This window comes from Sus scrofa, chromosome 10 (assembly GCF_054392235.1).
Source record: "Sus scrofa isolate SSC_HxYL_T2T_F1_AM1 chromosome 10, Sscrofa_HxYL_maternal_Yorkshire_Landrace_v2.0, whole genome shotgun sequence".
NCBI lineage: Eukaryota > Metazoa > Chordata > Mammalia > Artiodactyla > Suidae > Sus > Sus scrofa.
Genome location: NC_139392.1, coordinates 65,117,903 through 65,616,465, shown reverse-complemented (window position 1 = coordinate 65,616,465; position 498,563 = coordinate 65,117,903). Strand labels below are relative to the sequence as shown.

Below are 498,563 nucleotides of genomic sequence, written 5' to 3'. Positions count from 1 at the left end.
GGAGTTTATGTATTTTCTTAATGGTGTATTTTAATTACCTGAAGTTTTTAAAGTTTTGGAACCCAATTTATCATTTTTTTTAAGTTAGTGTTTTCTGTGTCCTCTAAGAAATCCTAGCCTAATCCAAGATTATAAAAAATGCATCTATGTTTTTCTTCTCAAAGCTAGTAGTTTTATTTTACATTTAGGGCTATGATTCATATACTTGTGTTTGTTGGGAAATATGGATAGAGGTTCATTTTCTTCCCATTACATTTTTGTCCCATTATCATTAATGAAAAGACTCTCCTTTCAGCAGAGGATTAACTCGGCACCTGAGTCAAATAGCCAATTGACAGTTTGTGTATTGCTGTATTTTTATGCATTGATCTCTTTATCTATACCAAAGCAGATACCACACTGCACTGATTACTGAAACTTTCTATTATTATTTATTTTGTCTTTTTAGGGCCACTCCCACGGCATATGGAAGTTCTCAGGCTAGTGGTCGAATGGAAGCAATAGCTGCTGGCCTACACCACAGCCACAACAATGGAAGATCCAAGCCGCATAGGTGATCAACACCACAGCTCACAGAAACACCAGATTCTTAACTCACTCAGCCCTGCCAGAGATCAAACCTGTGTCCTCATGGATACTAGTTGGGTTTTTTTAACCACTGAGCCACAATTCGAACTCCCTTTATGTTAATTACTGAATTAGTTTGGGTAAGTTACCCAGCATTTTTCCTCTCTTCCAAACCATTTTTGCTATTCTAGGCTCCTTACATTTAGATACTAATTTTAGAATCACTTGTCAATTTATAAGGAAAAAAAAAAGCCTTCTGGGTTTAATATGGCAAGAACATCTCTTCCCCAAAAGCTCACCCCCTCCCAACTCATCCTAAACATGATTTGAAGGTAATGACAAACCAGGAAAAAAAAAACCCTGCAGTATAAGACAATTAGTATCACACACAATAAAAATATTAACACATGAATTCTTTAAGATTTTAAAGACAAAGGACAGAGTGGGGAAAAATGTGTCATATGACAAAATTATTTTGACTATATAAACACTTTGTTCATGAAAAAGGTGAACGCTAAAAAGGGCAAAGCATATGAAAGAAAATTCATTGAAAGATAATATATAAGAGAAAAAATCTTACTAATCAAAAGAAATGCACATATAAGTGAAAAATTATTATTCAGGCAAAAAATGAGAAAGATTAACAATATATTGTACAGAAGAGCTTTTTCCTATTCTCATTGTTAAGTCTTTACATCCTTTGAGCCAACAACTCAACTTCCAAGAACACATTCTACAGTTAGCTGGATAAGAACACACAGATATATAAACTAGGGGAGTTCCCGTCGTGGCGCAGTGGTTAACAGTGGTTAACGAATCAGACTAGGAACCATGAGGTTGCTGGTTCGATCCCTGCCCTTGCTCAGTGGGTTAATGATCCGGCGTTGCCGTGAGCTGTGGTGTAGGTCGCAGATGCGGCTCGGATCCCGTGTTGCTGTGGTTCTGGCGTAGGCTGGCAGCTACAGCTCCGATTCGACCCCTAGCCTGGGAACCTCCATATGCTGTGGGAGCAGCCCAAGAAATGGCAAAAAGACCAAAAAAAAAAAAAAAAAGATATATAAACTAGGATGCTCATTAGAGCATTGCTAATCTTTGTGGAAAAACTATTATCAATGTAAATATCGTTCACTAAGATGTTGATTATAGTATACTTGATTAAAGTATAGCTGTCATATAGAATACAAGTGGTCATTTACCCTGATGTACCACTATATTCACTGACACACAACAATGTACAAATTGTGTGTAGGGGGAGGAGGGGGCTGTAAGCCTTTGAAAAAAACATGATACAATCCTGTCTTCTGGAAAATTGCATATAAACGTGTAAAAATGTGCACCCATCTAACATATTTTAAAGGATGTTCACGAAAATGTAGACATTGGTGAAAGATGAACTTTTGTTTCTATTTCACACTGTTTCAAATCTCCTTTTTAGAATGAGCCTGTGTTATCTTTATAGTCAGGAGGCACCTATCTTATTTTTAAAAATATTTATAAGCCTATGATAAAGATATCACTTCAATAATACTTGCCAGCCCTTCGACTGAGCAGGAACTAGAAAGTAAATTAAACAAAACCCTCCTGTCTGTAAGTAAGAGTTCAGGGCCACCATCAAGCCTCAGATTCTACTCTAAGTTGTGTATTTCACAAAGCTGGAGCAAGGGCAGAAAGCCATAATAAATCAAGCAAGAAAAGCATATGGAAAATGAGACCCCACTTCAGTCCAGAAAGAAGCCAACATTCTGAAACTTCAATATATTTTATTCTGGTCTAGTCCAACATTTTCCCAAATTGTTTTCTGTTGCACATGACTGTTCTAATTGATAGTAAATATATTTCAGAGACAGGGCAAATAGGCCATCAATCATGTAAAGTATTATATGTTCAAAAAAAAAACAACAGAAAAAACATGACACACAGTTACTTGTCATTTGGAGAAAATGTGGGTTAGTAATTGCATTCCACTCAGAGAACGTCCTTACCAGGAATGCGCTCATACAATGCATGGGCACTGCTGTGTCCATCTGTGACTGACAGCCAGTCAGCACTTGCCCTTTAACCACCATGATGAAGTACCTCTCCAGCTGATGCCTGCTGATCGGTTCTACTACTGTTTTATCATGTTATAAAAATATACTTAGATTTTTAATTATAGCATATGTGGGACTCAAATATGAGTATATTTTTATAAAGGTTACACATACTATATTATCAATCATATTTAGATAGAGATAGAAAAGGAAGGAGAAGAGGGGGAGATGGGCAGAGAGACATGGACACTGAGACTCTTGGGTGTTTCTGACAGCTCATGCTACCTTACTCAGCACTACCACGAAGAGGTCTAGTTAGCAGAGAATGTGGATCAGAACAGCTAGGTTCACAGGCTATGAGGAGAAACCAGTATATAAACACTGGCTATCAGTGTTAAAAAAAGTTGGGGTATCAGTATTAAAAAAAATTCAAATTTTATAAATATTTATACTAACAAAGACCAAAAAAAATTTTTCTAAGTACTGCTTCATTCCCCTTCTACCCAACAACTGCCTTTAGTGTGAGTTCAGTCCAGGGTGTCTTTTTTCTTTAGTTGAATTATTTTTTATTATTTTAACTCAATGAATTTTATTATACCTATAGTTGTACAACCATCATCACAACCTGATTTTATTTTTTAAAGATTTTTATTTTTTCCATTATAGTTGATTTACAGTGTTCTGTCAATTTCTACTGTACAGCATACATACATATATTCTTTTGCTTACATTATCCTCCATCATGTTCCATCACAAGTGACTAGATATAGTTCCCTGGGCTATACAGCAGGATCTTACTACTTATCCACTCCAAATGCAATAGTTTGCATCTATTAATCCCAAACTCTCAGTCCATCCCACTCCCTCCCCCTCGGCAACCACAAAGTTGTCTTTATAAAACTGTAAAGAAAGATATTCCATAACATGATTCTCTCTGGCAGACAAGATGTTTTTATAGTACTCTGTTTTCAAATATTCTGAAGAGATTGTATATTTTAATTTTTTCAGTAAGTAAAACAAATCTCTCCCTGATGATAGAATTATAAGATATAACTACTTATTGTTTATCCTTGAATCAACATCAAATCTCCCAAGTTATTTAATACAAATTGCTCATTCACCTCTAGAGCACTATACATATTAATTTCTGCTTCTTCAAAAAGTACAAGTTTAGAGAGTTCCCTTCTTGGCTCAGTGGCTAACAAACCCGACTTGAATTCATGAGGATGCAGGTTCCATCCCTGGCCTCGTTCAGTGGGTTAAGGATCTGGCGTTGCCGTGAGCTGTGGTGTAGGTCACAGACGTGGCTCGGATCCCATGTTGCTGTGGCTGTGGTGTAGGCCAGCAGCTGTAGCTCCGATCCAACCCCTAGCCAAGGAACTTCCATATGCCATGGGTGCGGCCCTAAAAAAAAAAAAAAATCAAAAAGTACAAGTTTGATATTTATAGAAAATGCATTTTGAAAATTCTTACCCATATTGCAAGTTTAGCCTTATTTCCATCCACTGAAATTGTTTTCACCTTAAAGTCAACACCTTGAAAAAAGGAAAATTCTGTTAAGAATTACAGTAAAACATACTGTTAAAATCAATTACCAAGAAAACTAGGAAACAAATAAACAAAATCCCACTTTATCAAATGCCCAAATTCACAGCCAGATTCTTAGAGTTATGGGTATGAAGAGAAGAGAAAAAGGGCACGCAAGTTCAGCAGCTTAGGATTTAATCGGGAAAAGTGAAAACCAAATGCTTGTAGAATTCAAAAATTCACCTAACTGGACTTTTTTTTTTTTTTTTTTTTTTGTCTTTAGGGCCGCACCCCTGGCATATGGAGGTTCCCAGGCTAGGGGTCGAATGGGAGCTGCAGCTGCCAGCCTACCCATAGCCACAGCAATGCAGGATCTGAGCTGAGTCTGCAACCTACACCACAGCTCACGGCAACACCAGATCCTTAACCCACTGAGAGAGGCCGGGGATCAAACCCAAGTCCTCTTGGATCCTAGTCGGGTTCGTGAACCATTAAGCCACGACGGGAACTCCCAGATTTCTTGAAAAAATAAAAATTGTATTGAGAAAATGAAATTCAGTGTAAAGTACTGATTGACTCAGCACATTACACCCAAGAGCTAAAATTCCCCGTCCTAACAGAGATGACTTCTGGACGACCATGGATCGGGGCCATTTTCCAGGGGCTCCCTAAGCTTTTTTATTCTCTTTTTTGGTGGCACCTATGGCACATGGAAGTTCCTGGTCCAGGGATCAAACATATGCCACAGCAGTGACCCAAGCCACTGTAGTGACATCGAGACATCGTCAGATCCTTTAACTGCTGGGCCATCAGAGAACTCCTCTAAGCTATTATTAAGAGCATTGTCCACAGCTGGCCAGCACCTGAAATCAGATTCTGACTGAGGGCAGCTTGGACTGATAAAATTATAAAAGGGTCACTCACTCCTTGTCTTCGTCTTTGCTTGTTTTTATACTAAAAAACACCATTCATTGTATATAATTTATCAATAAACACTTACACGTGCACAACTGCAAAAACAATTTACACACAAAAACGTCTGTGCCCAATCCTCTAAGAATCTCCACAAGTGAAAGAGGGCTGCTCAAAGTGCAGGGAAAATCTGCATGTACTGATTTATGTAAAGAGAAGACACGCTCCATGAGATCTCACATAAGGTTCTAGTATAGCGGCAGCACCCCTCTCCCCAACCTCTTCCTTTCCAGGAAAAGGAGCTGACACATACCATCTGGCTTTACTGAACAGTAACTGCCAGCATGTCTTAAAAGAGTTTCAAAATTAATGTGCAGTCTATCCCCCTGGCCAGAGGGAAAACATTAGCTCAAGAAGCTTGGAAACAAACTTTCAAAAGACCTTACTAGCTTGTCACAGTTAATTCACAACAGCCCTAACTAAGACCAACAGCACCCTCATATACCAATGGTTCCTAGAACACCTGTTCCCAATAGGGAAATATATTAGTAATTCTCGGATGATTTCTGGTGATCCATTACACACACAAATTAGGTAATAAAAATGCATTTCCAAATGTGCAATATGTCAGGTCTTTCTCTATGCCAAAGACTAAAAAACACAGTTTGCTGCTTTGGGCTAAGGTGATAAAGGAGTTGATAAAGTCACGCCTGGAATGACAGACAACCATGAGTGGAAGGACAGTGCCAATAACACAGTCCAAGGAAACCCTAAGCATACAGTTTCTTTGCAGGGTAACAAACACAAATCCTGTATATGAAATAACCCTGTATTCACCAGGTCTAGATAAAGAAATATGGCACACCATCTATACAAAAATATGGAATTATTTACATTTTACTCATACGGCTTACAAAACCCCAAAACTGGAGAAGATGTGGCCGAGGGAAATGGTCGTGATGGGGCAGGTACTACATGAAGGGCATTGGTAGACATGACTTAGAAATCGCTGTCATCCCCACTCTACGGATCCAGCCTCAGGGTTCTTCAGAGAAAACAGAAAGAACGTGCTGATTTAAACACCTCAGACAACAGGCTCCAGGGCAGGCTGGCCTTTCTGCTAGCTACCAGCTAATCAGTCCACCCAGGCAAAGAACTCAATGTTCCCAGAACCTTTGTGTTCTCCTCCCCTCCTCCAATCTTTTTTCTGATTTTTGCATATCTTTCTTGGCAATCTAAGGGTTGTCTCTGCCACTTGTGTGACCTGCATGTCACTGTCTCCAAGACACTCTTCTGAAATATTAGATCTGAAAGCTACAAGATAACACCCTCAGGAACACATCAAGGTCAAGAGACAGGCAGCCTGAAAAGGCATCTCTTCTGCATGCAGACCCCTCAGTTCCTATTCATCCTCCCTTGGTTCCTTGGGTGAATCTTGGGTATAGACACTGGGCTCTTTAGTGCTTTAGAACTTTTAGATGCTCAAAAAACTTGCTTCTTCTGTTTTGCAAGTGGCTGTTAATTCACCTTTATTAGCAGCAGCAGTGGGAATCTTTTTTATGTATTTGGTTTTGCCAGCTTCTCACTAAATTGGATTAACCTTTCTTTTCAACCTCCTCATATGGACGACAAGGAGCTCATAATAGAAGCAGAATGTTTAGGGGGGAAAAAAAGCACTCCTGTGTTTCTTCCTCTAATCTGCAACACTGAACACTTCTGTGACCCCTTATGTAGAATTTTTCCCACAGTATCCAGTTCTTTGACTCTCCAGCTAGGTTTCCTACAATTTGGCTGGGTGTGGTACAATTCAGTGCAGTTCTGAAACTATCAACCTGAAATTAGAGACACAGCTCAGGGAGTAAGGGCACAGACTGCCACACTCCCATTTTATATGCCAACCTCAAGTCCAGGTTGTGTTACCTGTGCTTCTGGCCAACTTATAAATCAGAGGTTCCCACAGTCCCCTCCTCAATTTGATTAATTTGCCACAGGAGCTCACAGAACTCTCAAAAACAGTTTACTTACTAAATTATCATCTTATTAGAATCTAAGCTACAGCTGAAGGCCTACACCAGCGCTCACAGCAATGCGGGATCCCCCAACCACGAAGCGAGGCCAGTGATGGAATCGGTAGCCTCATGAGTACCAGTCGGATTCATTTCATCTGAGCCAAGCCAGGAACTCGCTTGCCAGTATTTAAAGCACCTCCAACAGAGCGCTGTGCGGTGGCTCGCACACGCCAGATAGAAGCTCACCTCCGCTGTCCCCAGCTGAAATCCGAAGGTCGAGTAAGTTTTGCCCGGGTTAAGGCACTTTAGCCTCTAGCATTTTGCTACAAATGGGTTACCGCCCCTCTTCCCCCAGCAGCCGGCTGCGCAGAGACCCAGGCCCCTCTGTGGCAACTCCCCGCCCATCTCTCTCCCTTCCGGGACTGGAGGCCAGGGCTGTACTCTCCGCGCAAGGATGTTGCCTGGATGGGGTGGGGGGCTTTGGCTCCGGTAAACAAGTGGAGCCACATAGGGTCCCCCAGCCCGCCTTTCCCGGCCAGGCTCCATCGGCTAGGTCCGGAAGGGAGGTCTGGTGGTGAGGCCGCAGGGGAGCGGGCCCGACGCCCAGGCCCTGCTTGGCTGCGCCCCCCCGTGTCTCCTTAGCGATCCTGCGAAAGCGCACCCCCAGGCAGGCGCCCTCCAACTCCCACTCCGCTCCCCCATCCCTCGGGACTGAATAATGCGCGGCGCGGCCGGGGCTGGTTGGGGCTCACAGTGGGAACAGCAGGGGCGCTGGGGGCGATGGCCTAGTGCACCGCCCAGGAAGCAACTGGCCGCCAGATTCAAAGCATCGGTGCTGTGCCGCCCAGCCCTCCCCGGGCCAAGCAAGCGCAGAAGCCACCCGCTGCAGCCGAGAGCCGCCGCAGCCGCAGCTTGACGCCGGTGCTTGGGAGCCGCCCCCTGGCCATGCAGGGTGGATGCAGAGCAGCATAAGCGATTTTATCCCTAGCTTTCCAATCAAAGCAACAAACCTATCAAGTTTGAGTGTCTTTGCTCTAAATCATGCAGCTATTAAGTGTCTAGGGTTCAGACCTGCAGCATATGGAAGTTCCCAGGAGGCTAGTGGCTAGAGGTCGAATTGGAGCTGTAGCTGAGACCTACACCACAGCCACAGCAACATGGGCTCTGAGCCACATCTAAGACTTATGCTGCAGCTTGTGACAATGCTGCATCCTTAACCCAATGAGCGAGGCCAGGGATTGAACCCGCAACCTCATGGTTCCTAGTTGGATTCATTAACCACTGAACCTCGACGGGTACTCTGATTTATTTATTTATTTATTTATTTTTAAAAATTTAAAATTTTTTTTTATTTTCCCACTGTACAGCAAGGGGATCAAGTTATCCTTACATGTATACATTACAATTATATTTTTTCCCCACCCTTTGTTCTGTTGCAACATGAGTATCTAGACAAAGTTCTCAATGCTACTCAGCAGGATCTCCTTGTAAATCTATTCTAAGTTGTGTCTGATAAGCCCAAGCTCCTGATCCCTCCCACTCCCTCCCCCTCCCATCAGGCAGCCACAAGTCTCTTCTCCAAGTCTATGATTTTCTTTTCTGAGGAGATGTTCATTTGTGCTGGATATTAGATTCCAGTTATAAGTGATATCATATGGTATTTGTCTTTGTCTTTCTGGCTCATTTCCCTCAGTATGAGATTCTCTAGTTCCATCCATGTTGCTGCAAATGGCATTATGTCATTCTTTTTTATGGCTGAGTAGTATTCCATTGTGTATATATACCACATCTTCCGTGATTTCTTTATTTTTAATTAAAGTATAGTTGACCTACAATGTTGTGCCAATTTGACCCCTAGGCTGGGACATCCCATACACCATAGGTGTGTCCCTAAAAAGAAAAAAAAAAGTTCTTGTAATATCCCCATTGTCTTGTTTTGTTATTGTTGGTTTTTTTTGCCATGTCGGCAGAGATTCCCAGGCCAGGGATCAAACCCGCACCACAGCATCAATAATGCTGGATCTTTAACCCACTAGGCCACCAGGGAACTCCTGAATCTGTATTTTGAAAATTTATAGAACTGTATTTCAAAAGGAAAAACCATTTACTGTGAGTTAAACTTAAAAATTAAAATATATAACATAAAATAGTAGTAATTCCATCACATATTAATATACATAATATAGCTTCTGAAAAGTAGCTATATTTTCTTTTTCTTTTTTTTTTTTTTTTTTGTCTTTTGTCTTTGTTGTTGCTATTTCTTGGGCCGCTCCCACAGCATATGGAGGTTCCCAGGCTAGGGGTTGAATCGGAGCTGTAGTCACCGTCCTACGCCAGAGCCACAGCAACGCGGGATCTGAGCCACGTCTGCAACCTACACCACAGCTCACGGCAACGCCGGATCATTAACCCACTGAGCAAGGGCAGGGACTGAACCCGCAACCTCATGGTTCCTAGTCGGATTCGTTAACCACTGCGCCACGACGGGAACTCCATGAAAAGTAGCTATATTTTCAAGAGAAAAAAGCATAGTGAGAAAAGTGGAATTGTCTTACAGTTTTGCAAATCTCTTTAATGTCTGCCTTAATGGAGGACATTGGATTCTCCTATCTGCTCCTACACTCAACTCTTTTGATTTGACATGCCATGCAACCTCAGGAAGATTCTTCTTTATACTCATGAAATAATGAGAGTGAATTAGGAATATACTCTTAGTATTATTTTGAGAATAGTTTAGACCTCATGGACTCCCCAGAAAAAGTCTTGGGGACCCTTAAATTTTCCTAGATCACATTTTAGGACCACTGGCCTATGTTATTACTTTGCACCAAAGGAAGAGGTTTGTAGTGGCCACACCCATGGCGTGTGGAAATTCTCAGGCTGGGAATCGAACTCACACCCAAGCCGGTGCTGTTGGAGTCTTTTTTTTTTCTTTTTCTTTTTAGGACTGCACCTGTGGCATAAAGAAGTTCCTAAGCTAGGGGTCGAATCGGAGCAGCATCCATGGGATCCGAGCTGAGTCTGTGACCTACACCACAGCTCATAGCAATGCTGGATCCTTAACCCACTAAGCAAGGCCAAGGATTGAACCCACATTCTCATGGATACTAGTTGGAGGTGTAACCTGCTGAACCACACTAGGAACTCCCTGCAGTTGGATTCTTAACCCACTCGCCACGTTGGGAACTCCTGTTTTTAACTTTAGGAAAAAATATTTCTTTATCCTCCACAAAAATAAAATAATTTAGCATATTTATTGGTTGAATTATAACATGCAGTCATAACTTTTAAAGTCAAACTTGGATGTTTATGGTAGTTAAATGACCTCTTTGATTTATGATTTTATGCCCTAAGAACATGTCAAAGATGTTATTTTCATTAGATGGAAATAAGAATATTAATGACTTACTGTCAAAACTTTATATTGTTATATTGTCACTTCCTTTTTCAGTGAATAATAGAATTCCTTCTAACAAGCAACCTTTTTTTTTTTTTTGGTCTTTTTAAGGCCGCACCTGCAGCCTGTGGAAGTTCCTGGGCTAGGATCAGAGCTGCAGCCACCGGCCTACACCACAACCACACCAACACCTGATATGAGCCACTTCTTCAACCTACATCAGGGCTCACAGCAACACAAGGTACTTAACCCACCCAGCGATGCCAGGGATCAAACCTGAGTCCTCATGGATACTAATCAGGTTCGTTACTGCTGAGCCACGAAGGGAACTCCCACAAGTGACCCACTTTTGTTGAAAGATGTTTCCAGGAATTCCCGTCGTGGCGCAGTGGTTAACGAATCCGACTAGGAACCATGAGGTTGCGGGTTCAGTCCCTGCCCTTGCTCAGTGGGTTAATGATCCGGCGTTGCCGTGAGCTCTGGCGTAGGTTGCAGACGCGGCTCAGATCCCGCGTTGCTGTGGCTCTGGCGTAGGACGGTGACTACAGCTCCGATTCAACCCCTAGCCTGGGAACCTCCATATGCTGTGGGAGCGGCCCAAGAAATAGCAACAACAACAACAAAAGACAAAAAGACAAAAAAAAAAAAAAAAAGAAAAGATGTTTCCATACCCCATTTCTGGTCAGAACTGCAATGTTATATCAGAAGAACTGTTCTGCTTAGAAGCCACTTACAGTCTGTAACTGGGGAAGTTTTACTTCCTCAGAAACTTCACGAGGAAATTCTCATTGTGTTCCAGAGGTAACGAGCCTGATTAGTATCCGTGAAGATGCAGGTTCTATCCCTGGCCTCAGTGTGTTAAGGATTCGCCGTTGCCGTGAGCTGTGCTATAGTTTGCAGGTGGGGCTCAGATCCCGCTTTGTTGTGGCTGTGGTGTAGGCCGGCAGCTGCAGCTCCCATTCTACCCCTAGCCTGGGAACCTCCATATGCTGCGGGTGTGGCCCTAAAAATCGGGGGGAAAAAAAATTTTTAAAAAAGGAAATTTCGCAAAGTCCATAAGCAGCTTATCTGAGAATGGCATTTAATTAGCTTCCTATCAATATCTGAAATTGTGAGTATGACTGATTGTGGTATCAGGAAGGTGTTTCCTTGCTTCTGAGGGTTGGCAATGCAGAAGGTGGGGTAGCCGCTGATGTCCTGACCCAACAGGTTTGCCTGGGTCCCAGGTCTCTGAGCTTCACCAATATCTCAGATAACAAAGGCTTGATATGGTCTACAATATATATGGAGTTGGCTTTGTTTCCCTAGTAATCAAGCTCATTATCCAGGGTTGGAGGCTCACCACCTAGCTAACATTTGTGGCTGTTTAGCGTGTATTGCCTAGCCACGCTCAGAAGTTAAGGCAACCAGGGCTTTAGTAGAAAGGAAAGGGGGAGTTACCAAGACTCTCTTTTGTGCAAGATTGTGTGAATGAAAGGAAAAATGTCCTCCTCTTATCAGACCTTGTGAAGACACTTGGCAAGTCTGGACTCCTGAGAAGGATCATGTGGTTCAAGATCTCCCTTAGAGGAGTTCCCATCGTGGCGCAGTGGTTAACGAATCCGACTAGGAACCATGAGGTTGCGGGTTCGGTCCCTGCCCTTGCTCAGTGGGTTAACGATCCGGCGTTGCCGTGAGCTGTGGTGTAGGTTGCAGATGCGGCTCGGATCCCGCGTTGCTGTGGCTCTGGCGTAGGCCGGTGGCTACAGCTCCGATTCAACCCCTAGCCTGGGAACCTCCATATGCCAAGGGAGTGGCCCAAGAAATAGCAACAATAACAACAACAACAAAAAAGACAAAAGACAAAAAAAAGATCTCCCTTAGAGAGAGTTAGTGAGTTTAGTATGCAGAATGTGTAAAGAACTCTTACAGGGTAGAACAGTGGCTGCCAGAGTCCAGGGGCTGTGGGAAATAGGGAGAGGTTGTCAAAAGGTATAAACTTCTGGTTATAAGACAAATAAATTCTGGGGATGTAATATAAAACATGATGACACCATTAAATAAGGCTGTTTTTCATACACATGAAGTTTCTGGTAGATTTTAAGTGTTCTTACCTACCCCTGCCCTCGGCCAGAAGTTAATTATGTAAGGTGATGGAGTTGTTAACTAAACCTGCAAAATGGCAATCATTTTGCAATATATGCATGTATCAAATCATAACTTTAAATTGAAAAGATAGGTCAATTATATCTCAGTAAGCTGGAGAAATCATTTTTAATAATTAAAAAAACTCTTACAACTCAACACAAAAAGACAAGCAACTCAATCAAAATATGGGCAAGGGACTTAAGTAGACATTTCTCTAAAGATTACAGTCACGAGGAGTTCCCTTCATGGCTCAGTGGTTAATGAACCTGAATAGGATCCGTGAGGTTGCAGGTTCGGTCCCTGGCTTCGCTCAGTGGATTAAGGATCCGGTGTTGCCATGAGCTGTGATGTAGGTTGCAGACGAGACTCAGATTTCGAGTGGCTATGGTTGTGGTGTAGGCCAGCACCTGTAGCTCAAATTCGACCCCTAGCCTGGGACCCTCCATATGCCACAGGTGCAGCCCTAAAAAGAAAAACAAAAAATTATAGTCACTAAACACAGAAAGATGCTCAAAATCACAAGCTGTTAAGCAAACGCAAGTCAAACCCACAATGAGGTACCACTTCCCACCCATGATAACTATGACAAAGCAAAATGAAAGAGAAAGTAAGTGTTGGCAAGGATGTGGAGAAATTGAAACCCTCCTGCATTGCTGGTGGAAATGTAAAATGGTGTCATCACTAGGGGAAACAGCTTAAGAGTTTCTCAAAAGGTTAAACATAGAATTATGACGCAGTAATTGAACTCTTAGGCATAAAGCAAAATAATTGAAAAGTGTTCAAATAATTTGTACGCAAATATTCATAGCATCATTCAGAACAATCGAAAGGTGGAAACAAGGCCCATCAAACGAGGAACAGATAAACAAATGTGGTATGTGCATGCAATAGTGTTATTCAATTAAAAAAGGAAGGAAATTTTGCAATTTGCAACATCGTGGATGAACCTTGGGGATATTGTGCTAAGTGAAATAAGCCAGTCACATGAGGACAAATACTGGGGAGTTCCTGTTGTGGCTCATCAGTAGAGAACCCAACCAATATCCATGAGGATGCAGGTTCGATCCCTGGCCTTGCTCAGTGGGTTAAGGATCCAGCATTGCCGTGAGCTGTGGTGTAGGTCGCAGACGTGGCTCAGATCTGGCGTTGCTGTGGCTGTGGTGTGGGCTGGCACTTGTAGCTCTGATTTGGCCCCTAGCATAGGCACTTCCATATATTGCAGGTGCAGCCCTAAAAAGACAAGAACAAATACTGTATGATTCCACTTATATGAGGTTTCTAGAGTGGTCAGACTCATAGAGATAGGAAGTAGAATGAATAGTGGTTGTCAGGGGCTGGGGTGAGAGATAAATAGTTATAGTTTAATGGACTCAGGGTTTTAATTTAGGAAGTTGAAAAGGTTCTGGAGATGGATGGTGGTGATGGTTGCACAGAAATGTTAAAGTACTGAATGATCCCAAACTGTACACTTACATATAGTTAAAATACATTTTATTATGTTTTTACCACATTTTTTTTTCTTTTTAAGGCTGCACCTGCAGCATATGGAGGTTCCCAGGCTAGGGGTCGAATCGGAGCTGTAGCCACTGGCCTACTCCAGAGCCATTAGCAATGCCAGATCCTTAACCCACTGAGTGAGGCCAGGGATTGAACCCGCATCCTCATGGATACTAGTCGAGTTCATTACCACTGAGCCAGGACAGGAGCTCCCCAACCACAATTTTTTAATAAAGCAATGAAGTATGATACATGCTACAATGTGGATGAATCTCAAAAATATTATGGTAGGAGTTCCCATCATGGCCCTGTGGTTAACGAATCTGACTAGGAACCATGAGGTTGCAGGTTTGATCCCTGGCCTTGCTCAGTGGGTTGGGGATCCAGCGTTGCTGTGAGCTCTGGTGTAGGTCACAGACGTGGCTGGGCTCCGGAATTGCTGTAGCTCTGGCATAGGCCTGTGGCTACAACTCCTATTAGACGCCTAGCCTGGGGACCTCCATATGGTGTGGGTGCGGCCCTAGAAAAGGCAAAAAGACAAAAAAAAAAAAAAAAAAAAAAAAAGTTATGGTAAGTGAAAGAAGTCAACCACAAAAAGTCTTTTGTTACATGGTATATTTATATGAGATACCAAGATAGGTAAATCATAAGTACAGAAAGCAGATGGGTGGTTGCCAGAAGCTGGGGAGGAGGGAGCTGGGGAGGAGGAGTGCTTGATGGATATGAGGTCTCCTTTGTTGCGATAATAATGTTTTGTAATTAGAAGTGATGGTTGCACAACCTTGCGAGTGCACTGAATAGCTCTGAGCTGTATGCTTTAAAATAGTTACTTTTATGTTATGTGAACTTCACCTTAATTTTTTTTTTTTAATTTGGCCACAGCATGCAGTGGCTGATGTGGAATCTCAGCTCCTGGAGCTGGGCCACAGCAGCAAAAGTGCCGAATCCCAACCATGAGACCACCAGGGAACTCCCCTCACCTCAGTTTTTTAAAAATGCAGGTGAGACTCCTTCAGGATTAGCAAAGGCCTGGAGACCAGGGTGCAGATCAAGAAAAAGAGAAAAAAAAGAGACTTTAAGTGCAATGCAGATGATGCAGGTGTACCGTCTAGGAGCTGAGACGAAGTGGCTTGACCAGCCAGCCTCCCTTAATATCAGAGCCATTGCCCATGTCAGCCTTATCTGAAACCCACATTTTATTTTATTTCCTTGTTATAAGTACCTAGTGGTTTTTGTTTTTGTTTTGGCTGCACCCAAGGCCTATGGAAGTTCTGGGCTGGGTATTGAATCCAAGCCTCAGCTGCAAGCTATGCCACAGCTTCGGCCTTTGCTGGATCCTTAACCTACTGCACTAGGCCACTAGGCGGGGGGGTTGAACTGATGTTGCCATAGAGATAGCTCTGGATCCTTAAACCACTGAGCCACACTAGGAACTCCCATAAGTACCTAGTGTTATCCCCAAGACTTGATTAGCGTTTTTTTTTTTTTCTGAAATTTTATTTTTATTTTTTTACAGAATAAAATACATACATTTAAACACAATTACAGTCACACAGATTATTATATTGTGGCTCTTAAGAAACAGATTAAGTGACTCCCACTGGGGAAGTGGAATGGAAAAATATGCTGAGACAAATAGGAAATTTATTCTATACTTTATCCCATTTTGTATGGCTTTCATCTTTACTACTTAGTTTTATCTATTACATTTCAATTTTTCTTTAAAATTAGCATTATATTAAAATTGTTATATTATGTAACTAAAACTTATAAAGAAGAAAGCCTTATATACCATTAAATATTTTATATAGCATAATAAAAAAGAATAACTGAACTGGTAAGAATAACAAAAATAATACACCCTCTGAAAATAAGTAAAATATAAAATGTGTAAATTGGTTAAAAAAGTGTAACTATATAAATATGTCCTCACAATTTGTTACATCTTATTGATTCTTCAATATAGGCATTACACCATTCTAGGTGATGTGATAAACAAGACATTATAGACCTTACATTGTACCATGGAGAGAAATGGTTATTAATAATACAATTGTAGAACTGTATTACTTAATTGTACAGTTGCATTATTTAATTATAATTATCATAAATTCTTTGATAGAGAGGAAATCAGAATCAGATGTAAGAAGACTTCAGCATTCCAAGAATGATGTCAAATGACCCCCTTCATGGTGGATTATGCACTTATTTACTATGAGATATATTTCTTCTCCAGAGATTCCTTGTCTGTGTATCAATTGTATTTTTGGTTTGCAGTTATTCTGAAGTTTTGATATAAGAGTCTATATGTATATGAGATTGTTTTAGGTTGTTCTCTTAATTGCACATTCATCTCCAGTGTCCTGCATTTGTACCCACCTCTTCTCATGATTTCCGATTTTGGTGGTATAATTGTGCATGGATGATTTCATATCTTTACCGTATATATACCTTTACTGGTGAACCTTGTCATTTGTGGCATTTTTGTTTCCTGTTGCTGCCTTTTCTGCCTAGGGAAGTTCCTTTAGTATTTGTTGTAAGGCTGGTTTAGTGTTGCTGAATTCTCTCAGCTTTTGCTTATCTGTGAAGGTTTTGATTTCTCCTTCAAATCTGAACTAGAGCCTTGCTGGGTAGAGTAATCTTGGTTGGAGGTTTTTTCCTTTCATCACCTTGAGTATATCATGCCACTCCCTTCTGGCCTGCAGAGTTTCTGTTGAAAAATCTGCCGATAGCCTTATCGGGGTTCCCTTGTATGTTACTGGTTTCTTTTTCCTAGCTGCTTTCAAGATTTTCTCTTTGTCTTTAATTTTGGTTAGTTTGATTAATATGTGTCTCGGGGTGTTCCTCCTTGGGTTTATTTTATATGGTACTCGTTGTGCTTCCTGGATTTGAGTGAGTGATTCCTTCCCCATGCTAGGGAAGTTTTTGGCTATTATCTCTCAGAATATTTTTCCTGTCTCCTTCTCTCTCTCTTCTCCTTCTGGCACCCCTGTAATACGGATGTTGGTGCATTTCACGTTGTCCCAGAGTTTTCTGAGACTCTCTTCATTTGTTTTCAATCTTTCTTCTCTTTTCTGTTCTGCATCCATAATTTCTACTAATCTGTCCTCCACCTCGCTTATTCGTTCTTCTGCCTCCTGTATTCTGCTGTTGGCTGCTTCTAGTGAATTTTTTATTTCAGTTATTGTGTTCTGCATCTCTTCTTGTTTAAGTTTTCTATCTTGTATCTCTTTGCTCAGTGTTTCCTGTAAGTTATCCATCTTTGCCTCCAGTTTATTTCCAATGTCTTGCATCATCTTCAGCATCAACAGTCTAAAGTCTTTTTCCTGGAGGCTAAGAATCTCCTCATGGCTTAGCTGGTTTTCTGGGGTTTTTCCTTTCTCCCTCATCTGAGTTCGAGTTCTCTGTCTTTTCATTTGTATAGGCTTTTGGTGTGGTGACCTTTTTATAACTAATAGAGTTGTAGCCTCTCTTACTTCTGGTGTCTGTCCCCCTTGTGGCTGAAGTCGGTATGGGGGCTTGCTGTAGGCTTCCTGATGGGAGGGCCTGATGCCTGCCCCCTGGTAGTGGAGCAGATTCTTATCCCTCTGGTGGGTGGGGCTTAGTCTCTGGATGGGATTAGAGGCAGCTGTGTGCCTGAGGGGTCTTTAGGTAGCCTGTTGACTGAGGGGGTGGGGCTGTGATGCCACCTGGATTGTTGTTTGCCCTGGCGCTTCTCAGCAGCTGACTGGTGGGGCCAAATTTTCCCAGAATGGCCACCTCCAGAGAAGGCAGCTGCTGAATATTCCCGAGAGCTTTGCCTTCAATGTCCTTCCCTCAGAGACCTTGCTCTGCCCTGGGACCCAGTGCACGTGAAAGTCCGTGTGCGCCTTTTAAGAATGGGGTCTCTGTTTCCCCCAGTCCTGTGGAACTCCTGCGCACAAGCCCTACTGGCCTTCAATGCCAGATGCTCCGGGGGCTCTTTCTCCCAGTGCCAGATCCCCACACATGAGAGTTTGATGTGTGGCTCAGAACTCTCCCTCCTGTAGGTGAGTCTCCGTGAACCAGTTAGTTTTCAGTCTGTGGAGCTTCCCACCTGGGAAGTATGGGGTTGTTTATATCATGAAATCGCCCCTCCTACCTCTTGATGTGGCCTCCTCTTTTTCTCCTGGAGTAGGGTATGGGTTTCCGGTCCATTTGAGTGAAGAGTGCTCAGTCTTTAGTTGTGAATTTTGTTGTTTTTAGGAGAGAAGTTGAGCTCCAGTCCTTCTATTCCCAAGACTTTATTAGTGTTTTATTAAATATTGCAACCAATATCTTACCTTCAGATCCAAGATGCTTAGAAAACCACAACAAGGAACTGCGTGTTGCAAATAGCATCATCCTGGAGAATAGGGAGCAAGAAGTGATACGCAAGAGTTGAGAGCAAGGGATTTCCCATTGTGGCCCAGTGGAAATGAATCCGACTAGGAACCATGAGGTTGCGGCTTTGATCCCTGGCCTTGCTCAGTGGGTTAAGGATTTGGAGTTGCCATGAGCTGTGGTGTAGGTCGCAGACACTGCTCAGATCCTGCGTGGCTGTGGCTATGGCATAGGCCAGGGGCTACAGCTCCATTTCGACCCCTAGCCTGGGAACCTCCATATGCCATGGGTATGGCCCTAAAAAGCAAAAAAAGAAAAAAGGGAGTTGAGAGCAAGAATGCTAGGCAACCTCCAGGAAAGACCATCGAGCCAAGCCCACTTTCAGAGGCCTGTTAAAAGCCTAGACTTCCAGCATGCACTTTTGTTATGCAGAAATTAAAGAGAAGTTAAAGTCATCTGGTTTATGGTGAAAAACACATATGCTGCAGAAGTTTCACTATTGAGTGGAATCCTGGAAAGTCTCATGATCCAAAACATAATACACGCTCCCAGGCACAGTACCTGCCAATCCTGAGAAGAGTGTCAATTTTCTGTCTAGGCAAGTACTCTCCCCTAACATCCAGGGAGAGGAATTCTGATAAGGGTCAGACCAGCTTCTCCAAATCCAGCTCACAATCCTTACCTATTGGTTGTACTTGTAGGTACAGGTACCCAAAGTTGCAGGGGATATGGTACAAAAGTGCCGTAGAAGTTCCCTGGGGGCTCAGTTGGGTTAAGGATCTTGTGTTGTCACTGCTGTGGCATGGGTTTGATTTCCCAGCAGGACTTCTGCATGGTGCTGGTACATCCAAAAAAAAAAGTTCCACAACAGGAGTTTCGGACTTGATAGAAATTGTCTTTGTTCTGGTTGGAGGCAAATGTGGGGATGACACTTTGCCCTAGCACCTAGCACATGAAATTCTCTAGTGCCCAAACCCAAGAAGGACCCCTGGGGACAAAAGCCTTTATGTTTCCCCCATTTCTTGTTTGTAGCAAAAGGGCCATCAGCCTCCTAGACCTTCCCTGCGTTCCAAAGGGCAGATTCAGACAATTACTAATTAGAGGAGTTTAGGCTCTCTGAGCATGACCTGCCTAATCTCCTTGCTTGGCCTTTGCAGCCAGCCTTACTCTGCTGCAAACTCCGATGTGTTTGTTTGGCCTCACTCTGCGTGGGGCACATGAACTTGGATTTGACAATATGCCCAGGACTTTTGATGAAGACTTCAAAGCACAGTTGGGGAGACACATGGAACAGACACCACGTGGGTAGGTCGCTGGCTTTGTTCACAGCAGTGTTCCTCGTGCCCAGGACACTATTGGGCATGCAGTAGGTGATAAAAAAAAATAATTGTGTGTATCTGAGTGAGAGTTAGGGAATAGGACCTGATCCCAGCTGGAAACTAAAAGGCCTCATTAAAACCTCATGGGAGGAAACACTGAAAGGAAAGATGCTGCTTCAGAACTCAACTCCACCTCCACCCGGGGTGGGGAGCATCACTGCAGTTCCTTCACTACCATCCTCTCAAGTTGTTTTTTGGGTTTTTTTTAAATTTTTTTCTTTTTTTTCTTTCTTTTTCTAGGGGCCGCACCCACAGCATATGGAGGTTCCCAGGCTAGGGGTCTAATCGGAGCTGTAGCCCCTGGCCTACACCACAGTCACAGCAACTCGGGATCCAAGCTGCGTCTGTGACCTACACCACACTCACAGCAATGCCGGATCCTTAACCCACTGAGCAAGGCCAGGGATCGAACCTGTGACCTCATGGTTCCTGGTCAGATTCGTTATCCACTGCGCCACGACGGGAACTCCAAGAAATTCCTTTAAATAGCAGTGAAGGAGCTAAGTCCTCTTGACATCAAAGATGAAACTCTTGTACCAGACAGCAAGGTGCGTCACTTCTAGCATCTCCAGGGATGTGGAATTCTGGGTCATCTTCTGCTCCAAGACATCCTCTGCTCCCTTCTCAGCCAAAAGATCTGCACTTTTATTATTAAACACTGTACGTAGTATATTGGTAAATCCATAAGATTTCATGGCTACATTTTTGGAAGGTGACTTGACCTGTTAATTAATTATATTGATAATTAATATTATACCCAGCCACCCACTTCTGACACTCTAAAAAATGTATATGCAGGGAGTTCCTGGCACAGTGGGTTAAAGGATCTGGCATTGCTGCAGTTGCAGTGTAGGTTGCAGCTATGCAGGTTGCAGGTTCAGATTCAGTCCCTGGCCCTGGATCTTCCATATGCCATGGGTGCAGCCATTAAAAAAAGAAAAGAAAAAAGTATATGCAGCCTTACTGCTTATGTCCTCCCCCACCTCCCCCCCCCAAAAATCCAAAATTAAAAAAAAATTGGAAAAAAGGTAATGCCTACTCACTGGAGAAAGATAAATCAGCCATGATGTATGCGAACTGTGAGATACGAGGATGCTCCCAAGAATGGCTTGGGGCCATGTTGGCTGCCTGGGGTTTGCCCTCGAGGGTGTGATGGCTCCTCCTGGCTTTCAGATGACTTGGTGCTTGCTTCCTTGCTGAGGCCATCCCACTCTGACCTCCAGACCATCCCTCATGTCTGCTCACCTTTGCCCCATCATTGGATCCCAGTGTCTTCAAACAATGCATATCCACATGCTCTATTCACATACTTTCCTCGGTCTGTCTCAGCCCCATACCCCATCCATCAAACTTCTCCTCTACAACACTTGAGAATTCAGTCACTCACTATCCCCACTGCAACTTCTCTGGACCCTGGCAACAGCCTCCCAACTGGGCTTATTGTGTCTCCTCTGGCCCCTACACTCTATTCGCTATACTTGAATTGGAGAAATCATTGCAAAACAAAATCCATTGCATAATTCTTGAAACCTTTGATGGCCTCCAGCACATTGCCTCATGGCGGCTATACCTCTTGGCTTCATCTTTCCCTCTCTTGCTCTTAGTTACGAGGCTCCAGTCACACTGACTTTTGTCTCTCAGCCACCTCAAACTCATTTCCTTTCTGGGCCTTACACAGGCTGTTCCTTCTGCTCTGATTGCTCACATCTCAGGTCTCCCCAGAGCTGCTGCTTCATCATCATTCAGATTTTTTTTTTGTCTTTTTTTTTTTTTTTTTGAATCATTCAGATCTTAACTAGAGGATCTGCTTTTCAGAGAGGCCACCTCCAACATCATGTAAAGGTACCCTCACAAATTCTCTACTTTTATCTATTCCATTGTAATTATAGGTATCCTACATGATCTTATTTGTTTAAATGTTTATTCCCTATCTTTTTGGCACAATGTGGCTTATGATTAGAACAATGCCCAGCTTACAATAGGGAATCAATGCACAGAGGAAGAGAAAAAAACCACCAAATTGGTCAAATTGATTTCCTTGATTGAGCACAGAGAGGGCGGGAGAGACGGAGGGGTGTGGGGGGAGACTAAAAGAAAAAGAAAAATATTCATGATAAGAATGCATATATAGGAGTTCCCATCATGGCTCAGTGGTTAATGAATCCGACTGGGAACTATGAGGTTGTGGGTTCGATCCCTGGCCTTGCTCAGTGGGTTAGGGATATGGCATTGCCGTGAGCTGTGGTGTAGGCCAGTGACTATAGCTCCAATTCAACCCCTAACCTGGGAACCTCCATGTACCACAGGAGCGGCCCAAGAAATGACAAAAAAACAAAACAACAAAAAAGAATGCATATATGGTGATAAATGTTTTGCATAGCCATAAAATTGAGCGTGTGTGTGTGTGTGTGTGTGTGTGTGTGTGTGGTTATTAAAGAAAAAATATTTATGGCACTTGTTAAAGATAGTAAGGAAAGAGTTCCTTCTGTGGCACAACGGGATTGGCATCATCTTGGGAATGCTGGGACTCAGGTTTGATCCCAGCACAGTGGATTAAGGATCCAGCATTGTTGAGACTGTGGCTTGGATCTGATCCTTGGCCTGGGAGCTCCATATGCTGATATGCCACAGGGCAGCTCCCCTCCCCCAAAGATAATAAGGAAGACTTTAGTCAAAGGGGCTATTACAATGAGGTTTTGTAGCAGAGGAAAGAGACAGCGTTCAACACAGAATATGACAAGGAAAAGTGAGAATTTATAGCCAAGAAGCAGCTCAGTGGATAGAAAATTACTGAGAGGAAACCCCAGTAAGAGGGGATTCTGGCTAACCTGACCTACTAGGATTTCTGTTGAAGGCAGGCCAGGGTGATCACAAATCTCTACACCCCAAAAGAATTCATATCTAGAGCTTCAGTAGTTGGCATTTTTATCAACTAGTCAGCAGCTTGCTGAGAGTAAGCATAACTCTTCACCATGCAGCCCTGGGACTGCCTGGGAAAGCTTTTTACGCAAGCAGAAAAGTCCTAGGATAAAAATGTACAAATCTTGGAGTTCCCATCGTGGTGCAGTGGTTAACGAATCCGACTAGGAACCATGAGGTTGCGGGTTCGGTCCCTCCCTTGCTCAGTGGGTTAAGGATCCGGCGTTGCTGTGAGCTGTGGTGTAGGTTGCAGACATGGCTCGGATCCTGCGTTGCAGGTTGCAGACCTGGCTCGGATCCTGCGTTGCTGTGGCTCTGGCGTGGGCCGGTGGCTACAGCTCCGATTGGACCCCTAGCCTGGGAACCTCCATATGCTGCGGGAGCAGCCCAAGAAATGGCAAAAAAAAAAAAAAAAAAAAAAAAAAGTACAAATCTTCCATACATTTCAAAAGAACTTAGAGGTGGATAAAAGTCCACCCATCTCAGTACACCCAGGGCAGCCCTGGTTTTAGCCCTGAGTGTCCTACATCTTGGGAAACCTTCGATCCCGGGCAAACCAGGCCAGTTGGTCACATAATTAGAGGTTGTGAGACACGAGGTGAGTTTTAGCATCACCTTCCCTCCTGTTCGCTCATGTCATGAGATGCTATTATATACTTGACTTGATTTCTATAAGAAAGATAGACAGGGATTTCCTGTCATGGCTCAGAGGAAACTAATTGGACTTAGCATCCATGAGGATGCATGTTTGATCCCTGGCCTCACTCAGTGGATTAAGGATCCAGTGCTGCTGTGAGCTGTGCTGTAGGTCGCAGACATGGCTCAGAGCCCACGTTGCTGTGGCTGTGGTATTGGCCAGAAGCTACAGCTCTGATTAGACCCCTAGCTTGGGAACTCTATATGCCATGGGTGTGGCCCTAAAAAAAAAGATACACACATACACACACAAAAAAGGTATTAAATTAATAGTTTGCTCAGATTTAGTAATTAAATGGGACTATGTACAGTTTGCACAATTACTTTATTTCCATTATACAATGATACAAAATATCACAAAGTTTTGTATTTTTGTTTATACTACTAGCTCACTGGATGATGAAATATTTTCAATACACTCTCATGGAAACATTTGTACAAAGAATTTTATCCTCTTCACAATATTTCTAAAAACTTGGAGTTCCCTAGGAGTTCCCGTCGTGGTGCAGTGGTTAATGACTCCGACTAGAAACCATGAGGTTGTGGCTTCGATCCCTGGCCTTGCTCAGTGGGTTAAGGATCCGGCATTGCCGTGAGCTGTGGTGTAGGTTGCTAACGCAGCATTGCTGTGGCTGTAGCGTAGGCCAGTGGCTGCAGCTCCGATTAGACCCCTAGCCTGGGAACCTCCATATGCCGCGGGAAGTGGCCCTAGCAATGGCAAAAAGACAAAACAAAAACAAAAAACTTGGAGTTCCCTAGTGGTCGAGTGGCTAGGACTTGGCGCTTACACTGCTGCAGCTCGGGTTTAATCCCTGGTCCAGGGAGTGAGATCCCACATCAAGCCTCTTCACACCACAGCCAAACTAAATAAATAAATAATAAAATAAAATAAAAACTTACTCTGAAATTCCATTACTGAGAATTTGGGGGTGAAGAAAGCAGGAAGCAACTCATTTAGGCTGTCAAGTTTCTTCTATTGCAATGTCAGTGAAACTACATCACACTTTGAAAAATCGACAAAATCCCTTATAATTTCCCTGATCATTCAATATTTTATTTGTCCAAGACATGTTTCCTTGAAAACTCCATCTTGTCCTTCTTTACTTTATCCCATCTTTTTGTCTTATTTTATCCCATCTTCCTTCTTGGAAAAACAGTCACAGTACTGGTAAATGACTTAAGCTTAAGAACAAAGACCTAAAGGCATAAGTGACTTAACTGTTATGTGCCTAGAGGTCAGAGTAAGGGCTTAACCCTTTACCACCTAAGTGGCTTTTTATTTTTATTTTATTTTTTGTCTTTTTGCTATTTCTTTGGGCCACTTCTGCCGCATATGGAGGTTCCCAGGCTAGGGGTCTAATCGGAGCTGTAGCCGCTGGCCTATGCCAGAGCCACAGCAACTCAGGATCCGAGCCGCATCTGCAACCTACACCACAGCCCACAGCAACGCCGGATCGTTAACCCACTGAGCAAGGGCAGGGACCGAACCCGCAACCTCATGGTTCCTAGTCGGATTCTTAACCACTGCGCCACAACGGGAACTCCCTAAGTGGCTTTTTAAATAGTAAAAGAACTTATATAGTAGTAATAAACCCTGTATCATCAGGCCACTCCTCACTTGATCTCATCTAGAGAGCACAATAAAAGCAGTGTGGATTCTTGAGGCAGGGCTCTTGGTCCCTGAGACCTTGAGTCCCCTGGCTCCCACCTCTACTTAAGATAAATGTCTCTGTGTCTTGTTTTATGTTAACCTTTTTTCCTTAAGTTCCACAGCACCCGTTCTTCAGCCCCATCCTGCTGAGCTGGCCCCGGCATTTATTATCTGTAATATTCCAGCGCATCTATTTGGTTGAAGTGTATTTATTAATGTATTGCACATCTGTCTGCTTTGGTGATTTAGGTTCTGAGTTTATCTTCTCTGTTTTATGGGTTTCAATAGGGCCAAGTTTTCAAGTTGAAGATGCCCTAGCTTCCCACACAGTGTACAAATGGCCATTGATCTTGATTCAACGCATTTCTACGAAAGCTAAAGTTGGAATTGCACTCTGACCAAAAAGTCACTAACAGCAAGTAAATCATAACCCGATAAATAATATCTTAAAGGCAAAAATACTTCCGTAGCCCACTTTCAGCATTCAAATTGTCACACCCTCTGTCACTGTCTTTGAGATAATGAAAGGAAAGTAGAAAACAATTTATGCTTAATGGATAAAGACACTGTGTCCCATGGAGATGAAGTCATTTGGTCAAAGTGATACTGGTTTTAGTGGCTAAATTTGTGGGAACGGAAAATAATAGGAGCATTGTTGGAGCTTTACAATGGTGTTGTAATCTGATTTCAAACTGCTGAGTCAACATAGGAGGGCAAAAACACTTAACAGCAAAAATGTTCTAAGGGGAAATGTGAGACAACTTAATTCAGCACTTTATCATTTATTTGCAGATTTAAAATAGTAATTAATGTTGGAGTTCCCACTGTGGCCCAACGGGATCAGAGGCATCTTGGAAGCACTAGGGCACAGGTTTGATCCCTGGCCCAGCACAGTGGGTTAAGAATCTGGTGTTGCTACAGCTGTGATTTAGGTCAAAACTGTGACTGGGATCTGATCCTTGGCCCAGGAACTCCGTGTGCCCTGGGGCAGCCAAAGAAGAAAAACAAACAAGCAAATAAACAAATAAGAGTAAATAAGGTTGGAGTTCCCGTCTTTTGTGGCTCAGGGGTTAATGAACCTGACTAGTATCCATGAGCCTGCAGGTTCCAACCCTGGCCTTGCTCATGGGGTTAAGGGTTCCATTGTTGCTGTGAGCTGTGGTGTAGGTCGCAGACAAGGCTCAGATCCTCGGATCCTGTGTTGCTGTGACTGTGGCATAGGCCAGTGGCTGTAGCTCTGATTCGACCCCTAGCCTGGGAACTTCCATATGCCATGGGTGTGGCCCAAAAAAGACAAAAGACAAAAAAAAAAAAAAAAGGTTAATAAGGTTGATATACATGTATCTTTTCAAGAGAACTATGGAATACTTTTATACTTTCTTAAAGAATTAAGAGTGAAACCAGGTTATCCTAAGCTTTCCCAGCCTGTTAGTAACAATGCAACCACCTGAATGGTACCACAAATGTGACAGTCTCACAACTCTGAGTGCTCCACTGCCGCCACCACCACCACATCAGCATCTGGTCATACTCAGTCCCTACCAAGATGTCCCCCTGTTCTTGTAAATAAGTCCCTACGGGCACATCTGTGGACTCAAATGCAAGCTTTCTTCTACTTTTGGGCCTGCCATGAACTGCCATGCTCTCATGCCCTTTGAGCCTAGTTGTGGAGGCTCAGCCTCCCTGCTGCCCTACAGCCCACAGATGGGAAGAATGTTCCTCTCTTACTCCAGGTCAAGGTGGATCACCTGGGCCTGATCCTCCCAAAGCCTATTGAAACCATGTCAGTAACACAAGGGCTGTTTTGTTCAAGTACTCATCCCATTTTACAAATCCAGTTGTAAGATAATTAGAATCCTGAGGTCATTCTGCCTCAGGTTGAATCCTGGCATTACTGTTCTTTGGCTGTGTGGCCTCGGGTGCCATAACTAATCTCTTTATCTCTGTTTCTCTGAATTTTAAATGCAGACTGTCTGTAGATTTGTCCTGACACACCAGTAACTGTGTATGAAAATTGGTACAAGTCTGATTTTCAGTTATCGCTCAATAAATGTGCTAATATTCTTTTTGTTGATGCTGGTAATTGTGAAGACACAGACTTGTCCTCAAGATGCTTCCAGTCTAGTTGGGTTTATTTGAGTCAGTTGAATTTGTTTCAATTCAACTCTTTGTTAATAGATACAGAATAAAAAGTATGTTTCTCAGAAATATAAAACTCTACAAAGAAAGAGAGGCTGTCTGGTACACAAATAATTGTAATAAGGACAATAAAAGAGGCGTCACAAAGAAAAAAGTAGCAGATGCAAGGAGAGTGGCCAGGAAATCTAAATTTTATACTAATATAATCCAAGCTGCACTGGTTGATTTATACCTCCTAAAAATACATCGTGGGGAGCCAGGATGGGATCAGGTTTTAGGACCTTTCCAACCATTCAGCTAGAGGCAATAAGTAATATAGAAAGGTGAAGGTTTTTTGTTCTGTTTTTTTAATTCAATAAATTTTATATTTGTAGTTGTAGAACCATCATCATAACTGAATTTTAGAACATTTACATCCCCAACCCCCAGTTCATCCCTCCCCCCACCCAACCTGTCCCCTTTGGTAACCTAAGTTTTTCAAAATCTGTGGGTCTGTTTCTGTTCTGCATCTCTTTTTAAATTCCACGTATAAGTGATAGCTTATGATGTTTGTCTCTCACTTACTTCACTTAGCATGATAATTTCTAGATGCATCTGTGTTGCTACAAATGCCATTATTTCTTTCTTTTTATGGCTGAGTCATATTCCACTGTATATATGTATCACATATTCTTTATCTATTTCTCTGTCGATGGACATTTAGTTTGCTTCCATGTCTTGGCTATTGCATATAGTGCTGCAATGAACATTGGGGTACATGTATCTTTTCAAGGCATGGCTTTCTCCGGATAGATGACCAGGAATGGGATTGCTAGATCATATGTTAATAGAAAGGTGAGTTTGTTTCTTTGTTTTTTAGGGCCACACCCATAGCATATGGAAGCTCCTGGGCTAGGGGCTGAATTGAAGCCGTAGCCACAGCTACCGGCCTAAGCCACAGCCGCAGCAACACAGTATCCGAGGATCTGAGCCTTGTCTGCGACCTACACCACAGCTCATGGCTACGCTGGATCCTTAACCCACTGAGCAAAGCCAGGGATTGAACCTGTATCCGCATGGTTACTAGTCAGATTCGTTTCCGCTGAGCCACAAGGGGAACTCAGGTGAATTTTGAGCCAACAGAGTGCTAAAATCAAATTAACAGAACCATGGTCAGGTGACCAAGCTGAAGGGAGAGGCCGCACCAAACAAGGAGCACTCCACAAAGCTCAGTGAGTTGACATCAAAAAGATAAGTGTCTTGGCTGTGAGTTCAGCTGGAATTAGGCTGTCTAAAATTTTCTTCCCAGACAGCGGTTTTCAGTGTTTTTTTTTTCCTTTTTTGCTTGTTGTCTCTTAAAACCACATTAAACAAACAAATGAAATCTATCCAACCTCACATACATTTAAATTGACATTTAAATTGCTTTATCATTAGTTTATAGATAGAAAAAATATATTTTCCAGGATATCGCATAATAAGGAATTAGGAGTTCCCACTGTGGTGCAGTGGGATTGGTGGATCTTGGGAGCCCTGGGACAAAGGTTTGACCCACAGCCTGCAACTCGGATCTGATCCCTGGCCCAGGAACTCCATATGCCATGGGGCAGCCAAAAAGAAGAGAGAAAAAAAGATGGATTTGTATTAGAAAGACAAAGTTTGTTTGAAAAGTGCATGCATAGGTTGACGTGAACCCAAAGATAAAGACATTAAACTACTGAGAGTTGAAGAGATAAACTGTAGTAGTGTCAGTAGGAATGAGCTGGTGCAGAATGATTGGACATATAGAATGTATAGGACATGATAGCTGCTTGGATGTAGGAGTAGGGAAAGAGGTAGGAGGTAAGAAAAGGCAAAAGTGACATTTAATAACTGATCATCAGGAGGTGGCAAGGAGGAGGAGGAGCTGACCCATATGAGCAATAATTACTGCTTTAGGCATAGAGATTATATCAGGCAGCACCAACAACTATCCAGCATGTGGAGCAAAAATAGGGCAAGGGAGAAGTCTTTAATTTCTAACTTTTTATATAGTTCACATACATTGCAGGAGAAACTCTTTATCTGCCTGGGACACTCAACATTCCATCCTGTCTTTCCTTTTCTTTTTTGTGCTTTTTAGGGCCAAACCTGCGGCATATGGAAGTTCCCAGGCTAAGGGTCAGATCAGAGCTACAACTGCTGGCCTATACCATAGCAACTTGGGATCCGAGCCACGTCTTCAACCTATACCACAGATCATGGGAACGCCAGATCCTTAATACCCTGAGCAAGGCCAGGGATGGAAGCTATATCCTCATGGATATTAGTTGGGTTTGTTACTGCTGAGCCACAATGGGAATTCCAAATTCCATCCTTTCTCATGAAATATTTGACCACTCCATTTGATTCTGAATCATTCTAGTATACCTAATAGCCTAACATACTTTTTTTTCTAGTGGGTAAATCACATTTGCCTTTTGGCCAGATTTGCCAAATGGAAGGCTTTGCAGAATGTAAAGAATTATAAAAATTAAGTAAATGATTGTTTTCCATGAAAAAAAAAGTCAACTGAAGTGAATCATTTCAAACAACAGGCAAATACAGAAATAAATATAGATGTGTGCATATGGAAGGGCCTGAAGGCAATGATATCTCAGTAGCAAAACACACCCACCACCCAAATCTTGGTATCTGAGAATCTCTCTTTAATAAAAGCAACCAGAAATGGCTGATTCTAGGGCTGGGCTGAGAAAATACAAAATGAGCCTGGAGCATCTCTAGTGTCAGAAATTAATAATGTTCTGAAGGGGAAAAGAAGTGATTTCTCAAAAGGACACAGGAGAAAAATTGAAAGAGCACCCAATGGATGAAGATGGAACAATTTGAACAACAAAATAATGATAGAGTTCTAGATCGAAGTTGACATTTTTTCTTCTTTCAGTACCCTAAAGATGTTGCTTCACTGTCTTCACCCTTGCATTTTTCCCAGTGGAAAATATATGGTCTCATTCTTAACTTTGTTCCTATATACATAATGTTGTTTTTTTTTTTAAATTTGGGCTGATTTTATTTTAATTTTTAATTGTTTTTTTTTTTTTTCTTTTTTGGTCCACCCCACAGCACATGGAGTTCCTGGGCCAGAGATCAGATCCGAGCTGAATTCGAGACCTAAGCTGTAGCTGTGGCAATGCTGGATCCTTAACCCACTGTGCCACTAATAGCCAGTGTTTGTTTTTTTAAATCACAGTCTCTTCTATTAGACTGTCTGCTTCTTGATGGCATGCATGTCTTCACCTACTTCTGCCTGTCTCTATTCTCCCATCCCTAATTGTTTGAGTCAGTTAATGCCATGGGGGTATCCTTATTAACCTGACCATTTACTTCTAGAGGTGACAAATGGAGTAGCAAGAATCTTGGTTCCAGCACGCATTATAAAACATTTTGTTAAGAAGCAATCACATTTAAGTAGTTTATTTTATTAGATTTTGTGCAGTAAAGGATCAACTCAGTAGGCCTGGGTTGCCCAAAGCCTACCTACTCCAAACAAATGTTTGGCCCTTGACTGGCTTCTGGGAGATAACCTCTAAGCCCTTGGAATATCACTATAAGCCTGATAAGAATGGCTTTGTGTTCCTGGGGCCTTGGGGTGTGCTAGGAAGTCGATGCTAACAATGTGATTTATGATGGGGGCTTTGGGCTATCTGGTACCAATTTCATCTCTGGAGGGGCTGAGGACTGTGTATCTAAGGTCAGTCACTTGGTGCTTCATGCTATGTGACTGAACCCAATAAAAACCTTGGATATCAAGGCTTAGGAAGCTTTGTGTGCATTGTTACATGTTGTTGCTGGGCTAATTAAGCAGTGTTCATGGGACCCACTCAAAGAAGACAACTGGAAAGTTGTGCACGGTCTTTCCTGAACTCTGCCCTATGCACCTTTTATCTTTGCTGATTTCAATCTATATGCTTTCACTTCAGTAAACCATACAGTGTGTTTAAGAGTCTTAAAAAGTTTTTTAAATTTACTTTTTAATTAATTAACAAATATGTTTGTTTGTTTGTTTGTTTGTTCGTGGTTTTTTTTTTGGCTGCATCCGTGGCATGTGGAAGTTTTTCTGGGCCAAGGACTGAACCTGTCTCATAGCAGCCACCCAAGCTGCTGCAGTGACAATGCTGGATCCTTAACCTGCTGCGCCACAAGAGAACACTCAGTCTTTTTTTTTTTTAATTAAACTTTATTATTTTTTATTAACTTTTTCTCCAGCTTTATTGAGGTATAGTTCTTTCTTTTTTTTGGATTCCCTGAGGCATATGGAGTTCCCAGGCCAGGCCAGGGATCAGATCCAAGCTGCAGTTGTGACCTAAGCCATAGCTGTGACAACTCCAGATCCTTAACCCTGTGCCAGGCTGTGAATCAAACCTGCACCTCAGGGCTCCCAAGACACAGCTCTCCCATTGTACCACAGCAGAAACTCCAAATGAAGTAGAATTGATGAATAAAAATTACAAAAATTAACATTGTTCTACTGATTTTTTTTTTTCTGCACTCATGGCACCTGGAAGTTCCTGGGCCAGTAATCAAAACCGTGCTGCAATTTCAGCCTCACCCATAGCTGCATGGGTAACATCAGAGCCTTAACCTACTGATCCACAAGAGAACTTCCTCAATTCATGTTTCGATATTCATATAGATTATGAAATGTTTATCCCAAGCAAGATATTTAACATATCCATCTCCCTACACAGTTACCATTTTCTTTCTCTTTTTGTGATGAGAACACTTAAGATCAACCTTCTTAGCAAAATTCAAGAACACAATACAGTATTGATAATAACAGTCACACTGCTGTACATCAGGTCTTCAGAACTTACCCTGCATAACTGAAACATTATACTCCTGATAAATATCTCCAATATCCTCTTCCCCCAAGCCCCTGGACACCACCATTCTATTCACTGCTTCTAGGAGTTTGGTGATTTTGGATTCCACATAGAAGAGGACATACAAGTGCAGTACTTGTCTTTCTGTGCTTGGCTTATTTCACTTAGCATAATGTCCTCCAAGCTCATCCATCTTGTCATAAGTGAGTACATTTACATCTTTTAAAATTATGAATAATATTGCATATATATTTTCTTCTTTAAACATTTTTAAAAATAATTATCTGAAGATGAATATACAGGTTGTTTCCATATCTTGCCTATTATGAAAACTGCTGCAATAAACTTGGAAGTGCAGATATCTCTTTAAGATTCTGATTTTAGATATATAGATTCTTTTTTTCTTGTTTGTCTTTTTTTGCCTTTTCTAGGGCCACACCCACGGCATATGGAGGTTCCCAGGCTAGGGGTCTAATTGTAGCTGTAGGTGCCGGCCTACACCACAGCTACAGCAACGCCAGATCCAAGCCTTGTCTGCAACCTATACCACAGATCACGGCAATGCCAGATCCTTAACCCACTGAGTGAGGCCAGGGATTGAATCCACAACCTCTGGTTCCTAGTCAGATTCGTTAACCACTGAGCCACGACAGGAACTCCTAGATATATGGATTCTTGAGATTCTTTTAGATATATACCCAGGAGTGGCATTGCTAGATTATATGACAGTTCTGTTTTTTATTTTTTAGGGGAAATTCTATTCTGTTTTCTACATTGTCTGTACCAGTTTACATTCCCACCAGCAGTGTACAAGTTTTATCCATATTTTTGCAACACTTGGGTTTGTGAGGTTTTTTTTTTTTTTTTGACTTTTCTCTTTTTTTTCTGGCCATTCCCGCAGCATGCACAAGTTCCCTGGCCAGAATCGAAGCCACGACACAGCAGTGACCTGAACGAGTGACAATGCTGGATTCTTAAACTGCTGAGCCACTGGGGAACTCCTTCTTTTGGTCTTTTTTATAATAGCCATCCTAACAGTATTGAAGTGATACTTCATTGTGGTTTTGATTTGCATTTCCTTGATGATTAGTGAAGTTGAGCATCTTTTCACATACTTGTTGGTCATTTGAATGTTTTCTTTTGAGAATGTATACTTAAGTCTTTTGCCCATTTTTTAAAAATGATTTTTATTTTTCCCATTATAGTTGGTTTGCAGTGTTCTGTCAATTTCTACTGTACAGCAAAGTGACTGAGTCACACATATACACACATTCTTTTTCTCACATGATCATCCATCGTCTTCCATCATAAGTGACTAGATATAGTTCCCTGTGCTATACAGCAGGATCTCATCAATTATTCACTCCAAATACAGTCTGCATCTATTAACCCGTCTCCCAGTCCATCCCACTTCCTCCCCCTCTCCCTTTGCAACCACAAATCTGTTCTCCCAGTCCATGAGTTTCTTTTCTGTGGAAAGCTTCATTTATGCCATATATTAGGGTTAGGGTTAGGGTTAGGTTCCAGATTTCCCATGTTTTAATCAGGTTATTATTTTTTTGCTATTAAATTGCATAAGTTCCACATATATTTTGGATGTTAACCCCTTATTGGATATATAATTTAGATATTTTTCCCATTCAGAGGTTTCCTTTTTCATTTTGTTGATTATTTCCTTTGCTGTGCAAAAGCTTTATATGCAATCCCACTTGTCTAATTTTGCTTTGTGGCCTGTAGTTTTGGTGTCATATCAAAAAAAAAAATTTGCCCAGATTTTTCCTCTACTTTTTTTTCAGAAGTTTTAAAGTTTCAGGTCTTTTTTATTTTATTTTTTAAGGGCCGTGGCATATGGAAGTTCCCAGGCTAGTGGTCCAATTGAAACTGCAGCTGCTGTCCACAGCCACAGCAACGCCAGATGCAAGTCGCATCTGAGACCTATACCTCAGCCCACGGCAATGCCTGATCCTTAACCCACTCAGCACAGCCAGGGATTGAACCTGAAACCTCATGGGTACTATTTGGGTTTGTTTACGCTGTGCCACAATGAAACTCCCAGTTGCAGCTCTTATGTTTGAGATGTTCATCCACTTTGCATTAATTTTTATGTATTGAGTAAGACAAGGGTCCAATTTCATGGTTTGCATATTGATATCCAGTTTTCCAAATACCATAACACATATATCTTTCAGCCATTATTTTTAGAGCCTAGGATGTTGAATGAAATTACGTGGAATCCCAGGTCTTTGACCTTGATTAGTGCAGAAGGTAATAAGGGTCTCTTTAGTTCCTATGGTATAACTGTCAACATATGCAACAGACAATTCATCTTCTAAAAATTATTTTTATGACTCTGTAAATCAAGCAACCAGGCCTCACAGTGCCATCATCAAATACTACTTACAGTGTTATATTTTTGGCAATGCATTTTAATTGGGATTTTCATAAATTGGTATGTATTTGGAGGGTAATCAAGAAAGAGGACAGGAGTTCCCGTCGTGGAGCAGTGGTTAACGAATCCGACTAGGAACCATGAGGTTGCGGGTTCAGTCCCTGCCCTTGCTCAGTGGGTTAACGATCCGGCGTTGCTGTGAGCTGTGGTGTGGGTTGCAGATGCGGCTCGGATCCCGCGTTGCTGTGGCTCTGGCGTAGGCTGGCGGCTACGGCTTTGATTGGACCCCTAGCCTGGGAACCTCCATATGCCGTGGGAGCGGCCCAAAGAAATAGCAAAAAAGACAAAAAAAAAAAAAAAAAAAAAAGAAAGAGGACAGGTTCATCTTGGCATTTCAAAAAGCAGAATTAAGACATTTTTATATAGGTATAGAAGGCAGAATCAAAGCATGGCTGGAATAGGCGGGTTTTGGCTTAATAAAAGGATATCCTTCCAGAGTTCTCCCTGTGGCTCAGCGGTTTATGAACCTGACTAGTATCCATAAGGATTCAGGTTTGATCCCTGCCTCACTTAGTGGGTAAAGGATCTGGCATTGCTGAGCTGTTGTAGGTTGCAGAGGTGTCTTGGATCCTGTGTTGCTGTGGCTGTGGTATAGGCCGGAAGCTGTAGCTTGGATTTTATGCCTAGCCTGAGAACTTCCATGTGCTTCAGGTGTGGCCCAAAAAGCAAAATAAGTAAATAAATAAATAAAAGGACATAATTCCAAGATATGACAGCTATCCATAAATAGATTGGTTCAATTTAACATATCCTCTTCTCTGTCTATATTTAAGAACAAGGGTAGGGAACAACTGGCCTGAGGTATTGTTGGGGGAATTTCCCACTGTCAATTCAAGGCTGGTGACTTCTAAAATCCCATCGATTCTTAGTGCCAACTAAAAAGTCTTCAGTCAAGAACAACTAGCAGTAAAGTCCCTAATAGAAGGGGCAGTCTAGGTAGATTACCTAAGCTCAAGAAAAGAACGTCTGTGTTTTCAGGAAAAGTTGCTTTTATACATCAGTATGCTTTGGGAAGCAGTGTGTAATCAGTGAGCATCAATGAATCTGTGACTTAGTACACCAAGAACTGTGGACTTAACTGTCTTCCCAAAATCTGTATGTTGAAGCCCTAACCCTCAATGTAATGGAATTTGGAGCTGGGACCTTTGGGAGGTAAATAGGCTTAGATGAGGTCAGGAGAGCTTGCTCTTTTGCTCATGTGAGGACACAGTGAGGCAGCCATCTGCAAGCTAGGAAGAAAGATCTCATCAGAATCTGACCTGCTGATGCTGAGCTCAGACTGCCAGTCTCCAGAACTGTAAGAAATTTCTGTTGTTTAAGCCATCCAGTCGATGTTATTTCATTATTGCACCCCGAGCTACCTGATACCAGCGCAAGGCATGGAAGGGACCTAAGCCAATAGATACACTATAGGAAAGCAAATAAATCCTTAGGCTTGTAAAGACCTGTTTGCAACAATAACAGTATAAGATGCAAGTCAATAGTGAAATGACTGGACTCATTCCCTTCACCAATTAAGTCCACTTGGGTCTCTTTAAGAAAGAGGAAGACATCTCAGTGGTTAATGAATCCGACTAGGAACCATGAGGTTTCAGGTTCGATCCCTGGGTTAAGGATCCGGAGCTGCCGTGAGCTGTGGTGTAGGTCACAGACATGGCTCGGATCCCCGTTGCTGTGGCTCTGGTGTAGTCCGGCGGCCACAGCTCCGATTAGACCCCTAGCTGGGAAGGAACCTCCATATGCTGCAGAAGTGGTCCTAGAAATGGCAAAAAGACAAAAAAAAAAAAAAAAAAAAAAAAAAAAAAGGAGGAAGACATAAGTTCTTAAGAATTTCAAAGTATTTTACTTCTTTCAAGGAGGCACTGAATGCTTAAACACCTAAGAGGAAAAAACATTCTGACCATTTTTGTACCCCACATTTGCGGAGCAGGTCGTATCTGTTACATTAGCTCTTTAGCCAAGCTGCTTTACTTTTGAAGTATTTGCAGAATAGGTTGCGGTATCCACAAAGTCCTTTTCGGACTTTTTTTTATGGAGCCATGATTAGTGTTAGTTGATTTCGGGTACATCAGCACCTTAGCCAAACAAGATCTGACACTTTTGTTCATATTCACCGCGTTCGTACCATCAAGCAGCTCTGGAGTGGAACAGGGATCTCTGTGTTTCCTAAGACTGTCCGTCCCATGAATCCCACAGTCCAGGTGAAGCTCTTCATCGGCTTCTGTTTAGATTTGGAAGAGGAACAGAACATTCCAAAAAAAAAGTGTCAGGTACAGCGCATATGACACTTCCCTAATTCCGGATTCCAGCCCTGAGGGCTCTGTTTTCTGTCAGAACGTGCCATCTCTAGGCCAAACCAAGATCAGAAATGCAATCTCTACAAGAAGAAATCCCTGCATTCAAAGCTCCCAATTCGCCAGCCCCGGTACCGTCCCAGCGAAAAGAAAATACAATTGCGGGCCCTGGGCAGTGACGCACTTCCGGCGCGCTGCGGAGTCCCGACGCCTAGGCGGCCCGGGAGACCTGGAGGCGGGCCCTGAAGTGGGAGGGGGGCTCCTGGAGGCTTTGGGCGCTGGCTGTGAGCTTGTGGCGGGAGCAGAGATCTCGGGCGGGGCCGCTTCCCCCGGAGCGAACCAGTAGGGAAGCGGGGGCGGGGCCGGGCCGGCGCGGGGCCTCCTGACTTCCCCAGGGCGGTCGCTGACGCGCCTGGCAGCTCCCTGAATCGCTTTCGGTGCGGGAGCTGTGGCGACTGGCCCCTGCAGCTGCCCTCCTCGCTTCTCCTCCTCTGAGGCTCCGACCTCGGCAGCCCTTACGGCCCTTGGCGTCTCCACTGGCGCCACCGTCAGACCCGCGGGCCGCGGTGCCCATGAGAACGCGGGCCCCGCCGCCGCCTTTGCGGCGTCTCCGTAGTCCCGAAGCGCCCCGAGCCGGCGGGGGCATGGACGCGGCATGAACGCGGAGCCGCCACCCGAGCCACAGAAGACGGCGGCGTCGGAGCCCGAGGTGGGAGCCATGCCGGAGAAGCGCGCGGGTGCGCGGTCCCCTGGCGGCAGCACGGTGAGCGCGGGCACGGAGTCGCACCGCATTGCTTAGCCCGAAGCCCAGAGTCAGGGGAGGTGGGGCGGGGTGGCGGCCGGAGTCCTGGGACGCCTCGGGCGGGGCGGGGCGGGGGCCTGGGTACCCTGGAGGTGAGGAGACGCTGACCTGTCTCGGCTCTGGGCAGGAGCTCTGGTTCTTGGAAAGCCTGTCCTTTTCCCGAGTCAGGTAGCCGATTTCATCACTACTAGGCTTTCTTAGCGCTGCTCATCGTTAGACAGAAATTTAGGCGACTTAGTTATTGTTTCAAAAGACACACGACGTGGGATCGTGAATATAAGTAATCTGATTCTTTTAGAATCCTCTCTAGGTGTGACAGTAGATAGTATTTTCATGGTGCACTTCTGGCTTGAGCCTACCTAGAAGATAGGTAGAGAGCCTTTAGAACCGTCCTTGGGCCCTGGACCGGGAAGTTGGGCAGCGCCTTCCTGTTCCTTCATGGTTCCCTAGGCGGTCGCAGAAGCAGTTGGTGAGCAGGATTTCAGAGGAAAGCTGAGGATCCCAGGGCTCGGCTGAGGAGCGTGTTGAGGGAGGCCAATCTCTTTTTTTCTAATTTCACGTGAGATTCAGATGCTTCCGAAGCACTGGTTTAATTGGCCTGGATTCGGCGTAACAGGCTTTGTCAGTGGCGCTTTGGTGTATGCATATGCATAAGTCTGTCGTTTCTTAAAGATTTTTTTTTTTTTTTTTGGCCTGGTAAGGACAGGAAATATAAAAACGTTACAGTGAATAGAAACTAATGTCAGGGAGACTTTTTTATGGAAAAATAGAAATTTTAGGAAAATTATGTGCAATCGGCTTCAAATTTTATGTATTGTTTAGCTTATGTATTTTAATTTGCTTTTAAAAATGCTAAATGATGTTAAAGACCCCCTCCTGCCCAAGGGACTTCTTTTTTTCTTTTTTTTCCGGCTTTGCCAGTGGCCTGTCGACGTTTCCAGGCCAGAAATTGAATCCACAGCAGTGACAATGCTAGATGCTTAACCCTGGGCCAGCAGGGAACTCCCAAGTGACTTCATATTTTTTGGGGAACAAAAAAACATTAGGGGTTCCTTATTTCAAAGATACGACTTCTGGAAAGTGGGGAGGTTTTTTTTTGGTACGTGGAGGGAAATTCTATAGAATTAGTTTTTCTCGGTTTTTTGTTGTTGTTTTTTAATGGTCACACCAGGGGCACATGAAGTTCCTGGGCTAGGGATTGGATTCCAGCTGCAGCTGCCACCTATGCCATAGCTACAGCAATGCTGATTGTTAACCCACTGTGCAGAGTGGGGATCAGAACCCTCGCCTCCGCAGGTACCCGAGCCTCTGCAGTGGGATTCTTAACCCACTGTGCCACAGCAGAAATTCCTCATTTTGATTATATAAAAAGTAGATTTGTCATCATCTTGCTCACTAAACAAAACCAAACTGCCAGATCCTCCTCTCCACAGTGTTGATTAGTGTGATATAACATGTAAATATGATCATTTCTACTGTCTTTAAATATTTTCATTGGTTCTCCTTGACTTATAGTATAAAAAGGAAACCTGGCAGGGTGAAGCATTATAGCATAATAATTAGGTGAGCATGATTGGAATCTCACTTCCCACCTTTTATTACCTACATAACTTTGGGCAAGTTACATAATCTCTCCAAATTAGTATGAGTGTTTACCTCAGGATTTTTTGAAGGTAACTACAACCTGGCACCTAGTAAGTCCTCAATATATTAGCTGTTATTATTTCTCAAATATTTTTGGCATGAATGATTGGTCAGAATGTATAGGTGATCCCTGTCTGATAAAAGCATGCAATTACTAATCTATACAGGAATTGGACCCCAATCTAAAAATTAAAGTTGCCGATTTTATGTACGTAGAGGAGAAATTTTTGATGGATGTTTATTCAACCTGAGACAGTTTATTCCCTGATTCCTTTCCAGATCCTAATTTGGGCACAGGTAGATGTTTATCCAATTTTTCCTTGTTTCTGAAGGTGATCTCTGCTATCTAGTCAGTAGTGATAAATTGCAATGAATACTCACAATGGGTTTTCTTCTTTTTTTTTCTTTTTTTTTCCGGGTCGCATCCACAACTTATGGAGGTTCCCAGGCTAGGGACTGAATCAGAGCTGCAGCTGCTGGCCTACACCACAGCCACAGTAATGCCAGATCCGAGCTGCATCTGCAACCTGCACTACAGCTCATGGCAATGCTGGATCCTTAACCCACTGAGCAAGGCCAGGGATTGAACCTACAACCTCATGGTTCCTAGTCGGATTCGTTTCTGCTGCGCCAAGATGGGAACTCCCCCTATTTTTAATTTATTGAGGAATTGCCATGCTGTTTTCCATAGATGCTATTCCATTTTACATTCCCACCAATAGTGCAGAAGAGTTCTGATCTCTCCACATCCTGGCTTCCAAGAGGAGGGCACCTGATCTGCATGTTTACAATTCCAAGACCCCTGAGGAAAGTCTCTTTCCTCAGCTCATTTGAAAAAAAAAAAGAAAAACTCAGCATAGAATTCTGATTGGCTTGACCTGGACCAATCCCAATAACTGGACTGAGACTCCTGATTCGCCCATCTTGGATCAGGTGCCCTCCTCTTGGCACATGTTGGAAATACTAGAACCACATGGTTTGAAAAAGCATCTACCCGCAGATACTCTTCTGGGCATTTTTAAAACAAATTTTTCTTTGAGGCTCTCTTTTCCCTCTGTTTCCTTATATTTATGTGTTTATAAAATGACAACAATGAGTTTACTTAATGAGATGACTAGCGCGGACAGATAGCGGGTTTCAGCCGCTGATGCTTTTTGAAATGTGTGTTGGCTGGGAAATCAGTGAATGCCTTCTATCATGTATGTTCATGTCATATGCCAAATATGCCCAAATGATGCCACTTTCCCGTTTGCAGTTTCTTTCTACCGTTGCTTCGAGGTGCTACAATTTTCTGGCTCCCATGACTTGACTTTATTTTAAGGTGTAGGAGTTTCCTTATAGCTTGAGTCTAGTTTTTCATGGTTTCAGTTCTTAGATGCTACTAATAATCACGGGAAAGACTGCCTATGTACAGGGAATCAGCTGAGAACATTTTTCTGCCTTGTTTGGTGAAGAGATAGATGTATTGACCTCCATAGTAGAAGGGAATGGAGTATTTATTTGAAGAGGTCATTGTGTTCTAGAAAAGGAAGATATGTGTAGGAAATAAGTTATTTTATGGTCTTCTCTTTCCATTGTCTCTCCTTGTTGTGTGTGTACATACACCTTGAAATGTTGTGTCACAGTTATTTGCACTGTCGTTGAATGTGTATTTCCCATAACCAGGTAAAGTCATTTTGGAGTCATTTACTTTTAAGAATCTGACAAGAATTAAGGCTTTTCTGCAAAGAAAACACAACTAAGTTTATTTTAGCGTACTATGTATTTCAGAATGTTCATGGACTCCAAAAGTCCAGTACTTAGATACCAGTTAAGATTCCTGATGTATGGCCTCTTAGGATCTATGCCATTCTGGCGACATTTGATGTCTCAGACTGTTTCAGGAGGGGCCCCTGTAAAGGCTAATTTTGATATAAATAAATGTAATATACAGGAAAAATGGAAATAATACTGAAGAACAGCTTCTGTTGCTAAAAAAAAAAAAAAAAATCTAAAATGCCTAGGTATGTTTTGTTTGTAAAAAAAAAAGCGAAAGAGGACCTAGGAACATTTTAGGGAAAATTTTTTTTTATTAGCATTCAATTCTTAACACTGTTAGGAATCAGTATGATCATTTCAGTAATATAGTACTGGGACACTGACACAGGCAAATTGTTAAATTATAGCAGGAGAACAGGAAAAATAAACATTTGTAAGCATCTGATCTGTTGCAGTTTATAAAAGTGAATGCGTCATACTTTCATAGCAGAAACATTTATATTTCATATTTAGCATTATGCAGATCTCTAGTCAACTTTCTAGCATTAAAATTAGCCTTTATCCCAACGCTCAGATTTGTTGCTGCTGTTGTATTGTTCTTAGGCCTAGTATAGGCAGGATTTTGTAGCTCTTGCATGTTAGGATATTTGAGCATCCTTTCCCACTCTTTTTCTTTTTTTGCTTTTTAGGGCTGCAACTGCAGCATGTGGAAGTTCGCAGGCTGGGGGTCGAATGGGACTGCAACTGCCGGCCTACGCCACAGCAACTCAGGATCTGCGCCGCATGTGCAACCTACGCCACAGCTCATGGCAACACAGGATCCTTAACCCACTGAATGAGGCTAGGAATCGAACTTGGGTCCTCATAAATACTAATTGGGTTCATTACTGCTGAGCCACATTACTGCTGCCCATTAAAAAAAATTTTTTTTTGTCCTTGAGTTGTAGGACTTCTAAAATATATTTTGGATATTATCTCTTACCAGATATGTGACTTGAAAATGTTTTCTCCTGTCAGTTGCATTTTTACTTTATTGATAATGTTTTTTGATGCACCAAAGTTTTTCATTTTGATCAAGTCCAATTCATCTGTTGTTTTCTTTTGTTACTTTTTCTTTTGGTGTTAATATCCAAGAAATCATTTTCAAGTCCAGTGTCTTGAAGCTTTCCTCTTGTATTATCTTCTAAGAGTTTTATAGTTGTAGCTCTTATATACAGGGCTTTCATCCATTTTGAGTTAATTTTTGCACACGATGTAAGGTAAAAAGGTCTACTTCATTCTTTTGCATGTGAATATTCAACTTTCCCAACACCATTTGTTTAAGAGGTTTTCCTTTCTTTATTGAATGGTCTTAGCACCCTCATTGCAAACCTTTGACCATTATGTAACTGTTTATTTCTGGATTACATGGTACTCTGCATGTCTGTCTTTATGCCCATGCCACACTGTTTTGATTAGCTTTGTAATATGTTTTGAAATCAGGAAGTGTGAGAACTGTAGTTTTGTTCTTTTTCAAGATTGTTTTGGCCATCATGGTTCACTGAGATCTATAAGATCACAGCATCCTCAAAAAAATAATTTTACTCCTGCCTTTCCAGTTTGGATGCCTTTTATTTATTTTTCTTCCCTGATTACTCTGGGTAGAACTTCCACTATTGTCTGGAATAGAAAACTGAAAGTAAGCATCGTTTTCTTCTTCCTGATCTTAGGGGAAAAGCTTTTTAGCCTACTATTCAACCCCTTGCCTGGGAACTTCCATATGCCATGAGTGTGTAGCTAAAATGACAAAAAAATTTTTTTATTATTTTTTTTTTTTTTGGTCTTTTGTCTTTTTAGAGCTGCACCCTCAGCATATGGAGGTTTCCAGGCTAGGGGTCTGATCGGAGCTACTGCTCTTGGCCTATACCAGAGGCATAGCAATGCCAGATCCGAGCCACGTCTGTGACCTACACCACAGCTCACAGCAGCGCCAGATCCTCAACTGAGCAAGGCCAGGGATCAGACCTGCAACCTCATGGTTCCTAGTCTGATTTGTTTCTGCTGCCCCATGACGGGAACTCCTAGACTTGTATTATGGTCTTTCCATGTACACATGAGAAGAATGTGTCTTTGCTGTAGTTGGGTGGAGTGCTCAATAAATATCTGTTTGCACGTAGTTAGTGTAGTGTTAATTGAAATCTTGCGTGTTTCCTTGTTGATCTTTTGTTTAATTGTTCTGTTATTGGAAGTGGGTATTGAAGTCTCCAACTATTATTGTTGAATTGTCTATTTGTGCCTTTTATTTTTAAAGGGTATGGGTGCCAGTGGGAGAGGGAAAATGATTTAATATTGCTTAACATAAATATCTTTGGTATTGATTGTACAGAGGTCTTATAAATATGAAAGATTATATTCTTCAATGAAAATATGCAAAAGATGAACAAACAATTCATAGAAAAAGAAATATAAATGTCTAATATTGAGGAATATTAGAGTTGAAGGAAGCTCAGCTTCGCTAATAATTAGGGAGATGGAAAACAAAATGAAATAAGGTATTCATCACCCTACTTCAACTGTTGAAACAGTCTTTTCTCACCTTCATCTTCTGTAAACCTCATTAAGTATTTTTTTTATTACTCAGTGAATTTATTACATTTATAGTTGTACAATGATCATCGCAATCCAATTTTATAGGATTTCCATCCCACAACCCCAGTGCATCCCCCACCCCCCGAACTCTCTCCTTTGGGAACCTTAAGTTTTTCAAAGTCTGAGAGTCAATATCTATTCTGCAAAGAAATTCATTCTGTTCTTTTTTCAGAGTAAACTTCATTAAGTATTATCAACTGAATTGAATCTTAGCTTTTGCTTGTAATGTTTTATTTTGGCGAGAGAACGTTATAGGGGAGTTCAGCGGAAAATGAACCCAACTAGTATCCATGAGGATGCGGATTCAATCCCTGGCCCCACTCAGTGGGTTAAGGATCTAGCATTGCTGCAGCTGTGGTATAGGCCAACAGCTATAGCTCCAGTTTGACCCCTAGCCTAGGACCCTCCATATGCTGCATCTGCGGCCCTAAAAAAAAAAAAAAAAAAAAAATTTAACGAATGAGGGAATGAATAACTTATAATCCTCACACTTTGTAACCTCACTGTAATAGTAAATCTGGGCAATAACCGTTAATGACCATTAAGGCCTTTGGGTAAAAGCTAATGAAGTACTTCATGAGGGAATAGTCAGACTAACACCTGAAACCTGATCATTCATAGCATCACTAAAGAGTCAAAGATTATTTGCTGCATGATGTGATAACAAATAACACCACTTAAAGCACTCTTTTTTTTTTTTTTTTTTTTAGGGCCACACCTGTGGCATATGGCGATTCCTAGGCTAGGGGTCGAATCAGAGCTACAGCTGTTGGCCTGCACCACAGCCACAGCAATGCTGGATCTGAGCTATGTCTAAGACCTACACCACAGCTTGTGGCAGTGCCAGATCCCCAACCCACTGAGTGGGGTCAGGGATCAAACCTGCATCTTCATGGATTCTGGTTAGGTTCATTTCTGCTGAATCACAATGGGAACTCCTCTTTCTGGGTTTTTGTTTTTGTTTTTGTTTTGTCTTTTTGCTATTTCTTGGGCCGCTCCCGTGGCATATGGAGGTTCCCAGGCTAGGGGTCGAATCGGAGCTGTAGCCACCAGCCTACGCCAGAGCCACAGCAACGCGGGATCCGAGCCGCGTCTGCAACCTACACCACAGCTCACGGCAACGCCGGATCGTTAACCCACTGAGCAAGGGCAGGGACTGAACCCTCAACCTCATGGTTCCTAGTCGAATTCGTTAACCACTGGGCCACGACGGGAACTCCTCTTTCTGGGTTTTTAATGGCAATTTGTTCTTTGCCTTTTCTGAAAAAAATTTGAAACTACAAAAATTTAAAAGACTAGTAAAATGAAGTCATTCGTTTCATCTAAATTCAGCAATTAACAGAATTTAATTTTGTGACATTTGCTTTAGAAAATATATAGCTTCCATTTTTTCCCCAAATCATTTGACAGTAAGTTGCAATAACATGAATGCCATATTATTATCTAATATATAGTACATATGCAGTTATTTTTCCTCTTGTCCCCTTTTTATCCGGGGTCCAGTCCAGATCTTCTATTTGGTTGTCATAACTCTTGTCTCCTTTAATCTGTACGGGTCTCCTACCTTTTGTCTTTTATGACATTGATGTTTTTAAGGAGACCAGGTTATTTGTCTTGTAGAATGTCCCATAATCTGAATTTACCTCATAATTTCCTGATTAGATTCTGATTAAACCGTAGGGATGTGTTTTTGCCTTGTGAAGACTTCAAAATATAAGCATAGGAGCAATGGGGATTTCACAGTCTCTTATAAATATCCCTTCCATTTATTACAAAATGCTAGTAAAGTACTCGATCTTGTAATAACTATTGTCACAGAGTCAACTAAACAGACTTTTAGGTTTTATCTCCAGAAGTCACAAACTGCAGAAAACTAGCGGAATAGGCACAGTCTTAGAACAGTAACAGAAAGCTGAATTTTGACTCCTGTGAGATGAGTTTTCAGATTTGACTGAGTCCTTATTGTTCTTCCCTCACCCCCTTCTCATTTTAAATCATATGCTACCGCTGAAACTTTTGAGCATATGATCTCATGCCTACTCTCATGTAGCTAGGGAAACTTCAGGCTTAGAGAGGCCAGCCTGCTAGGGAGCACATAATTAGCATGTTCAGACAGAATATTCAGGTTCTGGAACCCTGTTCTCTTAAGGACCCAGGATTTTCTACCAAAGTTCCAGTGATTTGCATTGATGGGACAAGTAGAAAGTATAGAATCTTGGCACCTTCTGTGGTGAGAGAAGATGAAGAGATCAGGGATACCACAGAATGAAGTTTTTCCTTCAATAGTATAAGTGGTCCTAGGTTGATTTTATTTTATTTATTTATTTATTGTCTTTTTTTGTCTTTTGTACGGCCGTTCCTGCGGCATATGGAGATTCCCAGGCTAGGGGTCGAATTGGAGCTGTAGCTACTGGCCTGCGCTAGAGCCACAGCAGCACAGGATCCGAGCCGAGTCTGCGACCTACACCACAGCTCACGGCAACACCGGATCCTTAACCCACTGAGCAAGGCCAGGGATCGAACCCGCAACCTCATGGTTCCTAGTCGGATTCGTTAACACTGCGCCATGATGGGAACTCCCCTAGGTTGATTTTATAGTTTGTGTGTGTGTGTGTGTGTGTGTGTGTGTGTGTTAGATACCATTTTAGGATAATGGGTTTCTCATAGCTATTTTTCATAATAACTTTCTTCCTTTTTTAGCTGCAAGGCTTCGGCCGACCAAGTGTATACCATGCTGCTATTGTCATCTTCCTTGAATTCTTTGCATGGGGCTTATTGACAACTCCAACATTAACTGTAAGTATTGCTGAATTAGGTCCTAGTTTATGAGAGCAGAGACAGTCTTAAGCATATGTCTCCAGGGCTATATGTCTAGGTGTGTATTAAGTCTTGACATTGATTTAAGACTGTTTACCACTGGGTTGTTTCCACTATGTAGACTGTGAACCACCTGCAACAAAAATCTGGGCTGCTTATTAAATATTCCTGGGTAGCAGGACCACTCCCATTGAACCAAATCTTGGGAGTGCTGTGGAAAACTGTGATCTCTATGCTTAGGAAAATTGTGGAGTTCCTTCTGTGGCAAAGCGGGATTGGCAGTGTCTTGGGAGTGCTAGGATGCAGGTTTGATCCCCGGCCTGGCATGGTGGGTTAAGGATCCAGCGTTGCCGCAGCTGCAGCATAGGTTGAAATTGGAGCTTGGATCTGATCCGTGGCCCAGTAATTCTAAATGCCATGGGGTGGCTAAAAAAGAAAAAAGAAAGAAAATCATTAAGGTGCCCTAAGGCCCTAAGGGAAATTATCACAAAGCTTTGTTGAAGTTTGTAGCTTGCTTTGTGTGGGTTTACTGGCCTTTGACTTAAGAACATTGTAATAGGAGATTGCTAAGTTCCTTGTTGCAGTGACTATGATGACTGTAAGAGTGTCCCAGTTTCCTTTTTTGGTAGCCGATCTACAGCCATTTCTTCACAGAGGAATGTTGAATTTCTTAGCAAGAACTGGATGTTTGATGTATGGTTAGAGGGAAGGGCAATGTTGAAGGAAAGATTGGGGTGCATATTTTAGGTGCTTAGCAACTACTTAACAGTTTTTTTTTTTTTTTTTTTTTTTTGTCTTCATGGCATATGGAGTTTCTCAGACTACGGGTTGAATTGGAGCTGTAGCCACTGGCCTGCGCCACAGCCACAGCAACGCCAGACCCAAGCTGTGTCTGCTACCTACTCTACAGCTCACAGCAACATCAGATCCTTAACCCACTGAGCGAGGCCAGGGACCAGACCAGCATCCTCGTGGATGCTAGTTGGGTTTGTTACTGCTGAGCCATGACGGGAACTCCAACACTTAGTTTTAATAAAGTTTTTTTTTAAATTGGCCTTACATTTTAGTTGTCTTAAATTGTTCTTTAAAAATCATTGTTGTTAACTCTTTCCCTTACCAGAGAGTTCCTTTGGATACAGATGAACTTTGTTCCCAAATTAGGTTTAGAAAATAGAGAATTTTAGAGGGTGGCTCTTAGCCTTACATATGATTTTGCTGTACACTTTTTAAAATTTTTAATTGGTTAATTTAATATGTCCCAGGGACCAGTGCACCTTCTTCCTTCTTACTGCCCAAAGTAGTGAATTTTTCTAGGGTTTCTGTGTTCTTCTTAGATCCTGGAATGTAGTCTTAGAAGCTAGGTAAAATGCTGCCCTTCTGTCTCTTTGCAGTTTCTGAGAAGTTTTGCCACTTGTAAAGATTTGGTTAAAATGAACGTTTACGTGAGCAGTACAGGGTTGTTAGCATTAGTCTAGAGTGTCATAGAAGAGGTGTTTTTTAGTAGATGTGCTCATTCCCTTTTTCTAAGCTCTTGGTGTTGCTAAATTAAGCTATATGCCCTTTACTTTCCCATCTCCCCAAACTTTACCCCACAGTTTGCTGTTTCTTTTTGATGTGGGGGGACTGATTCACTCCTTTTGAAAAGAAAGATTTTTCTCTAGCATATACCCTCTCTGCCTTTTCTGGTTGGACAGAGAAATGATAATATTGTTAGAGAAGGAAGGGACAAAAATAGGGCTTGTTTTATCACAATTGGAGTTTGTTATTTTCTTTATGCTGGGGTTATCTAGTTCTTAGAATCGTGATTCTCTTACCCACCTTGATGTAACTATAAGGATGATAGTTCGTGTGCATTCTCTCTCTCTCTTTTTTTTTTTTTAACCCCCCTTGCTGTAGCTAGTGGACAGCGCTCTATCCCATTTCCATGAAGGCAAGAAAAATAGTCTTGAGATAAGGATTTAGAGATATTGAACAGTATATACATCTTCATATTTTATCCAGGCTATCTCTGTGTCCTAGCGATAATTAGGATACTCTGTTTGAAGTAATATAGAGCAATTTACTTCTTAGTCATTTTCTCTGTGAGATTTGTTGCCTGTCTCATGTGGCCATGTCCTAGATTACAACTCTAGCTTGTTAGTTAAGCACCATCAAAAGGGTCTCTACCTCTAATACACTGAAGCACAACTGTAAAGTTGGCCTCACCTAGTGATCTTAACCTTTTGGTAGTAGTTCATATGTAAAAATGACCTCTCTTGTCTTATATCCCTGCCTGATATTCTACTCCCTCATCAGAATGTGCATCCTCTTAGAGGGCCTGATCCCATTTTAATATAAGTAAAGTAATCTGATTAAGCTTTTTTAAAGGTCTTCAGCTATAGTTAAATAGGACACTTCTTTCAATAAAGATATACTTCTTATTAATTCCTGTGAGTGAAGAATTTTATTATTTATTTCTTGCAATTTGCAGACTTTCTTTTGCAAGCTGACTTTCCTGGAATCCTGCTAGAGATTTCAAGGACTCAGTATTCCATACCACTGCATTTTCTCTCTGTATGGCTCTTTAAACACTTTCCTGCCACATTCAGTTTTCCTTTCCCTTCTTACTAACTCTCAAAATATGTGTTCATTCAACAAACATATATTCTATCTCATCAGCCCTTTATTTGCTCCACAGTCCAGCTCTTCTGCTTCCATTGCTTTATCAGTGTTTCCTCTTGGGAGCTGAGGTAGATGGGATGGATAGGGCTGTTTGTGAGGCATTTTTAGCATAATACACAGGCACTTTGAGGCATGATTTGCTCTGCACATGAAAAGAAAGTAAAGTTCTAACTATAGTCACAGGGAGACTATCTTGCCTTCTGGATTCACAAGATGTTCCACGCTCATCTTATGGTTTTGACAGTTTCATGTTGGTGTTTTGACCAAGTTTTCAGAAAGTAACATTCCATGAACATATCTGTATTATATAATGACAGTGTATTAAATCTTTGCTTTCTTCCGCACAGCTGACTGTTATGATATAATGAGCATTGGCTAATCAATTGCAATGAACTTTGGCATTTATTTCTGTCCTATTATTGTGTGTAGCATATTTTTATATCTATAAATTGTGAGTGCTTAAAAAAAATGCTGATTTCCATCTTAATATAATTAAAAGAATAATTGACCTGGAAATACAAGGTAACCATTGCTGGGTCTCTTTGTCTTAAAATTTGGTATATAAAATATTTGGTGTGCCTTGTGTTTTTTTTTTTTTTTTTAAAGATTTTTCAGCACTTCTAATATATCTTTGTATTGCTTTCTGGCACCCATAATATCTTATGGGAAGTCAGCTAGTAATAGTATTGTTTTCTTTATGTTAGGGGGGTCTGGAAAATATGGCCTACAGGGCTAATTTGGCCCACTGTCTGTTTTTAATGTGGTCTGAGTACTAAGAATGTTTTCTTAATTTTTTAATCGTTGGAAAATGCCAAAAGAAGGTATTTGGTGACACATAAAAATTATATGAGATTCAAATGTAAGTATCCATAAGTAAAATTTTGTTGGACCACAGTGATGCTAATTGAATGTGGCAATTTTTGTTCTACAATTGCAGAGTTGAGTGGTTGCAACACATGCCATCTTCCCTAAAATATTTACTGTGTAGCGTATGTTCCTTTATAGAATAAGTTTAGTTCCTGCTATAAGTGTTAACTAATTTCCTTTTTCTTGATGCTTTGGAGATTTTTCTCTCTGTGTTTCAAGAATTTGACTATGTTATATGTTAAGGTGTGGATTTTTTTGTGTTACTTTACTTGGGATTTGTTTAGCTTCTGGAGTCGTAGATTATTATTATTTTTTTAATCAAATTTGGGGAGTTCCTGTCGTGGCTCAGCGGAAAACGAATCTGACTAGCATCCATGAGGAGGCAGGTCAGTGGGTTAAGGATCCGGCATTGCCGTGAGCTGTAATGTAGGTTGCAGACTCCGCTCAGATCTGGTGTTGCTGTGGTTGTGGTGCAGGCCAGCGGCTACAGTTCTGATTGGACCCCTAACCTGGGAATGTCCATATGCTGCAGTTACAGCCCTAAAAAACAGACCAAAAAAATTTGAAGGGAAGTTTGTGGCCATTTTTTCAAATCTCTTTCCTTTCCTTTCCTTTTGAGACTCTCATTACACTTGATAGTGTTTCACATGTTTCAGAGGTGAAGTTCATTTTTTGTTCTAAAAATTGCTATCAGACTTTTGGCTTTTGACATGTGAAGACTTCAGCAAATTCTGTTCTAATGAAGCTGAGCAGACCGGTCAAAACCATTTCAGTGCTCTGGAATTCGACCAAAGGCACACAACAAACTGAGAAGCACTTTTTTTTTTTTTTTTAAAGCTACTGAGCTTCAGGCAAGGACAGTGAGTTTGAGTTCTGAGCTATATCTTTTTGCTACAATTGTAACTGTGAGTGTAACAGTTTCTGAGTCCTGTGAATCCTTTTTAACAGGTGACTTGAAATCCATTCTGTTTGTTGTTGGACATTTGGATTTCCTATGTTTACCTATTACAACTATTGCTTTTGTGATATTTCTTGTATATGTCTTTTGGTGAATGTGTATACATTTTTCTTGTATTTTTATAATGTATACCTAGGAGGAAAAATGCAGGATTTTGTTCAATTTGGGCAATATACTGTCAAGAGTTCTCCAGAGTGGTTGAATTGGTTTACCCTCCAACCAGCCGGGCTCCACATCTTCACCCACAGTTGCTATTTCATTTTAATCATTCTGATGTGGAGAATGTAGCCTTAATTTGTATCTTCCTAATAATGAAGTTAACTCCATTTATGTATATTTATTTGCCATGTAAATATCTTTGTGAAGTGTCAGCTCAAGTGTTTAATCCATTTAAAATAATTGAATTGTATGTCCTTTTCTTGTTATTTGTAGGTGTTCTTTGTATGTACTAGATACAAGTTCTTTCTTTTACATGTATGTGTTTCTGATTGCATTGCCTATAAATTGAGAGGGACCAACATCTTTACCATATTGAGTCCTCTAAGATACATGGTATATTCTCATTACACAGCCTTTAAAACTTTCTCTGAATTAGGGTTTAACATTATTTTTTAAAATTTTTTTTTAATTTTTATTTTTTTTATTACTCAAATGAATTTGTCACATCTGTAGTTGTATAATGATCATAACAATCTGATTTCACAGGATTTCCATCCCACAGCCCAGGCACATCCCCCTACCCCCCAAACTGTCTCCTCCGGAGACCATAAGTTTTTCAATGTCTGTGAGGCAGCATCTGTTCTGCAAAGAAGTTTAGTCTGTCCTTTTTTCCGATTCCACATGTCAGTGAAAGCATTGGATGTTGGTGTCTCATTGTATGGCTGACTTCACTTAGCATGATAGTTTCTAGGTCCATCCATGTTGCTAAAAATGCTGGTATTTCGTTCTTTTTTTTTTTTTTTTTTTTTGTCTTTTTGTCTTTTTTGTTGTTGTTGTTGTTGCTATTTCTTGGGCCGCTCCCACGGCATATGGAGGTTCCCAGGCTAGGGGTTGAATCGGAGCTGTAGCCACCGGCCTACGCCAGAGCCACAGCAACGCAGGATCCGAGCCGCGTCTGTGACCTACACCACAGCTCATGGCAACACCGGATCGTTAACCCACTGAGCAAGGGCGGGGATGGAACCCGCAACCTCATGGTTCCTAGTCGGATTCGTTAACCACTGCGCCACGACGGGAACTCCTCATTGATCTTTTCTATGGTTTTCTTTGTTTCTATTTCATTGATTTCTGCTCTGATCTTTATGATTTCTTTCCTTCTGCTAACTTTAGGTCTTGTCTGTTCTCTCTCGAGCTGCTTTAGATGTAAACTTAGCTCGTTTAGTTGAACTTTTTCTTGTTTCCTGAGGTGGGCTTGTATTGCTATAATCTTTCCTCTTAGAATGGCTTTTGCTGCATCCCATAGGTTTTGGAGTGTCATATCTTCGTTTTCATTTGCTTCTAGGTATTTTTTAATTTGCTCTTTGATTTCTTCAGTGATCCATTGGTTGTTTAGTAGCATGTTGTTGTCTCCACGTGTTTGTGTTTTTTTGCAGTTTTTTTCTTGTGGTTATTTCCAGTTGTATAGCATTGTGGTCGGAAAAGACATTGATAGGATTTCAATTTTCTTAAAGTTACCGAGGTTGGATTTGTAGTCCAGGATGTGATCAGTCTTAGAGAATGTTCCATGTGCACTTGAGAAGAATTTGTATTCTGTTGTTTTTGGATGAAATGTCCATTAAGTCCATCTGGTTTAATGCTTCATTCAGGGCCTGTGTTTCCTTATTGATTTTCTGTCTGGTTGATCTGTCCATTGCTGTAAGTGGGGTGTTAAAGTCCCCCACTATGATTGTGTTATTGTTGATTTCTCCTTTTAAGGTTGTTAGCAGTTGCCGTATATATTGTGGTGAACCTGTGTTGGGTGCATAGATATTTAAAATTGTTATATCATCTTCTTGGATTGATCCTTTGATCATTATGTAATGTCCTTCTTTGTCCCTTAAAATATTCTTCATTTTAAAGTCTATTTTGTCTGATATGAGTATTGCTACTCCAGCTTTCTTTTGATCCCCATTTGCATGAAATATTTTCTTCCATCCTCTCACTTTCAATGTGTATGTGTCCCTAGAAGTGAAGTGGGTCTCTTGAAGACAGCATATATATGGGTCTTGTTTTTGTATCCATTCAGCCAGTCTATGTCTTTTGGTTGGGGCGTTTGGTCCATTCACATTTAAGGTAATTATTGATATGTATGTTCTTATTGGCATTTTATTAATAACTTTGTATTTGTTTTTGCTGCTCTTTTTCCTTTCCTTCTTCTCTTGTTCTTTTCTGCCTATAGAAGTTCCTTTAGTATTTGTTGTAAGGCTGGTTTAGTGTTGCTGAGTTCTCTCAGCTTTTGCTTATCTGTGAAGGTTTTGATTTCTCCTTCAAATCTGAACGAGAGCCTTGCTGGGTAGAGTAATCTTGGTTGGAGGTTTTTTCCTTTCATCACCTTGAGTATATCATGCCACTCCCTTCTGGCCTGCAGAGTTTCTGTTGAAAAATCTGCCGATAGCCTTATCGGGGTTCCCTTGTATGTTACTGGTTTCTTTTTCCTAGCTGCTTTCAAGATTTTCTCTTTGTCTTTAATTTTGGTTAGTTTGATTAATATGTGTCTCGGGGTGTTCCTCCTTGGGTTTATTTTATATGGTACTCGTTGTGCTTCCTGGATTTGAGTGAGTGATTCCTTCCCCATGCTAGGGAAGTTTTCGGCTATTATCTCTTGGAATATTTTTCCTGTCTCCTTCTCTCTCTCTTCTCCTTCTGGCACCCCTGTAATACGGATGTTGGTGCATTTCACGTTGTCCCAGAGTTTTCTGAGACTCTCTTCATTTGTTTTCAATCTTTCTTCTCTTTTCTGTTCTGCATCCGTAATTTCTACTAATCTGTTCTCCACCTCGCTTATTCGTTCTTCTGCCTCCTGTATTCTGCTGTTGGCTGCTTCTAGTGAATTTTTTATTTCAGTTATTGTGTTCTGCATCTCTTCTTGTTTAAGTTTTCTATCTTGTATCTCTTTGCTCAGTGTTTCCTGTAAGTTATCCATCTTTGCCTCCAGTTTATTTCCAATGTCTTGCATCATCTTCAGCATCAACAGTCTAAAGTCTTTTTCCTGGAGGCTAAGAATCTCCTCATGGCTTAGCTGGTTTTCTGGGGTTTTTCCTTTCTCCCTCATCTGAGTTCGAGTTCTCTGTCTTTTCATTTGTATAGGCTTTTGGTGTGGTGACCTTTTTATAACTAATAGAGTTGTAGCCTCTCTTACTTCTGGTGTCTGTCCCCCTTGTGGCTGAAGTCGGTATGGGGGCTTGCTGTAGGCTTCCTGATGCCTGCCCCCTGGTAGGTGGAGCAGATTCTAATCCCTCTGGTGGGTGGGGCTTAGTCTCTGGATGGGATTAGAGGCAGCTGTGTGCCTGAGGGGTCTTTAGGTAGCCTGTTGACTGAGGGGTGGGGCTGTGATCCCACCTGGATTATTGTTTGCCCTGGGGCTTCTCAGCAGCTGACTGGTGGGGCCAAATTTTCCCAGAATGGCCACCTCCAGAGAAGGCAGCTGCTGAATATTCTTGAGAGCTTTGCCTTCAATGTCCTTCCCTCACAGCAAGCCACATTCACCCTGTTTTCTCAGGATGTCCTCCAAGAACTGCAGTCAGGTTTGACCTAGGTTCCTGTGGAGACCTTGCTCTGCCCTGGGACCCAGTGCACGTGAAAGTCCGTGTGCGCCTTTTAAGAATGGGGTCTCTGTTTCCCCCAGTCCTGTGGAACTCCTGCGCACAAGCCCCACTGGCCTTCAATGCCAGATGCTCCGGGGGCTCTTTCTCCCAGTTCCAGAATCGCCACACGTGAGAGTTTGATGTGTGGCTCAGACCTCTTCCTCCTGTAGGTGAGTCTCCGTGAACCAGTTAGTTTTCAGTCTGTGGAGCTTCCCACCTGGGAGGTATGGGGTTGTTTATATCACGATATCACCCCTCCTACCTGTTGATGTGTCCTCCTGTTTTTCTTCTGGAGTAGGGTATATTTTTTAAGGTTTCCAATCCATTTGAGTGAAGAGTGCTCAGTCTTTAGTTGTGAATTTTGTTGTTTTTAGGAGAGAAGTTGAGCTCCAGTCCTTCTATTCCACCATCTCTTCCTCCTGAAGCTAACATTTTTCGGTGCATGTATTTTCCACTAGATTTATTCCTGGGTATTTGGGCTTTGATCCTATTGTAAAGGTTTATTTTCTGTTTGTTCATTTTTAGTTCATAAAACAATTCATTTTTGTATCTTGACCATGAATCTAGTAATTTTGCTAAATTCATTTATTCATCTTTATAGTTTAGGTAGGTTTTATGTGTACATTCTAGTGCTCGTCTTCCTCTTTCAGTATTATCTTCTGTAAAAAATTCTTGAAGACTTTGCTTACTTGTTTTGCTTTGATTGGTGCAGGACCTTGTGCAGCGTATTGTTTTGAATACATGCAGCATCCTCTTGACTCTTATGGAGAACACCTACACTTGTTTTAAAGCTTTCTTCTGTTTCCTACCATGATTTGGTTATTTGGTAATGAAGTTGATTTTTTTTTTTTTTTTTTTTGTCTTTTTGCCATTTCTTGGGCCGCTCCCTCGGCATATGGAAGTTCCCAGGCTAGGGGTCGAATCGGAGCTGAAGCCACTGGCCTATACCAGGGCCACAGCAAGGCTGGATCCGAGCCGCGTCTGCAACCTACATCACAGCTCATGGCAACACCGGATCGTTAACCCACTGAGCAAGGGCAGGGATCGAACCGGTTCCTAGTCGGATTTGTTCACCACTGCGCCAGGACGGGAACTCCCTTATCTTTACCTTTTTGTGTTTTTGTTTTTTGTTTTGGGCTGTCCTGAAGCATATGGAGTTCCTGTGCCAGGGATCAGTTCTGAGCTGCAGTTGAGACCTACACTGCAGCTGTGGCAACCCACTGTGCTGGGCTAGTGCCTGTGTCCTTGTGCTCCAGAGATGCCACTGATTCTGTCACATCACAGTGAGAACTCCTTTTTGTGTTACTTTTTGTGCCTTTTATTGGTTTTCCTCAAATTCATTTGTAGAATTTTTTATGTATTTATATTTACAAATGAGAGGGTAGATCAGTGCTTGTGAAACCAAATGTCTTCTGAGGCTACACAAGTGAGAGGCAGGGTAAGAATTGGGTTGGTGTTGCCATTGGAATACATGCTCCTACTGTAGCAGCCACTATCTACTTAGCCATTTGGTAACATGGCAGTTCAGGCTCCATGTTTTGAAATCTTCTGACTTTCTATGAGATGCTAGAAAATAATATCGAGTTTGGTGGAATTTCCTGAAATTTACACATTGGCAACCAACTCACTTTGGAAAATATGTTATGAGACAATTTTGCCAATTTGCCAGTCATTGTCTAGACATCTCTGGTAGCCAGAGTGACTTTTTTTTTCCAGCCCAGTTGGAAATCCATGTTCTGTAATAATGAATTGCAAGGATTGTTTATAGCAGCTCTGAAAGTATTGGTGCTCTGGGATTTCCTCTATAGTACTGATTTATAGTAGGGCTTTTTGCCACTTTTGGCAGCCATAAGCCACCTGGGAGACTTATTAGTTTTGAATTCCAGCCCCATTCAATTCTGCAAGTATCCATTACTACTTAGAAGTCCCACTTCAGAGAACTGTGCTTATGGTTCTCATCCTGGGGACATATGTAAAGGTCAGCAGCTTTGAGAAAAGATACCTGTTAATAACCTTTTAATAATCTAGTCAGTTATGGATGTTCTTCCTCCTCCAATTCTGGGTCCGCACCCCCCCCCTCACCCTGCCCGGTGGATTCTGAAAAGATAACTTCAAACATCTTTTTTTACCTTCACATTTGACTATTTCTTTCTCAGCCTTTTCCCATCTGCTCTATATCATCCAGAATTGCTTCACTTTTCCAGGTAAATAGTGAATGCTGTAAATTAGTTTCACTTTTTTTTCTGTCATATGAGTGATACTTTAGGTAGAAGAGAAAAAGAGCTGTGTGTATATTTGAATGTAATGTGTGTATATATACACATACATGTGTGTGTGTGTGTATTTATACACACATACAGATGTTTATTAGCTTCATTGTACTGGAAGTCAGTTCAGTTCTCCAAACTTTCTGAAGGTTTTTTTTAAAGCAAATGCCATGGTATTTTTATGTTTACTATAGTCCTTCCCAAGAGTAAAGGCAATATTGTTCTTGAATTTTTTAGTATAGAAAGATATTTAAAATGAAAGCTTGTTCTTATCTGAGATGTTTAATATACTTTTAATAACTAAAGTTTACTTTATTGTGCTGTTATCTTTAGTAGCTAAATTTTTATTGCTTTATTTTATTTTTTGTCTTTTTAGGGTCGCACCCGCGGCACATGGAGGTTCCCAGGCTAGGGGATGAATCAGAGCTGCAGCCACCTGCCTGTGCCAGAGCCACAGCAACGTGGGATCTGAGCCATGTCTGCGACCTATACCACAGCTCACAGCAACGCCGGATCCTTAACCCACTGAGCGAGTCCAGGGATCGTATCTGCAACCTCATGGTTATTAGTCGGGTTCATTAACCACCGAGCCACGACTGGAACTCCTCCTGTACTGTATTTTTAAAAACTTTGAATATATCATAAAAAGTCTGGAATATTGCTGTTTTCTTTACAGCTGCTTTATTTTATGAAGTGTTTAGTCCTTCCTCTGTGAAAAAAAATTATTGACTTTGTTTTACTTATTTAACAAAATTTTACTGTTTGTCTTTTTTTAATAAGAAAAAGTAGAAAAGTTTTTAAAAGCACAGATTGAAAATTTTTAGAGGATCTGCCTATGGCATGGCTCTGTTACCCAGAAACAGTCTATCCTACTGCCAGTAATTCTTTTAGATCTATTTATTTTAATGTGCAGGTCAGTAAATCCATGTTCTCTCATACAGGGATATGGTTTTGCCAGATTTAAAGAGGTTATCTCTTATTCTTAGATTGTATCACCAGATAATGAATGCACATTTGGACCATTTTGACTGTAGAATTGTTTTAGGGGAGGTCAGAGGTCCGGAGTGTGAGGATGAAGCTGGGGTCAGCAGAGGATCAGCATTGCTGTCCCTTTGACTGCATGAAGGCAGCCCCTGGAGTTATTGGTGTAGTGTTCGCCAACACTCCCCCAACCCTGTTTCCCACTGGCAAAAACTGAGGAAACGCATGTACAGGAGGAGTTTGAAAATTTTCTGTAAGCTCTCAGCCTTGGTCTGACAAAATATAATAGGGAAAAACATGGGGCTGAAAGACAGTGGATAAATAACTGGCACATTCAGGATCAGAGAATTGTCTTGTAAAATATATTGACTCTTGGGTTTTGCTGTTTTACCATATTATTGTGATACATTTGACAAATAGTTTTAATATTTGTTTGTATTCCTTTTTCTTTAAAGAAAATTTCTATATCTCTATCCTATGAAATTTGTCATTAAGGGAAGATTTTTCTGAAAAATTTTCCACTTGAGATACTTGGTGTCCTTATTTACATTTCTGTTTTTCTCAGTACAGCAGTTAAAATTCACACGCCACTAGCTGAGATGACCAACTTTTTCTGAACCTTAAAATTTATGTTTTTAGGGACTAGATAAGAAATCATTTCCGTGAGTACATTTTAATGTCATTTAAAAAAAAAAACCTTCAGAGATAAACCATCTAAACTTAGGAGACAGTTGCCCTATCCTGCCCCCCATTTTTTATAATTCATAGGACTTCAAGTGTATAGAATTAGATTAATCATAACTCTTTGTTCATGTTACATAGATTGAAACATTCATTCTCCCTTGTTTTATGTTTTAGCCTCCTTATTTTAAAAATTTATTTCTGTTACATATTTTTTAAGGATGTGGCAAACAGCTCTAAACTCATGCATAACCCAACAATAGTTTATTTCTAGTTGTGTCCTCTTTGCTTGTCTCTTTTCTACCTCCCCCAAAAAGGTAACCATGATTCTGAATTTCTTTCTTTCTTTCTTTTTTGCTTTTTAGGGCTGAACCCGAGGCATTTGGAAGTTCCCAGGCTAAGGGTCGAGTCAGAGCTACAGCTGCCTGCCTACACCACAGCCACTCAATGCGAGATTCTCAACCCACTGAGCAAGGCCAGGGTTTGAACCTGTATCCTCATGAATACAGTGGGATTCGCTTCCACTGAGCCATGACGGGAACTCCCACGATTCTGAATATTTTATTTATCATTTACTTGATTATTTTTTAGTTTTAGCTCACATTATTTTATATAGTAACACACAGTTATAGCTTTTATTTATCACTTAATTTTGGTATTTTTGAACTTATAAAAGTGGTATCACATGGATAATGCTCATGTTCTATTCTGGGGCTTCCTCTTTCTCTGTTGTGCACTTTTTTTTTCTTTTTCTTGTTCTTCATTTTTTCTTTCTTTTTAGGGCTGCACTTGAAGTATATGGAAGTTCCTGGGCTAGGGATTGAATCAAAGCAGCAGCTGCCAACCTACACCACAGCCACAGCAACATGGTGTCTAAGCTGCATCTGCAGCCTACACCACAGCTCACAGCAATGCCGTATCCTTAACCCACTGATCGAGGCCAGGGATTGAACCTGCATCCTCATGGATCTTAGGTTCTTAACCTATTGACCCACAGTGGGAGCTCCTATTGTGTGCTTTTAACACAAATTATTTTCTGTCTTCTGGTGGTAAACATTTGCTTCAGTTTTTCCATTGTTTAAACAGTGTTGCTGTAAACATTCTTGTACATGTCTTGGTGTCCGTGCACCTCACTTTCTTCTGTGGTTAAACATTGCTGGATCATAGGTGTGCAAACGTTGATTTAGCCAGATTTTGCTAAACTGTTTTTTAAAGTGATTATACTAATATAGATTTCTACCAGCAATGTGTAAGAGAGTCTGTGGTTCCAAATCCTGTGGTTCAGATTCTGTCTAAAACTTGGTATACTTTTTTGACTTTTAACTGATGTATTAAGTCTCTGTGAATTCAGTTGCCTCATTATTCTGTTCTGTGTACCACAGTTCTAAGTTGTTGTTGTTTTTCCTTTTTGCCCTCTTTAGCATTGACTCGTTAGCAAAATGTTCTCCTGTTGTATTGGAAGTATTCTCTATTCCTGTCATTTTGTGGTTGCCATGGCATTACATGCAGATGTATCAAAGTCTAATATTAATCAATATCTTTACCCTCAACCAGGACAATAATATTAATATAAGTGAGGTAAATAAATTTAACATTTTGTAGTCACTTACTTCATTTATGCTAATGCTATTATTTTAATTCTGTATAATTGAAAATAAAACCTATAAGACTCATTTTTTGTTCTGTAGCATCACTGTTTATTTATATCTACCATTTTCTTTGCTCTTTATTTTATATCTGGCTTAGTTTTCTTCTGGGAATGTATTTTTTTATATTTTATTTGCCAGAATCTATAAGTTAGTAAACACATTACTGTAAGTTAATAAACCAGTTTTTGCCAGCTCAAAAAAATGTATATATTTGTCTTTGTTCTCAAAGGACATTTTAACTGGGTATAAAATTTTAGGTTGGTGTTTGTTTTGTTTTTCTCATCATATTACTGATAGGACAGCATGCTCCTTGTCTTGCTTGGTTCAGTTGTTGCTTTTACAAAAAAGTCCAGCTGTTGTTCTTTTGAAGGCAATCTGTATTTCTCTGGCTGTTTTTAGGAACCAAATAAGGTTCTCTATAGATTTTTTTTTTTCCTCTCTCTCTTTTTTTGACCACCTCTCAGCCTATAGAGTTCTCTGGCCAGGAATCAATGCTGGATCCTCTAACACACTCTATGGGCTTAGGGTTGAACCTACATCATGGTACTGCAGAGATGGCATCAATCCCGTTGAGCCACAGTGGGAACTCATATAATTTTAATTTGTGTGTGTATATTTCTTCTTATACTGTTTAAAATTGTTAGACCGCTTTTATCTTACATTGATGTCTGTCATTGATTCAAGTTCATTCTCAGCCATTGGCTCCTGAAATACTGCTCTGCCTCATTGTCATTACTGGACAAGTTTAATTGTCAGATTTTCTTTTTGGATCCTCTGTGCGTCTCCTCTCTTATTTTCACTCCATGCTTTTGTTTATTTCTTCCTGTTGATTTCTGCCTATGGTCTACTTTATAAAAAGAATAAAAGCTACAGAGGAGAATACATAAATTATCTAGAAAAGGCTTAGGAATGAGTGAAAATGAGATTCATGAAAACAAATAGAGAATTGGTAAAGCATGGTGAGAGAGGAGTCAGTGCAATTTCTGACAGTTTTACCAAGCCCAGTACAGAGAGGAGTGTTGCTTGCCTGACTGAGGAGAGGACAAGGTTGACTTTGATTGACAGACTAGCTGAAAGCTGGTGACTGCAACAGCAGACTCTTGCTTCCTTTTATTTGATACCTGGGCTTCAGAAATATGCCTGCCCCATCTGATTGCTAGGGAAACTAAATTCAGAGGATGAAACTAAAGGCTATATCTTCTCCTTTTCATTCCTTTTTTCTTTTTTCTTTTTATGTCTGCACATGTGGCATATGGAAGTTCCTGGGCCAGGGTCAAATTGAAGCTGCAGCTGCCCCCTGTGCCACAGCCACACTGGATCCGATATGCATCTGTGACCTACACAGCAGCTTGTGGCAATGCTGGATCCTAAACCCACTGAGCAAGGCCAGGAATCAGACCCACATCTTCATAGAAACTATGTCAGATTCTTAACTTGCTGGGAACTCCTGTATCCTCTCTCTCCACACCCCACACCCCTCCTTTATTTTTTTGCTTTTTAGGTCCAAACCCATGGCATATGAAAGTTCCTAGGCTAGGGGTCCAATTGGAGCTACAGCTGCTGGCCTACACCACAGCTCACAGCAGTGCTGGATCCCTGACCCACTGAGCAAGGCCAGGGATTGAACCTGCATCCTCATGGATACTAGTTGGGTTTGTTTCCACTTCAGCGGGAAGGGAGCTTCTTCCCCCTTTTTATTTTCCTTATTGGCTGCCCCAGGGCATATGGAGTTCCCAGGCCAGGGATCAGCTCTGAGCCACAGTTGCTACCTATGCCACAATTACAGCAACGCCAGATCCACTGTGTCAGGCTGGGGATTGAGCCCACATCCTGGTGCTGCAGAGGCCCTGCTGATCCCATTGTGCCACAGTGAGAACTCCTGCAGCTTCTCTTCTATGTTCTGTCTTTTGTCTCGCTATGCTGCATTATGACCTACTTTTGGGTTCACTAATTCTCTCTTAAGCTACGTTAATCTTGTTAAACATATCCATTAAGTTTCTAACTTGACTTTTTTCTGTTCTAAAATTTCTTTTTCTTTTAATCTGCTGCAAAACTTATTTTGTATATTTTTCAACAAAATAATAAGCATGCTAATTTTAAAGTCTATGTTGAGTAATTCCAAAATATGTCTTTGATGGTCTGTTTCTGTTTTATATTTTTGTTTGCTTGTTTGTTGGTGTTTTCTGGTTCACGGTTTCTGATTTGCTTTTGTATCTGATTACCTTTGATTATGTATTTATCATTATGTTTGAAAAAATACATGTATCGTTGATTTGGAGGCTAGATGATGGCCTTTTCAGAAATGATTGTTGATTTTTTTCTTCTTGACCTCTGAAGGTGCTACCAGTCTGGATCAGTACAATCCAAATTTAAGGCTTGAGGTTTTCTAGACTACCTAGGGCAGGAAGCTGAGCTGCAGGTCCATACCTGAGTTTGTGTACCTCTGTAGTGCATGATTATATTGTTGGTGGTTGAGGAGGTAGCTAATGTAACTATTTTTGCTACAAACACTTTTGTAGTAAAAGCAACTGAATGCTGGGTGTTCGTAGGTTCTTGCTTTATTTTGATTTCTGTCTCAGTATCTTACTATCTTTTCATGTTTTTAGGGTCTTTTCTATATTTCACTGATATTTAAACTTTTTCATTCCTCGGTTCATTTTATTTACCTAGCCTGCCATTAACAGAGGCAGAAATCTTTCCCTTTAGTTTGGTTTTAAATTTGTCTTGATGTTTATTTGCTTTTTGTAGGTTCTACACGAAACATTTCCTCAACACACATTCCTCATGAATGGTCTCATTCAAGGTGTAAAGGTAAGAACAGTTTTTTTGTGAGGTATACAGTGAGCCAAAGCCAGCAATCCTTAGCAGTTTAACTCTGGAAGTTTAAATGAGACTTAGGGAAATGTTTACTTTTGTAACTTTTGTAAATCAAATTTTTAGCCAGCTTATCAAAGAGAAAATAAAATACAATGCAAATCCATAAGGCACTGGTAAAAGCATTACTTTACTTATTGTTATTAATATGTACACAGAAGTATTTGAAAGGTTTAATTATGTGAGCTTTTAATTGCTCTATCAGCAGAATATAATGTCTTTTTTGGAGACAGACTTTGAGATTGAAGAAGGAAGCATCAAGATTTAGTTGGAGAACTCCATTGTGGCTCAGCAGTAATGAACCCAACTAGTATCCACAAGAACTCAGGTTCGGGGAGTTCCCGTCGTGGCGCAGTGGTTAACGAATCCGACTAGGAACCATGAGGATGCGGGTTCGATCCCTGCCCTTGCTCAGTGGGTCAAGGTTCTGGCGTTGCTGTGAGCTGTGGTGTAGGTCGCAGATACGGCTCGGATCCCGCGTTGCTGTGGCTCTGGCGTAGGCTGGCAGCTACAGCTCCGATTAGACCCCTAGCCTGGGAACCTCCATATGCCTCGGGAATGGCCCTAGAAATGGCAAAAAGACAAGAAAAAAAAAAAAAACAAAACTCAGGTTCAATCCCTGGCCCCGTTCAGTGGGTTAAGGATCCAGTGTTGCCATGAGCTGCGGTTTAGGTTGCAGATGAGGCTCAGATCTGGCATTGCTGTGGCCTGTGATGTAGGCCAGCAGCTGCAGCTCTGATTTGCCTCCTAGCCTGGTAACTTACATATGCCACAGGTGCAGCCCTAAAAAGCAAAAAAAAAAAAAAAAAAAGACAATTTTCTGCGCTCTCATTTAATTAGCCTTAATTCATTATTTAAATTTCAGTGTAGTATTTTCAGAAAAGCTTATAAATAAGGGGTTAAAATAAATGTTCCAGTCCCACTTTGTAGTAGAGTATATTGATACAGGATATAAATTGACTGTTTCAACTTAGATAATATCTATCTACGTAATTTTACTTGGTGGTGAACAGCACACTTAAAATTATGCCTTAGTAATTTGCTGAATTCAGCCATAGAAATTTGCTGAATTCATAGCTTTGAGCAGCCTTAATTGTAATGAAGGCTGGTTATTCTTTACCTGTTTACAAAATGAATTTGGGATGCTTACAACAATAACATAAATAAAACAGGGCAATTTAAATAAAATGAAACAAGATGCTCTTAATATTCATTGAGAGGAGGAGGAATATTATCAGGAATCTGGTATCTGTTCATTTAAGCACCAGTTTGTGAGCAGTTTTTATCTCCATGATAAAAAGAATAAATAAATGAGAGAAGACAATGATAAAAATACAACATACATTTTTTTTTTTGTCTTTTTAGAGCCACACGCATGACATATGGGGGTTCCCAGGCTCTAGAGGTTGAAGGGGAGCTGTAGCCACTGGCCTATGCCAAAACCACAGCAACGCCAGATCTGAGTGTCGTCTGCGACCTACACCACAGCTTACAGCAACGCTGGATCCTTAACCCACTGAACGAGGCCAGGGATCGAACCTGCGTCCTCATGGATACTAGTCAGATTCATTTCCACTGAGCCACAACAGGAACTCCAATAGAACATAAATTTATCCTTACAGTAGATCTTTGTAGAGGATACTCCATATATCTTTTAATTTTGTCTTGTGGAGCTAATAAAATGTGTTTTATTCTGGTTCTGCAAAAAAAAAAAACCCAACTAAGTCTGCACCCTAAAGCCAACAGGCATGTTATTACACGTTCACTTAGAGCCATCCGTAGTGTTACTCTAAAAAAAAACATAAAAGGTATTTGTTTGAATCATGGGCATGGGCAAATACTTACTTAACTTCAACAACTATTGAACTTCAGTTTATTGAATTTAAATAAGGAGTTATATAGTTTAATAACTGGCTGTTGTTTCAAGGGTGGGATATAACGAGAGAACCCTACAGCAAAGCATGGCTCTGGCAAGATATCTTCATATAGCTTAAACACAAAGGAATGAATATGGCTGTAGATTGCTTTAGCTTTAAAAATCTGTTTTACATCATATTAACTGTGTTATCTTAGTCATAATTTATCCTTCCTAACCTTAGTTTCATTATTAATATAATAAAGATAAAAAGATCCAGGAGTTCCCATTGTGGTGCAGTGGTTAATGAATCCGACTAGGAACCACACGGTTGTGGGTTCGATCCCTGGCCTTGCTCAGTGGGTTAAGGATCTGGCATTGCCGTGAGCTTTGGTGTGTGTCGCAGATGCGGCTCGGATCCTGCATTGCTGTGACTCTAGCGTAGGCTGGTGGCTACAGCTCCGATGAGACCCCTCGCCTGGGAACCTCCATATGCCGCAGGAAGCAGCCCTAGAAAAGGCAAAGAGAATTAAAAAAAAAAAAAAGTGAGGTCATTTAACTCTCTTGACGTAAGAATAGACTAAATGCCCTGGTAATCCACCATGGCTTAGAAGTTACAAGGTTTGAACATGGACTAATATTTTATTTCAGAGGAGCCAGAGTCTTTTCTCCTTAGCTTGTCTGCCCTCCGTTGAGTCTTCCTCTCACTTCCCCTTATTTCATTTTACTTGTCTCCTGGCCCATTGACTCTGGTTTATTGGTGGCTGATAGGGGTTTAAAATCCTATTCCTTTTCTTCTCATCAGTGTCACCTTGGAAGCTACTGTGTGTTGATTTCTTCTTGCAAGTTCTATTCAGTTTACCAAACCTCTTTAAAAGCCCTTATTACCAGGCCCTGTGATAGGCACCAGGGATACAGGATGAAAAGAAACCATCCCTCTGACCTTAATCTCAATTTCTAATCCAATAGCAAAGATAGACAACAAATAATTGTAATAGGGTGTACCACGTCTGGGGTGGGTGGGGGGGAGTTGGGTGGGGATTGTTTATTTTGCAGCCTTCCAAAACTAGTGTGATTAATTATGCTTGTGTAGCTAAGAAAATAGATAAGAGGACAAGGTGCTTCTTGCCCATAGTTGTTAAGAGTGACTTGTAGATTACCAGGTCCAAGTGTGGAAAGTATATACAGGCACAGCAGGGGCCTTTGCAAGTAAATGCCCATTGGCACAAAGGAACATGGGATGTTCAGAAAACCTAAGAAATATTGCATTAGCCAAAGCTTAGGGTGTGTGTTAGGTGCCAGCTTTTGGACGGTTCTATTTGTGCTTATGCTGAGGAGTTTTTTAAAAGTATTATGAAAGTTCACAAAGGAAAGAATAATATAATAAACACCCATGTATTTATCATCCAGTTTCATTATATATCAGCATTTTCCCACTCTTGGTTTTATCCTGGTTTTCCTTCACTCTTTTTTTTGGGGGGGGGGGTTTGCCCCTGTGTTATGTGGAAGTTCCTGGGCTAGGAATCAAACCTGTGCTGTGGCAACTACCCAAACCACTGCAGTGACAACATTGGATCCTTAATTCATTGTACCATAAGAGAACTCCCTTCCTTCACTCATTTTTATTTGAACTGTTTAAAAGCAAAGTTCATTTTGTTTTTCTGTTTGTTTTAGCCATCTTGCAGCACATGGCGTTCCCAGGCCAGGGATCAGATCTGAGCTGCAGTTGCAACCTATACCGCAGCTATGACAACGCTGCATCCTTAACCTACTGTGCTGGGCTCGGGGTGGAACCTGTGTCCCAGCAGTCCAGAGATGCTGCCAATCCCTTTGCACCACAGTGGGAACTTCTAAAAGCAAAGTTCAGACAGTCATTACTTCATCCATGAATACCTGCTGAAGAATTGAAACTCTGCACAGTAGAGATCATTGCTGGGTTTAAACAAGATATCAAAAAATTGACATATGCATCTCATCAAGGTTGCTCTTGGGAGTATGTGAAAGACAGACTAGAGGGAAATAGGACCAGGGGCAGGGGACAGTTAAGGTGGCTTTATTTCAATCCAAGTAAGAAATGCTGAACTGTGTCATAGTAGGGGATGGATAGAGACAAAAGCATGATCTGAAAAATCATCTTGGGGAATGGAGGAATGATGGAAAAGCTTTAGACAGCTTCTTAGCCAAAATGGCAAGTGTGGACCTTTGCTCAGGTATATAGGGAGCAGTGTGAGTGTTAAATGTCCCAAGTAGAGAAGTCCATTTGGCTGTAGGCACAGAACTCAGAAGAGGCTATGTTCCTAAGGCAGGTGGTGGCTGTTTGTACATACAGAGCAGGTGAAGGGAGGACTGTGGCACCAGTGGGTCTGAGAGGCAGGTGTGTGGCCACCATAAAGGGCCCTGACATAGATATGGTATGGAAGTGGCCGGCCAGCAGCGTGACTAGCAAATTGTGAGGAAGTGGTAAATGTGAGTTTCCTTACTTCCTTTTCTTATGCGTGGTGTTCTTGCTTCCCCTTAGCCTCAACTCTTGTGCAGCTTGCATTATCTCTGTCGTAGGTTCACTAGGCAGATAGAACTTTAACTTTGTTGGAAAGAGAATCTACTTGTCTTATGGACATTTAGTATATGCATAATCATCCTGTTAATCCCTATTAGTTTATAAGCCCTTTGAGAGCAGAAGGTATGTATTCATTTGAGTGTCTTCATTTCACCAGTTAATTCAGAGCCTTGCACATCATAGATATGCTATATACATATTTATTAAAATGAATTAAGTTTCTAGCTTCTTACCGTAAGCTTGGTGTGTATCATGTTAAGGGTCCACTGTGGGTGTGTTTATATATATTTATTTATATACGTACACACACACATAGCATCACCTCTCTTTTCCAGTTGCTTCCAGAAAACAAGCTCTTATCGCTTTCTTCCCTTTTAAACAGCATGCTTACAAATTTTGTTAGAATTTTTTTTCAATGATATTTTGTATTTAATGTCTCCAACTGTTATGTTTGGGGGCCACTGAAGTGAATTGGAGCATTTAGAAATGCATTAGGAAATTAAGAATTACAAGTAATTGGGAGATCCCATTATAAATATGACTTTTGCTTCTGCTTTCTTCTCCAGGGCCTGCTCTCTTTTCTGAGTGCCCCACTCATAGGCGCTCTGTCTGATGTGTGGGGGAGGAAGCCCTTTCTCCTTGCCACTGTCTTCTTCACCTGCTTCCCAATTCCACTGATGAGGATCAGCCCATGGTGAGTGGCTCGGCCCTCCATCATGACTCTTCTGGGCCACGTGAGAACAGTACATCTGCAGAGCACTTTTTAACCTTTTCAAAGCAATTGTACCTGTGTTTTCATTTGAAGTCTTTGATAATCCCGAAAGCCAGTAGGCAGTTGCTGTCATGCCCATTTTATAAATGAGGAAATGAAGACATTGCAGAAGTAAGTTACTTAAGGGAAGATATAGAAATAAATGATGTCTCTAAGGGCAGCTGTTGTTGCCATGAGATGAGTTACAGGATTGGGTCCTGGGGAGGGACTGACAATTCCTGTTCTCACACAACCGTGGCACATCTGACTTTGCACATGTGTGGTTTTTGTCAGCTCATTGTTCTAGAGCATTGACATGAACATAGTTGATACCAAAAGGCAGGAGTCACTTTTCTGTGTACTGCACTAAGACCAAGAGGCTGTTCTAAGTAGTAACATGAATTTTAATTTGATCTCATTTTTTCTTTTCATGCTAAGTAGGGAGAGAATAGTTAGCATGTAACCAAGGCCATTTAGTTAACAAAAATGTTAAACTAAATGTTGGAATTTGCACCTGAACCATAACTTAGTTTTTCTGGAGTCCAGAGGATGGGATTTTGGCCAAAATTCCTACTGCTGAGATGCTCCTCCTATGTGAAGAATACACTTTTGAATGGAAGGGTTTTTTGTGTTCAGTTTTTTTGTTTTTTAAAACACAGTTAATTGATTAGGGGTGGGGGTGGGGTCATGTGAAAATACTTTAATTTGACTATTTGATAGGGATTTTATGTCAACGTTTGTCACATTCTATGTGTACTGAGTACCCATAATGGATCATTTTGTCACTTACCAGATGGATTTTTATATTTTTTGGTATTGAGATTTTCTGTCCAAGAACTTGTTATGCTTTTCCAGTGCCTTTTTAAAAAATGTCATCTCAATACCTTACATTTTTTTTCCTTCAGATATTTGTCTATTTCTCTATTTATTTATTTTTGTCTTTTTAGGCCTGTGCCCATGGCATATAAAAGTTCCCAGGCTAAAGGGTCGAAGTATAGCTGCAGCTGCCAGCCTACACCACAGCCATAGCAATGCCACATCGGAGCCATGTCTGTGACTTCCGCAGCAGCTCACGGCAATGCCAGGTCCTTAACCCACTGAGCAAAGCCAGGGATTAAACCCATGTTCTCATGTGTACTAGTTAGGTTCGTTACCACTGAGCCACAACGGGAAGTCCTCTTCAGATCTTTAAGTGATTTTACCTCTTCTCTTCCAGTTTCATGCTGCTGCTTCTGCTGCTTGTATTGACTAATGGAGAATATTAAATTAAAAAACCTATCTTCCTCATGTATATAAAGGAAATATAATGTTCATCATTGAGTATTAAGTTAACTTTTTAGTTGAAAAATACTTGTTCTTATTTTACTTAGAGATTTTCTTTTTTTAAATCAAAGTTGAATGTCTTTTTTTTTTTTTTTTTTTTTGTCTTTTTGCTATTTCTTTGGGCCGCTCCCACGGCATATGGAGGTTCCCAGGCTAGGGGGTCGAATCGGAGCTGTAGCCACTGGCCTACACCAGAGCCACAGCAACGCAGGATCCGAGCCGCGTCTGCAACCTACACCACAGCTCACGGCAACGCCGGATCGTCAACCCACTGAGCAAGGGCAGGGACCGAACCCGCAACCTCATGGTTCCTAGTCAGATTCGTTAACCACTGCACCACGACGGGAACTCCTTTTTTTTTTGCTTTTTCAGGCCGTCCCTGCGGCATATGTGGCTAGGTGTCGAATTAGAGCTGCAGCCATTGGCCTACACCACAGCCACAGTAATACCAGATCTGAGCTGCGTCTGTGACCTGCACCACAGCTCACCGCAATGCCGGATCCTTAACCCACTGAGTGAGGCCAGGGATCAAACCCACATCCTCCTGGATCCTAGTCTAGTTAACTGCTGAGCCACAAAGGGAACTCCTGAATGTCAAATTTTAATGGATGCCTTTTGTATCAATGGAGAGCATTTGAATTTTCTCCTTAGATCTGTTACCGTAATGAATTATGTTAATGGATTTCTGATATTGAAACATATCCTAGAATAAACCATACTTTTTATTCTCCGAGATTGTTTGCTCATATTTTAACTAGTTTTTTTAAGTATCTATGAATATGATAGAAATTTTTGGTCTAATTACATTAATTTTAATAAAATCTTTTCTGCTTTTGTGTGTATGTCTTTTTCTTAGCTAAAACTAAGAAATTTAGACAGTTTTCATTTTTGTTCTGGCTAACTTTATAACTTTACAAGCATACCCTTACTCTTTCATTTTTTTAAACTGCATATACAAACACCTCCTGAGCATTAACAAAACTAGTATGTTTTTATTTCCTCCTTGTCATGATTATAATTTTATTAATTATACATCTTTACATGTATTTTTTAAATTTATTTTTTGGTTTATAATCTTTACATGATATCTTTGTCTTTGGTTATAAAAATGTACATATACTACATCTCTCATGGATGCTTAAAATAATCTTTTTATAGGTGGTATTTTGCAATGATTTCCATGTCTGGAGTCTTCTCAGTCACATTCTCTGTGATATTTGCCTATGTAGCTGATGTTACTCAGGAGCATGAGCGAAGTACTGCTTATGGATGGGTAAGATAACAGATTATGCTTTTTTCTTTTTTCCTTTTTCTTTTTAGGGCTGCACCCATGGCATATGGAAGTTTCCAGGTTACGGGTCGAATCAGAGCTGCAGCTGCCCGCCTTTGCCACAGCCACAGCAATGGTGGATCTGAGCCACATCTGCAGCCTATGCCACAGCTTGCAAGAGTGCCCGATCCTTAACCCACTGAGCAAGGCCAGGCAGGGATCGGACCTGCATCCTCATGGATACTAGTTGGGTTCTTAACCCGCTAAGCTGCAATGGGAACTCCAGATTCTGTTTTTTAACCAGAGGAATAATGAACATTCTACTAAAAATTCACTGAAAAGTGAGATGTAAAATAGTGTTAAATGTTGACTTAGATAAAAGAAAATCTAAAGCAATTGAAATAAAAAGGAGGCTTATGAGAAATTAAAAATAGCAGGATATAAATTGCTAGTAGTTTGTTCTCTGGTTTTCGTATTGGAAGATTGGCAGGAATGCGTGAGTTGTCAGTGTGCTAAGTATATATATTTTTTAATGCCCGTACCCTTGGCATATGGAAGTTCCTGGGCCAGGGATGGAATCTGAGTCGCAGTTGTGACTGATGCTGCAGCTGCAGCAACATCGAATTCTTAGCCCACTGTGCCACAGCAGGAACTCTTGCAAAGTTTTTTTAAAGTTGATTTGATTTTTTTTTTTCTTGTTACCTGATCTCTTGAGGAACCATAAACAGTAAACAGGTGCTAACTTCATAAGTCTCTGTGCACCTAATTAGAATTGGAGCTCTGATGGAACCTCAGCCATGTTAATCCGTTGTTACTGTATTGCTGGTTGTGTGACTCAGGCACTTATTTGGGACTTAGTACTGCAGAAAAATAATTCAGTAAATAATTGCCGAGTGCCTAACAAAAGTTACAAGAGCCTTTTTTGGATAATTGAGTATTAGATAATCATTTCTAATTTTCTTAGGCTAGATAATGGAGTTGTGATTATGTAGGAGAAGAAAGACCTATAGGAGATGGCACACTGAAGCCCTTTAGCTCAGAGTGTCATGATTCTGAGAACTACTTAAGTGGTTCAAGGGGAAAAGATGATGGGTGAGCATCCATGAGCATGTGTTCAGTGCGTGAACCTAGGGCAGGTGGGTGTTGTTGCACAGGAAAAATTTTCCCTTTAAGGCTCTTTGGCTAGCATAATGATTAAATTGACACCAGACGGATTAACAAGAGAAAAACGAGTTTAATTTCATATGTATGGAGTCCCACAAAGACATGAGAGACTCAAGGGCAGTCAGGCAATTGAGGCTTATGTATCACTCTGAGCTAAGAAGAAAGAGAATAGAGGTCTCGGCTTCAAAGGGAAGGAAGACAATTCACAGGAAGATGTGAAGAGCAAATATCTGGCAAATAGGTGTTTGCCATGCAGATAAGTCTTTCTGATATAAAAGTTATCTTTGGTATTTGCTCTCTTCCCAGTATAGGCCTCTCATCGAAATTCTTTTTTTTTTTTGTCTTTTTAAGGCCACACCTGAGGCACATGGAAGTTCTCTGGCTAGGAGTCAAATTGGAGCTGTAGCTGCTGGCCACAGCCACAGCAATGCAGGATCCGAGGTGCATTTGTGACCTATACAGCTCACGGCAACACCACATCCTTCACCCACTGAGCGGGGCCAGGGATCGAACCTAGGTCCTCGTGGATACTAGTCAGGTTCTTTACTGCTGAGCCACAACAGGAACCCGCATTCCTATCTAAATTCTCCTAGGCTATTAGGGGAATGGTAAAAAGCTTTTCTTGAGTCTTCATTTACCTTGACTGAATGAGTAATTGTATGGATCAGTGATGGACATATATATACGTCAGTTACTGCTATTCCACAAAAGCAATTTTTACTTTGTTGACCTCAGACATCGGTCATTTAAAAACTTCTCCTTCGACCCCAGTTACCCTCCAGCTACTGCCTCCCCTCCCCTGAATGTTTCTTATGCCATGTCCTAAAACAGGGCCATCTCCAGAATGTTGTGGAGGACAGGGAGAAGCAGAGAGAAGTCCTCAAAGAACAGAGGGTGTTCAAGATGGGCTCTTAAGGGTTGGTTAGCAGAGGTGAGGGGTGCCAGCAGCCCTGTTTGTCACACTTGTGCAGCTTTTCTCAACACTGTATGAAATGCTCGTTGAGATACTCATTTCCCTCCAATTTTATTAGATTTTTTGTTCCTTGCTTTTCACTGGAAAAACCACTTATAAAGCTGTTGTGCTGAGCAGTAGTATTTAAACAAAGATTTTAGAGAGAGTTCTGGTATCAAAATGATCATGACTTAGGTCCTCTGTCTCTAGCTTACTTTTTCATCTATAAAATAGCTGTTATAGTAATGCCTGTTCATAGAGATGTTGACGGAAGTTAGTGAGAGGAGCACTGAGTGAAGTCATCCTGTAGATTTATTTAGCAGTCATATCGAGGGATTTAGATAAATATACAAACTAAGCAAGTAGGCTATTTTAAAAAAGACACAACGTTTTACATAGAATTTCATGGGGTATAGATCCAGAAATCTATTTATTTATTCACTCAACAAGATTTATTAAGCATCAGTTGTTCAAGAGTAATGCAACTCATTAAGAGAACAATTAGGAAACCATTGTTGCTCTTTATCCCCTACTGATATTTGGAACCATATTCCACATGGTTAAATTAACTCCCAGAATATTCACTATTTTATGTGTGTGTGTGTGTGTGTGTGTGTGTACACTTTTTTTTGGCTGCCCCTTGGCATGTGGAGTTCCCTGGCTAGAGATCAGGCTGCAGTCACGCCTTAAGCCACATTTGCAGCAATGCTGGATCCTTAACCCACTGTGTCCGGCCAGGGGTCAAATCTGCATCCCAGCACTCCGAAGATGCCGCCAGTCTCATTGCACCACAGCGGGAACTTCACTATACATATTTTAATAACAGACTTTCCCACTAAATTTCCATTGTTTCCCACTATTACTCTATGTAATAGTTATTGTGTACTTGAAGAAATTAAACTCATTTTCCAAGTGCTGTACCTGTTTCAGTGGGCATTAGTAGAGGGAGCTTTGAGGTCTCTCTCAACAAATCTTTGAATTTCTTATTATAGCTTTTTTAAAAGAACGTCATGGATTTTGCCCCCCACTCAGTGCTAATGAAATGGTGAAACATGTTTTTGGAAGATGAAATGAAGCACAGTCCCTCAATAATTTGTAGATTTTATCATCAGCCATACAGAAAATTTTTCCATACCTTTCTCTTTACATCTCCATTCTCCAATTAAAGAAGACTGAAATGTGTTATGTTTTATTTATGTGGAAAGTCTTACAATTTTCATTTCTAATAATATATATATATATTTTTTTTCTGGTAGCTTTCTAGACTATCTCCAATTAGTTAATAGTTTGTGAACAAATCCTTAAAATTACTTTAATTTTGTATCATTCTTAAAAGTTGTGTGCAACACAGTCCTTTTGTCTTTATAAAGCCATGGAAGGATGGCTGTAGGTATGCACCTGTGGAACCCTGGATAAAAACAGTAATGTAGGTGTGTACCTGCAGCAGATGGGACCCTGGCAAGAGTGTGCTTTGCCACAGGTGTACATCCATGGGACTCTCGGTAAGAGTGTGCTTTTCCATAGGTCTCAGCTACGTTTGCGGCCAGTCTGGTCAGCAGCCCAGCCATTGGAGCATACCTCTCTGCCAGTTATGGAGACAGCCTCGTTGTGCTGGTGGCCACAGTGGTGGCTCTTCTGGACATCTGCTTCATCTTATTGGCTGTTCCAGAATCTTTGCCAGAGAAAATGAGACCTCTCTCCTGGGGAGCTCACATTTCTTGGAGACAAGCAGATCCTTTTGCGGTAAATAAAAACATGAAAACATTTACTTTCCTAAATATGTTTCTAAGCCATGCAAATAAAAGAACATTTCTGCAGCCTCAAGCATCCTACCATTTGTAGATCTTTTTTTTTTGCCTCCAGTAAAAAATAAAAAAAGTTTAATTGCAAGTAAGGGACTGAGGCAGACTGTGTACCAGGAATGTACAGAATTGATATTCCTTTTTTTTTTTTTTTTTTTTTTTTTTTTTTGGTCTTTTTGCTATTTCTTGGGCCACTCCCAAGGCATATGGAGGTTCCCAGGCTAGGGGTTGAATCGGAGCTGTAGCTGCCAGCCTATACCAGAGCCACAGCAATGCGGGATCCAAGCAGCGTCTGCGACCTACACCACAGCTCACGGCAATGCTGGATCATTAACCCACTGAGCAAGGGCAGGGATCGAACCCGCAACCTCATGGTTCCTAGTTGGATTCGTTAACCACTGGCCACGATGGGAACTCCCCAGAATTGATATTCTTAAGTCAAGCATGTGGTTATCACAAGGGAAGAGACCAGAAATGTCCAGTTAATCCCTGATGAGGGCTTGGGAAGGAAGATTTTTTCTTTTCGCATCTTTTCATCATTTTTAAACAAATGAAGGTGGCCATTTGAAGTATTTGTTTTCATTTACTTAAATTCAGAAAGGTTAAATGCATGTGGACCGACTGAAGTAGTTATTTTCTAAGTTGTTAATGTACACCCACTTTGAACAGAAGCTTTGAACTTGTCTTTTGCAGAGTGAATGGATTCCTTGTTTTCTGTAATTGTGTTTTTCAGCCTGGGGGGAATCCCATTAACAACTAGAAAAAGTACTGAGAAGAATCTTCTCTTCCCTTCTCCTACTTTATCTGCTTTGAAAGTGTTCTTGAGGAATATATGTGCAGGAAAAAATAACCAGAGATTTAATTTTTGCTTTTTAGACCTTAAGCTTATCTTTTAGGAAAAATACATATAAGAAAACTAACTCGGGAGTTCCCGTCATGGCGCAGTGGTTAACGAATCCGACTAGGAACCATGAGGTTGTGGGTTCGGTCCCTGCCCTTGCTCAGTGGGTTAACGATCCGGCGTTGCCGTGAGCTGTGGTGTAGGTTGCAGACGCTGCTCGGATCCCGCATTGCTGTGGCTCTGGCGTAGGCCGGTGGCTACAGCTCCGATTAGACCCCTAGCCTGGGAATCTCCATATGCCATGGGAGCGGCCCAAGAAATAGCAACAACAACAACAACAACAAAAAGACAAAAAAGACAAAAAACAAACAAAAAACAAAACAACAAAAAAAAAACTAACTCGGAGTTCCCTGTCGTGGCTCAGTGGTTAACAAATCCAACTAGGAACCATGAGGTTGCAGGTTCGATCCCTGGCTTTGCTCAGTGGGTTAAGGATCTGGTGTTGCCTTGAGCTGTGGTGTAGGTTGCAGATACAGCCTGGATCCTGTGTTGCTGTGGCTCTGGCGTAGGCCGGCAGCTACAGCTCTGATTTGACCCCTAGCCTGGGAACCTCCATATGCCGAGGGAGCGACCCTAGAAAAGGCAAAAAGACAAAAATAATACTAATAATAATAAGAAGAAAACTAACCATGAGAAACTTTTTCTAAAAAACTCCCTCAGTGCATGACCTGAGGACCCTCATTCTGTTTGTGCCCCTGTGTAGAGGAGGAAACCAGGAGTGCACCTGGTCAGATCTGCCACCTTCTTGTCATGTAGTGGTCGGTCAGGCTACACACAGAAGCTCTTCTATGAAGTGGAACTATTTGGGCTTACTTTTCAGGGCTGTTAGGAGGATTGTAGTGAATGTTTGGAAATTAGCTAGTCTAGTATCTGGTGTATAGCAAGGTCCCAATAGACTTGAGCTGCTTTTGTTTTAATTATTTGAAGGTTACAGGGATGACTTAGAATGCACTGCAGCACTTTGTACTCCATAGACAACTTTTGATGTACCTTTTGGTCCATTCAGGCATCCTGTGTAGAGAGAATGTAAGGATTTTGGACAAGATTGTAACATTCAAAAAGTTGTTTACTTGTCAGAGAGTCTTGTCACTGACTCCATGGCTGGAGCATATTTATTTGCCTACCAATTTTATTGGCAAATTTAATATTAACCTTTTAAAGGATAGAGTATATTTACTCCATGTAATGAAAACCCTGTTCTGTTTATGGCTCCGCCCCCCCATCTTTTTGTCCTTTTAGGGCTGCCCCTGTGGCATACGGAGGTTCCCAGGCTAGAGATCCAGTCGGAGCTCTAGCCTCCAGCCTATAGCAGAGCCACAGTAACTGGGATCTGAGCCGCATCTGCAACCTACACCACAGCTCACAGCAATTTGGATCCTTAACCCACTGAGCAAGGCCAGGAATTGAACTCATGTCCTCATGGCTTCTAGTCCAATTCGATAACTGCTGAGCCCCGATGGGAACTCCATGTTTATGATTTTAAAGGAGTTGTATTATGGGGTAGCAGAAAGGAGTTTATTATGAATGAGAGGTGAGATTTTCTTAGAAGATTCCAGGGCAGTCTGCTCATAGAAAGTTCGAGGTCTCTTTCGGAATGTGAACCAGTATTGCTCACAAAGATGAACAGGTGTTTTTGAAAGAGAAAGAGGGAGTTGCGTTGTGCCTCAGGGGTTAATGAACCCAACTAGCATCCATGAGGACACCAGTTCGATCCGTGGCCTCCCTCAGTGGGTTAAGGATTCGGCGTTGCCGAGAGCTATGGTGTAGGTCAAAGATGTGGCTCCAATCCTGCGTTTCTGTGGCTCTGGTGTAGGCTGGCAGCTAGGGCTCCAATTGGGCCCCTAGCCTGGGAACCTCTATATGCTGTGAGCACGGCCCTAGAAAGACAAAAAAAAAAAAAAAAAAAAAAGATAAAGAGAAAGCTGAAAATATTTGAAACATATACCTCTGAAATTAGGACTTGTAAGCTCCTTAGAGAGATGGTGGTGGATTTAATGTTAAGGTTTAGTGGCTTTTATATTCCACTCATCTTTTGTTGTCGACCTTAATAGAGCAAAACAATGGAGCCAACACCCCAGAATATCAGTGACATTAGTATGTATTTGCTTTTTATATGTTTCTCTTTTTGCTTATTCCTAGTCACTGAAGAAAGTTGGAAAAGATTCTACTGTCTTACTAATCTGCATCACCGTTTTTCTTTCATACCTTCCTGAAGCTGGACAGTATTCAAGTTTTTTTCTCTATCTCAGGCAGGTAAGTAGTGGGTGCCTAGTAGCTTTTGAACTTGGAGAAAATCAGAGGTAGACTTCAAGGTGGTCCACAAACAATAATCGAAATACTCTTTTCTCTCTTCTGATTTTTTTTTTTCTTTAAAAATTTATAATCTCCCTTCAAAAGGCAATTGACCTAAGGAAAATTTTTTTGGGGGGAGGGGCAGGTGGTAAAGGAGAAAAGAAAAGCTTTATTGCTTTGCTAGATAAAGGAGGACATGGTGGGTTAAAGCCTTGAAAAACTCTGTGTCCTCAACTTACCATTGAGTAACTTGAGTTACCTTCCATTGCCTTAGTCTCTTACTGATTTCACCGGAAGTTTTTCTCCTAAAGGTTTATTAAATAAAATTTGTTAATTGGCCATTCTCACAGTTTTCTTGAGAGCATGCGCCTGTAATATTTACATGCCTGTAAAACTTTTTTCAAGCAGTTCTGTTTTTATTTTGCTCATGTATGGTGGGTGGATGCTGGAAATTTAGAAGGAAGAGTGCTGAGATAGTGTGCTTAATGTAGAGACTTACATATGCATTTATAGTTAAATTATACATTAAACTACATGCAAGAAATAATGTAGGGAAAATGGGAAAACCCAAGGAAGAAAGTGAAAACACATGTCTCATTCCTTCACAAGGATTATAAACAACTGAATTTCGTTACCCTTTTTACATACACATATGCTTATGTCACCACCAGCAGCAGTTACAAGTCAGAATCATTCTATTATTTTATGTTTGTGCTTGCTTTTTAGAGCTTGCACGTAATTAACACACACATGTATTTGCTAAAATTGTATTTATTTGTAAAGCATGTTTCTGATAAGGAACTTGTATCCAATGCATATGTAGAACCTTACTCAACAATAAAAAGATAAATAACCCAACTGAAAAAATAGGCAAAGGATTTTGAACACATAGTTTTCCAAGTACGATATACAAGTGGCCAATAAGCACACGAAAAGATGCTTAGTATCTTTAGCCATTAAAGAAATGCAAATGAAAACAATAATGCTTCACTTCAGACCTGCTAAAATGGCTTTAATCAAAATGACAGACAAGGATATGGAGAAATGAGACTCCTCCTTCATGCTGGTAAAATGGGGAACTGGGGTAGATAGTGTGGAAAAGAGTCTGCTGGTTCCGCAAGGTGTTCAACATAGGGTTCCCAGCAGGTCTCCTCCTAGGCATATAGCCAAGAGAGTTGAAAACATATCTATCCAGACACTCCTACACCAGTTATTATTCATAATAACCAAAAAGTAGAAATAACCCATATGCATTGATGAAGCAGATCAACGAATGTGATCCATTTGTTGTGATCTGTCTATACAATGGAATGTTTGTCAGTAAAAAGCAGTAAGCACTGATACACGCTACCACATGGGTGAACTTTGAAAACATTATGCTAAGTGAAAGAATCCAGGACCAAATACGGTATTATTCCATTTGTATGAAATGCTCAGAATAAATGAATCTGTAGAGACAGAAAGTAGATTACTTGCTGGGTGGCGAAAAATGGGAAAGCCCAAGGAAAAAGTGGGGCTGGGGGAATTGGACTCCTACGGGGGGTCATGTTTCTTTGAGGAGGAGTGACATCTTCTAAAGTTTTTCATGGCGATAATTGCCCAACTCTGCATGTACTAAAACCATTCATTTGTACACTTATAATGGGTGAATTGTATGGTATTTTAATTCTGTCTCAGTAAGACTATTTTATTTTATTTTATTTTATTTTGGTCTTTTTGCCTTTTCTAGGGCCACTCCCGTGGCATATGGAGGTTCCCAGGCTAGGGGTCTAATCAGAGCTGTAGCCCCTGGCCTACGCCAGAGCCACAGCAACGCGGGATCCGAGCCACGTCTGCAACCCACACCACAGCTCACGGCAATGCTGGATCCTTAACCCACTGAGCAAGGCCAGGGATCGAACCCGCAACCTCACGTTCCTAGTCAGATTCGTTAACCACTGAGCCACGACAGGAATTCCTCCTCAGTAGGACCATTTTAAATATATATATTTACAAATTAGTAATAGAACATTGTTAATGTCAGCAATATTGGTTTGGGATCTAGAGGTTGTACCCCTAACTATTTTTTTTAGCTAACTGTGACTTGAAAGCAAGACAGCCATTTATGAAATGTGACAAATGTGTATAATAATTTTTAAAGTTTTTTCCCCTGAATTCTATGGAATTTCATTTGAGGGCAGACTGACTTTAAGAACTTCATATTTAGGAGTTCCTGTCATGGCTCAGTGGTTAGCGAATCCGACTAGGAACCATGAGGTTTCAGGTTCCATCCCTGGCCTTGCTCAGTGGGTTAAGGATCTGGCATTGCTGTGGCTCTGGCGTAGGCCGGCGGCTACAGCTCCAATTCGACCCCTAGCCTGGGAATCTCCATATGCTGTGGGAGCGGCCTAAGAAATGGCAAAAAAAACAAAAAAAAAAAAACAAAAAAAACCAAAACCTTGATATTTAAAACTTAAATGTTTTAGGCATTTCAGAGTTACTCTTAAGGTTAAGAGACCTAGAAATAATTGCCAGCTAACTTTTCACTTTGGCTGCTCATTAGAAACACCGTGGAAGCTTTTTAAAACATACCTGTGTCTGTGCCCAGAGAGTCCAATTTAATTGGTCTCAAGTGGGTTCCACCATCCCATTTCTCCCCTCTCCTCTTCCCTTCTCTGTTGCCCATGTGATTTTAATGTGCAGCCATAGTTGAGAGTCACTGACTTTGCCAGGGAGCATATTCTGTGTTGGCAACACCAAAAATCAAATCATTTGCTTCATGTTCTCTTAATGTTTGATGACTTATTTTGTCTCTTGGTGAGGTGGGGATGGGGATGAATATGAAAATAACAGGTAGTCCTATAATAGAAAATGTCTTCTTAATATTTGTTAAATTGTTTGTTCTTGTTTGTAATGATTTCTTATAACAGATTTTAATTACTGGTTAAATAGGTCCAAATTTTGGCACTGCCTAAATTGCCATTGTCAAGGTTTTATGAACTTTCCTCAACTGTTTTATTCTATAGCTTTATAGAATATAATATTTTTTATTATTTTTATAATAAGTATATCACAAAGTGTTTTCATTTCCACAGGTCATAGGTTTTGGATCTGTTAAAATTACAGCATTCATAGCTATGGTAGGAATTCTGTCTATTGTGGCTCAGGTGAGTGTTATCTTACCGATCCCGTTTTAAAATATTTTTAATCTGAAATAACTGTAAATTCACAGGAAGCTACAAAGAAATATTTGTGGAGATCTCCTGAACCTCTATCTTAATCCTCCTCCTTTCCTGCCATGATAAAATGTGTAGCTGTGGTATAAATATTAAATTGAGTAACCTGACAGTCCATAGAAGAATTCCATTTTTAATAAACTCTTGAGGTTGTGATTTAGGAGAAGTTTAATACAATTTTTCAACACTTTTTAGAATACCTGTTACTGTCTTGAAGGTGTCATTTGAGCAAATAAAAATTAGCTTTTACAACCACCAACCAGAATGTAACTCCAGTATTGCAGAATTAACCAGAAGAATGTTTTGATGTTATTTTAATTTTGATAAATAGTGAAATGAAAAGCAGAAATGAAAATTCGTAACTGTTCAAATTCTGGCTATCTCCAGGGCTGAAGAAATGTGGGAAATCAGTGCATTAGGGTATATATAGTGAGTAAAGGGTTACTTATTAAACATTTACCCATTTATTATAAGTATAGGACCACAAAAAACAGGGAGGGCCTATGTGCTTTAAATTAATTCGTTGATGTGCTTAGGGGCATTCCGTATTATATGTATGAACACTGTATTGTATGGGACTGCCTACACGCCGTTTCCCTAAAATAGCTACATGCGGCTTTAAAGCATGGTAGGCTAAGTGGCACACTCTTCTGTAATAGCTCTCTTGAGAAATGAGGCTGCAGAATTGCCCAAATGTTCAGAATTGACTTATAGGAATGCATCAAGGCAAAGGCCTTTTTTTTTTTTTTTTTTTTTTTTTTTTTGTCTTTTTGTTGTTGTTGTTGTTGTTGCTATTTCTTGGGCCGCTCCTGCGGCATATGGAGGTTCCCAGGCTAGGGGTCTAATCGGAGCTGTGGCCGCCAGCCTACGCCAGAGCCACAGCAACGCAGGATCCGAGCCGCGTCTGCAACCTACACCACAGCTCACGGCAACGCCGGATCGTTAACCCACTGAGCAAGGGCAGGGACCGAACCCGCAACCTCATGGTTCCTAGTCGGATTCGTTAACCACTGCGCCACGACGGGAACTCCCAGGCCTTTTTTTTTAAACTGTATTAGCAAATATAAATTATATTAAATTTTCAAGTTGCTTAGGATTTTGTTTTATTTTTTCATATTAACTCTGATTAACTTAATCAGTTAGCCCAGATTCATCTTTTATCCTATGCCTTTTCACACTATTTGTTTAAATCACATTTCTATCAATCTAACTTTGTGAAACTTAACCCACAGCGAAAGCCCACATGTTCTGTAAATGTTCAGCAGGGCTTAGCTCTTCACTTGGTGGTTGAGTGATTGGCATTTCTCCGCAGAGACTGAAGCATCTTCTTCTCAGTCGACAAATAACTGTTGCCCGTGGTGACCTTTTGGGAAGTTCTAAGCACCAAATAGATGGGTTTATGGAGAGGAGGCCGAAGGCCCTGAGCCCCGGTCAGTCTAGGAAGCCTCTTTAGAGCTTTCTGCATGGTCTCCAAGGTCTCAGGTCAGGAAGTCTGCCCTTAGAAGTTCTTGGTTGCCATTAATGGGCTTCCCCCACAGACCTAGCATCAAATCTCTGTGTTCACATGATTTCTCAGCATTATCCCCTTTGCTTTGCAGACAGTCTTTCTTAGCATCTTGATGAAATCATTAGGGAAAAAGAACACTGTCCTCCTTGGTTTGGGCTTCCAGATGTTCCAGTTAGCCTGGTATGGTTTTGGATCTCAGGCATGGTAAGCCTCTGCCAGGAATTCTCATGCATAGACTCCCATGAAGCCTCATGAATAGATGTATCTTTTAAAGGAGCTTGAGTTAGTTGAGTGTGATACAAAGGAAGCAGAAGTTTGTTTACTGGCCTAGGGTGTTCAGCATTTCAAAAACTGTTTCGACTTAATTTGGGGGAGGGTAAAGCTATGTAATTCAAAATTATTTGGAAAGATTGCCTTCACCTCAGCAGGCTTTCAGTGAATTGTTCCTTCCCCCTTTCCCCTCCTTTCTCCTCTCTTCTTTCTTTTTTCTCCTCCCCCCGCCTTCCCCTCTTGGTTTCCCTTTCTGTTTCCCTTTCTCCTCTCCATTTCCCTCTCTCTCTCCATCTCCCTCTCCCTTTCTGTTTCCCTTTCCCTCTCTGTTTCTCTTTCTGTTTCCCTTTCCCTCTCTGTTCTCTCCCTTTCCCTTTCCTTCCTCATCTGTGGCACATGGATGTTTCCAGGCTAGGTGTCAGTTGGAGCTGCAGCTGAGGCCTACGCCACAGCCATGGTAACACCAGGTCTGAGCCACATCTGCAGACTATGTCACAGCTTGTAGCAATGCTGGATCCTTAACCCCCTGAGCCAGGCCAGGTATGATCTGCATCCTCACAGACAATGTCAGATGCTTAACCCACTGAGCCACAACAGGAACTCCTGAATTGTTACTGAACTAAATGTATATATCTCTTTCTCTGATTCTACAAGAAAGTTTTATGTTTAATTTTTAAACACATTTGTCAGTTTTTAGAGACCACATATAGTCAAAAAAAAAAAAAATAAGGAAAAATGATTATGGCAGGGTTTACTGCTGTAGTTAGTGACTTTGGACAGTGACATAACCTTTATAATATAAAGCATATGAGTTAGATGAACACTAAGATCCCTTCCAAGATCTTGTGTACCCTGAGGCAGTTATTACTGCTAACATTTTTTTTTTTTTCTTTTTAGGACCACATCCACAGCATATGGAAGTTCCCAGACTAGGGGTCAAATCAGAGTTGCAGCTGCCAGCCTACGCCATAGCCACAGCCATGCCAGATGCGAGCTGTGTCTTCGACCTACACCACAGCTTGTGCAGTGCCAGATCTGAGCATTGCCAGGGATTGATCCCACGTCTTCATGGATACTAGTTGGATTTGTTTCCGCTGAACCACGGTGGGAACTTCTAAGGGTTTTCCCTTTTAAGTAAGGAGGTGCATGTCATTCCTGAGACAGTCTGGCCAAGCAGATTTTAAGTCCAGTTGGGGCCTCACTTTCCTCACACTCAGACTTAATACTGACACACATGTAGGTTCCTTTTGTTGAGAAAAGAATAAAGGTTTACAGCAAGCAGGCTTGGAAGTCTACAGTGCTCATCCTGAATTTCAGGTCTCTGTTTTTTTCTGTTGGTGGCATGTAGCACGTTGTTGGGAGGTAGCAAACTGAGCAGCTCAGGGTCAGTATGGAAGTGAGCTTTTGAGAAGTACAAAGAAAAGAATGGAAAATGGGTGGGGGAAATGTATAGAAACAAGCAATCCTAAAAAAAAGAAGAAGAGGAGTTCTCCTCGTGGCTCAGTGGTTAACAAATTTGGCTAGGAACCACGAGGTTGTGGGTTTGATTCCCTCGCCTCGCTGAGTGGCTTAAGGATCTGGCGTTGCCATGAGCTGTGGTATAGATTGCAGATGTGGCTCAGATCTGGCATTGCTGTGGCTGTGGCGTAGGCCGGCAGCTGTAGCTCCAATTGGACCCCTAGCTGGGAGCCTCCATATGTCATAGGTGTGGCCCTAAAAAGACAAAAAAAAAAAAAAAAAAAAAAAAAAAAGATGATAATAGGGAAACCAGGGAGAAGGAACACATGTTGGCAGAGATAAAGTGAAATTTTCCCAGCCCATAAAGTAATCAGTATCAACAATGTGATGTATAACCTTCCAGGTTAAAAAATAAATAAAATCCATTTTTAAAGAGGAAAAAGATTAATACAACTTAACACAAGAGAATAAGAGCATTTTGTGCTTTTGCCATTACTTGTATTCTGAATAGCAAGCTCAACTGGGGCTGGCCTACCTCCTGATAACAGACTGTTCTGTCCTTGCAGGATGATGTGGGCAGCTGGGACCGTGGCTGCCATGTCGAGCATTACATTTCCAGCTGTCAGTGCCCTTGTCTCTGGGAATGCAGAGTCAGACCAGCAAGGTGAGGTCATAGTCCCACTCACTGTTTTCCTCCTTCAGCAGAAGCATGAGCAACTCTGAGCCTCTGTCCACATCAGCAGAGCAAGAGGTTACAGCCACATGTCCCTGCTCAACAATTGTACCTTTGTACTGTGGCAGATGGGAAAATTCTATTTTCCTTCCGGCTTCAATCTTACACTTTATTTTTATTTTATTTATTTATTTTTTTTTTATTTTTTGTCTTTTTGCTATTTCTTTGGGCCGCTCCCCGCAGCATATGGAGGTTCCCAGGCTAGGGGTCCAATCGGAGCTGTAGCCACCAGCCTACACCAGAGCCACAGCAACGCAGGATCCGAGCCGTGTCTGCAACCTACACCACAGCTCACGGCAACGCCGGATTGTCAGCCCACTGAGCAAGGGCAGAGACCGAACCCGCAACCTCATGGTTCCTAGTCGGATTCGTTAACAACTGCGCTACGACGGACGGGAACTCCCTTACACTTTATTTTTAAAATCTGGAATCAGCAGGTCAGAAAACTAAGAATTAGAAACACAACTATCCATTTTGTCTTTTCAGTTTTGACTGCTCTTTTCAGAATTTACTAGACTATGATCATACTTTAACACGTCTATTAAATAATGATAGACTAAAGCAATGAGTTCTTTAATCACTGAAATTTCTTTAATTTGGAATCACTCAAAATCCATTACTCAATTTAGAAAATGATTCCTTGAGAGGACAATGAGAAAACAAATCTCTGTAGTTCGTAATAATTGCATGCAGAGTGAGAGACAAAATTGAGATGACTAGTAGTTCCCTGGTGGCCTAGTGGGTTAAGGATCTGGCGTTGTCACTGCCATGGGCTCTGTTTACTCCTGTGGCGCAGGTTCGATCTTTGGCCCAGGAACTTCTGAATGCCTCAGGTGCGGCCAAAAAAAAAAAAAAAAAAAGATGACTGTGGAGGAGGGAGTAGCACTCTACTGTCTGGGCTCTTACTTGATCTGTCTGTGCCTTTGTCTTCCTTGTCAGGCAGTTTCTACTGCCAGAATTAATCCTTTTCCTTCTCCATCACTTGGTGGCTCCCCTGATTGTAGTCAGGAAGTAGTGAATTTTAGAGGAGAAAAATTTTAATGCCTTAGAGACGTTTAAAAAGTTTCAGTAAAAAACTAGATTGGAAAAGATGTTTTATTCATTGCACCCATTTTTCCACATTGGAAATTAGCTGTCTTATTCATATCCCACTTTTAAATCATATCATTTGGAGACAACAAATTCTGTGTCACTCCTTATGGTAACTCAGCTGGCTGGCTGTGTGCATCCTTGGGGAGGTGTCATGATTGAAGTGAAGGCGTGAGCTGTCTGTGGTGGATGGGCATACCTTGGTATCTAAGAGACACTCCTCTGTCTCTTGGCATGAATGTTCTTTGACTTTTTTTTCTCTTTTTGTGTGTTAACACAGGTGTGTCTAAATGTCAGCATATAAACTTATTAGAACACCCTGTGTTAGGTTGAACTATATTTGACCTTTTTTTGACATATAGAAACATCCATCTCATACAGTTCAAGCTAATTTTTTACCTTCCACTTTAGAAACCAGAGATAGAAATTGGCACTTTCTGGGATTTTTCAGTACAGATGTTCAGGGAGATAGACCTGGAATATGGAGGTCACTGTGAGAAACCTGTCTGGAGGTGTTAGGAGCACACAGCATCAGGATCTCTGTGGACTCACACACGGTCAGAGGAAAAGAGCAGATTTTTATTGTAAAACCACCACTAAATGAGTAGAAGAGGAACATCTCAATCCACTGAAAGGTGGAAATTGCCTATAACTGGAGAATATTAAATTTTTTTATTTCATTATTCCCTGTTTATAGGAAGATCTGCTGTTAGGGAATTCAACCCCAAAGGAATTTCAGGTAGATCTTAAGACAAGCGGTGAGGTCTTTGTGCAATAAATGAAAATATGGTGGGTGAAGTCCCTATAATCTCTTTTCCTCAGCCCAGACTACTCAGTCCAGTTGACTTAGTATTTTATAGTTTGTAAGAAAGTACTGCTAAGTCTCCAATCTTGAGATGCATTTCTGAGAAGACTGGCTGCTTTTTCTTTGTCCTGACATAGGAGTTGCCCAGGGGATCATAACTGGAATAAGAGGACTGTGTAATGGCCTAGGGCCGGCCCTGTATGGCTTCATTTTCTACATGTTCCATGTGGAACTGACTGAGTTGGAACCAGAATTGAATTCTAACAATGCTGCCCTGCAGGTAATTTGGTAATAAGTCTAGTTTTATAATGATTGTGTCTGATTATAGCAAAATCTTCTGACCTTAAATTTGGGAAGTGTTTTTATTTTTTTAATAGTACTATGTATTTGACAGTAGTAAGTGCTGTGTTTATTAATTCCTGGGATTAGGGAGGGATCATTTCAGTGATTTAATATCCTATGGAAAAGATTTGTTTTATCTTTGTTCAGATTCTCTTTCTACCTACATAATACTCATCAAAATGCTGTCCTCTGATAAAGCCCAGGCTAAATAAAAGAGGAAATGCCCTAAAATTCCAGTTAGAAATTGAGCTTGAGTGCTTTTTCTACTGTTTGTTATTACTTTGCTCCTTCCCAGCTAGATTTGACATAGAATTCTGTACAAAACTGTAATTAATGTTCATGTGCAGAATCCACCACCGCAGGTCAGAGGATGGGACTAAATAGCTATTGCTTACAGGTTTATTTAAGCTGTTTGTGGTGCATAAAGCAGTGATTAGCCCTCCATCATATTCCAGACACCAGGCTTTGTTAGAGTTTGCCATAACATTTATTGAAACATGTGCTTATGAGAAAATAATTTGCTTTCTGGTGGTGTGTTTTTTTGAGGGGGTCATCCAGGATGAATTTGGGGTTGAAAGACTAACCAAATTCTTCATCTTTATTTCCCACACCTATCAGGGAGCTGTCATCCCAGGCCCACCGTTTTTATTTGGGGCATGTATAGTTCTTATGTCTTTTCTGGTTGCCTTATTCATCCCTGAATACAGTAAAGGCAGTGGAACTCAAAAACATAGCAACAGCATCAGCGGCTGCCTGACCAACACTCCAGAACGGGGCAATAACGAGGACATTGAGCCACTGCTGCAGGACAGCAGCATCTGGGAGCTCTCTTCCCTCGAGGAGCCTGGGAATCTTTGCAGAAAGAGGGATTCTGTAGACGCCATCTCTGAGAGCCACGGAGAAGCCGCACCACATGGAGACTTTAAGGTGCTGGAAGGGAGATACTAGTGACATCCTCCAGGATCTAGCTTGAGAAGGAACCACCCCTATCCCTTTGTCTCCCTCCTCTTCCTCTTCCTTTTCTATCATTCTTTTTCTTTTGTTGATACATTAGGGCAAGTTAAGATTTGAAATACTTTTCTGCAAATAATATGCAACCCTCAAAGTTATCTGGAGTCCATACTTTGAAACTCAAGTAGAAGTCATTCCTGGGAGTTCCCTTGTGGCTCAGCAGGTTCAGGATCTGGGTGTGGCCAAATAAAAAGAAAAAAAGAAAAAGTCATCTCTAGTAGAAAGGATAGCTTTCCTTTAGTAACTTCAGAGTGAGAGTGACCATGTCCTCTTCAGTAGAAAGGATTGTAGTGCAACTCCCATCTCTGACAAAACTTGAGATACAGAATCTCATATTTTCTTCCTTCCTGTTTCTCTGACCTGTACCCATTTAGCCCATGGATGTATATGAGTGGTTGCTCCAAGAGCCACTCAGTATCAGGGATCTACTGTCTTTGTTCAAAGGTCAGGCAGAAATCTAGTCTTAGTCTCCTTTCTTTCTCTCTACTTCCTCTTCTTGGTTAGAATGAACTTCAGCATATACACCTCTGAACAGTAATAGTATGATCAGTGATAACCTTTACCAGATGAAGGTTTTTTTTTTTTTTTTTTTTTTTTTTTTTAATAAATTTAAATCATGAAGAACAAGCACCTCAGATTCCTGGACCGATTGTCTTGGTTGATCCAAGGTGATTTAAACACATCAAGCATTCCGGTGGCAACATAGAAATTGGAGAGTGCTTTTAAGAAAGTTTTCTACAATGTTAACATTCCTGAGTGAGGACGAGGATGAGAGTTAGTACCTGGATACCAGTCGAGTTTATAGACATGTTTAGACTCATGTGATGCATTATTACTCTTTGCTCCCACACATGTCTCCTGTGTCCCACTTTTCAGTGTTTCTCATCCGTCACACCCCTGCCTTAACTACTCTATGTAGGCACTTGTTTTCAGTCAGTCTTTATTTTCATCTGTTTATCTGCCTTTTGAATCTCATGGGAATATGCACAGTAAATTCCTTTCTAAAATATGATGGTTTAAGAAGCTCAGTGTCACAATAAGTGTCTTGCTAATTTTTTGAGATGTTTTATGGACAAAGAAAACTTTACAGATTTATATGTATTTTGCTGTACCAGTAAGTGGACCATTAACTAGGGCCCATCTTTAACAAAGCACTCCTTTGGAAGTTTTATAGATAAGAAATATATGTAGATATTCGTAAGAAGTTTTAATTTTTTTGATGGGGTGCTGTGTAAATCTTGTATTTATAAATGTAATGAAGGTATTGACAGAAAAAATATATACAACTTTTATAAAGGATTGTGTACTGACTGAATACATTTAAAAGAAAATATATTTTGAAACCTGTTCTGCCATGAACAAAGATAACATATCTTTTTACTATGCTGTTGGTTTTTAAGTTAAGCTTCCTAATGCATAATAAATTTGCGATGGATATTTTTATGTCTTTTGTGTTTCTTTCAAGCAAATAGTAACACTGATCTTTGGGTTCTCCTTTGGGCAATTTGCAACTAAGATAAGTTTTTAGTCTGTAAGCTAATGCAAAAGATGTGTATATTTTCCAAAAAGTTTCATTTCAAAATTTCCCTTCAGAAAGAGATCACAACTATTTTTTTATTTTTTTAAAAAGGCAGGGACACAAAAAGTACTTGTACGTCCATTTTTATTAACAGCATAATTCATAATAGCCACAAGGTAGAAGAAATCAAAGTGTCCATTGATGGATGAATGGGTAAAGAAAATATGGTACATATGTAAGTGGAATATTATTCATCCTTTAAAAGGAAGGAGATTCTGACACATGCTCCAACATGGATGAAACTTGAAGATACTCTGGTAGGTGAATAAGACAGTCACAAAAGGATAAATACTGTATGATTCCACTTACATGAAATTATCTAGTCAAATTAATAGATACTGAAAGTGGAATAGTGGTTGCCAGGACTAGAGGAAAGGGGAAGTAAGAAGTTCTTATTTAATGGGTAGAGTTTCAGTTTTGCAATAGTTCTGGAGATGGTTGGTGAGGATGATTGCACAATGATGTGAATATACTTAATGCCACAGAACTACTTAAAAATGGTTAAAATGATCAATTTTATATTAAAGATGCTCACCATGGTTTTTTTTTTTTTTTTTTTTTGTGGCATTTCCTCAGCATGTATCAAACCAGTGCCACAGTGGTGGCCTGGTATCAAGACCAGTGCCATAGCAGTGACCTAAGCTGCTGTAGTGACAGTGCCGGATCCTTATCCCACTGCACCACAGGAGAACTCTATGGTGTCTTTTGTCTTAACCACTGCTTATCAAAATTGTAGATTCTTTACCCAGTATAACAAATGTCATTTATTCTTTTTTTTTTAATTAGGTTGATTTTTTAAATTGACGTAAAATTCACCATTTTAACCACTCCAAAGTATACAATTCAGTGGTTTTTAGTTTATTCACAAGATTGTACAGCTAGTAACACTGTCTAATTCCAGAACATTTCCATCATCCCAAACAAGAAACCCGTATCATTAGCAATCATTACCAATTCCCCTTATCTCCATCTGGCAACTAGTTTTTACACTTTCTGGGTCTATAGAATTGCCTATTGCCTATTTTGGACACTTCATATAAGTGGAATCATACAAAGTATGACCTTTTATATCTGGCTTCTTTCACATGTTTTCAAGGTTCATCCATGGTATAGTGTTGTGACACATTTTATTCCTTATGTCTTTTATTTCTTTCTCTTGCCTAATTTTCTGGCTAGAGCTTCTAGTGTATCCCCTCTTCCCCCACTGCCCCAAGTATATCTATGTCTTCTCTTGCTGATCTTTAGGAAAGCTTTCATCTTTTCACTTTTGAGTATGATATTATCTGTAGATTTTTGTTTTATTTATTTATTTTATTTTATTTTTTAGGGCCGCATCCTTGGCATATGGAGGTTCCCAGGCTCGGGGTAGAATCAGTTGTAGCTGCTGGCCTACACCACAGCCACAGCAAGGCCAGATCCAAGCCACATCTGCAACCTACACCACAGCTCACAGCAACACCGGATCCTTTAACTCACTGAGCAAGGCCAGGGATCGATCCTGCGTTCCCATGGATGCTAGTCAGATTCATTAACCACTGAGCCACGACAGGAACTCCATGTCTAGATTTTTGTTGTTGTTGTTTTTGTTGTTCTAAGCGAAATAATTCATTAATTAAATTGGATATCCAGGAGCTATTAACATACAATAAATCTTTATAATTTTTTCTCTCCCATCTATCCTTTTCTGTACTGTTTCATTTTATTATTTATTTATAATTTTTATTTTTTCCATTATACTTGGTTTACAGTGTTCTATCAATTCTCTACTGTACACAAGTGACCCAGTTACACATATATATACACATTCTTTTTCTCACATTATCTTCCATCATGCTCCATCACTGTAGATTTTTCATAGATGTCCTTTATCATGTTGTGACAAGTTTCTCTCTATTCCTAGTTTGTTGAGTAGGTTTTTTTTCTTTGTTGTTTTGTTTTATCATCAAAGGATGTTGGATTCTGTCAAATGCTTTTTCTGCATTGAGATAGTGATGTCGGAGTTCCCGTCGTGGCGCAGTGGTTAACGAATCCAACTAGGAACCATGAGGTTGCGGGTTCGGTCCCTGGCCTTGCTCAGTGGGTTAACGATCCGGCGTTGCCGTGAGCTGTGGTGTAGGTCGCAGACGCGGCTCGGATCCCGAGTTGCTGTGGCTCTGGCGTAGGCCGGTGGCTACAGCTCCGATTCAACCCCTAGCCTGGGAACCTCCATATGCCGCGGGAGCGGCCCAAGAAATAGCAACAACAACAACAACAAAAGACAAAAACGACAAAAGACAAAAAAAAAAAAAAAAAAAAAAGAGAGATAGTGATGTCTTTTTTTTTACTTTATTCTATTGTAGTGTATTACCTTGGTTGATTTGCATGTGTTGATACACCCTCATATTACTGGAATAACTCCCACTTAGTTATGTTGCATAATCCCTTTAATATGCTGCTGGATTCAGTGAACTTTTTTTTAAAGGATTTTGCCTCTATATTCTTAAGGAATATTATCTGTATTCATAAGGCATATTGGTCTTGGATCTCTTTGGCTTTGGTAATGCTGGCCTCATAGAAATGAGTTGGGAAATGCTCCCTCTTCTGTGTTTTGGTAGAATTGAAGAAGGATTAATGTTGATACTACTTGAAATATTTGGTAAAGTTCTACTATATTAGGGTGTCCCACACTGGTTGTTTAAACAGAGAGTTTAGTATAAAGAATAACTACACTGTTAGCTAGGCAACTGAAAGAGTGAATTGAGAATTCTGAGGCACTGGGCAAGTGGTTCTCAAAGTTCAGCATGCATGAGGGTCAACTGGAGGTCTTGGTAAACACATTCCTGCTTTTGCCATCTGAGCTGCTGCCTCAGTAGGTTGGGTGGTGCTTAGGAATCTGCATTTCTAACCAGTTCCCAGGAGGATGCTGATGTTGTTGATCCTGGGACAGTAGTTTGAGAACCACTGTTTCAAGGTCTCATGGGGGTAACATCTATAGTTTCTCCAGGCTGAGGGAACAAAGGGAACAAGTTTCAATTATTAAAACATAGAATCTTAGGAAAGGGGCCCCATGCGCCTGGGTCTCAGTCGTCTGAAGGACTGCCAAATGGCCAGTGGTGGTGTTTCCAGGACTGAAGGTAAGGTCTGTGGGGGTGGTGTGTGGGGCTGGTGCAGTGTACCTGGGGTTCTGCACATGTTGGGAAAACCACATGGGTTTAGCTGCTGCTGTGGGAAGGAATTACAGCTATAAAGAGACACTGCGGGAATGAAGCTTCGAGAAATGAGAAGATAGGGAGGAGTCAGTCAGTCCCTCTTCATCTCCAGTTTGCGGTTTCCTTCAAGCATCCTTTACTGGCAGAGCTAACACAGAGCCAGCTGGCAAAGCAGCAGGGGTATGCCAATGAAAGGACAGGTTGGAACTGAGAGACTACAATTGAATCATTGGCACCATCAACATACCTGCGATACCTGTGTGAGCCTCTGTGTGGCCACCAACCAATTCTTTTTCTGTTTAATAAGATGGAAATATCTTATTTACACATGATGCACCTACCCTCGCCCCAAAATTGAGATGCAAAATCTTAGCAGTCAGTTATCCTTCACTGGACTATGTTGATTATTCCCCCTAAATCAATCATAGTTCCATCTGAAAATTCTCTTACAAAAAGATACAATTAACCTGCAATAAAACTTGAATAAAATAAGAGAATAAATACACATATACATATACTCTATGCCTCTCAGCAAAAGGAAGGAGAGGTTCTGTCCTCTTTTCTATGAATAGTCGTGTGGCCTTAGCTAGTATTTGTAACTTCTGCTTCTACCTGTTCCATATTTCTTTGGCCTTCACTAGAACTTCGGCTCTTTGGGGTTTCCTACCTGACAAGTGCCTAAGATCTGCATTACTAAAGCATCTGCACTGTCAGCAGTGCCTTTTTTTTTTTTTTTTTTGTACCTATAATTTACCATTGACTTTTCTACTAGGCATGGAAGGCTAAGAGATACCTCAGTGGATCCCCTGGATTCCAGACAGTTCTTTCCCCCACTGGCAGCACAACCCATTTGTCACTTGCCTCAGTGGCTTGAGGAGGCCACGTGGCAGAACCATCGTTGTGGCACCTTGTGGCAGCATTACCCACTTAACCTCCCACTAGTTGCAAAGATGGCTTAATGTTGGTAAGTGTGATGGTAAGAGGAGTCACTCCACCTCCTCCCTTGAGTCCTAAACCCCTGTATTCTGGCTCACAAACGGTACCCTGTATTGCTTCTCAGGCAAAGCTATGGAGCTTGGGTTTTATTCTTTTTATGTGTTTTTTCTTTCTCAGTTCCGTGATTGAGCCAGAGGGAATGAGCATCTTGACTAGGTCTCCTTGTCTCTTTTTTAGCTTGCTTGTGTTTGAAAACTTTTTCCCCCTCCTTTTTGTTTAATTTGTATGCGTTTGCCTGCTCTTCCTTGATGTTGAGCCCAGAAATCTCTTTCTCACAGTTCATTCCTATTACCACTGCAGCTCCACTGGGTGGCCTGAGCTATCAGCTTCTCTGCAGCAGCTCTCACATGGCCTCCGCTGTCAGCTAGGAATACCTGCACACATAGCTCTTTGGAATACTAAAATACATGGGTCTCTAATGCTGATGGCTAATCATTTTAGTTCAAAAAGCACGACTTTATATTTTGGTCATTTGGGATAGGAATAAAAAGGCTTAAATTTTCTAAAGTTTGTAAAAAGGAACATAACTTGAAAAAATGTTATGAAAAGATTTGAGGGGTGAGTGATGTGGAGGTTATTAGTCCTTTCATATTTAAGTATGAATTCTTTCTTTCTTTCTTATTTCTTTTTTCTTTTTTGTCTTTTTAGGGATGCACCTGCAGCATACAGAAGTTCCCAGGCTAGGGGTCAAATCAGAGCTGTAGCAGCTGGCCTGCGCCACAGCCACAGCAATGCCAGATCTGAGCTGCATTTATGACCTACACCACAGCTCACGGCAATGCCGGATCCTTAATCCACTGAGTGGGGCCAGGGATTGAACCTGCGTCCTCATGGATGCTAGTCAGATTTGTTTCCACTGAGCCATGACAGGAACTCTGAATTGTTTCTTTTCAACTCTGCCTGAGATTAGCTTCATTAAGTTGAATCACTTAGAATGTCAAGAATGTAAACATGTAAAGACAAATGTATTACAAAATATTAACATGCAGTAAATGTGTTAGAATACTCAGGTATTTCATTATTTTGGTTTTGTTTGAGTTGCTTTAAGTGGTCATCGTGACCATTTTTTAAAAACTATTAATAGTCTTGGGGAGTTCCCGTGGCACAGTGGTTGATGAATCTGACTAGGAACCATGAGGTTGTGGGTTCGATCCCTGCCCTTGCTCAGTGGGTTAACGATCCGGCGTTGCCGTGAGCTGTGGTGTAGGTCGCAGATGTGGCTGGGATCTGGCATTGCTGTGGCTCTGGCGTAAGCTGGTGGCTACAGCTCCGATTCGACCCCTAGCCTGGGAACCTCCATATGCCGCGGGAGCGGCCCTAGAAAAGGCAAAAAGACAAAAAATAAATAAATAAAAATAAAATAAAAACCACTACTAGTCTTGGAAAGAGTGCAGTGATTAGAGTCACTAAAGTACACCGACTGCTAGATGACTGTGGTTTTCCAGGTTAGCCCCAATGCAGAACACAGCAACGTTCTATTAGAACTTTTACTCTTTTTATAAAAAGGTATTTTGTGAAAATGAGCATTTAAAAATATCTATATCAAAATTCTTGAGCAGTAATATGACACGATAAAGTTGTTCTAAATTCTTGTTCTTACTTGTGTTTAGCATGAGTCATGATTTCATATTACATGTATTAGTACATAAAAAGAGGAGTCGGGGGAGTTCCGGTCGTGGCACAGCGGAAAGAAATCCAGCAAGGAACCATGAGGTTGTGGGTTCGATCCCTGGCCTCATTCAGTGGGTTAAGGATCCGGTGTCGCCATGAGCTGTGGTGTAGTTTGCAGATGTGGCTTGGATCCTGCATTGCTGTGGCTCTGGCGTAGGCTCGAGGCTACAGCTCTGATTAGACCCCTAGCCTGGGAACCTTCATACGCCGCCGGTTCGGCCCTGAAAAAACACAAAGAGTCAGTTCCAGAATTGTGGTAGTAACATGAAAACTATGCTCACATATTTTCTTTTCTGACCATAGGAATTCTCAAAGAAAGCACTGTCCTCTTCTATCAGGTAAGACTGCTTGAATCTTCCTTGTTCTCCTCTGGCTTGTCTACCAGCCTGACAAGTTGCCAAAGGTCCATTAGGGGAGCTTGAAGTCTGGCCAGTTGCAGCTTTTCAGATTGAGAGTTTAATTACATACCAGAATTGCCTGTGAATTTTCTATTGTACGACTATTGCTTTGTAATTATATAGGAATCAAAAAGCCTTTTGTCTGAATAGATTTGATTCTATTCTCCTGCGGTTAAAAACAAGAAAAGAAACATTTTTCCCCTCAGAATTTTCAAGTGACCAATCTGTGGCTAATTTATAATTAATGCTTTCAGTTAGGTTCTCACATGCCATTTCCTTGAATACTAAATGAATGAATATACTTTATCTTCCAGTCGGATGTGGGTCCAGTGTTCTCAGTGAGTGTTATGACCTTTATTTTTGGTGTAGAACTGATAAGCTCTCATAATTTTGTGAGGGAAAGTGAACCCTAACAACAGCAATTCAAAGAAAAATTAGATTATTCCCATAATGAAGAAGGAGACGAGGAGTTCCCGTTGTGGCACAGGGGAAGCAGAATCTGACTAGTAACCATGAGGTTGTGGGTTCAATTCCTGGCCTCGCTGAGTGGGTTAAGGATCCGGCGTTGCCATGAACTGTGGTGTAGATTGCAGATGCAGCTCAGATCCTGCATTGCTGTGGCTATGGCCTAGGCCAACAGCTGTAGCTCTGATTTGACCCCTAGCCTGGGAACCTATATATGCCATGGGTCCAGCCCTAAAAAGCAAAAAAAAAAAAAAAAAAAAAAAAAAAAAAAGGAGACTAGGGAGAAACTGACTCCAACCCATTGCATTGGCCCAGGAAGCAAAAGGCCCCCAAAAGCATAATCCTTGAAAGTCCTAGCAGTTTACCTAAAGATGTAGAGCACAGGTTGGGCAAAAGATGAGGCTGTCCCTGATAATGTTCAGATACAAAAAAAAGCCCAAAAAACTTGAGGGCAGAAAAAAAGTCAACTTCCAAATCCCAGAAAAACCTTTCCCAATCGTTCCATAGAGGCCAAGAGATTAAAAAACCAACTGAGTAGCCCCGCGAACATGTGTCCACTAGACCAAGTTTTTATCAGAGTAAGTGGGCTCCCAAGAAACTACCCAGAATGCTAGAATGATTCAGTCCTTCCCAAGGAATTCATTCAGTCATTTACTCATTTGACTCAGTTATTGAGAGTTCAGTATGTATTAGGCATTGCTCTAGGGAGGAGGGGCACTAGATGACTCTGCTAGAAAATAAGCTCCTGATACCCTGTCTCTGTGTACCACTCCTGACTGTTCGAGCATCTTCTGAAATGCCTGTCACTGAACTGAGCCAAGCTTGGTTTAATTTTGATGGATATATGGAGAGGAGGAGGATGAATATACAAATAGCTTCCATTTGGCATTTTCTACATTTAGTCATTATTTTACTTAACTTTAGCAAAAGTACTGGAGCGAACAAAGCTGAAAGATGTTTGTTCCAACGCACTTCTGAACAACCAGTGGATTAAAGAAGAAATCAAAAGAGAAATAAAAAAATCTTGAGACAAATGAAATGGAAACAATACCGAAAATTATGGGAGGCAGCAAAAGCAATTCAAAAGGAAAGTTTATAGCTATCAAAACACACATAAAGGGGGGAAAAGGGAGTTCTCTTGTGGTGCAGTGGGTTAAGAATCCACCATTGTCATTGTAGCAGCTTGGGTTACTGCTGTGGCATGTGTTCGAACCCCAGCCCAGGAATTTCCACATGCTGTGGCTGTGGCCCAAAAATAAAAAACAAACAAACAAAAAAAAAACCTCAAGAAAACAACCTACCATACCTCAAAGAACTAGAGAAAAATAAGAAGTTAAGCCCAATGTTAGCAAAAGGGAGAAAATAATAAAGATTAGAGTAGAAATAAATGAAATAGAGAACAGAAAAACAATAGAAAAGATTAACCCATCTAAGAGACGTTTCTTTGAAAAGATAAACAAATTTGGACAAATGCTTAGCTAAACTAACCAAGGGAAAAAAGAGAAAGGACCCAAAACAACAGTTATAAATGAAAATGGAGACATTACAACTGATGCCATGGAAATATAAAAGGTTATAAGAAGCGACTATGAAAAACTGTGCCAACGAACTGGACAACCTAGAAAAAAAATGGAAATATTCTTAGATTCATACAACATACTAAAACTGAATTAGAAGGAAACAGAAAATCTGAATAGACCAACTATTAGTGAGGAGATTGAATAAGAAATCAAAACTCTCTCAATGAAGAGATGACCAGGACCAGATGGCTTCCCCGGTGAATTTTACTAAACATTTAAAGAATTAACACCAATGCTTCTCAACCTCTACCAAAATATCAAAGAAGAAGGACCACTTCCAAACTTATTTTACAAGACCAGCATTATTTTGATACCAAAGCCAGATAAGGATACACTAGAAAAGGAAACTAGGCCAATATTCCTGATAAATATAGATGCAAAAATTCTCGACGAGATAACTAGCGAACCAAATTCAACAGTACATTTAAAGGATCATTCACCATGTTCAAGTGGGATTGTCCCTGGGATGCAAGGATGTTCTACAATACACAAATCAATCAATGTGGTACATAAATAGAAAAACAGATAAAATCATATGGTCATTTCAATAGGTGCAGAAAAAGAATTTTAGAAAATTCAACATCCTATCATTAAAAAAAAAAAAAAAAACTCTGGAGTTCCCGTCGTGGCGCAGTGGTTAACGAATCCGACTAGGAACCATGAGGTTGCGGGTTCGGTCCCTGCCCTTGCTCAGTGGGTTAACGATCCGGCGTTGCCGTGAGCTGTGGTGTAGGTCGCGTTGCTGTGGCTCTGGCGTAGGCCGGTGGCTACAGCTCCGATTGGACCCCTAGCCTGGGAACCTCCATATGCCTCGGGAGCGGCCCAAGAAATAGCAACAACAACAACAAAAAGACAAAAGACAAAACAAAAAACAAAAAAAACAAACTCTCAACAAATTGGATATAGGAAGAATGATCCTCAACATAACAAAAGCCATATATGACAAGCCCAAGCCCACAGCAAACATTACATTCAATGATGAAATGTTGAAAGCTTTTCTTTTATGATCAGAAACAGCACAAGTGCGCCTACTCTCAACACCTGTTGAACATTGTAATGAAAGTCCTAGGCAGAGCATTTAGGGAAAATAGAACAAAAGAAAAGGTATCCAGATCAGAAAGGAAGAAGTTAAACTGTCACTATCTGCAGGTGACATGTTACCATACATAGAAAACCCCAAAGACTCCACCAATGAAACATGTTAGAACTAATAACAAATTCAGTAAAGTTGCCAGATACAAAAATCAATGCAAAAATTTAGTTGCATTTCTATATACTAACAACAAACTCTGAAAAGGAATGAAAAAATTGCATTCACAATAGCTTCAAAAACACTAAAAATACTTAGGAAAAAATTCAACCAAGGAAATGAAAGATCTGTACAATGAAAACTAAAAGGCTTTGATTAAAGAAATTGTAGGAGCCATACACAAATGGAAACTTATCCCACATTCATGGATCAAAAGAATTAATATTGTTAAAACATCCATCCTGCCCTACAGATTCAATGCCATCCCGATCAAAATTCCAAGGCATTTTTTCACAATAATAGAATGAACAATCGTAAAATTTGTATACCAAAGATTCCAAATAGGCAAAGCAATCTTAAGAAAGAACAAAACTGAAGGTATGACACTTCCTGATTTTAAAGTATACCACAAAGCTATAGTAATTAAAAAAACAGCATGGGGGAGTTCCCGTCGTGGCGCAGTGGTTAACGAATCCGACTAGGAACCATGAGGTTGCGGGTTCGGTCCCTGCCCTTGCTCAGTGGGTTGACGATCTGGCGTTGCTGTGAGCTGTGGTGTAGGTCACAGACACGGCTCGGATCCTGAGTTGCTATGGCTCTGGTGTAGGGCCAGTGGCTACAGCTCTGATTCGACCCCTAGCCTGGGAACCTCCATATGCCGTGGGAGCGGCCCAAAGAAGTAGCAAAAAAAAAAAAAAAAAAGACAAAAAAAAAAAAAAAAACCAACAAAAAACAGTACAGGAGTTCCCGTCGTGGCACAGCGGGAATGAACCCCATGAGGTTGCGGGTTCGATCCCTGGCTTCTCTCAGTGGCATTGCCATGAATTGTGGTGAAGATCGCAGACATGGCTTGGATCCCACGTTGCTGTGGCTGTGGCTTAGGCCAGCAGCTGTAGCTCTAATTAGACCCCTGGCCTGGGAACCTCCATACACCTTGGTGCGGCCCTAAAAAGCAAAAGAAAAAAAAAAGTATGATATTGCATAAAAACAGATTGCAATGGAATAGATTTGATAGCCCAGAAATAACCCACCACATATATGGTGGATTAATTTACAACAAAGGAGCCAAGAATATACAATGGGGAAATGATAGTCTCATCAATAAATAGTGTTGGGGGAGTTCCGTCGTGGTGCAGTGGAAACAAATCTGACTAGGAACCATGAGGTGGCGGTTCGATTCCTGGCCTTGCTCAGCGGGTTAAGGATCCAGTGTTGCCGTGAGCTGTGGTGTAGATCGGTGTAGATCGAAGACATGGCTCAGATCGGGCGTGGCTATGGCTGTGGCATAGGCCAGCAGCTACAGCTCTGATTCAACCCCTAGGCTGGGAATCTCCATATGCTGGGGGTGTGGCCCTGAAAAGACAAAATAAATAAATAAAGTGAAAAATAAATAAATAGTGATGGAAAAACTAGATATTCACATGCAACTGGACAACTGGACCCCTCCCTTACACCACACATAAAAATAAACTATATTGAAGATTTAAATATAAAACATGAAATCATAAAACTCCTAGAAAGAAATGGGAAAGCTCTTTGTCATCGGTCTTGGAAATGAATTCTTTGGGCATGACACCAAAAGTACAAGCAACAATAGCAAAACTCAACAAACTAAAAACTAAACACCTTAAACATGATTTAAAATGGACAAAGGGTCTGAAGAGACATTTGTCCAAAGAAGACAAACAGGTATCTTAATCAAAAATATCTGAGGAGTTCCCGTCGTGGCCCAGTGGTTAACAAATCCAACTAGGCACTACGAGGTTTTGGGTTCCATCCCTGGCCTTGCTTAGTGGGTTAAGGATCTGGCGTTGCCGTGAGCTGTTGTGTAGGTCGCAGACTCGGCACGGGTCCTGCATTGCTGTGGCTGTGGCGTAGGCTGGTGGCTATAGCTCCAATTCGACCCCTAGCCTAGGAACCTCCATATGCTGTGGGAGCGGCCCTAGAAAAGGCAAAGAGACAAAAGAAAAAAAAGGGAAAAAAAAAAAAAAAAACCCTTAATGATCCGGCGTTGCCATGAGCTGTTGTGTAGGTCGCAGACTCGGCATGGGTCCTGCATTGCTGTGGCTGTGGCGTAGGCCGGTGGCTACAGCTCCAATTGGACCCCTAGCCTGGGAACCTCCATATGCCGTGGGAGCGGCCCAAGAAATAGCAAAAAAAAAAAAAAAAGAAAAAAAGAAAAACCCTGAAAAGTTGCTTGACATGACTAATCATCAAGGAAATGCAAATCAAAACCACTATGAGGCTTTTGCCCATGTCCCTCACTGCCACTGGTGGGTCTGAGAGGAGCTGTCTGCTCTGAGGGCTCTGGGCCATATGATTTTGAGGGCCCCCACCCACCCATCCTACTCTTCTGTGGGGAGAAGATGGTGGGCCAGCACAGCACCCTTTAAACTGGGTACTACATTTACGTGACATCAAGGGACAGAGTAACCTCAACTTCAAAAACAGGCTGTGAGAAGGAAGTGAAAACAAGCTGACCAAAGATGGAACTGGACTTTGCAAGTTACCTGACCTCAAAGATGTGGAAGCTATTCACATCTTGCAAGAAATTTCACAAGAAGTTCTGTAGAAAGACAGAAAATAAGTCAGAAGCTCAGAGCTACATGAAGAAAGAGTACTGAAGAAGAAACGTGAAGGTTATGATTAATACAACTTAATTAATTAGTTTATTTATTTATTTTTGCTTCTTTTTTTAAGGGCTGCACCTGCAGCATATGGAAGTTCCCAGGCTAGGGGGTGAGTCAGAGCTGCAGCTGCTGGCCTACACCACAGCCACAGCAATGCAGGATCTGAGCCTCGTCTGCAGCCTATACCACAGCTCACGGCAACACTGGATCCTTAACCCACTGAGCAAGGCCAGGGAGCAAACCTGCATCCTCATGGATACTAGTGGGGTTTGTTACCACTGAGCCACAATGGGAACTCCTCATTTTTCTTATTCTTAATTTATCTAACAGACAACAATTTGTTCAAAATAAGAACACAAGGTATTTGATTATGTATGATTATATATATTACGTATAAGCATACATAATGCTCATGTATGTATGCTTATAAGTGAAATGAATTGCAGCAATGATACAAGAAACATGAGGGAATAATTAGGATTACTTTGTTATTACAAAGTACCAGTGAAATGGTGTATTGTTATTTGAGAGTTGACCTGGGTTAATTGTAAATTAACAATTATACAACTAGCAACATGTAAAAAAATAATATTTTTAAAAGAAAGTATAACTTATGTACTAAAGAGAGAAAAATAGAATCAATATGAAATATTCAGACAACAAATGGAAGAATAGTGTAAGAAAAAAAAAAAGGGACAGAGAACCAGGGTAACGAAAACCAGTAACAGATGTGGTAGATTTTAATTTGACTATATCAATAATAACTTTAAACATCAGTGTCTATACATCCAAATACGATGGAGTTCATGATCTGTTATAAGACATCATACTTGATTAGATAATATGCGACAATTTAAAATGATTGTTATGTTGGAGTTCCCATCGTGGTGCAGTGGTTAACGAATTTGACTAGGAACCATGAGGTGGCAGGTTCGATCCCTGGCCTTCCTCAGTGGGTTAAGGATCCGGCATTGCCGTGAGCTGTGGTGTAGGTCGCAGATGTGGCTCGCATCCCACATTGCTGTGGCTGTGCCGTAGGCCGGCGGCTGCAGCTCTGATTCAACCCCTAGCCCGGGAACCTCCACATACCACGGGAGTGGCCCTAGAAAAGGCAAAATAAAATAAAATAATAAAATAAAATAAAATAAAATGATGGCTATGTTTACAGCAGCACTGCTCACAATAGCCAAGACATAGAAACAACCTAAATGTCCAGCAAGAGATGAATGGATAAAGATGTGATTCATATACACAATGGAATACTTACTACTCGACCTTAAAAAAGAATGAAATAGTGCCCAGAAATAGATTCACACAAATATTTTCAACTTTTTGACAAAGAAGCAAAGACAATTCAATGAAGAAAGGACAGTCTGGGAGTTCCTGTCATGGCTCAGCAGTGAAAAACCTGACTAGTGTCCATAAGGATGCAAGTTCAATCCCTGGCTTTTCTGTGGGTTAAGGATCTAGAGTTGCTATGAGCTGTGGACGTAGATCGAAGACACAGCTCGGATCTGGCGATGCTGTGGCTGTGGTGTAGGCAGGCAGCTGTAGCTCTGATTCAATCCCTAGCCTGGGAACCTCCATGTGCTGCAACTGCGACCCTAAAATGCAAAAAAAAAAAAAAAAAAAAAAAAAAAAGGCAATCTTTGCATGTGACTGTCTGATTGTTCTAGCACCATTTGTTGAAAAAAATAAAACCTTTTTTTGGCCACTCTGTGGCATATGGAAGTTCCTCAGCCAGGGATCAAACCCCACTCCATAGCAGCGACCCAAGCCACTGCAGTGGTAATGCAGGATCCTTAACCTTGTACACCACAAGAGGACTCCCACATGCAAAAATAAATAAATGTAGACACAAACCTTATACTTCTCATAAATATTAACTCAAAATGGATAATAGGAGTTCCCACTGTGGCACAGTGGGTTAAGAATCTGACTGCAGCGGCTTGGGTCACTGCAAAGTCGCAGGTTTGATCCCTAGCCCCATGCAGCAGGTTAAAGGATCTGGCATTGCAGCAGCTGTGGTGTAGGTCGAAGCTGTGGCTCAGATTCAATTCCTGGCCCAGGAACTTCCATATGCCATGGGTGTGGCCATTTAAAAAAATAAAAGGATCATAAACTTAAAATGCAAACCTTATAAGACTTCTAGAAAATAACACGCTTCTAGAGAATGTCTAAGTGACCTCGAGTTTAGCAATGAGTTTTTAGATAACATCAAAAGCACAATCCATGAATGAACAAAGATGATCAGTTGAATCCATCAAAGTTATAAACTTCTGCTCTATGAAAATGAAAAGGGCAGAGACTGAGAGAAAATATTTGCAAAAGACAAACCTACCAAAGAAGTTTTATCTAAAATACATAAATCGCTATTAAAATTTAACATCTTCAAAAAGGAATATACACTGATGGCAAATAGGAATATAAAAAGAACCCCAGTATCAGGTGTTATTACAGAATTGCAAATTATGAGATATCATTCCACTTCTGGAATGAACAAAATCCAAATCACTGACAACACCTACAGCTATGAGGATGGGGAGCAAGAGAACTTTCATTCATTGCTGGTGAGAATGCAAAATGATACACCCACTTTTGGGTGATAGATTGGGAGTGTTATAAAGCTGAACATAATCTCCACCATACAAGCCAGGTTAGTAATTGATCACAGTTATAAATTGATAACACTTTCCTTATTCGGGGTTGTATGTATTTTCAAGTATTACTTGTGTAATTTTGAATAGCTAGCTTACTCCCTCCCTCTCCCTCTCCTGTTCACAAAATTTACCCTTTTATGTAATACTGCTTCCATCTTGTAGTTTTTTTCTATTTCACAGTGGAATTCATAACAGTTGTACCTTCACTTCTCTTGGCAGCTGTGTTTTAAAAGGAACACTTCTTGAGTGGCCATAAACCCTCCCTAACCCTCCTCCACCACCTCCCCACCCCCACCTGCACGTCTTCTCCTGAATGTTAAAAAGAAATTCAAACATTCGGAAAAACAGAAATAGTAAAACAAGCATCATATACACCTATTACACGACTTAACAATTCTTAACCTACTGCCATATTTGCTTCCTCAAACTGTTCTGCTTAATTTTTAAAAAGTAAATTCCACCGGAGTTCCTATTGTGACTCAGCAGGTTAAGAACACGGACTAGTATCCACGAGGATGTGGGCTCCATCCCTGGATTCGCTCAGTGTTGCCCTGAGAGCTGCATAGGTGGCAGATGCCGCCCACCTCCCGCCTGGCTGTGCATGGGCGGCTGATTAGACTCCTAGCCTGGGAACTTACATGTGCCACAGATGCGACCCTAAAAATGGAAAAAAAAAAAGTAAATTATAAATACATGATTTCATAACTGCAAATATTTCAGTATGTAGCTTTAAAAAATAAGATCAATTTCCTATATCGTCCGAATATTATGGCACTATCCAAAATAATGGTAATTTTCCTTAGTAATTCTTAAATCTAGTCCATATTCGTGTTTCCCAAATTGCTGTCTCTGGCTCTGTTATTTTTTTCCAACCAAGATCTGATGGAAAAAAATACTTTGCAATATGTTATATCATAACTTTTAAGTCTGAACCCATTCCTGAGAAGAGTCGCCAGCGATCAGGTCCAACTTCAAGACTTCTAGCTTTCTAACTTTACCTCCTACGGTCTCAAGGATTTATGGGAAATGTAGTCTTGAATATTGCCCGCCCGCCGCTCAGCACTCCGGGAAAGGGTCCTCGGAGCTCATTCTGCGCATGGGAACATCGAGCCCCTCCTACTCCCCTCCGCCTCCTGGGACTGAAAAAGAGATCTCGGCCATTTGGGGTCGGTGCTGGAGCCAAGGCTGCTATCCGGAGGTGAGAGCCCCGGGATCTGGCTCTACGCGGCGTGGGGTCCTGCTAGGTCAGGTAGCTTGTGTCCGGGGAACCGGAGCAGGAAATCCCGGGACCCTCCGGGCGGGCCCGTCCCTCTCCCAGACCCCTAGTCCGGGCAGGTCCTGCCCCGCCTGCTCCAAGGGCGCAGGTAGGGCCGAAGCCTTGTCCCGAGGAGATGTATTTGGTGCCGGCCCGGTGCAAGGATCGCAAGCAACAGGAGAAGAATGCACCTTTATAACGTTCACCATGAACATGTGCAGTTTTTCTGAGAATTAAAAAAGGTGTCTTCTGCAAAACATTTTGTCAAGTGATTGTAATCATCACTGTGTAAGCTGCTATCATAAGACTTTTTTCCCTTTGGTATTTCCCTTAACCCTCATAGCAGGTCTGCTTGTCTTTATAAACATGCCATTTTTTTTTTTTTAAAGTGAAAGTAATTTCATGTGGGCGGAATGATATATCCCGGGACACAAGCTGGAGGGTGAGAAGTAGGATGCAAATACGAATAGATTTTTCTTTGTATCTCTTGCTCTTCCTAATATCCTCCCTGCCCCGGACTCAGAATTGCAACCTTTGGAGATCATGGCAGCCTGTCCCCAAATTCCAGAGACATGATTGTAAAATGCATGCTGACAGAATCTTGCCATGTGGGAAATATATACTGGGGTTTGTGGATTCTCTCCAGAGCTCCTGGACAGAGCTGTAGTGAACCGGCCAGGCCATCTCGATTTTCAAAACACAGTCTGATCATCTAATGCAGTGCTGGCCAATAGAAAGATAAAGCAAAATTAATTAAAAATTTTTTTAGTAGCCACAGTAAAAAGAAGAAAAGGTGAGGTTAATTTCACTAATATATTTAATTCAGTATAGCCAAAATATTATTTTGACCTGGGCCACTAATCTACACTTCAGGTGTAGAAGTCCAATGCAGCTAATGGCAACATACTGGTCAGTACATTTCTTGTGAATTCCCCAAACGTCAAATTTGGAGTGTTAGATGAAGGTTTCAAATAAAGTGAATTTGTTTCTCTGGCCCCTCTGGAGCAAAGTAGCTCTTTTAAGGCAGGAAGAGGGAGTCTCAAGAACAACTGCTACTTTGAAGAACAGCTCTTCTGACACCTCATCACAGCTTCAGAGCACAGGCAGAAAGTTCTAGAAAGGAACAGGTTGTAAGTTGCTCCACCAGAAGCTGTTCTTGATCCCAATGTAGCATGAGTCAGACTTTGTGATGTTGTCACAGCTGGACCATCACAGACTGTGACAGTGGACACTGTGGACCAACTTTGAGAAGGTGGTAACCAGAGATTGCGAGGGATGGGCGTCAGGTGGCACAGGAAAAGACATTTTACAGGATGGCTGGTAAGGACCTGATATCCAAGGAGGGTTTAAGAAGGCAGAACTGATGAAATCCTGAATAGCACCCAATTTTCTTCATTTCCCCCTCACTCTTTCCACATTTTGAGCTGCTCTCACTCCATGAGCATAACCAGATGCCATGTTTGACGATGGATATGGATGTAGAGGAGTTTTTTTCTGTTTCTGAACATAGAGAATAATAAAATGACAGTAGAAGAAGGGTTTTCTACATTGGACCCTTGGAAGCCCCAGAATACTGGGTCTCAAATGAATGATTTTTTGTAGAATCACTGGGTTCTGTAGGGCAGAACCAAGCACAGTGATGTTTATTTCCACAGCTAGGTACTATAAACATGTTATCAAGATATCTTTTCTTAGAAAGTGCAATCTCTCTCTTTTTTTTTTTTTTCCTTCAGTCTTTTTAGGCCTGCACCTGAGGCATATGGAAGTTCCCAGGCTAGGGGTTGAGTTGGAGCTGCAGCTGCCAGCCTATGAGATGGCCTGAGCAATACAGGATCTGAGCTGCATCTGTGACCTGCATCTGTGACCTACGCCACAGCTTTTGGCCAAGGCTGGGTCCTTAATCCACTGAGCAAGACCAACTAGTATCCTCCTCATGGATACTAATTGGGTTCTTTACTGCTGAGCCACAACAGGAACTCCAGAAATTGCAGCCATTTTAAAACAAACGATTAAAAATATATTTCTTGCATAGAGCATTCCATCTTTATTTCAGCTCTAACTCAAGGCATAAACTCAAGAACTTGATTAACAATCCAGCCTGAGTAGTTTCCTGACAACATTACTTTTAATGAAGGTGGAGGATGTCACCTCCCATGTACCTGAGTTTGTTTAACCCATCCTCTTTTGTTTTATTTTTGTTGTTGCTTTTTATTATGGGGATTTATTATTAGAGGGGAACATAAATTGTTGATTCATTGATAAAAAGCAGTTTACCTGACTTTGAAAATTCAAGGTTAAGGTCAACATAATCGTATCAGAGATGCACATGTCAGGTGGTGCTGCCTTTGTGTGGTCCTTCCTGTTCCGTCTCAAGCATGTCAAAAGGAATGTTCTACAGGAAGTCTTTTCTCTAGCTGGTGTTATGAGATTGTTAGGCAGATGTAAATAGGAGTTGTAAGACAGATCGGGTTTCTCATGATCCATTTCTCTTTTCTCCTCCCCAGCTAAACCTTCACAGGTCTTTACATTTTTCCAGGAGCAGTAGAAAATGAACATAGCTCAGGTGAGTTGAGTTTTTAGTAACCTGTTTGTTTTGCAGTGTATTCTATAAGGGCTTAAGTGTCTGTGCATTAACATGGAAGAGTAGAAATAGATCAGATGCATTCAGAGAAGATATAAAAATACCATTAACCCTTGAACAACATGAGGTTGAATTTCACATGTCCAGTTGTACATGGATTTAAAAAAAAAAGTAAATACTGCATTGCTACACTCAAATACTAAGTACTCCTTTATCTGTAGTTGGTTGAATCTCAGAATGTGGAACTACAGATACAGAGAAAGTGTGTATTCAGAGGACTAAGTTAAATGAAGATTTTCAACTGTGCAGAGGGTGGGCACCCCTAATGCTTTAATTGTTCAAGGATCAAATGTACAGATGAATAGGGGAGCAAAAGTGGCGTGTATATATTAGCAGACCCTCTGATACTACAAATTTAGCTAATTGGAGTTCCAAATTTATTTCTGAGGGTGTTTTTTTTTTTTTTTTGTCTTTTTGCCTTTTTCTAGGCCCGCTTCTGCGGCATATGGAGGTTCCCAGGCTAGGAGTCTAATCGGAGCTGTAGCCACCAGCCTGCGCCAGAGCCACAGCAACGTGGGATCTGAGCCTCATCTACAACCTATACCACAGCTCATGGCAACACCGGATCCTTAACCCACTGAATGAGGCCAGGGATCGAACGCACAACCTCATGGTTCCTAGTCAGATTCGTTTCCACTGTGCCACAGCGGGAACTCCTGTACCACATTTTCTTAATCCATTCGTATGTTGATGGACATTTAGGTTCCTTCGATGCCTTAGCTATTCTGAATAGTGCTGTAAATATCAGGATGCATGTATCTCTTTGAATTATAGTTTTGTCTGGTTATATGCCTAGGAGGGGTATTGCTGGATCATATGATAGTTCTGTATTTAGTTTTCTGAAGAACCTTCATACTGTTTTCCGAAGAACCTTCATACTGTTTTCCGTAGTGGTTGTACCAATTTACAGTCCCACCGACAGTGTAGGAGGACTCTCTTTTTTCCACATCCTCTCTAGCATGTTATTTGTAGACTTATTCATGTTGGCCATTCTGAGTGGTGTGAGGTGGTGCGTCATTATGGTTTTGACTTGCATTTCTCTCATAATTAGTGATTTGGAGCATTTTTTCATGTGCCTACTGGCCATCCATATGTCTTCTTTGGAGAAATGTTTTTTGAGATCTCCCCATTTTTCAGTTAGGTTATTTGTTTTTTGTTGTTTGTCGGTTGCCTCATTTGCAACTGTTTTCTCCCATTCTAGGTTGTCTTTTTGTTGATGTTGTTGGTCTTTTTTTTTTAAATTAAAAAAATTTTTTTTTTATGGTTTCCCTTGCTACAATAGCTTGGAAGTTTGATTAGGTCCTATTTGTTTATTTATTGTTTTTATCTCTATTGCCTTGGGAGACCGACCTAAGGAAACATTTGTACAGCTTATGTCAGAGGATGTTTTGCCTATGTTCTCTTCAGGAGTTTTATGGTGTCCTGAGCTTATGTTTAAAGTCTTTAAGCCTTCTGAGTTTATTTTTGTGCGTGGTTGGAGTGTGTGTTTTAGTTTCATTCATTGTGCTTTTCAGTCTTGGCTCCTCGTCTTTTTGACAGTTTGATTGCTGTTGTCCCGATGCGGATCGCTTGCTCTGGGTTTATACTACCTGAGGTTTGTTGAGTTTCTTGGATGTGTAGAGTTTCTTGTTTTCCATGAGATTTGCAAATTTCTTGGCCAATATTGTTTCAAATATTCTTTCAGATGTTTTTTCTCCTATGTCTGGGACTCTCAGTATGCATATATTTGGGTTTTGTTTTGTTTTGTTTCTTGTCTTTTTGGGGCTACACCAGCTGCATATGGAGGTTCCCAGGCTAGGGGTTGAATCGGCGCTACAGTGCCTGCTTACACCACAGCCATAGCAACACAGGATCCAAGCCACATCTTCGACCTACACCATAGCTCACAGCAATGTCATATCCTTAACTCACTGAGCAAGGCCAGGAATAGAACCTGCATTCTCATGGATACTAGTCAGATTCATTTCCACTGAGCCATGACAGGAACTCCTGTGCATATATTTGTAAACTTAATGTTACCCCATAGTTTATTTTTTGTCTTTATTGTTTCTCATGTTGTGTAATTTCAGTGGGCATATTATCCAGCTCTTTCATACTTTCTTCCACCTGTTTAAATCTGTTGTTCAACCCCTCTAGTGAAAGTTTTGTTTTCAGTCTTTGTACTTTTCAACTCGAGCTATTTACTTCTTTTTTTAAAAATCATGTTCATCTCTTTATTGAGATTCTTTATATAGTGAAATATTGTTATACGTTCCTTTGGTCCTTAGACATTTCTCCAGGTCCTTGGCTGTATTTAAAATAGCTGATTTAAAGTCATTGCTTGGGAGGTCCAGCATCTACTTCCTCAGGAGCAGTTTCTATTGCTTACACACTTTTTCCTGCATAGATGTCTTACTTTCTTATTGTCTTGATAACTGGACGTTTTAAATAGAATAATGTAGCAACTCAGGGAATCCTAATTTCTCCCCTCCATAGTAGTCATTGTTGAAATTTATTTGTTTAGTGACTTTTCTGAGTTAATTCTATAGAGCCTGCTTGTCATCTGTTCTTGGGAAGTCTTTACAGAAATTTCATTAAATTCTTGGAACCAGGAAGTCTCCCAGTCTTTGCTAAGGGGCTTTGTGCATGTCAGGGCATTCTTTCAATGGTCAGATAGGCAATTTACAACTTTGCATTAGCCTTCACTTCCTTCTTACACCAAACCTCAAGGTCACTTAGAGAACCCAAGGTTTTATATCTTTCCAGAGCATACTTAGAACCTGTGCATGTGTGTGGCCTTCTGATTCTCAGAAATACATGGGAGTCTTCAGAACCTTATGGTAACTCATTCCCCAGCTTTTCCTTTTAAGCTTTTTGGTTAGGCCATTGTTTGCCTCAGGTAGCCACAAAGTTAAACAAATGCCTTTAAATGTTTTTGACCAGTGCCACTGAGGCTGAGGCTTTTCACACTATGAGAGCTCTGAGTTAGCTCAAATAAAGACATCCTTGTGAGTAGAGTCTTTCAGGGAGCCTCCAAACATACCAAATGAGGAGTTCCTGTCATGGCTCAGTGCTTAACGAATCCGACTAGGAACCATGAGGTTGCGGGATCGATCCCTGTCCTTGCTCACTGGGTTAAGGATCCAGTGTTGCTGTGAGCTGTGGTGTAGGTTGCAGACGCGGCTTGGATCCTGCGTTGCTGTGGCTATGGCCTAGGTCGGCAGCTGTAGCTCCAATTCAACCCCTAGCCTGGGAACCTCCATATGCTGTGGGAGCGGCTCTAGAAAAGGCAAAAGGACAAAAAAAACCAAACAGACCAAGTGAGTTTTCTTGAAGTGAGGCTTTTTTTTTTTAGGGCCGTACCCATGGCATATGGAAGTTCCTGGGCTAGGGGTCAAATCATAGCTGCTGCTTCTGGCCTATACCACAGCCACAGCAATGTGGGATCTGAGCTGCATCTGTGACCTGTACCACAGCTTGTGGCAATGCCAGATCTTTAACCCACTAAGTGAGGCCAGGGATTGAATCCTCATCCTCATGGATACTAGTCAGGTTCTTAACCCACTGTGCTACACTGGGAACTCCAAAGTGAGGCTTTGATAGTACTCCAGCCTAGTTCTGCTGCTTCAGTGGTTGCTGATTTTAACTGTAATTGCAGATTGTTGGTTCTTAAACTGTTGCACAGAGAGGAATAGAAACAGGCTAAGTTGAAAGGATACAATGTCACTTTTCTTAGTGTGCTTCAGTCTTTTTTTTTCTTCTTGTATAAATGTTCCATAGATTGCCTTTAGTTACTTCTACAATTTTTGCTATTTTTTCATTGCTTATTATGGAGGAGAAAATTTTCTTGGATCGCTACCTCATCATTTTCACTCATGTCACTTTTTACCTTACTTTTTTTAAAAATTCAGTTGCTTTTTATTAAGCCAGATATTAAAGAAGTTGGCAAAAATGAAAACAGTGACACTTTTCTCATTAATTTTTTTGTTTTGAGAAATATAGTTGTCTTTTTTTAAATTTTTTTTTATTTTTTCTTTTGGATTAAAGTAAATTTTATGAGAAGTGTTGCTTTTCTTTTATTCATTTATTTTAGTTACCAGCTCCTACCATTTAGCTTCACACAGAGGAGGTATTTACTCAGTTAAGACTAAAGACATGAATGAATAAACAGTTGAATAAATAACACTGGGGAAAGGTGATTTCTGTCCTCTTATCTCTTAATCCAGTTCCATTTCTTTCTATTTTTTTTTTTTTTTCACTTTCTGCTGCATCCATTGCCATATGGAAGTTCCTGGGCCAGGGATTGAATCCAAGCCTCAGATGTAACCTATGGCACAGCTGTGGCAACAGCAGGTCCTTAACCCACTGGGCCACAGCGGGAACTCCCATTTCTTTCTAATTTTATTGTGTTGAGAATACCTCTTGATACATTTTTCTGTGTACATTACAGTATTGTTATCTATAAGCACAACACTGTACAGCATGTTTCTAGAACTTAATGATTTTGTATAACTGAAACTTTATACCCATTGAAATAGCAGCTCTGCAATTGTCCCTCCTCCTACCCTCTTTTGCTGTGAAAACTTTCTCTTTTCTCAGTTTCTAAGACTCCACCTTCATGATTTTTTGTTATTACTCTTCAGAAAACTTCGTTGGCTTTTTGGCCTCTACTTTTTTCTGCCAGCCTCCTTAATATTCATGATTCCTCCGGTGCTATTTTTTTCTACTTTTCTTTCCTCAATCTGTGTGTGCTCAAGTGGTGGACTGATCACTTCTGGTAACTTCAGTTACCTTATAAATTGCTAGTAAATCCTTAAAGCTTGTCTTCACCCTAGACCTCCCTTCTGTGTTCTGAAACCAAGTGTATCCTCATTAAAGGAACAGTTCAGGTTTTATGTTCCACAGACCCTTTAGTAGCCGCCTGAACAGATCTGTCTCATTAAACTTCTAACACACTGTTTTCCCTCTTTCCCAAATGTCATTGTTCGGTAGCAGCATTCGAGAAGCTGCTTATACTGCTAGATGGGTAGCTGCACAAGAAAGTAGTATCAGATTGGTTGCTGCTTCTGCTCTCCGGTTATATTCCTACATCTGTCACTTCAGTGTTGGTTAGTGTTCTTTCGTACCTGCCCTTGGTAAGTTGTCCTTTGCACTCCATGTGTTCTATACCTTAAGTTCAAATCTGTACAATATCTCCACAGTTTATGTGTATCTCTGACGCGTCTCCCATTATTTATGGTGAGGGTGTCCAAGGAGGGCTTGAACAGTCTAGAATTTTCTAGAATACCCAGGATAATCCCATGGGATATTGAAAAAGCATTGTAAGAAGTCTCTTTATATTGAAATTTTTAAAATAAAAACCTAAATATATAAACTATATAATATCTAAAACCTAAATATGTAAAATATATAATACATAAAAACCTAAATAGATAAAAATGAACTATAGTCAGTTAAAAATCTTTTTAACTGGATAGAGTTAAAGGCAAATTAAGTGAAAAATAGGCATCCTTGGGAGTTCCTGTTGTGGCTCAGCAGTAACAAAACCCGACTAGTATCCTTGAGGACACGATTTCAATCCCTGGCCTCACTCAGTGGGTTATTAAGGATCTGGCTTTGCCATGGGCTGTGGTGTAGGTCCCAGACACAGCTCAGATCTGGCATTGCTGTGCCTGTGTCTTTGTGTCTTAGGCCAGTGGCTGTAGCTCTGATTCAACCCCTAGCTTGGGAACTTCCTGAGGCCGCAAGTGCGGCCCTAAAGAGACCAAAAAAAAAAAAAAAAAAAGCCATCTTTATTATGATTTGATTTAAAGCCGAAAAAGTCAACAGGAAAAGCAGTAGTCCTTAAAGGCATTTTCTTTGTTACCCAATTCTGAACAGAATTTATCGTCACAGGGATCACTGTCATTTGAAGATGTGACTGTGGAGTTCACCCAGGATGAGTGGCGGTTTGTAGGCCCTGCTCAGAGAAGCCTGTACAGAGCTGTGATGCTGGAGAACTACAGCCACCTCGTCTCCTTGGGTGAGCAGACCTTGCCTCGTGGCTCCTTCTGGAATATTTCCTTTTGTAAACAATTTTCAAAACACATAGACCCCCCCTGCCCTGCCGCAAAAAAGGAGTTCTCTTGTAGCGCAGCTGGTTAAGGATCCCGTGTTGTGTCACTGCTGTGGTCCAGGTGTGATCCCTGGTCCAGGAATTTCCACATGCTTTAGGCATGGGCCCCCAAACCCCAAACGAACCAAAAAAACCCCACAGGGACCCTTTATAGAGATTGATGTTATTCAGGCTTTTGATTAAGAAGTCTAAGGTAGCTGAAACCCTTAGAGAAATAAACAATGTGTCATTACTTTCCATGGAAAACTTGAAATGAGTGCATTCATTTTGCTCCACCTTCAGAAACTAAAAAGCCTACATCTGGTGTATGTATAGCTTCAGTTGGTACTTTTGCAGGGTGTTGCATTACCAAACCCCAGGTGATCTTCAAGCTGGAGCAAGGTGAAGAGCCCTGGTCCTCTGAGGAAGAATTCCTAAACCAGAGCATCCCAGGTGAGTGAGCACTGAGCCAAGAAAATACCTGGGGTAGTTAGACCCTAGAAGGGAACACTTCTGAAAGTTTTTTTTTTGTTTTTGTTTTTTTCCTTTTAAATAGATCTTTGAGGTAATTCATATGTCATACAATTCACCCATTTAAAGTGTACAATTCACTTGGAGTTCCCTTGTGGCATAGCGGGTTAAGGATCCAGTGTTGTCACACTGCAGTGGCTTGGGTTGCTGCTGTGGCGCAGGCTCCATCCCTGGCCCAGGAACTTCCTCATGCTGCAGGTGCAGCCAGAGAAAAAACTGTACAATTTACTGGTTTTTAATAGATTCCTAGATGTATGTAAATATCACCAGTCAGTTTTCTTCACCTCAAAAGGAAACCCCATAACCTTCAGCTGTCACCTGCCTATCCCCTGTCTCCTTCCGTGCTAGCAGCTACTAATCTACTTTCTGTCTCTATAGATTTTTTAATTCTGTACAGTTCACATAAATGGAATCACACATTATATGGTCTTTTTGTGATCAGTTTTTTTTTTTCCACTTAGCCTTGCAAGGTTCATATTGTATCATGTATCAGTACTTTACTCTTTTTCATCACTAAATAATATTTCATAGTCTGGATATACCGCACTTGTTTGTCCATTCAGCAGGCAGTGGACATGGCGATTCTATCCTTTGCCTGTTGAGCAATGCTGATACAAATGTTCATTAACAAATGTTTGCATGGACGTATACTTTTCTTTCTCTTGAGTTTATACCTAGGAGTAGAATTGTTGGGTTATATGGTAACTCTGTCTGAAGGACTGCCAGACTTTTCCCAAGTGGCTGTGATGTTTTGCATTCCTCATTGACAGCATGTGAGGGTTCTGATTTCTCCACATCTTCACTAACACTTACTATCTAACTTTCTGGCTTTTTAATTCTAGCCATCCTATGAAGTGGTATATCATTAAGGTTTTGATTTACAATTCTGGACTAATCCGCTGGGCTGGCCTAACAAAATACCAGCTTAAACAGCAGAAATAGGGAGTTCCCAATCGTGGCTCAGTGGTTCACGAATCCAACTGGGAACCATAAGGTTTTGGGTTCAATCCCTGGCCTCGCTTAGTGGATTAAGGATCCGGCATTGCCATGAGCTGTGGTGTAGGTTGCAGATGCAGCTCAGATCCTGTGTTGCTGTGGCTCTCGCGTAGGCTGGTGGCTACAGCTCTGATTCGACCCTTAGCCTGGGAACTTCTATAATGCTGTGGGTGCAGCCCTAAAAAAACACACACACACACACACACTCACACACACACACACACAAAAAAAAAAAAAAAAGAAGAAGTGATCTGCATGCCAACTGTAAATGAAACTCAAGAACTCAAGAACTTGATCAGGGAAAAGAAGAGAACATTCAGAGTATAACTGGTTGGGGCAAAAAAAAAAAAAACCCCAAAAAAACAGAAGTATATTTTTCACAGTTCTGGAGACTGGAAAGAGAAGATCAGGGTGCCACCAGGGTTGCAGATGCCCTCCTTCTCACCGTGTCTTCGCGTGGGTTTTCCGCTGCGCCTTCATGGAGACAGAGAGACCTCATGTTTCTTCCTCTTCTTCTTCTTTCTTTTTTTTTTTTGTCTTTTTAGGGCCGCACCCATGGCATATGGAGGTTCTCAGGTTAGGGGGCAGATCAGAGCTGTACCAGCTGGCCTACACCACAGCTACAGCAATGCAGGATCTGAGCCACGTCTGCAACCTACACCACAGCTCACAGCAGTGCCACATCCTTCACCCACTGAGCAAGGCCAGGGATTGAACCTGTGTCCTCATGGATGCTAGTCAGATTCATTTCTGCTGAGCTACAATGGGAACTCCCATTTCTTCCTCTTCTTATAAGGACAGCAGTCCTATAGAATGAGGACCCCACCCTTATGAACTCGTTTAACCTTAATTACCTCCCTAGAGTCCTTGTCTCCAAATACAGTTACATTGGGCATTAGGGCCGCAACATACTGAACAAATTGTCCATAACGATTTCCCTGATCACTAATGCTGTCAAGCGTCTTTGTTTTCATGTGCTTATTGACCTTTGTCTAAACTCATAAACAATCCGAGGAATTTTAAAAGTTATAATTTCAAAATAATTCCCCAGGTTAAAAAATGAAATTACTTTGTGTGTTTATTGAAATTTTATTTTGTGAAGCCATTTAATAGACAGCATAACATAAAGACTGACATAATTTAGATCAGGAATATCTCCCAGTCACTAAATGTTAGTGATTGATTCATACTGATTGGCTAAAAATGATATCCCTCAATAAATACCTTACAAAGATTGTAATAAAGGAATGGTAAAGTTATTAAGTCAATAAAAATAAATAATTTAGAAACAATAAGTGCTGGAAAGGGTGTGGAGAAAAAGGAACCCTGTTACACTATTGGTGGGATTGTAAACTGGTGCAACCACTGTGGAAAGCAGTATGGAGATTCCTCAGAAAACTAAACATAGAACTACCATTTGATCCAGCAATCCCACTCCTGGGCATCTATCCAGAGAAAACCACAACTTGCAAAGACACATGTACTCTAGTGTTCATTGCAGCACTATTTACAATAGCCAAAACATGGAAACGACCTAAATGTCCATCGACAGAGCAGTGGATCAAGAAGGTGTGGTACATATACACAATGGAATATTACTCAGCCACTACAAAGAACGAAATACCGGCATTTTTAGCAACATGGATGTACCTAGAAAGTACCGTGCTAAGTGAAGTCAGCCATACAATGAGACACCAACATCCAATGCTTTCACTGACATGTGGAATCTGAAAAAAGGACAGACTAAACTTCTTTGCAGAACAGATGCTGCCTCACAGACTTTGAAAAACTTAAGGTCTCTGGAGGAGACAGTTTGGGGGGTGGGGGGATGTGCTTGGGCTGTGGGATGGAAATCCTGTGAAATCAGTTTGTTATGATCATTATACAACTACAGATGTGATAAATTCATTTGAGTAATAAAAAAATAAAAATAAATAATTTAGGATATCATATTCTATTGTCATTCAAGTTTGAATTTAGGCAATAAAAGCATTAACTCAAAAGCAGGTCGTCTAGCTCAAGAGCACAGTTTAAAGAAAACCTTTAAGCCTTTCAATGATTGCACCAAACAGTATGATATAAGTGATCATAAATCACAAAATAGTGGAGTTCTAAGAACTTAAAATTCACTAGGAGTAGGAGATTATATCACATCTGATTGAATAATAGATACTGTGGACATTAAATAAGTCTCCCTATAGAGGATTAAATGATGATTGTGTTAAAGTGAAACATACTTGCTCTTCCAAATATCAAGGCTTTGTGGAAAGCCCAGAGTAGTTAAGTAGTAAGTAGTTTGGAGCTGGGAGTGGAATAGTTTAACAAATTAGTGAAACAGAAAAGGAGGCCTAAGAACAAATATGCTTTGTAGACGGTTGGTCTTTGACAGGTGGTACTATCCCCAAAGAACAGTGGAGAAAAAAATCCTGAGGCAATCTTATGCATCAAAATAAGAAAATTGCATTCAGGTGGCTTTGAAACCTGATTATTAAACCAAAACTAGAAATATTCTATATGATGATACAGAAAATATGTTTATGACTCTGCTTAACAAAAAGAATTAACAAGATAAAAAACCATTAACCAGGGGAAAGATGGAGTAAATATATTCTTTTCTATTACATCCACTAAGTACAGTTAAATATTACTTATATATTTTGTACATATAAATAAAACAAACATAAGATGCTGAAAGTTGGAAAAAAGAATGATGATAACATCTTAATAGTAAAGTCTTCCAATGTGTAAACAATATATACCTCTACATTTATTTAGGATTTCTTTTATGAGTGTTTTGCAGCATACTGATATGCTTTTTTTTTTGTTTGTTTGTTTTTTGTCTTTTTGCCTTTTCTAGGGTGGCATATGGAGGTTCCCAGACTAGGGGTCGAATCAGAGCTGTAGCCATCAGCCAACACTACAGCCACAACAACTCAGGATCCAAGCCTCATCTGCCACCTACAACCCCAGCCACAGCAACTTGGGATCCTTAACCTTCTGAGCAAGGCCAGGGGTTGAACCCGAAACCTCATGGTTCCTAGTTGGATTCATTAACCACTGAGCCACAATGGGAATTCCTTTTTTTTTTTTTTTTTTTTTGTAAGTGCTAAGGTAACTCATATTATTTATCTGATTTCAAATTTCAGTTGTTTGCATATGATTGGATTTTGTGTCTTGGCTTAGTATTTTGGCCTTGCAAAACTTATTAGTTCAAGGAGCTCTTTTGAAGATCTTTATGTGACTGTCTGTGTAGACTAACTGTGTATCTTCATTTTTATTCTTGCCGTATTGCACTGCTTCAATAAATGTGTTGAGAATAAACCCCCTTGTCTTTTCCCCAATATTAGAGTTAAAGCATTCTCTCTCACTCTTAAGTATAATATTAGCTGTAGGCTTTTTTTGGATTCCCTTTGAGTTTTGTGAAAATTTTTTGCCTTAATTCATATGATTTTGTGGTTTTAATTCCACAAATGATTAGTATAGTGGATTATATTTATTGATTTTGTTGTTGTTGTTATTATTGCACCTGTGGCACGTGGAAATTCCCAGGCCAGGGACTGAACCCATGCCACAGCAATGACCACACTGGATTCTTAACCTGCTGAGACACCAGGGAACTCCTATTGAATTTTTAAGTATCCCAACAGTTTGCATTCTTGGGATGAGTCCCATTTGATTCTGATTTATTATTTTTATATATTGCTGTGTTCTTCTGGCTACTTTTTTTTTCAGGATTTTTTCACTTATGAAGTATATTGGTCACTAGGTTTCTTTCTTCTTCTTCTTCTTCTTCGTCGTCGTCTTTTTCTACCTGTGGCATGTGGAAGTTCACAGGCCAGGGATCGAACCTGCACCACAGCAAGCAACTAGAGCCACAGTAATAACCACACTGGATCCTTAGCCTGATGTGCCACCAGGAAACTTCTAAGTCTCTATTCTTGAATTGTTTTTGTTAGGTTTTGCTTGAGGATAATATAGACCTCATAAAATGTTTAGGAAACATACCCTCATCTTATATTTTCTAGGAGAAATTATATAAAATTGGTATTATTTCTTACTTAAATATTGGTGGAACTCATTAGTTAAAACGGTCTTAACCTGGAGGTGTTTTGGAGAACCACATGTTTTTTGTTTTTTTTTTTTAACCACATTTTCAGTTTCTTAAATAAATACTGATCTATTTGGATTGTTTCATTTTTCTCCAGGGAGTTTGGTTGCTTTGTTTTCTTTTTCTTTTCTTTTTTCTTTTAATTGGCTATACCTGTGGCATGTGGAAGTTCCTGGGCCAGGGATTGAATCCTGCCACAGCAGTGACAGTGCTTTATCCTTAACCTGCTGCGCCACCAGGGATTGTCCTGTTTTATTTAATTTTTCAAGACATTTGTCTCTTTCATATAAATTGTGAAATTTATGGGCCTGGAGTTTCTCTTAATATTCTTTTATAATGTCTTTTGTGTCAATAGTTATAGTCTCTTTTGCATTTCTTTCTGATTATTGATAATGAGTGTCTTTTTCCTCTGTTGGTTTTTATCATTTAAAAAAGTGTGGTCAGTGTTCCCATGGTGACAAAGTGGTAACAAACCCAAATAGTGTCCAGGAGAACATGGGTTTAATCCTTGGCTCCACTCAGTGGGTTAAGGATCCTACATTGCTGTGAGCTATGGTGTAGGTCACAGATGTGGCTCGGATCTGGCATTGTTGTGCCTGTAGTGTAGGCTGGCAGCTACATCTCCAATTCCACCCCTAGCCTGGGAACCTCCATATGCCACTGGTGGGGCCCTAAAAAAGACCGAAAGAAAAAAAAAAAAAAGTGTGGTCAAAGACATAAGCTTTGGTTTGATTGATTTTTCTCTATTGTTTTCAATTTATCTTCTCTAATTTTTACTGTTTTTTCTTTTGCTTTCTTTATTCAACCTCTCTTTGTCTAGTTTTTTAAAGTAAAAACTTAGGTAACTGATTGGAGGTTTTGCTTTTCTAATATAAAAATTTTAAGCTATAAATTTATTTCTCTTCACTGCTTTAACTGCATCCCACAAGTTTCTATATGGTTTTGTTTTCATTTATGTAAAATATTTAAATTTTCTATGAGGTTCCTCTGACCCATGAGTTAATTAGAAGTGTATTAATTTACAAATAGTTTGTATTTCTCCAGATAACTTTGTTACTGGTTTCTAGTATGATGATTTCTCTGTGGCTTGAAATCGTACTTTATTTGACTTCTGTTCTTTTGTATTTGTGAATATGTGTCTTACAGCCCTGCATGTGGTCTGTCTTCATGAATGCTTCATGTGCATTGAGAATAATGCGAATTTAGCTGTTTTGTTTTTTGTTTTTTGTTTTTTTTTTTAAATAGACTGTGTTCTTGGGTTTGAGGGTGTGGTTTTTACAAATGCTCCTTTATCTTTTCTAACCCTAATATTGGGCCTACCATGTATTCCTGCCTCCTTTCTTATTTATATGCTTCTTATTTTCTTCTTTTCTTCCTCTACTTGCTATGGATTGCTACCCATGCCCTAAAACAGATTTGGTACTCTTGCTCTTGCAGATTCCATAGAGTAGGTAGGCAGAATTTTACTGGCAGCTGTTGTTATCGTCTCATGTAGTGTTCCATTAATTGAACTTTCTTCAGATTCTTCATAATTTTTCCTGTGATCTGTTGGTTTGGCTCACAGAGGAAAATTTTGAAAGAGTGTCAATCCTTTATATCTGTGGCAGAGCCATAGAGAAAAGGGTTCCTTTTTCTTTTTGGGTTGAGTAGGATGAGTATTGTCAAAAAGGTTTTTTTGGAGAGTTCTCTTATGGTTCAGTGGGCTAAGGATCCACTGTTGTCACAGAAGCAGCTTGGGTCACCACTGTGACACCGGTTTGATCCCTAGCCTGGTAACTTCCATGTGCCACAGGCATGGCTGAATGAATAAATAAATAATAAATAAGTAATAAATAAATAAGATTATTTTAAACAAAAGTTTTTTGTTCCATTGGATCGTCTCTTTTTCTCAGACCTTTGGCTAGAAGGAACAGACTTCTTGGAGCTCTTATTGTCTCCACCTATTGTTGGCTTTGTTTTTCAAGCTTTTTCAGCACTATAGTACTGCATAGAAGATATATAGGATACAGAAGGAAAAGCCTTGAAATTCTTTGCCATCTCATTCCTTATGTCCTAAAGTCCACCTTCATTCCATTTTTTAGCATCTTCATTTGTTTGCCTTTCTTTTTTTTTTTTGTCCCGGAATTTTTAATTGTAAGAGGATGGGAAAATGAGGTTGCTCCATCTCGGCCAGCACTGGAAATAATACCTGTTTGTTTGTTTGTTTGTTTGTTTGTTTGTTTGTTTTTAACAGCATGGAGTAGGAGTAAGAGAGAGTCTCTCTTCCTGTCTGTGTGTGTGAATTATGAATTTTTGGAAACATGTCCAGAAACAATAGAATATAATACGTATGACGTTAAGCCTCTCTCCATAGGAAATGTAGGATTCACAGGTTGTTTTCAATTTTTCTCATTTTAGGATATTACAAAGTTGATGACCATATTGAGGAGAACCAGGAAAAACAAGAGAAACATTCGTGGCAAGTAATATTCATTGATAACAAAATATTGAGTAAAGAAGAGCAGAAAGTTCTAAAGAAACCATTTAATCTTGATATAACTCCAGATTTTTCAGGAAAAAGGCCCTCTAAATGTGACTCGTGTAGAATGAATTTGCCAGTTGTTTCTGAATTAATTATTAGTGATGGGAACTATTCAAGAAAGAAGAGTGATTGCATAAATGTATGTGAAAAGTTGCAGCTGGATATTCAGCATGAGAAAACTCATACTGGAGAGCAGTCTAACGAATATAATACAAATTTGAAAGCAGAAGATCATCATCAATTTCAAACTCTAGAGCAGTCTTTTGAATGTCATGAATTTGGAAAACTTTTACTTGATAAGGCTGTCTGTGTTACAGCTAAGAGTTTGCTAACAGAAGAAGAATCCTGTAAGTATAATGAATTTAGGGAAAACTGTGATAAAGCAACTCCTTTCAACTGCATAAGAACTGGCCCAAGGGAGAAATGCTTTGATCTTAATGGATGTGGTAAATCCTGTGACAAAACCACTGTTGTGGAATACAGTGAAGTTCCCATGGCTCTGACACACTATGAATGTAATGAAAGTGAGAATAACTTAAGTAGGAATTCACCTTTCACTCAACCTCACAGAACTGCTATGGGACAAGGGGCTTTTGAAAGCAGTATGTGTGAAGAAAGCTTGAGCCAGAGCTCAGCCCATATGGTACATCAGAAGACACAAACTAGAGATAAATTCTGTATTTATAATGGATTTACAAATGCCTTCTGCCAGAAATTAGACCTCACAATACATCAGAGATCTCACACAGAAGAGCAGTTCTACCATTGTGATAAAGATGGGAAATCCTCCCATCAAAACTCAGCCCTCAGTGTACATGAGCAGTGTGACACAGGAGAGAAATCATCTGAACTTACTGAATGCAGGAACTCCTTTTACCAGAAAGCACACCTCATTCATCATAAGGGGACCCACCCAGAGGAAAAACTTCATGAATGTGAAGAATATGGGAAATCCTTTTGTTCAGATTCACATTCTTTTCATTCTCCTGGAACTCATACAGGGCTCAGTCTCTATGATTGTAATGACTGTGGGCAAACTTTTGCTGATAATTCAACCTTCAGAAGACATCAGAGAATTTATATGGGGGAGAAACCCTATGAGTGTAACGACTGTGAGAAAACCTTTGCCCATAATTCAACCTTCAGAGCACATCAGAAAATTCATACTGGAGTGAAACTCTATGAATGTAATGAATGTGGGAAAACTTTTTCCCAGAAGACACACCTCAGTACACATCAGAGGACTCACACAGGTGAGAAACCCTATGAATGTAATGACTGTGAGAAAGCTTTTGCCCATAATTCAGCCCTCAGAGTACATCAGAGAATCCACACAGGGGAGAAACCCTATGAGTGTAACAATTGTGAGAAAGCGTTTGCCCACAAGTCAGCCCTCAGAGCACATCAGAGAATTCACACAGGTGAGAAACCCTATGAGTGTAATGACTGTGAGAAAACTTTTGCCCATAATTCTACCCTCAGAGCACATCAGAAAATTCACACTGGGGTGAAACTCTACAGATGTAATGAATGTGGAAAGACTTTTTCCCAGAAGACACACCTCAGTACACATCAGAGGATTCACACAGGTGAGAAGCCCTACGAATGTAGTGAATGTGGGAAAACCTTCTCCCAGAAATCATACCTCAGTGGACATGAGAGAATTCACAAAGGGGAAAAACCTTATGAATGTAATGAATGTGGAAAAACTTTTGTCTACAAAGCAGCCCTCATTGTCCATAAAAGAATTCACACAGGAGAAAAACCCTATGAATGTAGTGAATGTAGGAAAACTTTCTCCCAGAGGACACACCTCTGTGCACATCAGAGAACTCACACAGGGGAGAAACCTTATGCATGTAATGAATGTGGGAAAAGTTTTGCCGATAATTCAGCCCTCAGGGCACACCAGAGAATTCACAAAGGGGAGAAACCCTATGAATGTAATGAATGTGGGAAAACTTTCTCCAAGACATCGCACCTCCAAGCACATCTGAGGACTCGCACAGGGGAGAAACCCTTCGAATGTAAGGAATGTGGGAAAGCCTTCTCCCAGAAGTCCTATGTGAGCGTGCATCAGAGAATTCACACAGGGGAGAAACCCTATGCATGTAACATATGTGGGAAACCTTTTGCCCATAATTCAACCCTCAGAGTACATCAGAGAATTCACACAGGTGTAAAATCCTACAAATGTAACGAATGTGGGAAAACTTTCTCTCAGAAGTCACACCTTAGTGCGCACCAGAGAATTCACACAGGAGAGAAACCCTATGAGTGTAACGAATGTGGGAAAGCTTTTGCCCAGAATTCAACTCTTGGGGTACACCTGAGGATTCACACCGGGGAGAGACCCTATGCATGTTACGAATGCGGAAAAACCTTCATCCGTAAGGCAGCTCTTAGAATACATCACACCAGGATGCACACCAGAGAGAAAACCCTTGCATGTAATAAATTTGGAAAGTTCTAAAGGAAGTTATACTTTTTAGATAACACAGAACAGAGAAACTCATGTCACATGGAGGCAGGTGCATTTTCCACTAGGCACATAGCTTGTCTTAGTTTCCCAATCTTTCTTTCATCTGAGTGGGGCCTGGTCCCAAAGTATGATGCTATTACATTTAAGTCTGGCCTTCATAAGTCACTTTACATTCTTCCTGTCCGGTGTTATACTGGAATGGAGAGATTTTCATTGCAGACTTGGGTGCTATGTACTTAATATGATAGAGAACAAGGTAAAAGCAGCCAGAGTCAATAACTGGGTGAAACAATTCTCCACTAACAGATCCTTGCCAGTTTTTGTTTTGTTTTATTTTATTTTTTAAGCGAGAATTAAGCGTTTACTCTCTTGAGCTCTTACAGATTTCAGTCTGTTGGTTAAATGCACATAGCTTAGCCAGTTGGATTAAACCCTATGAATAAATGTCAGATCTACAAGAATTTAACCAATCATGGTATATCAAAGACTCTATTTGGGGAAGGAAACTTCTGTCAATATCCTAAATGATCAGAAGCCTTTGGTAAAATCAGAAATCTCAGGGAAAAACACAGAAGCCTTCTCAGCAGAGTCGGCTTCATTTAACATCAAATAATTAAGATTAGATTAAAATATTATATTTTGATAAATGACATTTTAAAACAAATACCGAGTTTGCTTTAGATAAATTTCTTTTTTCCTGAGGAAACAGATGAGTTTCAGAATTGAAGATAAAAATTCTCAGCTAGAACCGATGTACCAAAACTGTGTCTTACATGTAACACCAACCTTTACAGAAAAATATGTAAGAATATATTTATCTGTACACAAACTCCCTGTGGAATGTGAAGTGTTTGGGGGGTTTTTTTGTTTGTTTTTTGTCTTTTTTTGTTTGTTTGTTTTTGTTTTTTGTCTTTTTAGGGCCACACCAGTGGCATATTGAGGTTCCCAGGCTAGGGGTCTAATTGGAGCTATAGCTGCCGGCCTAAACCACAGCTCACAGCAACGCCGGATTGCTAACCCACTGAGCAAGGCCAGGGATTGAACCTGAGTCCTCATGGATATTAGTTGGGTTCATTAACTGCTGAGCTAAAACAGGAACTCCTGTAACACTAATTTTATAGAGAAGTACATAATATGTTTATCTGTACACAAACTTCCTGTGGAATGTGACATCTTTAAGATCGAGGAATAACTTGAATTCTGTGGACAACACCAATAAATGTGTATCTGTATGAATCTGTGTAACAGAGGATTTGTTATTGCTAATGAGTTCTAGTAGAAGGTAGTAGCCATGCCTGCTCTGGGCCCATCACTTTCCCTTCTTTTTTTAATTTTACCACCCAGTGGCATATGGAGTTCCCAGGTCAGGGATCAGATCTGAGCCACAGTTGTGACCAGTACTGCAGCTGTGGCAACTCGGGATCCTTTAACCCACTGTGCCGGGCCAGGATTGAACCTGTGTCCTGATGCTGCAGAGACACCCCCAACCTGCTGTGCCACAGTGGGAACTCCCGCTTTCCTTTTCCTGGGTGATAGTTTATGTCCTTCTGTTGGGCCTCTTTAATTTTTTCTAGTTCCTGCCTGAGTCAGAGCTCATTTTCCACACTCAGTGTCAGGACCCAAAGTAGCAGGTAGGTTACTGCCGCTGTAGCATGTCTGCTTTCTGACCTTAGTTTCTTTTCCCTGCTGCTTTGGGTAGAATCTCCAGCAATCTTTGGGCATTTGGGGGGCATCCCTGGACTCATGCACTGGTCTGAAACATTCCAAAAACTTGGCTAGGTCTCCGCATGTGGAAAAATCTTGGGCTTTCTTCTGCTGACAGTGGGCTTTCCCTTGACACCATCCCTTCCCCCGTGCCTGTTTTGTTTTGGGTTCCCGGCAGGCTTGCCATTTGTTGGGAGGCAGATATATTGAAAAATATCCTCTGCACTGAGAAGGAAGTTTGAGACCCAGAAAATGAAGCCAACGTCTCCATAAAGTACAATTATGAACTTTATTGTGGGTAACTTGGATGAGGGCAGATGGATGGTCCAGAGGCTGCACCATGGTTTGCAGCTGCACCATGCACTGCTGAGAAGGGTGTGGGGGACTTAAAAATAGAATCTGGCCACCAGGAGAAAAATCTGTCCACACAAACTGGAGCCACGGTTATTTCCTCTCCCTGGGGAGGAGGGGAGTAACCATTAACCATCTGCATCAGCAAAAGGCATTCTTCCAGTTTTCATATCAGATGGAGGCAAGGGTAAAAGTTGATAGGAAACTTACCTGGCTTGAGCACAGTCCTTGTGTGTTAGGCTAAAGCTCAATCATACAGATAGGGGAGGGGGTAGGACTGTGAGCCTAAGTTGGAATTGACAAAATGAAGTCAGTGTTGTTCAGCCACACACATTAGACATGTGGAAGAAAATCTATAGGAACTCTTTTTTTTTGTCTTTTTGTCATCTCTTGGGCCACTCCCCAGACATATGGAGGTTCCCAGGCTAGGGGTCCAATTGGAGCTGTAGTCACCAGTCTATGCCAGAGCCACAGCAATTCCAGATCCGAGCAGCGTCTGTGACCTACACCACAACTCATGGCAATGCCAGATCCTTAACCCACGGAGCAAGGCCAGGGATCGAACCTGTAACCTCATGGTTCCTAGTCGGATTCGTTAACTACTGTGCCACGAAGGGAACTCCTAATAGGAACTCTTATAAAAGCAACCCTTCTGAGGAAGAACAGTATTGATTGGAGTACAAGTGGAAAACTGGAAAACAGTTCTGCTGAAAAACAACCTGTTTCCAAACAGCAATATGCTTCTGATAGAAGATAACCAAACAGCACAGGCAGAATGTAATCCTGTCCCTAATGAGAGAAATAGGAATGAGACTCTTGTTAGATTAGTCCAGAAACCAGAGAAGGTTATTAGTGACCAGGGAAATAGATCAGAAACCAACAAGTACACCAAGAAAGTCCTTAGCACGGAAAGTAAGGGAAGGAACAAAAGAGACCACTGTATAAACTGAGCATAAGAAAAGAACTCAATTACATGCCATATGGACAAGTGACTCAGGAGAAAGACAAAGATTATACATTGAGGAACAGCCATAAAGCCTAAATCTACAGAACTGCCAAATTACCAAAAAAATGTGTACACACAGTAACAAACAGTTAAATTTATAGATTGCTTTGGGTAGGATGGTCATTTTTAGCATTATTAATTCTTCCAATCCAAGAGCATAGAATATCTTTCTTTTGCTTATTACACGTCTTTCGCCTCCTTGGTTAAGTTTATTCCCATGTATTTTATTTTATTTTGCTTTTTAGGGCTGCACCCTCACCATATGGAGGTTCCTGGGCTAGGGGTAGAATTGGAGCTGTAGCAGCAGCTGCAGCAACTTGGGATCCGAGCCGTGTCTGCAACCTACACCACAGCTCACAGCAATGCCGGATCCTTAACCCACTGAGCAAGGCCAGGGATCAAACCTGCGTCCTCATGGATGCTAGTCAGATTTGTTAACCACTGAGCCACGATGGGAACTCCTATGTATTTTTTATGTGATTTTAAACAAGATTTTTTTAAACTTTCTTATATTTCCTCATTGGTGTATAGAAAAACAACAGGTTTCTGTATTTTAATCTTATATCCTGCAATTTTGCTGAATTCATTTTTAGTCATAATAGTTTGGGGGTGGAGACTTTAGTGTTTTCTATATAAAAGATAACATTTGCAAACAGTGAAAGTTTTACATCTTCCAATTTGACTGTCTTTTAATTCTTTTTTAAACATTTTCTTTTCTTTTCTTTTTTGCTGTGCTTGTAGCATGCAGATGTTCCCTGGTCAGGGATCAAACCTGAGCCACAGCAGTGACAATGCTAAATCCTTAACTGCTAGGCCACCAGGGAATTCCCTGGATGTCTTTTAATTATTTTCCTTGTCTGGCTGCTATGGCTAGGACTTCCAATATTCTGCTAAATACAGTGGTGGAAATGGCCATCCCAGGCTTGTTCCTGAATTTAGAGGAAAGGTTTCCAGGTTTCCAGGTTTCCAGCACTGAATATGATGCTAGCAGTGGGTTTACTTAAGTGACCTTTATTATGTTGAAATATGTTCCCTCTACGCCCGCTCTGATGAGAGGTTTTTGTTTGTTTGTTTCTTTTTGTCTTTTTGCCTTTTTTTTTTTTTGTCTTTTCTAGGGCTGTATCCGTGGCATATGAAGGTTACCAGGCTAGGGGTCTAATCGGAGCTGTAGCCACCGGCCTATGCCACAGCCACAGCAACTCAGGATCCGAGCTGCATCTGTGACCTACACCACAGCTCACGGCAACACCGGATCCTTAACCCACTGAGCAAGGCCAAGGATCAAAACCGCAACCTCATGGTTCCTAGTCGGATTCGTTAACCACTGAGCCTCAATGGGAACTCCTGATGAGAGTTTTTATCATGAATGATTGTTGGATTTTGTCAAATGCTTTTTCTGTGTCTATTGAGATAATCTTAAGATTTTTATCTTTCAGGCATAAGTTGCCTGAGGCTCCCAGGAGGGGAGAGAAAACAGCAGCGTGAACCCCCATCTCCAGCCTGATCTCTGGGAGCCCAGCCAGCCTCTCCCTTGGACAGGACTCCCCCTGGATGTGCCCCAACCCCCAGGGCTGCCCCCACAACTGCAGGTCACCAGGGCTCCTCCTAAGGGCCTCCCTGCCACGCTCTGAAACCGTGGCTGGGCATCATCAGGTCCATAAGACCTGTAAGCTGCCTTCACCCGCCAAGCTCCCTTTAAGTGTTTCTATAAACACCTGTTAGGCACTTAGCCTAAACAGGCATTTGCCTGAGTTCTTTCCTGGGGAACTTGGCATCCGTGGTGTCCAGTTCGAGCTGAGCTTGTTGAGTGATGAGCACCACTGACCCTCTAACTGAAACCGTAAGCCAGCAGGAAGAAAGCCAAACTCTGACAGCCAGAGTTTGCAGCAAAGTAAGGAGGTTATTTGGCAGGGCACCCAGCTAGGGAGTGGGAGGAAAGCCTGGAATCCACTCCCACGTGGTCTCTGAGTTTGTGAAGAGGAAGACGTGAGGAGCTGGGGTTAATGATCTGAATCATCTGTGACCCTGTGTGTGTCTCCATAACCTGTAAAGGCCACTTTGCGCTGGAAGATAACTCAACCCCACATCAACCCCTAACAATGTTTACCAGAAAACTGTGGCTCAAAGCAGCTGCCCTTCATTACTCCATATTGACGAGGCCAACGTGATCCAACAGGCGGAGCCAGAACAGAAAGGGACCAAAGAGGAACAAGGAAGATGAGAATAGAAACCTGGGGTTGCTTGTAATTATTGACTAGTCAGAGGGCATGGCTCCTGACCAGGGGAGCTACATCTGGGGGACCAGGAGCTACATCTCAGAACGTGGAGAAGCCTGGATCTTGATGGCGCCCTCGCAGAAGGGCAGCCCCACCGTTTTCTTATTTCCAATCACCTTGCCCCACCCTCCCCAAATCTCAGCTCCATCCCATAAATACCCCAGGCCCCGCCTTCAGGTTGGAGGTTTCTTAAATGCGCCTTTCCTGTGCTGCAAGTTTCTGGCCTCTTAGCGTTTGGCCCCGTGAACGTGTCTGCCTCTGCTCTGTCCCCAGGCTTGCAGTCAGAGCGCTTGGTGAGCCAACTCGGGATTGTCATGAAGGTAGGGTCCCTGTCGCCCGCAATTGCCACCACTTCCTGGTTGCCAGCTGTAGGCCGGCCCTGCCCTCGCCCACACCGCCGCCCAGGCCGGACCACCGGGACCCTGTCCCCTCTGTCATCTTAGTGTCTGCTGCACCCTTTGACTTGTAGACTCTGTACCACATGTCCCTGGCACCGCTGAGAGTGGCACACGGCAGGTGGCTGTTTCAAGGCTAATGGACGTGTGGGAGAAATGGGGCCTTTTGCTTTTGAGAGTGTTCCCGTTTTCAGGTGAAAAGCGCACCAGAGAATCCGTGACGGAAGGTGGGGTGCGGGGGACGAATAGAGCCCTGGAGAGATGCAGGGTTGGGGTGGGTGGAGTGTCCTACCCTCACGGGTGGCGTCTTTGGGGGAAGCTGCAAAGAGGTGACGTCAGGAATTGGTGCCATGGATGTCTGACCCCAGACCATCATCTCATAAAGTCTGGTAACCAAATCGGGAATCTGTCAAGGTGAACTTGTAGAAACTCTGCCTTATTTCCTATTTTCATGGAATTTGATCAAAGCAACTGCCCTGCGCGGGGAAAGGGGGACATTTAACACTCAGGGCAGGCCAGGGTGCACCTGGGAAGATGCCCACGTGGAGCTGGTGAGGGCACTTCAGCTCCCAGTGATCCTGCATAGTGATCACGTGTCCCAGGATCATTAAGGCCAAGTCTGACCTGCTGAGCTGAAGGCAGCCTTCCCCAGCTCAGACTAGCCAGGGGCCGACCTTAGGCATCATGGCCATTTCTGTGTTTGGGGGTGGGGGAAACCCTGGGTGAGCAGCCCCTGAGGGCACTGGGGACCCTGTTCAGACTACCCTGGGGGCAGAGCCCAGGCACCTCAAGACTTCAATCAAGAACAGGTTTATTCAGATCCATAGTCTATTACAAGTTTGGTTTGGTTTTTGGTCACAGGCCCCAATGCTGCTATTCTGAGTTTACATCAAAATACAAAGCCCAACATCTACAGTTTGAAAACAAAAAAATAGACACCAAGAGCGAAGGCTTTTAAAAACATCTAGGCTGAAAAGCTTTCTCTCTGGTGTGTCATCTGTAGCATGAAAGGTGTGTGAGATGTTGTGGGGATTTTAACAGCGAACATGCAATTGTCATGTACTTGAATATTCAAATGTTAGCAAAAAATCTACAAATAAGCAATGCTGGGAGGATGTGGAGAAAAAGGAACATTTGTGCACTGTCAGTGGGAGTGTAAATCAGTGTAGCTCTGTGGAAAACATGAAGTTTCCTCAAAAAACTAAAAATAGAACTACCATCTTCAGCAATTACACTCTATAAGAGCATATATCTGGAAAATATGAAAATACTAATTCTAAAAGATAAATGAATCACAGTGATCATAGCAGCAATATTTATAATAGCCAAGACATGGAAGCAACCCAAGTGCCTATCAACGAATCAATAAAGATGTGGTATACATAAACACCCACATGATGGAATATTACTCAGCCATAAAAAAGAATGAAATTCTGTCATTTGCAGTAACATGACTACAAGGATGGACCTAGAGAATATTATGCTTAGTGAAATAAGTCAGAGAAAGGCAAATACTACATGATCTCACTTGAACATGTAGAATCTAAAAGTAGTACAAACAGGTAGATTGCAAGATAGAAACTCAAATACAGAAAACAAAGTAGTGTTGAGCAGATGGGAGAGGGAAGGGGAAGTCAGGGGCATAAGGTTAACTTCTCTGTATAAAATAGATGTGCAACAGGTGACGTTGTATAGCACAGGGAATTACAGCCATTTTGTAATAACTTTCAATGGAGTATAAGTGGTAAAAGTACTAAATCACTGGAGTTTCTGCTGTGGCACAATAGAATCTGTGGCATCTTGGGAGTACTGGGAGGCAGGTTCAATCCCCACCTGACACAGCGGGTTAAGGTTCTGGTGCTGCTGCAGCTGCAGCTTAGGTTTGCAACTATGGCTTGGATCTGATTGCTGGCCCAGAAACTCCATAGGCCATAGGGCGGCCAAGAAAGAAAAAAAAAAAAAAATCATTGAAAATCTCTGTGCTGTACACCTGAATCTATATAATGTAAATCAACTGTACTTCAATAAAAACAGAGTTCAATCACTAAAGAAGACTCATAGGACCCAAAATGGCATTGCTCACAAATCTACAATTTGCTAAGGGAATGGGGTGCAATATAATAATAGCATCACAGCCAGAGGCTACCTTGGAGTAAGGGATTTGGATAAGGGGTAGAAATGAACTCCCATTTGCCTTGTCTGTCTCCACTTCACTGTCAGATAAAACTAACGTGCACAAGACACCTCCAAATACATTCACTGCTGGGGCCTGTTACACCCATCTGAAGACTTAGGCATATTCTTACTATGTAACCAGCCCCAACAGGAGAAGATGTTGAAGGTCTCAGAACAGATGTAAGTAATCCGTCACACTGTTAGCAGTAAACACTGCTGATAAGCTGTTAAAAGCTACCCCCAAACATTTTGGACCCATGCTTACAAAGCAACAGTATTAATCAGTACGTTTCCTTCCTCAACCAACAATTTGTGATATGCAGATACCTCAGCTCAGGCCGCCTCCAGGTCTGCTGGACTTAACCCTCAAAGCAAAATCAACCCCTGACCTGGACCCCTTGAATTTGATTAAAACCCCTCCTCCAAAAAAAGCCCTTGGCTCTTAGTTTGATGACGGTTGTTTGCCTTTCAATAGCTTATAATTTTTTTTTTGTCTTTTTGCATTTTTCTTGGGCCGCTCCTGCAGCATATGGAGGTTCCCAGGCTAGGGGTCAAATCAGAACTATAACCGCAGGCCTACGCCAGAGCCACAGCAACCTGGGATCCGAGCCTCATCTGCAACCTACACCACAGCTCATGGCAACGCCGGATCCTTAACCCACAGAGCAAGGCCAGGGATCGAACCCACAGCCTCATGGTTCCTAGTCAAATTCATTAACCACTGAGCCACGATGGGAACTCCATCAGCAGCTCAAAATCTAATAGACAATCAAAATGCATAATAATACCCAGGAAGAGGTTTTATAGTTTATTTAGAGCATTCTATATTGCTGACACAAATTCTCAAGTTTTTATATTTTCACGCTTTTTTTTTGGCCTTCCTGATATATAGCTATCCACACTTTATGACATATATCTTTATAATTAAAAACTCAAGTCTGTCATTTAAGTCTAAGTCTTCTTTAGAACAATTCTGGGTACAGAGATAATGTTCTGTGAGGTAAGAGCCGTAAGAGACAAGCACAAAGTCATCTAAGCTCTCATTTGTTTACTGATTAGGAGAAAAAAGATTGATCTGGGAAGTAAGTTTATTAACTTGGCTCTTCTACAATTCCTTGTTCATTTCTCTAAAAGTGTGGAAGAAGTTTTAGCAGTCTTTTGCAAAGGATGTCTGACTATAAACTAAGAAGGGATATTATACATCTGTTCTAAGCCTTTCTTCATGTACCAGTTATCTTAGATTTTTTTTTCTCCCTTATGTAACACTCCCTTATGGGCTCCTTCCATGCAGCAACGATCTTACATCACTCTCATTTATCATTACATTTAAAGCAAATGTTTCTTGGAGTTCCCATTGTGGCACAGTGGAATCAAATCCGACTAGGAACCGTGAGGTTGTGGGTTCGATCCCTGGCCTTGCTCAGTGGGGTGAGGATCTGGCATTGCCGTGAGCTGTGGTGTAGTTTGCAGATGAGGCTCAGATCCTGCCTTGCTGTGGTGCTGGTGGAGGCTGGCAGCTGCAGCTGGGAACCTCCATATGCCATGGATGAGGCACTAAAAAGCTAAATAAATGTTTCTCCTTGAAGTCAGTCATACTGATGGCAACCAACTGGGATGACCAGGGTTCCTTTGGGGGGCCATTCCCCGTCAAAGGGTTGGGTTGTACAAGTATAGGACATTTGCAGAGTCAGGCCCAATTTGGTAAAATACAAGATTAAAAAACCGTCAATCCTCTTGAGATTCTTGCCAGCAATTAAAGTAATAAACATTTACTGGTTTTGGATTATTTCCAGACACAATGGACTTTTTAAAAAATTTTATAGTTGATTTACAGTGTTGGGTTAATTTCTGTTGTACAGCATAGTGACCCAGTCATATATATTCTTTTTTCTCTTAATATCTTCCATCATGTTCTATCCTAAGAGAACGGATATAGTTCCCTGTGCGATATAGTAGGGCCTCATTGCTTATCCATTCTAAATATATTAGTTTGCATCTACCAACCCCAAACTCCTGGTCCATCCTATTTTCTCCCACCTTTCTCTCTGCACCCAAGACTTGTGGACTTTAATTTAGCTCCAATATAGGGACTTTCAGATCTGGCATTGAAAAAGAAAATTGTTGGGGTTCCCATTGTGGCTCAGCAGGTTAAGAATCCGACCAGTATCCACAAGGATGTGGGTTCAATCCCTGGCCTCACTCAGTGGGTTAAGGATACAGCATTGCTGTGAACTGTGATGTAGGTTGCAGACATGGCTCAGATCCTGCGTGGCTGTGGGGTAGGCCAGCAGCTATAACTCTAATTCAACCCCTAGCCCTGGCCCAGGAGTTTTTGTTTGTTTGTTTGTTTTTTGGCAAGAATATACAATGAGGAGTTCCCATCATGGCTCAGTGGTTATCGAATCCGACTAGGAACCATGAGGTTGTGGGTTCCATCCCTGGCCTTGTTCAGTGGGTTAAGGATCCGGCATTGCCATGAGCTGTGGTGTAGATTGCAGATGTGGCTCGAATCCCATGTGGCTGTGGTGTAGGCCAGCAGCTACAGCTCCGACTGGACCCCTGGCCTGGGAACCTCCATATGCCTCGGGAGCGGCCCTAGAAATGGCAAAAAGACAAAAAAAAAAAAACCCCAAAAAAACGTATACATATATACACACAATGAAATTTTTCAAAGTTCCATTCTCTTAGTAATTGGTAGACCAATTGGACAAAACTTTGTATAGAATATCTTTCAAACATTTGATTAAATTGACATTTCTAGAATACTTTATCCAATAACTTCAAAATTCACATTCATTTAAAGTACACACTAAAGTTTATCAAGATAGAATGCATGCTGGGCTCTAAAACAAGTTTCAATAAAACTCAAGATTAAGATCATACGAAGTATGTTCTCTGACCACGAAAGAATTAATTGAAAACCAACTAAACTATGTAATCAATTCACAAATAGTTGGAAATTACATGACCAATGGCAAAAGTTTGAACTGAATAAATAGGAAAGCTCAATATGTATAAAAAATTGTGGGAAACAGTGAAAACAGAATGTAGAGAAATTTATAACTTTCAATACTTAGAAAAGAAGAAAGGTGAAAATTCAATGATCAAATCTTCCACACTAAACTATATACTACCTAGAGCCACCACCAAAAGGAGTATACAAAAATACGCATCAAAATGGAATTCTGTGAAAAAGGCATGGCAGGAAAAATAGAGAAATGAAAAATGTAACAGCAGAAAATAAAAAAAATAAAATGGACTTAGCCTTAACATATCAGTGTTATATTAAAAACAACTTGTCTAAGTATACCGATTAATAGAGATTCAGTCTATAAAAAACGTGACCTGACTATATGTTATCTACAAAGCTTGAGACAGTTCAAATATAATGATATATATAGGTTAAATACATACCATGTAGTAGTTTGCAGCACTGAAAAAAAAACTTTGGTATGTGCAGCAACTTGAATGGATCTTGAGGTTATGACTCTGAGCGAAAAAAGCCGATCTCAAAGATCATGTTCTGGAGATCCCGTCGTGGCTCAGTGGTTAACGAATCCAACTAGGAACCATGAGGTTGCGGGTTTGATCCCTGGCCTTGCTCCGTGGGTTAAGGATCCGGCGTTGCCGTGAGCTGTGGTGTAGGTTGCAGACGTGGCTTGGATCCCGTGTTGCTGTGACTCTGGCATAGGCTGGTGGCTACAGCTCCAATTAGACCCCTAGCTTGGGAACCTCCATATGCCTTGGGAATGGCCCTAGAAAAGGCAAAAAGACAAAAAATAAAATCCTGTTCTGTGTGATTCTATTTCCATAACATTTATGAAATGACAAAATGATGGAGATAGAAAACATTCAGTGGTTGTCTGCAGATAGGGGTGCTGGAGAGGAACAGGGTGGGTATGACTGTAAAGGAATGGCACAAGGAAGGTCTTCGTGGTGACCCAGGAGTTTCTATATGCTGCAGGTGTGGCTGTAAAAAGCAAAAAAAAAAAAAAAAGAATTGGGATGAATTGTATATAGCTTCCTTTTTCATTCTTGATGCTATGGAATGAATGTTTGTATCCCCCTCAAATTCATATTCGAGAGCCTTAATTCTTTGGGTGATGATATTTGCAACGTGGGATCTTTGGAAGTAATTAGGTGTAGATGAGGTTATGAGGATGGAGCCTCATGATGAGATGAATGCCCTTATAAGAAGTTGAAGAGACTAGAGCCCTCGCTCTCCTCCACATGAATATACAGCATGAAGATGGCCCTTAGCAAGAATCTGACCATGTCAGCACCCTGCTCTCAGATGTCCAGCCTCCTGAACTGTAAGAGATGTTTGTTATTTAAGCCCCCAAGTCTATGATATTTTGTTGCAGGGCCTGAGCTAACACAGTCTATTCCAGCTTCCTGATACTAACGAGGCAGAATATTAACTCAGGTAATCATTGTAGGAGCATGAGCTTCAGTGCATTCTCTTGTAGCGCTATTGATTAACATCTGTGGCTTAAGGGCCCCAGAGACTAATTCCGCACAGGCCTTGTTTTATTTTAGGAAGTATGCCTTCCACACAGGCTTCGTTTACTCTAGGAAATGTGCCTTCCCCCACATGGACCTTCATCTCTAACCCACTCCTCCATTGATAGAAAAAGGAATGAGAGGAACGGTGACTTAGTCTAAGGGAGGAGAAGGACAAATCATAAAACTTATGGGACATTTCCATCCCTAAGTCCCCTATTGGACAAGGACTGACAGAGGCAACTGGGCAAGGCTGATGGGAGAAAACCACATCTTTCTGGACCCCATGTTGGTACCACTCCATCTTCAAGGAATAAAAACCCCTATTTGACAGCAGAGAGTGGGGGACTCTATAGCCCTGGGAACTATTTGCTTTCCTTTAATAAAGATTTTGCTTGCTGCCTGTGTGTTCACACAGTTCATTCATTTGACCACGTGATTCTGGTAAAATCCTTCTGGCATCACTAACACAAAAGCATAGGGGTTTATCTAATCAAGACTCACACTTACAAGTTCCCCTTCATGGCACAAGGGAAACGAATCCGACTAGGAGCCTTGAGGTTGTGGGTTCGATCCCTGGCCTCACTCAGTGGGTTAAGGATCTGGCATTTCTTCGAGTTGTGGTATAGGTCAAAGGCGTGGCTTGGATCTGATATGGCTGTGGCATAGGCTGGCAGCTACAGCTCTGGTTGGACCCCTAGCCTGGGAGCCTCCATGTGCAAGTGCAGCCCTGAAAAAAAAAAAAAAAAAAAAAGACCCATACTTAGTTCCCTCGTGTTAAGTTTTATGGAAGGTTGGTAGATCAGTCCTTTGTCACCACCTACCTATTAAAGCATATATTTTAATTGCCTAGTCCAGTTATTTAATAAACCATTACTTTGAAGTTTAACGAAGAGTACAATTTTTTTTTTAACCCATTGTTGCACTGCATGGGCAGTCAGTTTTGTCTCAAATGTAACTAGGAGGATAAAGTGAGGCAGTATATTTTATGCCAGTACTTTGATAATATTAGAGACATTGGCGTTAGTCATTGGGCAGTTGAAGTCAAACCCAGAAAATGCAGTAGTTTTGTCACTATCCATTTAACTCTGCCCAGAGGAGGTAGTATTGGATAGCTAATCACTGGACCTTCTGATGAAAATTTAGCTGTTAATCTTAGGTGAATTTATTTGTATGGGACAAGTCATTTTTTCTTTTTTTTTAAAATAGTTTTATTTTTTTTATTTTTATTTTTTGCCATTTCTTGGGCCACTCCTGTGACATATGGAGGTTCCCAGGTTAGGGGTCGAATCGGAGCTGTAGCTGCCAGCCTACGCCAGAGCCACAGCAACGCGGGATCCGAGCCAAGTCTGCGTCCTACACCACAGCTCATGGCAACGCCTGATCCTTAACCCACTGAGCAAGGCCAGGGATTGAACCCGCAACCTCATGGTTCCTAGTCGGATTCGTTAACCACTGCGCCACGATGGAAACTCCTCATTTTTTCTTTTGCTGCTATTAAATTTTGTCTTTGTTTTTAGCTTTTAGCATGCATTATTGAACAGTGATGTTGTATCTTGGTATGGATCTGTTTTGTATTTATCCCACTTGGAATTTGTTGAGCTTTGTAAATGTGTAGATTACTATTTTTCCCCTCAAATTTGGGATGCTTTCAGCTAGTATTTCTTTAGGTTTTGGTTTTTTTCCTCTTCTTTCTTTCCTCACCTCTGATACTCCATTACCCATATGTGATGTATTTACTGGTGTTGTCCATTGCTCTAAAGTTCTGTTCATTTCTGTTCTTTGGATTATATAATTTCTGTCAATTTATGTTTCAAGTACATGATTTTTTTCTGCCAGTTCAGATCTACTGTTGAGCCACTCTAATGAATTTTTCATTCAGTTCATATATTTTTCAGCTCCAGAATTTTCTCGTTTCCTTTTCTCACATCTGTCTCCTTATTGGTATTATCTATTTCTCGCAACGTTGTCATCGTATCTTTCTCTGTCTCTATAAACATGGTTACCTTTAGTTCTCTGAGCATATTTAATTCATTTTTTAAAGTTTCATTGAGGTATAGTTGATTTACAGTGTTGTGCCCTTTTCTGCTGTACAGCAAAGGTCTGAACAAATTTGTAATAGCTGCTTTGAAATCGTTGTCTCCTAGTCTCCCACATATGGGCCCTCTCACAGGCAGTTTCTACTCTGATTCTTTTTTCCTGAATGCAGGTAACACTTTCTTATTTCTTTGAATGCCTTGTGATTTTTTTTTTTTTTGAAAAGTGGATATTTTATATTGTAGCCTCTATGGCTACTGATTCTCCCACCATGGAACTTATTCTTGTTTGGTTGTTTTTGAGTGACTTGAGTGCACTATCTTATTGAAGTCTAGTCCACAGTGTCTGATGTGACCTCTGATGTCACTGCTTGGAAAGCGTAGCCTTGGACATGTGTATGGTCACCTTGGATGACAGTTGTTTTAGCAAGGCCCCCTTTGTCTCTTAGCCTGATTTCTGTTAAGCTATTTGACTTCCATTGATGTCATACCTCCCTGTTAGCCTCCGCTAATTTGCAGTTGATTGCTTTATTGTTTGTGACAGTGTCTTGGACATTGCTCTATACACTGATCTCCTCTTGAGGGGTAGTTTTTTTTTTTTTTTTTTGTCTTTTGTCTCTTCCAGGGCTGCACCCGTGGCATATGGAGGTTCCCAGGCTAGGGGTCTAATTGGAGATACAGCTGCCAGCCTATGCCACAGCCACAGCCACGCCAGATCCGAGCCTCGTCTACGACCTACACCACAGCTCACGGCAACACCGGATCCTTAACCCACTGAGTGAGGCCAGGGATCGAACCCGCAACCTCATGGTCCCTACTCCGATTCCTTTCCACTGCACCACGACAGGAACTCCTTAAGGAGTAGTTTTTTGAAGCCAGCCATTGAGGTTTGTTCTGACCCTGGGGAGGCTTTTCTCAGCTGTCTCTTTCCCTAGTCGTCTTTAGTAAACTAGCTGGCCTGTGGCTTAGCTTGCTGCCCTCATGGAGCCACCTGCCTCCTCTTAATCACTTGCCACCAAAATCTCCATTATTTTCAAGAGTCTTCTTAGGCTTCAGATTCCCCAAACTATGTTACAACTAAATTCAGATGTCTTGGAGAGAGGTTAAGAGTTCGCTTTTTAGAACATGCTTCTCCCCCAGTAAAAATCTCTGTGCTGCTATTTCAGAGCCGGAGCTGGAGTCAGTGCTTCACTTCTAGAGGGGTATCCCTGCTCTGGGTGGAAGGTGTGGGATGGGAGAAGTAGCCTCGGGTCTTCTCATCTTACTCTCTCAGTACGGAACCTCTGTCCTATGAGTAAGTTTGGGTGAAAGCATCCAGATCTCAGGATTTTCCACCTGCCATGCTTGGGAGAGAGGCTTCGATCTGTGAGTGGGGACCAGGGGAGGAGGAAACGCCTAAGCTTTTGCTGTACTTCCCTGGAATTTAGCTTCTATGATAAGGAGCTGGGACAGGGAACCCTGCTCATGCTTGCCTCTGCCAAGGGGATCGATTTGAAACTTAGGGTAGAGGGAAGCCTCCTCAGCCCCACTCACCCAGAATGGAGCTTCTGTCACCCTGAGTGATGAGGAGGGAGTCAGGGGAGGGTAGGTCATGACTCAGATTCTAGAAACTCTCGTATTACTGAGATTTTTGGATTTCCTTGAAGACATTTTTCATTTTCAATGTAGCTTGATGACAATATCCATAGATTTTTTTAAAGGTTTTTTTTTAATTTAGATAATTGTAACAGCTTGTCATTTCAATGAAAAATATTGAACTATATCCCAATACCAAAATTCAGAATGTCTGATATCAGAGTTCTCGTCATTGCTCAGCACAAACGAATCTGACTAGTAGCCATGAGGACGTGGGTTCAATCCCTGGCCTCACTCAGTGGGTTAAGGATCTGGCATTGCCATGAGCTGTGGTGTAGGTCACAGACATGGCTCAGATCTGATGTTGCTGTGGTGTAGGCCAGAACTGACCCCTAGCCTGTGAACGTCCATGTGCCATGGGTGTGGCCCTAAAAAAAAAAAAAAAAAGACAAAAGGTCTGATATCCAGTGAAATATTATCAGGAATGCCAAGAAGAAGAACAAAAATGTGACCTATAATAAGGATAAAAGCCAATCATTCTAGAAGACTCAGAGATAACGTAGATGATAGAATGAGTTGACAATGACATCTAAAAATCTTCTGTAGGACTTTGTTTTGCCTCTAGCATGGAAAGAAATGAGAACTTGTCACTCCTGTCCTTCTAACAATAAAAGCTGAAAGAAATGAAAATACAATTTTTTTTTTCTGAGACCTTCTGAGAACTGAGGTCACAGGACACCCTTTCACTCTCAAATCTACAGAGATGGGCACTTCCAGAAATCTATAGCCGAGATTTTCTTACCAGGGACAGAGGCCAGAGGAGCCATAAGCTGATAGGAATACTTAAGTGGTAATTTTGATGAATTACTGGAGGCCGTATGGACTGCTTAGAGAGGGAAGAGCTTCCAAATCCTGAGAGCACTAGGTTGTTTTGTTTTTTGTTTTTGTTTTTTTTTGTCTTTTTTTGTTGTTGTTGTTGCTATTTCTTGGGCCGCTCCCGCGGCATATGGAGGTTCCCAGGCTAGGGGTTGAATTGGAGCTGTAGCCACCGGCCTATGCCAGAGCCACAGCAACGCGGGATCCGAGCTGCGTCTGCAACCTACACCACAGCTCACGGCAACGCCGGATCGTTAACCCACTGAGCAAGGGCAGGGACCGAACCCGCAACCTCATGGTTCCTAGTCGGATTCGTTAACCACTGCGCCACGACGGGAACTCCTGAGAGCACTAGTTTTAAGGCAGCTCTAACATTACTTCCAGGAACCCCTCACCAGGTTGTCATGGTGGAGATCTGAGAAAGATTCCTTAAGGCTGTAGTGGAGGCAGAGAATCACTATAAAACACACCTAGAGCTCTCTCTAAACAAAGGCATATTCTCCAGGACAAAAACAAACATGTTGTTAGAGTCTTATTCTGGTTGGATAAAGGAAATTACTCTCACACCAGCCCACTTCAGCCATCTAGTATCACCTAAGGAGGGGAAAACCAGAGTCAACATGAGTCAGGGATTCAATGGAATAGGTGGAGAATTCTGCAGGAAGGAAGGAAAATTGGGGTCAGAGGCTGTACTATTTTTTTTTTCTTTTTGCCATTTCTTGGGTCACTCCTGCGGCATATGGAGGTTCCCAGGCTAGGGGTTGAATCGGAGCCGTAGCCACTGGCCTATGCCACAGCAACGCAGGATCCGAGCCACATCTTCGACCCACACCACAGCTCACCACACCTTATCTTACATTTATTACCTCTTCAAAGGCCCTGTATCCAAATACAGCCACATTCTGAGGAACTGGGGGTATGTGTGGAAAACTGCAGCATATGGATATGGGGGGATACAATTCAGTCTGTAACAGGGATGAACATTAAAAATATACATGCTAAGTGCACTAAGCCAGACACAAAGGGACATACTGCATAATTCCATTTATACGAGGTACCTAGGAAAATTCACAGGGACAGACAGTAGAATAGTGGTTACTAGGGGCTGGGCGTGGGAGGGAGGAATGGGGAGTTATTTTTTAATGGACATTTTGGGATGATGACAGAATTTTTTTTTTTTTGGTCTTTTGTCTTTTTTGTTGTTGTTGTTGTTGTTGCTATTTCTTGGGCCGCTCCCGTGGCATATGGAGGTTCCCAGGCTAGGGGTTGAATCGGAGCTGTAGCCACCGGCCCATGCCAGAGCCACAGCAACGCGGGATCCGAGCCGAGTCTGCAACCTACACCACAGCTCACGGCAGCGCCGGATCGTTAACCCACTGAGCAAGGGCAGGGACCGAACCCGCAACCTCATGGTTCCTAGTCGGATTCGTTAACCACTGCGCCACCACGGGAACTCCTGATGACAGAATTTTGATGAAGATTGTATATTGTGAAGGTTGCATAATGTAGATATAATGTTACTGAGTTTTACGTTTAAAATGGTCAGTTTTAGGTAATGGGTATTTTGTCACAATACACAAAAGTGCTAGATGGAAGTTCCTGTTGTGGCTCAGGGGTAACGAGCTTGACTAGCATCCATGAGGATGCAGGTTTGATCCCTGGCATTGTTCAGTGGGTTAAGGATCTGGCATTGCCATGAACTGTGGTGTAGGTCACAGATGTGGCTCAGATCTGGTGTTGCCGTGGCTGTGGTATAGACTGGCAGCTACAGCTCTGATTCAACCCCTAGTCTGGGAACTTCCGGGTGCAGCCCAAAAAGCAAAAATATAAAAAGCTAGAAATAAATGTACAGTAATAAAATGAAGAATGCCTTTGGCAGGCTTATTTGTGTACTTGTCACAGCCAAGGAAAGAATCAGTGAGCTTGTAGGTATGTGAGTGCATCAGAGAAGGAATAAATGAAACTCATCTTCTCTTTTTTCTTTTTTTTTGGCGGGGGACACACCTGTGGCATAGAGAAGTTCCCAGGCTAAGGGCTGAATCAGGGCTGCAGCAGGGCTGCAGCTGCTGATCTACACCACAGCCACAGTAATGCAGGATCCTAATCCACTGAGCAAAGCCAGCGATTGAACCTGTGTCCTTATGGATACCAGTGTGGTTCATTACCACTTAGCCACAATGGGAACTCCAAAATTGCCTATTTTTAAAAGGTGCACTGTGATGGTTTGATAGATGTGTATATTGTGAAATAATTACCACAATCAAGATAATGGACTCATTCATTGCCTTATGTCACTATCTTTTTTGCATGTGAAAACTCTTAAGATCTATTGTCTTAGCAAATTTTAAGTATACAATTCAGTATTTTAACTATAGTCAGCATGTACATTAGATTCTCAGAAGTTATTCATCTGATAACTGAAAGTTTGTACCCTTTTACCAATATCTTCCCATTTCCTCCACCCTCTGGCAACCTCTCCTTGACTCTCTTTCTACCCGTTCAACTTCTTTCTTTTTGTTTAAGATGACACATATACTTACATATTGTCTTTCTGTCTTATTTAGTATAAAGCCTCCAGGTTTATCCATGTTGTTGAAAATGGCATAATTTCCTTCTCTTTTAAGGGTGAAATATATATCACAATTAATTTATACATTCATCCATTCGTGGACTTAAGTTGTTTCCATACCTTGGCTATTGTGAATAATGCGGCAACAGACATGGGAATGCAGATGTCTCTTTGGGATAATGATTTTGTCTCCTTTGGATATAGAAAGTGGAATTACGAACCTCTATGTTTAACTTTAGGGGACTTCTGTACCATATTTCATAGTGGCTGTACTGATTTGCATTTCCACCAACAGTGTACATACAAGGGTTCCCTTTCCTACACATCCTCACCAGCATTTGTTATCTTCCTTCTTCTTTTCTTTTTTTTTGCTTTTTTTAGGGCCGCACCCTTGTCATCTGGAGGTCCCCAGGCTAGGGGTCCAATTGGAGCTACAGCTGCCAGCCTGCACCACAGCAATGCCAGATCCAAGCCGCATCTGCAACCTCATGGCAACGCTGGATCCTTAACCCACTGAGCGAGGCCAGGGATCGCACTCAAAACCTCATAGTTCTTAGTTGGATTGATTTCCACTGCACCACGATGGGAACTCCAGCATTTATTATCTCTTGTCTTTTGGTAATAGACATCCTTGACAGTAGAATATATCATTGTGGTTTTGACTTGAAGTTCTCTGATAATTAATGAATTTGAGCACCAATTCATATCCTGTTGGCCATTTGTATATCTTCTTTGGAAAAAACATCCTTTCAGGTCATTTGTTCATTTTAAATCAGATTTTTTTGATTTTTTTTCTTTTTTTTTTTTTTTGCTACGGAGTTGTATGTTTTCCTTGTATATTTAAAATATTAACCCCTTATCAGATATATTATTCATAAATATAATTTTCCATTATGTAGGTTACCCTTTTATTTTGTTGTTTCCTTTGCTATGCAGACAGTTTTTAGTTGTATATAGTACCACATGTTTTTGTTGCTTTGTTTTATTTTTGCTTTAGTTACCTCTGATTTTGGTGTCATATAAAAAAAATATATTTTCAAAAACAGTGCCACTCCCCTATATTTTCTGCTAGGAGAGTTACAGTTTCAGGTCTTACATTAAAGTCTTTAATCCATTTAGAGTTACTTTTTCTTTTTTTTTTTTTTTTTTTTTTTTGTCTTTTGTCTTTTTTGTTGTTGTTGTTGTTGTTGCTATTTCTTGGGCCGCTCCCGCGGCACATGGAGGTTCCCAGGCTAGGGGTCGAATCGGAGCTGTAGCCACCGGCCTACGCCAGAGCCACAGCAACGCGGGATCCGAGCCGCATCTGCAACCTACACCACAGCTCACAGCAACGCCAGATCGTTGACCCACTGAGCAAAGGCAGGGACCGAACCCGCAACCTCATGGTTCCTAGTCGGATTCGTTAACCACTGCGCCACGACGGGAACTCCCAAGAGTTACTTTTTCTGAGTGGTGTAAGAGATTCATTCTTTTGCATGTAGGTATCCAGTTTTACCAATACCATTTATTGAAGACTTTTCTTTCCCTCTTGTTTGTTCTTGGAACTCTTGTCAAATAATTTGTTCATTATGTAGGTTTATTTTGGGACACACTATTCTGTTCCATTGGTCTATGTGTCTGTCTTTATATAAGTACCATACTGTTTTGATGACTATAGATTTGTACTATAATTTGAAATCAGGACATGTGATGCCTCCAGCCTCATTTTTCTTGCCCAAAAGATTGCTTTTGCTGTTCAGGACCATATGAATCTTAGGACTTTTTTTATTTCTGTGAAAAATATCACTAGAATTTTGATAAGGATTGTTTTGAATCATAGATTGCTTTGAGTAGCATGAACATTTCAGTGATGTTAATTCTTCCAAACCCTGTATGTGGGATATCTTTCCATTTATGTCTTCAATTTCTTTCACAAGTATCTTATAATTTTCATTGTATAGGTCTTTCACTTTCTTGGTTAAGTTTTTTTCCAAAGGATTTTATTGTTTTTGATGCTCTTGTGCATGGGATTGCTTTCTTAATTTCTCTTTCAGAGTTTGCTGTTGCTGTGTAGAAACACAACTGATTTTTGTATATTGATTTTATATTCCTGAAAATTTACTGAATTTGTTGATTACTTCTAGCAAGTTTTGGAGACGTCTTTAGGGCTTTCTCTATATAACATCACGTCATCCCCAGTTAGAGGCATTTTGATTCTTTCTTTCTGATTTAGATGTTTTTTTGTTTTTTTTTTTTTCTTTTCCTTGCCTTATTATTCTGGAGTCTCTCTACTCAACAGGTCCTGATAGTTTTCATTATACTCCCCACTCTCATTGTAGACATAATCTTATTTTTCACTTTTTTGTGTTTTCCAAAAAGTTTCCAAGAATCATGTTACTAAGATGTGTTCAACAGTGTTCAATATTTAACATATTGCTCAGCACAAAGGATAAAGATTTTCCAAGAAATAAAAGATTCAGGGGAGTTCCCGTTGTGGCTCAACAGTTAACGAACCCTACTAGCATCCATGAGGATGAGAGTTTGATCCCTGGCCTTGCTCAGTGGGTTAGGGATCTGGTGTTGCCGTGAGCTATTGTGTAGGTCGCAGATGTGGCTCAGATCTGGTGTGACTGTGGCTGTGGCGTAGGCCAGCAGCTGCAGCTCCAATTCGACCCCTAGCCTGGGAACAGCTATGTGCCATGGGTGCAGCCCTAAAAAGACCCCCCCAAAATTAAAGATTCTAAACCAATAGCACTAATTTATTTTATATCATTGTGTGTATTCTCACCCTGGTGTATTTTTAAAACATAGAGTATCATCCACAAATAGATTTATAAAAATTATTCAGTGAAAAATAATCTTGATTTTCATTGACATGAATATTTTCTTCAGTATCATCTTTATATAAACAAAGTGCCCCTTTAAATGTATGTGTATATGGGGAGTTCCTGAGGTGGCTCAGCAGCAATGAACCTGACTAGTATCCATGAGGATGTGGGTTTCGATCTCTGGCCTTGCTCAGTGTCTTAAGGATCTGGCATTGGATCTCATTGTCATGAGCTGTGGCATAGGTCTGAGACATGGCTCGGATCCCTCATTGCTGTGGCTGTGCTCAGCCAGGGATCAAAACTGTGCCTCTGCAGTGACCTGAAGTTTCCGCAGGTTCTTAACCCACTGGCCACAGCAGGAACTCCTTTTGTATCATTTTTTTTATTAGATTCTGCATATTAGTGATCTCACAGTATTTGTCTTTCTCTGAGTTAGTATGATTTCTAGGTCCATCCATGTTGCTGCAAATGGCATTATTTTGAACTATTTTATGGCTAATATTTCATTGTATATATATATGTCTGTGTGTGTGTATATATATATATCCCCCACATCTTCTTATCCATTCCTCTGTTGATGGACATTTAGGTTGTTTCCACGTCTTGGCTATTGTAAAAAGTGTTCTGGTGAACTTTGGGGTGCATGGTTTTTTTGTGGGTTTTTTGTTTTTGCTATTTTAGGGCTGCACCTGCGGCATGTTGAAGTACCCAGTACCTATGGGTTGAATCAGAGCTACAGCTGCTGGCCCACACCACAGCAACGCCAGATCTGGGTCGCATCTGTGACCTACACCACAGCTCACGGCAACACTGGATTCTTAACCCACCAAGCAAGGATAAGGATCGAACCTGCATCCTCATAGATGCTCGTCGGTTTCGTTAACCACTGAGCCACAAAGGGAACTCCGAGGGGTGCATGTATCTTTTTGAATTATGGTTTTCTTTGGATATATGCCAAGGAGTAGGATTGATGGATCATATGGTAGTTCTATATGTAGTTTTTCGAGGAATTTCCATACTGTTTTTCATAGTTGTTTCACCAACTTAACATTCCTTTCAACCATGTAAGAGGGTTCCCTTTTCTCCACACCCTCTCCAGCATTTATTGCTGGTAGACTTTTTGTTGATGGCCATTCTGACTGGTGTGAGGTGGTACCGCATTGTAGTTTCAGTTTGCATTTCTCTAATAATCAGTGATGTCGAGCATCTTTCCATGTGATTTTGGGCCCTCTGTTTTCTTTGGAGAAGTGTCTATGTAGATCTTCTGACCATTTTTTTGATTTTTTTTTTTTTTTGCTATAAAACCGTATGAGATGTTTATTTTGAAGATAAATTCTTTGTCAGTTGCTTTGTTTGCAAAGATTTTCTCCCATTTTGAGGGTTGTCTTTTCATTAAAAAAATATATGTATAGATTTCTATATTATGTCATAACAGACATCATGTTATTCCACTTACTTGCTAGAAAGCTATCATATATATATAGATTAGATTTTCTATTGCTTTTTTTATTTAATTCACTTTAGCTCCAAAACAGCTTTTGTCTGTTATGTTTTTCTTCACATTTTTTTCTGATTTCATTGAATTGTCTTTCTGTCTTTCCTTGTATCTCAGTGAGGTTTCTTAGAACATTGTTTTAAAGTGACTTATAATGTAGACTGCAGATCTACAAGTCTTCAGGATTGTTGACTTAAAGGCTTTTGTAATCCTTTAGTGGTGTTAGGTTAATTTGATTTTTTAAAATGTTCTTGGGGTTTTGTGCTGCTATCCTCACTTCTGAAGAATCAGCCACCTGCTCCAGCATTTACTAATTGTCTTCAGGAGAGAAACACCTTCTATCAGTTCTCAATTAGAAATTCTGAGACCTTATGGATAAAGAAGTTTCATGCTTCTTACTAATTTTTTTCAGAATTTCTGAGCTTATAATCCCTCCTTTAATCTTGCAACACAGTGGCTAGGCACTGACAGCCCCTTTTTCTTCCATACTCCTAAGTATGGAGCTAATGCAGAAATACATGATCTATCTCTGGCCTGTGGATGTAAATGAACTTTCTGTGTGTGTTCTCAAGCTGTCTGCCAAAGCTTGCCCTCACTGCCTTGGTTAGGAGCACACATGGTGAGATGGCCACAGTATGGGTATTTTTGTTGGTAAGGTGTGCAGAGCACCAAGGGTGCCCATTGGCCAGTTGAGAGAATCTGTGGGTGAGGCACCCCTATTGGCTCATGGATGGGCTTTTTTTGGGGTGTGTGTGGGGGCTTTTAGGGCCACACCTATGGCATATGGAGGTTCCCAGGCTAGGGCTGAATCAGAGCTACACCTGCTGGCCACAGCCACAGTAACACAGGATCCAAGCCGTGTCTTCAACCTACACCACAGCTCACAGCAATGCCAGATCCTTAACTCCCTGAGCAAGGCCAGGGATTGAACCAGCAACCTCATGTTACTGGTTGGATTTGTTTCTACTGTGCCACAACAGGAACTCCTGGATGGGCTTCTTGATGGAGTCTGTGAGACAGAATTTGCACCAGCTTAATGCCATAAAAGAATCCTATCTGCTACCTCTTCCCACCCCCCACCCCCGAGTCATGCAACTCATAATTCAGCACTCTGAATGGGACAAGAAAACAATGGGCCTTTTGGGCAGCATTCCGCACAATTTGGCAAGTTACATTCTAGCTCACATGCTCTCACTTGCCCCTGCAGGAGGAATCAGGGACCAGGGAGATGTCTCTTGGCTCTAAGTTGTGCCATCTTGGGGGAGATGTGATGTAAACTATTCCTCTTACTTTGTTCAACCATCCAATCTGAGACATTTTTTTTTTTTTTCCTCAACGTTGTGCTAGTGCTTCTCTACTAGAAACCTGAATATCCACATAGGCTATTTTGTTCAAGAGTGATAGATTATTAAGAGTATTTTCCAGGTGCCCCAGGGTTGTAGCCTAGAGGGTATGGAGCCAGTTAACAGATGGCCTCAAAAGTCCAGAGCTGGGACTGAGGTCTCTATGCCTGTTAACTCGTGCACCGGTGAGTGAGACTTTTTCTGGGCTCCGTGATGTATGGTGCTGGGTACCCCAGCTCCCACACCACAAAGACACTTCTGTCTGTGAAATGGGGATGGAGATTCCATCCCTGATCTCGTTTAGTGGGTTAAGGATCTGGCATTGCTGCAAGCTGTGGGGTAGGTCGCAGATATGGCTCAGATCTGGTGTGGCTGTGGCGCAGGCCTGCAGGTGCAGTTCCGGTTTGACTCCTAGCCTGGGAATTTCCATATGCCGCAGGTGCAACCCTTAAAAAGAAAAAAGAAAAAAAAATGAATGAAGCCAACGTTGTTGAAGAGGGACGTGACGAAGCACATGTTATTCCACCATAACGCTAACCCAACCTGAGCTTCCTTTACTTTGCTTTTATCTTTCGATGGTCTTGAAGCCTCAACAGGAGGCCACCTGGAGTCTGGGGAAGGGAGGGGGGAGTCCCTGAGACAGGTGCTCACATGAAAAAAATGATTAGGTTCTTTGCCCCTCCTATTTATAGAGACCCCTATTCTCTGTTAAACCACCCACACTTTCTTGACCCAGGTCAGAGTTTCTTCCCATGCTGGAAAAAAGACCAGAACAAGCCAGGGAGCTGTGATACCCTTGTTCTTCATGTACGGGAATTCTCAGACTTTGCCTCACATCATTATTACTTGGAAAACATTTTAAAAAAATTTTATGCCCAGGACTTAAAATAATTCAGTAACTTAGTATTTCTGTGCATTGGTATTTTTAAAAGATCACCACATTATTCAGATGTGTTCTCAAGGAGTTCCTGTCTGTGGCTCAGTGGTAATAAACCCAACTAGCATCCATGAGGACTCGGGTTTGGTCCTTGGCCTTGCTCAGTGGGTTAAGAATCTGGTGTTGCTGTGAGCTGGGGTGTAGGTCACAAATGCTGCTCAGATCCCAAGTCGCTGTGGCTGTGGCATAGGCCAGCAGCTATAGCTCCGATTCGACCCCTAGCCTGGGAACTTCCATATGCTGTGGGTACAGCCCTAAAAAAAGACCAAAAAAAAAAAAATTTGCTGTCAAATTGAGAATAAGTACACTTGCCCTACTTGATTAGAAAAAAATGCATTTGAGTCACCTAAAAATATCCTTAAGATGTAGTTTCTGATTCAAGAGGCTTGAGTTATATGCCTAAATGCTTGAAATCTCAACACAATTCAGGGACATAGACTACACTGAAGCTACTAGGGACCTCTTTCATACGCAAGTAAATAAAACTTGCTGACATAAAAAAAACAGCTTTACAAGAAATGACTGGAAGTGAAAATATCTATACAATATATCCCATTGTGATATATATGCCACCAATCCCATTGTACATATGTCTGTACAATATATGCACATATATCACAAGATCTCATTATCATAAACTGGCCAAATTACCATTTCCAGTGGGTTTTTTTTTTTTCTGTTTTTTCTGGCCCACAGCATATGGAGTTCCTGGGCCAGGGATCAGAATCAAGCCACAGTTGCGACCTACACCACATTTGTGGCAATGCCAGATCCTTAACCCCTGTGCCGGGCTGGGGATTGGACCTGTGTCCCAGCACTCCCAAGATGCCACCAATTCCATTGTGCCATAGCCGGAACTCCCATTTCTGTGATGTTTAATAACCAAAGTTTATAAGATGAATAAAATACATAGCCTCCATTAAGGTTTGCATTATAACTCTCTCTCAGAGACAAAAATTTTAGTTTTAGGAAGGGTTCAACTTAAAACATGGAGATCTTTTCATCCTCGTGTGTCTGTTTTATCCAGAGGAGTTTCTCAAATCCCAGTCACTTGCACACTGTGAATGCAGGTAAATTTTAATTAATAACTTCCTACTGACATGATAGCTTGATATTTTCTAATATGTTGCCTCAGCGTCTTATTAATTTACTAATATTTTCCTTTCAGTTTTACTGAGATATAATTGACAAAGAGTACTATAGAAATGGGAGGGGTACAGCATAATGACCTTAATTGCAAAAGGATCAGCAAACAATTGAAACCTTTTCTGACTTACTAAGTACTTTATAGGACAGTTTGGTAACCTCCATTTAAAATATAAGCTAAATTTACATAATTCATAATATTACATGAAATGGGCTATAAGATGACCCTCAATATTATTTGGTGTTCTGAAATTTTTACATAAACCACACCTGGGGGAGTGTGAATTGATGAGACAAACTCTGCTGTGTTATTTTTTCTTTTACTCCGGTAGTCATGTCCAAGACATGATAGTCTGGGGGCTGCGTCTTCGCTGCCATGGGGGTCACTTTCCTCGGAGGAGGAGACCAGAAGCTCCTCGTGGAGAACACGGACGGGGACATGGGTCGCTCTCACTCCGATTCCTCTCAGATGTGAAACATCTGACTTGGAAGAGTAGGCTTCTCAGGAGGATGAAATGAAAGTGTTGTTCTGAACCTGGGGCACTTCCCCCATCCCCCGTCCCATCATGGAGACAATTCCAAGGGGTTGATCTGGAATGCGTATAGACGGTGGGGCGGGGGTTGGGGGACAGTCTGAGCCTGGACTGGTCCCAGGGAAGGTGAGTTGGGTCAAGGCTGGGAGTCAATGCTTAGCCTTGCGGCAGCTGTTCTTAGCATCATTTGGGAGGCCTATCTGTATTCAAGTCCAGTTGTACTGGGAAGAAGATGAAGACTTTGGACGATTCCGCAGATCAGGTCTCTTGAGTATCCTCAGAGGATAAAAAGGATGGGAGTCTTACTCTTTTCAGGGGGTAGGGTGGAGGGGAGGTTGTACAAATCCGGATGGAGACTCGGGCAGATGGCTTGCCTGCTGTCCCGGTCATGTTTATGTTTGACAGGCTCTGCTCCGGGCACTGAGCCTATCTGAGGACACTTGAGCTGCGCCTTGTGGCTGATGATACAGTTCAGACCAAATGTCTTGACAGCAAGCTGGGGGACATCGTAGGAGAAAGTATAAGGCCTGTTTTTTGTCACCTGGGTGATGATGCTTGAGCAGTGACCAATGTGCTTGGGTGAAGGCTGTGAGATAATGTTACCCTCATCCTGTCCTTTATCTGGTCCACAAGTTGAGGGCAAAGGGCTCAGCACAGAGTTCTGATGTTAGGCTGTGCAAGGCAGATGGTCCCCTTATCAGCCATCTTTAGTGATGTATGACTTGTAAAGACAAGTTTCTTGAGAAATGTTTGGACTTTGTAGACAGTGATCAGCTGGGAAGGATTCTGTGAGAGAAGACACCACAAATATATTTTAATTGCCTCTAAATCAAGAGAAAAATAGAAGTGACCAAATAAAAATATTTGTGGAGTTCCCATCATGGCGCAGTGGTTAACAAATCCAACTAGGAACCATGAGGTTGTGGGTTCGATCCCTGGCCTTGCTCAGTGGGTTAAGGATCTGGCTTTGCTGTGAGCTGTGGTGTAGGTCACAGACGCGGCTCGGATCCCGAGTTGCTGTGGTTCTGGTGTAGGCTGGCGGCTACAGCTCTGATTAGACTCTTAGCCTGGGAATCTCCATATGCCACAGGTGCGGCCCTAGAAAAAGGCAAAAAAAAAAAAAAAAAAAAAAAAGGAACATATGAAATTAAATTTCACTGTCAAATAAAAATGATCACTTTATAGAGGAAGAGGCACCACCTCAGTGATGATTGGGGAAAAATTCATGATAATGCCAATGTTACGGTTTTCTTTTCCCCATTAAATTGGAAACTTAAAGTGCCTTTGGAGCATGTCTTGTCAAAATCGGTGGAAACAAGCTCTTTGATAGAATCTTTCAGGGAGTATACAGGACTATTGTCCATTTATTTATTTTTATATATTGATTTTTCTTTTTTCCATTGTAGCTGTTTTTTTTACTGTCCTTTTAAAGGTAGTTTGTCCTCTTTGTTGCTTCTTCAGGATCTGGGCTTTAGGGGATCTGTGGTGGTTTGTGGGATGACCTTGACATCTGCTACGCTCTTGTGCCTCTGGTCAGACTCCTTCAGGCATTGATCATTTGATTTCCTGAAGTTGAAAATGAAAGTTGAATTTATACAGAGATTGAATCAAGGTGCAGAAGGGTGTGGAGCTCACCTCCTCCCAGAGATAACATCACGGATATACCTATATATGGAACAGTCTTCACAGAATACCTAGTGAACACTCGCAGAAGGTCTCAGACACCCAAAAGTGCAAGAGAGATCTCCACATAACCAGACAGGATGGGAAGAAAAAAGGTGGGGGGAGGCATGGGACAGGAGTTGTGAAAGGAAAGATCCCCTCACCCCATGAAGATCCTTCATCATCGGGGAGATCAACGGGAACAAAAAGGGGGCTTCAGAGGCTTGGAAGAGAGTGAGCAACCAGTTTGCAGTGGACAAAACAGAGACCAGCAAGAGAGGATCTGTGCTACTTTGGTGGAGTCCCCAGCCCAAGATGTGTGCCTGCTAGTGTTTGTGGGGGCAGGGTGCTGAAATTCAGGTAGCAGCAGACAGGCGAGAGGAGAGGTCTGGAGTTGGCTGCATAGAGAGAGCCTGAAGGGGTTGAGGTTTTGTATGGGCTGCAACCTGGGCCGTGGGGAGAAGCTCAGGCCCACCACAGAATGAAGTGCTGTTGTTGAGGGGCGCATAAAGGGAGGGGCAGGGCCACCACAGCATCCTCACTCGGCATGGTCCCCGTGGTGCCACCACTGAAACTCCACTGTTAGTGTGTGAGTGAAGGCCTGCCAGAGAAGCCTCTTTCTTGGGGCCACCTCTACGAGCTGTGGGAGCATGCAAGTGCCAGCAGGTTGCCCATATATGGAGGCGGGGCTGAAATCAGAGCTGATCCCAAGGAGCCATGCAATTTAGAAAGCAAAGGTGAAAACTGAGCCCTCTCCCCATGGCTGTGTGATCCTTGGATTTATGCCACTACCACCTGCTTTATAAACTCGGCACCTGTGGGACATCTGAGTGGACAATGGGAGCTCCTGAGACCGGGATGGATCCAGCTTTAGCAGTTGTGGGCATGTGGAGGCTGGGCTGGGCTGGGCTGGGGTCTAGGCTGCTTCTATAGCACCCAAGGTGTGTCCATGTGTGTGACTACTGTGGTCCTGATAACTGACTTTAGTGGGTCAGCACTGATAGACCTGCGTTGGTGGCTTTGTGAGCCCACACAACAGCTAACGGGTGACAGCACAGAACACACTTGCTGGTGAACAGATCCAGCAGAGGAAGACTTAGGGGTTCCTCTCCCAGAAGGAGCACTCCAATCCAGCCAACCTCACACCACAGCTTAGAAATGGCTCTGGGGGCTTCTACAACAACTAGGGAGCAGGCTCTGCCCCTGACAGCGCTGCCACACCACAGAGCAAAGAGACCCCAGTTAACATTCAGTGCAGGCTCTGGTCACCACATACTCCTCATATTCTTCCAAAAGACTGAAGAGAAGGGAACACTCCCAAAGATATTCTATGGAGCCACTATCACCCTGATACCACAACCAGACAGATACGACCAAAAAAGAATATTACACGCCACTATCTTAGATGAATATAGATGCAAAAATTCTCAACAAAATGTTCGCTCATGGAATCCAACAACACATAAAAAAGATCATATGCCACGACCAAGTGGGATTCATCCCAAGTTGACAAGGATGGTTCCACATATGCAAATCAATCCACATCATACACATTAGCAAAAGAAAAAAATGACATGATCATTTCAATACATGCAGAAAAAGCAGTTGACAAGATTTAACATCCGTTCATGATAAAAACTCTTACAAAAGTGGGTATAAAGGGAGCACATCTCAAAGCCATTTATGACAAACCTACAGCCAGTATAATAATCAGTGGAGAAAAGCTGAAAGCCTTCCTGCTAAAATCTGGAACAAGACAAGGATGCCCACTCTCACACTTTTATTCAACATAGTATTAGAAGTCCTGGCCACAGCCATCAGACAAGAGAAAGAAATAGAAGGTATCCAAATTGGAAGGGAAGAGACAAAATCATCACATATGCAGATGACATGATACTACATATAGAAAACCCTAAGGACTCCACACAAAAACTGCTCAAACTGATCAATGAACTCAGCAGGATACAAGATTAATGTTCAGAAATCAGTTGCATTTTTATAGACTAACAATGAAATATCATAAAAGAAATGCAAGAAAACAGTATCTTTTAAAATCTCTCAACACACACACACAACCTAGTAATAAACCTGACCAAGGAGATGAAAAACTTACACTCTGAGAACTATAAAACAGTAATCAGGGAAATTAAAGAGGATTCAAAGAAATGCAAAGATAACCCATGCTTTTGGATTGGAAGAATTAATATCATTAAAATGGCCATACTGCCCAAAGTAATCTACAGATTTAATGCAATCCCTATCAAATTACCCATGACATTTTTCACAGAACTAGAATAATCCAAAAATTTATATGGAACCATAAAAGATCCAGAACTGCTAAAGCAATCCTGAAAAAAAGAACAAAGCAGGAGGCATAAGCCTCCCAGACTTCAGACAGTTCTACAAAGCTACAGTAATCAAGACAGTAGGTACTGGCACAAAAATAGACACATAAGTCAATGAAACAGAACAGAGAGTCCAGAAATAAATGCAGACACCTGGGTCAATTAATCTTCAACAAAGGAGGCAAGAATACAAAATGGAAAAAAGACAGCCTCTTTAGCAAGTGGTGCTGGGAGAACTGAAGAGATGCATGTAAATCAATGAAACTAGAACACACATATATGTGTGTGTATATATGTATATATATATATATAACTGAATCACTTGGCTATACAGGAGAAATAAACACAACATTGTGAATCATAAGTCAAAATTTAAAAATCTATGTTCTTTTGCATAAAGCCGTTTTTAGGCTCAGAGACAAAAGTCCTTAATATACCTATTTCTTCATGTGGAGATGAGACTGAATACTACTGGTCCACTAAACAATATCCCCTCAACCTTCTGCTTTTCTCCCTCCTCTACAATTAATGCTTATTTTTTTGACATGTCAGTACTCTATCTGTTTAATTCTGCATTTTTTATTTTATTTTTATTTTCCCACTGTACAGCAAGGGGGTCAGGTTATCCTTACATGTATACATTGCAATTACAGTTTTTCCCCCACCCTTTCTTCTGTTGCAACATGAATATCTAGACATAGTTCTCAATGCTATTCAGCAGGATCTCCTTGTAAATCTATTCTAGGTTGTGTCTGATAAGCCCAAGCTCCCAATCCCTCCCACTCCCTCCCCCTCCCATCAGGCAGCCACAAGTCTCTTCTCCAAGTCCATGATTTTCTTTTCTGAGGAGATGTTCATTTGTGCTGGATATTAGATTCCAGTTATAAGTGATATCATATGGTATTTGTCTTTGTCTTTCTGGCTCATTTCCCTCAGTATGAGATTCTCTAGTTCTATCCATGTTGCTGCAAATGGCATTATGTCATCCTTTTTTATGGCTGAGTAGTACTACTCAGCCATAATTCTGCATTTTTTAAGTCAAATATTTCTGAAAATTATCATCTTGACACATGTATCTCTAGGTCACTGGTTTTCACTGTTGTTTATTTACATAAATACACTGGTGACTATTTCCATTTCACTGGTGATGTCGCCATGAATAATTTTGGGTATATCTCTGTTATAAATAGAATGTGAGAAGTGGAATTGTTACTGGATCGTTTTTATAAATCTTCAGGTTGACTCTATTTTGTCTGTCTTCCAAAATGGTTAATTCTGTTCCACCCCCACTAGCCCTGGAGGAGAGTCTCCATCTTCCCACATCAATATCCCTCTGGTTAATGTCCAAATTTTTATGAATTATATATATATGATATTGATTTTATCTGCATTTCTTTGATTACTAATGATGCTGTTTATAATGCAACATATTGGTCACCTCCTAAAGTTACTTCTCGGTAAACTGCTTGGTCATAGTCATAATTCTATTTTTTAGGAGTTATTTTCAATTGCTTATAAAATTGCATTTAAAAAAATCTATTCTGGACCTTATTTTGTTCTGGGTTCTGGGCATTTTCAATATATCCTTCTGTTGTAAAGGATTAAACTTCTCATTCAAGACATCATTTACTGTTTTTAATGTGTCAGGGTATAACCTACTCCTTTGTAGTTTTATCTTATATTTTCTTAAGTAAATCTTCCTCTTCTCTGAAAGCATAAAGTGTTTACTTTAAAATTTTCATTGAATGTTTTTAAATTTCATTCTTGTCACTTGATCCATTTAGCATTCGTTTATATAAATAATTAAATGTAGGGATATATTAAAGTTTTATCCATTTAAGATTATCTACTATTCTGTTATTTCCTTAAGATTAGAACCACTTCATATATTTTAGCTATTATTATTTATGAATGTCTGTTTAAGGGCTACCTATTCTGTTTGATGAATTTTAGGTTGAATATTCCATCACCACATTCTTTCCATTACTTTTTTTGGGGGGCCGCACCCAAGACATATGGAAGTTTCCAGGCCAGGGGTCAAATCAGAGCTGTTGTTGCCAGCCTGTGCAACAGCCATAGCAATGCTGGATCTGAGCCACATCTTCAACCTACACCACAGCTTGTGGCAATGCCAGAGCCTTAACCCACTGAGCGAGGCCAGGGACCGAACCCAGACCTTCATTGATACTAGTCAGGTTCGTTACCACTAAGCCATGGCAGGAACTCCCTTTGCATTACTATTTTGTTAAAACAGATCACAGTATACGGTAGAGTGAGCTCCTTATACTTTTTCTTCAGAATTTTCTTTCCTAGTTTTAGACCTGTACTTTTATTAATTTCTCAATAATCTTGTCATTTTCTAGAAAAACCAATTTTTTTGCTCATTGGAACTGACACATTGGTTTGGAAAGAATTATCTATCACTTTTTCTTTTTTTTTGTTGTTGTTGTTGTTGTTGCTATTTCTTGGGCCGCTCCCGCGGCATATGGAGACTCCCAGGCTAGGGGTCGAATCGGAGCTGTAGCCACCGGCCTACGTCAGAGCCACAGCAACGCGGGATCCGAGCCGCGTCTGCAACCTACACCACAGCTCACGGCAATGCTGGATTGTTAACCCACTGAGCAAGGGCAGGGACCGAACCCGCAACCTCATGGTTCCTAGTCGGATTCGTTAACCACTGCGCCACGATGGGAACTCCTCTGTCACTTTTTCTAAATATGGATTTGGATCACTCACTACTTTTCTAAAGTTTCTATCTTCCAGAAATACAATTTTCTTCATAATGCTTTGCACAGATTTTCTGAGGTTTATTCTCAACACATTTAGCTATGGCTGCTAAATAATATTTTATGTCCTTTTGCCTTTTATAGGGCTGAGTAATATTTTAATTAATTGAAGATATATATGATTTTCATAGATTCATCTTGCTCCCCACAATTCTGCTAAAATACCCTGTTCTAATGGGTTTTGTATCACTTTTCCTTAGATTGGTCCTGTGGACCATCACATCATCTGTCATTAATGAAAACACTTGCTTGTGACTTGCAAAATTATATGTTGTACTGTTTTTATTCTACAGAAGGTTGAGTCTGGCAGAACAATATTAATAAGAAATGATGATCTGGGGCCCTTTCATATGTTTAATCTGTGTTTAAAAAGCACTAAATTTCACCATGAAGATTTATGTCTCCCATAAGGTTTGTTTTGTTGTGTTTTTGGTTTTTTTTGGTTTTTTAGGGCCACACCGGAGGCATATGGAAGTTCCCAGGCAAGGGTTCAAATTGGAGCTACAGATGCCAACCTACACCACAGCCACAGCAACACCAATCCGAGTCTGCGACCTACACCACAGCTCATGGCAACGCTGGATCCTTAACCCACTGAGTGAGTCCCGGGATCAAACCTGCATCCTCATGGATCCTACTTGGGATTGTTAACCACTGAGCTACAAAGGGAACTCCTCCTATAAGGTTTTATTACAGGAAATATACAGCAGTCTAGCAGTTTGTTTTCTTTTCCTTTAATAATAATTGTGTTTAACTCTATCACATTTTAAAATATTGCCTATGATAATTTAATAATCTTTACCCTCCTTTAAATGAATAGCATGACTATTACATTAATAAATTTTGTGCTATAACGGTATAATAATTCCACATATGTCTTTTCTGTAGAGGTAATTTTAAAATTTCTAGGTGTAAATATTTGAAGTACTCTGAAAAGGTATTTACTTTAAAACTTGTTAAATAATATTGTATAAGTTTTAGGCATAAAACAGAAGGGTGTGAAATATGTATATATTTCAAAATGATTACCACAGTGAGATTAGTTAACATACATCACCACATAGAGTTTTTGTTTGTTTGTTTGTTTTGCTTGTGATGAAGTATTTTAAGATCTCTCTTAGGACATTTCAAATATACAATATAGCATTGTTAATAAGTCACAATGCTGTACACTGCATCCCTAGGACTTACTTATCTTACAGCTGGAAGTTGATATCGTTTGTCCCCCTTTCCCCATTTTGCTCATCCCTCACCACACCCCTCTGGCAATCACCAAGTCCTCATGGATACTAGTTGGGTTCCTCAACCACTGAGCCATCATGGGAACTCCAAAACAAATAATTTTTGCATGTTGATTTTGTACCCTGTAGCTTACTCCATGAGTTTTCTTGGAAGTATAAGAACATGTCATCTGCAAACACTGAAAATTTTGCTTTACCTTTACGATGTGGATTTATTTACTTTTCTTACCTAGCTGCTCTGGCTCAGAGCTTTCAGTACCATGTTGAATGAAAAGGGCAGGAACAGGTAACTTTGCCTTGGTCTGAATCTTAGAAGAATAGCTTTCAGGATTCATAACAGGTTGTTTGTTTCGAGCTTGTTATATGATTTTTACTGTGTTGAAGTGTATTCCTCCTGTAACTAATTTTTTGACAGTCTCTCTTTTTTTTTTTTTTTTTTTTTGTTCTGCTATGGTATGCAGAAGTTCCCAGGCCAGAGATCAAACTCGTGCCATAGCAGTGACAATGCCATATCCTTAACCTGCTGAGCCACCAGGGAGCTCTTTTGGCAGTCTTTATCATGAGAGAAAGCTGGATTTGGTCAAAAAATTTTCTGTATATACTAATAGGGTCATATTTTCCCTTTATTCTCTTAATGTGATGAATCACATTGATTTGTATATGTTGAGCCATCTTTGCATCCAGGCATAAATCCCATTTGATCATGGTAAATGACCCTTTTAATGTGCTGGTGAATTTAGTTGGCCAGTATTTTGAGTATACTTCATCTGTTTTTCAGGGATATTGACCTGTACCTTTCTCATAGTGCCCTGTGTAGTTTTGATATTGGGGTAATGCCTCATAAGATGGCTTGAAAGTGTTGCTTCCTCTTTAAATGTTTAGAAGTATTTGAGAAGTATAGGCTTTAATTTCTCCTTAGATATTTGGTATAATTCACCAGTAAAGAGTTCCTGTCATGGCTCAGTGGTTAATGAATCTGACTAGGAACCATGAAGTTGCCAGTTCGAACCCTGCCCTTGCTCAGTGGGTTAAGGATCCAACATTGCCATGAGCTGTGGTGTAGGTTGCAGATGGGGCTCGGATCTGGCGATGCTGTGGCTGCGGTGTAGGCCGGTGGCTACAGCTCCGATTCGACCCCTAGCCTGGGAACTTCCATATGCCGCAGATGCAGCCCTAAAAAAAAAAAAAAAAAAAAAGAGAGACAAAAAAAATTCCCCAGTAAAACCATCTGGTTCTGGGATTTTATGTATTAGATTTTTTTCAATAATTTCATTCTTTGGCGTTCCCGTTGTGGCTCAGTGGTTAATGAATCCGACTAGGAACCATGAGGTTGTGGATTCAATCCCTGGCCTTGCTCAGTGGGTTAAGGATCCGGCGTTGCCGTGAGCTGTGGTGTAGGTTGCAGATGCAGCTTGGATCCTGCGTTGCTGTGGCTCTGGTGTAGGCCAGTGGCTATAGCTCTGATTAGACCCCTAGCCTGGGAACCTCCATATGCTGTGGGTGCAGCTCTAGAAAAGGTAAAAAGACTACTACTACTAATAATAATAATTTCATTCTTTTTACTGACTCATTACTAGTCTGTTCAGATATTCTATTTTTAAACTATTTAGTCTTGGTAGATTGTATGTTTCTAGGAGTTTGTCCATTTTTTCTAGGTAATCCAAGTTGTTTGCGTATGATTGTTAATAGTTGGTAGTCTTTGAGCTCCTATTGTGGCTCAGTGGTAATGAACCCAACTAGTATCCATGAGAAAGTAGGTTTAGTCCCTGGCCTTGCCCAGAGAGTGAAGGATCTGGCATTGTCTTGGACTGTGGTGTAGGTTGCAGACATAGTTCTAATCCCACACTGCGGTGGCTGTGACACAGGCCGGCAACTGGAGCTCCGATTTGACTCCTATCCTGGTAACTTCTATATTCTGTGGGTGCAGTCCTAAACCCCCCCCCCCAAAAAGAAAATAGTTAATAGTCTCTTATTGTACTTTGCACACCTGTGGCATCATTGTAATGCCACACACACACACATCTTTTTCTTAGTCGAGCTAACAGTTTGTCCATTTGGTTTTATCTTTTCCAAAAGAAAAAAACCTCCTCAATATTGTTTATCTATTTCTGGTTGTTTCTATTACTTTTATAACTGCTCTGATCTTTATTATTTATTTCCTTCTGCCAACATTGGGCTTAGTTTGCTCTTTTTCCGTTTCCTTTAGTTGTAAGGTTAGGTTAATTGAGAATTTTTTTTTCCAGCACCAAAAGATTTTATTACTTATGGCACAGCTAATATGAGAATAATACTGTATTGGTAATCTTGCCCCCCACTTCCCACAGGGATGACACAGAGGGATCCAGTTGGGTGCTAGGCATGTACTCGGTTTTGTTACATTGAGGATGCTACCACTTTTTTTGTCTTTTTTTTTTTTTTTTTTTGTCTTTTCTAGGGACACACCTGTGGCATGTGGAGGTTCCCAGGTTAGGGTTTTAATTGCAGCTGTAGCCACCAGCCTATGCCAGAGCCACAGCAATGCTGGATCCGAGCCATGTCTTTAACCTACACCACAGCTCACTGCAATGCCGGATCCTTAACCCGCTGAGTGAGGCCAGGGGTCGAACCTGCAACCTCATGGTTCCTAGTTGGATTCGTTAACCATTGAGCCAGTGACAGGAACTCCCGAGGATGCTACCACTTTTAAAATGAGAGGTTAGCAGGAGATCCCCAGTGGCTCAGGTTAAGGATCTGTCATTGTCACTGCTGTGGCGAGGGTTCGATTCCCAGCCTGAGAACTTCTGCGTGCCGTGGGTGCGACCCTGCCCCCCCAAAAATGAGAGGTTAGCAAACTTCCTGTTTGTTTGAGGGAGAGACAGTACCTCATTCCTCAAGGCTGTTCATTACAAACACAGTCTTAAATGGTTTAGGTAAAATGCTGTCAAGGCATACATTCTTTTTCTTGCCTTTTTAATTGAAGAACAGTTGGCATACAGTATTAGGTTAGTTTCAGGAGTACAACATAATGATTCAACTTTTTTTTAAAGTGATCACCATGACGAGTCTAGTAACTATCTGTTCCTATCCATAGTTAGTGCAATGTTGTGAACCTTATTTTTTATGTTATATATTAAATTCTTGTCACCTTTTTATTTTATAACTGGAATTCTGTACTTCTTATGTTCCTTCACATATCTTGCCCAACAACTACTCAGCTCCTCTCTTGCAACCACCAATTTGTTCACTGTGTCTGTAAGACTGGTCTTGTTGTATTTATTTTGTTTTTAGATTCCACATGTAAGTGAAATCATGTATTGTCTGTCCTTTCCTTTATTTTTTTTTTATGGCCGAGCCTGCAACATATTGAAGTTCCCAGGCTAGGAGGTGAAGTGGAGCTGCAGCTGCCAACCTACACCACAGGCACAGCAGCAATGCTGGATCCGAGCCATGTCTATGATCTACACCATAACTCATGGCCGTGCTGGATCCTTAACACACTGAGCAAGACCGGGGATTGAACCCGCATCCTCAAGGATACTAGTCGGATTCATTACCACTAAGCCACAACAGGAACTCCGGTGTTTGTCTTTTTCTATGTGACTTATTTCACATAGTGTAACACTCTCTAGGTCCATCCATGGTGTTGCAAGTGTCAAGCTTTCAACTTTTTTTTTTTTTTTTTCCTTTTCTTGAGCCGCTCCTGTGGCATGTGGAGGTTCCCAGGCTAGGGGTCTAATCGGAGCTGTAGCTGCCGGCCTACGCCAGAGCCACAGCAACGCAGGATCTGAGCCACGTCTGTGACCTACACAGCAATGCCGGATCCTTAACCCACTGAGCAAGTCCAGGGATCAAACCTGCAATCTCATGGTTCCTAGTTGGATTCGTTAACCACTGAGCCACGACAGGAATTCCAACTTTTTTTAAATTAATGAATTTTATTAGATTTATAGGTGTACAATGATCATCACAACCAAATTTTACAGCATCTCCATCTCAAACCTTTGGTGCATCCCCCACCCCCCAAACTGTCTCATTTGGAAACCATAAGTTTTTCAAAGTCTGTGAGTCAGTATCTGTTCTGCCAAGAAGTTCATTGTGTCCTTTTTTCAGATTCCACATGTCAGTGATAGCATTTGATGCTGGTGTCTCATTGTCTGACTGACTGCACTTAGCATGATAACTTCTAGGTCCATCCATGTTGCTAAAAATGCCGGTATTTCATTCCTTTTAATGGCTGAGTAATATTCCACTGTGTATATGTACCACATCTTTTTTTTTTCTTTTTTCTTTTCCTACTGTACAGCAAGGGGATCAAGTTATCCTTACATGTATACATTACAATTATATTTTTTCCCCACCCTTTGTTCTGTTGCAACATGAGTGTCTGGACATAGTTCTCAATGCTATTCAGCAGGATCTCCTTGTAAATCTATTCTAAGTTGTGTCTGATAAGCCCAAGCTCCTGATCCCTCCCACTCCCTCCCCCTCCCATCAGGCAGCCACAAGTCTTTTCTCCAAGTCTATGATTTTCTTTTCTGAGGAGATGTTCATTTGTGCTGGATATTAGATTCCAGTTATAAGTGCTATCATATGGTATTTGTCTTTGTCTTTCTGGCTCATTTCCCTCAGTATGAGATTCTCTAGTTCCATCCATGTTGCTGCAAATGGCATTATGTCGTTCTTTTTTATGGCTGAGTAGTATTCCATTGTGTATATATTACCACCTCTTCCGAATCCAATCATCTGTTGATGGACATTTGGGTTGTTTCCATGTCCTGGCTACTGTGAATAGTGCTGCAATGAACATGCGGGTGCATGTGTCTCTTTTAAGTAGAGTTTTGTCTGGATAGATGCCCAAGAGTGGGATTGCGGGGTCATATGGAAGTTCTATGTATAGATTTCTATGGTATCTCCAAACTGTTCTCCATAGTGGCTGTACCAGTTTACATTCCCACCAGCAGTGCAGGAGGGTTCCCTTTTCTCCACACCCCCTCCAGCACTTGTTATTTGGGATTAATTAATTCTGACTGGTGTGAGGTGATATCTCATGGTAGTTTTGATTTGCATTTCTCTTATAATCAGCGATGTTGAGCATTTTTTCATGTGTTTGCTGGCCATCTGTATATCTTCCTTGGAGAAATGTCTATTCAGGTCTTTTCCCCATTTTTCCATTGCTTGATTGGCTTTTTTGCTGTTGAGTTGTATAAGTTGTTTATATATTTAGAGATTAAGCCCTTGTCAGTTGCATCATTTAAAACTGTTTTCTCCCCTTCTGAAAGTTGTCCTTTTGTTTTCTTTTTTTTTTTTTTTTTTTTTTTGGTTGTTGTTGTTGTTGCTATTTCTTGGGCCGCTCCCACGGCATATGGAGGTTCCCAGGCTAGGGGTCTAATCGGAGCTGTAGCCACCGGCCTACGCCAGAGCCACAGCAACGCGGGATCCGAGCCGCGTCTGCGACCTACACCACAGCTCACGGCAACGCCGGATCGTTAACCCACTGAGCAAGGGCAGGGACCGAACCCGCAACCTCATGGTTCCTAGTCGGATTCGTTAACCACTGCGCCACGATGGGAACTCCTGTTTTCTTTTTGGTTTCCTTTGCTGTGCAAAAGCTTTTCAGTTTGATTAGGTCCCATGGGTTTATTTTTGCTCTTATTTCTATTGCTTTGGGAGACTGACCTGAGAAAATATTCATGATGTTGATGTCAGAGAGTGTTTTGCCTATGTTTTCTTCTAGGAGTTTGATGGTGTCCTGTCGTATATTTAAGTCTTTCAGCCATTTGGAGTTTATTTTTGTGCATGGTGTGAGGGTGTGTTCTAGTTTCATTGCTTTGCATGCAGCTGTCCAGGTTTCCCAGCCATGCTTGCTGAATAGACTTTCTTTTTCCCATTTTATGTTCTTGCCTCCCTTGTCAAAGATTAATTGACCATAGGTGTCAGGGTTTATTTCCGGATTCTCTATTCTGTTCCATTGGTCTGTCTGTCTGTTTTGATACCAGTACCACACTGTTTTGATGACTGTGGCTTTGTAGTATTTCTTGAAGTCTGGGAGGGTTATGCCTCCTGCTTGGTTTTTGTTTCTCAGGATTGCTTTGGCAATTCTGGGTCTTTTGTTGTTCCATATAAATGTTTGGATTGTTTGTTCTAGTTCTGTGAAAAATGTCATGGGTAATTTGGTAGGGATTGCATTGAATCTGTAGATTGCTTTGGGTAGTATGGCCATTTTTACAGTATTGATTTTCCCAATCCAGGAACATGGAGTATCTTTCCATTTCTTTACATCTTCTTTGATTTCTTTGATTAAAGTTTTATGGTTCTCGGCATATAGGTCCTCTACCTCTTTCGTCAGGTGTATTCCGAGGTATTTGATTTTGTGCGGTGCAGTTTTAAAAGGTATCATTTTTTGGTATTCCTTTTCTAATATTTCATTGCTGGTATACAGAAATGCAACTAACTTCTGAATGTTAATCTTATATCCTGCTACTTTGCTGAATTTATTAATCAGTTCAAGTAGTTTTTGGGTTGAGTCCTTCAGGTTTTCTATGTATAGTATCTTGTCATCTGCATACAGTGACAGTTTGATCTCTTCTCTTCCTATATGGATGCCTTTTATTTCTTTTGTTTGTCTAATTGCTGTGGCTAGGACTTCCAAAACGATGTTGAAGAGCAGTGGTGAGAGTGGGCATCCCTGTCTTGTTCCAGATTTGAGTGAGAAGGCTTTCAGTTTTTCTCTATTGAGTATGATATTTGCTGTGGGTTTATCATAAATGGCTTTGATTATATTCAGGAATGTTCCCACTATACCCACTTTGGCGAGAGTCTTGATCATGAATGGATGTTGGAATTTGTCAAATGCTTTTTCTGCATCTATTGAGATGATCATATGATTTTTGACTTTTCTTTTGTTAATGTGGTGTATGATGTTGATTGATTTGCGTATGTTGAACCATCCTTGTGGACCTGGGATGAACCCAACCTGGTCATGGTGTATGATTTTTTTGATATGTTGTTGGATTTGGTTGGCTAAGATTTTGTTGAGAATTTTTGCATCTATATGCATCAATGATATTGGGCGATAGTTTTCTTTTTTGGTGGTATCTCTGTCTGGTTTTGGAATGAGGGTGATGGTGGCATCATAGAATGTCTTTGGGAGTATTCCTTCTTCTTCAACCTTTTGAAAGAGTTTAAGGAGGATGGGCACCAATTCCTCTTTATATGTTTGATAGAATTCGCCTGTGAAGCCATCTGGTCCGGGACTTTTATTTGTAGGGAGTGTTTTTATGACATCTTCAATTTCATTTCTAGTGATCGGTCTGTTCAGTTGGTCTGTTTCTTCTTGATTCAGTTTTGGCAGGCTGTAAGATTCTAGAAAATTGTCCATTTCTTCCAGATTGTCAAACTTGTTGCCGTATAGTTGTTCATAGTATTCTCTTATGGTTTTTTTTGTATTTCTGCTGTATCCGTTGTGATTTCTCCTTTTTTCACTTAAAATTTTGGTTATTTGGGTTCCTTCTCTCCTCTTTTTAGTGAGTCTGGCCAGGGGTTTGTCAATTTTGTTCACCTTTTCAAAGAACCAGCTCTTGGTTTTATTAATTTTCTCTATTGTTTTTTGAGTCTCTATTTTATTGATTTCTTCTTTGATCTTTATAATTTCCTTCCTTCTGCTGACTTTAGGACTTTTTGTTCTTTTTCTAATTCATTTAGGTGGAGGTTTAAGTTGTCAATTTGGGATCTTGCTTCTTTTTTGAGAGAGGCCTGTATTGCTATAAATTTCCCTCTGAGCACTGCTTTCGCAGCATCCCATAGATTTTGAGAGGTTGTGTCTTCATTATCATTTGTTTCAAGATAGTTTTTAATTTCCTTCTTGATTTCCTCATTGACCCATTGGTTTTTTAGTAGCATGTTGTTTAGTCTCCATGTAGTAGGTATTTTCTCTTTGCTTTTCCCATGGTTGATTTCTAATTTCATGGCATTGTGGTCAGAGAAGATACTTGAGGTAATTTCTATGCTCCTAAATTTATTGAGATTCGCTTTGTGTCCCAATATGTGGTCGATTCTTGAGAATGTTCCATGAGCATTTGAGAAGAATGTGTATTCTGCTTTTTTTGGATGTAGTGTCCTGAAGATATCAATTAAGTCTAACTTTTCTATTGTTTCCTTTAGGATCTCCGTTGCTTTATTGGTTTTCTGTCTAGAGGATCTGTCCATTGATGTGAGGGGGGTATTTAGGTCTCCTACTATGATTGTATCCTCATCAATATTTCCCATTATGTCTGTTAATATTTGTTGTATGTATCTGAGTGCTCCTGTATTTGGGGCATATATGTTGATGATAGTAACATCCTCTCCTTGGATGGATCCCTTAATCATTAAATAGTGTCCTTCTTTGTCTTTCTTTATGTTTTTTGTTTTAAAGTCTATTTTGTCTGATATGAGTGTTGCAACTCCAGCTTTTCTGTCATGTCTATTGGTGTGAAATATTTTTCCCCACCCTTTCACTTTCAATCTATATGTATCCTTTGTCCTAAGGTGAGTTTCTTGTAGTCAGCATATTGAAGGTTTTTGCCTTTTTATCCACTCAGCCACTCTGTGTCTTTCGATTGGGGCATTCTTTCCATTGACATTTAAGGTGATAATTGATAGATGATTATTTATTGCCATCTTGAACCTCGTGTTCCAGTTGATTCTATGGTTCTCCATTCTTTCTTTTTTTTTTTGGTTGGATGGTCTCCTGTTATTATCTGCTTGAGTGTTTTTTTTTTTTCATTTTTTGCGAATGCAATATTTGGTTTTGGCTTGTGGTTGCCCTGTTTTTTAAGTATGTTAACCTCTTCCTATAATTGTGTGTTTTAGCCTGATGGTCCTGTAGGTTCAAATGCTTCATTACTATATTAAAATTAAGAAGAGAAACAAACAAACAAGCAGAAAGGGTCTATTTATTTCCTGACATCTTTTGCCCACATTTTATGATTTTGATGACTTTTTTTTCTTTTTAATTTTATTTTGTCTGAAACATGTTCATGATTAAATCTGTATGCTGGCTTATTTGAGTGACTGCTCTCTGATTATGGTTTCCTCAGTTTGATGCTGGTGTCTCATTGTCTGACTGACTGCACTTAGCATGATAACTTCTAGGTCCATCCATGTTGCTAAAAATGCCGGTATTTCGTTCCTTTTAATGGCTGAGTAATATTCCACTGTGTATATGTACCACATCTTCTTGATCCACCCCTCTGTTGATGGACATTTAGGTTGCTTCCATGTCTTGGCTGTTGCATATAGTGCTCCAGTGAACACTGGAGTACATGTGTCTTTTTGAGTCATGGTTTCCTCTGGATAGACGCCCAGGAGTGGGGATGCTGGATCAAATGGCAAGTCTATTTTTAGATTTCTGAAGACTCTCCATATTGTTTTCCATAGTGGTTGCACCAATTTACATTCCTACCAACAGTGTACTAGGGTTCCTTTTTCTCCACACCCTCTCCAGCACCTCTTGTTTGTAGGCTTTTTAATGATGGCCATTCTGGCTAGTGTAAGGTGGTATCTCATAGTGGTCTTGATGTGCATTTCTCTAATAATGAGTGATGTTGAACATCTTTTCATGTGTTTTTTAGCCATCCGTATGTCTTTGGAGAATTGTCTGTTTAGATCTTCTGCCCATTTTTTAATGGGGTTGTTTGGTTTTTTGGGATTTGAGCTGTAGGAGGTATTTATAAATTTTGGAGATTACTTCCTTGTCAGTTTATTCATTTGCAAAGATTTTCTCCCATCCTGTGGGTTGTCTTTTCATTTTGTTGAGGGTTTTCTTTGCTGTGCAAACTTTTAATTAAGTCCCATTTGTTTATTTTTGTTTTTGCTGTCATTACTCTAAGAGGTGGATCTGAGAAGATGTTGCTGCTGTTTATGTCAGAGAGTGTTTGGCCTGTGTTTTCCTCTAAGTTTTATAGTGTCTGGTCTTATATCTAGGTCTAATCCATTTGGAGTTTATTTTTGTATATGGTGTTAGGAAGTGTTCTAATTTCATTCTTTTCCATGTGGCTGTCCAGTTTCCCCAGCACCACTTACTGAACAACCTGTCCTTTCTCCATTGTATATCCTTGCCTCCTTTGTCATAGATGAGTTGGCTGTAGGTATATGGGTTTAACTCTGGGCTTTCTATCCTGTTCCACTGATCTGTATTTCTGTCTTTGTGCCAGTACCATATGGTTTTGATGACTGTAGCTTTGTAGTATAGTCTGAAGTCCAGGAGCCTGATTCCTCCAGCTCCATTTTTCTTTTTCAGGATGTCTTTGGCTATTCTGGGTCTTTTATACTTCCAAACAAACTTTAAAATATTTTGTTCGAGGTCTGTGAAAAATGTCCTTGGCAATTTGATGGGGATTGCATTGAATCTGTAGATTGCCTTCAGTAGTATAGTCATTTTGATAATACTGACTCTTCCAATCCAAGAGCATGGTATGTCTTTCCCTCTATTTGTGTCATCTTTGATTTCTTTCATCAGTGTCTTATAGTTTTCAGAGTACAGGTCTTTTGTTTCTTTAGGTAGGTTTACTCCTAGGTATTTTATTCTTTTGGATGTGATGATAAACAGGATTGCTTCCCTAATTTCTCTTTCTGATCTTTCATTGTTAGTATATAGAAATGCAATTGATTTCTGTGTATTAATTTTGCATCCTGCAACTTTGCCAAATTCACTGATGAGCTTTAACAGTTTTCTGGTAGAGTCTTTAGGATTCTCTAGGTATAGTATCATGTCATCTGCAAATAGCGATAGTTTTACTTCTTCCTTTCCAATTTGGATTCCTTTTATTTCTCTTACTTCTCTGATTGTCATGGCTAGGACTTCCAAAACTATGTTGAAGAGTAGTGGACATCCTTGTCTTGTTCCTGATCTCAGTGGGAATTCTTTCAGCTTTTCACCATTGAGAATAATGTTAGCTGTGGGTTTGTCATATATGGCCTTTATTATGTTGAGGTAGGTTCCCTCTATGCCCACTTTCTGAAGGATTTTTATCAGAAATGGGTGTTGGATTTTGTAAAAGGCTTTTTCTGCATCTATTTAGAGGATCATAGGTTTTTTTCTTCAGTTTGTTAATGTAAGCATGGGACATCTTTCCATTTATTTGTATCTTCAATTTCTTTCACTACTCTTTTCTAGTTTTCAGTATAGAGATCCTTCACCTCCTTGTTTAAATTTATTCTTGTGTATTTTTATGTAATTATAAATGGGATTGTTTCTATTTATACTTCTGATAAGACACTGTAGAAAAATAATTGCTTTTTGTATGTTGGTTTGGTATCCTACAAACTAACCATTCTAACAAATTTTGGGGGAGGGGGTCTTTAGGGTTTTCCAATATAATATGCCACTGAAAATGGAGACAATTTTAGTTCTTCTTTTCCTTCTTGGCTTCCCCCCGCTTTTTTTTTTTTTTCTTGCCTGATTGTTTTGGCTAGGACATGGAGCACTATGTTAATTAAAAGTGATAACAATAGCCATTGTTGTGTTGTTCTGATCATAGAACAAAAGCTTTTAGCTTTCCCCCATAATACCACTATAATGAGTACTATGTTAGCTATGGGCTTGTTATATGGCTTTTATTCCTCCCATACCCAATTGGTTTAGAGTTTTCACCATGAACACTGTTAAATTTTGTCAAAAACTTCTAATGCACCCATTAAGATGATTATGTAATTTTATCTTATTTTTTTTTTTTTTTTGTCGTTTTGCCTTTTCTAGGGCTGCTCCTGTGGCATATGGAGATTCCCAGGCTAGGGGTCTAATTGCAGCTGTAGCTGCCAGCCTACACTAGAGCCACAGCAATGCTGGATCCCAGCCATGTCTGCAACCTACACCATAGCTCACAGCAACACTGGATCCTTAACCCACTGAGCAAGGCCAGGGATCAAACCCACAACCTCATGGTTCCTAGTTGGATTCATTAACCACTGAGTCACGATGGGAACTCCGATTATATAATTTTAATCCTCCATTTTGTAAATGTGTATTACATTTATACATCTGTGGATACTGAAGATCCCTGCATGTTCAGAATAAATCTCACTTCATCATTATGATCCATTTCATGTCCTGTTGAATTTGATTTGCTATTTCAGGGGTTTGTACCTATTTCATCAGGAATATTGGCTTGTAGTTTTTTCTTTCTTTGCAGTATCCTTGCCTTGTATTTTATCGGAGTAATGCAATCTGCATAAAGTGTTTGCAAGTGTTACTCCCCGTCTCCTACTTTTTTGGAAGAATTTGAGAACTTGTGTTAATTCTTTAAATGTTTTATATAATTCACCAGTCAATCTTTCTTGTAATGGACTTTTGGGAGAGGCTTTTTCATGACTAATTTAATTGTCTTGTAATTGAATCATGAAGAAGAAGAATCACAACAGTTTTTGGAGGTGTTATATGTTTAAGAAATTACCCATTTCTTATTGACTGTCTAATCATTCATAGTCTCTTATAGCCTTTGTATGATATCAGTTGTAATGTTTTCTATTTCATCTAATTTTTATTTATTGGAGTCCTTTCTATTTCCTGCTAAGTCTAGTTAAAGTTGTTTTTTGTACACTATCTAAAACAGTTCTTAGTTTTATATATATGAAATTAATTTTTCTTTAATCCTTATTTTCTTCCTTCTACTAATTTAGTGTCTTTTTTCTCATTCCTTGACTTATAACATTAGTTTGAGATCATTTTGTATTCTGCAGTCATTTTTGATGTAAATGTGCCTCTTAAAACTGCTTTACTGCATCCTATAAGTTTTAGTATGTTGTATGATTTCTCTTTTAAAAATTTCTTGGAGTTCCCGTCGTGGCGCAGTGGTTAACGAATCCGACTAGGAACCATGAGGTTGCGGGTTCGGTCCCTGCCCTTGCTCAGTGGGTTAACAATCCGGCGTTGCCGTGAGCTGTGGTGTAGGTTGCAGACGCGGCTCGGATCCAGCGTTGCTGTGGCTCTGGTGTAGGCCGGTGGCTACAGCTCCGATTGGACCCCTAGCCTGGGAACCTCCATATGCCGCGGGAGTGGCCCAAGAAATAGCAAAAAGACAAAAAAAAAAAAAATTTCTTGACCTACTGTTGTTTAGTAGTAAGTTGCTTTATTTCCACATATTGGTGAAGTTTCCAGCTTTCTTCTTGCAACTGACTTCTACTTGCAACCAGTGTATTGGGAAAGAGGTTTGATGTTTTTTTTTGTTTTGTTTGTTTGTTTGTTTTTTGTCTTTTTGCCTTTTCTTGGGCCGCTCCCATGGCATATGGAGGTTCCCAGGCTAGGGGTCTAATTTGAGCTGTAGCCACCGGCCTACGCCAGAGCCACAGCAACGCAGGATCCGAGCTGCATCTGCAACCTACACCACAGCTCATGGCAATGCTGGATCCTTAACCCACTGAGCAAGGGCAGGGATCAAACCGGCAACCTCATGGTTCCTAGTCGGATTCGTTAACCACTGCGCCATGACGGGAACTCCTAATGTGGTTTTAATCATCTTTATTATAACTTGCTTTGTGGCCTAACATATGATATGTCCTAGAGAATTCTCTATGTGCACTTGAGAAAAGTGTGTATGTTCCTGCTGTGGGATAAAGTGCTCTGTTAGTGACTGTTAAACTTCACATTAGATCAGATGGAGTTAAGTCCACTGTCTCTTTACTACTTTTAAGTCTGGATTATCTATCTATTGTTGAAAAATAGGGTATTGCAGTTCCTACTATTGCAGTGCTATCTGTATGTTTCAGTTGCATTAATAACTGATTTATATATTTTGGTATTTTTATTATGGGTGCATAAACATTTATAAAGGTTATAACCTTTTTGGGTTATTCTACTTATCTTCAATAACTATAGCTACCCTGATTTCTTTTGGTTTCCACTTGCTTAAAATATCTTGGTCCAGTCATTCACTTTCAGTCTGTGTGTGCCCTTAAAGCTGGAGCATGTCTCTCGTAGGCAACATATAGTTTGGCATTGTATTTATATCCATTCAGTTACTTTGTCTTTTGATTGTAGAATGTAGTCCATTTACATTTCAAATAATTGATAAGTATGGATGTATAACGATATTTTTTTTGTCTTTTTGTATTTTCTAGGGCCACACCTGTGGCATATGGAGGTTCTCAGGCTTGGGGTCTAATCGGAGCTATAGCTGCCGGCCTATGCCACAGCCACAGCAACACAGCATCCAAGCTGCGTCTGCAACCTACACCACAGCTCATGGCAACTCTGGATCCTTAACCCACTGATCGAGGCCAGGGATCAAACTCACATTCTCATGGTTCCTAGTCAGATTCGTTAACTACTGAACCATGATGGGAACTCCATAACTGACAATGTTCTTTTTCTCTTTATGAATTGATGTACTAATATGCTCAGATTCATTTCTCTATATATTTTGTGTGTCTAATATTGTTTTGTGCTTTGTGCTTAATATTAAGCTAAAATAAAACATAACAGTCAATTTTAAGCTGATAAAACTTTACTCTGCACACTAAAACTACATCTTTATTCTCTCTGGGTGTCGTAGTTCCCAGGCTGGGGGTCAAATCAAAGCTGCAGCTGCCAGCCTACATTACAGCCAGAGCAATGCCATATCCAAGCTGCTTCTGAGGCCTACACTGTAGCTTGTGGCAATGCTGGATCCTTAACCCACTGAGCAAGGCCAGAGATCAAATAGTTGAGTTCTTAACCTGCTGAGCCACAATGAGAACTCATTTTCCTCCCATATTTTGTTTTTGATGTCACAATTTAAATATTTTTATCTTGTGTATCCATTAAAATTTATTTTAGCTATAGGTATTTTTAAAATCTTTATACTAGAGTTATGTGATGTTCTTTCACCATTACAACATCAGAGTATTCTGAATTTAAACATACATTTACGGAGTTCCTGTCGTGGCTCAGTGGTTAACAAATCTGACTAGGAACCATGAGGTTGCGGGTTCAATCCCTGGCCTTGCTCAGTGGGTTAAGGATCCGGCATTGCAGTGAGCTGTGGTATGGGTCACAGATGCGGCTCGGATCCTGTGTTGCTGTGGCTCTGGCATAGGCTGGTGGCTCTAGCTCCGATTAGACTCCTAGCCTGGGGAACCTCCATATGCTGAGGGTGCGGCCCTAGAAAAGGCAAAAAGACAAAAAACCCCCCCCAAACCATATAATTTTCAGGCAAGATTTATATTCTCATATATGTTCTTGTTTCTAACTGCATTCTCTTATTTCAGCCTAAAATACTCCCTTTAACAAGGGAGTATTTTAATAAGGCTAATCTGTTAATAAACTCCTTCAGATTTTGCTTGTCTCAAAAACTTTGTATTTTCTTCAGTTTTGAAGAATTTCCTTGGTTAGCAGGTTTTTTGTTAAATTTTAGCACTTGAATATGTAATACTTTTCTCTGGCATGCAAAGTTTTTGCTAAAACATCTATTGTCTTGAGTTTCCTTTGAATGTACAAAATTGTTTTTCTCTTGCTGCTTTTAAGATTCTCTCTTTAACTTTTGACATTTTAATTAAAATGTTTCTTAGTGTACCTGGGTGTCATTGGATTTATCCTATTCGGAACTCTGAGGACTTCATGGATTCTTTCCCCAGGTTAGTGAATTTTTCATCCATTACATCTTGGCAAGTGACTTCTGTCCTCTGCTTTCTCACTTTTATTCATTTCTTTTTTTTGATAAAAGCCCACCTCATGTTTAGTGGCTTTTTTTAAATGGATGTCATAGTTGATGGTATGCCAAAAACCTGTCAGTATCACAAAGAAGAGGATACAGTCAGCACCTAGATGAAGACTGATTAGGAATTTAACCTTAAGGCAAGAGTTGGAGAAATTGGGAAAGGAAATTTTTGGTCTCTTCTCTCTAAATTAGACTTGTTTATATAGCCATGGGGGTGTGTTCCTGCACCTGTTGCTAACTTTTTTGCTACAGTTCTGTGGGACTATGAATGCAAAGCTTGATAACTAGGAGCCTATCCCATCTGGTCAACTGGGAGTTCCCATCATGGCGCAAAGGCAACAAATCCAACTAGGAACAATGAGGTTGTAGGTATGATCCCTGGCCTTGCTCAGTGGGTTAAGGATCCAGCATTGCCATGAGCTGTGGTGTAGATTGAAGACTCAGCTCAGATCCTACATTGCTGTTGCTGTGGCACAGACCAGCAGCTGTAACTCCGACTGGACCCCTAGCCTGGGAATCTTCAAATACCATGAGTGCTGCCCTAAAAAGCAAAAACAAAACAAACCAAATACCAAAACAAAAACGAAAAGCCCACTGGTCAACTGAACATGTAATGGATCACTCCAGGGAGATATTGGTGACTTGTGGTACCTAGAAGGAGCCTACAATATCAGCAAAAAACCAAACCAAAACTCAAAATGTCCCTCTAGGTTCATCGTAGTCCTCTTGTATTATAATCTAGAATCATCCCTACCTTTCTTCTCCAGTTTCTTGATGGTCCAACCAACAATGCTCTTACTTTCAATGGAATTATCATTGAAATCCCAAGTCCAGATAAATCTGGGAAAATAAGTCTCTCAAGTTCAAAGTTACACAAAGACATTTGTAATATTTCTACATTATTTCAGGACTAATATTATTGAACTCTACACTGGAATAATTTTTTAAAATAGGATGAATAGCAATTGTAATTTCATTCTCTACTGCTTCTAATTATTATAGGTACAGAAGCTCTACTCAGCTCTTTCTGTAACAGGACTGGCAACTACTTCTGCTTAAGATCCTACGATAAATAAGCACAGCAATGACTAAAAATAATGAAAATAAATGGGAGATTTGTTTAGTTCTTCTAGTACCTACACAGAATATCCTTACATACACAGTTCATGAGAATAAGGTTTATGACAGTTGAGAAATAAGCATTTATCAAGGCAGAGGTGCCCACCAGCAACCAAGCAGTATAGGTTGTATTAGTATGTATCCAACATCTATAGGACACAGCACATGAAACTGGTGAGGCTAATGGACTTTAAGGTATTTATTTTAAGCTATGAAATATGCTGGCATCCTTAATTTTTTCTATTTGAATCCCTCAAGTAACATTTCTTGAAACATACCAAACCCAAGTAAGGGAAAAACAATTGTATTTGATCAATGGTTTCTCAGTTACTTTATTTGTAGGGGGAGAAAAAAGGATGATTCAGTTAGCTGCATCACAGTCATAAAATTTTACTAAAATAACTGTACACATCATATAAATTTTTGATTTCTGTACAGCAGCTTGAATAGAAGACTACTCTCTGATTTACAGCCTTAGGATCATAACAATTGCACCTTATTACTGCTTGGAAGAAATGGACAACCATTATTTCTATTAAGATCAATTTGAGATTAGTGTGGAATGTCACACTTCTAGTCTCTCTCAACAACCTTAGCCCATTTCTTAGGACTATGACTTCTTCCTGTGTAGCCATGGCATCCCAGAAAAAGAGCTTTTTACTCAGATACACCCTGATAGATTCTCTGAGTGAAGTTTTAAAAATACTCACTTGAGCACTTAAATTCATAATCAAATATTAACAGACATAAATGGAAAAATGGACAGTACCACAATAATGGGGAGTTTTACCATTCCACTTACTTCAGTGGTCAAATCACCCAGACAAAAATATCAAGAGAACTTTGCCAGCAGAATGCACATTCTTTAAATGCACATATTACATGCTGGGCTACAAAACAAGTAAATTTAAGAAATTAGAAATTCTATCAAGCATCTTTTCTCCACCAAAATGCCATGAGAATAGAAATCAATTATAAGAAAAGGCTGCAAAAAAACCCAAACATGTTGAGGCTAAATAATATACTAATAAACAACCATTGGATCACTGAAAAGGTCAAGAAATTTAAAACTATTTGGAGACAGAGGAAAATGAAATCATGATAATCCAAAATCTATGGAACACAACAAAAGAGGGAAGTGTGTATATATTACAAGTCTACCTCAAGAAATACAAAAAAAATTGAACCTAGCCTTATACCTAAAGTAACTAGGAAAGCAAGAATGAACAAAACCTAAAGTTAGTAGAAGAAAATAAATCATAAAGACCAGATCAGAAATAGAGACTAAGTCAACAACAGAAAAGATCGGTAAAACAAAGATCTGGTTCTTTGTAAAGACAAAACTGAGGAGTTCCCATTGTGGCACAGTGGTTAACGAATCCAACTAGGAACCATGAGCTTGCAGGTTCGATCCCTGACCTTGCTCAGTGGGTGGAGGATCTGGCATTGCCATGAGCTGTGGTGTAGGTTGCAGACACGGCTCGGATCCTGCATTGCTGTGGCTCTGGCCTAGGCCAGCGGCTACAGCTCCAATTCGACCCCTAGCCTGGGAACCTCTGTATGCTGCAGAAGCAGCCCTAGAAAAGGTGAAAAGACAAAAAAAAAAAAAAAAAAAAAAAAAAAAACTGATAAACCTTTAGCTAGACTCATCAAGAAAAAGACCCAATTTTTTTTTTTTTTTTGTCCTTTTAGGGCCGCACCCATGGCATATGGAGGTTCCCAGGCTAGGGGTCCAATTGGAGCTACAGCTGCCAGCTTACACCACAGCCACAGCAATGCAGGATCCAAGCTGTGTCTGTGACCTACACCACAGCTCATGGCAATGCTGGATCCTTAACCCACTGATCGAGGCCAGGGATCAAACCGCAACCTCATGGTCCCTAGTCAGATTCGTTTCTGCCTTGCCACGACGGGAACTCCCAAGAAAAATACTCAATTTTTTAAAAATTGGAGAAGAGTAAGTTCCAAATAAGACAACGAAAATAGGAAAGATTTTAGGAAATAACTATGAACATTAAGTATAGACTCTCTCAAGACTGAGTCAGGAAAATATGAACAAACCAATTACCATGAATGAAATTTAAGCAGTAATAGCAGCAGCAACAACAACAACAACAAAAAACCAACAAACAAAAGTCCAGGGCCAAACAGCTTCACAGGTGAATTCTACCACACATTTAGAAGAGTTTAAACTTAGCCTTCTCAAACTAATCCAAAAGAAAAAAAATGCTTCTAAAATCATTCCACAAGGCCACTATCACCTTGATACCAGAACAAGACAAAGATATGACAAAAAAGTAAATTACAGGCCAGTGTAACTTACCAGTGATGAACACAGATGCAAATATGCTCAACCAAATTTTGGCAAACAAAATTTTAAAAATACAATAAAAATCATACACCATGATCAAGTGATTTATCAAGTAAAATCAATTTATATGATATACCATATTAATGACTTGAATAAAAATCTTATAACCATCTCAACAGATGCATAAAAAAACTTAGGAACCTCAACTCCATTTTTGATAAAAATTCTCAAAAAAGTTGGAGTTCCCTTTGTGGCTCAGTGGAAATGGGTATAGAGGCAACATACATCAACTTAATAAGGGCCATATATGATAAGCCCACAGCCAACATCATACTCAGTGAAAAGCTGAAAGCATTTTCTGTAAGTTCAGAAACAAGAGAAGGATGCCCATGCTTGCTGTTTTTATCAGCATAGTATTGGAAGTCCTAGCCACAGCAATTAGACAAGAAATAAATCCAAATTTGAACAAAATCCTAAAACTGTCACTGTGTTGCAGACAGCATGACACTATACAAAGAAAATCTTCAAGATACCCCCAAAATACTACCAGAACTCATAAATGAGTTTGCTAAAAGTTGCAGGATACAAAATTAACGTACAAAAGTCTACTATTATTCTACACACTAAACTATCAGGAAGAAAAAAAAATTTCATTTATGTTAACATCAAGAATAACAAAATACTGGAGTTCCTGTCATGGCTCAGTGGAAATGAATCTGACTAGCAACCATGAGGAAGCAGGTTCGATCCCTGGCCTCGCTCAGTGGGTAAAGATCTGGCACTGCCCTGAGCTGTTGTGTAGGTGACAGACACGCCTTGGATCCTGCATTGCTGTGGCTGTGGTGGAGGCCAGCAGCTACAGCTCCGATTTGACCCCTGGCCTGGGAGCCTCCATGTGCTGCTGGTCCGGCCCTAGAAAGGCAAAAACAAAACAAAACACCTGGTAATAAATCTGAGGTAAAAAATCTGTACTTGGAAAATTGTAATAGAATAATAAACTGAAGACAAACAGATGAAGGATATACTGTATTCACAGGTTGAAAGAATTAGTATTACAATGTCCATATTATCCAACGTAATCTACAGATTCAATATAATCCCTATAAAAATATTTATGACGTGCTTCACAGAACTAGAACAAATAGTTCCCAGATTTATATCAACACAAAAAAGACCCCAAATAGCCAAAAGAATTTTGAAAAGAAAAAGTTGGAGGCATAATGCTTTCTAATATCAAATTATACCACTAAGCTACAGTCATCAAAAACAGTACGGTACTGGCACAAAAACTGACAAATAGATCAATGAAACAGAATCAAAATCCCAGAAAGGAACCCACACTTTTTTTTTTTTTTTGTCTTTTTAGGGCCACACGCATAGCATATGGAAGTTCGTAGGCTAGGGGTTGAATTGGAACTGCAGCTGCTAGCCTATGTCACAGCCACAGCAATGCCAGATCCGAGCCACATCTGCAACCTATACCACAGCATGCTGCAAAGCCAGATCCTTAACCCACTGAATGAGGCCAGTGGGTTTGAACCTGCATCTGCATGGAAACTAGTTGGGTTTTTTTTTTTTTTTTTTTTTTTGTCTTTGTCTTTTTGCCATTTCTTGGGCCGCTCCTGCAGCAGCATATGGAGGTTCCCAGACTAGGGGTCGAATAGCAGCTATAGCTGCTGGATTACGCCAAAGCCCCAGCAGCGCAGGATCCGAGCCGCGTCTGCGACCTACACCACAGCTCACGGCAACGCCGGATCCTTAACCCACTGAGCAAGGGCAGGGATTGAACCCGCAACCTCATGGTTCCTAGTCGGATTCGTTAACCACTGCGCCACCACGGGAACTCCTAGTTGGGTTCTTAACCCACATTTATATGGGCAATTAATCTATGATAAAGCAAGAATATAAAATGGGAAAAATATAACCTTGTCAATAAATAGAGTTGAGAAAACTAGACAGTTACACACGAAAGAATCAGACTGGACTGTTTCCCTCAGCATGCACAAAAATAAAATATAAAATCAAAATGAATTAAAGACTTACATGTAAGAGCTGAAACTACAAAACTTCGAGAAGAAAACAGTACTCTTTGCCACCAGTCTTAGAAATATTTTTTGGATGTGTCTCTTCTAACAAGGGAAACAACAAAAATAAACAAATGGAACTACATCAAAGCTTTTGAACAACAAAGGATGTGATCAACAAAACCAAAATGCCAACTACTGAAAGGGGGAATACATTTGCAAACTATATATGTGATAAAAGGATTAATCCAAAATATACAAATAACTCATAAACATTAAAGAGAAAAAAGCACCCAGTTTAAAAAAATGGGCAGAGGATCTGGATAGACAATTTTATAAATACGTAGAAATGATCAACAAGCACATAAAAAGATGCTCAACATCACTAATCATCAGGGAAATGCAAATCAAAATCACAATGAGATATCTCACTGTCACAATATTCAATTAACAAAAATACAACAAATGTTTACAATAATGAGAAAATGTAAACACTGCATTGTTTGTGGGAAGTAAACTGGTACAGCCACTATGGAAAAAAGTATGGCTATTTCTCAAAAATAGATCTACAATATGTTTCAGCAATTCTAATTCTGGTTGTTTATCTGAAAAGAAGTAAAAATACTAATTATAAAACATATATGCACCCCTACATTCACTGCAGCATTATTTACAATAGCCAAGATATAGATGCAACCCCAATGCACATCAATCAATTAATGGATAAAGAAGTGGTGCGTACGTACACACACACACACACACACACACACACACACGATGGGGTATTACTCAGCCGTAGAAAAGAATGAAATCTTGCCATTTGAGACAACACGAATAGACCTAGAGGGTACTAATTCCAATAAGTCAAAATGAGAAAGACAAATACTATGTGATTTCAATTTTTTGTGTAATCTAAAAACAAGACACATGAACATATAACAAAACAGAAATAGATTTGTAAATACAGAGGGAAAAAAAATAGGTGGTTGCCAGAGGGGAGTGAGAGAAGAAAGGAAATAGGTGAGGGAGATCAGGAGGTACCAACTTCCAGATGCAAAATAAATCAGTCTTGGGTATGAGATGTACAACTTGGGAAATACAATAAATAACTATAGTATCTTCATATGGTGACATATCATAAAACTTTTATGTTGATCATTTTGAAATCTACAGAAATATCAAATCACTGTGTTGGGCAACTGGAACTACTGGTGTTGTAGGTCAATTATAGCTCACAAACTCAGAGGAAAATACATTTGTGGTTACCAGAGGCAGGGTGTGGGTGGAGAGGGAAGAGGATGAAGGCAGCCAAAAGTTCCAAACTTCCCAGTTATAAGATAAACAAGTGCTGGGGATTTAATATACAACATGATAAATATAGTTAACACTGATTTATGTTATATGTGAAAGTTGTTAAGAGAGTAAGAGCTACCACAGATTTTTTTGCTATTTAATTTTGTATCTGTATATGATGATGAATGTTCACTAAACTGACTGGGATAAACATCCATGATGTAAAGTCAAATTGTTACAATGTACAACCACGAAGTTATACAGTGCTGAATGTTGATTATCTCTCTATAAATCTTAAAGAAAAAAATGAATAATACCTTAATAAACCTAACAGGATAAAAACCTCACCCCCAAATTAAGTCACTCCTACACCAGGACTCTAATATTTTGGTGGTTAGGAAATATAGTAATATAACTAATCAGCCTATAAACTTAGGAAAGGCATGTGATCAACTTGACAGATGCAAACAAAGTAGACTGGTAGAATATTACAGGTAATAACTATAAAAATAAAAAATAATGGAGTTCCCATCATGGCACAGTGGTTAAATCTGACTAGGAACCATGAAGTTGCAGGTTCGATCCCTGGCCTTGCTCAGTGGGTTAAGGATCCGGTGTTGCCATGAGCTGTGGTGTAGTTTGCAGACGCGGCTTGTATCTGGTGTTGCTGTGGCTCTGGTGTAGGCTAGCAGCTGTAGCTCCGATTAGACCCCTAGCCTGGGAACTTCCATATGCCATGAGTGCAGCCCTGAAAAGACAAAAGACAAAAAAAGAAAAAAAGTAAGACAATATAGTGGACTGTAACATAAGCATTTAGGACATAGTTCACATAGACACATTCCAAGCAGTTACAAATATATTGAAAGAGAGGCTGTGTTTTAAAAGCATAAAAGAATAATAAATCTAACACATGTGAAAAGCCTATACTAATAAAATCATCTGAACTCCTTATATAGATAACACACATTTGAAGAAAAGGAAAATCAAACTATTTCCTTAAGTATAATAAATATTATATATATAGAAAAATATACCAATATGAATTATGTATGCATATGTATATTTGCATATATGTATGCGTATACACACAAGTTTTTCTGGGGATAGAAAATGTATGTAAAGTAAAAATGTAAAAATATAAAGTATACCTAAAATAATTATTTTGTGAAATTAAAGATTATTAACTACATTTTACATACAAGATATTTTATGTAAGTTTCATGGAAACTACAAAGAAAAAAATTATTGTGGTTACACAAAAGATAAAGAATTCATACCACATTTAAAAAATACAAAGAAATTACTACAATAACAGTAACAAACAGAAAACAATGGAAAGGTAACTATAAGTCTAATTCTCCAATTAAATGACAAAGTGGTTGAATTAATTTTTACAAAAACCTAAAATATGCTGTCTACAAAAGATCCGCTTTAGCTTTTTTTGCTTTTGTCTTTTAGGGCTGCACCCATGACCTATGGAGGTTCCCAGGCTTGGGGTCCAATCAGAACTGTAGCCACCGGCCTATACCAGAGCCACAGCAGCGCAGAATCTAAGCTGCATCTGCGACTTACACCACAGCTCACGGCAACGCCGGATCCTTAACCCGCTGAGCGAGGCCAGGGATTGAACCCCCATACTCATGGATGTTAGTCAGGTTTGCTAACCACTGAGCCACGAAGGGAACTCCTCGCTTTAACTTTAAGGACTTACATAGGTTAAAGTGAGAGGAGGTAAAAAGATATCCATGCAAATGGCAACCAAAAGAAAGCAGGAGTAAGTATACTTATATCAGATAATACACATTTTCAATCAAAATCAGTCACAAGAGACAATGTTACCATAGCAATAAAGGGAAAATTATCAAGAGACTATTACAAGTATAAATATATATGCACCCAACACTGGAGTATGTAAATATTTAAAGTAAATATTAGCAAAACTACATGCAGAAAAAGCAATGCAATAATAGTAAGGTACTTCAATAGGCTATTTATAAACATGGATAGATCATCTGGACAGAAAATTAATGAGAAAACACTGACCTACATAACACTTTAGAAAATAAACCTAACAGATATATGCAGAACATTCCATCCAAGGACACCAGAACACAGCCTTTTCAAGGGCACATAAAATGTTCCCCAGGATATGTCATCCCTGGCCAAAGAGCTTTAAAATCACGTCTTACAGCTTTCTGAACACAATGATATAGAACTTGAAAAATTTAAAAATACATGGGAATTAAACAGCACAATCTTGAATAACCAATGGATCAAAGTAGGAATCAAAAGAGAAATCAGTATCTTGAGAAAAATAAAATACAAAAAATACCATAATTTGGAGAATATATCAAAAGCTGTTTTTATGGATTTACATTTAAAAAATGAAAGTTTTCAAAAAACAACCTAACTGTACACATCAAGGGAGTAGAGGGAAAACAAGAATTAAGCACAATAAAATTAGAAGAAAGGAAAGAGCAAAGTTTAGAGGATAGAATGATGAAAAGAGATGGGGGGGGTTCCCTTTATGGCTCAGTGGTTAATGAACCCGACTAGGATCCTCGAGGATGTGGGTTCAATCCCTGGTCTCGCTCCGTCGGTTAAGGACAGGCATTGCCACCAGCTGTGGTGTAGGTTGCAGGTGTGGCTCAGATCTGGTGTTGCTGGGGCTGTAGTAGGTTGGCAGCTTTAGCTCGGATTCAACCCCTTGCCTGGGAACTTCCATATGCGATGGGTGTGGCTCAAAAAAAAGAGATGAGGGGGAAGAAAAAAAAATCAAGCTAAGAGTTGATGTTTTAAATAATAAAGTATATTGACAAATTTTAGTAGACTAGCCAAGGAAAAAAGGTCAAAAAATATGGAGTTCCTGTTGTGGCTCAGTGGTTAATGAATCCGACTAGGAACCATAAGGTTGCAGGTTCGGTCCCTGGCCTTGCTCAGTCGGTTAAGGATCCAGCGTTGCCGTGAGCTGTGGTGTAGGTTGCAGATGCGGCTTGGATCTGATGTTGTTGATTCAATCCCTAGCCTGGGAACCTCCATATACCACAGGAGCTGCCCTAGAAAAGGCAAAAAGACAAAAAAGAAATGTGAAAATGAAAGACAAGACATCAAAGGCATCAAAGAAATACAAAGGACCAGAAGAATAGTATTAACAATTATGCACCAACAAATTATCATCATTACTATTTGGTCTTTCTGTCTTTTAGGGCCATACCTGAGGCACATGGAGGGTCCCAGGCTAGGGGTCTAATTGGAGCGGTAGACACCAACCTACGCCACAGCCACAACAACTCAGGATCCGAGCCACATCTGTGACCTACACCACAGCTCACGGCAGCACCAAATCCTTAAACCACTGAGTGAGGCCAGGGATCGAACCTGTGTCCTCATGGATGCTAGTCGGGTTTGCTAACCGCTGAGCCACAAGGGGAACTCTCGTACACCAAGAAATTAGATAAATTATAATAAATTCTTAGAAGCACGAAGCCTACCAAGACTCAATCATGAAGAGAAAGTCTGAACAGATCAATAATAAAGGAGGACACAAACAATAAACACAACCTTCTTGACAAAGAAAAGCCAAGGACTAAATGGTTTCACTGGTGAAATTTCACCAAACATTAAAAAAATAACATCAATCAGTCTCAAACTCTTCCAAAAAAATTGAGGCGGGAACACTCCCAAGTTCTTTTTTAGGAGGAAAGCATTACTCCGGCACCAAAGCCAGATAAGGAACACTATAAGAAAATAAATTTATAGGGTGACATGCCTGATGAATATAAATGCAACAATTCTCAGGAAAAGTCTAACCAAATTCAACAGCAAACTTAAAAGATTATACAGCATGATTGTGTGTAATTTACCCCTCACATGGAAGGAAGGTGCAATATCATTTTATATTCTATATATAAAATAATAAGGGTGATACACAATGTGAATAGAATGAAGAATATATGATCCTTTCAATAGAAGTAGAAAAAGCAAATGAAAAAATTCAATAAACATTTTATGACAAAAGCTCTCAACAAACTGAAAATAGAGCAATAAGACCATGTAATATATACCCACAACTAATCTTATACCTTGTAATCTTGTGAAAGCTTTTTCTTTCTTTTTTTTTTCTCATCTTTTTAGGGCCACACCTGCGGCATATGGAGGTTCCCAGGCTAGGAGTCAGTTTGGAGCTGTAGCTGCCAGCCTAAACCACAGCCATAGCAACGTGGGATCCAAATCACGTCTGTGATCTACACCACAGCTCCTGGCAATACCAGATCCTTAACTCACTGATCAAGGCCAGCGATCAAACCTGCTTCCTCATGGATACTAGTCGGGTTCCTCAACCACTGAGCCATGATGGGAACTCCAGCCTTTTCTTTTAAATCAGTAACAAGATAAAGGTACCCATACCCACTACTCTTATTAAAGATGGTACTGAACTCCAAACAGAGCAATCTGACACAAAAGTAGAAGAAAAAGGCATCCAAAATGGACAGGAATTAAACCTTTTTCAGGAGTTCCTGTTGTGCCTCAGTGGAATAAGAACCTGACTAGTGTCCATTAGGGTATGGGTTTGATTCCTGGCCTCACTCAGTCGGTTAAAGGATCTGGTGTTTCCATGAGCTGCAGTGTAGGTTGCAGACGTGGCTCAGATCTGGTGTGGCTGTGGCGTAGGCCAGCAGTGCAGCTCTATTTCGACCCCTAGCCTGGGAACTTGCATATGCCATAGGGGGGCCCTAAAAACAAACAAAAAACCACTTTTTCTGTTTTAAGAAAACAATCTCATATGTGATACCCCCCCGAAATGGTAGAATAAATGAGGTCAATATAGTTGAAGCATACAGAATCATTCAAAAATCAGATGCATTTCTATACATGTGAAAGAAAATCATTCCATGTACAATTACATGAGAAGAATGCCTAGGAATAAATATAACTGAGGGAGTTAAAGACTCGTGTAGTAAAAACTACAAGACATTAAGAAAAGAAATTGAAGACAACACAAATGTTAAAATAGTTTTTGCTCGTGGATAAAAATTAAACAATCAAAAGTAATGATTAAAAATAATTCTTAAACTGTCCGTACTTTCCAAAGCAATATATAGGTTCAGTGCAATTCCTATTAAAATTTAAATAGCATATTTCACAGAAATAGAATAAAAAAATTCTAAAATTTGCATGGAACCACAAAAGAATCCAAATAGCAAAAGCAATCACGAGAAAGAAGAAAAAAAGACTGGAGGCAATGTGTTTCAAGATTTCAAATTCTATCTCAAAGCTATAATAAAAATAGCATGATATTGATATAAAAACAGATCAGTGGAAAAAATAGCATAGAAATAAACCTTAGCATGTATGGTCAATTAATTTATGACAAAGAAGCCAAGAATATACAATGGGGAAATATAATCTCTTTAATAAATGTTGGCAAGGAGTTCCCATCGTGGCGCAGTGGTTAATGAATCCGACTAGGAACCCTGAGGTTTTGGGTTCGATCTCTGCCCTTGCTCAGTGGGTTAACAATCCAGTATTGCCGTGAGCTGTGGTATAGGTTGCAGACGCGGCTCGGATCCCGCGTTGCTGTGGCTCTGGCATAGGCCGGTGGCTACAGCTCCGATTCAACCCCTAGCCTGGGAACCTCCATATGCCGCGAGAGCGGCCCGAGAAATGGCAAAAAGACAAAAAAAAAAAAAAAAAAAAAAAAAGCAAAACATGCAAAAGAATGAAATCAGACCACTATCTCTTACACCTTACACAAAAAATAAAAATGGATTAAAGACTCATGAATGGACGATATAAAACTGTAACTTTCACAGAAGAAAAAACATAAATGCAGTAAGTTCTTTAACATAGGTCCTGGTTTTTTTGAATCTGATAAAAGCAACAAAAGCAAAAATAAGCAAGTGGGAGGACATCAAACTAAAAAGCTTATGCACATCAATGTGCATTGACAAAATAAAAAAGCAACTTACTGAAAAAATATTTGCAGATCATATACAGATAAGGAGCTAATATGCAAAACATACTAAAAACTCATATAGCTCAATAATGAAAAAACAAAAATGAACAAGCAATTGTGCTAAAAAATGGGCTGGGCAGAATAATTAAATATTTTTTTCCCAAAATAGATGGCCATAGAGGTGTCCAACAGGCACATGAAAAGATGGTCGACATTACTAACAATTCGGGAAACGCAAATCAAAACCACAAAGAGCTATCACCTCACACCTGTCAGAATGGCTAGTATCAAAGGGACAATAACAAATGTCAACCAGAGAATAAAAGGGAACTCTCTATGCACTCTTGGTGGGAATGTAAACTGGTGCAGTCACTATGGAAAAACAGTATGGAAATTCCTCAAAAGATATTTTGCTTTGGGTATTTATCTGGGGGAGAAAAGAGAAAAGACTAGTTGGAAAATATATATGTACCCCTATGTTCATTGCAGCATTATTTACAATAGCCAAGACATGAAAACAACCTAAGCACCACTGATAGATGAATTGATAAAGAGGTGATATAAATACACACACCTCACAAGATTTTATACGCGTGTGTATGAGAATATGCACGTTAACACACATATACATACATATAATAGAATACTATTCAGCCATAAAGAGTGATATATTGCCATTTGTGACATGGATATATCTTGGGGCTAACAGTTTAAATGAAGCCCAGAGAAAGACAAATATGGTATGATTTCACTAATATGGACCCTAAACCACAAAACAAAACAAAAAAACTCATAGATTACATAGAATAGATTGATGATTGCCAGAGGGGAGGGGTGGTAGGGGGTTGGGAGTCAAGAGCTACAAATTTCCAGTTACAAAATAATGTACATATAACATACAGCATGGTGACTTAGTCAAAACTATTGTATTGCCAATTTGGAAATAGCTAAGAAAGTAAATCTTCAGTTCTCAATAAAAAAAGTTAATTCCGTAACTTTATATGATGACAGGTGGTAACAAGACTAGTTATGGTGATCATTTTGCAATGTATACAAATGTTGAATTATTGTGTTTTATTCTTGAAAACAATATGATTTTATATGTTGACTTTACTTCAGTTAAAAAAAAAAAAACACTCTAAGCCAGATGTCTCAGAATGGGCTAGGGTGGTGGAGTGGTTGCAGTCTCGTGCTTACAGACCATGCTGAACAGAATGTGCAGCTGGCTTGCCTCAGCACTGTGGGGAGACACATGCACTGCCTTCCATGGCCTCACCCAGAGGTACCTGCACATGTTGGGCTTGCTACGTCCACAGACGAGAGTGAGAAGAGGAAATTGCCCTGCGCCACGTGGCAGTGCTGGAGTTCTTGGTGTGCCCACTTTCCAAGAAGCTGCTCAAATGTAAAGCATCAACAAATGAATCCATCAATGAAGAGTCAAGAATAGCCTATCCATCTATTGATGGGATTCCTAATATAAAACCACAGGCAGCTAGAATGACACATCATCCCCCCCAAATAAGAAGGAAGAAGAGAAGTTCCTGCTGTGGTGCAGCAGAAATGAACCTGACTAGTATCCATGAGGATGCGGTTTGATCCCTGGCCTTGCTCATTGGGTCAAGGATCCAGCATTGCCATGAGCTGTGGTGTAAGGTTGCAGATGTAGCTCAGATCCTGCCATTGCTGTGGCTGTGGTGTAGGCCAGCAGCTATAGCTCCAATGTGACCCCTAGCCTAGGAACTTCCACATGCCTTGGGTGTGGCCCTAAAAAGCAAAAAAAAAAAAAAAAAAAAAAAAAAAAAAAAAAAAAAAGGCAGCATGAGATCATATTTAAAAATGACACACACAACTAAATTTTCTAAATACCATCTACCTTTTAAAAAAGAGTGGCAGGTGATAAGTGGGGGAGAAGAATCTTTCTGTCTTTTCCTACATTCACTGTCCTTTATTCCAGTGGTCTCTTTGGCAGGACTGTTACACGCCGCTTCTGCAGAAGTAAACTTCCCATGGGGTTGTACTAGTGCAATCAGCCTGTGCTTTTAGTCTGCCCGCACTAGTGCAATTAGCCTGTGCTTTTACAGTCTGCTCTTGCCAAACACCATACTCATTAATGTGTTCTTTCACCTTTGGACTTGGATATTACACTTTTCAGGCATAATTAATGCAGTCAGAGCCAAGATGGTATATACTAATGATATGCTTGAGTGTCTGTCTCTGAAAGCTCAACTACATAGAAATACTGGAAACCCACTTAATTGGCAGGAAAGATGCTTTGCTTGGCTTCAGAGGTTTAGACTATGGGAGGCTTAAGCTGCAGAGGCTTCTATATTGTACTTTGGTTCTGCCCTTGTTTTTTGAAGGTTCTGATGTATATGTGGTGTATCAGAAGAAATATTTATTTCCACAAAGTGTCTTGTTAGAAATTAATGGCCCCAACCATCATCTGATGACTTTCTTTTTTTTTTTTCCCCAGGGCCACACCTGTGGTATATAGAAAGTCCTGGGCTAGGGGTCAAAGAGGTGCAGCTGCTAGCCCACACCACAGCCAGGGCAATCCTGGACTTGAACCACATCTGTGACCTACACCAGAGCTTGTGGCAACATTGGATCCTTAACCCACAAGTGAGGCCAAGGATCAAACCTGTATCCTTATGGATGCTAGTTGGGTTTTTAACCCTCTGAGCCACAACAGAAACTCCTGATGACTTTATTTCTTATCCCATTCATAACTAAAAATTAATTTGAAATTTTAAAAAAATCACTATATAACATGTCAGAACAGTGATGCCAAACAATGAGATATATGTTAGATAATTACAGAGAAAAATTTAAAGTTCAAAGATTAAATCTCTGCAAAAAAAAAAGAGACCACCACCAAACCAAAATATGACACACTGGAAAGCTGGGATAAGCTAGAGAGTGGGAATACCCCGAGCCCATCTCCTCTCACAGGCACACCAAAAGCACAACTATTCAAAGAATGACCATCAGTGAAAAGGACCTGGAACCTACCAGAAAAGACCTTCGACAACTAAAGATATAAAGAAAGACTGACGAGATATGTGGTAGCAATGGGGTTGTAATACGGTCAAGGAACTCACCCCCAGGTTGGCAGCCCCCAAATGGGAGAATAATTATAACTTCAGAGGTTCTTTGAAAGGAGAGGGAGAAAGCCCCAAGCCCTATGTTGGCTCCCCAGTCTGGGTGGTCCTACACTGAGAAAATGAGCCCCCAGAGAATTTATCTTTGAAGGCCAGTGGTTGCTTAATTTTAGGAGTCCCAGAGGGTTGGGGGAAATAGAGATGTCACTCTTTAATGGGCACACACAAAAATTTTCAAATGCTCTGGGATCCAAGGCAGGAGGAGTAATACAATAGGAGCCTGGGTCAGACCTACTTGCTATTCTTGAAGAGTCTTCTGAAGAGGCAAGAGACAATTGCAGCTCACCTTGGGGACATAGACAGTGACAGCAGCCATTGCGGGGAGCTCCTTCTACCACATGGACACTGGTGCTGGCACATGCCACTTTGGAATCCTTCTTCTAGCTTATAGCCCCAGTTCCCAGCCCTACCCAGACCAAAGAGCTTATAGGCACCACTGCTGGGATTGTTCACAGACAAACAGAAGCTGAAAGAGTTCAGAACCAGCAAACCACCTTTATAAGTAATGCTAAAGGAAATTCTCCAAGCAAAAAAAAAAAAAAGCCACAACTAGAAATGTGAAAATTATTAAAGGAAAAAAGCTCACTCCCAGCTTTTTAAGCATTCTGTTCAGCTCTTTCAAACTTCTAGGATCCTCTAAACCTAGACACAAAAACTATTGATTATTGGTAGGCTAGTCCATTTCATCAGCAGTCATTTCAGACTCTGCTATGTGCAAGGCACAGAGCTAAATCTGTGCCAAACATATAGGAAAGGTAGAAAATCATCCACATACAAATCTAGTAGGAAAGTTAAAAGACAAATATAGTAAAAATCATCTATTCTGACAATAAGCAGTTAAGGGAATACACAAAACAATTAGATGTAAAATATGGTATCAAGACAGTAATCATGAGAAGAGGCTAGTACAAATGCCAGATTGTGAAAACACATGTGAAATTAAGAGTTTAACAACATAAAATAATCACACACGTGGTAGTAGTTGAGCCTGATGATAACCACAAAACAAAAATTTATAATAGACACACAAAAAAAGTAAAAGGAATCCAAATATAATACTAAAGAGCCATCAAATAACAGAACAAAAATGAAAAGGGACAAAAAAGATCTACAAAACAGGAGTTCCCGTCGTGGCGCAGCAGAAACAAATCTGACTAGGAACCATGAGGTTGCAGGTTCGATTCCTGGCCTCACTCAGTGGGTTAAGGATCTGGCATTGCCATGAGCTGTGGTGTAGGTTGCACATATGGCTTGGATCTGGCGTTGCTTTGGCTCTGGTATAAGCCAGCCAGCTGTAGCTCCAATTGGACCCCTAGCCTGGGAACCTCCATATGCCTTGGGCACAGCCCCAAAAACCAAAAAACCAAAAAAAAAAAAAAAAACCCACCAAAAAAGATTTACATAACAACCAAAAAATTTATATATTGATAATTACTTTAAAAATAGACTAAATGCTCCAAAGATATAGAGTGGTCAATGAAACAAAAACAATACCTGCAGATATGCTGCTTATAAGAGACATACTTCAGATCTAAAGACACATACTGACTAAAAGTGAAGGGACAGAAAAAGGTATTCCACACAATAGAAATCAAAAGAAAGCCAGGGAGTTCCCGTCGTGGCGCAGTGGTTAACGAATCCGGCTAGGAACCATGAGGTGGTGGGTTCGGTCCCTGGCCTTGCTCAGTGGGTTAACGATCCGGCGTTGCCGTGAGCTGTGGTGTAGGTTGCAGACGCGGCTCGGATCCCACGTTGCTGTGGCTGTGGTGTAGGCCAGCGGCTACAGCTCCGATTTGACCCTTAGCCTGGGAACCTCCATATGCCGCGGGAGCGGCCCAAGAAATGGCTAAAAAAAAAAAGACAGACAAAAGAAAGCCAGGATAGCGATACCTATTCCATCAGACTTTACATAGACTGTAAAGACTGTTAAAAGAGATAAAGAGGGACACTACATAATGATCAAGGGATGAATCCAAGAAGTAGATATAACAACTGTAAGTATATATGTATCCAATACAGGAGCACCTAAATACATAAAGCAAATATTAACTGAAGTAAAGGGGGAAACTGACAGTAACACAATAAAAATGAGGAACTTTAAAACTCCACTTATATCAAGGGATAGGTCAGAAAATCAATAAAGAAACACTTTAAAAGTTCAAACATTCAAATGACCTTAAATGACATATGGATGTATGTACGTGTGTATAACAGAGAAAGAAAACCAAAATAAACAAATGAGACCTTATCGACTTTACAAGCTTCTGTGTAGCAAAGGAAACCATTTAAAAAAAAAAAAAAGCAACCAAAAAAAGACAACTTACGGAATAGGAGAAAATAGTTGCAAACAATGTAGTTGAGGGAGTTCCTGTCCTGGCACAGCGGAAACAAATCTGACTAGGAACCACGAAGTTGTGGGTTTGATCCCTGGACTCGCTCAGTGGCTTAAGGATCCGGGGTTGCCATGAGCTGTGGTGTAGGTTGCAGATATGGCTCATATCTCATGTTGCTGTGGCTGTGGTGTAGGCCGGCGGCTGTAGCTTCCGTTCGACCCCTAGCCTGGGAACCTCCATATGCTGAGAGTGAGGCCCTAAAAGAGCAAAAAAAAAAAAAAAAAAAAAAAAAATACCACCGAAAAACCAAAAACCTAAACCAAAAGCAATGCAATTGACAAGGGCGTAATCTCCAAAACACACAAACAACTCATGCAACTCAACAACAACAACAGAAAAATAGGCAGAAGACCTAAATAGACATTTCTCCAAAGAAGACATACAGATGGCCAACAGGCACATGAAAAGATGCTCAACATCACTAATTATCAGCAAAATGCAAATCAAGACTCTAATGAGGTCCTACTTCACACCAGTCAGAATGGCCATCACTAAGAAGTCTACAAATAACAAATACTGGAGAAGGTATAGAGAAAAGGCAACTCTCCTACACAGTTGATAGGAATGTTAGTGCAACTGCCATGAAAAACAGTATGGAGGTTCCTCAGAAAACTAAGAATAGAATTATACCATGAGATCCAGCAATATCTTGCAGAATATTTAGTCATAAGTAAACAATCCCAATGGATTTCCTTTGAGTGTCATAAAGGGTCTCAGAGCACTCTAACAGATAATGGCTACATGCAACTTGAAAGCAGACATTTCATTCATCTCTAGATTCCCTAAGATTTAATTTTGTGCCTTGCACAAAGCAGAGTCTGAAATGATTGCTATTGAAACAGACTAATAGCATACTAATAATCAACACTCAGTTTCTGTGTCTAGATTTAGACGATCCTAGAAATTAGAGAAAGCAGAACACAATTCTCGATGCAACCAGGCAATTCACAAAGAGTTCTTGGGCCTCCTTTGTCCCCACCCTTCCAGACAGTTCTAAACCAACCAGACCAGATTCCCAAAGAAGCCCCCTATGTTCTCCCAGCGCCCTGGGCACATGTGCTCCATGGCAGTCGTATTGCACATAATTACCTGTTTGCTCGTCCACCATACTTCAGTCACTACACTCTGAGTACTTGGAGAGCAGGGACTGCACCGCAGTGTCACTAATAATATTCATGAGAATAATTATAATCTTCTCATCTAATTCTCTCAATAACATAGATAATAAAATTACTCCTGTTTTACACTTGAGGACACTAGGCTTATCCATAGATTAGGTAATTTGTTTAAATTCATATATAATTTTTAAAATTTTATGATTTTTATTTTTCCATTATAGTTGGTTTACAATGTTCTGTCAATTTCTACTGTACAGCAACGTGACCTAGTCATATATATATATATTTTTTTTTCTTTTTCTCACATCATCTTCCATCATGTTCTGGCACAAGTGACTGGATATAGTTCCCTGTGCAATAGAGCAGGAGCTCATTGCTTATCCACTCCAAATAAATATTCATATAATTTTAAGAGAGGCAGTTTGGATTCCAATCCAGGACAGCCTGACTTCAAATTTTATGGTCTCAATTACCAGCTCTAACTTATCTCAGCCTTTTGGTCGGTCCGTCCGTCCTTCCCTCCTTCCTCCCTCTCTCCCTTGTTCAATAATTAGCATGGTATCTGGCACAAAAGTGACATGATGACATCTAAGGCATATCTGTTCAAAGAATGACTGACAGATGTTTAAGACAGAATCTACACTGGCCATCACCAGGAATTTTTGTCACTTTCCAAAGACAACATACCAGTGATCCAAGAATGCACCATTTTAAATACTCTGAGAGGCAAATCAAACTATAATTCTTTCTACAGAGACATGCATTTGGCTTAAGACTGATCCTTTCAGATAACATTCTAGGAACTGATTTTAAAGAGCTAGGTTTTGTACTCAGTGACAGGAAAAGAATAAAGTAAAAAGCCCTAGCACCAGCCTTCTTGGTATTCCTTCCACTAGTGACACAGATATCCTAATAATGGAATACATGGCCAAAAATTTTTTTTTTAAATTTCAGAGATGGTAAGAGTGTGTGAAATACTGACGCACATGACTTAGCATGATCTTAGAGTTTATTTTATACTCTCCATTTAAATTTATGAAGAGAAAGATTACTATAATAGAGACAAGTTGGCAGTTGTGATCATTAACAGCGAGCTATTGCCCATGGGTATGCAATACAATGTAGTACATGCTGATTTCTTTTAATGTTTACTATTTTGAGATTGTGATTGAAAATTACTGTTGAACTGCAGATGACACAAGCTGTGTTCCACAAACGATAAATATCATAAGCTGGTTATAAAAGCAGTAAGGTGTTACTATGTTTGTGTCATTAGATTTACTTTACTGACATAAACAGTTCAAAACAACACCATTTACATGTAATTTAAGTACTATACAACTTATTTTTACAAATAGCACCATACACTGTGCTTTATGCAAATGGAAGTGTTCAGGCTTCTTCTTTTTTTTTTTTTTTTTTTGGTTTTTTAAGGGCCACACTTTTGGCATATGGAAGTACCCAGGCTAGGGGTCAAATCAGAGCAGTAGCCACCAGCCTACACCACAGCTAGAGCAACACCAGATCCAAGCCTCATTTGCAACCTATACCACAGCTCACGGCAACACGGGATCTTTAATCCATTGAGTGAGGCCAGGGATCGAACTCATGGATACCAGTCGGGTTCTTAACTCCCTGAGCCAGAAGAGAACTCCCAGGCTCCTTTCAACTTGACTGAACCACCATCACTCTTCTAGTAAACTATATTCATATCATTTCAGTGGCATACTTTCAACATTAACTTGTTAGAGGAACTGCTCCTCCAAAGAGGGGGAAAAAAAAGAGTGAAATCAAGCAAAAAGAAGGAGTGAAAGAAAGGCAGGTTTCTTGTCTTTATATTCTGTGAAATAGATTAAATAAATTCAGAGTCAAACATCAAGATGATTCCAAGCTGCATCTCCCCAGCAAGCAGATGAAATCTACATTAAAATCATGCAGACGGCTGTTTCCTGGGCAGCATCAGTTTTAACAGGAGGGCCCGTGGGAGATTCTCAGTGGAGCCAATCTAAGGGAAAAGCTGGGGCTGGCGGGGGTGGGGGGATGATATCCAGCTCCACCACCATACCCTGTGAGGCTGAGGTATTATCAGGGGCCCTCTTGAAGGTGAATAGCCAGCATCTCTGCTATGAAGATTTCATGGGGAAACCATTCTTGCAAACCAGCCTCTATGAATTTTACAAAGACTAAATTCTCATGTCCACAAAGTAAATGAAAAGGGCTTCCTTAGTGATTCTTAAAAGCCAGTGCATAGCTCAGCTCAGTCCACCCCCCCTTTTTTTCTTTTTAGGGCCACACCTGCAGCATATGGAAGTTCCCAGGCTAGGGGTCTAATCAGAGCTGTAGCTACTGGCCTACAACACAGCTACAGCAATGCAGGATCTAAGCTGTGTCTGCGACCTACACCACAGCTCACAGCAACACTGGATCCTTAAACCACTGAGCAAGGCCAGGGATCAAACCTGTGTCCTCATGGCTACTAGTCAGGTTCATTACTGCTAAGCCACGATGGGAACTCCTTCAGTCCACATTTTATTTTTCAAAGGTAAAGAGATGAGCTTAGGTTCATCTCACACTCTGATGACCCCTGAGATACTTAGTCTTGTTTTCCTCTCTATAAGATTTATACAGGGATGATGTGGGGCCAGAACCTTCTCCTCATCCTTGAACTGCCTGTGGTGAGGTAGCTTGGGTACCTCCCCAAGTGGATTCTCCTTTGAGAGATACCGATGTGTCATTCATGTCACTTCACACCCTGAGTGTTGACCATTTCGGGTGTGTTATAGCCTTCTTTGCTTGAGGAGGGGGCTCAATGATGAGTGTCTCCCTAGGTGAGGAAATAACATGTTTTCCCACAAAACCCTACATTTCTCTTAGAGCTTGGCTTTTTATTTATTTTTAATTAATTTATTTATTTAGTCTTTTGTCCTTTTAGGGCCACACCTGAGGCACATGGAGGTTCCCAGGCCAGGGGTCCAATCGGAGCTGTGGCTCCTAGCCTATGCCAGAGCCACAGCAATGCCAGATCTGAGCCGAGTCTGCAACCTACACCACAGCTCACGGCAACACCGGATCTCCAACCCACCAAGTGAGGCCAGGGATCGAACCTGCAACCTCATGGTTCCTAGTCAGATTTGTTTCTGCTGTGCCACGATGAGAACGCCGAGCTTGGCTTTTTAAAACACAGAAATGGGAGTTCCCGTCGTGGCTCAGTGGTTAACAAATCCGACTAGGAACCATGAGGTGGCAGGTTCGATCCCTGGCCTTGCTCAGTGGGTTAAGGATCCGGCGATGCCGTGAGCTGTGGTGTAGGTTGCAGATGCGGCTCAGATCCCGCATTGCTGTGGCTCTGGCGTAGGCCGGCAGCTACAGCTCCGATTGGACCCCTAGCCTGGGAACCTCCACATGCCGTGGGAGCTGCCTTAGGAAAGGCAAAAAGACAAAAATAAATAAATAAATAAAACACAGAAATGGTGTTTCTACTGAACAAACACAAATGGTACTGGGTGGATATAATCCATAATTAAAACTCTGAAAGAATATGCTGGGAAATGATGGAAGACCCTGGCATAAACAGAACGGCAACAGTGATGTGGTTTTCCATTCAGAAAGGAGAGACTACCCAGTTATTCAAGGATTCAAAGGTAAGCTCCAAAAGGCCAAGATCTGGGCTTGTCCTCTCTGGGGCAGCACTCCAAGGCCCAGCATTGGACACACAGTACTGAACACACAGTACCTATTTGGAAAAGAGATATTAAGGAGAAAAATCAGTGTTGTCTATGGAGTTCCTGCCATGGCTCCGTGGTCAATGAACCCGACTAGTATCCACGAGGGCACGGGTTCCATCCCTGGCCTCGCTCAGTGGCCAGGATCTGGCATTGCCATGAACTGTGGTGTAGGTTGCAAATGTGGCTTAGATCCTGCATTGCCATGGCTGTGGCATAGGTGGGCGGCTGCAGTTCCAATTCAACCCCTAGCGTGGGAACTTCTATATGCTGTGGGTGCAGCCCTAAAAAGACAAAAAACAAAAAAAAAACCATTGTCTAATTTTGAAAAAATACCAATTTGACACCAAATAATTATTGTCTTTTGCATATGTAATTTCTTTTTTTGGTCTTTTTCTCTTTTATGGCTGCCCCTGAGGCATGTGGAAGTTCCCAGGCTAGGGGTCAAATCGGAGCTGCAGCTGCAGGCCTACACCACAGCCACAGCAACACTGGATCCGAGCTGCATCTGCAACTCCAGATCCTTAACTTAATGAGCAAGGCCAGGGATCTAACCCGCATCCTCAGGGACCATGTTGGGTCCTTAACCTGTCAAGCCACAGAGGGAACTCCCTGCATATGTAATTTCTGATTTATGAGAATTACAACAAAACATTTCTTGTTTAGAGTGTGAAGCTCTTTTTGGCTGGACGCACACGTACTTCGATATATGACTTATGACTGTGGTCGTCAACCTCAGGACCTGTGGGTGGCTGCTTCCTGCCCAGGACCATCATTTTCGTTTTTATAATGAAAATTCCTCAGCCTTTATTTGCTCTCTGCCAGCTGCTCCATGCTGCTTGGCTGTTGAGCTAATGCTGGCTTTCCTACATTATTACTAAGTATGTTCCTTGAAGCATTTCTTTTGTCCCTATTTAGACAGAAGGCCCAGCCTCAATTGCTCACTTGGACATTGCTTTGATAACTTGCTGTCAGGCATTCTATTTACATGATCAACCTATTGAAACTGAATTACCATAAGTATGATTTTTCCTACTAGTATTCTGACAGTGCTCTGGGCCCTCATTAATGCGGATAATTTTGCCATTTAATTTTATATATAGCATAAAGGGAGAATTGCCTAGGAACTGGATCTAATATCAATGACAGGCCTGACCAAAGCTCAAAGAAGTAGAATTCTCTGGAGTCGGCCATGCCCTGAGTTCTTAATTAGAATTTCATGGAACGGGAGTTCCTGTTGTGGCTCAGCTGTAACAAACCTGACTAGTATCTGAGGTTGCAGGTTCCATCCCTGGCTTTGCTCAATGGATTAAAGGATCTGGTGTTGCTGTGAGCTATGGTGTAGGTTGCAGATGCAGCTCAGATCTGGCGTTGCCTTGGCTGTGGCATAGCCTGTCAGCTGCAGCTCCGATTCAACCCCTGGCCCTGGAACTCCCATATGCCACAAGTATGGCCCTAAAAAGAAAAAAAAAATTTCATGGAAGTAATCAGAATTGGTCCTATCATAGCAATTCCCTGTTTTCTCTCTACTGGTGTTTTTCTACCTTTTTTTTTTTTTTGCCTTTTTGCCTTTTCGCCTTTTCTAGGGCTGCTCCCAGCGCGGCATATGGAGGTTCCCAGGCTAAGGGTCTAAATGGAGCTGTAGCCACCCGCCTATAAAACAGCCACAGCAACTCGGGATCCGAGTAATGTCTGCAACCCACACCACAGCTCACGGCAACACCGGATCCTTAACCCACTGAGCAAGGCCGGAGGTTGAACCCACAACCTCATGGTTCCTAGTCAGATTCATTAACCACTGCACACGACGGGAACTCCTTTTTTTTTTTTTTTCTTTTTTGACCGCCTTGTGGCATATGGTATTCCTAGGCCAGGCATCAGAACCGAGCCTCTGTTGCTACCTACCCTGAAGCTGCAGCAACACTGAATCCTTAATCCATTTTCCTGGCCAAGGATCGAATCTGCATCCCAGTGCTCCAGAGAGGCTGCCAATCCTGTTGCACCACAGTGGGAACTCCTGCTTACATAGTCTAATTCTACTTTCTTTTTGTTTTGTTTTTTGATTTTTTTTTTTTTTTTTTTTTTTTTTGTCTTTTTAGGGCCTCCAGTTCCAAGCTGTGTCTGCGATCTACACCACAGCTCATGGCAATGTCAGATCCTTAACCCACTGAGTGAGGCCAAGGATTGAACCTCTGTCCTCATGGATGCTAGTCAGATTCATTTCCACTGAGCCACGATGGGAACTCCCCTTTTTATCTATTTTCTGTTATGCTGAACACCAGGTTGGGAAGTGGGTAATAGGATATCACTTAACACATTTAAGAAATATAAAAATAGATGCAAAATTTACAAAAATAAGAGAGGAATAAATGGTAAAGCAATGATGAAAATTCTGTTTGAGTGAAGAGAGAAGAATTAGAAAGGAGGAAATTAAAAGCATCTTTTCTAACTTCCATAATTACCTGCTAACCTGTAACAGCAGATTTCTGGTCTTATGAAGAAGTTTAAATGTGAAAAGGAAAATAAAATGAAGATGATCTTGCCGTCTCTCAAATGGGAAGCAGGAAATCAAAGATCTGAAAATGTCCATTCTCAAGAATGGTGGATACAATTTTACACATCCAAAAAATTAAAAAGACAAAGTCATGGTTATCTAGCCTCAGTGGGGAACGTCCTTCTAAATAAAAACTTTTTCTAATAATTGAAGGTAAAGCTTCTTTATTTATTTTCAACCATTCTTTTCATTTTGACTACCTGTGATAGAAATCTTCTTAAAGTGCAAGGATGTGTCCCCATCTTCCTGAGCAGAGAACACTGAAAGTAATTTAACGTTTCCTTGCTGCCCTGGTGTTATTACTGTGAACATCAGCTCCTGCATTTCACTGGAATATGACGCCACCCTCGGGGACTGCTGAGTGCACATGCAACGATCACACGTGACACAAAGTGAGTCCCGACTCCTGATCTTTTAGAATATATATTCTTTTTTGTCATTTTAGGGCCGCACCTGCGGCATATGGAGGTTCCCAGGCTAGGGGTCAAATCGAAGAGACAGGTGCCAGCCTACACCACAGCCCAGCAACGCCAGATCCAAGCTGCATCTTTGACCTACACCACAGCTCACAGCAAAGCCGGATCCTGAACCCACTGAGCAAGGGCAGGGAGCGAACCTGCAACCTCATGGTTCCTAGTTGGATTCATTTCTGCTGTGCCACAATGGGAACTCCTGATCTTTTAAAATATTAATTTGATTTCTTTTTTTTAAATTTCTGGCCTTTAGATATTGGTACCATTATCAGACAAATCCTGCTATGGCAAAGTCCCTCACTTGCAATTTGCTGTGGACTGGGTACACTTACCCACACATAATACATATAATGTGTGTGTATATATATATGTGTGTGTGTGTGTATGTGTGTGTGTGTATAAACATACATATAAATACATGTGTATATATGTATGTATATGTAAATTTTATATGTTTATATAAAACTTGGTTCTACAAGAGGGCCTAAAGGGCTCTTGTATTAATAAATGCACAGCCCTTAGTGCATACCTTTGTGATATATACTTACTCTATGCAGAAAGCCTGTTGTTTTCTCTACTTTTTCTGATTCATGATTGCATTCCACAACCAAGCATCTCAAATTTAAAGGAGCACTAGATTCATTTTGGGAACGCTGCTAAAAATGCAGATTCTGAGTAGACTCTCCTACCTGTCTGAGTAGGAGTCCAAGAGTCTACATTTCCAACAAACTTCTAGGATTACATCCTGAGTGGCAAGGTTTAAGATATTTTATTATTTATTTATTTTAGGTCTTTTTAGGGCTGCACCCATGACATATGGAGGTTCCCAGGGTAGGGGTTGAACTGGAGCTGTAGCTGCCAGCCTATGCCACAGCCACAGCCACAGCCACGTGAGATCCAAGCCACATCTGTGAACTACACCACAACTGACGGCAACACCAGATCCTGTACCCACTGAGTGAGGCCAGGGATGGAACCTGCATCCTCATGTATACTAATTAGGTTCTTAACCCGCTGAGCCACAATGGGAGCTCCTAAGATTATTTTAGATACAGTGATCTAGATTAGGAATCCACAAACTATAGCTTGTGGGCCAAATCTAGCCCACACCCATTTTCATATGGCCTGTGAGCCAAGAAAAATTTTTTACAACTTTTAAATGTTTGGAAAAAGTAAAGAGAAGAAGAATATCTTGTGACACATGAACATTATATGAATTTTAAGTGTCCATCCATGGAGTTTTATTGGAACACAACCACATTTGTGTAGCTGCTTCTGTGCTACAACGGAGTAGTTGCAACAGAGAAAGCATGGCCCACAAAGCCTAAAATGTGTTTCTCTAGCCCTTTACAGAAATAGTTGACAACCCATGATCTAGATGACAATACTTGATGTTTGAATAACATGTTGCAAACTGCAGAGGTGGGTTCAACAGATACTGCTGGTGCAGGACCACGCTGTGCAGTTGGGCAGAATGCTCCCTGCTTGAGGAGGGTTGATGGGGAAGAAACGGCTTCAAAGACACATGAAGTAGCACAGAGGCCAGAAGAGGCCCATCAGAGATGACAACTAGCCCTAAACTACACGGCTGACAAGAAGAGCTGCTAGGGCACAGCATCAAGTCAGGTGGCTTCCCACTGTACCCCAAGGTGATGTGCTAGGAGAACTGTTGGAGTGACAGTTCTCATTTTTTCTTCAACTAGTTTCAAAATGAGTGCATTTTCAATCATTTCAAGATACACGATGACTTCTTTTGTTCTGATGGTAAAAACATCCTTTCAAACGATAAAGTAGGCCAAAAAACATCTCCACTAATATTTTCTTCCAAAGTTTTAATATCCAAATCAAAAATGAAAACAGAAATTACATTCATTGAGAAAGACCTATTCATCTTTTAGATTCAAATGAGACTCTCTTTTTTCCCAAATGCTTCTTCGATATAAAACAGATTCCATTAAAACCTGAAACCCCCAACATCCATTTGTGATAAAAACTCTCGCCAAAGTGGGTATAGAGGGAACATTCCTTAACATAATCAAAGCCATTTATGACAAACCCACAGCGAATATAATACTCAATGGAGAAAAACTGAAAGCCTTCTCACTCAAATCTGGAACAAGAGAGGGATGCCCACTCTCACCACTGCTCTTCAACATAGTTTTGGAAGTCCTAGCCACAGCAATTAGACAAACAAAAGAAATAAAAGGCATCCAAATAGGAAAAGAAGAGAGAAAGCTGTCACTGTATGCAGACAACATGATACTATACATAGAAAACCCGAAGGACTCAACCCAAAAGCTACCTGAACTGATCAACAAATTCAGCAAAGTAGCAGGATATAAGATTGACATTCAGAAATCAGTTGCATTTCTGTATACTAACAATGAAATATTAGAAAAGGAATACAAAAAGACAATACCTTTTAGAATAGTACCTCAAAAAATCAAATTCCTGGGAATACACCTGACCAAGGAGGTAAAGGACTTACATGCCAAGAACTATATAACAATAATCAAGGAAATTAAAGAAGACATAAAGAAATGGAAAGATATTCCATGTTCCTGGATTGGAAAAATTCATATTGTAAAAACAGCCATACTACCCAAAGCAATCTACAGATTTAATGCAATCCCAATCAAATTACCCATGACATGTTTCACAGAACTAGAACAAACAATCCAAAAATTTATATTGAACCACAAAAGACCCAGAATTGCCAAAGCAATCCTGAGAAACAAAAACCAAGCAGGAGGCATAACTCTTCCATACTTCAAGCAATATTATAAAGCCACAGTCATCAAAACAGTGTGGTACTGATACCAAAACAGACAGACAGACCAATGGAACAGAATAGAGAACCCAGAAATAAACCCAGACACCTATGGTCAATTAATCTTTGACAATGGAGGCAAGAGTATAAAATGGGAAAAAGACCATTTATTCAGCAAGAACTGCTGGGAAACCTGGACAGCTGCATGCAAATCAATGAAACTAGAACACACCCTCACACCATGCACGAAAATAAACTCAAAATGGCCAAAAGACTTAAATATAAGACAAGACACCATCAAACTCCTGGAAGAGAACATAGGCAAAACATTCTCTGACATCAACCTTATGATTATTTTCTCAGGTTAGTCTCCCAAGGCAACAGAAATGAGAGCAAAAATAAACCAATGGGACCTAATCAATCTGACAAGCTATTGCACAGCAAAGGAAACCAAAAGGAAACCAAAAAGACAACTTAAAGAATGGGAGAAAATAGCTTCAAACGATGCAATGGACAAGGGCTTAATCTCTAGAACATACAAGCAACTTATACAACTCAACAGCAAAAAAGCCAACCACCCAATGGAAAAATGGGCAAAAGACCTGAATAGACCGTTTTCCAAGGAAGATATACAGATGGCCAACAAGCACATGAAGAAATGCTCAACATCCCTGATTATTAGAGAAATGCAAATCAACACTACAATGAGATACCACGTCACACCAGTCAGAATGGCCATCATTAATAAGTCCACAAATAACAAGTGGGGGGGAGGGGTTGTGGAGAAAAGGGAACCCTCCTGCACTATTGGTGGGAATGTAAGCTTGTATAGCCGCTATGGAGAACAGTATGGGGGTACCTTAGAAATCTATACATAGAACTACCATATGACCCAGCAGTTCCACTCTTGGGCATATATCCGGACAAAACTTTCCTTAAAAAAGACATATGCACCCGCATGTTCATTGCAGCACTATTCACAATAGCCAAGACATGGAAACAACCTAAATGTCCATTGACAGATGATTGGATTAGGAAGATGTGGTATAGATACACAGTGGAATACTACTCAGCCATAAAAAGAACAACATAATGCCATTTGCAGCAACATTGATGGAACCTGAGACTCTCATACTGAGTGAAGTAAGTCAGAAAGAGAAAGACAAATACCATATGATATCACTTATAACTGGAATCTAATATCCAGCACAAATGAACGTTTCCGCAGAAAAGAAAATCATAGACTTGGAGAATAGACTTGTGGCTGCCTGATGGGAGAGGGAGGGAGTGGGAAGAATCAGGAACTTGGGGTTAATGCATGCAAACTATTGCTCTTGGAATGGATTTACGATGAGACCGTGCTGTGTAGCATTGAGAACTATGTCTAGATACTTACATCGCAACATAACAATGGGAGGAAAAAGTATGCATACATGTATGTGTAACTTGCTCCCCATGCTGTACAGCGGAAAAAAAAAAACAAAACCCGAAACTCCACTCCTTGGATTTAAAGGGCAGCTTCCAAATAATAGTAAACTTTGGAGTTCCCATTGTGGCTCAGCGGACATGAATCTGACTAACATCCTTGAGGATGCAGGTTCGATCCCAGCATCGCTAAGGGGGTTAAGGATCCGGCACTGCCGTGAGCTGTGGTGTAGGGCGCAGACACGGCTCGGATCTGACGTTGCACTGGCTGTGGAGTAGGCCAGTGGCTACACCTCCTATTCAGCCCTTAGCCTGGGAACCTCCATATGCTGGCTCTAAAAAGACAAAAAAATAAAATAAAATAAAATTTGGGCTCAACACTTGTTATTATGAAAGTGATTTTAGATCTACTGAAAATATTTGCTTATCCTTTATTACTAAAAAATTTTTCTTGAAAGGTTTATGTGGTCTAATACAATATCTTCTCTTCCAACCTGTGATCTATATAAACATGATGGTTTTACAAATAAGAATGAACTATGGGGAATAAAATGAATTCTTTATTAAATTTATGGAGTCACCGCAATCCCACTCTTGGGCATCTATCCGGACAAAACTCTACTTAAAAGAGACACATGCACCCGCATGTTCACTGCAGCACTATTCACAATAGCCAGGACATGGAAACAACCCAAATGTCCATCGACAGATGATTGGATTCGGAAGAGGTGGTATATATACACAATGGAATACTACTCAGCCATAAAAAAGAACAACATAATGCCATTTGCAGCAACATGGATGGAGCTAGAGAATCTCATCCTGAGTGAAATGAGCCAGAAAGACAAAGACAAATACCATATGATATCACTTATAACTGGAATCTAATATCCAGCACAAATGAACATCTCCTCAGAAAAGAAAATCATAGACTTGGAGAAGAGACTTGTGGCTGCCTGATGGGAGGGGGAGGGAGTGGGAGGGATCGGGAGCTTGGGCTTATCAGACACAACTTAGAATAGATTTACAAGGAGATCCTGCTGAATAGCATTGAGAACTATGTCTAGATACTCATGTCGCAACAGAAGAAAGGGTGGGGGAAAAACTGTAATTGTAATGTATACATGTAAGGATAACCTGACCCCCTTGCTGTACAGTGGGAAAATAAAAAAAATATTAAAAAAAATTTATGGAGTCAGTTGGGTGTTTCCATCAGCAGGGGATGTTCGGGATCTAGTTTCTTTCATTTCTCACTAGCAGAACTAAGAAAACAAGAGAGTTCTTAGCTTCAGAAAGCAAGAATCACAGGCAATGCAAATCTCTATATAAGGTTTAACATCACATTTATCCTCCATTGGACGACATGCTAAAATTTATTAGACTGAAATGAGAACATGAAGAAAACTCTAATTTTAGAGCTTAAAGAGACTAAGTTTGGCCAATCAAAAAATACGTATATACACACCCACATATATAGCATATACATAATATATACATCTATAAAAAATATATATACTTTTTTTTTTTGTCTTTTGTCTTTTCAGGGCCACACCAGTGGTATATGGAGGTTCCCAGGCTAGGGGTTGCAGCTCACGTCAACGCTGGATCCTTAACCTGCTGAGCGAGGCCAGGGATCTAACCTGCAACTTCATGGTTCCTCGTCGGATCTGTTTCCGCTGTGCCACTACCAGAACTCCCCAAATTATTTCTTAGTGAAAATTTCTGTTGTTGGAATTCTTTCGTTTTCAGCACTGTCCCACACAAGTGCTACAGTGTTACCTCAAATAACTAGTTTTTCACTTAAATGCAATCAAATGGCTTATGGGAAGCTTCTCTTACTTGCTTTTATGCATCAATATTCTCATACTTGAGATGTTCTTGATGTCTTATTACAATTTGACCTGGGTAATTGGCATCGACACTTCTGAATCTCAAAATCTGATAGTTTTTGACATAATTACACTTCTAATACCATATAACATAATATACATTATTAGAAGTGTTAATTCTAGGAGTTCCTGTCTCAGCTCAGCGGAAACAAATCCGACTAGGAACCATGAGGCTGCGGCTTCAATTCCTGGCCTCATTGCTGTGAGCTGTGGTGTAGGTTGCAGACTCGGCTCAGATCCCACGTTGCTGTGGCTATGGCATAGGCCTGTGGCTACAGCTCTGATTAGACCCCTAGCCTGGAAACCTCCATGTGCCCACAGGTGCGCCCTTAAAAAGACAAAAGACAAAAAAAAAAAAAAAGTGTAATTCTAATATGTATATATATTAGAAAAGTAAGCCATATATATAATATATATATATATATATATATAATTTCTTCATAAATTAGCATCCTGCTTTTCACATTTGCTTCTTTACTCACTTCAGAGTGAAAATGAAGAGCCTCCTGTCGGACTGTGGGCTCTCTTAGGTTTTTTTCCATCACTCTATGCCAAAGCACTTCAGTTTCAGGGAGCTATTTCCTCTGTCTGGAATTTTTCTACTCGTCTCTCTCATCCTCTCCCAACCCTCTATGCCTCAGGTAGAGACTCACAAATTGTTTATCAAAGCATTTCCTTTTTCCTTCCAGGTACATAGCTCGATTACATTCCCTGGCCTTCTTCTGGTTAAGTGCTGCCATGTTACTAGGTTCTGGCCAGTGGAATACAGACAGAGGTGACGTAGGTCAAATTTCCAGGCACACCCACTCCATCGAAAGATACAGCCGACTCCTCCCTGCCTCCCCACAAGTGAATCGCCAACTGTTTGTGATCTCTCCCCACCTGCTGGTTGAATGGAAAAAACTCCCAGAACCTAAAGGGAGGCACTGCTACAACATGGAAAGAGCCTGGGTCCTTATGTCGCCACTTAGAAGAAAGCTTCCTAGGAGAAATGCTCTTCCAGAGATGACTTAGCTGAGTGCCTGTGGCTCAAGGACTCTCATGAAATTGCAGGCGACCTATAGGCCAGGGCTGTGGCCCTATGCGGAAGCTCCTTTTGGTGGAGGAGGCGAGCATCTGCTTCCAAGGCCACTCACAAGGCTGTTGGCAGGTCTTGGTCTTTTCCTCTGTGAGCTTCTCCAAAGGGTTGCCTCATGACATGGCAGCTCACTTCCCCAAGAGCAAGCAATAGGACAGTGGGGGGCAGGGGAAGAAGGACAGAAAGAGAGAGAGATGGAACCAGTCTTTTCAAAACGTAAGCCCAGACGTTCTATCCCCACAATATTCTATGTGTTAGAAGGGTTGGTTTATGCAAGGTGTGCAAACTAGGATAGGATCATTGGAAGCAATCTTGGGAAGCTGGCTCCCGTGCTGTATATTTGCTGATGACCTCTCTCTTCTGCAGCAGAATTAAAGAGGACCTCTGCCTTCTTGTGCTAAGTATACATGCGGAAAGACACCATATATAAATAGGGAGACTGTATATTATGCGAGAACACCTGGTCAAGCGTTCAAAGCGGCTAAAATTCAGCCCATGCTCGTGAGTCTTAAACTCACAAAGACACCATCCAGGCTAGAGACGGCCTATGTGGTCCTCATCAAACTCTGAATAAAGGAAGACAGTTTCCTGGAAATGATTCATCCTTCTGTATCTGGTCCACTGTACTACACACCGCACTTGGTATCATCTCAATAAATATTTGTTAATCAAAAGTCAACGAGTACTTAAAGGATCCATAAATCTGAGATATTTTAGATGGCTAGTGTGTGATTAAAAATATTATTTAGTAAAGACCTAGGTATAAGACCAGATATCATAAAACTCTTAGAGGAAAACATAGGCCAAACACTCTCCGACATAAACCACAGCAGCATCTTCTCAGATCCACCTCTTAGAGTAATGACAGCAAAAACAAAAATAAACAAATGGGACTTAATTAAACTTAAAAGTTGCTGCACAGCAAAGGAAACCCTAAACAAAACGAAAAGACAATCCACAGAATGGGAGAAAATCTTTGCAAATGAATCAACTGACAAGGAAGTAATCTCCAAAATTTATAAACACCTCCTACAGCTCAAATCCAAAAAACCAAACAACCCCATCAAAAAATGGGCAGAAGATCTAAAAAGACAATTCTCAAAAGACATACATATGGCCAAAAAACACATGAAAAGATGCTCAACATCACTCATTATTAGAGAAATGCACATGAAAACCACTATGAGGTACCACCTTACACCAGCCAGAATGGCCATCATCAAAATGTCTACAAACAGTAAGTGCTGGAGCGGGTATGGAGAAAAAGGAACCCTACTACGCTGTTGGTGGGAATGTAAATTGGTGCAACCACTGTGGAAAACAGTATGAAGGTTCCTCAGAAAACTAAAAGTAGAACTACCATTTGATCTAGCAATCCCACTCCTAGGCATCTATCCAGAGAAAACCATGACTCACAAAGACACTGTACTCTGATGTTCATTGCAGCACTCTTTTCAATAGCCAAGACATGGAAACAACCTAAATGTCCAATGACAGAGGAGTGGATCAAGAAGATGTGGTCCATAAACACAATGGAATATTACTCAGCCATTAAAAGGAACGAAATAATGGCATTTTTAGCAACATGGATGGACCTAGAATCTATCATGCTAAATGAAGTCAGCCATACAATGAGACACCAACGTCAAATGCTTCCACTGACATATGAAACCTGAAAAAAGGACAGAATGAACTTCTGTGCAGAACAGATACTGACTCACAGACTTTGAAAGACTTCTGGTTTCCAAAGGAAACAGTTTTGGGGGGTGGGGGGATGCCCTGGGGGTGTGGGATGGAAATCCTATAAAATTGGATTATGATGATCATTGTTCAACTATAAATGTAGTAAATTCATTGAGTAATAAAAAATATTATTTAGGAGGCATTTCAAGAAATTGGCTCAAGAAATGCTTACAAATATCAAAGACCGATCCAGGGCTTTTCTAAATTTTTAAAGCTCCTCAGTGATATCTGCATATGGAACAATTAATTAATGGATATTCTGCTTATACTTTGACTCCAATTGTTGGGCTATAATTTGAAGTCATTAAAATCATAGTATTAGGAGTTCTCCTGTGGTGCAGCAGGTTAAGGATCCGGCATTGTCACTGCAAGGGCTGGGGTCACTGCTGTGGCACAGGTTCAATCCCTGGCCTGGGAACGTCCACATGCCTTGTGTGTGGTCAAATAATTATAACATTAAAGAAGAAAATTCCCCAATAATGTGGACAATTTTCAGACACACTTTTGTCTCCATACATGCTTATTCAAGACAACATTCAGAGTACAATTTTATCTAATTCAAAGCAGCTTCTGTGAATGGATAAACAACAAGGTCCTTTGTACAGCACAAAGAAGGATATCCAACCTCCTGGGAGAGACCAGGATGGAAAAGAATATTACAAAGAATGTATGAGTTCCCATTGTGGCTCAGTGGGTTAAGGACCTGACGTTGTCTCTGTGAGGATGCAGGTTTAATCCCTCGCCTCACTCAGAGGGTCAAGGATCCAATGTTGCCACAAGATGCAGCATAAGTCAGATGTGGCTTGGATCCAGTGTGGCCACAGTTGTGGTATAGGCCATAGCTGTAGCTCCGATTCAACCCCTAGCCCAGGAACTCCCATATGTCACAGGTACAGCTGTAAAACGGAAAAACAAAATTATGTATATATGTACGTAACTGAGTCACTTTGCTGTACAGCAGAAAGTACCACAACACAGTAAATAAACTATAATTTTTTTTTTTGGTCTTTTTTAGGGCCGCACCTGCGGCACATGGAGGTTCCTAAGCTAGGGGTCTAATCGGAGCTGTAGCCACAGGCCTACGCCAGAGCCACAGCAACATGGGATCTGAGCCGTGTCTACAACCTACACCACAGCTCATGGCAATGCCGGATCCTTAACCCACTGAGCAAGGTCAGGGATTGAACCCGCAACCTCATGGTTCCTAGTCGGATTCGTTAACCACTGAACCATGACGGGAACTCCTAAATCTACTATAATTAAAAAAATTTTTTTTTCCAAGCAGTTGAAACACACACACACAGAAACAATAGTGCAGCAATGGGGCAGGGTCCAGGTACCCACTCAAAGAATATATAGAGCAATGATACAGATCTCTGGACTTTTCCACAGGAACTAAGGCCTCCATCCAGTTGGGGGATGATAACTTCCGGCTGAGGACCAGCTCACAGACCCCAGACTGATTGGAAGCAGAGGGCTGATGACCGACAATCTTGGAACACCACCCTCTTACCTCCCACCAACTAATTAGAAGCAAGTCACATGCCCTGCAGCCTGCTCCCCCCACTTCCCCAGTTTTGCTTATAAAAATTCTTCCCTGAAAACTACCCAGGATTTCAGGTTCCTTGAGCAGGACCTGTTCATTCTCCTTGCTTGGCTCTGAAATAAATGTTTCTCTGCTCCAAAACCCAAAGTTTCAGTTTGGCCTCTCCATGTGTCGGGCACACAAGCTTACACTGGACAATGCTATCCTGACCACCTTCCCCCTGCTCCAAGCACCATCATCTTTCATCCAGACTATTATCAGTACCTCTTGTTTCTCCTTTTGCCACAAAAGCCATTCTCCACATCACAGAAGGGGTGAGAGCTCACTCATTCTAGCTTGTGAAGGTAGATTGTTAAATTCTCCCTATTATGAGGGATTTTGCAATCACAGCAATCATTAAAAGTTATACATACATGCAATTAGTTTACATTAAAAACAAAAGTAATTACTCAACATTGATCATTTCATTAGTGTAGTAGTATATTTTTCTATCATCTAAGCTTTTAAGATTATATTTACTTTGCATGGTGGAAAGCACTTACAGAGGTGTGTCATTGTGTGTTCCCAGCTCCATATTCAGCGCTATCACATGGAGAGCTTATCAGCTGTGAGAAGGGAATTTGTACCATAGAAATCGGCAAATGCTACAAATTAGGACGTGACCTGTTCTGTTGATCGTTGTTGGGCTGCACCCTGAAGGCCTACAAAGCTGTAGTTGTCCAGCTTTAAGACTGAGGAAGGATAGAGTTCCTGTTGTGGCTCAGTGAAAATGAACCTCACTAGTACCCATGAGGATGCGGGTTCAATCCCTGGCCTCACTCAGTGGGTTAAGGTATCTGGCATTGCCGTGAGCCCTGGTGTAGGTCGCAGACATGGCCCTGATCTGGCACTGCTGTGGCTGTGGTGTAGACCAGCAGCTGGAGCTCTGATTTGACACTTAGCCTGGGAACTTCCATATGCTCCAGGTGCAGCCCTAAAAAGAAATAAAAATAAAAATAAAAAATAAAGACTGAAGAAGGAGCCAGGAGTCAACAACAGTGCCATCAATGGTTTAATGGATAGGGGAGCTTACAGTCTGAAGGTCCTGGAGCGACCCCCCACTGTGTGCAGTAGTGGACAGCAGGCAGGACATGGTGGCAGGCTTCACTCACAGGGAAAAAGGGAGATTGCCAGGTATAGGGGGCACTGATGTCAGGTTGGCTCATTAATTACCAGGGAAACCAGTGAGGGGCATGCCCCCCACAGCCCCTTTGATAAGAACAATCACCAGCTGGGGCCTGGGGCAAGTATGGAGGAAGGTCAGTCATGGGCACAGGGTACAGACAAAGCAGGCACTGATCAGTCAGGCGAACGTACAGAGAGCAGGAGAACACCCACCTTGAGTGGCATGACCATACGATCATCTAGACCCAACAAAGCCAATGGAGAAAATATCCATAAGGTAGATTATGCTTAAATATGTGAGCATAGTGAGTCTACAGTCCTTATGTTTTACGTTACAACAACGACAACCCTGAGGAATTAGTCTTGCACTATTTGGAAAGCATCATCTGTTTCAGCAAAGAAGTAGTTCACATAACTGATGCGAGAGTCAAGTTCCAACACGCATCTTTATTCTATCAGTTTCACCTTGTTATTGTAAATAAAAATATCAATCAGCATGCATATCAGAATGACATGTTTTTTGAGCACCTAACACATTCCCAGAATACAGTATGTGCTCAAAACAATCTTCTGAAAAGATGTTTTATTTATTTTTAAATTTTTATGGCCACACCCATGGCATAGGGAAGTTCCCAGACTAGGGATTGAATCCGAGCCACAGCTGTGACCTATGCTGCAGCTGCAGAAACACCAGATCCTTTAACCCACTGCACCAGGCTGGGGATAGAACCCACACCTCCATAGGAACCCAAACCAATGCAGTGGATTCTTAACCCATTGCACCACAGTGGGAACTCCTTTTTAATTTTTTTGAAAAACTAAATGCAGCATTTAATTCCATCTTAACCACCTGCAAGCAATGATGATTCATAAATGCCCTATTTCTTCTTCTGCAAAATGGGTTTAATAATAGTACCTAATTTGTATAGCTGCTCTAAGGACTAAATAAGACACTCCACAGAAAGTCCTTAGTCCAGTGACTGGTACCAGGAAAGTACTTCATAAATGTTAGCTATTATTCTTACTACAATGCACTTCCATAGCCATTTCTCAGAGTCCCCACATAATGCTGTGATAGTTTACAGATAAGGAAACTGAGGCTGAAAAAGACAAAGGGAGTGGCTGAGTTCATGGAAAGAGGAGGGCTGAGTTCACGATGCCATGTCACATCACATCCTTTGCCCACAAGAAATGTCCAGTCCTCATGTTAATTCAGGGATCTAAGTAAGGCAAGGGCCCTAACCTTGCTATTTCTCAATTCTCAGAGCTGTAAAAGGAGACAGAAACCAAACTCTGTGAGCTCCCTCACAAAACTGGATGAGAAATGAAATCAGACCATGGTTACAAAAGAATACTAAAAACCATTAACAAAATACTATTCAAAGGGCGGGATCAAGAGGGTGGAGGAGGAAGACGTGGCACTCACCTTCTCCCACGAACCCATCCAAAAAACCCATCTACATGTAGAACGATTCGCATGGAACATCTACCGAATGCTGGCAGAAGACGTTAAACCTCCAAAAAGGGCAAGAAACCCTCTACCTGACTGAGTAGAACAAAAGGAAAAAGAGAGAGAGAGAGACAGAGAGAGAAAAAGGAATCAGGATGGGACTGGCACTCCCGAGAGGGAGCTGTGAAAGAGGAAAGGAACCCACACCCTGGGAAGCCTCCTGACAGGGAGATTGGCTGAGACGGAGGGACCTCAAAACCTCAGAGAAAAGTGCAGCAGCTGGTCTGAGGAGGGCAAAGCAGAGAAAGAGCCACACAGACCATCTGTACCACTTCCTGGGACACCACAGCCTGAGATGCTCTGCCAGTGGCTGGGCACTGAGACTCAGACTCTGGAGGTCAGTTCTGGGGAGATGACTGGGGTTGGCTGTGTGGAGAGAGTCTGGGGTGCTAGAGAGCAGTGTGCCAAGGGATGGGGAGAAGAGTGCCACAGCTAAGGGAACCTGGGAGGAGGTATGGGCCTGCAGGAGAAGCAAAGCGCCATTGTGGAGGAGAGCGAGGTGGGGGAGGGGTGGGTCACTACATGGATATCTTTGTGCATGGGCAGACTCTCAGAGGTCGGGGCTATAGGCAGTGAAGTGTCTCTTGCACAGACTACTGGTGAGAGGCCCCTCTTACATAGGCTACAGGTGTCGGTGCCTCCTACACAGGCTAAGCATTATGGGGCACCTGCTGTATGGTCTATAGGCTGTGGGGGGGAACTCATTCATCTCAGACTCCAAAGGTGGGCGTGGTCTGCCACCACTAGGGGTCCATGAACAGTTACCATCTATGGCCCCAGTCATCTCAGAGGTCGGCAAAGAGGAGGGCACTGCAACCTATCACTTGTTGCTACTCTCACTCCCCTGGGAAGACACATGACCTGCTGCTGCCACTGCCAAATGCTCCAGGTGCTGCCTACATCTGCCTGAGGGTCACTGCTGCTTCCCAGGGCCCTGCAACTAGGAGCAGCCTGCACCACCTTCCTGTGGGTCCTTGCCACTGACAAGGGTCCAGCAACCAGGCACTGGCTACTATCCCTGCCCATTGCCTCCATCTCCCTGGAAGCACGTGCAGCACCCTAAAAAACAAATAGTAAGGCCTCACAAGATACCCAGGGGCACACTCACATATAAATATCCCTCAAAGACTACAGTAGTTGTTTCCACTAAACTCACAGAATAAGAAAAATATAAGCAAAATGAAGAAGCTCAGGAACCACTCCCAGTTAAAAGAACAGGAGAATTCACCTGAAGGAGCAAACACTGAAACAGACCTCTGCAATCTAAGAAATGCCAAGTTCAAAAAGGAGATAGTGGGAGTTCCCATTGTGGTTCAGCAGAAATGAATCTGACTAGTATCCATGAGGACGCAGGTTCGATTCCTGGCCTTGCTCAGTGGGTTACAGGATCCAGTGTTGCCGTGAGCTGCGGTGTAGGCTGCAGACTCAGCTCGGATCTGGTATTGCTGTGACTGTGGTGTAGGCCAGCAGCTGTAGCTCTGATTCAACCCCTAGCCTGGGAGCCTCCATATGCTGTGGGTGCAGCCCTTAAAAAAAAAAAAAAAGGAGATAGTGAAAATACTGAAGGAATTAAGAGCGAATATGAAGGAATTAAGAGCAAATATGAACAGTGATGCAGATTACTTTAGAAAGGATCTAGAAAATAAGAGGAGCCAAGGAAAATTCGAAAATTCATTTGCAGAGATGTAGGCTGAGTTAAAGACACTGAAAAGCAGAATGAATAATTCAGAGGAATGAATTAGTGACTTGGAAGACAGAATAATGGAAATCACCCTATCAGGACTGCAGACAGAAAACCAAGTGAAAAAACATGAAAGCAATAGAAGAGATCTATGGGATAATATAAAGCAGGCCAATCTATGCATAATAGGGATACCAGAAGGAGAAGAAAAAGAAAAGGAGATTGAAAATATATTTGAAGAAATTATGGCTGAAAACTTTCCAAATCTAAAGGAAACAGATATCAAGATACAGGAAGCACAGAGGACTCCAAACAAGTTGAACCCAAAGAAGCCCACGCCAAGACATATTATAATAAAAATGGCAAAAGTTAAAGAGAGGATATTAAAGGCAGTAAGAGAAAAACAAAGACTTAATTATAAGGGAACCCCCCCATAAGGCTATCAGCTGATTTCTCTACGGAAACACTACAAGCCAGAAGAGAGTGGCAAGATTCAAACTTCTAATAGGGAGAAATTTGAAACCTAGAATAGTCTACCCAGCAAGAATATCATTTAAAATAGAAGGAGAAATGAAGAATCTCTCCAACAAACAAAAACTAAGAGTACAGCGTTACTAAACCCATTCTAAAGGAAATACTGAAAGGGCTCTTCTAAATAAAAAAGAAATAAGAAGAAATAGGATGGAGGAAATCACACTGGAAAGTAATTACAGAAATAAGCCAGTATTCAGATTTAAAATGGGGGAAAGAAAAACCTGCTGTAAAAGTGACGGTAAACACAAGGAACAGGAAAAGGATAAACATGAAGATGTTTTAAAAAAAAAAAGGACATCAAAATCATAAAATGTGGGGAAGGAAAAAAAGAAAATCTAGACTTTTTTTTTTTAGAATGTGTTTGAGCCTATATGACTATCAGGCTAAAGCATGCAGATATAGGAAGGGGTTAACATACTTGAAAAATGGGCAATCACAAATCAAAACCAAACATTACATTTACAAAAACTAAAAAGAAGACATGAGCATAAAATAAAAGGAAATCACCCAACCAAAAAAAAGACAGGAACAAAGGAGAAACAGAATCAACTGGAAAACAAGGTTTAAAATGGCAATAAATACATATTTATCAATAATTACTTTAATTGTCAATGGACTGAATACTCCAATCAAAAGACATATAGGGGTAGACTGGATTAAAAAAACCAAGAGCCTACAATATGCTGCCTACAAGAGACTCACCTTAGGACAAAGGACACATATAAAATGAAAATGAGGAATGGAAAAAGATATTTCATGCGAATGGAAAACACAGGTAAGGAGTTGCAATACTCATATGAGACAAAACAGACTTTAAAACAAAGGCCATAGGAAAGACAAAGAACACTATTTAATGATAAAAGGATCAATCCAAGAAGAGGATATTACATTGAAAATATATATGCCCCTAATATAGGAACTCTCAAATACATACAACAAACATTAACAGACATAAAAGGAGAAATAGATGGGAATAAAATAAAAGTAGGAGATGGGAGTTCCCATCATGGCGCAGTGGAAATGAATTCAACTAGGAACCATGAGGTTGCAGGTTCGCTCCCTGGCCTCGCTCAGTAGGTTAAGGACTGGTGTTACCGTGAGCTACAGTGTAGGTCGCAGACGTGGCTTGGATCCTGTGTTGCTGAGGCTGTGGCAGAGGCCAGCAGCTGTAGCTCCAATCTGACCCCTAGCCTGGATGCAGCCCTAAAGCAAATAAATAAATAAATAAATAAATAAATACAATTACATCAGTGGATAGATCCTCTAGACAGAAAATCAATAAGGCAACAGAGATCTTAATTACACAATAGAAAAGTGAGACAACTCAGGACATTACATCCAAAAAAATCAGAATATACATTCTTTTCAAGTGCACATGGAACATTCTCAAGGATTGATCACATACTGGGGCACAAAACTAACCTCACAAATTTAAGAGCATAGAAAAGTATCTTCTCTGACCACAATGGCATGAAACTAGAAATCGACCTCAGGAAAAGAAATGAGAAAAAAACTTCACATGGAGACTAAACAACATGCTACTAAAAAACTAATGGGTCAATGAGAAAATCAAATGCAAACTGAAAAAGACCTCGAGATCATTAAAAATTTATGGGATGCCACAAAAGCAGTTCTTAGAGGGAAGTTCATTGATACAGGCCTTCCTCAGAAAAGAACAAAAATCTCAAATCAACAACTTAACCTACCACCTAAAAGAATTAGAAAAGGAAGAACAAACAAAATCTAAAGGCAGCAGAAGAAAGGAAATCATAAAGATCAGAGAGGAAATCAATAAAATAGATTCAAAAAACAATAGAAAAAAAATCAATAAAACCAAGAGCTCGTTCTTTGAAAGTATGAACAACACTTACAACCCTCTGGCCAGACTCACCAAGAAGAGAGGAAAAAGAATTCAAACAAAGCAAGAAATGAAAAAGGAGAAGTTCCTATCATGGCTCGGCAGAAATGAATCTCATTAGCATCCATGAGGATGCAGGGCTGCTCCCTGGCCTTGCTCAGTGGGTTAAGGATCTAGCATTTCCATGAGCTGTGGTGTATGTTGCAGACACGGCTCGGATCTGGAGTTGCTGGCCACTATAGCTCCGATTTAACCCCAAACCTGGGAAAGGAAACATCACAACAGATACTGCAGAAATATAAAAAACAATATGAGAACACTATGAAAAATTATATCTCAACAAATTTGACAACTTAGAAGAAATGGACAACTTTCTAAAGACATACAACCTGTCAAAACGGAATCAAGAAGAAATAGATAAATTAAACAGACCAATCACTAGAAATGAAATTGAATATGTAATAAAAACACTCTCTACATAAGACCGGATGGCTTCACCAGAGAATTCTACCAAACATAAAAAGAAGAACTTACCCTCATCTTTCTTACGCTTTTCCAAAATGTTGAAGAAGAAGGAACACTCCCAAAGACACTCTACGAAGCCACCATCACCCTAATACCAAAACCAAAGATACTACAAAAAAGAAAATTATAGGCCATTCTTTAATTTTAGCCAACCAAATACAACAACAGATAAGAAAAATCATATACCACGACCAAGTAGAATTCATCCCAAGTTCACAAGGATGGTTCAACATACGCAAATCAATCAATGTCATATACCACATTAACAAGAGAAAAGTCAAAAACCACATGATCATCTCAACAGAGGCAGAAAAAACATTTGACAAAGTCCAACATCCATTCATGATAAAAAGTGGGTATAGAGGGAACATACTTTAACATAATAAAAACCATTTATGACAAACCCACAGCAAATATAATACTCTACAGAGAAAAGCTGAAAGCGTTCCTGCTAAATTCTGGATCAAGACAAGGATGCTCACTCTCACCACTTTTATTCAACATAGTATTTCAAGTCCTAGCCACAGCAGTCCAACAAACAAAAGAAATAAAAGGTATCCAAATGGAAGAGAAGAGGTAAAACTGTTACTGTATGCAGATGACATGATACTATAAATAGAAAACTGTAAGGAATCCACACAATAACTACTCAAACTGATCAAAGAATTCAGCAAAGTAGCAGGATACAAGATTAACATTCAAAAATTGGTTGCATTTCTGTATATTAACAATGAAATATTAGTAAAGGAATATAAAAATACAAATACAATACCTTTTAAAATCATACCCCAAAATATTAAATACCTCGGATTTAAACCTGACCAAGGAGGTGAAAGGCTTATATGCTGAGAACTATAAAACACTAATCAAGGAAATTAAAGAGGATTCAAAGAAATGGAGAGATATTCCATGTTCCTGGATTGGAACAATTAATATAATTAAAACAGCCATACTACCCAAAGCAATCTACAGATTTAATGCAATCCCTATCAAATTACCCATGACATTTTTCACAAATATAGAATAAACAATCCAAAAATTCATATGGAACCATAAAAGACCCAGAAATGCCAACTCAATCTTGAGGAACAATAATTAAACAGGAGGCATAACTCTCCTGGACTTCAGACAATATTACAAAGCTATAGTAATCAAGACAGTGTGGTACTGGTATAAAAACAGACATACAGACCAATGCAACAGAATAGAGAACCCAGAAATAAACCCAGACACCTATGGTCAATTAATCTTCGACAAAGGAGGCAAGAATATAAAATGGGAAAAAGATAGTCTCTTCAGCAAGTGGTGCAGGGAAAACTGGACTGCTGCATGTAAATCAATGAAACTAGAACACATCCTCATACCATGCACAAAAATAAACTTAAAGTGGCTTAAAGAAACCTAAGACAAGACACCATAAAACTCATAGAAAGAACATAGGCAAAACGTTCTTTGACATCAACCGTACAAATGTTTTCTTAGTTCCATCTCCCAAAGCAATAGAAATAAGAACAAAAATAAACCAATGGGACCTAATCGAACTTACAAGGTTTTGTACAGCAAAAGAAACCTTAAAAAAAAAAATGAAAAGACAACCTATGGAATGGGAAAAATAGTTTCAAATGACGCAACTGACAAGGGCTTAATCTCCAAAATATACAAACAATCCACACAACTCAACAGCAAGAAAACAAACAATCCAGATGAAAAGTGGGCAGAAGACCTCAATATATTTTCTCCATAGAAGACATACAGATGGCCAGCAGGCACATGAAAAAATGCTCAACATCACTAATTATGAGATAAATGCAAATCAAAACTACAATGAAAAAAAAAAAAACTACAATGCGATACCCTTCTAACACAGGTTAGAAGGGCCATCATTAGTAAGTCTGCAAATAACAAATGCTGGAGAGGGTGTGGAGAAAAGGGAACCCTCCTGCACTATTGGTGAGAGTGTAAACTGGTAAACCACTGTGGAAAACAGTATGGAGGTTCCTCAGAATACTAAATATAGAACTACCATATGATCCAGCAACCCCAATCCTGGGCATAGAGACAAAACTTTCATTGAAAAAGATACATGCACCCCTGTGTTCACTGCAGCAATATTCACAATAGCCAAGACATGGAAACAACCTAAATGTCCACTGACAGATGAATAGATTAGGAAGATGTGGTATCGAACACTACTCAGCCATAAAAAAGAGCAAAATAATGCCATTTGCCGCAACATGGATCGAAGTAGTGACTATCATCCTAAGTCAGAAAGAGACAAATACCATATGGTATCACTTCCAACTGGAATCTAATATATGGCACAAATGAACCTATCTACACAAAAGAAACTAATGGACATGGAGAACATACTTGTGATTGCCAAGGGGGAGGGGAAGGGAGTGGGATGGACTGGGAGTTTGGGGTTTGTAGATCGCGAACGATTGCATTTGGAGTGGACAAGCAATGAGGTCCTGTTGTATAGCACAGGGAACTCTTTCTAATCACTTGTGATGGAACATGATGGTGAATAATGTGAGAAAAAGAATGTACATGTATGTGTAACTGGTTCACCTTGCTGTACAGTAGAAATTGACAGAACACTGTAAATCAACTACAATAAAAAATTTTAAAACACATAAAATACTATTCAATAAAAGCAGTGACTTATGAGAACTGGTTCACCTGTGCACAAAACCTGGCCTCTTTTTAATACTGGGAATAAACAACTTTCTTGTAATTTCAATTTACTCAGGATTGCTGGTCTGAAGGCCTGATGAAGTACTTTTGAGTCCTTTCGAACTGTGGCAAAATATGGTAGAAATAAAGATATTACTGGACTGGGAAGCAGAAGACTAGAATTCCAGTTCTGATTCTGTCACTAAAGCAGTCTGTGAATTTAGACAACTTACTTCCCCTTTCTAAGGAAAGAAGGAAAAGGAAGATAAAAGAGTTGGACCAGATAAGACCTCTTCCAGTCCTACATACCACAACTCTTAAATCCCAAATCTTGGAAATGGGAGAATATAGTAGATCTCCAGACTCCAAAGAACTAGTGCCAACATAAGGAGACGCCTCAAGATCTGGCCTAGGAAGGCCTGAGCCTGATTTGTAGACACCTGGAATCAATTACACTGGAAAACTAGAACACCTGCCCAAGTTAATTTTGGTTCAGTTACCCCTCTGGGCCTTATCTGAAAATAGAAGAAATAAAACCCTATTTGACGACAGGAGTTGAAGCAGCTGACTTGGGCCACTTTCTGCGCCCCACCTGACCCCCACCGCAACTGGGAACGATAAATCTAAATACTACGGAGAACAAGCAAGATCTGGGGGAGAGGAATATGCCACGAACAAACAGGACAGACCTCACTGCTTTAAATGTCTTACGTCTTCTTTGAGCCAAAACCCCAGGAAACTTCAGTCGTGCTGAAATACCAAGTCCCTTGCATCCATCAACCGAGCGCTGCTGAGCGGTGGGGAGGATGCGGCGGATGCCGGGAGGAGGCGGGGCCGTCGCTCCGGGGTGGGGGGAGGAGGAAGGCAGGCAGAGAGGGAGGAAGGGCGGGGGGCGGTCTTGGCGTGAGAAACTGAGCGCATGCGCGGGAGTGGCCCCCTCGGTACCGACCCCTCCCCTTCTCTCAGTCCTGTGGGACCTGCGCCTGCGCCCTCGCGGACCCCCTCCGCGCTCAGCTGAATGTACTAATTTGGGCTGAGATCTTCTTCATTCCTTTCGGTTCCTAGTTTCTTCTTATTCTAATCATATCGATTACCATTGTCACATTGGAACCTGGCTCAATCCTATTTGTACAAATGCCCGAATCACTAAGCATTATAGTTAGGCTTAAAAGTCTTTTCATCTATTGTTTCTGAATTTCCTGCACAGAAAAAAAACACTAAACCATCACCTGAGGAAATTTTTAGGAACTCACTTGAGACCTTTACTGTGAAAGTTGAAGATGAAACTGAAAATAGCATTTTTCCCCCCGGACCACTACAACCCAATAATTTAGGAGGACCTTCAAAATAGGATGTTTGCACATTTTCTTTAACACTTCAAATTCGCAAATGCAGTTCTGCTGTGCAGGGGATTACTGTTAACTGGTGAATGCAAATTAAAGTTTAATGGTTTATTTTCACTAAATAAAAAGGGCTTCATATACCACGCAAAACTATCTGCCGTAGCATTAACAAAAACCAAATAGTTAACTAGCTGAACAGATTAAACACAGACTTTCAAGTTAATGAAAAATGAATGGCCTTAACTTTAATAGTATGGAATATCCTATTTTTTAAATTTTATGACTCCTCATCCGAAGGAGTATTATTTAAAATGTCAAAATTGTGATGGTAGTGGAGTTCCCGTGGCGCAGTGGAAACCAGTCCCACTAGGAACCACAAGGTTACGGGTTTGATCCCTGGCCTTGCTCAGTGGGTTAAGCAACCAGCATTGCCATAAGTTGTGGTGTAGGTCGCAGATGCGGCTCGGATCTGGCATTGCTGTGGCTGTGGTATAGGCCCGCAGCAGCAGCTCCAATTAGGTCCCTAGCCTGGGAACCACCATATCCCTTGGGTGCAGCCCTAATAGAATAAAAGACAAAAAAAAAAAAAAAATTGAGGTGGTAGTGACATTCATTTTATAATAGTGTTTGAAACGTATGCAGTAAAAGGAGTTGTAATAGTAATACTACAAATTACAAGCTTATTTTTCCAGATTATACCTAATAGACTATAATATTTTCAGTCACAGTTCACTGGAGTTAAAATTAAAGCATAATAAAGTCAAAATACCTTCACATCTAGACATTAGAAACAAATGTGGCCAGGTTGGCATTCTGTTAAATATATGCAAATAATCCCTCAGCCCTAATAGAACCATTTAGCAACATTAAAGGTAATAGTAACCCTATCTAAAGATACACAATAAATTACGGCATAGATCCTTCAACATTGTGCAATATGACATCTCAGTTGCTGTAACACACACTGAAACATGAATTGTACCCAGCTTGTCCCGCACGGCAAAATATTCAGGAAAAATAACTTCTAGAAATTATTCCAGCAAGTGAGGCAGTTCAACAAAGCACCTATCCTTGGGGTATGGATAGCATCATTGCAAATCTTGGCAGAGTCATTTATTTTCAGGAACAGTAGAGAAATATTAAAAAGAATGCATTTTGTTCACTCTTTGGAAATTCATACAAATAAGTCTTAGTTACAGGCAGTGTGTTAGAGGGTGAGAACTGGGTTTTATTTCTAAACCCACGGTCACTGGTGGTTTTGCAGTTCATCCTCAGAAATGGAGGGGCGAAAATATTTCCCTGGAGTTCCGTCACATAAGATCATAGATTTTTCTCTGCTTCTGTTTTTTCATTATCTTGGTAAAAAATGAGATTGGAAAGTAGGGAGCTATGTCTGGTCACTTGTGATGGAGCAGGATAATGTGAGAAAAAAGAATATATACATGTATGTGTGACTGGGTCACCTTGCTGTGCAGCAGAAAATTGACAGAACTCTGTAAATCAGCTATAATGGAAAAAATTAAAATCATTATAAAAAAGAAATTACTGATTTTAGCCGATAGAAAATATTACAAAATATTTCTGCTCTCTAAAAGCTAACAAGAACCTACACAACCGTTGAAAGTATATTCTAAATAAAGGGTCCTTAAACTGGAAAAAAAAAAAAAGAAAGAAAAGAAAAGAAATTGGGAAGTAAAGATGATTTTATGACATTTGCTAGCCTGCCATACAGTTTTTGACAGGCTGACTGTAGTTTTCCAGACAAAGACTTCTGATTGGCTCTCTATGGACCAATCAAATTCTTTCCCTATCTTTTTTTTTTTCAGTCTTTTTTTTTTTTTTTTTTTTTTGTCTTTTCTAGGGCTGTGCCTGTGGCACATGGAGGTTCCCAGGCTAGAGGTCTAATCGGAGCTGTAGCCACTGGCCTACGCCAGAGCCACAGCGACGTAGGATCTGAGCCGCGTCTGCAACCTACACCACAGCTCAACACAACGCTGGATCCTTAACCTGCTGAGCAAGGCCAGGGATCGAACCCACAAGCTCATGGTTCCTAGTTAGATTCGTTAACCGCTGCACCACGACGGGACCGCCCAAATTCTTTCCCTATCCTTAACAACCTTCTTGTGGTACAGCATTACTTGGTAAGGCCTGTCTTGAGTATTTCTGTAGTATCCACCCCCACAAACACACAAAATGGTTTTCTCTTAACCACTATGTATATAGACACTGAAATCATTGTATTAAGCACTTGATATATAAGTTGTTAGTGAATAAAAAACCAACAACCTCCATCTGATAGATCAGACTTATTGAAAACAGAAATTTGGGTTTTGTTTATAAATTATACAATCACTTAAAAGTAAAAAGTTTAAATAGTGGTCATCCAGTCTCCTGGTACCAAGTCTTGAACGATGGTGTCAGCATTTTCACTCTTCTGTGAATCCGTCAGTGGTAGAGGAACTCTTTTCTAGATGTGTTGCCATAACGTTGGGTCAATGGAAAAGTTTGGACATTTCAGCTGACCATGATTCCTTTACAGCTGAGAACCAAAAAAAATTATTTCTTGATAATTCTCTAGCAATATTCACCCAGCAGGGCAAATCTTGTCTACAGAACATCCCAGATTTTTCATTTTTGTTGTACTTGGCATTGTGACAGGTCCAGGATAAAAGCTAATGCTGCTCACAGGGAGGCCAGCACTTTGCCTCTGTTTACCTTGGTAGATAGGAATTTGATACCTTACCTAAGAAAAATCTCCTACCACAGCTTTAGCTTAGCTTGGGAGAGGATTTTGCTACTAAAATTGAGAATACTTCCAATTATAATATATATTAAGGATCATCTTTACCATCTTTCAGAATATCTAAGAGAAAAGTGAAAGCCAAATTTGTATTCTGCCCACTGAACCAACTGAAGGAATTGTATAAAAGAAAAAAATGTAAATTACAACTCGATAATTTTTTAGAAGGATAATTACTGCTATTATCATTGGTAAAGGATCCCATGCTACTAATGATTTGGGGAAATATTCTCTCATAAGGTGAAACAAAACTTTCCAAATCATTCCTGTTTCCATTGGGTCTTGATTTTTGTTTTAGAACAACCAAGGTAACAATTGAATTTATTTTAGGATTTATATTTCCCCTGGAAAATGACTGCTGGATAGATATAAGATAATAAAAGTGCTATGGGTAAGATTTAAAGAGAGAGCTACCCTTACAAAAAATATTTAGTTTTACATATTTAAGCACTTTCAACTTTCAACTACATATTTAACTTTCATATTTAACTACATATTTTACTTTCAACTACATATCAAGCACTTTCAGCATCATAATTTCTCCAAAAGAAAGAGGCTGCTAACATTAACATTTGCTCTTAAACCTGATGGGCTGGAATGGTAGGGAAATGTAGTATCTATTTATGATTCCAAGATAATATATGGAAGCCTGGGCATAAAAGAGTGAAAAAGGAATGACTGTTTCCTAGTGAGCATGAGGAGAAAATAGTCTGAAGAAAAGAGTTGTAATAATTGCCCAAACTGCACCTGTACAATTCATTCTGTGTAATAATCCTGAATAAATATGCATTCCCCTCTCCCAAGGAAAGATAGCATTTTCCAAAGATGTTTATAAGAATGGAAAGATAGGAGTTCCTATTGCGGTGCAGTGGTTAACAAATCTGACTAGGAACCATGAGGATGTGGGTTCGATCCCTGGCCTTACTCAGTGGGTTAAGGATCCAGCGTTGCTGTGAGCTGTGATGTAGGCCAGCGGCTACAGCTCTGATTTGACCCCTAGCCTGGGAACCTCCATATGCTGGGGGAGTGGCCCTAGAAAAGACAAAAAAAAAAAAAAAAAAAAAAAAGAATGGAGAGACAGTTACAGATAAGATGATATTGATTAAATTTAATATATTGGTCGGAATGCTAAAATACACTGATTTCAGCAATATTAAAATAGTGAAAAAATAACAGGACCTCCTGGTTCCCATTCCAGCCCCACCCAGGATGGTTCAGCATCAAGGAGTCAAAGTATGACCTGAGGAAGGTCCTATTATCTCTCTGGATCTGTTTCTTTGTTTTGAAAGAGAGAAAAAGCCCAGATATGGTGTGAGGTCTTTTTTTAAAACCTTGTAGAAGGTAAGAGATCAGTAATTCAAGAAACTCTGGACCCAAATCAGTAAGGGGCTTCAATAGTCAAAGGATTCTGGGCCACAGTAATGATGCCTTTTGAATAAAATAAGAATTTTAAGAGACTTTTACAAATTGCTTAGAAATAAAAATAGATCAAATATTAAAACAAAGAGTTTGGGAGTTCCCATCATGGCTCAGTGGAAATGAATCTGACTAATATTATCCATGAGGATGCAGGTTTGATCCCTGACTTTGCTCAGCGGCTTAAGGATCCGGCGTTGCCATGAGCTCTGTAGGTCACAGACGTGGCTCGGATCCCACGTTGCTATGGCTGTGACTGCGGTGTAGGCCGGCAGCTGTAGCTTCAATTCGACCCCTAGCCTGGGACGTTTTATATGCTGCAGGTGCAGCCCTAAAAAGAAAAAAAAAATGTTTCGAGGTAGGTGTAGTTTCCAAACTGCAACTGTAGGGAGTGCAATGCTGGCCTGTTGGGAGGGGTGTGAGCCTGCCATGGGGAGGGGGTGGGTAATGTCTGGATGCAGCCGCTGTCATCCTTTAAGGGAGAGTTAACAAGGTTCGAGACAGAGCTGAGCCACTGCAGGATCCCTTCTTCATGATTTGGGGAGAAAGGAAAGGAGGGAGGGAGAAGGGGAGGAGAAAATCTAGAAAGAAGACAGGGCAGAGGGGAGAAATCAGAAAGGAGAGAGGCAGGGAGTTCCCATTGTGGCACAGTGGAAATGAATCCAACTCATATCCATGAGGACGCAGGTTCGATCCCTGGCCTTGCTCAGTGGGTCGGGGGGGTGGGGGGCGGTGTGGCTTTGCCATGAGCTGTAGCGCAGACATGGCTCAGATCCGGAATTGCTGTGGCTTTCATATGTCTCTATCCTGGTCACGAGCACACACAGGAGTCCTTTTACTGTCACTTTGATGAGATAATGCAAATTCCAATTAAATCCTGAGAGCCCAAGGGCAGCCAAATCTTTTTTTCTGAAAGCTAACAGACAACATGGCAGTAACCAGCTTATAGCTCTTAGGGACTTTCTTTCTAGACTTGCAAGTTTTTATTTCTTTTACGTCAAATCCTTAGGCTCACAGGGTTTTGCTGAATTCATTGTCCAGATAATGCCAGTACTTAATACCAAATCTACATCTTGTGTTATCTGCACTCCCTCAGGAAACTCACGTTAAAGTTGGAAATGTGTTAAAAATTCTTCTTGGAAGGGCAAAATGGGGCTCACCTTTTGAATGAATTTTCTTTAACGTCCACAGTTCAGTAATTACTGCTCAACCTAATCGTTTACTATTAGAAAAAATTGCTCCCCCACCCACCCCTTTCTTGATAAATGCTGCCTCCATCTATGTTTGGTAGTTGCATCATTTCATGGATAATATCTACAGATCCCTCAGAATGGGAAGGGAAAAGTCATTCATCTCATCACAGCAAACTCCTTTCATCCAGCCTTAAAGCCTAGGCAGCATTATGTCCTGGCGCATTGAAGATCTGCCGGTGGAACCAGGAACCAGGGAATGTTTTATGGTTTGCATGGCTCCTGGTGACCTCAAAGGAAGCTGCACAAGTCAGGTGGATGGAATAGATGCCGCTTTTCAAATGCCATGTGCTTCCTATTCATTTCCAAATTACCCATGGAATAGACGCATAAATAAATCCCCTAGCCACATATTGCTCTAGACTTTTGGGTTCATATTTCTAATTGTTCAGGTAACAACATAGTTTACATTATGGCTGAAGAATTAATGCGTTCTTTTTTTCATAGAGCAGAAAAATGAGCAAAAATTAACTGTACATTTTCCTCAATTTTCTTATGGTCAAAGTTTTGGGTGTTTCTGTTTATTAATTCTTAAAAGTCTGATTTGTTTTCCTCTAAAGATGAGTGAATGCTTTTTTTTTTTTTTTTTCCCTCCTCATTTTGCAGTGTGGGAGCAAGACCTAGAGGTTTCTCTTCTTTTCTTTTTTGGTTGTGCCTGCAGCATGTAAAAGTTCCAAGGCCAGGGATGGTACCCATGCCACAAGCAGTGACCTAAGCCACTGCAGTGACAAAGCCAGATCCTTAACCCGCTGTGTCACAAGAGAACTAGAAGTTTCTGATGTACCATTTCAATCGATCATAGGAACACCATGCTCCCACCCTGGGTGATTCCTCCTGGACTTGTGCCTCCCACCCCTTCGGGGACCCCATCTTGGCCTCTTGTCTTGGCCTCACAGCACTCAAGACTCGGTTGGACTAGTAATTCTGGTCTTCTTGGTGTCCCCCTCAGACCCATTGTCCCACCTAATCTCTGACCAAGGTTCCACTCTGTATTTGTGAATGAACTTCTTGTGAATAGAAATACTTTCTAATCACAGATGGCCTGATCGTAGAAGCACTACTGCAATCACATTAATAAATGACCAGGAAAAAACCAAAAGGCTGGGAGTTCCCACTGTGGCTCAGTGGGTTAAGGGCCCAACGTTGTCTCTATGAAGATGCCCTGGCCTTGCTCAGTGGGTTAAGGATCTGGCATTGCTGCAAGCTGTGGCATAGGCTGTAGATACAGCTTGGATCCTATGTTGCTGTGGCTGTGGTGTAGGCCTGCAGCTGCAGCTCCGATTAGATGTCCAGCATAGGAACTGCCTTCTGTATGCCACAAGTGTGGCCATAGAAAGAAAAAAAAAGGGGGAAAAAAATCTGAAGGCCGAATTGCTCTACAACATGGACCCAGTAACTAAAGAGGAAGACAATCTGAGAAGAGCCCAATGGCTCCTGGGTGGAGGTGACTCCTGTGGTTCAGAGAGTGGGCTCAGGAGCCCAGCGGTGTGACGTCACTTTCCTGTTTGTGACCTCAGGCGAACTACTTAGGTAACTTAGACTTTAAAGTGAAGGATAACTTGATCCCCATGCTGTACAGCGGGAAAAAAAATAAAATAAAATAAAATGAGGGTTAGTAGGGAGTTCCCTGGTGGCATAGTGGGCTAAGGATCCAGCAGTTGTTACTCTGGCCCATGTTGATGATGTGGTGTGGGTTTGATACCTGGCCTTGGAACTTCCATGTGCTATGGGCATGGACAAAAAGAAGAAAAATGTGGATAAACATAGATAACCAACCTTATGGGGTTGTCTTGACAATTAAATGAGATTATCCACATAAGATGCTTAGTGTACGTTGTCTAGAGTGTGCACTCAAATATATACTTTTGGTATTAGTATCATCAAATTAATATTATTATTATGCATTGCTTTTAATTAATCTCTCTGATAGCAGATCTTAATTAGGCACTTGTCTTCTGTCTGAGTTCATTTCTTCATCCACTTATTCATCAAAGGTCTCTTGAACATCTACTATGTGTCAGACACTCTTCAAGGTGCTAGATCGACCTTCATAAACAAAACAGAGAGCCCTGATTTTTGTTTGTTTAAAGAAGATTTATTGTATAAAGTCAAAGTGCATTCTTAGATGAAAAAATTGTGCTTTGAAGATCAAACAATTAAATCAGAAAGCTTATTTTCTTATTTAATATGTGTATAAGACAAATTTATTTTATACAAAAAGAAAATGGGCCATCCCAAATATAACTTTACCATTCCTGGCATGGAATTTTTATTTGGGTTTGGGGAGACAAACAATACTCTATAAACCAAGTAAATAAATTACATAATATAGATGCTATGGGGAAAAGAGAATTTGAGCAGAGAAAGGGGGGGGTGCGAGTCCTCGGGGATAGGTGCAAGCAGCACAGGGCCCCATGAGAAGGTGACATTTAAGCAAAGACTTGAGGGGAGAAGGAGTTAAATGTGAGGCTCTCTGAAGGCAGAGCAGCCAGACGGGGGCGGGGGGGGGGCGCGGGGGGCAGGGAATGGCCAGGGCAGAGGCTTGAGATGTGAGTGAGCCCAGCATGTGCAAAGCCAGCAAGGAATAGAGAGAGAGGGGAATTAAGGTTTTCAATATTTGTGTCAAGGGGAGCCTTATAGGGTTTTGAGCAAAGAAGGGACTAAGTTCTCATCCACAGATGGGGCAGAGGTGGGTAGCCCAGCTCCTCATGTCCAGCCAATGTAACTTTTCCCACCAAGCTTCATCCTTTCGAAAAGGCATCAGCGTCTTTACCAAGGTTTTGCCTTAATCCAGACTCATGTGGGCCAAACGTCCCCACTGTACCTTCATGTGATTATATTTCTGATTAAGACAAGCCCTAAATGAGATAATTAGCCGTGAGATAAATAAACAAGTCACAATTTATGATTTTTCCAAATGCTGTTGCTGCTTATGGATGTCAGCTGTAGTTTCTAGGCAATACTAAATCCATCATTGTAGAGAGATTATGTGCATAATTATGGAGACATAGTTATCCACACTATTTTTCTGGGTTAATAAATTCAGGATTCTGTTGATATCTTTTCCCCCTCTGTGTTCTACATGTTTCTTGAAAATGCTTAGTTTCTGATCCTTTGCTAATTTGGTTATAGGTAAGGTCACGACTCAACAGTATGATACAATTTCCTCTGGAGCAGCTATTCAACTTAATCCGGAAGGCAGTAAGTAATACACTTATAAGCTCAATCAAATCTAATTAAATTGAATTGGATTTCCTCATTTAGGTTTTAATTTATTACGTACTGGGAACTTAGGGGTTTTTTTGACTTCATTTAAACTCAGATGGGAGTTCCCGTCGTGGCTCAGTGGTTAATGAATCCCAGAGGAACCATGAGGTTGCAGGTTTGATCCCTGGTCTTGCTCAGTGGGTTAAGAATCGGGCATTGCTGTGAGCTGTGGGCATTGCAGACACAGCTTGGATCCCACGTTGCTGTGGCTGTGGTGTAGGCAGGTGACTACAGCTCCAATTGGACCCCTAGCCTGGGAACCTCCATATGCCTCGGGTGTGGTCCTAGAAAAGGCAAAAAAATAAATAAAATAAATAAATAAACTCAGATGAATGCTGCATTAAAACAAGGAGGAGGTTCTCTTAAAATAGCATGTTCTGTTAAAAATCTACTTCACAATGATGTAGAAGGAAACCCAGATAAAGTATGTAATTGTTATGAATGATAACATGGTTGCTTCCCAATGACAGTTCTTTAGCATCTTGGTCAATGTAGCAATGAAATCTGTTTGGAAGCAGAGTTGAAACTTAAACATTTAGGATATTGAAAGATTGAATAGATTTAATGATCAGCTCAGCTTCCATGGGAAGTAAGCTTCTAATGGGAGTATCAATTTTTGCTATTGTTGGGTAGAAGGACTGAAGGCATCTGGTTTGAATTTATTTGTCTTCTAAGACAGTTTTCCATTTATTATCCCTAATATAATGTAGGTTACGAGAGAGAGTATAATAGTACAGCAGATATTCCATGTGTATGTGGATAATTTTGAAAATTAAAAGAGTGGTTTCCTCAGTGGCCTCTCTAGACATGGCAGAGCAGTGGCTGGGACCCGAAGTGCCTTCAGAAGAGTTGCGAGAAATGTATGATGAAGCATCCCAGCTAAGAGGACAAGGGTAGCTGACAACCAGCTATATCTGGGCGGCAGCAGGGAGTGGTGAGGACTGTGGTAAACTGGAGAGACAACCCATCTAAATGGGTCAGCCCCTTCTCAGCCAATTCCTGCCATATGAAAACAAAAGCCTAGTGTTTCCAGATCTTCTGATTTTTTCAAAAACACAAATTCTGATTTTTATGTGTCGATTTTTTTGTGTGTGTCTCTTATTAGGGCTGCACCTGTGGCACATGGAAGTTCCCAGGCTAGGGGTCAAATTGGCGCTGTAGCCACTGGCCTATACCACAGCCACAGCAATGCCAGATCCAAGCCATGTCTGTGACTTACACCACAGCTCATGGGAACGCTAGATCCTCCACTCACTGAGTGAAGCCATGGATCAAACCTGCATCCTCATGGATACTAGTGAGATCTGTTTCTGCTGAGCCATGAAAGGAACTCCATATGTGTCAAATTTTCCGATTTTTTAAATGTTCCAGCTAGTTAAAAACCAACAATAGGAGTTCCCTGGTGACCTAGTGGATAAGGGTCTGGTATTGTCACTGCTGTGGCTCAGGTCCAATCCTTGACCCTGAAACTTCTGCATATCTTAGGTGGAAACAACAACAGTCTATGTAGGTCCAGCAAAACAAGCCTGCAGGACAAGTTCAGTCCATAGCCTGCCTCTTTGTCACGTCTTGGTGTACATTTCAGCCATTGGAACTGAGACACCAAGGGAGATTTTATATTTGTAATTGGGTTCCAGAAGTCTCATTTCTTACTGCCCTGTGTCAAGAAATTGCCCCATCACAAATAGCTATTGTTGTTATTAGGAACAGGGGCTATTACTGGAGTCATTTACAATTATTACATAGTGACTGTAAATGTACTAACAATAAGTACACAGAATTTAACATATTTCTGATTTTCCAAATATGTTAATATTTTAATCTTATATTAGTGTGCAAAAATAACTAAGTCACATTAGAACAAATTTGTAAGCCCAGTTGCACTACAAAAATCTGAGGCACGGGAATTCCCATCATGGCTCAGTGGGTTAAGAACCTGACTAGTATCCATGAGGATGCAGGTTCAATCCCTGGCCTAGCTCAGTGGGTTAAGGATCCAGCATTGCTGTGAGCTGAGGCATAGGATGCAAATGTGGCTCAGATCTGGCAGGGCTGGGGCTGTGGCCTTGGCTGCAGCTCTGATTCAATCCCTAGTCTGGAACTTCCATATGCCAAAGGTGTGGCCATAAAAAAAGTAAAAAATAAAAAAACAAACAAAAATCTGAGGCACAGAACAATTAATTATATTACCCAACTTCACACAAATAAGGTAATGGTAAACCTGAGATTAAACTTCAGGTTTATTTACTCGGATTGATGAGCTTTTTCTACAATCTAGACTTGTTACCTTTATATGTCAAGTTATTACCAAACAATACTGAATACCATTTTAAGAAAAAAGAAGTATAACATTAGTGTGTTGGGAAGATACGCAATATGCATGACACACTCCTGAGAAAATCTGTAATAAAATAAAGGAACTTTCTTTCCCCCTCTTTGGGCCATGCCCATGGCATGTGGAAGTTCTGGGGCCAGGAATCCAACCCACGCCACAGCTAAAACCAGAGCCACAGCAGTGACAATGCTGGATCCTTAACTCACTGAGCCACCAGGGCATTCCTGGGAACTTCTGCTAAAATACAAATATGTGCATAAAATTTTTTGAATTAATTTTTTGTGGAATTAACCTTTCAGTTATCTGTTCCAGGATCATTGCAAGATGAAAGAATGCATTTGTTCTGAAAAAGAATGGATGTGTGTATACGTATAACTGAATCACTCTGTTGTACAGCACAAATTATCACAGCATTGTAAATAAACTATACTTAATAGAACTTTAAAAAATGAAAAAATAGGAGTTCCCGTGGTGGTGCAGTGGAAACGAATCCGACTAGGAACCATGAGGTTGCGGGTTTGATCCCTGGACTTGCTCAGTGGGTTAAGGATCTGCCGTTGCCATGAGCTGTGTGTAGGTCACAGACCCCTAGCCTGGGAACCTCCATATACTTTGGGTGAGGCCCTAAAAAGCAAAAAAAAAAAAAAAAAGAAAAAATATATTTGTTAAAGAAATAGATCAAACACATAAAAGAGACAGAATAGATGTTATGTGTCTTTTATTGGTGATATTTGAATTCCCAAGTTCACATAGAAATGATTTCATAAATATCCTTTAGTTTTTATCTTGCATTTTAAGTGTTTTTAATTGTTAGTCTATTCTTATAATCAAACCCTTAATTTAATCACAAATGGAACTAAAATATGCTGTCTTTTTTTCCGATTCAATTAGAAAAGATATTGAGAAACTTTGAAATTAGAACCCTAAAAGCTAGTAAAAGAGCCTTAATTGTCAGATTAGAAATGGACACTTCCCTCCAAAAGTTACAAAAGTTCTTATATATTCATTGAAAAATGCTTACCCAGAATTAATAACTGCCCAGAAGGAAAGAGTCTGTTATAAAATTGTTTTGTTGATATATTTTTTAAAGCAGGAAAAAAAAATTCTTTCTAAAATGCTTTGTTTGGCTAATTCTAGGACAGCATCCCTTGTCTCATCAAGGACTAAAATGATCCAACCACAAAGGACACCAGTATTAACCAAGTGACACATCAGAATCCTTTTGGTGATTTCATCTTTGTACACATTTCTCAAAGACAGAGCTATGCTTTTCCTATGATATTTCTTTTTCTCACAGTGTGGTACCCAAGGGATGTGGAAGTGACGTAAAGTTAGAGACCATAGGAAGTGATATGCTTCCATCAAGGACCAGAATGACCAATGAGCATACTCACCACAAAGAGACGAGAGAAACTCTATTAAAGTCACCTAATGCTTTGCCAATTAAAGAGGGGATTAAAACAAAAGCAACACAGTGGACTCTTAGGAGGAAGGCTAAAGGCAGGCAGGAAAGAAGCTCAAGAAGATACATCAAAAGGGCAGAATAGAATATAGGATTTAGTGTGGGCAAATATAATAGAAAAGCAAATTTATAAATGTATGAAGTCAAGTGGAGAGTTAGCAAAGACAACAGTTCCTTGGTGAGGCAGTAGGTTAAGGATCCGGCATTGTCACAGCAGCAGTTTGGGTTGCTGCTGTGGCTTGGGTTTGATCCCTGGCCTGGCAACTTCCACATGCCCTGGGAGTGGCAAAAAAAAAAAAAAAAAAAAAAAAAAAAAAAAAGGAAGAAGTTAGCAAAGACACAATATAATTTGGAGAAAGCGTGCAATAATTTCTTACATGCTCACTGCTGGTTTTACCCACAATGCACAGTGACAGGGCTTTGGGAAGGCCTCAGGTTGAAGCATAGAAATGATAGCCATGAGGCAACAAGATTTCCAAGAAAATTTTGCCAATGGGAGATGATGAGCGAGGGAAGGCTGATGGAGAACTGGTGACAGTCTTCAAATAGTTAATGGATATGCAAATAAAGCACTCATTGAGTATATTTTTACTGATAGAGTCTTTGGATCTGTCTTAATGTGGGACACCAGAAAAGGTGAGCTGAAACTCAAAGGCAATAGTTTAGCTCACGTCAAATGGAAGGATTTCAGTTGTAAACTGGTCAGCGTGTTATACCCCAGGATGCTGCAGACGGTGTCTGTGCCTGAAGATCATTGGGAGAAGAATCGTGGTTTTTTTTTTTTTTTTTTACCTGAAATGTTACTAACATGGTGTGGGAAGGTAGAGGGATAGCTCAAGAAATCTCTCAAAGTTGCTTTCATTCATCCTGGCCCTCAGAAATGAGAAAATACTGGAGTTCCTGTCCTGGTGCAGTGGAAACGAATCTGACTAGATCCATGAGGATGCAGGGTCGATCCCTGGCCTTGCTCAGTCGGTTAAGGAGCCGGCTTTGCTGTGAGCTATGGTAAAGGTCGCAGACATGGCTCAGATCTGAGTGTTGCTGTGGCTGTGGTGCAGGCTGGAGGCTACAGCTCTGACTGGACCCCTACCTCACCTGGAAACCTGCATATGCCATGAATGATGAATGAGGCCCTAAAAGCAAAAAAAAAAAAAAAAAAAAAAAAATTAACCCAGGAAGAGAAAAGAGGAAATGAACAATGTCAGAAGCAGAAACTGACTCCAAATGAGTGTTTCTCAATCTTTTTCCCCCATTATCCTCCTCTCAAAGAGTCTTTTTATTTATTTATTATTTATGTATTTATTTTATTTGGCCACAGTGTGCAGCAATTTCCTGGATCTTGGTTCCCAGACTAGGGATTGAACCTGGGCCACAGGGATGAAAGCGCCAAGGTCTAACCACTAGACCACAAGGGAACTCCCTAAAGAGGCTTTTTAGACATTTTATTCCTAATCATCCCCTATCCCCATGGAATGTTAATACTACATTGATGCTTCATATCTATGCATGTACTGTGACTGTGGTCCATGGAAGGGCTGTGACCCACTGTAATATCTAAGATTGCTCCTCCACCCAAATCAATTTTTGCATTGTGGGCAATCAATTTTTTTTTGCTTTTTAGGGCCACAATTGCAGCACATGGAAATTCCCAGGCTAGGGGTCGAATCAGAGCTGCAGCTGCCGGCCTACGCCACAGCCACAGCAATGCAGGATCCCAGCCACTTCTGCGACCTACACCAAAGCTCATGGCAACGCCGGATCCTTAACCCTGTAAGCGAGGCCAGGGATCAAACCCACATCCTCATGGATACTAGTTGGGTTCATTACCGCTGAGCCACAACAGGAACATCCTGGGCAGTCACCTTTAATGAAAATGCATGCTCTCTAAAATAAATCAGCGGTCGAAGGGGAGGTCACTGAGAATGGGAGGAAAAAAAAAAAAGTCATATGTATTTGAACTTTAGCTCCAGGGACCACAAAAATTCTCACTAGCCAGCATACTGATGCATTCCCTGCAGAGGGAAACTTCTAGCTCATCTTCCCCTCTGTTAAATGGGAAGAGATGAATTCATATCACTGCTATATCATCTAACTGCAAAGGCTGTAACCTTTTGGAGACCCTGGACCTCTTTGAGAATATTAAGAAAGGAAAGCAGGAGTTCTCATGTGGCTCAGTGGGTTAAGGATCCGGCATTGTCACTGCAGTGGCTGGGACCGATGCTGTGGAGTGGCTTCTATCCCTGGCCCAGGAACTTCTGCATGCCACGGGTGCATCAAAAAAAAAAAACAAAGAAAGAAAAAAGAAGGCACATATGCACAATCTTATACTCTATAAAATGCAGGCATCCTGAATTTTAGAGCTTTATTTATAATGAATGCTGGAACTTTATGGATCAGGCAGGTATCACTTCAACCCACTGATCAAGTTTAATATTTATCATAAAAGGAGACAGCTAGGCATTATATGCTTCCTGGCGTTATGTAAAAGGAAAGAAACAGTATCACTTATGGAGTATTCTTGCTAAAATATGTTTAACCTGAACCTGATAAGGACGAAAAAAAATTCCAGATTGTGGGACATTTTACAATCAAACCAGCCTGAACTCTTTTTTTTTTTTTTTTTTTGTCTTTTTGTCTTTTTTTGTTGTTGTTGTTTTGTTGTTGTTGTTGTTGTTGTTGCCATTTCTTGGGCCCCTCCTGCGGCATATGGAGGTTCCCAGGCTAGGGGTCGAATCGGAGCTGTAGCCACCGGCCTACGCCAGAGCCACAGCAACGCGGGATCCGAGCCGCGTCTGCAACCTACACCACAGCTCACGGCAACGCCGGATCGTTAACCCACTGAGCAAGGGCAGGGACCGAACCCGCAACCTCATGGTTCCTAGTCGGATTCGTTAACCACTGCGCCATGACGGGAACTCCCCAGCCTGAACTCTTTAATAATGTCAGTGTCTGAGGAACTGTTAAATTTACTAAAACTACACTGCACTATGTTAGTAATCCACACACAATGCTAAATAGATCTGCCTTAAAAAAATTTAGAAGGAAACATTGTTGCCCAGTGTTGTTTGGAAACTCAAAATTTATATTTGCAGTATGATATAAATTGAAGCAAACTCTCCCCCCAACCCATACACATGCAGGTTGTTTTTTTTTTTCTTTGTTTTTTGCTTTTTTAGGACCACGCATGCAACATATGGAAGTTCCCAGGCTAGGGGTTGAATAGGAGCTGCAGCTGCCAGCCTACACCGCAGTCACAGCAATGCCAGATCCTAACTATGTCTATGACCTACACCCCAGCTCACAGCAACCCTGGATCCTTAACCTACTGAGCGAGGCCAGGGATCCAACCCCCATCCTCATAGATCCTAGTCAGGTTCGTTATTGCTGAGCCACGATGGGGACTCCATACACATGCAGTTTTGTCTAATGAAAATTTTGCTGTGACTGTTTATAATTGGCAGTATTTCTTCCAGAAGAAGGTAGAATAAGAATCGCACTTATCCTAAAGTGCATTAATAAAACCACATTTTGAAATTAAAAAAAAAATGTCAGTGTCATGAAAGACCCCCATACATGCACGTGTGCACAGACACACACACACCACGCCCCTCACACATACATAACAGAAGGACTCTAATCCATTAAATAAAGAGAATGACGACTAAGGTGTATGGATGGTCCCTGGAATCCTTCCTTTTTTTGAAATTCCCACTTTGACATTTCTTTTTTCTTTTTCTTGTTCTGGCCACACCTGTGGCCTATGGAAGTTCCCAGGCTGGGGGCAGTTTGGAGCTGCAGCTTTGGCCTACACCACAGCCACAGCAACACCAGATCTGAGCTGAATCTGTGGCCTATGCCACAGCTTGTGGTAACACCAGATGCTTAACCCACTGATCGAGGCCAGGGATCAAACCCGCATTCTCACTGACACTATGTTGGGTTCTTAACCCACTGAGCCTCAATGGGAACTCCTTGAAACGTCTCAAAATAAAAAAAAAAATTCACGGATATATATTTATGTATGTATGTATACACACACACACACATATATATATAACTTAACTAAAAATAAAAAATAGTGGAAAATGAGGGAGAGCCAGCCAGGTTAGGAGGAAGAAGCAAGGAGCATGCTCAGACCCAGCGCAGGAGATGCCTGAGGGCTCCCTGCCTCAGCAAATAGCTCAGGGCTCTATTTGCCAGGGGATGGATTTAAGATGTAGTCAGGCCAAAGAGAGTAAAAAAAAAAAAAAAAAACCTGCCTGTAATGATTTTCTTTAGAATTTGCCAAACAAAGTTCTGCGGGAATAGGAACAATCTGTAATTAAAAAATCAGAGCAGTTTGCCAGTACTTATCCCAGAAGGGCTGATTAGTGCAATGAGCAATATAATCAGGAGGAAATTGTTCCAAGAAGTTTGAAAAAAATCTGGGCTTCTTCTTCTTCTTCTTCTTTTTTTTTTTTTTTTTTTTTGCTTTTTAGGGCCACACTCGTGGCATATGGAGGTTCCCAAGGTAGGGGTCGAATCAGAGCTGTAGCTACTGGCCTACACCACAGCCACAGCAATGCGGGATCCAAGCTGTGTTTCTGACCTACACCACAGCTCACGGCAATGCCGGATCCTTAACTCACTGAGCGAGGCCAGGGACTGAATATGCGTCCTCATGGATACTAGTCTGAATCGTTGACTGCTGAGCCACGACGGCATCTCCTGGGTTTCTTAACTGAGTGGTAATTTCATAGGCACACACAGTTACTAGAAAATAACCTTCAAAGAATTTATAACAAGAGTCTTCAGAGTTCAGCATCCTACTTGATTAGGCATCACTGAAGTGCAGGAACATAGTCAACTTTTTAATGCAAGACTCCTGTGGGTTTCTGTGGTGCAGAACTTCAGGGTTCCTTGCAGGCCTGGGCTCTGTGTTGTCACTTCTCTGTCCCGCTGCTCAACATGCCCATGGGGCACTCACTGCAAAATGCATAGGTCATTTCTCTGTTCTCTGGATCCTTAGGACAGTCAGAAATGCTTTCAGCTGACAATGATGCCGAGAAAAATCTTTGCCTGTTACTGTCTGTGCGAAGTCACTCAGGAAGCAAAAAAAAAGAAAAGAAAAGAAAAAGAAAAGGATACTTGTTGTTGATCAGAGCACAACAATATGGAGAGAGGTAGCAGCTTTAGATTCCATGAGACAGCTTCGATGAGATACAAAGCAAGGGTTGGTTTGCTGGGCTAGGACAAGGCAGAATGCCACGGTGCTCAGACAGTCGGCCCTTTCTTAGTTTGGACCAAGACAGATGTTACTCCTTTCTAGACTCTCATGGCAGCCCCAAATGGCTTTAAGACCTTATATGTAATGAAACAAAATCAGAGTTGTTGAATTATTCTTTAATCAGTATTACATGAAAATGCACTAATACATTCTTATCTATTTCCCTCCACCAATGGCTATTTTGTCAAAATCAAATGATCCTTGGAAGTATCATCACCCCCTAGTCACAGGCTCTCAGGTCCACCACAGTTTTGCGAATAAATCAGAAAAGGCAACATTTCTTCAGCTAAAAGTCACTCAGCTTTCAAAAGGCAGGCTGTGGCACAGAATGATTCTGTCTGCTGGGGGAGAAACACTGGGGAGGACGGAAGGAGGACATTGGCTTCAGCTCCACTGTTACCTTGGCAACCGTGGTACCATCAGGGGAGATGTGTGGCGAGAGTGAGGAGGAAGAGGAAGAAAACATCGGCTGGATGTACCAGTTCAGAGGACCAGTTGGGAAGATTACACATCAACGGGCTGGGCATGTGAGTTATAAGAACCAAATTTCCCACTGTACTTTTTTTTTTCCACTGCAAGTTCAGTATTGTGTAGAGACAGCTATCACACCTTTTCATCACAAACAAACACTGCACTTATCTGGCTCAAGGCTTCTGCTGATCCTTCTTGGTCATTTATAACTTCCTTTTATTTCTCTCCAGGGAAACAGGAACAAAATAATCTTGAAGGGAAGAGACAAGGAATGGTGCGATGATAAAAAAAAAATAAAAATAAAAACACATTCTGTTTGGGGTGAACTTGTACCTCCTTAGCCTGAGGCTAACGATCCGTCTCTTCCCTGCAGTGAACGTGTGCAGACCCTGTTTGGGGCAGCGACAAGCCATCCCGCAGAGGGGTCCCTGGTAAAACTGGTTATGGGGGAAACAAAACAGGGAGGGTCTCAGGGCTCAGAGCAAGACTACAGCATCAGGGCGCGAGCCTGCAGAGACCGGACGGGAAGGCTTGTTAGAGAAAAACTGGCTATGCATCCAGGATTCCAAAATTCACTGGGTACTTAAAAAACACGCTACAGAAAAGGCAGCTGGCTGACAAGACAGGAAAGTGGACAAGTACAAGTATCAAAACCTGAATTCCAGTAAAGCTTAGGTGGCAGGTCACGTAAGTGCAGAGGCTTCCTTCCTCCCAGGTGATCTGAGCCAGAAGGGGGAGGGGTGTCCCTCTCTCCCCACCAGGTCCACAGGTCATGGCTAGCAGCACTCAGAGGGTTAAGGGCACACGAAGTGAACGGGAACATTTCTCTCTCGGGAGCCGCTGCTGGTCTCCAGCTCGCCTGCTCCTGGAAGTAGGTGCGCCTTTTCAGCCAGGGAGGTCTCCCTCCTGCCTGCCCGTGGCTCCAGGAGGAAACAGCTTTCCTCTCTCTTCCGAAGGGTAAGATGGGGTGTTAGTGACACATCCTGCTCGTCATCTCTTTCTGGAAAGCAGGGGGAGAAAGATGGTTAGGAGTAACTATAAGCAGAGCAATGACTCATTGGACGATTCTGAAAATACCCTGGCAACCTCTGGAGACTAAACAGGAGGTTGCAAGCATGGTCCATGAATGAGGTTCAGTAGGCAGATGTGTTCCTTCTGGTCTGTAGAGTTTTTTAAATCAAAGCAATGTTTTGAAAACTTAGCTAACTTGCCAAAGGTTGCTCAGTTTTGCTGGGGGAAAAAAAAAAAAAAAAAAAAAAAGGCAAGATCTGGAGCAGCTGGAATTGAGAATGGTTGTCCTCTTCAGATGGAGAACACGCTCTCCAGTTTGCCCCAGTCCCCACCATTCCCAATTGCCTACCCAAAGGGAGCCAAGCATCACCTATGGATTGATGTGATCATTGGATTGATGTGATCATTGGATTGAGACTGCTGTTTGTCTTAGAGTAGAGCACCATCTCTCCTTACCTACATTTCAGTCAAAGATGAAGAAAAAAAAAAAAAAAAAGAATAGCTTAAGTGGGTATAAGCAAGAAGTAGGAGGAAGTACATTTCTGAACAGTAATGAAGACCAGCCCGATGTGTCTGATGGGCAACTGGCTGGCCTTTTTGGTTCCCAGGCTAGGGGTCGAATGAGAGCTACAGCTGCCGGCCTACACCACAGCCACAGCAACGCCAGAACCAAGCCGCATCTGTGACCCACACTACAGCTCACAGCAATGCCAGATCCCTGACCCACTAAGCGAGACCAGGGTTCGAACCCACATCCCCATGGATACTAGTTGGGTTCTTTTCCTCTGCACCACAATGGGAACTCCAACCGGCTGGCCTTTCACCATCCGCACCACCTGCCTGCCTCTTGGGGGCATTTATAGACCCCAAATGGGCCATCTGTTCTTCTCTGGGCCTCTGCACAGGAGAGGCTCTTGCCCACGGCCTGCTCCTACCATGCGCTGCCCTCTTTACTTGGCTAAACGCCATGCATTTTCCCAACTCCAGCAAGATGACCTTGACCTGTCCGGAAGGCTTTCCAGCACTCTTGCCCCACCCAAAGTGGATTAGTGGCTCTCTGCCCTGTGCCTACCTGCAGTCCTGCACACAGGGAGCTGGTCTGTACATCTGTGTGTGTGCACAGACTGTGGGCATGTGTGTTGGCTTCAAAGCCGTCAGGAAAGAGACCCTCACTGAATCCCCCACCTCTAGTCCACCTGCTGCAGAGGTGAACCAGCCGCTGTATCTCCTGCACCTGACCCTGGCCCCAGCCACACCCCCACCACCCTAAAATAGGAAACATCTGACTAAGAAGCTGGTGAACAAACATGCCAGGTGCTCACAGGCTCTATTAGACTCCACTAGAAAACCACACCAATGAGTTGGTTAAAGAAATAACTGAATATACAGAGCAGAGTCTAGGTAATTTTGCACCCTTGTAATATTAAATAAGGCAATCACAGAGAGATACATATGTTGAAAACTTAAGTGACCCTTGACTTATGCTCAGTCCTTTTTTTCGGCCTCGCTTGCAACATGCAGAAGTTCCCCAGCCAGGGATTGAACCCCTGAGCCACAGCAGTGACAATGCCAGATTCTCAACCTGCTAGGCCACCAGGAAACTCCTATGCTCAGTGCTTATATGATGCACCAGATGCCTGGGAGATGTGGTCACTATTCTCAAGGAGCTAAAGTCTATCTGGGAGAAAAAGATATAAAATACAATGACATAAATGTAAATATTTTGAGGTGAGGAAGAGGCATGGTAGAACCAAACCCATCTATCCCACTCTGCCCTCACTACTTCCCTGTGCCACCTCCCTGAGCCTTTGGGTCTTAGCTGAAGTGCCCCCTCCCTTTGCTTTTTGGGGCTGCACCTGCAGCATATGGAAGTTCCCAGGCTAGGGGTTGAATCGGAACTACAGTTGCCGGTCTACACCACAGCCATGGTAATGCTAGATCTGAGCCACGTCTGCAACCTACACCACAGCTCATGACAACACCAAATCCCAGATCCACCGAGTGAGGCCAGGGATTGAACCTGCATCCTCATGGATACCAGGGGGATTTGTTTCCGCTGCACCACCACAGGAACTCCAAAGTGGCCCCTTTTTAAGGATAACACCTTCTTGAACCTCTGAGAGATGGCATCACCTCCTCTCTGGCCCTTTCATAGCACCTTCCATCACAATGGGAGGGGTCTCTTTATCTGTTTCATTCCTGCCTCCTGAATTTATCCCTCGTCAGATCGTGTAAGGTCCATGGAGAAAGGGGCTGTGCCAACCTGGCAGGTGATGACTGACAAATGTGTGTCTAATGAAGCAATGAATGAGCCCCCCAGGGTCCTAATCTGTGAAATGGACCAGTGATGCCTTCTTGCGGTGCCTGGGGAGGTTGAAAGTATTAAAATATGCGTGGACTCAGCACACATTCATTCCCTTTGCTCATCTCTTCAGCAGCCACTTTGTGTTGGGAGGGAAGAGCCTGGAGGGGGCTTCTCTGATGACATTTCCACCGAGGTGGTCTCCACAACTTAGAGGAGGGGGAATCTGTTGGGTGAAGGTGGGTGCAGGGGGACTGGGGAACAGGGGCTAGGGCTGGAGGGAAGCCTGGCAGAGGGGGAGCCCGCCAGGGATCTGGGGTCGCTGGGGCAGGATGGGGAGGCAGGTAATGACAAAACTCTTCAAATAAGGACCCATGCACCTGATGGGAGGGGAGGGGTGGAAATAGATGACGGCAGCCTAAGGGAATCTGCTGTTCCTCTGCCGAGCTTCCAAAGGTTCTTTTTTTTAAGTAGTTGATTTACAATGTTCTGTCATTTTCTGCTGTACAGCAAAGTGACCTATTCATACATTTATACATTCTTTTTTTCCCATTATCCTCCATCATGTTCCATCACAAGTAAGCTTCCAAAGGTTCTTGTGTTTTGGGTTCATTTTTTGTGGCAGAGATGGGAAAAATAAGGTGGGAGTGCAAAATGTGTGTGTGTGTGTGTGTGTGTGTGTGTGTGAGACAAAGAGGGAGATAGAATGAATGTGAGATCAATTTTGGGAGTTTCCACTGTGGCTCAGTGGGTTAAAGACCCCATGTAGTTTCTGTGAGGATGCGGGTTCACTCCCAGACCTCACTCAGTGGGTTAAGGATCCAGTGTTGCTGCAAGCTGAGGTGTAGGTTGCAAGTGCAGCTTGCATCTGGTGTTGCCGTGGCTGTGGTATATACCTGCAGCTGCAGCTCCAATTCGATCCCTAGCCTAGGAACTTCCATATGCTCCAGGTATGGCCCTCCACCTCCCCAAAAGGGCTATAGACACTAGAAATATGGTTGACTTTTTTTTTTTTTTTTTTTGGCAGTGTCTGGGACATGTGAAATTTCCTGAGCCAGGGATTGAACTGCAGCAACCTGAGCCACTGCAATGACAGATTGGATCCTTAACCTACTCCACCACCACGGAACTCCTGAAAGAGTTTTTTAAACAAGAAAGCAGAAGAGGGAAGAGTTTGAGAGAGGATATGGGCCTTAAGCAAGCCACTGAGTTAGTCTGTGAAAAGCCGGGACCAGTGCTTACCTCACCACACCCTGCAGCCTCAAATGTAGGAGGAAAACTGTGTAGTGTGGGGGCGGGGGCTCTTAACATTCTAATGGGGAAAGAATGGTTGAAATAGATCTGAAACTTGAAGGCAATCTCAGTTGGATCCATTCTTTACAAGCCTACAGGCCTTCACAGCTGTATTCTAATGATTCACCACTGGGTGGCGCCAACAGGCTGACTAAAAAACAACTGGTTCAGCGAGGAAAGAACCCAAACCAAAAAGAACAGCCAATATTGGGTTCCATGGTTTTCCTCATCATCAGAGCCCCGCCACCCCCAGGCATCCAGCAGGGTCAAACACACTCCTTCCTACCCGGAAGAATGGTCTATACAACTCCTACCCAGATTGCTCTTTAGGGATGAATGTGCCATTGCAGGAGTTATCTGAACCCACCATGTCCTTAGTCCACTAAAGAACTCCAACAGGTGCTTCATAGGTTTTTGGAGAGTTGATTCGAAGTTTCTGAGAAATAACTCATAAAGGCTGTATTTGGCTTCATGTGAAGACTTTTCAAGGACCCAGATTTTTAAAAATCTGTTCTTTCTTTCCCTCTTTCCTTCCTTCTTTCTTTCCTTATGTCTGAGGGTGCAGCATATGGAAGTTCCTGGGCTATGGATCGAACCCACACCACAGGAGCGACCCAAGGTGGATCCTTAACCTGCTGTGCCACATAGGAACTCCCCCAAAATCCATTCTTAAAGTCAAGTCAGGTTTTGCTCACTCATAAGCAAGGTCTCCTTGCTTTAATGTAAGGCAGTAATTGATTGTGTAACTGAATCAGTTCCTGGTTCCCAACTGTCAGGAGAACAAATTCCACACTGCAGCCTGGCAAACAAAGCTGTTCCTAACTGGACCCACCTACCCTGCTCACCTCCTGTAGAACCCTGGCCCACTCACCACGCCCAACAGGCAGACTAGACTCCACCCTGGTCTCCACGAGTCATGGTCTATCAATGTTTCCAGCAGTTTCTCACGGGTTGTTTCTTCTATGTGGGAAAGGCTTTCTCTCCTTCCATGATCGGAAAATTTGACATCCTTCCAGATCTAGCCATCAGTTCCCAGAAAGGGTTAATTAGCTCCCTGCTCAGAGTTCCCCCATCTCTTTTTAGTTTTTGTCTTTTTAGAACTGCACCCGTGGCATACGGAGGTTCCCAGACTAGGGGTCTAATCGGAGCTGCAGTTGCCGGCCTACACCACAGCCACAGCAACGTGGGATCTGAGCCATGGCTGCAACCTACACCACAGCAATGCTGGATCCTAACCCACTGAGTGAGGCCAAGGATAGAACCTGGTTCCTCACGGATACTATTCAGATTCGTTACCGCTGAGCCACACACATCTGCATCACTGCTTTCTGATATTTGATTACTGATATTTGCCTTTTACACATTTTCTGGATTCTTAGATATTTTTAATACACATGTCATTTTCCCCAAGAAAATAAGTCATTAAAAACACAAAAAGAGAAGTAGACCAAGTCTCCCAATTGAAATCACATTCAGTTTCGGAGATGAAGTTAAAGTGACTTTTGCCTGAGGAATAGGACCGCTGGATGAAATCAACATATCTTTTGCATAAGATACTCGGCCACTTCTGATCTAAACACTCTTAAACTAAAATATAAATCTTTGTTAACCTTTGAAGGAATTTTTTTTCTTTTTTTTTTTTTTTTTTTTTTTGTCTTTTTGCCTTTTCTAGGGCCACTCCCACAGCATATGGAGGTTCCCAGGCTAGGGGCCCAATGGGAGCTGTAGCCGCCAGCCTATACCAGAGCCACAGCAACGTGGGATCTGAGCCACGTCTGTGACCCACACCACAGCTCACAGCAATGCCGGATCTTTAACCTACTAAGCAAGGCCAGGGATCGAACCTGCAACCTCATGGTTCCTAGTTGGATTCGTTAACCACTGAGCCACAATGGGAACTCCGGAATTTTTTATTACACATGGCACAAGCTTGCACATATATATACATGCAAGTTTCCTCTTATCTTACTCTTACCTCTCAATGTGGCCATTTTTTTAGCTATACCTGTGGCATATGGAAGTTCCTGGGCCAGGGATCAAACCTGTGCCACAGCAGTGACCCGGGCCACTGCAGTGACAATGCCAGGTCCTTAACCTCCTGTGCCACAAGAGAACTCCCAGTGTGGCCATTTTTAGAACGAGTCACAGGGGTTGGGGGGGGGACAGGGAATAATGGTCCAGAGAAGTAAAATGATTTATTCCAGATCACACAAATAAATTCTGACCCAGCCAAGACTACAAGGAAACAAAATGACTTATCATATGACACCAAACCATCGCACCTTTTCGTAATACACGGAAGAAAGAAAGAAAAGTGCTACTAGGTGTCGGTTATCACATTAGCACAACAACAAGTTAACACCAGGAATGATAAAACGAGTTCCAAAAAACAGTGACAAAATCATAGAGTCATTGGAATTCCCTGGTGACTCAGGGTTTAAGGATCTGGCACTGTCATTGCTCTGGGTTGGATCACCGCTGTGGCGCAGGTTCAGTCTTGGCCTGGGAACTTGCACATGCCTTGGGTGTGGCCAAAACAAACAAACAAAAAAAATCATAGAATCATAGATTATTGTCAAAGCCGGGAGGACCTTTAGATATTATCTCGTCAAACACCTTCATTCCAGAAATGTGACCTGCTCAGTTGTGAAGGGGGAAGTGACTTCCTGAAGGTGGCACCACTAATAAACAGCAGTGCCAGGTCTCCTGACTTGTGGATTCCATACTCCAAAGGTGCGATTTGTATAAACAAGGATTTCTTGGAGTTGCCTCAGGGTGCTTCAGGTATAATCCCTCTTGCATTGGTGGCTCTCCCAAACCTAAACCTCCAACCTAAATGGCTCTCCACAGCTTAGCCAGATGCTAAGTCCCAACTCTAGCATCTGGCACTGATCTGGGCTCCTCAACCACTCAGCCGTCTCTCCCCAACTCTGCTCCTCTACTGTCAAACCCACAACGACACCCCTAGGCATGCTTTTCTTTGTTCCTCTCTCCTCCAAACACCCTTCTCCCAACACCAACATCCTTGCAGGCTCTTGATCAGTCCCCTCCACAGGGAAACCTTGTACCCCCCAAACCCTCTGGTTTCCCTTTGTGCCGGCAGCCCCTGCCGCATTCTTCTTCTTCTTCTTTTTTTTTTTTTTGGCTTTTTGTCTTTTAGGGCCACACTCGTGGCATATGGAGGTTCCCAGGCTAGGGGTCCAATCGGAGCTGTAGCCACTGACCTACGCCACCGCCACAGCAACTCGGGATCCGAGCCATGTCTGCAACCTACACCGCAGCTCAGGGCAACGCTGGATCCTTAAGCCACTGAGCAAGGCCAGGGTTCAAACCTGCATCATCATGGATACTAGTCGGGTTCGTTAACCACTGAGCCATGACAGGAACTCCTGCCACATTCTTCTCTGATAGTTTATTACTTCCTGGTTCCACCACGAGATCACACTCCAAGAGAGAGACCACAGCCTGCTTCCATTCTGACTCTGGTGCACAAGACCTAGCGCATACCAGGTGCTTGAAAAATATCTTACTTGGACTGAAATCCAACAAAGAAGAACAATCAGGTCTTAGAGATCCAGTAAAATGAGAAGGGGAGGGAAACACAAAGTGAGTGCCTAGTATGGGGGATGTACTTCCATTTATTTCGTGTATCTCTTTCTCAAAACTCTGTGAAGTAGGCATTGCTTTTTTCTAACTTACGGATGAGGAAACAGAGGCTCAAAGAATTGAAGTAACTTGCCCAAGTTCACACAGCTAGAAAGAGGAAGGATACGAGTTTGAGCCCAGATTTGGTTGACTCAAAACCAAAAACAAGGCGTTCCCATCATAGCTCAGTGGTTAACGAATCCGATTAGGAACCATGAGGTTGCGGGTTCGATCCCTGGTCTTGCTCAGTGGGTTAAGGATCCAGCGTGGCCGTGAGCTGTGGTGTGGGTTGCAGACACGGCTCAGATCCTGCGTTGCTGTGGTTCTGGCTTAGGCCAGCGGCTACAGCTCCGATTGGACCCCTAGCCTGGGAACCTCCATATGCCGAGGGAGCGGCCCTAGAAAAGGCAAAAAGACAAAAAAAAAAAAAGGCAATCTGTTAAGGCGATGGTTCCTGAAAAGAGAAAATAAAAAAGGAGCATCCACCAGAACGGGCATCAGAGGATGGTGCTTCTTTCTAAAATCCTTCTTTGGGACCAGTTGGCAAGCAGCACAGCCTCAGGTCCCCCCCAGTTCTCAGCCCCCAGGCTGAGCATGGCCACACCTTGCCTCTCATCAGCTTCCTCTTGATAAAAACAGATTTGGAAAAGTGGGTTTGAACTGCAGCATGAAGTATAGGGACAACATTTCTGGCTGGGCCGGGGGATGGGGGGGTGAGTAACTCCAAAGCCCTGGAATGGAGAAGACGTCATCCCCAACAGCAGGGTCAGGCCCCAAAGAGAGGTGGCCAGGTCAGAAGATGACTTTCTGCAGGGCCTTTTCTCTTACACATTCCTTTTCTTAAAGACTTTAAAAGCACCATTATTCATATCACCCAGTATCCATATCATCCATTTGTTCGTTTTTTGGGGGGCTATGCCCAGGACATACAAGTTTCCGGGCCAGGGATCAAACTTGAGCCACAGGAGTTCCCGTCATGGCTCAGAAGTTAATGAACCCTACTAGCATCCATGAGGACTTGGGTTCGATCCCTGGCCTTGCTCAGAGGGTTAAGGATCCAGCGTTGCCTCGAGCTGTGGTGTAGGCCGCAGATGTGGCTCTCAGATCCCTTGCGTTGCTGTGGCTGTGGCTGTGGTGTAGGCGGGCAGCTACAGTTCCTATTGGACCCCTAGCCTGGGAACTTCCATATGCTGCGGGTACAGGCCTAAAGAGACAAAAACAAACAAACAAACAAAGACAAACTCGAGCCACAACAGTGACAAGATGTCTCCTTAACCTGCTAGGCCACCAGGGAACACCTCTATTTGTTTCTGTTGCTATTGGCTATTTTTTCTGTCTCTAACAAGTGTGTGGATTGAAAATGCTGCCCATCTTGAAAATTCCATTTCTCTCCTGGGTCTTCCCCCACCTTCCTCCATTTCAAACAGCAGTGCTGCTGTGCTGTGTGCTAAGGTTTCACCAGAACCACCCCTAATCCACCTGCTCCCCAGGTCCTCAGCTCCTGCCAATACCCATTGTCCTTCAGCCGTGCTTCCACACTGGAGGTCAAGCAGCTGTTTGGCTCTTTCCTTATCTCAGGATCTAAACCACTGGTAGCAAAAGCAAGTCCCTTTGAAACCAGCAGTTTTCCTGGAGGAGCAAGGGGGATGAAAATCAAAGGAAATGTGAGCTGGCACCAGCAAGGCTGCTGTGATGGTCCGCTGAACTGCACCGGGCAACTTGGGGAGACATGGAAAGGGTTCAATAAAGATTCTTCTAGGAGTTCCTGTCGTGGCGCTGAGGAAATGAATCTAACTAGGAACCATGAGGTTGCCGGTTCAATACCTGGCCTCACTCAGTGGGTTAAGGATCCGGCATTGCTGTGACCTGTGGTGTAGGTCACAGACGTGGCTCAGATTCCGTGTTATTGTGGCTGTGCTGTAGGTCGGCAGCTGTAGCTCTGATTAGACCCCTAGCCTGGGAACCTTCACATATTGCAGGTGCGGCCCTAAAAAGCGGAAAAAAAAAAAAAAACAAAAGATTCTTCTAGCATTGTGTCCCTGTGAGAAGCATGGCCACCCTGGTGTCAAAGAACTACAGGAATGGGGAGCTCCTGCTGTTTTGCAGGGGGTTAAGAATCTGACTGCAGCAGCTTGGGTCAACTCAGAGGCTCGTTTTCAATCCCTGGCCTGGGGCAGGGGGGTAAAGGACACAGCACTAGCCGTAGGTTGCAGCTCCAGCTCCAATTCAATCCCTGGCCCGGGAAACTTCCCTAGGCTGCAGGTGCGGTCATGAAAATGAAAAAGAAATAAAAAAGAACTCCAGGAACGGGCAGGGGTGGTTTTAGAGGAGGAAGGGGTATTGTGTTAGGCATTTGATTTTAAGGCTCAACATCAGTTGTTGTGTTTGAATCATTTAGTTTGGAGGACTCAGAATTTCCCATGATATCCCGCTGCTTTGTGATGTCAGGATGGAAGGTCTACACTCTCTAACCTCAGCCAGTACCAACAACTTCAAGAGCTGCACAAAGCGCCTCATTTCCTTAGCCTGCCCAGAACACACCTGTCCATCCTTCCACGCCCTGCCTATGTGTCTCCAGATGGGAGACAGAGCACTCGGGGGAAGGTAACAGGGTTCCCGGCCGAGGACAGAGAGAAAGAGGGTCCCGCTGGGCCCGAGGGCTGGCAGCGAAGAACGCTGCTTGGTGACTGGCTCTCTTTTGACAGGGTCTGCCTCGTCTCCGAGGGTCAGCGTTTCACTTCAAGGCGGAGCCCATCTCAGGACCACAGCCACCCCAGGAGGCCAGCTCTCCCGGCTGCTGTTTCTCAGCTCGCTTTCCAGAATCCAAAGAGCTGCACCTCAATCCAGAGGAAATGACGATGACCTTTTCTCCAGCGCCTTGATAATCCTGGGGGGAAGGGCCCCCTCCCCTCCGGGCTTCCGTGGTTCGCAAGTAATTCCACGGGTGGGGCCCCTCAGCCAGGGTTCCGCCCGCAGGTAGGAAGAGTCCGCCTTTGCCTACAGCGGGGCCCCTCGGTACGTTCTCCAGGAGCAGGAACCCAGTTCAGTCGCCTCCCGTGAACTGGACCATTAAGAGCCCCCCTCCACCCCAGATCTGCAGAAGGTCAGAGCCCTATGACCCCTCCCGCCCCTGAGTCTCTGTCACCCCGCCTCCCGCCCTCTGCGTACGGAGCACTGCCTTCTGCTTTCAAGGCCTCGAAGCCCTGCAGATGCAGCTCCTCCCCGGGGGCCTGTGGGCGGGGCTTCTGGGCGGGAAGCCTCTGTTTCAAGGGCCAACTGGCCAGGGAGTTAAGAGCGGGTGCCCTGGGGAAGGATCAAGCACCTGGCCTGAACAGTTTTTAAAAACGATTTTTCTTAAGGTAGTTGTGTCTATTCAATAGGAATTGGGAGGAAGAATTCCAGTGGGAGACTGAAACCAGCCACCTTAAATGCTTTTTTTTTTTTTTTTGGTCGTTTTAGGGCCGCACCTGCCCCACGTGGAGATTTCCAGGCCAGGGGTCAAATCGGAGCTGTAGCTGCCAGCCTACAGCGCAGCAACGCTGAATGCAAGCCACGTCTGCGACCTACACCACAGTTCACGGCAACACCAGATCCTTAACCCACTGAGCGAGGCCAGGGATCGAACCCGCGTCCTCAGGCACACTAGTCAGGTTAGTCAACCACTGAGCCTTGAGGGGAACTCCCTTAAATGCTTTTTGGAGCAAGGCTTTCTACATATAAATAACTTGATGAATGAATGACTAGATGATGTGGTGACAGGTCACAAAAGACAGAGTGAGCAAGATGGTGAGTATTATCTGAACCTAAATTAATCAACAAAAGTGTATCATGCTCTAACAGAGCAGTATCTACACGTCCTGCCCTTCTTTCCATGTGCCAGGTGTTGTGCTCAATGCCTGATACCCCTTCATGCATTCAGTCCTTACAGCAGTCTTATGGGGTGAGTGGTATTATCCTCATTTTATAGATGACACAACTGAGGTTAAACACCTTGGTCAAAGTCACATAGTTCGTCAGGGCAGCCAAGGTTGAAACTTGCAAACCTGTCTTCCTAACCAGTCCACTGTAGCCCAAGGCATTGTGTGGACAGATCTTCACTCAAAGCAGCCTGTGCTTTCAGCTGAGTCTTTTAAGTGGGAGGCGGTACAAAGTCAGCCCTGCCCATGGGGGTGGGGTCCAGAGAGTCATCCATGGGAGGCCCGCAGCTGGGGCTGCTGACTCTCCTTGCCAGCATCCCCAAGTCTGACGTCTTGTAAGGCCAGCAGGGCAGCCAGACTACAAACATTTACCAAAAATGCTCCCAACTTTAAGTATACACGGGATCCAACCATCACACAGGAATTAAAAATGTTCTCTCTGCATTCTTTTAGGAATGTGGGTGGCAGATAAGCCAAAAGAAATAAAAATAGAAACGTGGCAGGCCAGACCTCCCTACACAGGAAAGAACAATATTTATTTGATTAATTCTGTTCCTAAACAGCAGCCCATATTGCTGCCACAGAGGGCGGTCCCCATGGGGAGTGTGTGTGTGTGTGTACACATATATGCATGCCCCAAAGTACATGTATACATACGTATGGATAGATAAACACACAGACCTGCCACCCACAGAGAATAGTTATTCATAAGCGTACAAGAATCAAACTGCTCTTCTTTTCTCAAATCCTGCAAACATTAAAAATAAGTCACGTTATGTAAACACATTCAGTCTCTTGATTTACACTGGTTCTTACAGAGGCAGAGCTGCACATTTTTGAAGCTCTCTCCTTGAACCACAGAACATGCGTTATGGATGCAAGCCGGGCATCCTGAAAACCACAGCATGCATCAAAATGGTTCATCATCACTGCATTTCTCAAGATCTCCTCGCCAGACCCCTGCGGGCCCGAGTTCTGCCCTCCACGCGCTTTAACACCCTGACTTAACTCTGCAGATGCACCGCCCTGTCCCCCCACTGCCCCATCCTTCTCACTAGTGCACTGTTGCTCTTGACCATGACAATGTGTGGATCCAGCCTGATTTCCACGCAGGGCGGTGCCACCCATTTAACCCAAGGAGGCACAATCTTGGTTCTCCCTGGCGCTCTGCTGTTCCTCCCCACTCCTCCCCCTCTCTGCCTGCCCACCTCCCCCACAGCCTGGCTTGGGGTCCACACAACTCTAAGGGGGCTGACTCCTGGCCTCCCACACCCTGCATTTGTCAGCACAACTGGGTTTCTGGTAGATGCTCCTTAAGCCCCCTGTGTTGGGGTGAGCCTAGGGTGACTTAATGCACGCACGCCCACGTGGAAGGGATGGGACAGATTTCAACATGGCCCTGTGCCCACCTGTCTGGCTGCCCAACTCTTTGAGGACTGTATGTAGGAGAGTAGGTAAGGAATTCTCCCCCATGTGCTTCTGTCACTTGGCCTTTTTAATGGGGGTGGCGGTGGGGGTGAGGACAGAAGAGCAAAGGCTGGGAAAGCATTCCCAGTCTAGGTTAGGCTGCAGGCTTTTGTTTATCCAGAGAGAAGCTTAATGGGTCCCGCTCTTGATGACATTCAAAAAAATACCCTGAAGAAGCAGGATTTGTCATTTTGGGTGTGCCCTAAACGTCAAGGGCATGGGTCCCTGGAGGAAGAATTTACCTCCCCCGGGGAAAACAAAGGATTCCATAGAAAAGGGTCAGCCCAGCTGAAGTCACCACAGGACACAGCTTGCCATCACTTAATAAAACCTCTATTGTGTGTTGGATGAAAACATATGGGGATTTCTCTTCCTCAGCTAGCCTGTAATTTAGGACGTTGTCATTTCTTAGCAATCTCATTCCTTTGGTAGAAACAAAGTATTATGTTGATGGGGTAAATAAACACGAAACAAACCGAATTTTTATTTTAATAAAATAAGACCTATTGCTAGGAGATCATCATCAGCTGAGATGTCCTCAAGCTCCCATAGAGAGAAACATATTCTCCGCAGAACTTTAGGGTCTCATCACCATTGTGTGCCCTACTTTGTAACTTTCTTTTTTCCGTCTTTCTTTTTAGGGCTGCTCCTGCAGCATTTGGAGGTTCCCAGGCTCGGGAGCAAATTGGAGTTGCAGCTGCTGGCCTACACCACAGCCACAGACAGCAATGCTGGATCTGAGTGGCATCTGAAACCAACACTGCAGCTTGCGGAAACACTGGATCCTTAACCCACTGAGAAAGGCCAGGGATTGAACCTGCATCCTCATGGATACTAGTGAGTTCTGAACCAGCTGAGCCACAACGGGAACTCCCCCACTTTGTAAGTTTCATCTCTATGGGGTGGTCACTGAGCTTCCCCTATGAAGAAACGGAACCTTGGAGAGGTTAGTGATTTGCCCAAGGTTACCTGGATAAAACCTGGCAGAGTAAGAATTTGACCCAGGATCTGTCATTTGCATGTTGTCAACAGACCTTGGAATCCTGTCCTTCCTTTACTTCAGGGACCTAGAAACTGCAGCCCTAGGCCCCAGTCCACACCTGTTTTGTATGGCCAATAAAATAAGAATGCTTTTCACACTTTTTTTTTTTTTTTTTTTTTTGGCCAGCCTGTGGCATGTGGAAGTTCTGGGGTCAGGGATCCAACCCGAGCCACAGCAGTGACAATGCCAGATCCTTAACCCACTGAGTCACCAGGGAACTCCTTCACACGTGTTAAAAAAAACTCAAAAGAAGAATATTTCCTGACGCATGAACATTACAGGATATTTAAATTTCAATCTCTGTCAATAAAAGTGAAACCAGGACCCAGTCACACTGTGTGTCGATGCATCCGCAGGACTGCTTCCCCAGATCAATGGTGGAGATGCATAGTTGTGACAGATCATTTATGGCCCACAAGCCAAAACACTCACTATCGGGATCTTTTCAGAAGAAGTTTGCTAACACTGTTCTGCATCCTATGGGTATCTCAAGCAGAGGGACTCTATGGTTTTAAAGCCCATGTGGTTATAAATGAGTCCCATGCTGCCTTTCCAAAATCAACCTGGCCAAAACTATTCCAATATCTGTTCTGTCTCGGGAGAGCAGTGATGCGACGTCAGTAAGAAAACACATGGGAAACAGTAACGAAGTAAACTGAACATGCCTGCCTCCCTGATAATTAAACTTCTATGGCTTTTAGAGTGAGGTGGGGGGGGGGAGGCAAAGCTGTTTTTTTTTTTCTGTTTTTTCTTTCTATACTTTTTTTTTTTTTTTTTGCCATTTCTTGGGCCGCTCCCACGGCATACAGAGGTTCCCAGCCTAGGGGTCTAATCGGAGCTGTAGCCGCTGACCTACGCCAGATCCACAGCAACTTGGGATCTGAGCCTCGTCTGCAACCTACACCACAGCTCACGGCAACGCCGGATCCTTAACCCACTGAGCAAGGGCAGGGATCGAACCCGCAACCTCATGGTTCCTAGTCAGATTTGTTAACCACTGTGCCATGACAGGAACTCCTGTTTTTTCTTTTTAGGGCAGTACCTGTGGCATATGGAAGGTCACAGGCTAGGGGTTGAGTAGGAGCTATAGCTGCTGGCCTATGCCATGGCCACAACAACGCAGAATATGAGCAGTGTTTGGGACCTACACCACAGCTCATGGCCACGGTGGATCCTTAATCCATTGAGAAAGGTCTGGGATTGAACCCGCGTTCTCATGGATACTAGTCGGGTTTGCTACTGCTGAGCCTCAGTAAGACCTCCCTTTAGGTACTTTGTGCTCCCTTTTCTGGCCTTGGCTGCCCATCCTAAAGGCCTGGCTCATACATGAAAACCAAATAAAACAAAACACAAATGAAAAACTGTGCCTATCAAGCGGAAGAGTTCTGGAGATGGACGGTGGTGATGGTTGCACAATGTGGGTGCACTTAATGCCACTGAACTGTACCCTTAAAAATAACTAAGAAGGCAAATTTATGTCATGTGTATTTTACCATGATTTAAAATAAAACTAAGCAAGCAACAACAAAAAAGACCCTGTGGGCATCTGTTTGAGAAAAAAACAATTCCAAAAACTTCAAGGAAGGAGATTTTTATATGCAATTCCACTAAGAAAATGAAAAATGGGAATTCCCTTCATGGCTTAGCAGTTAAGGAACCTGACCAGGATCCATGAGGACTCGGTTTGATCCCTGACTTTGCTCAGTGGGTTAAGGATCCAGCGTTGCCGTGAGCTGTGGTGTAGGTTGCAGACAAGGCTCGGATCCTGCATTGCTGTGGCTGTGGTGTAGGCTGGCAGCTGTAGCTCTGATTCGACCCCTAGCCTGGGAACTTCCATATGCTACAGGTTCAGTCCTAAAAAGAAAAGAAAAAAAAAAAAAAAGAAAAAAGAAAAAAAGAAAGAAAGAAGGAAAAAAATAAAAATCCCCAAGAAAAGGGATATGAAAGATTTTAAGCTTTTTCAGGACACAAATGAGCACTACTGTATGTTTGGGCATGTGTGCATGTATGCACTTGTGTGTGTGTGTGTGTGTGTGTGTACACTTTCCAGAAAACATTCTTGTCAAAAGATGCTCAACTCTGCTAATTATTACAGAAATGCAAACAAAAACTACAATGAGGTACTACCTTACACCAGTCAGAATGTCCACGACGAAAAAGTCTACAATACCAAATGCTGGGGAAGCTGTGGAGAAAAGGGAACCCTCTTACACTGTTGGTGGGAATGTCAGTTGATGCAGCCACTAGGGAGAACAGTATGGAGGCTCCTCAAAAAACTAAAAATGGAATTACCATGTGATTCAGCAGTCCCATTCCTGGGCGTATATCTGGACAAAACTCTAATTTGAAAAGATATCTGCACCTCAGTGTTCATTAAAGCACTGTTTAAAATAGGAAAGACATGGAGGCAAACTAAATGTCCATCAGCAGATGAATGGATAAAGAAGATGTGTTATACATAGGTATATACAATGGAATACTACTCAGCCATAAAAAAGAATGAAATAATGCCACTTGCAGCAACACGGATAGAACTAGAGATTATCATACTAAGTGAAGTAAATCAGAAAGACAAATACCATATGATATCCATTATATGTGGAGTCTAAAATACAACACAAATGAACTTATTTATGAAATAGAAACAGAGTGACAGATATGGAGAACAGACTCGTAGTGGCGGGGGGGGGGGGTGGAGGGAGGGGGAGAGGTGGGAAAGGGAGGGACTGGAAGTTTGGGATTAGCAGATGCAAACTATTACATTTAGAATCGATAAACAACAAGGCCCTACTGTAGAGCACAGGGAACTACATTCAGTATCCTGTGATAAACCATAATGGAAAAGAAAATATAGAACTGAATCACTTTTCTGTACACCAGAAACTAACACATCATTGTAAATCAACTATACTTCGATAAAAAAAATTAAAAAGCCATTCGTTACATTCCCTCTGTTAATGCTATCAATATTAGAAATAAAAGTGTTTATAAGAGTTCTTCCATGTAGAATAATCTCAATCTATTAATGTAAAATACCAGGCACCCTTGCCCCAGTAAGAGAAATCAAAATGAAGAGTTACTATGTCTGGGAACCTCTTAGAATTCTAACATTTTTCACCAGTGACACCAAAAGAAAAAAAAAAACTCCACACCCAGTGAACACCTACTAAGAGTCCTCTCTAGCACATGCACAAAGGCTGTTGTAACTGCCAGGGAAAGAGTAAGCTCCCAAACAAAGAGCAAATCACAATAGAAACCTCATACTAAAAATGGAATTAGGATATGAACACAAGCGCCAACCTCAATAAAAAGGCTCCCTCTTCAATCATTAGGCTGTAAAACCAAATACAGCCTATGCTGGATGTGGGCAAGCATCTAATTTGACTCCTATCCATTTGCAAATATTTTTCAGAGATGAATAAGATAAAATCCCTTGCATGTGTGCCGTGGGTGCCATGGGACTTTCTGCCTGTTCCCTGAGCAGAGGTGGTGTATGGTGGGGTGTCTGAAGGCCCTACTGTTTGGGGCAAGCATATACAATAACAGCAGCTGCTTACAGCCCGGACCTGGCAGTGACGGGGTCAACAATCTAAATGCCAACTGGCGATGACACTGGTCGTGTCAAGTGAAGCCAGTGACAAAGGAACAGATGTGCTCTGTGTCCTTGGTGCCTGCAGCAATGCAGCACTGCAGACCAGCCGTGGTGATGGAGCTTGGAGCAGCATGGTGTGATGCTGACACCAACTCAATCAAATGCCCACTGTCTCGGAGGCTTCGGACAAACTCTATATGCCTCTTCCCTCCCACCCCCCACCCCCCACCCCCGCCACCAAATGTGCCCGTGGGGGGCGGGGCACACACACACAGGCACTGATGCTTCACTTCCGGTGCTTGGAGGTGCTGGCCTTTCCAGATAAGGGAAAACTCAAAAAATAACACCGTGCGTGCAGACATTGTGGATGTGCTGCAGGTTGTAATGGGCTAGACCCTCTCCTGCCCACCGCCAGCTCTATTTAAGGCAGGCGTGCAAAAGGATGGCCTGAGGCAAATCACTCCTAGAAAGAGTTTGTTAGGTCTGGAGGTTTAAAAATAAATAGTAAAATAAAATAAAACAAAACAAAACAAAACACAAGAAGTGGAGTTTCCTTGTGGCATCGTGGGTTAAGGATTCGGCACTGTCACTGCAGTAGCCTGGGTCGCTGCCATGGCATGGGTATGGTCCCTGGCATGGGAACTTCTGCGTGCTGCAAGTGTGGCTAAACAAAACAACAAAACAATTACTGTCCTAATCATTTGCCATGTTTTAAAATCCTAGTGTGTTCACCTAAAAGGCTGGGGCTCCAGGTTCTTTTGATTTGCAAACCCTGGCTCTGTGCTCTGCCCCGCAGAAACCACGGCTGGTGGTGGGTGCACGAGGGCTGCTCCCAAGCTTGCTTTTTCTCACCACCTGCTTGCTAACTCATAGTGGCTACTGCCTGGTCTCTGGAGGCTTTGGGTTTGGGTCTTCCCATTTACAGATGTTAAACTTCCTGAGGCAAGGGTCACATCTTTTCAGCACTCAGCACCACCTCTTCACACACTGTCACCTCATTTGAGTCATTCAGCAACACACATTACTCGGGCTCAGAGAGCTGATGATGGAACATGACCTTGGCCTCACGGCCAGGTGCTGTTAAGAGACAGACAGAACCCTGAGAAACATCGAGCTTCTATAGATGATCAGAACCCATCTGAGTGAATGAGTCCCTGAGCAAAAATCCATCCCAGATGGAGTTCCCTTATGGTGCAATGGCTTAAGGATCTGGCATTGTTACTGCAGTGGCCTGGGTTGCTGTTGTGCTATGGGTTCGATCTCTGGCCTAGGAACTTCCACATGCTGTGGGTATAGCCAAAAAAAAAAAAAAAAAAAAAAAAAATCCACCTGAAATGGATTTCCTCAGCAGAGGCTGTATCTGGGACTGGAAGTCAGAGTACATGTGTTCAACCCCCTGGCTCCCCAGAGCCGTGTGACACTGGACAAGCTACTTTGCCTCCTTGTCGAAACTTCTTCCTCTCTCAAGTGGAATTAAAAACAGTATTTATCTCATAGGACTGTGTGCAGATTAAATGAGGTAATACATAAACATATCTCCTACAGCACCTGGGCCATATCTTTACTCAAAATATTTCCCTATTATTATATGCTCAGAAGCTGAACATACCAAATTTTAAAAGTATCTGGTTATTACAGGCCATTTACAGCATTCTTCTCTGCTGAAATATTTTCATTAGACACAGACATAAATCTCATAATTATACTGCTAGAAATAAATGAAGTGAAAGGAAAGGCAGTGGCGATCTATGTCATTCTGGATCTGCGATGTGCCAGAACTGGAAGGAAATCTAAGCCGTCCCTAATCCAGTGGATTTACATCTTATTTTAACAGCAGAAACCATTTCTTCTAATGCAGGCTTGCACCAAAGCCATTAACGAGAGAAATGTGGCAGCTTTGGTTGAAGGGGGCAGGGGTCCCCAAACTGGACACTGGCTTTACCCAGCATGTTCTCAGAACCTGTTTCTAAGGGTCCCCTGATCTTGGCTAAGCCCTCTCCTTTTACGAGTGGGAAAATTAAGGCCTTTCATCTCTCTACACGGAGAAGAAGGTTCCTGTCAAGGACTGAGACTGACCTGCCATGGTAATCCCAGCACCTAATCATGGGCTTAGAGCACAGGACTCTAGTGACACTAGGTCTTGTGTTGCGTGATGGGGGCTATAAGACAGGTAAGGTGCCCTGCTGAAGAGCTGAGGTCTGGTGGGATGGGTTTCTAGGGCATGGTCATGATTGCTGCCAGCAGGGGGCAACAAAAACACCACTATGGTTTAGATAGGCTACAGGGTATACGGTTGATTCTGGGGGTGGGGGGGAAGGGTGGTGGGGGATAAATAAGCCTGGCTTAAGCAAAAGAAGGTGGCAGAGCTGATGCCATCTTAAAAAAAAAAAAATCAAGACAAAGGAGCCACTTTTTGGCTCAGGCATCTTACTGAACTCCAATTCTGCCTAGAAATTTGGAAACAGATAATGTTAGTTTCAAAGTGGATGCCTGAGGAGTTCCCGTCGTGGCACAGTGGTTAACGAATCCTACTAGGAACCATGAGGTTGCAGGTTCGGTCCCTGCCCTTGCTCAGTGGGTTAAGGATCCGGCGTTGCCGTGAGCTGTGGTGTAGGTTACAGACACCGCTCGGATCCCGCGTTGCTGTGGCTCTGGCGTAGGCCGGTGGCTACAGCTTGGATTGGACCCCTAGCATGGGAACCTCCATGTGCCATGGGAGCAGCCCAAGAAAGAGCAAAAAAAAAAAGACCTCATTTGGGGAGTTCCCATCGTGGCTCAGTGGTTAACGAATCCTACTAGGAACCATGAGGTTGCATGTTCGATCCCTGGCCTTGTTCGGTGGGTTAAGGATCTGGCATTGCCATGAGCTGTGGTGTAGGTTGCAGACACGGCTCGGATCCCGTGTTACTGTGGCTCTGGCGTAGGCTGGCAGCTACAGCTCGATTGGACCCCTAGCCTGGGATCCTCCATATACTGCAGGAACGGCCCAAGAAATGGCAAAAAGACAAAAAAAAAAAAAAAAAGAAAGAAAGAAAGAAAGAAAAAAAAAAAAAAAAAACAACAAAGTGGATGCCTGGACACTTTGTATCAGAATTACCTGAGGGCTTATTTAAAACACACGTTCATGAGCCCCGTCAGAATTTCCAGTAGTGGACGAATTTGGCAAAGTCACAGGATACAAAATTAATACACAGAAATCGATGGCATTACTATACACTAACAATGAAAGAGCAGAAAAAGAAATTAGGGAAGCAATCCCGTTTACCATTGCATCCAAAAGAATAAAATACCTAGGAGTAAACCTACCTAAAGAGACAAAAGACCTGTATTCTGAAAACTATAAGCCACTGATGAAAGAAACCAAGGATGACACAAATAGATGGAAAGATATACCATGCTCGTGGATGGGAAGAGTTAATATTATCAAAATGACTATACTACCTAAAGCAATCTACAGATTCAATGCAATCCCTATCAAATTACCAAGGACATGTTTCACAGAACTCGAACAAAATATTTTAAAGTTTGTTTAGAAGCACAAAAGACCCAGAATAGCCAAAGACATCCTGAAGAAGAAAAATGGAGCTGGAGGAATCAGCCTCCTGGACTTTAGACTATACTACAAAACAACAATCATCAAAACCACATGGTACTGGCACAAAGACAGAAATACAGATCAGTGGAACAGGATAGAAAGCCCAGAATTAAACCCACACACCTACAGCCAACTCATCTATGACAAAGGAGGCAAGGATATACAATAGAGAAAGGACAGCTTGTTCAATAAGTGGTGCTGGGAAAACTGGACAGCCACAATGCAAAAGGATGAAATTAGAACACTCCCTAACACCATACACAAAAATCAACTCCAAATGGATTAAAGACCTAGATATAAGACCAGGCACTCTAAAACTCTTAGAGGAAAACATAGGCCAAACACTCTCTGACATAAACGACAGCAACATCTCAGATTCACCTCTTAGAGTACTGACAATAAAAAGAAATACAAACAAATGGGACCTAATCAAACTGAAAAGTTTCTGCACAGCAAAGGAAACCTTAAACAAAATGAAAAGACAACCCACAGAATGGGAGAAAATCTTTGCAGGTGAATCCACTGACAAGGGATTAATCTCCAAAATTTATAAATACCTTCTGCAGCTCCATACCAAAAAAACAAACAACCCCATCAAAAAATGGGCAGAAGATCTAAACAGACAATTCTCCAAAGAAGACATACAGATGGCTGAGAAACACATGAAAAGATGTTCAACACCACTCATTATTAGAGAGATGCAAATCAAAACCACTCTGAGGTACCACCTTACACCTGCCAGAATGGCCATCATCCAAAAGTCTACAAACAAGAAGTGCTGGAGAGGGTGTGGAGAAAAAGGAGACCTCTTACACTGTTGGTGGGATTGTAAATTGGTGCAACCACTGTGGAAAGCAGTATGGAGATTCCTCAGAAAACTAAACATAGAACCACCATTTGATCCAGCAATCCCACTCCTGGGCATCTATCCAGAGAAAACCATGACTCGCAAAGACACATGTACTTCAATGTTCATTGCAGCACTATCTACAATAGCCAAAACATGGAAATGACCTAAATGTCCACCGACAGAGGAGTGGATCAAGAAGATGTGGTACATATACACAATGGACTATTACTCAGCCATTAAAAAGAATGAAATACCGGCATTTTTAGCAACATGGATGGACCTAGAAACTATCATGCTAAGTGAAGTCAGCCATACAATTAGACACCAACATCAAATGCTTTCACTGACATGTGGAATCTGAAAAAAGGACAGACTGAACTTTGCAGAACAGATGCTGCCTCACAGACATTGAAAAACTTATGGTCTCCGGAGGAGACAGTTTGGGGGGTGGGGGGATGTGCTTGGGCTGTGGGATGGAAATCCTGTGAAATCAGATTGTTATGATCATTATACAACTACAGATGTGATAAATTCATTTGAGTAATTTAAAATAAATAAACAAAAAAAAAAAAAAGAAAAAAAAAGAATTTCCAGTAGTGGAACCCATGTATTTACATCCTTCACAAGCTCCCTAAATGTTTCTGTGCAGAAAAAAACATTTTTTTTTTTTGGTCTTTTTGCCGCTCCTGTGGCATACGGAGGTTCCCAGGATAGGGGTCTAATTGGAGCTGTAGTTGCCGGCCTACGCCAGATCCGCAGCGACACGGGATCCGAGCAGTGTCTGTGACCCATACCACAGCTCATGGCAACGCTGGATCCTTAACCTACTGAGCAAGGGCAGGGATCGAAGCTGCAACCCCATGGTTCCTAGTCGGAATCGTTAACCACTGAGCCATGACGGGAACTCCAGAAAAAAACATTTGAAAAGCATCAGCTTCCATCTCATAGGGGCTCCCCGACAGTGGCACAGGGAGCCTTCTGGAGGCTTACTTGGGCCCTACCCTTGCAGGTTCTGATTTAATCAGTTTGGGGTGAGGCCTGAGAATTGAAATACCTTCTGAAATCCCCCCCAGGTATCGAAGGGCAGAGTGGTTTACAACGATTCATCCCTGACTGCCAGAGGGGAGGGAGAGCTGCCTATCTTGGTGACTTGAATTACTTTTGTTATTACAACCAACTGAAAATGAAGATATTCTAATTGGCCTTTAGAGATAAGCTGCTACTATTCTTTTCAGTTGTCTCTTTAACCATCCAGGCAGTAGGAATACAAAAGTTTTCAGCAAAGACCTGTCAAAAACAGTGCTCTTTGGAATACTGAAATTGCTTTTAAAATATGGGAGGGGGAGGGAGTGGGAGGGATCGGGAGCTTGGGCTTATCAGACACAACTTAGATTTACAAGGAGATCCTGCTGAATAGCATTGAGAACTTTGTCTAGATACTCATGTTGCAACAGAAGAAAGGGTGGGGGAAAAATGTAATTGTAATGTATACATGTAAGGATAACCTGACCCCCTTGCTGTACAGTGGGAAAATAAAAAAAATATGTTGGATGCATTTACCAAGCATACTTTAAAAATGAAGTTTATCGAGTTCCCGTCGTGGTGCAACGGAAACAAATCCAACTAGGAACCATGAGGTTGTGGGTTTGGTCCCTGGCCTCACTCAGTGGGTTAAGGATCCAGTGTTGCCGTGAGTTGTGGGGTAGGTCACAGACGTGGCTCGGATCTGGTGTTGCTGTGGCTGTGGTGTAGACTGGCAACAACAGCTCCAATTCGACCCCTAGCCTGGGAACCTCCATATGGCGCAGGTGCGGCCCTAAAAAGACAAAAGACGAAAAATTAAAAGAATTAAAAAATAAAGTTTATCGAGGTATATTTGGTTTTAAATAAAGTGCTTCTATTTAAATGCACAGTTTGATAAGTTTTGATAGCTATATGCTCCCAGGTAACCACCACAATTAAGATATAGAATATTTCTGGAGCTCCCTGGTGGTTTAGCGGATTAAGGATCTGGTGTTGTCACTGGTGTTGCTCTGTTTACAGCTGTGGTGTGGGTTTGATCCCTGCCCTGGGAATTTCCACAGCCTGTGGGCACTGCAAAGAAGAAAGAAAGAATGGAGAGAGGGTGGGAGAGAGGAAGGAAGGAAGGGAGGGAGGGAGGAAGAGATATGGAATATTTCTATCATCTCTGAGAAAAATCCTCTTTAATTCCTTTGCAGTTAATCTCTGACCTCCACCCTTATTCCGAGTAACCACTGATTTGCTTTCTTATACTGTGGGTGGATTTAGACCATTCCAGAATTTGATAGAAATGGGATCAAACAGTATATACTTTTTATAGTCAGTTTCTTTTGCTCAGCACGTTTTTAAGATTGATGCATAACATGAATTATTAGTGAATTATATTGGTCATTGTTTCTTTGTTTTCAAAGCAAGGGCACCGAGCTTCCGGAGAAAGAGCAGGTTTCTGGAATGAATGGATAGGGAAGTGAGAAAAGTAAAGTCCATTGGCTAGACGGCCTTCTTCACTCAAGAGCTCGGCCAGGAAGGTGAGGAGGAAGTGAGCACACTGAGGCAATGGGGGTTTTTATCCAGACGGGTGATTTCGGGAGGCACGAACATGTTGGGGAGATGGCAGACCTGAACTATAGGATGTGGGAAGAGAGAGAAGAAATGGGAATACATGCAAGGGCCAAAGACGAACAGTGCCAGGTAAAAAAATGGTGATCTCTGCAGTGGTTTAAAAATACGTCCTCAAGGAAATTCCTGTCGTGGCTCAGCTGGTTAAGACCCTGACTAGTATCCAAGAGGTTGCGGGTTCGACCCCTGGCCTCACTCAGTGGGTTAAGGATCCAGAGTTGCCGTGAGCTGTGGTGTAGGTTGCAGACAAGGCTGGGATCCTGCATTGCTGTGGCTGGGATGTAGACCAGCAGCTGTAGCTCTGATCTGACCCCTAGCCTGGGAACTTCCACATGCCTTGGGTGTGGCCCTAAAAAAGCAAAAAATAAAAAATAAATTAAAAAAAATAGAAATACATCCCCCAATTCTTAGATATTCCTCTTTTCCAGAGAGAGTTTCTCTTCCCTTTCAGTGTGGGAAGTGAACAGTGACTCACTTCTGTTGAATGGACAGCGGTGGAAGGGTGGTTTGTCACCTCTGACAGCATCTGTCCTTAGAGATGCTGGGGCTTCCACTGTGGTGGCCTCTGCGGGGTCAGGGAGCTTTGGAGCTGCAGGCAAGGACCTAACATGGGGAAGAGCGAAGGGATATTGTCTCTGGGGAAGGGGACGTTCAGGCGAGGTGTCCAGGACTTAGGAGACACGGAGGGGGAGGGACTCGGAGGTACTCATGGCCCAGAGGTGAGAGGGTGTGGCCCATTCAGGGAACTGTAGGAAGTTTCCGAGTGAAGTCATCTCATCTCTCTCTCTTCATCCAGCTGGGGCTGGATGCATTTACTCCAAATTACTGGTCCAGGTCCCCTCTGATTCACGGCATGGTAGGATTCTATTAGCACTCACCTCATAGACTCTTACGGATTAGTGCTACATTCTCGCATGACACTGTGACCTAACTCGCCTGGGTGGTGGCAGGGAGACCTGATCTTTATGCACAAGATTATTTCACAGTAAGAGGTGTCCCTAAGACCACACAGTGACTGCCCAAGTCTCTAGGATAAGGACTGCCTATAACCTTATTGTCATGCTTGTCTAATGGTGAGACTATGGAGTAGTGAGAGGAGATATGGTTCCATTTCAGTAAGTAAAACCTTCTTGCATTCAAACCCCAAGTTAATACTCCTTTGACAAAGAATCTATTCTGACCTGCAGGATTTTTTTTTTTTTTTTCTTTTTATGGCTGCACCTGCCTATGGAAGTTCCTGGGTTAGGATCTGAACTGAAGTTGCAGGGCTACGCCACAGCCACAGCCACAGAGGATCCGAGCTGCATCTGCAGCCTATGCTGCAGCTTGTGGCACTGGATCCAAGCCAAATCTGTGACCTATGCTGCAACTTGCAGCCACCCTGGATCCTTAACCCACTGAGCGAGGCCAGGGATAGAACCCGCATCCTTACAGACACTATGTTGGGTTCTTAACCTGCTGAGCCACAATGGGAGCTCTTGCTGGGAAATTTGAACTAGTCTAGACCACACAGAGCAGACAAAATTTGGCAGGCTCACATATAGGCATCAAGCCATACTGACTATTCACATTTTCATACAAATGCTCATGAAGATGAATTCACTCCTGCTGTGATTGACACTCCGCAGCAACTTCCAAAAATGCAGACACAGTAAAGTGTAATTATGATGTGTAATTGACTTGTAATTTATGAGTGCTCCTGAGGAACTGAGCAGCTCCCTGAGATGGAGATCCTGACATGAGACCTGGGGAGAAACACTGAGCAGATGGTTTTATCTGTTCTTCATCTGCAAACTGGGAGAGAAGTGGTCTAGCAAAGAGAGGCAAACCATAATAGGCGCTTAAAGAGCTAAACGGCAATGCCTCATTGAGGCAGTATGGGGACAATTCTGAACAGATGTGGCAGCCCTTGGCAGTGGGACAGGGTATTAACAGAGTGCTGTAGGAAGTCACTCTTGTGGCTAGATTCTCTAAGTCAAGTGGTGTCTGCCAGCACGATGGAAAGGCCCACCATCCCATGCAGTACCCACTAGACATATGTAGCTTTGAGCACTTGAAAGGTAGTTAATAAGATTAAGGAACTGATTTTATTTTGTTCTTTTTTTTTTTTTTTTTTTCTTTTCTTTTTTAGGGCCTCACCCTTGGCATGTGGAAGTTTCCAGGCTGGCTGAGGGGTTGAATGAGAGCTATAGCTGCTGGCCTATGCCACAGCCATGGCAGCGCAAGATCGGAGCCTCGTCTGCAACCTACACCACAGCTCACAGCAACCCTGGATCCTTAACCCAGTGAATGAGGCCAGGGATTGAACCCATAACCTTATGGCTCCTAGTCGGATTTGTTTCTGCTGCACCACAGCGGGAACTCCTATTTTATTCTTTTTATGGCCATGTCTGTGGCACATGGAAGTTCCTGGGCCAGGGGTCGAATTGGAGCTGCAGCTGCAGGACTATGCCACATCCAGCAATGCTAGATCTGGTCCACAGCTGCTGCAACCTATGCCACAGCTTGCAGAAACACCAGATCCTTAACCCACTGAGCGAGGCCAGGGATTGAACCTGTACCCTCACAGAGACAACAGTGGGTTCTGAACCCACTGAGCCACAATAGGAATTCCAAGAAACTGATTTTAATTTTTATTTAAATTCATTTAAATTTAAATAGCCACAAGAGGCCAGTGGCTACTGAACTGGACAATACAGCTCCAAGTAATGGGTTGAAGGATAGTCGTCTTCTTTTTTTTTTTTTTTTCGCTTTTTTTTTTTTTTTTAGGGCCGCACTCACAGCATGTGGAAGTTCCTAGACTAGGGGTTGAACTGGAGCTACAGCTGCAGGCCTACGCCACAGACATAGCAATGCAGGATCTGAGCTGCATCTGTGACCTACATCACCGCTCATGGCAACACTGTATCCGTAACCCACTGAGCGAGGCCAGGGATCGAATCCGCATCCCCATGGATCTTAGTTGGGTTTGTTAACTGCTGAGCCATGAAGGGAACTCCTAAAGGATATGATTCTTTAAAACCATGATCTCCTTGGAGTTTCCTCATGGATCACAGGGTTAAGGATCCAGCATTGTCATTGCTATGGCTTGGGTCACTCCTGTGGTAGTGATTTGATCCCTGGCCCATGAACTTCCACATGCCATAAGAACAGCCAAAACAACAAAAACAACAACAAAAACCCACCAAACCAAACCAAACCAAACCAAACCAAACCAAACTATGATCTCCTTAAAGAATGATGTATCTTCAACTGTCACTCTGCACTCAGCACAGTGTCTGACATATAGCAGGTTTTCAATAAATGCTTTTTAACAGAACCTCAGCAGCCAGAAGAGGGTTAGCTTTATAACACAGAAAGTATATTGTGTAAGATTATGCAGTTAGTGTTTCCCGAAGGCTATTTTGAAGACTTAGACCCACAATATACTCTGGAGAGAAAGAATTCCCTGAGCAAACATGCCTGTATGTTCTATGCCTTGCGTGGAGAACTGGAACATATGTTAGGATATTGAAGAAACCGAAATAGCCTTTTTTTTTTTTTTTTTTTTTTTTTTTCCCCTTTCCTTTTTTAGGGCTGAACCTGCAGCATGTGGAAGCTCCCAGGATAGAGGTCAAATTGGAGCTACAGATGCTGGCCTACGCCACAGCCACAGCAATGCAAGATTGGAGCCGCATCTGTGAGCTACACCACAGCTTGTGACAATGCCGGGTCCTCAACCCACTGAGTGAAGCCAGGGATAAAACCCGCATCCTCATGGATCCTAGTCGGGTTTGTTACTGTTGAGCCATGATGAGAACTCCTGTAATAGTGTTATTAACTCACAGTTTCCCATGGTTATTTGATGATGGAACCCTCTTTTCACATGATATCTTTGACATTCCTTTAGCAGATTCTGGGAAAAATATTTTGGGGGATGCTCCAAAGAATGACAGGGTAGGAGGAAAACATCTAGTGAATTCCTTGAAAGTGGGGACCCCTTTCAGCACAAAGTCATGAGGTATAGCTATTTTTTGAATGTTCTAGAAAGCCTCTCTTTCAGTCAAAATCAGACGCAGTCTATAAAGCATTCTCATTCAGCAAAGGTAAAGAAAGACAGCAGGGCAGGGCTGGGGAGTCTAGGCTATCTCAGGCTGCCGTAGTCCGTGTGTCTGTCCAACCAGAAGGTAATCTGACGTGTGAATTGGACGGAGGTATGTAATGGCAACTTAGAACAGAAATAATAAGAGGTATAGAAATATATTAATGTTTTAAGAGTCTCTACTTAAAAAAGTTAAGCCAAGTAGCTAAACACTGAGAATTTGTTGCGATTAGAATATAAACCCCGGTACAAAGGAATGACCAATCCAGAGATACGGTGTAAACGAGGATGAAGCTTCGGTCCCTACGGACAGGAAAAGAGAATGGTACTTTCTGAGAAGAAAAATGATAAAACAAGGAGTTCCTGTGGTGGCGCAGTGGTTAATGGATCCGACTGGGAACCATGAGGTTGCGGGTTCGATCCTGGCCCTTGCTCAGTGGGTTAAGGATCCGGCGTGGCCGTGAGCTGTTGTGTGGGTTGCAGACGCGGCTCAGATCCTGCGTTGCTGTGGCTCTGTTATGGGCCAGTGGCTGCAGCTCTGATTGGACCCCTGGCCTGGGAACCTCCATGTGCTGCAGGAACGACTCAAGAAAAGGCAAAAAGACAAAAAAAAAAAAAAAAAAAAAAAAAGAAAAATGATAAAACAAGAAGCTGATTGAGACTAGGATGGAAACATCTTCCTTAGTTTCTTTTGATTTTTTTTTTTTTTTTTGGTCTTTTTAGAGCCACACTCACAGCATATGGAAGCTCCCAGGCTAGGTGTCAAATCAAAGCTATAGCTGCTGGCCTACACCACAGGCACAGCAATGCCAGATCCGAGCTGTGTCTGTGACCTACACCACAGCTCATGACAACATGGGATCCTTAACCCATTGAGCGAGGCCTGGGATCGAACCCAAGTCCTCATGGATACTAGCTGGGTTCATTAACTGCTGAGCCACAATGGGAATGCCCTGTCCCTTTTGATTTTGAGTTTTGCTAATGTCATAGTAAGAAAGTTGGAATTAAATCTAGTCCCACACCACAGTTGCAGCTACAAATTATTTGTCGTTATTTTACATACACTTGTGCTTAAGTTTAATTAACTGTATATAGACCACTCCATGGAATGGATTAATCCCTTTTCAATAAATGGCTTTTATTCTCTTTTGAAAACTTGAAATTAGAAAAAAACCAAAGATCTCTTCAGATCTAGTTTAGGGGAGGAAGCTGGATGGGAAAAACCCCAACCAAAACCTTCTGTCAAGATCATGGTGCCCTCGGCAGGGAGGTGCCCAGACAAAGCCTGTCCCTGCAAGGCTGGGCACATTACCTGTGGGCGATCCATAGACTTCTTAAGGCCTGCCCACTTAATATATGGCTTCAAAATGAAACATGTGTACCTATTATAAAGATATCACCTCAGTGTTTTCAAAGATGCTTAACTCCCCACTCCAGGAGGGAACCCCCTCTCCCCCAAATCCTGGGAAAACTTAGTTGTTTAGACCATGTGACTGTGCACATCCTGCTCCAAGTAAATTCATAAAGGGTCTGCACAACCACTGGCCTCCTCCTTGAGCATCCTTGTCACCCACAGACCACCTTGCTCCTTTGAGCATCTGTCACCACAGCTCTGGGGGTGGGGGGCAGAGGGCGCAGCCAGAGACGGGGGGAGCTCACTCCCAGAGCCCTTGGTCCAGGGCATGCAGGCTGCTTGTCGTGTGTACCCTTCGTTGGTAAAGCCGATTCTTTACTTATTAATTTATTTAATTAATTTGTTTTTTTGGGTTGTGGTGTGTAGCAGCTTAATGTAGGATCTTGGTTCCTAGACCAGGCATCAAATCTGGGCCTTAGTAGCGAAAGTGCTGAAGCCTAACCACTAGGCCACCTGAAACTCCCCAGGTAAAGCCCCACCCCTTTTTTTGGCTTTCACACCTGCAAAAAGTCCTCAGGCTAGGGGTGGAAAAGGAGCTGCAGCTGCTGGCCTGTGCCACAGCCACAGCAACGTGGGATCTGAGCTGCATCTGGGACTGACACCACAGCTCACTGCAATGCTGGATCCTTAACCCACTGGGCGAGGCCAGGGATCGAACCTGCATCCTCATGGATACTAGTTGGGTTCATGACCCACTTGAGCCACAATGGGAAATCCCCAGGTAGAGCCTTTTAAATCATAACATCTGATTTTTCTGACTATTAAAAAAGTGATACACATTTGTGATAGAAAACCAGAAAAACCCAAATGGGCACATATAAAAGAGAAGCATCCTCCATAATTCCCCCAAAAGAGAACACACTTGACATTTTTTGCCATATTTCCTTTCTCATCTATGATTAGATGAGACACACTAATAGACAGACATATGATTAGAGTAATTTTCCAATATAGTTTTGGATGCTATTTTGATAACTTAATATCATGTGCTGTGCTTTTCCCGTGGGCATCTTCTTCAACTCGAATTGGTTCTATTTTAGGCCCTGAAATAAGGAAGACTGACTCTCACCCCTGACCCAACTAAGACAAAAACAAACAAACAAAAAAACCCCACACCAACTATCTATCTACCATCCCACAAAACAGAAGCAAAAGCTCACTGGGCATCAGCAAAGGGTGAATAAATAGGACCAACAAAGACACGTGGCTGATTTTGCTAACCTAGCACAATGCAGTTCATTGAAAATAATCCTGGAGTTCCCATCGTGGCATAGCAGAAACAAATCCGACTAAGAACCATGAGGTTGCAAGTTGGATCCCTGGCCTCTCTCAGTGGGATAAGGATTTGGCATTGCCATGAGCTGTGGTGTAGGTCACAGATGTGACATTGGCATGGCTGTGGCTGTGGGCGTAGCTCCGATTAGACCCCTAGCCTAGGAACCTCCATATGCCGTTGGTGCAGCCCTAAAAAGCAAAAAAAAAAAAAAAAAAAAAAAAAAGAAAGAAAAGAAAAAGAAAATAATCCCACATTTCTTTGCTATTTTTCTATTTGACACTTTAGAATATGTTGGCCAAAGCTCCAAATATGGTCTCCAGCAGCCTCTCCCCCTTGGCTCTGGGCATTTGGGTTGCTCTGAACAATCACTGCCATCTGATGCCATGCAAGACACAAGACACACACACACACATACACACAAACTCCTAAAATGACAACGTCCCATGAATGCAAACTCCATCTGCTCTCTGTATCAGGTATATCCACTCTGCTGGCATGGTGGGCTTTAATTGATGAAGGCCTTGCTAAGCAGAAAGAAAAGGTCACTGTGGACCAAAGACAGTAAGGCTGGTGACGTACCGTGTCAAAGGTCACGATCTCAGTAAGTCAAGCTGGGGGGCCTCTGGATTGGATAGGATCTCCTTCGCATATGGAAGACTGGGGCCTAGAGACCTTAAATGCCTTGCTCAGGGTTGGACGATGAATATGGAGTAGTGGAAGCATCCTTGCAAAGGCCAAACTGCCAGACTCGCAGGCTGAAGCTCTTTCTTCTCCAATGCCTGTGTCCCTGTTCAAACCATCTGGCTGGAAGTCAAAGAACCCGCCTGACAAAACAGAGCCTAGAGGCCTCTGCAAAGATGATGTTTCAAAAGAAAAAGGTCTTTTCAAAAGCCCCACAATGGCTCTTCATTGTCGGCTCTTTGGGGGAACAGCTCTGGCTCTTGTGAGAGGTTCTGCTTCTTTTCACAGTCCCGACCTGGTCTTGCCAGGACAGGCCACTCTGGCTCCCGCCCTCACCCAAGCATCTCCTAGGGAAGCAAGGCGTGACCTGGCTACCTCTTAAGGAAACACAAGATCATCACATGCTGGGGCTTTGGAGTGCCCGTTGTGGCGCAGTGGTTAACGAATCCGACTAGGAACCATGAGGTTGCGGGTTTGATCTCTGGCCTCGCTCATGGGTTAAGGATCTGGCATTGCCGTGTGCTGTAGTGTAGGTTGCAGACGTGGCTTGGATCCCACGTTGCTGTGGCTGTGGCATAGGCTGGCGGCTACAGCTCTGATTCGACCCCTAGCCTGGGAATTTCCACATGCCACGAGAGCGGCCCCAGAAAAGGCAAAAAAAAAAAAAAAAAAAAAATAATCATATGCTGGGGCTTAGATGGCCTGTGCTGGGTCTTTGTGAGACACCCCTTTCTCAACCTTTGGTCTTCAAACTGTTTCCCTTCCATCTGGCCTTAAGTACCCATGTTCCAAGCAGGTTTAGTGCAGAAGCCTAAAGTCATTTGGCAGAGGAACCTCAATCATTAGCCAAGAGGCACTGCCTACAAACTGGGGGAAGAGGGAACGCTTGGGTGTGATGAGATGGCAGTAATGAGAGTGATGAGGGATGGAGGGGAACGTGGTTTGGGTGTTGAGAAGTTGCCCACCACGCCTGTTGGACGTAAAGGTAACAGGTGTGGGAACAGATGAAATGATATATGTAAAGAAGTGAACGGAGCATCTGGAACTCAAGAAATGGAGCTTGTTTATTTCTTGAAAATGTGTGTGTGCCGTGTACATTGTAAAAACCGAGTGATGGGGTGTCAGAGGGTGAAGTGGGGGGGGGTCGAGGGGAGAGACTGAACGCAACTGACTCCCCCCTGCCCCAGAAGGCCTCCCAGATGAGGAGTTTCACTTCCTTCTCCTCCCTCTCTCTTCCTTTTCTTTCTTCCTCACCCCAAACGGCCATGGTGGGTGTGTGGTCGAGGCCAGGAGGGAGGCAGGGAACAAAAACGCAAAATTGAGAGACATGTCACAAAGATGAACAGTGCAGCCCTGAATTGGTTCCATGGCTTAAGATCTCCATAAGATGTTAATGAGCGATCACACAAGAAAAAAAAAGGATTTCAGGACTTCCTGCTCTGGTGCAACAGGATCGGCATCATCTCTGCAGCGCCAGGATGCAGGTTCGATCCCCTGCCTGGCACAGTGGGTTAAAGGATATGGTGCTGCTGCAGCTGCGGCGTAAGTCGGATCTGATCCCTGGCCTGGGAATGCTTTATGCTGCAGGGCAGCCAAAAAACCAAAACCAAAAACAAAAAAAGAAAAGGATTTCAGCAGCATGATGCAGTTGAACTGGGTGGGTAACCCAAAAAACTCAACCAAGTTTCTTTACTGAATGACTTTCCAAGGCCTTTCAGCTGTGATTGTACATTGAGAGTCTTCAAGGGCAGATAAGATGTAGCATTTGGTAAACTCATCTGACCAGGAAAAGAAGTCCATTTTCACTGATCCTCACCCCAGACTGATATTGTGAGGAATATTCATATTATACTCAGTATCGATCCTTAGACATTTCTTCTTTGTTCTACTCTCCCACCTCACCGAGCTAACTCCCAATCCTAGAAAAGGAGAAAAAATGCCGTGCCAACAACAGTCATTCTCAAATTTGAGAGTAAATGTCCTCTAGAGTCTTGACCCTCAGAGTGTGGTCTGGGAACCAGCAGCATGGCCGTCGACGGGTGGCAAAATGAATTGCGCTGTGATTCGGGGGAACCGAATCAGAACCTACACGTGAGTGAGATGCTCGGGTGATTCACAGGTACCTGAAAGTTTGAGATGCAGACGGAGGATGCCCGCTTCTAGGCACTCAGCTCAATAATTCTGAGTTGCTCTATTGGTGGTGAGGTCTGAGTATGTACATTGAAACCCCCTCCAGAAGTTTCTGATGCAGCTGGTATGTGGACTGTTATTGAGAAACACTGACTTAATCTAGAAGCTCCCATGACCCAAGTGCCCTGCTGTAAGGCAACAGAATAGCCCGGTGCAAACATTTGGTTTCACGGCAGCACCTCTGCAAGGTAGGTGATGGTACAATCACTTTCAGTGACAGAAGAAAAGAAAGGGACCCCCGGAGAGAGAAGGTGAAAGTGCTGGACCAAGGTCACCCAGGGGGCAGCAGGTGCGTTTGGGTGAACAAGCACCCTCCTGTCTTTCCTCCCTCCCCCCACCCCCCATCCCTCTCCTCCCCCTCCTCCCTAATCAGCTCTTTATTTGCCAGCTACTGCATTGCTGACAGCCCTCTCTGAGTCTGCTTTTGTTTTTTAGTGAAAGACCAACAAAACACTGCGGGCTCTCCAGGCTTGCTAATGATAATCCTGATTAGCGCCATTCTGTCAGCTGACTCTCAGGCTGTCCAGGGCCAACAGCAGCCGGTTTATTCAATCAAGGCCTGGCCCATTTTCTAATTACCAGCATCATTTGGGTTCGTTTCCTCCCACTGTGAACTTGCTGGAGTTCAAGTCATCTTCAGCTGTTACATTTACATGAGACATGGATCACTGGTCACGACTGTGTCTGTCCCAGCTCCGGCCTCCCCCTCCCTGTTGGAGACCAAATGAAATCATGTATTTCCCTGGGTTCCCAGGCTGCTGCTGAGCAGCAGGTCCCAACGGGAGCCCTGAGACAAGCCCTGTGGACAGATGGACTTGCTGGCCTTGCTCTCTGGGTTGGCCAGGGTGAACCCTTCCCAGCTTCTGAATTCCAAATTGTATTCCCACTCAAGAGGCCCAAGAGGGTGACCAAGGGTCCCAGTTTGCCAGGAACAGAGAGTTTTCCCAGGACATGGGATTTTTTCATGCTAAATCTGGAAGGATTGGTCATTGTACGCCTGGCCCACCAGGACAGTGTGAGAGCATCTGCATCCTCCCAGGAAATACAGTTGAATCTGGACCAGAAAACTGACTGGGAGCTGGGGTCCTATCTTTCTCTGTCAAGCCTGAGACTGAGGATGCTCTGTACTTTATCCTGCTCTTCATCTCCACTGCTAATCCAATAGGATGAAGCTTCATTTCCAACAGTGGATACGTGGAGGTCTGCAGGCCTGTTCTGAGATGAGGGCGGCGCCCTGGAAGGAATGACTGGTGTGGGAGCCCTTCGAATGGAGGTGCGCCATCCTCAAAGTACTCGTCCCAATTCAAAAACACATCACGCATTTATCATGTACTTGGCAACACAGGCAATTCGAGCATATGTCGTGTATCCTCCCACCCCTCAAAGAGTTGACACTGATACAAATACAATGAACTGTATCTGCTACAAGGCTACTTAGGGGACCCCCAAGATGGCCAAAGACTACAAGAGCTGGGGAAGAGAGAATGAAGGTACCCCTGCTTACTTCATTATTGTATTTAACAGCCAACATTTCTTAAGCACTTACCCTGTGACTAAACCACTTCTTTTTTCATAATTCTATTGTTATACCTATGCTACAAACGAGGAAAACGAGGCTTGGGAAAACCAGCTATGCTGCTCAAGATTGCAGATGAGGGAATGAAGGGTCCAGGATTTGAACCCAGAAAGTCTGAGCCTTGTCTTTTTTTTTTTTTTTTTCCAGGGCTGCACCACAGCATATGGAAGTTTCCAGGGGTTGAAGAGGAGCTACAGCTGCCAGCCTACCCCACGGCCACAGCAATGCTGGATCTGAGCCACGTCTGTGACCTAAATCACAGCTCATGGCAAGGCTGTATCCTTAAGCCACTGAGCGAGACCAGGGATTGAACCTGAGTCCTCGTGCATACCACTGGGCCACGACAGGAACTCCCTGAGCCTTGGTCTTAATTAAGCACTGTCTGAGACTGAATCTCTCACCCTTGTGGGGTGCTGGATCCTCCACACAACCAGTGTTTTGGGCACTCAGCCAACATCAGACGAAAGCGACAGGGCTGGTTTTAAGTAGAGAAGCGTGACTGTGCGTGTTGGAAACATGGCCGAGAGCAACATGAGGTGGGTCTCTGTGTTCTACTTTATGGAATCCCGAGGCATGACATCAGGAATGTCCCACCAGAGGTGTGGGAACTCTTGGAATAATGATCTTCTGCAGGAAATTGGCAGGACAAGTCTTACCCTCTGGCCCCTAGCTGCATTAGATTCTAAGGAATGTACTAGAATGGGAAGCCAAATGCCTGACTTCTTCATCATCCTCCAAGGGCTAAAGATGAGAGGCAGTCATTATTTTTATATCTTTTAGACTGCTTTTGTCAGTTTTCAAAAGCTTATCCTTCTTAGGGAGTTCCCATTGTGGCTCAGTGGAACTGAACCCGACTAATATCCATGAGGATGTGGGTTCAATCCCTGGCCTTGCTCAGTGGTTTGGGGATCCAGCATTGCCATGAACTGTGGTGTAGGTCACAGACACAGCTCAGATCTGGTGTGGCTGTGGCTGTCGTGTAAGCTGGCAGCTGTAGCTCTGATTCCACCCCTAACCTGGGATTTGGAAGTTGGGTATTCCAGCACTATTAGCTAGTGAAAGTGCTCAATTCAGAGACAGCAATCACAAGTACAGCATTCTTAGGGTGGACATTGAACTGTGCTAAGCATCCAGAGCCTGACAAGAGATACTGACTATCTTCAGAAATATTCTCAGTATCTTTTACTGTTACTTCATAGGGTTTTGTTTTGTATGTTTAGGGTGTTTTTTGCTTTTTAGGGCCACACCCAGGGCACATGGAAGTTCCTGGGCTAGGGATCGAATCATAGCTGCAGCTGCTGGCCTATGCCACAGCCATGGCAATGTGGGATCTGAGCTGCATCTGTGACCTACACCACAGCTTGTGGCAATGCCGGATCCTTAACCCACTGATTGAGGCCAGGGATCAAATCTGCATCCTCATGGATACTAGCTGGGCTGCACCTGCAGCATATGGAGGTTCCTAGGCTAGGGGTTGAATTGGAGATACAGCTGCCGGCCTACACCACAGCCACAGCCACAGCCACATGGGATCCGAGCCACGTCTGCCACCTACATCACAGCTCACGGCAACGCCAGATTCTTAACCTACTGAGTGAGGCCAGGGATCGAACCCACAACCTCACAGTTCCTAGTTGGATTCGTTTCCACTGCACCACAACAGGAACTCCAACGGGTAAAATGAATACATAATTTCAGACACTTAAGCACTAAAAGCACTTGTTATTAAATCCACCCAACTCTACCCTGAATCCAGAATCCAGTCATTTCTTGCCCCCTCTGACTTGCTGATGTAATTTTGCACTTGTTGAGTGAGTGAATGAATGAATAAGTGAATGAATGCATTACTTCCAGGACCTCTTTGATAGCATGTACATTGTTGAAATGGAAATCTTCAAACACTATGAAAACTGCATTTTTTGTTTGTCTGCTTTTTTGGCTGTACCTGTGGCATGTGGAACTTCCCAGGGCTAGGAACTGAACCCGTGCCACAACAGCAACCCAAGCCACTTCAGTGACAACACCAGATCCTTAAGCCACCGTGCCACAGGAGAACTCGGAAAATGGCATGTTTTGCTGTCGCAATTAAAATGAGCCCAAGTTAAATATGGTTAGCCAGGTTTTATAAGTAGCAGATCTAGCATATGGACTAGGTCACCTGCTTTCTGGCCCAGTGCTTTTATGAATTATTCTAGATTTTAGACCTATCTATTTTAGACCTGTCTATCTTCTGCTAGAATTTGGAATTGCTCTATGTCAGCTCTATGACTGACACTCGAATAAGCCATTGGTAAATTCGCCTCAATCATACATCTGTTCTGACATTCTTTTTTTTTTTTTTTTAAGTAGTCACCATATTGCTTTGAGAGGCCCGTTGTTTCAAAGATGTATCTTTTTTTTTTTTTTTTTTTTTTTTGGTATTTTTAGGCCCTGTACAGCAAGGGGGTCAGGTTATCCTTACATGTATACATTACAATTACATTTTTCCCCCAGCCTTTCTTCTGTTGCAACATGAGTATCTAGATGAAGTTCTCAATGCTATTCAGCAGGATCTCCTTGTAAATCTATTCTAAGTTGTGTCTGATAAGCCCAAGCTCCCTATCCCTCCCACTCCCTCCTCCTCCCATCAGGCAGCCACAAGTCTCTTCTCCAAGTCCATGATTTTCTTTTCTGAGGAGATGTTCATTTGTGCTGGATATTAGATTCCAGTTATAAGTGATATCATATGGTATTTGTCTTTGTGTTCTGACATTCTTATTTATGTTTTCAAGAAACATGTACTTGACCAAGCAAACATTTTGGTTTCAGAATGATCACTGAACAGATCTTTCTTTGTCAATTTGTTTCAGGACCATGTTCAACAGGTTTGACTGATAAAGCTCACCCCTCAATGAAAGACATCAGATACATCTTGGAGTTCCCGACGTGGCACAGCGGAAACAAATCCAACTAGGAACCATGAGGTTGAGGGTTCGATCCCTGGCCTCGATCAGTGGGTTAAGGATCTGGCATTGCCGTGAGCTGTGGTGTAGGTTGCAGATTCAGCTCAAATCCCAGGTTGCTGTGGCTGTGGTGTAGGGCAGCAGCCACAGCTCCAAGTTGACCCCTATGCTGGGAACTTTCATATGCCTCAGATGTGGGCCTAAAAATACCAAAAAAAAAAAAAAAAAGAGATACATCTTTGAAACAACGGGCCTCTCAAAGCAATATGGTGACTACTTAAATTTACTGTGGACATACTTACTATAGACATTAACAGATTTCAATGCAATTTAAAGGTGACAGATAACTGTCTTAAATGAATCTGTAAATTCATTGATAATTTTCTAATAATTCTACTTTTATTAAATTATCCTCAGATAATTAAAAAAACCTACTCATTATTAATACGCAAAAGCACTGAAATTAATCTCCCTGCAATTAATATGAATGAAACATAAAGGTAGGAAGGTTACTGTTCCCAGTAAAATTTAAAGAAACTGTACGGTTCTACGGAAGAAAACTGATACCCTTCTTGTCACTTCCACTGTTAATAATTCCTAGTTAATCCAATCATAGTTTGTTCCCCATGCCCCCAAAGAGGCTCTTTTATTTTTATTTTATTTATTTTTTTTTGCTTTTTAGGGTCACACCCGAGGCATATGGAGGTTCCCAGGCTAGGGGTCGAATTGGAGCTGCAGCTCCTGCCTACACCACAGCCACAGCAATGTAGGATCTGTGCCATGTCTGTAGCCTACACCACAGCTCACAGCAAAGCTGGATCCTTAACCCACTGAGCAAGGCCAGGGATCAAACCCACATCTTTGTGGATCCTAGTCAGTATCGTTAACCACTGGGCCACGAAGGGAACTGCCCCCAAAGAGGCTCTTATCTAGAATACTGAGTTGTAGGAGTTTTCCTGCGGCCCTGTAGGTTAAGCGAAAAATTCACGTATAATGGGACCTGCACAGTTCAAACCCGTGGTGTTCAAGGGTCCGCTGTAACTGAGAGTGTTCTGATGGCAAAGGAAGGTTTCCTCTGCTTGTTACCTTACACTCAGCTTTGTCCTACAATAGCTTTCCGTAAAGAAGAAGAGATCCCCATGGAGAAGAAATGCTCTCTCCATCTGACATCTGTGCTCCTTTAGCTCAGTGAAACCCAAACTTGAGCACCAAGGAAAGCCTCTTCCTTCCATTGCCCTTTGGGGAAGGCATTTTCCCTCCATTTGAACATGTCCACTGAACAGAAGTGAAGAGAACCCCCTAGAAGCAGACCCTGGCTCTCCACGAGATCAGAGTGCTTCCTCCACCCTCTTCATTTGCCTGCCTATCCACTCTGTCCTTGACATTCTTCTGAAATTAGCTTTATTCATTCCTTCCAGGCTTTTTCATTCCTGTGCACTGTTTGCACCAGCTTTTCATCTCATGGTGGCTGTTCACCCACAAGAGTCTTTATACAAGACAAAGGAGCAAAACTCAGTCACGATGGTGTTTTCGCTTCTTTCCACACTATCTGTCCAACTGCATTCAGAGACAACTTGGTTCCTCCCAAGAACTTTTTAGAAAGTGGTTGTGAAAGGAAGGAAGAAAATGAACATGTTTGATACAGCCAATGATACAGCTTGGCTGTACCCAGCAAGCCTTGCTTTGCCCCAGAACTCCTTTTTTTTTTTTTTTTTTTTTTTTTTTTGCTTTTTAGGGCTGTGCCCGTAGCATATGGAGGTTCCCAGGCTTGGGGTCGAATTGGAGCTGTAGCCGCTGGCCTATGCCACAGCCACAGCAATGCCAGATCTGAGCCACATCTGCGACCTACATTATAGCTCATGGCAACACCAGATCCTTAACCCACTGAGCGAGGCCAGGGTTTGAACACACAGCCTCATGGTTACTAGTTGGACTCGTTTCTGCTACATCACAACAGGAACTCCTGTTTCAGAACTCTTGAGGGACGCACAGAAATTTTTTTTTTTTTTTACTGTGTAGTCTCATAGCATAATAATAGATTTCAAGTTGAGAAACTCTAAAGACGATACATAAGGAGTTCCTGTTGTGGCGCAGTGGTTAACGAATCCGACTAAGAACCATGAGGTTGGGGGTTCGATCCCTGGCCTCACTCAGTGGGTTAAGGATCTGGCGTTGCCGTGAGCTGTGGTGTAGGTTGCAGACGCAGCTCAGATCCCACGTTGCTGTGGCTCTGGTGTAGGCTGGCAGCTACAGCTCCGATTTGACCCCTAGCCTGGGAACCTCCATATGCCGCAGGAGTGACCCAAGAAATGGGAAAAAGACAAAAAAAAAAAAAAAAAAAAAAAAAAAAGAAAAATAGATGATACATAAAATTCACCAACATCTTCTTTGCCAGGAAGATACCATATATACTACATCAAACATGTCTTTTGGTTTTTGTATTTTGTTTTCTTTTTATGGCCGCACCTGCAGCATATGGAAGTTTCCAGGCCACGGATTGAGTCTGAGCCACAGGTGCAACCTATGCTGCAGCTGGGGCAATGCCTTTTCCTTTAACCCAATGTACCGGGCCAGGAATCAAACCAACACCTCCTCAGTGACCTGAGCCACTGCAGTCAGATTCTTAACCCATTGCACCATGGCAGGAACTCCTGTATTTTGACTCTTTAATATCTGGGGCCTTGCTGACCATGGAGGGACCGTCTCTCCCTGAGCCAACCAATTCCTAGAGATAGGAAACATCTCATCCTTGAGCCGTTTACTCATCAATCAGTACAAACCAACCAATCCCGAGCCCACACCCCCAACTACCTTCTCTTGGGCCTCTTACATTTAGGGCTCAAATTCCTTTGCCCTAATTACTCCAGGGCCAAGTACCAGACAGCTAGGAGCAGCCCCTGTGTCTCAGAACCTGCTGAAATTATTCAAATAGTCCATTTTTAGCCTTCTTATCCTGCCTTGCCCATTCCTTCCAAGAGAAGTCACAACAAAAGCTCCCGCCTTTATTTTCCCTAATTAACGTCCTTCTCGTGAGGCCCCCATGCTTTGGTGTACACCCCCTTCTCCTGGGATCTGTGTGTAAAACTCTATTTTCTTGTCTTTTTTTTTAGGGCTTCACTCCCTGCATATGGAGGTTCTCAGGCTAGGGGTTGAATCAGAGCTGTAGCCACTGGCCTACACCACAGCCACAGCAACACTGGATCTGAACCGCATCTGTGACCTACATCACAGCTTCAGGGAATGCCGGATCCTTAACCCACTGAGTGAGGCCAGGGATCGAACCTGCATCCTCATGGTTCCTAGTTGGGTTCGTTAACCACTGAGCCATGAAGGGAACTCCGACAAACTCTATTTTCATTGGCAGTCAACTCTTGATCTGTTTGTCTCACCGTACAGAAATATAATAATAATTTTTAAAACCCTATATTTTAAAAACATGTACATAGAGAGATAGGAAGATAGGCTAGCAAAAGACTGGGCTGGCCCCTGCACTCTAGCCATCGCTCAGATGGACTTGGATGAAATGCAGTTGCTCTGTCAGTTGTATTTAGCAAAACTGGCCCTTTTAACTGTTTCAAGAAAAAAAGCATCATTTTACTCTAAAGCACTGTATAATACTGAATAAGACGGTACTGGCTAGGGATAGCTCTGATAGGATACCCATAGATATATGTAACAAAAGATGTGGGGCTTTTAGGGGCCCTTGACTTCTAAAGTGCAGTGTGAGTCCAACTGTGAAGGCAGCTTATAAAGAAAAGGACTCCTCATTCACCTAGACGATAGCAGTAAAGTGTTTTTTGTTTGTTTGTTTTTTGTCTTTTTGCCTTTTCTGAGGCCGCTCCCTTGGCATATGGGGATTCCCAGGCTAGGGGTCGAATCAGAGCTGTAGCCAACGGCCTACACCAGAGCCACAGCAACACGGGATCCAAGTTACGTCTGCAACCTACACCACAGCTCATGGCAATGCCAGATCCTTAACCTACTGAGCAAGGCCAGGGATCGAACCTGCAACCTCATGGTTCCTAGTTGGATTCACTATCGAGCCACAATGGGAACTCCCAGTAGTAAAGTTTTTTTAACCAACTGTTCTGGATTCTCATTTATCCTGTTATAACTGCATTGGAGGATTCAGTATGAAAAGCAGAGTCCCCAGGATAGTATATTCTTATCTGGTGCTTACTTTTGTCTCTATCTCTGGAGTAAAGGCTACCCAAACACAGCTTTTTCTTTGCGGTTTTTTTTTGTTTGTTTGTTTTGGGTTTTTTTTTTGCTTTTTAGGGCGGCACCCATGGCATATGGAAATTCCCAGCCTAGGGGTTGAATTAGAGCTACAGCTGCCTACACCACAATCACAGCAACGCAGGATCCAAGCCACCTCTGCAACCTACACCATGGCTTATGGCAACACCAGATCCCAGAACCACTGAGTGAGGCCAGGGATTGAATCCGTGTCCTCATGGATACTGGTTGGATTCGCTTCTGCTGAGCCACAATGGCAGTTGACTTGATGTTGTGTGTCTAGTAGCTGCCACCCAGCAGTTCCTAAATATTTATTTACCAAAAAAAAAAAATGTTTCTTATTGTCTTTGGATAACAGTGTAAGAGATGATATGGTGCTCAAAGATGCCCCTGTAAGGGATTACGTAAATAGGTGACTGGTGTGGGAGCAGAGAATTGAAGCTATTCCCTCTGGACCAAACCATAACCATCCTAGAGAGAAATATAAGCCCTCTGTTGGATGGCTGAGGACATCTTGGCATCCCCCAACCTTGAGAGGACCTCTAAATCCCGTCCAATTCTGCCATCCTCTAGCTAGCAGCGAGCCATTGGTGTGCATGGGTGTGGCAGTGTTCGGGTGAGTGGCCGGGCTGCTAGGGTGACACTTACCAAGGGCTCCAGCTCCTTGCGGTCTATGAGGTTCATCTCTGTGACAAAGTAATAGAAGTGTTTGTAGCAGGTGTTGACGTGGGCCTCGGCACCCATCACGATGACCCGGTCGAAGTGGTGGATGTAGACGTGGACGAAGACCCGGAAGAGGCGGCACAGGATCTTTTTGCAGATCTGCAGGAAGTTCTTTGGGAAGGGAACACCTAGAAAAGGAAAAAAAGGGAAGGCAATCAGGATGAGGACGCTCTGGCAGGCTCTGGAGCCCAAGTGTGAGGCTGGGGAACCGTCCTGGACCTGGGCTTCTGGGCCAACCTGAGGGTGCCCTGCTGTATATGGGCAGCTCCATTGGACACCGCCTGAAAAAGTGGCTGGAATGGTATTAAATTCCAACACCAACAACCAGGAAGAGACCAAACAAACGTGTGAAGAGGGTCACATAGGTTTTCTTGGAAATATCTTTTTTGGTGCAGATAAACGTGCAAAAGTATTTATTTTTACATAGAAACATGCACCCTCCCTTCTTGCTTTTTTATTTTTCAGACTTTGTAGAGCACCAGAAAGTTCATTTTCCTTTCATCTCTAAGATAAGAAAACTGGTCGAAGGAGGGCGATGTTTCAGGGAGACTGGCGCGCCCTGACAAAGCCATAGGGAGTGGTGGGGACAGGGGCAAATTAGAAAGCCCCTTTCATCAAAGGAAGTAGCTGCTGTACAACTCAGCCAGTGGTGGCCATAAGGGGACAGAGGTCTAGGGCTGTTAGATCTTCTGTTTTCTTTTCTTTTTGCTTTTTAGGACCGCACCTGTGGCATATGGAGGTTCCTCAGGGTAGGGGTCAAATCAGAGCTACAGCTGCCGGCCTACACCACAGCCACAGCAACTGGGGATCTGAGCTGAGTCTGCGACCTACACCACAGCTCATGGCAACACCAGATCCTTAACCCACTGAGTGAGGTCAAGGATCAAACCTGCAATCTCATGGTTCCCAGTCGGATTTGTTTCCACTGTGCCATGATGGGAACTCTTTTTTTTTTTTTTTTTAATTCTTTAAAAATTTTTTGGTTTCTTAAGATGATTCAGAAATCTGGAATTCTGGAGTCCTATTTTTATTTTTTGTTTTTATTTATTTAGTTCTGGCTGTGCCCATGGAGTGGGGAAGTTCCCGGGCCAGGGATCGAACCTGTGCCACAGCAGTAACAGTGCCAGATCCTTAACCCCCTGAGCCACCAGGGAAATACTGGCATTCTATTTTTAAAAATATTAGCATTTAACCTGAGTTGTTATTGTTAATGAATTTTATTATCTTTATCGGTGTACAACAATCACCTGAGTTTAAAAAACAAAAAGCACAGGTCAAAATGAAACATCTTCCTAGGTTAATTTGGCCTGCAGGTTACCAGTTTGCAAATTCTGATCCAGACTTTCTCTGAGATCCATGGTTTTTGAGGTGGGCAAAGGCAACAAAACTTTACGCAAACTTCGCAGTACACTTATTGCCATTTCATCTCATCCTCCTTCTCCGAGGAAGGTAGGCATCGGGTTTTTTTTTTTTTTTTTTTTTTTTTTTTTTTTTTTTTTGTCTTTTTGCCTTTTCTAGGGCCGCTCCAACGGCATATGGAGATTCCCAGACTAGGGGTCTAATCGGAGCCATAGCCACCGGCCTACACCAGAGCCATAGCAACGTGGGATCCGAGCCGTGTCTGCAACCTACACCACAGCTCATGGCAACGCCGGATCCTTAACCCACTGAGCAAGGCCAGGGATCGAACCTGCAACCTCATGGTTCCTAGTCGGATTCGTTAACCACTGCGCCACGACGGGAACTCCGGGGGTTGTTTTTCACAACGCAGTTTGGGTGAGTGGTCAGAGGAGCCACTCAGATCTCCTGTGTGATGACCACTACTCCCAGCTTGGTCAGAGCAACAAAGAGCAGAATCCCAAACCCACTTCCTCCCTCCCTCTCAAACACTGCTTCAACGCTTGTTATCTACACCCCTTTAATTAGTGACGCTGGCATGGATTCTGAAATTAAACAGACTTTGAATTCCTATTGTGCTCCTTTTCCAGCTGTAGGACTGCAAGCATGTTATTTAACCTCTCTGAGCTTCAGTTTTGCTGTATGTACGATGCAGATACAAATGCTAGTTGTGATACCAGGGAGTTCCTGTCGTGGCGCAGCGGAATGAATCTAACTAGCATCCATGAGGATGCAGTTTGATCCCTGGCCCCGCTCAGTGGGTCAAAGATCCCAGTGAGTTAAAGATCCGGTGTTGCCCTGAGCTGTGGTGCAGGTCGCAGACTCAGCTCTGATCCCGAGTTGCTGTGGCTGTGACTGTGGCGTAGGGCAGCAGCCGTAGCTCCCATTCGACCCCTAACCTGGGAACTTCCATATGCTGCAGGTGCAGCCCTAAAGAGACCAAAAAAAAAAAAAGTGATACCCACATAACTTTGGTTTTATTCATCAAACAGGGGTCAAAATAAGGCCTTTCTGGCATGACCAGGAGAGTGTCAACATGACTAACATCCTTCTACAATGCCTAGAACAGAATAAAAACTCGCTAAGTGGGAATGACACCCCACCCTGCCCTCCCCGCTGCTGCTTCTGTTCTGTAAAGTCTGGAGTATCTAGCTGTTGTTATAAGGGAAATAATTACCCTGACCAGGTAGACATGACCACCGGCCTTTCTGCAGAATTGCTGAGCTGTGCTCAGGGCATGTCCCTGGGCCCCAGGAAGCTGGGGTTTTGCTGTTCGTGCCTCCACAGGGTCCCAGTGCAGCTGTCTGGTGGGAGACATCCTGTCACAGGATCATGTGGGACGCCCCCCCGCCAGGGCAGGGTGAGAGAGACGGAACATGGCTGGCAGTTGGCAGAGGCAGGATCTGCCTCCCCAGGGCCTGGCATGGATGCTGGCTTTTCTTCCAAAACAAATTGGCAACATATCAGATGAACCCAGAGAGAGACCCGGGCACAGCTTGGCAGCTGACTGGGCAACAGATGCTCCGGTCTGGGGGTGGGGGAGGGAAAGCTGGGAGAAGGTAGAGGGCAGCCCCTCACAGATGGGCGGCTTGATCTGTGGAAGGGGGGCTAGTGAAAGCCACGGAGCCAAGCTGGGAGAGGTCTGGAGTCTTCAAAGAGGCCTGAGATCCAGAGGTGATGGAACCTTCCATCATCCTTATATAAGAATGTTTCCATCAAAAGGGGAGTCCTGTAACCACAGGGAGACAATATCAGGAGCTGACACATGTAATCCATCTGTGACATAGGTTTTATGAGTCCTGTATTACAGGTGAATAATTTCAAGGCTCTGAAGCATGGATTAACTTCCTCCAGGCCACTCAGATAAAGAATGGTGGGGCTGGGATTTGGATCAAGTCAGCCTGATTCAAAACCCCGGAGTTCCCGCTGTGGCACAATGGGTTAAGAATCTGACGTCAGTGGCTCAAGTCACTGTGGAGGTACAGGTTCGATCCCCAGCCCAGTGCAGTGGGTTAAAGGATTCAGCGTTGCCACAGCTGTGGCTCAGATTCACTCCCTGACCTGGGAACTTCCATATGCCATAGGTGTGGCCATGAAAAAAATAAATAAATAAAATAAAAAAAATCTAACAGATCTGGTTATGTTTGGCATATGACTCTCGCTGCCAAAAATAAAGGCACAGCTTAATTGCTAAATGCAAGCAGGCATGCAAAGGTCACTCTTGGGTAGCAGAGAAATATAATTTACAGAAAGGAAAGGGGTGAGGGAGAAGGGGGAAAAAATCTACACCCTTGGGAGGCACAGGTCCGGGGTGGTAAAAGGTCAGCTGATACATCTGTGTTCTCTGCTGGTGCCACCGTAGACCATGAACTTGGGACTAAGAATAAAAGCCAATATTTACTGAGCTCTTAACAAGTTCTAGGGGCTGTGCCGAGCACTTTACATGGATTAGCTGACTGAGTCTTCAGAACAATGCCTGAAGACAGGTACTGTTATGGTTTGCATCTCACACATGAGGACAGAGACTTGGAAAATTAAGTAGCTGCCCTAGGTCACACAGCTGGAGGGGTTTGGGCCCAGGAGTGTCTAACTCCAAGGCCCATGAGTACCAGCACCCTGAAATCTGGACATGTTGCTCTGGGGGCTCTGCACACACCTCCAGCTCCCAGCCCTCCCTTCCTGGGTGGCCCGAATCCCCCAGGTGTGCTTACTTTTTAGTAACTAGGGGACACCGGCGGTGGCGGGTTTCAGCTGCGCCAGTTGATCAGCTTGACCTTGACAGCCAGCCCCCATACCCCACACACTAGCCGAAGGTAAAACAAAATGTTGGACACAATGAGGATGTTTGTGGTACTTGCTGGGTCCCTCTCGAGTGTCCCCAAGGCACATCTTCCCCCAGATCCCTGCATCTGATCAGCTCTGAGCGCTTGGCTCCGCCCTCCACGCCACGCCTGGTCTCTGGCTTTGCCTCCAGCCTTGAACTTGGTTTGTTCTTGCCTCTCCCTTTTGGGCTGTGTCTGGAAATGATCTTGACAGTAGTTGAGAGGAGTTGGCTTTAGAGTCTGGAAGCCCTAGTTTCAAATCCTAGCCCTGCAACTTACTAGCTGTATGGGCAAGTCACTTCATCCCTCTGCTTCATTACAAAATGGACAAAAACATTATTTTGTGGTTTCTTTGTTTCAATAGAAAGTCCACACTTGATTTTATTTTATTTTTTTGACTGTGCCAGTGGAAGTTCCCCAGCCAGGGATCAAACCTGCGCCACAGCAGTGACCTGAGCCACAGCCTGGTGCTTAACCCACTGGGCCACTAGGGAACTCCTTACAAAATCTTATAATAGATCCAGAATCCCATGTTGCTGTAGCTGTGGTATAGGTTGGCAGCTGTAGGTCCGACTGGACCCCTAGCCAGGGAACCTCCATATGCCACGAGTGTAGCCCCAAGAAGCAAAAAAAAAAAAAAGTGAACACTGCAAATGGTTTGAGTCTGGACATGCTCAGTGTACACCACAGTCACCACAGGCCAACTCGGGAAGCTGAGAAGTCCAAGGATGGATTTCTAGGAAGCCTAGGAACCCTGGTAGGTTCTCTGTTAAGCCGAGATAAAATCCAGCTGACACAGTGTGGGGTTAAGAAAGTCACATGGCATTTGGGAAACTCACTCAATATTATTGATGGTTCAGGGGCCGATTCTACAGGTTGTGTCCTACCTTAGCGCTTTTTCCCTTTTCTCTTCTGCCTTCCAGGTGTTCAGGTATGTGTGTGTGTGTGTGTGTGTGTGTGTGTGTGTGTGTGTGTGTGCGCGTGCGCGCGCGTGTGCACGTGCGTGCATGAAGTAAACTTTCAGAAGGAGGGAAGTGGAAGAGCTCACCCCTCTGGATGTAGAGAACTGGACGTCCACTCCCTCCAGAATTCTCATTCTGTGTAACTAGCCTCACGGCAGCAAGACAGGGTAAGACTCAGCCCTGCTGATCCACTCCTTTCCCTGACAGGCTTCAGAGGGACAGTTCATAAAAATTAATTTGTCTGAGGGTTTTTCATCTTCATAGTGCTGTTAAGAAGTCCCTGATCTCGGGAGTTAACTAACACGACTAGAATCCATGAGGATGCAGGTTTGATATGCAAGACCTAATATGTGTGTATATGATGTCATTTATTCTCAGTGAAACCCAAAGCAGTGAAATTATTTCTTTTCTGTTGGTTTGTTTAATGTAACTGTGGCTTAGCCTAGTGAATGTGTTTGCCTAGACCCACAACGAAAAGGAGATAGAGCAGAGATTTGGCTCTGAAGCTCAGGCTCTTTCTTTGGTGTGTGTCCTGCTGCTACAGCTCCACAGAAGAGGGAACCTCACCATTCAGATGACTTTTTTTTTTCACTTTTTAGGGCCACACTTGCAGCATATGGAAGTTCCCAGGCTAGGGGTCAAAACAAAGCTATAGATGCCGGCCTACACCACAGCCACAGCAATGCTGGATCTGAGCCATGTCTGCCACCTACACCACAGCTCACGGCAACGCCAGATCTTTAACCCACTGAGGGAGGCCAGGGATTGAACCCACATTCTCACGGATACTAGTTGGGTTTGTTAACCTCTGAGCCACAAAGGGAACTCCCAGATGACCATTTTTTGACCTGCATGTAGCTCAGTACCTGGCTTGTAGAGGGAGCGCAAAAATGTTTGTTTTAAATGAATAAAGTCTAGCAATAGGAAGAATGAACCATCTCAAATGGGCATGTTACGATGGCAATCTGAACCTGAGGAAGCCACGCAAGGGTCTGGGCAGAGGGCAGCCTGTGTATTCCACACGACACCACTGACTCGGCTTCAGGGCTGTACCCAAGCCCCTCCTTTTGTCCCTTCTGCTCCTCTAAGTACACAAGATACCAGGGACCCTTCACTTCAGTATTTTTTAAAAATGACTAACTCATCAGAGCCTCCTTGCCAGCCCACTCACAAGCATCCTATCTTAATCTATTTCTTGCCTATGAAAAAAAAAAAAAAAAAGACTAACTCTGGAAGCTCCTTGGCTTAAAAAAAATGAGGGTCAAGAGGTCAAGGATATTTGTAAAAATGCTGTTCTTACAAAGGTTTGCAATATACCTAAGCATAGGAAAGGATCTGAGAATTCCTGTAGAAAAAGTCCGTGTATCCTGGAGTTTCCTCTGTGGTACAAGGGGATTGGCAGCGTCTTGGGAGCACTGGGACATGGGTTCAATCTCCAGCCCAACACAGTGGGTTAAGAAGCCGGCATTGCCGCAGCTGTGGCTCAGTTTGTGGCTGTGTCTCGGATCTGATCCCTGGCCCCAGAGTTCTCTATGCTGCTGGGCAGCCAAAAAAAAAAAAAAAAAAAAACAAAAACAAAACAAAAAACGTTGTATTGTCCTATTTAACTCTGGAATCTGCTTTTGCCCATAATAGCTATTGGTTTTAAAGAGTCTGTAATCAGACTTTTCCAGGTTTCATTTCTGGCTCTGCTGTCTAGTAACAGTGTAGCCACAAGCAAAGGGCTTAGTATTTCTAAACCTCAGTTCCCCCATCTCTATAAAGAATCAGGGATGTTAAAGTTATCCAAAGCTCAGGTGGCTATTGTGAGGATTAAAGACACATGTAAAAAGGCTCTGCTAATGCTTTGCAGATTATAAGCACTCTCCCGTGAACTGTTAGTTTTAGTATTTCATGGACCAAAGGATACATATACATATCATCACATACTCTGGGATTAAATTCCTCCTGCATATTTATTTTCAGCAGGTAGTCTTGATATTAATCCATTAATTCTGAACTTCCAAAGAACTTAGAGTGGTCGTTACAAAGTCTGGGATTATATTTGATCTTGCATTATTTTCTACAAATTTCTCATCGTTAGGCTCTGTATTATACTTTTTTTTAAGTGTCAGCACTTTTAATGTTGTGCACATCAAAGTATAGTAAAAAGATGACTATAACCAAGCTGCAGACCCTCTATTTCCATGAACAGCACACTGTATTACAGTAAACCAAGTTTATATTCAACCATCAAATGTGGTTCTCCCATTAGTTCACATTGTGACAGGTCATTAAAAATATCTTCAAATCCAATCGTCTTATCATTACCCTGCAAAATATCCAGTGAAAGGTGTGAGCTTGGAAGAAATGGAAGACGCTGACTCTGCTGTGCTGCCTATACTGTTAAGTTCCCTGAACAAAGGGGACTGTTTTATACTTTGGTTCTACCTTTAGAAACACCTTGCACAGGGCTAGATAGGGAACACTCATCAATCAAAATGGAATCATAAAAGAGCAGTGATCTTTTTTAGTCACGATATGAATCCATCACCCCCTATTTGGGGGAGGAAAAAAGCCTACAGCAGAAGTGATAGCTTTTCTGTCCGTCTCCACCACACCCCCCACTTTTTAGGGCCACACCCACGGCACATGGAGGTTCCCAGACTAGGGGTCAAATCGGAGCTACGCTGCTGGCCACAGCAATGCAGGATCTGAGCCACGTCTTCTATCTACACCACAGCTCATGGCAACACCAGATCCTTAACCCACTGAGATAGGCTAGGGATCGAATCCACAACCTCATGGTTCCCAGTCGGATTCGTTTCCACTGCACCACGACAAGAACTCCAATGATAGCTTTTCTTGATATGGTCTTGATATAGTCCTGGCTTGGAAAGCCACATAATGCTCTTATAGAGAGGAGAGCTCTGAGATGAATGTTTTGATGTAGCCTAGGGGGCAGGAAGAAAGAGTCTGAAACTCCTCTCTGTTTATCATTAAAACCCCCCTTCTTTACCTTTTAATATAGTTTTTCAGGTGGTGACAGTTAATTTTCAGTCACTGTACTCAATTAGAAAGTTAATACCAGACACTATTAACTGGTAGTCTTAACAGAAATAGATTGCAGAGCTGAAGGATTTGAGTTAAACTTTGACTAGTCTTATAATAATGCAGACAAACCTTCCAACAATAATCTCAGACAGCTATGTATTGGTAATACAGAAAACCACCTTTGATCGGAAGGTCTCTAAATGATTTGCAAGCACGAATTGATCTCAGAGCTTCCTTTTTCCCCACCCTAGCCACATGCCCTGACTCTCAGATTCCATCTGTGAAACTTCAGACTCCAAGAAGGTAGTTAGAAATGAGAAGATGAGTTCACATGAGTCCCACGAAGAGGTAATAGACATCCAGGTGTTCAAGGATGGATCTGGACGGCTTCCGGTCAGGGGGTTTGGGGCTAGTGAGCCTAAAACAGGACCAGGCTGAGTTCAGATTCCAGGATGAGGCCAGGCAAGGTGCCTGGGCAGAGATGAGAATCCCAAACCAATCACTCACATGTGGTTCCAGCAGGAATTTGCTCAACTATGAGACTTCAAGCAACACTGGAGTCTGCTGAGCTATGGAGCCAAGGAGGCCAGCCAAGAGCTGAGGGGAAGGCAGAGGGTGAGGTGAGCCTGCAGGGGGCTTATAGCCCCTCTTGGAGGCCTGATCAGTCAGCCTCATAGCTTTGCCTCTGCTGAGGGTGAGAACCTGGTACTCGGCTGGGAACCAGCATCTGACAAAGCCCTGCAGAGTTTATGAATGTGTCTAACCACAAAAATTCTGATCTCCAAGCCACATTGAGCCCGAAAGCTAAATCGAGCATGGAATATAATAATTTCTCCGGGGCTCCATGTGGATTTGCCTTTCATCTCTGACTCAGTAAATCTCCTTTCTCCCAAACAAAATTTAATAAAAATTCCAGTGTTTTCTGAGCTTCAATCCATTTTCTTTCTTCTTCATTCCCTCCTCTCCCTTCCTTTTCACTAAGCCCTCAAATGCCCCATTCAATCCTTCCTATCCAGGCACCTCTGGAAAAAATTACAAGAAGTTGTCTAAATGGCTCGTGTTTTTTGTCTTTTTCTTTTTTTGGCCACCCTGTGGCATATGGAGTTTCCAGGCCAGGGATCAGATCCAAGCCATAGTTGCGACCTAAGCCACAGCTGCAACAATGCTGGATCCTTAACCCATTGTGCCGGGCCAGGGATCGAACCCACATCCCAGTGCTCCAGAGACACCGCTGTCGATTCCATTGTGCCACAGTGGGAACTCCATGTTTTGTTCTTTTACACTATTAGAGAAGGCTGCAAAAGGAGAAGGTCCCTCAGAGAATGCAGAGATGCTATGACAAAGTCACACATGAGAGACGGAGGTGCCAAAGTCAAACAAGACCCATGTGGCTGTTTTCCAAGGTAGCTGCTGTCTTTCTCATTTCCATCATTTTGCTTTCTTTCCTTCTGAAGAGAAGGCTGGATGCTTGGGGCTGAGACCCTGGTCTGTGAGCACGCTGGGTTGAACCTGGGCTGGGGAGGTCTGGAGAGTAAGGGCTCAAAGGCGGTCTGCCTCCAGGGACCCCAGGGAATTGGCTCCGAACATCCCAGGTTCCAAAGGAGCTGGCGGACATTCTGCCCCATCGTTTACCAAGTCAATGCCTCTGCCTTCTTTAGCATTCAGCTGAAAGACTTCCCTTGTTCCCTGGCACCTGCTACCTGCTCCTGAAACTTTTCTGAGCACAGACCCCGGCCAGCAATTCCACACTTATCTGTGTGGATCCTGACTTGGATCTGCCACGCCCAGCAGATGGCACGCTCCCTGGGGGCAGGGAGTGCATCCAGGCTTCTCTCACACGGATGCCCCGTGCCCAGTGCAGAGCCTTGGAGAGGGTGGGTGTGTGATAAATCCTTGCTGGCTGGGGGCTTGGGAGCTGAGCACTTTGGCCATCTGCTTCCACCAAAATCAGAGCTCAGAAAGGTGCAGGGACTGACAGGCTCAGGGTTTAGAGTGAGTTTGTGATGAAAAGGGGTCTGAATTCAAGTCTGTCTGATTTCAGAGCCTAGGCTCTTTTCACTCTGCCAGGAAGCTGGATGGGATTCCTAGGGCTTGTTTCATCTCATTCCAATCCAACTGGCAGAACTGGAGAAGCAAAATTTGTTAAAAGATGAAGGTGGAAAAGGGTGGATTGGCTCTTCCCGCAAAGCATGTGTCATTTGTGGCAGACGCTGGTTACACATTTGGCATCGATCGCTGGTCTCAGATTCCAGCTGGGGAACTTCCCTGCTACTTGCCTGTGAGTGAGTTTGCTAACTTCTGTTTTTTTGGTTTTTGTTTTGTTTTGTTTTTATCTTTTTTGGCTGCCCCGTGGCATAGGAAATTCCTGGGCCAGAGATTAGATCCAAGCCACAGTTGTGACCTACTCCTCAGTTGTAGCAACGCTGGATCCTTTAACCCACTGTGCTAACTGGGAATCGAACCCGCATCCCGGTGCTGAAGAAACGCCACCAATCCCATTGCGCCACGTGGAAGCTCCAAGGTTGCTAACTTCCAACAGGCTCTGTTTCCTTATCTGAGGAATGAGGGTAATATACCTAGTACTTAGTGAGATCGTGAGGATTAAACATGGAGCACAGGGCCAGCAGGCTCTCCAAGGCATCTGGCCAGAGGCCTCTGATATTGTCACTGCTCTCAAAGGTGGCTCTCCCTTGTCTAAGTGGAGGGTGGACAAAGGGCAAATGATGGTGCTGCCTTTTCCCCACAGGACAAACTATCTGGAAAGCAGATGTGAACCCAAGATGATCTATGAAAATGTCGTGTGAACTGTCGGAGGACCTTCTGCATGACATAAGATGACACCTAATACCTTGGCTGAGCCTTTGGGGACCCCCAGGCCATGTCAGTAACTACAACCAGAAATGCCTGCAGGGCTGCTTCAACTTGTCACGCGTGGCTGAGAGCATGTGTGCTGCCCTTTTGGTCTTCAGAGGGCAGAACCAGGAATGCACACGTGAAAATCCCTCTACGAGTCATAAAAACCCCTCATTCTCAATAGCTCATGAATAAAAACAACATCCCACACACGTGGGAAAAGAAAACAGGCTGCCTCTGGCAGCGTGGCTGAGAACCTACCATTTCCAAAATACTTGCAAAACAAAACGCGACTGGATCACAAAGGAACAAGAAAAGAAAGAAAAGAAACCCTAACGACACGGATCTGTTTCTTAAAAAACCCTCCTCCTAATAGTTTAATCTCCTGCCCATTCCAAGCACATTCTCCCGCCTCCTGCAAAACGTATATATATTTATCTAAAGAAGGCTCGTGCTCTTGCTGATGAAATTCAGCTTCGGAGGACTGATTCCTCTAAGCAGATGTTTTGTGTTATCTCAGTGCGTTCCTCAAGAAAGTGTCTGTACGTCGTGCCAAGGAAAACAATCTTGTGTAGCAAGACTTTGTTCCTACGCCTGAAAAAAAAAAAAAAAAAAAAGTCCCCAAACAAGCGGACAGCTGCAAATGGTTAGAAATAAACTGGCTACTACTCTCTTCTCCAGCTCCCTCTGCCTGGCCCAGCCACCTCCCACCCCCACCCCGAGTTAGCCTCTGACCTATCTATTATCACAGTGGTTGGACCAAAAGAAAGGAAAATAGACTAGCACGTGATGATAGGTCTTAAACAGACCGTTCATTCTTTCAGACATGCCACTTGCGGGGCAGAGGAAGTGCTGTTTCTGCCACTAAGAGGAGCCTGCCTGTCACTACCCCTTTTCTCCCCCAGGGTCACTCCTCTGCCTTGGAGGCTGGTCCTTATCCACATCCTCATCTCCAGGGTGGCGGGCTGCCTTCACCCTCTCTTGTCACAGCGTGGAGGTAGAAGCAGATTGACAACCTGAGAAAGGCATTCCTTCACTGTGGATTGGCAATAACAGGCATGGAAAACGAACTCGAGCTAGTTCAGACCTGCTGAAAATCTAATGGCCCAAATGAGAGAGAGTGAGCTGAGAACTTGATGTTAATGAGCCTCCTTAGAACTGGGAGGTTAGGCAGAAGCCCCAGTCCTTGGGTCAGGAGCCCCAGTCAGAATTTGAAAGTCATGCAGCCTTCTTGTGGTGCATGATCTATTGTGAGTATTTTCACAAATACAACTTTGTTTTTTTTGGTCTTTATGTCTTTTTAGGGCCGCACCTGTGGCATATGGAGGTTCCCAGGCTAGGGGTCCAATTGGAGCTGTAGGTGCCAGCCTACACCACAGCCACAGCAATGCCAGATCCTTAACCCACTGAGCAAGGCCAGGGAATTGAACCCGTGTCCTCATGGATGCTAGTCAAGTTCGATATTGAACCCGCTGAGCCACGACGGGAACTCCCACAAATACAGCTTTTTCTTTATTCACCAGCAGATTCTTTCTTCCATTATGTGCAGGGCAATTGATACCAAACCTTGTCTGAGATGTGGTATATAGATACAACAGAGTACTACTTGGCCACAAAAAAGAGTGAAATATTGCCATTCTCAGCAACACGAATGGATTTAGAGATTATACTAGGTAAGATAGAGAAAGGCAAATACCATAAGATATCGCTTATATGTGGAATCTAAAATAATATGAATCAACATATTTACCAAACAGAAACAGACTCAAACATAGAAAACAAACTTGCAATTACCAAAAGGGAAAGGGGAGGGGGAGGGATAAATTGGGAGTCTGGGATTAATGGATACATGCCACTGTATATAAAATACATAAACAATGAGGATCTACTGTATAGCACAAGGAATTATATATAATATCTTCTAATAACTTATAATGGAAAAGAATCTGAGGCTGTACACCTGGACTAACACAACATTGTGGATCGATGAGGGTTAAATTTAAAACACATGCATGCACAATACCAGGTCTTGTCTGGAATAGTTTCTAATCTATAAACTTCCCTCCAGGAGTTCCCATCATGGCTCGGTGGTTAACGAATACAAATAGGAACTCTGAGGTTGTGGGTTCGATCCCTGGCCTTGCTCAGTGGGTTAAGGATCTGGCGTTGCCATGAGCTGTGGTATAGGTTGCAGATGTGGCTCAGATCCCGTGTTGCTGTGGCTTTGGCGTAGACCAGTGGCTATGGCTCCGATTCGACCCCTAGCCTGGAAACCTCCATATGCTGAGGGAGTGGCCCAAGAAATGGCAAAAAGACAAAAAAAAAAAAAAAAAGAAAGAAAGAAATGGCCTGGATCCTGAGTTGCTGTGGCTGGGGTTCAGGATGGCAGCTGAGCTTGGATGTGACACCTAGCCTAGGAACTTCCATATACCAGGGGTGCGGCCCCAAAAAGAAAAACAAAACAAAACAAAACAAAACAACTTCCCTCCAAGCCCACCGCCACTTCCCTAGCTCAAGCCACCACCACCTCCTGCCTGGTCTGCTGTAGCTCCCCCTTTGCGGAGGTTCCTTCCTCTACTTTAGACTTCTCCAATCTCCACCAGGCAGGTAGAGGATCCTCCTGAAATGCAGATCTAACCAGGCTGTCTTCTTTCTGCACAAAACTCTAAAGCCGCTTCTGACTGCTTCAAGGTAAAATCAGAGCTATTAAACGTGCAGGCAAGACCCTCTCTAGCTTCACACATGCATCTCTCCATTATTAGCTCTGGATCCTCTCAACATGCATATGGGATGGGAAACAGCCCAACAGAGCTAAGATCCATTTGCTCACTCACTTCTGGGCTTTGCCACGAATTACAGAGTCGGCAGCTGGAAACCCTCTTGCGCAGCCTCCCCCTTTTGTCTTTTTGTCTGGCTTACTCTCATTTGTTATTCAAGACTCAGTGGAGTTATCACTTCCTCAGTCATGTCATCCCTGCCCAGCTCACCCCTAGTCTAGTCAGGCAGATCATTCCCCTGGTACTTCTCCTGTGAGACACATTACATTGTCTTGTAAATGTCCTTTTCTCCCCTTGGTCTCCCGTTTGAATGAAAATTTTGTAATGTTGAAGAAGGTAATTTTCTTTTTTTCTCTTGTCTTTTTCAGGGCTGCACTTGCGGCATATGGAGGTTCCCAGGCTAGGGGTCGACCAGAGCCACAGCAACACGGGATCCGAGCCGCATCTGCGACCTACACCACAGCTCACAGCAACATTGGGTCCCTAACCAGTTGAGCGAGGCTGGGGATAGAACCTGCAATCTCATGGTTCCTAGTTGGATTTGTTTCTGCTGCGCCACAACGGGAACTCCCGAGGAAGGTAATTTTCTTGTTCCCTGGCATTGAATGTATACCAGAATACAGAAGTTCTCAATAAGTATCCATTGAATGAATAAGTGAACAAATGACATCCTGGTAGTGGACTTTGAGTTACAGTCTGAAAACCACTGTTTTTTTTCTGCACCCCAAACATGCGTAAATTCCCAGGCCAGGGATCAAACCCACACAACAGCAGCAACCCAAGACACAGCAGGGAAAATGCTGGATCCTTATCCTACTGAGTCACCAGGGGATTCTTTGAAAACGATTGTTCTTTGGAAAGAATCCCCAGGGGACTGCTATAGGCTCATGTTAAACCTTGTCATATCCAAGGCCATAAGGCTGCAGTAAAAATTAATATCTATTTACCTTTTATTCTAAAATTTCATGGCTGCACCTGCAGCATATGTAAATTCCTAGGCCAGGGATTGAATCCGAGCCACACCTATGACCTATGCTACACTTTGTGGCAATACCGGATCCTTAATCCACTGAGCCAGGCCAGGAATCCAACCTGCATCCTCACAAACACTATGTTGGGTTCTTAACCTGCTGAGCTACAATGGGAAATCCGTCATCACTTATTTTTACAGAGTTAACAGAGCCTGGAAAATTGACTCTCTCTAAGATGACAGCTTAACTTTTACAATTCACATTAAAATTTTTAAAAATTAAAAACATGTAAGAAGACATTGGCAGCAATGAGCAAATGCTACATCCAGATCTTAGTGTCTAATTACCATTCTTCAAAAAAGGAAACCAGGGATCCCTGGAGAAACAGCAGATTCTAGGGCTGGGGCAGGAAATACAACAGGCAAAAACAACTTGTAGTGCCAGAAAAAAAGGGAGTCTTCAATAAAATCACATCAATGGGGGTGTGTCAAAGGGACGGGGTTGGGGCGGGCGTGGGGGGGTGGGGTTTCATCATGAAAGAGCTCCAGAATAGCCAAAGCTGGAATCTGAACAACAAAATTAATGGAATAGTATTAGATTATAACCGGAAGTATAAAATACTCACAAGTCCAGATGGATACAAATAAATGATTGAATAAATAAATGGGGAATAGACAAATCTCCTATGTGGGAGAATTCCAAACAATTTAGGTAGTGACTCATCCCTGAAGGAGGTGGAGCTCCCTTTGTAGCCTTGACCTTGGGGTGTGCTAGGTGATTTGCTTCTAAAGAATGGCAGCTGGAAAGGGAGGCAGGAAAAATAACTTTATAGTGGAGAAACTTGGCAGACACTACATCGGCCAGGTAACCAAGGTTAAACCTCATCAATGATAAGTCATGTTCTTGGCAAATACCTTTTTTTTTTTTTTTTGTCTTTTTAGGGCCACACACATGGCATATGGACGTTCCCAGGCTAGGGGTCCAATTGGAGCTGTAGCTGCCCACCTACACCACAGCCACAGGGACACCAGACCTGAGTCATGTCTTCGACCTACACCACAGCTCACGACAATGCTGTATCTTTAACCCACTGAGTGAGGTCAGGGATTGAACCTACGTCTTCATGAATGCTAGTTGCGTTCTTAACCTCTTGAGCCACAACAGGAACTCCCTTGAGGATGGATGTTTTTTCTTTGTTTTTTTGTTTGTTTGTTTTTTGTTTTTTTTGTTTTTTTTTGTCTTTCTGCCTTTTCTAGGGCTGCTCCCAGAGAGACAGCAATAAGTCTGCGACCTACACCACAGCCCACAGCAACGCTGGATCCCTAACCTACTGAGCACGGCCAGGGATCAAACCCACAACCTCATGGTTCCTAGTCGGATTCGTTAACCATTGCACCACGATGGGAACTCCAGGATCACTCCAATAGGTTAGAAAAATGTGTGCTCTATTTGACACAAATATGCCCAAGGCACCATTTGCTTGTTTTCTGAAGGCACCCCCAGGAGGTGGCTAGACAGACTCCTTTGATAGAAGCAAATGGTTCTGGTGTTTTGCAACCCTACATATCTTCTTTGTTAACCTTCTTAGGTGGTCCTCGAGTTAAGGGCTTGAATTTCTTACTGCCTGCAGATTTAAGGAATCTGCGTGGACATCGCTCTATGTCTAACAGGGCACATTTGGTCCACCTTACCAGCTAAGTACTGCATGCTTTGGTGATGTCACACTGAAGCACTGTCAGCCAGCTGGCATGGGTGGAGAGGACAAGAGCCCCACCTCTACCCCAAGCATCCGAAGCAGATCCCAGGAGCCCTGGCTGTCCGCACTCATGACCACCCTGCAGAGTAACGGTCTCCTTGCCCAACACCAGCTCTCTTCCGTTCCTAGGAAGGTTCTCACATGTCCTGGGCCCAAAGGTCTTAGCACTCTTAGGGACAGTACTTAGCCATTCTTCAATGTTTTCCAGTTCTCTGGAAGGATTTTTAACTTATAGACCTATGGTTTGTATTTCAGATAGCTATTTGGGAACACATTATTTATAAAAGTAGGTGACAACCTAATTTCTTTTGCTGTAGTCATAAAAATAATGCTTGTTTGTTTGTTTTTAATTAGACCCGTATGTTCACTGCAGCACTATTCACAATAGCCTAAGACATGGAAACAACCTAAATGTCCATCGACAGATAAATGGATAAAAAAGATGTGGTACATATATACAACGGAATACTAATTAACCATTAAAAAAGAACAAAATAATGCCATTTGCTGCATCATGGATGGAACTAGAGACGCCCATACTAAGTGAAGTAAGTCGGAGAGAGAAAGACAAATACCATGTGATATCACTTATAGGTGGAATCTCAAATGAGGTACAAATGAACCTATCTACAAAACAGAAACAGACTCATAGACACAGAGAACAGATTTGTGGTTGTCAAAAGGGAGGTGGGGGAAGTGAGATAGACGGGGAGTTTGGGGTTGGTAGATGGAAAACTTTATATTCAGAATGGATGAGCAATAGGGTCCTGCTGTACAGCACAGGGAATTATATCTAATCTCTTGGGACAGAACATGATGGAAGATAATATGAGAAAAAGAATTTCATATATAAAAAAGAATTTTATATATATATATGTATATATATGATGAGGTCAGTTTGCTGTACAGCAGAAAGTGGCACATTATAAATCAACAATAATTAAAAAAACAAAAAAACAAAAAAATTGCTTAAAAGAAGAAAAAAATTAGAAAATGCTGTTAAGCAATAATACCATGATCACCCATAATCCCACCAAGAAATAACCACTGGTAATATATTGATGTGTTACCTTCCAGTCTTTTTTCTTTGCACACATATAGTATAAAGTTTTCAAAAGTAAGATTAGAATCAGACTGTACATTCAGTGTTTTTTTTTTTGGCTTTTCGGCTTTTTGGGACTGCACTTGCAGCATATGGAGGTTTCCAGGCGAGGGGTCGAATTGGAGCTGTTGCTGCTGGCCTACACCACAGCCACAGCAATGTCAGATTTGAGCTGCGTCTTTGACCTACACCGCAGGTCACAGCAATGCCGGATCCTTAACCCACTGAGCGAGGCCAGGGATCAAACCTGCAACCTCATGGTTCCTAGTTGGATTCTTTTCCACTGCACCACAACGGGAACATTCAGTTTTTAACTTCCTCTTTGCACTTAATATCATGAGTAGTATATATTTATTGAGTAATGAATTATAATATACCTGTGACACATATTTAACAATTATCAAGACAAAATAATGTCTGAATGACTTTCCTTGAACGTGTCTTTGGCAGTTGGTCTCTGACAATTATCCTTGGTTAGAGTCTTAGGAGGAGGTTTAACCCCATAGTTTCTATTAATAGTTCATGCGTTTTATTCCACAGATGTTTGTTTGTTTGTTGGTTGTTTGCTTTTTAGGGCCTCCCCCGAGGCATATGGAAGTTTCCAGGCTAGGGGTCAAATCAGAGGTACAGTTGCCGGCCTATGCCGCAGCTACAGCTACTCAGGTTCCGAGCCACATCTGCAACCTACACCACAGCTCACGGCAATCCCAGATGCTTAACCCACTGAGCGAGGCCAGGGATCGAACCCACATCCTCATGAATACTAGTCAGGTTCATTTCCACTGAGCCACAAGGGGAAATCTTCAAGCCCATTTCTTTCTGACTTCAAAGTCTGTTCTCTCCATTACTCTCTTCTGCCTCTTTTTAGGGTTGGAGGCAGTTCTTTCCTTCTTTAGGTCAATGGGAGGACAAACCGTTCAAAGGTGTCCAAAGGTGGGACTTCCTGCCCGGGGGATGAGTTCCCCATGCAGGGAGAAGTTCAAGTAGAGGCCACTTGCAGGTATTGTTAGAGAGGGGATGCAGGTAAGAGAAGGTGGTTTCCACCCCTGGCCGTGCGTGACAATCACCTGTGTGTGTTAGGTCAGATTCCCAGTCCCCTTTCTGATTATTGCCAGGGTCTCGGGTGCAGGTAGGGAATAATTTCTTTCTTTTTTTTTTGTCTTTTTGCCTTTTCTAGGGCTGCTCCCGTGGCATATAGAGGTTTCCAGGCTAGGGGTTGAATCGGAGCTGTGGCCACCGGTCTACAGCAGAGCCACAGCAACGCGGGATCCAAGCCGCATCTGCGATCTATACCACAGGTCACAGCAACGCTGGATCCTTAACCCACTGAGCAAGGCCAGGGATCGAACCCACAACCTCATGGTTCCTAGTCGGATTCATTAACCACTGTGCCACGATGGGAACTCCAGGAATAACTCCTTCTTAAAGCACTTTGGGGATTCTAATGCAGCTGCTGGGAATCACCGGGGGTCTCCAACTCTGAGATCCCATAACGCTGTGGTGTGAACTGCAACAATAAGCGCAGGTAACTGTGGAGGGTTTACTCTGGCCCAGGACTGGGGCACTCCCTCCCTAAGTCCTCACAACGACTCTACGAGGCAGGCACTACCATCAGGCCCATTTTACAGATGAGGAAGATTAAGTTTCCTGCCCAAGGTCACACTAAGAGGTGGAGGAGCTGGGCTCTGAGTCCAGGCAGGCTGGCTCTTAGATCTTTACTCCCAACCAGAGGAGAAGAAGGCACCAAATGTCACCTGATCCAAAGCCACTCAGTCCAAGGCAGGGTCTGAACCCACCAGCTGCTAATCTCCCAAACGACAAAAATTCCACAGCACAGAAATCACCAGGAGACTAAAATACAGTCTCAGACCTTGAAATGACTATAAGAACTAGCAATGTGGCTAAGGCTCTCGAGGTATAAAGTCTGGACGTTTCTTTGGTCTCAATGCATTATATTCAATTTTTAAAATTTAAACTTTCTAACACAGCATGCATGCAACCCAGTAATTTCTATCGCCATTCCTTTACTCAAAATCCTCTATTCAAAACCAAACCTGCTCATTAAAAATGGTGTTATGTGGTGGTGGAATATTCAAACAAAATGACATTAAGTATATTGACACATGGTTAAACATTAACTCCAGTGAAACTCCTGATGTGCTAATTCAACAGAGCCCGACCGTGCCTTTCTGGGAAAAGCTGGGTCACCTGCTTGCTGTACCTTGTCCAAATCCTCACCACCACGTGGTCTGGAGGCCAGCTTTAGCAGCAGGAGCTCAGTGTTAGCACAAAGATTTTCTTTTTTTTTTCTTTTGTCGTCTTTTTGTCTTTTCTAGGGCTGCACTCGCGGCATGTGGAGGTTCCCAGGCTAGATGTCTAATCGGAGCTGTAGCCACCGGCCTACACCAGAGCCAAGCAACGCGGGATCCGAGCCGCATCTGTTGCCTACGCCACAGCTCACAGCAACGCCGGATCCTTAACCCACTAAGCAAAGCCAAGGATCGAACCCGAAACCTCATGATTCCTGGTCGAATTCGTTAACCACGGGGCCATGACGGGAACTCCTAGTGCAGAGACTTTCTTTACTGAATAGGTTCTATTTCCTCCCTCAGGTCTTCTCAGTCTTGGGAGACAGGATCTCTGTGCTCTGAGTGCTGAACTCAAGGGGGACTTTCCACGTTCAATGCCCTGTTTAACCCTCTCTTTAAAGCTGAACCCGGGCAAAATGCTGGGAGGGGTGGAGGTGGTCTTCTAAAGGCCAAGCCCTCCTGCCCCCAGCACTGCAAATCACCCTGGCTCCTGCCCCTCCAGCCCAGGGTCCTTAAGCTAGTCTTTTTTTTTTTTTTTTTTTGGCCCCACCTGTGGCATGTGGACATTTCCGGGCTAGGGATCAAATCTGAGCTGCAGCTGTGACCTGAGTCACAGCTGCTGCAATGCTGGATCCTTAACCCCCTGTGCCAGGCCAGGGGTTGAACCTGTGCTGCTTCAGAGATAACATCGGATCCTTAACCCACTGTGCCACAGAGGGAACTCCAAGCTAGTCTTGCTTTTTAATGATCCTCTCTCAAAGTTCCCAATGCTTTGTGAAACTGATTAAAACTCATAGGAGAGAGGTGCAACAGCCTGAATGGAGTCAACCGGTCAGAGTTTTGTCTGGGACTTTTCCCTCTGCCTAAGATAGCTCAGTTTAACCTGGAGTTGAGAAGATGGAGAGCCACTGTCACTTTTAGACCCAGAAATCATCTGGGGAACCAGGTCACAACCTCTCACCAGGCTCACGATTGATAGGGGTAATGGCTAGAGATGCCTGATAGACCTCTGTAGGTTTCAGGTGCCTCAGATGACATCCACGAGGTGTGGCTGAGATCAGTGTGTCTCAGACTCCTCACTGCAGGTGCAGAGATGCTGCTGAGATAGTGGGAGGAGCAAGGGATCTCTTCTCCACCTATTCATCCATGTCGATGTTCAAATTCTATGTAGGATTCCACTTTCCAAAAATCAGGTGATTTCTGGAGTGTCCTCTGTGGCTCAGCAGTTAACGAACCCGACTAAGATTCATGAGGATGCGGATTTGATCCCTGGCCTCACTCAGTGGATTAAGGATCTGGCATTGCCGAGAGCTGGGGTGTAGGTCGCAGACGCAGCTCAGATCTCACATTACTGTGGCTATGGCATAGGCTGGTGGCTGTAGCTCCAATTTGATCCCTAGCCTGGGAATCTCGATATGCTGCAGGTGAGGCTAAAAAGAGCCAAAGGAAAAAAAAAAAAAAAAAGAAAAAAAAAGAAAGAAAAATCAGGTGATTTCTAAGGTCCCTTCCATATCTAACATTATATGGTCCTGAGACTCTATTTTCTACTGAAATAGATGGGCCTCTCCTCTTAGGGTCTCCTCCCCATGCCACACTGATCTGAGGATGGCTAAGCAGGCTGGACTTCCCTGGAGGCCTGGGGCTAGAAGTCTGTCCCTGCCAAGTAACTGGGAAGCTGCCTTACTTTCTGCACATCCGGGGATCGGACAGGACCCTCAATGTCCCTGCCTGGAATCCTGCCAAGTGCCTACACAAACCGAGCCAGATGCAGGCAGCCCGGATCTGGGTGGAAGAGCCACTTTAAGAAGCAGACCCCAGGCTCAGCCCTCCTGGCACTGCCTGATCGGCAATGGAAGTAAAGGTGTTTTCCTTTCAGCTACTGCCCCAGAATTTGCTGTGAAAAGGTAAGGTGAAATTGGTGAGGACTGGGCATAACCTGATAGGAGTAGGTGTTCTCTGCTCTGAAGCCTTCGGGTCAGAAAGCCCTAGGTTCTTAATTCTGATGCCCTGCCTCATTCCAGCTCTGTGGTTTGAGAATCTTCTTTCATCCTTCTGAACCTCAGCTTTTTCATAGGTCAGATGGGCAATGAGACAGTTTGGCATAATGTCTGGCACTGTATGCGTTCTTTTTTTTTTTTCTTTTTCTTTTTTTCTGGCTTTTTAGGACTGTACCTGCGGCATATGGAAGTTCCCAGGCTAGGGGTTGAACTGGACCTGCAGCTGCCCGCCACAGCCACAGCAAGGCCAGATTCCAGCCACATCTATGACCTACACTGCAGTTCACAGCAATGCCTGATCCTTAACCCACTGAGCAAGGCCAGGGTTCCAACCCGCATCCTTATAGTTACTAGTCAGGTTTGTTACTGCTGAGCCACAATGGAAACTCCCGTATGCATTCTTATTTGTTATTATTACTGACACGTCATACCTGGGTCAGTGCCCAGACTGCCTTAAAATGTGATGAATAAGTTCCCACCGTGACACAGTGGATTAAGAAACCAATTGCAGTGGTTCCAGTTACTGTGGAGGTGCAGGTTCGATCCCCAGCCTAGTGCAGTGGGTTAAGGGTCTGACATTGCTGCAGGTGTGGTGTTGGTCATAGCTATAGGTGGGATTCAGTCTCTGGCCTGGGAACTTCCATATGAGGTGAGTGTGGCCATCATATTAAAAAAAAGGAAAAGGGGGTTAAGTAATAAAATAAACTGAAAAACTTAAGGGGCTCAAAATTATCCAGCTGTGTGGATGGATACCCATTGCTTAAGATATCAAATCTATTCTCTTTCTATAAGGGCTTCTCTGCCTATAGTCCCATGCTCCCCAAAACACACAGTGAGATTCTAAAATCCCCAGTTATTCCCAGTGCCCTGACTCACTCTGCACTCAGAACCCAGAAACATGTGTACTGTTCAGAAGGTCAAGGCCAACTATCCCCCAAATTCCAACCCCCCTTACTCCTGTGGCTTAGGGCGAGACAACCCCCTAATAAATCAAGGCCCATTATGAGTTCCTTCAAGGTGATTCACAGGACTAGGTCCTCGCCTCCAACCTGTGCTGAGAAAAGACAGATTACGCATTGCCTGGACATGCCCTCCCAAGGACATCATAAAAACCTGACACATGTGAGCGTGCAGTGATCTCGGGGTCTCCAGTGTGCCATGAGAGATGACAGGGTTCTCTGGTGCCACTTATAAGGTTATTCACTACAGAGCAGAACGGGCAGAAACAGGGTGCTTCCTGCAGTTCCCCAGGGATGGGACATGACCAGGGACCCCTTTGTCTCCCAATCCCACAACAATACCATGAACTTCCAGGACTTGGGTGCTATGGGTGGGGAACAGATACGGAGGGAGAAGAAAATGTTCAGCAATTTCACCTGCCACATGCCAAACACCGTTTGGGTTCTTCACAGGAGAGGCGGGGAGGTATAGCAGTAAGAGCGTGGGTCTGGTACCCAGCCTGCCGACATTCACTTCCCAGCACATGGTCACATGGACAAGGTACGTGACCTCTCAGGGCCTCGCAAGTAATAACAGAACCTCCCCTACAGGACTTCATGAGGATGAAACAAGTTTATGCATGTTGGCGGTCTCACTGCAGAGCCGGGCACATAAACTTTCTCATCTCTCCATCTCTTTCTTTTTTTTTTTTCTTTGCTTTTTTCTAGGGCCACTCCCGTGGCATATGGAGATTCCCAGGCTAGGGGTCCAATCGGAGCTGCAGCCACCAGCCTATGCCAGAGCAACAGCAACTCCGGATCCGAGCTGCATCTATAACCTACACCACAGCTCACGGCAACATGGGATCCCCAACCCACTGAGCAAGGCCTGGGATTGAACCTGCAACCTCATGGTTCCTAGTCAGATACGTTAACCACTGAGGCACGATGGGAACTCCTCCATCTCTTTCTGATCTTTAGGAGGTGAATGGGGTCCAAGTTTCACAGCTGGAGAAACTGGGGCACAATAATGTATCTGAGGTCATATGGGCCATAAGTGGAAGTTTGGGAATTCAAACTAGGGCGCCAATAATGTCCAAGAGGCCTGGTGTCCAAGCCACTTAGACAAATAACAGTGATTATTGAAAGTTTCCTGTGAGAGGGTGAGACAACCTATCAGAGGGGTGGACAGAATGGGCTGTGGGGGCTCCAGAGGCAAGTCGAGAAGAGCGAGCATGTTGTTTATATGTGGGCGTGGGTATAGAAGGGTACCTAACTGTGGAAGTAGATGAATTTCCTTTTTATTTTTATTTTGTCTTTTTAGGGCCCTGCTTGTGGCATATGGAAGTTCCCAGGCTAGGGGTCTAATTGGAGCTGTTGCTGCCAGCCTACGCCAGAGCCATAGCAACGCAGGATCCGAGCTGTGTCTTCGAACTACACCACAGCTCTGGCAACTCGGGATCCTTAACACACTGAGCAAGGCCAGGGATCGAACCTGCAGCCTCATGCTTCCTAGTCAGATTCATTTCCACTGTGCAACGACAGGAACTCCGATGATTTTCCTTTTTAATCATGACTGAGCACCTCTGTAAACCCAGAATACTGGGACCTTTAAAGAGTATCTGGGAAATATGTACATCTATACATTTCTCTTTTCTTTCTTTCTTTTTCTTTCTTTCTTTCTTCCTTCCTTCTTTCCTTGCTTTCTTTTTCTTTCTTTCTTTCTTTCTTTCTTTCTCTCTTTTTCTTTCTTTCTTCCTTCCTTCCTTTTTCTTTCTCTTTCTTTCTTCCTTCCTTCCTTCCTTCCTTCCTTTTTCTTTCTCTTTCTTTCTTTCTTTCTTTCTTTCTTTCTTTCTTTCTTTCTTTCTTTCTTTCTTTCTTCCTTTCTTTCTCTCTCTCTCTCTCTCTCTCTTTCTTTCCTTCCTTCCTTCCTTTCTTCCTTTCTTTCTTGCCTTTTGAGGGCTACACCTGAGGCATTTGGAAGTTCCCAGGCTAGGGGTTGAATCAGAGCTACAGCCAAAGCCATACGGGATCCAAGCCATGTCTGTGACCTACACCACAGCTCACGGCAATGCCAGATCCTTAGCCCACTGAGTGAGGCCAAGGATTGAACCTTCATCCTCATGGATACTAGTCAGGTTCACTACCGCTGAGCCAGGTCGGGAACTCCCATCTATACATTTCTTGCTCAGAAATGCCGTTACTTGCTAACAGACTGCGCTCTTCATTTGTTATTTATACTGTACTCTATCCAAAACATAGTGGGCATCTAGTAAACGGCTGTGATTGCCATACTTGTTACTCTATGCTGGCATGAGCTTCAATTTATATATATTGTCAAGCATTCTCTACAGTTTGTCCTCTGATGGTTAGACAGTCCTTAAAAAATAATTCAAAGGCTGCCAGAGTTAAATGAAAAGCCCATCACTCCATCTCTTCCCAGGACATTTTTTGGTGTATATAAGCATGATAAAGGCTTTAAGAAACAAACCTGGTCACTTTTTTTTTTTTTTTTGTCTTTTCTAGGGCCACACCTGTGGCACATGGAGGTTCCCAGGCTAGGGGTCCAGTCGGAGCTGTAGCCGCCAGCCTATGCCAGAGCCACAGCAACGTGGGATCTGAGCAGCGTCTGCAACCTACGCCACAGCTCATGGCAACACCAGATCCTTAACCCATTTGCTAACCACTGCACCACGATGGGAACTCCCCTGCTCACTCTTTAACAGAGTGTTTCCTACACCTACCTGGCCACAGAACTCTATCCTATATAATAGCTTTGGGGAAAATTGAAATTGCTCAATTAAATTTTGACTTCCCTGTAAGCAAGGGATTATTATTCCCACTTTTCAGGTAAGAAAATAGAAACTCATCCAGTGGGTGGTGGAGCCACCAAGAGAAGCCTAAGTCTTTGCCTCCAAAGTAAGAACACTCACATTTGCAAGACACTGCACTGTCCCAGGCAGGATGTCTCTTGCTTTTCCTTTTTTAAGTTTATAGGTAAAAGTAAATGTTAAAAATAAGAGACTCGGAGTTTCTGTCAAGGCTCAGTGGTTAACAAATCCGACTAGGAACCATGAGGTTGCAGGTTCAATCCCTGGCCTTGCTCAGTGGGTTGAGGATCTGGCATTCCCATGAGCTGTGGTGTAGCTCGAAGACGTGGCTTGGATCCCACATTGCTATGGTTCTGGTGTAGGCTCCGATTAGACCCCTAGCCTGGGAAGCTCCATATGCCTTGGGTGCAGCCCTAAAAAGAAAAAAAGATAAAAAATAAAAAAAGTGAAAAATAAGAGACTCAGCCCAAACCACAGGGCTGGCTGTGAGTAGAAAAGGGATTAGGCTTACGTTTACTAACTTTTAAAAATCTACAGGAGTTCCCTATAGGTGGCTCAGTGGGTTAAGGATCTGGCATTGTCACTGCTGTGGCTTGGTCGCTACTGTGGTACGTGTTTGATCCCCGGCCTGGGAACTTCTGTGTGCCAGGGCTTTAAAAAAAAAAAAAAAGTCCATGAACATAGAAACAAGCTACCATCATCTGAGTGCACACTGTCCTGAGCTAAGACATGGTCCAGCCCCTGCCTTCTGCTGGCATTCAGGGTTGGTTCCAGGAATGGAATTGAGGAGATCCCATTCCTTCAAAGCTCAACAGCTTAGATGATCTCTGTCCATTCATCCTGGCAACTGGCCGCTCACACCTCACTGGACTGAGGAAAAACAATCTGGTCATTTGGCAATAAAATCACTCTCATTAAAATGACTGTTCTGCAGCAACACTTATTCTTCCCCAGGAAACCAGAGTGGAAGCCAGCGTGCTTTGTGACTGGAACTCACCCACAGCAACGCTCTCTCCATCAACACCTCCCTTGAGCATTTCCCTGGCAGGTCTGAGCATTGGACAGAAGCATCCCCCAGACCCGCAGTGCCTCCTAGCACAGCCCCCACCACTGTTCAGCCAGTAAGGCGAGTCCTTCAGGCCACATGGCACAGCCTGTGCCGGAGAAGGGGAGGCTGGGTCAAGGAGGGAAGCTGAGCCTGGTCCTCAGCCAGCAGCCCCAGCCTCCAGCCCCTCTGCCAGATGATGTCTCACGAGACACAAAGGTTGATCAGGCAGCTCCTGTCATGAAGAAGCAGGGTGAGCATGTCTAGACCATGAAGGGATGGACACAGGTGCCTTACCCTAGGAATGAGCTTCAAGCCTAGACAGTTTAATTACTGCTGCACAGACCTGCCACAGGGCAGGAAGCAGGACACCAAGAGGAGAAGGGAGAAAAGGGAGAGTCTGTAAAATACGTTTTCTAGCTGAGTTTCCTCTGTGGAGTTTACCACATGCCCCTGAATTCTTATACTCACATAACATTTCTGAAAGCAAAGGAAGTCATGACAAAGAATGGTGACTATTTTTCCCCAGTTTCTGTTAACTCGATAAAAAACCGTACTCACCACTTCCAGAGTGTCAGACTCTGTGCTAGGCACCATGTGACAGTGACAATATAGTGACAATAAGATAAAGAAGGCAGGACGCGACGGACCATGGTTTTGAGACTGTCCTCTGCAGGAGCTACAAAGGTGCCTGTGAGCTGAGATGGGGGAGGTGACAGGCTGAGAGGTGGGGTTTTCTCCTGCTCCCTGCCCTCTCCCTCCCTCGCCCTCTCCCCACCGAATTAGGCAGCTCTACTTCTAACTGGTCTCTGTGTTTCTTTCCAGGAAGAGCTGTTGGGAGACTTGATTTCCTGATGTTTATAAACTCTTGGGAATACATGAAGGTCCCTTCTGCAGAAGAGGGTCTGGGAACCTGCCTCTTATTAAGCATGCAAAGACAGATGCCAATATTGATTGCCCTAATGGGTTCTGGCAGAGGAAATACACTTACAGTTAATTGTTTGCTGAGAGCTCTGAGCGAGCTCCAGCGCCGGCTGGCCAGGCCTGGCGTGGCCTCAAGCTCCTCCTTGCTGCCCTGGACAGTCTGCGGCGGCAGCTGTTGGGATAAGCCCAGGAGAAGCTGGACTTTTGGACGCTTCTGGTGCCAACCATTATGGTGAAGACTGCCTCCAGGTCTAGAAAGGTTTTCAACCTTGCAAGCTCCGGACACCTAATCGCTGTAAGTCAGGTGCAGGAAGCACACGGATGGTCCATTCTGCTGCTGTGTCTTCTTAGGCACATGATGGTCAGGGATGGGAGGTAGCATGGAACAGGTGTTGTGTGCCCAGCAATATGTGCAAAGTGCAAGTTCTGGCTCCACTGCTGCCTCACTTGTGACCTGGAACAAGTGATTTCTCTCTAAGCCTGTATTTTCTTGACCGCAAATCAAGGGGAATCTCAAGGGATATCATGGGCTCGAGGGGTTAAATTATCCATGGAAAGTGATAACATGGTAGCTAAGTACCAGATACATGGTGGCCATTTTTAGTACTTTTTTTTTTTTTTTTTTTTGGTCTTTTTGTCTTTTTTTAGGGCCGCACCTGTGGCCTATGGAGGTTCCCAGGCCAGCTGTAGCTGCTGGCCTGCACCACAGCCACAGCAACAAGGGATCCCAGCCGTGTCTGCGACCTACACCACAGCTCATGGCAACACTGGATCCTTAACCCATGGAACAAGGCCAGGGATCGAACCCATGTCCTCATGGATCATAGTCGGGTTGGTTAACCACTGAGCCACAACAGGAACTCCCATTTTTAGTACTATTATCATTATCATTGACACATCTGAGAGAAACAGCTCAATGAAGCCCAAGGAACTGTCCCACACAATCATAACTCATTTGATAGTCTGGGTTTGATGGCTGGTCAAAGGGAAATAAAAGCACAAAAAAAGGAAAATAAAAGCAAATTGGAGCAACTGCTATGTTGATGACAATTCTCTATCTTCCCAAGAACAGCATGCGGATTTTTTTTTTTTTTTTGGCTGCATCACAGGATGCATAAAAGCAAGAAACTTCTCTCCCTGCATAAATTCAGCCGATGGAAGCTCTTTTCGAAGGAATCTCAGAATCTCCATCGAGCCCAAACGGGGTCAGGTATGACACTGTATCAATTGTCATCACATTCTTGACAGCCCTTAAAGCCTAGTCAGCCTGAGTGGCCCTGATATTTTATTAGGTACAGGAATTGCATTTCAGAACAAGTTTTGCAGGGAAATGTCATGAGCTTATCTTTCCAGGGTCCAAGAGAGCAGTCAAAGACATCAGTTTATGACTCGTGTTACAGCCTTCAGCCAAGTGCATTTCCCTCTGCAGCAGACGGGCTCCTGGAGGAGATCTGAGAAAGAGAGTGAGCGTTCATCCCCACTACATCACGCAAACTCAGCACACCTGTAATTTCACAGCTGCCTGCCGTTGCCACTGTGATGGAAATGTTTGTACCGGCTTCTGTGCAATCTGGAAATTGCAGCAAGATATGGTAGAGTGTTGCTGGGTAGCAAAAAATAAAATTCCATCCCTGGGAATTCCTGTTGTGGCTCAGCGGTAAAGAACCTACTAGCATCCAAGAAGATGTGGGTTCGATCCCTAGCATCACTCAGTGGGATAAGGATCCAGCATTGCTGTGAGCTTCAGAGTAGGTCGCAGATGCAGCTCAGATCACGCATTGCTGTGGCTGTCATGTAGGCTGGCAGCTGTGGCTCCAATTCAACCCCTAGCCTGGGAACTTCCATATGCCGCAAGTGCAGGCTAAAAAGACCAACCAACCAACCAAACAAACAAATAAATTACAAGCCTGTGAAAACAAGTCCCTGTGATTTAATGAAATCTGTGGCCTAAGTGTGTTTGCTGAGAAAACTGAATTTAGATGCCTCCTTTAAACAGAATAAAAAGGGGTATGTGGATGAATAAATGAATGTTTCTTTGAGATATTTATCATTGGTGGAAATCACCATTGCTAAAGTATCTTCAATTATGGGAATTTTCTACTTTCTAAATTTAGAAATACAATTAATAACAAAGATGAAAGGTCATGCATCTTAGCAGGCAGAACATGTGACACCTTCCTGCCCCCAGTAGTCTCGCCCATCCTTTGGAGAAACAGGAGAGTTATGAGGATGGCCTTGGTGGGAGTTAGATTTCTGGGGTCTCAACCCAGGTGTTACTTAACCATCTGTGTGATCTTGGCTAAATCTTTACACTTCAGTTTCCTCATCTATAAAATGGGGATGATAATATGACCACAAAGTCCCCGTGTTGCTATGAGGATGAGATAATATTTTTGAAACATTTATATCTGTGCATATGGCATATTTCTATATATATGTTAGCAGCTGCTACTACCATTACCAGAATCTTTAGCATCGTCATAATTTTCATCAGATTCTCCCATCCTTCCTGCTACAGGCTACCTGAAAATTCCCTACATCAGCAATATCAAAAGGAATATTTTAAGGCTAGAGATGTCCTCTCCAGAAGATCATTATAGCATCTCCTTAACCACTGACCTGTATTAACATTTCCGATTGACTGAAGGTCACCTTGAAAGACAAGGGATTCTGAGAGGATGGGACAGAAAATGGTATATTCAGTGGGGAATACAGTTTGTCTCATGGCAACAGGTACCACAAAGGGGTTAACATGTTGAAGGAGGGTCCTCTTAGGGCAGTGCTGCCCAACTAGGGGTGATTTTGACATTTGGCATTGTCTAGAGCCATTTTGGGTTGTTACCATTGGGAGGTGGGAGGCTAGAGATGCTAACGAAACACTTTACTGCTCTCAGGACAGACCCCCAGCACCAGCAAAAAATTATTCAGCCCACGTGTCAACAGTGCCAAAGTTTAGAAACCCTGTATTAAGGTAGAACTTAGGTAGAAAAGCACCTTGGCCCCACAGAAGCTTCTACTTTGGGTGGATATAGCGTTGACTCCCGCTAATCAAGAGCTAACCTCGTTTCCAAAGGGACTTGACCTACTGTAAAATGACTTACAGGGGATGCTAGTTCTATAGTGCAGGAGTAATTTATTACTGAGCACTCCCGAGTCCCAGGGAGAGAAAACCAAGGGTCCCCAAGTGCCCATATCATATAGGTTTTTTTTTTTCTTTTTTTTCTTTTTAGGGCCGCATCTGCAGCATATGGAAGTTCCTAGGCTAGGGGTCTAATCAGAGCTGTAGCTGCTGGCCTATGCCACGGCCACACTGGATCTGAACTACACCACAGCTCATGGCAACAATGGATCCCTAACCCACTGTGCTGGGCTGGAGATGGAACCTGTGTCCAGCACTCCAAAGACACTGCTGATACGTTTTGCCACAGCAGGAGCTCTTTTTTTTTTTTTTTAAGGCTTTACTTTTATTTATTTATTTTTACCACCATGCCTGTGGCATATGGAAGTTACCAGGCTAAGGGTCAATTTGGAGGCAGAGTTGTCAGCCTATGCCACAGGGATGCCAGATCTGAGCTGTATCTGCAAACTACATTGCAGTTTGTGACAATGCTGGATCTTTTTTTTTTTTTTTTTGGTCTTTTGTTGTTGTTATTGTTGTTGTTGTTGCTATTTCTTGGGCCGCTCCCGCGGCATATGGAGGTTCCCAGGCTAGGGGTTGAATCGGAGCTGTAGCCACCGGCCTACGCCAGAGCCACAGCAACGTGGAATCCGAGCCGTGTCTGCAACCTACACCACAGCTCATGGCAATACTGGATCCTTAACCCACTGAGCAAGGCTATGGATTGAACCTGTGTCCTCATGGATACTAGTCAGATTCATTTCCACTGAGCCACAATGGGAACTCCATTGCTGGATCTTTAACCCACTGAGCCAGGCCAGGGAGCAAACCTACATCTGCAGAGACACTACGTCAGGTTCTTAACCCACTGAGTCACAGTGGGAAGTCCCCATATAGTTTTCATTTTAGCACCAACCAGGAGGCTGTTGCCTTCAATATTTTTAGTTCAAGTATTGAAACCTCTGCACATGCTAGGTTCTGAGGCTTCAGAGGTGGTTCTTCAAACTGAACAAGTCTAGGGAGTTCCCTGGTGGTCTAGTGGTGAGGAATCGGCACTTTCACTGCTGTGACCTGGGTTCAATCCCTGGTCTAGGAACTGAGATCCCACATCCAACCGCGCTGCACACTACAGCCAAAATTTAACAAGTCTAAAGCCTGTCCAATGAATTCTCTCCCCCCTTTCCCAGACATGCTCTTGCCCCAATCTTAGTAAATGCCTTAACCGCCTTCCCTGTTTCTCAAGCCAGAAACCCAGGCAGCATCCTCTATGTCTCTCCCTCACCCGACTCATTCAATCTTCAGGCAGGCAGGCCCACTGCTGCCACCTCCTAGACACATCTTAATGCTCCCTCCGTTCACATTGGCCACGGTCTTTGCCTGACAATGCTGAATAACTCCCTCCATGGCCTCCCCATTTTCATTCCTGACAATTTCTAATTAATTCTCTACACCACGATCTGAACAATCTTTTTTTTTTGTCTTTTTGCCATTTCTTGGGCCGCTCCCATGGCATATGGAGGTTCCCAGGCTAGGGGTCTAATCGGAGCTATAGCCACCGGCCTACACCAGAGCCACAGCAACGCGGGATCCAAGCCACATCTGCGACCTACACCACAGCTCACGGCAACGCCGGATCCTTAACCCACTGAGCAAGGGCAGGGATCGAACCCACAACCTCATGGTTCCTAGTTGGATTCGTTAACCACTGAGCCACGACAGGAACTCCTGAACAGTCATTTTAAAAGTAATAAAGGGTAGGCCTCTTGACATCCTTTAACAGCCTACTACTAATGCTGCAAATAAAACTCAAACCTCTTACCACGGCCTGAAAAAGCCTCTGGTGAGGGGTTCTCAAAGACAGGTCCCCAGACCAGCAGCACTGGCACCAGAAACTTGTTCAGAAATGCAAATTCCAGGTCCCACTGCAGACATACCTCCTGCCTACCTCTCCCACCTCGTCTTGTCCCCTTTCCTCCTTTCTGACCACACTCAGGTCAGATGGGCTTCTTTTCAATTCCTGGACCACACCAAGGTCTTTTCTACTTCAGATCATTACATAGCCTGCTTCTCTTGCTGCCCGGAACACATTTCCCATCTCTCTTTTCTTTCTTTTTTTTTTGTTTGTATTTTTGGAGGGCTGTACTCAAGGCATATGGAGGTTCCCAGGCTACAGACTGAGTCAGAGCTGTAGCTGCCTGCCTATATCACAACCACAGCAACATGGGATCCGAGCTGCATTTGCGACCTACACCACAGCTCACGGAAATGCTGGATCCTTAACCCATTGAGAGAGGTCAGGAATCGAACCTGTGCCCTCATGGATGCTACTTAGATTCTTTTCTGCTGAGCCACGACGGGAACTCCCTCATCTCTCTTTTCATATCCCCTTTCAGATATTTATTCTGGTCACTCTTTCTAATGTAGCTTTGCTTCCACCTTTAAATTTATTTATTTATTTATTTATTGTCTTTTTAGGGCTGCACCTGCAGCATGTGGAGGTTACCAGGTTAGAGGTCGAATCAGAGTTACAGCTGCTGGCCTACGCCAGAGCCACAGCAATGTCAGACCGAGCCGCGTCTGTGACCTACACCATAGCTCACGGCAACGCCAGATCCTTGACCCATTGAGCGAGGCCGGGGAATTGAACCCGAAACCTCAAGGTTCCTAGTCAGATCCGTTTCTGCTGCGCCAAGATAGGAACACCTCCACCTTTAATTCTCTGTGGCGATGATCAGATGGTTTTCTTCACAGCACTCCCTATTACTAGTTTTCTGTCTTTATTTTCTGGATTACTTGTTTTTATCTGGCTCATCCACTCGTCTATAACTTCCACAAGGCCAGGGCCAAGTCTTTTTTGTTTGTTTGTTTTTTAATGGGCACACCAGCAGCATTTGGAAGTTCCTGGGCCAGGGAATGAATCCGAGCTGCAGCTGCAACCTACACCACAGCTGTGGCAACACTGGCTCTTTAACCCACTGCACAACAGTGGGAACTCTGCAGTTGGATTCTTAACCCACTGCCCTACAGTGGGAACTCCTGTTTTGTTTGTTAATGTATGCACAATGGATGCTAGAGTGACTGGTACATAGTAGATGACCAATACAGTAAGGGCTTGAATGCACTGGCACCCATATGGTCCTTCCATTAGAGTAGAGAGAGAAAATACAGGCATCTGTCCGCACTCCACCATGTGCATGAGGCAGATGTAGCTATGTGATCTCCACAATCGTTCCCCCTTACACATCCCCTGGATATGGCCTCGGAATTTTTTATGACACTTCACTCCAAGCATCCATTCAAAACAAAAATCAAAGTTGCTACTTGCAGTGGAAGTGGAAGAGACAAGTATGTCAATTCTCTAAATAACATTTTGCTGATTTAATCATTAGTAATCTTTATGTGCCAGACATTGTGCTAACATTTCCCAAGCAGGATCTTATCTAACAGTCATACAAACCCTGGGGAAAAGATACAATCATCATTCCCACTTATAGATGAAAAAACTGAGCTGTAAGATAATGTCATGTGCCCAAACTTTCAGAGTAAGTGGCAAAGATAGGCTGTGAATCCAGGACAGTCTGATTGTGGTGTCTGAACTCACTGCTAAATCCTTTCACTGCCTTCAGCATAACATGTGGCACGGGGCATGATGCATGGCACAGGACTGAGGATCAGCATCGCACTGGGGTCCAGGGAAAGGTGTGAAAGGGAGTCCAGGAGGAGTTTTGAGGCCCGAGTGAGTTAAAGGCATGGAAAACAAAGAAGCGGGGGGACAAAAGCCAAGAATCTCTTACTCACGTTTACTCCTCTCCTAGAAGAGGTCTCAGCTGGGAAGAGGCGAGTGTAGGTAAAGTGTGCTCAGCTCCCAGAATGACTTACTTGGTTGAGCATTTCTATCCAGAGCTGCTGCTGCTGCCTGCCCCCATCTCAGCCAATTCTTCAACAATCATCTTTTTTTTTTTTGTCATTTGTCCTTTTAGGGCCACACTAGCGGCATATGGAGGTTCCCAGGCTAGGGGTCCAATCGGAGCTACAGCTGCCGGCCTACACCATAGCCACAGCAATGCCAGATCCGAGCTGCGTCTGCAACCTACACCACAGCAACACGGGATCCTTAACCCACTGAGCGAGGCCATGGATCAAACCCACAACCTCATGGTTCCTAGTCAGATTCGCTTCTGCTGTGCCAGGATAGAAACCCCCCCTTTTTTATTTTTTTAAACAATCATTTTTTTTGAAGAGTGAAAGGATACATGATCTCTGAAAAGTTTATCTGTATACATGAATGCTGGGGTGCGGTGGGCAGTGCCTGTAAGTTGTCCTGGGGAAGGAGGCAGGGCTTTTTAGGTTGTACTTGCATCCCAGCTAATCTGATTCATCTCTCCCTGGATCAGTAATCCCCTCATGTAATGAGCTAGGTTGCTGTTGGAAGTATGCTGGTCACATGAAAAATGAGATGGCAAAAAAACTTTTGGAAGCGGTAAATCATGAAGGTATTTTAATAAAAGTAAGTTTGTACTAAATATCCTTTCTGAGTGAGATCCAAGAGAGTGAGAGAAAGAGAAAGAGAGTGTGTTTCTCAGTTGATTTGCATTGAAGAAAAATCTGCATAGAGGTGGAATTTATAGCACTTCCATGGTAACTAACTCATGTCATACACAGGATGGAGACTTTCCCAAAGGGCCCAGGATTCAGCTTGGAAGTATCATATGTTTAGTTAAGCAGAAAAGTGAGTTCAAATTTAGGAAATGAATCCTTTTTTTTTTTGAAGATTAATTTTACTTAAATTGATCTTGGAAGGAAGTGCTTAAAGCAAATCAGATGTTCTTCTCCAATATTTTAATTAGAAATGGATGTAGAAATCTCACATAATTCATAAAATTGAGCTTGACATGATGCCATGCCTCTATGGAAAGAACAAAGAATTCTCAGGGCAGACGAGAGATAATTTCATATGATTGAGTGCCTTTATAGGAGAGTTCCTGAAAGTATTATTCCCAGATGAGCAGAATCTGAACCCCCTCAAAAGCTGCAAAAAGCTCAAAGTTGGGTCCCGCCCAGCACTACTGAATCAATCTCTGAGGGCAGGGCTCTGGAACCTGAAATTTTAATGTTTCCCAAAGAATTCTTAATTGAAACCATTTTGGGTAGAATATGAACAAAGAAACAAGGAAATATTCCTTTATCATATTTGGAAGCAGATCATTCTTAAACATCATTACAGCTTGATGAGAAATATAGGCCGTAATCACATACTAGATCCAGAGGCTATGAGGAATATTACGGGGATACAAACAGGGGCATTTAAAACATCTACTCTACATGTTTCAGGAGTTCCCTTGTCAATCAGTGGGTTAAGGATCTGGCATTGTCACTGCAGTGGCTTGGGTCACTGCTGTGTCAAGGGTTCGATCCCTGGCCCGGGAACTTCCACGTGCCATGGGCATGGCCAAAAAATAAAATAAAACATCTAGATGTTTTATCCTAAGGGGAGCAAAATGGTGTAACTAAAGCTCTGGGTTTCAAAATCCAGCAAAATTTTGAAAATTGGGCAAGGGGATCAACATAAATTGTCTCCTTTATTTTATCAACAAGGGCAAATTAGAAACCTTCACCAACTCTTTAGTTTCATAACAGAAAAGGAACTTTAGGAGTTCCCGTCATGGCTCAGTGGGTTAATGAACCCAACTAGCATCCATGAGGATGCAGGTTTGATCCCTGGCCTCGATCTATGGGTTAAGGATCCGGCGTTGCCGTGAGCTGTGGTGTAGGTCAAAGATGCGGCTAGGATCCCGAGCTGCTATGGCTCTGGCATAGGCTGGCGGCTACGGCTCTGATTGGACACCTAGCCTGGGAACCTCCATATGCCATAGGTGTGGCCCTAACAAAGACAAAAAGATGACAACAACAACAAGGCATTTTTAACGCTGAAAAAAGAAATAAGCAGAAAAGACATAATCTCAGAGTTTCCATTGTGGCTCAGAGGACACGAACCGGGCTAGTATCCATGAGGACAAGCGTTCAATCTCTGGCCCTGCTCAGTGGGTTAAGGATCCAGTGTTGCCACAAGCTGCGGTGTAGGTTGTAGACACGGCTGGGATCCTGCATTGCTGTGGCTGTGGCTGTGGCCGGCAGCTGTAGCTCTGATGTAACCCCAAGCCTGGGAACTTCCATGTGCCACACCTGAGGCCTTTAAAAGCAAAAAAAAAAAAAAAAAAAAAAAAAAAAAGGACATAATCTCAGAATAAGGAACGTTCCTTCGCACAGAATAAATTCAGGAATACGTATGAGGCATTTGATAGGCTGTCCTTATTTTCCTCATTGTTTATTTATTTGTTTTTGCCACACACAGCATGTGGAAGTTCCCAGGCCAGGGACTGAACCCGCACCAAAACTGCGACCTGTGCCTCAGCCACAGCAACGCTGAATCCTTAAGCTGCTGCGCCATAAGGGAACTTCCTATTGACATTGTATCATAGGGAACTCGGGCTCTGGCCCTGACATCTGGGGAGCTCTCAGGTAGTGGAAAGACTAGGGTTTTATGAAGACAAATATCAATTCTAAGCTCTGCCCCTTGCTAGCTGCGTGATTTGGGCATCACTCGATTAGCCTTTGTTGGCTCATCTCTAAAACGAGGTTAAACATTATTATGCCCATTACCGTCCTAACATGGATTAATCAGCTGTCACATGGAAGGGACTCAAAGCCATCCTCCCTCTTCAGTTTTCTCTTCTTATGGCTTTGCCATCTACCAAGCATCTTGTTGGATGTGAGATAAAAAGACTAGAGATAGAGAGACTTGCTTGAGATAAAAAGGAGGAAGAAGAGCTGTTTCACTAATTGTTCCTAGGTTTCTCTCCCTTTTTTTGTTTTTTAGCTTCTCTTACTTCTGATGGAGTTTCATATTAGACGATCCTCGGTGTCTGACTGTGACCAACACCTGAAACAGCAGTTCTCTGCCTAGTTTGTCACAAAACTCCAGGGGCAGGAGTAAATCCCTGCCAAAGTCTTTAAAATGCCTTTTTGCTTTTTCCGTTATTCCTACTTATCCGTAAACTATTTCCCCAGAGTAAATATAGGCTACATAACTGTTTATAAAGTGTGCAGAGGGAGCTCCCATTGTGGCTCAGCAGGTTAAGAACCCAACTAGTCTCCCTGAGGATGTGGGTTCAATCCCTGGCCTCATTCAGTGAGTTAAGGATCTGGTGGGGCTGTGAGCTGCGGTGTAAGTTGCAGACATGGCTCAGATCTGGTGCTGCTGCGGCTGTGGGGTAGGCTGGCAGCTGCACCTGCAATTCAACCCCGACCCTGGGAACTTCCATGTGCCACAGGGGCGAGCATGAAAAGGAAAAAAAAATGTGTGCAGAGATGTGGGTGTACATGTTTGTGTGTGTGTGTGTGTGTGTGTGTGAAAGTGAGAGGGAGAGCGAGAGACTGAGAGAGAGTAGTAGAGCACGAGAAGGAGGGCTGTGGTGCTATAGAAATTCAGGCCCCCAGGCCCTCTGTATCTTCTATAAATGATGTCCCACTGTCAGTCATGTCCCAAGGGGTTGTGCAAAATGCTGGACTAAGGAAGAGCTAGACACACAGATAAAAACATAGCCCTCCCAAGAATTTAATAAAACGATGTCACAGCTAACCCTTCCTGAGGGCTTATGTCAAGCCCTCAACCTGCCTGGCCACATTTTATCCCTCACAATAATCCTGTGATCAGGATCCCCACTCTCTCCGTGAGGAAACCAAGAGATCACGTGCCACGGTCACCCAGCTCGTGGATCCACGGTGCAGGAAGAAATGGAGTCTGGGTCTGTGGAAATCCAGAGCCTCAACTCCATACCGCTTTCCTCAACCAGCTCCTCCGTGCAGGGGAAAACAGAACGGAGATCTAGTTTAACACATCCACTTGAGAGGAGGGTTATTTTCACTTCTTTCCTTCTCTGTAAGGCAGGTGACCAGCTCTGGCTTATGCGTTACCTCTAGGAAGATAGAAAACAAAGGCTTTTCGGACCTAGCTCATTCTGCCATCCCCAGAGCACTGATGTGTCTGCTCTCCATGCAGGGGGCTCCCGTATTTGAGGCTCTCTCAGAATAAGCTGGTCATTGTATTTCCTAAAGGGATGACCTCCCTGCGGAACTGGACAGAGGGCAGTGGCCAAGTGTCTTGTGGTCCCGCCTCCTCCAGGGCGATGCTGGTGCGTTGTCATTTTGGAAGTGGCTCTAATCTGAATCGTTAGGCAGCCTCGCTCAGACTCCCTTTATGAGCTACCACCAAGAGCTAATAAAACATGTCAGGAAGTCTCTGTAAGCTGTAAAAACATTTCCAAAGGTCACTGCCGACACTCGGGACTTCAATGACTTCTGAAAGGAAAAGAAAACAGAGGCAGGGGCCTTGCGTTGCAAAAGATAGCACTTCCAAAAGAAGTGGCCCCAAATGGACTGCAAAGGCAGGCGGCTCCACACTATACCCTGGCCAGTGAATAAACTCTGCCCAGAAGGTGTCTCGAAGAAGAAGTTTAAAAGCCATGACAGCTTGGTGAGGATGACGACAAAAAAGAAAGCTCTATATCCCAGGCTTGATCTCATGTGAGACGTCCTTTCTCTTGGTTGTTTGGATTCAGTATTGGGGCATCTAAAAGTCTCACCTACTTATACCTTACCAACAATAGGCTCCTTTATAAATAATCATGTAGGTGTTGGAGAAGTGATTAATTTAATTTAATTTTTTTTTTTTTTTTTTTGCTTTTTGGGGCCGCACCCAAGGCATATGGAGGTTCCCAGGCTAGGGATCCAATCGGAGCTACAGCTGCCGGCCTACACCACAGCCACAGCAACGCAGGATCCAAGCCTCGTCTTCGACCTACACCACAGCTCACAGTGACGCTGGATCCTTAACCCACTAGGCGAGGCCAGGGATTGAACCCACAACCTCACAGTTCCCAGTTGGATTTGTTTTCCCCTGTGCCATAATGGGAACTCCAGAAGTGATAAATTGTAGATTGATCCTAGCATAACAAACAATTTTCTTAATAGATGGCTTTTTCTTATTATAAAAGTAAACATATTTTTAAGTTAAAAAATAAAAAAGGAGAAATAATTGTCATGTTATAAGTATCCCGTTTTATGTTTTGGGAGCCACATTTGGGGGTAACCAAGAGTCAGGGGTTGTTCTGGATTGGAAATATTAATAATCATTGAAATTTCCATGTGCTGCTGATAAACGGGGCCAGGACCGGAACAGACAGTAGTATATTTTATCCTGGCTTTGGAAATTTTAGACGTGAAATCAGAACTTGGTTTGGGGGAAAGAGGTCATCCATGGAGTCACTAAGTCAGGATGTCATCTTGCAGAAGCTCAGGACAAAAAGGCCATTGATCCATTGGTCTGCCCCGGAGCGAGGGGCAGGTTCTGCCCTGCTGTGGAGTGGTGGCCAGCATTCTCTTGGGCACATACGTGGCTGTCCTTAATGGTTTACATCAGGCATCAATAGGGAGGGAAGATGAGTCAATTTCTTAAACATTACAACGCTCAGCCAAGTCAGTAACCAGACTCTGAAGGGCTGAGCTGATCCCTCGCTTCCATTGGACTCTGTTTTCTTTCTCTTCTTGTATTTGCTAAGATAAGCAACAAAGGCCAGTAACCTGAATCAAACTGTGCAGAGCTGAGTCCTTCTGATCTGCCTGCTCCTAGCTTGAGTCTGGTTCTCTTGCTTCTCTTAGTGGCATCTACCCAATGGAAGTCATAGTAGGACTCACCTCAAAAAGCGCATGAAGGACTAAAGGAGATAATGCCCTTTTTTTGGGGGGGAAGGGGCATACTCCTGGCATGCACATGTTCCCAGGCCAGGGATCGAACTCATCCCACAGCAGTGCCAATACCAGATCCTTAACCCTCTGAGCCACCCGTGAACTTCAGAGACAATGCTTTTTTTTCTAGCACCCATGGCAAATGGAAGTTCCCAGGCTAGGGTTCAAATCTCAGCTGCAGCTGAGGCCTATGCCACAGCCACAACAACACCAGATCTGAGCCTTGTCTGAGACCCATGCTGCAGCTCACAGCAATTCTGGATTCTTAGCCCACGGACTGAGGCCAGGAATCGAACCTGCATCTTCGTGGAAACTATGTCAGGTTCCTAACCCACTAAGCCACAACAGGAACTCTGAGATAATGTTTTTAAAGCTCTCAGCAAAAAGCCTGGCACCCAGGGAGCACTCAGTAAATGAGGGACTCACCACCCTGCAGTGCTGGACTGGGAGCTCTTTGAAGACAGAGGGCTTGTCTCCTATTTCAGATCCTGAGCACCAGGTGCCCAGGCACCCAAGCTCGGGGAGGGGGCCTCAGTAGGCTCAAGAATAAAATAATTTGGTTTGGTTTATTCCACTTTCATGTCCTGGTATCTTCTTTTTTTTTTTTTTTCTTCTCCAAACAGCAAACCACACTTTTCCCTTGATTCAAATTGAGGCTCCTCAATTCTCTTGTTTTTTAACTCATTCTAGAAATATTTATATTTCCCGAATTATTTATTCATTTATTTGATTTTTAGGGCTACACCTGCGGTATATGGAAGTTGCCAGGGTAGGGGTCGAATCAGAGCTGTAGTTGCCAGCCTATGCCACAGTCACAGCAATGCCAGATCCAAGCCATGCCTGCGACCTACATCACAGCTCACGGCCAACACTGGATCCTTAGCACACTGAGCAAGGCCAGGGATCGAACCTTCATCATCATGGACAATGGTCGTGGTCTTAACCTGCTGAGCCACAATGGGAACACCTCCTGAATGCTATCTGAGTGTTCCTTTCCCCCTCCCTCTTCTCTCAGCTTTCCTCCCAAGAGAACTGCTCTCCCCTGAGATACTGGGTTTCTGGTGAGGACGTCAATCTGTTATTCCGCCCAAGCCATCCCTACCCACCTCAACTGACACATGCAGAATCCTCTTTTGACACGAAGGTGGCCCATTTTCTAATAAACCCCTTTTCCTTTCCTTTTCTTTTTTTCTTTCTTTCTTTCTTTCTTTCTTTCTTTCTTTCTTTCTTTCTTTCTTTCTTTCTTTCTTTCTTTCTTTCTTTCTTTCTTTCTTCCTTCCTTCCTTCCTTCCTTCCTTACTTTCTTTCCTTCTTTCTTTTTAATAGCTGCACCCATGGCATATGGAGGTTGCCAGGCTAGGGGGTCTAATCAGAGCTTCAGCTGCCAGCCCTCACCACAGCCACAGCCATAGCAATGTCACATCCGAGCTGTGTCTGCAACGTACACTACAGCTCACGGCAACACTGGATCCTGAACCCACTGAGTGAGGCCAGGCTTTGAACCTGTGTCCTCATGGATACTAGCCAGGTTCATTACCACGGAGCCGCCTCAGGAACTTCAACATGGCAGCATTTAGTCCATTCTGTGAATAGGGTGACATAAACCCCTTTTTAAATTAAGCTCAGTCTTCCTCTTAACTAGCACAGAGTCTTCATGACAATTCAGTAGCCCTCAAGCAAATCCAATTTTTTTTTTTTGTCTTTTTTTTTTTTTTTTGCCTTTTCTAGGGCCACTCCCGCGGCATATGGAGGTTCCCAGGCTAGGGGTTGAATTGAAGCTGTAGCCTCCGGCCTACGCCACAGCCACAGCAACACGGGATCCGAGCCACACCTGCAACCTACACCACAGCTCACAGCAACGCCAGATCCCTAACCCACTGAGCAAGGCCAGGGGTCGAACCTGCAACCTCATGATTCCTAGTCAGATTTGTTAACCACTGTGCCATGACGGGAACTCCGCAAATCCAATTTTTTTGCTGTAGAGGATGTTAATGTTAGCACCTAAGTGCCCTAAGACGTATCTACCATCATTTCAAAATAGTAACGCACGAGAAGTGGCTGCCATCTGCCCTGACATTATCCATTTTATGGGAGTGGGGGGGAGGAGAGACTTTAAATGACTTGTGCAAAGCCAAACTGCCAGCTAGAGGACAGATGAGAACGCAATCCCGACACCTGGTGAGGTGCTGTCGTCACGTTTTTGGGCAACTTAGAAGGAAATACTATTTTGGGCCCAATCCCAACAAATTTTCTTTGAGAAGGAGAAAAGGCCTTTGTCCTACGACAATAGCATCTCCGAGACAGTTTCATAATAAAGACATCTAAGAATTGTTCAAAATAAAAGGAAGTTAGGGAAGAAAAGAATGCAGGAGGAAGGGAGAGGCTGTCAAAGAAAAATGCCTGATATTATTTCTTCTACAGGGAAGTTCAGGATCCTCCAAAAAGGAATCATTCCAAATCCTTTTCCAGCCAACACATAGTGAGCTTTTATGAGCAGTGAGCTGTTTTATTTATTTATTTACTTTTAGAGCCACCCCTGCGGCATATGGAAGTTCCCGGGCTAGAGGTTGAATAGGAGTTGCAGCTGCCAGCCTACACCACAGCCACAGCAACGGGGGATCCAAGCCATGTCTGTGTCCTACACCACAGCTCATTGGCAATACCAGCTGGATCCTTAACCCCCTGAGTGGGGCCAAGGGATTGAACCTTCGTCCTCATGGATACTAGTCAGATTTGTTTCCGCTGAGCCATGATGGGAACTCCGGAACGCCTATTTTTAACTTTCGGATTCTATACACACAAAAAAATAGGCATTGGCTAATTGACCCAAAGCAATGAACCAATAAAAGAGTTGTTTAAATTCATCTACAAAAATATTTAATTTTCTCTTATCCCTAAGGAACAAAAAATTCATAGTCTCTTAAAACTCCCTGCAGGGTCATCATCCTGAATGATCAAGTGAAGGAACTGGGATGCTTTAGAAATGCTTTGCATAATACATGCACAGTTCTCCAAGCTTTTTGTTAGATAACATGACAGAAATGTCCTCATCCCAGGTGTGAACCATGGCAAACATATGCATCTACAAATTTCTCTGATCTCGAAATCTGCTTTAACATTCATAGATATGGTGTTCAAGATCTTTCTTTGGAGAAGTTAATATTCAGTTGGTATGCACTAGCAGGACCTTCCTGATTGGTGAATTTTTTTTTTTTTTTTTTTTTTTTTGTCTTTTGTCATTTTAGGGCCGCACCCGCTGCATATGGAAGTTCCCAGGCTAGGGGTCTCGTGAGAGCTGTAGCCTACGCCAGAGCCACAGCAATGCCAGGTCCGAGCTGCCTCTGCGACCTACAACACAGCTCACAGCAATGCTGGATCCTTAACCCATTGAGCGAAGCCAGGGATCGAACCTGCAACCTCATGGTTCCTAGTCAGATTCATTTCCGCTGCGCCACAACGGGAAATCCCAATTAGTGAAATACTGAAATTCTTCTTAAAAAATAATTTTAAAAAAATCTGCTTTATTGCAGATATTTTCTAGACAGCCCCTAGATATATTACTTAAAGTAATTAGGCTAAGTAATATATCAGGAAATTAGAAATCCACACACTTGAAAATCTGCACTTTTGACTTTAACTGCAAAATTAAATGTCTGTATAGGGTAGGTGAAATTGACAAAAGGTAGGGCAGATATAACTTCCTGATTTATTTTTTTTTTTCTACAGGATCTAACTCAGAGACCTTTTAAATTTGGGGTTTTGAGAAATAGTGGTAAACTGTTTTTTTTTTTTTTTTTTTTTTTTTTGTCTTTTTGTCTTTTGTCTTTTTGTTGTTGTTGTTGCTATCTCTTGGGCCGCTTCCGCGGCATATGGAGGTTCCCAGGCTAGGGGTCTAATCGGAGCTATAGCCACCGGCCTACGCCAGAGCCACAGCAACGCGGGATCCGAGCCGCGTCTGCAACCTACACCACAGCTCACGGCAACGCCGGATCGTTAACCCTGCAAGGGCAGGGACCGAACCCGCGACCTCATGGTTCCTAGTCGGATTCGTTAACCACTGCACCACGACGGGAACTCCCATGGTAAACTGTTAAACACATAAACCAGGGTTGTCAAATCCATGTTACCATGCTCCCCACCGCAGTTCCAAAGCAGCCATGACCAAATGACCACAGTGCTTATTTCCACTTAGGTTAAAAAGTCCTAGAATCTCCCCCAGACAGTATATCAAACAGCCACAGCCAACAGGTAAACACAAAGAAACTCACCATTTCTCTATTATGCTACCTGGGCACTCACACCTGCTTACTCAATAGCTGGAATCCTCATAGTTCCGTTATTTAGTAAATTTACGAATTATGCGCTTACTAAATTTATGATGAAGAACCACATGGACCAGTTACAAGTGGTACTAAAAATGCACAGAATGCCTGGGCATTCATTTCCTCTGACCCTCAAGAACACACAGCTGGGCCCTGAGGATCCCCAAACACTGCAATTACCCACTTTTGATAATAACATCTCACCCAACCCCACCTCTAGAATTGAAGGAACGATACCGTCAAGTAAGAGAAGGTAATCTTTTTTCACATTTTCCAGCTCAGAAACGGATTTCTTTTCCTCAGTTTAAGACACAGTCCCTGACCTCTTCAATTTCATATCCCTCCCAGTGAAGATAAAGCCCATATGGCAGGCTTAGGATGTAACACTACGGTTAGAGATCTTATGGAATCCACTCCCCGCCAAGGTAAAGATTGATGTATTAACACTTTTCTTTTTTTTTCTTTTTTGGTGGTCCCTGGGCATGTGGAGTTTCCTGGCTGGGGCTCAGATCTGAGCCACAGTTCTGACCTACATCACAGCTGGGGCAATGCTGGATCTTTAGTCCACTGTGCAGGGCCAGGGATCAGACTGTGCGTCCCAGTGCTCCAGAGATGCTACTGATCCCATTGTGCCACAGTGGGAACTCCAACAATTTCATTTCTTTCAAGGCTTTTCTTCCATTGAACAAACGCATATTTAGAGCTAATATATATGTTAGAAAGCAATATCCCAATAAATGAAAATCAATAGGGTCTCCACCGGTTATCATGTAAAGCCATGTATTACAAGGGAATAAACTAATAATGCCTCAAGATGTAAGTCTTCACTACTTCTGAGTGATTACCTCCTCTCCTTGCTCGGATGAATATAAGTCTGTGAAATTTGACTACATCTCTTTTCTCACTAAGATATACTTTTCAAAAGTTCCTAGAACTTGCAGAAGAAAATAATGAGGATGATGATGATAAAATAATAATAGAAGCTCCTTCCTAACAATTGCTTTCATGACCATATCTTTTGTAACTTATAATTTACAGCAATTCTTTTTTTAATACCCTTTTTAAATGATTTTTTTCCATTATAGTTTGTTTACAGTGTTCTGTCAAATATACATTCTTTTTCTCACATTATCCTCCATCATGCTCCATCACGAGTGACTAGATATAGTTCTCAGTGCTATACAGCAGGATCTCATTGCTTATTCATTCCAAATGGAACAGTTGCATCTATTAACCCCAGATTCCTAGTCCATCCCACTTCCTTCCCCTTCCCCTTGGCAACCACAAGTCTGTTCTCCAAGTGCATGAATTTCTTTTCAATTATTTTTTTTCAACAGTAATTCTTTATGTGCAGCTAAGAGCTTCCAAAATACTTGATAGTTCATGAAATTAACTTTTAGAGCAGCTGAGATGTTTTTTCAGCAAGTGCACTTTATACCAGAGTTTCTCAAACAGCACCATTCACATTTGAGGCTGGATGATTGCATTGAGAGGTGTCCTATGCATTGTGAAGGCTGCTTAGTAGAATCTACCCACTGAATGCCACGAGCAGCCTCCCAGGTGTGACAACCAAAAGAATGTCTCTAGACATTGCCAACCACCCCCCGGGGAGCAGAATCACTTCCAGTTGAGAACTCCTGCTTAACGCTATTCAGGTATTGCTTACTAACCACTCCCTACTCCCCACTTCTTCTTTTTTTTTTTTTTTTTGGATATCCAAAGATAAATATGGCATACCTGCTCCCTATTCAAAAGATTACCCTGAGTACAAATCAAAGCAATTTTACATTTAATCACACAACATCCCTGGGAGAAGCTCATGTGTTATCTTTAATCCATTGTTGAGAAGTAGAATCCAAAGTCATACAGAGAGCTGGGGACACAAGGTTCCTTCTCACCACCCCCTTCCAATCTGAGTGGAGGGATCATTACTTACCAACCGCCTTCTTCCCTGGGAAGGTAAAATTATGCCCTGGAGGAGTTCATAGCTCGGAGCAAGAACTAACCAACAGCAACCAAGTCCTAGGTAATTTGGGGGCAAGTTATCTAAGCTCTTAGAGCTTCAGTTTTCCTGGTCATAGAAATGAAGACAGTAATTCCTACCTCTCAAGGCTGTTGCTCAGAACTGAAGAAAATCGTGTGCAGAGAACATTTAGCACAGACCCCAGTACACAGCAGGGGTGCATCACAAATGCTGGGGCTTTCATTCCCTCTTCAAGGGGAATCTCAAATCAAGACTACCACATGGTCCAACTGGGAAGCCACGATGGAGACCAGAAGAGCTGGGTGCAAGAGCACATGTGGATGAACAGGGGGCTCCACAATGTCTGAGAAGCAGAAGAAGGTGGACTTCAAGACCCCTTCAAGGAGACTGAACTCAAAGCCTCTGGCCAAGACAAGAATTACCAGACGCTTATAATCACCAACCCTGCCTCTTTGCAGAGTCCCTCCCCACCTTGAGCAACCTGTCCTACCCCCTACTAGGAAAGGTATGTGACCCACTCCTCACCTGGCTCTACACCCTACAGGGACAATACCTGCCCTCCACCAACCGGCAAGTATATGTTGGACCCCTCTTTCTCCAACCAATCAGCAGGTCAGCAGGTGTATCTGAGACCCTTCCTCTCCCTGGGCTACAAAAACAGACAGGACCATGTGCTCTGTGTTGCCTCTTCCTGATTATCAGGAAGATGTGGTGGCAAATCACTCAAAAGACACATAAAATTTCTCTTATTTTCACTTCACCATCACCATCCCTCAATGCTGGTAGGTTGAACTACGTGGAAATTGCTGATAGTCGACTATTTTTTATCTGTAAAATGGCACTTAGGGATCAGTCTAAATTTGAGCAGTGGGAAAAGGACTCTCTCAAATATCTAAAATGTTAGGTTCTCAAGTGAAGGTCAAAGAACTCATTCTTGGAACATTCTGAGGAAGCCAAGCCCACATGACAAGTGCTACTATTATGGATGAAAACTCTATTCTTCCCCAATTTCATAAACCCAGGAGGCTAACTTATAGAGCTTCCAGCAAAGAGACCCTCCAGCAAAAGAGGCAGACACCTGACCCCAAATCCAGGCAGGGCTCTGGATTAGTCAGAGGGAGAAGGGAGAACTCATCTGAAAATGCTACCAGGCTCTGACATAAAAGAGATGGCACAGGTACGCCACACTAGGACAGGAGGAGGTGCAAAATGGCAGGTGGAAATGCAATTCAGGCCATTGTGGTTTGGGGTTGGTGAGCATCTCATGCCCCAGTGCCCCCCACTGGGTTGCCCACTGAGGAACAGAAAGTGCTGAGAAGTGGGACTGAAACAAAGCAGGACCCTGTGGGGCTCCTGGCACAAACGCCTTTGCGTGCCCCCTGTTTCCTGTTTGTAGGGAATAGACCTCACTCAGCCTCCACGGCCTCCCCCTGAGTTTCAAAGGGCAGGTTCATACAGCTGCTATTCAGGGAAGGGAGAGGATGCAGAGACCAGGGAGGAGAAGTCCAGAGACAATAGTGCAGCCTTGGGGAAGACTTTTGGTTCCCCCTCAAGGAATATACTTAATAATATCTTTGAGCTCTTCTGCAGAACTAAAACCCCCGAACAAATGAAAACCAGAGAGGAGGATCAAGAGAAGCAGTCTTGGGGCCACTGAACACCAACTCTGAAGAATTTAAGTTTGCATTTAACCCGATCCTTATCTGTGGCCCTATTTTCCACTCCCAAACTATAAAACCACTTTCTTTTCTCTCCCAAAGGAAGGCACAGTTTTTAGGGCATTAGCTGCAGTGGCTTCCTTTGCCTGGCAAAGCAATAAAGCTACTTTTTTCTCCTTCACTCTAAACTCTGTCTCAGCATTTCTATTTGGCACCAGTGGACAGAGGGCAAGTTTTGGTAACAGGATTAGCACTCCAGGGAGTTGGCCGAGAGAGGCAAGTCTCACCAGGTGGCTGTTTCAGAGTATTGTATATGCCACCAGTATCTTGTCTGGAGTGGCCTGGAGGCCCTTCCATTAATACAAATCTGGGAGTTCCTGTCTTGGCGCAGCGGAAACAAATCCGACTAGGAACCATGAGGTTGTGGGTTCGATCCCTGGCATTGCTCAGTGGGTTAAGGATCTGGTGTTGCCGTGAGCTGTGGTGTAGGTCACAGACGTGGCTCGGATCTGGCGTTGCTGTGGCTGTGGCGTAGGCTAGCAGCTACAGCTCCGGTCAGACCCCTAAGGCCATGGGTATGGCCCTAAAAAGACAAAAGACAAAAAACAAAAAACAAAAACAAATCTGCCTCGTACACCTTTCTGAACACTTCCACCAGCCAGAAGGACAGAGTGACGGAAACTGCAATCTGTAGCCATCCTCACCCCATTCCCAAGGCTCAGACGCCCTTATCTGACTGCCCAGATCGTCACCTTGATCTCTTCCTAGGATCTGAAACTGAACATGTCCCTTAATGAAAGCAGGCCCTTCCTGTTCCCGTATCATCTATCCTGATTAGCGAGGTCACGGCTGACTCCACCTCTAAAGATGAAAACTTTCAAATCTAGCTCCAGGTTCTTTTTTAATTCTTGCCACATATTTAAAGAACTTTGCCTCCGAGCATTGCAGGCCCAGCTGCTCCTCTGGATCCCATAACCACTGCCTCAGGTCACATACTTATTCCTCACCTGTCTGTAGCTGTAGCTGTAGCTGCCTCCGGCCACTCTTCCTTCCCCACTCTTCCTCTTCCCTCACACTGACAGGGCTAGACTAGGGCACCAACACAGGCAGAAGTCCCAGTAGGGGACCACAGATAGACAGGGAAACCTAGGGAATTCGGGGAAACCACCCTAAGGTGATAAGCTCAATAAAACCATCATAATCAGCTATCAGAACATCCTGGAATGAAGCAGGCTTGCTTAACAATAAAACTCTAAATAAAAGCATGCAGGAGATAGGCTTCAAGTCATTAAGTGAAAGATAAAATGAGGCCTGCATACAAATTCAGCAAGATAATGATCTTTAAGGAGTTCCCTTTGTGGCTCAGTGGTTAAGGAACCCAACCAGAATCTATGAGGAGGTGGGTTCGATCCCTGGCCTCACTCAGTAGATTAAGGATCTGGCATTGCCCTGAGCTGTGGTGTAGGTCGCAGACATGGCTTGGATCCCCTGTTGCTGTGATTGTGGTGTAGGCCAGCAGCTATAGCTCAGATTCAACCCCTAGCCTGGGAACTTCCATATGCAATGGGTGCAGCCCTAAAAAACAAACACACAAAAAAAGATAATGATCCTTAGGACCAAGAAGAGGAATTTAAGGGAAAGAGGCCATTCCAAAGTAGGAGACCTTCAGAGTTCCTGTCGTGGCTCAGCGGTTAACAAATCTGACTAGGAACCATGAGGTTGTGGGTTCGATCCCTGGCCTCGCTCAGCTGGTTAAGGATCTGGCGTTGCCGTGAGCCGTAGGTTGCAGACGCGGCTCGGATCGCGAGTTGCTGTGGCTGGGGTGTAGGCCGGCAGCTACAGCTCCGATTCGACCCCTAGCCTGGGAACCTCCATATGCTGAGGGAGTGGCCCCAGAAAGAGCAAAAAGACAAAACAACAACAACAACAAAAAACAAAAGAAAAAAAGCACAAAGTAGGAGACCCTCATTACATGGAAACCTGAAAGGATTCAACATATTTTAGCAAATGTTACCACCCTTCTGCTGATTTGAATAAGCATCAGGATAGCCCTACTCTGACCTCATAGGGTCAAATACTCTCTTACCCAATACGAAGGAGGAGCTAGAAATGTCAGCCTGACATCTGCTTGAGGAAGGAGGAAGAAGGTGGTCTTTTCCCCTCCCTACTGTCCTTGGAGTATAAAACCGTAGCCCACCTCATCCTCGGGGCAGAGCCTCTCTACCGCCCACTTGCATCTCTTGTAAGTGTCCAATCTTAATAAATCTACTTCTTACGTATCCTTTTGTTTCTCACTGAATTTCTTCTGCGCTGAGATACACAGAATCTGAGTCTCAGTAAATCCAGACACCAGGGGAGTGATTCTAATTTAAACACCTGTGGGTTCAAGTCTGGATTTAGGCTGGGTTCAAGTCAGAGGTGTTTCAGTTTCAATGCCAGCCTCTTTTCCAAATGGCCTCGAGTCCGCCTCCCAAAAAACAAGACTTAAAATCTTTACATTGGTTGGACATTGTCCACAACACATTTCCTTGGCTTTTAACTAAATGAGAATAATACATATAAATGAATTATACTTATAATAATTATTAATTATATTGTTGTTGTTGTTGTTATTATTATTATTATTATTGCTGCACTCATAGCATATGGAAGTTCCCCGGCCAGGGATCAGATCTCAGCCACAGGTGTGACCGACACCACAGCTGCATCAACCCCGGATCGTTAACCCACTGGGCCAAAGCAGGAACTCCTAAGCACAGATAGTTAAAATCCACTCCAAACCTAACCTTATTCCTGCTGCTTACCCGAAACGTTCACTTTCCTAACTACTGACTTCTCCTAGTTCCATGAACTCAACATGCCATTTTTCTTTTTTTTTTCCTTTTCTTTTTGAGGCCACACTTGCAGCATGTGGAGGTTCCCAGGTTAGGGGTCCAATCGGAGCTGTAGCTGCCAGCCTACACCAGGGCCACAGCAATGCAGGATCCGAGCCATGTCTGTGACCTACACCACAGTTCACAGCAACACTTGATCCTTAACCCACTGAGCAAGGACAGGGATTGAACCTTTGTCCTCATGGATGTTAGTCAGATCCGCGAACCGCTGAGCCATGGCAGGAACTCCAACACACCATTTTTCAACCACTGACTTTGCACATTCTGTTCCCTCAGCCTGGTGTGTCTACCTCCCTCCTTCACTCCCAAATTGCCAGGCAAATAGTCACCTTTCAAGACTCAGCTCAAAAATTACCTCCTGGGGAGTTCTCTGATGGCCTAGCAGATTGAGGCTCCTGCATCCTCACCGCGTGGCTCTGGTTGCTACTGTGCAGCATAGGTTCGATCTCTGGCCTAGGAACTTAAATATACTGCCTGTGTGGCAAAAAGGCAAAAAGGCAAAAAAACCCAAAACACCGGGAGAAAACATGAAATAAATGTTGCAACTCTCATTAAAAAAAAAAAAAAAAATTTACCTCCTAGGTGAAACCTTCTCCAAAATCCTCAGGTGAAATTAGTTGTTCCCTTTTCAGAATTTTTATGTTTCTGCTGTCATAGCCCCCACATTTTATGGTGGTGTGTTTGTCTGCTGCTCTCTCCATGGTACAGTGAACACCCCAAGAACAGGTTCTGTGTTGCTCATCTTCATCTACTCAGGATCTAGCACAAAGCCTGAGCTAGAGAGCATCCTCATAGTGGTGGGCAAAATACATGGCCAGTGGCCTACGTGTAGTGATGGTTTGTCTAGTGGCACCTTAAACTCATAAAGACAATTACTTAAAGGGGGCAGCTTTTCTCATACGCTTTCCATTCCCGCTTCCAGTGTTTCTTCCTTTTTTTTCTTTTGGGCTGCACCTGTGGCATATGGAAGTTCCCAGGCTAGGGGTTAAATCGGAGCTGCAGCTGCCAGCCTACATCACAGCCACAGCAACGCCAGATCCAGGCTACATCTGCAGCCTACGTTGCAGCTTGTGACAATGCCAGATCCTTAACGGGCTGAACCCACGTCCTCATGGATACTAGTTGGAGTCTTAACCTGCTGAGCCACAACGGGAACGCTTTGGTGTTTCTTTAAACATAGAGTGACATCAAATACCTAGCTTAGCTTTCTACGGAGAGGAATAGAAATACGTGAGGCCAAGAAGTAAGACTTCACCGGGTCCCTCTGTTCCCTTTAGCTGTGGTACAAAGTACCTTACCTGCTTTGAGAACTTGTGTTTTTTTGATCCATCTGTTACAAGGAACAGAGACCTATGCGAACTACTTAAGTAAGTGAGGGATTTACTGTGTTCTAACATAGCGCTTAGGAGCAGGTGAGAAAGCCCAGGGATGGAACTGGGCCAGGGAAGTGAAGGGCGGGGGACGGGGGCTCTTTTTCTCTCACGGGGCCATGTGCTCTCACTTCTCTGCCTCACCTCTCCCTGAGGTTTTCTTTTTCATCTTCTGGAAGATGTGACTCTATCTTCATTTGACATGCATGTGAGCCCCAAGGGGCAGCTTCGGCCTGTCTCTCATGACTTTTCAACTCAAGGACTCCATGACTAACACTTTCCCGCAGAGCCTTAGTGCTATTAAATTAATTAAACAAGGAGGTCGTCAGACTGAGGTGGCTTCAATGTCTTGGTAGCCTCTGTAAGCAAACAAGAACCTAATTCTGAAATGCCTCAAGGTTAGGAAATCAAAACCTAAGGACAACCAATCACAAACAGCCAATGAGGATTTCCCAAATAAGGCAACCACTTAAGGCAGCCAATCAAATAATCTTGCTTTGTGTCTGCTGGCTCCTATTGGTGGTGTGCTTTTTTTTTTTTTTTTAATTTAAAAAATTACTTATTTATTTGGCCCTGCTGATGGCATGTGCAAGTTCCCTGGCCAGGGACCGAACCCATGATGCAACTGTAACCAGAACCACAGCAGTGACAACACTGGATCCTTAACCCACTGAGCCGCTAGGGTGCCCCTTGGTGGAGTACTTTAAACCACTTTCAGTTTTGTGTTGCCTGACTGAAATCAATTTTTTTTTTCTTGTTACTGGTACACTTGTGGCATATGGAGGTTCTGAAGCTAGGGGTCAAACTGCAGCTGCAGCTGCAGGTCTACACCACAGCCACAGCAACACCAGATCGAGCCACATCTGTGACCTATGCTGCAGCTTGTGGCAATGCTGGATCCTTAACCCACAGAGCAAGGCCAGGGATCGAACCCACATCCTCACAGAGATGTCAGAGCTTTCACCCACTGAGCCACAATGGGAACTCCTTGGGATTGGTTTTTGGTTAAATACACTTACAATTTTACATCTCAGTTTACCTTTTCACAGTCCAAGGTCATGAGAGAGAGGCTCTAGTTGGCCCAGCTCTCCTTTCTGGTGCCACACAGTCACCTGCACAGGCCACCTGTTGGTGGGCTTCACTCAGGTTAGGTGTCTACCCTGGTCCAATCATCTGAGGGAGGGGTGGGAATCACATGGGCAGATCCCTTCTCAGGGCACAGATGATCTGAGAAAGTCACAGGCATTTCGGCCACCTCCAAAGGTATACCTTCTACCCCCTCCCCTGAAACTTGTTCTGCACTTTCCTGCCTCAGCCCTCATCCCTGGTAGCTTTGCCAGCCTGATGCTCTAGAAGCATCAACAGTGCCACACAGGGCACATCTAGATGCCAAAAGTTAAATCCTCTTAATACAGTAATGAGGAGTTAAAACCATTCAAGAACATCAAAGCATGGAAAGCAAAAGAAAAAAACATTTGGGGAATTTCACAATCTATCTCCTATCTGGCGGCAGGTTTGGAAACATGGCAACCACAATGATTCTGGGAGCTAAACTGTATTTCATCCATTATCACATGAAACAGGTGGGCACTGCACTCTACAGCCCCGCCCCAATGGCCTGGCCCACAATGTAAAGATATTTCTGTACCGTAGAGAATAGAGCACAAAAGCTACAGCCAGACAGATGGAGTTCTGCCACTGACACTGCCACTTAGTATCTGTGACCAAAAGAAAATCATCTAGCCTCTTTTTTTTTTTTTTTTTTTTTTTTTTTTTTTAAACATCCACAGCCGCACCTGCAGCACGTAAGTTCCTAGGGCTAGGGTTTAATCGGAGCTGCAGCTGCTGGTCTACACCACAGCCATAGCCACAGCCACGGCAACACCGGATCCGAGCCACATCTGTGACCTACAGTGCACCTTGCAGCAATGCCATGTCTTTCCCACTGAGTGAGGCCAGGGATTAAACCCAAATCCTCACAGACACTGTGTTGGGTTGTTGACCCACCGAGCCACAACGGAACTCCTCATCTAGCCTCTTTACATCAGTATCCCCATCCATAAAATGGACACAATAAAGCCGGCTTTGCAGGGTTCTTATAGATCTTCATAGCGATACTTATAAAGTACATCTTCCTACGCTTGGCAAATAGGGAACAATCAAAAATAGTATTATATTGAATCACATGAAGTTGATATTTTGGTAGATGAAACTGATATTATATGCTTCCTCTATCAGAGGACTTATCACTTTTCATTATTTTGTGTAATGGTATGTTTCCAGGATGAAGGCGTGCGCTCTTTGGGAGTGTTGACTCTGCCTAGTTTGCTTCCCACGGAAGCACTTGCCAAACAGTAGGAGGTTCATCTGTATTTTTCTTTTGTCTTTCTTTTTAAGGGCCACACCCACAACATATGGAAGTTCCCAAGCTAGGGGCTGAATGAGAGCTGGAGCTGCCAGCCTACCCCACAGCCACAGCCATGCAGGATCTGAGCCATGTCTGCGAACTACACCACATTTCATGGCCACACTGAATCCTTAACCCACTGAGAGAGGCCAGGGATTGAACCTGCATCTTCATGAGTACTAGCAGGGTTCTTTACTGCTGAGCCACAGTGGGAACTCCCATCTGTATTTTTTGAATGAATGAATATTGAATGAATATTGCAGGTACCTCTTCTAGACTCCCTCTATCTGGGACAATACAGTCCTTTCATTCATGGCCTGGCAAACGGTGGGGACACAGTAATAGCAAAGGAATGAATGAGTGAACAAGCAAATGAATTTCCAGTCTAAATAGAGAAAGTCCAAAGAGACCATCAATCAACTGGGAAGCAGGGTGCCGGTCATGCCATCACAAAACATCCAGCGGCTTGTCTTCATTTTCACCCTTCCAGCAGACCCTTTGGTGCTATGTGGACACTATGAGCATTCACTTGGCTGCAGGGGTCCCAGGCAGTGAGAGAGGCCAAGTGCTGAACGGCAGCCTGACAAGCCAGAAAAGTTAAGGATTGTCTTGTGTAGCTTCCAGAAGCCTGCTGGCTTTAGTCTGCCCAGAGACAGCCAAGAGCTTGAAACCGTGCGGTAAGCACTTGGATGGAGGAACAACCCCCCAAGGCATTCCTGTGTGGCGCATGCTCCATAAGGCAGTTTTTGTCCAAAGAACCTGCTTGGTTGGTTCCCTGCATCTCTCCTGAAACATTCAATCTTCTCTAGAGGAAAACGGGTTAGAAGGGAGAATAGTCCGGGGGGAGGGGAGAGGGGAGATCTGGTATCTGACCCGTGACAACCAGGAGTGTAGGCAAGAGCCTGGTTTGATCAAGAAGGCAGGGGAAGGAAGGAAGGAAAAGAGGAGGGAAGGAAGGGGGAAGAAAACCAGGTACAGTGAAAAAGGAAGACCTTATCAGTAATGAACAATTTATGTCTCTGGATAGTTTTTCTTTCTTTTTCTTTTTTTTTTTTTTTTTTTTTTTTGGGGGGGGGGAGGCTGCAGCATGCAGCAGCTTGATGTAGGATCACAGCTCCCAGACCAGGGATTGAACCTGGGCAACAGTGGTGAAAGTGATGCATCCTAACCACTAGACCACCAGGGAACTCCCTGTCTCTGGAATTTTAGAATGAAGTCACTTTTTTTTATTTATTTAATTTTTTTATGGCCATACCCATGGCATGTGGAAGTTCCCAGGCCAGGGCCTGGATCTGAGCTGCAGCTTCACCCTATGCCACAGCTGAGGCAATGTGGGATCCTTAACCCATTGCACTGGGGCTGGTGATCAAACTCATACCTCCACAGAGACCCCAGCCGCTACAGTTGGATTCTTAACCCACTGCACCACAGAGGGAACTCCAGAACGAAGTCACTTTTGGTGGAGGGGAAGGTTCTTTCTGGTTTTGACAACGAATAAAAGAGGAACAAAGGATGAAAGGTAGAATGTAGTTACATTTTCACAAAAATCCATCACTTTCAATTAGTTAATCTTCGGGAAACTACAAACATCCAAGCGTGGGGAGAAGGAAAGAAGGAAAGAGTGGCTGAGGTCCACAAAGACAAAAACACTAATGTTCTCCAAGTTTCTCCAACCTGCTTACTGCTGGGCCCTGCACTTTGTGTCACCAGGCAGGTCTGGGAAAGGCTGAATGCCCTGCCTTTCACCATCTGAGTTTAGAAAAGAAGACTAGAGCAGAATTCCCATTGTGGCTCAGTGGTTTAAGAACCTGACTAGTGTCCTTGAGGATGCGAGTTCAATCCCTGGCCTTGCTCAGTGGGTTAAGGATCCAGCATTGCTGTGAGCTGTAGTGTAGGCAGTTTGGATCCAGTGTTGCCATGGCTGTGGCAGAGGCTGGTGGCTGTAGCTCCAGTTCAGCCCCCAGTCTGGGAACTTCCATAAGCCACAGGTGCAGCCCTCAAAAGAAAAAAAAAAGCCTAGAGTAGAACATCAGGGAACCCTTCCCAGAGAGGGCGGAGGATAGGCGTCATTTCTTGCGATTCACGAGCTGGTCTTTTCAGCTCAGGCTACTGTTCACAGAAGCGTTACCACAGGATTATAATTATGGGTTGCATTTGGTTAGAAAGAGGGTCTGAGTCGTCCATCAAAGGAAGGGGAAGCCATTCCCTCAGAGGTGTCGGGTGACTCTCTCACACTGGTTGCTCACTGGAATGCCAGCAGGCCGCGTGGACGCGGGCCAAAGGTGCTCCTGCTGGGCCAGCTCTCCCACCCTGGCAGAGCCTTCATCTCCAGGAAAACTGGTCACTTTCATCTCTCCCGCAGAGCATGAAACCAGAAGTGTGCAGATGCATGTGAGAGGGGCTGACTTGGCAATGGGAACGTGGGGACAGGCCTCAGGGGGCTGTCTCTGGCAAGACGCTGGAATCCTGGGAATGCATATTTGCTCCCATATTGCTTCCTCTCAACTTCTTTCTTCCCATTTTTGGCCTTGAGCAACACATTCTTTGACAACCTGTCACACCACTGGCTCCAGGACCCCAAGCCTTGGTCCTGCCTGCTCTCGTTGGTACCCTTGATGAGTCCTCACAGGCCTCTCCATCCCTAAGGGCTGTTTCTGGACACTGAGATTGGTGCCTGGAATGCTAATCACTCACCAGTGTCCCAGGGCAGCCAGGTGATCTCAAGCCAGGATTTACACAACAGGCTGGAGTCTGAGCTGTTGGGCTTCAAGGAGTTAGAACTCAAAGCCTCTGGCCAAGACAAGAATGACCAGACCCTTATCATCACCCCACGCATCTCACTGTAATGCCCCCTCTCCCTCCTTGAGCAACCTGGCCTACTCCTTCCAGCCCCCTACTACAAAAGGTATGCTGCCCACTCCTCCCTTTGCCCCATAGGGGCCTTATACACCTCCAACCAACCAGCAAGTCTATCGGAAGACCCCTCTTTCCCCAACCCATCCGCAGTTCAGCAGATGTATCCCGAGACCCCTCCCCTCCCTGGGCTATAAAAGCAGATACAACAGGGAGTTCCTGTCGCGGCTCAGAGGTAAATGAACCCAACTAGTATTCTTGAGGACACATGTTTGAACCCTGGCCTCACTCAGTGGGTTAAGGATCCAGAGTTGCCATGAGCTGTGGTGTAGGCTGCAGACGCGGCTGGGATCCTACATTGCTGTGGCTGTGGTGTAGGCCGGCAGCTGTAGCTCCGATTAGACCCCTAGCCTGGGAACCTCCATATGCCATGGGTTCGGCCCTGGAAAAAAACAGTAGACACGGCCACATGATGGGGGTGGGGTGGGGGGTGGTCAGTTCTCGCTCATCTTCAGGAAGTCAGCCCGCTGCATTAACAGTGTCTGTCTCTCACATCAATAAACTTCTCTTTCCTTTGCCTTGTTTTGAATCTGGAAAATTCTTCTTTCTGACCCACATGCACAGACCTGGACGTGAGCCTCTGAAAGAAGGTGGTAGGCACAGAGTAGGACCCACTGACCTTCTCCCCCATGACAGCTGCACAGATTGACATAGAGGTGACCCAGCCTCTGGAATCATGCAGGCACCATGTGTGATACATCCCAGGAGGCTCTGTCATGTTGATAAGACAGACAAACCACATGGGGGGTAAGCCAAAGTTCTCCTCCTCCTGAGAGAAATTTGCTTGACACTAGACATGGAACAGAACACACAGGACGTTGACTTCAGCCTGCTTAAATTCCCAGGACTCTACAATTCTGCGCCCAGATGGAAGATGCATTTTCTACTAACACCTGAGTAAAGGCAGAATACCCAGCTTTCTCCTCGCTCAGTCTACTTCCTCCTGGACCTGGGACATTAGGATTCCATTACCATTTGCTTGCATGAAAGTATATTTCCCAGTGTGTGATTAAGCATCTTGAAAGAATGTGGTAGCTGTAGCTACAAGACTCACCATCAATCACTGGTCATTAATCCCCACGGGGTGTTCCTCCTGCTGTAACTTCACTGTGCCTGTTCTGCCTTAAGGTCCTGCTGGATGGGCCCATTGAGAGGGTCTTTCCGGTTCTTCTCTCTCTGTCTGACCCCCCAGCATCACTGCCGGGGGAGCATGGGCTCTGGGGAGCTTTGGGTTTAATGGATTTTGCAGCACTTCCCCTTCCTTCCTGCTACAAAGCTCTGGCTTAGCATCAAAGCTGCCCAGATCCCTGAACCCATGACATGCTACCTGCCTCTTGAAACCCATCACTGTGCTGCAGACAAGGCTCAGCACTGGCCTGGCTGGTGTAAGAAGCCCCCTGCTTAATTATAACAAACGTGCTGCTACCATTTACAGAGCACCTACTATGTGTCGGGCAGTGTGCAAGCGCTCCATAGGCACTGCTGCATTTAATCCTCACCAAACCCCATCAGAGGGCACTATCTTTCTTCCTTTATTGTGGGTGAGGGAACGGAGACTTAGACTATTAACTTCAGTCAGGTCACAAAGCTAGTAATTGATGGTGACAGAATTCATCCATTCAATAGATAATATCAAGCTCTTCTTATGTGTCAGTCATCATTCTAGGGACCAGGGATACATTAGTGAACAAAACAGCCTAAAATTCTGTTCCTCGTGGAGCTGATTTCCTGCTGGAGTTTCCGAGCTGTTTGACCTCAGAGCTGGAGTCAAACGAGAGTTAAATTACACAACACTAATTCAGAGGTGACCACAACCACCAAGAAAGAGTGGCTTCAAAATGTTTGATCAGGAGTTCCCCTCATGGCTCAGCAGTAATGAACCCGACTATTATCCATGAAGATGAGGGTTTGATCCCTGGCCTCGCTCAGTGGGTTGGGGATCCGGCTGTGAGCTGTGGTGTAGGGCACCGATGTAGCTTGGATCTGGCGTTGCTATTGCTGTGGCTGTGGTGTAAGCTGGTGGTTATAGCTCCAATTCGACCCCTAGCCTGGGAACTTCCATATGCTGTGGGTGTGGCCCTAAAAAAAAGCAAAAAAAAAAAAAATTATAATGAGGTACCACCTCACACCCATCAGAATGGTTACTATCAGTTTTTTAAATTTTTAAAAAAATTTTTGTTGCTTTTTAGGGCCGCGCCTGCAGCATACAATTCGAACTGGAGCTGTAGCTGCAGGCCTATGCCACAGCCACAGAAACACCAGATCCAGGCTGAGTCTGTGACCTATGCTGCAGCTCATGACAATGCTGGATCCTTAACACACTGAGTAAGGCCAGAATCCTCATGAATCCTAATTGGATGTGTAATCCACATCCTCATGGATCCTAATTGGATTCTTATCCTGCTGAGCCACAATGGGAAATATGAGGATGGTTATTCTTTTTAAAAATGTAGGAGTTCCCTTCGTGGCTCAGCAGTTAACAACCCCGACTAGGATCCATGAGGATGCGGGTTTGATCCCTGGCCTTGCGCAGTGGGTTGGGGATCCAGCATTGCCATGAGCTATGGTGTAGATCACAGAGGCAGCTTGGATCCCACATTGCTGTGGCTGTGGTGTAGACCAGGAGCTGTAGCTTCAATTTGACCTCTAGCCTGGGAACTTTCATATGCCGTGGGTGTGGCCCTAAAAAGCAAAAAAAGCAAAAAAACAAAACAAAAAAGGAAAATAACAAGTGTTGGAGAAGATGCAGGGATTTTGGAACTATTGTGCGCTGTTGGTGGAAATGTAAAATAGTGCAGCCACTGTGGAAAAGAGTTTGGCAGTTCTTCCAAAAGTGAGACAGAATTATCACATGGTCCAGCAATGCCACTCCTAGGTATATCCCCAAAAGAACTGAAAGCAGGGACTTGGGCAGATACTTGCACATGAATATTCATATCAGCATTATTTGCAGTAGCTCAAAGGTGGAAATAACCCAAATGCCCATCAACAGATGAATAGGTAAACAAAAATGTGGTGTATACATGCAATGGAATGTTATTCAGCCTAAAAAAGAATGAAATTATGGTACATGCAAGAAGCGTGAAAACATTATGCTAAGTAAAATACGCCAGAGGCAAAGGAACAAATATATAATTCCACTTATATGAGGTTCCTAGAATTGGCCAATCATAGAGACAGAAAGTAGAAGAGAAGTAAGCAGGGTTTGGGAGGAGGGAGAAATGGGGAATTGTGTTTAATGGGAGTTAGAGTTTATGTTTAGGGTGATAAGAGGTTGTGGAAATGGCTAGTGGTGATGGTTGAATCACACTGAATGCACAACGTAGTGAATACACTGGTTTATACGCTTAAAAATAGTGACAATGTAAATTTTGTTATGTGTCATTTTAGCACAATAAAAGAGATTTTTTTTAAAATTTGATCATAAAGGAAATCAGCCCCAAAACAAGAAGTCAGCAACCCATTATTGGGGGTGCTCAGGGTCTGGGGTACATGCCTATTCATTCCGTCATTTGATTCCAAGATGAACAAACATTTCTGGACAAGATGCCAGGTTCCCCAAGGCCTCACTCACCTCATCCTTTATCCAACTGGTGGGGGTGGGGATGTGAGGGGTGTGGTTATTTAATCCCTAAATGTATAGGCAGTATAGTGCAAATGTAGTAAATGCAGTTTGATGAAGGAGTTTCCATTGTGGTTCAGTGGTAACGAACCCGACTAGTATCTATGTGGACGTGGGTTCAATCCCTGGCCCTGCTCAGTGGGTTAAGGATCCAGTGTTGCTGTGAGCTGTGGGGTAGGTCACAGATGCAGCTTGGATCTGGTATTGCTGAGGTTGTGGTGTAGGCTGGCAGCTGCAGCTTGGATTCAACTTCCTAGCCTGGGAACATCCATATGCCACAGGTGCAGTCCTAAAAAGCAAATAAATAAATAGGAAATTATTTTTTTCTTTTTCTTTTTTTTTTTGAGTATTTTTTTTTCCTTTTGTCTTGGTTGGGCCCCTGGCATGCAAAAGTTCCCAGGTCAGGGATCAAACCTATGCCATGGCACTGACAATACCAGATCCTTAACCCCCTGCGCCACTAGAGAACTCCCCTTTCTCTTTTACGAGCATACTTGCTCTGGTGATGAGTATATATATATATATATACTGCATCTTTCTGGAATCAAGCACAGGCAAGCTACTACTCAAGGGTTAATGCTCTGACCAGGACTCTGCACCTCTATCACTGCCTGGTTGGTGTTCAGGCTGGCACATCTAGAAGTAACACAGAGATGTTTCCACATTTTCCAGATTTTCTAAGGGGAGCATCATCAATTTACAATCAAGAAAAAAAAAAAAAAACCATAGTGGCTCCATTTTTAAAGAAAACCTGCTGGCTTGGAGGAAAGGATACTCCTGCAGCAGAGGAATCCAGCTCCATCTTTGTCCTGGAGAAGGTTCAAAATGTCTAGGAAGGTGAGTTCCCGTCGTGGCGCAGTGGTTAACGAATCCGACTAGGAACCATGAGGTTGTGGGTTCGAGCCCTGGCCTTGCTCAGTGGGTTGACGATCCGGCGTTGCCGTGAGCTGTGGTGTAGGTTGCAGATGCGGCTCGGATCCCGCGTTGCTGTGGCTGTGGTGCAAGCCGGTGGCTACAGCTCCGATTTGACCCCTAGCCTGGGAACCTCCATATGCTGTGGGAGCGGCCCAAGAAATGGCAAAAAGACCAAAAAAAAAAAAAAAATGTCTAGGAAGGAGCATTTAAGTGGGGAATCAGTGCCCTCTAATTTCCCTAGCAAAGTGCTTGAAGATTTGAATGCACCTCTTGGGATTACCGTGAGGAGATCAGAAGCCAGGGTGAGGCCTTGAATGGGCAAGGGAGCCTGGGGAGCAGGACAGATGTCATCAGAGTACACGCTGTACCTATTTTTATTTTTAGTCTTTTTAGGGCCTCACCCAAGGCATATGGAAGTTCCCCCCATAATTTATTATTTGTGGTGCTTTATGCAGTCTAACAAAGTGAAATGAAACAATTCAGATAGTACATGGAAGGATAATATGGAGAAAAGGTCATGAAAAAAAAAGCCAGCTTTGTCTTAAAATCACCCCATATGATTAAAAATAAATTAAGTAAATTAATACAAGGAGGGAGTTCTTGCTGTGGTGCAGTGGGTTAAAAAATTGACTACAGTGGCTTGCATTGCTGAAGAGGCACAAGTTCAATCCCCAGGGGCACAGTGGTTTAAAGGATCTGGTGTTGCCACAGCTGAGGCTCAAATTAAACATGAGAACATCCACCTGCCACAGGTTCGAACCAAAAAAAAAAAAAAAAAAAGCTGATTGAAGCTAAATGAACCATGTAAAACGAAGGATGTCGTCCACCACCTAGTTCTACAAAATTAAGTCGTTAGCCTTACCCTGTTGCAGTCACAGACCGACAGTGCACCCTAAAAGGAATTCAGGATTAAAAACAGGATGAGGCACTCTGTGCTTTCGAAAAATAGAGCCCTTAGATAGTTAGGTGTATATCTCAGGAAGAATTTGAATGAACCTAGATCTTTGCATCTTTCCATACACATAAGAGCACTAAAATCATTTACTGAGACATCTGCTCCTTGCGTCTAGCAGTAACCTCTTACGGCTGTGTGAGCCTGACTGCAAGGATTTCCTAGCCACCCATCACATGCACTGGTTTCTCATCCCACCTCTTTGGAATAGCTATCTCAGAAGCTGCTGAGAAGCTGTTTCCTGGGCTTCAATCCTCAGTAAGGACCTTGAATAAAACTGAAACCCACAACTCTTCTGTTGTGTGGCCTCCTTTCAGTCGACAACCTTGAATGGACCAAGCTGGACCATCCATTCAGATGGATTCGTTTCTGAAGGACTCAGTTTAGAGTTAGCTTTACCCACTGGTAGGATGTATAAAGTAAGGGCCTATAGCCACCTAACTAAGTGACAATATTCCTATCCCCCATCCCCTCCTCCCTCACTATGCTTTGACCCTGGTGGGTCCAAAATAGCAGTCAGTAGTGGGAGAAGAAGGAAATTATGGATCTACTCCCTGAGGCAAAGGGCTCAAGTGCAAATCTTAGCATAGCAGAGGGGTGGGGGCAAGGATGGGGGGGGTCTTATGTTATGATTATTGGACTCATTCTCATTACAGTGGGATGTGTGTGCATGTGTGTGTGTGTTTATGAGAAAGAGAGAGACCGCCTTCTTCCTTATTCTTCACGCAGACATCAGGCTTACATCACCGGCTCCTCCTTTATATCAGGTAAGCGTATTTGACCCTATGGGGTCAAGCCAGGACTGTCACGGTGCTTATTCACTTTGGCCAAAGGGTGGTAACATATGCTAAAATAAGTTGAATCATCACAGAGTCTCCTACATTGGAATGTCATCTTTCCCTGAAATTCCTCTCCTTAGTCCTAAGGATCATTATCTTGCTGAACTTGAATGCAGGCCTCATTTTATCTTTCACTTAATGACCTGAGGCATCTCTCATGCTTTTATGTATGGTTTTATTTATTTATTTTGCCTTTTCTAGGGCCGCTTCCATGGCATATGGAGGTTCCCAGGCTAGGGGTTGAATCAGAGCTGTAGCCGCCGACCTACACCACAGCCACAGCAGCGCAGGATCCGAGCCGCGTATGCAACCTACACCACAGCTCACGGCAACGCTGGATCCTTAACCCACTGAGCAAGGCCAAGGACCGAATCCACAACTTCATGGTTCCTAGTCGGATTCGTTAACCACTGTGCCACAACGGGAACTCCTATGTATGGTTTTATAGTTAAGCAAGCCTGCTTCATTCCACAATGTTCTGATGGCTTTCTCGAGAGCTTATTAACTTACAGTGATCTCCCCAAGTTCCCTAGGTTTCCCTCTCTATGGTTCCCCTGCTGGGACTTCTACAACTACCTGTGTTAAGGATCCTATTTCATCCCTATCGGCTTGATTTGTTTTAAAAACTTACTCTTGGCTATTCTGAAGAGAATGGATTGGAGAGAGGGTAGGGTTTAAACATAGAAGGTATTATAATATTCTGGTTGAGAGATGATTACAGAAATGAAGAGAAATGAAGAAACTTGACATGCATCAGAAGGTACAAGCAGTAGGGTCTGAGGATACATTGAAAGTGGGGGCAAGGGAGAGGGAGGCATCAGGGCTTTCTCTAGGTTTCCAAGCAACCGGGTAGAAGATTTTAGCAGAACTGTGCACTGGAGAAGCCTGCAGGAGAAGCAGATTTGGCAAGGGGAGGAGGGGGGGGGCCCCCCATAAATCCAAACTTTAGCATGTTGCCGAGGCAATGTTAAAACAGTCTTCCAAAGTGCTTTGGTTTCTCGGAGGTGTTTCAATGAACAGAAGGCCTGTACCAGAATCTGAGATGTATTTTCAAAACTGACATATGTGCTGGCTAGAGTCAAGCTTTCATTTAGCATGGGAACCACAAAGTATCCTGTGACATCTCTGACCGTGCCTCCCTCTACAAACAGGGCCTGGGCTCTGATGGAGAAACACACAGGATCCCTCTTGCTGCCGCTTCCCAAGGGAAGCCCTTGCTCTTCCAAGCATCAGATGTTGGCCTACTCTTGTCACTAGATGCCAATGTCATATGGGTACCATTTCATGGCTTCAGAGGACCTCAGGGCATGACTGTGAATAACCAGCATCCCTGGCAAGAGGCAGCGAGAAATTGTACATTCACTTCCCAGTGTTCAGAGCAGAAACATCTGTCTAAAGCCACAAGGTCTTGGTGGATGCAAATAAAACCAAGCGGGGCCCTGGGGGGCTCCTGGGCACAAAAGCCTTTCTGTGTCCCCCATTTCTTGTTTTTAGGAAATAGGCCTCATTCAGCCTCTATGACCTACCCCAAGTTCCAAAGGGCAGGTTCAAACAGTAGTCAATCAGGGAAGGGAGGGGATGCAGAGATCAGAGAGAAGTCAAGAGGCAATAGTGCAGGCTTGGAGCAGAGTCCTGGTTCCCCCTCAAGGATCACACTTAATAATATCATTGAGCTCTTCTGCAGAACTAAAACCCCCAACGAATGAAAGATATAAACAACACGATGAAGCATGCTTCATTCCAGAACCAATCTGGGGCCACTAAACATCAGCTTTAAAGAAAAACGCAAGCCTGCACCTACCCCGATCCTTATCTGCGGCTCTATTTTCCACTCCCAAACTAGAAAACTACCTCCTAATCTCTTCCAAAGTGGGGCACGATCTTTAGGGCATTAGCCTGCTATGGCCTCCTTTACCTGGCAAAGCAATACAGCTATTTTTTTTTTTTTTTTTCCTCCTTATCCCAAAACTCTGTCTCTGCATTTCTATTCAGCACTGGTGGACAGAGGCCGAGTTTCAGCAGTGTAAGCAGCTGCGGACCCGCAGGGCTCATTCATCTTAACACCAGATTGCTGCAGATGTTTGCAGCTGCCAAGGGCCCAGTCCAAAACTCATGGATTCCATTCATCTTGGGCCCGGTAGTGGGATGATCCTGGGGATTCCCTACAGGAGGCAAGACCCACCCCTCACCTCAGCAAAGCTAACACAGGGGATTAGGCTAAAAACATCAGAGTCTTGAACAAAGGGCAGTTTTTCTTGGCTCGTGCTACTGAGGTTATACTCCCTGTGGCCTTGGATTTGGTGATAAAGAACTGGTTACACATGGTGTAATTTTCAAAGTGGGGCCTCACTACTTAAATCAGCAGCATAAACATGCGATGATGCGATCACAAGTTTTTTTCCTCCTCCGTTAAGTCAAAGGCATGTCGGCCTTCCAAGCAGCTGTTTATAGGAACCGCTGTTCAGATCTTCAAGATTCTTAACAAAAATGAGGGGGTGAAAAACCTGCGAGAGTGCTTGGCTGAATGGTATTCTACCATGAGTCCATTAGTCTAATGGACTGCTACCAAAGTCCTCTAGAATGAAGAAATTTTTATATGACTGTTTTATGTATATGTCCAATCTGATAAAGATGAGGCCAACTTTGTCTTACACATAAGCAAAAAAGTGAAATTTTACCATTTGCTTTTAGAAAAATTATTAAGAATTATGGCTTCATCAGTACCAATTTCCTTGGTCTGAAAATTGCTCTAAGGTTATATAATATGTTAACATCAGGAGAAGGTGGATGAATGGTATATGGAAACTGTGTACTATTTTTGCAATTTATCTGTAAGTCTAAACTTATTTCAAATTATGAAATAAAATTGTCAAAATTAGAACTTGGTTCTGTGGTCTCTAAATTTTCCCATCTATGACTCTTCAAACATGTTTTTTTCCCACTGATAATATATATACACACACACATATATATGATATATACGAATACACACACACACACACACACACACACACACATATATATATATATATATATATATATATAACCAGCTTTGGACAGGAAAAAAATGAGGTGGGCACTTGGATTTTATGTCCATTTAAAGACTGCAGTAATTGACCCAACATGCTAGCAGAGCACCATCAGCTAACTGTGTAAGAAAGAGCCTCGTTTTTCACTTTCAAATGCAAAAAGGTCCTGGCTGATTCAAACGGATTTGGCTTTAGATCTGAAAAATCACTGCATCCTCTGGGGACAACCAAACAGATGTGTGACTGCTTTATTGAAGTGCTGCCTTGCTGAGAAAAATACGATTTCACCACATCTGGTTCTAAATTGCAAGATGAGTGTATTCTAACACTCATTCAGATTTTAACAGAAGGTTTCATGCACTTATCTATTTAGCTAACTCATGATGCAAATACAGGATTAGATTTACTTTTCATATGCAGTCACTGCTGAGTTATCTGTATTTAAATTTTGTTGAGGCGTTCCCATTGCGGTGCAGCAGTAACAAACCCAACTAGTATCCATGAAGATGCAGCTTTGATCCCTAGCCTTGCTCAGCTGATTAGGGATCTGGCCTTGCTGGAGCTGTGGTATAGGTCACAGACACAGCTCGGATCCCACATTGCTGTGGCTGTGGCATAGGCCAGCAGTTGCAGCTTTGATTCAACCCCTAGCCTGGGAACTTCTATATGCTGCAGGTGCAGCCATAAAAAGCCATAAATAAATAAGTAAACAAGTAAACAAATAAATAAATTCTGGTGATATTTGGACTGGCCATATGTTTTTATCCTCTAAATATATGACAAAAATGTATTTGAGGTTAATGTACTATTCTGATTGACAAAACTATCATGTAGCATTACGTCTTATTGGATTCCAAATAATTAAATTTAATAAACTATACTCATGGAAGGAAATTCAAGAATTTCTTTCAAGCATTAAGATTTTACTTCATGATCTTGAAGAACTTCAAGATTTCATGCTAGGTTTATTTATGCTTAAGGATCAGTTAATAAGAGAAATCCAGTAAGCGGCAAATCAGAGAAAAAAAGCTTTTCTTGGAATTAGGTGAACCAGCAATAATAGAGGGACCTCAGAGAATATGTAAGCTAATCTCCATGTCTGAGGATTTTAGGAAGTTTAAAATCACTGATGCTTAAAATTTGTTCTTGGGGTGGGGTGCAAGACTCCTTTGACATCTGATAAAGCAGTAGAGATTCTACCAAGAAAATGCATTCCTAAATACTTTTTTTTTTTTTTTGTCTTTTGTTGTTGTTGTTGCTATTTCTTGGGCTGCTCCCTCGGCATATGGAGGTTCCCAGGCTAGGGGTTGAATCGGAGCTGTAGCCACCGGCCTACGCCAGAGCCGCAGCAACGCGGGATCCGAGCCGCGCCTGCAACCTACACCAGAGCTCACGGCAACGCCGGATCCTTAACCCACTGAGCAAGCACAGGGACCGAACCCACAACTTCATGGTTCCTAGTCGGATTCGTTAACCACTGCGCCACGACGGGAACTCCCCTAAATACTTTAGATTATCATTTGGCGACGTTCGTGGAACCCCTGAAGTTTTTTCTTTTTTCTTTGTTTTTGCAAAACAAAATAAAAGTCAAGCACAGCCATAAATCTGTAAATGTGGTTATGACGGAATAAGTGTGGGAAAACTAAAGGAAGACTACACTAAATTGTTATCTTTATTTACACCTGCAATTTGGGGCTGGGGTGAGCTGGAGAGTGAAAGAAACTTTATTTAATTTAATTAATTAATTAATTTATTTATTTACTTACTTACTTTTTAGAGCTGCACTCGCGACATATGAAGTTTCCCAGGCTAGGGGTCTAATCAGAGCTACACCCGCTGTCCTACACCACAGCTACAGCAATGCAGGAATCAAGCCACGTCTGTGACCTACACCACAGCTCATCACAACTGTGGATCCTTAACCCACTGAATGAGGCCAGGGATCAAACCCGCAACCCCATGGTTCCTAGTTGGATTCATTTCTCCTGTGCCACGATGGGAACTCCAAGACACTTAATTTTATTGAGACACTTGGAATTGCTCACATTATTAGCACCAGGATATATTACTTTTGAAACACAAAAGCCTGACATGAAGGAGGGAAGGTGGGCGGGGCAGAGGGAGGGAGAAAGAAAGAGAGAGACCCTCTTTGAAAGGAAATGACAACATTAGGTTTGAGTGAAGTGATTACATCTCCTCTGCTCAGAGCCTCCTCCTGCAGCCTCCAGGAATCAATAGCTCTTTTCCCTGGGATTTTATGAAACACTCTCTATGCCTTTAAACTCCTGCTCAGAGTCCCCAGGGGAGAAAAAAAGAGCCAGTACTTTGGACAAAGAGATGGCAAAGGAAACCAATGTTTACTGAGCTCCAGCCAGGCACTTACATATATGATCTCCTGTGATCCTTATCCCAACCCTTTGGGGTGAAAATAGGAAAAGCAACAACAGACATTACTGATCCAACACGCAACCACAACAATAACCTCATCCACACTGGGAGGCCGTCACCATGCATGAGCGTAACCTCGCACCCACCCTCTCCTCATGGGGACTAGTGGTTGTTCTCACCTCCCTTTTGCAGATGAGGAGTTAAGCTTGCAAAGAGCCAGGTGAAAGCAGCACAAACCAAGCAGCTAGAGTGGTTTCTTTCTTTCTTTTTTTTTTAAATCAAGGGAGATTACTTCACATCTCTGCTTAAAACCCTTCTCTGGGAGCTCCCATTGGGGTGCGCCAGAAACAAATCCGACTAGGAACCACGAGGTTGCGGGTTCGATCCCTGGCCTCACTCGGTGGGTTAAGGATCCGGCATTGCCACGAGCTGTGGTGTAGGTCACAGACACGGCTCGGATCTGGCATTGCTGTGGCTCTGGCGTAGGCCGGCAGCTGTAGCTCCGATTAGACCCCCTAGCCTGGGAGCCTCCATGTACCTCGGGTACGGCCCTAAAAAGCAAAAAAACAAAACAAGCAACAAAAACCCCTTTCTCTGAGGGCTCTCCACTGCCCTCAGAATAAAATATGAAAACTTTACTGAGGTTTACAAAAGGTCTTACATAAGTGACTTCCTTCCGCTCCCCCCATTTCCTCGCTCGAGCCACACCTTCTTGCTGTTCCCTGAATGTTCCAAGCAGGGTCCCAGCTCAGGACCTCAGCATTTGCTTTTCCCGGTGCCTGCAGCGTGCTTTCCCCAGATGGCCAAGGACTCTGTCCTTCAGGCCATCAGATGTTGCTCCAATAATATCGCTTTCTCAGCATGGCCTTTCTGCTTATAAAGCAGCACCTTGTCACTCCCCCCAGTACTTTTCCTCATGGCACAGATCACCACCTGACATATTGAAACGTGACTGCAGTCTGCCTGCCTCTTCCACTCAGATAGAAGCTCAGTGAGAGTGAGAGCTTAAGTCTTCATTCTCTTCTGCTACGTCCCTGAGACAGGCTGGGGCCTGGGACCCGGGACCTTTTGCTGCAGTGCTGCCACCTGGACAAATGTCTCTTGAACAGCAGACCTCAAAGAAACTGCAGGGACTAAGGAGAACTGCATGTGTGTGCAGTTGGGACAAATGATGAACAATACAGTACAAAGGGGCCAAAACCCAACTGCCACTTCTGAGGTGCTGGAACAAAAGCAGGTTACTGCCCATGATCCCTGTACACAGCACCACCCACAAGGGTGGCAGACCACCTACGCCACCCTTCCACTGCACACACGGGTCTGCTCCCACCCTCACACCACTTAAGAGACCAGCTCGCTTCCTCGTTTTCACTCCCTCTGCTACGAGTCCCAAAGCCTTGCTTGAATTCCTCAATGGGCCTCTTACCAATTTCTATTGATTAAAGCGTCTAAGTACCCAAGTCAGTAACATTCTCAATAAGAGTCACAGCAGTGCCTGGAAGCTGACAGGGGCTCAATCAATACTGCTGAGTGGCTGAATGAATAAATGCATAAATCAGTGAATGAATGCCACCTCTCCTTAGGGCAGGAGGTTACAAATGGAAAATGGTGAGGACTAAATATCCAATTCAGCTTACGCGCGAGGGGCTGAGTTGGCTTTCCAAATAGATGGCTGGCTGAGCAATGTACACTTGGCTTTTATTTCCCAACATTTTCTGAGTTCATTCATTTCATTGTCTCTGCATTAAATAAATCAAGTGCCTGCCATTTCATGCAAAAATCAAATTCAGTCCAAGCTACTCTTGACTTTCAGGGGAGACTTTTTACACCAGAGGTCTTTGATAAATGTGAAATACGCTGCATACCTATCTTGGTGTCATTTCTCAAATTCTTCTGAAAGAGGCTGACCTAGGTTAAAATTAGGTGCCCTGAGAAGTTAAAGATATTGGTAGAGTATTACCAAGGCATCATATTTAATCAAGACAGCTGAAGACAGATTTTATCTTTCTGTTTGCATGCTTTTGCAATATGTCGTTTGATATTTTGCCAAAAAATTCAGGCAGAGTGAGGTACTTCTTAAGCTTTTTGTATGACAGTCCTTGTGAGATCAGCCTCTGACGAATATTAATGGCTTTGAAAAGATTGTATCAGGAAGGGCTAATCCTAAAACTGGTCGAAGCACGTATACCACCAATTCTATCTACTTTGCCTGTAAATTGCAGTTACAGAAACAATTTGTCAAGAAACATTGTATGTGATTTTTGTTTGTTTGTTTTTGTCTTTTTGCCTTTTCTAGGGCCGCTCCCGTGGAATATGGAGGTTCCCAGGCTAGGGGTCTAATCAGAGCTATAGCCGCCAGCCTGTGCCAGAGCCACAGCAACTCGGGATTCGAGCTATGTCTGTGACCTACACCACAGCTCACGGCAATGCCAGATCCTCATCCCACTGAGCAAGGCCAGGGATCAAACCCGAAACCTCACGGTTCCTGGTCGGATCCATTAACCACTGAGCCACGATGGGAATTCCTGTACGTGATTTTAAAAATATCATTAAATGTACTTCTAAAAGTCTGAAAGATATGACTTAAATCTCTAGGCAGTAAAGAAAGATGGGGCTATATAGCTGTTGGGTATTGATAGAGTCTAGAAAATAGGGCTGTTCAATGACCATCTGCAAAGAAGTATAAATCATCCTAATAATACTAAATAAGCATGAAATCTGAAAACACAAGAGAGTTGAGGTCTTGCTTGTGCTCCACAGAGAGAACCAGAAAGAACTCTCCACAGGGAGTCAGGATGCCTGGATACCACTCAATGTCACAAATATTTCCGGTGCTGACCATGTGTCAGGCACGGACTCTGCCTGAGACATGGGGTCAGTCATTTTACTACTTTGGGCTTCAGCTTCCTTATCTGCCAGTTGGGCATAAATCCTGCCCTACTGACTTTACTTCATAGTTATGAAAAGCAAGGGTGAAGAATGAACTGGTAAGCATTATAAATCTTCTGCTTATGATTTTTACCAGTAAATACAATTTCACCTGTCCTGTAGATATCTTTGGCTCGTATGCATAAAACAGTAAGGTCAGTACTTTTTTTTTTTTTTTTTTTTTTTTTTTTTGCTTTTTAGGGCCACACCCACGGCATGTGGAAATTCCCTGGCTAGGGGTTGAATTGGAGCTACAGCTGCTGGTCTACACCTCAGCCACAGCAACGCAGGATCTGAGCCCTGTCTGCGACCTACACCACAGCTCACGGCAATGCCAGATCCTTAACCCACTGAGCGAGGCCAGGGATCCACATTCTTATGGTTCCTAGTCGGGTTTGTTAATCACTGAGCCACAAAGGGAACTCCTATCCAAGATTTAAAACACTTCTTGTCTCAAGCAAGCCACAACTGGTCTGGCTATTGGTCTGACAGTCTCATCTCTACTTTCGCCCAGATCCTTGGAGAAGTATGAAGTATTTAGTATGCAGGCGTTAAAGAGAAAAGGCAATAAAGTTGGATTTATTAGTGTCAGATTTCTGATCATCTTTGCAGAAAACATAGCAGAATACTCATCACATGTGTATTATCGTGTTCAATGTCTTCACCACGGGACTAAAAGACACGAATTGTTCACCAGCTCGAACACAGTGCTTTCACATGGTAGACACAGAATACGCAAAATACATATTTGTTTCATTTTAGAATAAGAATCTAACTCAGACTCTGTGCTTTTAAGAGGAAAGTATCACAAGTTAATCTAAAATGTCAGGTACTTTCTAAGTGTTTTTATATATATTTACTCATTTAATCCTTATAACAACTATATGCAGTAGGTGCCAGGTGCCTGCATTACAAGTGAAGAAATGAGAATCCCATATGTTAATAAAGTTTCCTAAGGTTGTACAGCTAGTAAGGGGCAGAACCAGGACGTGAACCTGGAAGGCTGGTTCCAGTCTACACTGATACAGGGGAATGTGTACACGGTCTGTGTCTGTGTCTTAAAGCTCCAGCTTTCTGACAGCTGGTCATCATCTATACTGATTCAGCCTCTTGCCATCCTACATGTCTATATAGGAATGATCCTGTTAGACAAGAGAAGGGAAATGGGAAAGGAACAGTTAGAGAGGCCTCTGTGGCTTATCAAAGAAACCAAGGCTGGAGTTCCCACTGTGGCTCAGTGGTAATGACCCCAACTAGTATCCATGAAGACTCAGGTTCAATCCCTGGCCTCCCTCAGTGGGTTAAGGATCTGGGGTTGCCATGAGCTGTGGTGTAGGTCACAGATGAGGCTTGGATCTGTTGTTGCTGTGGCTGTGGCATAGACCCACTGCGGCGGTTCCAATTCAACCCCTTGCCTGGGAACTTCCATATGCTGTGGGTGCGACCCTAAAAAGACAACAAACCAAACAAACAAAACGAAGACACCAAGACTAAAGACAATGTACCCAGAAGAAAAATGATGAGGCTGATTGAAAGGTTCATCCCCAACAGTCATGACCAAGTGAAGCCAGCTCCCAGGGCCGGCTGGCCAAGGAAAGCCAAGCTTAAGCTGAAAGTCCCCACAAATACTGAGGAACCTGTCAAGCCCTGAATGACTCTTTCTCTCAGACTGCTTTCTGCCATCTTTCTCCCATTTTGCTTTGCCTCTCATATACTCTTGTGTCAATCAAATCCCACAGCTCTAGGCAACATCTACTTGGAGGGAGTCCTGCCATTGCCAAACCCACAGAAGGAAGCACTAGGTATTGGTCACGAACTGCTTTGGGACCCAGAACCATAGCCCAGAAGCCTGGGAGCCCAGCAATGCCATGGAAGACAACGATACGGAGGCCCTACAAAGGTCAAATTCTGAGAGTATGCGACCTGCGATGGCCACCAAAGCAAGGCATCCATCAGACTGGAAAGCCAATCCACAAGTTGATGTGTACATGTTCAGTTCCTACCACTTGCCATAGGTGGGGCCTCCGGGGTTATAACTGGTGCATCCACGGAAGCCACCTAGGGTTGTGCCCTAAAAACTAGCACTCCAGGGAAGGCATCCCAGCTCTCCCAGGCCAGCTTCCAGCTCCTTCTGAAGGTGGCTGCATTTCCGCCCTGAGGTTATGCTTGCAAACCTTGAGATAAATTCCTCCCCTACCACCTCCAATTTATTGTTTGTTGGCTTAAACTATTTCAGGTTAATTTTTTGTTACCAAAAAGGAAAAAAAAAAAATCCTATTCAAAGTCAGATTTAGTTCTAGAAGTCAAGATTTTTCAGAATTTAGAAAAGGAATTATGGTATGTATATTGCTATTACATAACACCCTCGGCAGGCCCAGGGACAGCAACTGGACTAAAAACACATTAATATATTTGCCGTGAAACCTAAGAATGTTCATACTACGTTAGATAAATAAAGAATATAAATAGCCTCATGCCAGATGAAAACACTTGGGGTTTTCAGATCTTTTCTGGATTCCAGTACAGCTGCTAATGGATTGTAGACCCATAGTTATCACTTGAAGTTCAACATGTGGGCTTTACGGATCTGGAAGTGGCCAGGGTCACACAGGAGACAGGGTTCGATGTGTCCATCAGAAAGCTTGCTGGCTTTTTTATCAGCCCTCCTCTCCCTTCACTTTTCCTTCCTTAGCATGCACCCCCCAGGGTATTCCTAAACTTGATATATTTCAAGCATGCATCTTAACCATCTGTTCATCAATCCAATAGCAGAGAGCTCAAAATGTGGGGCTGGAAGAGATACAGAATAAGTAAGGAGGACTGACTAGGAACCGACTTGTCCATCAGACACAGAGCCCTGATGCCTCCGGCAGAAGGAAGAGGCAGATCTGCTTCTTGATGACCATTTTCTTTTTCCTTTCCTTTTTTTTTTTTTTTTTTTTTTAGGGCCATGTCTGCGGCATATGGAGGTTCTCAGGCTAGGGGTCCAATAGGAGTTATGGCTGCCAGCCTACACCACAGCCACAGCAACACAGGATCCGAGCCACATCTGTAACCTACACTACAGCTCACGGCAATGCTGGATCCTTAACCCACTGAGCGAGGCCAGGGATTGAACCCGCAACTTCATGGTTCCTAGTTGGATTCATTTCCACCGCACAATGACGGGAATTCCTTGATGACCATTTTCAAGACATCTGATTTTTACTCAGTGCTTGCTGTAGCAAAGGACCGTGGTTAACCCTTAAATATAAAGTCTCAGAGTTCCTGTCATGGCTCGGTGGTTAGCGAATCCGACTAGGAACCATGAGGTTGTAGGTTCGATCCTTGGCCTTGCTCAGTGGGTTAAGGATCCGGCATTGCCGTGAGCTGTGGTGTAGGTTGTAGATGCGGCTCAGATCCCGTGTTGCTGTGGCTGTGGCTGTGGCATAGGCCGGCGGCTACAGCTCCGATTGGGGCCCTAGCCTGGGAACCTCCATATGCCCTAGGAGTGGCCCCAAAAAAGGCAAAAAGACAAAAAAAAAAAAAAAAAAAAAGGCTCTTTTCATCCTCTTAGTGACTTTGAAGGGGTCAGTGCTATTATTACCCCCATTTTATCTATGAGGACTCATTGACTCAGTAAGGTTGAGTAACTGGCCTGAAAGTGGAAGGACTGGGCTCCCAACCTAGTAGACTTTGTGGACACCAGAGCCCACAACCATCATCTGTTTACCTTGGTGTAAATAAAGTCACCTACACTGAGTGGTACGCAAACCCAGTTTCCTCAGTTACAAGCATCACTTACAAAGGCAAAAAGGGCCATGTGTGGTGGTGGTGGTGGTGTTTTTGTTTTTATTCTTGCTTGGCATGAACAGGATAGGAAGGCGTGCATGCGTGCATGCGTGCATGTGTGTGTGTGTGTGTGTGTGTGTGTGTGTGTGTGTATTGATGGGTGGAGAGGAGTCTTGGGGAGACACATAGTTTTTTCAAGGCCTCTTCAGTTGAGGTGCCACATATATTGGCAAAGCTTGTACACACAGAGATACGGGCAGGTGAGCAGGCTGCTGTGAAACGAATCTCTCGTGGGCACATAATTCCACTCCTGCGGGGATTGGTGAAGCTGACTTGAGCACATCAGTGCCCTTGCCCATCATGGAGCTTGAGTTCATGCCTAGGCAGCAGCTGCTGCTTCTTCAAAAGAAATCCAGGCTCAGCTGAATTTTGATCTGAAAATAATACATGACACTTTCTGCTCCCAACTCAGAATTCGAGGGGAAAATGAGCTGCCCCAGGATCCCTGGGACTCATTTCCCAGCCTGCATTATTTCCTTTCCTGCAGCCTCCTCCACCTAGAAAGGAGGCCTGGCTTCAATCAGAAGAGGCTCCCCTCCCCCAAGACTGCTTTGGAAGCAAGCGCTCTGAGCTGAGTTCATGACAAGCACAGAGAGGTGGAGGGGAATGGAATGCATAGGGACACTTGATTTTTTGTACAGAAGCTCATGCTTGTGTAGGCAAGACGGAATTTGCAAGCACACACTGGATTATCCTAGGCGCCAATTTCAGCAGAGGGCATCCAAGTTTGCCACAAGCAAGGGCAGAGAGAGTGCTCCATGCACTGCTAAAAGCAGATCAGGGCATTCCAGGGCAGGGAGTGCAGAAAGCCTCCAAGGCTTGACTTCTTGCCCATCTGCGGTGGAGTTTAAGATCCCTTGATGAAGCCCTAAGACATTGCTGCTTCCATTTTTTTTTTTCTTTTCTTTTTGGTCATGCCTTCAGCATGTGGAATTTCCCAGGCCAGAGACTGAACCCGCCACACAGCAGCAACCTGAGCCATAGCAGTGATAACACCAGATCCTTAACCCCATGCACCACCAGGGAACTCTGCTGCTTCCATTTGTTTGTTTGTTTGTTTTCTCCACTTTAGATTCAATGCTAAGCCTCTCTGGTACAATCTACAGAGTTAATGGTACAGAAAGGAGAAATTTCAGTAACTGATATGGCACCAATGTGTCAGTAGCCCCCACGAGCACCTGGTTATCTCCTAGGGGAAAAAAAAATGCCAGTAAGAATGACATGTCATCTGCCAGACAATTCCCAGGGGACCGACATCAAACATTCCCTCAGAGTTACTGGTGTGAAGAGAGAGGTCAGCATAGACCAGCCCAATCTTCTCATAACCAGCTGCCTCTCTGCCCGAGCTCCTTGAATGGTGCCTTAATGTCAATTCAGTGGTCATGACTTTGCCATAATGAGGTGTCTAAAAGTCCCTACAAAAAAAATCTCAAGATTCCCTAACTAACTTGAGAGAAGAATTTAATCCATTTGTTGGCTCTTATCCCTCTACTCTCAAGTTCAAGTGCAGAAAAGGAATGCAGAGAACAATAAAGATTCTGTTTGTGGGTTTTTTTTTTTTTTTTTTTTTTTTTTTTTGCCTTGTCTTTGATCTAGTTGGGAATCTGGGTTCCAATACTGGGTGGGAAATGAATGCTGCTGGGGTTTCAATCTATCTGTCCAAACTGATTTCCTGTCCTGCCTTTTAAGAACAGTCACAGAGGTTGTCCCACCCAGCCCTCTGCTTTGTTGGGTCAGTCTTTGCCCTCCCTCTTGGACCAGGCTCTCCCGCAGGCTCTCCAGCCTTGCCCACCTGGCCCCACCTGGCCTCTGAAGTTGGTGATTACACCTGTGGGCCTGGCTCCCCAGCCTTGGCTCAGCCTGTCATTTCTGGCTCCACCAAGTTGTGCCCTGACTCACTTCCATCCCCAGCTTGGTCCTGTTGAGTAGCTCCATGTCACGCTCTTGGTAAAATCCAACCTCTGAAAGCAGCCACTGTCAACTGAATGTTTGGTCTCTACCCTTATAAGGGCTCTTCATGCATTCGGCAGCTATTTATTTGAGGGGCTGCCCTGGAGCAGGCACAGTGACAGGGGATATGGTCATGAAGAGACAATGTCCTTGTGATTGGGAGCTCATGATCTGGTAAGTCTGTGCCTCTCACATTTTAATGACATATGAGTGTATATGGTGGCCTATGATGGCATATATGGCATATCATGAAAATGAAGATTCTGTACCAGCAATCTGCTATGGAAGGGGGTCTGAGATGCTGCATTTTCAACCCTTTCCCACCTGATCCCAAAGCAAATCATACTTGGAGTACAACGTAAGAGGAAGGTGAAGAGGCAGGCAGAGAAGGGGTGCACAAGGATACCTCTAACTTGGCCAGAGATACTGCCGCTGAGACCAGAGGATGAGTAGTGCTGGCCAGAGAGAGAGCGGTGTGGTGTGTGGGGAAATGAGGGGTGGCAGAGGCAAAAGATAAAATAAAGGAAAAACGTTCAGTTTCCATTCACTGCCGTCCCAAAGTCTGAACAGAAGGAAGCGTTTCAAGGTAATTTACAGCTATGACTTATTGCCAGGGGAGATGGCAACCTATCAAAGGTGATGGCTTTAGGGCGTATCTAAAATGATTGAGTGGTGGCACCAGGGCTCCCAGCTCTTCCAATGATTCCTGTACCCCAAGACTGGCACAAATGTAGCACATTCAGGGGTACCACGTGCGCTGGGACGATGGGCATCTCAGTGGTAACCAGTGTTAAAAAAAAAAGGATGGGCTGGCCTGGCTTTGGCACTGAGTCAAATTCTGAAAGCTTTGCCAAACTCTGAGGAAGGCTAGAAACCCTCAAGCATGTCTGAGGCTGGCTTTCCCAACACATGGTGGAACAGGAACTGTACTTAGATATAAGTTAAATGAAGAAAAACAGACATGATATTCCATTCACGATCAAGTTTGCACTGAGTGTGCAATTCACACACACTTCAGAAGTTTAAGGAACTCAAAATGGCTTAATCTGTAGGTGACATCATAAACCTTTAGGAGGAGTTCTCATCGTGGCTCAGAGGAAACAAATATGATTAGTATCCATGAGGAAACAGGTTCGAGCCCTGGCCTCGGTTAGTGGGTTAAGGATTCAGCATTGCTGTGAGCAGTGGTGTAGGTTGCAGATGTGGCTGGGATCCTGCGTTGCTGCTGTGGCTGTGGTGTAGGTTGATAGTTGTAGCTCTGATGCAACCCTTAGGCTGGGGAACCTCCCTATGCCGCGGATGCGGCCCTAAAAAGACAAAAAATAAAAAATAAACCTTTAGGAGACTTTCTGGCTTTAGGTTCCTGCTATGGATGCCCGGGCCGAAAGGGCAAGGCCCAGAGTAACACTGACCAGGGCTCCTCAGCAGCCCCAGGAACACCATCGCTATACTCACTTCAACTACCAGGTCTTGGTGGAGCTGAACGACTTCAGAATAAATGTTCTGACATGAACCACCTGGCAAGCCCAGCTGGATGCAGCAGCCAACAAACCAATGAACTGCATAATTCAAGGAGGAGATGGGTGATCTTTGGAAGGAGCCCACAGGAGGAGGTGGTATATGCAGAATGACCAGGAGCACCTCCTGGCAGACGTGGTCAGCTGAAACCTGATCTCTGAGGTCATGGGAAAGGAAAATAAGGACGAGGGGCGGGGGAACTCTTCTATAATATTTGAATCCTATGCAGAGCCATTCAGATCAGGAGCCAGCTAAGAGAAAAATATATCTTAAATCAACTAAAATAAATAGAAAAATTACTCTTGGGAGCCAGAAAGTGATTCATTTTCTCAATTTGCTGCAGCAGTTTGTTTTGGTAGGAGGAGGAAGCTGGGCTGGGCACTAGAAGTTAGGAATCTGGGAAAAGGAATACTCAGATGGGTGTGAAGGCTGTCACAGGGATGGAAGCTTAAGCCAGCTCACCGCGGTGCTGGTGGAAGGTTCTCCAGTTTCAAGGTCACTATTCAAGGTCATGAGTCTTACATTTCATAAGCATGAGTTTCAAGGTTACCATTTGAGGAAGAAGCACCAACTCCAGGTAAAGGTATGGAAAATTTATCTAATGCTCACTATCAAACCAGGTAATCAGGCAGGAGTAGGATGTGCTGAGGGTTAGAAGAGCAAAGACAGCAGCTGAGGCAAGACCAGCACTTGCAGCTCAGAAGTGGATGCAACAGGGAGTTCCCACCGTGGCTCAGTGGATTAAGAACCTGACGTTGACTCTGTGAGGATGTGGATTTGATCCCTAGCCTCGCTCAGTGGGTTAAGGATCTAGCGGTGCTGCAAGATGCAGCGCAGGCCACAGATGCGGCTCGAATTCGGTGTTGCCGTGGCTGTGGCGTAGGGCAGCAGATGCAGCTTCAATTTGATCCCTAGCCGGGGAACTTCCGGATGCTGCTGCAGGTGTGGCTGTAAAAAAAAAAAAAAAAAAAAAAAAAAAAAAAAAAAAGGAAGTGAATGCAACAAAACTCTCTTGAGCCCCTTTGCTGCAACAGAATTCCCTGATGGGCCCCAAGAGTGTCATTTGCCTGTAGTAGCTCTGCAGAGTTCTCCCTTAACCGGCCCTGCCTGTTCATCCTTTCTGGTTTTAGTGAGCCATCCCTACTCCCTGACCAGGTTCTCTCACCATCCTCATCCTTAGCCAGGCACACCTTCTCACGGTAGACGGCAAAGGCTAGAGAATGTGTAGATACCACAAGACCAGGGCGGCTGGATCTGAGCCCCCACCTCTTCCTTCTCAGCAGCTTCTCTTGATCTGTGACTCCTTCCTGACTCCCAACAACAAGAAAGAAAGCAGGCTCCAAAGGAAATTACAGGTGACGAATGTTTACAGAGCATTTCAAACTGTGTTTCTTGAAGCTTTAAGGTTCTACTTCATGACTGAGGGAAGCTACTTGACCTTGGAGGAGTTGATAGGCAGGCCTCTGAGTCTTTCATCCACCACTGCAGCCAATGCAGATCCAGTTTTATTCATTGGACTTGAAGTTCTGTATGCATTTTTTTTTTTTTTTGGTTGGTTGGTTTGAAAAATATAAAAAGGTGGTATCAGTAACATCACACCATATTTTTTGTAGTTAGAATAACTGAAGGGTTGAAGCCAAGATAAAATCAGTGCATCCAGGTGAGATTCAAAGGAGATGGAAAATTCCTACAAGAGGTAATCATGAACTTCAAAAGCTCTCGGGACCAATTATTCTGCCTATTAAGTGAGGGTGTTTATGGGAGCTGCTTTTAAGTATTTTCTGTGAAAGCAGGCACACAACTCCTGGTTCTTATCACCATAATGTTAATAGTCAGAACCTTACCCACATGCATTCTTTTTATTTTTCTTTCTTTCTTTTTTTTTTTTTTCCAGGGCCCTACCTGTGGCGTATGGAGGTTCCCAGGCTAGGGGTCAAATCGGAGCTGCAGCTGCTGGCCTATGCCACAGCCACAGCAATGCCAGATCCAAGCCATGCCTGCAACCTACGCCACAGCTCGTGGCAACGCCAGATCCTTAAGGCACTAAGCAGGGCCAGGGATCAATCCCACATCCTCATGGATGCTAGTCAGGTTCATTACCACTGAGCCACAACGAGAACTCCTACCCACATGAATTCTGTTCCACAGTTTTGGTAAGCTGCTGTCTGGATCAAGGATCAGGATTTCACCTGAGATTCTTAAGGCCCAAGAATCTAGCTGCTGCTAATTCAGCAGCCATTCCTTAAACAGGTTCCTCTGCTTGTAAATGACTGGGATTTTGTGCATGGCTAGAAAAACTGACTTCTGTGTTGAGGGGAACATTCAACATTTTTTTTTTTTTTGGTAGAGAATTTTTCATTTTTTAAAATAATTTTTTTTTTCCCGGCCCTGGCAAAGACATTCTCTCTATTCCCAAAGGAGGAGCTGCCGGATCACCCTACAGTGAAAAAATACACAAACAAATCCCATGAATCACATCCAAAGAACCAAAAGTTAAACAAACAACATGATTTTCCTCACTGAACTAGAAATGTGTGGTTTGATTTTAGTTGTTCAATCTAACCCCAAACTCCTTAGAGATCTAGGTGATTTAATAACCGTACTTGAAGGAGATCCCGAAAAAAGAAAATGGATACAGGGAAGGGGACAGATTCATCTTCCCACTGCTCCTACCTCTGTCTTCTCAGAATTCAAGAATCCAATGCCATAAAGAAGAGAGCCTGAAGCACTTTCTAGAAAGACAGGATGCCCCTTGAGAAGGAGAGCTTGACCTCAAGGGGCAACAGGAACTGACGCCTCTGGGGGAGAACCAGCGGGCACGTGATGCAAACCTTCCTTACAAACCAAAGTATGACTCAGAGGACAGCCAGCCACACCCACCCTGCGTCTCCGTTCCCTACTCATCTTCTTTCTGGTCCCTGGTAGTCTGCTTTTAAAGCTGTTGGGGTCAGTAGAGGTGAATAGGGAGGTGTGACCCTGGGAATATAGCGATTTTGAAATGCAAAAAGTGGCAATTTTGAAATGCAAACCTCTCAAAGCAGCCCTAGAGGAAGAGAACAAACATTCTTTTCCAAATGGCACAAAGCAGCCCGAAGTTGATTTAAGTGCGCAGAAAAGGTCAGTAAAGTCAGGCTTTTCCCATTAAAAACTGTACACAACTGATCAACACGAGGGATAAACACAGCTCCAGGGACCAAGAGACCCAAAAGATGCCAAAAATTCTCCCAAACTCTCTAGGGTTCCAGGCTGATGTGTCCCACAGATAGAACAGATGGGCTGGGTAACTCTGGGCATCACAGTGCAGGGCAATTTAGAGCTGAGCTAAATACACTTTTTAGGGCTGGAATAAATGAACACTAGCCTGGAAAAAAAAGGTAATATTAGGAACAGTCCAACATCCATTAGGTAATGTGCTTTACAAAAGACATCAGGCAATCCGCTGCCTTTACGGAAAAATAATCCTGGGACTTACACAGCTAAGAGAGAAATTAAATGGAGGAGGGCAGCAAAAAGAGCAGGAGAACCAAGGTTTTACTCCCAGTCATTTCTGTAAAACTTATTTTGATCACCCAGCTTTCCTTCTTTTGCAGTTCTCTGAGATGGCTTTCTTTCTATGAACTAAATTTCCTCCCCTGTGTAGTAGATAGTAATCACTCTGTCACAGGATTATTGCCTCATGATCTATCAGGGTTATCTGAACCCTGGAAAGTTCTATTTAGGTATTGTCATATTTTTAAAAAAAGATTTCATTACAGTTGATTTACAAGGTTCTGTCAATTTCAACTGTATAGCCAAGTGACCTAGTCATACATACATACATATATATAAATACATATATTCTTTTTCTCATATTACCATCTATCACATTCTATCACAAGTGACTGGATATAGTACACTGTGCTATACAGCAGGACCTCATTGCGTATCTATTCTAAATGTAATAGTTTGCCTCTTTCAACCATTCCAATCCATCCTACTCCCTCCCCCTCAGCAACCACAGAACTGTTCTCCATGTCTGTGAGACTGTTTCTGTTCTGTAGATAGGTTCATTTGTGCTATAGTTTAAGTTCCACATGTAAGTGATAACATATGGTACTTTGCTTGCTCTTTCTGACTTACTTCCCTTAGTATGAGAATCTCTAGTTGCATCTATGTTGTTGCAAATGACGTTATTTTTCCTTTTTAATGGCTGAGTACTATTCCATTGTGTATATGTATCACATCCTTTTTTTTCTTTCTTTTTTTTTTGCTTTTTAGGGCTGTGCCCATGGCATATGGAGGTTCCAAGGCTAGGGACCTAATCAGAGTTACAGCTGCCAGCCTGCACCACAGCCACAGTAATGCCAGATCCAAGCCATGTCTGCAACCTACACAACAGGTCAAGGCAACACTGGATCCTTAACCCACCGAGTGAGACAAGGGATCGAACTCACAACCTCATGGTTCCTAATCAGATTCATTAACCACTAAGCCACGAAGGGAACTCCCCCAACTTTTAAATAAGGGTGAGATTCAATTCTGAGCTCTGCATTAACCAGTCTTCCTGGAGGATAATCTTCCCCTACCCTTTTGATTCCATATCCTGGGGGGTATCTCCAAGAAAGGCCTCAAGGAGGTGGGGGTGGAAGAGGAGAAAGGAAGCTAGTCTCCCACCCAAAACACAACAATGTTTCCCAATTATACCAAATACTCGACTTATTTGGGAGATAGAGGATGATGCTAAGGAACAGGACCAGGGACATCCTTTTCTGGTCTCTGAAAATATTATCTTTCCTTTAAGAAAAATCAACACTTTCCTTTAAAGGATTTCTTTCTTCTGAATCAAGTTGCAACCAAAGCTTCTCCCCGATTTTATTTTATTATTACTTGCTTGTTTATTTATTTATTGGCCAGTGCCCACGGCATACGGAAGTTCCTGAGCCAGAGATGGAATCCAAGCCACATCTGTGACCTGCGCCACAGGTGTGGGAATGCTGGATCTTTAACCCACTGCTCTGGGCTGGGGATTGAGTCCAAGCCTCGGCAGTAACCCAAGCTGCTGCAGTCAGACTCTTAACCCATTGCACCTCAGTGGGAACTCCTCCCCACTTTTAAATCAGAAATGGGTCCAGTCCCTCTCTACCCTCTTTTCTAGCTCTAAACCCATTTTTTTTTTTTTTTAATGCACTAACGGCATATGAAGGCTCCCAGGCTAGGGGTCGAATTGGAGCTACAGCTGTAGGCCTATGCCACGGCCAGACCTGAGCTGTGTCTGCAACCTACACCACAGTTCACTGCAACGCCGGATCCTTAACCCACTGAGGAAGGCTAGGGATTGAACCTGCAACCTCACGGTTCCCAGTTGAACTCCTTCTACCTCTAAATGCATTTTCTACCTTATATCTGTCCCATTATGTTGCTCTGACCTTTAGTCATCTTGAGCAGCAAGATGGTTTTAAACAGAGGCAGCCAGGAGTCTAGATACACAGCAGTGAGATCACTGTCAGATGTTCAGTGGGAATGGGGTGAAAACCTCCCTAATTGTCACAGAAATCAGAGATGCAAACAACCTCCCAGGAAAACAGATCTCCTGCTGCAGCATAATGGGTTAGGAATCCGACTGCAGTGGCTTGGGTCACTGCAGAGTTGTGGATTTGATCTCTGGCCCGAGGCAGTGGGTTAAAGATTCCGACATTCTTGCAACTGAAGTGCAGGTCACGTTTACAGCTCGGATTTGATCCCTGGCCCAGCAACTTCCAGATGCTGTGGGTATGGCCATAAAATTAAAAAAAAAAGAAAAAAGAAAAAAGAAAGAAAGAAAAGAAAAAGGAAAACCAATCTCATGCCTCTGCATTACAAAAGAGAATTATTTCTCTCACTTCATCATACAGCAGCCTAGGATACCAAAAGTGAGGCTGCAAAGCCCCATCTCCACCCTTCCAGTTAATCAAGGCTGAAAAAATTCCTGGAAGCAGAACAAGTAAGGGAGGTTGTGCTACGGACTGTGAAGGTCTTTAGAATTCCTGTGATTTATAGAGGAGAATGAAGCCATTCTGTGCATGTGGAAGGTGCACGGGATTCTTAATTTATGGTTTAGGAGTTGCAGGCTATCCTACACCAGTGGTAAACCCGCTAAGCTACTAAATCACTGCCAGGGGTGACCTCTAACGGAGGCTGTGGAGGTCAAGCAGCCTTTTCTTTGGGGGTCAAAGAGTTCTAGGCTCATCCAAGGCTCTTTTTCTTGAACAACAACAAAAAAGAAAACCACTTGAATGAGCATAAAGCTAATGCAGGCAATTTGGCGGAAGGGAACAATGGCAGGAAATGTCCAGCTTCAGGAGGGAATGGCAATGGAACTGGAAAGTCAAGGCCCCTGGTATTCACCCACTCTTTCTGAAGAGGTATGGTAGCTTCCTGTCTGCTCACTCCTTCTCCCTCTGCAGGTTTATGATAAAGTAAAAATTCATATGCTAAGGCAAGTCAATGAAATAAAGTAAAAATTCATATGCTAAGGCAAGTCAATGAAAATTTAAACATAAAAATTCTTTGACCTTGGGCCTCCTTTCTCCCTGCACTGTGCATTGTGTTGGATCTTTTTTTTTTTTTTTTTTTTTTTTGGGTCGTTTTAGGCCCACACTCACAGCATATGAAGGTTCCCAGCTAGGGGTCGAAAAGGAGATACAGCTACCTGCCTACGCCACAGCCACAGCAACGCCAGATCCTTAACTCACTGAGCAAGCCCGGGGAACGAACCCACGTCCTCATGGGTACTAGTTGGATTCATGAACCACTGAGCCAGAATGGGAACTCCTGCACCGTGCATTGTGTATCTAGATTATGCATCGATCAAACATCCCCACTGGCATAAATAGCAACATTCTCCCAGCACCAACAAGATAACTCCTTAGAAGATAACCTTTCTTCTTCATCTTGGAAGTGGATCCATGAGCCACTTCTCACTTGGTTCATGTACACCTGGGTTGTGTAAACTATCTACATCATTTAAGGCACAGTCTTCTGTCTCAAAAGTCTACATAACTGTGCTTTGACTTCTTTTTTTTTCTTAAAGGAGAAAAAGATAGCTTTATTGCTTTGCCAGGCAAAGGGGGCCACAGCAGACTAACGCCTTAAAGACTGTGCCTCTGCGCCTTGACTTCTAACAGGCAGAACAGGTCTCAGAGTTTTTGGAGAGGCTATTCTCGGATTATAATCCCCATTTAGCTCCAGTAAAATGTTCTATTTCTTTCTTAGATGTGATTAATTTTTTCTAATTAATTTTTTCATCGACACTGACATTCTCTGCGGTGGGAACTAGGAATCACAGGAGCTGGTTGGTCCTCTTAGGTACTGATGTGGATCAGAATGTCTCTGGGGGACAGCGCTGCCTTACAAGTGCTGTCACCTCTCCTGGTCTGTGCCCTGTGTCTCTCACTAGGGTGACCTTCCAAGTGTTTGTCTTTTCCGTGCTCAGCTCGCTTAGCCTTTCAACACCTGCCTGTTTGCAGCACTGTCTACTCCCTGCTCCTATCACACAACTATTTTTTTTTGTTTGTTTGTTTGTTTGCCATTTCTTGGGCCACTCCCGTGGCATATGGAGTTTCCCAGGCTAGGGGTCGAATCGGAGCTGTAGCCGCCAGCCTACGCCAGAGCCACAGGGATCGAACCCGCAACCCCATGGTTCCTAGTTGGGTTCGTTAACCACTGAGCAACGACGGGAACTCCCAATCACACAACTCTCTTTTGGTTTTCCTCCTATCTCTGACTTCTCCTCAAACTCTTATCAACATGCCTCGGAGGTCTCTTCGTGGCTCAGCAGTTAATGCACCTGACTGGGATCCTTAAGGATGTGGGTTTGATCCCTGGCCTCACTCAGTGGGTTATGGATGCGGTGTTGCGGTGAGCTGTGGTATAAGTTGCAGATGAGGCTCAGATCCAGCGGTGCTGTGGCTGTGGTGTAGGCCAGCACCTATAACTTCCATTCCACCCCTAGCCGGGGAACTTCCATGTACCACAGGTGCCCTAAAAAAAAGCAACGAACAAACAAACAAAAGCCCCTACTCTATCCCATCATTGAACATGGGGTTCCTCAGGTCTCTGTCCCAGAACTTTGCTCTTTATACTTTATTATTTACTTATTTATTTACCTTTTTAGGGCTGCAACTGTGGCATATGGAGGTTCCCAGGCTAGGGGTCTCATCAGAGTTGTTGTTGCCAGCCTAGACCACAGTTACAGCAATGCCAGATCCAAGCCACGTCTGCCACCTACACCACAGCTCATGGCAATGCCAGATCCTCAACACACTGAGCGAGGCCAGGGATCGAACTCCAACCTCATGGCTCCTAGTCAGATTCATTTCCACTGCACCACAACAGGAACTCCTGCTCTTTGTACTCCCTCCCTAAGTGACCTCAGCCACAACTACAGCTTCAATGCCTTTTACCTGGTTCACCTCTTACCTGAGTCCTAGACCCATATATCCATTTGCCTGGTCCATGTTCCTACCTGGATGTCTCAGAGGCGCCTCATGATCCAAACTTCCAGTTCCCTAAACTCCTCCTCCTCCAGGATTCTCAACTCGGTAAGTGGCTCTACTGAGTTGCTCAAGCCAGAAATCTAGGGGTTTTCCTTTAGGGCTCCTGTTCCTTGCTTTGCGCCCATACATTCCATCACCTATTCTCCTTCCTAAATCTCTTGAATCCATGTAATTCCATACTTAAGTTTAAGCTCTCAGCATCTCTTATCTGGACCACAGCAACAGGCTCCAAGCCAGTCTCTCCTCTTTCATCCATTTTGCCCTTTCCCAGTCTGTGGCAAGAGCACTGCTTGGAACATTCAAGTCTTAACCACATCACTCAGCTGCCTTTGGAGGCTTCCTATGGCAATAGAATCAAGTCCGGAGTTCTTCTCAGGACCTCCACGGTTTCTTGCATGGTCCCCAAGGCCTGGATACCCCCATGAACTCATCATGTGTCACTCATGCTCACACACTGGGCAGTGCTCACATCTGCCTTCTCTTACTTCTTCAGAGATGCCACTCCTCTCACCTCAAAGCCTTTGCACATGTGGCTCTCTCCTTCTGCTCACACCACCTTCCTACCTTGCCCTTTCACCTTACTGAATCCTATTCCCTCTTCCAGCCCCATATCTTTAATTTATTATTATTATTATTATTATTTTGCTTTTTAGGTCCACACTGGCAGCATATGGAAGTTCCCAGACTAGGGGTCAAAACTGAGCTGCAGCTGCCAGCCTACACCACAGCCACAGCAACACAGGATCCGAGCCCTGTCTGCAACCTACACCACAGCTCACTGCAACGCTGGGTCCTTAACCCACTGATTGAGGCCAGGGATCGAACCCTCATCCTCATATATCCTAGTCAGGTTTGTTAACTGCTGAGCCATGAAGGGAACTCCCCAGTCCCATCTTAAACACATCCTTCTTCCAACAGCTTCCTCATGAGAGACTTAATGTATGTGTTTGTGAGTGTTTGTATACCTTTGGATTTTGTCTATTTGGCATGCATTTCCCTCTGCCAAACTTTCACATTTGTTTTTGTTGTTGTTATTATTGTTTAGGGCCGTACCTGGGGCATATGAGTTTCCCAAGCTAGGGGTCGAATCGGAGCTACAGCTGCTGGCCTACGCCACAGCTACACCAAAGCAAGATCCCAGCCATATCTGTGACCTACACTGCAGCTCACGGCAACACCAGATCCCTAATGCACTGAGTGAGACCAGGGATTGAACCTACATCCTCATGGATACTACTTGGATTCTTAACGCACTGAGCCACAAAGGGAACTCCCAAACTTTCACATTTGTAATGATTTCTTTCACGTGTTCATTCGTCAAGCCTCTGCATTTACCAGGCACTGCTAGAGGCACTGGGGTTGCAGCAGCAAATGAGACGGATGCCCTGATTCAGGAGCTCCCATCTTTGTAATAGTTCCATCTACCTTTTAATTTTCAGTCCCCCAAGAAAAAGGTCACACTTGTTTTGCTGACCACTGTATTTCCAGTGTTTGGCACCCTGGCACGTTGTCTGGCACATGTAAAGTATTCAGTAAATATTTTCTGATTGTCTGATTGACCTCTGGAAGTTATTACTGTACTGGTCACATAGTAAGTAAAAGCATGTTGAATTAGACAAGTTCTTTCAGGCAATCATGCCCAGAGAAAAAGGTAATAGTTCAGATTTATCATGATGGTTTTCATTGTATCATTTGATTTTTAGTAGAAATTACTGGTTCTCTTATCCCTGTTAATCAATATAAATGATTAAAATAATAAGACAAACAATTTCAGAAAGAAAATAACATTAAGAAAAGTGGACAGGCATTCCTGTTGTGGCTCAGTGGTTATCAGACCCGACCAGCATCCATGTGGGTTCGAACCCTAGCCTTGTTCTGTGGGTTAAGGATCTGGTGAGCTGTGGTGTAGGTCGAAGATGCCGTTCAGATCCTGAGTTGCTGTGGCTGAGGCGTAGACCAGCACTCACAGTTCCAATTGGACCCCTAGCCTGGGAACCTCCATATGCCTTGGGTGCGGCCCTAAAAGACAAAAAGACCACCACCACCAAAAAAGAAAAAAAGAAAAGTGGACAGGATGGTAAAATAGAGATGAACCAAAGGGCTGTCAAGTTATATCAAATGGTTAAAAAGTCCTCTCCAAGGAGGAGAAATTTGAAGGGAGACTTGAAAAACGGGAAGGAGCCAGCTGTGCAAAAATCCAGGGTAGAGGGTTCCAGACCCAGGAATAGAAAGTGCAAAGGCTTGGAGGAGGGAGTGGGAGGAAGAACTGGCAGGTGAGGATTGCTTGAGAAGCACAGAGAAAGCCAGAGTCCCCAGGGGCAGGGAAAATGGTGTAAGAGGGGGGTGGGCAGCAGGCCAAGGCAAGGACTTAGGACTTTTCTGTGGCTGCAGTGGGGAGATGCTGGGGTTTTTTTTTAAGGAAATTAGAAACATGAGCTGATTTATGATTTTTAAGAAAAGTATTATCTGCTATGTGAACGGGCTAAAGAATTGTGGCCCCTCCTGACAATAAGACCTCTTAAAAGACCAATTTGTTTTGACGTTCAAAAAGCTGACTTCAGAGCTCCCATTGTGGTGCATTGGAAAGGAATCCGACTAGGAACCATGAAGTTGTGGGTTTGATCCCTGGCCTCGCTCAGTGGGTTAAGGATCTGGTGTTGCCATGAGCTGTGGGGTAGGTCACAGATGCGGCTCGGATCCCGTGTTGCTGTGGCTGTGGTGTAGGCTGGCAGCTGTAGCTCGATTGGACCCCTAGCCTGAGAACCTCCATATGCCACGGGTGCTGCCCTAAAGAAAAAAAGACCAAAAAAAAAAAAAGGCAAAAAGCTGACTTCATTTGGGGCTATTCCATAGTTACAAAGATATTTATTGGCTTTAGTCCTTTTTCATGAGTTTCAAGTCCCCAGCACCAGCAAGGGAACCAGTTTCCCATTTTATTGGACATTAACCAGTGAAGGGGCCATGACTCTCATCAAATTTGTTGATTTATTTGCATGAGATTTATTTATTTACCGATCATTGATGAATATGATCCACTTGATGGACATTTAAAAATTAAAAAACAAACCAACAAACAGTAGGCTCATCTTCCTTCAACTGCTACAAAGTACAGAAAGGTGTCACCAGAGCCCTTCCTTTGAAATGCACTGATGCATCTCACATCGTCAAACTCATTATTTATGAGCAGGGACTATGCTAGAGAAGCAAGAGTCACCCTGAGGGACACAGCCGTTTGTCATATATTTGAAACTGCTTCTCTCCGAGGAAAAACGAAAACTTTTTTTTTTTTTAATCATGTCACTTAAACAAATGCATCAAAGTATTTTTAGTTTGGAGCCTGCTTAAGACATGGGATAACACCTTGCTAAATCCTACTGCAAATAAGAACACATCTAGATGCTATGGAAGAACAGAAGCCACACTGCTCTTTCTTAAAGAGAGGGCCTGCTGAACCTGATGAATAGGGGCCTCTTGATAAGATGCAAGAAATGCCAGATACATTTTCACTTGTCTTAATTAGCTGCAACACCATTAAGACACTGGGATGCAAGCCAGTTTACCTTTTAGAAGCCACAGCCACAGAGAGCAGCAGTAGTAACTATAAATAGCCAAGAGTGCTGAGAGTTCTTTTAAGGAAGGGGCTACACCAACTCTGAGTCCCTCGGCCTTTTGACAATGATTCAGCTTGGGCAAAGGAGCAGAGCTTTAACTTTAGAAAAAGCCAGGGCCTGGTCCAGGAATGTCCACATACTGCCTGTGTGGCAAAAAAGAAAACAAACAAATAAACAAACCCAAGAGAGAACCTGAAATAAATAAATTACAACTCTCATTAAAAAGGAAAACAAAAGAAAGAAAGAAAGGAAACGCCTAAGCAGTAAATTCAGGGCATAGCAACTAGAAGGCAAAGTGATGTAGAGCCCTGTTCCTGTTGGTGTCTGGGAGCCTTCACCTGCTCCCTGGTGAAAGCCTTGTGCCTGGCCCAAGGTCTGCTGGCTGCAGACCTTGGGCTGCTGAGTTGCTGGAAGGAGGCCTTCTTCAGTGGCAGGAGGCTGAGGACACTCGATAGACCCACGAGGATGAGGCAGGAGCTTGAGGCAAACAGTAGAAGGCAACCCAGGGAGCCCTAGCAGATGGCAGAGCTGGGGGAAGAGGATGGGGGACTGACAGCGGGACCAGGGGCTGGCTAACGGTCAGCATGGAAGGGTCTGCCACCAAGCACTGGGGATGCTGTCACTGTCCTAGACATCAGAAGTATGATTCTGACATGGCACCACTGGGTGGAAGACAGTGAGGGGCAGTCTTAAGTGACTGGGGTACAAGGTAGAGCTCCAGGCAAGAATCCACTTCCTGGTCTTGGAATTTGGGCTCTGGGGTTGGCCCAAGGAATAATAACGGGTGAGTCCATCTTGCCACCCAAACCTGGGAGGCTCAGAGCCTCTAGTGGGTCTGAGACAATGGACAGGGTTAAATTTTCCAGCTGTGGGAAAAGTGCACTAAGGGGTGTGGAGGAGCCTCCAAGGGGAAGGCACAGGAACCAGGTAGTCCACCCCCAGTACAGTATTTGGAATATATAGGTGCTTTATAAATAATTGTTTCTTTCTTTCTTTTTTTCTTTTTAGGGCCACACCTGCGGGATATGGAAGTTCCCAGGCTAGGGGTCAAATCAGAGCCGCAGCTGCTGGCCTATGTCACAGCCACAGCAACGCTGGGATCCAAGCCACATCTGCAACCTACACCAGAGCTCTCAGGAACGCCAGATCCTTAACCCACTGAGTGAGGCCAAGGATCGAACCTACATCCTCATGGATACTAGTTGGGTTCTTAATCCACTGAACCACAATGAGAACTCCTAAATAATTGCTGAATTATAATCCTGAATGTAGTCCTGAAATGTAGCTTTTTCAGGAAACCTATCCTTATTTTTTTTGTCTTTTTTTTTTTTTTTTTTTGGTGGTGGGGGGCACCACAGCCTTGGCATATGGAGGGTCCCAGGCTAGGGGTGGAATCCAAAGTGTAACCCCTGGCCTATGCCACAGCCACAGCAACTCCAGATCCGAGACTCATCTTTGACCTATATCACAGCTCACGGCAACGCCGGATCCCTAAACTGCTGAGCAAGGCCTGGGATCGAACCTGCAGCCTCATGGATATTAGTCAGATTTGTTTCTGCTGAGCCACAAAGGGAACTCCCAGGAAAACTATTCTTATGGATCTACTTATTGGGTCATCTAAAATGTTCACTTTGATAACATCCCCTTTTCAAGCTGTTCTGAAAAAGGCCACCATTTAACCTGAAAAACCTGAGCCCCACGTTTGACTGTATTTCTTGAGAGCAGACTGTGCCCCACGGGCCTTCCTCAAAGGCCAGCTGCTGGACAGCACCGCGGGGAGGAGGTGAAATATACATCTGTGGCACCTGAAATAACATTGAGCCCAACCAGCCCAGAGAGTCAGCATCGACTGATAAGGGTGGCTGGATTCCAAGGCTATTTTAAGAGTCAACATGTTTTAGGGCTAAAAAAAATTTCACGGGCCCCAAAGTGTCAACTGTCCGAGGGGTGGCAGAGAAACCAGGGCTGAAAAATCCATGCCTGCTGAAAGTCCAGAAACCTGCCTCTGACCTTGCCTGTCAAAGGCTCCATGGTCCTGATTTCTGGGAGCTTCAATTACTTACTGGTATGAGCAGCATCTCATAGGGGAGAAAAATGTAGCAACAGTTTTGCAGAAATACAGTACTGACAATATTATCAGTCCTCCTGTTAGCTGATATTTTTCGGACATACATACAAGCCCCATGTACTATCTTATAAAAGTCCTCACAGCAACTTCGTAGCCTAAGTCTCCTGGTGTAATAGCAGGAAAATAGGGTTAACAGACCACGGAGCAAAAAGAGTCAGAGGGACTTTGCACACTGGAATGAAAGGTAAAAGCTGAAGACTCAGTGGTAATGGTTTGCTCATTTCCCCAATGTAGAACCACGAGGCATTGTGGATAGCTAGCTGGCAAACCCTCATATTTTTTTGTGTGTATTTTTCCCCCTTTTCTTTCTAACACTGAGATTTTTACCTTTAAAACACACACACACACACACACACACACACACACACACACACACACACACACACACACACAATCAGTCCTCGCCATACACATGAAACTTATTGAACCACCTCATCTGTCTCACCTAGCTGCAGCAGACCACGAGTCAAATCCATGAATTCAAGGCACAGGGAGAAAGGAACAAAGCCGTGACTTGAAATGTCTTACTTCATCCAGGCAGGACTTCTTCTGCAAAGACCTCATGCTTTGGTGTCATAGAGAAGCCAAACCTTTTGCTTCTTCAAATGCATCCTTTCATTTTTCTCCTCTCCCACTTGGTCTTTGAATATATTCCTGTTTGTGTTTATGCAGTGACATGCACACAAGTGCCTAGAATGTGCAGTATCTCGGAGGTCCCCAGTGTAGCAAAAACTTCCTGGAGTCAGGGGGACTTGTTACAGGTCTTTATAAGCTATGTGACCTGGACCTTTCTGAGACTCAGTTTCCTCCTTTGGAAAAGAGGCAAAAAAACCCCAGCCAACCAACCAAACAAACAAACAAAAAAACCCTTTCTAAAATCACTGTAAAACACCTAACCTACTGTAGACACTCAATAAATCGTAGACATCATTATTACATCAACTGCAATAAAATCAAAGCTTGATATGATATAATCTGCTCAGTAAGGCAGATGTGAGATTTGACTCTGACACCAGCAATAAACGCGCATTTCATTTGGCCTAAGATGTTGTATAACCCACATTCAGAAACCAGTCTGTCTGCAGACAGTACGTCAAACCTGCCCTTTGGGGACTGAAGCAACATGGCCATGGCCATATCCACCTAAAGTGACTGATGGTCATCTGCATCAGACTGTCCCTTGTCATGGGGTTCAGTTAATGTTAAATTCACTTCCCTACGCTGGTGGAAAAAGCAGGATCCCAGAGAAGCCAAAAGAGCAAATATTGTCTAAATCATTCATTTGGTTTCTTTTTCTTTCTTTCTTTCTTTCTTTTTTTTTTTTTTTTTTTTTTTTTTGTCTTTCATCTTTTCCAGGGCCCTACTCAGGGCATATGGAGATTCCCAGGCTAGGGGTCTAATCAGTGCTGTAGCCGCTGGCCTATGCCACAGCCACAGCAACAGGGGATCCGAGCAACGTCTTCAACCTATACCACAGCTCACAGCAATGCCAGATCCTTAACCCACTGAGCAAGGCCAGGGTTCGAACCCGCAACTTCATGGTTCCTGGTCGGATTCGTTAACCACTGCGCCATGATGGGAGCTCCAGGTTTCTTTTTCATACCAGCTACCTTACAACATTACTGAGATCTTGGCTAAGGTCAGCATTCTTTAAGAATATGTATCAATGGATGGTGAAGAGAAACTAAGAACCTCTCTCATTCGGATAGAAATCTATCCTGAACTTGAATACTGCTGCACAAAATCAGCATGGTGAGTAATCAGGTGGTGGTCTACCACTCTGTATTGTACAGCATGATAATTATATTCCAGCAATTCCTTTCAAATTTTAAAATACTTCCTGTGTACACATTAAGTACTGCCAGTTACGTCTCATCTTGTCTGAACTAGCTCATTATGCTAGTGTGAACACGTGTTAAGGAAATTAGAGGGTACATTTTTTTTCAGAGACTAATTAGCATCTTTAGGTGATCCTACAAAACTCTGTGACAAGGAGACTGCGTGACTCTGTACACTAAGGTGAAAAGCCATCGGTATTGCTGGGTAAACACCACAAAGCATGTGTCCTACTGACCCACGGGCCCTCAGAACAATCTTGTCTAACTGGTGTATACTATCGTGATGTCGTGAAGGTCACCATTTATCACAAGGGACACTGTGAAACCCTCAATGCAATCTTAATTTGTGTTCGTTCAACCGTGATCATCAAGCGTCTACTGGGTGCAAATGACTGGTCGCCTCACTGCTTCATCTACAAGGGCACACAAAGTCCTCCTCTGTCCAACTGTACATCTGTGCAAAGCTGGACCAGAACCATAGATCGAAATGTAGAAGCAGATAAGAGAGTCCAATTGTCTTCTATTAAACCAGGCATTAAGGAGATCAGCAAAAAGTAAAACAATACCACTTTTTAAAAATTTTTTTTTGGGGGGGATATATAGCTATTCTTCATTAAAATGTTATTTATGTTATGTGTGACGAGTTTACTATTATTTTTTCAATGAATATATAAATAAATATTTTGAAACTTCTCTAGTTTTAATTTCTAATACGATAATTATTAATAGCTACAGCCCACATAAAACAAATTAGGAGTTTGGGAGTAACACACACACACTACTGTATAGAATATAGATAAGTAATAAGGATCTGCTTATAGTGCAGGGAAATATACTTGACATTCTGTAATAACTTATATGGGAAAAGAATCTGAAAAAGAATGGATATATGTACACGTAAAAATGAATCATTTGGTTGTACACCTGCAACTAACACAACATTGTAAGTCAACTATACACCAATAAAAATTTTTTTAAAAGTCTTTGGGGTTTTCAATAATTTTTAAGAGTATGAAGGTGTTCTCAGACCAAAAAAAACTTGAGACCAATGCTGTACATCTATCTTAGGCCTACACCACAGCCACAGACACAACATCAAATCCGAGCTGCATCTTCGACCTGCACCACAGCTCACGGCAACACTGGATCCTTAACCCACTGAGCGAGGCCAGGGATTGAACCCACAACCTCATGGTTCCTAGTCGGATTCATTTCTGCTGCGCCATGATGAGAACTTCAATCTTAGGTAAATCTTAGAGCCTTCCAATTCCCTTCCCCAACTTTGTCTTCAGAGAGCTCATCACTACCTAGAATTATACATTTATTTGTTATTTATCTGTTCTCTCCATGTGCTAGTCCTTTACCTATGTGCTTTCAGATCCATTCCCTCCCTGTGTTTCCCAGGCTCCTTTACCCAGGATGGAAGGAAGCCTGAGCAGAAGGTGGGAGGGGGAAGCAGGCGCCCCAGCATTTCTCGTGCACGTTCTCCCTGGCCTCCAGCACTGCTGCATCTTTCCTTGGTTCCAGGTCCTGCAGAATGAGCCGTGCTCCCAGCTCATGCTGAGCGGCCCCAGGTTCCAAGTGCCCTCTTCTCTCTTGGTCTATTCAACCCTGGGGAGTAGAAGCTTGCAGCTCTTGTGTCTACCTGGTTGCCTGACCATCTCAGCTGGACGTTTCAGTCTTCCCCACACTTTGGGGGAAGAAACTCATCTCAGTTTCTTCAGATAAAATGAAGGCTAATGGAGTTCCCATGGTGGCTCAGTGGGTTAAGAACCATCATAGTGTCCATGAGGATGCAGGTTTGATCCTTGGCCTCACTCAGTGGGTTAAAGATCTAGTGTTACTGTGAGCTGTGATGTAGGTCACAGAGGTGGCTAGGATGCTGTGTTGCTGTGGCTGTGGCACAGGTTAGCAGCTGTAGCTCCAATTCAACCCCTGGCCTGGGAACTTCCATGTGCTGAGGGTGTGGCCATAAAAGAAAAAAAAAAAGAAAGAAAAACAAAGAAAGAAATAAAATAGGGCCAATGATAACAATCAACCAGAGCTGCTGGGAGGATTAGAAAAAAAATACACATAAAGGACCTAGCACACTGCTGGGACCAGAATAGGTAATTAATGTTAATATTATTATTACTGTACTTTAAACTTGGTAATTATTGCCTCACATATAAGATGGAATCTATTCATTTCGGTGAGTTGTTCAAGTCTTGGTTATAAACTGGTATCTAATGAATGTGAAAAATTCTTCTTTTTCCAAGATAACTACTCTAACTATGACATGATCAACAGTTTTTCTCAATTTGTATTCCAGTTGGAAGACATGTACAGCGAATATTGCAGGAGAAATTCTCCTATGTAATCAAGCATTACAAACCGCAATAAGTCAGGGGTCTTCCCTTTTTTATCACCATGAAAAGGAAATAAAGTGCAAATGTATTCAGCACTTAATTTCCTACCAGGAACTCACTAAGAGCCTGTGTGCATTATGACACTTAATTCCCATAACCTTACAAAGTGGATATAATTCTTATTACCTTGACTTTCCAGATGAGGAGAGTGATTCAGAGACGGTCAGGGCTTGCCAAAGTCACAAAGCCCATGAGAGGAACAGATGTAAACGTGGACTGATGATGAGCCCTCACCTCTTCATTATTTTTGGAAAACAAAATAAAGCCATCAGGAGGTCCCATCGTGGCTCAGAGGAAATGAATCTGACTAGCATCCATGAGGATGCAGGTTCGATCCCTGGCCTCACTCAGTGGGATAAGGATCCGGCATTGCATAAGCTGTGGTGTTGGTCACAGACACGGCTCGGATCCTGCTTTGCTGTGGCTGTGGCGGAGGCTGGCAGCTGTAGCTCTGATTAGACCCCGAGCCTGGGAATCTCCATCTGCTGCGGGTGCAGCCCTAAAAAGACAAAATAAATAAACAAATAAATAAAGCCATCAGAACACATCCCATGCGTTATGATGGTTACTGCCCATAGAAGTTACCCAGGGACCTCGGTACCTATCATTAACATATCTTCTCACACTTCTCTTAAGTGACATGGAAAGAGAAATATCCTGAGATGGAGGCTTTTTCTTCCCCAGTTTGAGATGGTGACATATGAATGGTTCATCTGATGGCTGAAACAGGTAAATTCCCAATATTCAACAACTTTCTTTCCTCTGCTCCTGGAGGTCACGGGCTGGGCCAGGAAACCGAGGGATGTTGAAGACAGTGGCCCACAAGTAACTTGGCAGTCCTCAGATGCTGAGGTCCCACTGTGCTCCCACAGCAGGCATGGGGGCTCCTTCACATCAGCTGGCCCTGAAGCTAGGCAGGAGGTGGCCACTGCTGGCAGAATTGCAGAGGATCCGACACAGGGTGTAGACAACACAATGAACACTGGACTATCAGCGGGAAATGCTCCCTTAATTCATCACTGCTCTCCAGTGCCGGGATCCTGGAAACCTAGTGCTTATTATTTATTTATTTATTTATTTATTTTTAATGGCTGCACCAGCAGCATTTGAAAATTTCCATGCCAAGGAAATCTGATCTGCATTCTTTGGACCCACTGTGCTGGGCAGGGGATCGAACCTGTGCCTCCACAGCCACCCAAGGCACTGCAGTCAGATCCTTAACACACTGCGCCAGAGCAGGAACTCTCTGTTGGCTAGTTTGAAGAATGTTTTCTTTCCCTGAGAGAGAATTAACAATGCCAGTTTGTCTCTCCATGAAGACAAACGTTTCAATTTCCAAAGGCGTGCTCTGAGGACCAACTAGACATATCACTAAGGAGAGATTCACACAATAAAAGGATTCTTTGCTGAGCTTTCTTTAAATATTAAATTCTGAGGAGTGAAAATAGCCACGTGACAAACATTCGACTGCCTCACAACTTTTAGGAATTTTCTGTTCTGTAATATGAACTATATGGCCTGAGTCAATCAATTTTCACTTACGTAGTAGTAATTAGTTCACTACATGTCTTATATGCAGAGACCTTAAACAGATAATACATGCCCTGAAGCCTACAAAGTTCTTTTAAAGAAAAAGCTTATGGAGTTCCGTTCATAGCTCGGTGGTTAACAAACCGACGAGGATCCATGAGGTTGCATGTTGGATCCTGGCCTCACTCAGTGGGTTAAGGATCTGCTGTTCCTGTGAGCTGTGCTGTAGGTTGCAGATGTGGCTCAGATCTTGTGTTGCTGTGGCTGTGGTGTAGGCCGGCAGCTACAGCTCTGATTCAACCCCTAGCCTGGGAATCTCCACATGCCAAGGGTGTAGCCGGAAAAAAAAAAAAAAAAAAAAAAGGCGTATGACTCCAACTCTACACATGGAGATCTAGGGCAAGAAATAATTTGGCCTCCCTTCAATATGATGCTGCTTAAGGATACCTTCTCTTTCTAGAGGGGAGGCAGAGACTGGTAGGGAAGGTAGAGACAGAAGGCCACTGGTGTCAGGTCCCTGCTCAGACAAACAAAACCTGTGCTCTTAGGCCATCAGCTGGCACATTGGTGGGGATCCAGCTTGCTCTCGGGGATCTCACCCTCACCTCAAGTGGCTTATACAACTGTTCCTTCCAACTCCATCTCTGTTCTGGGCAAGAGTTCTTATTAACCTGTTTGTCTCCATCCTGCTGGCATTTCAGGCTGTAAGGACTCCATCCTGCTGGCATTTCAGGCTGTAAGGACTGGTGCTGAAGCTGGTCTGCCTCCCAGTGAACCACTGCCCTCCACAAGGCACCTTCACTGACTGAGGAAAGGTGCCATGCCTACAACCACTAACCCCCCAAAAGCATCAGATCCCTGCTACCCCCAAGTACAGCCTTTGTCTAATGTCTCTGTTTTCCACTGGATATCATATATCCCAGCTCCCTTCCCAGCTGATGCTGAGATGTAACAACCTGTCACTTGAGATGCAGCCCATTAAAATTACATGGCACAGGTAATGGAGAACTCAGCACAAGTCGGCGGGCCAGCAGGTAATCAGCCTTGACTTGCAGGGCTGTCTCCAGGCCCTTGGAGTCCCCCTCTCCATTCCCTTCCCCTGCTGCTTCTTAGCACATGGGGAGGTGGGGGGGACTTGCCATTTGCCAGAGGTATCTCTTGGGATTTGTTGAATGTGGATGGTTATTGATCCTCGTTCTCACTGACGCAGCCACCAAGTCACTGTAGTACTGGGCTAGTGAGGTGGGAATAGAGAATCGTGATCGTCCAAAGACCACCAATTCTCCAGCAGCCAGTGAGGGTGAAAAAGAATGGATTCAGCTGTCTCTGCATGTTTTCCATGAATAGATAACTGAATAAGCAAGGGCAGCCTCAGGATCTAAAGAAGGCAAGTTCTTACCAGGAGAAGAGCTTTAAGAGTTCCCATCAGTAAGGACCCACTGTAATGTGTATCAAGGTCCTGTCTGTCTTCATATCCTTCGCTGCGAACGCTGGGTTTGTCTTAGGATGTTTCATAGAGAGGATTTAACATGCAACAGGTCAAGGAAACTTAAGGGTGATGTTGATTCTGGGGTAAAAACTTCACAGACCTGAGGTGCTGGAGTAGCTGAGAGCGTGGGCTGTAGAGCTGGGCTACCTTGGGTCTGAATCCTAGCTCTACCTGTGGGACCCTGGGCAGGTCACTTAATCTTTTTCATCTGTGAAATGGACCTCATGCTATCAGCCTCAGGAGGTTGTTTTACAGATTAAATGACATAATTGTAGGCACAGTGTGGAGGGGAGTCTGTGTTTAAAAAATTGCAGCTTTATTATTGCAGCGAGTAAATTCTTAGAGCGCCAAACAGTTTATCAGACCCCAGGGGCAAAACATGTTTCTAGAGCCTTGGAAAAACTTACCAGTTTACCAGGCTATCTTAGAGGCTCCATTCCTGGCCCAGAGAACACTTTTCTCATCCTCTTGAGAAATACAATCCAGGGCAGCTCGCCCAACACTGTTTGTTTGCTTGTTTGTTTTGCTTTTGCTTTTTAGGGCCGCATCTGAAGCATATGGAAGTTCCTAGGTTAGGGGTCCAGCCTGGGGTCCAGTTGGAGCTACAGCTGCCAGCCTACACCACAGCCACAGAAACATGGGATCTGAGCCGCATCTGCAACCTACACTACAGCTCACGAGAATGCCGGATCCTTAACCCACTGAACAAGGGGAAGGATCGAACCCACATCCTCATGGATACTAGTCAAATTCTTAACCCACTGAGCCACAGTGGGAACTCCCCAAAACCTTTGAGAGTGTTTGACTCCATCACAGAGCAATTCGGCAATGAAGAGTACTAATTTTCAGCACTCTTCGTTGCTGAATTATAGAAGATTTTAGAAGATTACATTGTGTCTCTGACAATGCATTTCGTTTTTTTTTTTCTGAGAATACTGCTCGGAAATCAACTAGTGGGCTCCAAGAGTTTGCATGGATAGTTATGCAGAAATGTATGCAGAGAGAGAGGCAACTAACAGGCATTTGTGTTTCAACAGCTCTTATGCTGGCTTATGGTTCTGGGCTGGGTGTTTTTATTCACACTGCCTCATCTGATCTTTACAACAACCCTGTGAAATCAGAATCTTTACACAGAGAAATGTAAGCTCAGAGGTTCTGCGTTTAGCAGTGTCACGCAGCATCTTGTAACGGCAGAGCTCGTCTCTGTCTGCAAGCCCAGTGCTTGTTCTACCACACTGAATATATTTTGTTGACATCCATGCTGTCTTACCAGTGCTGCATAGATTTAGATCAAAATAAAAAACCACAAGGGAGACAATAGAAAATAAAAAGCTAAAACTCAAAAGCTAATTATAAATTCAGTTCCCCGACATCTCATGTCTGAAAAGCCCATTCCTATGGACATTTTTATAGCCTGATGTTTCCTGCCACAATATTTTGAGAGAGAATGAAACTCAGCTGTAGTCTCATGAGAAAGGTTTCCAAAAGGATGCAACTATTTCCACAATGCACTGACCAATGAACAAAGAACTCATTTTAGAAAAATGTGCAGAGCAATTTGGAGCAACTAGACATTCTGGACATTATAGAAACTGCTCAAGGACAGAAACTCTGCTTTGCTTCTTTTTGGGACCTAAAATAGGACCTGCTTCTAAGCAGGTGCTCAATAAGCATTTATTGTCTTTTTTTTTTTTTTTTTTTTTTTTTGCTATTTCTTGGGCCGCTCCTGTGGCATATGGAGGTTCCCAGGCTAGGGGTCGAATCGCAGCCTAGCCACCGGCCTATGCCAGAGCCATAGCAACGCGGGATCCGAGCCGCGTCTGCAACCTACACCACAGCTCATGGCAACGCCAGATCGTTAACCCACTGAGCAAGGGCAGGGATCGAACCCACAACCTCATGGTTCCTAGTCGGATTCGTTAACCACTGCACCACGACGGGAACTCCTCAATAAGCATTTATTGAATGAATAATGGTGGAATGGTTATAATGGGTAGTCACAGGTCCACGAAGCATTTTTTTGTTTCTTTTCTTTTTTTTGTTTTTTTGTTTTTTAGGGCCATACCCGAGGCATATGGAGGTTCCCAGGCTAGGGGTCCAATCAGAGCTACAGCCACCAGCCTACACTACAGCCACAGCCAAGCAAGATCTGAGCCACTTCTGTGACCTGCACCACAGCTCATGGCAACACTGGAGCCTTAACCCACTGAACGAGGCCAAAGATCAATCCCACATCCTCATGGTTCCTAGTTGGGTTCTTTTCCACTGCACCGCAATGGGAACTCCCCATGCAGCGTTTTCATAAGGCTGTCATCCTCTGCTCAGTCTTGGAACATGAGAACAATTAGTGCCTGGACACATTCCTCAGGCATTTCAGGGGTGATTTTTTAAAATAGGGGCAAACAGAAATAAAACAAAATAAAAAGACAGCAAAAGAATCATTTCCTTAATCAGGTTTCCAGATTTTTTTCCATCCTAGACAAATTCCTAAAACCGTGATTGAAAGTCTTCCACCACTGAGTTCCTGCTGTGGTGCAATAGGATTGGTGGTGTCTCTGGGGTGCTGAGATGTGGGTTCCATCCCCAGCCCAGCACAGTGGGTTAGGATCCAGCATTGCCATAGTTTTGGCATAGGTTACAACTGCACCTCAGATCTGATTCCTGGAATGTGATCCTGGGAACTCCATATGCTGCAGATGTGGACAAAATAGAAAGAAAAAAAAAGGAGTCTTGCCACAGTTTTCTGAAGAAAAATTTGCAGAATAACTATTTATGCTATAAATGGCAGTGGATGACAAGTGCATAGTTTTTTTGGCTACTTTTGTTTTGTTTTGTTTTGTTTTGTTTTGTTTTGGTTTTGGTCTTTGTAGGGTTGCACTCATGGCATATGGAGATTCCCAAGCTTGGGGCTGAATCACAGCTACAGCTGCCGGCCTTCGCCAGAGCCATAGCAATGCCAGATCTGAGCCACGTCTGCGACCTACACCACAGCTCACAGCAATGCAGGATCCTCTACTCACTGAGCAAGGCCAGGGATCGAACCCTCAACCTCATGGTTCCTAGTCGGATTCATTTCCATTGCGCCGCAATGGGAACTCCCTGGCCAGACACTTTTGAGCTTAAACTCTGACTTCTAAATGACTGATTAGCTGTACAACTTTGGGAAAGACCCTTAGCTTGTTTAAAAGTCAGCTTTCTTGCTGGTAAAATGGCATATTTAATTCATTCAGTAATTCTAAGAATTAAGAAAGATTAACAGTGGCAAGTGCAGTGCCTGGCACTTTGCAGACTCAATACATGGGAGTTCCCTGCCTGGCTTCTCTCCCTTCCCTTCCCTGCTCTTTCCTTCCTGACACCCATTTATTCTAAAACCATAAATGTAGGTGAGATCACGTCATTATTTTTAAAATGTTCTTATTCCTCCTGCTCAAAGACTTTTTAAAAACCTGAGTTGGAGGAGCGCTCAGTTTTTGACTCCGTTTTTTCTGAATGTCAGATCTGAGATTAAAGCCTCTTATATAACAGAAAAACAGGGAAGCTGGGGGCTAGAACAGAAAACTCATTGTAATTAGACAGGCAACAGAATTTAAAAACATTTTTTTTCAAGCAGGGGGCTGTGGCTTTCTATTTTTCCATTGTTGCCTCTAAAAGTAGTTAAAGAGATACAACCGAAGAGGATGTGGCCTTTGCCTCTGAAGTTCCTGCTGTCTTGGAAGCTTTTGCAGGGACATCTGTTGGCTTTTTAACAAAGGAAGCTGGAGAGGATCAGGGGAGAGTAGCGCAGACTGTTCAGGAGGGAGCCACATCTGTTTGGTATTCTCCCAACTGAGAAAGCTCGCCCTCTGAGAGAGCACGGGTGTCCTGGTTAAACCAGCATCGAGAAGCAGATGAAAGCTTTTCTTTCCTGCATGTTTCAAGAGTGGAGATCAACAGCTGTTTATATCCTTTAGTACCTAACTAAGGGTGAAGCCTTCACATCTGTCGGTATTTTAATGGTTCTATTTCCTTGGGTCACAGTGGGGAGGAGGTCAGGTCTGAATCTCTCGCAATTCCCAGGCAAGGAGACAGAAATATGCCCAGGATTCAAAGCCGTAATGCTAAGCGGAACTCCCGAATCTCTCATCCGCCCAGGATCTGCTGTTGGTGGGGAATTCCTCTTTGACTTTATCCTGACAGATTCCTTGATCATTTCCATGATAAGGACTCGCGGTGGCACCAGGATCAAAAAGAAGGAAGGTGGGCTGGAAACTGGGGGCGGAAGATGAGGAGGAAAGGAATTCTCACAGAGAAAGTGGCTCCTGAAAGACAAGTCCTTGCAAAGACAGCAAATATATTGTCTGAGGGCAAAAAGCAGAGGTGAGCAGGAAGCCAGCGAAGAGACCCAGGGTGATGGTGGTGGTTTTTGCTGACTCCTAACATTTTAACCTTGGAAAAGCTAAACAGAGAAAATGAAACCCCGCAGAGGTGAGGTACAGGAAGTACCCAGGAATGGGGATAAAGGGATTCAGAGATATTTGTTCAACGTCACTTTGATCGCCAGTCCCATGTATGTGCTGGGACTTTATAAAGATTATTTTCCCATCCATCCCATTATCCATCCATCTATATATCCAACCAATAACCTATAAGGCACCAGTTAACAATAAGTCTACTGTATAGCACAGAAAACTATATTTAATGTATACGTATGTACAACTGAATCACTTTGCTGTACAGCAGAAATTAACACAACATTGTAAACAAACTATATTCCCATTAAAAAAATATAAGGCACCAGGACTGGACTTAGTGCTGGGATATTCAAATAAATAAGACATATTCTATAACTTTAAGGGGCTTACATTCTAAGAGGTGACAGCCTTCACAGAGGACATGGTGCAAAGGATGCATGAGAATTCATGAGACGGAAAAAGTGGGTGATTCCAAAGGAGACAATGACATGGATAAAACCAGACAGGTTTTATCAAACTGTTCCTGGGGGTGGGAAGGAGATGAAAAGCATCCTGGGTGGTTACAATAAACAGAGGAGTGTTAGGTGCCTATTAAAAGCACACATTCTTAGGTCTTAGGTCTCACCTAAGAGATTCTGATTTAGGTGGAGGACAGAGGAATGTGCATTTTGAAAAGAAGGCCCCAGTAATTCTAATATAAACAAAAGCACCATATGGAATTTCCAAGGCTGGGGGTCAAATCGGAGCCTCAGCTGCCAGCCTACACCACAGCCACAGCAACTCGGGATCTGAGCCGCAAATGCAACCTATGCCACAGCTCATAGGCAACCCACTGAGCAAGGCCAGGGGTGGAACCCGTATCCTCATGGATACTAGTCGGGTTGGTTTCCACTGCGCCACAATGGGAACTCCCTAAAGTATGTCTTTCTTGGAGATTTATAAAGGACATCAGTATATTTAAAGTTCTGCAGTAAAGAAATCAATTTCATTCAGCATTTCCCAAACTTATTTTTCCATGGGGGAAAAAAAATCACAGTGCACTCAGTAAGAGCTCTCAGAACACTTTTGCATCATACAGCACAGATGAAAGTGCTGAAATAGGGGATTCTGACCCGGTGCGTATTCACCCAAACATGTTGAATGGCTAAGGAAACCATCTAGAAAAAAAAAGCAAAGTCAATTACTCTGGGGGACATGACAGCTTCCACGGATTTCCTCCAAGCGAAGTCTAAAACCACTGATGACGTTCTATTTTCCAAGCAGACTCAACCCTCAAGTAAAACACCAGACTCCAAGATGCTATTTCTGGTCAGCCACTCTATGTGGTAACCACAGCTGCCAGAGAGCTGCAGAGGTGCCCAGAGTTCAAAGCAATGAGGAACAGCAGGAGGAGACGGGGAAGGAGACAGAGGAGGTATCCCTGCCTGCTTTATCTATCTTTATTGCTACCCTATGTTCTGCACATAGCACTGGCAGGAAGCTTATCATGCTTTTGGAAGAGAAAAATTCTTCCCAGCTCCAAAAGAGGTCTCTGACAGTTAAGAAAAGGGCAAAGAGACATGAACCTAGGAAATTCTCACTCTTCCAAGGTGCCAATTATACAGCCAGGGGAGTTTCTGAAACCTGCCTTCTTCCTCCTATGTGGGTGAGCCAACCAGCCACCACACACCCTACCTCCTGCCCTAACAAGGAACAGCAGAGAGAACAGCGTGAAGAAACCGGACAAGACAAGGCAACTTGAGAATTCTCAGCAAACTGGCTTGCATGCTCAATATTTCAAGGTGCACATACTGCCCTAATCAATTTATAGACTTTTTTTCCTGGTATAAAGTTCACGACATCCATATACCCCACCTCAACCTTCCATACGCCACATGGGGACACACACGCCCCATATAGAGGTGATTTCAACATTACATTTTCTCTCTCTCTTTTTTTTTTTTGTCTTTTTAGGGCTGCACCCACGGCATATGGAGATATCCAGGCTACGAATCAAAGCCATAGCCACTGGCCTACACCAGATCCACAGCAACCCAGATCCTATAACCCAGAGCGAGGCCAGGGATCAAACCTGCATCCTCATGGATACTAGTCAGATTTGTTTCCTCTGAGCCATGACGGGAATTCCTCAACATGTTTTAGGTAATTTGAGGTGCTTCCCTCCCCCCAAAAAAATACCCTGACCATCTCAGAGCACAAGTATTTTTCAATCATTCTACGAATATTTCCAGAGTGCCTAAATGGTTCCAGGCACCATGCTGTCACTGGTGGTACAATAGTGGAAACAGGACGATGCACATCCCTATGGAACCTAGGGCCTAAAAAACTGAATTCCAAACTCAACCTGTGAGGTGTGCACAACCCAATGATCAGCAATATAGGGAAACAGAACGGGTAGGCAAGGTTTGGTCTTTCCCCTTGAAGAGTCGTAGGGCTCAGAGCACAAAGCAAACAAAAGCATTTGCGTTTCAAGTGTGTGGTTGGTCTAGCAGCTACACCATGGTCCAGAATTAATAGTAAAGACTGGAATTAACACCTATGATCAGGAGGGGGAAGAACAGAATGCCAGGATCTTTATTGCCCCCAAATGCCAAACCCCAGTCTGCTTATTTGCAAACAAATCCATGGATTCTGGGACTTCTTATCACCCTGAGAGATAAGCACCAAAATTGTGCCAGAGTTAATGTAACTAACTAGGTCATTAGTCCCCGATAAAAAATTTTACCAGGACCATGACGTGGGTTTGGAGTCTAATCCTAAGGAAGCCAATAAGATCAAATCTAACTTTTCATCAAGCAAGCATTTCCCACCATTGAGGTCCACAAATGATTTTTTGCCCAATAAGATTCTCAGTAAGTGACGGAAGTTAGGGAAATACTGATACGGGTGCTACCCATTATTCAACGGCAGTTCTGAAAGAAGTGCCTGCAAATTCTTCAAGTGTGGTCAAGATGTGACAAAAATCACCAGGCAGCCGATCATGGACTTACCCACACACGTTGGAAATATGTCCTCGTTGTTGATCTGGACCTCGATCCAATCCATAAGAAGGTTCATGTACTGGGGGGCTGGCAGTGCAGTCGGCTTCTTGTACTTGAGATCATCCTGCCACCGATACTCATATTTGGGGCCCCCTGACATCACTGGGCAGGTCCGCTCAGTGCAGAACTCACAGATGGTTCCGTAGATGAGGTTGATCCGATTGAAGAAGTCCACCACGTGCACGGCCACCCAGTCGTTCTGATCCTCCCCGCTGGGCAGCTGCACAGCTGCCTTCAGGTCCACGCCTGAGTTGAGGGATGCCTGAGCCCGTTTGTGGAGCTCGAACCTCTGTGTGCCAGGTTCGAACTTCCTCTTCGGCCGGAAGGTCTTGTCCTTGTTGAACACCTGCTTCAAGGCTATGGACATGGTCTTGTTCTCTTCCTTCCTTTGGCAGGAAGCAAAAAGGCAACTGGGACTTCTCAGTGAGAGATCACAACCCAGCAGGGTTTTCCACTGCCAGCCTTCTGGCCCCAGTCTTGCAGTCTGCAGCGTGATCTCTTTTAGACAGCCCCTTCCATCTTCCTCTTGAATGATTTCCAGGGGAACCTCATGTTTCTTCCTAAAGGCAGGAGAGAAAAGGGTCTCATTAGTGTCCCACTTGCATTTAAGAAATGACAAGGGCTTATGGACTCAATTTCTTGCTTCTGGCTGTGCCCACTTCTATTGAGGTATAAGGACATGGAAGTTAAGCCAAAGTCCTAGGATCTGCATTGGTGATCAAATCATATAACCAGATAGAGAAGATGCAAACTATTACATTTAGAATGGATAAGCAGGGAGTTCCCGTCGTGGCGCAGTGGTTAACGAATCCGACTAGGAACCATGAGGTTGCGGGTTCGGTCCCTGCCCTTGCTCAGTGGGTTAACGATCCGGCGTTGCCGTGAGCTGTGGTGTAGGTTGCAGACGCGGCTCGGATCCCACGTTGCTGTGGCTCTGGCGTAGGCCAGTGGCTACAGCTCCGATTCAACCCCTAGCCTGGGAACCTCCATATACCGCAGGAGCGGCCCAAGAAATAGCAACAACAACAACAACAAAAAAAGACAAAAAAAAAAAAAAAAAAAAAAAAAAAAAATAGAATGGATAAGCAGAGAGGGGATTAAGATGGCGGAATAGAAGGACTGGAGCTCAACTTCTCTCGTAAAGACAACAAAATTTACGACCAAATGCTGAGCAATCTTCACCCAAAGGGACCGGAAACTTTCAAAAAGATATCCTACTCCAGAAGACAGAGAGGAGGCCACATCAAGAGGTAGGTGGGAGATTATGCGATATAAGCAACCCCATATCTCCCGGGTGGGAAGCCTCATAGCCTGGAAACTCACTGGTTCACAGAGACTCACCTACAGGAGTGAGAGTTCTGAGAGTTCAAACTCCCACATGTGGGTATCTGGCACTGGGAGAAAGAGCCCCCAGAGCATCTGGCATTGAAGGCCAGTGGGGCTTGTGTGCAGGAGCTCCACGGGACTGGGGGAAATGGAGACCCCATTCTTAAAAGGCACACACAGACTTTCACATGCATTGGGTAGCAGGGCAAAGCAAAGTCTCCATAGAAATCTGGGTCAAACCTGACTGCAGTTCTTAGAGGATCTCCTGGGAATATGGCTTGTTGTGGGGGATGGACATTGGAAGTAAGGCTCTCAGGAATATTCAGCAGTGGGTGCCTTTCTCTAGAGGTGGCCGTTTTGGGAAAACATGGCCCCACCCATCAGCACTGAGAAGTCCCAGCCCAAACAACAATCCAGGTGGGATCACAGCCCCACCCCTCAGTAAACAGGCTGCCTAAAGACCCCCCAGGCACACAGCCACCTCTAATCTCACCCACCAGAGGGATTAGAATCAGTTCCACCTACCAGTGGGCAGGCATCAGTCCCTCCCATCAGGAAGCCTACAGCAAGCCCCCATACTGACTTCAGTCACAAGAGGGGCAGACAAAAGAAGAGAGGCTACAACTCTATTATCTGTAAAAAGGTCACCACACCAAAAACCTATAATAATGAAAAGACAGAGAACTCGAACTCAGATGAGGGAGAAAGGAAAAACCCCAGAAAATTGGCTAAGTGATCAGGAGATTCTCAGCCTCCAGGAAAAAGACTTTAGACTGCTGATGCTGAAGATATGCAAGACATTGGAAATAAACTGGAAGCAAAGATGGATAACTTACAGGAAACACTGACCAAAGAGATACAAGATATAAAACTTAAACAAGAAGAGATGCAAAATACAATAACTGAAACACAAAATTCATTAGAAGCAGCCAACAGCAGAATACAGGAGGCAGAAGAACGAATAAGCGAGGTGGAGGACAGATTAGTGGAAATCACGGATGTGGAAGAGAAAAGAGAAAAAAGATTGAAAACAAATGAAGAGAGTCTCAGAGAACTCTGGGACAACGTGAAACGCACCAACATCCGTATTATAGGGGTGCCAGAAGGAGAAGAGAGAGAGAAGGGGACAGAAAAAATATTCCAAGAGATAATAGCCAAAAACTTCCCTAACATGGGAAAGGAACCACTCACTCAAGTCCAGGAAGTACAAGTACCATATAAAATAAACCCAAGGAGGAATACCCCGAGACACATATTAATCAAACTGACCAAATTTAGAATGGATAAGCAATGAGGTCCTGCTGTATATAGCACAGGGAACTGTGTTCAATCACTTGTGATAGAACATGATGGAAGATAATATGAGAAGAATGTATGACTGGGTCATTTTGCTGTATAGCAGAAATTGACGGGACATTGTAAATCCACTATACTTATAATAAATTTTTTTTTCTTTATCTCTAAAATCTAGAATAATTCAGGAAAGAAAAAAAAAGAGAATGAAAAAAAAAAGGAGACAAACATAAAACACTAGACCCTCGCCCCCAAATCTTATACCCAAATAACCAAAGGGAAAAAAAAAATACCACACACACCCCTTTTTTTTTTTCAAGGTCATGGTCAAATTTCTGGCAACTTTTTCCTATGTGATCAAAGTTTCAATAGACCTCTTCAAGGTGTTAAGAATGAGCATGTTAGTCAATGACACATCCCCACATGTTCCTTTTTAGAGCATCTGCCCCACCCCCCACTGCCCCTATTGCATAACCTTGAGGTCACTACCGCATCCTCCTGGATACAGCTGACTGGGGTGGAGGTAGCTCTCATATCAAACTAATGAGAACACCTTCCCTAGGAATTTGAAATCAGAATCCAGCCTTCGTTAGGCATTAGCCCCGAAAAGTGATGAAAACTGGGTAGGCTCGAGCCCTATTTGGACCTCGTGTAGCACAGTTGAGAAAGCTGGTCTGCAGAGAGCAGGGAGGGAGGAGGGGATGAGAGGAAGAGAAGGTAAAAGAGGAAGAAGTGAAGGAGGAGGAGAGAAAGTAAGAACCCATGAACAGACAGAAACAGAAACCAGGGTGCAAGTGGCCATGGGGGGAGGAAGATCAGAGACAAAGAGACACTGAGGAGAGAGTAGCTTCATTTGTTCTTAATAGTCTTCTAGGAAGTGGTTCCAATCCCTCTTGAAGCCTAGCTATGTTTCCAGCACTTGGGATGCATACATTTTTCTTGAATTAGTCAAATAAACATCTTGTTTCACTTCAGCTACCTTGAGCGGGATGTTTCTTTCTAAGGACCCCTCACTCATCACTTCTACAATGTTGACATCCTTTACCTCTTTAATATCACACCTCAGGTAGTGATTTGAGGCAGAGCCCTCTCATTCAACTTCTGTGATGATGCAGATATTCTATATCTTCATTGTCTAAGATGGTACCCACTAGCCACATGCGGCTACTGAGCACTTAAAATGTGGCTGGTGTGAGTGAGGAACTGAAGTTTTCATTTTATTTCATTTTAGTTAATTTAATTAATGATTGATTAATTTAATTAAGGAAACGATACTTCAAAAAGCCACACACAGGCTAGTGGATACCACGCCGGACAGAGCAGCTTTGAAGACCGCAACGTTCTCTTCTCCATTACGTCTTTGGACCCTTCCAAAATTCTGATGTGGTTTATAGTAGATTGAGAGTGGGTTAGTAGATCTGTAGTATCATTATCCCTGGGTCTCTAAGAGATAAAATTACCTGCTGAACAAGGTCTCACACTGAAGAAGGGCACATTAAGAACTTGACTCCTAGCAGTTTCTTGACTCCTAGCAAATGCTCTTTCCATGTAGCCTGACATTCTAAAAAGGGATGCCTTTCAATCTGTCTTTCGTGCTGGTTCCTGAAGCCCCCTTTACCAAGAGCTTCCATCCACATAGTCCCCTAAGGATGAATTGACTGGAGGTGAGGCTGTGTCCTGTGGAGTGGAAACACAGAGGAGGTAACTGATCCACTTGTGGATCAAACCCTAGCGAAACGAGCCAGCAGCTGGGGCCAGATTCAGAAGAGCCCATCATGGCATCATTAACATGGAGCTGAAGCAGGATCCCGCAGATCTGCTCTTTCCCTCCCTGGGAGGGTTCTGCGACACAACACCATACTCCAACATGGCACGGCGATGGCTTCAATCTCAAGTCACTCAGGCAAAACAAAAACAAAAACATCTAAGCTACCCCAATTCCCTCTCACAGATTCCTTTCTTCACTCAGAACTGTGATCACTCAGCTGAATGCCTCTTCTGGCAACTCCCGATAGCCTTGGTCTGCTCACTTCCTCCCCCTTAACCCCACCCTCTTCCTAGTCACTGCAAGGCCATATATCAGAGAGGTGTTTTTTTCCCCCGTCCTCACTTGGCCTTGAGTGTACACCCCCCGCCCCCACAAAGAGACCCTATACAAGAGCAGGTCACATAACAGACACCCTGCCTGTGGCTGTCTGTGAAATCACACTTCTAGGGACTTCAGAAGATCACCAGGATGGGGGAAAAAAAAAAAAGAGGCAATCTCTTCTTCAAAAGAATACCTTCCCAAAGGCTTCGCCTGCCTGCAAAGAGATTTAAGAACACCAAGGGCCTTAAAAAGGCATTTCCAAACTAAAAACCTCAGCTCAGGGTTGGGAAGATAGAGACAGGAGAATGAGGACTTTTTATTTTTTTTCTTTTAAAAGAGACAATAGTCCTTTTGTATCGCAAATGCTTAATTGCTGACAGTAAAAAAGCAACAACCCAACAGCCGCCCCCTCAAGTCTCCAGTAAAGACTTGCCGTCCTGTTATTCTGATAAGGAGGGTACCATCCATTCCCACGGCCCTCAGAGCCACCTTCTTTCGTCACCTTACATAACCTTCGGTATCACTAGTTCTGCGGCGGCCCTGTGGCCTGGGGTGGACGCACCAGTGTGGACGGCTTCCTCCCTACTAGTCCAGGCTCTCTCGGACACCATCAGCAAGCCCCCCCTGGACCTCTGAGGAGAGCGTGTGAATGAGACAGAAAATCATAGTGGATCTTCCTCATCACAAAGCCCTTTGTGGTTAGTACTCATGAATATTTAAGTAAACATCAAAACCTTGGTTGAGGTTTGGGATTTTTTTTTCCATATGAACATCTAATTGTTCCCACATCATTTGTTTAAAAGACTATTCCTTTTTTTTTTTTTTTTTTTTTTTTTTGCTTTTTAGAGCCATATCCACGGCATATGGATGTTCCCAGGGTAGGAGTCCAAACGGAGCTGCAGCTGCCAGCTTATGCCACAGCCACGGCAACATCAGATCCAAGCTGCATCTGCAACCTACACCACAGCTCATGGCTACGCCAGATCCTTAACCCACTGAGTGAGGCCAGGGATCAAACCTGCAACCTAGTCCGATTTGTTTCCTCTGTGCCACAATGAGAACTCCTAAAAGCCTACTCTTTTACCACTGAAATACCTTGGCACTTTTATCAAAAACTAACTCTAAGTCTACTTTAAACTTTCTATTCCGTTCCATTGATTTAGATGTCTATTCTTTGTTTGTTTTTGTTTTTGGTTGCACCCATGGCACATGGAAGTTCCCAGGCCAGGGATGGAACCTGCACAACAGCAGTGATCTGAGACACTGCAGTGACAATGCAGGATCCTTAACCTGCTAAGCCACATGGGAACTCCATGGTTTTGGAATTTTTCTTCCAGAGATACCAAGATAAAAAACATCAAGATTGCAACCTCTTGGGAGTTCCTGTCATGGCTCAGTGGTAAATGAACATGATTAGCATCCATGAGGATGCAGGTTCAATCCCTGGCCTTGCTCAGTGGGTTAAGGATCCAGCGTTGCCATGAGCTGTGGTGTAGGTTGCAGATGCAGCTTGGATCCCGAGTTGCTGTGGCTGTGACATAGGCCGGCACTTGTAGCTCCGATTGGACCCCTAGTCTGGGAACCTCCATGTGCCATGGGTGTGGCCCTAAAAAGACAAAAGAAAAAAAAAAAAGATCTCAATCTCTTGAACTGAATGGGCATTTATTCAAAACTTTATCCGACTTTAAATTTGCTATTTTTGCCCCCATGTAACAGGCTTATCTGAGGGAAAAATCATCTTTGGAGGATTATCTCTCAACCAAATCCCTTCATGTGCTGCTCTTGGCTGCCATTTATTAAACTCTACTCTGCACCAGACTTTTACATATGTTATTAACATTTTAATCCTCACTACAAACTTGCATGATGCATGTTTTTCTCACCGTTTTATATAAAAAGAAATCGAGGCTCAACCAAATGAAATAAAGTTGCAGAAACCACAAAATTAGTAGAACGTAAGGCTAAATTTTGCTTGGGTTTTTTTCCTATTTTTTTCTTGTTTTCTTTTTCTTTTTAGGGCTGCACCTGTGGCATATGAAGTTCCCATACTAGGGGTTGAATAGGAGCTACAGCTGCTGGCCACACCCACAGCCACAGCCACACCAAGTTGAGTCTACTATGAACAGCTCACAACAACACTGGGTCCTTAACCAACTGAGCAAGGCCAGATTCAAATCTGCATCCTCATGGATACTAGTGGATTTCTTACCACTGAGCCATGATGGGAATTCCTACAGTCTTTTTCTAATATTATCTTCCATCGTGTTCTATCACAAGTGATTGGATATAGTTCCCAGTGCTGTACAGTGGGTCCTCATTGCTTACCCATTCTAAATGGAATAGTTTGCATCTACTAACCCCAAACGTCCAGTAGATATGATTTTTTTTCTCGCTAAAATTGTTTGAAAATCTCATGAACATTTTTATGTTTTCAAAGCCCCTTCAACATTAGATTTCAAAGCTCCTCACACCAAGACCATAAAAGAAACAAAATAGGCAATATTATTCTCTCCATTTTCCAGATGCAGAAACAGAAACTCTGATTTCCTAGTGCTGTCCCAAACGTGTTCATCATTCTGATGCTCAGACATGAGGATGTCTCTTCTGCTCAAACTTTTTTGTCTAGAATACAGTTTTCTGAAGCAGGTTGGTCAGTGGGCCCCCATGTTTAAAGACAATGGCTCCAGGGAGTTCCCGTCGTGGCTCAGTGGTTAATGAATCTGACTAGGAACCATGAGGTTGCGGGTTCGATCCCTGGCCTTGCTCAGTGGGTTAAGGATCCAGCGTTGCCATGAGCTGTGGTGTAGGTTGCAGATGCAGCTTGGATCCCGCGTTGCTGTGGCTCTGGTGTAGGCCAGCAGCTACGGCTCTGATTCAACCCCTAGCCTGGGAACCTCCGTATGCCGCAGGAGCAGCTCAAGAAATGGCAAAAAGACAAAAAATAAAATAAAATAAAGACAATGGCTCCAGGACGGATATCAACAAATATATCATGCGGCTGAATGACTGAACAAAGAGGCATCTGCCTGTCTCTTTATCTGTGTCAGATGCGGTACTGAAGCAGGTACCTAAAAGAGTTTTGAAATGAAAAGGCAGCAGGAAATCTATCTCACCTGAATTTCAACCCAGAGCCCCATCAGGACCCTTGCCCATAATTGACACTGTAGGTTTATAAAATGGTTAGAGCAGTGCTTCTCAAATGTTAACATGGGATCTTGTTAAAATGCAGGTTCTGGTCCAGCAGGTCTGAGGTGGCACCTAAAAGTCTGCATTTCTACCAAGTTCCTGGGTGAGGCCAAATCCATCATTGGTCCATGGATGACACTTTAGGTATCAAGGCCTGACTTAACTAAGAGAGCCTGTTAGAAGTGCACTCCTAACACTGTTCCTGTTGTAGCTTAGTGCATTAAAAACCTGACATAGTGTCCATGAGGATGCAGGTTTGATCCCTGAACTTGCTCAATGGGTTAAAAATCAGCATTGCTACAAATTGCAGTGTAGGTCACAAATGTGGCTCAGATCTGGCATTGCCATGGCTATGGCGTAGGCTGGCAGCTGTAGCTCCAATTCGACCCCTAGCCTGGGAACTGCCATATGCCATGCATATGGCCCTAAAAAGCAAAAAAAAAAAACAAAAACGGTGGCGGTGGAGGGGGCACCGCCAGGAATACTGACTATCCAGTCTCTCCTTGTACCTAGTAGATCTAGCCTGCCTTTTAACAAGATCTCAGAAGTATATACTTTGAAGAGTACTAGGTTAGAGGGCTGTCTGAATGGCTGGGGAAAGGGATGGCTAAATAAACTTCCATTTGTTGTTCTTCAACAGTTTGCTTCATAAACCTAGTTCTCAGTTGAGTGTATGTGCGTGCGTGTGTATGGGGTGGGGATGGAAAAAGATTGAGGGGAGACACACTATTTTGAATACAATTGCCTTGACAGATGGTGACAATGGCTATGTCTTTTGATTTGGATTGATCTGGAGAACCCAGGAGGCTTCCAGTGAAAACCTCATAAATGCCAGATGGACTGCAGCCACTTCTGCTGCTGCCACAGCCTCACGCACAAACGCTGCTTTGGCTAAATAAAATGCGGCCCTAGCAACCACACAGCCGTTCTTCTCTGTCTTTGTCCAGTGTCCAGATAGAAAAGAACAAGTCACCAGTTTTGCCCCCCTGGCCAAAAACTATAAGCAAATTCTAGGTTATGAATATCACCCTCCACAATGCTGGTTCTTAATAAATTTTGGATTGCTCCATTCAACCAATAAACCTTTACTAAAGGGCTAGCCACCAAGGACACAGAGCTAATTAAACCTTGGGCCCTGCCTCTGAAAAGTCCTCAACTGGCTACCTCATTTTGAAGTCTGTTCATTGGCTTTGGATTTTGAAGCTACTAAGTCAAATGCTCCAACACGGAGAGAGGGATGGGTTTCCTACACAGTATTACCCAGGTTGGGAATGAAAAGGACAATGAAGGGAAAATGGAAACTCAAATAAACAGCATAAAATTGACAGGAGCTCCATGTGTTCTCCATATTTTCTGCTAAATAGATCAATTATAGCAATAAAACATGTGCACTATAAAAATATGCAGAGAGAATTCAGCTGGGCTGCAGGGGAATGTTGATGTGGTAACTAAGCAACACTGGCAAGGAAAGTTCTTATTTTTCCTTTTCCTATTGATGTCTTCTGACTTATTAGTTGAAAGATCAAAGAGTGCCCCCCCCCCAAGGCTAAGGAAGAAATGAAATAACTCTTCCATCCACTCCTGAGAGATGCATCCTCTTTAGCTGGGATCACCTCTAGAGATGCTGGTGGTCTAGAGGGTGGATGGGATGGAAAGCAGAGGGACCAAAGCATTAGCATTTGGGGGAAGGAAGTTCAATATCTCATCTGTAGGTTGAAGCACTCCTCCTAGCAGGACCAGCTGGCAGGGCAATTCACAGCAGGAAGGCCCTAAAGAAAGTGGGGGCCCCGGAAGGATCCCAATTGAGGGAGCTTCCATGCTATCATCATTGCTAGAACCCCAGGAGCAGGAATGGTGCCTGGAACAGAGCCAACTTCATTGAATGTTTGCTGAATGAATGAATCAGTGGCAGTGAATTAAGCACCCTTTGCATCAAAGTGAAACCACCAATGTGAAACCACATTGGATCTCCCATCTTCCGTTATCTGGGCATTCTCTCTCATCAGTAAGTTCACTGCCAACTCACTGAGGCCAGATATTATCAGCAGCTGGGCTGTTCTAAAACATCCCCTCCGAAAAGGTCAAGACATTTGTCCAACTTCTCTTTCGAATGGGCAGTTCCTTTCCCACGTGTTACCTAAAATCCCAGCTCTTCAGAGTTCAAGAAATGAGTCATCTGATTTATTTTCCCATTACATTTTTCTCTTTATGGCTGAAATAGCCCATGGAATCCTCCTCTCACACCTCAAATATTGAATAAAAGTAGATTCGGTTTTTATTTTGGAGGAGTGTGTGTGTGTGTGTGTGTGTAGGTGAGTAAATTCAACATTATCTCATTTTCCCAGGCTCCAATAAAAGGACTGTGCTTAAAAATGTGATTCCATCAAACTTTATGTACTGTTTACTCCTACCTACTCTTTAGGTGCTGCCTTTTTTTTTTTTTTTTTTTTTTTTTGGTCTTTTTAGCTATTTCTTGGGCCGTTCCCGCGGCATATGGAGGTTCCCAGGCTAGGGGTCGAATCGGAGCTGTAGCCACCGGCCTACGCCAGAGCCATAGCAACTCGGGATCTGAGCCGCGTCTTCGACCTACACCACAGCTCACGGCAACGCCGGATCCTTAACCCACTGAACAAGGCCAGGGATTGAACTCGCAACGTCATGGTTCCTAGTCGGATTCATTAACCACCGCGCCACGACGGGAACTCTAGGTGCTGTCTTATCTATGCTCACAAAACAATCCCAGAATTGGAGAAATTTCTGCCTGGAAAGCAGTCCTGCTATTTTTTTTTTTTTTCCTTTCTTTTTTTTCTTTTGTCCAACAAATCTGCATCTTCAACGCTGAGTCGCCATGTTGTTGCATTTTTAGATTAGTTGGGAAAAACAGTGCCACCTCCTTTTAAGCTTCAAAGGCATGTATGATTTCAGAGCATTAAAATGCCCATGTTATTTCTTTTTTTTTTTTTTTTTTTTTTTTGTCTTTTGTCTTTTTTGTTGTTGTTGTTGTTGTTATTGTTGCTATTTCTTGGGCCGCTCCCGCGGCATATGGAGGTTCCCAGGCTAGGGGTCAAATCGGAGCTGTAGCCACTGGCCTACGCCAGAGCCACAGCAACGCGGGATCCGAGCCGCGTCTGCAACCTACACCACAGCTCACGGCAACGCCGGATCGTTAACCCACTGAGCAAGGGCAGGGACCGAACCCGCAACCTCATGGTTCCTAGTCGGATTCGTTAACCACTGCCCCACGACGGGAACTCCCGTGTTATTTCTGAACATGGATGAAGTCAGTACAAACAGGTGCAGCCCTACAGAAATTAGTCACATTTCTCTCTCCATCAATTTCTAGCTCTTCAATGTTCATTCAAGGTCCCTTCTCACTGCTTTATCTGCATATTTATTTAGTCAGCAGTCTGGACAGGCAAGCATTAAAAATAGGAGTAAATATTCCAAAGATGAAAACATTGCAGGCAAGCTTGTACACTGCAAAGGCAGCAAGATCAGTCATGAATCAGTGCACAGGTGTTTACAGCAGAGACCCATAAGGACTCTCCATTTCAGACTTAGGAACATTGCCATTCAGAAGAGGATACTGGTGGTGAGAAAGAGTGAAAAGAGTGGAAGGATAGGAAAGGTTGGATTTATTTGGTATGATTTAATTCACCACAGACTCACACTGTGCCAAAGGAAAGACAGACTTTTTTTTTTTTTTTTGGATTTTTAGGGCTGCATCTTCAGCATATGGGAGTTCCCAGGCTAGGGGTTGAATCAGAGCTACAGCTGTCAGCCTACACCACAGCCACAGCAAGGCCAGATCCGAGCCATGTCTGCGACCTACACCACAGCTCACAGCAATGCCGGATCCTTAACCCACTGAGCAAGGCCAGGGATCGAACCTGCCTCGCTCAGTGGGCTAAGGATCCAGTGTTGCCTCAAGCTGCGACGTAGGTCGCAGATGCAGCTCTGAGTCTACCCCCAGCCCCAGGAACTTCCATACACTGCAGGTGTATCCATAAAAGAAAAAAGGAAAAAAAAAAAAAAAAGGTATTTTGTGTGTGTGTGTCTTTTCTAGGGCCACACCCATGGCATATGGAGGTTCCCAGGCTAGGGGTTGAATCAGAGCTGTAGCCTCCGGCCTACACAACAGCCACAGCAACTCGGGATCTGAGCCGCGTCTGCAACCTACACCACAGCTCAGGGCAACTCTAGATCCTTAACCCACTGAGCAAGGCCAGGGATCGAACCCGCAACCTCATTGCTCCCAGTCGGATTCGTTAACCACTGCACCACAATGGGAAGTCCAAAAAAGTTCTTTTAAATAAAGCCCTTTCTGAGCCCAGTAGAGACTAGTTTAGATGAGGGAGATGACAAATCTTTGGTTTCACCTTGGATAGGGTTAATCCAATATTACCATAGTTTTAAAAATAAATCGTCAAAGTAAAACTATGGTAAGATAAATGCTCAGCTGACCCATTTCATACTTATGAAAGGCATCCCAATTATTTTAACAATTTTTTGTTTGTTTGTTTTTCTTCTTTTTCTATTTTTTATTACTCAAATGAATTTATCACATCTGTAGTTGTATAATAATCATCACTATCCAATTTCACAGGATTTCCATCCCATAACCCAAGCACAGCCCCCCACCCCCCAAACTGTCTCCTCCGGAGACCATAAGTTTTTCAATGTCTGTGACTCAGCATCTGTTCTGCAAAAAAGTTCAGTCTGTCCTTTTATTTTAATAATTTTTAAAAGAAAAAGTGTTACTCTATTATTTACAGATCTTTTGCCCAGCTAGAAAAGTTTTTGGGGTTAAAAACAACAACAACATATGATTTGAGACCACAATACCTAAGGCAGGTGGTGGTAGGGAAATGGAGGGTGAAAAGGAAGCTACAAATAGAGCTAATTTAACAGCTGAAGTAAAAAAACTAAGGTTAAAAAATGTATTTTTACTTTTTAAAGCACAGGTGTATATCAGAAGCTCCATCAGATGCTGGGAGAAAGGTCATTGTCAACTACCATTTCCTTCTTTCTCTTTGAAACAGGATATGCCAATTCTTTCTTGGACAAGTCTTGCTTTAAAGGGAAAATGTTCAAATTCAAGGAAGTTGTTTCCCGTAACTATCAACAGACTTATTTACTCTTAGCCACTCTAAGTGAATTTGAGTCTCAGGGTCTGGAAAATTTTCGCCCCGGCATTAATGGGAATTTATGTATGACATCTGGAACTACTGCAAGAGACCTTTGAGAGGTAGAGCGCACAAAAATGGGCTAGCAGACTGGAAACTGGAAAATACATTTCTAATTTTCAAAAGGGTACTATTTTAAGCTTGGGGGAGGGATGGGTAAAACTGACACTAACTGCAGGCAAAATATAGAGGCAACATAGGCCAGTAGCTAAGAACACAACCTCTGCAGGTTGCTGTGGGAATTCCAGAGGGTATTTATGCTAAATGTTGGGAACACAGTAGGCACCAAGTAATGTGGTTGCTGCTGTTGTCATCATCCTTTGAATCATATTATGATGCAAATTTTAACAGTGTCAGATTCTTTTTTTTTTTTTTTTAGTGTCGCACCTGCAGCATATGGAGGTTCCCAGGCTAGGGGTCGAATCAGAACTGTAGCCTGCCAACCTACACCACAACCACAGAAACACCAGATCCGAGCCTCATCTGCAACCTACACCACAGCTCATAGGCAACCCCAGATCCTTAACCCACTGAGCAAGGCCAGGGATCAAACCTGCATCCTCATGGATACTAGTCGGATTCATTTCCAATGAGCCACGATGGGAACTCCCTAGAGTCAGATTCTTGAGAGGGCAAACAGCCACTTAGAATCTTAGAATGGTGAACATTCTATTCAACCTAATTATATAATAGTAATAATTAACATTTATTGATTTTGTTATTTATTTTAATAGCAAATCATGAGTTAGGTATTATTGTCCCCATTTTATACTTAAGGAGACCCGAGACACAGTGAGATTAAAACTTGTCCCATGTCATAGAGAGTAAATAGCCAAGCTGAGTCCGAAACTCTTAACCCTAATTAAGACAGCCTCTTAGACAAGTTGTTCACAAAAGAGACCAGAAGAACTTCTAGGGCATGTACAAGGAGGGTTGGGAAGAAGATGGAAGAAACACAGACCTAGCCCTGTGAACGTGGTCATGTTCTATGCCCAGTGACACATATTTCTTGAACTTTTGTAGTCTGAGTCAGAAGACTGGATTCAGATCCTGGCAATGACTCCCATGGCTGTATCTTTGGACAAGACACACTTTATGAGCCTTGGTTTTATCTTCCTTAAAAGCAATGGTCCAAGACATGGAAAAAACCTAAATATCCATCAACAGAGGAATGGATAAAGAAGATGTGGTACATATATACAAGGGAGTATTACTCAGTCATGAAAAAGAATGAAATAATGCCATTTGCAGCAACATGGATGAACCTAGAAACTGTCATACTAAGTGAAGTTAATCAGTGAAAGAAAACCATCATATGATGTATATATGTGGAATCTAAAAAAAAAAAAAGATATAAGTGACCTTATTTGCAAAACAGAAATGGACTCGCAGACTTTGAAAAACTTACGTTTACCACAGGGGACAGGTCAGTAGGTGGGAGGGATGGACTGGGGGTTTGAGATTGACATATAGACACTGAGGCATATGGAATGATTGGCCAATAGGGGCCTGCTGTGTAGCACAGAGAACTCTAGTATTCTGTCATCTATGTGAAAAAGAATCTGAGAGAGAATGGATATGTGTGAATGTATGACTGGGTCACTTTGTTGTACAGCAGAAATTATAACAGCCTTGCAAATTAACTATACTTCAACAAAACTTAAAAAAAAATGGTTTGTGGAGTTCCTGCTGTGTGCAATGGGTTAAGAATCTGATGGCAGTGGCTCAAGTTGCTTCAGAGTCAAGGGTTTGATTCCCAGCCCAGCCCAGTGGGTTAAAGGATCTGGCCTTGATGCAGCTGCAGCAAAGGTTACAGCTGCCACTAGGATGCAGTCCTTTGCCTGGAAACTTCCATATGCTGTGGGTGCAGCCATTAAAAAAAAATGTTCTTGGAGTTCCCAACCTGGAGCAGCAGAAGTGAATCCAACTAGGAACCATGAGGTTGTGGGTTCAATCCCTGGCCTTGCTCAGTGGGTTAGGGATCCGGCATTGCCATGAGCTGTGGTATAGGTCACAGATGAGGCTTGGATCTGGTGTGCCTGTGGCTGTGGCCAGCAGCTGTAGCTCCAATTAGACCCCTAGCCTGGGAACCTCCATATGCCATGGGTGTGACCCTAAAAACAAAACAACCGAAAAAGCTTCTTACCTCTAAGGTTATTGTGAGGATTAAAAGATATATTGCCTGTCAAAGCACTTCATCAATGGAAAACCAATCATAGTTATTGACTATTACATAGACTATTGTGACTAGTAACAAAGGGAACTACAACTTCTGACATAACACCAAAAGTTATATGAGTAATGAAAAATGATTTGGTTGGATGTAAATGTGTGTTTATGAGTAAGAGACAGGGCAAGGGGAAGAGGTGGCAACGGGAGCTCTGCAGAGGAGGAAAGAGCAATCAAAATGCTTTCTTTTTCTTCATTTGGATAGACTTCTAATTCTCAGGCAAAAGGAAATATTCATCTAAGTGATCTGACCATGAGTCAATATTCTCCAACATGTGCAACCCACTTAACATCATGAGGGAGTTTCGTTTTTTGCATGTAATAAAATTTAGTGCAATATTATTTCATGAATTTTTACATACCAGGCCAAACGATATGCTTCACCACCTCCCGTTAATCTCTCACTTTTTTGTGTGTATGTGTGTCTTTTGTCTTTTTAGGGCCGCACCTGTGGTATATGGAGGTTTCCAGGCTAGGGGTCCAATCGGAGCTGTAGCTGCCTGCCTACACCACAGAGACAGCAATGCCAGATCCAAGCCACATCTCTGACATACACCACAGCTCAAGGCAATGCCAGATCCTTAACCCCCTGAGCGAGGCCAGGGATCGAACTTGCAACCTCATGGTTCCTAGTTGGACTCGTTTCCGCTGAGCCACGATGGGAACTCTTCTCAATTTTTTTTTTTAATGGAGTATAAAAGTTTCTCACTTAAAATTTTTAAGTGCTTTACATTTAACACAACCTGGGTTATAACGTAGCTATGATCTCTGTGTGCTGATAACAGAATAGTTTTCTAAACTGGTTAGAAAGTTACTTCGGTTATCAAACACGGTGACCCTGCGGGAGGATTTAGGATGAACCCCCAGAAACTCTCAAGAGAGAAAAGACAAACGCCTTCCTTGGAGGTTTGCAATGAACATAAGCAAAAGAGATGGACAGAGAAGATAATGTCGAGATAAAAGTGAGACAGATAATTAATGATGTTATCCTCTCTACATTCTTGAATATGTCCACAGTAACTAAAAAAGAGGCTTGGAATACAACTGAATCAAACACGTGATTGTAAATGAGGTGGCCGCCTGGAGGACAGCAGAGAACCCTGCCCATGAAAAGTCAGCGAGACACAGGCTTGAGTCCAGACTTGGCCCCTGCATGAGTTACCTCTCTTTGCACTTCAATTTCTTTGATTAAATGAAGGTACTAACACCAATATCACAGCGTGTTTGGGGGACAAGTGAGATAACGTAAATAAAGACCGGCAAATGTCGTGTCATATTGATTAATCCAGATTTTTCTATTATCAGGTTTCAGGTGGCTTCACGATCAGTAGGGGTCCCAACCATAACCCATGACATTTTCTTCACGAAACCCAACTCTCAAAATGTATAAATCTTGCAAAGCCTGAAGGAGAGGTTGATTTTCCCATTCCTGCTTTTCTTTTCTTCTCTCTTTTCTTTTCTTCTCTTCTCTTCTTTTTTCCTTTTTAGGGCTGCACCAGCAGCATATGGAAGTTTCCAGGCTAGGGGTTGAATTGGAGCTGCTTCTGCCAGCCTACACCACAGCCATGGCAACACCGGATCCTTAACCCACTGAATGAGGCCAGGGATCAAAACTGCATCCTCATGGATACTCGTTGGGTTCTTAACCTGCTGAGCCACAAGGGGAACTCCCCCATTCCTGCTTTTTATCAGGAAGAATTTCCCCTAAGGACACAATTGGCCTTTCTCAGTCCTTTAACTAAGTTATCCCAAGAGAAGTGGAGGCACTAATTCATATAACTGGTAAATTTGAGAAGAACTAACTGGGCCTGGGAGGTGCCTGCCCTCAGGGAGTATGCTCTTTGTTGCTCCCCCAATTTTTTGAATGGAGGAAGTCTGCTCTCTCCAGCACTGCATGAAAGGGTGGGTACATCGAGGGTTTGGATTTAGCAGACTAACCTCATTAACAGACTGAGGGCTACATCCCCCAGGCTGGCTTCCACAAGCAAAAAGGCTGATCTGTTGTTTCCATCAACTTCTGCAGGAACATGGTATTATTTGTTTGGGGGCCTCCTGGAAATCCAACATCAGCTTGTACACACCAGCTTGCCCATGCAAAGTTACCTGCTTTTCTTTGGGGTTTTTTTTCCCGACCGTGCCTGTGGCATGTGGATGTTCTCATGGGCCAAGGATTGAATCTGCGCCACAGCAGTGACCCAAGCCACTACAGTGACAACACCAGATCCTTAAGTTGCTGCGCTGTTAGGGAACTCCAAAGTTAGGTGTTTTTAGTAAAGCTTCACGAGGACATCATTCAAGGACAGCAGCCCTGTTTAAGACATAACTTACTTATCTGCAGAAGGTCTGTGTCTGCATAGCCGGCATGCATAATCTCCTTAAGAGCTGACTTGGGGAGTTCCCATTGTGGCAAAGCAGAAACAAATCTAACGAGGATCCATGAGGATGCGGGTTTGATCCCTGCCCTTGCTCGGTGGGTCGGGGATTCAGCATTGCCATGAGCTGTGGTGTAGGTCAAAGACATGGTTTAGATCCCCTGTTGCTGTGGCTGTGGTGCAGGCTGGCAGCTGCAGCTCTGATTTGACCCTGGGAACTTCCCTATGCCTCAGGAAGACAAAAAAAAAAAAAAAAAAGACAAAAAAAAAAGAAACTATGTCTAGTCACTTATGATGGAGCATAATAATATGAGAAAAAAGAATGTATACATGTATGTGTACCCAGGTCACCATGCTGTACAGTAGAAAAAAAATTGTGTTGGGGAAATTAACATAAAAAAAAAAGTTGACTCAATCAAGAGAGATCACCCCATCATGGGGACCCTCTCCCCCGGTTACTGTCCAGCCACAGACACAGAGAGGGAGAATGCTCAGAACAGACTAAGCCCTCAGCTGAGGGGTGTTTCTAAACTTTCCGCAAGAGTCAGTGGGCCCCAGGCTTGAGAGTCCTAGGCGGTAGGAGGCTATGGTCCAGAAACATGATTTATTGATAGACTTCTCCACAGGGAATCTGAATAGCTCCGCCCAGACAAGGCCCTTCCCTTGCCCAGCCTCCTGGCCTCAAGCTTCATGATCAATAGGGGTCCCAACCATACCCCGGGCTGTTTTTTGATGTCTTCTGCAACCTCTGGTAAAGTAAAGGGAAAGAGGTAGAGAAAGAATGAAGGAAGAAAGAAGGGGCGGCTAAGCATCTCTGTCCTATGGCCACTGCATCTTGTATTCACACAGGACACTGCATCTCTGTGCTCACACTCTAGTGCCCCCATCAGTCTGGGAAGGCTGAGATCCCACCCTAGACCTCATGGCAACATGAGTACCCAATGCAGGACCTGGCACCCTTAGGAACTCAGGAAGTTGTGTGGCTGAATTCTGTGTCTAAATTATTGCTAATCGAATGCTGCACAGATAAACAGTTCCTTCTCCAGCTGAGAGGGCCATGCTCCTAGAATCAGGATGAGACAATGCTGGACAAAAGAAATCTTTTCAGAAAAGACATACTTCAGGCAAAGATCAACAGCAGTCATTGCATGTGGAGTCATCATGCCAATCTAAACAGGGCGCCCACGTTCTCATTTTCCAGCATCCACTGAAAAGTCGGTGCCTTTGGAAGCTCGCCCAGCCTTAAAAGAATGTTTCACAATTCAGGGGAGGTCTTGGAACCATCTTTGCAGTGGTGCTGCAAAGGCCTCTACCTATGTGCTTTTTTTAAAAAATAAGGATACAAATGATATTATTTGTAGAACAGAAACAGACTCACAGACATTGAAAACATTACAGTTACCAAAGGGGACAGATGGGGGGTTTGGGAGGGATGGACTGGGGGTTTAGGATTGGCATGTGCACACTGAGGTATATGGAATGATTGGCCAACAGGGACCTGCTGTGGAGCACAGAGAACGCTAGGTGATATTCTGTGATTATCCATGTGCAAAAAGAACCTGAAAGAGAATGGATGGATGTACATCACTTCGTGGTCCAGCAGAAAATGATCACAACCTTGCAAATCAACTATACCTCAACAAAACTTGAGAAAATAAAGAAATTAAAATAGTTAAAAATAAGTTTAAAAAATGGACCTCAAAGGAACAATAATGGGCAAGAAAGGAGGGCAATCACCTTGATGAAAAAAATACTTTTATATCATGAGAAAACATATCACATCATCTCCTTTAGTGTAAACCCTGCTTCGGTGACTGATCCCCAACCCCAAGCTCCTGCCTCTGCCCCATCCGCCTTTTGTGCCGTCCACAGCGGGCGCAGCAGTGGGCATCCTGGCCCCTCACCTGGCTCATCCTGCACAGTACCTTGCACTCCTTTGCCTCGAGCCATGATCCTGCCACCCACACACTGAGTACAGGCTGGGCAGCCCTGGGAGTGAGCTCACGGCTGGGAGGGTCTCAGAGCTGGAAGAACCCTCCAAAGTCACTTAGTTCAACCCCTTAAGGTACTAAATACAAAAACAGGGACAAACACACCTAATACCCAGAACAGCAAGGGGAGGCCCTCACTGAAGACGGACTGGAGCTGAAACAGAGCCTCTGAAACCTTGGTGCCAGTGTTCTTCCCACTAAACCACGGGTCTCTTAAATGTTTATGCAAACCTGACACCGAGCTGCCCTTCAAAACTCCCCCACCCTAACTGTAACTCTCTCTTTCAGTACTTCAATGCGCACACACACATGCACCCACACACACGTGTATACATATGTTTTCATGTATATATAACATATACATGTGTGTACAATGTATATATATGTGTGTGTGTGTGACATATATATATGTATACATGTGCGTATATACATGTATATACGCACATATATATAACATATATATATGTGTGTACACATACACGCACACATAGTTTTTTTAATTTCCCTGGTAGTTATTAAGTCTCTCTCTCTTCTTTTTTCTTCTGGCTGCCTCACAGCATATGGATTTCCCAGGGCAGGGATCAGATCCAAGCCACAGTTGCAACATGCACCACAGCTGCAGCTAACGCTGGATCCTTTAACCCACTGTACCAGGCTGGGGATGACACTTGTGTCCCAGGGCTCCAGCGACACGCCAATCCTGTTGCGCTACAGCAGGACCTCCAAGGGTCTCTCTTTTTTTTTTCTGTGCCCATGGCATGCAGAGGGTCCCAGGCCAGGGACTGTACTTGCTCCATAGCAGCAATCCAAGACACAGCAGCGACACCACCAAATCCTTAACCCACTGAGCCACCAGGAAACTCCATGGTCTCTTCTTTTTCCTCCAAATGAAGTCTTATGCAGGACCCAATTTTATAAAAATAGAGAAGAATGGTCTCTTCCGTGGTGGGATCAGGGAAAAGGGCCCTCATGCTTAGTCTACCCACTCTCAACAGCCCCGGCAGGACCTTCAGGTGAGGCTCTATCAATCAGACAACTCGCCTGACCACTAATGGCCAGAGCACTAGGCAGGGACTAACCTTCTGCCCCATCTCTTTCCTCGGCTTGCCCACCTACCATCGGCCTTCAGGCTTCAAGACCTGAACATCTGCCACCCCTCCAAGCAGGCAGCCCCTCCTGGCCGTGATAATTAGAAGAGAGTTTTGTCAGTTCTTTGCTCCAGAAGCTCTAAATTTGTAACCCTTCCTCTGAACCAAACAGTCTGGGCCATTCACTATTCTCAAGCCTCACTCCCCTCTCCCAGCCCATCTATAAGGAGGGCCCACCCACCCATCTGGCAGCCCCTGTGGGTTCATCAAGGCAGGTTTCAGACAGAAGCTGCCACTCAAGGGAAGGCTTAGGCCACCACTCCACCCCCCAACTCCCCCACCAGCCCCCTGCCATCCAACGCTTCCCTGATCTGGCTTTGTTTCTGCTCATGCTTTTTTTTTTTTTTGCTGTGGGAATTTTTCCCCTTTATTGATATATTTAAAAAAATTTTTTTTTTCTTTTTAGAGATGCGCCTGCGGCCTGTGAAAGTTCCCTGGACTAGGGGGCAAATTGGAGCTGCAGCTGCTGGCTTACTCCATAGTCACAGCCACACCAGATCCTCTAAGCCACATTTGTGAACTACACTGCAGCTCATGGCAATGCCAGATCCTTAACCCACTGAGCAAGGCCAGGGATCGAACCCGCATCCTCATGGACACTAGTCAGGATCTTAATCCACTGAGCCACAATGGGAATTCCACCCCTTTATTTATTATTGAAGTACAGTTACTGTACAATATTATATAAATTATAGGCATACAATACAATGATTCACAATTTTTAGAAGTTCTACTTCATTTACAGTTATAAAATATTGACTATATTCCCTGTGTTGGAGAATATCTTTAGAGCTTAATTAAAAATTTTTTTATTTTTATTCTTTTATTATAGTTGATTTATAATGTTGTGCCCTTAGAGCTTATTTTATATCTAATAGTTTCTCTCACTCCCCTACGCCTGTATTGCCTTTCCCCTCTTACCTACTACACTCATTTTGAACACTTTCTTCCCAAGAAATGTTTGGGGGTTTAGAGTTCTCATCGTGGCTCAGTGGTTAACAAACCCACTAGTATCCATGAGGACGCAGGTTTGATCCCTGGCCTCGCTCATTGGGTTAAGGATCTGGCGTTGCTATGAGCTGTGGTGTAGGTTGCAGACTCGGCTCAGATCCTGTTGCTGTGGCTGTGGTGTAGGTCAAAGACATGGCTTGGACCCTGTGTTGCTGTGGCTGTGGTGTAGGCTGGCAGCTGTAGCTCCGATTTGACCCCTAGTCTGGGAAACTCCATATGCTGCAGGTATGGCACTAAAAAAACAAAAGAAAAAAAAAAAAAAAAAAAAGAAAGAAAGAAGTGTTTAGGAGTTTGACACTTGCTCTTCTTGGGTTCTCCATTTTCCCTGCACTGCCTTCCCTTTGTTCTCTTCCTCTTTCATTTTTGCCCTCTTGAGCTCTGGACACTCTGGTAGAGGTGTGTGGCTGCTAAAGAAGAAAATGTGACCCCTATTCGCCCAGAACTGTCTGTTCACTGACTATTCAGTTCTCCAAGGACCTCCTAGGCACCCTCAGAAATGACAGGAAGACCAAGATCATATGGGTGCTTGTCTAAAATGCAGACCCTTAGGTCTACCCCTTACCTTTGCATATATTGACTCTGATACATTGCAGTGTTTAAGAATGCCCTGTCAACATTGCTAATTATTAGAGAAGTGCAAATCAAAACTACTATGAGGTACCACCTTACACCAGCTAGTAGGTCATCATCAAAAATTCTACAAACAATAAATGCTGGAGAGGGTGCAGAGAAAAGGGAACCCTCTCACAATGTTGGTGGAAATGTACATTGGTGCAACCACTATGGAAAACTATATGGAGGTCCTCAAAAAACTAAAAATAGAAGTATGACCTAGCTATCCCACTCCCGGACATCTATCTAAAGAAAACTGTAATTTGAAAAGATATCCACTCTGATGTCTACTGCAGCACTATTTACAACAGCCAAGACATGGAAGCAACCTAAAGCATTGACAAAAGAATTGATAAAGCAGATGTGGTACATATATACAATGGAATATTACTCAGCCATAAAAAAGAATGAAATGATGCCATTTGGAGCAACATGGATGGACCTGGAAATTATCACCATAAGTAAAGTTAGGCAGTGAAAGACAAACATCATATATCACTTATATGTGGAATCTAAACAAAGCATATAAATGAACTTATCTGCAGAACAGAAACAGACTCACAGACTTCGAAAAACTTATGGTTACCAAAGGCAACAGGTGGGCAAGATGGACTGGGGGTTTGGGACTGGCATATACACACTGAGGTACATGGAATGACTGGCCAATGGGGACCTGCTGTATAGCACAGAGAACTCTACCCAATATTCTGTGATAATCTATGTGGGAAAAGAATCTGCAAAAGAATGGATATGTATACGTGTGTAACTGTATCACTGTTGTACAGAAGAAATGATCACAGCCTTGTAAATTAATTATACTTCAATACAACTTAAAAAAAAAAAAAAGAATGCCCTGAGTTGGAGAGTTTCACACGTCAGGCTTGGTACATCCTAGGGTCCGTGGGTCAAGGGGCAGGATAGAAATGTGGTCTTTGGAAAAGCTGAAATTCCAGCACAAAGAATGAGAGACAAGGTCCTTAGGGGGAGAGGAGGACTAACTTAAACACACTGAGCATGCAAGAGAGCAGCTCTTCCCATGACTGGCCCACCAGCTACTCCACCAAAGGCAGGTCTGGATGGATTAACCACTCCTGCATTCCGCGTCTACTGGCCCCTGTATGGTACAGACTGGTGGTTAAGTAAGTGACTCTGAGGTCAGACTGCTGGGTTGGATTCCCAGGACTATCATTTTCAGAGGTGTGGGCTCTTGAGCTTATTATATATATCACAGCTAAACTTTAGTTTCACAATAAAATTATCTCTCTCTTAGAGCTGTTAGGGGAGTGAAATGACATTAACCAAATAAAGCATCTGACACAGCACCAGGCACAAAGTAAATCTATAATAAGCATTAGCTTTTCATCCTTATCATTTATATAATGCTTCCTTGACCTTATTTGTGTATTTGTGTGTCTCGAATTCCTGACAGTGAACTCCATAGGCTTCTACTTTCTCTCTCTTTCTTTTTTGTTGGTCTTTTTTGTCTTTTTAGGGCCGCACCCGCGGCATATGGAGGTTCCCAGGCTAGGGGTCCAATTGGAGCTGTAGCCACCAGCCTACACCACAGCCACAGCAACACGAGATCCGAGCTGCATCTGCAACCTGCACCACAGCCGACGGCAACGCCGGATCCCTAACCCACTGAGCAAGGCCAGGGATCAAACCCGTGTCCTCATGGATGCTAGTTGGGTTCACTAACCACTGAGACACTACAGGAACTCCTCTACTTTCTCTCTGTTATAAACACACTCTTACTAGATCACATTTCAAAGGAATGGCAGTGATGGAATAAGATGGTCGGTGATAAGAGGTCAGCCGTGGGGGTCTGGTGTACTGCAGGCACTCAGTAATGGAAGGGATTATTGAAGAGGCTGACCCACCTTGACCCATCTTGGCAGCAGAAACTTTCTCATCAGGTCTGATGTTCTGCCACCTCCCTCCAGCCACCAGGCAGGTGGCGGAGCCCTTTAGTCAGCAGGAGACTGATTTAGGAGGCTTCTCCAGGGATCACATGGAGAAGCCAGCCAGAAAGCCTGTGTTGCTTGGATATTTATACCTGTCATTTTATGACAAGAATTCAAGCTCTCTCAGGGCAGTGCCAGAAAAACTCTTCCTGACTCCAGAGGTGTTGTTTTTTTGTTTTGTTTTCTTCTTTTTTGGCTGCCCAGCAGCATATGGAGTTCCTGGGCCAGGGATCAGATCTTAGCCACAGTTGCAACCCAAGCTGCGGCTGTGGCAACACGGGATCTTTAACCCACTGCGCCAGGCCAAGGATCAAATCTACGTCCCAGCACTCCCAAGACACCACTGATCCTGTTGCGCCACAGTAGGAACTCTAGGGGTGCTGGTTTTTTTTGTTGTTGTTGTTGTTGTTTTCAGGGCCGCACCCACGGCATATGGAAGTTCCCAGGCTAGGGGTCCAATTGGAGCTGCAGCCACTGCCCTACGCCACAGCCACAGCAACGCGGGATCCGAGCCGAGTCTGTAACCCATACCACAGCTCACCAGCAACACTGGATCCTTAACCCACTGAGCAAGGCCAGGAATCGAACCTGCACCCTCATGGATCCTAGTTAGATTCAATTCTGGGACACCACAATGGTGAACTCCAGCAACGATGTTAAAAATAGAAGACAACCAAAAAAGAAAACCTATTTTTTGTTTAAAAAAAAAAAAAAAGAAATCAAAGAAAAAAAAAAAAAACCTCATAGTTTCCAAACCAAACTGACAGTTACCCCTACAAAATCTGATGGATGTAAATTTTTTCATTCATTTAGGGGAGTGGTTTTTGTTTTTCCTGTTTTATTCTTTGGGTAGGTTTATTTACTTTTCCCACATTATTCTTTTATGACTAGTGAGGGTGACACGACTCTTCTTAAAAACAATGAAAGCTGTGGGGCGGGGGGGAGCCCTTAAAAGTCTCCAAAGGCCAGGGGAATTTTGTCTGGAGAAGTGTGCTTCTCAAGCAAACGGGTGGAAAACAACAGCTTTGAGCCAAACGCCTGTGGTGAGGACTCGCTTTATTTCTGGTCCAAGCACAGAGGCCAGGAAGCCACATTCACTGACTTCTTTTTCATTTAAGATTCTGCATTCATCAAATGTCTTGTTGAGAAAGCCTCCATCAGAGATGTCCTCTATTTGTTCAAAGAAAGAAGAGGCATAACAGAAACACAGTTTCCACTCCTAAGAAAACAGCACCCAGCCTAAGAAATCTGCCCAGCCAAAGACCAAAACAGGTGTTTCATACCATGGCTTTAAACTGCGCTTTATTTTCCTTAAACTGCGCTTTATTTTCCTTAAACTGCATTTTCGTCTTAAAAAAAAAAAGGCAAAAGCAACTCCCTGAGTTTCGACAGTGTTTGATTTTATATAAGGGCTAAATGACTCAAATTCCTTTCAGAAGAAGGTCATGTAGGAATCTATAAAGACTCTGATAGGTATAACCACAAACTTTCCTTCCACCAATTTTAGTCAATAAAAAAAAAAAAAAAATCAAAGGCTTAATATAGCTGAAACCTGAAAAATACCGAGTTCCACAAAAAGAAGACTGTCACACTGAAAAAAGGAAACATATCTGACAGCTACTTCAGCACATCTTAAATGCAGATTTTTTTTACATAACTAATCAGGACAGAAACCATTTGCAAATATTTATATTTTAAATCATAAGCTGGCTGGTCCCAGGCCCTAGAAACTGAGAGTGATTACACAACGAGCTGGGCTCCATGTCCTCTCCCTTAAGGTGCCCTGACCCAGTGCGGTTTTTAGAAAAAGACAAAACCCGACAGAACAGGGCAGGATGGCCAAGGAGCCCTGATTTATTTCGGTTTTGAAAGGCCATTGCACATGGGTTTTCTTTTCTGCGGGAAGAGCAATCCACAGGACTGGGCTCGCTGTTCTGAATCAAGGACACTTTTTTTTTTTTTTTTTTTTTGCCTTTTCTGGGGCCGCTCCTGCGGCACATGGAGGTTCCCAGGCTAGGGGTCGAATCGGAGCTGTAGCCGTCGTCCTACGCCAGAGCCACAGCAATGCGGGATCCGAGCCACGTCTGCGACCTACACCACAGCTCACGGCAACGCCGGATCCTTAACCCACTGAGCAAGGCCAGGGATCGAACCCACAACCTCATGGTTCCTAGTCGGATTCGTTAACGACTGAGCCACGATGGGAACTCCCAAGTACACATTCTTCTAACCTATTGGAGTGATCTTGGGATCTGTGAGTACAACTTCACGGGCACCTGGGAGAGGGCGGGGTGAGGGAGGGCAGAGGGAGCGGGTCTGAGGGAGGGTGGAGGGGAGAATGTGGGGGAGGGCAGAAGGAGAAAGTCTGGGGGAGGGCAGAGGGGAGGGTTTGGGGGAGGGCAAAGGGGGGGGTCTGGGGAAGGCAGCGGGGAAGGCAGAGGGAGAGGGCAGAGTCATGCTGGGATGCAGACTCACCCACATTTGAAAGCCCTGTGGAGCACCAGGCTCACAGGAGGGCATAGACCCTTGAGGGCTTGGCCCTCAAGACAGCCGGTAAGAGAAGCCTTCCAAGCTTGCATCAGGCTGAGATGAAGCCCTGCCCTGAGAGCCAGGTCGCTAAACTGATCTACATTCAGAGAGAGCCTTGTGGCTTGTGGGGGCCACATGGGGACCTGAAAGGGGAAAGTCAGGACAGAGTCTGGGGAATTCTAGTCCCTTCTCCACGCAAGGGGCTAGCCACACACAGGGAAAGTCAATGATGGACCCACAAAGATGTTCCCTCCACACCATCAGGGGTCTGTACCCTCCTCAGCCCTGCATCCCAGCCTGCCTAGCTCAGAGCAGGAAGGAGGAGGAAAGCATTCATTTTGGGAACCAAGACAGACAGTCTAGGCTTTCAACTGGAGCCCCTGACCTGAAAGCAGCCATAGACACTTGGAACACCTAATTTCTTTCTTTCTTTTTTTTTTTTTTTTGGCCCATGCCCACAGTGCCGGGAAGTTCCTGGGTCAGGGGCTGAACCCAGGCCACAGCAGTGACCCGAGTCACAGCAGTGACAATGCTGAGCCCCTAGGGAACTTCTGGAATGTGCTTAACTCTATAAAGCCACCTAAGAGTATGCAGGAAGGAGATAAAGCAGTTCTCATGGTACCGGCATTTCCTCCAACCATATCCAAGGAGAGAGAAGAGGGTCCTTTTAAGTAAGGGTGCTTTGTGACGAATTAAGAAATAACTGGGAGTTCCCGTCGTGGCACAGTGGTTAATGAATCCGACTAGGAACCATGAGGTTGCTGGTTCGGTCCCTGCCCTTGCTCAGTGGGTTAAGGATCCCGAGTTGCTGTGAGCTGTGGTGTAGGTTGCAGATGCGGCTCGGATCCCGCATTGCTGTGGCTCTGGCGTAGGCCGGTGGCTACAGCTCCGATTCGAGCCCTAGCCTGGGAACCTCCATATGCCTCGGGAGTGGCCCAAAGAAATAGCAAAAAAAAGACAAAAAAAAAAAAACAAAAAGAAAGAACTGTACACCTCATCATTCCATGACCATCATTCACTCCATCATACCAGAAACTCCTGAGGATGGAGGATTTAGAAGAGATGATTCAAGTGGAGTTTCCCTAGTCCTCACCGGCGCAACGTACCTCTTCCTCCTGTCAAGAACTTTCTCGTCTCTCTCATCAAGCCTGGCTGAAAAACCCTCACGCGAGCCAGCAAACAAGTGAAGGCAATGACATTTTTTAACAGCATGACCCAGGTCAGCAAACCCTAGACAAGTTGCCATGATGACGGGGATGGTGTGTGCCTGCTGGTTCGAACCTTTCTTGTCATTTCTGTTACAAAACACAGCTATTTCCTGTTCTGGGAAAGCTTGGAGGGGCAAGAAAAAGGATGACAGGAAGAGAAGAGATCCTCCGGAGAAAATCTGGCAAAGGCTCTTGGAGGATCTACAATTTCTCCCTCTCAGGCAAGAGTAAGTAGTGCCATCAAAATGAACTCTGAAATCTGGAGAAAAGCTTTGGTGAAGCAATCTTAAGAGCGTTATACTTGGAATTTTAAAATAGGCATACCTTTACCCTCAGCAAACCCACCTTTTACAATCTGTCGAAAGAAATATAAAAATCATAAAATTAAAAAAAAGGAATGTAAACATGTATGTGTGACTGGGTCACTTTGCTGCAGAGTAGAAAATTGACAGAACACTGTAAACCGGCTATAATGGAAAAGATAAAAATCATTATAAAATTAAAAAATAAATAAAAGACAAATATATTGGGAGAGTTCCTGCTGTGAGCAGTGGGTTAAGAATCTGACTGCTACAGCTGGGTCGCTGCAGAAGCTCAGATTAGATCCCCAGCCCCGGTGCAATGGGTTAAAGGATCCAGCATTGCTGCAGCTTCGGCGTAGGTAAAAAGACAAATATACTGAGCTGTTGTGGTAAACAGACTTCTTTTTTTTCTTTTCCTTTTTACATCATATGGAAGTTCCCGGGCTAGGGTCAAATTGCAGCTACAGCTGCCAGCTTATGCCACAGCCACAGCAACACGAGATCTGAGCCGCATCTACTACCTACGCTACAGTTTGTGGCAACACCGGATCCTTAACCCACTGAGTGAAGCCAGGGATCCAACCCGCATCCCCACAGATACTAGTCGGATCCTTAACCCATTGAGCCACAACAGGAATGCCAAAAAATCCATTCTGAGGGAGCTCGTTCAATCGAGAATGACACATCCACCCAAGAAATAATGGGCAGCTCTCAAAATATAATCAGGCAATATATCTGTACTGAAATGGAAAGAAGTCCGCAAGAATGAAAAAGCGCAGTGTAAACCCATGCGGGACTTCTAAAACGTGGCAGAGATCCCAGATTTTCATTCCTGTAATCTCCAGACACGCTCCTCCCCCCGTGTTCCCATCTCAGAAAATAACAACTGGAGTTATCTACTTGCTATAGGCAAACAAACAAAAAGAGAGAGAGAGAGAAAGAAGGGAGATCATTGTTGACGCTCCTTTTCCCCTCTAACTGCATATCTAATCCATCGGTAAATTATACAGTTTCCCTTCAAACTGCTACCATGTGCCACCCTTCTCACCACCTCCACAGTGACTCCTCCCATCCGAGCCACCAGCCTCTCTTTCTTGGGCTGCTGCAATGGACCTGACTTGTTGCCCTGCTTCCACTTTTGCACTTCGGTGCAGACAACAGCCAGAGTGGTATTTAAAAAAAAAAATAAGAATGACATCCAGCCACTCCCTGCTCTAAATTCTGTCAAGGCTCCCCACCACAGTCAGAATAAAAACCAGAGTTTGAGAGTTCCCACTGTGGTACAATGGGATCAGTGGCATCTCTGCAGCATAAGGACCCAGGGCCTGGAAATTCCATATGCCAAGGGGCAGCAAAAAATAAGCAAGCAAGCAAAGAAACAAACAAACCCCACAAAAAAACAGAGTTGCTATGTTGGTTCACAAAGCCACGATCTATAGATATTTCTCCTTCGTCTACAATTCTCCCTTTTACTTATCTGCTCTATCCACATTGGCCTCCTTGAAGTTTCTACAACACACCAAATCCACTATCATTTCAGTGCTGTATTAGTTTTCTAAGGCTACCATAACATTTCTGCTATTTAAGCCATCCACCATAAACTGGATGGCTTAAATAGCAGAAATTTACCGTCTCGTGGTTTTGGAGGCTAAAAGCCTGAAATCAAAGCAATGGCAGGGCCATGCTCCTTTTGAAGGCACTAAGGAAGGATCTGTTCCATGCCTCTCTCGTTTCTTCTATGGTTTGCTGGCAGTCTCTGATGTTCCCTGGCTTGCCGACGTTATCACTCCGATCTCTGCCTTCCGTCTCCGAATGGTGTTCCTGCCATGAGCGTGTCTGTTTCCAAATTTCCCCTTTTTATGAGGACGCTAATCTTCATGACTTAGGGGTCCACCCTAGTCCAGTATGACCTCGTGTTCACTAATTATATCTGCAATAACTTTATTTGCAAAGTAGGTCACATTCTGGGTGCTGGGGCTTAGAATTTCTACATCTGAGTTGGGTGGGGGGGGGATTTAATTCAACCCAAAGAGCCCTTGTAATTGCTGTTTCCTTCTCCTGGAAAGCTCTCTACCAAGGGTGGTTGCCATGAGGATGAGCCACCGCCATCCAACTTACAAGGAACATAACTGACCAGGAGTCATGACTTCTGTGCTCTGAAATCCATCTCTGCATCACGCCATCCACAAGCTACTCCAGGGCAGTTACCAAGACTACCAAGGCAAACCTATCCCTGGGAGATGAAAAATTCACCTGACAGGGGACTTTGGCTCAAAGGCTCTCCAACAACCTTGCCAAACTCTCTTAAAAGAGCAGAGAACTCTAGCACGCTTCCCCTCAACCTTCTATCCTAGTCTCTCTTCTTCACCTGGGGTCAGATTCACATTACAACCTGACAGCATTCCCAGGCTTCTAACAGCTCCCTCCCCATTCCCCACCCACCCTACTCCCCCAATGCAACAAAGAACAGAATACTCAAAAAGGCCCTGCATTTGACTGAATGTTTTGCTGTAGCTGACTTGAAATTCTTAATATGTTATTTCTGAAAAAAGGGGACCCACATTTTTCACTTTGTACTGGACACTGGTCTGGTTCACAGGGGCTGTTTTAATAAATCTCTTGTCTGGCTAGTTCTGCACCAGTGTTTCCTTCTTGGAGGACCCAGACTGACACCCCAGATATGAGTATGATGCTTCATCATTTCATGTAAGCCTCTGCTCAACGGCCACCTCCTCAGAGAAGCTTCCTTTGCTGTCCTAAATAAAGGATACCCCACCCAACACAGTCCCCCTCTCTCTCTCTCTCATTATCTTGTTTTTATTTTCTTCATAGCGCCATCTAATTTTACTGCATATTTTTATTTATTGTTTGTTTTATCTTCCCTTGAGAATGTAAGCCATACAGGGACAAAGACTTTGGTTTGTTTCGTGTTGTACCCCAGCACCTATAACAAAGCCAGGCACATAATAGGTAAGTACATCTTGCAAATGTACGTCACAGACCTATAAAATATAACATTTCAAAAATACAGGCCAGAAATGATGAAAGACTCCAAAGCCAAAGCAGGAGGCATGACAGCAAATACTGCAATTATCCAGAAGGAAACTGAATCTTGACATAGCTGCACAGGGCCCTTGGGCTGAGATTTTAATGCCCAAGTGAGGATGGATGATGTAGTCTAGACACATGCAAGGTAGGGAAACTGGAACTGAGATACCTGCATATAGTCGGAATTCTTAAAAACCTCCTTCCACATGAAAGTAGGCCTAGAAAAACTAGCACTGCTCCCTAGTAACTCAGGGAAGAGCTCAGTAAATCTGTATTCTTCCCTAGTCTCAGTGTGAAAAAAAAAATGTATCTCATAAAAAATCAAAACACCAAGCCTGTGCCATGCACAAGTGCGTGGCCCAAATTTACATTCTTTAAATTGTGCAAGAATCCTGAGCTGACAAATCACCATAAAAATATTTCCAGGACCAGAGAAACCTTTGCAGAAATAAACCCAAATTGCTCTGTAGAAGTATTTTCATAACTCAAGATTCATGACTCCCTCAGAATAAGGGGCGCAACCCCTGCTAAACAAACCAGACAAAGAACCAAACCAGTTCAAGGGGAGAGGCCACATACATAACAAGTAGAATTAGCACCTTAAGAACTGATGGTAGTAGAATAATCTGATGGAGTTATAAACTAATTATATTTAAAAGTATTTTTAAGTGAAAGGAAGAATAAAAACTATAATGAAAGAACCAGACTCTATGAAAAAAGAAATAGATGGCTTTGGAAAAAAAATAGAAATTTTAAAATTAAAAATACAGGATTGAGTTGAATATTAGATACAGCTAAAAAGAGAATTAGTATCATGGAATATAGGTCTGAAGAAAGTAGTCATAATGTAGTAGAGAAAAAAAATAGAAAATGTGAAAGAGAGGTTATGAGACATGGAGAGTATGTTGAGAAAATAAAATATACTTTTAACTGGAATTCCCAGAGGGAAAAAGTAGGAAATTGTGAGAGAGACAATATTAAAATGATAATGACTCAGAATTTAACAGAATTTAAGTAATACCCATGTTGTTCATTTGAACTATCATGAGTCCCAAGTAGAATTCAAAAGAAACACACACACACATATCTGCACACATTGTGGTAAACTGCAGAACACCAGAGTGGAAGAGAAAGTCATGAAATAATCAGAGAGAAAAAGAGGTTACCAACCCAATATTAGCCAAGGACTTTTCATCAATGCCACAGAAGCAAGAAGATAATGGAATAACATATTCAATGTGGTAAAAGAAAATAAATGTCAAACTAATATTCTGTATCTAACTAAATTACTGCTCAAAAACGGAGGTGAACAAAGATATACCCATACAAAGAAAAGAAAGGAATATCCAATTCACAGAAGTTCCCTGAAAGAAATATTAAACAATAATAATGTATTTTCAGTAATAATATATTTCAGTATAAAGTAAATTAAAGAAAAGTAAGATAAACAATGATGGGGGGGTTAGAAATTATAAACAGCTTGGAACTAAAACAATAGAGAGCAATAATATGGAAGTATTATTACCCTAAATTATTTTAATATTCATGCATTATTTGGTAGAAGAACAACAATTTTGATCAATTTTTAACATTTTTAAAGCTAAAATGCAAATTATAATTTTACGGGAAATGAGGGTGGGGATAGGGAAGAAGAAATGTGTTACTTCGATAGTAAAAGAGAAGAGGAAAGGGGAAAAAAGACCACTCCAATGAAACATGTACAGATAAATAAATTCAAAAACAATTTGCCACAAGCAGATCCTCATTAAAGGAAATTCAAAGAGTGTATTTTAAGCCATGGAATTGATGACAGATGTATAACATATAAAAGGAGACAGAAGAAAGAACTGAGAAGATGCAAGAAGATACAGGATATAAGATCCCAAGCTATAAGAAAGAATTATGAGGACAGAAGTAGTTAAATATAGAGGTAAATCAATACAAGTATTGACTATAGAGAAAAATAAAAGAAGCAATGCTGTGCGGGATTTTCAAAAGAAAAAAATACATATAGATTTAAAATATAAAAAAGACTAGCATAAGGATTGGGGGGATCTCAGTGGGAAGGGTGTTGTTCAGAGAAAAGTAAAGATACTGATCACTCCAGGATTTGGTAAGTTAAAGATACAAGCTATAAAGACTAGGTCAACCACTAAAAGAATGAAAACAGTATAATTTTCACAGTGGTACAGAAAAAAAAAAAAAAGTGGAGAGAGACAATAAACTCAACCCAAAAGAAGACAGGAAAGGAAAGAAGAAATATAGAAATTACGGGGGCAGGAGTTCCCATCATGGCGGTTAGTGAACACGACTAGCATCCATGAGGATGCGGGTTTGATCCCTGGCCTTGCTCAGTGGGTCAAGGATGTGGCGTTGCCGTGAGCTGTGGCATAGGTTGCTCCAATCCCGCGTTGCTGTGGCTGTGGTGTAGGCTGGCGGCTATAGCTCCAATTACACCCCTAGCCTGGGAACCTCCATATGCCATCGGTATGGCCCTAAAAAGAGAAAAAAGACACACACAAAAAAGAAATCATGGGGCAAATAAAAAGCACAATAGGGAATTCCCATTGTGACTCAGTGGTAACAAACCTGCCTGGCCTTGCTTAGTGGGTTAAGTATGGGGCATTGCCATGAGCTGTGGTGTAGGTTGCCGATATGGCTCAGAGCCCATGTTCCTGTGGCTGTAGTGTAGGCTGGCAGCTGTAGCTCTGATTCGACACTTAGCCTGGGAACTTCCATATGCCATTAGTGTGGCCTTGGAAGGAAGGAAGGAAGGAAGGAAGGAAGGAAGGAAGGAAGAAAGAAAGAAAGAAAGAAAGAAAGAGAAAGGAAGAAAGAAAGAAAGAAAGAAAGAAAGAAAGAAAGAAAGAAAGAAAGAAAGAAAGAAAGAAAGAAAGAAAGAAAGAAAGAAAGAAAGAAAGAAAGGAAGAAAGGAAGGAAGGAAGGAAGGAAGGAAGGAAGGAAGGAAGGAAAAGAATGCACAATAGACTCTGGCAGATGTAACACATTTAACATGCCTCCTGGGGCAGGCGAAGTCACATATATGAGTAAAGCAGCAGCTCAAATGAAAAGGTAACTGATTTCCCCTCAGGGGAGGGAGACAGTGGAGCCTGGTGGGGCCTGCGGTAAGCTGGTGAGAGATGGCAGTTCTCCCAGATGGCCGCCGAGTGGGAACACAGCCCAGGGTCAGGTGTGTCAACTTTCAAACAAAGCTGGAACTTCCAAGTTTTAAAGGAAATGTGATTTTTAAACACAGGCTACGACTTTTCTCTTTTTTTAAAGCAAACATTAAAAAAAAAGTAGCCTATTAACCCAGTGGATAGAAGAAAAGGAAATTAAATGGAGCAAGCAAGCAAAGAAAAAGCACAATAAGTAAAATGCAGAAATGAAAACGTAGACTAAAAGAAAGCAAGAGCCACCTCGGGAAGCCCTTGCAGCACGAATGGAAGTGATGGCTTCTGCTAAACACCCACTGTGATCCACACCCTGTAATTGCCACTCTGTTCAACCTTATCATTTGGCTGAAGAGACCTAACATTAGAGGATGGGAAAAACACTGAATAATCCACATATAAAGTACACGGAGCACCGGTGGTCACTCAGAACTCCAAATCATGTCTGGATGTTTGTTGCTTCGGTTCTGCTTACACCAAGTCTCCCTTGGGAGGCGGGGGCTGGGGGGGGGTGATTGGATACCTGGGCTTATGGACCTGTTCATAAAGGAATGAGAGGATGGACAGGAGGACACACAGAAAAGAAAGCAAGAAAGGACGTTCACCCTGGCTTAGTTACCCTCAGTCTGTTGTTTGAGCCAGTTCCTGGAATGCCAGCTCTTCCCTATGGCCTGTGAGGCAAAGTCCCAAATGTTCAGCACGCCTTCCAAGGCCTCTCAGAGCTGGCTCATTGCAGCCCCTGTCTCCACACCTCTGCCCAAGCTGCTGCCCCTGCCAGGGTGCCATAGGTCTCCCCTCCATGCATCAAACCAAATCCACTCTTAAGCCAGGCACTGCCTGAGGTGCCTGATGAGATCCCTGTATGAGGAATGCACCTCGTGACTTTTTTTTTTCTTTTCAGGACTGCACCTGCAGCATATGGAAGTTCCTGGGCTAGGGGATCGAATCTGAGCTGCAGCTGCCGACCTACAGCACAGCCACAGCCACACCAGATCCCAGCTGCATCTGCCACCTACACCACAGCTTGTGGCAACACCAGATCCTTAACCCACTGAGCAGAGCCAGGGAGCGAACCTGCATCCTCATGAATACCAGTCGGGTTCTTAACTCGATGAGCCACAGCAGGAACTCCAAGTTAGTTGGGCTCTGCAAAAATATGTGTAATAAGACAAAGACAATTGTGTTCATCGTAATTCCAGAAGGTATGAGGGTAAAGGGACGGGCCTGATGGGGCTGCTTCTGGCAAGAGATGGTGCCAAAGCTGGGGGTGGGCTCTCTCCCTAGATGGTCTTGTTGGTGTTCAGGTCTCCTGCCAAAGCTGTCTAACCCACTGGAAAGCAGAGCTACAGTGCCTAAGGACTGATCTCTGCAGGCGGTACCTAAATATTCTAAAAGAATATTCCAGTTGTGGCTCAGTGGAAATGAATCTGACTAGCATCCATGGGGATGCAGGTTCAATCCCTGGCATCACTCAGGGGGTTAAGGCATTGCCGTGAGCTGTGGTGTAATCGCAGATGTGGCTCAGATCCCACGTTGCTGTGGCTGTGATGTAGGCCAGCAGCCACTGCTCTGATTCGACCCCCTCGCCTAGGAACCTCCATATGCTGTGCGTGCAGCCCTAAAAAGACCCCTCCCTGCCAAAAAAAATTCTAAAAGCTAAAAACATGCATATTAACAAGTGTTTAAATAAATGTCTATGAGTATATGATGCTAACTTTTTCATTTTAAATCTGATATTCAAAGATATTTTCTTCTATATGGCAGGTGACATTGTCTCACTTTTTAAAAAATATGGGAACGCACACCTCCTGAGAAACCAGAGCACTCACGAATTGAATGAGTTTCTTTTATTTCAAAAGCCAAATTATAAGAAGGCTTTTCACAGCTTGCAGCAGAAACTACGTTTAACGTGGGGTGTGGGAGAGGTTGATATGTCTGGCATGTGTGTGGGCTGAGGAGGAGCCAGGGCCTCAGAAAGTCCTAAAGACCTGGTCCTGCACACAGCTGGAGGGGACGGGGAGGTCTGATGGGACATGAAACGGTGCAGGCAGCCTGGCAGAGGGCGGGTCACAGCCGAGGTGGTCCCTCCTCTGCCCTCACCTCTCATGAAATCATGAATGAAACAAGAGACTCAGGAAAAGGCTGATTTCTTGTAGAAATGGAACAAGGATAAGGCTTGGAATCCAGGTGGGATTTTGAGTAGAACTGAGGATTCAGTAGCAGGGACACAGAAGGAAAAGGGGGGCCAGAGCAGGGGAGAGAGGGCAGAAAAGGAAAGGGGGGCAGAGCAGGGGTGAGGGCGGCAGAGAAGAAAGAGGGGGGCCAGAGCAGGGGTGAGGGGGGCAGAGAAGGAAGAGGGGGGCCAGAGCAGGGGTGAGGCGCCATGCTGAACTCACAGCACCAGGAATTGGGGTTCCGACCAAAGATCCCTAAGTCTTTGAGGGGCAGAAGTACCCCAATGAGACATGTTATGTGCATTTCAAGATGGATGCTCTTCTGAAAAAGTACCACCTGTCAAGATTGTCTGGTGTAAGGCCAGGCTGCAAACAGCTCCCCTTCAGAGAGTCAAGTTAATGAAGACAAGAGTGGGAGGGGCTGGACAGCAGGAAGCCCTAGATCCACCCCAGTCTCTGGGTGTTTCCATGGCAGCAGCCGCCTACCAGGTGGGGTCTGAGGAGGCTGTCGCCAGGCTTCCAGTTAGAATGGGACAGTATCAAAAGCAAAATGGAACAAAACAAAAAAACCTGGGTGGGGCAGGAAACCATAGGAAGTGCACAGTTCTCCCTGTGCAAAGCTGATGGGTGGGAAGCAGAAAATAGAGAGCAGACTAAGGTCCATTATGGTGAGCTTATCTTGATGAAACATAAAGACACTTGAAAACTCTTTACTGTTAGTCTCCAACTCTGGAGTCACTTTAAGGCATCCACATTAAATTAAAGGGCCAGCATCCCTGGGCAGCAGTCCCAGGAGGATTCCCTTTTGTCTGGCCCAGAGGTTGTTCCTGGTGTATTTCAGGCCTGCCCACCTGGGGGCCCTGCACCTGCCCTGCGGTCTCAAGCCCTCTGCCCTCCCCCCATACATTTCCTCTCTTGCTCTTTCAGAATCAGGATCCCATGCTTCCTGGCGCATTCTGGAATGTTACCCTTAGCAAACAGCCTGCAGGCACTCATATCCAGGCAGTGGGCTCGCCAGGCTACCAACCAGGAAACTTCACCCACATAGCAAGGTCCAGGCCCTCACCGTAGAAGGGCTGGCCTGGGACTCTGAGACACACAGTGACAGTGACCATACACCTCAGTTAATGACAACTTGACTCTCAGCCTTTAACTCTAAAAACACATGTACCACCCTGGAAAGTTGGCCTCACCTCGGTTTTTGAACAGACCACTCATCCAAGCTCTAGACTAGCATGTTCTATTGCCAGATGGACAGTTTTAGCAGGATGTCTCACTGGCCTCTAGTGCAGACCTATTGATAACATGTTAATAACAATAACGATCAGAGGCAATACTCTGAATATCACATACTCTATACTATTAACTATTGCTAACCATAGATATATAAACTCAGTAGGCTGTTATCCAAGCCTCTTTACAATAAGAGGGGTCTAAAACCTACATTTAATTTGCACAATCAATATTTCTTGAGCATCCGTTAGGTCAGGCTGGGTGTGCTGTGCTGAACAAAAAAAGACACAGCTCTTGGAGTTCCCGTCGTGGCTCAGTGGTTAACGAACCTGACAGGTACCATGATGACTCAGGTTCAATCCCTGGCCTCGCTCAGGGGGTTAAGGATCCAGCATTGCTGTGAGCTGAGACGTAGGTCGCAGATGCAGCTCGGATCCTGCATTGCTGTGGCTGGGGTGTAGGCCGGCAGCTGTAGCTCTGATTCAACCCCCTAGCCTGGGAACCTCCATATGCCAAGGGTTCGGCTCTAAAATAACAAAAACAAACAAACAAACACAGCTCTTATCTTAATGGAGCTTATAGTCTGGTAAGGAAAAAGCCATTAAACACACACACACACACACACACACACGTTACACAATTACAAATTGTGTCCCGTGCTAAGAATGATAAGAGCAAGTGTTACAAGAAAGGACAGTGGGGGAAAGACTAGTTTAGATGCTGGGCCCAGAGCTCTGGCTTCAAGGTCGATGCTCCCCTAAGCATCATGGAGGCAATGAACAGAAATAATGCCTATATTTCAGGCAGTCGTGTCCCAAATGAACAGAGAGGCATGACTGGATCAAGCATAACTGATGCTAGTTCCATGGCATCTAAGCGTCAGGGCTTCCCGTTTGATTACAACTTAACACCTGGCGTTCAAGTCCTCACATTTGGACTATGACCTAATTTTACCACCCTGTGCCAATCCTGCAGTTCTAAAGGCCAGAAGCAGAAAGCCAAGCAGGCTAGTTGGAAGGAGAGTGTAGTACTTTGAAGACTGTAGTGGCAATAAGGAAAACACAGGACTTGGCCTGTTTAAATTAGAATGAGAGCCAAGGCAGCTTAAGAGTCCTCACTCAGAGTGGGGGAAAATTTCTCTACGATGTTTCCGCAAGTCTGATGACCAGACTATCTTTTCTGGAACGTTTCCCTTAGCAAGCAGCCTAGGAAGCTAGAGATAATGTCCCCCTCCAGATCAGAGGGCACATTGGTTTCCTGATCTGCCAAGTAAAGACAGGGAACGACCCCAGCCCAGAGAAGATCTGTCTACACTCCAGGGTACTAGAGATAATGGCGCTGTCTCTGGAAGGGAGGATGGGCAGGTCCCCCTATAAAATGGGGGGTTTCCTAAGCTCAGTGTGGCATAGCACCCACCTGGGCCCATATCCACGTCACCCCCAGAGGACTTGAGGGGCAAGGGAGGACCGACGTGAACAGGAAGTTCACACTCCCAGCTGGACCAGAGGCATAAACTACCCCGATGCTCATGACCGAGCAGCCTCCCACCCTAGGCTGCTATTTAGGGCTGGCTGGGTCACTTGACCTGCAGGAGCACAAGTTTGAGGATCTCCACTCTTGTACCTGCTGTTAATGACTCAGCTAGTTCCACAAGGTCTCGATGAACTCTTTCTCACCTGTGTACCTTTTCTCTGCCTTATATCTATAGTCTCACCTGTGTACCTTTTCTCTGCCTTATATCTATACTCTAAAGGACTCTCTGCCTCCTCTATAGTCTATAGTCTAGTCTATAGTCTCTGCTATATCACAGTTTCTGCCTTCTCCTCACTTGGTTCGCTTATGGCCTCTTAGAGGCATTCTTTTAGCATTCACTGCTGTCTGCTAATCTCCAGTGCCAACATCAAATTTCTCAGAGAAATACCCCAGACTCTGATGGCACAGAGATGTTCACGCCAGGCCAGTGCATAGGTCTGGCAACATGCAGACTGGCTCCCCTTGCCAGGGAACAATTATTTCCTTCTGTCTCTCGGCCTCACACCTGCTCTTCCTATACTCCACTCTGCATTGCCCCTGGGGCTGGACGTCTGCAAATGATTTGCCCAAGCTCCTGTACCAACAGGTTTCCTCTTATGTTGTAGACGCAAGATGCAGAGCATCAGGTAGAACAAAGACAAAATCGGCCTGAATTTAGCTCTTACAGGGCGGTAGCTGTTGTAACAGCAGCATCAGTAGGGTGATTTAGAATTCTCACCCTCCCACCTAACTCAACCTCACATTCAGCCCAGCAGCCATCAGAGTACAGAGCAAACATACTTTCTTTTTTTTTTTTTTTTTTTTTTTTGGTTGCACCCAGTGGCACACAGAAATTCTCAAGGCAGGGACTGAATCGTCACCATAGCTGTGACCTGAGCCACAGCAGTGACAACAATGGATCCTTAACCCACTAGGCTACCAGGGAACTCCCAAGCACATTTTTACAAAGAGATTCAAGACTCACGTCACATCTACAGGAGGTTTATGATACATCCACTAAGTGGCACTGACTGTATCACACAGGGTACCCCCCTGCAGACCCAGTGCAACTGCATAACCTCAAGGTCAGCAGACAGGGGAGGCAGGGCTTATATCCTGTACATTTCAAGGCTGCCTAGGCTGCTCACCTCACTCCAAGGGTTAGGAGGAGGGCTGCCCTAAGGTTATAACCATCCCATGGCAGGGGCTCAAAATCGTTTCCTATATTCTGGAAAAACTGGGAACTTGGACAGACTACAAGGGCGGACCATGATGTTTCAAAGATCATTTTTATTGCCATCTTCATTTTGGAAAATTTAGCTGTTGCCAGCAGGTTTTTGTCCCAGCCATTTGGGGACTTGTGTTTCAGCTTGTCTCTGCCGCTTCATATTCACACGGAGCATTTTGCCCTAGCACAACCTTTTATCCACAGCATCCTCGTTTACCCTCCTGGTCTGTCCTGCTCTTTCACTTGGGATTTTCTTCCCTTGTCATTTAAGCTTTCTCAGCTATACACAGAAACCCAACAGAAGCCTTTTGTGAGGGGGATTCCCTCCCTCCCAGGCAGCTCTGAAAGCAGCAGGTGCCTCTGAAAGGCTGTGGTTAGACCTTAGACCTATACCCAGCAGCTGCTAATCCCGGGCACTCACTTTTTAAAAAAAGAAGTAAAATGGACTTATGTCAAAACACAGTATGTTGGGGGGGAGGGTTAATGCTCTCGTCTTAAACTCAAGCCACTCTTGCCTTGAAATTTTCCTAAATTAGTAAGCTCACTTCTTTCGCCATGGAAAAAGAGAACTACTATGTTGCTGGTATAGAACACAGCTTTATGTTGGAGGGGGCGAGGCATGGATTTTCCTAATCAGCAGATAAATGCTAACTGTGTGTGGGTGGGGTGGGGGTTGGAGGGTTGCTTGCAGGGAGCCAGAGCTGCAAGTAAAAGCACACATTTCCCTAGCTGGGTCTGTGCCCTGGAGAGGGAACCATACCACACCACACCAGATAAGGAAAGAATCTGTTTCCTTTTTGTCCACGAAGGCATTAAGGCTCAAAATCACACAATGAGTAATGTCCATCTGTAAAACATTACACCAACGAGATTCTCTATGCTTCTGACGCAGAGGTGTCTCTAAAACAATCATGAGGAGTTCCCATTGTGGCTCAGTGGAAACGAATCTGACTAGCATCCATGAAGGTACAGGTTCGGTTCCTGGCCTCGCTCAGTGGGTTAAGGATCTGGCATTGCCGTGAGCTGTGGAGTAGGTTGCAGACGCAGCTACAGTGCAGGGCAGTAGCTACAGCTGTGATTCGACCCCTAGCCCAGGAAACTCTATATGCTGTGGGTGCGGCCCTAAAAAAAAAGACAAAAAAATGAAACAATCAAGAAATTTTTTTAAAAAAACTATAAAACTTGACTTTATGTTGCTTATGGACTCATTCATATATATGGTAAAAGTGAAGAAAAAAATGCAGGGGATCCATGCTTACCAAGTACAAGAGAGTTAATACTCTGAGTGAGGCCAGGGATTAAACTCACATCCTCATGGAGCCACGACGGGAACTCCTCAATTGTTTCCTTAAGGTGGTGTCACCAGACATCAGGTCCAACAGCACAGCTAAAGCTCAAAAGACAGAATGTGCCTCCTTTGCCCACCATCATGAAACGGCAATGCAGCCAAACTTATTCCATCAACACACTTCCCCTCTGTGCTAGACACACAAAGTGTCACCTGGCTAGACCTCTGCAGCCCTGGGTCCTCTTATTTAGGGTCCGTCCAACACAGAACTCCATGGATTGCTTTCACACCATCTGGTCCAATCCTCTTAGTGCAGATAAGGAAATTAAGTCCAGGCCTTCACTAAACAAACAGGTAAAGACCTGCAACAGTAGGGGAAATTCTTCGCCTGGAGAGACAGGATGAAAGAGACACAGTTCTTACCCTCAGGGTGCTCATGGTTTAGCAGGAGAGATTTAAACACACACACAATCACAATGACATACTGAAAGTATTATCCCGAGTGCAGAATTATGAGTTTGCTTAAAGAGGAGGAAGCAACGAGGAAGAAGTAACTAAGAGTATTTAAGAATGGAGGGACTCAAGAAAAGCTTCCTAAAGGGGAGTTCCTATCATGGCTCAGTGGAAGCAAAAAATCCAACTAGGAACCATGAGGTTACGGGTTCGATCCCTGCCTTTGCTCAGTGGATTAAGGATCCGGCGTTGCCATGAGCTGTGGTGTAGGTTGCAGATGCGGCTCGGATCCTGCGTTGCTGTGGCTCTGGTGTAGGCCGGTGGCTACGGCTCCGATTCGAACTCTAGCCTGGGAGCCTCCATGTGCGGCAGGTGCGGCCCTAAAAAAGGCAAAAAGACAAAAAAAAGAAAAAAAGAAAATCTTCCCAGAATTCCCACCATGGTGCTGTGGGTTAAGAATCTGACTGCAGCAGCTTTGTCAATGCAGAGGTGCAGGTTCTATTCCTGGCCCAGTGCAGTCATAGGTTGTAGCTATGGCTTGGACTCAATTCCTGGCCCAGGAATTTCCACATGCCACAGGTGCAGCCAGAAAATTTTAAAAAAAGAAGAGAGGGAGGAAGGAAGGAAGCATGAAGAGATGAAACTTGGACACGGTCATTTAAAGATAAGTGGGAGTTTGGTGGGAGATAAGAAAGGGCATTTGGGGCAGAAGAAAGGATCCTAGTCAGGTTCATTAACCACTGAGCCACAAAGGAAACTCCTAGAAGCATCTTTTATTTATCACCACCTTTATAGGTATATCCCCTTAATCACCAGTCTGAGAGACTGTCAATGAAAAAAGAATTTTCTCATCCCCCTGCCCCACTGCCCTCACTCAAATTGAGCATCGTTGTAGTGAACAAAAAAAGAACTGTGCAAATGAGATTTGAAAGAAAAGGACCTATTAAAATACCAGCAGAGTATTTTTTTTTTTGTAAGACTGAATACCCTGTCTATGCAGCACATATCTGTGCATATATGTGCATGAGGAAGGAGAAAGGCGTGAACAAGTCAGGCTAATCCACGGAGGAAATGGGAAGAAGGAAGTGGGAAAGAAAATTAAGAGAGATATGAACTTTTCTTCTTGTATCCTGATAATGGTCACCCTTGTTACAATGGTCATAAAATGTCACACTTTTCTTTTAATTGCATTGGAAAAACTGGAACAAAAAACAGATCCCAGGAATATTTTAAAAATCTTTTAAAAGTTGACTGAATATGCATTCCCTAAGTAAAACCTATCTCATAGCAAACAGCCTCTTATGGCCCAGGTATCTGACAGGCAATCTGCCAGCCAAATGTCACTAAATGATCCGCAGGGTGGAGTCTACCAGAAGGTTTTCAGAGAGATTATTCATCTGCTATCTAGCACCGTAAATAAGCAGAACAATGGGATTCAGCCACCGGTCAAAATTATATTAGGGGAACTGGCAGCTGCCAGGCATCACGCTAGCAAGTTTAGAGCAATAATATTTGGAGCAGAAGATAATTAACTCCAGTTTTAGGCTGTTTGGGTTAAGTGTACCAAATATATATTTTTAAACCGAAATGACAGATTTAAAAAAAAAAAATCAAGAGTAAAGCAAGGAGTTCCTGACGTGGCTCAGCAGAAACAAATCTGACTAGCATCCATGAGGACTTAGGTTTGATCCCTGGCCTTGCTCAGTCGGTTAAGGAGCCAGTGTTGCCGTGAGCTCTCATGTAACTTGGAGATGCAGTTTGGATCCAGCATTGCTGTGGCTGTGGCATAGGCCAGCAGCTACAGCTCCGATTCAACCTGTAGCCTGGGAACCTCCACATGCCACGGGTGCAGCCCTAAAAGACAAAAAAAAAAAGTAAAGCAAGTTTTCAGGGAGGTGTCTCTAGTACCGGGACATCCATGTGGGTACTGCAGGGGAAGGAGCAAGCCTTTGGGACCAAGCAGTCCTGGGTTTGCAATGTGGCTCAGCTATTACTTGCCGTGTGGCCAGAGACCCATCCACTAACCTCTGTGAGCTTCTGTTTTCTAATGGGCAAAATGGGAATAGGTATTCCTTTCTAGTGGGTTATCGAAATCAATTAATAAGGTCGTATATTTAAGTCACTGAAGAACCATACTGGCAAGCCATAGACACCTAAGAATGGGAATTATATTACTGAATTATTCCATCACTCATTCGTCAAGAGTGGACTCTCTGCTGAGGACTTTAAGAACATACACTTGTGAGTTCCCAGGTGGCTCAGAGTGTTGGGAATCTGGTATTGTCACTGCTGGGACATAGGTTTGACCCCTGGCCCAGGAAACTTCCACATTGAGTGGCTATGGCCAAAAAAAAAAAAAAAAAAGAGAGAGAGAGAGAGAAACATACATTTGTAATGATGCCCCTTCCCCATTCACATACGAGTTTCAATCATGTGACAAAATTTGGATCCTGGAGATCTTGTTAAATTGCAAAACATGACTCAGTAGGGCTGGATGGGGTCTGAGATGCTGCTTTTCAAACAGACTGCTAGCGATGTGAACGCTGGTGGTCTGGGCGCCACAGTCAGAGTAGCAAGGCTCTAGGGTAAAGCAGTTACAACCTAAACCAAACTAAATAAAGCTGAGGGAGATGGACAGATGGTCGGGCAGAGTTAGTTCCTCTCTCTGTGCTCCTGCACACACTGAGCACACGTCCCCTTGGCACTGAGCACGCAGTGGGAATTCTCCCGTCTGCTCTGGGGCTGAGAGCACCCATTCTCACGGCCCTCAGCTTGTTCGCACAGTTCTTTTTCGTTCACTACAAGGATTCTCAGTTTGAGCGAAGGTGGTGGGGGCGTGGGGATGAGAAGACTCTTTTCAGTGAGGGTCTCTTGCACTGGAGTTTAAGGGGATAGGCCTATAAAGATGGTGATGCTAAATAAAAGGTGTGTATAAGATACAAAAATGCCTACACTCATCTTTAAGGATTTAGCTTCCTAGTCGGGCACGTAGAGAGAATGGTTGGTCCTGACACAGCCCTTCCTCCCACTCAACAAAACGAAGCAGCTTTATGGACAGTGCCTATTTTTAGAAAGAAACAACATCTTATGGCAAAATTACGTTGGGGCCTAAGATGTTCTGAAAGGATGCTAAACTCATTTTTCCGAGCTTGTCGCTGTGCTCTCTTGCGCAGCTTCATCCTTTGAGAGGAAAATTATTTTCCATAAGTGAATGTGGTGAGTGAATGAAACTCAAGTTAATGCATAAAAGTCGGAATGGGTCTGAACGTCATACTTAATTGCTGGGCTAGTGTCACATATGAATGCTCTTAGGATTAAGTACTATTATCTGGCTTGATAATTAGGCAAAAGAACCATGAGGAAAGATTAATCCTGGAAGTTCACTCCAGAAATAAAAAAAGTTTAAAGAGTTCCCGTTATTGTAAAAAAAGGAAAGATCCAGAATTCCCCTCTCTCAGGGGAAGTCTGCGGTCCTCAGGGAACAGTTAACTACAATTCCCGGTACCTCAATGGGCAACGTCTCCTCTAAAACAATCATGCTGGCAACACATTATCATAATGAGCACAGATTCTCTTTTAAGGCAGTTAATAGCTTTATACCTCTGCTACTCCAAGTTATAGATTTCCTTTTCTTTCTTTCTTTTCTTTTTTTCTAGTGCCACACCCAAGACATATGCAAGTTCCCAGGCTAGGGGTCGAATCAGAGCTGCAGCTGCCAGCCTGCGTCACAGCCACAGCCATGCGGGATCCTAGCCAAATCTTTGACCTGCACCACAGCTCATGGCAATGCTGGATCCTAAACCCACTGAGCCAGGCCAGGGGATCGAACCCGAGTCCTCATGGATACTAGTTTAGTTCATTACCGCTGAGCCACAATGGGTACTCCTTGGGTTATAGATTTTCTAAGTAATTAAGGAGCACTAAAACCAAACAAAAACGCTGCACTGCTTTTATTACAAAACAAGTTCTCCAACTGGGGCTTCACATCGGCATCAGCTTTATAATCAAGTCAAGTACTCTTTACATGGTTTATCTAACGGCATAGACAACTGGGGATTAGATTAGATTTGCCAAGGAAACTACTGTAGCAAAATCTGGTTTTATTGCTAGGAGTCAGAAACCTCATTAAACCAGAAGAACCACTGGAAAAAAAAATTTTTTTTTTTGCTCTTTAGGGCCACACCTGCAGCACATGGAAGTTCCCAGGCTAGGGGTCAAATCAGAGCTACAGCTGCCGGCCTACACTGCAGACACAGCAATGCTGGATCTGAGCCATATCTGCGCCCTATACCACAGCATGCAGCAATGTTGGATACTTAACCCATTGAGTGAGACCAACAATCGAACCCATACCCTCATGAACGCTAGTCTGGTTCCTTACCTGTGGAGACACAATGGGAACGCTGGACCACTGAAAATTTAAGCTTCATTAGACACTACTGGGAAGAACTTGTCCAAAACTGATATATTTATGTAGTTTTTTTTTTCTTTTTTCTTTTTAGGGCCACACCCACAGCACATGGATGTTCCGAGGCTAAGGGTCTAATCATAGCTACAGCTTCTAGTCTACGCCAGATCCGAGACGTGTTTGCAACCTAAACCACAGCTCACAGCAACACCAGATCCTTAACACACTGAGGGAGGCCAGGGATCGAACCTGAAACCGCACGGATTCATTTCTGCTGCTCCATGACAGGAACTCCTGATTTTTTTTTTTTTTTTTTGATCAGAAAAAATTCCAGTTCAAATTCAATTAGTCAGTTCAGGCCTGTCTTCTTATGGTTCCTTTACTGCAAACTGGGATGCTGTGTGTATATATGATCAGTACAATATCTGCTTCTAAACCTCTCCAGATATGTTTAAAACTTTACAGCCTAAATCTTCAAAAAAATTAGGCATGCTGAGCTGTGATTCATCTTTTCGACAGAATAATAGGATTCCAATGAAAATGGTACATTACATTTACAACAGGGAAAACTGTAATGAGGTAGGTTTTAACAATTTAGCATTGATTGCATCAAATCATCCCAGGTAGTCAGAATATTAGTTTTTGTCGGTAAAGGAATCCTCCTCTTCTGAACTGAATCTTTCTCCTGGGAAACCCCAGAGCACATCCTCTCCCCAAGCTTCTGGAGAACTTTTAAATCATTCTTTAATGAAGGCTTTCAGCACCCCCTGTGACCTCATTATGTTGTTGCTATTAAGCATTTTATTTTCTTGGTCCCAAGAGTTCTCAAGTCAAATACAGGTTCCTCAGCAGACATTTCTGTTTTCTTACAGAAGAGTTGGTTTCCCATGCCCAACATAAAACAAACATTAATTAGGAGGATGGTGAAGATGGCCCAGGCTTCCCAAACATTTTCATCGTTGGCAGCTTTCCACTTTCCTCTTCCTATGAGCCAAAAAGCCTAAGAGGTTAGTCTTCTTCACGGGGTAAAAACATCTAGGTAAAAGCAGTCAAAGAATATTCAAAGCAGCTTCCCCAAAGGATAAGCTTAGAAAAGCTCCCTATTTAGGACGCTCATACAACGAATGCCATGGGGAGGTTCCATTCCTACAACCTTTCTGAAGGTCACCATAAGCCCAGCTACACCTTTTGACTCATAAGTCACGTCCGGGAATTTTTCCAAAGAAAAAAATCACAGCTGCGCAGAAAGCTTGAATGGAAATGCTTATGAATGTCTGGATCACAGCATTGTTTCTCATTCAAATGTGGAAAAACCCATCTTCCCCAAAGTAGATCAATCATAGGGTATCGGATACAATGTAATTCCATAGACTTTTTAAAAGCTTTAATACAATATATGATATGAAAATATTTATGATTTAGTATTACGCATAAACAAGTAATTAGCAAAAAATATATCTAGAATTATCTCAATTTTCTAAAAAATATACATACATAAATGACCAAAAAGAAATAAACTCAAAAGTTAACAATAATTAGACAGTAGGGTAGGGTGATTTTAAATTCACCCTTTGTATTCTCATGAATTTTTTTTGTTTTGTTTTGTCTTTTTGCCTTTTCTAGGGCCGCTTCCACGGCATATGGAGGTTCCCAGGCTAGGTGTCTAATCAGAGTTGTAGCCACTGGCCTACACCAGAGCCACAGCAACGCGGGATCTGAGCCACGTCTGCAGCCTACACCACAGCTCACGGCAACACCAGATCCTTAACCCACTGAGCAAGGCCCAGGGATCGAACCCGTAACCTCATGGTTCCTAGTCAGATTCGTTAGCCACTGAGCCACGACGGGAACTCCTCTCATGAATTTTTGAAGTCTAAATTTTCTACACTAAATTGTAATTAGAATATAAAATATATTCCTCATTTTATTCTACTATCAGCATAACTATAGCCTTCATATGTGTGGAACAAATTCATCACCAGATTATTAGGGAACAAATGGAAGTAAATAAAAATCCGTGAACCTGAAGTTAATAGACTCTACAGATTTGGCATTAATTTCTGATATTTAAATAAATTCTTTCCAGTAGATTCCCTACCAACGAGCTCCGTTTTCTAACAGCTGATCCTTTTTCTGAAGCATTTCAACGATTTTAGCAAATCCAAATGAAAACCCAAGACAGATAAGGAAATAAAGTGTGCTGAGGAAAAGGGCCTTTGGCGGCAGGCAGAGGGGTGGAAACCATGAATAGGAATGGATGGAGCTTTTGGACAACAGGATAAAGGGACAGGGAAATGCTATTCAGATGACAGCTGCCAGACCCCTCCCCCAGCCTGTCACTCCCCAGCTGCCCGCCCTCCTCTCCCTGCCTTGATTCCCAGCCCACAGGAACGCTGCGGTGGCTGTGGGCTCCGTGGTGTTCTCACACTCCAAAAGCACAGAGGATAAAAGGCCCCTGTGTTGAAAGCGAGTACTTCACGGAAGAACCACAGTGCTAAAAGTGCTTAAGAATACCTTGCTACTTTTCATATCAATCAGAGCCTTTGCCAAGCTACTCTCCAACCTACTGGGAGGGACAAGGGCGAGCCCTGTTTGACTGGCTTTGGGAATCTTCTGAGCTGCGCTAGACCATTAATTAGAGGAGCTGTTGGAATAAGCGTGTGATGTGTGTGTTGGGAAGGGGAGGGCTGGCAAGGCTATGGTCTTGGTAAACCATCTGCAAATGCACCTCTGGATAAACTCAAGAGTGGGAAATTAGGAGAATGCACTTCTTATTTAAAAACGATTGGGAGTTTCATTGTGGCTCAGCAGTTAACAAACCTGACTAGAATCCACGAGGATGCAGGTTTGATCCCTGGCCTTGCTCAGTGGGTTAAGGATCCGACGTTGCCGTGAGCTGCGGTGTAGGTTGCAGAGGCAGCTCAGATCCAACGTTACTGTGGCTGTGATATAGGTTGGCAGCTCCAACTGTGATTATCCCCTATCCTGGGAACTTCCTTATACTGCAGGTGTGGCCCTAACAAGAAAAAAAAGAAAAAACCTTCAAGGCAGAAGTACCCTAAATTTTGTAATGGTATTCCAATCTCTTTGAATACAATTATGATTAAATAATGCTTAAATTATTTATTCTCAAGGCCAGAATTCCCACATTTAAGCCAACATAAAAAACTGATTAGCAGGATCAAGCTCTCATGTTCAAATGCTTTTATCTGTCAGGTGGATAAAGGACAAACAGTGCTGTGCCATTTAGAGGGGGCAGGGGAGTTCCTGTTGTGGCTTAGTGGAAACATACCTGACTAGCATCCATGAGGACACAGGTTCGATCTCTGGCCTTGCTCAGTGGGTTAAAGGATCTGTGTTGCCGTGAGCTGTGGTGTAGGCTGCAGGTGAGGCTTGGATCTTGCGTTGCTGTGGTGTAGGCCGGCAGGCTACAGTTCTCTGGTGATCTAGTGGTTAGGACTCATTGCTTTTACTGCTGCGGCCAGGGTTTGATCCCTGGTCTGGGAACTGAGATCCCACATCAAACCGCTGCATGCAGTGGCCGAAATAAATAAATTAATTAATTAAATAATGGACAAGGGTTTTACTATTTAAATATTTTCCCTGAGAACTTACAAGAGCAAATGTATTTATTTTTATGTTTTTACACTTCACAGCTACTAATGACTTGTTTCTTTCAGGTATTAAAAAACAAACAAACAGGAGTTCCCGTCGTGGCGCAGTGGTTAACGAATCCGACTAGGAACCATGAGGTTGCAGGTTCGGTCCCTGCCCTTGCTCAGTGGGTTAATGATCCGGCGTTGCCGTGAGCTGTGGTATAGGTTGCAGACGCGGCTCGGATCCCACGTTGCTGTGGCTCTGGCATAGGCCAGTAGATACAGCTCCGATTAGACCCCTAGCCTGGGAACCTCCATATGCCACGGGAGTGGCTCAAAGAAATAGCAAAAAGACAAAACAAAAAACAAAAAACAAAAAACAAACAAACAAACAAAAACTGAGGAAAGAAGAAAAATCACATAGAAGCCAGGAGATGAAAGTGGAACCCAGGAGTCCTGTCTCTTTATGATTCAACAGTCAATTAAGAAGCTGTTCTAAAGAGATGAGTAAGAAAGCAAGCCTATTAACCCTTTAGGTTCATGAAGCAAGTCATCATGTCAACAAACTACTATTCTAATTCTCCCAGCAAGACAAACTCAGGTCCTCACTTAAAACATATGCAGGAGTTCCCGTGGCGCAGTGGTTAATGAATCCGACTAGGAACCATGAGGTTGCGGGTTCGGTCCCTGCCCTTGCTCAGTGGGTTGATGATCCGGCATTGCCGTGAGCTGTGGTGTAGGTTGCAGACGCGGCTCGGATCCCACGTGGCTGTGGTTCTGGTGTAGGCCAGAGGCTACAGCTCCAATCTGACCCCTAGCCTGGGAACCTCCATATGCTGCGGGAGCGGCCCAAGAAATAGCAAAAAGACAAAAAAAAAAATAAAAAATAAAACATATGCAAAGGGTGGAGTTCCCGTCATGGCTCAGTGGTTAACGAATCCGACTAGGAACCATGATGTTGTGGGTTGGATCCCTGGCCTTGCTCAGTGGGTTAAGGATCCAGCGTTGCCGTGAGCTGTGGTGTAGGTCGCAGACATGGCTCGGACCCCACATTGCTGTGGCTCTGGCGTAGGCCGGCAGCTACAGCTCTGATTCAGCCCCTAGCCTGGGAACCTCCCTATGCAGCAGGAGCAGCCCTAGAAAAGGCAAAAAGACCAAAAAAAAAAAAAAAAAAGGAAAAGAAACGTATCAGGTCAAGACATCTTGGTCTTTACTGACTGGAATATTTTAAAATATTTTTGTCTTTTTTGGGGGGGCTGCACCCCTAGTTCCCAGGCTAGGGGTCAAATCAGAGCTGTAGCGGCCGACCTATACCACAGCCACAGCAACTCGAGATCCAGGCCACATCTGCAACCTACACCACAGTTCACGGCAACAATGGATCCTTAACCCAGTGAGTGAGGCCAGGGATCAAACTCCCGTCCTCATGAACCCTAGTCAGGTTTGTTACCACTGAGCCATGATGGGAACTCCGTAATAACTGGAATTTTAATCACATTAATCCAAAGTGCCTATTAAGATGAGCAACACAAACACTGGCCAATTTAATTAGCATCCTCAGTTTCCTAGGACAGACACTTCAATATTTACAAATTCGCTTTCCACTCATGCCATTTCTCGTTAGAAAGGCGACGTCCGGTCTGTGAGGGAAATGAGTCATACTGGGCCACCATCCCACCTTTTGAGGGACAAGCTGGAGCAGGAAACAATGGATTTTTTGCATGCATTTGGTGTTGGTACAGGAAAACCGGGTATCCTAATAATGAAGAATGTCAACCTGGGGGCATCATGTTTTCTAAATATCGTCCGTAACTTTCAGAACCATCTTACACTGGATACCATTCTAATTTTGCAAGATTTAGGTTGAAATGATTCATAACACACAGCTATCTCTAAATGTTTAGGAATTTTTCATCTCAAATCGAGCTTTTAAGACAGTCTCAAGATAGCTTTCTGTACATGTGCACCTAACTTGACCTCATCTTGTTCATAAAAGCTGGGGCAGACTTGACCTGACCTCAGTGCTATGGAGAATTTCCAAACAATGACTGAAAAATCACCATAAACGTGACTATACCAGAAACCAGAGATCCAACACTGAAGTGCCAAAAAGTCACTTTCGTTGAGTCTGGTTCACTTTCTTTAGTTTCTTCCTCTCTGCATCTCAAATGCCCTGTACAGGGAACAAAACTGTGACTTTTCACCTATAAGGTAGCTTGTAAGGAATGCCAAGTTCCTTTGCAAAACTGCCGTATTACACAATCCAAATTACAGAAAGCGCAATCAAGTGTCTTACTGAACACATAAAAAGAGTCCTCATTTAAAACTCCAATTACAGCAACGGGACTTAAAAAAAAAATGTGCTATTTATGAGATGAAGACTCCATATTAAGCAAAGTACTATGCTTCTAGCAAGGAAAAGGATCAGAGAATTGATTGTTTTAGGGCCATCTTTCGTTTTTTGCTTGACATAAAGAGATGTTGCTGTAAAAACTGCAGTTGAAGTTTTACCTTTAGCCCCTGAGGCTCTTTCAGGAAAAGCACACCCTCAACCAAAAGGACAAAGCCTAGAATCTAACCTTGTTTGACTTCCACTCTTCTGCCATGGGTTCAGCCCTCTTATTTCTTTCAAACACACCATCCCTGTCTTACCAAGTCTCTGTATCTCCAGTTTCCAATCATCATTTGCTAAGCAGGCTGCTGTAAGCTCTGCTTTTGTACCTCACTGTCCGCCATCAGGTCAAATGAGGTAGGGAGGGAATTCTCCACTTCAAACCCCAAACAACGCTGACATATCAGCAGGTCCAGATACATAGGACCTAGAACTATCTTGGTGGAGGCACTGATCTGTGTCTCCTATAAAGTATCAAAACCAAAGAATATATAACCACGATGGAAAACAGTATGGAAATTCCTCCAAAAACTAAATATAGAACTACCATATGAGTCAGCAATCCCACTCCCTGGCAGATATCTAGATAAAACTACAATTCGAAAAGATACATGCACCCCTATGTTCATAGCAGCACTATTCACAATAGCCAAGACATGGAAACAAACTAAACACCCATCAAGAGATGAATGGATTAAGAAGATGTGATACATATATACAATGAAATGCTACTCAGCTGTAAAAAAGAATGAACTAATGCCATTACAGTAATATGGATGCAACTAGAGATTTTCATACTAAGGGAAGTAAGTCAGAAAGAGAAAGACAAATACCATATGATACCACTAATATGTGGAATCTAATATACAGCACATGTGAACTTTTCTAGAGAAAAGAAACAAACTCATGGACTTGGAGAACAGACTTGTGGTTGCCAAGGGGGAGGGGGAGGGAGTGGGATGGACTGGGAGTCTGGGGTTATAGAAGCAAGCTAGTACATTTAGAATGGATGGGCAATGAGGTTCGATTCTACAGCACAGGGGACTGTGCCCAATTTCTTGGGATAGAACATGATGGGGATGATATGAGAAAAAGGATGTATAACATATGTATGCATGCATGTACTGGCTCACTTTGTCGTACAATAGACATTGGCACAACAGTGTAAATCAACTATACTTTAATTTAAAAAATACAAAAAAAGAAAGAATAATAAAAATATTCTAAGCCTAGGGAAAAAAAAAGAATATTTACACCTTCTATTCCACCATCTCTTCTCCACTCAAGAATATGCTCATTTGGGGATTTAATTGTCCTTCACTTTCTCCCTAAAGTCTAGGGACTAGACAATTACCTCTTTAACTTATCATCCCACATTCAGCATTTTACCTCTGAATAACTCAAAAATTATAGCATACTGGATTAAAGGTAGGTACTGAATATCATTTTTAAAAAACCCAAAAAACAAAAAGCATCCTTCAGCCAACTGAGGACTGTTGGTAGAAACTCAAGTCCAGAGACGGCCAAACACGCAGATCCCCAGGTGCACAGCCAGGGCATCCATCGGCCAATCAGATAGAAGCTCTTCAGCTTCTTCCCTAACTCAGCATCACCAGACCACCACTCCTGATGGGTCAGACTTGGTTCCCCAGATGAAAAGCCTTTGTCAGGCCGCCTCCAAATTTTCAGTGGCCAAAGGATGCAAAAAATTAAATTCTTACAGAGAGGAACATCTTCAGTCTTGCTAAGGAGCACATTGCAAAGACGTAGACACATTTTTTTTAAAGGTAGTATTTAAACCTAAGCTTTGAGATCAGCCACAGTAAAACATGCTGTCAGCCCTTTGTGACAAAGTCCGCTATTATCCTGTTCATCTCTCTGCTGCTGATTTCTTAGCAGCCTTCCTCAGAGATCTGCAGATTTTTTTTTTTTTCTTTTTTGGTGGGGATTGTAGGGATCTCAAATCTGTAAGTGTGTGCTGGTCAGTTATTTCAGAGAATGAGAGGTCCCAACCCCACTGTTTCCCAATTCAAGGAAGTGGAGCCAGCCTCCAGGCATCTAATTGTTTCTGAATAAAGCGCAGCGGTGACTAAACTGGAGAGGGAGCTTGATGTTTGCGTGGGGCCTAAGAACCAAAAGGAAAAAGGAGGGTAGGGAATTAAACAAATTTAATCTTTTCTTTGAGGTACCTACATTTTACTAGAGAAAAAAACTGACCGAAAATGTCAGACCTAGCAACTTTTTTTTTTTTTTTTTTTTTTTTTTGGCTGCACCTGTGGCACATGGAAGTTCCCAGGCCAGGGATTGAAACGAGCCGCAGCACGACAATGCCAGATCCTTAACTTGCTGATCCACCAGAGAACTCCCCTAGCACCTTTTTATTTCATGTTTTTGTCATTTGCTCCATCTGTCCCAAGTCAGGGCCCAAATGCCCTAAAAGGCCAAAACAAGACTAAGTTATAAGACCTCCAACTTCTCTCAAATTAACAAGCTACCATAAATGAAAATGCATGTGGTGGCCTTCAGGGCCGAGGGGGCTGCTGCTTTTCTCTCTGGGGAGGGGAAGGTCTGGCTTAGACAGTGGCCTGGCCCTGTCCCTCCAGCAGTCCTGACCTCAGCTCACCAGCCTGACTGCCCTCCTGTGCTTCTCTCTCTCTTCTTCCTGCTCACTTTGCCCCAGATTCAAGCCTTGCTACAAAGAGTGAGGAGGCCCCTCTACAGTTTGGCTGTCCTGGAGCCCCAGAGTCATAGGATCATCATTCAGTGAGCTCTATAAAGTGCTGCCCAAATGCCCTGAGGGCTGGAGCATGTATTCAGACAGGTGAAGGGAGTGTTGAAGGCCTCCAGCTCTCAGCCTATTTGGGAACTACACCTGGTTAGGGAGAGCCACCACGATGGAGGGAGTTACTGGCTGGGGTCTGGGCAGCCCATGGCCAACACCTGGGCTGATGGAAGGACGTAATGCTGGCCCCCCTGCCTTAGTGCATCTCAGTCCCAGAGCTCCCATCCATCACAGCCAACCTTTCCCTCTGCCCAATCCTGCTGTTCTCACTTCTCTACCAGAGGTTGTTGGCATCAACAGCCACCCATCAGCCCCCTCCATGCAAATCCAAGTCTCAGAATGTGTTTACTGGAGAAGTGACCTGTGGCCATCAGACATGAGGTACCAAAAGTGTTCCACTAGCCTTCGCTGCAATTTAAATTCATGCATTGTTTACTGACATCCCTACCCCTTTGCATCAGCCAGACTTTGGTATTCAGTGGATGCATGAAGGTACCAGGCTGCCCATCGGTCCAGCTATAACAACCATACTGCAGAATTTGTGCCATAATTTCAATATACACAGTTCTCGTTTTTGCAGTTCTGATATGCATGCATTTCAATGACCATGGTTTAATTTAATAATACCAGTCCAATAATAACCCGGTTCAGATTTCAGTTACCACAGTATATTATAACAGTAATTGCATGAAGGACAAAGTTGAGGGCGGCTCTTCCCTCCACAAATTATGGTGTAAATAACAGGTGCACGACCAGTGGCCAATCACATCACTTCTTCCAAAGCTGTCAGTGATTGGTCACTGGACATCTAAGCAGAATAAGCAAGAGCTGGCATTGATGTCTGGCCTCCAGAGATTGGAGAGATGGAGAAAGGACAGTAAGAAAGCAGGGCTCACTTGGCCAGATGGTGGCTACTCACCAGCTTCTCCCTCAAGCGTCAGGGTCCTGAAAGGGGCCAAAGGTTTTAGAAGGGTACTGAGGGACGTTAACCTGTCCACTTTCAATCACAGGAAAGGTGGAACCGATATCATACCTTGTGTATTAGTTTCCTACTGTTGCTACAATAAATTTCCGCAAATTTAGTTGCCTGAAACGACACAAATTTATTATCTCCTTATTTGGAGGTCAGAAATCTAAAATGGGTGACAAGGCTGTGTTCCTTCCAGAGGCTCCAGGAAAGAATCCATTTCCTGGCCTCTTCTAGTTTCTCAAGGCTGCCCATATTCCCAGCCTCACTCCCCTACATCGCTCTGACCTCTGCTTCTGTCCTTGAATCTTCCTGGACTCTTACTACCTGCCTCCCTCTTCTAAAGCCCTCTCTGATTACACGGGGCCCATCCTCATCAACCAGGATAATGGCCCATCTCAATATTTTTAATTTAACCACAGATGCAAAGTCTCATATTCACAGGTTCTGGGGATTAGCATGTGAACCTCCTGAGGGGGCCATGACCGGGCCGACCACACTCCATCAGGCTTTTCCAAATGAACACGGATCCCCATTTGACTGCTGGAAAGGCAAAGCTGCCTTCGAACACCTAGTTCTGGAGCTGGACCCCACCCCCCCACCCCCTCAGCTCCGCTCCAGAAGAGGGCAAGAATAGAGAAATAATCTAGTCTGGTGTTTTGGTCCTGAAGCAGCTGTGTTCAAAGAGCTGCTCAAGCAGAAATGATCACAAACCTGTAAATCAACTATATTTCAGTAAAACTTAAAACCATTTTTTTTTTGTTTGTTTTTCATTTTCTGTTTTGCTATGTTAGGGCCACACCCACGGCATATAGAGGTTCCCAGGCTAGGGTTTGAACTGGAGCTGTAGCCGCCAGCCTACAACCACAGCCACAGCAACCCAGGATCTGAGCCGCATCTGCAACCTACACCACAGCTCTCGGCAATACTGGATCCTTAACACAATGAGCAAGGCCAGGGATCGAACCTGCATCATTATGGATCCTAGTCAGGTTTGTTAACCACGGAGCCATGAAGGGAACTCCCAAAGCTTAAAAACATTTTTAAAAATTAAAAAAAAAAAAAACCTAAGAGCTGCTCAAGCCTCTAGTTTCTCAATAAGTTCTACATCAAAAGGGACCACTTTCCAGGCAGTCTGGGAAGTACTGCATTCAGAGTCTCCCTCCTTGGAGGCTCACAGTTCATATAGGTATAATCAAAGAAGCCTGGCAGTAAAGAAACCATTTTGACTTGTTGAACCGTCAGTTGTACCATTTTTTTTTTCACGTTAACATTGACTGGACCACTTTGGGAATGTCGCCCTAGATTGTCCTCTGGCTTTGGACAATGCCACGAAAACAGCTCTGCAAGGAGTCTGCACACCTCTCCTCTTAGGAACGCTAAAGCCCTCTGGCCACTTGAGAGAGGTTCTTCCTTGCGCCAGCCCTCAGGTGCTCATTGGCAAACCCAGAACCTGCCTATGACTCACATGCACAATGTATGTTGAAGGGACATATTCTCCAGGTGGCACAGGTCTGCCTGGAGACTCAATTCCTGAAGAGCTGGGTTGGTTGTTTTTTTTTGTTTGTTTGTTTATTTCTTTTTTGGCCACCCTGAAGTTGTGACCTGAGCTGTAGCTGTGGCCACAATGGATCCTGAATTCACTGTTCTGGCCAGGAACTGAACCTCCATCCCATTGCTCCCAAGACACGACACCATGATCCTGTTGCGCCACAGCAGCAACTCCTTTTTTTTTTTTTTTTTTTTTCTTCCCCTTCTCTTTTCCCTCTCCTTGAGTTTGGCTCACAAAACTAAAGGGGAAAAAAAATGACCAGAAAATAACGTCACCAAATACACTCATGGGCTTTGTTTCCCTCTCTCGCCTGTCAAGTCAAAGACAGCCACATGCAACCTAAAACAATTTCTCCTTTTGGCAAATGGATTGCTATCATTGAAACAGAGAAAAGGGTGCTCACTGCCCTGGTGGTGAGCTCCAGGCCATAGTCCTGGAGCTCTACTGCCTGGGCTATTTGCGTCACTAGTCTTTCTTGGGAATCACTGTCAATTTTGGAGGAATTACTGGAAATTTTGGAAGAACCACAGAAGGAAACTTAGAAATGGCTCATTTGCTTTTCTTCCAGAGTCTTGGCATCTTCCTTCAATAGCTCCAATTAAGAGACCCTTCAGATGGACTGGGGATCTGGGGTTAATACATGCGAACTATTGCCTCTGGAATGGATAAGCAATGAGATCCTGCTGTATAGCACTGGGGACTATATCCAGTCACTTGTGATGGAGCATGAGGGAGGATAATGTGAGAAAAAGAATGTATTTAAGTATGTGTGCCTGGATAAGTTTGCTGTACAGTAGAAAACTGGCAGAACACCGTAAACCAACAGTAATGGAAAAAATAAATTTTTTTTTTAAAAAAGAGAGAGACTTCAGTTAAATTTCCCACATTTTACAACCATCATCCACCTTTCAAATATTCTTCACCTGAATTAATCCTCTGTCCAAGAGGACTGCGTAACTGGCCAAGCCCAGACCCAGGCTATGTGCCTCGTGCTTGTGCCTGAAATGCCTTCTCTCATCTACCCACATTTTCTAGAGTGATAGCAGTAAATATTTATTGCATGCTTACCACATGGTAGGCACCATGCCAGGTCATCCTATTTCGTCGTGACCACCACCCTACGATATAATATTGCTGCTCTGTAGACAAACAAACAGCACAATGTACTGGGTGTTTGCCTGTATTTGCTAATATTATTTACTGAGTGTCTTCCACATTTCAGACACTAAAGTGCTAAGCACTTTACACTGGTACTATTACATCTATGAGTAGTATGCTTCTTCTTTTGCAGATACAGACACTGAGCCTCTTCATCTACTAAGCTGAGGAATTCAAGGGTAGGGCCTGCCCAAGAAGCCCTAGCAGGGTTTGGAGGAGACTGAAGGAGTGGGTTCCCTGGAAACACGGCCTAGGCATATCTACAAAAATAAGTGCATCACTAAGCGCAAAACTTTTAATCAAAACATTTATTCTTTCATCTTGAAGTTCCCTTTTCTAATAAATAATTAAGGGAGTTGCCATTGTGGCTCAGCGGTAACAAATCTGACTAGCATCCGTGAGGACACAGGTTTGATCCCTAGCCTTGCTCAGTGGGTTAAGGATCTGGCGTTGCTGCGGCTGTGGAGTAGGCCGGCAGCTGCAGCTCCGATTCAACCCCTAGCCCGGGAACTTCTATATGCTGCAGGTGTGGCCCTAAAAAGCAATTAATTAATTAATTAATAAGGTATATTAAAGTACTGACCCATACCGAAAACTATGAGAGATAAAGGCACTGGATACGCCTAATAAATGCCAAGAAGAAATCACATGGCATTTCAGATGAGCAAGCTGAAAACTATGCTGAATTTAAATTAAACAGACCACCAGGATAGTTCTTTGTAGGCAGAGAAACAACGCTAATGTAGATCTTAAAACCATATAGTAAACCACCTGGTCTAAATATATGAGGAAACAAAATGGGGCTGATCAAGGAGGTTTCTCAAGGTCAACTCCTTAGAACAGAACCAGGGTCTCCCAAAACTACCTGGTCCACCACTCCAAGAAAAGCAAATAACTCCAGTTCCAATTGCTCTGTAGTGCATGCCTCTCTGTCACATGCAGAAAGTCAGGTCTGGGCTTCGTAAGAATGAGTGCTGTGATCTATTAGTGATGTCTGCCATGGCATCATGACAAGGATGGTGGTGATATGCCTCTCATCTGCATCCCTCTGGTACACCAGGCACATAATTTAAGTCTACATAGTCAAAACTGTCAAGTGACTGACACAGATGCTTTTAGTTGTCTTCATGTTCATTATTTACATAAAGAATATGTTTGCTCATCTGCCAAAAAATACACACCTGGGAATTTGGGGTTAATAGATGCAAACTATTGCCTCTGGAATGGATAAGCAATGAGATCCTGCTGTATAGCACTGGGAACCATATCTAGTCAGTTATGATGGAACATGATGGAGAGTAACATGAGAAAAAGAATGTATATATGTATGTGTGACTGGCTTACTTTGCTGTACAGTAGAAAACTGACAGAACACCGTAAACCAGCTATAATGGAAAAAATAAAAATCATTTAAAAATACATATAAATATACACACACATTAGGAGATACTGAGTTTTGTAGTTCTAATGCCAAACCTTAGAATCAGCATATATTTCCTACAGGCAGGCAGTCAGGAAGGAAGGAAGGAAGGGAGGGAGGATATATTTCAAGTTCCCCAAATATAAAGAAACATCAAATAAAATTATGAGCCCAATAAATTTATGTAACACCTTTCAGTGACAATATGCTTTACTAATACCTTTATTTTCCCTTCAAGGAGATTTTAACACATCTTCTGAAAAAATAAAACAAAAACAAAAACAAACATGACAATCTTAAGTGACTTACTTGATGACAGCAAGAAATTTATGTGGCAAGAGAAAAAGAGAAGGGGGAAGAAATAAAAAAAAGAAGGGCAAAAGATATCTGACAATATAAAAGATACAGGTTTTTCATACTTCTGCTTAAAACCAAATAAAACACTGGGCTTATGATGCAATCATTGTTGCCGTCTATGTTGCCTAATAGAAGAGTAAATTCATAAACCTGCACAGATATAATGTTCCAATGGAATCTGAGTATTAGATTTACATATTTTCTAACATTATCTTCTTTTTATGGCCTTTTTAGGCCAATGTTTCACCAAGTATATTCCCCTAAACACTGGTTCCTCAGGATATTAATAAGGGTGATTTTTTTAAAATGTAGTCAAATAAGTTAGTTACATCATCGGTTAAACAAGTTTAACAGGTGTCCTGCTGGAAGATTTGAGAGGCTTTTTATAAGGTAATGAACACTGTGAGTCGACAGTGAACATACAAAATTTTCTAAATTTCTTGAACTCAAAAATATTCTTTCATGGAACTTCTTGCAAAATTAGTGTTTCATGGAACCAACTTTGGGGAAACTGATCTGCGAACTTTTTGCACCTGAAGATGCTGTGTTGAAATTACTCTAGCCCCTCCAGCCCCAACTGCAGGATGCTTTAGGTCCAGCACACAGCCTGTCTCTGCATCAGGACCCCCAAGATGACTTGAACTAGAAGCCAAGTTGACCTGGCATAGCTCCCGGATGCTCCTCCATCTGTGGCAGTGCAGAGACCTTGCAGGGTCCCACCCCCCCCAACCCCTCCAACCCCCCCCCAGCCCAGTGCTTTTTCCTCCTTCTGCCACAGAAGCCAGAAATGAATTCCCACCACACCCTGCAATCATATCTGCCTGGCCCCCTCTGTCCAGTCAAGCTGCAGGGACTCCATAAACAGCTTCCAGCATCTATACTGACCACATGGAGAGGGAAAGGGTCTTGCCCACCACCAGCAGGAAAGGGGACCTGAGTGCATTCAACTTATTTCGTCAGAAATCAAGAGACTTTAAAAATCTTTTCTCAAAAAAGTCTTTGAGAGGGTATGGCTATGATGTTCTTAGGTGACACATTTTCTTCTCTACTTAAAAAAATAAAGAAAAACATGGTATACTCCAGATCCTTATTTTCACTTAAATACAGTTTAACAGAAAATCAGGCAGACCTTAGTTTTGTGTGGCCTCTGCCAGTTATATGACTTTCGGCAGCTTTGGTTCCTCAAAACTGTAAAATGGGATCTCATAGGGTTCTATTGGTATTAAAGTGAAATAATGCAAAATATAAAAATTAAAATTAAAAAAGGAGTTCCCGTCGTGGCTCAGGGGTTAACAGAATCCAACTAGGAACCATGAGGTTGCGGGTTCAATCCCTGGGTTGAGGATCTGGTGTTTCTGTGAGCTGTGGTGTAGGTGCAGCACAGATCTGGCATTGCTGTGGCTCTGGCATAAGCTGGCGGCTACAGCTCCAATTCAACCCCTAGCCTGGGAGCCCCATGTGCTGCGGGTGCAGCCCCAGAAAAGACAAAAAAAAAAAAAGTGAAATAACGCAGGCAAACTTGGCAATACCATGCTTAAGTCACGCTTAATGCCCAGTACAATATTAGCTGTGGATAGTACCGATGCACTGTCTTCTCCTTGTAGGTCTCCGTGGGAAATAACTTCCACGGTTCTGATTTTTTAGAGAAGTCAAATGACAGTACTTTTTTGCTAGAATAGATTTCTCATAAGGAGGACATGCATTTGTTTAAGACAAAAATTAGTCATTTCTCTTCTTCTTTGTATAGCCCTTGGGAGAAAAACGAAAATCTTTTATTTCAACAGTACCTCTTCTTCTACCTTTCAGAAAATAAATAAATAACCTCACTAGAAAGCTGTCTGTGGCTGACAATGCCAATTCTCTTCAAGTGAATTTTTAAAAAATTCTTATTGGGAGTTCCCATCGTGGCTTAGTGGGTTAAGAACCCAACATTGAGTCCATGAGGATGCAAGTTCAATCCCTGGCCTCACTCAGTTGGTTAAGGATCCAGTGTTGCAGCAAGCTATGGTGTAGGTTGCAGATGTGGCCAAGATCCGGTGTTGCTATGGCTGTGGCATAGGCCTCAGCTGCAGCTCCAATATGACCACTAGCCCAGGAACTTCCATATGCTGCAGTTGCAGCTGTAAAAAGAAAAAAAAAATCTTTATTGGTTATCTACATTGTGTCCCATTATACCAGCCCAATCCCTAAGCAAACTCATACCAGTGCCAACACATTCTGATTGCTAGACTTCCTCCAAATGCATCAGGAGCAGGGCAGAGATGGGCTAGCTGTTCATCAAAGTAGTCCCTCTTCTTCCTGGGCACTTGGCTGGACTGAATTTCCTGGCACCCCTTGCCCTTAGCTGTGACTATGTGACTAAGTTCCTGCCAATGAGATGTAACCAGAAATGATGTGTGGCCTTCAAAGATTAACCCATATAATGCTTCTATGCACATCCCTCCAGCTCTGACCATGGTGCCCCAGTTCAATGAAGATAAGCTCTGAAGCCTTGGAAGCCACATGGAAGTTGGCAGAGCCAAAGATGCAAAGTATCTGATCCCTGATCACTGCTTGGAAGAAAGCCAACCACAGCTCAAGTAGCTCCTTCCCAAACTTGACCTGAATGAGAGACACTTCTATCATCTTTGAGCCCTTCTGTGTTTGTGGATGTGTTTATTACAGTAGCTGGCCTCTGAGCATCAGGAAATCCTAGGATTTTTGTGGAAATTATGAAATAGTGACACATTATGTAAAATAACGCATCTAATCATTGTGTGCCAAATCAGAGAGTAGCTCATAAGATAACTAAATAGGGAGCAGGTTTTCAGGGTGACCTGAGAGGCTGTCTTGCAGGCTTAACTCCTAATTTTGCCCCAAATAAAACTTAACTCTCCAATAAAAAAACCTATATAATCTAGAACTAAGACAACATTGTAGCCCCTAGCTTCTACTCTAGGTAAATCATCAGAGATGTCAAAAATTTAAGAAAAATGTTGTTGAAAACCTTGAAACATGAAATAGTCATTTCATTTAAAATTGTCTCTGTGTCATGAGAAAAGCCTGCCATTGCTTAACTTTAGCAAAAAGAACATCTTAACCCAGCCTCTCAAATACCTGTTTCAGTGAGTATACTTTGTGTCAGAGCAATTAGTAAAGACTGACATTTTCTTTTTTCTTTCTTTTTTCTTTTTTTTTTTTTTTTTTTGCTTTTTAGGGCCACACCCACAGCATATGAGGGTTCCCAGGCTAATCAGAGCTACAGCTGCCAGTCTATGCCAAAGCCACAGCAAATGGGACCTGAGCCACATCTGTGACCTACACCACAGCTTGTGGTAACACCAGATCCCTAACCCACTGAGAGAGGCCAGGGATCGAACCCACATCCTCATGGATACTAGTCAGATTCGTTTCCACTGCGCCACAATGGGAACTCCCAGACTGACATTTCTGACAGTTAGACACTTTTGAGGATTTTTTTTTTTTTTAATGGCTGCAACCACAGCACGTGGAAGTTCCCAGGCTGAGGATGAACCTGCACCTCCACAGAGACCTGAGCTGCTGCAGTTGGGTTCTTAACTCACCGTCCCACAGCAGAAACTCCTCTGACACTTAAAAAAAAATCAAATTGGAGAGATTGGGGAGTTGTTAGCTGTAGGCTTTTATCTGCATTTAGCAACTGACAGATTAGAATCTCTTTCTTAACTTGAGAATTTTATGATTGCATTGACTATATTCCATTATAATTTGGCCACAGACAGTAATCCATGGTTTAAACTGTTCATGAAGCACACTATTTTATTTTAAAATGTTAAAATGTACAGGCATATGCATTTGTTCTCTGTTATCAGGGGACAGTCTTAGAAACTTAAGCCTCAAGCTAAACCTGGGAAATTCAAGCTTCAATCCCAACCCAAGCTAAATAAGTAAGTAAATTATTTATTTTGTTGTGAGAAGTAAAAGGGACCTACCCCAGTTTGAAGCCATCCAGTTAAAGATGTAATGCCAAATGAGATTACTTACTGGTTATCAAAATACTATCTGTGAATTCAGTAAGGACCTTATAATCAAATGGATTATCAATGGCATTTCTGGAAAACTGCCTTTGGTGATCACAGATGTTAACCTGGACCCAAATGCATCATAAGCAACCTACTAAAAACATCTCTCAAATCATCTTATTCTCTCCATCTCCACTGCTTCCACCTGGAAGAACCTGGCCTGCGGAAATATCCACTCTCCAGCTGGGCTCCCTGCTTCCATTCTTGCCCCTTCTCTGAACTGTTTCCTCCAAGGAGTCCCCAGAGTGATTTCTTTAAAATGCAAGTCACATCACACCACTCTCTGGTTTAAAATTTGTTCATGTCTCTTCCCTAGTCTTGGAATACAATTGGAACTCCATCATGGCCTGCCCGCCTGACCCAATCCCAACGTATGCTAGGACCAATCTCCCCCTTCCCTTTTCCTTTGTGTTTTCACGTTCCTTGAAGAGCTCAAGCTCTTCTTCTTCATCAGAGCTTTTGAACGCAATGTCCTCACTCCCTGAAATGCTCTCCTTCCAGCTCTTTACACAGCTCAATTTTTTTCATCCTTCAAGTCTCAATTCAGTCATCATTTCCCCAATTACCCTCTTGCCCTGTTCATTTCCGTAATAACACGTATAACACTCTGAAATTTTATTTTTTTTCTTTTTATGGCCACACCCACGGAATATGGAAGTTCCCAGGCTAAGGGCAGAATCCGAGCTGCAGCTGCCGCCCTAAGCCTCAGAACGCCGGATCCTAGGTGCATCTGTGACCTACGCTGCAGCTTGCAGCAACAAAGACTCCTTAACCCACTGAGCGAGGCCGGCATCCTCATGGAGACAACATTGGGTCCTTAACTTGCTGAGCTACAGCAGGAACTCCATGAAATATTATTCTTTATTGTCTGAAAATCCGGACGCTCTAAAATGACATGAACTTCTTTACCTCTTTTTCATTTTTACTCTCTTTTTTCAGGTATCATACCCTCAGAGATGAATGAATGAATGGATGGTTAAAGAAATGAATGGATAGGTGGATAAAACCATAGGCAACAGATTCTTTGTCCCATGGACCATCCATGCATGAGAAACTAGGTTATCACATTTGCCAGTGAGTATTACTGCACTCTTCCTGGGGGATGGCTATAGGGCAGTGCCACCTTCTCTTAAATGCATCTCTCCTAGAAATATAAAGAGGCCATCCACATCTGAGTTCTATTCTTAAATTTAAAAAAAAAATGCTTGAGTTGAAATGCCCTAGTGGCTCAGCAGGATAAGGACCTAGCATTACCACTGCTATGGCTTGGGTCACTGTTGTGGCTTGGGTTCAATCCCTGGGCCAGGAACTTCTGTATGTTATGGGCACAGCCAAAAAAAAAGAAAAAGAAAATACTTGAGTCTGCAAAATTAATAGTCCCAAGAGGTTGTTTTAATATTTAATTATCTGAATTAGAAACACAAGGCTATCCTTGCTTTGAATTTTAAGCTAGCCAACTTATGAAAAAGCTCTTTCAAGAGAGAAAAAAGTTCCCTTGGAGTTCCTGTCATGGCTCAGCGGAAACAAATCTGACTAGCATTCATGAGGATGCAGGTTTGATCCCTGGCCTTGCTCAGTGGGTTAAGGATCTGGCATTGCTGTGAGCTGTGGTGTAGGTCACAGACATGGCTTGGATCTGGCATTGCTGTGGCTGTGGTGTAGGCTGGCAGCTAAAGCTACGATTAGACCCCTAGCCTGAGAACCTCCATATGCCACAGATGCAGCCCTTACCAAAAAAAAAAAAAAAAAAAAAGTCCCCTCAATAGAGAGTAAAACCCACATCCTGCTTGCTTGGATTGCCATATTTCAGACTATTGCCCTTAGAGGAACACAGCAAATCAAGCCTACGACTATGTGGAAACCTAGCACATACTCGACTTTTATTGATGGCACTGGGTCAATCCTAGAAAATAGCTCGTTTTCCCAGTTCTGACTTAATGGAGAAGAGTCGTGCCTACAAACGGTTTTCTCCAAAGTTCCTCTGTATTTATCATAAGAAATGCAGCATTGGATCTGGGCAGGGACCCTGGAAAGGCCTGGGCAGTCTCTCCACACTGAATGCCCTGAGCATGCCAACACGTCTGACTACACTTTTCCCCACTGTGGGCCATGACGAAGAGACACTATCCCAACCCAGAACTGAGGAACTCCTTTCTGCGGCTGGACATGCGAGAACTCAACAAGCCCCTGCAGAAAGCCTGCCAAGGAACTGCACCATGGCCATGTGACATCTGCCTACGCAGAGCAAGGGTCCAAGATGCAGTCACGCATGCGGGGGTGATGGTGGTAATGGTTACTTCTGTAAGGAAATTGCTGGGGTCTTTGCCCAGGAAATCACAGAGCACTCTCTTCTAGAAGGTCCCCTGGAGAAACTCCCCCAGACTAAGGACCAAGAAAACCCTTGGTTCTACTGCAGATTTAACTTTGTTGCTAGTTTTCTTTTGGATACTGTGATTACTTTAACAGGTCATAATTCCGCTTTGCTTCTAGAAAGCCCAGGAACAGACTTGCAACCCCCTGCCATAATGATACTGGACCCTATGACAGGGACTCTTGTGTTCAAGCCATTCCCCCAACTTTATTTTGTGCTTTTGTTCTCATTTCCCTCAACGCTGATTTCTTCAACCATCTTTTATTCTCTTGTATTATATATATACATATATATATAGACTCTTTCAAATCCTTTTGGGAATGCAATGGCTATACACACGCACGTTGGATTTTACACCAGACCTTTTACAACCCTAGATCTTGTAAAAATACAATGTGGCCTCAGACAGATCTGAGTTTGAATCGTAATTCTGTGGATTTCTTTTTCTTTTCTTTTCTTTTTTTTTTTTTTTAGGGCCACACCCACAGCATATGGACGTTCCCAGGCTAGGGGTCGAATAGGAGCTGTAGCTGCTGGCCCACGCCACAGCCACAGCCACGCAGGATCTGAGCTGCGTCTGCGACCGACACCACAGCCCATGGCAATGCCAGATCCTTAACCCACCGAGTGAGGCCCGGGATCACACCTGAGTCCTCATGGATGCTAGTTTCCACTGAGCCAGGACAAGAACTCCGGATTTCTACATATGTGATCTTGGGCAAGTCATCTAATGCTTCCAAGCTTGCATTTCCTCCTCTTTAAATTAAGGATAATAACATCTAAGTTGTGTAGTGGCTATGAGAATTAAAGATCATTTATATAAAGAGCTGGTACTTAGTCACTGCTAAATAAACAGTATCCTTCATTATTATTAATAACTATGCAGGGAGTTCCCTTCATGTCTCAGCAGTAACGAAACTGATTCCTATCCATATAAATAGTATCCTACATTATTATTAATAACTATGCAGGGAGTTCCCTTCGTGACTCAGCAGTAATGAAACTGATTACTATCCATGAGGATGCAAGTTCGATCCCTGGCCTCACTCAGTGGGTTAAGGATCTGGCGTTGTCTGAAGCTGTGGCGTAGGTCACAGTCGAGGCTCAGATCCCGTGTTGCTGTGGCTGTGACGTAAGTGGGCAGCTGTAGCTCCGATTCAACCCCTACCTTGAAACTTCCATGTGCTGTGGGTGCCCTAAAAATCAAAACAAACAAAAACTATGCAGACTGTCACCAAAGAATATCTAAAGGCAAGGTCTGGAAGACACAGGGATGTACAAAAACATGAAGAACATCATGGGACCAGGGAGGCAGAGACAGGAATGAAGCATCTACAAGCCGCAGAACACCAAGGATTTCCAGCAATAACCAGAAGCTAGAGGAGGCAAGGACAGATTCTTCCCGAGATGGTTGGAGGGAACACAGACTCTAAAACCATAACGATAGAAATTCCTGTTATTTTTAGTCATGTTGCTCATGGAAACATAGGACAACAGTCCTAGGAAATGACTATATCCCCCTGCTCCTGTAGCCTTGAATGGCAAAAGTGAAATAACCAACCCAACTTTCAATCCAGTTGGTATCTGCCAAGAACTCACCTGGCATGTTTCATGAGAGGCTTATGCTAAAGGAGCACAAAGGAGGGGAATGGAGGGGAGGTTTTGATTTTAAGCTTAGGTGAATTTATTCCCCTCTCTGAGCTTCCAGTAGCTATGCAATGGGGTGAGGTCTAGATTAACAATGCCCTAGAATTTAGTTGGGAAAGGCTGTCTTAGGCTGTGTTGAAAGGATTATGAGCAGTTATCTAGGCAAAGAGGCAGACAGAGTCAAAATACTCCATTCTCGGAGTTCCCGTCATGGCTCGGTGGTTAACGAATCCGACTAGGAACCATGAGGTTGCGGGTTCGATCTCTGGCTTTGCTCAGTGGTTTAAGGATCCAGCGTTGCCGTGAGCTGTGGTGTAGGTCGGAGATGTGGCTTGGATCCCGTGTTGCTGTGGCTCTGGTGTAGGCTGGCAGCTACAGATCCAATTCGATACCTAGCCTGGGAACCTCCATATGCTGCGGGAGCGGCCCAAGAGATGGCAAAAAAATAAAAAAGAAAAGAAAAGACAAAATACTCCATTCTCATTCTCCTCATGCCACTTTGACCATCCTCCTCAGTCTCCTCTTCCACTGCCTACTCTTTAAGTGAAGAATGAAGGCGATTACTCAGGTTCTGACATTGGAGCACACTTTCTATCCTCTCTCTCCATGTTCTCTTTAGACAGACGGACCAACTGATTCTTACGTTTTTTGAATTTTTTATTATAGTTGATTTACAATGTTCTGTCAATTTCTCCTGTACAGCGACATGACCCAGTCATACATACATATATACTTTTTTTTCTCACATTATCCTCCATCATGTTCCATCACAAGTGACTAGAAATTGTTCCCTGTGCTACACAGCAGGATCTCATTGCTTATCCACACCAAATGTGATAGGTTGCATCTACTAGCTTTGGGGTTTAATTATCACTCACAGTTTCTACTGATATGTTCAAATATCTCCCTCCCACATGGATCATTCTCCAGCCCTCATCCAGACCCATATATCCTACCACCGAATGGATATCTCCACTTGGCTATCCCTCAGACAACTCAAAGCAAGCCATCTATAATAGAACTCACAGATGCTCCCCTAAGCGTCCTCCTTCTCCCGGATGATACCTCTTTGTCAGTGGCACCTTCACATACCCAGCTAAAAAACGGGGTTCCTCCGTGGTCTATTTCCTCTTTCTTACCCTCTCATTACAAATCAACCACCAAGACCTGCCCATCTTACCTCCTAGTTAATTCCCTTCTTCTCCAGACCAACTATCACTGTCTTAATTCAAACTCCCATCAGCTCTTGCCTTTCAAGACTCAGCTCAGATATCACTGCTTCCAGGAAGCTCTGCAAGGATAGGGACTGTGCATATCTTTCCTACTCTTGTATTCTCAAAATTTGGCATGGTATTTACACGCTAAGCAACACATGATGATGATGACGACGACGACAACTACGAGGACACCAATGACAAGGATGACTATGATAACTACCAGTATTGACCACTTCCTATGTACCAGGCACTGGTATTAGCAATTTTCAACTAGCAATTTAGAAAATTATCAATTTACCCCAATTACCCTTTGGGGTTGGGACTCTTATTATCCCTATTTACAGATAAAGTGCACAAAGTTTAAGGGACTCGCTCAACGTTACACAGTTCTACCAAAAGGAAGAGTTATTGAACACATCTGTAATTCAATGTAAATTAAAGTGTACTCCTAAGATGAAATAGTGAAACACGTACCTAATTGTTCAATACGTATTTATTGAGCACATGCTATGTGCTAAGCAATGGAAATGTGATGGAAAAAAAAAAAGAACGAAATGAATCCATAAATAAATTAATATTAGACATGGGAGAAATCTCTCAGGAAACCCATTTCAGGTTTCTCTAGGGCAACCACTTTAGTTCTGAACTGACCTAAGAATCTGAGAAACCTAACAGTCCTTATTTGTAGAATTCTCAATATCTCTGTAGAAATAGTAGGAGTGTCTGACAGCTCGTGCTTTCTTCCTTTCCTTATGCCTACCTCACAGAGTGGAAAAGCCCTTGTGATGTACCAGAAAGAGCTTGAGTTATGGCATCCTTGGCTGGCCTCAAAGCAGAGCTAGACTGCAGAATCCACTTTCTTTTGGCTGCAGGCACGCTGCTCCTCTCAGTGGAGGCAGAGCAAAGGGAGTTTTCCACTTATGCGTGAAAGACCCACATGGATGGCCTTGAGGTCAGAGGACTCAGGTCCCAGCCTGACTTTGCCCCCAGGTGGTTCTGTGACTTTGGGCAAGTCACTTCTCTAACCATAATAGTCTTACCTTAATAGTCTTGTCCTTCTAAGACTACCTTCTGTGATTTAGAGTCTGCACTTCCCAGGCTACTTAGGGGCCGGGGTCTTGTCAACAAGAAAAGAACCTCCTCCCCACTCTCCATGACTCTAGTAGATTATTCCAGACATCATCCTCAAAGCCAGGTATTGCTCAGACACAAAGAAAAAACAAGCCTAAAATTTGGGGCATGGGAATCTTCTGTCAGCTGAACAAAATCCCACTTACATGTCTCCATAACGCCTTTTTTTGTTCTTCATAAATGTCAGGAAACCTCATGACCACATGCAAACCGACAGTAATTAAAAGAAGACACCGGGAGTTCCTGTTATGGCTCAGTGGTATTAGAATCCGACTAGGAACCATGAGGTCGCAGGTTCGGTCCCTGGCCTTGCTCAGTGGGTTAAGGATCCGACATTGCGTGAGCTGTGGTGTAGGTCGCAGATGTGGCTCGGATCCCACATGGCTGTGGCTGTGGCGAAGGCAAGTGGCTACAGCTCCAATTCAACCCCTAGCCTGGGAATCTCCATATACCACGGGAGCGGCCCTAGAAAAGGCAAAAAGACAAAAAGACAAAAAAAAAAAAAAAAGATGACACTGCCCTCATCTCTACCATGGCAATTCCTTTTAAAATATTTATCCAAGACAAGAGGACAACTCTGTCCATCACTCACTTTCCTCTTGCTCTTTTTCCAGACTACAGGCCTACTGGGCAATGATCTGGGAAGAAATCCATATCTACTCAGTAGGCAAAGGGGAAGGGTCTTCTGGAAGGCAACCTCTCTCATCTGAAATGCTCACCCCCATCTCAGAAGCAAAAGCCCCACTGGGATTCAAACAGACCAAGAGAAACAACAGTGGAACAAGGATTCAGGTGGAAGCTGTTCTGGTAATCCCCACACTGAAGGTAGGTTTTCCTAACGGTGCATATTTATTTACTTAAATACTCACTCCGCCGTGTATGTCACATTTCTTTTTATCAGGGATCATTTTCTTTTTCTTTTTTTTTTTTTTTCATCTTTTGTCTTTTCAGAGTCGCATCTGCGGCATATGGAGGTTCCCAGGCTAGGGGTCTCATCAGAGCTGTTGCTGCCGGCCTACACCAGAGCCACAGCAATGCCAGAGCCAAGCCACGTCTGCCACCTATACCACAGTTCATGGCAATGCTGGATCCTTAACCCACTGAGCAAGGCCAGGGATCAAAAATGCAACCTCAAGACTCCTAGTCGGATTCGTTTCCACTGCGCCACGACAGGAACTCCAGGGATCATTTTCTAAAAGCTCAAATTCTTTCTGTGTAGGAAGGTCCTATGTGCATCATCTGAAGCTGGGCTCTAAAGAGAACCAGGGATAAGTCTGTCCAAAGAGCCTCCCTCAGGCTGATAGGATAGAATGACGTTCCTGGGTGCACCTACGACAAAGAGGTGGCCACATTCAGGGCAGGGGAGAGGGAACGGATGATCCTGGAACCTCTCAGCAGTGTTGTCAGCACAGGTTAACACCTGAACTTGAGAAGCATTAAAAAAAAACCACTTGGCAGTCTTTGAGTCAACAAACATTTGATGTCTTTATCTAAGAGGTGCCAAGCATGCAAAACTGGGTAAGACACACAGCTCTGTCTGGAGGGGAGGGGAAGGGAAGATGTATGAGTCAACCAAACCACACAGAACTATGCGACACCACCAGAGTAGATGTGTGACAGAGCTCATGACCTCACCAGCCTGGGGGAATCCCAAAGACAAAGCGATGGGAGTAGGCGGGGGACACTGGACCAATGCCTGAGCTGCCATTCTGTGAACGTCTCAAGTCTTCCCAGCACCTGGCTTTGCCTTCCCCATGTCCCTACACCGTAAGAACTAAACCACCAAATCACTTTCTTGTCATGGAGACATGGCTTCATTGTCTTCTTTCGGTCATCCCACAAATTATTTCGTACCTACTATGTGCAGGGTGTTGTGAAAAGCACCTAGGGAGTTCCCGTTGCAGCTCAGTGGGTTACAGATCTGACCAGTGAGGGTCAATCCCTGGCCTCACTCAGTGGGTTAAGGATCAGGTGTTGCTGTGAGCTGTGTAGGTCACAGATGTGGCTTGGATCCTGTGTCACTGTGGCTGTGGTGTAGGCTGGCAACTGCAGCTCTGCTTCGACCCCTAACCTGGGAACTTCCATACACCACAGGTGCAGACCTAAAAAGCAAAAAAAAAAAAAAAAAAAAAAAGAAGAAGAAGACAAAGAAAAGCACCAGGATCTATTTGATCAAGATCTGGTGAGCCGTTGATCCTGGGCTTCGTATTCTCAAAGGGTTTATAATGTAGATTTTTAAAATTATATCCAAATGATATCATACATATAGTCAAAGGGATACATGTCCAGACTTAAACTTCAAAGCCTACCACAATTTTTATAACCCTGTTTCGGCAACTTCTAAAAATACGTACAAGTCCTCCTACTCCCACACCACATATTATCCATGGAAGTGGTCCAGGTGTCTCTCCATCTCTGTGGGTCCCGAGGGCATTCAAGAATGAGCAGCTAGAACTACCACATGACTCAGCAATCCCACTCTGGACAAAGGTACAATTCATAAAGATACATGCACCCCTATGTTCATAGCAGCACTATTCACAATAGCCAAGAAACGGAAACAACCCAAATGTCCAAGGACAGATGTCCAAGAAGATATGGTACATATACACAATGGAATGCTACTCATCCATAAAAAAAGAATGAAATAATGCCATTTGCAACAACATGGATGCAATACTAAGTGAAGTAAGTCAGAAAGAGAAAGACAAACACTATATGATATCACTTATGTGTGGAATCTAATATATGGCACAAACAAGCCTATTTCCAGAACAGAAACAGACTCACAGACATAGAGAACAGACTTGTGGCTGCCAAGAGGGAAGGTGCGAGACTCAGATGGACAGGGAATTTGGGGTTAGTAGATGCAAACTATTACGTTTAAAATGGATAAAGAATGAAGTCCTGCTGTATAGCACAGGGAACTATATCCAATCTCTAGTGATAGAACATGATGGAAGATAACAGGAGAAAAAGAATATATAGCTCTATCTATCTATCTATACCACACATATGCATATATGACTGGCTCACTTTGCTGTACAGCAGAAATTGACACAACAGTGTAAATCAACAATACTTTTATTTAAAAAAAATTTTTTTAAAGAATGAGGGAGTTCTCTTTGTGGCTCAGTGGTTAATGAATCCGACTAGGAACCTTGAGGTTGCAGGTTCGATCCCTGGCCTCGCTCAGTGGGTTAAGGAGCAGGCATTGCTATGAGTTGTGGTGTAGGTCGAAGACATGGCTCAGATCCTGTGTTGTTGTGGCTGTGGTGTAGGCTGGCAGCTACAGCTCCGATTGGACCCCTAGCCTAGGAACCTCCATATGCCGTGGGTATGACCCTAGAAAAGGCAAAAAAAAAAAAAGAAAAAAAGAAAGGAAGGAAGGAAGGAAGCAAGAAAGCAAGCAAGCAAGCAAGCAAGCAAGCAGTGAATAAGTCAGCTGTTGCACATGCACTCACGGAAGTTAGTGTTTAGTGGGGAGACAGATACAAATATGGACATACCAAACTGATAACTGTAGTTACCACAGGGGAGAAGAGAGGCAGGACGCAAGGCAGAGATGGCAAGCTAAGCTTTCACTTTACAAGTGTTGAAGTTTTTACAATATGGACATATCCGCATATATACTTGTGTAGTCATTATAAATTTCTACATCAGATACATCATTAAGAAAAAAACAACCAAGGGCGTTCCCGTGGTGGCTCAGCGGTTAACGAATCTGACTGGTATCCACGAGGACACAGATTCAATCCCCGGCCTTGCTCAGTGGGTTAAGGATCCGGCGTTGCCATGGGCTGTGTGTAGGCCCCAGATGCGGCTTGGATCCTGCGTTGCTGTGGCTGTGGTGTGGGCCAGTGGCTACAGCTCCAATTCGACCCCTAGCCTGGGAACCTCCATATGCCATGAGTGCAGCCCTAAAAAGAAAAAAAAGAAAAGAAAAGAAAAGAAAAGAAAAGAACAACCAAGAAAGGGACAGAAGAACTAGGGGAGAGGCAGACCCCAAAGTGGGAGGTAGTGGGAATGAGTGAAACCCCACGTGGTTGCAGCTTCAGGGCTGGTCTGGGCTAAAGGAGCTGCACACAGCTTTTTGGCGACCAATGTCTGCAGGCCACGTGGGAGAAACTGCCAGGCCTGGACACAAGGCTTCCACCTCTGAACCCCTACCGGGCTGCATCGCCTTCTGAGCCCACAAAGGGAATGATGTACTTTTGTGGACTGAGTAACCTGGATGATCAACATATTACTCTCACCCGGGGTTCCAAACTTGCCTTTTCTCAGAGAGTAATAAATCCTGCCATACGATGCCAAATGCCCATGAGCTGAGTCACGGCTATCTTGTCTAGACTGAAATGCCTCATCTCCATTTTGTCAAACAAAGTATGTCTTGCCCATTACTGTTACCTTTGGGTTGCACGTGGACTTCACATAGTTCCACTGACAAGAGGGCAGCCCTTGCTACTCAGCTTCCCCGCCCCACTCTCCAAGGAAAGCCTGACCACATAGCAACGGCCTCAAGAAATAAGACCGGATATCAGGGAACACTGCTGGCCGTGTGAACATGGAGCCCACAGTGACAGTCTGGGCAGCTGCGACAGACAAATTCTAGAATAAAAACATTTCCTCACACGGCCATTCTTTTCAACTGATTATATTTTCAGATAGAGTCCCATGATATAGCTTTTACCGAACAGAGGCGTGATCAGCACTGTGCATCCAAGCATGCTTCTTCTTCTTCTTTTTTTTTTTTTTTTTTTTTTCCGTCTTTTTAGGGCCGCACTCATGGCATATGGAGATTCCCAAGCTACAGGTCTAACCAGAGCTACAGCTGTCAGCCACAGCCACAGCCACTTGGGATCCGAGCGGCGTCTGTGACCTACACCACAGCTCAGGGCAACGCCAGATCCTTCACCCACTGACCAAGGCCAGGGATTGAACCCGTGTCCTCATAGATCTTGGTCAGATTTGTTTCCGCTAAACCACAACGGGAACTCCAATAATGTTTTTTAGTACAAGTACATCCCAAACACTGCACAGGTCTTCTGTATTTGTATTTGCTCAACCAGGCAACTCTAATGGTGGCAGAGGGGACAAGAGGCACGCCGGTCATGTTCCGTTTTTTGTCATGAATACTGTCAACATCATCATCAGTTAACATCTATAGCACGTTAGGAATGAGGTACACGCTATAGGGAAGCCCTTAGGGATCCCCTGAAACATGCAGAACATGCCTGTTTCTCAGTCGCGGACTCCTTGAGATCATGGACCATACTTATCCCTCCCTCCTCAAGACCCAGGCACTGACTGACATGAGATAGACGCTGAGAACACAAGGAATCAATAAGGATACCATACCCGATGACAAGAAAGGGGATAAAATGACAAAACTGTCCGTAGTGGAAAATTCAAGCACCTTCAAGAGGTTGACCACAGCCAACTCTCCAGCCACCTCCAGCCCCGTGGGCAGAACCTCCTAGCATAGAAGTTCAACTGAACAACCTCTTAGCTTGATTAGTGTGAATGGACCATCTCAAATAAGTAAGATGTATGGTGAGCACTATGGGTGGGAGAGAATACAAAATTACGAGATTGGAGTTCCCACTGTGGTGCAATGGAATCAGTGGCATCTCTGCAGCGCCAGGATGCAGGTTCTATCCCTAGCCTAGCACAGCGGATTAAAGGATCTAGGGTGCAGCTGTGGCCTAGATCTGATCCTTGGCCTGGGAACTTTGGCAGAGCAGCCAAAAAAAAAAAATTGGAGATCAATGATTATATAATTATTTACTTTAAAAAGTCCAAATCGAGGACAAAGCATTATAAAAGCCCAAAGGAGGAACAAGCAACTCTGACTGGGATAATGTAAGAACCTGTATGTATAAGAAGTTCTGAGAGGTAGGTAAGAGGGTCTGGCCCTCAAAAGCAATTTGCATTTTATAAACTCTATGTGTGTGAGTATAAATAATAATAAATATATCTATATACATTTTAAGGAAAAGTTGTAACAAACTACATTAAATTCCCATATACTCTACATTATTCACATCAACTGAATTAGAACTGAATGTCAAGGGAAATTCACATCTCCTTTTTTTTTCTTTTCTTTTCTTTTTCTTTTTCTTTTTTTTTTTTTTTTTTTTTTTTTTTTTTTTTTGCATTTTAGGGCCGTAGCTGCAGCATATGGAAGTTCCCAGGCTAGAGGTCAGATCAGAGGTGCAGCTGCCAGCCTACACCATGGCCACAGTCATGCAGGATCTGATCAGTATCTGTGACCTACACCACAGCTTACAGCAACACCAGATCCTTAACCCTCTGAACAAGGTCAGGAATTGAACTCGCATCCTCCCTCATGGATTCTAGTAGGGTTCACTACCGCTGAGCCACTATAGGAACTCCCACATCTCCTTTTAAAGAATCCTAGAATGGAAATGTTTATAAAGTAGTAGTGATCCTATTGTAGGTGTATAATATCTCTTCTTTTTAAATATATTTTGTTTGAAAACGAGTTTACCTTATTAAATGAGAAATACTTGCTGCCTACAGAAAACTTCAAAAATTTAGGTAGAGTTCCTTTGTAGTGCAGTGGGTCAAGGATCCGGCGTTTTCACTGCAGCGGCTCAGGTCACTGCTGTGGCAGGGGTTCAATCCTGAACCCAGGAGCTTCCACATGTCACCAGTGAGTGAGGCCACCCCCCCCAAAAAAAAAAAACTAGGTAAATTAAAATACAAAAATAATCACCCATTATTTTCCTAGTCAGAGGTAATGACTCAATATTTGTAGAATTTACGCTTCTAGATTTTTTGGTACATATATGTATATGTTTATATTTAATAAATATGATATCAGACTACTGTGAAATCTTATTTTGAAGCTACAAAGTGTATCTATCCAAGTAATGAAATATATGTCCACAGGATAATTTTTTAAATTGAAATATAGTTGATTTACAATGTTGTGTTAATTTCTGCTATATAGCAAAGTGAATCAGTTATACACACACACACACACACACACACACACACACACACACACATATTCTTTTTTAAAATCTTTTTTCCATTGTGGTTTATCTTAGGACATTGAATATAGTCCTCTGTGCTAGACAGTAGGACCCTGTTGTTCATCCCTTTCTACAGCATAATTTTTAATGCTTGCACAGACTAATTTTTCTACTGATGGTTTATTTAACCGAGTACCTACTGCTGAACATTTAAACTGTTTTCAGTGTTTGGCAGTAATGAACTTCCTGAGAGCTAAGTCTTTAAAGACATCCATTGTTATTTCCTGGGGATAAATTCCTAAAGGGAGAATTGCTGAGTCAAAGATTATATACATTTTTAAGGCTTTTGATACATCTTGCTCTCCATGAAGGTTGTGTCAATCTATAATCTTATATATAAAAGGAACCATTTTCCTAAATACTTTTCTAAGTTAGCCATCCCACAAAATATCTCCGTGAAATCAGAATTTATCCAGAAAGAGGATATAGAGTAATATATGTATGAAGTTTTCATAGGAAACCGGTCCAAAAAGCCAGGATTTTAAGAAGTCTCAGTTGACTCTAATTAGCCTTTGGTATAGACAACTGATTTAGACAAGAACATTGTTAGCCAAATTTCCAGCCGAAGTCTGCCATATTTGTGAAGCTGTGATTGCTTACCATACTAAAATGACTTTATTGAAAATTAATACATTTCTTTTTTTAAGGTGATCATTAGGCTAGCCCTGCTTAATGATATCCCATTTCACGTTCCTGGAGAAAGGAATCCATTCTCTTCTATCATAACCGGAAGAATGCTGTTTGGTCAAACGAGTCAAAACCATAAATGATGAACAGCCATCACTATCACAGTAATATTGGTCCAGGTGTGAGTTACCTTTGGCTAAAATGGGTGATCACCTGCTAACTCCTCAGTGGAAAAACAAGCAAGAACAAACAAAAATCTTGACAGCGCACAGAACTTCTAAGCAAGAAGGAAAGATAGCTAAGCATACGTTTTAAAATACAGTCTAAACCATATCTAAAAGTTTAAAAAGGAGTTCCCATCGTGCCTCAGCGGAAACAAATCTGACTAGTTTCCATGAGGACAAGGGTTTGATCCCTGGCCTCACGCAGTGGATTAAGGATTCAGTGTTGCCGTGAGCTCTGATGTAGGTTGCAGACATGGCTCAGATCTGGCATTGCTGTGGCTGTGGTGTAGGCCAGTGGCTACAGCTCCGATTGGACTCCTAGCCTGGGAACCTCCATATACCGTGGGTGTGGCCCTAAAAAGACAAAAAAAAAAAAGTTTTAAAAAAATGCATGATGCTGTAAGAGAGATGTGAATGAAGCAGAAAAATATTCCCCAATATACAATTCCCTGGAGGACTTCTAATAAAGAAATCACAGGCATATAAGATGCTAGGTGAGGATGGTAAGCTGTTTTGGGTTTTACTAAAGGAAAGAATAGTTGGAGAACTTTGACATTTTCTGATGGCAACAGAAAACTATACTGGCCTGGTCTTCTACGTGATAAGTGCCATGCTCAATGACCAACTCTGTTTTTCATCTTTTTTGAGGCCCCCGAAAAAAATCAAATAAAAACAGAAAATATCCAAATATAGACGCTTAATTGAACAAACCTGGGAAAACAAAAACAACACCACCAAAAAAAAAAACTAAACTATGTTATGTCCTAGTGGCCTTGCAATCAAATAATCATAGTCATTTGATCACCGTCTATGATTAACTCAATGAGAAGATTTTTAGTGATAGGGCCAGGTACCAAAAAAAAAAATTTCTTGGAGGACTGCTCTTCCTTATGTAAGAGTGTTGGGTGAGTGAGCAAATGTATAGAGTCACAGCTTTCAATTCTTTCCAATTCAGCCTGCATCAGTCTTCTTCTGATGATCCTATAGTGCCAGGATGGCTCATTTGGGCATCTAAGATAACACAACGGTAATGCTTTGCTCACTTTTCTCAAAAGACAGCGTTTCCAAGTTAGCGTAGTCACCCAAAGTCAAAAAAAGCCTCAGAGGCAAAGGAAAGGGGCCGAAACTCTGAGAACCGTAAAAATGACGAATGAGAAGACTCCTCCCCACTGAAGGCACTCAGGTGTATAAAAGGCACACGAAGGAACACTTAAGACCTAAAACATCACTGTCAACCTCGGGTCGCGTGGATTTTTTTAGCTGGGGGCGGGGTGTGTGAAAATGAGGGCCAAGCCCGACGTGATTCGAAAGTGTTTGTGGCCGGCGTGCCTCATGGGTCTGTTTGTCACGGGCATTGTCTCTCAGGACTGTAACCTGTTGAACGCTCACCTGAGGAGAGTCTCCTGGCAAAATCTGAGACTTCTGAGCAGAATGAGCCATTCGTTTCCCATAGAGTGTCTAACAGAAAGCAAAGCTTTTAAGTTGCCCCAAGAGATCCTATCACACACGCAGCCTCTGAAAAGGGACATCCAGGAAGCCTTCTATGAAATGTCCATTCGGGCTTTCAACATCTTCACCCAGGACACCTTCAAAGCCACTTGGGAAGAGAAACTCCTCAGACAAGTCCAGATGGGACTTGACCAGCAGTTGCAGGTCCTGGAACAATGCTTGCAGGAGGAAGAGGAAGAAAATGAAGACATAAAAGAGATGGACGAGGTTGAGAGGAAACCCTCGGGAGCGACGGTCCCCCCCTCGCACAGCCTTGAACTGAGGCGGTATTTCAACAGGATAGACAAGTTTCTCAAAGATAAGGAACACAGTCATTGTGCCTGGGAGATCGTCCGGGTGGAAATCAGAAGATGTTTCTACTTCTTTCAGAAATTTACAGCACTTCTCAGGAGGAAATAAGGTATATGCTTAGAATTAAAATTCCATTTCTCTCCAAAATCTCCTTTCCCATCTCTTTCTCCTCCATCATCTTTTTCAGGATCATGGTGCTGTCCTAGAACGTCCCCTTGGCTGGACTGGTGCTGGTGTGCGTGTGTAATGTTCGCTCTTGCTGAGGTGTGGCCTTGCCACACCAGCTGCATTCACCTCTCTGAAGAAGGGTGAGGCCAACCACCCCCTGGTGAGGGTTTTAAAGGAGGACTCTCGCTCCGTCTTCTACCCTCTGTTCCTCTTTCCTTCTGGGCTTGTGTACTTGCTTTGCTCCATCACCTTTGAACTCTACCAAACCGACTGCTAGAAGATTTGGATTAGAGAATATTGCAAAATGTAACACCTCCATGACTTATCCTCAGTGACTTAATTGCCAAGGTTGTTTATTCTAGGAAAGTTCAGCATATGAAGAGCTTATACAAGCTCCTACAGAGTTAAAACCCTCCTTGTTTCTGTACACACACACACACACACAAGATTGAAATTTCTGGCCCATTTGCTTCTCACCTTGGTTTGTTTGAAATGATACAAAGTGTGTAGATTGGTATTTTATTATTTTAAGAGAGTGAAGATTCATGGTGATATTGGATGGGTGAAATAGATGACCATTAAGCTCTCATTCAACCTTTGAGCTAGGATTTTAATGCAGAGAGCACTGGTTCATTCCTAGTACATATTATGAGATTTCTACATCTAAAAGCATGGAAAAGCCACAGAAAAATACAGTATTTGCCTTTCATTGTTTTTCGTTTTGTGCCTAAAGTGAAATGCATACAGTCAGACTATGGAAGAATTTCACCCTGGATTTTCTCAATAAAGAAGGCCACTTTCTGTTCATTAAGTAAACTAGTCATCTAAATAATATAAGACACTTTGGAGTTCCCTTGTGGCTCAGTAGGTTAGGGATCTGGCATTGCCACTGCAGTGGCTCCATCATTGCTGTGGTGCAGGTTTGATCACTGACCCAGCAACTTCCACATGCCATAAGTGGGACCAAAAAAAAAGAAAAAAAGTGACACTTTAATATACTTAAAAAAAATTTTTTTATGGCCCCACTCTTGGAAGTTCCTGGGCCAGGGACTGAATCTGAGCCACAGCTGAGATCTACAACCTGCAATTCGGAATACTTTTAACCCTCTGCACCAGGCCAGAGATCAAACCCTCCCCTCCACTGCAGTCAGATTCTTAACTCACTGAGCCATGGAGGTAACTCCTATACTTTATCTTTTTGTCTTTTTGTGTGTGTGCATATATCTTTTCAGGGCCGAACCCGCAGCATATGGAGGTTCCCAGGCTAGGGGTCGAATCGGAGCTGTAGCCACCAGCCTATGCCACAGCCACAGAAACACCAGATCCAAGTCACATCTGCAACCTACACCACAGCTCACAGCAACACCGGATCCTTAACCCACTGAGCAAGGCCTGGGATCAAACCCGAATCCTCATAGATACTAGTTGGGCTCATTAACATGGAGCCACAACATGAACTTCCTGCTTAAATGTTCTTATGTGGTCCTTCATTGGTATTAATTCATCTTCAAGCTGAAATAAACTTTCTCCTCCTTTGTCCTCTACCCCATTTCAGAATCATCTACCTTCAAGCAAGAATTAACAGAGAGGGAACCCTCCTGCACTGTTGGTGGGAATGTAAACTGGTACAGCCACTATGGAGAACAGTTTGGAGATACCTTAGAAATCTATACATAAAACTTCCATATGACCCCGCAATCCCACTCTTGGGCATCTATCCGGACAAAACTCTACTTAAAAGAGACACGTGCACCCGCATGTTCATTGCAGCACTATTCACAATAGCCAGGACATGGAAACAACCCAAATGTCCATCGACAGATGATTGGATTCGGAAGAGGTGGTATATATACACAATGGAATACTACTCAGCCATAAAAAAGAATGACATAATGCCATTTGCAGCAACATGGATGGAACTAGAGAATCTCATCCTGAGTGAAATGAGCCAGAAAGACAAAGACAAATACCATATGATAGCACTTATAACTGGAATCTAATATCCAGCACAAATGAACATCTCCTCAGAAAAGAAAATCATGGACTTGGAGAAGAGACTTGTGGCTGCCTGATGGGAGGGGGAGGGAGTGGGAGGGATCGGGAGCTTGGGCTTATCAGACACAACTTAGAATAGATTCACAAGGAGATCCTGCTGAATAGCATTGAGAACTTTGTCTAGATACTCATGTTGCAACAGAAGAAAGGGTGGGGGAAAAATATAATTGTAATGTATACATGTAAGGATAACCTGACCCCCTTGCTGTACAGTGGGAAAATTAAAAAAAAAATATTAAAAAATAAATAAATAAATAAAAGTACCAAATTAGAAGTGTTGAGGTAAATAAAACAGATTTATAAAAGAGGAAAAAAAAAAGAATTAACAGAGAGATTGTGGCTACCCAAATGCACGTTAGAGATGAAATGGACCCAGTTCAGCTCCTGGTTCAGCTTTTGGAAGACCTCTCCTGCTGCTGCGTTAACAGCATGCTTTCAAACTGTTTCGATTCAATATTCATCCAAGCACAGGGCTCAAATGGTATAGCCAACAGAGAAAGTCTTATGATAAAACTGAGGCAAATTCAGTCCAAAAGTTAGAAAAAAATGTTTTAAAAGAACAAGAACTAGTTGTGGATCATGGTCTACTGGTTATCAGTGGAAGGATCAGACAATAAAATGAGTTAGTATAATCCATTTAGTAGAAATAACTCATTAATAGTTCTAAATTTTAAAAAAACGTTTCAAGCTATAAAGGAGCTGGGGCAGGCAAGCTACTCAGCAGAAAGTAAACACTTGATATTTTCCACAAATTTCTCTAACAATGTCTTTACGTGGTTTCCCTAATAATTCTACTGGGACCACGTCAGCTTCTTTAGTCATTTGTGGTTGTCATCTTGCCAAAACGTTTGCAATGCAAGAAGGAAGAGAATTGGCACTTCAAAATCAATAAAGTTTGTCTGATTGTACCGGGAGGGGCAGAAGTCATAACAGGATGCTTTTATTAAGCGCACCACTAGTCAGAAAAAAGGAGAACACTCACTGAAAAATAGGGAAGAACACAGCATCATCACACAAATACGAACAGACAATATGTAAAATGTTTAATCTCATTTGTGATTAAAGAAATTCAAAAGAAGAAAATAAGATACTCCCCTCCCACCAGTGTGGCAGAGATTAAAAAAAAAAAAAGAATTGATAATATAGAATAGCAGTGGGGTGTAGGGTAGAGGGGAAAAAAAATCCTCTTGTGTATTAATGAGAGAGGCTAAACGGGCACATGTTTCTTTCTTTCTTTTTTTGCTTTTTAGGGCCTCACCCGTGGCATATGGAGGTTCCCAGCTGGGGGTCGAATCGGAGCAGCTGCCAGCCACAGCTAAAGCAACTCGGGATCTGAGCTGTGTCTGAGACCTACACCACAGCTCACGGCAACGCTGGATCCCCAACCCACTGAGCAGGGTCAGGGATGGAACCCATAACTTCATGGTTCCCTAGTCAGATTCATTTCTGCTGCCCCACGATGGGAACTCCCACACACGTTTACTGTGGGACAATATGGCAATTTTAAATATCCTAAAAAAAGCGCATTAACTCTTTAGATATTAGCTATCCTATCTCCAGAAATTTATTCTAAGGAAATAACTGGATAAGGTTCTTCAGTAAAGTCTTGTTTATCATATCATATCCATTCACTTTTAATTTTCACCTCTGTATTTTCTATTTTTTCCACAGCGATGGGGAAGTTTTGTTTTTTTTTTTAATTCTAAAATAAAGAAACTGTACAAGCTTATCTTTCACTACCATTATCCTGTTTTCCTTACTGGGGCAGACTGGGCGAGACATTGTCCTTTTACCTTTTATTTGGGCCCTGCCCACAAGTTCCTGGGCCAAGGATCAAACCTGTGCCACAGTAGCAATCAGAGCCTCTGCTCTGGCACAGTGGGCTAAGGACAACACCAGATCCTTAGCCCACTGTGCCGCAGGGGAACTCCCCTTCCACTTTGTTAATGATGCCTTTGGATACTTCTTAACCACCTAGGTCCTTCTTGCTCTTCTCCTGCTGCTAAACTTCAAAGGAATCCTTCCTTGGGGATCATTTTCACAATGAAATGTTTGTAAAGTAGCTTCTGGTGCTTCAAAAATCTTGCTTTTTTTCTTCTGTTGGTCCTACTGGAAAGATTCAGAAATTACTGGAGAAAGCGCTCTATGTGACCACAATCCTGCACAGTATAGATTCCAACAGGTGTGCAGACACAATCTCCCTCACAGGCTAAGCGACTCTCTGGACACAATCTGGGAACCCTGCCTTCTCAGAATGGCTACTCTGCTTTTGCCCAAGGTTGCTTTTTTTTTTTTCTCCCCCGAGGTATACCTGGTTTATAATATTATATTAGTTTCAGGCATAAGCCCTAGTTCTTTAATTATTCACAGTTACAAAGAATAAGCACCACGTGTAAGCATCCAACTTACTAGGAAAGGCTGAGAAACCGGGCCACTTGCACTCTCAGGGGCACACTCACAGCGGAACTCGGGGGCAGTTCCAAAACACCAATTGGCAGGAACTTGGAAAGATGAACACCGCTCTAGAGGCGCTGGCGCTGTGTCCTCCGGTTGTGCATGTGCATTCTCTAAATGCTGAGAGGGGACCAGGGATTTAAACATGGAGCCCTACACAAACTCAGAATTCCAGGTTCATTCTGGAGAGAGCCACCTCACTCCCATTTCTAGGCAAAGTCTCGAGGTTTCCTAGGTTATTTCCGTTTCCATTCTGTTGAAGGCGACTCCCCTGACCTTCGGCCCTTGGAAACTCGCGGGCCTCAGAGCCTTAGAGCTGTGTGCCTACCAGACGTGTCTCAATCCTGTCCCACCGCCTGGCAGCTGCCCAGCCACACGCCTTTAGGTGGAGATTGGAATCCACTGGAACCCACCAAAGGTCTCCCCGGATTGGGGTAGAACGCAGCGGCACCCCTCCCGACCTGCGCTCTTAGAGCGCGGTGCGCTCGGGATAAGATCTGAGAAATGCGCCCCGGGCCACAAGCAGCCGAGGAGGCGGAGAAGGAACAACTTTCCCTCCGCCCTTTAACCACAAGGCCCGGGTGGGGCGGCCCCGCTGGGGTCGGGCTCCTCTCCTTCCCCAGGCGGTTCCTGGGCTCTAGCTGGGCGGGTGGCGGGCGTGGGGAGCTGGGGAGGAGAACGAGAGGGGCTTCCTTCTCTCCCTAGCCCGGCCAGATGTTTGAAAGGCAAACAATAGGGGAAACGAGGAGAAACAAAAGGCCATTCGCCACGATCTCAATCGGCTCTGTCGCGTGGTCCCTGCGGGGAAAACGTCCGGGAGGGGTCGGGAAGGTGGGTGAAGGGGGATCTTGAGGAGTTTGGGGTCTCTGGTCACTCGCCTGGCGCCGGGGGTCGGCCCTTTACCCTTCGAGAAGGGTCCAAAGGCAGGAGGAGCGATCAAAGTAAAGTTGAAGGGTTTTCGGTGCAGGGAAAAGGAGGGGCTTGGATTCCAGATGTTTGACAGTTGTTGGCCCAGGGATTCAGCAGGATTTGTACGTCCTTTACACACCCTGTGCCTCTGCGAAGCGTCCACAGTCCCCGAACTGGCCGAGTTCCCCTTCTCAGCCCCAAGCCGAGCCTCCTCCTTCAGTATCAAGACGCCCTAAACATTGCCCCCCTGCCCAGGCGCACTTTTGTAAAACTTTGTCTTCCCGCCTCCCACAGCACAGCACGCACCCTGCAGTCATCTGCGATGCGGGATGGGTTGGCGGACACACTCGAACCCCGAAGGAAGATGGACTTTATTGATAGACCTTTTAAAATCAAGGCCCAGGAGCCCAGGGTGGAGACTGGACTCTAGTTCCTACCCGGGAAGAGAGCGGGAGGAGCCGGCCAGAAGTCAGGACGCGGGTAGGGGTCTGACGCGGATTCCAGCCCCGGAAGCCCGCGGAGGGCGGGCGGGGAAACGGGGTCTGCTGCCTCCCGCCCTCCTGTTGCACCCGCCCCCAGGTGCGCCCCATACCTCCACCCTCCAGGGCGCGACCGGGCGCGAGAGGCTACCGGCTGCGCCACCTCCCCTCGCTGGGAGCGGGTTCTCACTCACCGTGGGGTTTTACCTTCAGCCCCGAGGCCCTGTCGGCTCCTCGCGCCGAGCCAGCTGCAGGCGGAGCAAGAGGAAGAGGGTGAGCTCCAGGCAGGAGTGGCGACGCTCGCGGATCTGGCTGGGGACTCTGGAGCCAAGGCGCCCGTTCTCAGTAAGCGCGCGGGCGTGCGAGCGCGGGGCTCCAGCTGCAGCCGCGGCGGCTCCAAAGCAGCCCCCACGGGCACCCGGCGCGCGGTTATCGTGCGGAGATGCGAATGGGGACCCCTGGCGGCCGCCCGCGGAATGGCAGCTCCGTCGGGAAAGGACTACAGGTCTCCTTTGGTTATCTTACCTCTGAAAAGAGGTGAGGAATGGACAGTCTGAGCTGGGCTCCCAGCCTTGCGGAAAAGACAGTGACCCTTTGACTGAGAAGAGGAAGAAGATATCAGATCAGAAAGGGTGCTCTCTGGGTCCACAATGGCCACACCCAAGGTACCTAGAGGGGGAAATCGCTTACCTTCTTCAAGATTTTCTAACTTGATGAAAAATGCTAGAGGAGAGCCTTAATCATCGGAAAATACCTTCAGATTCTAGCGAATTTTCTAGAACAATCTGGGATTAATGGAATGAGCGTGGACTTTGAAGCCCAGCCCACAGCCTTCTACTTTCTATTTGAGTGATCTTGGGTCTATGACCTCTAAACCTTAGTATGCTCTGTAAATTGGGGAGAGCAGTATCTACGTTGCAGGGGCTGTAAAGTGTCAACTAAACATAGGAAATTTTATTTATTTATTTATTTATTTATTTATTTACAGGGCCACACTTGCCTATATGGAGGTTCCCAGGCTAGGGGTTGAATCAGAGCCACAGCCACAGCAACACGGATCTGAGCTGCATCTGCAACCTATCTACACTTCAGCGTGCAACAGTGTCGGATCCTTAACCCACTAAGCAAGGCCAGGAATCAAACCCACATCCTCATGGCCACTAGTCAGCTTCTTAACCTGCTGAGCCACAGTGGGAACTCCCATAGAAAGTATTTTTAATGCATAGTAAGAGTCATTAAATATAAGCTTCCTGAGGAAAAGAACGTCTTGCACACCTTTTTAGTTCCCATATGATAGTGTCTTAATGCATTTTGATTGAGAAATACCATATTATGAAAGTTTAAAAGTACTGTATGTAGTACTATAGCACTATATATAAAAGTACTATATTTTACAATTTTTTTTTTTTTTTTTTGTCTTTTCTAGGGCCTCTCCTGTGGTATATGGAGGTTACCAGGCTAGTGGTTGAATCGGAGCTGTAGCCGCCGGCTTACATCACAGCCGCAGCAATGCTGGATCCGAGCTGCATCTGTGACCTATACCACAGCTCACAGCAACGCCAGATCCCTAACCCACTGAGCGAGGCCAGGGATCGAACTCTCAACCTCATGGTTCCTAGTCGGATTCGTTAACCACTGAGCCATGATGGGAACTCCTATATTTTACAATTCTTACTACACACTTTAAGGAGGTATGGAAATATGATAAGTAGAAACTAGAATACATAGAGAAAACATCCCTCTCCCAAGAGTGGTTTCTACAGCTACTGAGAACCTCTAAAACCACACACATCCTTTGCAACGCCAACTGAATTCTGATATTGCAAGAAATACTTAATAGTCATGGTCATTTAATTCTGTGTCACTAGGGCAATGCAAATATATTGAAGATTGTGACTCTAAAACTCAAACATGAGAAGAAAAAATGGTCAAATACAAAAACCCAGTCACTAAGCAATGTTTCTATTCATTGTGGAGTAGTGCAGTCTCATTTCCAAACCACCTCAAACCCCATTCACTGCTTTAAAGCTCCTTTTGTCCTTGGGCTTCATGGCAATCAGAGGACTCTTCATCATTCAGAACAATTAGGGTGGAAATGTCCCTTAATTACTCCCCTTTCCTCTTAATAGTCCTTCTCTCTCACACACTAGTGCCTAATTGGAAGAGGCTGTTGCCTGCCCAAGAATTCTCATTACATGATGTTTCTTGTTCCTTCAAGAAGAGAGGAAAGGAGTTCACGTCGTGGCTCAGTGGTTAGCGAATCCGACTAGGAACCTTGAGGTTGCAGGTTCAATTCCTGGCCTTGCTCAGTGGGTTAAGGATCTGGTGTTGCCGTGAGCTATGGTGTAGGTCGCAGATGCGGCTCGGATCCTGCATTGCTGCGGCTCTGGTGTAGGCTGGCAGCTACAGCTCCGATTCGACCCCTAGCCTGGGAACCTCCATATGCCGCAGGAGCGGCCCAAGAAATGGCAAAAAGACAAAAAAAAAAAAAAAAAAAAAAAAAAAAAGGGGAGAGAGGAAAATTAAGGCTTTCTGTCTCAGAAACTAAAGAATGTTGGGATCCAACTTCTGCCCTGGGAGATAGGGTTCAAGCTCGAGGGCACAGATGCAAAGGGCATACACAGGGCAAAAAAGGGCAGGATTCTAATCAATAAGCATTAATGGACCAGTTTCTGCCTCTGTCCTTGTGTTTCCGCTTTGCCTGTAGGGAGAAGAGAACTTTCATCCCACGTCCATCGGCTTAGCACTCCTTCACTGCAGAGAAATGGTAAACTGGGGGGTTGGGAGAAAGCCTTCATTATTTCCTCCATAAATTTCACCAGTGAGTGGGGTCAGTAGGACAGATCATGTTCCATTTCTCACCCACGCCCCCAATTCAGCTTCCCTGCCTATGACCGGGTGGTTGGAAGAAGAAGGCTCAACCTTCAGAATCTGTACTGAAGGGCCAGCATTTTATTTTATTTTATTTTTTGTCTTTTTAGGGCCATACCCGGGGCATATGGCGGTGCCCAGGCTAGGGGTCAAATGTGAGCCACAGCCACAGCAACACCAGATCCGAGGCACGTCTGTGACCTACACCACAACTCATGGCAATGCCGGATCCTTAACCCACTGAGCAAGGCCAGGGATCGACCCTGTGTCCTCATGTACTAGTTGGGTTCGTTAACCACTGAGCCACGGCAGCATCTCCAGGGCCAGCATTTTAAATTCAAGCCTTGTTTGGTCCTCCTATTTCTTAGTCTATCCAGGCTACTGAAACAAAATACCATAGACCGTGCAGCTTATAAATAGAAATTACTTCTCAGGAGTTCCCACTGTGGCACAATGGGTTAAGAATCCATTGTGGATTCTTAACCCATTGTGAGATTAAGAATCCACAATGGATTCTTAACCTCACAAACACACACCTCCACAGTGACCCATTCTGAGGTCACTGTGGAGGTGTGTGTTTGATCCTCTGCCTGTGGCAATGATTTAAAGGATCCTGCGGGTTGCTGCAGCTGTGGATTGGATTCAATCCCTGACCTGGAAACTTCAATATGCCATAGGTGTGACCATTTAAAAAAGAAAAGAGAAAAGGAAAGGAAAAGAAAAGAAAAAGAAAGAAAAGAAATTACCTCTCACAGTTCTAGAGGCTGGAAGTTTCAAGATCAGGGCACTAGCATTCCCACTGCAGCTCAGCAGGTTAAGGACCTGACACAGTCTCCTCTGGAGGATTTGGGTTCAATCCCTGCTCGCCTTGCTCAATGGGTTAAGGATCTGGTGTTGCTGCAAGCTGTGGTGTAATTTACAGACGCAGCTTGGATCTGGTGTTGCTGTGGCTGTGGCATAGGCCTCAGCTGTAGCTCTGATTTGACCCGTAGCCTGGGAAACTCCATATATGCTGCAGGTGTGGCCGGCTGTAAAAAGAGGGAAAAAAAAGAAATCCGGGCACTGGCACATTCAGAGTTTGATAAGGGCATCTTTTTTCTGTGTCCTCCCAGAAAGGGGCAAGGAAGCTTTCTCAGGCCTTCCTTATAAGGGCACTAATCCCATTCATAAGAGCTCCACCCTCGTGCTCTAATTACCTCCCAAAGGCCCCACCTCCCAGTTTCATCACCTTGAAGGATAGAATTCAACATATGAATATTGGGGGAGGGGGATATAAACTTTCAGTCTATAGCATCTTGGGCTGTATCTCTTCTCCAATCCAGAAGATTTTTCAGAGCCCTGTACTGTACAGCAAACTGGCCCCATCACAAATTCAACTAGATGTTGTTTCCTATTGGCTATTATTCCTTTTGTGTGTGGATCTTTGCTTGTTGGGAAAGTAATCTGAAGGGAAAGAATGAGGGAGGGGAGGTTTCAGATACCAAATTTCCTGCACACTGAACCGACACTCTCTGGGACACTTGCTGGCAGTGCTGCCCTTCCCCATCTCAGGGGAGGGCCACTCCAACCCTTCAGCTGCTTAAGGCCCTTGTGGAATCATCTTTGACTTTTCTTTTTTTTTTTTTTTTTTTTTTTTTTTCTTTGTCTTTTTAGGGCCACATCTGAGGCATGTGGAAGTTCCCAGGCTAGGGATCAAATCAGACCTACGGCTGCCTGCCTGCACCACAGCCACAGCAACACCGGATCCTTAACCCACTGAGCGAGGCCAGGGATTGAACCTGCGTCTTCATGGATCCTAGTCGGGTTTGTTAATTAATGGCTGAGCCACGAAGGAAACTCCCACACTGCCCTCTTTGACTCCCACAAATGCCAGGTAAGCTCCTGCCTCTATACTTGCTGTGCCTTCTGTGAGGAACACTCTTCACTCAGATACTTCATGACTTACCACCTCACTTCGCTCACCTCTTGCTCAAAAGTCACCAGAGGCCTCCCCTTTCAAGTCTATTTAAAATTACAATCAGGGAGTTCCTGTCGTGGCACAGCGGAAGCAAATCTGACTAGGAGCCATGAGGTTGCGGGTTCGATCCCTGGCCTCGCTCAGTGGGTTAAGGATCTGGCGTTGCTGTGGCTGTGGTGTAGGCCAGCAGCTATAGCTCTGATTCGACCCCTAGGCTGGGAACTTCCATATGCCACGGGTGTGGCCCTAAAAAGACAAAAAGAGAAAAATAAATAAATAAAATAAAAAATAAAATTACAATCAACTCCAACCCCCAATACTTCATCCCACATTTCCTGCTCTAGTTTTCACCATAGAATTTTTTTTTCTTTGTCTTTTTAAGGCCAAACCTTTGGCATATGGAAATTCCTAAGCTAGAGGTTGAATAGGAGCTATAGCTGTCAGCCACAGCCACAGCCACAGCAATGAGAGATCTGAGCTGCCTCTGCATCTCATGGCAATGCCAGACCCTTAACCCACTGAGCAAAGCCAGGTATCAAACCCAAGTCCTCATGGATACTAGTTGGGTTCGTTACTGCTGAGCTACAACGGGAACTCCAAGTTTTCTCCATAGAATTTATTGCCATGTGATATGTGATGTATATACCGCCTGTATTAGTGTTCTGTGTCTACTGCCTGCATTCTCTTCTATGACTGCTGTAACAAATTACCACAAACTTAGTGGCCTTTTTATCTTACAGTCCTGGAAGTTAGAAGTCCAACATAGGGAGTTCCTGTCGTGGCTCAGTGGTTAACGAATCTGACTAGGAACCATGAGGTTGCAGGTTCAATCCCTGGCCTTGCTCAGTGGGTTAAGGATCCAGCGTTGCTGTAAGCTGTGGGGTGGGTCGCAGACATGGCTCGGATCCAGAGTTGCTGTGGCTGTGGTGTAGGCCGGCAGCTACAGCTCCGATTCAATCCCTAGCTGAGAACCTCCAAAAGCCACAGGAGTGGCCCTAGAAAAGGCAAAAAGACACACACACACACACACACACACACACACACACACACACACACACACACACAAGAAGTCCAACATAGGTCTCATTGGGCCATAATGAAGGAGTCAGCAGGACTGCATTCTTTTTTAAAATATATAGGGGAAAGTCAGTTTCCTTGTTTTTACTAGCTGTTTGAGGCCACCTACATTCCTTTGCTCATGGGCTCCCTTCTCCATCTTTAAAACCAGCAAGGGTCCATCAAATCCTTCTCATATGACATCCCTCTGGTCTTTCTGCTCCCCTCTTCTACTTATGGGGGATTACACTGAATCCATCCAGATAATCCAGGATTATCTCCCTATAATTAAATTCAGTTGGTCAGTACAAGCACTATGGAAAACAGGATGGAGATACCTCAGAAAACTAAATATAGTGCTACTGTATGATCCAGCAATCCCACTCTTGGGCATATATCCAGACAAAACTTTCATTGAAAAACATACATGCACCCCCATGTTCATAGCAGCACTATTCACAATAGCCAAGACATGAAAACAACCTAAATGTCCAAGAACAGATGAATGGGTTAAGAAGATATGGTACATAAACACAATGAAATACTACTCAGCCATAAAAAGCCCAAAATAATGCCTTTTGCAGCAACGTGGATGGAACTAGAGACTCTCATACTAGGTGAAGTCAGAAAAAGACAAATATATGATATCATTTATATCTGGAATTTAATATATGGCACAAATGAACTTATGTACAGAAAAAAAAAAAAAAAACCACTCGTAGACATGGAGAACAGACTTTCGGTTGCCAAGGGGGAGGAGGAGGGAGTGGATGGACTGAGAGTTTGGGGTTGAATGCAAACTATTGCATTTGGAGTGGATAAGCAATGAGATCCTGCTGTACAGCACAGGGAACTACATCTAATCAGTTGTGATGGAACATGATGGAAAAAGAAGGTGTATGTATGTATAGCGGGGTCACTTTGCTGTACAGCAGAAATTGACAGAACATTGTAAATCAACTATAGTAAAAATTGTTTTAAAAATTTAGCTGATTACAAATGTTGATTCTATCTGCAACCTGGTTCCCGTTTGTACCATAACATAGTCACATGTTAGGGAGATGGGGATATGGCCATCTGTGGGAACAATTGTTCTGTCCACACACTGCCTTACTCTTTCCATCAGATATAAGCTCCCTGAGACAAGGATGGTTTTTGTTTGAGTTGATTGCTCTATCCCTAGACTAGCTCAATCAATCTATAGAAAATATATAGACATGTGCTATGACCACCCCATCCATATGTGGAAGCCCTAACCCTCAATGTGATAGTATCTGAAGGTGTAGCCTTTGGGAGGTAATTAGTGTTAGGTGAGCTGATGAGGGTGGGGCCCTCATTATGAGATTAGTGGCTTTATATGAAGAAAAAAGAAAAAAACAGGTTGCTATCTCTCTGCCACTTAAGGACAATGGTGAGTAGAGGACCATCTGCAAGACAAGAAGAGATACCTCACCAGGACTCCAATTAGCTGGTACTGTCATCTTTTTTTCTTTTTTAATGGCCATATCTCAGCACACTGTGGGTCCCCAGAGCCAGGAATTGAATCCAAGTCACAGCTACAGCCTAGGCTGCAGCTGCAGCAATGCGGAATCTGGGATCTTTTAACCCACTGTGCTGGTCTGGGGATCTCTCTCTCTTTTTTTTTTTGGTCTTTTTAGGGCTGCACCCTTGGCATATGGAGGTTCCCAGGCTAGGGGTCCCATAGGAGGTGTAGCCGCTTGCCTATGCCACAGCCATAGCAATGAGAGATCTGAGCCGCATCTATGACCTACGCCATAGCTCAGGGCAACGCTGGATCCTTAACCCACTGAGCAAGGCCAGGGATTGAACCAGCATCCTTGTGGACTAATCGGGTTCATTAACTGAGCCACAACAGAAACTCCTGGGCCAGGGATCTAACCAGAACCTCTGCAGCGACCCTAGCCACTGCAATCTGATGCTTAACTCACTGTGCCACAGTAGAAACTCCAGTGGCACTGTAATCTTTGACTTCTCAGTCTCCAGAACTGTGAAAAGTAAATGTCCATGTTTAAGCCACTCAGGAGTATGGCATTTTGTTATAATAGCCTAAATGGACTAATACAGCATTCAATAAATATATCTTGAAATAATTAATGAAAAGCCTTCACCATGGACATTGGAGATACTTAATATATATTAAGCAGCTATAGTATGCCAGGTACTTGCTAGGCATTTTGGAATATCTCGTTTAATTCTCACAAGATCCCTCTGTGGTACATATAGGTACAGAAACTGTAGACTAGAAAGTTGAAGAAACTTGCCCAAGGTCAGGCAGGTAAGTACATCGGGTAGGCAAGCTTTATTTGTTTATTTTTTTTCTTTTTCATTTTACAGCTCCACCTGCTGTATATGGAAGTTCCTGGGCTAGGGGTCGAATCAGAGCTGTAGCTGCAGGCCTATACCACAGCCACAGCAACACCAGATCTGAACTGCATCTGTAACCTGGACCATAGCTTATGGCAATGCCAGATCCTTAACCCACTGAGCAAGACCAAGGATCGAACCTGCCTCCTTATGGACACTCGGCTGGGTTCTTAACCCACTGAGCTACAATGGGAACTCCTCAGATAGGCAGGTTTTAGAGTGGGCAGTGTGACTGAAGCCCATGGCTGTGACCCTCACATTGCACTGCCACTATCACATGGGCAGTTCTAGATCTTGCCCTGAAGATGCTTATGATCTAGTAAAAATGACCCAAGAAACACAAATAGCAATAACAACAAAAAGACTGTGGGGGATAGTGAATGGGAGGTGAACATGTCTTGTGGAGCATAGAGACAGGCTAGATGAATTCTAGATGGAGCCGATTGTAGAGAGCTTCAGGGAGGATGTGGCATTTGAGCTGGGCTTAAGACGGTAGACGTTGTTGGAATCAGATAATAAAGTTGTTTCAGGGAGTTCCCGTTGTGGCTCAGTGGTTAACGAATCCGACTAGGAACCATGAGGTTGTGGGTTCAGTCCCTGCCCTTGCTCAGTGGGTTAAGGATCTGGCGTTGCCCTGAGCTGTGGTGTAGGTTGCAGACACGGCTCAGATCCCGCGTTGCTGTGGCTCTGGCCTAGGCCGGTGGCTAGGCTCCGATTTAATCCCTAGCCTGGGAACCTCCATATGCCGTGGGAGCAGCCCAAGAAATGACAAAAAGACCCCCCCCAAAAAAAAAGTTGTTTCAGATAGAGGGAACCACAGGAGTAAAGGTGCTGGAAGGGAGAAAAATGCCAGATGTGCTCTGGGAACCAAGATTTTAAACTAGTTGGTATGGGAGCTAGGCATGCAGTTAGATGATAAGGGCCGGGATCCCCAAAGCTAGGCTAGAGATCAAAAGAATTTAATGATTTTTGTTTACAGTTATTAATGGAGAAAAATTACCTAAAGGAGCTTCCAAAGTAGTGTCTGAAGCTGTAACTCAACAGGCAACAAATAGAAAAATGAACTTCTTGTTGAGTAAAACCTTTTCAGAGACGGCTACCTCTGTCTGCCACCTTATAAAATGGCAATCACAGACCTATAATTCTGGGTCCAGAGCACAGCCTCAAATATCTGAGACTGAAAAGTTTCTAAAAGAGGAAAAAAATGGATAATGGGAGGAGTTCCCTGGTGGTCTAATGGATAGGATGCAGGGTTTTCACCACTGTTCCTTGATCTGGGAACTGAGATCCCACATCAAGCTGCTGCAAGCCATGGCAAAAACAACAATAACAAAAATTTAGAATGAGAGCAACTAGCCATTCCTGACCTTTGGACAAGTATAGTTTTCACCATTTCCATTTCACAGATTAAGTAGCTAAGCCTGGATTAAGTGACTCACCCAAGATTACACAACTAGTAAATTTGGGACATTGCTTCAGGGTCTCATGACCGCTAGTGTTCTATGTGTCCTGACACATGAGTGGAAAAGTCCACAAGGCTGCATTTGTCCCAGCTGAAATTGCCTACTTTTAGGCTATTTCAGACCATCATCTCCAGGTGCCTGTGGGATACGTTTGAGGAATTTGGATGGGACCCACTCATGAATCTTACTTCCAAGCTCTTCTAGGGGAAAGAGAGAAGCCAGGATCCTTCAAAGGATAAATTATAGAGAGACAAGGTGCATGGGAATTAAGAGGATGGGTTTCAGAGTCTGAAAGATCCATATTAGCTGTGTCTAAGCCCTCTGAGTCAGCTCCTTCATTTTCTAGAAAAGATAAATAATGTAAGCAAACATGTGGACTCGGTGAAGGGTTGCATGTAACAGACTTAGCCCAGGGCCTGTCACTGTCAGTACGGACAGGTGAGTGCTCAAAAAACACTGCTTTCTTTTCTTTCCAGCGCCCAGTTCACACCACCCTCATGTAGCCCCGCCCCCATGAGGGTAAGAAATTCCAGCACCCAGCCTGGGTCACATTCCACACTGAATCCAGAAGATTCACGGTCCCTTAGGATGACATTTCCTGGAATGGGGAACAAAAAGAGAACATTTCTGGTTCGTTTGATACAGAATGAATAACATTCACATTCTTTGCCCAAGTCGGTGCAAATCATTTTTCACCATTCTCAGTTCGGGCTTTATACATTTCCTGTAAGAGGAAAGCCATGCTGGTCTTCAATGGTGTATGAGAAAAGCCCCAGAAAGATATTCTTGCCAAACCACTTCATTACAGCTTCCTCTGAGAGGGTACCAAAGGAGCAAAGGGATAGCGGAGTAGTGTTACCATAGCAACATCATAATAGTCAGATTGCAAAAGAGAAAAGGAGAAAGCTTGTTTGCCTAGTCATTGATGAACACAGACCCACAATCACGCCGCTCTGGAGAGCAGTGCTCAGCGTTCAAGGACCTGCTCCAGTGAGACTTGGTGTGAGGTAACATTTGGTGAAAATTCTAACCATTTTGGCTGAGTCTGATTATCCAGTGTCAGCTTACCAATAAATAGGAGACATTCTCAGAGTTCTTGCTTTCAAACCAGGCAGTCATAGTTTGCATATCTAAGTGTCTACAGAACAAATCAACAGCAAGGCACAATTCCCGCGTACTTCCTTTGATTTTGTTTGCAAAACCCTGATGGGTCACAAGGTTGGAGGGACTGTCTCAAAGCCTCATGGGATCGGTGATATTAGCATTTATGTTAACGAACTCTGGGTCCTAGAAATAAATGTGCATAGTTCTCCCTAAGCACTGAAATAATGGCGATTCAAACAAGAGTATGTATATATACTTCAAGCAATTTCCAACCATGACAAGAATCTATTATCTGTATAAAGACACTATATGTCTATAGTCATTCCCTCTGAAATCCACATTAGATCAATCCCATTTTACAGAAGTGGAGCTGAGACACAGAAAGGTCAGTCTGAGGACTGGGAAGAACCTATGATACTGTTCAAAGCTGTATCAGCGAAGTTGAAAAAAAAAGGTGCAGTTTGAAATCATAATGGACAAATCTTTTTTTTTTTTTTTTTTTGTCTTTTGTCTTTTTAGGGCAGCACCTGAGGCATATGGAGGTTCCCAGGCTAGGGATCTAATTGGAGCTTTAGCTGCCAGCCTACACCACAGCCACAGCAATGCCAGATCTGAGCTGCATCTGCGACCTACACCACAGCTCACAGCAACACCAGATCCTTAACCCACTGAGCGAAGCTAGAGATTGAACCCACAACCTCATGTTCTTAGTCGGATTTGTTTCCGTTGTGCCAAGACGAGAACTGCCATAATGGACAATTCTGTACAAATAGAGTGAATACACTTTCCTAAGTCATTTTATTTTATTCATTTTATAATTTTATTTTTATTTTTAATTGTAATCACCGTTTATTTCCTCTAAGTCATTTTTAAAATCAAATTTATTGAAATAAGACTGTGATCTTTCTTTCTGTTTTTAAAGTCTGTTTCTACTTTTCACAATGACCCAATGTTCCTTCAGATCTCCCTACTAGACTGTGGGGTTTGGGTTTTTATTTTTATTTATTTATTTATTTATTTGCTTTTTATTTTTTTGGGGGGGGCTTTTCAGGGCCACACCCATGGCATATGGAGGTTCCCAGGCTAAGGGTCTAATCGGAGCTACAGCTGCCAGCCTACGCCACAGCATCAGCAATGCGGGACACGAGCCGAGTGTGTGACCTACACCACAGCTCACAGCAACACCAGATCCTTAACCCACTGAGCAGGGCCAGGGGTCAGGCCCACCACTGATTTCCTAGTTGGATTTGTTTCTGCTGAGCCACGATGAGAACTCTGGGTTTGGGTTTTTAAATCATTGGGATCTTGAATGAGTAACTCTCTCAGGAGATGAGCTGTATGTTGTTGCTCTGGCCTGACATTGTCAGATTGTGGTACCCTTGTGGTTGGCCTCAGCACTTTGAATAATGGAAAGGAATTGTCTCACCGTAAAACAGGTCAGCTTAGATAGAATCCAAGGAGGGATAGTTGCCAGGAGAAATATCCCTAAGGTAGTCTTATCTAAAGACACCATAGTCTGGGAGTTCCCATTGTGGCGCAGTGGTTAACGAATCCGACTAGGAACCATGAGGTTGCAGGTTTGATCCCTGGCCTTGCTCAGGGGGTTAAGGATCTGGCGTTGCCGTGAGCTGTGGTGTAGGTTGCAGACGCGGCTTGGATCCCGCGTTGCTGTGGCTGTGGCGTAGGCCAGTGGCTACAGCTCCAATTAGACCCCAGCCTGGGAACCTCCATATGCCTTGGGAAGCAGCCCTAGAAAAGGCAAAAAGACAAAAATTAAAAAGAAATAAAGACACCATAGTCTGGATCCCCAAAATCAATTGAAGTGTGAGATTTGAGCACCTTTCTCAAATGGGGAAATCAGACCCTTTTGTGCTCAATAGATCTGGGAAGTTTTGCTCTCAAAAAGCAGAAGAACATAAGGGAGTTCCCCAGTGGCTCACCTGGTTAAGATCTAGTGGTGTCACGGGCTGTGTTGCAGGATTGATCCCTGGCCCCAGAACTTCTGCATGCCACGGGCCAGGTCAAAACAAAAAACAAAGAAAAGGTGAGATGGGCATAGGAAGATAGAGAAGAGGCTGGTGAGTCATGTCAGCTTCCAACCAGATCACATCCCCTTTCCTCTTCCAAAAATGAACACAATGAGGAGCTCAAATAAAGGTCCTTGTGAAGGCTATTTGACTTTGTGATCAACGCCTACCCACAGCAGATGGGTCAGTCATTAACTCCTAACTACATGGTGTGGCAAACCAAGAAGTCATCCGTGCCTCTTCAGCTCTTCTGGAACATCTGTACAAAGAAATGAAAGAAGTAACCTTTCTACTGTCAGACTGAAGTGCTGTTGAGGAACCTCCGCAAACCTGCCCCTGTGCTCCTGGCATAAAAAATAAACAGGGAGTTCCCACCGTGGCACAGTGGTTAATGAATCTGACTAGGAACCGTGAGGTTGCGGGTTCGATCCCTGGCCTTGCTCAGTGGGTTAAGGATCCGGTGTTGCCATGAGCTGTGGTATAGGTCTCAGACGCAGCTCGGATCCCGCATTGCTGTGGCTCTGGTGTCAGCCGGTGGCTACAGCTCTGATTGGACCCCTAGCCTGGGAACCTCCATATGCTGAGGGAGTGGCCCTAGAAATGGCAAAAAAGACAATAAATAAATAAATAAATAAATAAATAAATGAATGAATAAACAAACAAACAAACAGGATTTTCCTTTTCACGTCATAATTAATGCAAGACACAAAAGTGAGGGCATCATTCATCCTGTCCTACTTTAGCCTCCAGCTGTTTTACCTACTCAGACCCTATTTCCTCAAGATTCCAATTAGATTTAGTACACTGCTCAATATTAATCTCCTCCTAAGAAGCTACATCACCATTTGGAAAGCCCCTTGGGTTGAATAATTATTGAATTTCTACATGGCCTCCGGCCAGCCTCAAATGTGCTAATGTTTCATGTTCAACAATATGAGAGACTTGCCCTGGATGTTGAACAGTCCTGACGATGCTTTTCTAAGGAAAAAAACCATCTCTTTGAAAGGGTTTCAGGAAAGTTCTATTTTAAATTTTCCCCAAGTTTTATTGCCTAATGCTCAGCAGAATCACTGTTGGATAATTTCCTTCCTTCCTCCTTTCATTTATTCTCAAAGTCTTCCCTCCTGTTATCCCACCCTCTACCCTCCCTCCTTTCTTTCTTTCCCTTCCGTGCCCTTTAGTCCTTTGTTCCAAAGAGGATTTATGACAGCGAGGTAACTCATCAAGATTTCCACCCAGCGTTCCAGGAGAACAAATCTCCTTTTTTATTATTATTATTTTTTTTAAAAAGCTGAATTACATTTTCATTCCCTGTCCTGGGCTTTTTGCTTTCCTGGGTTCTTTTCTGTTTATCTCAGCAGATGCTAAACCAGGTTTTCATTTTAAGGGTTTCCTCATTGCCGCTCAAATTGGGGGCCGAGTCAGCATCAGCAATCCAAAGAAAAGTTCAAGCGAGGAGTTGGAGGGACCTTAGAGTAGGTTTGTCTCAGCTTCTGGCACAGCTTTAGAACATACAGGGGATCGAGGGCAGGGAATTCATATTTATTAAGTGTCTATTATAGGCCAGGAGCTGGGCTACAAGCTGTGCTGGGCACTTTTACCTGTATTAGCTCATTTTATCCTCATGCTGATCTTGGGTGGTAGGTATGATGCATCCTTATATTGGCTTTTCCTGCT

General features: G+C 43.1%; 5 protein-coding genes, 2 long non-coding RNA genes and 1 pseudogene across 22 annotated transcripts; 6 read left to right on the top strand and 2 right to left on the bottom strand.

The window, feature by feature from the left end:
* The first annotated feature begins 37,149 nt into the window (after positions 1–37,149).
* Positions 37,150–88,648, top strand: MFSD14B (major facilitator superfamily domain containing 14B). 2 transcript variants are annotated; one of them, NM_001243400.1, is made up of 12 exons: positions 37,204–37,538; positions 46,308–46,403; positions 63,019–63,081; positions 68,123–68,250; positions 70,789–70,903; positions 74,541–74,759; positions 77,859–77,972; positions 81,086–81,157; positions 82,825–82,937; positions 85,028–85,125; positions 87,226–87,368; positions 88,049–88,642. In NM_001243400.1, exons 1-12 carry the CDS (start codon positions 37,431–37,433, stop codon positions 88,376–88,378), a joined length of 1,599 nt encoding a protein of 532 aa, NP_001230329.1. In that variant the 5' UTR covers positions 37,204–37,430; the 3' UTR covers positions 88,379–88,642. The 2 variants fall into 2 exon arrangements, 1 of the variants encoding a protein (NP_001230329.1); XR_014817155.1 differs by lacking the exon at positions 81,086–81,157 and having other exon boundaries at positions 37,150–37,538; positions 77,859–79,931; positions 82,221–82,937; positions 88,049–88,648.
* A 17,296-nt stretch (positions 88,649–105,944) lies between these two features.
* On the top strand, positions 105,945–126,700 carry ZNF658 (zinc finger protein 658). Of its 8 annotated transcripts, XM_084979850.1 has the most exons (6): positions 105,945–106,055; positions 108,617–108,675; positions 113,725–113,867; positions 114,628–114,754; positions 115,184–115,279; positions 122,859–126,700. In XM_084979850.1, exons 4-6 carry the CDS (start codon positions 114,721–114,723, stop codon positions 125,453–125,455), a joined length of 2,727 nt encoding a protein of 908 aa, XP_084835976.1. In that variant the 5' UTR covers positions 105,945–106,055; positions 108,617–108,675; positions 113,725–113,867; positions 114,628–114,720; the 3' UTR covers positions 125,456–126,700. The 8 variants fall into 8 exon arrangements, with proteins under 8 accessions (XP_084835976.1, XP_084835975.1, XP_020920367.1 ...); XM_084979849.1 differs by lacking the exon at positions 113,725–113,867 and having other exon boundaries at positions 114,647–114,754; XM_021064708.2 differs by lacking the exon at positions 113,725–113,867.
* Positions 126,701–130,981: 4,281 nt separating this feature from the next.
* Positions 130,982–177,964, top strand: LOC110255679 (uncharacterized). Its single transcript, XR_002336323.2, has 3 exons — positions 130,982–131,121; positions 176,727–176,792; positions 177,878–177,964. It is a non-coding gene; the product is annotated as an uncharacterized LOC110255679 (long non-coding RNA).
* MOB3B (MOB kinase activator 3B) lies at positions 151,063–484,430 on the bottom strand. Of its 8 annotated transcripts, none has more exons than XM_084979886.1 (4): positions 484,218–484,430; positions 396,603–397,213; positions 287,410–287,612; positions 151,063–153,977 (listed from the first exon to the last, which is right to left on the bottom strand). In XM_084979886.1, the coding sequence occupies exons 2-4, from the start codon at positions 397,018–397,020 to the stop codon at positions 153,840–153,842; spliced, it is 759 nt and encodes a 252-aa protein (XP_084836012.1). In that variant the 5' UTR covers positions 397,021–397,213; positions 484,218–484,430; the 3' UTR covers positions 151,063–153,839. The 8 variants fall into 8 exon arrangements, 6 of the variants coding, with proteins under 6 accessions (XP_084836012.1, XP_084836013.1, XP_020920365.1 ...); XM_084979887.1 differs by having other exon boundaries at positions 152,774–153,977; positions 482,591–484,430; XM_021064706.2 differs by lacking the exon at positions 151,063–153,977 and adding an exon at positions 227,161–227,280.
* LOC146399471 (uncharacterized) lies at positions 154,577–224,218 on the bottom strand. Its single transcript, XR_014817790.1, has 2 exons — positions 224,088–224,218; positions 154,577–154,757 (listed from the first exon to the last, which is right to left on the bottom strand). It is a non-coding gene; the product is annotated as an uncharacterized LOC146399471 (long non-coding RNA).
* Positions 190,781–191,817, top strand: LOC110255601 (phosphatidylinositol N-acetylglucosaminyltransferase subunit Y-like; annotated as a pseudogene).
* IFNK (interferon kappa) lies at positions 477,440–478,066 on the top strand. The gene is given in 1 exon segment (NM_001164857.1): positions 477,440–478,066. A coding segment is annotated over 1 exon segment (627 nt).
* LOC146399470 (uncharacterized) lies at positions 483,816–487,636 on the top strand. Its single transcript, XM_084979893.1, has 3 exons — positions 483,816–484,688; positions 486,731–487,365; positions 487,439–487,636. Exon 1 carries the CDS (start codon positions 483,874–483,876, stop codon positions 484,552–484,554), a length of 681 nt encoding a protein of 226 aa, XP_084836019.1. The 5' UTR covers positions 483,816–483,873; the 3' UTR covers positions 484,555–484,688; positions 486,731–487,365; positions 487,439–487,636.
* Positions 487,637–498,563: the final 10,927 nt, after the last annotated feature.

What these genes read in the sequence shown, in the direction of transcription:
- MFSD14B (NM_001243400.1), top strand. Translation starts at nt 37,431, where the DNA reads ATGAACGCGGAGCCGCCACCCGAGCCACAGAAGACGGCGGCGTCGGAG. An exon ending in CTGATGAGGATCAGCCCATG is followed by an intron (nt 68,251 to 70,788) that starts GTGAGTGGCTCG and finishes ATCTTTTTATAG; the next exon opens with GTGGTATTTTGCAATGATTT. An exon ending in GGTTTTGGATCTCAGGCATG is followed by an intron (nt 82,938 to 85,027) that starts GTAAGCCTCTGC and finishes CTGTCCTTGCAG; the next exon opens with GATGATGTGGGCAGCTGGGA.
- ZNF658 (XM_021064707.2), top strand. An exon ending in CAGCCACCTCGTCTCCTTGG is followed by an intron (nt 114,755 to 115,183) that starts GTGAGCAGACCT and finishes GTACTTTTGCAG; the next exon opens with GGTGTTGCATTACCAAACCC. An exon ending in CCTAAACCAGAGCATCCCAG is followed by an intron (nt 115,280 to 122,858) that starts GTGAGTGAGCAC and finishes TTCTCATTTTAG; the next exon opens with GATATTACAAAGTTGATGAC.
- MOB3B (XM_084979886.1), bottom strand. Translation starts at nt 397,020, where the DNA reads ATGTCCATAGCCTTGAAGCAGGTGTTCAACAAGGACAAGACCTTCCGG. An exon ending in CATATTTCCAACGTGTGTGG is followed by an intron (nt 287,613 to 396,602) that starts GTAAGTCCATGA and finishes TTCCTTTTCTAG; the next exon opens with GTGTTCCCTTCCCAAAGAAC. An exon ending in GCAAGGAGCTGGAGCCCTTG is followed by an intron (nt 153,978 to 287,409) that starts GTAAGTGTCACC and finishes CTTCTCTCACAG; the next exon opens with AATCCTTCCCAGCTGATCAC.
- LOC146399470 (XM_084979893.1), top strand. Translation starts at nt 483,874, where the DNA reads ATGGGTTGGCGGACACACTCGAACCCCGAAGGAAGATGGACTTTATTG.